The sequence below is a fragment of the Felis catus genome, chromosome E3, assembly GCF_018350175.1.
Source record: "Felis catus isolate Fca126 chromosome E3, F.catus_Fca126_mat1.0, whole genome shotgun sequence".
Lineage (NCBI taxonomy): Eukaryota > Metazoa > Chordata > Mammalia > Carnivora > Felidae > Felis > Felis catus.
Window position 1 is genome coordinate 39,616,527 of NC_058383.1, and position 543,003 is coordinate 40,159,529.

Here is a 543,003-nt window from a genome sequence, read left to right on the forward strand (position 1 = left end):
GATCATGACCTGAGCTGAAGTCGAACGCTTAACCGACTGAGCCACCCAGGCGCCCCAGAACATGATGTACTTTTAAGAATACAATGGAACGTAATCTCAGAAATGGTTAACGTAACCCAGGGTCCAGTATCCAAAGTGTGGCCTCTGTTTAATGGCACCAGAATGAGAAGGAATAAGTCCCGTACCTCTCAAGGCAGGGATGCTATCAGAGATAGGAAGTCGAGGGAAGGCCGCCACATGGCGTGCCAGGGTCCTGGGCCCGTCCCTCGACCTTGGGCAGCAGGTCTGTCCTGGCAATACAGCAATGCTGTGACATTCGGTGTTATGACAGTGGCATCACAGCCAAGAACTCAGGACAGCCTGACTGAGCCAGAGTGTGGACAGGCGCACGACTCCCATGTCACCCCTCGAGAGCAGGGGAGCTGGGGCGGCGAGACCAAAGGTTTGGCACCCGAACCTGTGCCTTCCTTATCATTTGCTACAGGCCTGGAAACAAATGACGGCATCCCGGACCTCTGTGTCCTCGCTCAGCGGACACACCAAGGTACTGGGTCGAGTGCCGTCCCGCCACAAAATTCACGTCCCGTGGGAAGCTCAGAATGCGACCTAACGTGGGAATGGGGACTTTGCAGGTGCAACTAGGAGAGGTCACACTGGATTAGGGTGTGTTCGTTGTCTAACGGCTGGTGTCCTTACCAGAAGGCAAGACCCAGACGCACACGGCAGGACAGCGCCGCCTGCCAGCAGGAACAGACTGGAAGGATGCGGCCACCACCCGAGGAAGGTCAGGGACGGCCAGCAACACCCCGGAGCTGGAAGAGGTCAAGGACTCTGCCCGAGAGCCTCTGCGAGGAGTGTGGCCCTGCACACACCTTGATTTAGGACTTTCGGCCTCCAGAACTTTGTTGTTGGAGGCCTTCGAGTTTGTGGTTGTTTGTGACCGTAGCCCCAGGACACTGATGAGGGTGCCCGCAGGGGCCGCTCCACCAACCAGACGTGTCCCTGGGGACACACCTTTGCCCTTCCTGCCTTCTGCACAAGCAAAAGCTACAAGTGACAGCAGAGGGAAGTGAGGCCAGGCCAAGCACAAGACTTCAGAACCATTTTCAGAACAAGCAGGGGCTTTGTTGATTGACGGCATCTGCAGCAATGCCTGACACAGTGTTTTTTTTTTTAATTTTTAAGCTTTTTTTTTTTATGTTTTATTTATTTTTGAGAGAGAGAGAGAGACTGAGCACAAGCAGAGGAGGGGCAGAGACAGAGGGAGACACAGAATCCGAAGTAGGCTCCAGGCTCCGAGCTGTCAGCACAGAGCCCGACGCTGGGCTCGAACCCACGAACCGTGGGCTCATGACCTGAGCCAAAGTTGGGCGCTTAACTGACGGAGCCACCCAGGCGCCCGAGAACTGTGTATTTCTTGAATGAACGCATGAAGGACGGAGTATGGAGAACAGGATAAATCAGTGTTGCTGCTTTCCAAATGGAGGCAACAGGCTAAATGAATAACAAATAAATAAATGAAATGAAAAGGCAACACACAAAATGGTCACGAATATCATGAGTGTTAGAAGGAAGTGAGTAGAGTGCTGAGATACAAAATAACCGGGCGACCCAGGACGGAATCACATTGGCCGGGAGAGGCCTCTTTAAGACAGCACATTTAAAAGAAAGAAAGAAAGAAAGAAAGAAAGAAAGAAAGAAAGAAAGAAAGAAAGAAAGAAAGAAAGAAAGAAAGAAAGAAAGAAAGAAAGAAAGAAAAAAAAGCAGGACATTTAAGGTGAGACTCATTAGTAAGGATGAGAAAGAGCCAAGCTTGGGGAGAAGGATTCCAGGAACACAGCAGGTGAGTGCAAAGGCCCTGGGGCAGAAAAGAGCTGAAATTGTTCCCAGCACTGGCAAACCCCTCAGGACATGGCTTGATGGCTTGGCCGAGTTGCAGATGAAGGGATAAGAGGGGAGGTCAGGAAGGGCTTCAGGGCCTGATCACCCCAAGCCTTGACAGGGTGAGCTGGGGGGGGGGGGGAGTCAGATAAAATACAGGACACATAAGTTTGTAGTATAATCATGTCTCGTGCAATATTTGGGACACATCAAAAAATGATTCACTGTTTGTCTGAAATTTAACAGATGTCCGGTATTTTTATCGGCCAACTCTGGCAACTCTAGTTCTGAGAACTGAAAGAGCTTGTGTCAAATGACTCAAGACTGAAAAAATGCTAAGTGTTTTTTTTTAAATAGAATTTCTCTTGTCTTAATGTTTATTTATTTATTTTGAGAGAGAGAGTATGTGTGAGCAGGGGAAGGGCGGAGAGGGAGAGAGAGAATCCCAAGCAGGCTCTACGCTCAGTGTGGAGCCCAAAGCGGGGCTCGGTCCCATAAACCCTGGGATCATGACCTGAGACGAAACCAAGGGTCAGACGCCCAACTGGCCGAGCCACACAGGCACCCCCTACTCAGAAGACTTTTACTCTGAAATTCGTTCATGCTGCTTTCTCCCTTCCCTTCTCTGGGGCTCCCGACCAGCAGGTGTAAGGGACGTACAGTCTCCCCACTTGTGGGTGGTGGGCGCCGGGGGTTTGGGTTTGCTTGGGGAAGTCTCTGGAGGAGGTTAGCCAAGGAAGGTACATGTTCTGGGTAATTTTTTTTTTTCCAGCAAAGATTTCTTTTTATCGAGGTGGAATTCATATAATGTAGAAGTAACCGTTTTCACGTGAACAATGCCGTGACCTTCAGTGTTAGAGAAGACGCAGAGATCATTCCCCCCTACGCCAACTCCGCGGGTCCCCAGCGGGTCCTCTGCAGATCGTCCATTTGTCCCCTGAAGCCCACCCCTCTGCCTGAGCCCTCCCTCACGCTGACCCCATTTCTCTCCCTGGGCTGATCTGTTTGCTTTCAAACCCACAGGTAACAATAATAAAAATAATCGTGAGCAACTAAGGGTAACTAACTGATCGCTGCCTTAGATGCTGGGAACTTGCTTGTTTACTTCCCAGAAGAGCTCTGTGACTAGCTTCTATCATTGTCCCCTTTTTAGAGTGGAGTCCACTGAGGCACAGAGAAGTTAACTTACCATTTTCTTTGTGAAATGTGTGCTTGGAGTTTTAAAAAGGCTTTCTGACACCTCAATAATGCCTACGGTTATGAATCCTAAACCAGAAGCCAGCAGAGTCAGTAACAGTCGCTCACTACAGGGTCAGAATGAGAATTTAGATGGATATGGCTTGTGTATCGAACATTCGCGTTACCACTGGCATTGTTCTGTGGTTTAAACATCACTGTTGCTAACATCGTGTTCCCAGCCATGCAGCCGCTGGCGGGAGGAAAGAATAACTAAGACCTTTACGGCTTCTGACTTTTATAGCCCCTTGTCTGACGGCGGACGATAGGTGCTGTCGTCACATGCTATAAATACAACTTCATATTTTGTGCCTCGAGGTGGGATTTCGATACACCTTTAAGGGTAACATTTTCCTGGGTGAACTTTTTAAAAACATTTTTCATGTTTATTTATTTTTGAGAGAGAGAGAGAGAGAGCGAGCATGTACAGAGGACGGGCAGAGGGGGAGGGAGACACAGAATCAGAAGCAGGCTCCAGGCTCCGAGCTGTCAGCACAGAGCCCAATGTGGGGCTCAAGCCAGTGAACCGTGAGATTGTGACCCGAGCCGAAGTCAGGCACCTCGCCCACTGAGCCACCCAGGTGCCCCCTGGGTGAACTTAAACAAGTGCGATAGATTTTTTTTTTAATTTTTTTTTCAACGTTTATTTATTTTTGGGACAGAGAGAGACAGAGCATGAACGGGGGAGGGGCAGAGAGAGAGGGAGACACAGAATCAGAAACAGGCTCCAGGCTCTGAGCCATCAGCCCAGAGCCCGACGCGGGGCTCGAACTCACGGACCGCGAGATCGTGACCTGGCTGAAGTCGGACGCTTAACCGACTGCGCCACCCAGGCGCCCCAGCGATAGATTTTTTAAGAAGCAGAAAACAAGTGGATGAAATTCTTGTCTACGCTGCATGTAGTATGGATAAAAGCAATATGAGTTCCCATTGGAAAATGGTGTTAATCTTGAGCAAATGACTTTGTGAGTTGTTGGATGCTACTGGGACCCGCCTATTTGTGTTATCGGCGAATTTTGAATTGATTCTTTCCAGGGACATGAACCACAGTGAAATGTTCTGGACAGGGGTATTAGTAACATCTCCTGATTAATTAAAAAAGAAAAAAGGTAATTACATTCTCTGTCGGGGCCCTTAAATCATTTTCTGCTTATGAATTCTTGAAGCTGCTTGAGATTTGCTCAGATCTTTAGTTGAGCTGGTTAAAGACAGACAAGCATGAGCTTGTAATAAACATTTAAGAGTGTGGCGGCTGCCCGGGTTGGGTCAAGCGGGGTTGGAGGAACTAGGAAGTTTGTGGAGAGAATCCGATGAACCCGCACCCACCCTCCAGGGACCTCCCTCACTCCCCCCTCCAACCACCCTCCCTCACTCCCCCCTTCCAACCACCTTCCTCACTCCTGCACCTGGAGATTGGTTTCTGGACCTTAGCACAGCAGCCGGGCTCTGAGTCTGACAGTGAACAGGAGGAGTCTGTGGGAACGAGGGCTGAGACCCCTATGTCAGCGTGTCCTTCCTCAGCCCCATTGATGCTTGGGGTCGGATTCTTTATTGCGGGGGCTGTCTGATGCGCATGCACAGTAGGATGGTGGGAGCGCCCTGTCCTCTATGCACCAGGCGCCCCCCCCCACCGGCTGTCACATCACCACGTGTCCCCTGGGGGACAGTCACTGAGCTTAGTTGGCTGGAGGAACTGAGCAGGCCATATTTGAGGGTGGGGGCCAGATTTAGCAAATGAAACTACAGGACGCTGGGTTAAAGTTGAATCTCTGCTACACAATGAATACTGTTTTTTTTTTTTTTGTATTATATGTCTCAAATATTGCATGGGCCGTACTGGGTCCCCTGTATTTTTTTTTTTTTAAGTTGATTCATTTATTTTGAGAGAGAGAGGGAGAAAGCACCAGTGGGGGAGGGCCAGAGAGAGGAGAGAGAGACAATCCCAAGCAGGCTCCACGCTGTCAGTGCAGAACCCCCTGTGGGGCTCGAACCCATGAATCGTGAGATCGTGACCTGAGCCAAAATCAAGAGTCGGCTACTCAACCGACTGAGCCACCCAGGCGCCTCGCGAATGTGTCTTGTTAGCAGACTCGGTTCCTCGTCAGCTTTCCGGCTTTGATGGAGCCAGTGGCCATGGCAAAGTCCCACGGCTGGCAGCTCAGGCCGTCAGTCCAACAGACCTCAGATTACTGAGTTCTGCCAGCAGCCGCCTGAGCCTAGAAGATTCTTCCCAGCTGAGCCCCTTCAGATGAGACCCCAGCCCTGGGTGACACCCTGAGACGGCCCCGGGAGACCCCGCGCAGAGGACCCAGCAAAGCCATGCCCACCGCCTGAGCCACAGAGACGGTGATGACAAATGGGCTCGTCCCAAGCTCCGTTTTGGGGCAGCTTGTAACAGAGCAATAGATTCCTCGTGCCTTCCCTTTGCACAAACGAGATCGCACGCTGGCCGCTGTTGTGAGCGCTCTACGAAACTACACACAAGAGCTGCCGGAACGAGGGCCAAGGGGTACAGACTGACGGTGCCTCCGTCGGGCACAGAGCGGTGCCCTTGTCTCCCTGGGTTTTTTCACCAAACAGTAACTTGCTGCCCTAACGGTGTGACAAGTGAGGTCGGTGTCAAGCCATACGTAACATTGAAGAAAATGTGCAAAAAGGCTGGGCCACCTGGGTGGCTCAGCCGGTGAAGCGTCCGACTTGGGCTCAGGTCATGATCTCACAGTCCATGAGTCCAAGCCCTGTGTCGGGCTCTGTGCTGACATCTCAGAGCCTGAAGCCTATTTTGGATTTCTGTGTCTCCTTCTCTCTCTGTCCCTCCCTGCTCACGTGCTCTATTTATTCAAAACTAAATAAACATTAAAAAACCCAAATAAATAAAATAAAACGCCAGATAGTAAATATTTGCGGTTTAGCGGGGCATGTAGTCTCTGTTGAAACTGTTCAAGGCTGGGGCGCCTGGGCGGCTCAGTCAGTTGAGCGTCCGACTTCGGCTCAGGTCACGATCTCGCGGTCCGTGAGTTCAAGCCCCGCGTCGGGCTCTGGGCTGACAGCTCAGAGCCTGGAGCTCATTTCGGATTCTGTGTCTCCCTCTCTCTCTGCCCCTCCCCCGTTCATGCTCTGTCTCTCTTTCTGTCTCAAAAATGAATAAACGTTAAAAAAAAAAAAAAGAAGAAAAAAAGAAACTGTTTAAGGCTGCCATTACCACGTCTAAGCAGCTCTAGATTATACGAGTGCCAGTGGGCGTGGTTGTGACCCGTTAACACTTTATGGACACTTAAATTCGAATTTCGTATCATTTCCACATGTCGTGAAATAGTCTTCTTTGGATTTCTTCAACCATTAAAAAAAAACAAACGTAGAAAACATCGTATGGCTCACCAAGTCGTACAAAAAACAGGTGGCAGCCAGATTCAGTCCACAGTCCACTTGAAATAATGCCGTGTGTCGGGGGCGCCTGGTTGGCGCGGTCGGTTAAGCGTCCGACTTCAGCCAGGTCACGATCTTGCGGTCGGTGAGTTCGAGCCCCGCGTCAGTGAGTTCGAGCCCCGCGTCGGGCTCTGGGCTGACGGCTCGGAGCCTGGAGCCTGTTTCCGATTCTGGGCCTCCCTCTCTCTCTGCCCCTCCCCCGTTCATGCTCTGTCTCTCTGTGTCCCAAAAATAAATAAAAAACGTTGAAAAAAAATTAAAAAAAAAAAAAAGAAAAAATGCCGTGTGTCATTCTTTGGGATTTTTATTTATTTATTTATTTTAATGTTTATTTACTTTTTTTTTTTCAACGTTTATTTATTTTGGGGACAGAGAGAGACAGAGCATGAACGGGGGAGGGGCAGAGAGAGAGGGAGACAGAATCGGAAATAGGCTCCAGGCTCCGAGCCGTCAGCCCAGAGCCCGACGCGGGGCTCGAACTCACGGACCGCGAGATCGTGACCTGGCTGAAGTCGGACGCTTAACCGACTGCGCCACCCAGGCGCCCCAATGTTTATTTACTTTTGAGAGAGAGAGAGACGTAGTGCTAGCTTCCCTTCCTCTCTTGGTCCTTCTCCCATTTCATTCTGTTGCTCACATTTAGTCACCATGGATATATTTTCTCTTATCTGGCATTAGGGATTTCTTAAGGACAATAATAATATTTTTCAAGGGATTTTAACACCTTTCCTCCATATATCTCTTGTAGCTTCTCCTTTCATTTAAATGCTTCATCCCAAACTATTTCGCATGGGTCTTGTCTCTCAAAGTTTCTGAGGCCTTGGATGTCTTAAGAACATATATTTTAAGGTTTATTTATTTTGTAAGGGAGGGAGAGAGAGAGAGAAGGAGAGAGAGAATCCCAAGCAGGCTCTGTGCTGTCAGCTCGGAGCCCACTGCGGGGCTCTATCCCATGACCAGTGAGATCATGACTTGGGCCGAGGTCAAGAGTTGGCTGCTTAATTGACTGAGCCCCCAGGCGTCCTTTAAAATTATTACTATTGAGGTATAATTCATATATTGTAACATTAATTCTTTTAAAGTGTACAGTTCGGCAGTTTCTAGTATATTCACAAAGTTGTGCAACCATCACCACACTGTAACTGGAGAGCATTTTTATCGTGCAAAAAAGAACACCCATGTTCATTAGCATCCACTCCCTGTTTACTCCCACCCCCAGTCTCAGACAACCTCTGCTCTGATTTCTGTCTCTAGGGATTTGCCCATTCTGGGCTTTTCCATGTCAATGGAGGAAACCGTCCTCAACTCTACAATCATTAAACACCCCCTCACATCAGATCTTTACCATCTCTTCTTCTTATGAGTTATATTGTGTCTCCAAACTATGTTTCAGTCTTAACCCCGAGGACCTCACAATGTGACCTTATTTAGAAATAGGATCTTTGCAGATTTAACCAGCTTAAGATGAGGTCATTGGGGTGACCCCAATCCAATATGATTGGTGTCCTTACAGGAAGGGAAATTTGGGCACAAAGGGAAGCTGATGTTAAGGTACAGGGATAAGATACAAGAAGTCTACAAGCCCAGAAGTACCCAAGATGGTGGAAAAACACAAAAAGTTGGAAGGAGCGAGGTGGATCCTTCCCTGGAGCCTGCACAGGGCTCCTTGCCCCATCTCCTTCCTGCACGCCGACACCCTGGCCATTCCTCAGTTCCTTGAACACAGACGGGACAGCTTGGACCATAAGGATGGGGCCACATGGGTGAGCTGGAAAAAGCCTGGGTCCCTGACAGTTTTGCCAAGTAACCCTGGAGCGTTTGCCTTTGGACTTACACGTGAGACAGAAACGTCTATCTTGCTTGCGTCTCTGGTATTTGTTTACTGTTATCTGCAGTCAGAATCAACTTCATGGGTGTGCTTCTTGCGTGGTGGCCCAGGGTTCCCCACCTGGAAGGGCCCTGTACCTGGTTTGCCATCTGCTGTCGCCATCTTGAAATTCTGATTAGTATTTGAACAAAGGGCTCTGTGTTTTCATCGTGCACTGGGCCCTGAAAGTCGTGGAGGTGATTCTGTTTGCCACTGGATCTGATCCCCAATAATACAGTCTGACTCTGAAGCCTGCACTCTTTCTACTTCCTGGACAGCCATTCTTTTAGTGATCAAGTTCCAACATCAATCGTTTGTGCCCGGAGCGTCAGGGATGTGGGTTGTTTTTGCTCCTTGGTGTCCATTCGCCTTTCTGTTAGAAGGACAGCAAATTTCCTTTAAATTCAAAAGTTTAGGACTGGGGGGGGGGGAGGGGGGGGGAGGGAGGGAGAGGGGGCCCACCCTAGCTCCAGGGTTGGGCATTTGAAGTAGGCTCATCAACGCTTTCCATTCCCTGGTCACAGGGATTGATTCAGGGTGGGGTCAGTGACCCATTTCCAGCCAGTGACAGTCAGACTCAGAATCTGTATTTCATCCGTAGGGACAATGAGCTCCACAGGGGACGCAGAGAAGCTGAGACTTGGGTTTAAGCCTCTGGATTGGGTTGTTTGTTTGTTTGTTTTTGAGAGAAAAAGAGTGAGAGAGAGAGACAGAGCACGAGTGGGAGAGGAGGAGGGACAGAGAAAGAGGGAGACAGAGTATCTGAAGCGGGCTCTGTGCGGACAGCAGCCAGCTGACACGGGGCTCAAACCCAGAAACTGTGAGATCATGACCTGAGTCAAGTCGGCCACTCAACTGACCAAGCCACCCAGCCACCCCAAGAGTTTTGTCTCAACTACCCCGACTTTCACTAGAACCAGTAAAATCCACCACCAGCACCACGATCCGTTTCCTTGAAAGCCGGTTGGATTGTATTTTGTCACTTGCAATGACAAAGGCCCTAATTAACCCATAAAATGAACCCATAAAATTTTCTCAAAGCGCTAACCTTCACAGTGCTATCTTAATGAAACTATTAAGGACTATCCTACTCACAGGATTCTGATGCGTTGTTGTTGCTGTTGTTTTGGGGCTCCTGTGACACAGCAGATCATATCTGGCAAAGTGACCAAGATACCTCATAGGGGCTGGGCAACTTCCGTATCACAGGGTCAGAAAGAATCTGTTTAGCTATAGTACGCATTTAGGTCTTGAAGAAGTACACTCAGATACACAGGGGGAAAGGGAAAGGCGATGAACAACATAAAAAGTCTTTACCCAGGGGCGTCTGGGTGGCTCAGTCGGTTAAGCGTCCGACTTCAGCTCCGGTCATGATCTCACGGTTCGTGGGTTCGAGCCCCGTGCCGGGCTCTGTGCTGACAGCTCAGATCCCAGGGTCTGCTTCGGATACTGTGTCTCCCCCTCTCTCTGCCCCTCCTCCACTCAGGCTCTCTCTCTCTCTCTTTCTCTCTCAAAAATAAATAAACATTAAATTTAAAAAAATTAAAAAAAAAAAGAGAGCCTAGCAAAATATAAATGAAAGGATGTGATATACAAAGTCTTTGTTTCCCCTGTTAATCCACAGCTTAAAGCCTTTGAAATAATTCGATCAGTGGCTGGTATCACGTGAAATGGTGACCCCAGAGCAGTCTGTCAGTTCCCTGCGTGCCATTTTTCAACAGCATGGCGTAATTATAATGGACTTTATTGACACAATAAATATGGGAGCACAGGTGGTATCTGTTTCCAGTTGTCTAACTGAAGAAATAAAGATCTTGTAATATAGACTTGACATGGAGAATCTGTCAAGCCACAATAAAATTTGGCAATAGCTCTTTTTATAGTTATAAAAAGACTGATCAGGAGGAAAAAATTTTTATGATCTAGGAGCGATTCCATTGACTTATTTCACTCTTCGCTGGAATGCCAAAAAGGAGGGAACCGCTTCCCACTGCTGCTTTTCTAAACCCGAGCGGGAAAGTCAATACAAATACTGTCTGAAGTCATGAGCTACCGTTAAGTAATAAAACACAGGCAACTTTTATTTTTAAGAACACTGACCCCGAAAGAGTGAGGGGTCCTGGAATTTTTTTTTTAATTTTTTTTTCAACGTTTATTTATTTTTGGGACAGAGAGAGACAGAGCATGAACGGGGGAGGGGCAGAGAGAGAGGGAGACCCAGAATCGGAAGCAGGCTCCAGGCTCCGAGCCGTCAGCCCAGAGCCCGACGCGGGGCTCGAACTCACGCTTAACTGACTGCGCCACCCAGGCGCCCTGGGTCCTGGAATTTTTTAAAAAAAATTTTTGTTTTTAAAATTTACATCCAGATTAGTGAGCATCTAGTGCAACAAAAAGGCTGATGCGGCTCAGGTCATGATCTCACAGTTTGTGAGTTCGAGCCCCATGTTGGGCTTTGTGCTGACAGTTGGGAGCCTGGAGCCTGCTTCAGATTCTGTGTCTCTCTCTCTGCCTCTCTCTCAAAAATAAATAAACATTAAAAAAAATTAAAAACAAAAACAAAAAGCTTCGGTCCAGGAGATCGTGACACATACACAAATAAACACACCGTGTTTCCCCGAAGGGTTTGTACTTTTGTGTTCATCTGTGTCCCGACGGACCTGTCCAAACCTTTTATTTGACAGATAAGGAAAAAGAAACTCACAGAGTCTTGACTGACACCGCTCATTAGTGGCAAAGCTGAAATGTGACCAGACAGCTTGACTTTTAGTTCCTGCGATTCCTGCTAGCCCCTCCTAAGCCCCAGGTGTTTCCTCGTTTTAGATACGTGCGCGCGAAGAATCCGCTACGATAAGAGAGCTCTGATGAGTGCATATGGAAATTAAGCACATTGAGACCTATCTGTCGTCCTTTTCTCAGAGTGATGATTTTAAATTTTGAAACGTCTTTGGTAATTGGGGTTTTCTCGTGCTTCCTTTGGCCCGTGCCAAAATATCAAACAACACAGATAAACGATCGTGCTCTGAGCAAGTTACTGAACGTGTAAACAAACCTAACAAAGGCGAAGCCTGGGATTTGGACCCAGAATGAGAAAAGGGTGGTGCTGCGCACAGGTTTTCCCAAGCACCTGTATTCTTACCTTGGAGGACTTTTGGACTCTGGGACGGGCAGACTGAGCAGGAGTTATCATTCAAAGCGGTGGGGTGGCTTCATTCCAGGGAGCTCTGAAAAATCTTTTTTTTTTTTTTTGAGAGAGAGAGGGACAGGGTGTGAGTGGGGCAGGGGCAGAGAGAGGGGGAGACGCAGAATCCGAAGCAGGCTCCAGGCTCTGAGCTGTCAGCACAGAGCCGACGCGGGGCTCGAACTTACAGACCATGAGATCATGACCTGGGCTGAAGTCGGACGTTCAACCGACTGAGCCACCCAGGTGCCCCTCGAGGGAGCTCTTATGAAAATGTTGTCTAGAAGTAATAATGCGATGACGAACGTGATGGACAATGAAGCGAAGGCAATGGAAGTAAAGACATTGTGCTCACGGGGTCACCAGGTGTCATATATCTTTAAATCTTTTTTTTATTTGTTTATTTTGAGAGAGAGAGAGCATGAGCACAAGTGGGGGAGGAGTAGAAAAAGGGAAGGAGAGAGAGAATCCCAAGCAGGCTCTACGCTGTCAGTGCAGAACCTGACACAGGGCTCGATCCCATGAACCGTGAGATCATGATCTGAGCCGAAATCAAGCATCAGATATTCAACCGACTGGGCCACCCAGGTCCCCCATGAAATTCATTTCTAAACATAAATTCATTACCTACGTGCAAGTCTGGGGGAAATGGGCATGTTATAGAGAAATGGTGGGAAAGAGGGGTAGCGTTTTAAACTGAGTCCAAATTCTAGAAAGTGATGAATGCCAAACTAGGGAATTGTGACTCGAATCCAGGGGTCTGCAAATGATGGCTCACAGGCCAGACGTAGCCCATTGCCTGTCTGGTAAATGGAGTTTTACCAGGACACAGACATGCCCATTTGTTCAGGTATTGTCTGTGGGTAGTTTTGTTTTGTTTTGTTTTGTTTCACTATAAGGGTAGAGCGGAGTCATTTCAACAGAGACCATATGATCCCTTCCAGAAAAATATGGATTCACTTGCTGATGGACAGTATTGAAGGTTCCAGAACAGAGAAGTGCTGTGCTCAGTCTGGCATGGGGGTGTAGGACGGGCTGGAACAGAGAGAGGTCCGAGTCATGAGACAGGATGTCACCGGAGCCCAAGTGAGAGTGGTTGCCATAAACATGGGGCGACAAGGACAGGTTCAAGAGCCATTCCAGGAAAAACGGAACCTACCACCTGGTTAGAGAAAAGCAGCACAGAAGACGGGACTCAAGGCTACCTTTGAGGCTCTGAGCTCCGGTTACTAGCTGCACATCTGCCACAGAACTGGAAGACCAGCGGCTGGCCCGGGGTGAGCGTCTGACTTTGGTTTTAGCTCTACATCCCTGGTCCCTCGGGTGGGGCAAGCGCCTGGGACGTTGCTGATGTGCGGCTGGAACGTGAGAGGTCTGTGATACAGCTCACGGCAATGCCACTGGTAAAGGTATGTTGCCATGAGCTAGGAGGGTTTTAACAGGTTGTGCGTGTCTGATGTGCACTGTGATATAAAGTGGCCCATGACAGCCCTCCAGAGAGGTGCGCCCTTCGTGATGTCACAGCAGTAACTTCCTGGTGGGATCGGCTGAGGGGCAGCCAGAGTGGGCTCCAAGGACCAAATGTGCCAGTTCTCCCCTGGTGTCCCCTCCCTCAGCGCATGTGGACATCAGGCACGGGGAGCACAGAAGGGACACACTGCCAGGCGCAGCAGTCCCTGTGCGTGGACTACAGACACTACGGGGTGCCCAGCCCGCTCACTGCTCACTCTACCACGGAGCATTGTGCACCTGGGGCTCTCATAGGTTCTCCAGTCCCTTCCGAGTTCCACCTGGATTCCGGCTGCTTCCGGTCAGATGTTACTGTTCTGTTTCTCCTCTCTGCTGGTGGAACAAGTCAAGTTCTTTCCGGCTTGGGCCACCCAGACTTGAGAAGGGATCTGTTCTTCCCACAGCGCCCTGGATTCTGACTCAGCAGTTTGTATGGATCTTCCCCAGAACTTTCCAGAACGTTCTTGGGCTCTTGGTGCTTGGGCTACTACTCTGGAGTTGCTAGTGCTTTGTTTTTTCATGAATTCTCTGCCTTCTGATGCTTCTTCAAACCTTCCCGAGTCCTGCTCCCCCCAAATGTGCTTTCACTCTCCTCTCCTTTGCCCCAGCAGCCCCTAATCACTTTGCATTGCCCTTGAACCCTATCTAGTTCTTACTGTCCCATTCATGGGCTACCTTGCTCCTCTTCTCCAGACGAACGTGAGCAAAAACGTACACAAATATCTGTAAGCGTTAGCACACCTAGAATCTACTTAAATGTTGGTTGGTCCCTGGATGGACAGAGGAGTGGGGAGTGACACTAATGATTGATCACTCAGTATTTCTGCGCCCGGGACGGATGCTGTAATCACAGGATCAACTTCAGAAAAGTTATTTTGTTAAGTATATTAAAGGTGGTGTTGCAATTCATTAAAATAATTGCCAAGCTTTTCGTCCCGATTAGTAAGTGTAAAGTTGATTACTATATCTTTTTCCTGTCACTCCTTTGTGACATACTCCTAAGATGGTTTGACAGCTGGCATGCTCTGGGGAGGCGACGGGCACAGCCTCATACCATTTCTTTAGGCAGACACGCAAGCTATCTTACCTCTGACCTTTGTTCGCTCACCCTTGACTCCTCCATCAAGTGGCAAGCCTAGGCATTCCTTGTCCTTGCTTCTGTTCACATCCATCCAAAACGCATTGACAAGTCAATTCTGTTGTTAAGAACAAACCAAGGTGACGGAATTGCTATAAAAAACGGATGAAACGAATTCTTTTCGCAACAAGAGGGTCCCAATCTGATTATTAACATCAAACAACCCCACTGTTTTAGGCTCGTGTTTCCAAGCAGCGTGCCTTATGAAAAGCCTTTTGTGTCCTAGGCTGACTATGCTCGCTTAATCTCAGATAGCTTTCAGCGAAAATTAATTTACTAAGATATGAAATATACAAACAAAAGTTAAAAAAAATGTGACTCCCCTACTGAGGCTCAAGTGAAAAATGCTTGCAAACTGTTTTTATACTTTCTTTTTTTCCCTTTAAAATTGACTTAAAATGCCAGTTCATTCTTTTGGAAAGATCACGATATGTTCTTTTAAAGACAAAGACTGGAGAGGAAAACGGACAATTTTAAAAAGCTTTCTCTATTCAATTTGATATGTTGGGCATGTAGGTACTTTATTTGGCTTTTGATTGTTATTTGGGAAATTAAAAACTAACAAATGAGGAAAAGTAAAAGCTATGTTGGGATGGTAACATAAATTTGCCTCTGATGTTGTATTTTTCTTTTTCTTTTAGTTTTTTAAATGTTTATTTATTTTTGAGAGAGAGAGAGAATGAGCAGGGGAGGGGCAAAGAGAGGGAGAAGGGGAGAGACAATCTGGAGCAGGCTCCAGGCTCTGAGCTGTCAGCACAGAGCCCCGACACGGGGCTCAAACCCCCAAACTGTGAGATCATGACCTGAGCCAAAGTCCGACGCCCGACCGACTGAGCCACGGTTGTACAGTAAGCACCAAAGTTGTTTCTCCTTTTAAAGGGAGAAACTCAATAACCTCAAGAATGGTACAGGTGGACAAATGTAATAGCTCTAGCTGCTGGATCTTGAGTCGTTTGCCCCTGGTTAGTACTCTAGTAACAATAATTCGTTTATGAGTCATTACACTAAAGGGATTTCCAAATGGTGGTCATGAAAATCACGAAGAGCCGGCAATTTTTGTCCGGCTCACCTGAGCCCAACAGCCGGCACCCGTAGTGGCCCACCCGGTTGGCACCTGTGCCCCTCCCCCACCCGACACGCTGGAGACAGCGCCCCGGGGCCGCCCGCGCCCTCCTCCCCGGGGGGGGGGGGGGGGGGGGGCTTCCTCCCGCGGCCGCACCCTCAGGCACAGGCACAGGCACCTGCAGAGCCTCGTCCAGCCGGGTCCTGGGACCCTGGGACTTCTGCTGGGCGCCCGACGCGCGTGCGCAGGCGCCCAACCTTCCGCAGCCCCGCCGGCCCTGCCCGCTGTCCGGGCCGGCGGGAATGGAAGAGCCGGGGGCCACGCACGCTCTGGTCTCCCGGAGCCCCGCCCCTCACCAGACGCGGTCGGGGCGGGACCTCGGGGCCCTCCGGGCGGCGGAGGGAGTGGGGCGGGGCCAGAGCGAAGGGCTGGGCGGAGCACGCGCCAAGGTGGAGGGCGCGGCGTGGCGCGCGGCGAGGGGGGCGGGGCGTAGGGCGGGGCGAAGGCCGTTAGGGGCGGGGCCTGCGCTGAGGGTCTCGCGGCTGGCGGCCGGCGCCGCGCGCTGTGGAGAGGCGGCGGTGCGAGGGCAGGGCGGGCGCGAAGAGCCGCGGGGCGCGGCGGCTGAGGTGAAAGCCGCGGTCGCGCCCCGGCCGGTCTGGCCCGGGCGCGTGGGGCCGGGGACGCAGGGCACTCCTTGGGACCCCGAGCGCGCGGACCGGCGCGGTCTGTGAGGGGCGCGCGCGCGAGGGGCCTGCGGCGCGCGGGGCGAGTCGGGGTTCGAGTCGCGCGGCTCTCATTTCCTTTGCTTCCCCCTGCGTGCGGGGCGCGGCCTTCCGAAGCGGGGTTCGCGAAGCCAGCTGGCCGGAAGCGCTGTGGTCGCGGCGAGGGGACTCCGCGGCCGCGTGTCACGGAGGGTGGCCGGCGGCGGGGCGGGGGTGCGGCGGACCGCGGCGGCGGCACCACTTACGTTGGCCCCGGGGCTCGCTGGTCGGCGCCGTGCACCTGTGCCCCGCAGCCGAGCCGAGAGGCGCTGTGGGGACGCGGCCGGGCGAGCTGAGCGCGGCGCCGGCGTCGCGGAGCCGACGAGGGACGCCGAGGGCGGGCGGGGACGCGGGCAGGGCGGCGGGAGCAGTGTTCTCTGGAGACCGGCAGGATGTGTGGAGCCCGTCTCGGGAAGAACCGGGGGGCTGTGGGGCTCCTCAGGGGGCCGGGGTCGCGTCGGGGGGACTGAGCGGTTTTGGGGGGCGTGGTCTGGCAGAGGCCGGATGAGCTGGACGTTCCAGGGCCGCACCTCCGCGTTGGGAGGGAACTCCGTGCGTGTGACCGAGCGAAGTGTTGAAGGAGTTCTCTGTGGTGTGGAGAGGGGAGGGAGGGGGAGGCAAAGGTGGAGGTAGGGAGGAGTAAGGAGGTCAGGGGGATGGAGGAGGGCGGGGGAGGGCAGGGGAGGCAGAGAGGGGTACGGAGGTCAGGGAGGTCAGGGTCGTGGCGCAGGGCAGGGCGTGGGCGGGATGAGGGAGGCAGAGAGGGGTAAGGAGGTCAGGGGGAGGCAAAGGTGGAGGTAGGGAGGAGTAAGGAGGTCAGGGGGATGGAGGAGAGCGGAGGAGGGAGGGGGAGGCAGAGAGGGGTACGGAGGTCGGGGGGAGGCAAAGGTGGAGGTAGGGAGGAGTAAGGAGGTCAGGGGGATGGAGGAGGGAGGGGGAGGCAGAGAGGGGTACGGAGGTCAGGGAGGTCAGGGTCGTGGCGCAGGGCAGGGCGTGGGCGGGGTGGGGGAGGCAGAGAGGGGTAAGGAGGTCAGGGGGAGGCAAAGGTGGAGGTAGGGAGGAGTAAGGAGGTCAGGGGGATGGAGGAGGGCGGAGGAGGGAGGGGGAGGCAGAGAGGGGTACGGAGGTCAGGGAGGTCAGGGTCGTGGCGCAGGGCAGGGCGTGGGCGGGGTGGGGGAGGCAGAGAGGGGTAAGGAGGTCAGGGGGAGGCAAAGGTGGAGGTAGGGAGGAGTAAGGAGGTCAGGGGAGGGAGGGGGAGGCAAAGGTGGAGGTAGGGAGGAGTAAGGAGGTCAGGGGGATGGAGGAGGGCGGGGGAGGCAGAGAGGGGTACGGAGGTCAGGGAGGTCAGGGTCGTGGCGCAGGGCAGGGCGTGGGCGGGGTGGGGGAGGCAGAGAGGGGTAAGGAGGTCAGGGGGAGGCAAAGGTGGAGGTAGGGAGGAGTAAGGAGGTCAGGGGAGGGAGGGGTAGGCAGAGAGGGGTACGGAGGTCAGGGGGGCGGCGGAAGCCAGCGGATTCAGGAGGCAGTTGGGAGAATGCGCAGGGCCTGCCCGGGCGGTTTGGGATCAGTGCCTCGAAGGACAGGGTTTGGTGGCGCCCGAGTCTCAGTCTGGGGCCGGCTCCACCGCACCGCCCCTGGCACCCAGGCTTCCCGAGTAACACACCTCTTCTGGGCTCGGAGAAAAAAGTCAGCGGGGTGTGTGGCAAGGGCCCGTCCCCCCCTCTGCTCCTGACTGTCATCCTAGGCCTCAAATCCGCTGACTCTGGCCTGCTCAGAATTGGGGACGATGGCCTCAAATTCAGAGGGTTGGTAGGGTTTGTCCTGAGGGTCCGGCTGTGAGCCAGACGCCTTGGAGCCAGCAGTGGGGCCCAGGGCCCAGCCATGCCCTCACCAGGCCTGAAACAAGGGGCCGGAGGGAGGTTGCCTTTTATTTTTCCTAGTTGCTTTTGTTTATTTATTGTTAATTTTTAAATGTTTATTTTTGAGGGAGACACAGAGCATGAGTGGGGGAGGGGCAGAGAGAGAGGGAGACAGACTGGGAAGCAGGCTCCAGGCTCTGAGCTGTCAGCCCGACGCGGGGCTCGAACTCACGAACTGCGAGATCATGACCCGAGCCGAAGTCAGAGTCTCAACCGACTGAGCCCCCCAGGCACCCTGATGATTTTGTTTTTAGAAATCATCTTTCACTGACCGAGTTTGCGTTTTTATTTTTTTAAAGTAATCTCTATACCCAACATGGGGCTTGAGCTCACAACGCCAAGACCAGGATTCGCATGTTCTACTGCCTGAACCAGCCAGGCGCCCCAGAAGGTTGCCCTTTGAAAGTGGGAGGCGGGCCCAGAGCTCAGGAAGGGGAATTTGGGAGATGCGGGGTAGGGCAGCCCGAGATTGTCATGCTGTGTATGATGTCCGTAGCGTAGAGCCAGCTCGGAGCAGGCGCTCCACAGCTGTGCCCCGTGGCATTGCCACCGTGTTCCCTCTACCCTTGCCAGGGATCTGGATCCGTTGCCCTGAGGCTGTACACATCCAGTCCTGCATCTGACCCTCTGTTTTCACTGCTGCTCTGAGGCTCCTGGGTGAGGGACCAGCTCCCAGCCCTGCCCGTCCCGATGCAGGGCCTGTGGCAGATCAGACACAACCTGCACGTGTTGAGTAAATAAGTGAAATTGAATACATCTCTCAGTTTGGTGCAGCTGACAAAGGTTGCTACACTGACACCTCTTACAGTACAGTGAGTGATGACCCTGAGGGAGGGGCCACCATCCGATATTTTGATATCATCCATTTGATATTGAGTGCTTTTTATGTGCAAGGTAGCCTTGAAATACACTCATGAAAATCTCTGAGGTGCCATCCTTCCCTCATGGAGCTTCCCATCTAGAGATGCGGGTAAAACACTACCTCTCCCACACACAGTGTAACCAGATTTGAGGTATTTACCAACAGAGTTTGCTGTATTTCCAAAAGTAGGATTTATGCTAATAAATATTTAAGTCTGCAAGTGTCCCATTGAATCATCTTTACCTGAAACTCTAAACTTGCAGGGTGCTCAAAAATTGCTAAATTTACATGTTTTGGGGAAGTGAAAGTTAAAAATTACAACCTAACTATATCATTCAAAACTGTAAAAGGACTTTTTGAAACCTGTTTTTTACAGGTTTGATCTGTACTGACTTACGTATCACTGTTAAAATAGAAACTTTTCCCAAAGACTGAATAAAATATCTGAGGCTTTCCTAGACGATTTTTAAAAATCTTGGCACTTTTCATGGTTTTTTCAGTTATTTAATTTATGCATTCAAGTTATGTTTTCTAAAATGTAGGTAAAAGAATGGCCAACTCCTTTGCATCAAAGACCTTCACGGCACTTGCAGATCTGTATCCAAATATGGCTAACCTGGTAGGTTTTAAGATCTAGTGGTTTGGGTCTCTAATGAAACTATTTGGTAACATTATATCCCATCAACATTATTGACTTGACACATGCTTATATAATTGACAAGATACTCACTGCATCAGTACCATTATTAGATATTAGGTACCCCGAAACCGCTTTGAATTTATGTCAGCGACATGAAAATTAGTCTCTCTTTTGGTCAGAGGGTAGGACATTGTAGGTATGATTAGCAATGGTTCAAAATAATCAAGTTTAGTTGTATTGTTTTAGTTAAATATTTACTAACAGCTCCAATTTAGCATAATAAAATTAAAACATTTTTACTCAGCAAGATCTATTCTCTGACCAAACTGTACTAAGTTATACATTTAAATACTTATCAATAGGCTCCTTTTATGACCTAAAGGTACACGACAGATATAGTTGTGAAATATTACGTGAAAATTAATTTTTTACTGAAGGGCTGCAGGGGGAGTCCATCATTTCAAATATACGAAGACTTATTTAGTCAAACAAAATCTAGATGGAATCCTATTATCGTAAGGTAGTCACACCCCCTTACCTTCCCTGCCTTAGCAAATCTGTTGTTTATATCTGGCATTTACAAACCCGGTTTCTTAAAATGGGATTAAATTTACTTGTAACTGTAATAATGTGTAATGAGAAGTTTGTTAATGTTAAAAAATAATTGTTGCTGTTATAGTGTTTCTTGAAAGGTAAGCTATTTGTTAATTTCCTCATCGGTTAGAAAGTTGTACTCGATATTTCCATTAGGTGTATTTTTACAACACAATTTGGTGAGATTTGCATGCATATGGAATTTAAGAAATAGCAGTGTGTCTAAATGTAGTGAGACTAGTTAATAGCTCAGCTAGAATGTGGTAGTCTTGAAAGTTTGAACATATTTTAAATGTAACAGATTATTGCAGGGTTAAAATCAGCTGCTAGAATTAGTAATTAAGTTTAGATTTATCTTTTCAGGAAAACATTTTTTATTTCTTAAAGTACTTTTTCAATTTTTCTTTGGTAGTCACTAAAGAGAACGTTAAAATGTTTAGGGAGATGTTAATATCTTTAAGGTTAAGATCTAGGACTTCAGAGCATAGATTTATTAGCATTAATATACAAGTTTTGTTACAATCAAATTTATATTACCGTTTAGCATGTTTGGATTACAAAGCTAAGCAATTTTATGTGGCTTGTTAGAAAGTCCTATATTAAGGACAGCTTTGAAGACCGTGGCAAATAAAACTGTATATACATGTGTTTTGAATGAATTCAGTAAGAATGGATAGCAATGGGCAGTGACTGCGCTCCACCTAGTGATTGAAAGTAAAGTAGAAACTTGCTAAGTATTAAATGATTATATTTGCAGTGGCAGTTAACTGTCTTATTGCTTCGTACTATTCCTCGTGGAATTGAACATTTATGAAGTTCTTTTAGATGTTTGTCTGGAGTAAATATATTTAAATGGCTCCTAGTCAAAAATGTTTGTTAGAGCCAGTAAAATATAACAAGTCCATGAAATTAAATTTACCATCTACATCTGTGTTTAATATTTGTCTTCTATAACCCTTTTGTTTTTCAGAAAATAATTGGTATAGTTATTGGGAAAACAGATGTCAAAGGCTTTCCAGACAGAAAAAGCTGAGTTCTGGTTGACTCTTTGCTTCATTTTTCATCAAGTGTGGCTTATGACTGCAACAAAGTATATTTAAGTTATTGAACCTCTCGTGCCCATTGAACTCCTTGAGGGCAATGGCCATGCTCTCTATTGTATGGTAAAGTACTTGATTTAAGGCCATATGTGGAAGGACGTTAAAATCATTTTTAATGACATGTACAGCTGTGTGGCCATAGTAAGGACGCTACCTTAACGATCACTCTCAGCCTCAGAGGTGCACATACACAGGTACAGCTAAGACAGAACATGACAAAGGACAGGGGTTTTGAGCACGGATGTGTCATGATAGAGTCGTGTTGAGGGAGAGAAGTCCAGCAGCACATCTGCGTGTTTATTCAACCAGACCACCCAGTAGAAAAAATCCATTTTTTGTATGCGGAAAATACAGTTACCTTTGGTTTTAGTGGTTCTCACTGAGTTGTTTGACCTGTGTAAAGCTTTTAGGACTATGAAAACATAATCCAAGACTAGAATTAGATTTTCAAAATCAACTCGTTTTCAAACTATTGTAGGTGACACAGAACAATACCATATAAAACGCCAAAACTAGCGACGCATTACTGTTAGCTTTTCAAACATCAGTGCTGCGTGTTAAAGGTTGCAGTCTGAGTGCTTCTGGACCGCTGGAGGGAGGTCAGAGCTCTCATTAGACAGAAATTTTGTTTGAATCACCTGAGTAATTATGCCTATCTTTTTTTGACTCATGGTAGCTTTCTTTTATTTCATGGAATTAAAAAAAATTTTTTTTAACGTTTATTTTTGAGACAGGGAGAGAGACAGAGCGTGAGTGGGGGAGGGACAGAGAAAGAGGGAGACACAGAATCGGAAGCAGGCTCCAGGCTCCAAGCGCTCAGCTCAGAGCCCGAGGAGGGGCTCGAACTCGCAGACTGTGAGATCATGACCTGAGCCGAAGTCAGACGCTCAACCGACTGAGCCACTCAGGCACCCGTATTTCATGCGGTATTCCTAAGTTTGATGTAAATAATGAAGATGTCATCTTGCACCCATGCTTGCTTACACCTTCACTTATTTCATCATGATTAATTAGATAGAATTATCATTTGAATAGTTTGAGCAAATCCATATATCTGTTTTCTAAGCTCTAAAAGGAATAACTTAAAATACATGAATTAGAAAAATGTCAGTATTTAAACATTTGCTAAAATCACAACAGTGAAATACAATTTTTACCTATCAGACTGTGAGGGTAGAGAGCTGTTCCTGTGGTGTTTGACTACTTTTTATGTGTATATGCACAAAACTCCTTTTGGAGACAAGGCGTGCTTACTGACTTTAAGGAAACATTACACATGTATTAATATGTTTTCAATAAAAATTCAAGCAGTTACAGAAGGTTATATAGTTGAAAAATGAACTTTTTAATTCAGCCCCCAGCTCTTCTGAACCTAGTCTCCTTCCCGAAGGTAAACGCTAATAACAATTTGGTAGATACCTGTAATTTATACATGTATGTTAGGTTGTATTTAAAAACATTTTTTTAATGTTTATTTTTTTTGGGGGGGGTGGGTGTTGGGCAGAGAGAGAGGGAGACAGAATCTGAAGCAGGCTCCAGGCTCCAAATTGTCAGCACACGGCTTGACATGGGGCTGGAACTCAACGAACCAACCATGAGACTGTGACCTGAGCCAAAGTCAGTTGCTTAACTGACTGAGCCACCCAGGTGCCCCACTTTTTAAAAAAAAATTAAAAAAAAATTGTTTTAGTGACAGTGAGTTTAGGAGAGGGACAGAGAGAAAATCCTAGGCAGGTTCCACAGCCTGACGCACGGGGCTCTATCCCACAACCCTGGGATCTTGACCTGAGCCAAAATCAAGAATTGGTTACTCTACCCTCCGGAGCCACCCAGGCATCCCATGGTTGTATTGCTTTTTTAATCAGCAAAAAAGCAGGGAAGAAATTTTATTTCAGGGGGAAAAGATGTTCCTGCTGACCCCTAGTGGCGCATTTGGTAGCACACATTTATTTATTTGAAGTAATTTAGATCTGAATTACGACTTAGTTTAAAATAATATCAGTAAGAGAGAAATTGCAGAACCTAAGCTACTATCTGTGTGGTTCAAGCCTATGTGTCATTTCCCTCGAAATCCACAGATAACTGGGGAAAGAGAACAGAGGGGTCAGTCGTGAGGGGAGTTACCGACTGGCAGCTTTGAGATTCATACAGGCATAACATCGTAGAATTTGTATCTGAAATAATATTTTTACCATGTGTTTGAGTATGTTTGTTATCATAATAGGCCTGTTTATTCAAACTTAAGAGTTTTCATTTGAAACATGAAAGCATTGGTTTCCCTTAGATGTTGGATCCGAGAGGTACACTTTCAGTTTTACCATTCGGGACTCACCAGCCCATTTTGTAAATGCAGCGTCCTGGGGCAGCGAAGGCTATATCAGATCTCTTTCTGACAGCTTTAGGATTGGAGAGTGTGGTAAGTGGGCATTGGTTCTTAAACTGTTTCTGTTAGACTATTATTCCTGTGATGTATTTGAGGGAGTCAAAATAAAACACGGTTCCTAATTCTCAAGAACCTTATCAGAAGGAAGGCGTGCAGCTTTTCATTGCTTGAAATCCATTAATGTGATACTCCCGTATTTTTACCAGGTAGCTTTACGATCTTTGGTTTCTTTCCTTTTTGAGTTTGCATCAATACCTGTTGTAGCGATAGCCATTTGTCTTTCCGCAAACATGATAAGGCTGCCAGGTAGCTTTTGATAAAACATAATGTTTGAATTTTAATGGGACTTTAAGAAGCTTTGCTTTCAGATTCAAATACCAAGTCTTTGGTATCCTTTGCCCATCCCAGGATCCCTCTGATGGGACAGAGTACTGTACTAAAAAACAAGGACTCTGGAAACAGATCTGGGTTCAAATCCTGGTTCCAACCCTTATTTACATCATGGCTTTGAGGAAATTTCTTAACCTTGTTGAGCCTCAACTATGCATTAGTGCCCTGTAGATTCTCGCGAGTGTTAAATGAGGTTGTGCGCCTGGTGTCAGTGCAGAACTTTGTCATCCGGTGGGTGGCAGCTCCAGCCTCGTGCGGGAGACAACACGTACACCAGCCCTCTTTCGTGGTAGGAAAAAAAGGGGAAGAGTAGCGCACATAATTGAACTATTCCTCTCCAGCGCTGCGGCATCCAGCAGGGTACTACGTGTTCCTGTGGCTTAGCACCTACTCGTACACTTATTCCCTTGTCTTGTGAGCTGGCAGCGTTGTTTGTAGTGTCTCTGTAACTGAGTGATAACATGTGGACTCTGAAGGCAGAAAACTGTGCAAACTTCACAGGGCCCAGGACAGTGAGAAACATTTCTTGGATGAATGCCAGTACGTTAGTTATGTGGAGCTCAAGATATATTTTGGTTTTAAACCATATGTGGATGGTGTGAGGGTGAACGAGATAAGGGATTCTGAAAGCATTAAGGATGACGATAATGATTAAGTAGGATCTCAGTGTGGTGGAGTGAAAAGATTACAAATTTTGGATCTACTACTTTCTAGATATAAAACCTAAGAAAGTTATTTAACCTCTGTGACTTCTTTATTTGTAAAAAGGGATCATCATGGAGTGGTTGCGTGAGGAATTCGCAAAACGGCACAGAGAGGTCTCGTGTAGACCATAATGAGGAAACAGAAGCCCTAAAATGTTAAGTCATAAAGCTGATGTGATGAGTTGTGGAACTGAAATCAGGAGGTGGATTTTGTATCGCTCTTTCTGCCCCGAGGCTCTCATTTCCCAAGGCGACAGTGAATGGGGTGAAGTTCACTTAAAGTATAGGATTTATGGAAGGGCCAGTCATGACCAGATCACATGTTGAGTGTGACTAGTCAACAAAGCAACGTTAATGCAGGTCATCAGTTGGGATTGAAACCCAAAACATAAGAAATGTCATCTGGGATCAAACCGAAGGTCAAACCCTGGGCTTCTGTGCCTCACCGTGCCGTAAGAAAAGGACCGTGAAGGATGTGTAACACTGACTCAGAAGTTAGAAATAACATTATAATGTTCATTGTTAGGAACACCTGTTCTTTATTTATCTAGTTACTCTTCTGTGATAGTATCTTTTCCTCCTCTTGTAGTGATCATTGAAAATCCTCTCATCCAACGAAAGGAATTAGAAAGAGAAGAAAAATTCAGCCCGGCAACTCCTGGGTAAATATTCCAGCACAGAGTCAACACCTTTGTGCGAGAGTGACCGTCGCTGTTAAGTGCCTGTGCGTCAGGTTAGCAGAGGGCTTACTGAGGGTAGAGGCTTCAGCCTGAAAATTAGAAGTTTAGTTCTTCCTCACAGTATTTACCTTTGATTGTGAAGTAATGGACGTTGATACAGGAGTACATGAAAACTGGCTTTGTTACTTTTATTCTCGTGCTTAGATTTAGACAAATTTGACTCTAGTCACATTAAAGCTGAGCAACAGGAAGGACAGCTAAATCTTGTAAGTCCTGGATATGTGTCCTAGCAAAAAGGTACGACTCTGGCTACATGCCTTACTCTCTTAGTTCGTGTTCTCTGGAAGCAGAGCCAGGAGGAGCTTTTGTGTGCAGGTGGTGGCTGTCAGGGGCCGCCTGTAACAATAGGGTCAGGGTAGAGCAGAGAGGCGGCTCGACCGGAGCCAGGAGGGAGCTCTGGAACGTGAGTGGCACCCCTGAAGGAAAGGCAGTGGGCTTCGGGCCCTGTGTTCGCAGGCCACTGGCGGCGTTCCATTCCCCGCTGCTGGCATTTCTGATGGAGGACGGTTCTCCAGAGAAAGGTGAGGCTGGTACAGGGCTGTCAGTGGGACAGGGTCCCACTACACACATACCCTCCCCCCTTCCATTCTGTCCTCGTCATATACCAGACCCCAGTTCTCGTTTCTGTGCAGCCACACAGATCTCTTTCCACTTTCTGAACACACTGGGCTCCGTGCACCGACACCACATGCATTTCACTTCCCTCTGCACAGAGCAGTCTCCTCTCATCTGCTTTGGACGTTTGCTCCTTCTCCTCAGTGAAGTGCCCACTTGAACGCCACCTCCTTAGGCCTTCTCCATTTACTTTGTGTTAGCGGCCCTGCCAGTCCCTCGCTGGGACCTCGCCCTTTGCCCTTATCATCATAACCTGCGATCTGAAATGATTTCATTGCTGTCTGTCCCCCACTCATACCTGTGAGCTCCATGAGATCAAAGGTCTTGTCCGTCTTCTTACCACTGTATTCCCTCTGCCTAGACTGGGGTTTGGCACATAATAGCTCTCGGTTATGGAATGAACAGATGAATGGATGGAGGGAGGGTCAGGAGGAAGAGCATTTTTGGTAGAGGGAACAAGCATGAAACCTCCTGGCATTTTCCAGAACAATTAATAGTAGGTTGAAGCATAGGAAACTGTTGCTATTTGACTATATTTGGTCTAAAAACTAGTGCGGGTGCAGGTGTACGTGTCACTCTCAGCATCTAGTATCTGCTGTGGCTGGAATACAGGGCAAGGGCAGGGAGCAGTGGGAGGGCAAGCTGGAGAGAAGAGCAGAGAAACCTCACAGGCAGCTCTGCCTGCCTGCCTACCAACTTCATTCTCTGGCGATGGCTAGCCCAGAAGGTCTTTGAGCTGGGAAAGAATATGTTCATATTTGTGGTCGAGGAACATCACTTCAGCTACCTGAGCGGGGAAGGAAGCTTAGGAGACAAGGCAGTAGTTGGGGCGAGAAGTGATAAGATAAAACCCTGCAGAAGTAGGGGGGGTGTGGGAAGAGGGCCTGGGTTAGAGGGCTGGACAGAGGCTCCCGGAAGGGACTTGGGAGTTGATTGGCTGCACGGGGAGCGCACCTCGATTCAAGTTCAGTATGTAGATGTTGGGCATCTATTCCACAGAGAGCATCATTGGAGGAAGTCTATGCACGGTCCTGATGCAGGCAGGGCAGGGGGTGTCAAGAGATGGCAATGATGGGACACCCCCACCCTGACATTTCACAGTACTTTTATGCCCCTGTTTCACAGAGAACAAAACAGAAGCTCAGAGTTTTGGGCAAGGTCAGAAACTCGTATGCTTACAACTCGGGCACGGATTGGTCATCAGAACATTTTCTTAATGAAAATACATTTTAGACAAAAAATACCGTACAACATTTTTCACTGTTTCTGAGGGTATAAATTGTCTTGATATAGTCTAAGTCACAAGCAAAAAGATAATTTAATGTGAACCTGGAAATATTTTTCTACTAGAAAGTCACTTGATATTAACTATTTGTGTGTTTACAATTTAGCAACTGTAAACTATTGCTCAGTGAGAATCACTCCACCGTAAAAGTTTGTTCCAGTTATGAAGTGGACACCAAGCTCCTTGCTCTGATATACTTACCTATTAAAGAGTCTCGTGATTACTATTCACTGGGTGATATTGTTGCAAATGGACACAGTCTGGATGGAAAGATTATTAACGTGCTTGCAGCTGTGAGGTCGGTGAGTTAAAGCCTCAACAAAGCCAACCTCTCTTTGGCAGGGAGTCCTATCACTGCATTTCTGTTTGGAAAGTATTAACCAGTTGGAGTAAATTTTCTTGATCCATAGTTACTTGAATTCAGAAAATGGTACCAGTTCTCATCAACATCAAAGTAGCATTTTATCTGTGAGTGAGTAGCAAGAGAAAATCATATTTGAGTGTGAAAGGCAGCACACTCATAAGTGATCTACTAACTGTACAAGAGCTTTTCATACTTGGGTTAAATAAAGACACGAATGGAAAGGGTAAATTCATTGACTTGAAGATCTGTAGGAAGTCTCCTGAAGGAGTGGAAGTTGGAAAACTCATGTCGTCCATTCGTGTGTGTGCTCGTGATATCCTCAGATGGGGGTGAGAATATCCACTGTGTGGCCGGTCTGTGACCTAATGCAGGCATCGTGGGGTGCTGCGGAGCCCCTCACCAATGGCACATCATCATCTCTCTCTCATAGTTGCTGCAGTGAGTTTCAAACTGTTGGTCAAACTAGTCACTTGGCAGGCATTTAGAGAGAGATCTCAAAAGTAAGGTTTCAGGGCCCCTGGGTGGCTCAGTGAGTTAAGCATCTGACTCTTGATCTCAGCTCAGGTCATAATCTCAGGGTCATGAGTTTAAGCTACTCTGTGCTGGGTGTGAAGCCTACCAAAAAAAAAAAAAAAAGTTTCACTAAAAAAAGCTCATGAAGAAGATGAAAGGAGCAAGACCAATTCCTCAGTATATATAGTGATGAGAGTCAAAGACCATACATATATATATATATGTATATATGTATATATATATATGTATATGTATATATATGAAATAGCCTTGGGTATTGAAGATAATGTAGATAATGTTGTAAGTAATTGCTCATTGCTTTTCTGTATTAAATGACAGGGTTGATTCTCCCTGTTGACAGACCTGTGATGGTGAAGCCATGTCTGCTTTGCTGTCCACCTTAGCCCCAGCCTAGCACAGTGCCTGCCACATAGTGAGCCCTCGATATAATTCCGATCAGAGGAATAAATACCCTATATGAAAATATTGAAAAACAGAAGCAGTGCCTTGGTGGCTCAGTTGGTTGAGCATCCGACTTTGGCTCAGGTCATGATCTCACAGCTCCTGAGTTCAAGCCCCGCATCACGCTCTGTGCTGACAGCTCAGAGCCTGGAGCCTGCTTTCAATTCTGTCTCCCTCTCCCTGCCCCTGCCCCTGCCCCACTCATGCTCTGTCTCTCTCTCTCAAAAACAAACATTTAAAAAATTTTTTTAAATTGGAGAGATCCCTTTCTGGGCAATTTATCTTGTTAAAAAATTTTTTTTCAATGTTTACTTATTTTTGAGAGAGAGAGAGAGAGAGACAGAGAGAGGGAGACACAGAATCTGAAGCAGGCTCCAGGCTTCGAGCTGTCAGCACAGAGCCCAACACAGGGCTTGAACTTATGAACCCTGAGATCATGACCTGAGCCTAAGTCAGACCTTTAACGAATTGAGCCACCCAGGCGCCCTGGGCAATTTTAGCTTCTTAGGTAAAGGCGAAATATGATCTCAATTTCCCTGCAATTCCATATAATGCCATTATATTACAACATAGTAAGAATTCTCTAAAACTCAGTATCGAGTATAAACAGAAGCCTGCAACAGCTTTTCCTGCTTAACCCCCGTGGGTCTGGTACCCTCTTTTCTAGGATGATGTTACCTCTTTGTTTTCCCATTCTTTCTTCTGCCATTTTGCTTCCATCCCTCTTTCATTTCCTTTTCTTCACATTTTTGTTTAACCCTTTCTCTCTTCTTTCTTACCTCTTTCTCTTCACTTTAGAGGCCTTTTCCTGTAATTCTCTCGTGTGCTGTGGTACGGCAGACCTCTGTCCTCCTCGGGCTGTCCTTTCCTCCGACTTTCCTTCTAGATCCTGCTCTATTGCTGGCAGCTGTGTCTTTCCTCAGCTCCTTCCCCTGGAGCTCAGCCCTGCCAGGAGATGCAGTGGTGACAGTAGCTTAAGGAGCAGCCGGCTGACCGCCCATGCTTGGGCCACTGCTGTGCGGCTGTCAGAGGGGCCGCTCTTAAATTTGAGAACTCCCTGGGGGGACAGAAGGGCCCCTGAGCTTACCTCCACTTCCGTGATCTTCTTATCCGCAATGTGGGTCAAACGAGATGGGGGTCAAAGTGCCCTCCCATACGTCCCTCATTTGGTCCTCACCACCTTATCCCTATGGAGGCGGCGAGGAAGGCATTGATACCATACCTGTACTAGCAAGAAGAGGTTGCTGAGGCCTTGGAAGACTGAGCTCATTCAGTCACTTATACTCCATGCCAGGCTCTGAGCCAAGCCACGGGGATCACAGGGTGTTGAAAATATACTTTCTATCCTCAGTGAGTCCACCTAGATGCCACCCAGGGGCTTGTCTTGGAGCATGGTTTTTGACATGTTGAAAACATCCCATAGTCTTAAAGCACATATTTCTGTATCTCTCTTTAATCAAAGTGTGTAACTTACAACTTCAGCTAAATATACCTAGTTTAGATAAAAGATGTTAAAAAAAAATTTTTTAATGTTTGCTTATTTTTGAGAGCGGGGGGAGAGGGAGGGGCAGAGAGCGGGAGACTCAGAATCTGAAGCAGGCTCCAGGCTCTGAGCTGTCAGCACAGAGCCTGATGTGGGGCTCAAACTCCCGAACGGTGAGATCATGACCTGAACCGAAGCCAGACGTTTAACTGACTGAGCCACCCAGGCACCCCAGAAGATGCTTTCTAAAAATGTGTGTGTGTGTGTGTGTGTGTGTGTGTGTGTGTGTGTGTGAGAGAGAGAGAGAGAGAGAGAGAGACAGAGAGAGAGAATCCCAAGCAGGCTGTACTGAGCCATTCAGATGACCCTTAGATAGAAGATTCTTTTAAAATCACCAAATATAGGGGCGCCTGGGTGGTGCAGTCAGTTAAGCGTCCGACTTCAGCCAGGTCATGATCTCGCGGTCCGTGAGTTCAAGCCCCGCGTCAGGCTCTGGGCTGATGGCTCGGAGCCTGGAGCCTGTTTCCGATGCTGTGTCTCCCTCTCTCTCTGCCCCTCCCCTGTTCATGCTCTGTTTCTCTCTGTCCCAAAAATAAATAAAAAACGTTGAAAAAAAATTAAAAAAAAATTTAAAATCACCAAATACATAGTAGCGATTCTTTCTATTTTGATATTTTAATTTGATATTTGAAAGATAAAGATTTGAGTACTTCCATTAACAAACATTTAAGTACCTCTACAACTATAGGTGAAGAGTAATTATTTCCTTCAATTCCTAAGGTTGGAGAACCAAAATACTTTACAACTTCAGACCGAAGAAAAGGCCAGAGGTGTGAGGTGAAACTCTATGATGAGACGGAGTCTTCTTTTACAATGACATGGTAACCTCCCACATCTGTTCCAAACTGAAATCCCTGCTGTTGTCACCAAGACAGAATGCTTTTGTTTCACCAAAAAGATGATGGATTTCATAGTAGGAGAGGGGTAATGACTGGAGAGAAATAATTATTGGAGACTTTGCTCTTGTACGTTGACTTGTTACACTCTGTGCTGTAAGATTAACTTAAAATGAGATCTTTAGGCAGCACGGGATTGTTTAGATGGACTCCACTGTGACTGGTTCATTCTTGTTCTCAGCTTTATAACAAACAATGATTTATTTGGTCCCATTGGTAATAAACCAGCCAGATTTTCCCTGATTGCCTGGGTAGCGTCCTGGAGTCAGGCTGTGGGAAGATGGTAGAAAAGCAAGTGTTGTCCCAGGCTGCACCTGGGGCACCATAGGGCAGGACGTGGCATTGTCTAGACTCCAGAAGCCAGGGCACCAAAAAAAAAACAAAAAAACAAAAAAACAAAAAACAAAAAAAAAACACATTAATGTGAAACAGGCCTTCAACCCATCAGGTCCCCTGAACAGTTTATCCAATGTGGGAGCCCTCTCTTAATGGTCTGACAGAGAGACTTTAAAGGCTTTCAATTTGTAGTCACTCAGTTCTAACTCGCCTGGAGTGACCTAAGTAGTGGGCAAAGATGGAATTGATGGGGCAGAAGTTGTTAAAGATGAATAGAATCAAAGGGATGATTTATCACGCAGTTGTTAAATGCTTTGTGAAATAGACCGTGTATCCTGCAAAATGCAGGAGAAGCCAGCATCCTTAACTTGTGCCTTGATAACTTGGGGAATCGTTAACTCCAGCCATTAGGACATTCTTTTTTTTTGGTAATTAAAGTGGTCACTGCCAGTTTTCCCTAATGTATTTGACTTTTGCTTCTTTTTAAAAATATGCAGTTGGGATAATGAATCTATTCTAGTTGCACAGAGCTGGATGCCACGAGAAACAGGTATGATACTGTGATGATTGTGTTCACTGTTTGTCATTTTTTATACCCCCACACACACATAATAATTTTAAAATGGCTTTTTCCCCCTAAACAGTAATATTTGCCTCAGATGTAAGAATAAGTTTTGACAAATTTCGGAACTGCATGACAGCAACAGTAATCTCAAAAACCATTATTACAACTAATCCAGGTAAAAGGCTATCTGAAATTTCTTATCCCTTTGGAAATGTCTTTCTGACACATTTCAGTATTTGTGCAGTATATTTAAGAATGAAAACAATGCTTGGATTTCATTTGAATTAAAAGTGAAAACTGCTTTATCTGCTTTACATTGATATTTCTTAAATTTGCAGCAAGCTATCTCTTTGCTGTCTTTACTAAAGAAATGTGAAAAACTAGATTCATTTTTAGAGTATCATCCCTTGTAATGATTTCTGAGAGATCAATGCTATTGACTGGATTACCTAAATTTCGGTTTTAAAAATAAATTCGGTTTTACTATATTCAAATAATTTCATACTGGAGTACTGAGAACATATACATAGTATCATTAGTTCATAGCATGAATGAAATACCCCTAAGGCCCACGGGCGTGGATGTTGAAAGCAGTCACAGTTTATTCCAGCATGCAGTCTGGGGAGCAGGATCTGGGGAGACGTGAGGGGTTGGTGCCTTTAAGGACCCTCAGAGCACTTTGTACTGCAGATAGAATGCTTAGCCTGGCACCAGAGCCGGAACGACCCTTCACAATCTCAGGAAGATGTAAATACGACAGCGTTCCCTCTCGAACAGCAGCTCACTCTGCCGGCCACTAACAGAGCATCGACACTGACCGGGAATTATAGAGCAATTTTCTGTCTTTGAGCAAACCATTATCAGAATTTTTTCAAATATGACCTAAAGCGACAAGACTCTGTTGTCTCCGTAAGTGCACTGGACCTTGCACATCTGCCCAGGGACGCCGTGTCCCTGAAAGTGGTGTCGTGGAAGGTGACGTGATGTGCCCTGGCTTGCCTTCGTTGAGATCTCATCTGCTGTGCACATGCTGTGTGCCAGGAATTCTCCTGGGGTCCAGTGACAAAACACAAATGTCTCTGCCCGCGTGATGCTCACGGTCTAGCAGGAGAGTGAGATAAGAAACAACAAAGATAACACATCTGTGGATTATGAAGTATTTAAGAAGAAAAAGAGGAATGGGGTCAGGAGGGGCCAGAATGACATGGTGGGTATAGGGAAGGTTGGCCTTCTTGGGAAGGTGACATTTGAGCAGAGACGTGGTGAGGCAGTGAGAGGGTTAACCACAGGAAAGAGCGCCAGGCAAAGGAGCAGCCAGTGCAAAGGCCCAGAGGCTGGAGGGAGCCTGCTTGTGGATAGAACAGCAAGGAGGCCAGTGTGGCTGCAGCTGACGGAGCACAGGCAGGAGGAGGTGTCAAGGTCGGGGGGCAGGGTGGGTCTCAAGAAGGCTTTATAGGCTAATGAGAGGTCATAGGGAAGGAGAACCAGGTCAGAATTTGGAGCAGAGGGTGGCATTTTCTATGAACTAAAAGGATCGCTCTAGCTGCTTTTTATAAATCTATGGTGGCACAACTGTGATCTATTCTCAACATTTAAGACAAGACTGCACTCTTCGGTTCCTTTTCTTTCCATTTCTTTCCTTGAGAGGAATACTATGATTTATTATTTTTTAATAATTTATCAGTATTAATAGTTTTAATAGTATTATACAGAGTAATGTCAATGATTAAGAAATCTCCATCCTTTAAGGGTAAATTAGGCCTGGGAAAATTTCTAAAAGACATTTGGGTTTGTCTTTTGGAAAAGGTTTCAAGCTCACTAGGACAAAACTCAAAGCTAAGTTAATGAGACACATACTCAATGGATGTTGTCTATTTGGTTCTGAAAACAGATGCAAAGGTGAAATGTCAAAGTGTTTGAGCAATGCCAGCATCACTAGAATAGACACCTGTTTCTCAAAGAGAAAAGGAGAGTACTCAGGAGGGTGTGTGAATTTTCATGTGCATATTTCAAAAAAAATTTCAATGTTTGTTTGTTTTGAGACAGATAGAACGTGAGCAGGGGAGGGGCAGAGAGAGAGGGAGACACAGAATCTGAAGCAGGCTCCAGGCTCTGAGCTGTCAGCACAGAGCCCGACGCAGGGCTCGAACCCACGAACCACAAGATCATGACCTGGGCTGAAGTCGGTCACTTAACCAACTCAGCCACCCAGGCGCGCCTCATGTGCATATTTAATCACCCTTATTTCTAATTTCCTGGGCTATACCAGCCAAGTAGAAATTAAAAACCTCTACTGGCTTAAACTGTCATCCTAGCTTTGCTTATGGCTTTCTCTGCCCTGTGAGTGTCCACCACACAGGCCTGAGAACCTTGTCGTCGGCAGGGATCTTCATAGCCGCACCTGCAGGGGGGTAGGGGGTGGGGGGGGCGTGGTTGGATTTCTGTGACCTCGGTCCAGCCCCTGCCCCTGTCTCCAGTGCCGCAGTTCCGTCCATGGTTCTGAAACATGCATTCATTCACTCACTCACTTACAAATATCTGTTGAATGCCTTTTATTTGCCAAGCACTGAGATGACGTGAGTCCTTTCTGGAACAAGGCCGGACACGATGGATGGATGGTCAGATGAGTGAAAGGACAGTCACTGTACTGGGTATGAGAGCCTCAGGGCAGGAAAGGCAGAAGCCCTGCTCACAAGAAATTTCAGGATGGTTCTGTGAAAGCTCAGTGATAGGACTCCTGGTTGAACAGGAGCGAGGGAGAAGTGCCTGCCTCTGCCCCGGGGCTCAGTGGGGAGGGGCCCCCCCGCAATGGCAGGTCTACAGAGTGTTGGAGTCGGTCAGGGAGGGCTGAAAGGCCGTCAGGTGTTGGAGGTTGGGGGCTTGGGCTGAAGGTGTCGGGGTCACATGGAAACCTTCTGGTACACATTCTGACTATTCCTGAGAATACTTGTATTCCAAGTCGAGTAGCAAGACTTTCAAATAAACTTACAAATTTTTTTCTGATCAGAAAAGAAATGCATATAAAATTCAGAAAATACCAAAAGCAAAAAGGGAAAACAACACTTATACTCCTACTATTTTACAAGAGAATCATTTCTTTGATACATACTCTTCCAGATAACCTTGCATATCTATGTGTGTGTGTGTGTGTGTGTGTGTGTGTGTGTATATGTATATAATTTAAAGGAAATTGTTCCACATAGTTTTGTAAGCTGCCCTTTAACAATATCTGGTCTACATCTCTTCACTGAATAGACTGCTGATGGCTGCACAATATCCTATTTATGTTTTCATATGCCTTTACTTATTGAAAATCATTTTGGATCACTTGCAGTTATCTAAAAAGTGATCCATTGTTTTTCATTTATTGTGCATTTTTGATTTAAGATACACCAGAAGCTAACATCCTGTTGAATTTTATAAGAGAGAATAAAGAAACAAACCCTCTGGATGGTGAAATCGACAGTTATCTGAAAGATTCCATAAATTGTAAGCGACCTTTAAATGTTATTTGGATTTTTAAAAGGAAGTACTTTGTTTTACACAGTAAAAGATACCATATTCTTATTCCGTAACTGCTATATTTCCACTTTCTCAAAGGTTGTATAAAACTTTTAGAGGTTTCTAAAACCTTTGCCAATCTCATGGGAGCTAAAAACTTGAGTTGACTGTCTTTTTCTTACTTTTAAGAATTATTTATGTATGAAGATAGGAGTCCTTTTTATCCTCTAAGATTGCTAGCATGCCCCACTCTGAGGCTTGCCTTCCCACGCTTTTACTGGTGTCTTCTGATGACCAGAAAGTCTTCAATGAAATAAAATGAATTAAAATTCCCGTTCTTTTCCTTTTTTTTTTTTGCTTATTTTTTTTGTTGTTATGTCCGTTTATATAATCAGGTTTAATATAGCAGATATAATAATTTTTCTGTTACTTAACTGAACCTGTTACACGTTCTCATTTGAACTTTATAGTTTTTCTATTTGGATATAATCTTTTGGAGTTCTTCGAATACATAGAGAGCTGTTAATTACTTTTTATTTTTAGTAAATGCAATAGTTGATGTCTATACAGTTGAACAATTAAAGGTAAAAGCTTTGAAGAATGAAGGGAAAGCCGACCCTTTCTACGGGATTCTTTATGCTCACATTTCTACACTGAACATTGATGGTGCAACCACAACTGTCGTTCGACGCCGATGGTAAGCAGACATATTACTGTCAGCAAAGTCATTCTTGTAAGAAATAAAGACCAACTAACGTTAATAAATTTTAAGCCCTACGAAAGTTAAAGATATTCTTTGAAATAACAGTGGTTGTATATTTGAACGAAAGGTATAAATGAATAACCCATACTTAAATTTCCAAGACAGACTACTTAGATTGAAAGATTATAATTGCCTTAATTTTTTTTAATGTTTATTTACTTTGGAGAGAGAGAGAGAGAGTGAGTGAATGAGTGGGGGGCAGAGAGAGGGGGAGACACAGAATCCCAAGCAGGCTCCAGGCTCTGAGCACAGTGCCTGACGTGGGGCTCGAACTCACAAGCCACGAGGTCATGACCTCAACTGAAGTCAGATGTTTAACCAACTGAGCCACCCATGTGCCCCAATAATTGCCTTTAAAAAAAGATTTTAAGTAATCCCTATACCCAGTGTGGGGCTCAAACCCATAATCCTAAGGGCAAGAGTCGCACACTCCACTAACTGAGCCAGCCAGGTGCCCCTATAACTGCCTTTAAACAAAAAGTTCCTTTTTTTAAGAGTCTCATGCTCTACCGACTGAGCTAGCTGGGCAAAAATTTCCTTTTTTTAAAATATTTATTTTTGAGAGAGAGGTAGAGCATGCAAAAATGGAGGCAGGGCAGAGAGGGGAGGGCAGAGGATCCAAAGCGGGCTCTGTGCTGAGAGCTCAGCCCAACACGGGGCTCAGACCCGCAAACCGTGAGATCATGACCTGAGCTGAAGTCAGACCGCTCAACCAACCCAGCCACCCAGGCGCCCAAGCTTTCTCTCTCTCTCTTTCTCTCTCTTTTTTAATGTTTATTTATTTTGAGAGAGAGCGAGAGAGAGCAAGGGAGAGAGGGAGAGAGAATCCAGCAGGCTCCATGCTCAGCGTGATGTGGGGCCCCATTCATGACCATGAGATCATGACCGAGCCAAAATCAAGAGTCAGCTGCTTAACCGACTGAGCCACTCAGGTGCCCCTATAATTGTCTTTTAAGGTAAAATTTGATTTGCTGTGTTTCTGTAGTCACAAAATAAAAAGATATAATACTGCCAGAAACTTCGAACTGAGATGACAAGTGACAGCATTTAAAATTTTTCCTTGTTTATTTTTGAGAGAGAGAGAGCACATGTGCATACCCACAAATGGGGGAGGGGCAGGGCAAAGGAGAGACAGAATCCCAAGCAGGCTCCACACCCTCAGCACAGAGCCCAACTTGGGACTCAAACTCACAAACCGTGAGGTCACAACCTGAGTCTAGATCAAGAGTCAGACACTCAACAGACTGTGCCACTCAGACATCCTTAGCATTTAAAAAAAAATTCTTTTCAGCTGTGGGCGCCTGAGTGGCTCAGTCGGTTAAGCATCTGACTTCAGCTCAGGTCATGATCTCATGGTTCATGAGCTCGAGCCCTACTTCTCTGTGTCTCTGCTCCTTGTGGTATTTCTCTCTCTCTCTCTCTCTCTCTCTCTCTCTCTCTCTCTCCCCCTCCCTCCCTCCCTCCTTTCTGCCCTCCCTCATCTCTCTCTCTTAAAAAAAATTATTTTCAGCCACATGGTAAATATGATTTCTAGCCTCTCCTAGGTCAAAGTTATTGTACAAAAGCAAACCCCAGTAGATTTAATAATCTTAGCCAAAAGATGCTTAGCAAGAAACATCTAGGACGTTACTATGAATTTTTGTAATTGAAAATTTTATTGAGATAGTTGTAGACTCACATGGAGTTGTAAGAACTAATAAAGAGAATCCATGGACACTTTCTCCACTTCCCTCCGATGGTAACATTTTATGAAACTATAGTATTACATCGTAGCCAGGGTATTGATATTAATTCAATCTGATGATTTTTATTCAAATTTCACCAGACTGACATGCAGTCATTTGTGTGTGTGTGTGTGTGTGTGTGTGAAGTTCTGTGTAGTTTTATTACATGTGTAGCTTTGTGTATCTACCACCACAGTCAGGATACTGATCTATGGATTTTAAAAACATTTTATGATTTGGTATTAAAGTTGAAAAAAAACCAGTGTGGAGGTGGCGATGTATGTCAGGTGTTTACTTTTTGAAAAATATTTTTCAAAAACTTTTTGAAAATTTTGATGTCTTTCTCATTTTTTCCTACATCTTTAATATTGATACGTGAGGAAAAGCATCTGAAATTTAGCTTAAAAGTGATACATGCCCAGACAAGAAAGCACCGTCTTCAGATCGCCCCTCCACTTGAGAAACTTGAGTCCGTCTTTCTGTTCCAAGTGGCTAAAGCAGACTGCTCCAAACATATGGAACAGCATGTAATTCCCCTAAAGAGAGAAGAGTGGGCTCCTGGCAGTACTAACAGCATTCAGGGTGTGAACTTGACCACCCCTAGGATTTTTCTGTCAACATGTGGAGGCCTAGTACAGAAGCATCATGTGAGCATTTGTCGAACCCGGGCTTTCCGGGGACAGGACATGATCCTTGCCCTCAGCACCCTGAGCCAGGGAGACTAGACGGACGTACCTGCAGTGTCAATGAATAGGCCGTGACAGATTTCCAGGGCTGAGAGCCGGTCCTGCCACTGTCTGCAGAAGGGAAGGGGTGAAGGAGCCCCAGCAGGGGGATGCAGGGCAGTGGAAAATGGGATTGACCGCAAATTGTGGTGTTGCCTGCTTCGCCCGTCCGTCTGGCATTGCATTGCTCTAAGGGCTCCGGAAGTCCTTACTCTGGTTTAGACTTTTAAGGGAACGTGGTTCTTCAGCTAGAGATCAGGTTAGTCATTTACGCCCTCACCTGTTATCACTGTCTTTGTTTCTTTTCAGCTCGGGCTGTGGATACGTCATGAAGGAAGCATCCGGCACCTGCCTTACTTGCCACCGAGATTCTTTGGAACTTAAATCTGTTTTTCTCAGCTTCCACTTGCTAATTGATGTCACTGACCACACAGGCACCCTCCATGCCTGCAGCCTCACGGGAGGTGTTGCAGAGGAGACTTTAGGCTGCACGGTAAGTAGCAGAAAGGAACGTGTGTTTAGAAATAATTCCAGATTGAATTCTCTTCCCCCAAACATAGGTTATTTCAGTGGACATTTGATAGAAATTAAGTCATTAATAAAGAGGTCTGGGGGAAAAAATCAGTCTTGATGGAAACACACATTGCTTTAGTGAAGAAACAATTGCACGTTTGCCAATCACCGCTAATCTCGCTGCTGGGAATAGTGTTGGAGGCTGTTGGCTGCAGTGGAGAAAGACCTTCTCTGTCTGTAGTCACAGTGGGCAGAACAGCACATTGGGGGGGTGCCGATCGGTGGTGAGACAGAAGGAGGGTTTGGCGACGCGCCACGACCAGCTGCGCAAAGTGAGCCCGATGCAGTCAGCGCACACGGTGGCCTCCATCGGGACGGCAGCAGATACTTAGGGGCGTGTGGGCTTGATGACAGGCATGTGTTTTTTATGGTGAGAACCCGCTCCTGAAGTTTACCATTAAACCTCGGTCCCAAGCGGTTTCTAGTTTGTGAAGGGGAGTTTTCTGGACTGAGCCACCTGACTCCCTTCAGGGGTTTCCTTCAGAGCCTTTCTGACCTCTCCTCCATTTAGAGAATTGAGCTGTCACTTGTGTGAATAAAATCCCAGTCAAGTGAGCAAAGTGAAGCTCCACATTGCTGTCAAGATGAGTTATTTATACAGACTTCGGAAATGTGTGTTTGATCGTTTTAACCAGGTGAATGAGTTTCTTACGATGACGGATGAACAGAAAACAGCGCTGAAGTGGCAATTTCTTCTGGAGAGAAGCAAACTTTACTTAAAAGTTAGTATATTTTACAGTACTATGTCACTCTATATATTCAAGTAATAAGAAAATCCTAGAGTAAGACCTAGAAAGTTCGGGAATTTGTTATTTTTAATGCCCAATTCCACATGTGCAGAAGGACTTGGCTACTGTGGAAACAATGCAAGTCATCTGTTGTTGTTTTTTTTTTTTTTTCCCCGTAAAGTATAAAGGGACTCCACAGGACACCAAAGAAATAGACCAGCAAGGGGTGCCTGGCTGGCCCAGTCGGTGGAGGGTGGGATTCTTCATCTCAGGGTTGTGAGTTCAAGGCCCACGTTGGGTGTAGAGATTACTTAAAAATAGGATCTTTAAAAGAAAGAGAGAAAGAAATAGACCAACAAAGACACTATCTGTTAGGTTAACTCCAAGGCAGTGCACTGGGCTGTCAAAGCTGGTCCTCGCCCTGCCCCACCTGTGTGGCGGTGCCCCTCAATTCAGTAAGCAGAACTGGATGGCACGGTCACATGCGTGGGTGCGGGGGGCTACACAGTCTCCGGGTTTGAACTCTAATCCCGCCACTCAGCCTCTGTGACCCTCTAAAACGCTGTGATCCTGCTGCTCTAACCAGAGCAGGGCCGCAGCATTGGGGGGAGGGGGTGGTGTCACAGAATCTTAGTATTAAAGGGGAAAGGGGACTGAGACAAACTCCTGTTGTTTTGTAAATGCGGAAAATGGGACCAAGAAATACTGCCACTTGTGCCAGGTCACAGGTGAGATAGGGCTGCAGCCTACGTGACTCCTCTCCTTCTGCCAGTCTGAAAAGTTTTCTCCTTCACACTCTTCAAAGTTTTCAAGCTCCTCTTTCAGAGAATTATATCTGTCTGTATTTACTGCACGAGGACGTAACATCGAGAACAACCTAAAACACGTTCATGGGCACACATTCCTTTAACAGTCTGCAATGTCGTCATCTCATGTTCCATAGCCTCTGGAAAACCACCGTGTGTTCTGTGGAAGAATGAGAGTAAAAAGGCCAAACGCGTCTCAGTATAATCACGGAAGTAGTTGTGATCTCACAGAGACTCTAAAATAGTCTTTGAGAACACTGCATCTCCACCAGCCCAGCCTCAGAAGCAGGTGTTCCCATTTTCCAGTGGCTTCTTTCCTTGTGGCCTCAAGCATATCCGAGTGGGTTACCGATATGGAGTTACCTATGGTCTCACTGATATTTCTAGGACCTTGCTTTGAGACTTCTTCATTGCTAGGCCTAAGGGGGAAATTGTAAGGATATGCTGTGTCTCTTCCACCATTAGCATGGGTCCATGTGAATACTGTCCGTTCCCAACTCAGAATATACTGCGATCTATGACCGACTTTGTTTTCCCTCCAAATATGAGGTGCAAGTTGCTAATGAATTTGATCAATTTAAATTCATGGCAAGTTACTTGCAGTTTTCCTAACTCAGTTCAAACATACCAATAAATTGCTCTCAAGTAAATATTGTACCTTCCCAAAGAATATTTTTAAAAAGTATTTAAGTCAGATTGAACAAAGATTTTAAGCAGATATAAAATGGTCATATCACAGGGCCACCTGGGTGGTTCAGTCAGTTAGGTGGCCCATTTTGGCTCAGGTCATGATCTCATGGTCTGTGAGTTCAAGTCCCGTGTTGGTCTCTGTGCTGACAGCTCAGAACCTGGAGCCTGCTTGGGATTCTGTGTCTCCCCCTCTCTCTGCCCCTTCCCTGCTCACTCTCTGTCTCTCAGAAATAAACTAAAAAGTTAAAATGATCATAATACAAAATGTAATAAAGATCTTGGGGCGCCTGGATGGCTCAGTCGGTTAAGCGGCCGACTTCGTCTCAGGTCATGATCTCACAGTCCGTGAGTTCGAGCCCCGCGTCGGGCTCTGTGTTGACAGCTCAGAGCCTGGAGCCTGCTTCAGATTCTGTGTTTCCCTCTCTCTGTGACCCTCCCTTGTTCATGCTCTGTCTCTCTCTGTCTCAAAAATAAATAAACATTAAAAAAAAACAAAAAAAATGTAGTAAAGATCTTGAGAATCAAATACAATTTATCAATTATTTTAAATCAGTTAAAAAATGACAAAAAGTATTGTTGTACAGATGGGATATTTTGTATATGCATATTTCAATTAAAAATAGGGGTGCCTGCGGGGGCTTAGTCGGTTGAGTGTCCAACTCTTGATTTTGGCTCAGGTCATGAGCTCATGGTTCGTGAGATCGAGCCCCACACACTGGCTTCCGCGCTGAGTGTGGAGCCTGCTTGGGATTCTCTCTGTCCCTCTGCCCCTGCCCCTGCCTCTCTCTCTCTCTCTCTCTCTCTCTCTCTCTCTCTCTCTCTCTCTCTCCTTCAAAACAAACAAACAAAACTATGGCTACTTCAAATGGTTTAGTTGGAGGGATTTCAAAAGAAGGTATTTTAATGTTTTAAAACACATGGTGATATTACTACAGGTCCTTTTAAGTCTGATGTTAGTGTCAAATGATTTCCAAAAAGGGTAAAGCCATGACTGTCATACAAAAATAAACTGAACACATCAAAGATTTAATTCAATTCATCAGTTAGTGAAGAAACCAGGAATGTGTCCTCCCTGAATGAATTCAGAGGAGAACCGGGAGAAGAGGCATAAAGGCAGGCTACCAGCAGTGCTGAAGCGGGCTCTGTGCACCTGCAGAGTGGTCCTTCTGCAGGGCAGAGTGGTCGAGTCCTCACCCAGATGGAGTTTATCTGGATTTCTCCGAGCGGGACCACTATTTGCTTCACTATCTGTTTCCTGCAACTTAAAAACCGCTCCATCAAGGCCCTGAAAAGTGCTGCCGAATGAGGCAGCTCCAGCGCTCCGGCCAGCCGCACCCCGACTGGGGGAGGGGGGTGGGGACGCTCCATGGGAAGGTGCCCACGGAGCTTCGTTGCCCAGTTCAGTCTTGCAGTGTTTCCTGCCAGGAGTCTTTTCCTAGTAGTCTTTGAAAGTAAATGAGCTAGCTGATGTGCCCTTCTGCCCTGCGTTAAATAAAATGTTGGTGAAAGTGCTTTATTGTCAGAAGGGAGACGTTGTTATCAATAAAGCACATCACCACGTCCCCATAGCCTGACAGATTAGGTCGCCACCACGGTTAACATCTGTCACAGCTGCTGGCTTGACACACTTTATTTTATGCATGATTGTACGCATGTAACCTCTGCACCCAATGTGGGGCTTGAACTCATGACACTGAGATCAAGAGGTACGTGCTCCACTGACTGAGCCAGCCGGGTGCCCCTTGAAGACACTTTAAACCCTTCTTTTTGTTAAGTATTGGATTTGAAACTCCAATTTTCCTACCAAAGAGAAATGCCATGAAACAAACAACATAGATTTTTACAAAATCAGCATCAGGAGCCACATCTGTAATTTCTCTCCAAACTGGCCCTGAGACCGGGACTCTCTCAGGTGTATGCTCACACCTGCAGAACAGCTCATCGTGGCTCTCTTGTGCTCACTGGTTTTCAACTTTATACACGTGGTGGTTTTTAAAGTTAACTCCCTCTCTCTCTCTCTCTTTTCTCCCTGCAGTTCTTTTTATCACATAGAGCAAGGGGTGGACTGAGAGTTAGCGTGCTCTCGTGTAAGCTTGCAGACCCTACTGAGGCAAGCAAGAACTTGTCTGGACAAGGAAATACTTAAAACAGGGTATTTTAAACTCTGAACAAGGATATGAGCTTCAACTCCCTGGAAAGTGGAAAACGAGTTTGAAGATTATGGGTGAAATTGTATTTTGTTCAAATGTGGTAAAAATGTTTCTATAAATTGTTATTATGTTACCTTCTGGAGTTGGTTGAGAGGGGTGAATCTTAAAATCTCTCATACAACCCAGCTCCTTTGTCAGAAGTCCTTTTCTTCCAGTTTTGCCCAAGTTGGAAAACGTTTGCATGAATTAATAAACAAGTTTAATCTTCCCCACAGATATGAATGATTTTTTTTTAATTTATATCCAAGTTAGCATGTAGTGCAACAATGATTTCAGGAGTAGATTCCTTGGTGCCCCTTCCCCATTTAGCCCATCCCCCCCCAACCCCTCCAGTAACCCTCTGTTTGTTCTCCATATTTAAGAGTCTCTTCTCTTTTGTCCCCTCCCTGTTTTGATATTATTTTTGCTTCCCTTCTCTTATGTTCATCTGTTTTGTGTCTTTTTAAAATTTTTTTTAACGTTTATTTATTTTTGAGACAGAGAGAGACAGAGCATGAACGGGGGAGGGTCAGAGAGAGGGAGACACAGAATCTGAAACAGGCTCCAGGCTCTGAGCTGTCAGCACAGAGCCGGACGTGGGGCTCAAACTCACGGACCGTGAGATCGATCATGACCTGAGACGAAGTCGGCCGCTTAACCGACTGAGCCACCCAGGCGCCCCTGTTTTGTGTCTTAAAGTCCTCACATGAGTGAAGTCCTATGCTATCTGTCTTTCTCTGACTAATTTCACTTAGCATAATAGCCTCCAGATCCATCCACGTAGTTGAAAATGGCAAGATATCATTCTTTTTCATTGCCAATATACGAGTGTATTGATATACGAGTATTGATAATACTCCATCGTATAAATATACCCCATCTTCTTTATCCATTCATCCATCGATGGACATTTGGGCTCTTTCCATACGTTGGCTGTTGTTGATGGTGCTGCTGTCAATGTAGGGGTGCATGTGTCTCTTCGAAACAGCACACCTGTATCCCGTGGATAAATGCCTCCTGGTGCCACTGCTAAGTCGTACGGTAGTTCTATTTTTAGTTTTTTGAGGAACCTCCATACTATTTTCCAGAGCGGCTGCACCAGTTTGCATTCCCACCAGCAGTGCAAAAGAGATCCTCTTTCTCCGCATCCTAGCCAACATCTGTTGTTGCCTGAGTTGTTCATTTTAGCCACTCTGACAGATGTGAGGTGGTATCTCACTGTGGTTTTGATTTGTATTTCCCTGATGACTGATGTTGCACATTTTTTCATGTGTCGGTTGGCCATCTGGATGTCTTCTTTGGAGAAGTGTCTATTTGTGTCTTTTGCCCATTTCTTCACTGGATTATTTGTTTTTTGGGTGTTGGGTTTAATAAGTTCTTTATAGATTTTGGATACTAACCCCTTTATCTGATATGTCATTTGCAAGTATCTTCTCCCATTCTGTCGGTTGCCTTTTAGTTTTGCTGACTGATTCCTTCACTGTGCAGAAGCTTTTTATTTTGATGAGGTCCCAGTAGTTCATTTTTGCTTTTGTTTCCCTTGCCTCCAGAGATGTGTTGAATAAGAAGTTGCTGTGGCCAAGATCAAAGAGGTTTTTGCCTGCTTTCTCCTCGAAGATTTTGATGGCTTCCTGTCTTACATTTAGGTCTGTCATCCATTTCGAGTTTATTTTTGTGTCTGGTGTAAGAAAGTGGTCCAGGTTCATTCTTCTGCATGTCGCTGTCCAGTTTTCCCAGCACCACTTGCTAAAGAGACTGTCTTTATTCCATTGGATATTCTTTCCTGCTTGGTCAAAGAGGAATTGGCCATACATTTGTGGATTCATTTCTGGGTTCTCTATTCTATCCCATTGATCTGAGTGTCTGTTCTTGTGCCAGTACCATACTGTCTTGATAATTACAGCTTTGCAGTGTAGCTTGAAGTCTGGGATTTTGATGCCTCCTGCTTTGGTTTTCTTTTTCAAGATTGCTTTGGCTATTCTGGGTCTTTTCTGGCTCCATACAAATTTTAGGATCATTTGTTCTAGCTCTGTGAAGAATGCTGGTGTTATTTGGATAGGGATCTCATTGAATCTATAGATTGCTTTGGGTAGTATTGACATTTTAACAATATTTATTCTTCCTATCCAGGGGCATGGAATCTTTTCCCATTTTTTTTTGTGCCTTCTTCAATTTAATAAGCTTTCTATAGTTTTAGGTGTATAGATTTCTCACCTCTTTGGTTAGATTTATTCCTAGGTGTTTTATGGGTTTTGGTGCAGTTGTGAATGGGATCGATTCCTTGATTTCTCTGTTGCTTCGTTGTTGGTATATATGAATAATTTCTTTAAGCCCCTTTCCTGTTTGTCTTGTTTCCATGGAGAAGGATCAGAACTTCCGAAAATGATGTCCCTGGAGCTTGGCAGGGGCTGACTGCTCTCCAGGAGCTGGGGAGGGGCGGGAACAGTAGAAACCGGGGTCAGTGCTGGGCAGCGGCTTTGAACGCTCAAGAGCTTCTCTGATCCTCTCCTGTGATGACACATGAAGCCGCTCAACGCTTATGGAGGCTGGCTGACTCAGGGCTGACAGGTGTGAGCCCGACTCAGCTGGGAGGAGACCAGCCTCAGAAGTTCTTAGGAGCGGCGCCAGCCTGGGGCCTGGAAGGATGAGGGTGTCCCGGCAGGACGCCGCCCCCACCCTGGCTGTCCTGCTCAAAGCCCCAGGGCGTCCTGCTCAGCCCCAGCCGTTCCACACTTGCTGCATAGACCCACCAGTGCGGTCAACATTGGCCCGCAGTCTGGGAGGTTTGGCCTTTCCGTCTCCCACGCCCGGAGTGAAAAACAAAAGGTAAGTATATGAAACTCTTAGAAAGCAGGTGTTGGGACATAAACTTGTCAGCAGCGTGGTGTTTGCTTTTACCACGGGCAGCCGTGGGTGGACCTGGTGTGTCCAGACCGTGGTAAGAAACAAGATGATGGAGGACTTGCCCGAGTTGGGCAGGCAGGGAGTGTGCCCGATGAAGCAGGGGACAGGTGTCCATCCAGACGACAGGCAGGGAAGGAAGGAGGAGGGTGGTGGTGGTGGGGGGGGCGGTGGTCATGCCCTTCCCATTGGAGCGGGCAGGTTCAGGGTGGGGAGGAGAGGGAAGTTGAGGGTGCCTGCCTGGTGTCCACATTCACACTCTCTGTTGGTTAAGCAAGAGTGGGTGTCCAGGGGCCCAGGAGACGAGGCAGGACACCGGGCCCTGATGGCGTGTCACGAACTGCCGTGCCCGGCCCCCTGGTGCCCTGACCTCTAGCAGCGGGTCCCCAAGACCAAGGCCTGGACCACAGGTGCCAGGACCAGGTGTGGGCTCTTACGGTCCATGGGCCTCAGCTGCTCTGGCTGTTTTGCCACTGGCGACAGCAGCCTAATACAGACGCCTAACACGGGCATTCTGAAATTGGGCTGTGTTTCACACTCCGTGTTCTCTAGCCACAGCCTGAGGACCCTAGCAAGGTGGCAGAGGGCTCTGAATGGCCTCCGCGCAGCTGCCTTGGTGACCTGTGAGTCCACCAGCATTTACTTAAGAAGACCCCGTACCTGTCACTGGAGGGATGCCCTGACTGTGCATTTCTTTTTTTAAATTTTTATTTGTGTATTTATTTTAATATGAAATTTATTGTCAAATTGGTTTCCATGCAACACCCAGTACTCATCCCAACAGGTGCCCTCCTCAATACCCATCACCCACCCCCCATCAACCCTCAGTTTGTTCTCAGTTTTTAAGAGTCTCTTATGTTTTGGCTCCCTCCCTCTCTAACTTTTTTTTTTTTTTTCCTTCCCCTCCCTCATGGTCTTCTGTTATTTTTCTCAGGATCCACATAAGAGTGAAAACATACGGTATCTGTCTTTCTCTGTATGACTTATTGCACTTGGCAGAACACTCTCCAGTTCCATCCACGTTGCTACAAAAGGCCAGATTTCATTCTTTCTCATTGCCACGTAATATTCCATTGTATACATAAACCACAACTTCTTTATCCATTCATCAGTTGATGGACATTTAGGCTCTTTCCATAATTTGGCTATTGTTGAAAGTGCTGCTATAGACATTGGGGTACAAGTGCCCCCATGCATCAGCACTCCTGTATCCCTTGGGTCAATTCCTAGCAGTGCTATCACTAGGTCATAGGGTAGATCTATTTTTAATTTTTTGAGGAACCTCCACCCTGTTTTCCAGAGCCGCTGCACCAGTCTGAATTCCCACCAACAGTGCAAGAGGGTTCCCATTTCTCCACATCCTCTCCAGCATCTGTAGTCTCCTGATTTGTTCCTTTTAGCCACTCTGACTGGCATGAGGTGATATCTCAGTGTGGTTTTGATTTGTATTTCCCTGATGAGGAGTAATGTTGAGCATCTTTTCATGTGCCTGTTGGCCATCTGGATATCTTCTTTAGAGAAGTAAGTGTCTATTCATGTTTTCTGCCCACTTCTTCACTGGATTATTTGTTTTTTGGGTGTGGAGTTTGGTGAGGTCTTTATAGATTTTGGATACTAGCCCTTTGTCTGATATGTCATTTGCAAATATCTTTTCCCACTCTGTCGGTTGCCTTTTGGTTTTGTTGATTGTTTCCTTTGGAGTGCAGAAGCTTTTTATATTCATGAGGTCCCAGTAGTTCATTTTTGCTTTTAATTCCCTTGCCTTTGGAGATGTGTCAAGTAAGAAATTGCTGCGGCTGAGGTCAGAGAGGTTTTTTCCTGCTTTCTCCTCTAGGGTTTTGATGGTTTCCTAAAATACAAATGGTTTCCTGCCTAAAATACAAATTTTAGGACTGCTTGTTCTAGCTTCGAGAAGAATGCTGGTGCAATTTTGATGGGGATTGCATTGAATGCATAGATAGCTTTGGGTAGTATTGACATTTTATTTCACCTGATGACACAGGAAGTCTATAGGGCCAGGGGTCAGGCCACACGGAATCATAGGGGCGCCACAAACTGTAACTCACACCTTTATGAAATGAAGATGACAAATTGGTTGGTACCTAAGTTTGGTTGTAGATTGGCCAGAATTCACACACTAACAGGTAAAGAAGTGACTCCGTCCCACAAAATACACAGGCCCTTGTCCGGGACCTGCACTCCCCCGCGGCTCTCCAGGAGCTGCTCTGCCTGGTCTCTGCGTCCTCGGACCTGCAGCTTCGCTCTTGCTGTCCACAGTCGCATGGCGGCTGTACGATTCTTCCTGATCCACTAGTGGTTCATTTCGGGAGGATCCTCCTCTCCTAATGCTGCGCCGGTGAGTTTATTTGCCTGATACTGCGCACGTGGCAGAAACACGGTGTCCGTGTGTCCGTCTGTCACTCATCTTGAGGAACCCTGGGGTGGTTTCTGCTTTTGAACTATATTTTGTTACAAAGTTTGACGTGTTTATTGTAGAAAAATTAGAAAATACTAGATAACAAACGGGGAAAGCCCTAACCTCCCGCCCCCGAAGTCTTTCCCTGGTGTGTGATGCATTCTTTTCTTGTGTGTGTGTTTTTGCTGTTGTTTTTTGTGGTAAAATATACATCACATAACATTCACCATTTTAGCCATTTTTAGGCTTACAGTTCAGTGGCATTAAATACATTCACAATGTTGTGCTGCTGTCACCACCATTCATTTCCAGATGGTGGTCACCATCCCGAACGGAAACTCTGCCCCCATTAGACTAGAACTCCCATTTCTGCACCCCAGCCCCTGGGCACCTCTAATCTACCTCATCTCTGTGAGCTTGCCTCTTCCAGGGGCTTCATACACTGTGTGACCTTGTGTGTCTGGCTTTTTCTCCGAGCATCATGTTTTCACGGTTCACCTATGTTACAGCGTGTGTCAGTCTCGTTCCTTTTTATGGTTGAGTAGTTTCCGCCGTGTGGATGGAAGGGAGGCTAATCTGCTCATCTGTCGACGGACGCTTGGGCTGTTCCCACCGTTGGCTCTTGTGGTCAGCCAGTCAGCGCTGTTACAGACGTGCATGTCCAAGCACTTCTCATTTTCCTGTACGTCTTTCCTGACTGTCACGTATCCGTCTTTCTTTGTGAAAACATACAATTTGCAAACGCAGGTTACATTATAATCTGCTTCCACACTGGGAACTTTGTGATCACTTACTACTGGACACAACTTCAATGGCCACATATCCTCTCATCACAGGAGTGTAGGGTGCTGAGTGTCATCTCCCCAGTACTGCTAGACATGTTAGGTGCTCCCCAGCTTTTGCTGTTGTAAACACCAGCTATAGCTAAGTGTCCACATTCTTATTTCCTTGGGATGAGTTTCCGGACATTAAATTGCTACAATAATACCAATAGCTGACATTATCGAGTGCTTTCTACATGACACATTATAACAAACACTTTACCTATAGTATCTGATTTACTCAAGTACTGTGTTTCCAATAACAAAACATGTGAAACGTGTGCAGCCTGCCGGGGCTGTCGGGCCTCAGCCAGGTCCCTTCACGTTCAGGTAGACATCTCCAACCCTCAGCTTCCCTGGGAGGCGGAGAACCACCTGGGGAAGTCATGGGAAGGGTGGGGGCAGGTCCCAGCAGTGACTTCCCCTTGGGACGGCCAGTGCACTGAAGCTCGCCTCTAGCTCCGAGCCCACCACGTTCTTTCTTAGTTTGCTCTCTGCCATTTGTGGTTCCTCTTGAGTTTTCTCCTGAGGGTGGTCCTTCAGTAAGTCACCTGAACAAGAACCCCACTCAGCTCTGCCTCTGGGGTGCTCAATCATAGTACCAGCCATAGAAAGGGATTACGAAATCTGTATTCACTGACCTGGAATGATGTTTCATAGTCTATCAAGTGGATGTATTCATTTTTTATAAAAGCTCAAGAAACAGTAAAGAAAAAGTGCAAAAGAACAAATGTGAACCATAGGTTCTACAGGAACTACTACCGCATGGGATTGTTTCCTTCAGGGTGCTGATGGTATTGTGTGTAGAAGGTCCCTGTCCGTACGAGATGCGCATTGGAAGGGTAGAGGGTTTCTGCAGTTTGCAGTTTTCCAACGCAAGTGCGCTTAGGCATATGTCTGTGTGGAGGGAGAGGGGGAGAGCAAACATAGCCAATATTGACAATTACCGAATCTAACGAAGGGTGTACGGAGCTCATTGTATTAGTCTTTCAACTTTTTGGTAGGTTTAGTTTACTCAAAAAGTTGGGGAGAATATGCTTCCTGGGCTTACAGTGATTTTAGCAAGAGCAGGAATTGTGGGAATTGGTGTCTCTCCGTGTTTTATTCTCCCAGCCAAGGACTTTCTGTGCTATACGTGCAATGCTGTTGTCAGCCGTTTGTGACAAAGCCCATGCCACCACTGCGGTGGACGCTGACCTCAGGGGCACCCTGCGCTCCCTGGGAGCTGGCTTGTGCCACTGGGCGCTGCATGTGAGCACTGCTCCTGCCTCCTCCTTTGGCTTTGAAGGTCTGTCAGCTCGATGGACTCGTCTCAGTTGAACCTTGTATCCTAACCTAGTTAGACTGACACACTTTCAATACCAGCGGGCCCTTGAGTCAGCTCTTCCCCTTAGGAGAACCAGCCGGATGAAATAACTGCAAACGTGCTCATTCTACTAGCAAGTAATGAGAAACAATTTCAATTGCCAACAATGGGGGGACGGACTTGAGAGTCTTACACGGTCACTGAAATCAGGACTGCAGAAATGTGCCAACCGACATAGTACAGTCACAATGTACGGTGAGAAAAACAGGTTAGAAAATTGTGTTATGAGCAGATCTTCTTTTAAAAAATTACAGGGGCTGGGGCGCCTGGGTGGCGTAGTCGGTTGGGCGTCCGACTTCAGCTCGGGTCACGATCTCGCGGTCCGTGGGCTCGAGCCCCGCGTCAGGCTCTGGGCTGATGTCTCAGAGCCCAGAGCCTGTTTCCGATTCTGTGTCTCCCTCTCTCTCTGCCCCTCTTCCGTTCATGCTCTGTCTCTCTCTGTCCCAAAAATAAATAAACGTTAAAAAAAAAAATTAAAAAAAAAATCACAGGGGCGCCTGGCTGGCGCAGTCGGTTGACTTTGGCTCAGGTCATGATCTAGCAGTCTGTGAGTTCGAGCCCCATGTTGGGCTCTGTGCTGACAGCTCGGAGCCTGGAGCCTGCATTTGGATTGTGTCCGCCCCTCCCCTGCTTGTGCTCTGTCTTGCCCTGTCTCTTAAAAATAAATAAGTGTTTAAAAAAATTAAAAATTACAATGTCATCCACAGGTTTGGAAGAAGGTAGACTGCATGCTTCACTGTAGCTGGCTCTGGGTGAAAGAAATTTTGGGTGTTTTGCTTATTCGTGTTCCCTACCTCTTCTGTAATAAGCGTATACTGCTTAAGCAGTTACAATAAGAAACCTGATTAGAAAACAAGTTAAGATAGTGTGACATTTAGTAAACAAGTCCAATCCCGGCACCTCACAGTAAGTGTGGAATTAAATGTGGGGGTTGCCTAATACCTAAACGTCTGAGTCTTCTTGTAGATCTGCTTACAAGATGCAGCCTGCCTTGTGGTCAAGACTTCAAGTTCTGGTCTTAGGAAAGCTGGGTTAGAGCACGGCTCTCTCCCTCAGCTGAGTGACTGTGGAGCCAGGCCGGCTAGCCTCTAAATCCACATCTTCCTGTGTGATAGGGACGGCAGGCAGAGCAATCTCACAGCTTTGCTGAGGGTTCAGTAATACGCGGAAAGCTCTTGGCACGGTGCCTAGCAGTACTAAGGGTTCAATAAATGTGAGCTATTATTAAATGAGATGTCCTCAGCTTTCTGGGAGGGGCCGGCGGACGCTGGCACTGTGCGTCTTGCCGAGACTCTCCGTCCGAGGAGGGCAGGCAAGAACAAGAGTAGCTCTCCCAGGCCATTCAACTTCCCCGAAGCCTCCTGTGTCTGGCTGGAGGTGGAGCTGCTGATTAACTCTGTTAGTAGAGCACAGTGCTCCAGGGGCCAAAGAGCAATGATCAAGGTTTGAAGCCCCTTCATGCGAACGCGTCCTTCCTAGCCACTGCTGGAGGAGAAAAAGTACACTTTAAGGCCAAACAAAAGATAGCATATTTATTTGGAAAATAATCGTTTCAAAATTATCTCCCAAATTCAGAATCTACGAGCCATGGCACAGATGAGTGAGGTCATCATTAACTGATCACTTAATACAATCTTAAATTAACTGATTACGGGAGCAGTGGTTTTCCCCAGTTCCGTGATAAGAATCACTTGGAATGCTGGAGATTAATTCTGCCAATTAATATGGTGGGCCTGGTATGTGTCAGTAAGGTGGAAATTTTTTATTTTTACAATTACCTCCAGATGGTTATAGTGATCAAGGAATTTTAGAAAACATGATTTTCAACTTCCTTTGCAGATTTTCAGTGTTGAATTCCTGATCCCAGAATGACTCACGGAAAAGTCTTATCCAGTCTGGTTTTAGGAAAGGAAAGTAAGGCCTCTGAACATTTAGTTTGATAAATTCTCCTCTTTGGAAGCTTCACGAAAACTTTGTTTTTTGTTTTTTTTTTTTTTCCTAAAAGACAATCGTTCTTTCCATTTCTGGCCCAGCTTTTCGATCACGTTTTCCTGGAAGAGTCCGTCTTCCTTAAGTCATAACAACCCAATTAGGTCATATTTAAAAATTATTTCTTATTAAAGCATCGTTGCATTTAACAATTTTGCTTGCTTCTTCTGTCCACCTCCCTTCTCTCCTGAAACTTAAGAAGCCCGGGTGCTTTGCACAGACTCAGTACTCTGGCCTTTCGACCTTAAATCTCATACTGACGACCCCGTGTATGCCGGCCTGGATCTCGTCGTTTTCTTTAACGGGTCCGACTCCCTTTGGCGTCCCGGTCAAGATAATATCTCCTTCTTCCAAGGTCATTATCTTAGAAACGTAGCTGATAATGTAGGGGATGGAAAAGATCATGGAGGACGTGTCACCCTCCTGCCTTAGTTCGCCGTTGACCCTGAGCCAGAGCTTCAGGTTGTGAGGGTCGGGGATCTTCTCTTTGGGCACGAACGCGCTGACGGGGCAGGAGGCCGTGAAGCTCTTGGCGAGGGTCCAGGGCAGCCCCTTCTTCTTGCACTCGTCCTGCACGTCTCTGGCGGTCATGTCCAGGCACAGGGCATAGCCGGCCACGTAGTCCATGGCGGCGGCCTCGGGCACCGCGCGGCCGCGCCTGCCCATTACCACGCCCAGCTCGAGCTCGTGGTGCAGGTTGCGGCTGTAGGCCGGCATGAGGATGGCGGAGCCCTCGGGGGCGTAGGCGGTGGACGGCTTCAGGAAGAGCACCGGCTCGCTCGGCACGGCGCTCTGCATCTCCCTGGCGTGCTCCGCGTAGTTCCTGCCCACGCACACGATGTTCTTTCCCCACTCCCAGAAGCGGGACAACGGCCTGGGGGCTGCCATGTCCCGGCCGGGCGACCCCGAAGTCACGTGACTCCGCCGGAACCCGGTCACCTGATGCCTACGGCGCCCGGGAGAGAACCAACTACCTCTGAGCGCCGTCCCGTCGGCGACGGCCAGTTCCGCTCTGCGCTCTACCGGGCGCTCGGGAGTCGCAGCGCTCGGACTCCTGGCAGCCGCTGTCCAGCAGCTGCCTCGGCCGCCTGTCTGGTCCCTGGAGAGAGGCGGAGGCCCTGACGCTGCTCTCCGGTCGCCGCCTCAGCCGCCTCCTGCCGCCTCCCGGCCGGAGCTCAGGTCCGCCGCTGCCGGGCCGCGAGCGGGCACGGGTTTGGACGCGAGCGCCGATTGGTCGGGGTCTGGGGCGGGGGCGCGAGACGTGCGCCGATTGGCTGGGGGGCGGGGCAGCGGGCGCCGATTGGCCGCGGCGCGCCTCCGGCGTGTGCAGCCCGCCCGCCCCTCGCGTCGCCGCCGCCGTCGCCGCCGCCGCCCCGGGTCATGGTGCTGGGCCGCGGGCTGCTCGGCCTCCGGAGCGTCTCCGCACTGGGAGCCGCCTGCGCCCGCCGCGGCCTGGGTACGTGGGCCGGGGCTGGCCGGGGTCTGACGAGGCGCGCGCCTGACAGGGGTCGGGGGCGCGGGGACCGGCCCGCGGAGGGGATTCCGCCGGCGTCGGGGCCGGGTAACGGCGGTTAGGCCGCCGCGCCCTCCCGAGGGGGCCGGGGCTCCGGGGACGGCCGGGAGGCGCCGGTCCGCCGCGGGCTGACGCTGTTTTCTGTCGACACAGGCTCGTAACCCCCGCGCAGGCAGGCCGCCTGGGGTCGGGAAAAGGCGCCGCGGCGCTTGAGTCAGGCTTGGCGGGGGCTGAAGACAGCGGGGTCACTGGTCAGCTGGGGGTTGCTGCAGGAACTGTGCCCGGTAAGGAGCCTCGCGCCGCCTCCCCGCCCCTGCGGGCCCATAGCCCCGGGGAGCGCGTTCCCGTCTTCTCCTCCAGGAGAAACCCGGGCCACACTATTCCGAGGTGTAGACAAAGGGCACAGACCCGGCGCGGGTCCCGGGAGCCGTGGGAACCTTGACCCCCCCCCCCCCACCCTCCCCCAGCCTCTCTTCCTCACCACCCAGCCCTCCAGACTGAGAGGCGTGGGACGCGCTGGCCCAGGGGCCTGCTCCTGCAGCTGTCAGTCACCGTGTTCCCTCCCGCCTTGAGGGAATGTTTTGACCTTGATCTTGAAATCTTTTTCCTTATTCCTGACGTCTCTTGTGGCTGGTGTAGCGGCAGGGGCAGTAGGTTAACCTGAGCCTTTGCAGATGGTTAGTCGTTACCCGAATGACCACACAGCTGTTAGGGACAGGAAGCCAGCCCCTGCAATCTCAGCGAGCGCTCTCAGGGGTCTGGAGTGGGTGAGCTGTTGCCCTTGCTAAGGGAAGGGCCCCCGGAGACCCTCACCGGACTGTCAGGGCCTCTGGCAGATCGCCTGTCTGTGGCTTGGTTTCAGCTCAGGTCACGATCTCATGGTTTGTGAGTTCAAGCCCCGGGCAGCCTCTGTGCTGACCGGGTGCAGCCTGCTTGTGCTTCTCTCCCTCCCTCTCTCTGCCCCTCCCCCTGTTCGTGCTTTCTTTTTCCCTCAAAATAAATAAACTGAAAAAAAAAATCCGTATGTTAAAAAGAGAGAGAGAAGCCACTCAGAACAGGTCTCAGGACTTGGCCCCGACTGTAGGCTGCAGTCCTGTGCCCTCTGCTTATACACAAGCAAACTGGTTGCAAACCAGTGAGCTGGAAGCATTTCTCAGGCATATAATTTTTGGAAAAGGACTAATGTTTCTGGTGGTGCCTGCAGAAATAATTGTGAGTTCCCCAGTCTCCCCAGGAGAAGCCTCAGCACAGGTTGTAAATAGTGTTCCTTCACTGGTCGCGCTCCTCTCCCAGCCTGCAGAGTCTTGCTTTAATCCTTTAATCCTGTCACCCCCCCACCCCCACCCCCACCCCACTCTGCTCTGCAGTCCTTCCTGGGCCCTGATAGCACTGGACTTTAGCAGAGGTGGAATATCACAGAAACTGGATGATACAGAAATGTTTGTTTTGCCGTGGGCGAGAAGGGCGGGGGAAATGCCAGCCGCTTGTCAGAGGAAAGGGGAATTGGATACTTGGTGTCCCCTTTAAAGCTGCGATTCGGCCAGTTTCCCCATGAGCACGCCACCGCCCCTGGCTGGTGCTGCCTGCGTTTTGGATCCCTTCCGGGAGAGGCCCCCCATCCCAATACCGACCCCAGAATTTCACGGCCGGGTCCTGTCACCTTTAGTGGTGTTGATCTTTTTTTGCGTTAAGACTTAGAGTATTGTTGGCGCCTCTGTGAATTTTTAGGTTGAATAAGTTTGTTGAAAATATCTTGGCACCTGACTCCTTGGTGGAGGATGCTTTTGGCTCTTGCCCTGGCGGGGTCCTGTGGCTCAACAGACGGTGATTCCGTCTCCTGCACACTTGAATCTGGAACCCTGGTGGCCCCTGGTGGGTTTTGGGGGTTATCCAGACTTCCAGCTCTGCCCTTTGAAAGTGAATATTGTTCTCTTCTCTGGCTGGAGGCCTGGGAGGGGCGGTGAGCCCGTGTGACTGAGGCTCTGTTAGCTGGGCCACGGGGCACTGAAACGTAGTCTTGCTAGGCATGTGCCCTCGGGCTTCCTCTCTTCCTGGTCTGAGTCAGGTGTGAGCACCCAGAACGAGTGGCGGTCACAGCTGACGGTGATTTGATCACAGCCACAAGCTGGTCCTTCTGTCCTCTTGGAACCCGCGGGAAAGAAAAAAAGGATCATGGTCTGAGCGAAATGATTTGTGAATATGCACATGAATAATTTTCTGTATTTTCCTTGCGGGTATGGTAAAGTGAGGATATTTTCTTCTTTACCAAAGGAACTCAGAGAAGCAGACATGGCCAGCCTCACGCTCTGTTGCTCGCTGTCACTTCCCCAGGTCGTGGCATCGGGACGCCAGGGCTCCTGTGCCGTGTCAGCCTGGCGCGGCCTCCTGTGGACGCTGACCGGGCTGCCCTTTGTATTCAGGTCCGGCCCTGCTGGGCGTCCTTCTCCATCACACGGACTGTAGGAAGAGCTCCACCATGGACCAGGGAACCCTGAGGGTCGAGTTGCTGCCCGCGCTGACCGACAACTACATGTACCTGATCATCGACGGCGAGACCAAGGAGGCCGCCATCGTGGACCCGGTGCAGCCTCAGAAGGTGGGAGGCCCCGGCACTGCGTGTTTGTCCCCCGCCAGGGTTCCTGTCTGCAGTGTCCTCGCGGCTTGGCCGAAGCTAAACTGAAATTAATCCATTTGGTTTTGAAAAACAACTGAACTAGCGTCCGGCCACTCTGCTGTGGGGCGGAAGGCCAGGGAGGGGTGGGGCCGGCAAAGGCTGGGGTGTGGAGAGAAGTGGGTTTCTGTCTGTAAGGTCCCTGGTGGGGGGCGGGGAGCAGGAGCCCCCCTCAGCCTGCCCGCCCTTCCACGAGGCTTGCTGTCCCTCCGCGCTGCCTCTGGGGGCGGCGACATCGTCTGGAGGGGCTCAGGTTGTGGCTGGCACGGAAGCTGCCACTTGCTGCGTGAGAGAATAAGGCCACCTTTGCCCTGAGCTGCTGGAGGGGTGTTGGAGGGCGGGGGGGCACAGGTCGGCAGGGTCAGGTCAGGGCCCAGCCCCTCCCGGCAAACCTTGGGTCCCACTGGGCACCGCCGCGGGCTTTGGAGCCAGTGCTGGGAGCGTGGCCGTGGCCCATGTCTTGTCTCACGTTTGGCTGCAGGTCGTAGAAACGGTGAGAAAGCACGGCGTGAAGCTGACCACAGTGCTCACCACCCACCACCACTGGTAAGCTCTGGAGCCCGAGCTACCTCCACGTCAGTCGAGCTGCCTGGGCCTGTACGCCCCAGGCTGGCGTCCGTGGGGGTCGGCACCTGCAGGCTCCCTGGACCCTCCCACAGGCGGAGGCCTGGGGCGTCGGGGTCCCCGGAAGCCGTCCCCTCCCAGCTGTATCCTCTGCGCAGCCGAGGGCTGGCCCTGGCGGGACCGTGAGAGGACTCGAGGGCGCCAGCCTCCGGGCTGCTGCCCCTCGACCTTGGCCCCGGCCACGGGCTCTGCTAACTCTGGGGCTCTGTGGGGAGGACCTCCAGCCGCGTCTTTGAAGGCTCTTGGGCTTGTGTGATGGGAGACCGGCTTTGATGTGGGGGAAGAAACTAGTCTAGACGTCAGTGTTTTTAAAAATCAAGCAGGTGTATTTGGAGAGGTTGTGGTTTTTGAAATTTGAAGGGAAAAGGATGAAAGGAGCACTTGTGTTTGGGTTTTAGACCCTCCCGTGGGGTTTCTGAAACTTTTGAGTCTCTTCTCCGCTGGAAAAAAATCTTTATTTGGCTCATTTTCTTTTCTAATTAAGTGCCTGAGGGCAGCCAGCCCCTGACAGCCCGTCCCCGAGGCTGCCGCTGCGCTTGAGTCTGCGTGGGGCGTCTTCCCCGTGGGAGTGGCTTGGGCACGTGGGTCGGCCAGTTTGCTCTGTGGTGGCACCTTCTCGGTCGATGTAACTAAGCCGCTGAGAGTCTATGGGGGCGTCAGGTGTTAATTCCTGGTGCTAATGGATGGGTTTATTGCCGTGCCCTTGGCCGCTGCCCAGCCAGCTGCTCTTTCTGGAAGGTGCCCCGCGGGCTGCGGTCTCCTGCGCCAAGTAACCACCACGTCACTTTTCTGATGTTGCGATGCTTTGAGGTTTTTCACGCGTTTGTGTTGGAACACAAGATCCCAAACTAGGTCCCAGGCTGAGCCCCAGGGCGTAGGCGCCTCCCTCTCTCACTGTCCTCGCTCTCCTTGGTGGAGGCGGAGGTGTTTCTGCAGGTCAGTGGGGGACAGTGCTGGGACGCTGGCCTGTGTGGAGCTGACCTGGGGGTGAGGGAAGGGCCCGCCCCTGTTATCTCTGGGCTCTGCCATGTCTGGGCCCCCGGAGGACTCCGTAGATAAATGTGTGGTGAGGAGCAGGCGCTCTCTGGCCATCCGCAGCCCTCGCCTTGTCCTGGGAAGGCTGATCTGGTGTTGGGACACTAGCCCTGCTCCGAGGTCAGGGCCCTGGGCTCACGCTGGCGTGGTTCCAGCCCCACAAGGCCAGGGGTGGAACTCTTTTCCTGTTTCTGAAGCGCAGGTCAGGCTGCCCCCATTGAGTGCTGGGAGCCCTGGAGGAGTGTCCTGGCTGAGGTTAGAATCCCTTGCAGGGTGAGGGTGGGTGGGGGGGAGTGTGTCCAGGGCTGGCCTGGCCCCAGCTCACCCTCTGCCTCTGCCCGTTTGAGTGTGTGTGTGTCTATTTGTTTGTTTGTTTAGATATAAGTGTTTGTATGTTTTAAAGTTTTTAATATTTTAATTTTTAACATTTTATTTTAGAGAGAGCATGAGTGAGGAAGAGGGCAGAGGGAGAGAGAGAGAGAGAGAGAAGAGAGAGAGAATCTTATGCAGAGCCCCACAAGGGTTCAATCCCATGACCGTGAGACCATGACCTGATGAGCCTGAGTCGGGTGCTTAACTGACTGAGCCCCCCAGGCACCCCTAAAGTGTTAATTTTGACTCCAGTTAACGTGCAGTGTTACGTTAGCTTCACGTGTACGGTACAGTGATTCAGCAATTCCATACGTCACCTGGAGGTCGTCACGACAAGAGCACTCTTAATCCCCATCCTGTTTCCCTCGCCCCCTCTGGTGACCATCAGTGTGTTCTCTGTAGTTAAGAGTCTGTCTCTTGGCTTGCCCCCCCGGCCCCGATTTGTTTTTCCCTTTGCTCGTTTGTTTTGTTTCTTAAATTCCACATGTGAGTGAGATCACACGGTATTTGTCTTTCTCTGACTTATTTTGCTTAGCATTGTACTTTCTAGACCTATCTGTGTCGTTGCAAATGACAAGAGTTCATACTTTTTTATGACTAATGTTCCGTTGTGTGTGTGTATGCACATAAATATATCACATTTTCTTTATTCATTTATCAGTCAGAGGACACTTGGGCTGCTTCCTTACCTTGGCTGTCATAGATAATGCTGCTATAAACATTGGGGTGTTCTTGTATCCCTTGGATAGATACCTAGCAGTGCAACTGCTGGGCCGTAGGGTAGTTCTGTTTTTAATTTTTTGAGGGACCTCCATACTTTTCTTCAGAATGGCTGCACCGGTTTGCATTCCCACCAAAAAGGGTTCCCCTTTCTCCGCATCCTCGCCAATGTCTCTTGTTGCCTGAGTTGTTCACGTGAGCCATTCTGACAGGTGTGAGGTGATACGTCATTGTGGTTTTGATTTGCATTTCCCTGATGATGAGTGATGTCGAGCATTTTTTCATGTGTCGGTTGGCTATCTGGATGTCCTCTTTGGGGAAGTGTCTATTTGTGTCTTTTGCCCATTTCTTCACTGGATTATTTGTGTTTTGGCCTGGACGGTCCCCTGTGTCAGGAGCATCACAGGCACATCAGTTCGATAAGTTCTTTATAGATTTTGGATACCAACTCTTTATCTCATATGTCATTTGCAAATATCTTCTCCCATTCTGTGAGTTGCCTTTTAGTTTTGTTGATTGTTTCCTTCACTGTGCAGAAGCTTTTTATCTTGATGAGGTCCCAATTTTTGCTTTCGTTTGCCTTGCCTCCAGAGGTGTGTGTAGTAAGAAGTTGCTCTGATTGACGTCAAAGAAGTTACCGCCTGTGTTCTCCTCGAGGATTTTGATAGCCTCCTGTCTTCATTTAGGCCTCTCATCCATTTTATTTTTGTGTCTGGTGTAAGAAATTGGTCCGGGTTCATTTTTCTTCATGTTTGCTGTCCAGTTTTCCCAGCACCACTTGCTGAAGAGACTGTCTTTATTCCATTGGATATTCTTTCCTGCGTGGTCAAAGAGGAGTCGGCCATCTGTTTGTGGGTCCATTTCTGGGTTCTCTGTCCTGTTCCATTGATCTGAGTGTCTGTTCTTGTGCCAGTACCATACTGTCTTTTTTTTTTTTTTTAATTTTTTTTTCAACTTTTTTTTATTTATTTTTGGGACAGAGAGAGACAGAGCATGAATGGGGGAGGGGCAGAGAGAGAGGGAGACACAGAATCGGAAACAGGCTCCAGGCTCTGAGCCATCAGCCCAGAGCCTGACGCGGGGCTCAAACTCACGGACCGCGAGATCGTGACCTGGCTGAAGTCGGACGCTTAACCGACTGAGCCACCCGGGTGCCCCAAAGTACCATACTGTCTTGATGAGGACAGCTTTGTGATAAAGCTTGAAGTTTTGGCTTTCCTCTTCAGGGTTGCTTTGGTTATTCGGGGTCTTTTGTGGATCCATACAGATTTTAGGATCATTTGTTCTAGCTCTGTGAAGGATGCTGGCGTTATTTTGATAAGGATTGAATTAAACGTGTAGATTGCTTCGGGTAGTATCGAAATTTTAGCGATTTTGTTTTTCTACTCCACTTCTTGCAAACGCTTTTGTTCAGTGTATTATAGTTTTCAGAGTACAGGCCTTTCATCTCCTTGGCTAGGTTTATTCCTGGATATCTTATTCTTTTGGGTGTAACTGTAGATGGGCCTGTGTGCTCCGAGCGGCGGGTCCCAAACTGGGACGAGGGGGCCTTTGAAACTCCCGCTGTGCCAGCCGCCCCCCGGCCAGCGGCGTCAGGAGCGGGGCAGGAGCCAGGACTTGGTGCTTCTTACAGATCCTCTGGCTACTCTTATGTGCCCAAAGCGTGGGAGCTGGGGGCTTGGGGATTATCCAGGTGTTTGTGATTTGGGTCGGTCGCTCCAGAAGCTTCTCCCGCAACAGGGCAGGGGCACAGAAGTGCCTCATTTGGGAATGGCGTATCTGAGAGTGTTCTTTTCAGTGGAGCCAAATGACACTGAGGCCAGTTTCCTGTGTTGGGAGATGCGTTCCCGCTTCTGAGAAGGTAACCAGGAAAGAACATCCGGTCGGGGTTTAAAAGCAAGTGGGCCCCTCCCACGAGCAGGAGCCCAGGTCTCCTTTCCAACTTCCAGGGACCACGCTGGTGGGAACGAGAAGCTGGTCAAGTTGGAGCCTGGGTTGAAGGTGTGTGGGGGCGATGACCGGATCGGGGCACTGACTCACAAGGTCGCACATCTGTCCACACTGCAGGTGAGCAGCGAACGAATGGAAAGCACTCGAACGTGGTTGGCCTCTGGGCCTTAAAGGGGCGGGGTGTGGCAGGGACACTTGCCCTGCTCCTGGTAGTTCCCTCCCCTACCCAGGGGCCCAGAGGGGACCTCGAGGGCTTGGGATCGGAGGCAGCATAACCTGCGAATGGGTGGAGGGCCTCTCGGGGCCGCCTAGGCCTGCACGGTCCCCAGTGTCAGGAGCATCACAGGCATGTCAGTAGGCCGATGGTCCCGGCTGCGGGGAGAGGCTGCCAGGCAGGGTTTTGAGACCGTTGGGGAAGTGGAAAAGCAGAGCACGCACACATCAGGTTCTCACATCAGCGTCACGTCTCTTGGAAGTGATGACGATGTGCGGTTAAGCGAGGGGACGTCTCTCTCCTAGGAGACTCAGCTGGAGCCTTTAGGGGCGATATGTCAGCGCATGCGTGACTCCAGGTGTGTGTGCACAGGACACGCTGCGGACAGGTGCACCGTTAGCATTTGGTGACCGGGTAAAGGTCACAGAAGTTCCTCTTTTTTTCAGTTTTTTGGTAGGTTTGAAAGTTTTTTTTAAAGTTGGCAGGGGGGCAGTGGGAGACAGAGAAGGAAAACCAAACGGAAGGTCAAGTACTTAAGGAAAGCTAGCTTTTCAAGCACGACACCTGGTTCAAATTCAGCCCGATGTTGAGGAAGAAAGCAAAAGAAGCCCCTTTGCTTTTGCACACCAGCAATACCAGGTTGCAGGTGCGCCTCGCCTCTGGGGCGCCCTCGAGGTCGGGGTCCCATGGTCACCGGCGAGATCTGTGTCCTGCTCAGTGGAGCAGTGGTGATGGAAGCCGCGCTCTCCTTGGGGGCGTTGAGGGTCTGAGGGGGAGTCCGTGGGATCGGTGGTCCACCTCCTGGGAGCCCGTGGGCGAGTTCGCAGCGTGCAGGGAGCCCATGGCAGTGCGTGCTTCGTTTAAGGTGGGGTCTCTCAACGTCAAGTGCCTGTCCACACCGTGCCACACTTCCGGCCACATCTGCTACTTCGTGAGCAAGCCCGGGAGCTCTGAGCCTCCTGCTGTGTTCACAGGTGAGGAGTGTTCTGATGTGCGTGCTGGGGCGGGGTGTACTTTAAAAGACCCCCGTGACTTAGAGTTGTCCGAGAGCTCGGGGCAGAGAAGTGGAGCGTTTGCGGCCAGGCTTCCCGAGCAGGGCTGTGGCAGGGGGCCGCAGGGGGCCTGCAGCCCTGGGGGCAGAGCATGGGAAGGCCGCTGTTTGGATGCACCCCCGGCCTCGGCCTGCGTGAGTGGCCGGCAGGTAGGCCTTTCCAGCAGTCGAAGGGGCTTTTCCCTTTGGAGAGAAAGTGAGAGAATGTTGCTGCTGATGGGGGAGCCGGTGAGGACCGGAGCGGCAGAGCGTATCAGCCCCAGCCTCGAGCAGGCCCTGCGGCGGCCAGAGGCAGCGTGGGGGCCCAGAGCAGCTCTGCAGCCGGGCGGGTGCGTGTGGGGATCCGGGTGGGGACCCATGTCGGCTCTGCGGCGGGGCTCAGTCAACAGCCAAGTGCGGCGCGGGTGACACGAGACGTTAACTCGGGGAAACCACAGACGGAGCGTGGGGTGCACGGGGCCTCTGGGACCTCCACAGCGCTCGTGAGCCCCTCTTTCCCCGTCGAAGACGACTTTAAAGACTGCAGCCGTTCTCAGTGTCTTCGGTGGTGCAGCAGCAGGACGTGTGGTCCCTGGGGTGACCCCGAGTTCGGGGTGTGCAGCCCTGAGCTCGCTCTGGGCCTCGCCCGCCTGTGCGGGGGCAGGTGGGCACTGGGCCCGGGAGAGTCTGCGCCCCTGTCATTGCTGCGTCGGGTGGGTCCTTGGACGTCAGTCTGCGCATCTGCCGGGTGGGCTCTTGGGGGTTGGAGTGAGGCGGGTCCCTCGGGACGGCACAGAGGGGAGAAGCCGTGTCCCCGCCTTGGAAGGCGGGTCTGCCTGCGCAGAGACCCCAGTCTGAGCCCAGGCCCATGCGGTGCGTGTGTCCTCCGTGAGACCACGGCCGGCGGGGGTGTGTTGTACGTGCCAAGTCGCGTGTGCCCTCGCGGCGCAGCTCAGGTGTCCGCGGCACGGACAGTGAGGACTCAATGTGCGGGAACGGGACGTCCGGCAGGTCCTGGTGTGGAAATAGGGGAAGGCCGGGCCCCCGAGTCTCCTGTTCCTGTGTGCAGCCCGGCCTTCTCTGTGGTCTCTCTGGCTTCTAGCTGGTTCTGACTTACCCTTCCTGGTGGGGCTGTTCAGGGGCACAGCCCAGTCCTGACCCCACTAGGATGTCCTGTCGTCTTGTGGGAACAGTGCTGCACCACACTGTGATGGCCCCACGGTGGCACCCTGGTCCTGGGTTGTGGTCCCAGCGGCCCCCCCCCCCCCCCCACCTCGGGGAAGAGTCTGGCCTGCACTGATGGAGGAGGACTCCCCGCCACCGGGGCCTGGAGAACAACGGTGCCTGAGCCCCCGCTTGGCACGGAGCCCTTCTCAGGGAGGACCCAGGGCGGGAAGCAGCAGCCCACAGAGCCTCAGTGGGGGTCAGGAGCAGGGGTGTCAGGAGGAGGGGAGTCAGGAGGAGAGGTGTCAGAAGGAGGGCCAGGAGGAGCGGTATCTGGAGGAGGGGTGTCAGGAGGAGGGTCGGGAGCAGGGGTGTCCGGAGAAGGGTCAGAAGGAGGAGGGTCAGGAGCAGGGGTGTCTGGAGGAGGGCCAGGAGGGGAGTCAGGAAGAGGGTGGAGGCGGGTCAGGAACAGGGATGTCAGGAGGAGGGGACGCCCCTCTAAAGGGCTGAGGCAGGAAGGGGGTCTGTGAGGCGGCAGGCTTGGGTCTTGAGGGCCCGGGTGGTGGCCAGTGGGATCCCGGGGGTTCTGTGGGCTGGCACTGCCTCCCAGGATGAGAGGAGACTTGGGGAGGGGCCCCGGCTGGCTCAGCCCGTGGGGCACGTGACTCTCGGTCTCGGGGTTGTGAGTCGAGCTCTACATTGGGTGCAGAGATTACTTAAGAAAAGAAAAAAACCCCAACACAATTATAAAGAAGTAAAAAGAAAAAATAGGCGCCTTAGGGAGGTGGGTCTGGGAGGGCTGCTGGGTGGGTGGGGACAAGGGCTGGTGGGGGGTCTCGGCGCTATGCGGACAGGCTAGGACAGTGAAGGGAGGAGTGGGGAGACCCTAAGGGGTGGGTTTGAGCCGCTGTTGGCGGGACTGGTAGTGCCAGTTAGCGAGACTTGACGGGAGAGGTTGGGGCACGGGAGCCGAGAGCTGGGCGTCTCTCTGGGTCCAACCTGGCAGTTAGGGGTGGCCCATCGGGGTCTGGTAGAGGCCGGCTATGGGTACAGCCATGAACGCTTGGTGTCCAGTGTAGCTCAGGAGCTGGCCACCAGCCCCTCAGGGGGTGTCCTGCCGGCAGCCCCCCACTGCTCCGTGGCTGTCCCGTTTTGCAGGCGACACCTTGTTCGTGGCTGGCTGTGGGAAGTTCTACGAAGGGACAGCGGACGAGATGTACAAAGCCCTGCTTGAGATCCTGGGCCGGCTCCCTCCAGACACGGTAGGTGGGGCCCCACGGAGCGAGGTCCTCACCTCCCGCCCGTCCTGTCCCCCGTGTTGGGAAGAGTGGGAAGGCAGAGGCATTTCCTCTGGAAGCGTGGCTTTTCTTGTACTATTTATTGCTGTTTAATGTACACGCAAGAAATGCCCGTTGTCCTCAGGGACACTTCGGTGCGTGTCGCTAAAAGGACCTGGCCCAGAGCCCCGCATGCGTGTCTGTGAGGGCTTTGAGGACAGATCACGGAGACTCTCTGAACTCACAGTTTGGTGTTCTCCTCAGAGAGTGTACTGCGGCCACGAATATACGATCAACAACCTCAAGTTCGCGCGCCACGTGGAGCCCAACAATACTGCCATTCAGGAGAAACTGGCCTGGGCCAAGGTGAGTGGGGCGCCCCGGGCGGGGGTGCGCCCGCGGGTCCGTGACCCCGAAGTGCCTCTCTGGGAGCAGCGCTGTCAGGGCGCGGTGTCCAGTGTGGGCAGAGGGCGCTCCTCCTGGCCAGCAAGCCAGTCTGGTCTCGGAGTGGCCCTCCTGGAACTCCGCGAGGAAGGCCCAGTTCTCTGGTTAACGTCCTTTCTGACACAGTGGGGCCGGGTTGGGCCTGGGAGTCCACATTTCCAGCAGGTGCCCGGGTGAGGCCGGCGCCGCGGGTCCCTGATCTGTGCCCCGCGTCCTGAGCACAGGGTAGGGGGGACCGTGAGTGAGCACCTCCACCTCCCGTTTGGGGAAAGCGCACCTGCCGGCCAGCGGCGGGATTTGCCCCAGAGGCTGCTAGTCCGGAAGGCATTTATTTCTGTGGCGACCCCTAGGGGTGCTCAGAGGTGTGGCTGCAGGGGTGGCCTACTGTCCCGGAGGCGTCTTCAGTGGGGGCGTCTTCAGTGGGGCGTCTGCAAATGCTGCTGCAGGTGGGTGGGCTGAGGGAGGTGCCCCTGGACTTGGGGGCCCTTCCCCATCCGGTGGCTGACGGGTGTCAGTAAGCCACACCTGGAGGCCCCAGGTGCCGCTGGGCCTTCTGCTCCGTTCATGACCAGTACTGCTTTGGAGTTTTGTTTCTTAATATATCACCTACCTGTTTTTTTTGAGCATCTTTATCAGGTTTTGGGCACGGGCTCACAAAATAACACCTGTAAGACTTCAGACACTACCTTTATCACTTGGTCAACATTATCCCTTTTTTTTGCAGTGCACGTAGGCGAGTATTTTAGTGATCTCCATGAACTCACCCTGTGTATGTACCACACGTACTGTTCCCTTTCATTTAGTAATGGGTCCTGCTGCTTTTTCCATAGCAGTCTATTCATACTGAACTAATTCGCTTCGTAGTTACCTACTTTTATTAAAAATTTTTTGAAGTGTTTATTTTTGAGAGTGAGAGAGACAGAGTGCGAGTGGGGGAGGGGCAGAGAGAGAGGGAGACACAGAATCTGAAGCAGCTCCAGGCACTGAGCGGTCAGCACGGAGCCCGACGCGGGCCTCTAACCTACGTGGGGCTCAGGTCATGACCTGAGCTTCACTGAGCCCCCCATGCGCCCCCGTGAACATTGCACTAATTTGCTTCATAGTTATCTACTTCTAAAAACTAATCTTAACTGAGGATACTTTCCATTTGATAAAACATACCTGTGTTGAGTGAGCAGTACACGGTTTGATGACTTTTGACAGTATGTGCCCCTGTGTGAGCCCCCCACCCCCAGTCGAGATTCAGTTTCCCTTGTCACTCTGCTTTCACCCCCCAGCTGCAGATCGGCTGTCACGTAGGTCACTCTGTTCTGGAGTCTCAGAAACAGAGCCGTAGAACACTGGCCGTGTCTGGCTCTTCAGCTCAACGTAACTGGAGATCCATTCCTGTTCTTGGTTTCTGAGCGGTGCGCTGTACTGCAATTTGTTTATCCGCTGTGGATGGACTCTTGGGTCGTTTCCAGCGTTTTGCTATTGTAAACAAAGTTGCCGTGAACCTCTGTGCGCACGTCTTTGTGTGAACACAGGTTTCCCAGTGTGTGGGTACAGACCTGGGGCAGCGGGGCCCGGCCGCCTGAAGTGTACGTTTAACTTTGAAGAAGCTCCCGAGCCTCTTGGCCCGTCCTCTGGGGACGTGTAAGCCCCAGGGGCTCCCCGTGCATACGTATCGCCAACGTTTTCAATTTCAGCCGTTCTAATAGGCGTGTAGCCGTGTCTCCCTGTGGTTTTAAAGTTTCCGTTGCTCTGGTGGCTGTCGGCCTCTTACAGGCCCTCTTTTGTGAAATGTCTGTTCAAATCTTTGGTCCATTTGAAAAACTGAACTCAGTTGCAAGAATTCCTTATGTATTCTGCAAACACGTCTTTACCAGATACATATCTCAAATATTTTCACCCGGTCTGTGGCTTGCCCTTTTATTTTCTTAAGTGTCTTTTCCGGAATAAAAGTTTACACTTTTTTTTTTTTTAACGTTTTATTTATATTTGAGACAGAGAGAGACAGAGCATGAACGGGGCAGGGGCAGAGAGAGAGAGGGAGACACAGAACCGGAAGCAGGCTCCAGGCTCTGAGCCATCAGCCCAAAGCCCGATGCGGGGCTCGAACTCATGGACCGCGAGATCGTGACCTGAGCTGAAGTCGGACGCTTAACCGACTGAGCCACCCAGGCGCCCCAAAAGTTTACACTTTTGATGAAGTTCAGTTTGTTGATATTTTCTCTTTACACCCTTTGTGTCCTAAGAAATCTTTGCACACCCCTTGCCACCAAGACTCTGTGCCGTGTTTTCTCCTGAAAGTTGAATGGTCTTAGCTCTTACGGTCATTCAGATTTCTACTTAGGCCCGTGATCCTGCTCATATCGACGTTGGTGTCCGTGTGAGGTCGGGGTGCGAGTGCATCTGCTTTTGCACGTTGACATCCTACTGCACAGCACCATTTGTTAGAAAGATCGTCCTTTCCTTGTTGGATTACCTCGGCGTCTTTGCTAAGTAAAACGGACAGTGCAGGCGTGAGTCACCTCTGGACCCTCCTCGCTGTTCCGTGGGTCTCTGCGCTTCTCCTCCATCAATAGCAGATGGTCTCAGTTACCATAGCTTGCGGTAAGTCTGGGAATCAGGCTGTATGAATCCTCCAACTGTGGTCTTTTTTTTTTAATTGGTTTTGGCTCTTTGAAGCGCTTTGCATTTCCATAGAAATTTTAGGATCTTGTTAATTTTTACAAAAAAGTCAGCTTGGCTTTTGATGGGGACTGTGATGCAACAAAAGATTTGGAGAACTGAGATCTTCACAGTATTGAGTCTTTTCATGAATATACTCTTTCCATTTACTGAGGTCATCAGTTCCTCTCGGCAGTCTTTTATAATCTTCGTTGCTAAAGAAGCTGTGCAGGTTGTTAAATGTATCCTTAAGTACTTCACATTTTTGTATTTGGCTGAAAATGATTATTGTTGAAGTCTTCAGCAACACAAATGATACTTGTTTGATCTTGTATCGTGACCTTGCTAAGCTCCCTTATTCTAGCGTCTTTTTCGTAGATTTCTTAGCACACAATCACGTCATCGGCTAAAGAGACACTTTTCTTCCTTCTTTTCTGATTGATGTGCCTTTTATTTACTTTGTTGGCCTAATCACACCGGCTGCGGTCTCCGGTACGATGCCGAAGAGAGACGGTGGGAGCGGACACCTCTGCTTTGTTCCCGGTCTCGGAGGGGAAGCATTCGGTGTGTCACCCGTACGTTAGCTGCAAGTTTTTTGTGATCTTTCTTAGGTTGAGGGCGTTCCCTTCCATTCCTGGTTTTCTGAAAGTTTTAATCACGAGTGGGTGTTGAATTCTGCAAACTGACTTTTTCTCTAGTGTGTAACCATATTTTGTTTTTACTGTTAATATGGTGGGGTACATTGATTGGTTTCATTTTTTTTTTAATTTCTTTGGAGAGAGAGGCAGAGAGAGGCTCCGTGCTGATGCGGGGCCTGATCCCACGAGCTGTGAGACCATGACCTGAGAAACCGAGAGTCGGGTGCTTAACCGGCTGAGCCCCCCGGGTGCCCCCTCAGTTGGTTTCAAACGTTAAACCCACCTTGCTTTCTAGACAGACTTTGTCATGCTGTGTTACGCTGCCACAGTCCCTCTGTGTCTGTGTTCACAAGGGATATTGGCCTGTAGTTTTATTTTCTTGTAACGTCTTTGGTCTCAGTACTGGGGCAGAGCTGGCCTCATTAAGTGACTCGGAAGGTGTTTCCTCGTATTTTCTGAAAGAATCTTTGTGTGATACTGTTTTTTCCTTTAATGTTAGAATTCACCATTGGAACCATCTGGACGTTGAATTCTCTTTGTGGAAAGATGTCATCGTTGTTGTTAGAAGTGGTGTCTGTCTTTTGTGTAGGGCTCTTAGATGTTTGCATCTTCTCGAGTCCATTTTGTTAGCAGCTTCTGTCTTTCAAGGAACTGTGTACATTTTGTCAAGGTTTTCAAATTTGTTGACGGTTTTCATGCTGTCTTTCTCGAGTGTCAACTTTGTGGTGCTACAGTTCACATGTGATAAACTGCATCCGTTTCAAGTGAAGGGCCAAGTGAATTCTGACAGATAAACTGACACCACTGAAACGACGACCATTATGATGAAGACACAGAACGTTCCACCACCCCCGAAAGGCTTCTTCACACCTCACTGTCTTCGCGGCTCCGGACACCTACCGATCTGCTGGGTGCCCTAGAGCTGTTGCGGTTTTTAGAATATCGTGTAAATGGAAGGTACCTTATGCACGGTCTCCTGTTCACTCAGCAGCAGGATTCGGAGGTGCACCCCTGCTGCTGCGTGTCAGGAGTTGATTCCTTTCACCGCCGAGCAGTATTCCGTTGTTGGGTGTATCCGTTCCCCCGTCTGTAGACGTTTGTGCTGTTTCCGGGCGTCGGCTGCTGTGAACCTCTGCGCACAAATCCGTGTGTGACACACCCTTTCGTTTCTCTCGAGTAAATACCTAGGAGTGAAACGGGTACGTGGTAGCGGTGTACGTTTGACTTGTAGAGAAAGTGCCGAGTTGGCTTCCTAAGTGGCTGTCACTTTACGTTCGTGTCAGCCGAGTGTGAGAGTTCCACTCGTTCCACAAGCTCGCCAGCCCTCGGCATCGTCACTCATTGTGGTTTTAGTCATTCTAATGGGTACGTAGTGCAGTCGCATTGTGGTTTTAGCTTGCATTTCCCTAGTGTCTCAAAACGTTGAGCGTCTTTTTATGTGCTTATTGGCCATTTTGTGAACTGTGTGTTCAAATCTTTTGGCCATTTAAAAATTTGAACTAATTTTCGATCACAAGAGAATTTTGTAAGTATATGCTGGACGCAAGTCCTCTGTCGGCTGGTTTCTCTCGTTCTGTGGATTGCCTTTTATTTTTTTGACAATGTTTTTTGAAGAGCAAACATTTTTAATTTTGATAATCAAGTCCAGCGTATTAACTTTTTTATGGTTCATACTTTTTGTCTCTTATCTAAGAAATATTTGCTTTACCCAAGTTCAAAAAACATTAAAAAAAAAATTTTTTTTGACACTTATTTTTGAGAGAGGGGCAGAGAAAGAGAGGGAGACACAGCATCCGAAGCAGGCTCCAGGCTCTCAGCTGTCAGTACAGAGCCTGATGTGGGGCTCGAACTCCAACCGTGAGATCATGACCCGAGCTGAAGTCGGACATTTAACCAGGCGCCCCAGCACTCATTTTAATAGATAATCTACAAGGTGATGACCGTGTATGGTTCTCTGACTCTACGTGTCAAGACGTGTTTTAGAATTATCCTTAGAAGTGTTAACTTGTTTCCTTCCCTCATAGGAGGTGGAGAAGGAATTCTCAGGAAGAGTGAATACTGGAGGAAGCAGGGAATATTCTAAAACACCCAGCTTGTTTTCACCAGAAGGGGAGGATCAGAGATGAGTGACAAGCCTTCATCTTGACCTCCCGCCAGACCCCTACTTGGCATCCCACCAGCGGTTGAAGGATCACCTCTTGCCACCACTGGTCACGTTTGGGGGTGGCACCGGGACCCTCGGGTCTGAGGGCCCTGCGTGTGGGTGCTGACAGGTGCTGTCCAAGCTCTGACCCTGTGGCCCTCGAGATCAGCCCGGCAGAAGAAGGGCAGGGGCCGCAGGGAGGGCGGAGACCCCCAGCTGCCAGCTGACATCCCGCACAGGTCCGTACAGGAGTGACCAGTGGGCCAGATGGTGCTGATCAGGAGTGAAACCATCCCGACCGGAGGGCTCGTCCTGGGTTTTTCTCCTGGGGAGCCTGTGACGAGAGCTTGCCGCCTTCTAGAGGGGCTGTGAGCCCAGGGCAGGGACCACGGGCACCTGTCACCTCGCTCTTGCAAGCAGTGAGCTGTGCGAGGCCCATGACTGGTCTTGGTGCAGGGCTGGTGGTGTTTTCTTCTGCGTTTTCTGGGTTTTTGCTGGTTATTTTATCATGTAAAACACACACTTCATATCAGCGTAAAAGTTTTCACGTCCCCCTCCACTTCCAGGACAGCAAGGGGAGAAGGGACAACTTGTCGGTGGTGGCCGGGACGCTCGCATCTCCACAGCGGGAAGGGGCCCGTCCTTGCACTGACCTGACCCCGTTCACTTTGCCTTCTGAGTTGGATGATATTTTAAGATTAGAAAGTACTCTGAAATGTTCCTTTAGACGTTTCCGTGTTCACGTGACCTCTGTCCTCTGCAGGAGAAGTACGGTATCGGGGAGCCCACAGTGCCGTCCACCATCGCGGAGGAGTTCACCTACAACCCATTCATGAGAGTGAGGTGAGGGGCGTGGGCACCTCTGGGTCGCCCTCGTGCCGCCAGCGGGGGCCCACTCACCAGTCCCTGCAGCTCAGGCTCAGGCGACCCCACGGGGTCTTAACAAGTGCCCTGAGCCTAGGAAGCAGGCGGCTTTGTCAGGGGTGCTCTCCTTACACGTGGCCAGGGTGTGGGGTCCTTTCTGACACCGCAGTCAGGATCCACGGGTGGGCAGGCACGGTCCCCGGGAATCTCGTGGAGCTCTGTCACCGGGGCGCTGCCGGGAGCCAGCGTGGAGTCCGTGTCCCCCGTCTCTGGGTCACTGGCAGGACGGCTTGGCCAGCAGGCCTCCTACCGTTAGGAACACGCGAGTTGGCCGTTAGTGCCGGCCTTTCGTTTTGAAGAATGTCCCCACTTCTGCCTGCTCTTTTCTTCCCTGGGGCCCTGGGGCGGGTGGTGGGCCGGGGGGCACCACGTGCGGCCTGCAGCCTGGCCTTCGGCTTCCGCAGAGAGAAGACGGTGCAGCAGCATGCTGGCGAGACGGACCCGGTGACCACCATGAGGGCCATCCGCAAAGAGAAGGACCATTTCAAGGTGCCCCGGGACTGAGGTGGCCGTAGGGCCTGGGGCGCCCGTGGCCGCTGCCGCCTTCAAGCACATTTTGGGTGTTCAGATGTTTTAGGTGAATTTCCTGCCAGGAGTGCAGGAAATTCAATCTTGACTTAATTTTGAATTAATTTCATAGCCCTTTGCCCATGTTATCAGATGTTCTAATGCATATTTATAAGAGAAGTCTAGAAAGTGTATTATTCCCCGATGCTCTGCTTGCGGACTCTCTGTTCTCTCTGGCCTTCGGTGGGGCCCTGGTCCTCGCCGTGTGAGCCCCACATGGTGCCCTGTGAGCGCCGGCCCCCTCCCCGCCCCATGCCCCCCAGAGCAGGACGCCTGGGGGACGGCGTCGCCCTCACCTCCTTCTCTGGTGGGTCCTGTGGTGTCCTCTTCACAGAGCCGTTTCCATGTGGACGTGGAGTAGAACCCCAGCCCCGCCGGGGGCACCGGCCTGGGCCGGGGCAGTGAAGGGTTCGTTGACACAGCGTTTCTGTGCTTGGGGCCTCCGCCCCACGGTGCCCCGATCCCTGGGTGCCTGGTCCTGGGCCACCCGCAGGGACAGGTGTGGATACCGTGCCTCGTGTGGATGAAGGAGCTCTCCGATGCGACCGCCGGCACCTTGCCGCCCCCGCTGAGGTTTGATCCATCTGGCCCCCCTGCAGGGAGAGGCCCCCATCACCTTTGCCCTGGCCGAAGTGCGGGGAGGCCAGGTCCCTGACCTGCGTGTCCTTGCCCTGAGTTCCCTCTGCTTTTGCCGGAGGAAACCCCGAAAGCCGCTGTCCCAGGCAGCGGCCATCTCCTTAGCCAGCCGCCACAGGCCAGACCCGGGCTGGGGGAGCAGGGCGGGCTCTGGCTGCACTGAGCCTCAGCCCAGGTGGGGGTAGCGGGAGGACCCAGAGGCGGGACGGGGAGGGATGAGGCTCGGGGCCCAGCCGGGGGCAGGACGGGCTGCTCACGTGTGCACCCGGAGGTCTTCCCGGTTCCGACCCGACCTCCTCCGCTCGGCTCTGCCTTGCGACGCACGGCGCCCGAGGCCCTGCCTGCCCCACCCTCTCCTGCTGGACGGCCCACGGTTAGTGCTTCTCGTCCAGCTGAGGTTGTCTCCCGCCACTCTCCTCAGACGGCCTCCGGTCGCCAAGGACCTGCACAGGTCCTGGCTCCGCAGCTGCCCGTGTGGCCACGGTGCCGTGCGGCCGGGGAGCAGTCACCCTTGTCCAAAGAGGAGGATGCCTTAGGTGGAGCCTCAGCCCCCCTGCGACCCCAGGTGTGTCAGGGAATGGGGTTTCTGTGGGTCCTTCTAGATGCTTCATTGTGTAGCTCTGTACCGCCAACTGGGCGTAGTGGCGTGGGCGTCTCAGGATGCGTCGTGGTGCTTTGCGAGGCCTGTCGGTACCGGAGAGCGCGGGTATCCGGTGTGGCCCTCTGCTGTGCCCCCTCCGGCCGGGCCCTGTGCGTGAGCAGTTCTCGTGTAGCCAGGGACCCCACGGCCACCGCCTCCCCAGCCCACCTCCCCCCCACCCCATGGGGATGTGTTTCCTTAGTTTGCGTGTTACCGGCTGCACATTCAGATGCCAAAGAAGAAAAATGAACGTTTCTGAAACGTACGAACACAGAAGCGCGCCCCTGCACCCGGCCTCTCCCCACCCCAGGAGCCCCGGATAGCAACTCCCTTTGCACACGTTGTCCTTGGTGGTGGGACCCGCTGGGCCACCCCCACTGGCTCTTGGGCTGTGGCGCGGCTCAAACGATCTCACGTGGGCCCCAGCTGGCCGTGGAGGATGGGCACTTCCACGCGGGAGAAGGTGTTGGCCCATCCGGTGGAGGAGTCTTGTCCGCCGCACGAGGGTGTGGACCGCCCTGGGGCTGCTCCGCGGGCCTCGCGTGTGCTGGCGTCTGCGGCCCCCCGGAAGCGAGCGGGGCGCTCCGTGGAGGCTGCACGAGAACCGGCGGGGACGGGGGAGGCTGGCCGTGTGCATTTCCGACCCCGGGCTGCCTCTCCTCGGGCTTCTGGCCAGTGTTCTGCTGGCTTTGCTCCTCGCCGACCTTCCCCGTTGAGGGTCAGCCGCGCTCCGGTCACACGTGTTCGAGTTGGTCGCTCCACACTCTGTCGTCTTATTGAAGAAATCTTTGATGGAGTCAAGTTCGTGTCTCCTACTTTCCGTCCTCTGCTGCCCTCCTGTTTACGTGCTTGCTTCTGACACTCGTGTTTGTAATTCACGTGAAGATGCTGTTACGCCGGCGGTCGGTGGTTTGCCTCCCTGGAGGCACTTTACGTCGCCCCTGCTCATCTGCACCGCCAGCCCGAGGGCCCGCATCCGGGGGTGCAGACCTGTTCTGAGGCCCCACATTCCCCCTTACTACAGCTTTAGAATAAGTCTTCATTTCTAGGAAGGGACACGGCCCCACCTGGCCCTTTGCCCGTATGTACGAACGTTAGAGTATTGACGGCTGTGGTTTGGGCCGGAATAGGGTTCACCGGATTTCTGGACTTGTGACAAGTGTCAGGCCATGGACATGCCCCCCCCTCTGGCATTAGGGTCTCTGCTGCTCTTCCTGCTGCTAAAACTCGTGTAGTGCCAGTGTCCGCGTGGCCCTGTGACTGAGGCTCGCGGTCCCCAAAGAGACTGTCCCCTCAGATGGCTGTAAGCTCGGGCCCCCCCAGGCCTCCTGCCCTTCTGGCCACCTGGCTGCGACTTCCACGCATTCCCACTGACCCCTCACCTTCCGTAGGTCACCAGCATGGCTCCTAGAACTCAGAGGAGTGCCACCGTGATGATTTCGCAGTGTGATTATAACGGGCACAGCCAAGCAAACAGGGCCCGGAACGTGTGCTGTGCCCGCTGTGGCACACGTGAGCCTGTGTTGAGGTGCTCCGGGGTCACTGCGTCATCCCTGGCCCTGCGAGTGAACTCTTGCCACCGGGTGGGTCCTTCTGGTAGGACTGTCCCCCTCGAGTGACCGCGTTAAGGTAAATTCAGGTGTGTCGAGGCTGCTGTGACCATGTGGGAAATTCCAAGGAAGTAGAGACTCCCTGCCCGACCCAGGGGAAGGCAGAGCGCCACGCAGCACTTGCCTGGGTGACGACGGGTGTCACGGCTTCCTTCCCAGACGTCGGTTCTCCGGGAACGTCAGTCCCAGTCTACTTTGTTCTTGTCGTAAATGGCGTCTTTTTCAGATCACGTCAGTGCTCAGGAACGTAAAGGAGCGCAGTGAGCTTTGTTTAGGGAACCTCCTTTTCCCCACGTGGGCTCCGTTTCCTTCGTGAACTTTCTGCGGTCTTGCTGCTTGGCCTTTTGTCCTGTGGGTCTCCCGTATTGAGGTGGGGGGAGGGGAGAGAGGCACTGCTCCTCGTCCTGAACCCCAGTGACTGGTTTGACAAACACCTGGGGGCCGAGGCCGAGCTCCCCTCGGGGTTGAGTGAACACAGAAAGCCCTGCCCTTGTCGAATTTCTGTCCTGGTAGAGGGACGGAGTGACAAGATGGACATCCTGGGCAGCTCGGACTGAGGAAGCACTAAGGAAAATAAAGTGGGCAAGGAGCAAGCAGGAAGCCTTGTGGCCAGGGAGGTGACGTGAGCAAAAACCAAAGGTTCAGGGAGAGGGCCTTGCTGATCTCTGGGAGAGACCAGCGAGTGCCGAGGCCCTGGGGCAGAAGTGCGCGACGGGAGCCCAGTGTGGCTGAGCCGTGAGGGGAGGCGACTAGGGAGCGGTGGCAGGCGGGTCGGCGGACAGGGTGCAGGGGGACCCTGGGGGCCACTGGCAGCCAGCGGAGGTGGGGGCGGGCAGGTCTCCACGGGATCTCGAGTGCGTGTGGGGCCGCAGGGGAGGCCAAGGGGTTCGCAGCGTGAGCCGAGTGGTGAGCACGCGGTTGTGGGGGGTCCAGCTGCGTCCACTGGGGTGGGGGGCGGGTCCAGGCCGAAGCGCGCCCTCGGGAGTCGCCAGCACCCGGGAGGCTGGGCGCGCTAGCGGGGCAGTGAGGTGGGGACGCTGGGGCGCCGGCAGGTGGCAGGACATGCAGAAGTGTGGCCAAAAGTCACCCCCAGGGGAACCGGGCTTCGTCACACGCTTTCCTCTGGTCTGGCCGACTCCACGTGAGTGTGTCGGCGGCTGCACTCTGGCCTTCCTTGTACAAGCCCGGTCTGCTTCCTGTAAATGACGGCAACACGGTGGGGGGAGCAGGGGGAGGTCTCTTCACTCGTGGGGAGCTCGAAGGAGGTGATTCTGCTGGGAGCCTGGTGCTCGCTCTGTGCACTTTTTCACACCACCGGCTCCCTTCGTAAACGGTTATGGGCTGTCCCTCCGTGGGTTTCAGCCACTTGGGGAGACGTCTTTCTTTGCAACATTTTCTCTTTTCTCTTTTCAAGAATTAAATCTCCATACCCAGTGTGGGGCCTGAACTCACACCCCACTGAGCCAGCCAGGCACCCTCCTTCCAGCATTTCCTGAAGGGGTCAGGGGTGCCCTCCTGCTCGCTGATCTCTTGCTGCGGCTCCCGCCTCCTGGGCTCCTAGGTGTCGCCTTTCTGAGCACGGATGCGAAGCTGGGAGCCTGTCCGAAGCGTGCGGTGCGGGGCACGGCGGTGTGGCTGGGGCCTGGCATGGCTTCTCTCCTTCACCTCTTCCCTGACACGTAGGGGCTCTGAGGCGGCCCGTCCTCCTCCCATCGGGCACGAGCCCAGGGCCCCCGCGGCCCGGGGAGGAGTGCTGAAGTCTCTCCCTAGGGCCGTGTGCCCACTTTCCTGGCTGGGGTCTGTCTGCCCTGCTGTGGTGCTGCTCTCCAGCTAGGAAGGCGCTGGGGTCTTAGCGGTGACCGGGCCTTACTAATCAGAACCTACCACATGTCTCTGTGTACCAGGTGAGGTTCACAGCAGTGACCCGAGTGTGTGTTTCAGGGCCTTTGAGGACGTTCATCGTGGTGTAGCCCCCTGAACTTTTCATCATTAACGTGTCAGTGAAACCATAAAAGCAGAGGCTGCTCTTGGTCCATCTCCCCAGGATGCCGATCCTGGGCCGGAGCAGCAGGGAGGCCTGGGACGTGGTCTGGTGCGGGGCCCACAGATCCAGACGGCGAGACACCTGTGCCCATGTGCCACCGGGGCTCTGTCTGCATCAAAGGTCAGCCCTTAGCAGAGGTGGGGGTCAAGCCCATCTGGGGTCCCACCGTGGCCAGGTGGGTGTGTGTAGGCGGGGAGAGGGGGGCGAGGAGGCAGGACACCACATCCTGTGTCTTCCTTCCCCGGCTGCCAGCTCAGACAGGTGTCATAATTATGTGTCACCTGGAGCCCTGACTTTCTAAGAGTCCTCTGATGAAGCAGCAAATGGCTCCTGTCCACTGAGTGGGCGTGGCAGCCCCTGGGGACAAAGAACACTTCGTATGTACAGCGTAAGCAAGAGTACAACTGAGAAATCGCAAGGAAGATAAGTAACGTAGCAGTAAGGATTAGAGGTCTTAATTCTCGGCAAGAGCCAGACCGCGTCGATGCCATTGCCAAGGACGCGGAAGGAGCACGGCGCGCGACTGCTCGACGGAACCCGCCTGGGTTCAGAACGGCCCACGCAGCGGCGTCCTCAGGCACAGACCACAACTCCGGCCACGGAACAAGTCGTCCTAAGTTTTCAGAAGCCAACGCATACAAAGTACGTCCTCTGACCCCAGCGGAATTAGTTACCTGTGGCAGAACGAAGTGAGGAAAACCTCCCCCCGTTTAGAAGTGAAGTAACAGATCTCTAAGCTTGGGGATCAAAAGAAGCAAAAGTGGACACCAGCGTCTGTCAGACACAGACAAGCCCAGGGCCTCCTACACCTGCACAGAAAAGGCTTCTGCCTCAGGAAACTAGAGAAGAGCAAGAGAAACACAAAGGAAGAAGAAGAAGACAGGAAATCAGCCGGACAGTAAACCCAAAACTCTCTGAAAAGATCATCACGTTGACAGACCCACAGTGATACAGCACCCAGGTTCCCGAATTCACGCGGGAGACGGGACCGGACCACCCACCCTGCAGAAATAAACGTCAAGGCCTCTCCAGGAATGCGAGTGAACGACACAGATGAATTCCTACAGACACAAATCATTTAAATGGACTCAGAAAAAACCAGAAAAACACCACAGACCTGTAATAAGAAACTGAATTAACACAGAAAGTCTAAAGTTCACACAAAGGAAGAGCCTGGTGACTTCACGGAGCGTTCGGTCAGTAACACCCATCACTCACAAACTCTTTCAAAGACGCTTCCCAGCTCCTTTGCGACGCAAGCCTGGGCCTGACAGAAGACGTCGGTGTCCCTGGTGAACCTAGATGTTAACTTTGTAACACAGCATCAGTAACCCAAATACGGCAGCATTTGCACCATCAGCCGCAAACCTGAAAACCAACAGATGTCGCGGCCCATCCTAGGGGAACGAAGGACAAAATCCACAGGATCAACTCAACGGACGCAGCGAAACAAGGAACGAAACCCGGCACATTCGTGGTGAGAAGTGTCCAACCGCGGAAGGCAGCTTCCTTGGCCTCAGGATCAAAGATACCCGTGCGAAGTTTCCTCGCAGACCTCGTGCCGGCAGCCTTGAGTCGGACCCGGGCCACGCCGGACACAGTGCCTGCGGGGCTGCGTCCTCCCGGAGGCGTCCTACTCCCGGAGGCGTCCTACTGCCGGAGGCGCCCACGTTCCTCGGCTCCTGGCCTCCTCCCTGTCTACTCCCCACCCGTGGTTGGGGTCCTCTCACTGCCTACGCCCGCCCTTCCTGACCCCCCCCCCCGCTTCCACCATCAAGGACCCCTGTGGTGACACTGGGTCCATCTGGAAAACCCACGTTAGTCTCACTATCCCAGGCTGATCAGCACCTCCACTCCCTTTGCCCGTGTAACCCGACACAGTCCGGATTCCGGCGGAAGGACAGGGTATCTTCGAGAGCATCATTCCGCCTGTCAGAGCATCAGAAGTCATGGTGACGGGCCGAATGCTCACCTCCAACACCAGGAGCAGGTGAGGGAGGTGTGCTCTCGCCTCTGTACTCCACATCGTACTGGGCTTGCAGTGAGGCACAGAAAGGAACAGAAAAGGGGTAGTACACAGACTGGAGAGAACAAGCGAACACGTTCTTAGTCACAGCTGACAGGGTCCTACGGAATCCAGATACACGCACACACCTGGCCGGTGAGTTTGACGGTCCCGGACACAAGATCGGTAAGAGAAATACAGGATCTTTCTACCTGCTAATGACCACCTGGAAATGAAATTCAGACCACTTCATTCACAACAGCACCAAGACTAATAACATAAGTAGAAACTATTTTATCAAAAACACAAGGGGCACCTGGGTGGCTCAGTCGGTTAAGTGTCCAACTCTTGCTTTCGGCTCAGGTCGTGATCTCAAGGTTGTGAGTTCAAGCCCCACATCAGGCTGTGTGATGAGCAAGTATCCTGCTTGGGCTTCTCTGTCTCTCTCTGCTCATGCTAGCTCTCTTGCTCTGTGTGAAAATAATAAATAAACGTTAAAGTTAAAAAAAATAGTGTCAAGTTTAGAAAACTTAAGGAAGATGTAAGTAAATGGGAAGGTACTCCATGTCTCTTGATCAGAAGAACTTTGTGATCTTGGGTTAGGCACACAAAAAGCATGAAACACAAAAAACCTCAGTAAGCTGGACTTCACTAAACTTTCACGTTTCAAAGGACAAGGTTTTTAAAAAAAAATTTTTTTTTTTTAACGTTTTTTTATTTATTTTTGAGACAGGGAGAGACAGAGTGTGAACAGGGGAGGGTCAGGGAGAGGGAGACACAGAATCTGAAACAGACTCCAGGCTCTGAGCTGTCAGCACAGAGCCCGACGCAGGGCTCGAACTCACGGACCGTGAGATCGTGACCTGAGCCGAAGTCGGCCGCTTCACCGACTGAGCCACCCAGGCGCCCCAAGGTTTTTTTTTTTTTTTTTTAATTGGTAAGCCACAGGCAAGGAAAAGTATCTGCAAGTATCGTGTCTGATAACCGACAATTAAAGTCTGACGACTCAGAAAACAATTTAAAAACGTGCAAGACTCAGATCAACACCCCGCCCGTGAAGACGAGGACCACTGTGCACATGAGAAGGCGCTCGGCCCTAACTGTCCACGACACGGAGGGTCGCGGGATGGGAGCAGCTGACCTGCAGACAGCACACCCCACGTGCGGGTGAGGACGAGACCCAGCTGGAACGCTCCCACTTCTCACAATGTTACGCTTTTGAGAACGGTTTTTTAAAAAGTCAGACATAAGGGGTGCCTGGCTGTCAGGAGAGCACGAGAGTTGATCTTGGGGTGGTGAGTTTGAGCCCCACGTCGGGCATAGAGGCTACTTAAAAATAAAATCCTTTAAAAGTTATACATAAATATCCTGTGAAGCAGCAAGTCCACTCCTGAGAACCTACTGGAAGGACGAGACACACGTCCACACCAAGACTTGTATCTAAGCGTTCACGCCAACGCTGTAGCAGCCCCCAAAACAGAAACAAAGCAAACGCCCATCAGCTGGCGAGTGGACCCACACGTGGTGCAGATCCCTAGGGCTACAGCCGTTCAGCCAACAAGGCACGAAGGACTCACATGCTGCTGTGTGGGGGACGCACAAGACCACAGAGCGCACACAGGGTCCTGTAGCGGCGGGGGGTGGGCACACCGTCCAAACCGCAGGGCTGTGCGCTTTCTACGCATCACAAGGCTGTTGGTGCGGAAGAGAGCCGTCGGTGAAGGCGTCGCGCCAGCTAACGCTCACTGTGCCACCCCACAAGCGACAGGCGCGTCCGGCCCGGACTGATGGGAGACGGAACCCAAGGGGAAAAAAGGGATCAAATAATATCAAGAAGCAACAACCACCTAGGAGAAAACTTACACATGACCCGAGATCCCAGGAGCACCGAGAGCACCGCGTGTGGGGGCGGGAAGACAGCATGGTGAGAACACCCGTCCGCCACGAACCTGAGCACGACCCTCACCCCGACAGTCTCCGGTTTTGGCTCACACACCCGGCAAGCTGCTCCCGTGACATTTGAGGAACCAAAAGGGGCCACGCGCAGGTGGCTGGACTGCTCCGGCGGGGATCTGCTCCACAAGCCACGGACACTTCCGCACACCCTCTGGCCTCGGGGGCAGCCCCCCACGGCCGGGGGCCCCGACATCGTGTCCACACGCACATCCACGGTGCACTCTGGTTCCTGTGGCACACGGGATATGACCACACGAGGGTCTGCACGGTCAGGACTCTGGGTTTGCTGTCCCTCAGGCTGGCACCCGAGGAACCCAGCTCAGTGACCCTGCAGGGTCTAGGGACAGCAGGCAGGATGCCACGGCCCACACGTGCCCAATGGGGGACTTGTATCTGGAGAAAAAGTTTTTAAACACACACATCAGACTACCTGACAATCGAACAAAATCACAAAATGGGACATTCCCCCGGCGACAAGCCCGAGGTGCTGGTGCGTCACCAACATTTGAGAAACAAACGACAGTTGACGTTCACCCCCCTTTGGGGCCGGGCACGGCCGGGGCGGGGGTGCGGTGGGCGACTCGACCGCCCAGAGCAATCCAAGTGTCGCGCCCCGAGGTCTGAGCTGGACGCCAGGACCGCTCAGCCTCCACGACAGCAGCGGCCAAAGCCAGTGCGCGAACCCCGTACACAGAAGCTTGGAAGCGAAGGACGCCGCGCGCCTTGGGCAGACCCTCGGGCGGTCAACCGTGCACGGCAGGAGCATCAAGGGACCCGGCAGTCAGGACAGGCCGCTCTGGGAGGCCTGGGGCACCGGGGACAGGCTGGCGTTGCGGCAACCCCCAGCCCCCCGAGTTCTCCAGCGCCCCACCCGGGATCTATAGACAGCACGGTCCCCTCCCCATGCTCACCCTCCCTTCCCGACGAGGGTCCTCGGCCACGAACGTGCTGAGTCCGCACTTTGCGCTGTGTCAGTGCGTGTTTACCGTGTAAATTTCTGGGCGTGGACTTTCTCCCGGCAGATCTATAATTTCTCAGAACGACCTGGAAATCAATCAAAGCTCAATAAAGGAAGAGATAAAGCTGCCCTCACCCCCAGGCACGAGCAGCTCAGGCAGGGCAGGGGCGAGGCAGGGTGGGGGGCTGGGGAGGGGCGCCGCAGCTGCCCACTGTCCCCTCCACGGGGCTGTGAAGCAACCGCCTCCCTCCGAGTCGCCTCGCGGTGGGGGCATCACGTTGGAGTCTGAACGTCCGCAAGCCCTGCCTCCAGCCCCGCCTGCGCAGCCAGAGGAGGGCCCCGTGGGCAGAGGCCGGGAGGCGGGGCTGGAGGTCCGACTGCACCCCGCCAGCCCCAGGGAAGAGGGGTTCTGGGCAGCCAGAGCAGAGGCCGGTGGATGAAGGCGCAGCAGGGCTCCCCTCGCTCGAGCAACCAGCACCTTGCCGCCCCCCTACTTCCTGGCCTGACCCGGGGCTGCCTGCAGGCCAGGTGCTGGACCGCCATCCTGTGCGGAGCAGGGTGGCCATGCCCCCCCCCCCCCCCGCCCCAACAGCTCTGGGGACATCAGGAGTCCCAAAGCAGGTGGAGGCTGGTATTGCGGTGCAAGACCTGGCCCCCAAGGCTGGGCCTCCCTCCGCTCTTCCCGGGAGGGCAGTGCTAGGAAAGCAAACACGAGGTGGCCGGGAGCCCGGCTGCTGTTCCTAGAAGAGGCTGGGGGAGGAGGAGCGGCCAGACACCAGCTGACCCTGAGGTCGCAGAAGCCCCGGGGAGTCCTAATGAGGACCCCACCCAGGCTGTTAGGAAACGGGCAGGGGGAGGGAAGGTGTGGCCAGCATGCCAGACCCAGCTCCTACTTAACTCCCACGTGGCCATCTGCTGAGCGGGGAGGTCCCCCACAGCAGCCCGAGGGGCCCCCACCTGGGCTCCGGGGGCTGGCCAAGCAAGGGGGCCTCCTCTCCCGGCTTCCCCAAAGGTGTCCCAACCACAAGCTGCTGCAGGGGAGACCCCTGCCCCCACACGCCTGCTGCCCCAGCTCTGCTCAGCCCTGCAGGGCGAAGGTGGGGGGACACGCCCGTCCCCCAGAGCTGCACCACCGTCCACCTCGATCCCCAAAGGTGGCTTTGGGGTGAACGCGGCACCCCCCGACTCTCCCCTGTGCTATCTGCACTCTGGGCACTCGGGGCCGATGCTGGCAGCCGGGCATGAGGGGGTTAATGGAACCCGGGTCAGCAGGGCTGGGCTGGCCTGCGGCAGGGTGCTGGCTGCCCCAGCAGTGGGGAAGTCAGAGGGCAGGAGCAGCCGGCCCCAGCAGACGCACCCCTGCTCACTGCCCGCCTGTGGTCTGCTCTGCACGCGGGATGGCCCTGAAGAGAGGTGAGGCGCCCCCAAGTGCCCCGGCCCCTCGTTCTGGGGGCAGCCGCCTGGCCAGGGGCGGGCCTTTCTGGGTGGGCCGATGGGGGAAGTGTCCCTCCTGGGGTCCCAGAATGCCTCAGGTCCCTCTGTCCACCTCCTCTCTGGTCCCAAGGCCCAGGACAGTGGTACAGGGGAAGGGTGGGAGTCCCCTCTCAACCCCCAGAGAGCCTCCCCTGGGGACTGCTGCCCTTCCAGCCCTGTGGGGCCTCGTCCCGTCCACAGGGGATGGGGCATGCTCTGACCTCACGCTGAGTCCCTGAGCCCTTCCAAGGGCTGGGACAGGCCCAGTTCTGTGGGTAGCCCAGCGTTCAATGCAGGTTTTGGGGTGGCGCTGCTGTGAGGCCCAGCGCCCCTTGTCCTAACACACCCCTGGCCCCTGGTGAGGGGATGGCGTTCTGTCCACCCTGCTTCTGTCCCCATGCCGGCAGCGGGCTGCATATGCCAGGGAGCACCCGTGTGAGGGCCCTCCAATCTGGGGGCAACGGCCGGCGCTCGAGGGCAGCGAGCACACGTGACCCGGGCCTGTGCCAGAAAGCCCTCCCGCATTCCCCCTGGGCCCACCTGGCAGCCTGGCCGGTGCCCGTGTTCGGGACGCAGACGGCCGCCCAGCTCTATGGGCAGGTTTCCTCTGGGAAGGGGCATCGCCGCCCCGCCGGGTGGAGAGGACAGTTGGTCTGGAGCCGGACGACAGCTGTCCCGTCTGGCTCCGCTTCTAGTCCCGGCGGGGTGAGTACGACTCGGCTCCCACCTTTCTGCCGCCTGACTGGCAGCGCCTGTCTTTACGGTCACGTGCTGTGGTCTCGGTGCCGAGTTCCATACTGGGCTGCGGGCGCAGGCCGAGGCCTGGGACGTGCCGGGTCTCGCTCGCCCCGGGACTCATGTCCTCCGGCTCCTCTCCTTGCAGGAGGCCCGGCCCTGGCCGTGCTCCTGGTCTCCTGGGCAGCGCTGGGCCCCTGCGGCCTGGAGGGAGCGGAGCCCGGGGCTCTGGGGAAGGCCGAGAGCCCGCAATGTCCAGCCGTCTGCACCTGCGGCCACGAGGACCATTCGGACGAGCTCAGCGTCTTCTGCAGCTCCAGGAACCTCACGCGGCTGCCCGACGGCATCCCGGACGGCGCCAGGGCCCTGTGGCTGGACGGCAACAACTTCTCCTCCATCCCCGCGGCGGCCTTCCAGAACCTCTCCGGTCTGGGCTTCCTCAACCTACAGGGCAGCGGACTGGCCAGCCTGGAGCCGCGGGCACTGCTCGGCCTGCACAGCCTCCACCACCTGCACCTGGAGCGGAACCAGCTGCGGGGGCTGGCGGCCCACACGTTCCTGCACACCCCGGGCCTCGCCTCGCTCGGCCTCAGCAACAACCTGCTGGGCAGGGTGGACGAGGGCCTCTTCCGGGGGCTGTCCGGCCTCTGGGACCTCGACCTCGGCTGGAACAGCCTGGCCGTGCTCCCGGACGCCGCCTTCCAGGGCCTGGCCGGCCTCCGCGAGCTGGTGCTGGCGGGCAACAAGCTGGCCTACCTGCAGCCCGCGCTCTTCTGTGGCCTCGGCGAGCTGCGGGAGTTGGACCTGAGTAGGAACGCCCTGCGCAGCGTCAAGGCCAACGTCTTCGTCAAACTGCCCAAGCTCCAGAAGCTCTACCTGGACCACAACCTCATCGCCGCCGTGGCCCCCGGCGCCTTCCTGGGCCTGAGGGCGCTGCGCTGGCTGGACCTGTCGCACAACCGGCTGGGCGGCCTCCTGGAGGACACCTTCCCCGGCCTGCTGGGCCTGCACGTCCTGCGCCTCTCGCGCAACGCCATCGCGGGCTTGCGGCCCCGCACCTTCAAGGACCTGCACTTCCTGGAGGAGCTGCGGCTGGACCACAACCGCATCCGGCAGCTGCCCGGCCAGGCCTTCGAGGGCCTGGGCCAGCTGGAGGTGCTCACGCTCAATGACAACCAGATCCAGGAGATCGAGGCGGGCGCCTTCCTCGGCCTCCTGAGCGTGGCGGTCATGAACCTGTCCGGGAACTGCCTGCGGGCGCTCCCGGAGCAGGCGTTCCAGGGCCTGGGCCGGCTGCACAGCCTGCACCTGGAGCGCAGCTGCCTGGGCCGCATCCGCCCGCACGCCTTCGCCGGCCTCTCGGGGCTGCGCCGGCTCTTCCTCCGGGACAACGGCATCGTGGCCGTGGAGGACCAGGGCCTGCAGGGGCTCGCGGAGCTCCTGGAGCTGGACCTCACCGCCAACCGGCTCGCACACCTGCCCGGCCAGCTCTTCCAGGGGCTCGGCAAGCTGGAGTACCTGCTCCTCGCCGGCAACCGGCTGGCGGCGCTGTCCGCGGACGCCCTGAGGCCCCTGCGGCGCGTCTTCTGGCTGGACGTGTCGCACAACCGCCTGGAGGCCCTGCCCGAGGACGTGCTGGCGCCGCTGGGGCAGCTGCGCTACCTGAACCTCAGGAACAACTCCCTGCGGACCTTCGTGCCGCGGGCCCCCGGCCTGGAGCGCCTGTGGCTTGAGGGCAACCCCTGGGACTGCGGCTGCCCCCTCCGGGCCCTCAGGGCCCTGGCCCTGCAGCAGCCCGACGTGGTCCCCCGCTTCGTGCGGGCAGCGCCGGACGGCGACGACGGCCAGCCGCCCGCGTACGCCTACAACAACATCACCTGCACCGGCCCCGCAGCCGTCGCCGGCCTCGACCTGCGGGACGTGGCCGAGGCCCACTTTGCTCACTGCTGACCGCGGGCTCGCCGGCCCAGAGCCCGGCGGGGACACGATGTCCGCCTCGGGGGCCAGGCGTCACCTGCTCGCTTGCCGGGGTCCCGTCCCTGGGAGGACCCGGGGCAGCCGGGGGGTTCTGCTGGTGGGGGCACCGCCATCACATAGCACCCCCCCGCAGTCGGTAATTAAAAGCAATCTAACACGTGCGTGTGACCGCAGGGGTGTAGCCTGGGGGGGGGGGGTTGGGAAGAAGGGTTCCATCCCGGGTCCCCGTCCTGTGTCCCCCCACCCCCACACCCCTCCTAGGATGCCCGCCCACACCTGAGGGGCGGCAGCACCCACTCCGGGGCTCCGGAACCTCGGCTGTGTCCTCTTGGTGCAGTGTCCCTGGAGGCCCTGGTCCTGGGAAGCCGAGGTTCAGCCGGGGCAGCCTCCATTGCCAGCTGGGACACCGGTCCGTGCCCCCAGCTCCTGGCCAAAGCTCTCGGCAGTGCCCCCTTTGCCGTCCTTTCCACACCCGGAAGCATCTGTCCGTGGCGCGCCCGCCCCTGTCCCTCAGGAAGTGGGGCCGGAGGTTGCCCTCCACCTTGCTCCTCTCTCCTGCTCTCAGCTCTGCCCTGGGCCCTGGGGCGGGAGGAGGCGGGAGCGGCTAAGCCTCCCCCAGCGCACATGCCTCTCCGCCATCACCAAGCCCTCCACGTGCTGCCACCACACTTGACCCAAATGTATCCACGGGGCTCGGGCCGGGGTGCCTGCTGAGAAGTGCGCAACATGCAAACACAGAGCCGGGACCGGGACAGGAGAGTCTGGAAGCATCAGACCTGTCACCGCGGTGAGGGGTGGAGGGGAGAACATTTAATTGTGGGTTCCTTTGAAGTGACAAGCTTAACACCTCACGACACTCTCTTCTGTCACCACCCCCCTTCTGTCACAGGAGTCCCGAGGACAGCAGAGGCCCCAACGATTTTCCAGGCACGTGGGCTTTGGGGCCCAGGGGGAGACGGCTGCCGTTTGAGCACCGTGAGACCAAGTGGGAACGTGCCAGCCAGGGAGAGCTCAGGCCACCGGGACCCCACACGTCCCCCTGGGCCCTGCCACGGGCCAACCTGGGGGAACCACTCACTGTCAGCCGCTCTGCTGTCCAGATGCTACGGGAGCACCGGACTGGCTCCAGGGGCAGGGCTGAGGGAGGGAATGCTGGCCCCACACCCTTCTGCTTGGGTCTGCATATACTCAGCCAGGAGGCCCGTGGGGGGGGGGGGGCTGGGCCGGGGGGGGGGGAGGGTTCGATCAGGGGACGCGAGCAGGCGCCTCGGTCAGAACTTTCTGGGCTATAGACAGGAGCGCAGGGAAGGCTGGGCTCTCAGGAAATTCCCGGATGAAGTCTCGACCCTCCTCTAGGCTCTTAGTGAGCTCTGGGTCCAGGGGCACAGAGCCTGTGAAGGGAGACGGCAGGGGAGGGGCCGTGAGGGCGGCGGGGAGGGCCCCGCAGAGGGGCTCCCAGAGCCAGCCCAAGGGCCAACGGGGGCCGCAACGCACTCACCCAGGAAGGGGACTCCGGCGTGACTGGCCAGCTCCTCCCCGCCTCCCCGGGAGAAGATGCTGGTGCACTCCTACAACAGACACGTGCTGCTCCCTCCGTCGGCTCCCCCACGCCGAGGGGCAGGTCCCGGGCTGTCCCAGCCGGCCCAACCCCCTCAAGGGCTGCTGACCCCCGCCAAGTCCCCACGACTCACCGCGCAGTGTGGGCAGATGAAACCGCTCATGTTCTCCACCACCCCGAGCACCCGCAGCCCCGTTTTCCTACAGAAGGTCAGCTCCCGCCTCACGTCCCCCACGGACACCGCCTGAGACCAAGGAAGAGAGGACCGTGGCCAGCGGGTCACTCTGCCTAGCCCTGGGTGTAGGGTCCCAGACCTCCAGGAGACCGAAGGAGCTCACGGGGTACCTGGGGTGTGGTGACCACGAGGGCCCCCAGGGGACCGTAGGGACGCAGGGCGTCCACGGTGGCCATGTGCTCATCAGACGTCCCCGGTGGCGTGTCTACAACCAGGTAGTCCAGCTGCCCCCAGGCCACGTCCGACACGAACTGCTTTATCAGCGCTGTAGCGACCCGGGGAGGCCCGGGGGCAGGTGAGGCCAGGGTCTCACGGGGGCCTCTCCAAGTCCCTCGCCAGCAGCCAGCCTCCAGCAGAGGGGCCGCCCGAGGGCAGCACAGCAAGTCGTTCCTCTGGGAGACGGAAGTGCCGTCTCCTCTGGGAGACGGCAGGGAGGCTCCTTCCCGGGCCCCCAACACTCCTGCTCAGGCCTTAGCCGGGACCCGGGACCCTCCTGGGGGTGTCGGTGCCCGGACCCGGGTGCACCTCAAGCCTTGGCAGCTGGAGGTGAGGCGGCCTGCAGCGACGGCCCGCACAGGCACGCCCCGAAGCAGCCCCCGCGCTCAGCCTGCTGGGGCAGAAACCCCAGAGCCCAGCCTCGCCGGGGCCTCCTGCCCTCATCCCCCGCACCGGCCTGATGGCTCAGGTGGGCAGCAGGACCGTCGTGGAAACAGGGAGCCTGCCGTGGCAGTCTCTGCTTTACCCGACAACGTGGGGAGGGCCCGCGGTTCCTGCGCTTTCTAATGGGAACAGCTGAGGCGAGTAGGAAGGCTGGCCGCCCCCCTCCGCCCGCCATTACCACCGGCCATTACCATTCTTCTTGGGCCCCCTCCACACCACGGCCTCGTCGGGGTTCTCCAGCAGAAAGCCCACGGACATGAGGCAGATGCTCTGCTCCTGGTCCACATAGACGGGCACCCAGCCGCCGTCACACTGGTGCACGGCCCTGCCCTGTGCCCGAAGCATGCGGGGGATGCTGGGACCGCACAGGTCCACGTCGAGGATCCCCACCTGCAAGGAAGCAGGACGTCCACACTGCGCAGGGGGCTCCCGAGGCAGGGGCAGAAGGGACGCCCGCGCAGTGGCCGGGGTGGGGGGTGCTCACCTTCTTGCCTGCATGGCGCAGGGCCAAGGCCAGCTCCGTGGAGATGGTGCTTTTCCCGACCCCCCCCTTTCCTGAGAGCACGAGGATGATGTGCTGGACGCCTGCCAGGTTTCCAGCCTCTAGCCGGAAGGGAGGAGGGCAGAGGACCTCAGTGCCAGGCGCTCTTCAAGGCTCACTCACCGAGGGGTCGCCAAGCACCTCCCACGCCCCAGATTCTGAGACCGGCCCCCTCACCCTGACATCAGCAAACACCCCAGGCGGAAGGTCTTCCAGTCGCCCAGCCCCAGATTTGACCCTCGGGTTTTCTGAATGCTGCCACCACAGCCCCTGCCTGCAGCCAGGCTGCTGGGGCGGGACTGACCGGCCTCGAGCCGCCCCTTACACTGCACACCTGTGAGCTCGCTCACACGCGGCCCGCACGTGGTCGATGAGCCGAGGGGCTGCTGGCTCCCAGCTGACTCCAGGGGGAAACAGGCAAACACGGAAGACGATGGGGGATCGGCTCATCGTGACCGATGGCAGGTGCGTCTGTGCTGGGGCGGCCCCCGCCCCCGCTCCTAGGACGGACCTGTGGGTGCCCAGCGTCCTCTTCTCGGGAAGGACGCTTCTGGCTCCGGGGACCAGAACCGCCTCTCTGACTCAGACTGGTCCTTAAACCCCACGTGCATTAGGGTGGCCACAGTTTGCACCTGCATCCTTGGCTGTTCCCCATGAGGGCCCGGGTCCAACAACCGTGGATCCCCGCTGGCCGTTGGCCACTCTGCCTCAGCCTCCCTCTCCTTTCAGGGAGCCTGAAATGTCACTGAATATTCACCATTCCCACCCCTGCCACCCCCAGGGGCTGCCATCTGCATCCACGCAACCCCTGTGCGACACTCTCTTGTTACCTCAGCGCCCTCTGGCCCTCACCATCCAGACTCCTGCCCCGTGTCCGACAAGCGACTTTCCCCACCACCGTCGCTGCGAGCCCGGGTCCTCAGGCGGGCTCCACAAACAACGGTGCTGATACCACCCCCCTGCTCAACGCTCCATGGGTAGGTTCAAAGGCCCCCACCTGCAAAGCCTCCACAAGAAAAACCGAGAGGGACAACTGGCCCGGCTTCTGGTGGGTCTCTGTCACAAAAGCACACAGTGCCTGCCCCAGGTCTGCCCCGAGGACTCGGACCGGACCGAGCACGACTTCGAGCCGCGCGCGGCAAAGCGCCGCTACGGAAAGTCTCCTCTGCACCCCCCGCCCCGCCCCACTTCTCTTCCTCAGCAGGGACCTTTAGAAAGTTACCCTAGTACTTCGCGCAGAACCAGAAGAAACGTCCGTGTTCGCGTTACGACCCCCGCTTAACCCAGAACTCTCCAGTACGTCGGTTACAACCTGAGCCTCCGACCTTCCGGCACCAGCAGGCCCCCGAATCGGACGCATGGGGTGCAGTACGGCGACCCCGCGCCCGTCACCTGCCTGCCCGCGGCTGAAAACCCAGGGCCGCGCCCCGCAGCTGCGCGCCGGACCCTCCCACTCCCGAGGACCCCGGCGCTCACCCGCCGCCGCCTCCATCCCGCCGCGCCCCGCGGCCGCTTTCCGCTTCCAGCACGCAGCGCCCGCCCCCTGGCCGTCCTGATAGGGCCACTCGCGCGGCACTCAGCCAATCACGTCCCACGTTGCGGTGCACGCACGTTGCGGTGCGTCCGACGAACCGGAGATGGACTCACTTCCGTGTTGGGCCCTTTCTCGCCCTATGCCGAACGGGCGCACGGGCCCTCTCCCCGACGGCTTGAGATGTGACCAATAGGGATGTCGAGTCAGGATTGACAGGCCCAGCATCCTGTCGGCAGGAAACATGTGCCGCGCGGCCCGCCCCCTGCTCCGGGCCGCCAGCGCCCGCCAACACCCGGCCGCGGCCGCAGGGCCAATGCGGCGCGGGGGGCGGGCTGCGGGGCGGGGATTGTTTACGTCTCGTTCCGGAGCTGAAAGTAGGTCACGGCCGCCCGGCGGAACGCGGCGGCGGCGACAGGTGAGCGGCGGCCGGCGGCACCCGCGCCCGCTGGCCTGGCGGTTCCGCTGGCGGCGGGAGGCCCCGGTGCGCCTTTGTTCGTGCGGGTGGCGGTGCCAAGCGTCCCCGTCGTAATTCCCGCCACCGCGCGGCAGCGGACACCCGCGGGGACCGGGTCGGGAGCGCGTCGCCTGCTGTGCGCTGCGGCGGGGCCGCCACCTGCGCCGAGCGGGCGGGGGCGCCTGGGCTCCGGAAGCTCTTGGTGCAGGGGACCGCCGTTACGGTTACAGAAGCCGGCAAGGAACCTGCGAGCCCAGCACGGGAGGGGAGGGCATTCCGGGCAAAGGGCAGGGCAGGGCTAGCAACTGCAACGGGGCCCTTGCGGCTTGGGGAAGCACAGGCGAACTTGAAGGTGTTGCAGAAATTTGCATTCTCTGTTAATGATGCAAGGCTGGAGGGGTTTCAGGGCTTTTTAAGGGTTGTTTAATTTTTAAGATTTGTGTTTCCGAACACAACCTTGGTTGTAATGAGTGAAGTGGGAGGAGCCAGAAGGAAGGTGAGCTGTGCTTGGGAAGTCGGGGACCGCAGGGATGGAGAGGTGTTCAGGCCACGCCTTGGAGGTGCTGTGACGCTGTTAGGCTACCGCCCAAGGAAGGAAAGGGGTGTTCAGGATGACTGCGGTGGGTCTGGCATGAGGAACTGGGCGGTTGGAGATGCCATTTGTCAAACTGGGCAACAGAGGAGGAGCCAGACAAGGTTTGAGATGCCTGAGGGACACGCAGGCAGGACAGCTGGGCTCAGTAGACTGAGCTCAGAGAGGGGCTGAAATCCACACATGGGAGTCATGGGTGTCTGGATGGTGTTCTATGCTCTCTGTCTGGCTTTTATCAAGGTGCTTGCACGCTGGAGGGAGGTGTGAGGTCAGGAAGAGTTCCAGAGCCCTGGCTGGGCACACACGTGGCTCCTAAGAGCAGCCACCTTGAGATGGGCCTGGCACCGCCGGCTGAGGACGGAGTGTGGGAGTTGGTGCCACAGATCTTCTTGGCTCAGAACCTGGGTTTTCTTCCAGATCCTGTCCACCATGGCCAGGCGTCCTCGCAGCAGCACAGCTTGGCATTTCGTCCTGAGTGCAGCCCGCCGAGATGCGGATGCCCGGGCCGTGGCTCTGGCGGGGAGCGCTAACTGGGGCTACGACTCAGATGGGCAGGTAGGTCCTAGCGGGGGAGGTGGACATGGCTGGACCGAAGGGTTTAGACGCCCAGGACGGGCACTGCCTGAGCCCAGACTGAAAGATGAAGATGCGCCCGAGGGCAGAGGACGGGCCCTCCTGCCTCTGGGGTGCTCTATGCTCACCCAGGCAGTTTATCTCGGTTGAGGACCCACCGGTCCCGGGGTGACAGGACCCAGGGCAGATGCTGTATCCTTCTCTGTGCTTTCCATTTTCTGTCAGTTTATTCAACAAAAGCTTCTCTGTTCCACTCACCTGACCGTTTTCCAAAGGTAGCTATCGTTAACCGAACGCGCGTGCTCTTGCCTGGACAGATGTGCATTTGACGTTTATGCGTATGCACACGTGTGTGTAGGAAGACTTCCAATTCTTGGAAGCCAAAGTTGCAGCACCTTTCCTCCGTTGGCAACTCCAGAGCTCCGGGAAGGCCAGGAGCCAGGAGCTGTCCAGAGTGGCTTGACTGGGGTGCAGAGTGCCTGACGCACCCAAGTCTCACCATGCCAGCCGCAGCCGGGCCAGGATGGGGCGGCAGGGCTGCTTGGCCATTGTGCCTGTTGGCTGGGTGGGCACCGTGGAGGGCTTCCTGAGTCTCCTCGACCCAGGCAGGGGTTTGGTTCTGCCCCGAGTCCCCTCTGGCTGCCTGCAGGGATGATCCTTGGGTGACTCACGTCTGCCATGTCACAGCCACCCAGCCTTTTGCCCCTGCGCAGCCAGGTGTTCTGGGAGGAAGGGGTTGCATCTCTTCTAGAGTGAGTGTGGCCGAGCCCCATGGAACCTCCAGACCTGGAGGCTGCAGTTCTGAGTTGGGGCGGCAGCCCCTTCCTAGGGCCTCCCTGCCCCAGCCAGCAAGAGGCCAGAGGCCTGCATTCCTGTCCTGCCTCTGGCTCCCCTGGACCACGTGACCCAGAGCAGTCTGTTCTGCCAGTCCCTGCCTTTACCAGCTCATCACTGGGAGATGCGGGAGGTGTTCAGGAGCCGGGTCACAGCATCTGACACGCATTTGCTGCTCATCTGTCACCTGCTGGACCTGGAGTACTGGATTGTGTGGGTGGGCCGGTCACCCTGAGAACCTCTGAAGGACGAACATGCCTCTCCCTTCCTCGTTCTGTGACCCTGGCTGCTGACCGAGTGGGAAGGGGGCTAGGGTCCGCCCCTGGCCAGTAGAGCCAGTCTGCCTTGGCTTTTGGGGATCAGCATTCCATGGTAGTGGGGTGCTTGGGGTCTCCTTCCTGTATCCCTTTGGCATCGGTCTGTGACTGAAACTTCCCATTCTCTTCGCTTGGTCTCTGCCACACGGCTTCTGGGTGACAGCCCCGTGGCCCCAACTGTAACAGAAAAGAGACAAGGACCGGGTTCTCTCGAGGGGCTTCCACTCCGGTGGGAGAAGGGAGGAGAGAGATCTGCGGGACGGGGAGCACAGCAGGGGCTGGAGGGGCCGGAAGAGCCTCTCTGAAGTGACACACGGAACCTGCGGTCTAAAGGCGGACCACCCTCACCCTGTGGGAGAAAGTGGACAGGCCTGTGGGGAGTTGGGAGGCTGCCTGGTGGGCTCCGATGGAGGCTGTGGGCCTTCGCTCAGAGCAGTGGCTTGCTGAGGTGTGGCAGGCCCAGCCCGGGTCTGAGCAGGGGCTGCCGGCCTGCTGCGCGGAGGGCATTTCAGGGAGCGAGAGGAGGGCCCAGAGGCCAGGAAAGGGAGTTGGAGGGTGGGGCCGGACCAGGACTCCAGCCCCTTGCTGGTTGGCCTGGAGTCCACAGCTAAGGCAGGTGTCCAGAAAGGCCTGTGTCTTTAGAACAGGAACAGCTCCTGTGCACAGAAAGCGTCCCTAACTGGCCTGCAAGAAGGATCTGGGTCTGGGTCACCATTAGGCCTTCAAGACTTGGAACACGTGCCCTGACGACTGGGCCCCTCAGGCAGAAGACCAAGTCTCCACTCAGTGTTTTCCTACTGTAGAAGTGGCATGGGGCCACGGGGCTCCAGGGTGCCCCACCACGTGGATAGGGTGCACGGGCACTGCCGCGGCGAGGGGCACCTGCTGGAGTCCGGCTGTTGCCCGAGGGCATGGCCTTCGTGGGGTTGGCATGGCCCTCGCCCTGGGGCTCTCTTGCTTCCGGCTGCCCTCGGGTGGGGCTGCGGCGTATCCTCAGCCTGGAAGCTGCATAGAGAACGAGGAGCGATGGAGTGGGCAGGCGGCCCCCGGTGGCTCAACATCAGCTGGAAGTCCAGTGCCCCTGGCTGTGCGGAAACAGGGTGGAGCCCTTGAAGCCACTGCCAGGAGGCCGGAGCTGTCCAAGGTCACCGTGGGTGGCACTGGCAAGGGTGGGCAGTGCGTGTGTGGGAGACCCGGGAAGCCCTCTGGGGCCAAATCCCCGGGTCCCTTCCTGGGCCATTAGAGCGGCTGACCCGCGGGCCTAGGGACAGTGGGCAGCGGTGCCCCACACCCAAGCAACCAGTCTTTCCCTCCCAGCACAGTGACTCTGACTCGGACCCCGAGTCCTCAGCCCTGCCGCCACCCATCCCCAGTGCCGTGCCCGTGACCGGGGAGTCCTTCTGTGACTGTGACAGTCCGAGTGAGGCCACCTTCTGCAACAGCCTGCACACAGCACACCGGGGCAAGGACTGTCGCTGCGGCGAGGAAGATGAGCGTGAGTGCCTGGGGGCCCCTGGGGGGGGGGGGCGGGGAGGAGCCCGGGGCCAGCCTGCCCTCCAGCCCTGGCCTCTGGCCTCCCCCTTCGCAGATTTTGACTGGGTGTGGGATGACCTGAATAAGTCTTCAGCCACTCTGCTGAGCTGTGACAACCGCAAGGTCAACTTCCACACGGAGTACAGCTGCGGCACGGCGGCCATCCGGGGCACCAAGGAGCTGGGGGAGGGCCAGCATTTCTGGGAGATCAAGATGACCTCTCCCGTCTATGGCACCGACATGGTAAGCAGCTGGGGGGCGGGGGGCAGGAGTGCCTCCACGGCCCAGGCCCGCCCCCCACCTCCCCAGCTGGCGGGCCTTGGCAGGCCCTTGACCCCCTGTGCCCGCCCTGCTCTCCCCAGATGGTGGGCATTGGGACATCAGACGTGGATCTGGACAAGTATCATCACACATTCTGCAGCCTGCTCGGCAGGGACGAGGACAGCTGGGGCCTCTCCTATACGGGTGCGCGGGGCACTGCGGCCGGTGGGGCGGGCGGGAGGCCGGGGCGGCATGGCTCACCCCTCCGCACCGCCCCCCGCCCCCCAGGGCTCCTCCACCACAAGGGCGACAAGATGAGCTTCTCGTCGAGATTCGGCCAGGGCTCCATCATTGGTGTGCACCTGGACACCTGGCACGGCACGCTGACCTTCTTCAAGAACAGGAAGTGCATAGGTGAGGGTGGCTGGGCCCGGGCCCCCGGGGCCGGCAGCTGGAGCCCCAGACCAAGCACCCCAGGCTCCCCAAGGGGCTGTCCTCACAGAAGCCTGAGGCGCCGGGATCCCCGGCGCGAGAGTCGTCAGGGATGTCCGTGTCCTCGGATGCCGTCGGGGGCCACGCAGCCCCCACAGGGGGCCAGAGCTCAGGCTATGCTCCCTGCTCCCGCAGGCGTGGCGGCCACCAAGCTGCAGAACAAGAAGTTCTACCCGATGGTGTGCTCCACCGCGGCCAAGAGCAGCATGAAGGTGATCCGCTCGTGCGCCAGCGTCACGTCCCTGCAGTTCCTGTGCTGCTACCGCCTGCGCCAGCTGCGGCCCGACTCCGGGGACACGCTGGAGGGTCTGCCCCTGCCGCCGGGCCTGAAGCAGGTGCTGCGCCACAAGCTGGGCTGGGTCCTGAGCATGAGCTGTGGCCGCCACAAGCCCCCCGCGCCCTCGCCCAAGGCCATGGCCGATCCCGGCGGCCCTGAGACCCGGCGCTGCCAGAGGAAGCGCTGCCGACGGACCTAACTTGTCTTCCAACGAAAACTGCTTTTCCGGGCCGAGGTGGCGCGTTCTCCGTCCCTCCCTTTTGGGCCACGCTCCAGGGCAGCAGACAGGACGGAGCTGAGGTCCGTCCCTCTGCCACCCGAGGCTGGGACAGGCCCTGCGCTCCTGAAAGCAGAACCGTCCAAGGGCACCTGCTTCCTGCGCTGGGTGTGGGGGCAGCCGTCCTGGCTCTTTGGGACTGACTGCGGGCCCGGGCGGCTGTTGTGGGCTGCGGAGGACACACGTCAGAGGCGGCACCGCGGCTGCCGCCAGCCGGGGCTCTTTCTTAACTTGCCTTTTGCATGTCGTCAGCTGCTGTTTCTCCCGTCCCAGGCTGAAATGACCCTAATAAACTCGGCGTTTGGGCAACGCCTCGCGGTGGTGGTGGGACGAGGCCTGGGGCTCTTTCCTTATCAGGTCCAGCTGCGTTACGGTGCTTTCCAGGAGACAGCCTGGCTGTGTTTCCTCCCGCAAGACCCCCTCTTACCGCTTCTTCCCCTTCCTGACCATTCCGCTGGGGCACCAGGCCCGTAGCCGCCGTGGACAGGACCCAGGGCAGGGGAACCTCACCGCCACCCTCTCCAGCCAGCGTGGCAGCTCCTGGCAAGAGCGTCATCTCCTGCTCCTCCCGGCACCACCCCCTCGGGGCCAGGGGGCCAGACCTGACTGAGCATTCCACCCTCCCATCCCCCACATGCAGCGCTGTTCCCTTCCCTCGGCCTGTGGTAGTTTCCAGTTAACCCGCTAGGCAGGGCAGGCGGTGTACCCCCTTCTGGTCCTGCGGACGTGGTCAGGAGCCCAGGTCCAGCAGGAGCTCAGGACTGGTCGTGGTCAAGAAGAGGCAGATGCGGCGGGCAAGGTCAGGGCCCACCCTGCGGGGCCGCGCACCATCGCCCGTCTTCACGGGGAGGTCAGCCAGGAGGGCCGTGCGCTCCTGCTCTGTGTTGCAGGTCCTGTAGGCCTAGGACAGGCACGGGGATGAGCAGGGCAGGTCCTGGAGACCTGGCTCCAAACGTGGGGGGGGGGGGGGGGGGGGCAGTGCAGGGGGACCTACCTGCTGCAGAAGGCGGGGGGAGGGGAAGGCGGTGACAACAGCATCGGCCACGGCTGGGCTGACCCGGTTGAACTGCCTGATCTGCCGCCACCAGACCCCCCGAAGCCCTGTGCCATCTCTTGCCACTCGCTCACCCCCTGCCCAGCGTCCAGCCACACAGAAGGAAAAGGCACGGGACTCCCGGTACTGCCTGCAGACAGAGAAGGATGCAGGGGAACTTCTAGAAACTTCTCACCTTCTGAACGTCCCACCCTCCAAGCTCAACAAAGCCCTCAGTCTTCCCCGCTCCCAAAGGTATCAGAAAGGTACCACCTCTCCAGGCACTCTTGTCCCCCCTCCCGGCTGCAGCCACCAGTCAGGGTGGTGGTCACGCACTTGAGGGGGCGCTGTGCAAAGGCCTTGGTGAACGCGCACACGTGCTGACTCAGCTCCTGCCAGGAGGCCACCAGCAGCACATCCAGGTGTGCCCAGAGCTGCAGGAGCACCAGGGCCTGAGGACGTGAGCCCAGAGTGCGTCAGCGGAGGTCACCCTTGGGGACACCCAGCTGAGACCAACCCCACATGCCGCCTGGGACCAAAATCGGGGCTGCGGGGCCTTGGAGAGCAGTCCAAGCTCCAGGACCAAGGCCAAACACCTCACCCCACCCAACCAGCCCTCACCTCCTCCACCCTGGGCCAGCTGAGTGCCACTGCCGTACGGGCCACTGCTGCAGTCTCCGGCTGCCTCGTCTCGTGGATGTTGCCGGGCTGGTGAGACCTGAGCAGAGGTTGCCTGTCCCTCCGGCTCCCGCCACCCTGCCATTCCCACCCTCCAGTTCTGTTTCCCCGATCTGCCCAAGGAAGGGGGGCAGCTGTGTCACAGCCACCCCCAAAGCCACCACCTTTCCCCTGAACCCTCCCATCCCAGCTGGGCCTATTGAAGGCATTAGGGTGACCGGTACCTCAGGTAGGCATCCAGCCCAATGACGGCTATGTGGGGGCTGGCGGAGCCCTCAGGAGAGATCCACGGTACCGAGCAGGGTGGGCCACAGGTCTGCAAGCCAAGGATGAACACACCCGTTTTGGAGGCTGTGGCAGGCAGGACCCACGGGCTACCAGGCCACAGCCAGTTTGCAGACAGAAAAAAAAGCGAGCTTGGGAATAACTGAGGGGTCCTGGGAAAAACAAGCACAGTCTCTCTCTGGTCACCCAGCCAGCTCCGTTGGAAACTGGCTTTACGCCTCTAGCAAAAGCAAAGAACATATAAAAGCCCCGGGCACGTCCCAGGTACTGAAAAGAGCAAGTCTGAGTCCCCATCCCCCATTTCTGCTCTATCCCTGCACCCTAGCCTGCCCTGTGGCTGGCATATGACACGTTTGATAAGTACCTAACAAGAGACAGCAAAACCTGCAAAGAGTCTGATTGAACGCCTCTGACTTCTCGCTAGTTTCTCTGGGAAACCTTCCTCATCCTGACTCTCATCCTGTGGAAATGGCTGTGGCTCCCATCCACTTCCAGGCCAAGAACCCACTTGGCTTCTCCATCTTGCCCACAACAGCTCCACAGTTGCTGATGAGAACTCCAGACTGCTGCATGCATGCCCTGTCTGACCCTCTCTCCTTAAGCAGGAAAGGGAGACACGCAGAACAGCTCCCCCACGCTAAGAAACCCAGCCCCTGGAGATTTGTGGACGACTACCGCCCCCACCAGAGCACCTGGGTCAGCTGGTTGACGCCCTGCAGAAACTCCTCCGGCTCCAGGAGCAGCAGGAAATCCTGTTCACCTGCGTCCCACGCCTCAGATGGCACCTGTGGGGCACCCAGGTGGCTCTGAGGCTCCTGGCCACAGTCAATCCCAGGCTCCACCAGAACTACTCTGCTAAAAAACCCAGGTCCCATCCCCTGCCAGGTCCAAGGCCAGTCGGGTTCTAAGGACAGGAGCCCTGCAACTTACCAGCACAGTAGCTTGGGCCCCACCCACTCAGTGTTCTTCCTTCCCAGTTTACCGATCTGTAAAATGTGCAGGGTGTGTGAAGCCTCGCACATAAAACACTCTGGCCAGAATCGTACTCTGTTACAAACCAGGACACTCACGGTGCGGGGGCAAGAATCCGGCTTTGCTCTGGTCCACCTGAGGCTCCGGGCCAGGCGCTGGGTTTCCACTTGGTACTCACAGCCCAGAGTGCTCAGGGCTTCCAGCAGGATGCCAGCACCAGCATCTTCCAGAACGGCTGCGAAAGGCCGCAAGAACACAGCGGTCACTACTTCCCTGCCCCGCGGGCGAGGCCACCATCTGGTCGCCCCCAGGCCACACGCGTCCCCGCCAGGAAACCCACGCCAATTCCTGGACGGGAGGCGGCCTTGGGGATGCGGCTGCCCCTGGGGCGCCCGCAGGGGGAGGTTCTGGGTCCCGCGGCCACTCCCCGCGCCCGCCCGCACCTGGGTCCACGCGCACCGCCACGCGCCGCAGGGCCTGCTCGGGCCGCAGCGCCTTGGCCGCCGCCCTGCGCTCCTCCGCCGGGCCGGGCACCCTCGCACCCTCCTCCGCGCCCGCGGGGCCCTCGGCGTCCGAGTCCGAGACCTCCCATGTCGGGGGACGCCGCAGACACCCGCCCCGGCGCGAGCTCCCCGCCCTCCCCGCATCCGTCCGAGACATGGCCGGCCCGGCCTCCAATTGGCTTCCGGCCGAGCCCGGACGCCTTTGCGCGGGACACCGGCCGCTTCCGGCGGCGGCGGTGGAGCGGCTTCCGGTCGGCGGGGCGCGGACCATGGCGCGGAAGAAGTTGCGGCCGCGGCTCATCGCCGAGCTGGCCCGTCGCGTGCGGGCCCTGCGGGAGCAACGGGAGCGGCCGCGCGACTCGCAGCGCTATGCGCTGGACTACGGGACGCTGACGCGGCCGCACTCGGGCCGCCGGCTGCCCGCGCGCGCCTGGGCCGACGTGCGCCGCGAGAGCAGCCTGCTGCAGCTGCTCAGCCGCCTGCCGCTCTTCGGCCTGGGCCGCCTCGTGACGCGCAAGTCCTGGCTGTGGCAGCACGACGAGCCGTGCTACTGGCGCCTCACGCGCGTGCGGCCCGACTACACGGCGCAGGTGCGAGCGCGCGCCCCGTCCCCCGCCACCGCCTCCGGGGCCGCGCGCGCGCTCTGAGCCGACCCCCTCCCTCTGCCCTTGCTTTGCAGAACTTGGAGCACGGCAAGGCTTGGGGCATCCTGACCTTCAAAGGTGAGGCGTTGGGGCCCCGGGTGGGGTGGCCGTCGGCCGCAGCCTGCCCCGCGAGCGTGTGTGCGATGCGCGCCGGCCCTCTTTCCCAGGACACACGGAGAGCGAGGCCCGGGAGATCGCGCAGGTCATGCACCACGACTGGCGGCTGGTGCCCAAGCACGAGGAGGCGGCCTTCACGGCTGTCACGCCGGCACCGCCCGAGGACGCTCAGTGCCGTGTGCCCTACCCGCCGCTCCTCCGGGCCATGATTCTAGCGGAGCGACGGAAGAGCGGGGACACCAGCACCGAGGAGCCCATGCTGAATCTCGAGAGGACGCGAGAGCATCCCTGGGACTACCCTGCGAAACAGGAGGCGAAGAAGAAAAAGGCCAAGGCCGCCGCGGTGTAAAACGCCAGAGCGGGCAGGCTGTCGGGGAAGCGTAGGGCGCTGGGCCCCGGTGTGAGAGCGAGAATGAACCCCCGGGAGCTTGCATCCGACCCGCCCCCCGCGACTTGTGCTGAAAAGGACGGGCCGTTGCCCCTGTGTCTTTCCTTTGTCCCCCAGCTCTGTGATGGCTGCTGGGGGGAAGCCGCGGGCGGCGGGGCTGGCCGTGTGCCGCCCTCGCGCTGGCGCCTGTACCTTCCAGGCTCTTTCCCCGTCCCCGTCGCGTGCGGCCTCTGCCGGGACTCGGGCAGACTGCACGCGAATAAAGGCAGAAGCCATAGCCTTGGGGTGTGGTTTCTTTGAGTTTGGGGCTGGGTTGGAGAAGTCTGGGGCTTGGGGAGCGCCCGGCGGGTGTCGCAGGGGTCCTGGGGTGGGCGTGAGCCTCAGCGCCCGCGCCCGCCCTCCGGGCCGCGGCCCGGCCCCTTTAAGCGCAGGCCCCGCCCGGTCCGAGCCGCTGCCACCACCGCCGCCGCCATCATGATCTGCCTGGTGCTGACGGTGCTGGCCCACCTCTTCCCGGCGGGTGAGCGGCGCGGGCCGGGGCGGGCCGCCGGGGCAGAGGCGGGGGGCGGACGGGCCTGACGCGCCGCGCCCCGCGGGTCCCCGCAGCCTGCGCCGGCGTGCACGAGCGCACCTTCCTGGCCGTGAAGCCCGACGGCGTGCAGCGGCGGCTCGTGGGCGAGATCGTGCGGCGCTTCGAGAGGAAAGGCTTCAAGCTGGTGGCGCTGAAGCTGGTGCAGGTGAGGGAGGGCGGGGGCGGGGGCGGGGCGCAGGGCGCAGGGAGAAGCGGGCGGGGGTCCCGGCGCGCGCGGCCCGACCCCACCCCGGCCCGCCGCAGGCCTCGGAGGAACTGCTGCGTGAGCACTACGCCGAACTACGCGAGCGCCCCTTCTACGGCCGCCTGGTGGACTACATGGGCTCGGGGCCGGTGGTGGCCATGGTGAGTGCCGGCCGCGGGCGGGAGGGCGGGCGGTCCGTCCCTGGCCTCGCGCCGAGCACCCCGCCGACCCGCTCACAGGTGTGGCAGGGGCTGGACGTGGTGCGCGCCTCGAGGGCCCTCATCGGGGCCACGGACCCGGCCGACGCGGCGCCCGGCACCATCCGCGGGGACTTCTGCGTCGAGGTTGGCAAGTAAGGCCGCCAGAGCTTGCGCCCAGCCCGTCGCGACGCCGCAGTGGCCGCCGGCGCTCACGCGGCTCTCCCGCAGGAACGTGATCCACGGCAGCGACTCGGTGGAGAGCGCCCGCCGCGAGATCGCCCTCTGGTTCCGCGGCGACGAGCTGCTGTGCTGGGAGGACAGCGCCGGGCACTGGCTGTACGAGTAGCCCTGCCCGCGGGCCCCAGGGGCCGCCCGGTTTGCGACCCGCCTGGAAACGCACTCGGGCCAGCGCTGAGGCTGGCCGGCACTTCTGTTTACAATAAAGTGAAGTGCTTATGCTCACGTTGGTCTGGGCCCAGGGACACGGAGCTACGTGTTAAGACATTTATTACATACAGAGCAGATACGTGGGTTTGCTTGCAGGGCCAAAGCCTGAGGAGAATGTCCGCCCAGCCCCTCCCCCCCAGCCGCACCCACCCAGCTAGCCCCCGAGTCACTGCACGGCCTGTGGGAACAGACAAGGGACTAAACGTACATCACAGTGGAGGGTGGCAGGGTGGTGGGGGGAAGCCTGCAGCTGCATGGGGCTGTGGCCAGGCCGGCTGGGCTCCTGGGGAGGCTGCCGGAGATGTGTGCTTCTCTGGTGGGAGGTGGGTGGGCAGCAGGGCCGGGGGCTGCCCCAACCAGCGCCCCTCTCCAGTAGGTTCAGGGAGCAGCAGTCCAGGGCGGCACCCCTCAAAGCAAGTGGCCATCCACACCCAGAGCCGGCCACACTGCCAGCCCTAGGCACTTAGAGTGTGTCTCGGGAGCTGGGCTCCTTGGAAACTGTGGGAGGCAGTCCCCAGACAAGTTCCCCTGTCACCCTGAGGCTGAGCCTGTATCTTAGGACCGACCCCAGGAGAGGCCAGGGGCCTCCCCCTTCTTCCTGAGGCCTGGGCTTGCCCTGGCAGCCTGAGAAATTCCACCCTAGGGGTTTCTGGGATGGGTAGGACTCCAGAGCCTGCTCCTGCCAGGGGGTCTCCTGCCCGACAGAGCGAGCAGAAAGAGGGCAGCTGCCTTAGGCAGGCTGGTCACGCGCTTTCATGCCAGTTCCCGGGGTGGCAGGGAGCGGGGTGGGGAGCGTCCAGGGAAGGCTGGTGGCTGGGCCGGCCCCCCTAGGGTCAGGCCCCCCCTTCAGGCAGCAGGCAAAGGCTAGTGGGCTCCGGCTGGGAAGACTTGGCGGGCGGAAATCCCTGCCTCCTGTTCCAGGAGCACGGGAAGTGGGGGGCACCGGGGGGGAGCTGGGAGCTGCCTGTAGGGCCTCTTCCCAGCCTGACCTACCACGGGATCCTGCCTCGCTCTGGCCCCAAAGGGCCCCTGGGACGTGGGAACTTGGGATGGGGGGCCGGCCACAAGCTGCCGGGGAAAGCACGTCTGTCTGGAGAGGTCCTTCCCCTCCCTGGTGAGAGCGCCACCCGGGTTCCCTGCCTCCCTGACCCACGTTGCCGCCCGCTGTCGGGGACGCCCGGCCGTAAGGTGAAAGCTGCAGGTTGAGAGGTTAGAAGAGGGGCTGGCGCCGGGCTGCCTGCAGGGCGGGCAGTGGGCAGGCGGGCGGGGTCGTATGTACACGTTGGCGTCGGGCAGGAGGGGCGCCGGAAGCCGAAGCCTCACTCGGGGCTGTAGGACACCTGCCACACGATGATGTGGCTGCGCTCGGCCTTGGACAGCAAAGGCTTCACCTGGCTCACGTCCCCCGCGCTCTCCTCCGTGTCGTCATCCTCTCCGTCGCCTAGGGAGACAGCAGCCGCGGTGATGAGACGGCCCTGCTGGGGACACGCTGACCCGGGCAGCGCCCACTCACCGATGCGGAAGTCGATGTAGCCCTCCCCGCCACTCAGCACCAGCACGTTCTTCAGCTGCTGGCCCTCGGCTTCAGAGGCAGGGGCGGCCGGCCCGGGGCTCTCGGACGGGCTGTCGAGCACGCTGCCGTTGAGAGTGGCCAACACGTTCCCTGTCGGGGCACAGGGGCCTCAGCGGGGCAGCCGAAGGGAGGCCACGCATGGCCCTGCAGCGGGGGTGGGCCCGGCCCCTCCTCACCTGGCACGGAGACGAAAAACTTGACGGCGTCGCGGTGCCCGTGGAAGCAGAGCTGGGCCTGGGCCATGGAGCAGTAGGGGATGAAGCTGCTGGCTGATTTGTCACTGCTGTCGTCACCATACACGTGGATGACACCCCCTGGACGGGCCCCCTCTCCGGAGGTGGGGGAGGTCTTGTTGGCTGGAGAGAGAGCAGGGCCCCAGGACCCGAGCCTGAGTAGGAGACCAGATCTCTAGCGGGCGAGGGGCAGAGAGTGGGAGTGCACCCTCGCCGAGGGGCCAGGCCGGCCTCGGCCCACAGGGCCTCTCAGGCGGGGCTTCCCTCTAGGGGCGGGAGACAGGTGCTCTGACTTACCCCGGAGCCCCAGGAGCTGGCCTCGGTGCAGGACCACGGCTGGGGGAGATGGGGGGGACGGAACATGGAAGAGAGAGGAGAGGAGTCACGGGAGGGGCGGTGGGGGGGCGCGGGGCAAGGCCGCAGCCCGGGAGGCACCCCAGCCCCCCAGTACGGCCCGGCAGAGCCCGCCCCGCAACGCCGGCCCTGACTCTCGCCCTTTGGCAGCAGCCGTCGGTGGGGGGTGACTCACTCTCGGTCAGTGGGATGGAGATGACGACGCCGTTGCCGGTGCCCACCCAGAGGCGGTTGCCCGCGATGAGCAGGGCTGTGATGCGCACGAAGGAGAAGCCCAGCTTGCCTGTGCCTGGGGGGAAGGGGGGGGAGTCAGCATGGCGGGGCCAGGGGCCCTCCCTGCCCGCCCCCCGAGCCGTCGCAGCCCCTCACCCAGCATCTTGCTGACATAGGGTTCGATGTCCACGTCCTGCAGGTGCTGGTGGGTGTGGGCGTGGTAGAGCCTCAGCGTGGAGTCCAGGCGGATGGACACCCACACCCCGTCGCCGATCCACGCCAGCTGCCGGACCTGGCTCTCCCGCCGTGGGTGGGCGTCAAACGATTTCTGTGGTCACGGCAGCTTGCGTCAGCGGGGGCGGGGGGGGGCGTACTCTGACCCCGCCACAGCCACCGGGTCACTGCAACTTCCCCTCTACTGCCTGCTTCGCTCCTCAAGGTCCAGGCTCCGAGGAGGAGCTGTCGCCACCCACCGGCCCCCTCCGCGCACGGCCAGGTGGCCGAGGGGAGGCATGTGGGGTTAGGGTTAGGGTTAGGGTGTCACTCTGACTTGTCACAGAGTGCAGCAGCAGGTGGGATCCGGACAGACGCACTCGCAGCCTGGCCGGTGACGTCGTCTCCCCGAGCACGTCTCCCGTGACCCCACGAAGCCCCCAGTGCCTGTTAGAAGGCACGCGGGGAGTGACCTCAGCTGACCGCCCCTGCACGGAGACCCTCCTGCCGCCAGCACTCACCTCGATCTGCATCGTCTTGGGCTGGATGACGTGCACCTTGTTCTTGTAGCCGCACCAGACGCGGTCATACACGACGGCCATGCAGCGGATGGAGTGATGTGGGTGGCCCAGGTCCATCAGGTGGTAGTTGCTCAGGTCCCACTGGCCATCTGCAGAGAGCCCAAGACACCTGCTCACACCTGGCCGGGGCCCAGCTCCGCTCACACAGGGGTGGCTGCTCGGCCCAGGCCTCACCTTCGCCTCGGTGGAAGATGGCCAGAGTTCCGTCTGCCAGGGCCACCAGCACTCGCCCTTTCACGTGCCTGGAACGGAATGGTGGTGAGCGGGTGGAGGCCAGGCCACCCCGGGCCCCTCCCGTGCCCTGGCCTCTGCTGGCGGTCACATACACCAGGCTCAGGACGGAGTCCTTCAGCTTGATGGAGTGCAGACACTTCTTCCAGTTGGCCACAGCCGAGTGCACGTAGAGCCTGTGGGAGGAGGCCGTGGTGGGCAGGGGTGCTTGCCCGGGGATCCTGCCCCACCGCGGCCCCAGGGCCCCACCTACCAGCCGTTCTGGGCTCCCAGCCACATAGTGGGGGCAGCGCTGGTGCTGGCCCCCGCAGGGTCTGCGCTGGGCTCCGGCTCTGGCTGCACACCCCCCGTGTCGGCCTCCTGCCCGTTCTCGCTGCAGGAAGGATGGCGGCTCCAGGGTGGCCTGTGGAAGCCCGTCCCCGCCCGCCTCTGCCAGTCTCCCTCCCCTCTGTCTGCCCCGACCCGAGATCGCCCACCTGCCAGGCTGGGTGCTGGGGGCCGGGGTGGGGGCCAGGTCAGTGAAGACGTGCTCCGTGAGGGGCCCGGGCCGCACCGCAGCTGCCTCCGCCTCGCTGGGCCCAGAGTCTGGCACCTCCGTGGCTTCTGTGGCCTCTTCCGTGGACTGAGCTGGGTTGACCTTCCCGTTGGCGACGGCAGCCACCTCCCCTGCGTGAGGAGAATGTGAGTCTGGCTGGTTGGGCGGTGGGGAGGAACGCAGGGCTCAGAGAAGATAGCCGCCCGGGCTCAGGCCCAGACTCACCTTGGCCCTTGTCCAGCACCGGGGTGTCCCCTCGGGAGGAGCAGTTGCTGCGTGGCACGTTGCAGCGGGTGGCACAGCCCACCAGGGTGATACCCGCCAGCACACCGTCTGCACTGGAGTCTTCTGGGTTTACGTCGCCGTCCAGGAAGATCTCCCCCGGAGGGTAGTCGCTGTCACTGGCCGCTGGGGGGAGAGTCACCGCCCCGTCACTCCTCACCAAGAAGCCCCTACTACAAGACCACACACCCAGGGCTCCTGTCCCGGTGTGGGTGCTGGGGGAGGAGGTGGGCCCCAGGCTCTCCTCTCAGGCCAGCCCAGCCTCAGCACGGGGGCCTGCAGGCCACCACCGCCTAGAGGCCTGGGAAGCCTGCGAGAGTGGAGTAGTGAGACTCCGGGCTCTGAACAAAGGACTGGTCACATGACAGAACCTTAAGAAGTCTGAGGAGCTTGGATTCATCTCAGCAAATGGACCCCGGCAGGGCCCTGGCCACCCCCAGGTGCTGGCATGCGGCAAAGCCAAGCCTGGGGGGGGGGGCCCCAGCTCTCCCTGCTGCAGCCGGGCAGTGGGAGCTGGGCCCCCCAGTAGGTCCATGTTCAGCACCCAAATGACATTTCCGTCTGTCCCGGGGCCCAACGCATCTCCTTCCAGTTGGGTGAGTGGGCCTCACCTTGGGTCTCGCCAGTTGTTCACAACACTAATGGGGACACCCCCACAGGCTCCCGAGTGTCCACATCATGTCCCAAGCAAGGCCGGGGCCGCCTCTACGTCGCAGCCACGTGCGGAGCGGCGCAGACCCCAGCGCTGTGGCTGTGGGCGTCCACGCGGGGCTGGCCCTCACCTGGAATGCTGGAGATGCACAGGACGTGGGCATTGCAGACGGTGAACTGGTCCACCACGGTGCCCGGCTGGTTGGCATCGATGATGACCACCTTGCTGGTGGTCAGGGTGCTGGTGAGGATCCACACGCGGCTGGAGGTGGCATCCACCTCGGGGAGCTCTCTTGCCTGTTTTGGGGCACAGGAGACGGGGGCTGGTGCCGGGTGCGGGCCACACCAGCAGCCGCACGGGGCGGTGGGGCCACCTGGACTCTATCAGGAGATAACCTTGCCTGTGGCCTTAGGGGAGACGGCTGTCCTCCCTTGTAGCAGGGCGACAAAAACTCGGGACTGGACTTTCTACCAAGACCGTCGGCATGTGTGGCCTCACTCCCGTGGAGAACTGAGCTCCTGAGTCTAAGTCCCTGCCCCCCAAGTCAGCCTAGGCCACAGAACAAGGACCCGCGGGTGAATCATTTCCTGCCGCCCTCCTGTGCACAGCTCGCAAGGACAGAGATGCGCCCGGTGGCCTGACCCCTCCAGCCCTACCGCCTGCAGAGCGTCTGGGCCTCCACACTTCCCCACCCGCCGAGGACAAAGCACAGGCCCCGCGTGCCCTGGACAGGGGGTGGGTCCTCAGATGAGCCCAGTCTCCAGCCCTGGCCTTAGTCATCCTGTCTCTGTCACTCCCAACAAGACTCCAGTGCCGGGCACAGCCCGAGTACACACACGGCAGCAAAGCAGGTGTCCCCGGCCCTGCCTTCCACTCTGACCTTCTTCTCGGGGGACGTGTGATTGCTCTTGGTCTCTCCTTCCACTTCCCGGTCGCAGGTCAGAGGGTCACGGCCTGGCGGGGGCTTGACTCCATTCGCGGAGGAGTCGTCCTCGCTCGGTTTCCACCCACTCAGGTTGACGCCCGCAGCACACCACAGCTGGGAGAAGGGTCGTGTGGTCAGGAGTCCAGTCCCCTCCGCTGGCCCCTGGGGGCGGCGGGGCCTGAGACAGGTGCTCCCGCCCACCCCCATGTGCCAGGCCGACTGGGCCGGCTCACCTTCATGGTTGGGTCCTTCTCCACCAGAGGGCGGCAGTACACGGGGACAGGCACGTTCTTCATCCGCGTGTCCTCCTGGCCCCCATTGGGACTCAGCTGCAACCACAAGGCGGAGCAGCCACGTGGGCGCGAGGCGTGGGGCAGAGGGCCGGCCCCGGGCAGGAAGGGCCGCGGGGGCACTGCAGGGCTGCCCCAGCACCCTCCCCACCCCACCCCACACCCCGCGCCCCCTGCAGCACCTGCTTGTACTTGGCCGGCAGGCTCCAGCCGCAGGCCTGCAGCCGCCCGTCGTCATTGCGCACGTGCTCGCGCACCTGCCGGTACTGCTCGCGCTTCTGCTCCCGGCGGGCGGACGAAGTGCAGTCACTGGGCAGGAGACGCGGCAGGTTACTCCTCAGCCGCGCGGGTCTGCCCTGTGGGGCGTGCGCCCCGTGCCCCGGTGCCCGTTCGGCCGTTGCTGCCACCGAGGGCTGGCTGGCAGGGCCCTGCAGTGAGGTTCCCCCCCCGCCCCGCCCCCAACCCTTAACAGGGCAACATCAGTCTTCTGATGCAAGACACAGAATTCCCCACTTCTGCCCTGGAGCCAGATTCTTGGTATCAAAACTAAGGAAAACATAAAATTCCGAAGGACGCCTATTCCCCCGAAGAAAGCTAACCTTGCTGGTAAACTTCCCATCAGCTCCAAGCGTCCCTGTGGGGCGCAGGTGCACAGGCCAGGCGGGGTTGGGGGGGGGTCCCCCAGGGCAGGGGAGCACAGCTGAGAGACTTTGTGCGGGGACTGAGGGGAGGGACACCTGGGGCGCCCCGTCAGGGTGTGGGCACAGAGAGGTTAGCCTCCTTCCCAGCAGGGACCCCGCCCCCAGCACAGGCCTCACGCTCCTGCCTCGGAGCCCAGAGGGGAGAGGCCCCGGGACACACGTGTCCTCCTCGCCCCCGCCCCCACGCAGGCCAGTGGGAGACACTCACTCATCGGGGAAGAACTCCAGAGGCCGGCTGCCAGCCGAGATCTGGCACATGGCATGGCTGCGGCGCTGGCTGAAGCCGGCCGTGGTGGGTGATTTGTAGTGAATGTTCACCGAGGGATAGGAGCGCTTGGCCGGAGGGGGGCTGGAGGAGGAGCTGAAGAGGCGGCTGAAGCTGCCAGCGGAGGCATGGGAAGTGAGGGGCGGCCAGTGGGGAGCCGTCCCTGCCCCCACCCCACCCCGGCGCCCCAACTCACAACTGCCAGATGGTGGACTTCTTCTTCTCCTGGACAGACGGATGCTCTCGGGACGCTCTGCGGGGAGGGGCCGGGAAGGAGCCCCGCTCGGCCAGCGTCCAGTGGACTTGCCCACACACCACACCCCCTCTGGGCCCTACCCAGTCAAACCCTGCACCGCTGTTGCTGGACTTCTCTGGCTTCGCTTGCCCAGGACCTTCTCAGGGGGTGGGGCGGGGGGGGGGCCCTCCCCGTGGCCAGGAATGGAGCCTCGGGGAAGAGGGGTCCCTGCGTGGGTCGGTTCAAATCCCCCGAGGGGTTCCGGCACACCAGGCCCAACATGCCCCAGCCCAGCTCTAGCCCCTGGCCGGGTCGGGGCCCCCAAACAGCTCCCATGAGGCCCCTCCAGTCCTCCTATGAGACACGGGGCTGGGGTGCAGACCAAACTCAATTCCACCGTCAGGGCCTCCTCTGGGGGTCACAGATCACAAAAGGAGATGGGGGTGCCTTCCAGAACCCCAAGGGCAGCCTGGGGGACCCACCTGATCATCTCGGTCCACCGCACGGCCTCCTGAAGCTCCATCAGCCTTTCTTTGTACTGGTTCCGCTCCATGAGCACACGCGCCATCTCCACCCGCGTGAAGCGGCGGCGCTGCGCCATGGGGATCTTGTCCTGGGGGGGGAGGGGGGCGCTGCCGGTCAGCCAGCGAGGGGCCTGCTGGCCGACTCACACTGCGCTTCCTCGCCGGGCCGGCCCAGGTGTGGGCGAATCCCTGGGCGGGTTCCCACGGAGCCTCAGGAAACGTGGCGGGGAGGGTGTGGGCAGGGGGCAGGAGATGCCAGGGGCCTGCCCACCCCCAAAAGGTCACACGATACACTTGAGGGCTACGACACGGCCCCTGGACACCCTGGCGATCCCAGGTGAAACCGTCCGTCAACGCTAACAGGTGAGGCCGGTCCCAGGTGGAACCATGGGAAGACAGGTTCTAGGGAAGGTGCAGTGAGCAGGACCTGGGGTCACACGTCCGAGTAGGACGTGGGAGGTTCTGGCAGATGTGTGGGGTCTGCCATCTGTGGGTGCTGTGGCAGGACCAAGTCCGCTCCGAGGAGCTGTGTCCTGGGCTGCTACAGTCTGGCACAGGGGTGAGGGGCCAGGGGGAGCTGCTGGGCCAGGGAGCATGAGACCCTGGCCCCACGCGAGGAGGCACGGGCCCCGATTGATGCCTCCCGTGGCTCCACGATTCACCCGCACCTTTGTTTCTGCTCCTGGGGGTGGGGTTCGCTGGGCTGAAGGAGCACCTACTGCGTCTCGGATGGCTGCTACGTGAGCAGCACCCTGACACCCCCGAAGCTAAGAGCTGACAAGAGGTGCAGCCAGGACGCACCACTCACTTTGGGACGAGGAGCTGGGCCCCACCCTCTCCTACAGGAAAGCGGCCCAGTCACCAGACCTGGGCTCTATTCCGGAAAGGAGGCCAGAAGGGGTCCACGAATTACGGGCAAAGACCCCTACAAACATTCCCTGCATGTCAGGTACAAACCCCCAAGGAGCAGAGGGCTCCTGAGAACATTCCTTGCACCTCAGAGGGGGCCCACAGGCCGAACGGGGGTTCCCACTAAGAAGGGGCAGAGGAGCTGACAGAGGAAGGATGAGGAGGGCCCAGAGACCCAGAGAATTAGCGCGCCCCGGGAGCCCACCCCGCACCACCCGCCCCCCCTGCCCCGCATGTTAATAGTGGAATATACCAATTCTGTACAGAGATAGCTGCTTACATCCTCCACCTCTTCTTTGGGTTCGCGGCGGGCGATGATGGCTTCTGACTTCACTCTGCAGGACGAGGAGGGAAATGTGACTGTGGGGAGGGGGGGCGGAAGCCCACAGCCCTGCTAGCTCACGCCCGGAAGCCCAGATGTCTCTCCTGGCTGCCCAGCAGGGCCGTGGGGCCTGGCTAACGGGCAGGCAGGGCCACGTGCACAGGCGGCAGGGCCGCAGGCCGGCCCCAGACAGGTGTGCGGCACCTGCAGGCCCGACAAGTGCCACCTGCCCCCCCTCTCCTGTCACACCCCTACTCCGGTCTGGAGCTACAGGCACCCCTCGGATGAGCATCAGGCTGGAAGAGAAGCCACAGGGAGGTGCAGAGTGCTGGGGAGGGGACCCCAGAGCTTCCTGGGTGCCTGAACTCCCTCCTCCTCAATAAACATAAGGCACGAGAGTGGCAGGACACCCAAGGCGCGACATCCATGCCTCCTGGGGGACTCCCGGGAGGATGGGGAGAGGAGGCCCACAAGTGAGCTGGAACAGAGAGGAGGTGAGGCTGCCGCCCGGGGGAGGAGAGGACTGGGGTGGGGGGCGGGCCTGGCCCCTCTTCCTCCCAGGAGCCTCCAGGCCTACGCTCACCTCCTCAACTCCTCCTCCAGGTCCTTGATGCGGCCCTCCAGCCGGGCTTTGGCCTGTCTGGCAGCTTCCAGGTCCCCTTTCAGCACCTCCTGCTCCCCGGACAGCTGGTCCACCTTGGCGATGAGGTCATTCTTCACCACGTTCAGAGCGTTTCTTTGGAAAGGCAGAAAGACGAGGGCTCTGCGTGAGCCAGCCTGCTCGCTATGATGGGGGCCTCCAAGGGGCCGAGAGGTCACAGCTCCGGGTTGCTACAGGGAAGCCCGGCCCTGGGGAAGGGCCATCTCAGCAAGCCCTGTGCCAGACAGGAGTCCTTACTTGGTTTCTAGAAGCTGTGAGTTCTCCAGCAGCAGGTTCCCCACTTCCTTGCCCATTCCTACAACAAAAGGCACAGAGAGATTACCTGTGCCTGGCGAGGCCAGACCCTGACACTACTATACCTGCCCCAGAGTACCAAAAATCCTCCCTGGGGGGTGGCTCAGCCCTGGGAGGGCAGAGGCGAGGGCGCGAGGCCAGCAGTCTGGTCTCCGGGAAGCCAGACAATCCCTGCAGAGGGATCTCTGCAGCTCCTCGGGCGGGCTCTCAACCCAACAACGCGGTCAGGGATGCAAGCCCAGAACAGCCCCTGGAGGGTACTGAGGGGGGCCCTGCTGCCTCAATGGGCACGGCAGCCCTGGGTTGAGCTCCCGTGGCTATCCACGTGAGGCCAGCGTGCCGCAGGGCCCAGCCGGCACCAGCGTGAGCCGGCCCCAAGGACCACCTCAATCTGTCCTCTCTGCCAGCATCCTCCTGTCTCCCCTCGCCCTTCGGGAGGCACACCCTTTGCAGGGCCGTCCCCGGGAGTACAGCGGTTGGTGCTGTGGTGACGGGGACAGAGAAGGCAGCTCAGGACGGCAGAGAGCCCCCGGCCAAGGAGATGGGATGGCCCCATGGTAGGCGCGGCCCTCCACCGGGGCCAGGAGTAGGGCTGGGGGAACCTGGCCTGCCGCGGTGGGGACAGCAGGAGGCAGGGGTAAGGGAGAGCGGGGAGGACACGCTCCCTGGGGTTGGTGCCCAGAGGGGCCGACCCGGCCCCTGTAAGCCAGCCCCAAAGTGGACCCCGCCGTCTGAGCTCTGCAGGCGCGCCACAGCAACTCCAAAGGACTGAACCTCATCTGTTGGGACAGAAAGCCCCAGAGACCCAGGGTCTGTTCCTCCCATTCACCAGCCCCCCCCACCCCCGGTATGAGGCGATCGTGAGACGAGACCCCCGACACACACGGTGTGCGCAGAGTGGGTTCTGACGGCTGTCCCCATCTGCGCCCCCTGGCCTCGGATGTGGCCCGCCCCCCCTCCACCTGTCCAGGGTGTGCTCGGAGGGAGGCGGCTGGGGGGCTCAGCACTGCAGCTCCCCACTCGAGCCCCAACCCCACCCTGGAGCCAGGAGTGCCTGTGGCCCCTGCTGACCCCACCGCCAATCCCACCATGCAGAGCAAAGCAAAAGGCTCAGGAAGCACGAGAAGGTGTGAGGCAGACAGAGGAAGCCAAGAAAGGGAGGAACGCAAACTGAAACAGGGCCTTGGGCTTACCAAAGAAATCATGGCGCACTGCGAGAGTCGTCCCAGTGCGGGAGCCCAGTGCGGGAGCCGGGTGGCGGGGGGGTGGGGGGGGCAGGGGAGGGAGGGAGGGAGAGAAAGAAGCGCATTAAGCCTCAGTGAACAGCAGGGCGGCGGTGCCGTGTGGCTGCTTCTTGCTGTGTTAGAGGTGGACACGGGGGAGGGCAGCAGGGCCAGGGGGGTGGCACAGAGCCTGCTTCTCGCTGGGTTAGGGGTGCACACAGGGGAGGGCGGGAGGGAGGGCCGGGGGGTGGACACAGGAGAGGGCGGGAGGGAGGGCCAGGGGCTGGACACAGGAGTCGGGGGACGGAGGGCCGGGGGGTGGACACAGGAGACAGGGGGAGGGAGGGCTGGGGGGGTGGACACAGGGGAGGGTGGGCAGGCCGGGGGGGTGGCACGGAGCCTTCTTCTTGCTGGGTTAAGGGTGGGCACAGAAGAGGCCAGGGGTGCCGGGAGGTGGATGCAGGGTAGGGCTAGGAGGGCCAGGGGGTGGACACAGGGGAGGGTGGGAGGCAGGGGGGGTGGACACAAGGGGGCCGGTAGGGCCGGTGGGTGGACACAGGGGAGAGCTGGGAGGGCTGGAAGGTGGACATAGGAGAGGGCTAGGAGGGCCGGGGTGGTGGACGCAGGAGAGGATGGGAGGGAGGGCCGGGGGGTGGACACAGGGGAGGGCCGGCGGGCAGGTGGGATGGACACAGGGCTGGGTTGGGAGGGCCGGGGGGTGGCACGGAGCCAGCTGCTCCTTTTGGACATTGCATCCTTGGCTGCACAGGTCACCAGGCCAAGGGCAGCGGGTGATGAGATGAGGGGCCGGGCAGTGTACTTGACCCCGTGCACCAGAGTCCTGGGCCGTGTGGGTGGTGGTTAAGGGCACAAGTCTGCAAATGAGGGAAAGCTGTGCCCGGGGACCCGGCACGCCTTCGAGTACACGGGGAGGCCGCGTGTGGACGGGCCGGGGCCTCAGAGTCTCCTGCTGCGAACAATCGGAGAAGCCCGGAGCTGGGCCATCTGCCACGTGGGCATGGGACCCCTGACTTCTGGGGTGTGCCTGACAGGGGAGAACCCTGAGAAATGTCACTGGGGCATTCTCTGCCTTTGAGGGACAGGGTCCAGGGCACAGCCATTCTCCCTCACGTGTCAGGGCCATTGTCAGTGGGCTAGTAGAGCAAACCAAGAGAAGCTTCCGAGCGGCAGTAGGCTGGTAAGCAGAAGCACATGTGCCTTAGTGGCCTGGAGGGGACCCAGGAAGGGACAGGCCGCACAGCCTGTGGTGACTGGACAGCAGTGGGGAGTGTCCCCAGGATGCCCCCCACTGCAGCCGGACAGCGCCGTGAGGAGGGGTGGCAGACGGCTGGAGATACGCACCTGAGAACTCCCCTGGGGCCGTGTCCAGCAAAGCACAGAGAGACGGGGGAAGGAAGTGACAAAGGTCAGTTGGTGACTGGAACCAACAAAATAAAGAAATTCTTATTACAGAGAAAGCAACAACGCGTGAAAGAATACAAGCAGATGTCACCAGGCCTGTGGGCGACAAATCCCACTGGGGACGGCAACCCTGAAGGAAAACAGAGACCCCGAGCGCCGGGCCCCACACCTGCTCAGCCCTCAGGAGGGCGAGGCCCCCGAAGACGCAGCAGCGACGGCCGGGGAAGGTGAGAGGGTGTGCGCGCGGGGGCTGCGCCGGGGGGCCCGGGGCGTCCAGGCCCCAGGTGCCCCCAGAGCGCGTGAGCTTGGCCTCGTGGCCCCCGCCTCTCCCGCCAGCCCAGGCCTTTCAGGAAAGGCGCGACCTCAGGGAAAGGACGGCCAGAAAAAGAGAAAGAAGCAAGGGCCCGGCTGGCAGGGAGGGAAAGGCAGGCAGAAAGCAGGGGCGCTGGGGACAGGGGTGGAGGCGTGTGGGGCCGGCAGTGCCTTCCTCCTGGGCTCCAAACTTTTCCCAGCTGAAGACTGGGTGCAACAGTACTGTGTACGTGGTCACTTCGTCACTTGACGTAAATGACACAACGCACAACGTGCTGCAGGAACTGAAATGATAAAGGAATGTGCCTGCTCAACAGTGGACGTGACCGCTCGTCTTGACGCCCCAGGGCAACCGTGCTCAAGAGCTGATCTTCTGTCTCTCAGAACTCTTTCCAGATAAACACCAGCTTTTCTTTTTAATATTTTTATTTTTGAGAGACAGAGACAAAGCATGAGCAGGGGAGGGGCAGAGAGAGAGAGGGAGACACAGAATCCGAGGCAGCTCCGGGCTCCGAGCTGTCAGCACAGAGCCTGACGCGGGGCTCGAACTCACGAACTGTGAGGTCCCGACCTGAGTTGAAGTGGATCACAAGTGATTGAGCCACCCAGGCGCCCTGAAGAACACCAGCTTTTAAAACACAAAACCAAAGGGGCACCTGGGTGGCTCAGTCGGTTAAGCGTCTGACTCTTGGTTTTAGTTCAGGTCATGGTCTTGCGGCTTCATGGGTTCCGGGCCCACGTTGGGCTCTACGCCGGCAGTGCAGAACCTGCGTGGGATTCACTCTCTCCCTCTGCCCCTCCCTCTCCACGCTGTGTCTTTCTCTCTCCCAATAAATACATACATACATAGGGACATACGCACAAACCAAGGGCAAATACCCAGCCTCTTGGCCCATTTGCTCTGTCCCACCTGACGCCGTGTCACGGGACTGTGCACTGGAGATCTGCGCTCGCCTGGGGTGAGTGCTCAGCGCACAGGGGCGTGCACTCACCGCCCAGCACTCCGGACTTCCAGGCGGGGACGGGTAGGAGCGACCGCTCACCTCACCCCGCCAGCACGGCTCCGTGGGCCGCACGACCAGCTCCCAGCCGTGGGCGCCCTAGCACCTGCTTCGTGTTTGTTGCTCTTGTGAGGAAAAAACAAAAACAAAAACTCATCTGTGTTTTCTCTTTTCTGTCCTGCCTCATTCTTGAAGTTGAACATCTTTTTGTGGGAGGTGGGCATCTTCTGGGAACTTCCCGATTTCATCCTCTGCTCAGGTTCCACTGTACTTGACCTCTGTCAGCGAGGGAGATCACGTATATGTTGACTTGTGCGTAGCCACACCTGGCAGCACTTTCCTCTACGGTTGTGGCCATGCAGAGAACACTCTCCGGCGTTCTTCCAGTCCCGCTGTCCTTGCGTGTTTATGTTTAGGTACGAAGTCCCCCTACAAAGTCTTCTGTGTACGGCGGGAGGTTGGGACCAGACTTCACTCTTCACCAAATGGCTATTCAACTAATCCACCCACTTTCTGGTGATGTGAAGCACCACATTCAGCGTCGGTGAATTCCCACGCGGGGCCAGCTCTCCTCACACGAACCGGAGGGGTCACCGGTCTGTGGCCACCCCGGGTCCGCCGCCCTCCGCGTCACAGCTTGTAAACCCTTTGGTGCCTGGAGCGTCAGGCAGCCCTGCAGCCTCTTCTTTCTTAGCCCTTTCCGGGCTCTTCTCACATGTTCTCCTGGACGGAGTCTGGAGTCTGCTCACGAAGCTCTTTGGCCGGGGCTGGGTACGGACAATGGGCTGAGCCGTGAGGCCACCCGGCAGCTTTACAGAGCTCAGCCTGCAGACCCGGAGCGTGCAGAAGTTCTCGATGCATGAGGCCTTTCATGTTCTTTTTTTAAATGTTTATTTTTTTCTGAGGGGAGGGAAGGGCAGAGAGAGAGGGAGACACAGAATCCGAAGCAGGCTCCAGGCTGTCAGCACAGAGCCTGATGCAGGGCCTGAACTCAACGAACTGCAAAATCATGACCTGAGTGGAAGTCGAATGCTTAACTGACTAAGCCACCCGGGCGCCCCTTTCTATGTTCTTCCGTCATGTTCCCGAGTTCTGTGCACACGGGCTGGTCTCTCTCTCAAGGTTAACGTCTAGACGGCATCTGGGTCTGGTTGCCACGGGGCGGGACCCCGCTACCCGGGCACAGCGCACCGGGTAGAATGCACGTCCGGTCGGCCTGTGCGGCCTTCAGACTCCAACTCACTGACGCAGGGTGCACTGCCTGGCTCGTCTGAGCCTCAGTTTCCTCGCCCGTGAAGGAGAGACATGACCTCCGTAGCTCGGGCTCCCTGGAAACTCCCTGGTAGACGCCCAGCACGTGCTACGTGGTCACTAGGTGCTAACTCCTCGGCTCCCCAGCTATGTCAGCTCTGAGAGGCGCACTCTCGAAGCACGGCACCTCTGAGACTGGGCGTGCTCTCACGATCGAAGGCGTGTCCCCCTTCAACTTGAAGCAAGGGCTTCCTTTCCTGGAGATTTCTAAACTAACGGTGTAGCTTACAAGTGGTGCGGTCAGCTCAGTGAAACGTAACAAGACAGGCCCATCCAGGGTCATTCCTTCTTTGCTAAAGGAATTCACAGTCCAAATGCCGTGGTGAACAGACACGATCCAAATGCCCGATCCAGACACGCGGAGCTTTGAAGGACGCCGTCCTCAGCCACGCCGACAACATCACCGTGTTTCTGCTATCGCAGGACCTTGCCACTGTGAGGACGGCCGCCCACCGGCCGCGGGCTTTTTGCTGTTTAGCAGCCACACAGGGAACACAGGGGACAGGCGCGAGGCTCTTCAGAAAGACTCTAGCCGAGCCAGACAACGGGGCTGGGGCCCCTCAGCGAGGGGTCTGGAGCCGACCACAGCCCATTCCTCCACCCTGCTGGGCAAAGGGAGGGCTCCTCTGCCTGGTGCCCCACTGACACAGTGTGACAGCGCCTGATTCCTTCTCAACTCCCCGGGGCGGCCTGCCTTTCAGATGCCCGTCGTGCCTAAGGCTCTGGAAGGGTACGCCCAAGAACGGGGCCCACGCCAGCCAGAACAGAGCGGGGCCCAGGGTGGCCACCGGCCAGTGACCAATGACGGGACGTGCTGGCGGGCAGGCCACCCAGAGTCACGGGCGGTGACGAGGCCGGCCAACTCCAGTCATCCTCCACGATCACGCGAGGGACCAAATGTGGAGCAAAAGCATCAGCCACGATGCCCAGCAGTGGATGAACGGCCACGTGAGGTGGGGGCCCATCTGTGCCACGGAGCACCGCTCTGCCGGGGAAGGATGGAACGCTGACCCCTGGTACAACACGTACAAACCTCACGGGCACTCGTGCACAGAAAGAGGCCAGGTGGAAGAGGAGGGCCAGGTGACAGGAAGCGCCCAGGAGGGCAAGCGCACAGACACAGATGGGTCACTGTGCGTGGGCACAGGCTTCCTTCGGTGGGGACAGTGCTCTAGAGCTGTGGGGTGCTGACCTCACGGCCCTGAGCTCACTCAGAGACACTGGACTGTGCGCTCTGGGCAAACCCATGACGTTCCATCCCTAGAAAGCACAGAGGGCGGTCAGTCACGCCTGCTGCTCTGGCTGGACCTGGGTTCAAGTCCCCATTGTGCTGCTTCACTTTACCTTCCCCGGGCTCAGCTTCTTCATCTATGAAATGGGGGCGGCGGCAGCACCCCAGATTAAAGGCAGACGTGCACATCTAACGCTGGTGTGACTCTTCTCGTGACCGTGTCGATGACTGGAACGGTGTCGTGAGACGAGACCGAAAAGCACAAGGTCTGGGACTCCAGCTGGGCGCCTCCCCTACGGTCCCCTCCCCAACCTGCGGCCGGCCCCTAAACACGGCGCAGGGCAGCCGAGCTGCCCACGGCCAGGAACTCGAACGTGGAGCCGGGTCGCGGACACGCGAACGCCACGTGCCTATGCGCTCTTCCAGGGAGAAGGCCGCCACCTCATCAGAGACTCAGGAGTGCAGCACACACGAGGCCCTCGCGCCCTCACAGCCTCCAAGTTGGGCCTGGCAGAAAGGTGCTCCTTTGCGGACACACACGTGCGTCCGGTCACCCACTACAGCCTTGCTCCCGGGCACAAACTCTAGGGACGGGAGTTCCTTCCCATGCCGCTCCCGGCCTGGCAGGTCCAACGTCTGAAGAACAGCCAGGCACAAGCCCCACGGAAGCCACATCTGGGAAAGCAACGTGGAGCCAGCGTCAGGAGCCCACATCTCTACGCTGAGGTTCGCACCTCTAGAAACCTGTCCTGAAGAAGTCTCCAGGGGGGCGAGCTGACTTACGCCCACAGGTATCTGTGACCGCAGTATCCAAACAGCAAAAACCAGAACCTGGCAGAACGGGTTGAGTAATTTAGTCTCATGCCACAAGGTGAAGCGCACTGGGGGTATTAGCAGGTCAGAGAGATGGTAACATCGCCCACAAAGGGGGAGGACAGACATGACCCGAAACCCCCCACGGGCCACGTACGTGTGTGTGCTACGGCACCTGGGAAGGTGCACTCGTCATGATCGTCTGGTTTTTACGCTCTTATTGGCAATTTCTGGTATTATGCGAATATTGTTATAAACGCATACTACTTTTCCAAAAATAAAAATTGGAACGTATATAGGATTACCTGAACTCTATAAAGGAGGGTGCAAAGGTGTCAGAATATTGAAAATGATTTCCTCTAAGTACCTTTTTTCTATATGTTAACAGTTTCTGTTATTTTTTTAAGTAGGCTTCACTGCAGGCGGCTGTGCTCCCGGGGGGCCTCTGCGGCCCGAGCGAGACAACCAGCAGGGCCGGAGCTAAGAGAGTGAGGCTGTGCAGATGGAAACCACCAGCTGGTGGCCCTCCCTCGTGGGCTCCAGCCGGGCCATGTCTGCAGCCGGAAGCCCGGCCATCCACCGAAGACACTGCCGTCCGCACAGGGGAGCTGAGCCCGAGGCAGACACACTCTACAAATGTCCTCAAGTCCCTGATGGCCAAAGGTCACCAGTGCAGAGGGACATTGGTGGGAAGTAGAACTCTTCGACGCAAGGGGCACCTGGGCGGCTCAGTCGGTTGAGCGTCCGGCTCCTGTTTTCAGCTCAGGTCATGATCTCGTGGGTTCGTGGGTTCGAGCCCCTTCGTCAGACTCTTGGCTGACAGTGCAGAGGCTGCTTAGGATTCTCTGTCTCTGCCTCTCTCTCTGCCCCTCTCCCGCTCTCTCTCTCTCAAAATAAATAAACATTAAAAAACAAAACAAAACAAACCTCATCCACGTGAGGCAGCTCCACCTCCTTGGGCAGCACGTGACCAAACCCGGGCCACAGGGCCTGCAGGCGGCCTCATGGATTTCTGGGCTGAAGTGGCACCGCCTACTGGCTGCCCCCTCCTAAGCCACGAGAGCTGGGGGTACCATCCCTCCACAGAAGCCGGCGTGGGGAGGAGAGGACAAGCCAGAGCCACAGATCCCCCACAACACGGTCACCCTCTGCCCCAGAGGCTGCCTTGCTGGGAGGAAGGGACCGAGAGCTCTGGTCCTGCAGCAGGCCTTCAGGGGACGAGGTCAGCAGGGGTAGGAGCTGGCGGGGGGGGGGGGGGGGGAGTGGGGGGGGGGTGAGGCGTGCCACTGCAAGGATCCGATTTCCCACCTGGCCCCCAGACCCCGAGGGCAGTGCTCGGCTGCATACATGGCCTCTACATGCCTGACGCCCACCCCAGGACAGGAAGGAGGCCCCGGAGGGAGTCCACATAGGGAACTGTCTCTGCACCAATTTCTGACCCAGGTGCAGGGAGCTCTGGAGGCGACCACGGTGCCGAGGGCTTGCAGATGGGCACCGACCCTGTCTGGGCATTTTCTGCGAGGAGCACAATTGCTAAGAAGTGCACCGCCTAGGCACGGGCACGGTTTTCAGGGTGATGGAACGCTCTAAAATTAGGCAGTAACACAGCTCTGTGAGCACCCTGAAACCCACTGAACTTTATACTTTAAGGGGATACCTTTTATGGAATGTGAAATATATCTCGACAAAACTGTGAAAAGAAACCCCTAGGTTGCAGCTGACAAAGACTTTGCTTTCATTACGAACAAAAGCAACAGCAGCAAGCCCGAGGCCCTGGGGTCACGGGGGTGGCCTGAGTTTACCTAGCAGGTCCGCTCCTTCATCCACGTCCCCGATGACCTCCGACCCCGCGGTCGACAGTTCGTGGTACAGGGAGTCAGTGTTGATGCCAAAAGCCTTGTTCACGATCCCCTGGGTTGGGCTGTGAGGACATGTGGCCGGGGGAGGGCAGGGTGAGTGGGCAGCGTTCTGGGCTGCGGGCGGGGGCTCTCCAACACCGCCCAAGGGGCCGCTCAATGCCAGCGCTGCCTGTGCAAGAGGCTGCAGGGGGCACCTTCGCCAAAGGCCCCACCTCCACAGTGAACACTGAGCCCACCCGGCCCCCGGGCTCAGTGAGTACCTGTTGCCCGTGCGATCGAGACGGGGCTCCCGACTCATGTCCAGCTCCGGAGTGGAGTCGATGATGTCTTGAACATCAGACCACTCGTCACTGCTGCCCATGCCTGAGGGGTGGGGGGGACACACAGGAACCCCAGGGTTAGGGGGGGCGCCTGCCCTGTGGCCCCGTATCTGGAGACCCCACACTAGACCCCCGCCAGGCAGGGACAGTCAGGAAAGGGCTTCCTCCTTGCCAGCGGCCACGTGGGGCCCCTTCATCAGAACCGGGTCTCCTTTTCATGACCTCCAACGACCAGACCCAAAGCCCTGTCTCTCCTCCTGTCCCTCCTCTAGTGAGTGCGTCTGCTGGGTGATGGCAGTGTACCGTCAGAAGCCAGGTTGCCCCCTGAGTCCACGCGCTGAAGCCACGGCCCCCGGAACCCCTGCATGTGACTGCATCTGGAGATGGGGACTCTGAAGAGGTGAAGGCCACACGGGCAGGCCCTGGTCTCATCTGACCGTGTCCTAAGAGGAAGGGACGACCCCGCGAGGACACTGCCACCCTGATCGCTCACTTCTGGCTCTGTGGCCGGGGAGCCCACGAATGTCTGCGCTGTCTGTGCTGGCACCCGAGCTAAAAGCGGTAGCCGGAAGGGACGGCAGGATAGCGGGGGGGGGGGGGGGGGGGGGGGGGGGCGGGTGCCGCCCGGGAGCACGCGGGCGGCCGAGGCACCTATGCTGACGTTCCGCATCTCCTGTGTGACCTGGACCTCCATGTTGCGGCTGTTGCGCTTCTCCCGAGCCCGCTTGCTGCTCTTTGTGCTGGCGCCGTAGTCCCCCAGCGGCTGCAGGCTCTCGTTGAGCGGCGTCACCGCCGCCGAGGGCACGGAGGACGTGGGCGTGTTGGACTTGGTGCCCGTGGTGCTGGGCGTGGCAGCCGCGGAAGACTGGCCCGACTCGGACATCTCGTCCTGCGGACACTAGGGCCAAACACAGGGAAGGGAGAAGCTCGTCATGTGGGCCACCACGCCCCCAGGCTCTGGGTACGGCCGGGCACGCCGTGCAGGGCCAGCAGGGGCCTTGGCCACCTCCACGGGGCCCCCGTGCTGGGCTCCCTCGGCCACGGTCAAACGGCGCTCTGTGCCGGGACCGGGAGGGACAGGAGGACCCCTGCTCTCCTGTCGGGCCAGCTCCTCGGGCCCAGTCCCTTGGTTCACCCAGCCACTCCTCCCACTTTGCAGAGGCTGCTGCCACCCTATTTAAATGCTGCACATCGGGGCTTTTAGCCTGCACGCTCCCGGGAACAGCCCGCCGATGCCGCGTGTGATGGACATGAAGCTAGGTGAACGTGACAAGCAACCCTTTGCAGCCAGCGGGGCGGGGGTCGGAAACAAGGTGCGCCTCAGGGCGGGGCGGAGGGCTCTACGGGGCCTGGGAGGAGGCTGAGCATGCCTTCGGATCAAGCTACGGGTGCTGCTGCCGGCCAGCCCTGTCTCCCGTCTCCCGTCTCCCGCCTCCCGCCCCCCACTCCATCTCCTGCTCCCAGTGCTGGCCGCAGCCAGGGGCTGGGAGGGGCACAGACCTCCCGAACGAACGCAGAGACTAGAGGGAATGTGGAATTCTCGGCCCCCACGGCTCAAGCACCTACACGTCCACACAAATGCCAACAAACTGTGACTCTTCTTCCACGGAACGGGTCACCCTCAAAACATTCCCGGAGCGGACAGAGACCGACCATTAAAATGCGCCCTCGGCCGCTGACCGTGAGAGCCTCCTGCCGCGAACACGCTCTACTTGAGGAAGTACGACGCAGGAAACCAGCCCACTCCTCTCCCGGTCTTTCCTCCTGAAGCTCCTGACAAGATCCATAACCTGGCCCCACGCGGCTACGAACACCGACAACCGTGACTCACCCCCAACCCGGTCCTCGGTGGGCACTCCAGAACCTGCCGGCAGCACCCCCAGGCCCTATCACCACCCTCTTGCGGGGCCCAGCTCCCGGTGCACACCCCAGTCGCCAGCGGCAGTGGCTCACACGGTTTCTCCAGAAGGGGTGCTTCTGGGAGCGCTGAGGGGAAGGAGCTGGGGGCAGGGGTGCATGGCCTTCTCCATAAAGCTGGACACACGCTGGGACCCGCTCACACCCGCCTTCAACTAGGAAGGCCTGACCAGGCTCCCGTGGCTGCCTCTAGGTGACCGGGAGGCAGAGCTGGTTGGGGACCTCTGAGACCCGCCTTTTCCTGACCCGCGTGGTCAGTGTCAGGCCAGGGCCTGGAGTGGTGACCTCCAGCTTCATCTAACAGGATGCGGGGACGCGTCTGCCTGGAATCCAAATCGACACCCTCCTCGACCCGGCGGCCAGGTGCGCGGGGATGTGTGTTGATGTGTGGGAACACCCGTGGCTCTCACAACTGGGGACGGGTAGGTGCTCCTGGGGTCCAGTGGGTGGAGGCGGGGGTCCGCTCACTATCCTGCAGGCCACAGGACGGCCCCCACAGCCAAGAACAACGGGCCCGGATTATTAATGTGCTGAGGCCACAGGCCCCGCGTGACAGGTCCTGTCTCCCTGGGGGCACCCCGTCCAAGCATTTTCTATTTGGGTTCCACTGCCTAAGGCCGATTTGAGAAGGAAAAATCCTCTTTGTGACATGAGGCACACTGACAGGCTCTGTGATGGAGCTACCCCAGTGGTCTGTCCACCCCACACGACACAGGCTCCCAGGCCTCCCGCGGGCAGGGGCCCTCTGCTGCACGGAGCCCCGGGCCAGCACTCGAGAGACGGCCGCAGGGGACCGGAGGCACGGGGAAGTCCGAGAGGGCCGAGGGAGGCCGGCATTCGAGTCCACACCTCTCTGGACCACACGTTTTCTGGGCCGCCTCCTCAACGGCCACGTCCGGTGGCCTGTCTGTGCCCCGCCAGCTGGTGTCTGCGGGTCTACAGTGGGCCTCCTCGCCCCCAAAGTCACCGAGGGGAACCGTGCGGCGCAGCCAGGCCTCCCCCAGCCCCTGGCTCTCCCTGAGCCTACAGGCCGCCGCCTACCCGCAGGACGCTCCCCTGGCCACCACTTACCTAACGGCAAACCTCTCAACCTCCTAAACCATCAACGTGTGGCAGTGACCTCCAAATGCAAAGAACCCAAACTCTTAGCGGTCATTCCTCACCATGAGTAGCCACAACTGTTTGGTTAAAACACTGAAAATACAGCACATAAAAACAAAAAACAGAACAAAAGAACAACAAAAAAAATTAAGAAATTAGAAAGACCTTAAAACCTAGAACACAAAATAAAAAGAACTTAAATGTAATTAAAAAAAGGCAAATAAAACACATATACAAACTGAAACAGAAAACACGGTGATGAAGAGTAAAGCTACTTTGGACGTCGCAGCGGCAGGAAGAGACGCAGGAAGAAAGCTGGTGGGGGTGCGGGCAAGAGGCGGGGCTCAGCAGCCCCGCAACCCCCGCGGCCACCTCCCCCGGCCGCCCCGCATGAGCCGTCACCTCCAGTGGCATAGCCAGGCTCTGCCGGGGGGGGGGGGGGGCGCACCTGGCCCCCCAGGCCCCTGCCCTTCTGCCCCACCCCCCACACGGGCAGGTCCATTAACAGGTGGGCCGGCACCCAGGTCAAAGGTCGCAGAGACATGCTCAGTGTCTGCAGCAAAAGCGAAAGCGATTGGGGTCACTTGGTGACAGAACAGGCAGCTTGCAGCCACCTCCAGCAGTCAAGCTGGACACCCAGGGACGAATGGACAGTCAGCCACAAGCTGCGGCAGGGAGAAGCTCCACAAGTTCAGACCCCACAACCGCCAGCCCGCCCCAGTCCAGAGGCCCAGGGGCTTGGCCTTCCACAGGCACCTCCAACAGCCTCTGCAGGAAGGGCACCAGGCCTGGGTCGCCTCCTCCAGCCCTGGGGGTGGCATCCTTACCTGGCGATGGGGCCACAGCCTGTCTGGTGAAGGCAGGCTGAGCTCACAGACCGAAACCGGCAGCACGTGACCAGGGGCCCTGAATGAGTGAGTCCCTGCCCCTGGCTTTCTTGGGGACCCTGCTGAGGCGTGCACTCCCCAGATAAGTGCACACACCCAGGACAGCCATCTCCCCAGACTCGGAGACCCAGAAGTCAGGAGCAAAGTAAGGACAGTCTAGAGGAGAAGACGCCGACCCCTCACCCTGGACTTTCCCGCAACTGGCGTGCAAACCTCGGATGCTAAGAGGACGGCACGTTCTGGGCTGGTGTCCAGTCTGGCCACGGGGCTCATGGGCGAGTTGAGGAACAGACGTGCTTGTGCCCCCAAACAAAGGGTCAGCCCAGCCCTGGCCTGAGGCCCACGCCCCCAGAGCAGTCCTCCTCTCCAGCTCGGACGCCCCTCCGCGAGAGGCCCTGCGAACCCAGGGGCAGCTGCAAAGGGTTGGCCGCAAAGACAGCTTCCGGAATGAGCATGGGACGATGGGGGGACGGGACGGGAGAGAGGAGGCGGGGGGACCCTCACTCCACGGCACGGCTACAAAACCTGGTAGCTGGAGCTCAACTGCAGCTGGCCGAGGTCACTCAGGTGCCAGTGGTCCCCCGCAGGCACGAGCTTGCCCCCCATCTGTGCACGTACCATGCCGTCGGCCAGGGGGAAGACGTTCAGAGAGGTGGGGCGCTCCTTCCTGCTGAAACGTGAGGGAGAGAGGAAGGAAGCGCACATTAGAGGTGGCTCACCACTCGAGAATGGGACTCGCTCTGGACACGCAGGGGCCTGCTCTGAGGGAGCGGGGTCCTGGGGGGGGCACAGGGGCCGCCTGCCCCGAGCTCCTCTGGAACCAAACGCGGTCCCATGTTCAGGGGAACCTGGGCTGTCCTGCGGGCCTGTGTGACACTCCCTTGTTTCACCGTGACTCACGTTTGGTGATTTCTTACACCCGCTATGTGCACTAAGAAGTCCCACGGGGGAGCCAGCAGCAGGCCCCCTGGCAACGTGGCCGCACAGAGCGCTCCCGGGGGGAGACTTTACGATGGCGGTCTTTCCTATAGGTGGCGCAGCGTGCCTGCTTGTTGCTGTCGGCCCTGCGTCTGTGTCCTGGGGCCGGACAGAAGGAATCGACCTCTTCGCTCTGTACTTTGCTCCCTGTCCCCCAACCCGCTCCAATGTTCCTTCACGAGACCTCACTGCAAAACGTCAGAACCGACGTGTGCAGAGTGAAGAGGGGCTCCGTCCTCCTGTTGGGTGTCGGTGTCCTTTACAGCCTGAGGGGGCCCCTTTCTCCCACTCCACGCAGTTCTTCCTGGTCATCATGGAGCAAAGACCCCAGAGGGGAGGTCTTTTAAAGGTGTGCCAGGAGACAGGGATGAAGCCAGGATGAAGCCCAAAGCTGCCTGCCAAGTTCAGTCCCCAGGGGACGTTCCATCGGGGGCTTCTGATTGGATCCTGGGTGGCACACAGTCCAGGCCGGCCCATGCATGCCCTGCCCCGGGGCAGACACACCACACCCGGGAGAAGGTGGTCCGCTCAATAGCCCGTGCTGCCCAGAGCTGTTCGGGGCCAAGGATTAAAGCCCCCACACCACAGCATCTCACGCTTGGAGCCTGACCCCCAGAGAGTGTGGTGGGAGGAGTGGCGGGGGCCTTCTGCAGAGTTCCCCAACGGCCGGGTCCAGAGGCTGGACTGTTCTGGAGAGAGAAGACAGGCAGTTTCCTGCGGTGCTTGGAGGGTGCAGGTGACAGAGAGGAGACGTGAGGCCGTCACCCCTGATGTGAACTTGCTGCAGCCGGGCAGGGGCTTCGTGAGGCCTGGCCCTGGGAAGGCGGGGGGGGGGGGGGGGGCTCTCTGGCCGTGGCCAGGATGAAGGAGAAAAACACGGGGTCTGAGTTGGAGTCCTGCTTCGTCCCCTTTGAGGCCGGCTCGTGTGTCCTATTCAGCAAGACGCTGCCTCCCCTGGACCCGCTGAGACCTGGCTGTGCCGTCCCAGAGTCCGTCTGTGGCCAGGACAGAACCAGAGGAGTGGAGTGCTCCCGGGGGCTGCACCCTTCACGGCCTCTCAGGAAGCTGGTTTCCCGTGGACGACCTTAGGGGCCTCACGCAGCCCTCGTCACCCGTGACAGAGGACGCGTTCTCAGGCGTGTCTCAGCCGCTCACGTGAGAGCTAGAGACTGAGATCTTAAGAAAGACATCAGGTTAGCAAGCTCTGAGCCTGCAGGTCCATCAAAACCTCAGCAAGCCTGAGGCTCAGCCGGTGCTCAGGCTGCCTCCTGCCCGCAGCCCGTCACGCCCCCCCTGCCACGCCCAGGTGTCTGGGAAGGCAGTGGCCGCCACACGGTCAGCACATCCCCAGAGGAGGGGCCTGGTCTCAGGCCACAGCGGCCAGGCTCCCAGGAATGCCCATTGCCTGCTCTTCCCCCTCAGGCCCCCGGGGCCAACGTGGGGATCCCTCTCCTCAGGCCTGGCTCCACCTCCGGAGAGATGCAGAGTGGGTCCCTGGGCCCCAGGTGGAGGGCAGCGTGTAAGCATCCCGCCTCGGAGGACACGTGTCCCCCACTTCCATGGCTCTGTGCACAGACGTGCCTCGTGAGCAGTCAGGCTGCTCTCTTGCAATGGCGTCCTCCCTGGGGACCCAACATCATCTCCTCTCTCTGCTCCTCACACAGCCACGGGCAGCCGGGTCCACAGTCCCCTGGGCACTTGCTGGGCACTGCCCACCTGTGGCCCAGAGCTGTCCAAAGCTTGGCCACTTCAGAAGCCGCAGCCCTAGGGAGTCACACCGCCTGCAGAGGTCAAGCTGCCCGCAAGGGTCACGGTCACACAGCGGGCTCTGGGCCCAGAATTGGGAGCGACTGTGAGTCCAGGACCGTGTGACACCAGAGCACAGGGTCTCCAGCCCTGCCCGGCCGGGTCCAGCGCGGCGGACCCAAGGTCTGATCTGAGAACAAGGTGGATGCTTGCCGGGCAGGGCCCCTGCACCACCACCTAGTCTGGGGCTGGCTCGGGAACCCGGGCCCAGCCCACTGCCGCCTCTCCATGGCCTCCGAGCGCCACACCGAGACTCCATGATCGGTAACACCGCTGCGAAGAGCAGGGCGAGGACCAGCCCTGCACCTGTGATTAAGAACCAATGGCCGGACCGACTCTCCCGAACCCCAGGGCACCCCGAGCGCTCCGCGCAACAGCGCAGACGCTGCCCCAGGCTTTACCTTTTCCTCCACGACTGGCGAGGACTGCAGGGCAGCGACAGACAAGGGCCAGCACACAGCGGCAACAGCACAGAGGGCGAGACGAGAAGACAGTATTAGAGGGCAGAGGTCAGGAGCTCAGGTCACACGTGCTCACATGGAGGGTGAGTGTGCGGTGCGGGCCAACGGCCAGGCACCCCACTCTGGACTTCCCTCCACAGGAACAGACACGTGGAAACACGCAGACATCTGCACGCGACAGACACACAACACAGACACATGACCCTCTCCGCTTCACCGAGAGGCCCCCAAGTGGGGCCTGTGCAGGCGAACAGGTTGCACACATACTCTGCACAGGGAGGAGGGCGAGTGCCGTCTGGCACACGTGGGCACGTGGGGATGGAGCACGCGTCACACATACCCTAACCCGCGTCTCTAAAGACACACAGACTAAGAAGACCAAGCCAGGAGTGAAGAAAACGCCGGAGTAGGTTTTGCAGCGATCGGTGGCTCCCAGCACCGGTAGCCTCCAGGAGGGGCCAGAGAGACTGAACTTGGAAGCTGGGGCAGACGTACATCTGTCCCCAAAGAGCTGCGGCAGGAGAGGGACACCCTGGAGAAGCAGGTCAGGATGGTGGGGGGGGGGGGGAGGGGCCTCCCCGGGCCCCCAGGTGCAGTAGTGCAGCAAGAGAAAGGCTCATGCTTCCTGTTTCCACCTGCACTCCCTCTGGGAACGTGGGGTAGAGGCTGTTCACCCGGAAACAGTCCTGCGCAGTCAGACACGCACAGTGCACCCTCAGAGAGTGTGGGCTGCGGGCACGCGATGCAGGAGAGGTGGCCGGTTTCGCGGGCTGCTGAGGAAGTTCAACGCCGAGGGGCCGGCTAGCAGGGCGATGGCGGCCGTGCAGACCCACAGCAACCCCCTCCACCCCCCACCCAGACAAGTGCCGCTCCGGCCATCACCAGGCAGGAGCACCTTCCTCTTCGTGGCCAGAGGGACCCGGCAGAGGCCGACCATATCCAAGGAGGTCTCGGCTGACAGCTCAGGTGCGTTCTTCCTGCAAGTAGGACTCTCTCACACGGGTGGGGCTCTGGCTCAGGAAGGTCTGTTAACGGACTGCTGACGGCCTAGAGACCATGGTGACTACATACCCCTCGACCGTGGGGTTCCCTTCTAGTAGGATCAAATCAGGGAGAAGAGGCTCGGCGGCTATCCGCACCAGAGCCCCTCCCTCTCCTGGACAGCCGCCAGGTCCGTGTTACAAAAGAAGGGGCTCCTGTGGGCTCTTGCCAGAGTCCCCCCGCCCCCGAGGGCGGTATGGTCTACACCAACAGGAGGTGGACTGTCAGCTGAACGGAAGACACCCGTTCCTTGCTGAACAGGTCGTGGGGCTGCTTATGACCATCCTGGGGCCCGGAGGGAGGAGAGCGCACAGAGCTTCCACACACGGCCGTGGGGCCTCGGAGGGGACCCTACACGGGACCCTGTGAGCCGGCCCCTCTCGAGTTTGAGTCTTGACCAGCAGAAGGGTGGCACCCGCAACGGGCTGGAGCCCAGCTCCGACACCAGGGAGGCTGGAGGGCCTGGTGCCGTGCTCCGTTCAGACTGGCTCAGGGTCGAGGGAGCCACAAGACACGCGGGAGAGCAGGTTCCCAGACCAGGTCCTGCGTCCGGCACACACGGAGACATCCACGGAAAGCAACCCCATCCTGCGACCGTGGGGCCTCTTCCACATCCAGGAAGAAACTGAGGCCTGACCCGGCCCCCGGTGATGGCCAGGATGTTCGGTGCCCGGCTTTGTAACTTGCGCAGCTTCTGCTTTTGGCTGAGCCTGCGTCATCCTGAGGTTCTGCGCATCCCTGGGGCCCAGCGTGCTGACCCCTCGTAGAACCCTGCACGCTCATGGCCTCCAAGTCCTGAATTCAGAAGTCACACCTTCCCGGTTTCTGGGAAAACTGGGCCCTTCTCCCTGGGCTCTCTCCTTTGTGACCTTTGAGGTGCTCCTGTCCTAAAGGAGGCTGGCAGGGAAACAGCCTGAAGGTTCTGGAATGCTGCAGCTCTCCGGAACTGGCCACGAGCCCAGCGCTCATCAGAGATGCCCAAACCGCCCAGCTGCTTCAGCCCCAGCCCAGACTGCCCTGACCAACTCCCCACAGAAAACAACACAAAGACCCCTGCCCCAGGTTAGCATTCAAGTGCCGCTGCTCAGAAATCTTCCCGGCACCTCTGAGTGCAGGAGTGAGGACCTCACAGTGCACTCAAGAGAAAATCTCAGCCGTGAACCAGTAGCTTGCGAGATCGCTATATCCCACCTTCAGACATCTGTGACCCAGAAACGATACCTACAGAGTTCTGTCACTCAAACCGTTTGGTCCGTATGCCCTCACTACCTGGTGCTGACTCAGCTAACGAACAGCACAGCGTGTGACACCTCCCTGGGGCGTGAGAATTCACTGCAGGGAAGCGTCCTCAAGGGCCGGCGCCCCCGCTCCCCGCGAGAAGCAGGGGGGCTGTGAAAAACAGGCTGACCGTCCCTGCACCTCCTTTCCTAGGTCCTGCTAGGCCTTCTTCACATGCGTACTCAGTGTTTCTGTTTTCAAGTCAGACGCCTCTAGCACAGGATACAACAGCTCTGCCCGCTGGTAAAGACCGTGGTCGGCAATGGTCACAGCGGCAGGGCCTGAGCCCTCCCGTCTGCGGCGTGGCCCATTGAAGAGGTGGGCACGGAGAAAGCTTTCGCAGCCAGCAAGGGCTTCATGCAACGTGACCATGACTTGAGGCCTTGGCCTGCAGGAATGACGGGCCACCGCTGGAAATGGACCCATCACCAAGCTCGATCTGGGGGACCTGGGATTCTAACCTCCGGCCCCTCCTCCGACCTACTAGAGACTTGGAACTTCTGTCCCGGCCCACCCGGCCCAGGTCCGTGACCTGGGTCTCCCCAGGCCAACTCCCTCAAGTTGCCGACACCCTCGAGAAGTTCGCTGACAGTCCGCTCCTTTGGGCCTTATCCCGACTGAAGGGCACAGAGTGGGGAGAAAGCAGCTGGCCTCGGCAGGCCTCTCTCCACCCCCCAAATAAAACCAGCGGAGCTCCTGGACTCAGACCAGTGAGGGCCTCCGGATCTGCTGGTGCCACCCTGGCCTGCAGTAAGAATGTGGCTCCACGCGGCGGTCACCAGGCTGTCTAGACCTCTTCCCCACCCACGCATCAGTGCTCGTGATTCGAGGTAGTTAAGGCCCACAGTCACGGAGACCTGGGTTAGCGAATGAGACACACACGCCTCACAGAGATCAGAACCTTCGTTCCTGACTCCTCCTAGGAGATGCCACTTGCTATGTTTTACAAAGGAGAAAATGGGGTGTGGAAGAGGCTGCTCCAGGACAGGGGCCAGAGCTGGGCTTCCAACGTCCCTGAGCGGCCCTGGTCCGGGCGTCCCACACAACACTGCACCGCCCCGCCCGCCTCCACACTCTGGGCGTCTCTGCACCTGTCTGTGTGTGACCCCAGAAGCCCCACGAGTGTCGACGGGAGGCCACAGGCAAGTTTTAGTGAGTAGGTGGGTCCAGAAACAAGGCCCTGAGATGATCAGGAACGGCCACCCCATTATCCCAGGGCCTTTGTAATCGCACATGGCCAGCAGGAGGGCCACCCCGTTCCCCCGGACCGGCTCGGGCGCCAGGGGCACGGGCGGGGCACGTTCCTGCTCCAGCCACGCACCCCGGCCAGGAACCCGAGTCAGGGAGAAGCAGCTCTCCGGAGCGCCCTCTGCCCTCCCGGCCCAGGCACCTCGGGGATGAGGGAACCAGAGAGCCTGCCACCTCCAGCTTCCCGCCTTACCTCCTCCCGGGCAGGCTGCCCTCGGTTTGGCTGTTTCCCCCAACCTGCTGCATCTTGGACCTCTCGATATGTTCTACGTAGGTCTGGATCATCTGTGGAGGAGGAGGCTGCCATGTGAGTCATTCCCACTGACCCTGGCCCCTCTCCCCTCCTCTATCTAACTGTGGTACTTTCCAGGCCCGCTGTGCTCCGACAGCAGTAAAAACGACGCTCGTGAAAGGGAGTCTGGCCAGCACGTGGCTAACCGCTTTCCGGCTGGGGCAGGAGAAACCGGAAGTAAAGGCCAGAAGCCTCGCACGGCTGCTGGGCCGCGGGCGGGCACCCACCTCGGTGTGTCGCTGGTGCAGGGCATTGTACTCCTTCTTCATCTCGGACTCTCTCTCCTCCAAGCGGGAAACTAGAAAACACAGCCGCCGCGTGTCAACGGCACAACCCGCATGTCCACGCCCCTTCACTTCCCCTCCGGGCTCGGCACGTGGGCAGAGGGTCCCAGGACAAACTGACGCCTGGTGCAGAGGGCCACCCTCAGGAGAGAACGCCGGGGCCGCCAGAAGGCAGGTCCTGGCTGGTCTGGGCGGCACCTGGTGTGCTCAGTCCTGCCACGAGGAGAACCAGGGTGCCTGAAGCTCGGCCACGGGCGACTGGCTGCGTCTGAGCTGGCCGGTGGCCCCCGAGACGGAGTCAGGTGCAGACAGGACTCCAGCAAGTGGCTTGTACAAGGGGGCAGAGTTCATACGTGAGTAGCCTCCGTGCCGAGGCAGAGAGCAGAAGACATCTGAAATGTGGGACGGGACACACAAGTGTCCCTTACACGTGCCAAAGGCTGCAAAGACCACGCCGTGACCTGCCACCTCCGGGCACGGGGGTTCCCCCTGAGTTGACAATCCCTGCCCCTCAGCAAGGGCCACTCTGGCCACGAAATGCAGGGAAGTCACCCGAGTGCCCCACAGGCCTGCTGGGGAGCTCACGAGACAGCCAGGCACCCTGCACCTGTGCCCCACCGAGCAAGCGTGCGGCCAGGACACCTTCCGCCTGTGGCCCTCTGTTCAAACTTCAGCTGTGTCCTTTCTCCGTCACGAAAACTTCTACTCGTGGGTCACCATAACGTTGACTTTTAAACAAAGACTTGTGAAAACCGAAACAATGCTTCTTATAACAACCCTCATCCAAAAGCACTCCATTGCCCCTGCATGCAGGGGACACAGTGATCCTGCAGGCCCCCGGCCTGCCCGGCACCCCCAGGCAGGGCCACGCCGGCGGGCTCCCTCAGCAGGCCTGGCCTCCCGACCACCCAACAGCGGCGTCCCCTTGGTGCCACGCAGACAGGGGCCCGCGCCGCACGGGAGCTGTAACCCAAGGGGTCACACGGGATGGCGCGCTGGCCCAGTCTGGCTCGGACCGCAGCCTGAAGCCAAAATGCTTTGTCATCAAAGGAGCCTCGTTTACTTATTTCCACAAGGAATCGGAGGCTGATTACGGGAAATGCGTGGCAGCGTAAAGAGGTAAGACAAAGGGTAGGGCGAGTGACAGTGCGGGTAGAATATGGCTGTCCCGGGCTCCCTGGCTCTCCTTTCATCAAAGGCTCTCAACATCCTTCCCAGCTGGGGTCAGCCTGGGAACAACAGACACATTCAAATGCCGGTCCCCCTCTGGCGGGCCACTTACTCTGATCCGCGTAGTTCTTGGCCTTCAGTTCCAGCTGGCGGGTCTGAAACTCATAATGTTCCACCTGGATTTGCAGCTCCTTCTTCTCCTGTTCCAGGGCATCTTCAAACTCGATGAATTTCTACACGCGGGAGGAGAAACAGAGCAGGCGTGTCGTGAACGCGGGATGCCAGGCGACAGCAGCCTCTCACAGAGGGGTCAAAGGCTTCCGGGACCGACATTCACAGGCTCCCGAGGCCACACGGCCTGTCACCCGCAGGCAGCAAACCCCGACACACGGGGGCCCCTGAGGAGGGGCCAGAGTTTCCCAAGAAACCTTCGGTGTGCGTGGGGGGCTCCGTCGGTTAAGCATCAGACTCCTGATCTCCACTCAGGTCGTGGTCTCACGGTTGATGAGTCTGAGCCCTGTGTCCGGCTCTGCACTGATGACAGAGGCTGCTTGGGGTTCTCTCTCTCGTCTCTGTCCCTACCCCGCTTGTGCTCTTTCTCCCTCTCTCAAAATAATAAATACCCTTATTAAAAAAAAGGGGGGGGGCCTCACGGCTGGTTTAATGTTCTGCTGTTGCCATGCTGCAATTCCTACTAGTATTTGAACAAGGGACCCCACAGTTCCATTTCCACACTGGGCCCCACAAGTCGGGTACCTGGTCCTTTTGCAACAGGGTGACGTTACGCCTCTCGATACCACAACACACCTAAACGAGGTCAAGTCTACTTGGCTCTTCATCTGTATTCCCATTGCCACTCAGTTCAGGAAGGCATCACTACTGGAATAACCAGCAATGGAGATCGGTCTTGGGAATCTTTCCCTTACATGCTAAGTAGCTAAGCAAAATTACCATCAAATCAAGTGAAAAGAAAGCACTTTGGAAAGAAAAAAAAAAAAAAAAAAAAGGACAATTCTTGGGACTCCCGGGTGGCTCAGTCAGTTAAGCGTCTGACTCTTGATTTCCATTCAGGGCAGGATCTCAGGGTTCACGGGATTGAGCCCCGCATCAGGCTCTGCGCTGACAGTGTGGAGCCTGCTTGGGATTCTGTCTCCCTCTCTCTCTCCCCCTCCCCTGCTCTCACTCTGTCTCTCAAACAAACATCAAAAGCAAATGATTGCTACCAACAATTACATGACACGCAAATTCGTCAAGCGTTCCCTATTTTTGTGTTGTATGGAAACCAGTTTGACAATAAATTTCATATTAAAAAAACAAAACATAACAAGCCTAGTAAAAATAAATAAATTACAATTCATTTGAAAAACAAAAAGCGATTTCGTTTGTAGGAAGCAGGAGTATCAGCTACGTTAACACATGAAGAGTTTCTCAGAAGATGGGAATACAGGGGCGCCTGTGTGGCTTCGCCGGTTAGGCGCCCAACTTCAGCTCAGGTCACGATCTCATGGTTCCTGGGTTCAAGCCCCGCGTCGGACTGTGTGTTGGCAGCTCAGAGCCTGGAGCCTGCTTCAGATTCTGTGTCTCCCTCTCTCTCTGCCCCTCCCCAGCTCACACGGTCTCTCTCAAAAATATACGAACGTTAAAAAAAATTTTTTTTTTTTTTTAAAGAGATGGGAATATAAAACTGATGGCTGGTTTTGGGTTTCGGGCATCTGGAAGAGTGCTGGAATAACTGCACCCAGGACCCAGCGGCTCAAGGCCTTTGTGTCCCAAGCCGACTTGTCAGGGCCCAGCGGGAGAGGGCGGGAACCCCGGGGGAGGGGCAGACAGGCGCCCCAGGAGCAGGAAAATGCACGCTGATGGTGCAGCTGTGCACAAAATACAAGTCAGTTGTTCTGTGTGCTTGGGACTGAACCAGTGTGTGAAGAATAAACTGTTAACAGACTGATAAGGATATTTTTTAAACTGGGTAATTTTAATTCCCATTACTTAAAAAAAAATTATGTTGGGGCGCCTGGGTGGCTCAGTCGGTTAAGCATCTGACTTCGACTCAGGTCACGATCTCATGGTTTGTGGGTTCAAGCCCCGCGTCGTGCTCTGTGCTGACAGCGCAGAGCCTGGAGCCTGCTTCGTATTCTGTGTCTCCTCCTCTCTCTGCCCCTCCCATGCTCATGCTCTGTCTCTGTCTCTCAAGAATAAATAAACATTAAAAAAAATTTTTTTTTAATTATGAAAATAATGAAACGTACGGGCGCCTGGGTGGCTCAGTCGGTTGAGTGGGCAACTCCTGATTTCGACTCAGGTTATGAGCCCAGGGTCGTGGGATGGAGCCCCACGCTGGGCTCCATGCTGAGTGTGGAGCCTGCTTGGGATCTTTCTTTCCCTCCGTCCCTCCCTGCTCATGCTCTCTATCCCTCTCTCAATTAAAAAAAAAAAAAAAAAGAGGGGCGCCTGGGTGGCACAGTCGGTTGAGCGTCCGACTTCAGCCAGGTCACGATCTCGCGGTCCGTGAGTTCGAGCCCCGCGTCGGGCTCTGGCCTGATGGCTCGGAGCCTGGAGCCTGTTTCCGATTCTGTGTCTCCCTCTCTCTCTGCCCCTCGCCCGTTCATGCTCTGTCTCTCTCTGTCCGCAAAATAAATAAACGTTGAAAAAAAAATAAAAAATAAATAAAAAAAAAAGAGAGAGAGAGAAGAATGAAATGTAAACAACATGCGCTTTTGTAGGAAAATCAGGTGAGAGCGTGAAGTCAAAAGAAGGCTATTTTCAAGAAACCACAATTCTACCCTCTGGAGTCGGTTTAAGATTAGGAGGTGTTCTTCCAGATGTGTGTGGGTGTGGGTGCACAGGGCAGATGCGCAATCTCTTGTACGCAGGGTCGCGTGGCCTGATTTACTCGGTGGCTTCGGGCGGAGCTTCTTTCTACATCCAGAAACACTCTACCACTTCCGCCGTGAGAAGCGGTGTGTGCAGAGCGGATTCCGTCCCGTGGATTACCCGCTGTCGGGGCTTCCGGGCTGCTCGCACACGCCCGTTATTGGGGTCACCGCCTGCGCAAAGGCACGATGGCTACCTGCTCTCGAAGGCTGTGGTCGCACTCGGCTGACGACCCTTCGGCAGGGTCGCCCAGCTCCGGCTCCCCCGGGGCTAGGGCAGCAGCCCTTCCCAGAGCCCTCCGCTGCCTCGGCACAGAGCTTAACCAGAATGCTGCCAGCCGCACGCGTGGGAAAGCGACCGGCCACGATCGTCCTGGCTTTCAGTTCCCTGCTGACTCTGCTAGTGAACATTTTCCACAAACCGACCCGGTACATACTGCACCTCTTCCACGAGCAGCTCGCTATGTCCTGGCCCAGCATCCTACGACTATGTCCCCGCTGCTCTCCGTGATCTGCAAGGACTTCTACTGTGCCTGCTCGAGTCTGTCTCACAGGCTACAGACGCGCCCCAGGACGCGGCTGGGTGCGCACACTGTGCAAGTTGACTTAATGGTCTCTCCTGTCCCGTTGCTTTGAAATGCCACCTTTATCACAGGCAAAACCCTAGTGGAGATTTCGGTCTGTCTGTGAGCCAGTACCAGGGGGCTTTCTGAACGTGGACTGTTAACGTTACCCTTCAATACCTGTTCCACACTCATCCTCTCAAGTCCCCTTTCAACGTTTTTTGGTTATTCCCACTTGCTCATCCTTCTAGAGTGGAGCTTCTTTCTACATCCAGAAACACTCTACCACGTCCGCCGTGACAGAGCACCGTCTGGAGTCACTTCTGTATTTATTTTTGAAGAAGCAGTTTCCCTGTCTCTAAGCACCAGCTCTCTGCACCTCGGGAAGGGGTCCCGGTTTTTGGTGACCAAGTCCTCAGGGCTGGGATGAAGAGGAAAGTCATCGCGAGCCCGTCAAGGGCTGTTTGACAGAAGACGGAAAATTCTCCCTTCCTTTACACTGACCCCACCCGGGGCCAGCAGCACCACTGTGGTTTCACACAAAGAAGGGGCCACGTCGTGACAACCGCCCCGTCTCTATTTCGTCACGTGTTACTTGCACTTGACATGTGGAAACCAGCTAAGGGATTTCCAAACTAAAGACCGTGTCAGAAAGCTGTCCTTCCCAGGTTCTTACGAAGCTCAAGACAGACTTTCTTAAGTGTATCCTGATAGGTGATGATTAAAATTTTTTAACGTCTATTTTTAAGAGACAGACAGAGAGCAAGCAGGGGAGGGGCAGAGAGAGAGGGAGACAACAGAATCCAAAGCAGACTCTAGGCTCTAAGGTGTCAGCACAGAGTCTGACGTGTGGCTCAAACCCACGAACCATGAGATCATGACCTGAGCCGAAGTCGGCCGCTTAACCGACTGAGCCAACCAGGAGCCCCAGAAAATATTTTTAATTAGATACCACTTAGTTTTGATTTAAGGGAATCAAGATTTTTCAGTGCTAGCAGACAGGGTAGGGTGGAGAATAAGTAAAGTCTGTAAAGAAAATCTTCCAAAATTTTAAAAGTAGGATCTGACGAGGGGCGCCTGGGTGGCTCAGGCAGTTAAGAATCTGACTCTTGATCTCAGCTCAGGTCATGATCTAACAGTCTGTGAGTTCGAGCCCTACTTTGGGCTCTGGGCTGACAGGGTGGAGCCCGCTTGGGATGCTCTCTCTCCCTCTCTCTGTGCCCCTCCCCCACTCGCAGGAGCTCACATGCGGGCTTTCTCTCTCAAAATAAATCAACAAGCATTAAAAAAAAAGAATCTGTGGGGCGCCTGGGTGGCTCAGTCAGTTGAACACCCGACTTCGGCTAGTGTCATGATCTCGCAGTTGACGAGTTCGAGCCCCGCGTCGGGCTCTGTGCTGACAGCTCAGAGCCTGGAGCCTGCTTCTCATTCTGTGTCTCCCTCTCTCTCTGCCTTTCCCCCGCTCATGCTCTGTCTCTCTCTGTCTCAAAAATAAAGATAAACGTTAAAAAAAGAAAAAGAAAAAAGAAAAAAATCTGTTACAAAATAGGACTACAACTGACAAGAATAAAAATTTGACCGTCAGCATTTGGGCTGTGTGGGTCTGCACGGTACCGAAGACACAAAAACAAAAATCTCCCACCGGAACCCACTCTACACATAGTAGCATCTCAGGCCCAAAGGTGTCCGGAAGGCGTGACTGCAGCAGAGTGAAAACTCGGTGCACGTGCTGACTATACGTACCACGGGTTTGAGTGCATTTGAAGTTAACCATCTGTCTAACCAAGTCTCCTCAAAATATCACGAAGCACAGGATAACGCACAGTGTTTACGGTCACTCTTGTGACAAGTCTTTTGAGCGCCCCAGAGAGCAAGGACCGGCCAACACACAGTTGAGGAAAACGCGTCCTATTCTCAGCATCTAGACATCAAACACCGAAGGCGCACTTCTAAATACCAAGAGACCACACAATTCTCTTTTTCGATTTGTTTTAAGGAGTCTGCCCCCTCTCTCCCATGAACAAAGTGCTGTTTTATTTTATTTTATTTTTTTTAATTTTTTTCAACGTTTTATTTATTTTTGGGACAGAGAGAGACAGAGCATGAATGGGGGAGGGGCAGAGAGAGAGGGAGACACAGAATCGGAAACAGGCTCCAGGCTCTGAGCCATCAGCCCAGAGCCCGACGCGGGGCTCGAACTCCCGGACCGCGAGATCGTGACCTGGCTGAAGTCGGACACCTAACCGACTGTGCCACCCAGGCGCCCCCAAAGTGTATTTTAAAGTGAAACTAGGGGCGCCTGGGTGGCTCAGTCGATTAAGCATCCAACTTCAGCTCAGGTCATGATCTCATGGTCTGTGAGTTTGAGCCCTGTGTTGGGCTTTGGGCTGACGGCTCAGCGTCTGGAGCCTGCTTTGGACTCTGGGTCTCCCTCTCTCACTCTCCCTACCCTGCCTGCGCGCGCGCTCTCTCTCTCTCTCTCTCTCTCTCTCTCTCTCTCTCTCAAAAAGAAATAAACATTAAAAAAAAGTTAAACTCAACTTTGATTTTCGAATTTGCTTTCAGGTGAATTTCAAGACACACACTGAAATAACCTGAGCCCGGGCTCTTTCTAACTCAGAGCCAGAGAATTTCCTCAGTGTTCCATGGAATGAGGTCATTCATCCCAGTGTGTCCATAAAAGCAAAGGTAAGAAGTAAACCGACCTTTTGTGTCAAATATAAAATTAAAAACACAGCAGAAATCAGTATCCCTAATTCCCAGAACATAAGAGAGATTATCAGGTAAACATTTTTTATAACGTAATCATTAATTCTGGCAACTTCCATGACACAAGGTTATTTTAATGGCAAAGTAAGTTAACATATTCAATCTAATCCTTCCCTCATATGTGTCCTTTAGGGCAGGGTCATACACAGGAAATAATTCAACTCTGGCTGGTTTGTTAGAAGAAAGTCCAAGGGCGCCTGGGTGACTCAGTCAATTAAGCATCCGACTCCAGCTCTGGTCACGGTTCTCACAGTTCGTGGGCTGGAGCCCTGAGTCAGGCTCTGTGCTGACAGCTCAGAGCCTGGAGCTTGCTTCGGATTCTGTGTCTCCCTTGCTCTCTATCGCTCCCCTGCTCAAAGTCTCTCTCTCCCTCTCAAAAATAAATAAATAAACATTAAAAGAAAAAAAAATGAACCCAACAGAAATCAAAGACCTTGTTTTTTTGCATCAGTCATCATTTAATTCCTTCTGGGGTGGTGCAGGGATAGAGTAGATTTCCAAAAAAAGTCCTCTTTTTTGGACTTTTAGGCAGGCAGGGCAGTAAACAGTTGGGGTGCTGGGCACAGACTTCATGCACAGGGGGAGGCACCCTTCTCCTGGAGGCTGACCCCCTGTACGGCGACGGCACTCATGAAATGTTTACCGGGCTCTCCCTGGGGCGATGAATCCCTAAGACCTCACACCACAGATGTTCTTTTACAGCTTGCTTTCCAACGGTGTCACCACGTAGACCATGAAACGCAGTGCGGGCAGCGGGGCGGAGCAGCCGGGAAGTTACCCCCAGGTACCGGCCCGCCGAGCCCAGGGGGTGGCCCACAGGGTGAGAGAGGAAAGTGCACTTTTGTATTCTGGCAGGATGCACACCTGTGGGGGGCCAGGCCGTGCAGGAATCCAAGAATCAGGCTGGATTCACAGAAAAAGCAGAAGTTTCTCACATTCATGTCACAGGGACCACTGGTTTAGCATCCGCCTGAACCGAATCCCAACAAATGGCGATGGTTTAATTCACACTGACTTCTAAGGATTGGCAAGACAGGAAAAATATCTTTATTTTTATGTCTCAAAAAAGATTTTTATGGGTGTGTTTACATACCAAGTATTAGCATATACGTTATATGTTAAGTATATGCTATATAAAACACACACACCAGATACACAAAATACCTGACGTGGGTGGTAACGTGGGACAGAAGGAAGGGAAGATAAAACTAAGAGCCTGACTGTCCCAGCCTGGGACAGATGGCCGAGTGTCTCTCAGGGGTGTGCCCGGCTCCTTGCACGCGCTTGCCCGCCCCGTTCGTACCTGGCCCCTGCTCCTACGAGGCTGAGAGCACGCGTGCCAGGGGCACTCTGTCTGGCCGTTCCGTGGGCACAGGGGGCTGCTGTCTAGAAATGAACACGGCAGGCGTGACAGAGACCCTGAGCCACACGCGTGAGCAGGCACCCACGGGCTTCCACAGTGCTGAGGAGGGGGCTGGGAAGGGCAGGGAAGGACCCATGAAGCAGCAGGGCATCTGGACGGCGGGCAGAGTTCCTGGGGACAGGAGCCCAGAGACTCTTATGAGACGTGTCGCTTTGAACCTGTCGCTATTGACAATCAGAATCTAAACTTGCCGGCCTTTGCCCCACAAGGCCTCCCGAACAAGGGGTAGTCCTCGGGGACAAGGACCTGTCCCCACCTAACCTGGCAATTCCCCAAATCTCCTGGCCATAAGAGGTGATGACTACGCGGGCTCCAAGTATCTGCTGTCAGCCACCCGCTGCTCGTGGCCTCTCCTGGGTTCGGGGTGTCTCCCCAGGACCCCCGCAGGCAGGGGCTCCCGGGCTGGCCTGTCCCAAGCTACAGCAGCAGGGCCTTGGGCCGCAGACAAATGCACCTCCCCACTTCACCGGCACAGGCGGGACGGACAACGGGGCCAGCTCAGCAGTAAGGGGAGGGTACGGACAACACCTGCAAGAACCCGGATGAGTCTCAAAGTCATTACACGGAAAGACGCCGGACCAAAAAAAGACCAAAAAACTGCACGATTCTATTTATATAAAGTTCTAGAAAAGGCAAACTAATCTACCGTGACGGAAAGCGGATCAGCGGTTCCCTGGGGGTGGGGGACGCAGAGAGAGGCCACTGAGGGGCAGAAGGAAACTTCAGGGATGGTGGCGACCATCGCCACCCTGACCGCGGGGACGGTATCTGGGTGTGAACAGATCAACACTCGCCACACTGCACAAATGCATACAGTGTAGCGCGTTGAAGGGAAGACGCGGCCGGGGTCCCAGATCTCCACCTGGGCCGTGACGCCAGCCATTTTGTGGGCGCTGGGGATTTCTCGGCAGGTTCTTCCCAGCCTTTCGAGAATTCCCTCGCCTCCTGCTCTTTCCCGAACAGCTGCCATTCCTTTGTTGTTGCTTATGTCACAATATTTTGCTTCTGTCTGGTCTCCCGTGTCCAATCCTCCTGCTCTGGGTGCTCTCCTCTTTCGGACCACAATCACTGCCAGCGGCTCCCTTTCTGGCCCGAGGCTGTGTAAGGGGATGCCTCCTGCCTGCCCTGCCTGCCCGGGGCGGGGCCGCTGATGCTGTGGCTGTTTACGGGAATTAAAGTGACATAAAATAAAAACTCACTTCCCCTGCGGCCCGAGCCACCTGTGCAGTGTCAGTGATCCCATGTGGTCACTGGCTATTGAACCGGACAGCTGCCCCGTAGACTCAGTGGTGGAGGCCTTGCCCTCCGGGAACTAGAAGGACGGTTGGGTGTGGTGTGCACTGAGGCAGAGGAAGGCCGCTTCCCTCACCCTCATGGCGCAAGGGCGGGGCCCACTCCCGGGTAGGGTGGGAGGTGTGGGGTGGGCCGACAGGGCCCCTCCCTCTGGTCGGGCACTCATCCATCCAAGCACCCAGCATCTGGATGTGTCCACAAAGCCCCTGTGCCAGACGCTGGGGAGGCAGGGGTGCACGGGGACTGGAAGACCATGCAGAGGGGCAGCGTGGGGGGAGCAGAGTGTGGTGCAGGGAGCCGGCCAGAGTGAGGTAGGCCTGGCCGGTTCAAGCATGGGGGTGGGGTGTCGTCTCTGTCCCTCTACCCAGAGTAGTCCCGTCCCCACTTTTCACCCCACATCCCGTGCCCCCACTGCACGGGAACATGTAGCAGCATCTCCCCCCGTATCTTCCCCCGCCCCAGACCTAATCCCCAGAGCCTGCAGCCGAGCCTGGCACTCAGGGGGCTCTGGTGAACGAGGACACGGGTGGGTGCAGGCCCGGATGGGACGTGTCTTTGGAAAAGTCCCCTCTGGTGGAGGAGGGGTTGGGACAGGGAGAGAGGCTGGCAGGCCAGCGTGACGATGCCGACTGGAACCAGGACCGTGGCAAAGGAGACCAAAAAAGCACGGGAAACCTAAAGTCAGGCCACAAGAATGGCCAGGACTCAGTGAGTGTGGGGCTTGGGAGGTAACGTCCTGACCTTTCCCAGAGCACAGGAAACCCGTGCCCGAAAAGGCACATTGGCCCTGCCGCTGATGGCGCCCCTGGCTGTCCGCTGCAGCTCCGTGTTGGTGCAGTGAACAGGCCATCCCGCCACCCTCACAATGAATGGGACCTGAGAGAGGGCCCTGTCCTGCACTCGTGTGCCTCCGCCCGACACCCATCTTGTACACAGCAAGGATTTCAGGGACCCCAGGAAATGCGTGATGTCACCTCTGGGGGCTCTCTGCTGTCCTGAACCCGGTCACGCGGTCACGTGAAAGCCAAACTGAGGAGCGTCCTGCAAAACCAGGGGCCTGTGACAGTCTCAAAAAGTAGAAAGCGAGGAACCGATCCAGGAGAGAGGACCAGCAGGACCCCGGAGTTGTTGGCAGAGTGAGGAAGAGGGACGGAGAGAGAGAAAAGCAGTGCAGGGGGTCCTCGGGAGGCTCAGTCATTAAGCCTCTGACTCGTGGCTCAGGTCATGATCTTGCAGTCACAGTTGGTGAGACCCAGCCCCGCGTTTGGGATTCTCTCTTTCCCTCCCCGCGCCCTGCTACCGCGTACATGTGCCCTCTCTCTCAAAAATAAAGAAACATTAAAAAGTTTGCAAATAAAAAGAACAAGGTAGAAAAGTGCTCCTATTTGGGAATGTACGCAGAGTATTATTTGCGCACCCTCTAGAAATGGTTCCAAAACAGCAAGTTTTAGAAAACTTAAAAATAAAAAAACCCAGCGGGGTGCCTGGCTGGCTCAGCTGGTAGAGAATGTGACTCTTGATTTCAGGGGTTGTGAGTTTCAGCCCCGTGTGGGGGGGAGGGGCAGAGCTCATTAAAAAAAATTAAATTAATACCATTAAAAAAACCCCCAGGTATTAACTTTAATTTAGCATCCGACTTCGCCTCAGGTCATGATCCCCCAGTTCTGGGAGTTCGAGCCCCGTGTCGGGGTTTTTGCTGGCAGCTCAAAGCCTGGAATCTGCTGCAGATTCTGTGTCTCCCTCTCTTTTTGTCCCTCCCATGCTTGTGCTCTCTGTCCCTCTCAAAAACAAACTGAAAACATTATAAACAAACAAACAAACAAACATTAAAAAAGAAGCCCTCGCTTGGGAAGAACTCACACTGACTTGTTCCAGTCCTTGACCCCGCTGTCTAGCCACCGCCACCGGGCCCGGAGGGTTCCTGACACGGCAGGACAGGCAGGTGGCAGGGCTGTGGGCCCAGAGGCCAGCAGACCGCAGTGGGCACCTTCCACACGTTTGCTCTGGCCGGGGAACGCCCCAACCTGTCTGCACGTTTAAGGGCGATTCGGTGGTTCTCTGGGAGACTCAGGACAGCTACAGCGGGCCAGCCTTTAGAAGTAACCGGGAGAGGCAGTACTGGCCACTAAATCTTAATGGCTTTATCCAAAAAAAACCTTACAGGCTTTTAAAAACTACTTTTAACATTACCACGTGGCAAAATCAGAAGATGACAAGCCTTGTCCAAGCAGCAGCGAATTTACTATTTGTCATCTGGGAAACAAGAAGAAAAGCTTCTGATTCAGTGCATTAATTCACTTATGAGAAGCGGCAAAATGATCGTCTCTACAGAGGGGATCCAGCTTAATCCTATCCAAATCTTCTCCCGAGAAATAAATTACTTTTACAGAACCAGAAACAGTTTGGGGCAAAACTTTCTTCCCGTCGGATGCCTTCCTTTGGTAGCACCAAATGCCGAGGCATCGGCACACGTTTCTCTGAAAGGGCATCCACTTGGTTGACTTGAATGAGTTGGGGGCACAACGAGTAGTCTCTTTAGGGTGAAGACGATTTTGATGCAAGTAACGGCTATCAAACTGACATCTGGTCGAAAAACGACTGTTTTTCCTCCTATGAACTACGTGCCTGAGCCCTGCCCTGCCCCGGGGAGCCCTCTGCCTGTTCCTCCCTCAAGTCACACTGGGTGGGCAACTACTTGCTCTGTGTTGCTCTCACCCAACTGTCCACCGCCACCCTTCCTAACAGGAAGGAACTTGGTGGATTTAAAAAACAACTTCCTGTCAATCAGATAAGGATTCGGAATTTTTAAGGTCGCCGTAGAAATTTTAGAGCCAGCAATAGGTCCGCTTAGCTGCACAAGCTTGAGCAGGAGTCCGAGATCTCAATTCCAAGGGCAAACCCCACACAATCAGAGACCGAGATGCCCAGCGCTTGCCGTCTGCAAATCCGAGGCGCTCTCCCCTGACTCAACTAAATCTGCCTCGCCGCAGTTCGCCAGGCAAATGACAGCCAACGAGGAGACTTGGCACTTGGTAGGAAAAGAACTTCGCAGCTGGCAAGCCGCTTGCCCTACAGAGGTGGCCACTGCGGCCGGAAAGGGGCACACCAGGCGACGCGAGTGCAGCTCCCAAGCGCAGGGCTGGTGCTCAAGCCCATGTGGACTCCAGGGCTTGGCCCCACCGTCTCTAGCCGCCCTCGCTCCCACCAAATGAACCATCCCAGAACCAGAACATGCTCGCAATCCCTGGCTGCAGTGATTACGGGCAGCAGTAGGGGGACATGGGTAGCTGCTCTGCTCAAGGCTTTTTAAACAAAACCTGCAGATTCTGTCTGCTTGGAAGGCTACAGTGGCTCAGGTTACCCAGCTGTGACTAAGCCTTCTTGAGCAGAGTGGCCAGGGACGCAGGAGCTACTCTGCGCCACGAACGTGCCTCAGCCTGTGACGTTCCAGCTCCTGTGTGAGGAGACACACATCTGTGATCTCAATTCCCTGCCTAGAAAAGAAGTGGTCTTTTCCACAAAACTGGAAATAAATGTCTGGCAGATTTAAGGAATGAGATAGAATGCCAAAATGGTTACAGTATTTGGCCTTTTTCTTTACTCGTAACATGGCCTGAGGTCTTTCCAAGGGCGTCCTATTAGCAGCTAATCACAGCCCTGGGCCGGCTAGCCAAGCATTTGTCTGCTTCATGGCTTTCTGCTCAGGAAGCTCTAGGCAGCTTCTCTTAAGAGCCGGGCGATGCCGGGTCTCGGCCTCAAAGGCAGTGTCCTGCTAACCACACGCACACCCCCCAGCTTGTAATCCAGGCGAGTGCAAGTGGGAGGCAGGAAGCACAGTCACTCATGGCTGCACTCAGAACTGCACAGAGCAGAGCAGAGGCCTGATCCACACCTCGCTAATTTTTTAAGCTGGAAGGTTATCATTGTTAGCCTTAAGGTGGTCAATCTTGATCTTCCCCTTTCATCTCTTCTCACCCACCATGGGGACCAGACAGGCACAGGAAGAAAGAAAACACATCTATGGGAAACATCAGTTAGACATCACGTGGCTGCAGAGAGGAATCGGAGAAGGGGAGGCCGCGGCCACTCCCCACCACCACGGTCGGGCAAGGGTAACCCCCGCACTCCACTTTTCTGGGGGTGCAGCTCTCGGACCTCTCGCGATAGCATGATACAGAAGAGACCAGGCCAGGAGTCCGGGTAGACTGGGTCCAGCCTGGCTCTTGTAGGGCTTGTGACCTTGGTCCAGCCCCCCCCACGTCTTGGGCCCACTTCCTTCCCCAGTTAGGGCCACTCTGAGCACTAAAATCCTATGAGCTCTTGCACCCCCTCCAGTTGAGAACTTGAAACCAGTGGCCAGACTGGTACCCCAACCAATACACAACAGCCTCTTGACAGATGTATGACCCCAAAGGCAAAATAACTACCCTGAGTAGGAATGACTTAAGAACCAAACTAGAATGTAAACCACTCCGATTCAAGAAAAAGCCTGAACACCCAAACAATCTTCTGCTTCAATACTAACATCAAAAATTGCGCTAAGCCAAACTAACTGAAAAGAAATGTGGCCCATGTAACAAGCAGCTTCGCGTTCATACGTCAAAGACTATCACCTAATGCCTAGAATGAGAGACCCTCAGAGAGGCTTAGAGATTGTCTAGAGCACCTGATTCATTTGATGGGAAATCAAACTCCAGAGTGGGCAGGTGATGTGGACAAGGTCACAGAGGCAAAGCAGGGCTGGGGACCCACACCCCCTGCACCCGCCCGGGGCTGGCACACAGTTGGCACTAAGCATCTGAGAGCGAATGAGTAAGTCAAGCGGTGTTCCCCACAACGCATGGTTCTTCTAACTGGCTCGTAAATAAGTGATTTCCAGGTTACGGAGGTTTCCTAGAACGTAATCAAATATTTCAAAATTCCACTCTTAATTTCCCAGAAGCCAGGGTGAAATTTCTCAGCCTTTTCCACGTAAGCTAATAACACTCCCCACTGAGGGAACCACAAGGCAAAGACGTCACCTCCAGAAACCTGGGGTCTTTCCCCTGGTGCCAGAGGAGCAACCCAGGTGCCGCTTCAGTTAGCTGTTTACATCAATCACCAAATTCATCCACGTCCTGCACTGGGGCCTAAGGGAAAGGTGTTCGGACAACACCCCGCTTCGGGGCGCAGAACCCCAAGGCCAGATGTCCCGTTTCGGGGAGGATTTAGAATGGCAGCAGCCAAAGGCAGTAACGGGGGGGTGGGGGTGGGGGTCTAGGAAACGGCTTCGCAAAAACACACACACGGGCCAAGAGAACGGACGCCAGGAGTGAGAGGTGGGTGTGGAGCGGGCAGAGAGGCCTGGCCAGAGGCTCAGGCCGCTCAGGCTGCCTGCTGCCGCTGACTGGAGCAGCGGGGTCAGGACCCGGGGAGCGGCCGAGGGGCGCGGGGGGTGGGGGGAGGGGCCCGGGCGGGGCAGGGTCCCCCGGGCGGCGCGGGGCGGGGTCCCCCGGGCGGGAAGGGGTCCCCGGGGCGGGGCGGGTCCCCCGGGCGCCGCGGCCCGGCCCACGCACCTCCTCGGCCTGCTTGCGCAGCGCCTTCTCCCGCTCGTACTGGGTGAGCAGCTGCTCGTTGTCCTCGCGCAGCAGCTCCAGCTCCACCTCGTGCTCCTGGTTCTCGCTGAGCACCGAGTCCAGGTTCTCCAGCACGTTGACCACGAGCGGCATGAGCTCCTTGACCACCTCCTCGTCGTAGCAGTGGATGAGGCGCTCGAACTCGCGGTAGATGGAGCCGGCCAGGCCCGACACCCGCTCCGACATCACCGAGCCGGAGCAGTAGTCGTCCTGGTACACCACCACGCCGCCGCCCTCGTCCATCTGGATCTCCATCATCGCGGCCACCGCCGCCGCCAGCGCGGCCCGCTGTCCGCCGGCGCGCCCGCCCGCCCCGGCTGCCCGTAGTCCGCAGGCCGCGGCCCGTCGCCTCCTCCTCCTCCTCCTCCGCCGCCGCCGCCGCCGCCGCCTCAGGGCTCGGGCGCCGCCGCCGCCGCTGCTGATGCTGCTGCTGCTGCCGCTGCCTAGGCTGCGCCCGTCAGTCAGCGACCGGAAGTTCTGCTGCCCGGAAGTCCCGCCCGAGCCCCGCGGCGCGGCACCACTTAAGGGTCGCGGGGCCCGTGACGTAGGGGTAGCCCGCCCCTGGGACGGAAGCTCGGCCGAGCGGGGCAGGGAGCACTTCCGGTCTGGCTTGTCACGGCCGCTGCTCGCCAGCGCACGTCACCCTGAGCGGGTTCCCGCAGCTCCCACGACACTGGTCCGACTTTAAACGTCACCTCGCCCTGTCCCAGGAGCATATGGGCACGGTCGTTGCGCCGTAGGGGCTGCGGCCGCAGCAGCCATCCCGCGCCTGCCGCGGCGCAGAGCTGCCTGCCCCTGAGCTCCGCGCGCGTGCGCGCGTCCCCGCGCTTGTGCCCGGGTACCAGCGAAGTGACGCTGCCCATCTTGTCCCCAAGTCCCCGAATAAGCTCTTCCACCCGGGCTGCTGCGCTGTCCTGCGTTGTGTGTAACTTCCTCAGACTCCCCGGCTTCGCGATAGCTGTAATCACCCCACTGGGTTCTGAATTTCAGGGGTTGTCCTTTGAATTTGTCCTTCTTGATCCTACATTCTATGTCTTGATAGGCTCTTATTTCCTCCACTTGCATCCACTTGAATGAAATCTCTTTAGCAAGGTTTTTTTGTTGTTGTTGTTTGTTTTTTAAATCATAATTACAGCATCTGCAGCCTTTGCGAATCTGATTATGCGGTCTGTTGTTTTGGTTGATTCTTGCTTAGGCTGCTCCTCCTTTCCCTTCTGAACTAGGATCCCTTGGATCTTTGTGGAAACACTTTGAAGTGTGAGTTTAGAGTTGCTCCACAGGGATCTGCATCTGCTTTCACCGGTATCTGAGGACACCAACGCACAAGTTACACTTGCATCTTGAGGGTCACACAGGTAGTAGTAGTTGATTAAAAACAACAGCCCCTAAACTTGTCAGAGCTTAATACGAACAGAAATGCTCTCATCCCTTTTACCTAATGAAATGCTTCAAGGTCAGTTCATCCTAACCTGACTGCACCAAATCAATGAACTCTCCTGCAGATAATGATGTCCTGAATACTATTGCACAAATTTTCCCCTTGCAACCTAATTTGCTGTATGGATGTTCACCCACCCCATTAGAGATAAACTAAAGTTTCTGTCTCAGATCCAGATTATCTGGAGTAAAAAAAACAAAACAAAACAAAACAAAAAAAAAAAAATTTTTGAGAGACAACATGAATGGGGCAGGAACAGAGAGGGAGACACAGAATCCAAAGTTGGACGCTTAACCGACCGAGCCACCCAGGCGCCCCCAGATTATCTGGATTTTGATGCTAGCTAAGTGACTCAGTCATCCCATTTCATTTCCAAACTGAGCCTAAAAATACTACCAACCTCCTAGGAAAGTTATGAACATTAATAAGCTAATCCATTAAAGGGGCTTCATACATTTCTAGCAATATAGTAAGGGCACAATATATAATTGTTAGGTTTATTCTCAAGATGAAGAGTCAGGACAAACAGGTATGTGTAATTTTTCTTTTGAGCCAATGACAAAAAAGCTTGTGAGTGTTTTGGGGGAATGTTCAAGACTTCTGCCTTAGGCCTTTCTTCAGAAACATGACCCCTCTGAACCTTCTTAGTACCAAATACACAGTAGGGTAGCCCCCGCTGTGAGGCCAATTGGTCACCAACTTTATTGGCTTTTATTACTAACATAACTGGGCAGATTTACTTGACACTGGCTAAAACAGAACGAAGTCTTAACAAGATGAGCCGCTGGGCAACTCCTGATGCGTACTTGAGTACGCCACTTGTGTACTCGGGTGACATAAGCTAGCACTTGCTTGAACAGACTTTCATTCAGATTTGTAAGCTAAAATGGGGCACAATTTTTTTTCCCTCTGCACATGACCCTAAAATGTAAAGTGAGTACTTGGGTTTCAAAAGTGCTGCTTTAGCCTGGCTCTGTGGCACAATGGATAGCATACTGGACTTCCAGGAGTGCGCTCGTCATGATGAGCGAAGGGCGATGTATCAAAGTGTTGAATCGCTGTACTATACACTTGAAATAGTACACTGTTTGTTGACTAACTGGCATTTAAATAAAAACTTTAAAAAGGTTATACTTTAATTTGCTAGGAAGTCACCTAGGACCCTGTAATGTCTCCCTTAATTCTTCCTATGCTGAATTTTGATGGCACTTCGTCGTCAAACATACAACAGGAATATTTCACTCGTGATCTTCAAGAATGCTAAGGATTAAGGAGATAATAAGAAATGACCGGGTAACACAGGAGGAATATACATCCTTGCCACGCTTGAAAATAGAACAAGTTCCGTTCCGCTAATGGAGCCAGTACATTCTGGAGAAAGCACAGGATGTGAAACGGCAACCCTTTCATGTTTGTTGATCGCTCCCTCGCCATAACATTCGTAGTTACCTTGGTCCTTTCAGACGTGGCCACTGCCCAGCTGCTGGAGACAAATGGGTGGTGACTCTCCAGGACCGAGCTGCCCTGTGGCTGGGGCCGCTTTAACGTTACCAGTGCCTAGCGCACGTCTTGGGACATGCTCTGCAGTCGAACACGTTTTCGGATGAACAAACGAAGACGGCGTCCGTGGCGTATGTCCGGTTTCTTTCTGATATGCTATTCTGGTGCTGGCTGTGGTCCAGCAGGGAGAATGGTGTGCAGCCTCCTGTGGGGTGGGGCTGTGAGGGGGGCCTCCCAGCAGGTGGTCTGAGTGGTTTCATCACCCTAGGTCCATGTAATGCATATTGTTTGCTTTTACGACTTAGGGAAATAGCTATCATGTAAGAGGGAAAGACATTCAATCTGTGCTTTCTTTGCAGGACTTTAATCTAATGGCAGACTAAAAGCTCAGCACCACATCTACTTATTACCAAGCCTGTTACTGGAGTTGGAAAGCCCACTCAAGAGGCAAGTTCAATGCTGTCATTTCTTTAGGAAAACAAGTGGTTAGGAGGAAAAAAAAATGATTACCTTTACCTTACCTACAGAAACCCAAAAGGACACTGGCAAATTCCTGTTCATTCTATTCAAAGTTAGGTCTTTGGTTTCCAAACTTAAAACTGTAAACCCATGGGGCGCCTGGGTGGCGGTTAAGTGTTTCACTTCAGTTCAGGTCATGATGTTGCAGTTTGTGGGTTCGAGCCCTGTGTTGGGCTCTGTGCTGACAGCTTGGAGCCTGGGGCCTTCTTCAGATTCTGTGTCTCCCTCTCTCTGCCCCTCCCCACTCGTGCTCTGTCTCCCTTTCTCAAAAATAAACCTTAGAACAATTTTTTTAAATAATAAAACAACCCCTGTAAATCCATAACCTCTGAGAAGATTAACTTGGGCATCCTCTGGCTAAATGGTGCAGGGGTGGGGCGGGGAGGGGGTGAAGGCAAACCCCTTCAGCAAAGAACACCTGTGAGCGAAGGAGCAGGGTCCAGGCATTTCGGGAAACGGATGCTGAGAAGCACATGTGAACATCCACACAAAAGACTGACCCAGACTCCGAGTACGTGATTGCGAAGTTTAATTCGACGTGTATACCCAGTCCTGCTTTGTAACAAGATGCCCCTATCAAAACTACATTGTGCTGTGAGTACAGACTTCTCGTTTTTGATACAGCTCTAGAAAAAAGTTGGCACCAAATGCACATAAAAAAAATTTTAAGGCTTAATAAAAATACAGACATAACTTCTCAATGCAGCTTAGAGATTGAAAACAGGATGCTGAGTTAATGAATCTTCCAAATACAGGCAGTCCCCAGTTACAGAGCATTTTCCACATAGGAATGGCCACCCCACTGGCTCACAGGAGCAGAAAGGCCTCTCCTGCTCCTCCCAGTGACCAGACCACCGGGCACCCTAAACTTGTTTCTGCGGCCCCAGGGAGGGAAGGATGGAGATCAAAGGCAGCGCGTCTGTCTCCACTGCACAGAGGCTCTGGCTACAGTTCTGGTTTCCCTCCATTCCCACCCATACCCCCCCCCCCATCTGTGCCTGAGATCCCTGCAGGTGGACAGAAGTAGAGAGCTCCTCCTTGCTTCCTCTCGCTGGGTGGGCAGCGAGGGCAGGGGTGAAGCCACAGGGGCCAGCACTACGGTATCAGGGTTCCTGGCAATCCAATTTGGAATTCACAAATCGGTTTCTTGCACACTGAAAACCACAAGACAGAGTCATAAATGGTACTTCATTTCTACCACGAGAACACTGCGTTAAGCACGTTAACGTGTGTTTGGGCTTAAGCCCTAACCACCATTTACGACATTTTTTAATGGGGGGGGGGGGGGAAGATGCTCTGAGTTCCAACCAACTTTCCTATAAATGGCCATTTGAAAGGTGGAGACAGGAAGTACTTGCACGAGACAGGAAGAGTTGCATGGAATGAGTTTCTTGGCTCCAGAGAGCACAGGGCAGTTGAAAGGGGGAAAACGGTCTTTGGTTGACAAAGCCACGTGCACCAGGTGTAAGAGTGGAGCTCGGCAGGTGGCTCCCGCAGGCACTTCGGTGTCTAGGCCACGGTGGGTGTGACTGAACCCAGCGTTGTTGCTTTTCTACACTGTGACAAGGATGCAGGTGTTTTTAGCACATGGCACTGGCTTTGTAGGCACTCGTACTGACAGGTACCCTCACCCAAACCCTGTCCCCTGTGAGCTGTTGGTCCAATGTGAGTGATCTAAGAACAGAGAATGTAGCCCTGTAGGGGCAGGCGGGAGAAGCCTTCGCCCGACAGATCAGAGCGACGGGACCCTGGCCAGCCCGTTATCTCAGCTGGCGAGTAGCACGGAATTGGCCAGTTGAGACTTCGCTATCGAACAATTTCATCTTCTGGCCCAAGGTCTCCAGGTTTCCTCTGGAAACTGAACATGGTCCGGAGGTTCTGCAAAGCTTTATAAAGAGCAGCTAAGCAAACTTTGCTTCCTCTTTACTCTACCTGAGCAAGTGACTTTTTCCTAGAAAGGTGTCAGAAACAGATCAGCGTCCACAGTCACTTATGTAAAGCTGGGAATTTATAATAGCTCTTTAGATATTATTAAAGATTCAAACCTAAGAACCCAAGGTTCAGGAGCACTGCTTCCTCCCACCGTCAACAGGACTAAAGATGTAGGAAGGATTTAAGTAACCCGCTGTCTGGATGCATGTGGACAGTTTTAAAGCTGCAGAAGTCAGGGGGGCTGGCCAACAGGAAGATCTGACTTGAGAAGGGGTCTGTCCGCCTGGCTGGTGATGGGCACGGACCTAGCATGGAGGCCGCTGAGGAAAAGAGGGGACAAATCACAGTGAAACCAGCCTGCGCATGGCCAAGCGTCTGGATGGCAGACACGGAGCACCTCAAAATGCTGCCACAAAGCGTGAGACTGAGAACGACTTTTTGGTTTCTGCTGACAGCTGCCGAACACAAGCAACTGACGTGTCAGGAAATGTGCGGAGCCACACGCTGGGGCTGATGGCAAAGGAGGCACCGGGGGGCCACAGCGGCAGGCACGGGAACCGTCCTGCGGTCAACGGGCTGAGGATCTGAGGGGCCAGCCACCCAAAGACCCCACCCCCACCAGTCCCCGCCCGTAGTGTCCTGGCCAACACCTTGCTCCTGTATCCCACGGCAACACACATGTTGTGTTTGATTTTCTTGCCAAGGCTTTAAATTTAAACTCTGCTGCCGTGTTAGTGATTTCTGGACCCCCGGCCGGCCAGCAGAGTGCCAGCGCGGCAAGGCCGAGGGCAACCCCATGCCACCAGGACTCACCGTGGCCCGGCCCCACTGGCCCCCGCGCCCCTCGCAGAGCCCCGTCACGTCTGCAGTTACAAGCAAGTCCCGTCTTCTACCCACCAAGACAGGTCTCCCGGCAGTCTGGAAGGTGAGGTCCTCCGCGGCTCTGGGATGGCCACGTGCCCGAGCTGCGGCTTCAGATACACAACAGACCCTCTCCCCACCCGGCTCCTTTGGGCTACAAGACTACAGTATTTGAAATCCTATCTCTCCGGTGTTTTGTCTGGCTACAGGGGAAGCGGCAGCCCCTCTTAGTAGAAGGAGATACTGGATTTGCCTCCAGGCGGGTTCAGGACTTTGTTGTGAGAACGAGGGCGGGGGCCCAACCTGGGCTCGTGGCTGTCAGCTGTGGGCATGGGCACAGGCTGCTGGGTGCGGCCTGCGTCTCCAGGGCCGCCCTTCTGCCCCAGCTCTTCTCCTGGCGAGGTGCTGGCTGCGGCTGTGGGACAAAGTCAGCATGCCAACCCGTTAGAGGCGGCCCAGCAACCAGACGGGCGAGCTCCACATAAAGACTGGCACAGACCAGCCGCCAAGGGCACACCATAACGAGCACAGAGCAAGGCTTCCGTCTTGTCCCAAGAACACATACCGATTAGCAGAGGGCATTCTTGAACCAGGGCTTCATACCATAAACTCTTTGGAAAATTCCTTAAGTTAATTATTCCTTTACACTGCTTTTTGGACCCCATTCCCCTTTCTTCCACGTCAAGAACAAATAACAAACTTTCTCAACTTGAGCATGACGAGGAAGAGAGGGATCCAGCAAGGTGAGGCGAGGCTTGTGGACAGTCACTCAGCCTTTCTAGATGAAGGGACTCCCGTTTATCTTGGTTCCCCATCGGGGGAGTGGTGACTCTCAGCACAGCCAGCTGGGAGGGCGAGGCACAGGCTGGCACGCACCTGCCAGCGGGGCAGCTCTCCCCGCCACACACAGGCCTCACGGTCCCCCCCCCCCTTCCCACTCCACCGGTCTTGCTGTCCCCTGTGCGCTTCTCTTCTGCATCAGTGCTGCCTGTGCTACCCTCGGTCATACGTCCATTCAAGTCTTCAGATCCCTGCCCTTCACTACATGACATCAGCTTCTAGAAGGGGACCCCCAATCTTAGACGTAGGCTGACCACCAATGACAAGAAGTGAAGAAAGGCCCATGGCGGCCCACTGGGAAGTTTTCACCCACCCAACTGAGCCCACGTCCCTGGCTTTCTTCAAATACTACACATCCTCTCAGCAATAAACACGACCTTGCCTGTTTTTGTCAGCAGGCCGGAAGGGGCATGGAATATTCCCTCATCCCCTGGGGACACACCAGCAACTCTCCCAGAGTGAGCACACTCAGGGGAGGGACAGAAAACAGCAGCTCACCTTTAGGGGCCGACTTTGGGTCTTCTCCTTCGCACAAGAACACGTGGTCCTGCAACAAGGCAAAACGCAGATCAACACATGATTCAGAAACGTTTTACCCACCTTCAAATGTATGATAAAAATCGGAGCACAGACGGGTTTATTTACTTTTAACTTTTAAAAATGTTTTCACTGTGGAGAATTTTACCCACGGACGGTGACACAAACCCCCACGTAACATACTGCAGCGACAGAGACGTGAGCTCTCTGCCGTCTGGGGCTCAGCCACACTTCCAACTGCGATGTTGAGCGCCTTTTTTTCCTCTAATTTATTCTGAGAGAGACCACATGCGCATGTGAGCGCAAGCAGGGAAGGGGCAGGAGAGAGGGGTAGAGAGAGAATCCCAAGCAGGCTCTGCACTAGCGTAGAGCCTAACGTGGGCCTTCATATCACAAACTGAGATCCTGACCCGAGCCAAAATGAAGAGTCGGACGCCTAACCGACTGGGCCCCCAGGGCGCCCCTGCTGAGCATGTTTTTATGTGCTTACTTGTAGATCTTCTTTGGGGGAAATGTCCAGTCAAGTCCTTTGCCCATTTTTGAATCAGACTGTCTTTCTGTTGCTGAGTTTCGGAAGTTCTTTATGTATTCCTGAGAATAAACTGCTATCCGATGATAGGATTTGCAATGCAAACGATCTCTCCTGCTCTATGGGTTGTCTTTTCATTTTCCTAACAGTGTCTTTTGATGCACTTAAGTCTAAAAAATTTCTTTTAAAGATTTTTAAGTAATCTCTACATCCAACGTGGGGCTTGAACTCATGAGCCTGAGATCAAGAGTCACACACTCCTACTGACGGAGCCAGCCAGGCGCCCCTAAAGTTTTCAATTTTAATGAAATCCAATGTACTTACTTAAAATTTTGTTCCCAGTGTTTAGTGTCACGTTTATGAAACCACTGCCAAAGCCACGCAAACACTGATCAGGCACCCGGCCAGCCCCGTCAGAAGAGCTCTTGGGGGTCACGGTCATGAATTCTAGCCGCACGTTGGGTGCACATTATTTTAAAAGGAAATCTTAACAAACACAACAAAACAAAGCACAAAAAGATTGTGAAGAATTGTCCCTATGTTTTCTTCTAAGAATCTTACTGCTTTAACCCTTAAATTTCGATCTTTGATCCATTTTTAGCTCATATCTATACACAGTGGAAGCTGGGAGTCCGCCTCCACTCTCTGGCACGCGCATATCCAGTTGTCCCAGCAGAAGAGACTGTCCGCCCCCCCCCCCCCCCCCATCGAAATGACCCAGGCGTCCTTGTGCAAGTACCAATCAAACCCGCACGTGAGGGTCTATTTCTCAGCTCTCCGTGCTACTCCACGGTCTCTGTGTCCTTAGGCCAGCACCACACTGTTTGGACGAATGGAACTTTGTACCGAGTTCTGAGACTGGGAAGTGAGAGCCATCCAACTTTGTTCTTTGTCAAGCTGTCCGGCTACTCGGCGTTCCTTGAGATTCCCTGTGAATTTTAGGGTGGGTCTTTCCCTTTTTTACAAACAAAAAGTAAAACCAAACCAAACAATGTGGTTGGGACTTTGATAGGAATTGTATTCTTTTAAAATTTTTTTAACGTTTATTTATTTATTTTGGGGGGGGGGGCACAGAGAGCGAGTGAGAGAGAATCCCAAGTGGGATCCACACTGTCAGCGAGGAGCCCGACGCGGGGCTTGAACTCCGGAACCATGAGATGACGTGAACCGGAATCAAGAGTCGGATGCTCAACCCGCTGAGCCACCCAGGTGCCCCAGAAGTGTAATGTTCAATCTCTTTTTAACCGTCGGGATTACTGACTGGCCTCCTGTGACCACTACGTAGAGCCCTCTATTTCACATTACGCTGCCTGAATCCCTGTGGTATCAATTAATGTGAAGTTCGGTCTGACTCTGCCTCGATTTTCTGACAAGAATTCAAAGGTGGTCTATGATGTTCTATCAAAAGGAAGAGCCTGTGATTTCTGGTGGTCCCGTCTTGTGACGTTGTGGTGTAAGCCCGGGGGATTCCTAAGATTATCCCCCACATGACGTCAGCCACAGATGCTCATCGCCGAGATCCACAGTTTCATTACAAGTTGGCAAAATGGTGATATTTGAATTCTGTTATTCCTTCCTCATTTTTGGCTGAGTACTCCTGTAAAAGGAAAACTCCCTCCACAGCAGCCACCCTGGGGTGCGGCTCACGCGGGAATGCTGGCACATGGTACATTCTGTCCTCCGGCACTCTCCCGGCGACAATTAGACTTCTCCAAGTATGATGATGAGCCCATGAATTCGAAATGCCGGAGCCAGTTTAATCTAATGGGGCTGCTGTGCTCCCGGTGACCACTAGCACCCGCAGGGAAGGACGGTCGCCCAGGTCGCCCATCGGCACACGAGACCAGCTTCCCAGGCTACAGTCATCACGAGGCTGGCATGTAGTCTCCCGTGATTCAGGGGAGACAGGAAACCCTGTGACTAGCGACCGCACTCAGGAAGACCAACGTCAGCCACCTTGCCTCCTCCCCCTCACACACCACACCTGCCTCAGAGCCTGTTTTTCCTACTTTCACGTGTGCTACCTGACGTAGCCCATACCTTGGGTTTGTTTGGGTGTGCTGAAGGCGACGTAGCAGCAACTGGGGACCCAAAGATATCACTGGTCTTCCCACCGGGTGGGTTGAGACGTTGTCGCGTCTGCACAGGCGTGGATTCGTCAAAGATACCGCTTCCTTTCCCCCCTGTAGAAACAATTACATAACAGTGAGCAAACCCACAACATCCATCTGGTCCCATTCTCGACGTTCATTACTTCAGAGACCTCTCCTCCTAGGGACACCCCAATGCCAGTCCCTGGTTTAGGCCAACAAGGGTGGGGTGATTGGGTTGATGAGGGTCCCTAAAGCCCTATGTCAGACCTGCTTTTTTGGGGGCCTTCTGGGACCTTCATTTCTAGAAGCTGAACCAGGTTGGCCTCTAGAGACAAGACGGTAAGTGGCATAAAACACCACTTCCCATCTATTAAAATTTCCTTAACTTTGAACTTGGTGTGTTGTCTGTTGAACAGTCTTCTTCATTAAACCCGTGAAAAGTCCTTTATGTTAAAAGCAAATAGCTGTTGCACTTTTAGGTCAGACAGACATAAATGAATTTAACAACATGTCATATTCAAGGCAGACCTGTAATCTGGAAAATAACACAGATCAGTCATTCTTCTGACCTCATTCTGGCCAGAACACCCAGTGACAACTACAGGTGTCAGCAAATTTCAGACACGGAACGCCTTGCAGTACAGGTAAGTGACTTGATGAGCCATAATGAAGATATGCATCTAATGCCTAACTTTTCACAGCTGATGACTCTGGCCAGACACCAAAGTCAACGCCCAAAAGCCTCCGTGAAGCAGAGATGGCTGTCACACAATGCCAGCTAGCCGTCTCTTCACTCCACAGATGCCAGCTCCTCTCGGCATGCGGGGGTGGGGGGGGGGGGAGGGCTGTCACAGTCACGGCCCTCATGTACCAAGGATGTACCTTAAAATCTCACAAGAGGAAAAAAGATGCATCCCACTAACTAGCTAGGTGACCACACACAAATTACTTGGCCTTTCTGTGCCCACAAATCCTCAACTGCAGAATGAAAGGACCTTGCTCACAGCGCTGTGAGCGGATTCAATGCCTCACTGTAGCTCAGACATCACATGCTTAGAAGGATGCCAGGGACACAAATGCTCCAGAGCGTTCGCTGTGTTGTCTACGTACCGATAACAAAACATCTCCTGGATGCATATACCGTTCAGCGACAAAAGGCACACAACATTCTGTACAGCGTATATTCACTTGTATCTGAATCAACAAAGTGGTTACTCCACGTCCCCCCACCCCGCCCCGGGGGGCCGTGTGCACACAGGACACGGGATGGACGGGGTGCAGGACTCATGACTGCTTATCATGTCATTTTTCACAGCGCTGAGCTTTGCCTACTGTTTAAGAAACCACGTGGCGAGCCGTCCCTGCTTGGCTCTAGTAACACGCACGGCTGACACGGAGAAACACGAGCACGCAGGCCCGTGGGCTCCCAGGGGATGGGCTTCATCGCCAGAGTGGATGGTGACCCAGAGCGGCTGCTGGGATGCCAGTGTCCCGGGGCCGCCTGTGCAGGAAGCGGGCGCATGCTCGTGTCACCTTGGGGCGTCCACACACCTTGCCCTCCCAGGCCCTGCACACCGGGCTAGGGAAGCCAGCACAGCATGGCACAGCACTGGACTGCGGGGGGAGCTCCTGAACAGCCACTTGCCAACTGAGCCTGGACAAGTGGCTCCAACCCTCTGGCCTTGTGTGTCAACTGTCAGGAGGCGATACATAACAAGAGGACCGACCTAGGGCGGCTGGTGAGGGGGCAGAGAGTCGAGGGGGCAGAGCGGGACCGGGCAGATGAGCCCTCAGTGATCCCCAGTGATGCTGCTGAGCTACAGTCAGCAAAAGCGTCTCCACCACAAAGTGGAGAAAAGTACTGCTGAAGGTCGTCCCATACTGTGTTGTTTCTGGTTGTGCTACAAAGCCTTAATTAAATTCTTTAAAAAATGTGCACTCAGCTTTTAAAAAAAATGGAACATAAAGGTAACTCAATTTGGGGGCACCGGAATGGCTCAGTCGGTTAAGCGTTGGGCTCAGGTCACGATCTCACGCACGGTTCTGAGACTGAGCCCTGCTTTGGGCTCTGCGCTGGACGTGGAGCTCGCTTAGGATCGATTCTCTGTCTCCCTCTCCCTGCCCTCCCCCCACGTGCACGCATGTGCTGGCTCTCCCTCTTGGAAAGACAGACAAAAGTAACTCAAGTTGAAGTTTTTGGCTAAAGACACTGATCATTAAGGAAAAAAACCTTTTTTTAATGTTTTATTTTTTTAAGAGCACATGACTGGCAGAAGGGCAGAGAGAGGGAGACAGAGGATACGAAGCAGGTTCTGAAGCAGGCTTCACGCTGACGCACAAAGCCCGACACAGGGCTCGAACTCACGCACCTCTAGATCAGGACCTGAGCCGAAGCCAGACGCTCAACTGAGCCACCCAGGTGCCTCCAAAATTTTTTTTAATTATAAAATGTAACTGAAAATCTCCTAAGACATAATTGTCTCAAATAACGACACAGCCAACACCCAGGTCACTGCTGGCCGAAGCGTACAGAGCACGACCAGCTCCCAGAAGCCTGCGTGTCTCCCCCACCCCAGGTCACCACACGCCTGAGTTTTGTGGAGACTGTGGCATTGTCGGTGTGCTGCTCCTGTGTGTAGGTCCAGCCCTACACAGTACAGCTCTGTTCCTGCCCTTTATGAGGGGTCAGCCTGCACGTCTGCTGGTCGACATTTACCTGGGCAATGAATTCAGCTCTGAGGAAGGAAAGGTGCTCGATGCACTCATAACCGAAGGAAGATAAAGTCAAGGTGCGCTCTTTGAAGACTCAAAGTGCGTAAGACAGACATGGTGTCGGCAGGGTGGGGAGCACGTGCGGCACAGAGGGTGGCCGACATGGGGGGCAATTTTAAATGATCCCGCAATTCCATTTCTAGACACTTATCACAAATGGTTTTCCAGGTGGTAAGTTCAGAACACGAGCACTGGAGTCCAGAAAAGTGCCACCTGAGGGCTAGTTCCGCCCCTGGTGAGGTGTGAGGTCCAGGTGCTGCAGGGAACCCCCTGAGCCTGTTTCCCTCTCTGTAAAGAACCCCGCCCCCCCAACCTCCTAGGGGTGTCGAGACAAAGCACCGTGCACAATCCCTGAAAGATGTCCGGTCCCTGTTGCTAGAACTGGAGGACAAGCTGTGGGAGATGTGAGCCGGGCAGCCAGCAGAGCCCACGTGTGAAGGGTCGGTGAGCACTGGGCCTGACCACGCCGGTGAGTCCTCAGCGATGATGGCGATGATGGCGAGCTAAGTCACACCCTCCGCCCCGGACACGTGGGCAGGGGCTTAGGTCTGCGGGGTGGGGCACGCTGGCACGCTTCCCTTTCAGGCTTCCCTTGAGAGTTCCACACAGATGGTTTCCAAAGAGCACCTGGCAGGACCGAAACCAGGCCCCAAACGACAGGACCACGAGGTCCATGCGGGAACCCAGCCCAGGGAGTGAGTTCCGGCAGCTGTGGCCACATCTTGGGACCACACACCACACAGAGGCTCTCCCGTTCTCCCTCTCTCTACCTCTCTCCAACCAGGAGGGGCCCAGGCTGCTCACTGGGGAATCACTGGAGGGTGTGCAAAGCAGCACCGCCATACTTCCCAGGGAACTCGCCACCCCAGGGGCAGCCCCAGACACCCTGCCGAGCCAGCGGCCAGTCGTAGGTGCAAGAGGCACATAAGGTAACTTACACGGCTATCGCTGACACACAGGTAGTGCAGGGCTGACCCCTCCGGCCCACGCCTGTACGCCAGATACGAGGAGAATGTTGCTCACTTTGAAGAACTCCTGCTTCTTCTGCTACACCCAGAACTTTAACCCTCCGCCCTCCCTTGCCATAAGAAAACCACCAACCAAACACAGAACTAGCCGTTCCTCTAGGGTTTGGTAAAGAAACACGTGCAGCAGGGCTGCAGCGGCGTGGGGAGCTGTTCCAGCCTCGCTTCCGCGGCGTCTGCCATCTGGGTCCGGCCTCTCAGATCTTCACTGACGAACAAATGTTATTCTCCCCAGGATACAGGTAACTATCACCGTGGTCACTCAACTGGATAGTCTATCAGCCAAAAAACATTTTTCTAAGACTGTCTCACTGTGACTACTGGAAGGTGGGCCAAACGGTAAAGCGTTATATGAACAGAGTCATCTTTTTAGAGCTTCTATCCCATTGACAATCGGATTAAAATGTTCTCCCTAGGGGCGCCTGGTGGCTCAGGTCACGATCTCACGGTTCCTGAGCTCGAGCCCCACATCAGGCTTTGCACGGACAGCACGGAGCCTGCTTGGGATTCTCTCTGCCCCTCCCCTACTTGTGCATGCGCTCATGCTCTCTCAAAAATAAACATAAAATATCTATTATATAAATATTCTCCCTAAGAAAAATGTTTAAATGCGTAGCCTGCACATAATTTCTGAAATCACAAGGGGCCCTTCAAACAACTGGGAGAGCCTCCCTTGGTGGGAACCGAACCCCTTCGTCTCCTCTGTATCCTCAGGGCCTGGATTCAGCCAGGGTCTGTGGTCAGAGGAAAGAGGATTGAAGAATGACTGAGCCACCGTCAGACAAAAAGCAGAAGTCAGGATAAAAATGTCCATACATTCCAGGGGCGCCCAGGGGGCTCAGTCGGTTGAGCATCTGACTTTGGCTCAGGTCATGATCCCACGGTTTGTGGGTTAGAGCCCCACATCGGGCTCTATGCTGACAGCTCAGAGCCCAGAGCCTGCTTTGGATTCTGTCTCCCTCTCTCTCTGCCCCTCCCCCACTCACACTCTGTCTCTCTCTCTCTCTCTCCTTCAAAAATAAACAAACATTAAAAACACTTAAAAAAAAGGGGGGGGGTCAGCACAAAGAAATAAAAAATGTTATAAAAAGAGCAGCTTAGAACAGAACAGACAGAGGCAGAAGGATTAATGGCTCACAAAGGCCCTACCTGGGGGATTGGTCCTCTTAGGTATGTTCTGAGGCTCTTCAGTTGGTCCAAAAATATTAGATGCCATCCTATTGGGCCTGCTTGAAGGAGCAGCTTCTTCTGGACTTCCAAAGAGATTGCTGGCCTCTCCTCCCGGGGGCTTCATGGCCCTACAAGCACAGAGGGAGTGTGAGTCACTGATGGCCCTGGACATCACCATTCAGGCAGTATGGCGTAACCACACAGGACAGATACACCTTCTGATGTCTAAGAAAAAAATTACAATTATTTGACACTAGCCCCTCTAGAAATGGTACACTTGCAAATTATTGTGACCCTGTGGTAAGTAAAATTAATTTCCCTAACAAAGTGACAGCCACATTCAGTAGAGTTTAATGCTAATTTTAATTAGTACACAAGAGTACACAATACTACAAACACAATTGGGGTGCCTGGCTGGCTCAGTCGGTGGAGCGTGTGACTCTTGCTCTTAGGGTCGTTAGTTCAAGCCCCATGTGGGGTGTAGAGATTGTAGAAATTCCTTAAAGAATTAAATTAAAAAAATTAAAAATTTAATGCCACAAACGCATTCAGTAGTGTTTAATATCGTAGCTGACATTTGTTAAGTACTTACTATTTCCATCAACTGTTCCAAGGAGCGCACGCAACAAACCCTCTAAGGCAGGCAGTATTTTCACAGACGGTGCATCAGAGACAGAGAAAAGTCAAAGAAAGGTCGTGTGGGAAGGAGCAGAACCAGAAGGCAGGCCCAAGCAGTCTGGGTCTAGAGTGTAGACTACAGCCTCAGGCCTCTGTTAAAGGCCTCTAGAAGAAACGAGGGTCAGGACTGATCTGCGCAGTCCACACTAGAGTAATCACCTCGGGTCCTGAAGTCCCAGGACCCGGTAAAACCAATAGAAAGCCGATCACAGAGATCGGAGGACACACCCACCAGCACAACTGCTGGCTTCACCTCAGCACACAGGCACCACGCGACCACTCGGGCACCCCCCGCAGCATCTACCCCAAGCCTCAACCGGTGAGAAAACAGCCTGCATCATTTGGAGGCTTTCAGGAAACATTTATGAAGGGGAAGACCGGGACCTCGAGTCACTTTTTATGGCAGTAACTGAAGAGTTAAGAAACTTTCACAAAGCTCCGCCTGGACTCCCCCAGAGCTTCAAACCACGTCAGTAGAGCAGTGGCGCACTGAGTTCGTGTGCATCTTTGCAGAACACGTACCAAGATCTTAAAAATGCATTTTAAAGGCGAGAAGGCACTATTGAAACGGACTTTGAAACCGGGGAGCGGCCCGTGTGCCTTCACTAGTCCTGGGCAACCGGACCATGCTACAGACAGGGGGAAACCGAAGGAAACTCAGAGCTCGAAACCACGTGAAATGCATGAGGCTTTGCAGGCACTGTGCATGACTTAGGTCACAAGAAAAAAAAAAAAAAAGACATTTAAAATGCTTTTTGTTTCCTTAAAAGAGCTAAAAAGGGAGAGGTGCCAGTCGGTTAAGCATCTGACTGGCTCAGGTCATGATCTTGCGGTTTGTGGGTTCAAGCCCCATGTCGGGCTCTGTGCTGATGGCTGTGTCTCCCTCTCTCTCTGCCCCTCCTCCACTCGCACTCTGCCTCTAAAATAAATAAACATTAAAAAAATAAAGATTGGGGCGCCTGGGTGGCGCAGTCGGTTAAGCGTCCGACTTCAGCCAGGTCACGATCTCGCGGTCCGTGAGTTCGAGCCCCGCGTCGGGCTCTGGGCTGACGGCTCAGAGCCTGGATCCTGTTTCCGATTCTGTGTCTCCCTCTCTCTCTGCCCCTCCCCCGTTCATGCTCTGTCTCTCTCTGTCCCAAAAATAAATAAACGTTGGAAAAAAAAAAATTAAAATAAATAAATAAATAAATAAAGAGCTAGAAAGGGAGCTGACCATGGACTATAATTTAAAGCGAAGGGAGTTCTCAGACTCTCTCTGGCTGTAAAGCAGGACTGCAGAAAAGTACCCCTCTGCTTTATACAGGGCAGATGACGTGCCAGCTGGGACCCAGACACACTCCACGGGCAAGCCTTGCTATACCACGCACCAGCAGGCCTTCCACACGGTGCTGGTGCCGAATCCCTGGCTGCCTGGGAGGGTGGGGAAGGTGGATACATACTCAGCAGTTAGTATTTCCTTAACGATTTGGTGAAGGAAAAAAAGTTACTTTCATTTGAGAGAAAAAAAAAAGAAAAAAAGAAAACTAGTAATGAGATTTAAATTAGGAAGTTAAAAAAATTTTTTGTTTCTAACATTTATTTATTTTTGAGAGACAGAGCAAGATAGAGCATGAGTGGGGGAATAGCAGAGAGAGAAGGAGACACAGAATCTGAAGCAGGCTCCAGGCTCTGAGCTGTCAGCACAGAGACCGATGCAGAGCTTGAACCCACCAACTGTGAGATCATGACCTGAGCCGAAGTTGGATGCTTAACCAACTGAGCTACCCAAGCACCCCAGAAAGGTCTTAATAAGGTCAGGTTCTGGGGCGCCTGGGTGGCTCAGTCGGTTAAGCGGCCAACTTTGGCTCAGGTCATGATCTCGCGGTCCGTGAGTTTTAGCCGCGCGGCGGGCTCTGTGCTGACAGCTCAGAGCCTGGAGCCTGTTTCAGATTCTGTGTCTCCCTCTCTCTGACCCTCCCCCGTTCATGCTCTGTCTCTGTCTCAAAAATAAATAAACGTTAAAAAAAAATAATAATAAGGTCAGGTTCTGCAGTGACAGGGCAGAACCTGCTTGGGATTCCCTCTGTCTCCACCTCTCCCCCTCTTGCACCTGTGCTCTCTCAAAATAAACTAAAAAAAAAAAACCCAAAAAACAAAAGGTCTTAATAAGACCTCAGGTCACCTACTTTGTTGGCGACCACACTAAGGCCATCTGACTTCTACACCATTTATAGATCACACAGCCCAGTCTCATACTCCTGGCTGGCTACAGCAGGCCAGACATTCTCGGGTCTCTACAACCATCTCGCTGACAAACGGGATGGGGATCTGCAATCTTCAGAACTGAACTGAATTTATCATCAAGCCTCCTGCTGAGTTCAAATTCCTATTTTACGAGTTTACTTGAAACATGGCTCTTCCTTCAACCTCCCAGGTCCTGTTCTAATCTGAAGTGGATTCCTTCTGATTCAGAGCTCTTTAGGACTCTCTCCACAACCTTGTAATCTCCCGGTCCCCTGTGCCCTGCACCCTTGCTTCGCTCATCCGGGGGCCCAAGTGCCTGTCCCTGGGCACGTGCACCATACCCTGTGCACGGAAAGATGGCAAGAGCAAGTCCTGGGCCTGGAGCAGCTTTGTCTGTGGGGAAAGCCAGCGCCGTGTGCAGGGGGCTCTACTGTTCCAATCAGCGATGCCACTGAGCGCTGGGTCTTACTGGAACTTAAGATCTCTGTAGAGGAAGCAAGGCCCAAATTGAGTCTGTGGTCTCTGTGTGGGAGGGGTATTCCCGGGGCCAAAGGAGGGAAGCCAGAGTTACTGGAAATGACCAAATATTAATTTGGGGTGGTGGAAATATAGCGTTTATTACATTATGCTATATACCTTCCTGAATTTTATTTTACTTTGAAAACAAAGGGAGCACAGGAAGCCCAGAATGCTGCAGTCAAGAGATCGCTGTGCCTACTGACCAAGTTACCTGGGTGGTGACATCTTCATCACAAGGCGTGGGGTGGGCGCTAGGGCTGCCCACCCTTGGAGCAGATCTGCAGACCGCACAGGCTGCCCAACAGGATCTCAAATAAGGGGACTGAGAGTGAAAGAGGTTATTCTGATAAAAACAGAACCCATGGCAAAGGCTCCGAGTGGCCTCCAGGAGGCTCATTACCAGGTGCAGTTATCACTAGGACACTAACTGCAGGGAGGCAGATGGGAATACTGGTGAGTTCAGAACTCCCAAAGGAGGGGCACGATCCAATGACCTTTTTCTCTCGTCTTACCCCTCAATATATTCCAATAAAAGCATTCAAGTACACAAGAGGAGCGAGAGGGCACGTGACAAAGAAAAGCCACAGATAAAGCTCAAGGGGACGGCGGTACCAGCAGAGGCAGGTCCCCGTACCCCTGACCCTGCCTCCGAGAGCTGGCGTCCAGGTTTCAGAAAAGCTTTCTGGGGACTGCTCAGACTTGGAGAGAAGCGGTAACAAGACTTTCCAAACGCACAGTTTACAGCTTAGGTGGATGACCTCAGACTAATGCTGGCTGGAGTGTGACGCCTGTATGGCTCAAAATCTCTTTAACACAAGATAACCCCTTAGCAAGAGAGAAGATGTAGGCTCTTCAAAGAGGAAATCCCGGCCAGGTGGTCTTGCAGCCACCACTTGACTCCCTCCCTCAACAGCCAAAGAAACATGAGCCTTACAAGGCCCATCCGGCTAATCAATCCCTTTAACACGGCTGCGGAAACCCAAAGCTTGTGACCGATCTCAGCAGCAGCTTCCAATCACATTGAATCATTCAACCAAGAAGACTGCTTTTCCTTCTTTAACGTTCTCCAAGAAATTGTCTCCTGTCCATAATACCCTCTCCAAAGGAAGCATGAACTGATACTTTAGAGCAGAGGCTCTGCAGCTCGAGAAGTCCACAGGACATCAGCGTTAGGGTGTTTATTCATTAACGCCAACGTTTATTGGGCATCCAGTGCCAGGCCACGTGCATGACAGGGGACAGACCCAAGGACATAAATGATAAAGTGCTAGAAGGGGCCTCCACCCAGCGGGCACAAGTGATGCTCCCCAGTGGTTCCTGAGCACCAGAATATGGGTGCATTCTGGGCACTGCAGGATGAACCTCTGGCCCCCGCCAGTACACATCGAGACGTCTGTGACTGGATTGATAGCGAATTACCTGGGCAGGTGTAGAAGTGACGACTGCCCTAACTCCCCTGCCCTAACTCCCCCGGATGTACAGGGTTTCAGCAAATCAAAGTGGTTCTTTGAAGGAATATTTACACTGTATCGATCTCAACAGCTGCTACACACACATATTCCCTTCTACTTTTAGGTCAAGGCTGGGGCACAGAAGAGGCTCACGGTAATGGGAACTTGTCGGCATCTACAACCCCCCCCCCCCCACGACTCTACAGTACAAGCTGGCTGCTCCAGTGCCAAGACAGACCTTCTCCTTAGCTCTGGCAACTGTAATCTATGTGACTTCTAATACCCACACAGCGTTTACAAGTTAAAAAGAAAGCTTGCCATGTGTTCCTGAATGTTGAAGCCCAGTCAGAAACCCAACAATTGGTCATTTGCTTCTACTACTTGCAGTAAGCCTCGTTCTCCATCAGCAAGGCAGGGAAGACACTGCCTGGCTCCCAAGCTATAGGGTTAGGGGAGGGCAGCGCCTGGTCCCACAAGGCCCCGGAATCAGGGGAGGGCAGCGCCTGGCCCCACAAGGCCCTGGGATCAGGCGAGGGCAGCGCCTGAGGGGAGGGCAGCGCCTGGCTCCACAAGGCCCTGGGATCAGGGGAGGGTAGCGCCTGGCCCAATGGGGCTGCGGGACCAGGGGAGGGCAGAATCCCGCCACATGGGTCTGCGGGATCAGGGGAGGGCAGGACCCCGCCACATGGGTCTGCGGGATTACGGGAAGGCACAAGGGTTGGCCCCACGGAGCTGCAGGATCAGGGAGGGCAGGACTCCGCCACAAGGGTCTGCTGGATTAGGGGAGGACAGGGGCTGGCCCCACAAGGCTGCAGGACCAGGGGAGGGCAGGGCCCCACCCCATGGGTCTGCGGGATTAGGGGAAGGCACAGGGGTTGGCCCCACAGGGCCGCAGGACCAGGGGAGGGCGGGACCCTGCCACATGGGCCTGCTGGATTAGAGGACAGGGGCTGGCCCCACAAGGCTGCGGGACCAGGGGAGAGCAAGGCCCCACCACATGGGTCTGCGGGATTAGGAAAGGGCAGGGGCTGCAGGATCAGGGGAGGGCAGCACCCGGCCTCACAGGGCTGCGGGATTAGGGGAGGGCAGCGCCCAGCCCCAAGGGGCTGTGGGACCAGGGGAGGGCAGCTCCCAGACTCACAGGGCTGTGGGACCAGGGGAGGGCAGCGCCTGGCCCCAGGGGGCTGTGGGACCAGGGGAGGGCAGCGCCTGGCCCCACAGGGCTGCGGGACCAGGGGAGGGCGGGGCCCCGCCCGAGGGGGCTACGGGACCAGGGGAGGGCGGGGCCCCGCCCGAGGGGGCTACGGGACCAGGGGAGGGCGGGGCCCCGCCCGAGGGGGCTACGGGACCAGGGGAGGGCAGGAGCAGGCTCCTCGGAACTGCGGGATTAGGGGAAGGCAGGGCCCCGCCACATGGGGCTGTAGGATTAGGGGAAAGCAGCGCCCGGCCCCTCGGGATTAGGGGAGGGCGTGGGCTGGCCCCACGGGGCTGCGGGATTAGGGGAGAGCAGCGCCTGGCCCCACAGGATGCAGGATCCAGAAGGACACCCACGGTGACCCCCCCACCTCTCGGCCCCGTCCACCGCACACCGGCGCTAGCACGGGGTCCGGGAGGGCGGGTCCCCGTACGCACCGGCATGGCCCCGAGGCAGCACACCGCTCGGCCAGCGTCCCCGGGCGCGCCGGACACGGAAGGGAACGCGGGCCCGTGGTGAGACGCGAGGGGCGGCGCGTCTCGGGCCTTCCGCCGAGACCCTAGCGGGCGCGGGGAACGCGTCCCGCCTGAGCGCCCGCCTCTCGGACGGGAAAGAGGGGGCCTCGGCTCTGTGAGGTCACCCGTCACCCGCGCCCCGCCACGTGGCCGCGCCCGCCACGCACCTGGAGCCGGCCCGGCTGCCTTCGCTCTCCAGGCCCTGGAACATGTCGCCCGCTGCCCGGCGCCTCCTGGCTCGCTGTGCCGCCGTTCCCGCCCGGCCCCACGCAGCGCGAGGTCCGCCCGCCGGAGTCCATTAGATATCGCCAATGCCAGTCACGCCGCCGCAGCCAATAGTCACGCCTGGCCCCGCCCCCGCCCCACCGGACAGGCCCTGGACGAGGCCCGCGCCGCGCTCGCAGCCGATTGGTGAGAACAGATGCCGCTCAGGCCTCGGGCGCCGACATTGGGCAGCAGGGCGGCAGGGGCGGAACGTAGCCCCACCCGAAGCGGCCGCCAGGGGCGCCCGATCCCCTTGCGCAGGCGCGGGCCGCGCACCCCGGAAGCGCCTCAGGGCCGGGGACCGCCGCCCGCCCTGGAGGCGCGCGGGACTGCCCGGCGTGGGGCAAGCGCCCACTAGCCGGGCTGCAAAGATGTCACTCGGAGACCGCGCGAAGGAGAGGCTCACTCGGGAAGTATTAGATCAAGTATTAGTATGTATTTATGCACAATAATAAAAACAGATTTACAAGTTGAACTGGAAATTTAAACATAAGAAGTTTAACAGCTTTTGTTTATTATATTAAATAACCAAAACACCTTTTATTCCCAAAATTGGTAAAGAATAAATAATATAATTTACAATATGGTACAAAAAATAATCAGGAAGGACAGGCATTCTGCTTTATACATACACTGTATATGTATATTTATAATCTATAAAACAAATTCACATCTCAAACAAGCCGAAACCTTAGATGATATGGCTTAACGATTATCAAAAGAAACAGCGGTTAAGTTCTGCGGCCCAGACCATAGCTCTAGCGTCAGCTATCCTGTTACAAAACAAAGGGTCCAGGTTGCTGTAGTGCTTCCAAGACTTAACGTGAGTTACAAATTACTGCGGGGTCCAGAGAGGTCTGACAGGAAAGGTTTGCGGTGGGTTTCTTCCTTTGTTTTCATAAGACAAGGTGCCCTATTTTCTCACAAATGCATTTGATAGATCTCAATGTCTTAAAAAAAACAACCGCTGCTTTCCTCCTCTACTGGTCTCCAAAATCTTTTATTCCATAACTTTTCTTTGCACAAGTTTGGATCCCATGCTGTGATCAAGTTAAGAGATGCTATCAGACTGAAAAGGACACCGTTTCCAGGATTCTGATGCTAAGTTGGAAATGTGAGAAAACAAGTAGATCAATGGATGAAATGTTTTCAGATATCCCCACTCCCTGAGCAAGTACTCTACACCTAGGAGATACGGAAAGATGAGGAAAATGTCACCAACAATCCTATGTGGGGCCTCCAGCTTCGACTTCTGTCTCTATTTTCTAGAGTGTAATGCTCATCACTGGATAGTCACCATAGGAATCAAGGCCCAAACACACCAACTCCCTGGAGACCAGCTATCTCCCGTCTCAATCTTTAAAGAAGATGAATCAGCAAAAAGATCCCAGACAGCAGTAGACTGACTCGGGAGGGATTTTCTGAGGAACAGCCCTGGTCTTACAATGTGCTCGAATGCACGAAGAAAGCCAGAGGTTCACACGGACATGACAACTTTCGTTGGGAAGGCAGAGGAAGATAAAGGAAAAGGGAAGTTTCTCTGCTTGGGTCTTTTGAAAATTCCAGCCCTGAACATTAGCTGCTTATTTTTATACACATACATTTAGGCTGGGAGAAAACACACTCATCCTTTTAATGCTAGCGACGCCACTTCCCCTTAGCATGGCGAGCAAATGCTTATTTATACCTGTCTGGTTGCTGCAGAAGTGGCAGAATTCTCTGGAATCGTGTCAGCTTTATTACAGGTGAGAAAAATCCATCCACTGTCCTCATTAACCCACCTCCCAGCTGGATGACACTCCAGAGAGTCTGTGGTCCAGCCCCCAAGGGGAGGAGACACTAAATGGCCTACAAAAGCTGATCCAGATCCCTACTTTTCCTCCTTTTAGGTGTCATTGAGTAACCTGTGCCACCCTACCCACCAGAATGCCTCGGGGCGTCCCCTAAGGAAAGCAGCTTAAGACCTTCTACCGTCTCTGGCAACGTGCACACTGCCACCAGGCACTGCTCCCAGCACCGGTGCTATAATGTTACTTGGCGTCTCTGGTCCCAGACAGTGGGAGTAGAAGCAAGTTATGAGTGGCCTGAACTTGGTCTGGTGTCCTAACCTACTAAAGACCTAACAAAGCCAGATGCCCAGGGACAGATCTGCTGATCTTATCACCTCAACAGGGCGCTAATTCCAGGAAACGGATGGATGGATCACAAAACCACACACACTAGTTTAAAGATGCTGTGGTTCAAGTGATGCCATCTGTATCTTTTATTAAAGGGGCGCCATGTCCCTCTCTGACACATCTCCAGAGCTTTAGGACTTTCTGTAAGAGTCTAGAAGAGTGGCTTTATTGGTGCTATTTGGACCCAGACCCAGACCCGAAAGAGGGAAACCTCCTTATAGGCAAGAGCTCTGAGAGACACTTAAGACGAGGGAAGGAGGCTACTGCCCGGAAGCCCAACTGCCTGCTCTCCTCCACTGCTTGGGGGGAATGACCCTGCCCGCAGCCTGTAGCGGCCACATCCGTCTGCTGAGATGGTGAGATCAGGAGCATCCCCTCTGGTCGCATAAGACCTTTTCTCCCTTTTCACGCTGCCTCAACTCTTCACAGCGGACAGGGAGAGAAGCCCGTGTAGAGGGCCGGGGCTGGCCCGGGAGGCTGCCGCTCCATTCTGCTGCCAGTCGGGAAGAGGAAAGAGAAACGGTGGTCAGTTCTGGTGGGTTTCAGAAGCCAAAGAGCCTGGCTGCGGGGCGGAGGGTGAAGCAGCAGGTGGGACGGCGGGACGCAGGTTTCACCTGAGCAACACCACAGCACTGGCTCCCGGCCGCCACGGATGCGGCCGCATGGTGCTTTGTCTGTGGAGCCTCCCAAGGCCGAGAAGCAAAGGAACCTTGTTGGCTCCGCTCTGCGGGAAGACCGGGCACGGAACCATCTGCAGCGATGCCAAATGGTCACCGGGGCCGGGGAGCACACCAGAGGGATATGGTTTTGTGTGCTCCGACTACACCCAGGCGTTCTGACCTCTGCTTGCGTTCCCTGCGCGGGAAGAGGAGAGACGGAAGGCCACGGGGTGGAAATAACGTGAAGGATGAAATCTGTGTGCCCGGGAGGCTCTGCGCGAAAGCCCACGGAAGGGACAGGAGATGCTGAGGCAGAGAAACCCCTCCCCACAAGGCCCGTGCCGTCAGGTGCCGGACAGCAGCACGCCGGCAGCTCAGGAGCTCGTTGGCAAAGGCTCAAGTGTGGTCCCAACAGAGAGAGAACATCTTAGTTGACCAAGAAGAGACTCAGATCGCCAGGAAGAAACTTGAACACAGGAAGGAAACCATTAAACTCTGCTCTTCTCTGACATCTCCTAATTCTCAAAACACGAGGAAAACTTTTTTCCAACCAGTTTAGCAGAACTTTTCCCCTAAAAGTCCACACAACCTGCGTAAAACAGGATTCTTTCCTCCTTCCCAGTGAGTCAGAACAAACCTCTAGGTTTCTGCGGTGATGGCACCCGTTAGGCCGCCCTGTGATCCGAGGGTCCTCTGAGGGGTCTGCTAAGGGTAGAGACCCCACGAGGCAGAGCCTAGGCCATGCCCTGCTGTCCCTGTCATCACTCTACAGAGAAAGCAACCCAAGAGTGCATAGGTTTGGCAGAAAGAAAGCAGCGGTGGCTGGAAGCATCCCTGCAGAGAATGGGGAGGCCGCAACTCCCTGGGACCAGCGACTACGCCAAGGCACACCCATTCCTTTCCCTCAGAAAGAAAGCCCACTGGAACATCGAACACAACAACTGAGGCAGAAGCGTGGGCAGAAATGTGGTCGCTATGCTGACCCTAACAGGAGACCCCATGGCTGGCAGGGAATTGTTCCAGCCCCATGGCCACGGCTGACATAGGCCCTTCCAGAGAATTCGTCCTCGTGTCCCGCGCCACCACTGGCCTCTGCCCGTTGGGACACGACTTGCTGCGTGTTGTGCGTTCTGGGGTGCAGAAGTTCCTCTGTTCGGACCGTCCTCTGGAGGGCCTGGGCTTGATTTGTGTTTTCTCTAGCCTGAAGAGAGCTACACCTACCACAGTTGAGGACCACCAGCCACGTGAGCCCTCCTCTGCAGCCTCCAGGATGCCCTGCCAGTGACGAGGTGTGGTCACTGGGACAGGTCACCGACGGGGGGCCCACCTCCACTGCCATCAAACAGGACCTCTCGGCGGCTGGGGTCGGCGATGGCTAGCTCTTGGGCCAAATCATTGAATCGAGATATGTAATCGATGCTGTTTTCATTCATCATGCACACCAGCTGGGAATCCACAACCTGTGGGGCAGAGGACACAAGGGAAGACCATGTCAGCCGGTTGACTGGCTGGCTGCTGGACTGGAAGCGAATGGCTGCTGGACTGGAAGCGAATGGCCACCATGACGGAGACTTCGGTGGATGGTCAATGAACCTGGCGTGTGTATAGTGAAGATTAGAATCCCCCAGCAACTAGCCATGTCACAACGGCTATTCTGTCACTTTGAGCACTGCCTCTCTTGACAGGTGTGCACAACAGCTAACCAGGCTATCCGGCGGCCGGGATCAGAGTGGTAGTTCCCAGCACATAACACTTAACGGGAGACGATCAATTAGCAACGAGGCAAACGAGACGGAAGCAGAGATAGCGGGTGGCCACGGGGGTGGGGAGCACATGGCCAGGAAAGAAATAAGAAGTGCAAAGACCGTGAGGGAAGACAGGCTTTGGCTCTTGAAGACACGAGCAAGCTGGCGGACAGGGCAAAGGAAGGAAAACAGGGACAAAGACCAGCGTGTGGAGCAGAGCCCCGGGCACAGACACAGGAGACTCGGTCGACCAGCGTGTGTGGAGCAGGGCCCCGGGCACAAACACAGGAGACTCGGTCGTCAGTGTGTGTCGTCTGCCTCCTTTGCAAGGGGCGTTGCTTTTGTGCACTCAGGGCCCAGAGCAGTGCCTGGCATGGAGTAGGCCCCGGGTAAGTATTTGTCAATGAATTGCATGACACAGTGAACGAATGAGAAGGCTTTGGAAAATTCTGAGTACAGCTATGGTAGGAACCCGAATTTTAAATTTTTTGAGAGGCGCCCGGCCAACTCAGTTGGAAAACTATGTGACTCCTGATCTTGGGGTCATGAGTTTAAGCCCCACAATGCGATGAAGACATTACTTAAATAAGTAAACTTTAAACTTTTTATGAGAGATATCATAGAAACTAAACTTCGTTTTCAAAAAGTAAAGCAAATAGTGTCTCTCTTCTCCATGTACGTCCCCCATCAGCTTCATCATTGTCAATCTGGGCCAGCCTGGCTCCACATTTCCCACCTACAACTCACAGCCATCACCTCTGTTCACATCTTATCAGAAGGGCCTGGAGAGGGCCTAGGATGAACCCACGCTGATCCTGGGAAGAACCGGGGGTCAGTCTAGCACGTGCCTGGGATGAACCTGGGGTGGGCCTGGGGTGGGCCCAAGAGTCTACACTTCTGACAGCCCCAGATACTGCCGAGCTGCTCTGGGGACCACCTATGAACCGCGAGGTCCTGGCGTGCCGTCTACGGGTACGTGTGCTGCACTTGTCTGCACGGATGCTGAGCGCTCGTAAGCGTCCGCGCACACACGGGAAGGGGACAGATGGGCTGCGCACGTGACCGCAGAGCCATGGGGTTTAAGAAACGTGCAGGGAGGGTGGGTACGGCGTTCTTCTGTCTGTTTCTCTGTCTGGGCAGAAGATCTGTTCACATCCCGGGTCGGCTTGAAACTCTGCAAAGCCTCCCTGCGAGGCCCCCACATCTCCAGGCACAGGTGAGGACTCACAGAAGCTGAGGATCCCTGGGAGACAGCCGTGAGCGCCCTTCCCTCCAGAACCTGACTATAAAATCCCCAGGAGATACCGCTGACACCTGGACGTCCCACAGGAAAAGTATGTAAGAAGTGTTGCTTGAGAACCTAACAACTGACTCGACCCTTCGGGGTGGGGGGACCTAGATGTGGCGTTCTCTCCCTCTTAGGCACATCCTCTGCCTCAGTTTGAGTGCCAGGGCTGCATGCCCTACACTAGCTCAGTGCACCTGTGTCCACTCCGTCGACGGGCACCTGTCCTCGCTGGCCTCACCTGCTTGCTGACACCATTTGCTCCTTGTGGGGCGGGTACCCGGGGAGCCTCGTGAGCAGACAATGAAACGGGCCTCTCAGACCGAGTCCCAGCTCCACGTCGAGGGTCTGCCATCACCTGACGCGGGCAGGAGCCCGGGGAAGCAGAGCCCACTCTCCAGCTTCGCTGGCCAGCAGCCTCCTGCCACGATGCAGGGGAATGCTGCCCGTGCTGTCTCTGCCTGTCGGGGGCAGCGTCGATGACGGGCCTCTACTGCTGCCTGCACTGTCCCTGTCTATCGGGGAGGGGCAGCAACGATGACAGGTTCCCTACCACTGCCGCCCACTCGGCTAAAACCAGAAGCAAGGAGGCGAGGAGCGGCACTCCCGCCTCGGGTCACGCAGCTGCTGTAGGACAGAACGAGATCCAAACCCTGGCCGGGCTGCCCCCAGAGGCCCAGCGGTTGGCCCGACGCCAGGGCGTCCCAGGCTCCCAGCCTCCAGGGCCGAGCTGTCACTTAGGGTATGTCACGTGCCGCGGCGTGGGAATGGACGCCGCCTCCCTAGTCGGGAGAACTCGCAGCTCTCAGGCACCACACAGGCCGGCTGGAGGGGAAGGCCAGCTCCGGGAGGCGGGCTGGTGGTGGAAGTTGGGCGAAGGCTGCGCACTCACCTCAGCGACGTCAGCCAGGGACCTGGACACGAAGGAGTCTCTCGAGTTGCCATCCAGCAAGCTGGGGCCCAGCAGAGAGGTGCCGCTGGGGGGCCCCGTGGGGGTCGGCAGCATCTTCCGGCTCTTCTCCGGGGAGATGAAGCTCGCTGCCGAGAGAAGGAGAACGCATGCTGAGGCTGGCTAGCCCGGACCCGTCCAAGGGGAGGATCCTGCGGGCCGCACGGGGTCGGCATCAGCCCCATGCTCATGTGGGTGCAGCCGTTACGCGGTGCGTGGCCCTTCTCACACGGGGAGGCTGGCAGAGCTCTCCGTGCAGCGTCTGGTCATCACCCTCTCCTCCGTGTAAGGTAGTCTCCAACTCTTCATGATTTATATTTGACCTTGCAAACACCCGCACTGTCCTTTGCGATTTCATCATCGACGCTGCCTACCCGTACCGCCATCAATGGAGCCCCCACCGTTCGGGGCCACCAGGCCTGGTGCCCACACGTGCGCCGACCTGGCTCATCGTGTGTACAACAGCCCCTTTCAGGGGCCGCCAGTCCCCTGACGACGCGCACGCCCGGCTGCCCTCAACACCAGGTGCGCTGACCCCAACGTGCCACAGGAGCTCCTCCTGTGTAGGCCACAGAGGCTGGTGTGGCTGTCCTTAGTAGCTCCTCCCACCATACGAACACCTGGCTCCTGGGGAGGGGAACCCATCCCACGATGCTCTCATCTTCAGAACACGCTGAGGATGGGGGAGGAAACTGAAAACCCCCTGAGCCGCATCCGGCCCTGCCGACAACAAGGGCAGAAGGCCCGCGCGGGCAGGAGCCAAGATAGGGGGCGGCCCGGAGAAAGGCACAGGAGACTGAGGGGCGAGGCACCCATCTCAGCTGGGCTGAAGGTCACACGTGTCCACGTTCGCCATAGCACGGTGATGTGCATTTCCCCTGCGTAAGTGCCGCGGGATGCACCCCGAAACAGGATAGGAGTTCTAGGACTTCTGCCGCAGTGCGGAGACGTTAGACTCCAGTCCCCGCCTGATGTGCCACGGGCAGCCTGCTGGCGCCCTGCTGGCCTGTGATGACAACCCAGGCGCCTACACTCACCAAACAAGCTGCTGAGCGACGAGTCTGTGGGATCGCTGGGGCACCACTGGGGGTCGTGGGTGGGGGAGGCGATCCAGTCCGGCTGGGGGCTGCTGGATGGGGACGGGAGGCTCTTGGAACTGTCACTGCCATTCAGCTTCGCTGGAGAAAGAGGGACTCCCTCACCTGTCAACAGACACCCCGGATCAGAGATGGCGGGGGGGGGGGGGGAGAGCACCCCACCTCCCCAACCTGCCATCAACAAACAGCAGCACGGCACAGTCGGGCACCACTGAGCGCCTAGACCTGGGGCCACACGGGGCCCCGTGGAGGATGAACAATATTGGCCTGCAGGGGAGACGCGTGGTGGCAACCCCAGTAGCTGTGGTTATGACTGACGGGGCCAGACCCCACGTTGAGGGCCACCCCAACCTGTCACTGGTGCCGACACCAGCCCTCTGAGGCACACGCTTCCCAACTTCACCAGGAAAACGCACGACGGTGCGAGCTGAGTTGTGTGTGAATCCACAGCCGGAAGCAGACCAGCTGTCTGGGGAGCCAGGGAGGCCAGGGCCCCAAAGGCCCCAGGCCAACACCCTCCAGGGGCCCGCACAACCAGGATTCACAGCTAGCCAGAAAGAGGCCCTCTCTCAGCCTTGGGCTGCAGAGGCCTTGCGGGCCCTCCACTGGGGCCGCCCCCACAGGCAGCAGACCCTCCACACCCCAGAGGGGACTCAGGACGGGGCATGCCTAGCAAGTGTGCAGACACCTGGCAGGAGGTCAGGTCCCCGGGGACCTAGAAAGGAGGGCACACGGGCGCCCCGACCCTCACCATACTGGCCGGAGCTGATGGCGATCTCGATGATGGAGTCGCTGATGTGCGTGGCGGGCTCGCCCTGCGAGAGCACGTCCTCAGGCGGGCCGGGCAGGGAGATGTCCAGCAGTGCGGAGACGTTGGGCGGGGACAGGCGGCTGCTGGAGCCCTCCGGCGCGGGCACGGGTGTGGGGAGCCCGTTGTGGAGGGGAGCCTTGGCCAGCTCAGATAAGGAGAGAACAGGTGAGCCCTGGGCGGAGACACAGCGGGTCAGTCAGGAGCACGGAATGCAAAATCAGCCTCAGCTTCACGAGCAGTGACACGTGACAGGCGGACTGCCGCAAACGAGGACCCGAGTGGTCGCTTCTTCCTCCCCAGCGAGGAACACGCACAGGGGATTCACTTCTCCTGAAACCAGTCCAGGGTGGGCAGCGCGGGAGGGCCTGGTGGAGGCGGCCGGCAGGATAGCTGGTAAACCGGGCAGAGGGGTAGTGCCGGGGGGGGGGGGGGGGGGGCGCTACCCGCTGCCACCCTCCTCCGCCTTGGCCCAGGACACTTAGTCTTTCCAGGGGTGCATCTGAAACAGGCCGCCTTGCGGAGGGGAAGGAGGAAGGACCTGAGGCAGAGGACACACGTTCACCTGTCTGGGTAAGGCAGGTGGACGGACAAAGCCACCAGGCGGCAACGGCTGTGTGCCCTTGCCACAACCTCCGGAGAAGCAAGGCGAGGGTCACAGGAAGACCCCGAGGGTGGGGGCCTGGCCTAGGGGTCCCGGGGCAGGCACTGTGCTCAGCAACTGACAGCACATCCTACCTGGAAACTGTCCGTCACTGGCTCCTGCTCAGACCTCGAGGGAACGCTGACGAACGGGCCGCTGGCGCCCTATAACACCACCAGGACAGCCCGTGACCCTCCGCCCACACCTGGGGTCGTCTGCCAGTTCAGAAGGCAAGCCAAGTCCCAGCAAAGCCCGAGCGCACGGGCGGTGGGTAGAGTTGGAGGCCAGGCGGGAGACAGGGCGAGCGACCTCTGCAGACAGACAGAGCTCCACGCCTGTCTTAGCTCTGGATCCTGCCGCATCACAGCAAGCCTGTCCCCACTGCCTTTCTTGGTGGCTCTCCCCTCGGGACCACACGATGCTCACCCACGCCATGGCCTCCCTGGTTCAGGCACTCTCCTCCGGCCTACTGGGGCCCATCCACTCCTCAGGCAGAACTGGGAGCCCAGCATGACCTCAGCCCCGTGGCCTCGGTGCCCACATATCTGGAAAGTGACCGACCTATCCCAGAAGCTGGTGGGGATGCGAAGAAGCCTTTCTAAACACACTCACCCCCACGGCAGGGATGGGGTCTCCGTTCTGGTGGGTGCCGGTGGAGTCCTGACCCGGGACGGTAGCGGTCACCTCGTCTGAAGAGAGCGGGGAGATGCCAGACAAGCCCTCAGTGTCCAAGACAGGCAGGGGGCTCCCGGGGATGATGCCGGCACTTTTAGCTGCCAAGTCGATAGCACCTAGCAGCAGAAAGGACATTTCGAACCTCGGCTCCAGGGACACCCTGACACGTGCCCCGGGGGCTCCCTCACACCTCATTTCCAAGAAGGCCAAAGGTCCCGAAGGGTAACCACACACAAGGACTGCAGGAGAAGAGAAAAGAAACCTCACTTGGAGGCTGTCGTGCTGACGACAGAAACTTACTGGCCAGATGGCCCGGGGCCTGGGGTGGAAGGGCCTTGGGCACAATCGGCCGAGACAGGGCCGCTTTGGTCAGGGAGGACTGGATGGGCCGGAACGAGCCTCTGCCTGTGAGGACAAGAACAGAGACAGACGCGTCGGCCTGCACCCTCTGACCGCACAAAGGGGGCCGCACACGGTTTCCTTTGAAGCCGCAGACAGAAGCTGAACCACTTCGGGAAGCACTGAGCCTCCCAAACCCTGGCTGACGTCTGACAGGGGTCAGACGAGGTCAGACGGGGAGAAAGCCCCGGCTCCCGGGACTCAGCGCCGCCACGCTCCCCAGGCCGCTGGAAGGGTGCAGTCGTACTGCCGCCGGCGCGGGCCCAAAGGGGGACGTGCGCCCGCACAGCCTGACACTGCCTCGGCAGGTGGGCGCCCCCGCTGGACGGGGCAGCTGAGAGTGGGCACGAGGAGCCATCGACGCTCTGGCGCGTGCGCCCGACAGGTGCGGATCGAGGCTGGCTTAGAGGGTGCGTCGCAGAGTGCAAGCTCCGCTCGCCATCCCTACTGTGTAACAAAGTGTCCCTCAAGAGCCAGGGTTCCTGCTGCGCTTCCAGACCCGCGGCAGCGTGCCATGCACACGCCGAGGTCACGCCTGCCGGGGGCGGACGACAGGTGCTCCCCGGACACTAGCGAGCACAGCCTCCAAGCCAGGGCCCCCGAGCCCACCTGTGAAGGAAGCTGCCCGCACCCCACCTGCCAGGGGTCCAGGCCCGCCACTCCACGGCCCCGGCCCACACGGGGGCACACCCGGTGTTTGTGGACGGGACGCACAGAGGAATGCTGGGGAGGTCATGCCGAGAGCCAACGGCACAAACGTCTAGCGTGCCCAAAGACGAGGCCGGGTGTAGCGGAGGAGTGAAGCAGGGCACTTACCAGTTATGGAAGAATTGGACAGGATGGAAAAGGAACAGACGTTGTGGGACTGGTTTTCAGATGGCCGAGGAAGCAGTGTTCTCTGTGGAGGAAGAGGACCCTGTCATCAGGTGATGGAGAGGCCCTGGCACCAAGAATCACTCAGGGGATGAGTGACGGGCTGGAGGGGACATTCCAGGCAAGAGGGGCCCGAGTGGGGCTCCGGCACTAGAGCTGATGATACGAGGGCCCCCAGGGCACCCTGAGGACAGCTGTGTCCATGGACCCCAAGTCCTTGAATACTGGAGCCTCTCCGGGGAGAGCCCTGGGGAGCAATGCCAGGCTAACCCAGAACGCCCCCCCCAGTCCTGCACAACTGCTCACGAGCGCTGGACGGGGACGGTTACGAGATACACCCTAGATCTGGGACTCCTCACGTTTGTGGTGAAGAAAATAAAGTGGCTCCTTGCGACGCAGACGGGCAAAGGGCCTTCGCCACTCTGCCCACCCGTCCCTGCTCCGGGCCTAGGTCTCCTGGGTGTGAATAATTAAGTGCCAACCGGGCCACCGCCTAGTAGGGAATTATGGGAATTGCCGAAACCGTTAGTCACTGAAGTAAAACGCGAATGCGGTCTATCTGACACCACAAAGCGTCACGAGACGCTGCTGGCTCTGGGTGCACAGGTGTGGTCTCCCTATCCCGCAGAGGCTCCCCGAGGCGTCATCAGAGAGAGGCTGCTACCAGGGCCGCTAACGACACAGAGGGCCGACAGGTCTGCTCAGCTACCAGGAAGCAGCCGGGCAGCCCGCTTCCACGGCAAGGAGCCGTGCAGGTTGTGTGTTGGCCTCGCTTCAGACGCGCGCCGTCGGAGAGGGGGACAGGAAATGCCGGGGCCGCAGCAGCCCTGCCGCCCTGCCCTGGGCGTGTGACAGCAGCCTGGATGGCAGGGGAACGAAAGACCAGGGCCGTGTGCCAATGACACTTTCTATAAAACCGTAAATGCAAAAAGAGCACATACTACACGCGGTTCCGTTTACGTGAAACGCTCAGAGGAAGCAAATCCACAGAGACAGAAAGTGGGCTGGTGGTGGTCGTGGCTGCCAACGTCTGGGGGGGAGGGGCAATTCAGGTAACATGAAGATGTTCCGGGATCAGACGGCGGTGGCAGGTGCACAGCCCTGGGAACGTACTAACGCCACTGAACAGTACACGTCAGACCTTTATGCCGCGCGAATCGTGAACCGATAGAGTCGACACAAAACTAAAGGCCGCCACGGAAGGCCACGCAAGTCTGTAGTCCTGGATGGACTCCCACGAGCCAGCCAGCATCCTCCCGCTTCCCCGGGCAGGACTCGCGAACTTCACCCGACACGCAGCTTCCACGCGTGGCGCACACGGGACCTAGAATACAACCGTCTCCCACATCCACAGGGGACGTGTTCCAAGACCCCCCCCGGAGGCCTCCAAGTGCACGTGGCATCAAACCCCGCGTGGGCTTTTTCTGTGTGGACACACGACGCGGTAACACCATGACGATATACTGGAACGGGAACGTGTGAGCGTGGTCTCGAAGGATCTCAGCGCCGCACGGACTCCTGTCCCTCAGCTCGTCGCCCACGTGAGCGGCACAGGCACGTGATGCAGCGAGCCTACTGCTGCCCTTGTGACGAGCTGTCAGGACAACGTCTGCTCCCCGCTGACCTCGGGTACCATCCGCGGCTAAGGGGGGACCGCTCTACACCATTCTGCGTCAGCCCTGTCGTGTCAGCTCATTTCTAAGGAAGTTCATCTCGAGACAGGAAGACGACAGCACTAACTAACAGAGACCTAACGTGTTTATTCTCACGTAACACGTTGGTCAACGTCTAAGCTTATGGTCTTTTCAGAATCCGAGCGTCACCCCTTTTATCTTTTTACCTGTAAGTACAAATGCCCCTGCAGTCACAGGCCTGTCGCTCCCGGGCTGTGCCCTCGGGGCCGCACGTGGCTCCTATGGGGTCTCCGGCACTCACTGTTAGGAGCTCAGGAGAGCCATTCCGCCCACCTTGCCAACTGCTTCCGCTGACTACATACACCTAAACAGAGGCTCCGACACTCCTCGAACGTATCCCCGCCCGGGACACTCTTGGGACTCAAATCCCCACAACTGCCTGGTTGTTTTGCAAGGGCTTTCCAAGCTATGCAAAGATTATCATTATTTCGGGGCACAGTCAGAGCCCACGTTACTACTCCGTCCCAGGCATAAGAAGGAAGGAGGGGCGGAGGCCTCGGTCTCAGAGGAGGAGCCGCAGGAAGGCCGAGGGGTGGGAGCACCCAGACTCCCAAGGGCACCCTCACCTGGACCACCAATGGCTTCCGCAGGTGCCGGTTCCGCAACTTTCTGGGCTTCGGCAGGAAGAAATCCGACTGCATCTGTGAGGAGACAGCGCGGGCCTGAGAGCGAGCCCCCAGAGCCCCCGGGACGCAGGCCCCCCCCCCTCCGCCAGCAGGGTGCCGCCCCCACTTACGCTGATGGAGTTCAGGTGCTGACGGAAAGTCAGTTCTGTCTCCTTACTGGGAGAGTAGAGCTTCCCGTGTCGGCTGTTGGGCGGCAAAGTAGTGGGGACAGCGAAAAGGCCACCGTCTGAGTCACTGCTGCCTGTGCTGGAGGGGCCAGCCACCAACAGGGGTCTCGGCGGGTTTCTCAGACCTAGAGACCAAAGGAGAGCCAAAACAACCACTCACTCAGCAGCACCCCCAGCGCAAACAGAGCGGTCTCAGGAAGAAAACTGGGAAGGAATTCGGGACTATTCCGATTTCAGTCCCCAAACCTGCTTCCTATCTTCTCCCTGGAACTCTAGCTCCCACTGTGAGTAAAACCTTGGCCCTCGCCGATAAAGGCACTCTGCCGCTTTCATCGACAGCAGGAAGTGCAGACAGGCCTTCAAACACATTACAGAGCTGGAAGAACCTTCCAGGCCATCTTGCGTAGACCAGAGGTCGGCAAGCTTTCTCTATAGAGTCAGAGAGTAACTGCTAGCTTGCTGGGCCATACAGTTCTGCAGCTGTGGCGTAGGCGGCCGGCCCCCAGCAGCCTGTGCGCCTGCGCGAGGCCACGCGCCACGGTCTACCGGTCCCGGCTCTCAATCTCTGTTACACCAGAAACAGCCCGGAGATAAAGGGGCAGAAAATATTTACTTAGGAACCACGACTTTGGGACTCTGCTGTTTCCTGCATGCACCCTCACTTCGTGGTGGACATGGGTCCCCTCTCCTTAGCTCATTTACAAATCTGTGGAATTCAGCTCCTACTCGTGCAGTCCAGAGACAGGCCCTCTAGGCACTAGTTGGACTCTGGCACCACAAAAGTATTGGTCTAGAAGGATCCCCAATTCAGAAAGAGATGGGTGTCAGGGTGCCTGGGTGGCTCAGTCAGTTAGGCATCCGACTTCGGCTCAGGTCATGATCTCAGGGTTCCTGGGTTCGAGCCCCACATCGTGCTCTGTGCTGGCAGCTTGGAGCCTGGAGCCTGCTTCGGAGTCTGTCTCCCTCTCGCTGACCACCCACCCCCCTTCCCCCGCTTCATGCTCTCTGTCTCAAAAATAAACATTAAAAAAAAAAAAGAAAGAGATGGGTGTCCAAGAACGCACAGAATTATGTAATTTCAAGAACAGAACGGAAGGCAGGAAAAGACCACACCATCCACCAGCCAGCCCCACCATCGACACTTGAGCCTCCATCTGCAAGGACACCAGACCCAGTCTCGGTCACCCCAGAGGACACCACACGGTGCTCTCGTTCAACAGGCAGGCTATTCCCAACACACAGAAAACAGGAAGCTAGTGACGTGCTCAGAACGTCTCAGAAAACAACCCCGGAGAACCACTAACACACAGGACGCTAAGTCTGTTCGGTCAGATTAAGAACAAGGCGTGGGGCTGGTGGTCATCACGCAGAGACCCCGGCTGGTGAGGGACGTTCAAGACGTCCAGGACGGCCGAGGTCCTGCAGCCAGAGCACCCACCTACAGGGACTGTTATGACACCCTTCACACCTGGAGAGGACGCACAGCATGTGCCCGTCCTCAACGCCTGTTGCCCCGTGTACCAGGTAACCCAAGTCATGACCCCGAACTTAAGCTGCTCCCCAGGTACAGCTGGGACAGAGGGACAGCGCAGACAAGCAGGCCAGCGTTAACTGCTCGGGAATCCCTTAACGCGAGGGCTGACTTGTAACGTGAAGGGAAACACTCCCTTCTCCGACTCGCAGCCGCCGATTCAGCATGTTAGAGAGGCTTCCGCTGACCTCACGAGGATCCCCCGAAGCGACCCAACTGTCACGGGCCACCCCTTGTTTCCCACCGGGAGCGCCCCAGGACCTCAAAGCCTTATGTGCCAGGCGCGTGCTCACCTCCCCGTGAGGGGTGGGGATTTCTGCTCGAACACCCAGGCCAGCGGGGCCGGGCGTCAGGCATCCCCGTGCCCTCAGCTGACACGGCCCACGCGGCCAGGAAGGCACCGGGACGGACGGGTCTCACCTGAGGAGCAGGACGCAGAGCTCGGAGAGAAGGCCTTGCTGTTGCGCAGGGCGGACTGGCTACGCGGGCAGCGCGGGCTCCGGGAGCTGACGGTCACCACCTTCCCTGGCGGGGTCGCGGACTGCTCCTCCTGGGCGGGCCTCGCAGAAGCCGTGGAGCTGACGTTCCCTTCTGGAGCCTGGGACAGAAAGGGCCACCACAGGAGCCCAACTCAGCCCGTGAACAATGGTTCTGGGACGAATGCCCCCGAACGGAAGGCAGGAGAATGCCCTCGAGCTTAGGGGACACCAACGGGCTCAGAGACCACACTTCTACAACGGCAAAGGGCAGCGTCCCCAAATCACTTGGCAGAAGGCCACTTTTAAAAGCCCCCGGTCGGGCAGGCCCTCAGGGGCACAACCATTCTCTGCTCCTGGTTTCGCTGCCCGTAGGTGACACGGACAGGCCACCCCCTCGTGCGGTGACAGGAGGCAGAGATGTGTGAAGGTAGCGGGTCTCCCACCAGCCTACGAAGTGCTCGCGCTGCTGGAGGGAGCCGCTGGATGGCCGGTGACATCAACCACGTTTCAAAGGCCCGGCCTGTCCTGATCCTGAGCCAGAGAGTCTCTACAATTAACCGCGCTCACAGTCCAAAAGCCCTCTGCGGAGTCGGAATGCCAACCTCGGGGCTCTGCAGGTCCCAGCGCGGGCTGCTGACCCGCAGGGGCCCCGGGGGGGAGACACGCCCTCAGGCCCACCTCAGGCCTCACTCTGGTGACCTCCTCCCGGACCACCCCCAGGGCCCACCGGGCCGAGCTTTCTGTGAATTAGGGAGCCTCGTCCCCTGCTGTCAGCACAACCTGGTCTGCTCTGCTTGCTCAGTAACCCTGCGTCTTCCTGTGCCCCCACAGCCCCTGCCCACCTTTCCCGTTCTGTGGGACCCTCCCTCTCCGTCTCCTCCCACGTGGTTTATCCAGCGTCCCCCTCCAACCAGCCAACAGCGCGCCCAGCAGCCTCCCATAGAGGTCCCGGCTGTCTGGGGCCTGGGCGTCCGCTGCACTTGCTCGCAGGCTCAGCAGGCCCGCCTTTCACTCAAGGTCTCCGCGCTCAGCTTAGGCCTCTGCCCGCTGGTTCTCACACCTGAGCCGTATCAGAATTGCCTGGGTCCGGAGGTCCAGACGGGGTCTCTGGGCCACAAGAGCCTGCATCTCCCACAAGTCCCCAGGAGACGTGGAGGCTGCTGGGCCCCACCCTGGGGCCATGGGTCTGAGCACCCTGCTTTGAGTTCTCTGCAGTGTTTCCAAGCTGCTCCTCCCTCCTCTCCCAGGCAAGGCCAAGGCCAGGACCCGCGTCCCCTGCCGCCCCAAGCTTCTCAGGAGCTGGCCTCGCTTGGCCTCCTTCCCCAGGGTGCCGGACGTGCTTCTGTCTCACCAGGATCCTCCCCTGAGGGCTCCAAAACCCTACCTTGAGATTGCTTCCTAAATTCTTCATCTCTGTTCAGTTACCCAAACACGGCCCCTGTCTGCGCGCAGGTCGCCAGCCTCCACACCACTAAATCTAAAGGCTGCTGCTCACCCTCGGGCCGCACACATGCGGCCTCTGCAGCATCCGGCCGGTTCCCACCCACCCGAGAGCGCCACCTCCCCCACGGCACCACTCGCACCCTCCACGTACTAACGGAGCACCTCTCAGAGGCAAAAGCCGTGCAGGGACGCAGCCAGGAAGGGGATGGGGAGCCTGAGGGAGAAGAATGGGAGAGGGGGGAGGAGGCTCACCGAGGGCCATCCGCCCAGGAGAAGCGGGTGTGCTGTGTAGACGGCACCGAAGGGTCCACAGGGACCCCACAATCCCGTTCTGTCCCCCAAGCTCCACTCCCTCCTGGCCACCATGTTCTGCCCGGAACTCACGAACCCTCACGCTACCGCTGAGCCCACACAGCAACTTAGGAACCCCCTGCCGCAGACTCTGTTTCTTGTGCCCCGGAAAGTCCACCAGACTTTCTCATCAGTGGCACCTTCCCACCCCGTCTCTGCTGACTGGACGCCCCGGGAGGGGGTCACAGCCACTCCCTTGGCTTAGGGGCCACCCCACCACGGAGCCTCCTGAGGAGCCCTGGAGCCCTCACCCCGTGGGGCGGAACCAGCACCCGTCCATCCTCACCCCCTCGCTCCTCTGAGCCTGTGCCACCGTCCTCCAGGACGGCCACACTAAAGCACAAACCGCCCTGTCATTGTCTCCGCTGAAACTTGCAACGTTCCTGACGTTAGCCGAAGCCCGACCCCCACTGGGCTCCTGAAAGTGGCCGCTGCATCGCCATCCCCTCCGCCAGCACGTGAGGGCTCAGTGTGATTACTGATGCCTAGCAAGGCACAGCTTACTGGTCACTGTCGTCTTTGGAGCCTCGTGTGAGCCACGAAGGACAGTGCCCGGGCCTGGCAGCAAACAGGAGCCCTGCTCTGTGAAGCATGGCCTCTGTGGTCACCCCAGTCCCTCCTGCTGCCCTTCCAGCTGAGAGCCCTGGGGTACATGGTCACCCTGGGCCCTCCTCCCCTCTTGCTGAGAGCCCCGGGGCACATGGTCACCTGGGACCCTCCTCCCCTCCCGCTGAAAGCCCCGGGGCACATGGTCCCCCCTTCTCCCCTCCCTCTGAGAGCCCTGGGGCACATGGTCCCCCCCTTCTTCCCTCCCTCTGAGAGCCCTGGGGCGCATGGTCCCCCCAGTCCCCCCTCCGAGAGCCCTGGGGCACATGGTCACCCTGGGCCCTGCCTCCCCTCCCGCTGAGAGCCCTGGGGCACATGGTCCCCCCCTTCTTCCCTCCCTCTGAGAGCCCTGGGGCGCATGGTCCCCCCAGTCCCCCCTCCGAGAGCCCTGGGGCACATGGTCACCCTGGGCCCTGCCTCCCCTCCCACTGAGAGCCCTGGGGGTGCAAGGTCACCCCATCCCCCCTCCTCCCCTCCCGCCAAGAGCCCCGGGGCACACTCACCAGCCTGGGGTTGACCTCGGTGGAGATGAGCTTCAGGAGGCAGCTGAGCAGGCGCTGCTTGTGGAAGGTGGGGGGCGGGGAGCCGCCGCGGGGGCCCTGCGCCTGCCCGCCGGGGGCCTGGCCCTCGGGGCCCAGCACAGCCAGCCAGTCGTACTCCAGCTGCAGCTTGTTCGGCTTGCCCATCATGAGGTAGACTTCGGCCAGCGTAAGGCTTTCGGAGGTCTGCAGGTTCCAGCCCTCCTCACGGAGCTGCTGGGCGAGCCGGCTGGCAGGGACGTCCTTCGGAGGCTTGGCGGCAGGCTGTCCCTGAGGCAGGGGTTCCAGGGGGCTCCCCTTGTCGTGGGGCTCCTCCGCGGGTGCGTCTGCCAAGTCTTTAGTGCAAACATCTGGCTGGAGCCCAGGACTGGACTGAAGCTCCGGACCCGGTGGGGCCCGGACGGGGGATGGGGCCCCGGCCCGGGCAAGGTCAGCCGCCTCCGCGCTGCCAGGACCACGAGTCTCTGGGGAGGGGCACCCCGGGGGCCGCGAGTCCGCGCATCGGCACTGCTCGGGGATGATGAGGTCCTGACAGGACTTCATGTAGCGGGGGAAGGGGTCAAGGAGGGAGAGCTCCTCCTCCAGCTCTGGGAGCTGGCCGCAGGTGCACGGCACGTCCCCGGGCTCTCGGGCGGGGCCATCTGCAGGAGCAGCCGTGGGGGTCTTCTCGAGCCGCGCCCCCGCATCCTGGAGCCTGTCAGGAGTGTCTAGACAACCGAGGCTTGGGGCGGCCCCCTCCCCGGGGGCACTTTCAGGGGAACTCTCTCCGGAGCTCTGCGAGGCGTCGGTGGACGGAGGGGGACGTCCGGGGCCCTTGCCCTCGGCGCCACCCCGTGGACACTTCACCTGGCCCCTGGCCGTGCCCTGGCCGCTCTGGATGCCCAGGATCTGCGCTGGAGGCAATGTGTGGGTGTCCCTGGCGCTCTGCCTGCACCGGCCGCCCTCCTGCCAGTGCACTGTGCAGAAGGCTTTGGAGTGCACCACGCGGGCCACGCCCGGGAGCGGTGTCAGCGTGCAGCTCTCTCCGGGGAACAGGTGCAGGGCCACCTTCTCCTGCGCGGGCGCCGCGAGCGAGTGCTGCAGCTGCCGGTCCTCCAGCGTCTTCCGCTGCCACAGAGGTCAAGGAGCAGCCGCAGCAGTGGGCCCCACCGGGCAGTGCCGGGCCTTGAGCAGACCACCGGCCAGGCACCTCCTCCCTCACCGATGTCACACCCAACGAGCCCCTCCCGGCTGGGGGCAGCCCGGGACACAGGAAGTCTGGGGCTGTCCTCGGCCGTGCCACTCAGCCTGCCAGCGGGGATGCCGTGCACGCCCCTTACCCTGAGCCACGTGGACCAGATGCAGCCACCGGCAGTGTGGACAACAGGAAGGAGCTCACACCTGAGCCCCAGGACAAGGGGCTACAGGTTTAGTTCTGGTTCTATGCAACCCCGTGGGCCCGCTGTACTCTCAGGCCAGAGAAGTGAGACCCCACCCTCAGGCGCAGAGGCCGCGGAGTTTGGGCGAGTTTGTTTTAGTAGGAAAAGGATACGATCCGCACTTCGTGGAGCGCCCACTTCTGTTTTAAGAATTCGATGAGGCTGGAGACCTTCCGGTGGAGCTCCACGATCATCCTGCCGAGAAATCACAGGCAGGACAAGGCGACCATTACACAGGGAGGGGACCTTCTGAAGGGCAGCGCGAGGCCATGAGGCGAGGCCATGGGATCGAGGAAGGGGTATCAGAGGGGCCGAACCCACAGTACCCCAGCAGGCCACACACTCCTTTTCTTAAAAATGAACCCTTTAAATTGAAATAACTAGAAACTCACACGAAACCGTAAGAAGACAAGAGCAATCCCTTGTGCCCACTGCACACAGTACGAGATCTCCCTCAGGACACAGGCCGTGATATGACCCACCGTCCTATTCTGTTAGCACCTTTTGGGTCCAGAAAGCGTGGCCTGACCAGACTTAATCGATACCAAAAAAACTTAAAACAAGGAAACAATGAGGTCCTGACACAAACAAACCTCAAAAAAGTCCTGCTCCCATGGAGCGCCTGGGTGGCTCAGTCAGTTGAGCATCCGACTTCGGCTCGGGTCATGATCTCGTGGTTCTTGAGTTCAAGTCCCGTGTCGGGCCCTGTGCTGACAGCTCAGAGCCTGGAGCCTGCTTGGGATTCTGTGTCTCCCTCTCTGCCTGCCCATTCCCCCCTGTCCCCCAACCCCGTGTCTCTCTCTCTCTCTCTCTCTAAAAAAAAAAAAAAAAAAAAAAAAAAAAAGTCCCGCTCCCTGAAAGAAGCCAGACCTAAGACCACATGGGCACCATTGTCTTTAGTGAACTGTCCCCGGCAGGCAAATCTAGAGACAGACAGCAGATGGGTAACGGCTGGAGGCTGGCGGGGGGGGGGGGGGGGGGGGGGGGGGACGCAATTTAGTGAAACGTTTCCTTTCAGGGAACCGAAATGTTCTGGAGCCAGACGGAAGAGATACTCATACAACGCTGTGCGAAGGTCCTCAAGGCCCCCGAGTCAGATGCCTTGAAGTGACCAACGGTTAATTGTACGTTATAGAATTTGACTCAACCAAAACAGAGGAGGTATAAACGGAAGACGGTGCACACCCGACACGGGGCCCCGTACACGAATCAGACCTACACGTCCAGGAAGATGACGAGAGAGGAGCGGAAAGGGCTTTTGAGGGTAAACACAAGGGAAAGATTCCGGAGCCATCAACCTGGGAACCATATCCTGCACCCTGTGCTCGGCCCACGAGCACCTGCCCAGGTGGGACCCCAGGTCTGAGGGCCACAGTGAGCGCACGCAGGGTCAGAGAGCGCGAAGGCCCGTTCAGAGCACTGGGGAGCCCCACTGCTCCCCACAGATGCCAAAAGCCACGTTACCTGAGCCTCGGGTTCTGAGCCAGGCTCTGCACGCGGGCCCAGGCGTGGTTGTTCCTCGGCTGCAGCTCCACAGGGACTTTCAGGGGCAGGCGCACCGGCTTCTGGTCCTCGTCGTCACTCAAGCCTATGACAAGAAGGGGCCGTGAGAGCCGGGCACACGGACGCTAGTGCAAAATGTGAAAAGGTGCTCCGGGCAGACAGCCTCAAGAGGTCTCGAGAGCGAGACTGGCAGGGGAGCCTGCGAGGCTCCACGTTCTGAAGGAGAACTGCGACGTGGCCGCTTGTGCATCTGGGAGCCCGAGCCACGGACCAGGCTGTGACGGGCCAGGAGAGTGTCACCTGCGATGCCGGCTGCCACTTGGTCTGAACGAGCCGGGGCCTCTGAGGGCACCCTGATCTCCTATGCGGATGCGCTGCCGTGACCAGGGGTTTCAACTGCAGGTGCCGCCAACCGGCAGGACCACGTTCAGTAGACTCTGAACCAGCACGAGACTCCGAACCGTCCATCGAGAGCCCGCGCGAGCCCCTGCCCCAAGTCCATGTTCACGTACCGTCCGGGTCACACAGCTTCTTCAGAGCTCGGCACATGGGCGCTTTGATCCGCAGGTTTCTCCCTTTGTAGCGCACGGTGGTGGCCCTGGGAACAGAGTTTCAAGGAGACAGTGAAGCCTCCAACTGACCGGCCCCCCCCCCACCTGGCAAACACACAAGGGCCAGCGTGCCCGGAACACACAGAGCCTGGGCAGGTGAGGGTCCCCAGGAAGCTGCTAGGGTCACAGCTGTGCACGGCGAGACCTCATCATGACCCGGGCGGTCCCACTATTTTCCTGCCCGAGCCTCACACTGTAGAGGACATCTGCGTGCCCTCTGGCCTGGCGACCGGTGTGGCACCAGCTGCTGTCCATCCCCTGGAAAACCCACCTCGCAGAAACCCTCATCAGACATCAAACGCATGCCCTTCTCTCCTCCCCTTCCGCCTCAGGTCCTGCGAGAGAAAGTCTGAGCCCCCTCGCGATGAAACCGCTGTAAACCACGGCAGTGGTGCCCGGGGAGTACAGGACACTCTCAGCCGGCAGGCACAGTGCCACTTGTTCGTGCTCTCCAGAACTGACCTGTGGGCACATCCACACTGTCACAGCTGTGGGTGACGCTCCGTCTGGATGCTGCTATGGCCAAAATGTATATAGTACACAAACTAAAGTAGTTCCACTTAACCGACAAATAGGAAAACCACAACGGTATCTCCTTTCAAAAAGCACACTTAGAATGCTCCAGAGATAATAACGGCCGGCTGCTCTGCAAAGTGGCAGTGAAGTCACGCATGGGCAGGACAAGTCCGAAAGACGCTGCAGCGCCACTGCCCTGGGCCCTGCTGCTCTCTCGCTCTGCCTCTGGAAAGTCACAAAGGATGCACGTTGGCTGGAGCTGCCATACAAAACACGGACCTCCGGAACGAACTACCCGATGCCAGTGAGCAAAAGTGGTTTTCATTTTGGAAAAATGGTCAAGGTCTGTATACCGTTTACGACTGTGCGTTAACCAGTTCTTCGAATGCTGGCCAGCTGGGACCCCCTCCCGGAGAGCTGCTCTGTCCTTGCCATTTCTGAGAAAACCTCGGTGAAAAAGTTACAGAACGCACGCGGCGTGCTTCCAAGGATGTGAAAAAAGCGACGGATTTCTATCTGTACGCACCGACCTCAGAAGGACACGCGTGGAATCTGCGCACAGTTATTTTGGGGAGGGAGGGGGTGGGGGGCTGGGGTCCGCTTCTGTTTTACACCGAGGGTGTGCACCACTGACGTTTTTACAAGGTCGTACTGCCACACCACTCACGTAGCTTTACACAGTATCGCCCTGAAATGGGGGCTCCGAAGGCCAAGGGCACCCTGCAGTGGGGCGCGGCTGGGGGGCGCACACATCGCACACGCCACAGCGCGTCCCAGCCTCTGCCTCTGAGGAAACAAGGCCGCACGCCCCTCCTCCTTGGCAAGGAAGCCGCTCAAATTTCCAACACGGGTCCCCTAAAGGGCAGACTTCACCACTGCCCCCCGTTGAGCGTTTCTAGGGCCAAGCGGGAGGCGCGACGTGGGGCAGGGCTGACGGCTGGAGACAGCCCGCTAGAACAGGAAGTTCAAGGATTCCAGCAGCGACACGCCCGTGGCCTCCGCCTCTGTACCCGGCGCCCCCAGCGTACCGCTGGGCCCCCTGTGCCGGGAATCCGATGCGGGATGTCACGAGCGGCACTGAGGACGGGCAGGCTGCCCAGAGACCAGGGGACACCAGGAGGCCTCCTCCCCTGTGTCAGGTGGCACGATTCAGACGGCGTCTACGCGGAACGCGCCCCTCGCTCCACTGAGACCAAACACGTGCAGTATAATCATCTCAGTCCGGGAAATGGAGGTGGCCACGTGCGGCCGGGGGCGTGCCACAGATGACCTCAGTCCCGGCCCGTCCCCAGCGACAGCTCTGGGGCTGGCGGGCCTCTCTGCCCGTCACTTCTCATTCCGTCTGTGCCAAACCAACAACACAGAGCGGGAGGGGCCGTGCCAGGGGGCACCTGCGCTTGCGATAATCACATTTTCCGTTAAACTGCTCTTTTGAGACTTCCTTTTTTTTTTTTTTTTTAACGTGAAATTGAGCAGCCTTTGGTAGGACCAGAACATTCTGAGATTACAATCCCTTCCCTATTCTCTCAGATGGAAGTTCTATGAGTGGCCTGAGGCCAGAGCCTGCGGGGGCAAAGCCGTACTTGAGCTCGGCTCTGGGAGGCCAGGCAGCAGCACCCCAGGGCTCGGCGTCTGCACGAGACTCACAGGTTGCCCTCCGACAGGTTCACACAGAGGGCTCCATGCAAACCGCCCCCCTGTCGTCGCTTTGACACAACAGGCAACAAGCTAATTCCTCTACACGTACATGCACAGGAGCCTGGCTTTCCCGTCTGCAAAATCACGTGACGAACCCAGAAAGCGCGTGCTAAGTCTGTGCTGCCCGCCTGCAACCATCCTAGGGAGAGGGGACCTCAGAGCTCTCCTCAGCCCGTCTGCTCCCGAGTCTCACAGGTCTGTAATGAAAGGACACCCACAGTTCACCGAACAAAGCCTGCATGAGAAGCAAGGATGGGAAGGCACTTAAATAAATGCCCCACGAGCTCCGGCCTTAAATAAAGCTGCAGTTCTCCACGGGCACCGTACTGATCCCCCCCACCTGCTTCACCTTTACGGGCCATTTGCTCTGTTTGTGGGAACCAGGGTCTGCTGCTGGAAGAATGGACACATCAGGCAGGGGGACACAAGGGAAACCTAGAGACAGACCCACACAGCAAGGACCCTGGCTTCACACAAGGGCGCAAAAGAGCCAAGGGAGGAAGGACAGTGCTTGCAACAGATGGAGCTGGAGTAAGCGGTCACACGGCCCACAAAAACCCACCCCGGCATAAAGGGCACGTCACGTATCACGGACCAAAATTTCCCACCATAAGACTTGCATACAAAGACACGCAGCAGCGCGTGACCTTCGGGCACACGAAGTCCTTGGACGAGACCCAGAGGTCACGGCCTGCACAGAGAGATGGCGGACGGCACCCTGGCGGGACCGGGCACCTCGCCCTGCCGTGGGCACCACGAAAGCGGGACAAGCCGCGGACCAGGGGAAAACGTTGCCCGCCGCCTATCCGACACGAGGCTCGTGTCTGCGAGGAGGGTAACAGAGGCAAGAAAAATGCAGTTTCAGGTAAGCCTCTTGACGGCCCGCAGCCCCCTAACACCTGGAGCACGCCTGTGACCTTCCGCGAGGAACTCATGGCAGCCTTCCTGCCTTAACGTTTCTGTTCGATTAAGGACTAAAAATTACCTTAGCCTAACAGGAGCTAGCCCCTCCAGGTCCTGAAAGTGTGCTTCCAAATTCCTTAGAGACTCACCCTGTCCCTAACCCCCACTAACTTAAAAGCATATACTCAGCCACTCCTCACAACCCCAGTGCGGCTTTTTCTGCCCACGGGTCCTGGCCCCCTGCTTTAATAAAATCACCTTTTTGCACCAAAGATGTCTCGAGAATTCTTTCCTAGCTGTTTGCTCACGAACCCCATCAGATGACACCTGGAGAACTTTCTAAACTCAGTAATAAGGAAACGGACATGAGATTTGAGCAGGCCCATCACCAGAGACAGACAGAAGGACAGGCACAAGACATTCAACGCGGTCCGTCGCCAGGGAAACGCGCACCAACACCACCGGGAGATGCTGCTGCCCGTCCCCAAGGACGGCTCAGGACAGCTACCACGCCAAGCATGCAGGGCGTGGGCAGCGCCCGGGACGGTCCCTGGAGAGTGGCACGCCATCTCCCCACGGAGCGGCACACGCTCACCTGTGGACTTGCCCAGGCCACACAGAACACACACCCGCAGGCGAAGGTTTAGAGCAGTTCCTTCTGTGTAACAGTTCACGTTCCTCACCAGGGGACAGACCAGGGGACGGCGCAGCGGGGACACTGCTCTGCAGGAAAAGGCATGAACAGGGACCGATCTCAAGAGAGTACCGCTGAGTGGAAGATGCCAACCTCCGAAGGCCACACGTGGCATCACCCCATTTGGATGGCATTCCGGGAAAGGCAGGACCACGGGGGCCAGAGAGCAGCTGAGGGGCTGCCGGGGCTGGGTGTGGGAGGCGGCCACGAGGGGGTGTGGGGGTGATGGAGCCGCCCGTATCTGGATCGGGGTGGTACCCAACTCCGCACACTTCTTGGAACTCAGAAGAGCAAGTGAAAGGAGCCAGTCTGAAAAGGACGTCTGCTGTACGACACCAACTCGGCGACATTCTGGAAAAGGCAGCTGTGCAGACAGTAAAGGTGGGAGATCACCAGGGGCAGGGAGGAGGGAAACGACCGGGGAGCACGTGGGACTCCCGGGGCAGTGACACTACTCTGCAGGATCCCGGAATGGCGAAGCAGGACACTGCACGCTTCACTGTTGTTTACGGGCCATCGTGAGACACGGGCACACATACTGAAGACGTCAGCTCAAAACCCACTTACTGACAGCGACACGCGGCACGCGGCACGCGGCACGGACCACAGACGAGTCCACAGTCCAGCAGGGGAAAAAGACACATTAAAACACAACAGGACAAGTAACACACGCCCCCACGCGCGTGCACACTCTGGATGCACTCTTGCACTGGTAAATCCAGGTGAAGGGTACGGAGCTGTCTGCCATACCTCTGTTCCAACCTTTCCGATGTTTAAACTTTTTCACAATAAACTGCCTGGAAGGCCAAGAGAGTGACCGTCTTGCTTCTTAGACACAGGCGAGTTTGGTGTGCGACACTCGTCTGTCCAAGCAAACAAAGCAGCTGGCAGCACCTGGCGTCGATGTACTTCTCCGCCTGGGATCTGCCGGGGGGCGGGGGGGCAGGGAGGGGCGCCCGGGGAACCCCGACGGACCGGTAAAGGGCCTGACAGGTGAACACCTGCAGCGCTGGATGGAGTGCCGTGCTGACCAGTCACACGCGAAAGATGCGTCACATCCAGACTTACAGGGCTAGGGAGGGGCGTCCCAGTTCGCAGCTGAGGGACGAGCAAGAGCCTGTCACCGAGGGCACGGAGGGAGCGTCCCAGATGGGGCAGCAGGAGGAAACGGCAGTCAGAAACCCGAATCCCAGTGAGGCGTGCAGCCTGCCACCCACAGCTGCGTTCCGGTGACTCTCCCGAGCACCGCCCTACCCCCAGCCACAGCCGCGGTGATGGGGCCAGGAGGAAGAAGGAAGAAGGAAGCAGGAGCCAGGGTACCACGCCCTGTGCTGAACCTGCCGCAGCCCAGGGCCTCACGAGCTCTGCACCAGAGCTGGCTCCTACCCGTCCCGGAGGGAGACCAGCACTGGGGGGTCTCCCTCACCCCACAGCCCTCCAGGGGCTCCTAGACGGTCCTACCACCAGGCAGTGACAGCACCCACGCACGATGAGGCCCAGTCAAGGCTGAAGCCACAGATGTTACATTTTCGCTGCCAGAAATACAGACAAATACGTTTTATAAACATAGCTCCACAGAACAAATGTGATATAACAATTTAAAGCTAATAAAAAAGAACACCTTTCCCCAACATGGAACTTTTCTCTCCTAAATAGACAAAGACACTATTATTAAAGACTCAAATAACAAAAGACACGTATCAAGTCAAGAACGAGGACGCCCCACTGTGTGGGTGGCCCAGCTGGTTAAGTGTCCGACTTTGGCTCAGGTCATGATCTCACAGCTCCTGACTTCAAGCCCCAGGATGGGCTCTGTACTGACAGCTCAGAGCCTGGAGCCTGTTTTGGATTCTGTGTCTCCCTCTCTCTGCGCCCCTCCTATGCTCATGCTCTCTCTCTCAAAAACAAACCCTGAGGGGCGCCTGGGTGGCTCAGTCAGTTAGGCGGCCGACTTCGGCTCAGGTCATGATCTCACAGTCCGTGAGTTCGAGCCCCGTGTCGGGCTCTGTGCTGACAGCTCAGAGCCTGGAGCCTGTTTCAGATTCTATGTCTCCTTCTTTCTCTGACCCTCCCCTGTTCATGCTGTCTCTCTCTCTCTGTCTCAAAAATAAATAAATGTTAAAAAAAAAACCAAAAAAAAAAAAACAAACCTTGAAAAAAAAAAAAAAAAGAACAGGGGTACAAAGAGAACCCCAGTGTGAGGTGGGAGCCCCGCATTGAGCCACCTCACCATAGGCACGCACACACCCCGCCTCACTTCCAGAAAAAGAACAGAGGCCCCTATGTCCCGTCCAGGAACTGGTCTTCTCTGTGATGCCCTTTTGCTAGCGAGAGCCAATCTGAGATGTTACAAGCGTGGCTTGCCCATTGATCTGACCGCTCTCTAGGAGTGGGGTGGGGTCAGAGGGCATACGCACCGAGCTCCCGCTGTTTGCAAACACCCACTGTGGACGGCCGAAGCTAACGCCTCTCCATTCACGCCTACCACTGTGACTGTCTGTCTGCCTTCCTTCTTCTCCTGAGCAGAGGGGGGTGGTACAAGGCATCTAGGGAGGCGGGCGTTAAACATTGACCCCCTTCCAGATCTGGGTGGGGTCATCACGCACTCACAGGGCTGTGCAGGAAGGAGGCTCCGAGGGCATCCCTGCAGCGGTCCCCTGGCAGCACGGCTCAGGGAGGGAAGTTGCTGCCGGACTCTGGCTGCAGCCCCACACCTGTGGATTCAGAGAGTTCACACTGGAAGGTAGACACCCTCTCACGCCCTCAACGTGACCTGCTACTGTCAGCTTTGACCTTGTTCTCGGGGTGAGGTCGTGTCCCATCTGGCTCCTTCCCGCCTCCCCGCGCGCAGCCCACACCCGAGGGGGAAGGAGCCACGCTCCCCTCCCAGCAGGCGGAGGTTCTACACAAATTACGTGGAACCTTGCATGGGAAGTTCATCCCTTGTCCCCCACAGAGTCACCCAATCACCGATGGCATTGGTCCAGACTCGTGCGTGTTTAATATTTACGGGTCATAACCCAACTGTAAACATTCAAAGCAAACAGGAATCCTTGCTTGTCCAGAATAATCCTGACCATCACGTTACCTCTGGGCTTTACTGTGATGGTTCCTCACTGAGACCGAGGGCACCCGGTGCCATGTCTGAGGTTACCTGGACCTTCGGACCCCCAGCTCAGGGCCTGGGGCTCTCCAATCTCTGGCAGCTCCTAAAAGTGATCATCTGGACACTTTCAAACTTATCAAAACATGCCTTCCTCACATCAGATCAACCATGAGGCATCAGGCCCGCGTGCCTTTCCAGAAGCCCAGGTGCCCACCCTCTCCCCGTGCGGGCCTTCCCAACAAGACCAAGACAGAGCCTAAGACAGAGCCAAACGAACTGGTTTTGCCATCAAGCTGGCCACACACGCCCTGAGCAGAAAGAACCAGGAAGAGTCTCGGCCAACGACTCGGGCGACTCAGGTACAAGGTCGAGTGAGAGCTCCCCCAAAATCGCATCCGGGGGCAGCACTCCGCCGCAGGGCAGCTCTCGCCCGCTGGGCAGACGGTAGCGTCAGAAACCACCTGGACCAAGGACTTCGCCTGCCATCCAAGGCTCCTTGGGTGCACACAAGCCGTTCAAAGAGCCTACAAACTCAGAAACTGTAGCAGGCGGCTGGCGGGGGAGGGGAGCCAAATGACTCACAAGGCCACAGCTGGTGGCCTCCAGGAGGCTCCCTCTGCCCAAAGACGAATTTTTAAGGTGACCCGCACTCCCCGGCACGGGGTGGGGCGGGGGGGGTGAGTCGGGGCTAGCCGGAGCAGCAGTGATACGCAAAGCCTAGTTACCATCGGGCCTGTGCACAGAAATAAGCCCCCAGAACTGAACAGGGGCACCTGTAACGGAAGACGCCGGGCTGGAGCCAGAGCAGAAGTCACACGGCTGGCCCCACCCGTCAGGGGCTCACACCTAAGGGATGGGCCTGCAGACCACCCGACAACACAATCAGGGAGAAAAGGGACCTGGGTGCGGTAAAGCCGTGACTGCAGAGGTGGCAGGGCCGACCAGCAGGGGGGACACCAGGTGAGTCCAGCTGAGACGGGGAGCAGGGATCTGGGGAGAGTACACGAGCTCGGGGCGGGGTGACAGACACGGCAGCCGGTGACGGGGGCCAGGCCGAGGGAGAAATGCACGCACACAGAAGCTGCAGACCGCCGAACGGGGGTGGTCAGGGCACCGGCTGGAGCAGCTATGAGAGGCCGAGGGGCCACACTGCCTCCACCTGACGGGAAAAGAGCAAGCGGTGGCCAGGGGAGACCTGAGAGTGCGGGGTTGGCGCCTTTCCCAGAAAGAACTCCCAGAGACTTCCAGCTGGGGCCCAGGAGACGTCTAGGACATGACGGGATTTATAAATCGAGGTACAGAATTGGGGACAAGTTAGATTTGGAATCCCTCACCCACAAACAGGGACAGAAGCCCCGGGGAGCACTAACACGGCCCACGGAGAGCACGCAGGGGCACAGAGCTCAGTACGCCCTTGGGATGGTCCCAGGAGGGGCGAAGGAGGAGAGAAGACCGGGCAGTTACAGGGCTGGAGAGCCGCGAGTCAGACACTTGGCTGGGGGCCGGGATCACCTAGCAAGGCTGACAGTGCAGGAGGGCTCCAAGGCCAACACCGGAGTCGGGGCCAGGGGGCAAAGCACACGGTGCCACTGGGACGATGGGAGATGGGGCACGTGGCAGGGGCCACGTGCCACCTCCGTGGCAGGAACGGCCTCTGCAGTTGGGCTAAGCAAACAGGAGAACCCCAAGCTCCCGGACGCCGTGAGGGTGAGGGCAGAACGCAGCAGCATCAGACCTGGCTTCGCCTCGTGGGGCCCAGAGCCCCAGCAGGTGCGGGAAGGGGCAGCACAGGAAAGGGACCGGGAGGGTGACAGGAAAGTGGGACAGGGCTTGCTCTGGTGAGAGGAGAAGGCACTCCCCAACACGAGGTGGGGAAGGGAACGTGAGGCGGGGAGGGCCGCGTGGACGCTGCCACCCCTGTGGGGGACCCGTGGGAAGAACGAGACAGGGAGCAGCCCAGGCCAAGTCTCCCTGCTCTCCCGGGGCTCTGAGAGGCTATCAGCTTGAACCCTGGGGAGGTCAGCACTTCAGGGACCTCGGCGAGCAAAGGGAAGAAAACCCCACGCATCTTCAGCTCTGCATCTCAGGGAAGGGCGCACGCGTCCACACAACAGCAACGCTCCCCAAGACGGGCCTACTCACCCCGCCTGGATGAGCTCGTTCAGCTTCGTGGCATTCTTGTCGTCCATACCTAAATGCAAAATAAATAAACGTGAGCATGGAGTAGTTCGGAGCAAACTGGGTAAACGGTCCCAGATTGTTAACTTCAAGTAGAAAGCAAACACACCAGTTCCTTTACAGAACATTCAGAGATTTCCAGAACACAACCCCTCCGGCAGCCGCGGCTCCTCCGGCAAAGCCGGTGCTGAAGGTGCCGTCCGCACCTGCACGGTCCTCCTTCCCTCGGGACTTTCTCAGGGGAAGCAAGCGCTGCCTGCCTCCTGCCCAGACCCCCGGCACGCTGCACCTCTCCTCATCCCTAGCCTCCGAGCTCAGAGACTTGCTTCTCAGGGCACCAGGCAGGCACACTTCTCCCCCTGGGCACGTGCCATCCTTGGGCCCGGTATCGTCGGTCGTGGATGCCTAGGTGCCCGGGGTGGACGAATGACAAACCGAGACCCTGTGCGTTCACTAGAGCAGACGCCACGTTCCTCTGCCCTCCCAGGGTTACTGCTGTCCTCAACAGAAGACACAGGGACAGAGAGCACGCGGAGGTAGTGGGGGTTTGAGGGTCATTGCAAAATTCTTTGGACTCTTCTGTACGTTTTGGGGAAACGAAATTAACAGGCCATAAACACACATCCAGGAGGAAAAGCGAGACAAGAACAAAATCCGTAGAGCGGCCAGAGAAATGTAGTGCATCCCCTCCAGAGGCGCGAGGACACAACGGTCAGCAGCCTCTCACCAGAAACAGCGCAGGCCAGAGACGGGGGAGTAACAGATTCAAAGTGAAAACAGGGAAAACTATCAAATCAGAACTCCACATCCGGCAAAGACACCTTTCGAGAACGAACACAACCTAAGGGCTCCTGGGTGGCTCAGTCGGTTAAGTGTCCATCTCCTGATTTCGGCTCAGGTCATGATCTCACGGTTCGTGGGCTCGAGCCCCAAGCTGGGCTGTGAGCTGACAGTGTGGAGCCTGCTTGGGATTCTCTCTTGCTCTCTCCCTCGCTCTCACTCTCAAAAATAAATGTTAAAAAAAGGTTAAGAAAAAGAAAAAGAAAACAACATAAAGCTTTACAGATGACTCACCACTGAAAGAATTCACAGCCACACACGACAACCGCGTGGCGAGAAAGACCAGCGCGAGCCCTGCAGACCGAAGGGAAATGGCGCAGAGGGAGCAGCTGCGGGGAAAGAGGCGCGGCAGGGGGAGGCAGGTGCGCAGCCAAGCAGCCGCCCTGCAAAGAAAAGCTGCCCAGACACACGGGTGTCTCCCGGGCCCCCCAACACCAGCCCCTGTCACAGAAAGCCCCCGTGTGAGACTCAGTCCTGGGGGCAAGAAAACCTGTCACTTAATGGCCAAGGAGCCTACGGTCACTCGTTTTCATCCAACTGGAGCGTCCTGAGCCCCAGGGACAACGCCCAGGACAGGAGCTGCCACGATGCTAGACACGTGCAGTGCATGTCCGAATCCCAGGAACACAGCAGAGACACCACGTCCGCTGCTTCAGGATTCGTGAGTCTGGAGAGCTCAGGGAGAAACAGGCGTGTCCACCGCTGGCATGCCCTGAGCACGCTTCGTGCACAGCCCAGAAGCGGCTCCCAACGAGCAGTCATGAGAGGCTGTGGCCTGGGGGTGCCCTGCACGAGGCAGTACCCCAAAGCCTGCCCTTCCCTGCAGACTCACAAAACGACACAACAGTGTCCCCGCAAATGGACCGGTCGGGGGAGTGTTGTGGGGGGTGGGGCGCTCAGGCAGGGCCTCATGGGGTGTGTGTAAGAGAGAACGTGCAAGTGTGACGTGCAACTGGGCTGGGAGGAACCGACGAGGCACCACCGGCAGGACGGGGTCAGCTGAGCTGCAGGGCGGCAGGAAGAGGGGCTGAGGTCCAAGTGCAGGGGATCCTGCGATAGCCAGGGAGGGTGACGGTAAGCCGCCTAAAGTTAGGGAGCAAGGCGCTGACAGATCAAGGCCAGCGTCACGCAAAGTCAGACTGGCTGAGACACGGGCATGGCAGGGACAAAGAAGGGGCCCCACACACCACCCACCAGAGGACACAGGCGGGGAGCCAGGCTGGCCTATGCGGAGCAATCCATAAACGCCCGTCCCCCCCTCCTCTGCTGCTTCCACGCCCCTGCCCCGCTGCCCCCTCTGAGCGGCCCCCTCGCACAGTCTCATGGGGCCTCGGGAGCGGCCCTGTGGGTGAGCGCTCTTCCCTCGTGCGACGGTGGCCAGGGGCACCTGCAGAGACCAGCGCGCCCCTCTCCTCGGAGGTCACACGGGGAGGCAGGGTCGGCCACGAGCTGCTCGGTGCCCCAGGAAGGCCAGAGCAGCCGATGTCTATCGGAAATCTGGGTGCAAGGAGACGAGCACCGAGACACCCGCGGAGGGACCTGGACCCTCCCAAGTACCAGTGTCTCAGGAGACCAAACGTGAGGTTGTTCTCGTCTACGGGCCCAAGGGGTGCCACAGGCTCAAGTGGGACCACGTCCCCAACTGGCGCCCGGACAGGTACGTTGGGTTTTCCGGGAAAACTGAACGCGGACAGGTACTAGGGAAGACGGCAGCACGTCGAGTGGTGACAGGAAGGCGGGCACGCATGACAACATGCCTGGGTCTAGGACGCCTGAGCGAGAGGGCGCGCACGTGTGGGGAGGGGTGCGCGGACGTGGCCAATGTCAACGGCACGCCGGCCTGAGGGAAAGTGAGGGTCTGTGGGGCCGTGGTGCTCGCCAGCGCACCGCACGTAAGACGTTTTCAAGAGTCAAGTCGGGGAAAGGAGAAGAGCCGTGGCAATAAAGACCCAACGGCGACGGTACGGCAGGCCCCGTGAGGAGCAGCCACACGTGCGGGGACCCCCTGGAGCCCCATACTCACAGCCCCCAACCTTCTTCCGCAGCTCGCCATAGCAGATCAGACCATACAGCTCCTGGGACGACTTCTTCAGCCCACGGGAGAACACTGAAAGACATAGGACGGACAGCGTTAGGGGGCGAAGACACACACGCCGGGGTCGGCCAGCTCGTGGCAGGGAGGGGTGTGCGGGACGTCGACTCCGGGGACACGGAGTGGCGAGCCCACGGGAACACAGGACCGCTTTTCAAATCTGCAACGTGAGAAGTTAAACAAGAAACCTGGGGAGGGGCTAGAAGATGAGCGATGTCCAGGCAGCGCAACGGCCCCCAGGAGGAGAAACCGGGAGGGGGATGTGGCCAGCTTCGGGGAGGCGGGAGGGAGGGGGGCAGGCGTGACCACTCAATCTGTCACGCATCTCTCTGCACACACACAGAATCCGTCCGAGCTCTGTGTGAGGCCGGCAGTCCCAGGACCGGAGAGGTGGGGTGTCGGACCATCTCTGACCGCTGACCAGCCCGCCCCGGGCCCCGGGCCACACGGAAGAGGAGCCACAGCCCCTACGATTACAAGTATTGACACCCAACTCCTGAGCAACAGACCCCCTTCATGGGGAAGCGATGCATCCGGGTCAGACGCCACACATCCCCGCCCGCACCCTAGGTCCTGGCCTCTGGTGTGAGCAGAAGGCTTCCAGAAGCTCCTGAAATGACTGAAGACAGACTCGGGACAGAACGTGTCCCTTTCACACACCTCTCTTTCCTGCTGAGTTGTTGCCTGGAGCCGTCCTGGACCCAGACAGCATGCAGGGACGGCAACGCAGAAGGAGGGCAGGCCCTAGGTCCCTGGCACCCGCCTGGACCGCCTATGCGCTGAGGTCTGAGACGCGAGAGAACCCTTCCATAGTACCCAAGTTCCACGGCAGCTGCAAGCGAACTGGGATACAACTTATCAGCCCAGCCCCAGCAGTCTGGTGGCACTTATGTCGCCTCACAGAGCCGTGACCGGTGCACCTGAGCCTCCACTGTCCTCACGACTGCTCTCTCCGGCCTCTCCTCGGAGACCCCTTTCCAAAGTCGCAACGTTCACCCACGTGTGATTAAACCACCAGGCAAGGAAAACTACGATATATTAGCAACTAGAAAATAAGACCTCGAACAAGCGATCTAAAACAAAAGCTCCAAACCTCGCACAGGCTGCGAGGAGCCGGGGACTGCTAACACCACCGGTCAACTGCTCCTCACGGTTCTCCTGACAAAGACGCAAGGTCTCGTTGGATTCCCACAGGAGATCGCTACTAAGGATGCTTTAGGGTCCGCTGGGCAGAGGACGAACAAGCACGGGTCGTACCGACAACAGAACGGTGACAGCCATACAAGGGAACGAGGCTCTAATGCCCGCAGTGACGTGAATGCACAAAGAAGACGCGATGCTCGGTGTGAGAGGTCACACGCAGAAGGCCACACGCCGTTTGGTACCGTCTGTGTGAAGCGTCCAGAGCAGCGAATCTACGGCTGCAGCGGCTGAGGACGGGTAGGCGGCTGGGCAGCGCCGAGCCCTGAACTAATGCCCGTGCGCCACGAAGGGGCGGCCGGCTGCCTCCAAAGTGCACCAACGTGCTCGCTGGGATCGGCCAGAAACCCAGGCGGAGCCGCCAGCTCAACAGAAAGAAGGCTCTTCTCGTGGGCCACTATACTGAGACGCCAAGAAGCACACAGGTCAGGTAAAGGACAGCGGGGACGTGGGCCACACCGTACAGAAGAGACACGTGCTGGGTCTGAGCCCGCAGGGCCTGCTGTGGAACCGACATGAGGTGCAGGGGTGGGACCCGAGAGCGGTGGCTCGTCCACCCCTCGGCCCAGTCGGGGAAAGAACCGAAGAGGAGTCGCACCTGCCGGGACCAGGGGGGTTCAGGAGGCCATCCAGGAGGAGGAGGCGATAAAAACACAGAAAATCGACCCTAAGTGCCTCTGAAATCCAACCAAGAAAAAACCCCTGTGCATGGTACTGCATCTGCCCTGGGGACCCGAGTGTCCCCAAAACAGTGGCCACCCTGCCCACAGTGTGGTCGGCATGAAAGACAGTGTGCCCGCCAGCGGCCCCGGAGTCACCTCCTCCCTCTCACCCCGCAGCTTTCTCACATGAAGAGAGCTTTCCGGGACCAGCCCCTGGGGCAGAGCCCTCTCTCGTGGATGACTGAAAGCCGCTAGAGAACAGGATGTGCGACAAAAAAAAGTATAAAAAAAACACACACAAAGAGCCAAAGAACTATGACTGTGCCTGCGGCCGCCGGCACAAAAACATCTGTGAAGATGATGGATGTTGTCGAGTCTCGGACTCGACAGGACCTGGACCGGTGGTGATGTTTTCAAATCAATTAGAGATCCGAGCAGCGCTCTCAGGCAGGGGTGAGCACAGCCAGCAAACACACGGACGCCGTGGGGACAACCTGGTCAACGATGACACGTGGCTGACTGGCCACCACGCACCCAGGCCAGCAGACGATCTTCCGTGACTGGTCACGTGGACACCGAAAGCAAATGAAGAAAACGGTATCGGCAAAAGGGCTGCCGACTCTGACCGGGTGGTCCCCATCCACGGAAGGGGCAGGCCGCTAGGAGGTGCCGGACCCACCCATCGCTCTGTGATCTGCTCCGCCCCGAGGCGCCAGCGGAAGGCGCTCCAGCAGTGAGAAATGACGGCGCTTGCTGGCCGGACAGCAGCTCAGCATGGCCAACCCCTGGGCACAATCGTGCACTGCACACGGGGCCTTGGCGGGAAGGCAGACGTGCCGCGAGGTGGACGAGACACTCAAGATGAGACGCAGCTCGTTTCACCTGTCGTGTGAATTTACCCGAAGAAAGGATTTCTGGAGGAGACTGCCGTGTGGACAAGGACGCCGCGTTACTTAAAAACACGAGAAGTGAGGTGCCGGTCTGAAAGGAAACATTTGCGGTAACGCCGACTCAAGGAAACGAGGCTGAACAGAAAGCACACGGAGAAATTCCACAGTGGCGGGAGAAGGTGGCCTGCAAGCCGACGCACAAAGGAGGGAGGGTGAGCCACTGTGCTGAGAACACGGCGGGGGCGTCTGGGGAGAGGGCGCTGGCTTGGCCGTGGGGCTCGGCTCCCCCGCTTACCGTCAGGAAAGGATCTCCGTGTCCGAACCCGGGTTTTCTCGTGTGCCCTCGGGGTGGCGTGCTCAGCGAGCACAGAGCGGGCCAGCCCGCAGACCACAGGGGGCAGGGAAGGATCCGGGCCCGGCAGACGCGGCCCCGCCGTGGATCTGGCGACGCGAGGGGCAGACTAGGAAGGGCAGGACCAGACGGGGAGAAGAGCGATGCTCTAGAACAGGACCAAAGGGGACCAGGCGGTGGGGACAGACCCCAGAAGCTCTGAGGTATGACCAGCAGGACTCTGACTGGCGGGTCACAGATGTCCACAAAGATTCAAAGGGAAGAAACGGCAAGGGACGGTGTCAGGTGATAACCGTGACCATCTAGAGCTTAGGCGCCCCCTCCCCAAGGGCTCCCAGACAGGCCAGTGGCAGCGAGAAAGGATTCCTCTAGGACAGTGGTCGCCAAATGCAGGACAAATACAGCCCACGGCCTCTTTTTGTGAAGGAAGAATTTGGGGAACACGGCAATACACACGTGCGTACATCTGGTCTACAAATGAGCTAAGGCGGCAGAACGTGGCAGTTTTGTTAAAGACGGTAAACCCCGAAGCCCCAAATATTTACCATCCGGCCCTTGACACAAAGGCACACCCCCTTGAATCGTGCTCTCTGAGCCTTTCTAAGGTCAGAGGAGGAACCCCAGGTGCCAGGGGGAGCCAGGGAAGAGGGGCTGATGGGTCACCCTGGGTGGTGCTGGCTCCCGCGTGACTAAAATACACCCCAATGTGCTGAGGGAACGGCCCACAGGCGGGGCCCAGGCGGCAACACGGGAGTCCCCAGGGGCTGACACAAAGGGCTCACGGCAAAGGCTCAAAGGGGGGATGACCACTGCCATCTCGGTCGTCCCACGTGAGGATTCGTATTGTTTACACAGAAGGGTCAGAAATGAACGGAGTCGATAGAAGCAAACATCTGGAAGGACGGAGCTACAAGAGCGGTTGTGGAAGTGAAGACCAGTGTCGAGAAGGGTGGAATCAATGATCAAGTGCTGGCGTGACCCGTGGGGACAGAGGGGCTGGTCAGAATGGCTGCTCCCAGAGGGACGTGAGACCTGCACTGGAGAATGACCCGGGTGGGTGAACTGAAGACACGGCTACCCAAGCCTGGCCTCAAACCCAGACGTGAGCCTCAGGAGAGCTAGCCCTCCACCCCGGCCCTGCCCAACCCCCGCCCCGAGGAGCCACCATCGGGGAGAGAAGGGTGGGCGTTGGCTGTGTGTGTGCGTGGGGGGGGGGGGGGGGGGGGGGGGGAGTCCGATTCTGGCCTGCGCACCTGTGGCCGCCTCTCCTCATCCACTGTGGTGACCTCCCCTCCCAGTGGGGGACGCAGGCCCAGAGCACTAGGAATGCATTCAGCTCAACGGCCGGCGGTCACCAGAGGTACCAGCAGCCGGAGGACCGCGAGGCACGGGAGCCCTGGCAGCAGGGCCGGGTGAGAACCACGCCGCGGTGTGTCTGATGGGTTTGCCGGAAACCAGCTCCGACCGGGAGCCGGCCGCGCCTCCCACCTGCCATCTACCGCGAGCCAAGCCTCGGCACACTCACCGTTATCGAAGTCAATGTACTTGGTGATCTTGTGCCACGTGCGGTAGTAGAAGTGGCGGACCTGCTCTTTGTTCTTCACCATGCTCGCGGGCTTCCCTTTCTTCTTGTACTTGAGGGCGATGTTGTTCTGGATGGCTTCAAAGTCTTTCCCATGCTGGAAAATTAAGCGCACGTTAAAGGCACAGAGCTTACAACAAGGCAGGCTTCCGTACCGCACAGACGCTTTCCGGGAAAGGAGAAAGCCGAACGGACTGTGCAGCGGTCAAGCACGTGTCCTTCACGGCATCAGCTTCAACCTCGCCTCTCCAGAACCTCAGGGGTTTTTTTGTTTTTTGTTTTTCTGAAACCCCAAAGACGTGCGTGAAGACTGAGGTTTTAACTGGAATAATGGATAAGGCAGCAATAGAAACTCAGGGATAAAACCGTCATAGCACGGGAGACCAAAGAGTAGGACCCCAGAGCAGGAGGACACAATGCTCATGGCTCAGATGAAAAGGTTAATGCCCAGAGTCCCCTAGAGACCATGAAAGAAGACAGCACCATGAAGACAATTGTGCGAACACAGAACAGAAAGACGAAGGAGCTCAGAGTGTTGTATACCTGACCTCTTAAAACAATACAACCATCCAGAAACATCCTCACTGCTCTGGTCAAACAAAATGCATCCTATACTCAAATACGGGCCGCAAATATAAACACTTAGAGAACCACAGAATATGCTCTGAATACACCTATGGGCCATCCTTCCTTCAACATCTTCATGCAAAAGCTGAGAATTTCTGAGAATTTCAGACTGGAACTGATGCTCCAGAGAACACCGTCACCACCAGCACTGTTCCGGAGCTGCAGATGCCATCGAAGCTGAGGCAGTGAGGAGTCCTGGGGAGGGCCCAGAGATGACAGCATGCCAGCAGCACTGTGCACCCCCAGCACCCATATCTTGGTTTCTAAATCCCACTTCCCGAGAGGAACCAGGGCCTCTTGGAGAGATGGGAGCAGGGAAAGTACCAGTGAGGCTGGAATATCTTGCTGTGCACGGATGCAAGTGCCGATGGCATCACAGGAGCTTGGGAGAAGAACACAGGAGGCAACCTGAAGAGGCTCCCAGTGGACAAATCTGCCACAATCTGGGCAACAAAACCATCAATGGTGTGAATAGACTGTGACCCAAAGACTAGCCTACATATCCCTGAATCCACATATAAAGGAATTACTGAATTCTCACCTAAATACGGGAGACGAAAGAACTTTTTCTTGAATGAGATTTCCAACTAATAAGTGTAGGAATAATGAAGTCAGAAAATCGTGACGGACAAACACTGTAACAATGGTTATTTCAGATAAGAAGTGGCAATAGTGGCTAAAGTTAGTGGGGAAAAAATGAAAACCGGGGTATTTATTTACGTAGCCTCAAAGTAAAAAAAAAAAAAAAAAAAAAAGACTAGGCAGCACAGGACCTGGCAGGTGCCACCTGAATGCAGTCACCAGGGGTCACACCACGAGGACGGGACAGAACACCTCACACATTCCGGACAGGATGCACCCAGGACAGCCCACACTCCCATGGCTTCCTTGACAAAAGTGCAAAGTGTGTTTAATCATAAGGAAAGCTCAGAGAAGCCCAGAGCTAGGGGCATTCCACAACCTAACAGACCACAAGTCTTCAAAGGGTCCAGGTCTCGAGAGCCAGAAGGAGGTCCCCAATGGGGTGCTCAGGAGTCATGTCCACTAAATGCAACGTGAGACCCTGATCCAGAACGGACATCAGTGGGAACACCAGCTAAACCCAGTAACACCTGTGGGTCAGTAAATGCTACGGTCCCACATCGAATCTCATCATGCTGGCCCCACTGAGGTTACGTGCACATCGGGAAAGGTATATGGAATTCTCTGTCCTCTTTCTGCAAGTTTTTCCTCCAAGTCTGAAATTCAAAGTTAAAGGGTGCCTGGGTGGCTCAGTCTGGTTAAGCGTCTGATCTCGCAGTCCATGAGTTCAAGCCCTGCGTCAGGCTCTGTGCTGACAGCTCAGAGCCTGGAGCCTGCTTCGAATTCTGTGTCTCTCTCTCTCTGCACCTCCCCGACTCGCACTCTGTCTCTCTCAGATATAAACGTGGAAAAAAAAATTTTTTTTAATGTAAAGTTAAGAGGCATCGGGGTAGCTTAGCTGGTTAAGAATCTTACTCGTGATTTTGGCTCAGGTCATGATCTCACAGTTCGTGGGATGGGGCCCCGTGTTGGGCTCTGTGCTGACATCATGGAGCCTGCTTGGGATTCTCTCTCTCCCTCTGCCCTCTGCCCATCCCCTGCTTGCTTTCCTCTCTCACTCTAAGTAATAAGCATTTGTTTTTTAAATGAAAAATGAAAGTTTGAAAAAGAACTTGTTCATTGTTTAAAAAAACAGCTTGGGCACCTGTATGGCTAAGTTAGTTCAGTGACCCACTTTGGCTCAGGTCATGATCTCACAGTTTGAGTTCGAGCCCTGCGTCAGGCTCTGTACTGACAGCTCAGAGCCTGGAGCCGACTTTGGATTCTGTGTCTCCCTCTCTCTGCCCCTCCCCTGCTCATGCTCTGTCTCTCTCTCTCTCACTCTCTCAAAACTAAACATTGAAAAATTTGAAAACACACACACACACACACACACACACACACACACACAATGGCAGGTAAAACACGAAAAGGCGTCTTCGATGCCCTCCTCTGGGCGCCCCGCTCCCCGCGGCCCCCCCCCCCCCCACAGCCCTTGATGAGAACCACAATGGAACGCGTGCAGACAGCCTCTCCATCTCTCGGCTTCGCTGCACGGCGGGAACCAAACCCACGAGGCACACGCTCTGAGTGGGCTGGAACCAGAATCTGGGTTTGGTGATTCCCCATCCCGTGTTCTAAGACGACGCTGCCTTCCGAGTTCCTGGGGTGCCTGCCAGCATGGACTTGCAACTTTTCAAGCTCCTGTTACACTCCCTAATCAGATCGGCCCTTCGGGGCGGCTTTTTCGCACCCTGGCACCGCTCCCGCGCTCTGTCCCGCAGGGGCCTATACCCACAAGCTACCCGGGGAGAACTAAGCACGGGAGCCTGGCCACTGAGGCGGAAGTCACAAACGTGAAAAGGGAAAACGGGAAGTCGGCAACAGGCTTTGTGAAGAACCAACCAACACCGAGCGGGTAATGATGTCAAGGATGACAACAGTGACGTCAGCTCCCTGACAGGGGCCACGGCCCACACCCGTTGCCACAGGAAGAGTCTGGGACAGGCCTGGCCCGTCTGCGTCCCTCCCGGAACCGTCCCAAGTTTAGTGGGCGGCGAGGGTGGCACTCCTGCCTCTGGGAAGTGTCTGAAACAGGAGACAGCACAGAAATGTCACTTCCCACACACACAGGGTGACAGAGGCTCTGTGCCATCACTAGAGTCCTGCACGGGTCGGGCTTGAGACTGCCCCTCCCCGTTCCTCTCGGTCATGACAGCTGCTCAGTCCCTTGTGTCTCTCTGTGCCGAGCTGGGTCTGTGTCGCTGGAAGCACAGCTGAGTCCCACGTGTGCGTGGAAAAGGCAGGAATGACTGACACACACCACAGGGGCCCCCGCGCCCCTCAGTCCAAGCCGTTCTGTCACCCCCCCAACCCCAGCTCGTCAGCCCTACATCAAGGCCTCGCCAGGGTCCTGCCGAGCCCACGTCAGACACACAGCTCAGTGGTAAAGCACACACTCGTCCTCTCTCTCTCATGCACAAACACACACGATACGTGGGACACCCAGTCTCAGCTGTGGAAAGCATGAAGTGACCAGAAGTGTCAACTATTATGGTTAATCCAGGATTTCAGGAGATCTCAAACACCTCGCTGGCGGAAAACGTACAACCAGAAAGCTGGCCCAGCGACAAGGGACTGAACTAATTCATCCAAAGACAGGCGGGGCGGGTCACTGCCAGGGAACCCTCCCCGCACTTTTTAACAGACGAGCATATCTTCCGCCCTCGTTCTGCACCCTGGCAGCCAGACCCCCACAGAGCTGCACCCCCCGCCACCCCCCGGGAAGGAGGGGCCACACCAAAGCAGCTAAGGTTTCAGGTGAGGGTCAGCTACACATTCAAGGCCAGTCCTCAGCCCTCTGGTCTTCTACGCCTAACACACAACTTCAGGGAGGCCTAGTCTGGGGACATGAGTATACAAAACCAGCCCGTGCCGTGCTCTGAAACCGTCACGGGGAGGGAAAGAACACACTTGACCTGTGTGAGGGACTCTGCACCTGGCAGAACGAGCCTCAAATACACACTCCGTGATCTCCCCGGACGACTGAGTCCCTCGGCATGGACACAGTGGCCTCCTCCAACAGGGACAGCAGAACCGAAGCACTCCCCGGAGGGAGAAGGGCAGCCAGGGGAATATTCTGCCATCGGCACGGAGTCTTCCCTCCACGCGGCTCTAATCTCTCCAAGGACACTTGGGCGTATCAGCTCCAAGGCCCCTTTCTGCCATGAGCCCTGTTTGCCAGGCTTGGGAAGACTTTTCCATCACTCCCATTACTTTGCTATTAAAGGAATCAGGCTCGGGGCACGTGGGTGGCTGAGGGGGTTAAACCTCCGACTTCAGCTCAGGTCATGATCTCAAGGTTCGGGGCTTTGAGAACCACATTGGGCTCTGTGCTGACAGCTCAGAGTCTGGAGCCTGCTTCAGATTCTGTGTGTGTCTCTCTCTCTGCCCCTCCCCTGCTCACACTCTGTCTCTCTCTCTCTCTCAAAAATAAATAAACACGGAAAAAGTTAAAAAAAAAAATAAAACAAAGGCATCAGGCTCGCTGACTGAGCAACCCACTCGTGACACCGCACCCCAATGAGGCAACCTACAATACCGCATGTACACGGGCGTTCACTCCAGCGCTACTCATCACAGAATCCGGAAGGAACCACCCCAATCAACAACACGAGGACGGTTAAACAGAGCAAGGGTTGGATGGAGGGTAAGCACTGAGGTGCTGCAGGCCACTAGTGTCTGCTGTCACTGCTCGATTTGGTCACTGTAGTCAAAAGCAGCCAGAAACCACGTACAAGTGAATGGGTGTGGCTGCGTCCCAATCTTCGTTTATAAAAACAGTGAGCACGCAAGCCGGTTTGTTCACACGTGAAGTAGAATATTTTTAGGCGTTAACATTATACCGAGCAAAAAAACCCATAACGTACCATGAAAAGGTACTTGAGGTTAGTAAAAAGGGTATGTCTGGGGCGCCTGGTGGCTCAGTCGGCGGAGCATCCAACTTTGGCTCAGGTCACCATCTCATGGTTCATGAGTTCGAGCCATGCTGACTCAGGTCATGATCTCACGGTTCCTGGGTTTGAGCCCCGCATTGGGCTCTGTGCTGACAACTCAGAGCCTGGAGCCTGCCTTGGATTCTGTGTCTCCCTCTCCTCCTGCCCCTCCCCGGCTCATGCTCTCTCTCTCAAAAATAAAGTAAATGTTGAAAAAAAATTTTAATAAAAGTAAAAAGAGTATGTCCACTACGGTTGCAAATATTTGAGAAAGCAAAACAGAGAAGTGAGAAAGGTTAGCAGGGAGCGCAGCGGGGAGCACGGTGGGGAGCACGGCAGGGAGCACGGTGGAGAGCACGGCAGGGAGCACGGTAGGGAGCACGGCAGCCTCTCTTTGGACATTGGGATTGGGATCGGGGGCGGGGGCAGGGGGGGGCAGCTTCTATTTTTAGGACTTTCCACTCTGTCCCAGGTCAGCTGTGACATCTCTCAGGGTTGAGCTGCCTGCTCTGACTGATGTGCCAAGTGTCCCCTTGTCCCTCCCTGTCAGGGACCGACCAAGCCTACCGAGTCAGCCCACTCAACTGCACAGGGAAGGCACAGGGACAGGACAGCACTCTTCAGGAGAGAATGTTTCTGAGACAACGGAGAGACTCTTGGAAGAGAAGGAAAGGAATCCAACAGAGACACTTCCTAACAACCACCTCACTCTTAACTGGCTTTTAAAGTCACACGGTGAGGACAAAGGGCGAGGTCCATGGCGAGGCATGGGTCTCAGGGACCCACGCCTGCAGCCCACCAGGGGGTCCCCACCGAGCTGCTGAGCTAGGAGATCTGGTAGCCACGTGGCTAGCGAGGCACAGGCAAACAGGGAAACGCGGACAGAGGCGAGAGGCTGGCCGTGCCGCCTGTCCTGGCCCCAGAGCTCACCTCGTACAGCCCCTCGAAGAAGGTGTTCTTGTCCTCTGTGCTCCACGACTCCCACTGTCGCCGGGCCTTCTTGCCTTCTTCCTTCTCACCGCCTGATGACCCCAAGTTCCGGGAAGAGGAGCGGGAGCCCCCGGCAGGGGCGGCAGGGGCGGCAGGGGCGGCCCCAGACCCATTTCCGGACGACGATCCGCCACCGTCGGCTCCTTGGAGAGAAAGAACTATACAGTGATCTGTTCTGAAGGCTGCAGGGCTCGGGGACGCCCCGCGGCACCCCCGTCAAGGGTGGCGCCACACGGGACGGCACCCAGGACCCACCACTTGCCCGGTGGGACTGTTCACCGATGACCTCATGCTGACCTGACCTGACCTGACTCCTTCCGATCTTTTTACGGAGAGCGAAAGCAGAAAGAGGTTTCTGTGGACCCACTGAGAGAGCACAACGTCCCCGCCGGAGGCAGACTGCCCTTTGCCCCATGACCTGAAAACGCACGTCACATGTCACAGTGTCTCTCTTTCTCAGATGTGTCTGGGGTGAAGTAATTCTGGTCTTTCCAAACGAACGCAGTGAAATTCAAACTCAAGAAAACATTTACGCATGTGTGAAATACCACCATCTCTTAGAAACAACCCATACTTCAGAATGCAAATCACTTGATGCCTTTAAAGGAACCTTTAAAAGATCTCAAAGGTCCTCTTTGTTGAACAACTTCCACCGACAAAATCTGACATTCCAGAGTGACCGGACAAGCCCGCAGGTGCCCTGCCAGCAACAGTGACGAGTCCTGGGAACGCACGCTGAACGGGAAGAGCACGGCGAAGTGTGACGGCATGGCACAGGTAATCCGCGAGGGGCAAGGGTCACCGGCAGAACACGTGTACGACCTAGCCCACTCCTCCCACCCATCTGGCTCCTTCCTCAGAGAAAGGGAAGCCCTCGCACACACCCACGATAGCCGGACTCTCCCCCAGGGACCTGCAGGACCATCGGTGGGGAGCAATGCAAACTCTCAACGGCTGGGGACGGGGGTAAAGTAAGACCATAAAGATAAAAGCACTTGGGAAAGCAAAAGCGAAACCAACGCTGAATATCGTGAAATGCTTTCCCAGTGAGATGATCGGCGGCTTGTCCAGGGAGGCCGCCTCCCCGCTCGCTCAGGCAGGGCCTCCCGGCGAGGTACGCCCGCCTCACCCCCTCGACAGGCGTGCGCCTCCAGATCCGGGGCAAAGACGGGGAGTTCACAGCAAAGCACAGGACGTCCAAAACCTTAAGCCCACTGATGCATCTCCGCTGGCCAAGACCACCCTGGAGTAACACGAGGCGTGGAGCGGGGGTGGCCTGAGGGACGGGGGGAGGCAGGGTCACCGCGCGCCAAGAGGTCTGCCGGACCGCAGCTCCGTGTCGCTGTGCCGAAATAAGGAGCATTTTCCCCACGAGTCAGCCCCCAGAAAGCAGAATGCGTTGTCACACATGCAGAAAGATCACGCGGCTACGCAGAATGGGTGGGATTCTCTCACGTGGAAAAGTGTGCACAAGTTCAGGGACTTCAGAAGCCAGCAAGACTGGGGCCCAGAAACCGCCGTTCGTCACCGCTGCCCTGTCCAAGTCACTGCCGCTACCACGAGAGACCCTATGCACACACTAATTAAAACTCAGTAAAACACAAAACCCACATCCTCGGTCACACCAGCCACATTTCTAGCGGTCAGTGTCCCCAAGTGGCTAGTGGCCCCTGTGCGAGACAGCAGAGACTAGTTCTACCATGGCAGGAAGTGCCAGCGTGGTGTCCGGGAGCTTGATGCCCACGGTCCCAAGCACGCTGTCGGAGGGGAAGACACAGTCAGGGTTTCCCAGCGTGGCCCGTGTGCCTGCCACTCATTGCGCCGCCCGCGCGCACAACAGAACCGTCCCCCGGGCGTCCTCCCTCCTCCCAGGGGGCTGAGGCTATGCGCCACACACATCTGACTTCGTCCATTCCTCACCAAACCAAACCCAAGATGTGACCTAGCGAACAAACCCAACACCCCCAGGACGTCTCTGACAGGCGGTGACCTCCGAGCACACCTGCCGGGACACCTGGCTTCACACCATGCCCTGTAGAGCCGGAGGCTCTTCTCCCGCCAGGGCACCGACACCCTGAAACCCAGGCACTCGTGGCTGATTCTGGAGCCTGTAATTCCTGAGGTGTAGCGATCCGAGGAAGGGCTGGCTGATCGCCCCTGCGCCACCCACAACAAAGGATTTCAGAGTCCTTTTCAACCTGTGACGAAACGCTCGTTTAGCTCTTTTTCCAAAACAAGAGTGACCCGCCCGGCAGGCCTATGGGTGCACCCCCGGGCCGCCGGCTCCGCCAGCCCACGCTGGGGCTGGGCTGCATGTGCTTGGAAGTCACACGCGCATCTCTGCGGTCTACAACGCAGGCAGCCCACCAGCTCTCGCGACAGGTCCCCGATCACGGTGCCGGGGAGACTCCAGACCAGGGGAGCGAAGCCTGAAGGCCAACAGGACCGAAGCACTTCCGAGCAGAAAGGAACCTCAGGGACAGAGCGCAGAGTAAAGCGAACGTAGCGCAGAGTAAAGCGAACATCTGAACATTCTTGTTCAACAAAGCAAATCACGCCAAGTAACCATTTCTAATGTTTGCTGACCATCACTCGAGACCTCGACTGCTTCATGAAAGTCAAGTAGAATCGCACAGCTTCATCAGGAGAGGACATGCTGTCCGGCCCATCCCCCAAATTCCGGCCGAGGACGGAGGGCGCCTCATCCCGGCTCATTCAAGCCCTCAGCCGCGGGCAGAAACAAGACGCAGGAGCAAAGACACTGTGGCAGACCGTGACGCTGGGCCCCCGGGAGACGCCACCACCAGTGCAGAAACATTCAGATGCCAAGAGTGACGCGTGAAGGGGGAGAGGGAAGCCAGCGAGGACAGAGGGGAGCTGCCGCAGGGGGAAGAGAAGACCGCCGTGAGCAAGACCGGGTTGGGTATGGGGGCTTTCTCAGGGCTGGGAGTGGATGTGCGCCGAGGACTAAGGCCCACGCCCCAAGCGAGGCCACAGAGACAGCGAGAGCCTGCGTGACGAGAAGTCAGCGTCCGAGAAACCTGGAGGGAGGGGCGCCCACGTGGCTTGGCCGGTTTGAGCCTCCGACTTCAGCTCAGGTCAGGATCTCACGGTTCGTGGGTTCAAGCCCCGCGTCAGGCTCCGTGCTGATGATGTGGAGCCAGCTCGGGATTCGCTCTCTCTCCCTTTCTCATCGCCCTCTCCTACTCACGCTTTCCCTCTCAGAAATAAATAAAAACACTTAAAACTCAAACAAACAAACCTAGAAAAAAAAACGTACAAGAGAAGGATCCCAACGGCGAGGTCGCAGAAGGCAAGAACAGGCTCTGACCTTTCTGTGCCCAGGCCTGGCATCGGGCCTCACAGCGGACGCTTGACGAGAGCTAGGGCACCGCAGGAGAGCAGGTCAGAGGCCCCCCGCCAGGCCCCGAAGCCCAGGGCCTCCAGAACAGAGCCCACCCTCCCTCTCAACCTGCTTCTGTGTCCCAGTCCTCCAGCTGCCCAGGGGCCGCCCAGCTTCTCCCCGTTCCCAGGCCAGCCCTGTACCACTCCTGAGTGAGACAACTCTAACGGCCTCCTCCCCCGTCTCCAAATCATCAACCCTGGCCATGGCCTGCCCTCCAGAGCATGCACCTGACAAATGCACATGTGCGGCTGGGGTCTGCCGGCTGTGGCGGCCCACTCCCCGCCAGGACGAGCTAGGCCGTCTGCCTCCTGCACGCGCGCCCCCCCCCCCCCCCCCCGACCACATCTCTGCAGGAGTCCAGGGCACCATCACTCACGCCCCTCATGTCACCGAAACGGGAGACGATGCCCGCCTTCTGAATGGGAACACTGAGGCACAGGGACAGTGGCCTGGCAGGCACACCACGGTGCAGCTGCTTGGACCAGGAAAGGAGTGTGGATTTCTACGGTACCTTTACAGCGCGTTCGAACGCTTTACTCCTTTCTGTCTTCACAGTGTGTGGTTATTATACACATTTCAGAAACGGGGAGACCGAGACTCCAAAAGCACGAAAGCCCCGAGGCCTCTGGGCAGCTAGAACCAAGCCTCTTATTCCAAACCCCGGCATCCTCCCCTCGAGCCACACAACACCATGGTGGCTGACGCCCGCGTCACAGATGCTTCTGTATTTTTACTACACACCGAGCTGAAAAATCCACGGATTTCAGGACGGAGGGAACTTGACCTCGACATCCTTCCCTCAGCCTGCGACGCAAAAAGGAACGGACAGGTTCAATGACATGCCCAAGCTCATGCGGCAGTCAGCGGCAAGAGTTAGGACTGGGGAGCACGTGTACCGCTGAAAACAAAACCATGGGACATGACCAGGTAAGACACAGAAGACGCACTAACTCGCTATCCTGGACGTTTCCTTTCGAGTCTGGGGAGCCTCCTTCCAAAGGTATGAACGCAGAGACTGGCAGAAGACCCGCACCGTGAGGTGCTGCATGACGTCCCTCGAGGGGGACTCAGGCGGGCCACCCCGCACTTCATCCACCCTCAGCTAGAAAGACGTTCCAGTGTCCGCGGACGGAAGCGCATCTCCAGGCACCGGAACGCTTCCTCGTGGCCTGGGTCTGCAGTGAGAGGGGACAGGGACCTTTCAGAGGCCAAGCATGACACACGCCAGTCCGTTCACCTGGCCGCCTCCGGTCACAACATGCCACGGTCGAGACAGGGGCCGCTTCTGTGCCCCTCGTAGCACACGCCCTCCACGTCCAACGCCACAGCGGCCAGGCTCGCTCTTAGAGCCCAGCTGTGACTGAGGGGACGCCCTCACCACCAAGGCCGGAAGGACGACGTGGGACAAGGCCATTCCCGGGTAGGGCGTCGCGTCAGCAGATGTGGCGCACGCCGGTCTTCCACAAGCTGCTCGCCTCCACCAGGACGCCGCCCTCCTGCTCGGCCTTTGCCGGGTCTGCACAGAGCGCAAGGGACACCGCAGCCGTGCCGTCGGAGCCCCTGCGTGGGGTCCCCGCCTCCAAGACATCCTCTTCCAAGAGCCGAAGGTGACCTGGACCCGCACGGTCCCGGTGCATGTCCCGGGCCCCGCCCGCAGCGTCTGCTGCGTCTCCAGCCTCCACACGACACCCAGCCTCGACCTCAACACGCCCGGGGCTGGTCTCCCTCCAAGGCACACGAAACATACGCCTTCTTCAACGAATGACGAGATTTTCTGCAGGTAACTCTCGAGACCCAGGCAAACACGAAACACGACACCCGAGAATCTCTTCGGCCTTTCGCACGTCGGTCTTCGGCACTAACGCTGCGGTCACGCGACGTAAGATGCTTGCACACGCCACCGCCCACGACAAAGCTCGTTGTCGCGTTTCCTCTGTTCTCTTTACCACTTCGTGTAACCCAAAACGAGACACGGTGTACAGTGTAAAACGAAAATCCTACGGAATCCTCGGTGGGCCAAGGGCAACTCCACAAGCGGGCGCCGTAGAAACGGTAGTTCTGATGTTAACAGTCAGCGAGGTGTTTGAAAATCAGCTCCACCTTCCAGCCAACGCTCGGATGTTGCCTTATGTACTCGCCTATGCTCTCTGTCCGGCTCTTCAACGTGAAGCCAGTGCAGTCTGTATGACCCTGAATTCAGTCTTTCACGGAGAGCCCCTGGGCTACGGGTGTTTTCCTCTCTATCCCGCACAGCTTCCTCAGGGCCCAGATTTGAGGTGGCCAGGGACGCAGGTCTCCTGACCCGACGTGCGGTCGGGGGTCACAAAGCAGCACCGTGTGTCAGGGCTACCGTGTCTTCTACAATGTGCCGCACCACATGGGGCGCGGGGGGGAGCACCCCACCTTCCTCCTCCTCTTCTCCCCAAGAGGTCTGAGAGCTCTTGGCAAAGCCTGGTATCCCTGCCCAGGTGGCCGCGGTGGGCTCCGTACGGTCATCACTGAAATTTTTTTTTTTTTTAATTTATGTTTGAGAGACACAGAGAACCAGCAGGGGAGGAGTAGAAAGAGGGAGACAGAGGATCCAAAGCAGGCTCTGAGCTGTCAGCAGACAGCCTGAGGCGGGGCCAGAACTCACAAACCACGAGATCACGACCTGAGTCAAAGTCGACACTTAAACTACCGAGCCACCCAGGCGCCCCGCCGCCGCACCTGGTTTTATTAAACGTCACTTACCGACTGACACTGGGCACAAGAAGCCCAGGCCTGGGGCCTTGCCCAAGAGCCCGGGAAGCGACAACACGAGCGACCGGAGCAGATGAGGAGCAAAGTGCCGGTGCCGACGGACAGAAAGGCCCCGGGGGGAAGGGGCGCACTCTGACCAGGCCCTGCGCAGGGTTCTCCCAGAGGCCCACACACACAGAGCTCCACCGACTTCACGGAACCTACCTTCCAGAATGCTCTCTTGAAACACAGAGGACCCACGTCCAGACTGCAAGCTGACCCCTTCATCCCTCAACATTACCTTAAGGTGGCTTTCGCCACTATCTCAGCCGACCCATTTGGAAAGTAAAGAACCTAACGTTTGGGCCGCTGAAGGGACCTCCGTTTGTCCCACAGCCGAACCGGCCCCACAGCAGCTCCGGGGGTAGAACCTGGGTCTCCCGACTGCCAGCTCACCTCTCTTTCCGGTATGGTATTCGTCTCCCAAAGGCTGACCCCATCGGGGTGGCAGAGCTCACATGATGTCTTCTAAAAACACCTAGAAGCTATGAGTAGCCCACGGTTTGTGCAAAACATACGTAAGTTCTGCACAGGGATTTGCTGATTCCCTCAGAACGAGCACAGAGAAACCAGGTGACACAGCCCAACTGTGGAGCCCGCACTTTCACGACCAGCCTGCCCGCAGGTGGGTGGAAGGAAGGGTCTTGGGCAGGGAGCAGGGGAGAGGGAGGGCAGCAATGGAAAGCGAGAGCCTACTCTGCACCCACCTCAACTGGCCCGACAGGGCAGGTAGCAGCTCAGGGGCGTTCCTGGGACCTCTCTCTCCCCCTCCCCACAGGTGACACCTGCCCGTGTCCACCTGCCCAGACTCTCTAGCTCCCTAACCTCAAAACTATCCATGTTTCCCATAACAGAGGCGTCGGGAGATTCTTAACGACTTACACCAGGGCTTAGCGGTGATATTTACTGCACCGAGGCAGACGCTGGCGTTATCCCCGTTCACAAAGAAACCAAACCTCCGAGAGAGAGACAGGTTTGCTCAGTCACCCACATCGCGAACTGGCCAAAGGCGGAAGAGTCTCGAGAGCTCTGTGTCCTCGACCTGGTTCTTACAGATATGTGAATTCTGGGTTGCAGGCTCAAACACATCCTTGGTTTGCGGCTTACCTTCCGCTTAGGTGGAGCAGGTCATTCAAACAACAAACTTCAGTTTCTGCGCCCACTTGACATTGAAGTAACAGATACGAGATGCCCGGCACCTAGGTGCTAAATCCTGACCTTTAGAATTCAAAGAGAATTTAATGCAGGATCGTGCTAGAAAAAAGTCACTGTTTGTTGAAGTTGACAAAACACAGTCCTCTTGGAGAGCAAGAAAAGAGCACTGCGGACAGCAGTCCAGGGGGACTTCCTTCCCTCCACAAGACCGTCTCCCCCAGACTCACCGCAAGCTTCGCACGCCTGTCTGCAAGCTATCGGCCAAAGAACCGCCAACAACCAGATGAATGGAAATCTCATTTTTTGAAAAAACTAAAAAACGCTGGACTGTTCATTTCCCCCTGGATCTGCGCTCCACACCCCAGGTGGAGATTTCCACAATCTGTAAGACAGATGCCCCTCTAAGAAGTGTCTGCAAAGGTTACGGGGCACACAGTCAGAACCTGACCTTTGCTGGCTGCTAATGGAGATGATAAGCAAGCAGAGGTTCCCGAGACACGTGGCAGGGAACCGTGAAGTGTGGAGCCAACATCAGACCCCACCAGGAAACTCCAGGCTCAACCTTCCCTGTGAAGCAAAGCAGACATGCTTCCTACTCCTCTCCTAAAAGCCACCATTACGGTTTGACTTTACTCTCACTCCGGGAAATATCAGCTTGCTAAAATAAGAAAGTACGTAGCTCCCAAGAAGCACATATCCTGACAAGCTTCCATTTTCCTAACGGAAAGTCGATCGCCACTCAGAGCCACACTCTGGAACAAGAACCGATGATGTGATGTGAAGCTCCTCCGGGGGCCCTTCTCCATGGGAGCCACACTCTTCTGGGCAAACGAAAGCAAACCTCCCCTCATCACCTGACGGCTGTGAGTCTAACCACACACCGAAGCCAGAGCGCCGCGGCACCTGACGCACAGCTGGCCATTTACAGGTGACCAAGGGCTTTCACTCGGCCCGTCGCACGTGAGCAGCCACCGCTGTGCCTGGTTTCTCAGGGGAGTGGGCGCCTCTCTCTGGCAGACTCAAGAAGCCAAACAAGCAGATGAAAGGTCAGAGGGCCAAGTTGGCAAGGCCCTCAGCTCCACCGGGGCTTCTGAAGCCACAAACCATTGACGGCATCCCAGGGGCTGAGCTGACTTACACACCTGTAACCAGGAGCGGAAAAGCTATTTGTTTTACACAACAAATAAAGCAAATTAACGTTTTCCTAATTAACTGACAACTCTCACACCAACGTAAACGTATGTGACCCAAGGTTTAATTTCTGAAACGTGCCAAATTACCGCACACTTACAACTTTACTTAAACCCGATCTACCAAAAACAAAAATCTGGTAAGGCCAGGATGATTTCAGAGGCCGGCCTCCTCAGATGAGGACAAGGCAGAACTCCGCTGAATCGTACACATTTGGCACAGGTCTCCAAAGTGGGTTCTTCCTCCGTTGGTTTCTGAAATCTTTCCTTCTTAAGATGATCAGGGCCGTCTAACAAATTTCACTTACCTTTTCCCAAGGAACTAAACATGAGGCTTTTTTTCCTGAAAAACTCATTGGAACTTTGTTCCATTTGCTACCTGTAAAAGTGCTGCAGAGTCGGCCTCGAACGAAAAGGACGTTAAGAGCAGCTCTCTCACAGAGAAAAGCGGTACACGACGGAGAACGAACACAGCAGCAGCAGCATCACGGCGCGGCTCTCCTCCCGGTTCTGGAAGGGACCCTAGCGAAGCTGCACTCCTGTCCATCGGGCCAGAACGCGGGGCCAACACCGCAGACGGTAGGTACGTCCCAGGCCGCAGATGTTCTCACTACCTCCTTCCCCAGGGGACAGCCTTTCGTGGCGCCCGGTGGAAAGTCTAAGGGCTGCATCCCCGTGTCCTCAGCACTTTTGAGCCTAGACTACAGGAGGCAGGGAGCGATGGGCCCAAGTCAGACTCTGTGACCCGTCACTTTTGGCTTATCATATGAGTTTCAAAAGCCCACTCCTTTGTTGTACGTCCACCAGCTCGTGTCCAGGAAAGAGGCATGGTAGGTATTTCGCCTTTCCTCTCCCAACTACTGTCTGTGGTTTAAAGAGCCCACCGTGTAGGTCACCGAGGCTGCTCTACCAGGAAAACCCCCCCAGACTCAGGAACCCATTGTACTTGCCCAGAACGCATACTCACTGCTTCTTCCCGGAGTTTCAGCACAGAGAGCAACAGCCTCTTGGGAGGAGAAAGGGGGCACGTCCCCAGCCCAGTGCCACCTGAAGTGAGCGGCAGCGCGCGCGGGGACGCGGGCGGGGGTCCCTCTGAGCCACCCCCCCGGGGTCCGGGGCACACCCTGGAGGAGCCGGGGTCCCGTACCTTTTCCTCGCGGCCCCGAGCCGCCGGCGCCGCCGCTCCCCCCGGCGCACGACGAGTCCTTCCTGAGCCTCTTGCTCTGCGGCCTGACGCTGGACCGGAGGAAGTGGTGCTGGTCCTGCGGGCAGGCGGGCGGCGGGGACGGGGCCTGCGGGCCGCCCGCGGGCGCAGGGGGGCCGTCGCCGCCGTCCCGGGGGGTCCTGGCGTCCCTCTTTGTGCCGCCGCTCTCCTCGGCCGCGTCCCCGCCGCCGGGCCCCTCGCCCTCCAGCGAGTCCTCCTCGGCCGACCGCTTGCCCAGCCGCTTGAGCCCGTCCTCCCCGCCGCCGCCGCCGCCGTCTCCCAACTTCACTGTCATCCTGGCGGGGCAGGGGAGGGGACCCCGGTGAGGCGCGCGCCCGGCAGCCTGCCCGAGAAGTTTAGCGCACCGATGCCCTCTCAACATGGCCGCCGTTGTTTGTTCCCGATCCCCTCCCGGCCGCCCGCCGCCGCCGCCGCCGCCGCCGCCGCCGCCCGGCCCGGGCCCCGGCCCCCGGCCCCCGACGCCGACCCCGGCGAACGGCGGCCGGCAGGCGCGGAGGCGGCGGGGCTGGCGGTCCGGGGGGCCGCGGCCGGACCGCCCTGCCCGCGCGGCGCCCCGGCCGGCGGGGTCGTGGGGTGGGGGTGGGGAGGGCCGGGGACGGCGGGCCCCGGAGGAGGTCCCGGGGTCCCGGGGCCGAGCCCCGAGCCACCTACCCCGTGGGGCCGCGACTCATGGCCTGCGCCGCGGGCGGCTTGCGCGCCGGCGTCTCCCAGAGCCGCCCAGCCTCGGCGCCCGCGCCCCCGACCCCACCCCTCCCCGCCCCCAAAACGCGCGGGGCTCCGGGCCCGCGCACCTGCCCCACACGCCGCTCCCCAAAGTTGGCCCCGGAGCGGGGGCGAGGGGCCCGGATCCACCCCGCCAGGGGAGAGGCGCGGGCTCGCCTGCGTGCACAGGGGACTCCATGGTGGCCCGCGGCTGCCGGTCCGCCTGGTTATTTTAAAACACACGTAAAGAATAATAAGCTCGGGGTTTCTGGGAATCTTGCTTCCTAGGGTGGGAGGTGTGTGCTGCTGCCGAGATTTACGAATTAAAAATGCTTCTACAACAAAGGAGCCTGGGGCATGGAACAGGTTGGAGCCACCAGTGAACGTGACATCCGCAGACACGTCCAGATCCAAATGCAAGAATGGGCAGAAGACGGGGTCGTGTAAAAATTCTCGACAACCGTTGATAAAACCCTTGCATTAACTTTGTTACCCGCTGCAGTGTGAAATGTCAACCACAGAACTTGAGGACCCTAAAAATGTGCGCAAGTCCGAGAAGCAGATCCGCTCAAAAACTGAGTCAGGATCAGGTAGCATCACATTACAAGCCCCAAAAGGGTCAGTAATGTGTACCTGTGATAAAGCAAGAAAGATGAAAATTAGATTCCTCAACAGGTGATGATACTATGTCCAAACTGTTTGACATCCTCAACAAAGCTGCTGGGAATGGAAACGCTTCGTTCAAAAGGGAAAAGACAGCAAGGCATCCAGGCTATGGGTGAAATACAGGAATAGGGGCAATGGTCTCTCACGGAAACATTTAGAAAAGAGTAAAAATCATAGCAAAAAATCATAGTAACACCTCCCACTGCTCCGATGTATTGTCACAAAATGATCTGTGCCAGTTTTCATCTGCTGGAATTCGTCTTACAAATTATTCGAATTTAAAGAATGACAGTTAAAAAAAACAAATACAAAAAAAAACTCTGCCAAAGAATAAAACCATACAGGGCAAACACCCAAACTTTTTAGAGGACTTCACTTAAGGCGCACAGCACTTAAGGCGACCTATTTCTCAACCTATCGTTCGTACCTAAGAAACCTGGGAATACCCCAAAGGGCCTTTCTCTGGGTTATAATGAGGAGAAACCCACTCCCAGGGACCTTTTATCCCCAAAACTACCCACAGTCAAGCCAGGCAGGACCCACGCAGGGCATACACCGGCCACAACACAACAGACTTGCCTGTGTGCCTGGCTGAATACAGGGAAGACCTGAACGCAGAAGGACACGGCTTCTCAGAACCAAAAGGATATTGACACATTTCAGAGTTTTCCCCTACAGGAAAAGGAAACCACGGGGATGGAATCCTTTGACCGAAAACCTCCAACGCTACTTCCTGACCGTTCGCAGAGGTGGAATCACCTCAAGCGAAAAATCCCGACTCGACACCGTTTTGTCAGGCTTCGTGAAGGAAAAAGGAAAACCCTCCCTCCCGGGCCGATTTCTGGCTGCACACAAAGAGCGCTGTCACCGCGCCACTCCTCGGTCCGGACTCCGCCGGGCCACCCCGACGGAGTACCGCGTGCGTAAGCACCGACGCGAGGGCACAGGCCGCTTCTCCCGCAGCCCCGCTCCACCTGGGGCCCCGGCCTCGCCATGACAGGCGGTCGGGGCGGCCCACCCCTCCCGAACCCCGGCCCCCGGTCACCTTCTTCATCAACGCCTCGCAGCGGCCTGGCTTCGCGGGCTCCCCGGGGGCCTCCCGGGCGCCCGCAGAACCGGCCGGGCCGGGCAGCCCCGGCCCCCGAGAGCCCGCTGCACAGAAGCCGCGACGTCGATGTGGTCCTCCCGCCTCGGAAGCAGTTGCCCGGGGGCCCTCGCCCCGGCACGTCCCCTCCGCGGCAGGCGAGCGGCTGACGAGGCTGCGGGCGCGGGTGCTGCCGCCTCTCAGCTCCCGGAGGCCCGGCTCGCCGCGCTCAGCAGCAGTTCCGGCTACGGCAGCCGGCGGAGACGGCGGGCACTGCGCGCGGGGCGGGGCGGGGCGGACGGCGCGCGGGGCGGGGCAGGGCGGGGCGACGCGCGCGGGGACGAGCACGCCCGAGTTTCCAGCGGGCGCGCCCCCCTAGGGGCGCTGCCATTGGCCAGCAGCGGGCGCGCGCGCTTGCTCGTACGGACGCTGGGAGGGGGCGCGGGGCGGGCCTGCGACGCTGGTAGTGTTGTGACGCCGGCCTCGCGGCCGTGCGGGCCAATGCGTCTCTCCGGATTGGCGGATAGACAGCCAATAGGGCCAGCGCCCTGGCTGTGATTGGCCGGAGCCGTGTTGACGGATGCGTGAGAAGTAAACGCCGCCTCAGCTCGGAGTCTTGAATCCGGCGCGAACCGGGTTTTTGACGACAAAGTATACAAATGCAACTGAGTGAGATAAATACGCCCTTTATTAGATCGAGTGTGTGCTTTTGAAGTTTCTTAGTGCAGTGGATGGCGCTGGGCACGTGGGTCATATTTCTTCGTCATGGCGATAAAGGAGCGTGTTCTAAATTCTCGCGTTTATTACGGAAGAGAGGATAAGCGGGGTGGTGTTCGAGGGTACAAACCTGGAAGGAGCAGCGTATGAGTCATAGAGCTCTAATGCACAATAAGACGGATGCAGACGATAATATTGTACTTAGTTACGTCATATGACCGATGTCGCTACAGCCGCCACATAACACGAATGCATCAAAGTAACACGCAGTACACCTTAAATCTACAGTGTCTCGAGTCAGGGTTTTTTTTCTCCCCAATAAATGTTTTTGTTTCTGAAAATGAGGTCTTTAAAAACGGCATATTCCTTGTACCTATGTGATCCAGCACCTATCCTGTCGGATCCAGTAGTATCCGCATTTTCCTTTTATTTTTTTCACTTAATGTGGACTTCTTTGCTGTAGCAACATTTTTTTCCCTTTAACGACATGACTTCGCTGTGTTGTTCAAAGTTAATTTCCAAGTTTAAGCACGCCTGACCGAAAAGGCCAGGGCGCACGTTCTAGTGCCTTTGGGAATGCAATCTGCCGCCACGAGTCACATTGGTTTCTAATGGGATGAAGCCATAGCTACCCTTGGCTACCATTTTCTCGCCAAAGGAGTCCATACGGCCCCCAAAGCGTTGTTGCATGCACATCAAGTATTACGTCGCATCAATCGGCTTTGCTCAGAAATCCTCTTGAACCACACCCTCCTCCTTGAGATGAGACAAAGTAGAGCCCAGCAAACGGTGTGCGGTCCCAAAGACCGAAGAAGATGAACCGAAGAGAATCTTAAGGAAGATGGCGTTTCGTTTCTCCTCCACACTGTCAGCTGACCAACCCGTTTATTAAGGTGTAACTGCAGGAGCCGGTCCCAACAGGCTTTGCATCCTCATCACACCCATAAAAATGTCACCCGCTTCCCTTCTCTGCGCAGCACAGGCAAATGCTGGCCTCCTAGCTCCCCTTTCTGAGCTGGCGTTGTTGGTTGTAAACTGCGACGGGGACCAAATGCCCCGCAGGACAGCGGAGAGGGCCGCCGGCGGGGACCCGCCAGGGACTCTTGCCCTTGGCGCCTCACGAACACTCTCGACCGTATTCGGCTCTTTCCGGCCTCTCGAGGCGCTTCGGGTGGCCTCGGCTTCCGCCGCTCTCACGTTCGGCAGTTTCCGCGTTCCGCGCGCAGCCGTTGTCCGGGCAACGCGCTGTGGCTCGGCAGAGGTGAGTGGGGTCGAAGGGCGAGGGCTGCGAGCCGCCGGGTAGGGGCTCCGTGGCGGTCTGGGGCGGGGGAGCGGGGCGATGACGAGCCGGGCCAGACCCCGGTCCCGCGGACTCCCGGGCCATTTTCCTCCGGAAACCGGGCCTCGGCCGAGCGGGTCGGGTCGGGTCGGGGTCGGCGGGAGCTGGCCGCGGCGTCCGAGGTCAGCACGCGATGATGGCCACAGCGGGCGCAGTCCGGGCTCCACCGAGGGCCGCGGGGCGGGACGAGCCCCCGGCGGGGCCCGGGAGGGGAGGCGGGCGGCCTCGGCAGGGCTCCCGGGACCCCCGCGGGACGGGGTGGGGGTTAGAAAACCGCCCCTATGCGCGGCCAGTCGGCCTTCGCGTGCAAGGCCTGCGGCTGTGACCCTGAACCGTCTGCGGTGAGGCGGCGCCGGCTGGGTGGCCGCGAGTGCCCGCGCCCCTGCATTCTGCCGCCGCCCCCCCCGAGCCTCCCCCCGCCCCCCCTCGCTGCTCAGTCCGCCTGCGCACCCCGAACCCCCAGCTGAGCCGGGCGCCCCGAGGCGGTGGTCCGCGGCAGGGACTGGCGTCGGACAGGAGCAAATCGCTTAGAACTAACGGAATTTGCTTCTTTTCCTCAAAGTTTGTACATTTGCCACTTTTTTGTTGTTCTAGAGGCCCTGAGTTTAAGGAAAGGAAGTGCGCCTGTTTGCGAACTGATGCCACTGATCGGTGTCGTTAGGTAAGGATAATATTGTCAGTCACCTCTTCTTGTGTTTACCCTGGTAGCTTTTGTTTATGATCATGCAGATAATCCCTCTTCATAGTGGAAAAACGTTGAAACGCAGGTACAAGGAATGGTGAGCAATCCATCACACTGGGTAAAAACGGACTCCCCACCTTGGCCGCTGTTTGCAATAAACCAGCAAGAGCCTCTTCTCTTGCTAACCAATATCTTCATCGTATTTGCCTGGAGGGGGTGCTGTTCTCAGGGCTCGGGGTGCAGCCAGGGACTCCCACCTGCAGCAGGTAGAGAAGTCAGTTCAAGCACACATTTGCAATAAAATCTGAAGGACTTTGCAATGAAGGACCGGCCTGTGTGGGGACGCTGGAGAGAAGCCTAGAACAACCTGGTAGTGAAGTCAGAGAGGGATGGGGCTTCTGAATATCCAAAGGTGGAGAAAGTCCCAGGCAGGAAAAAGTAGTTTAAAGACCTGCCTGGGTGGCTTAAGCCGACTTGGGCTCAGGTCATGATCTCACGGTTCCTGGGTTCGAGCCCCGCATTGGGCTCTGTGCTGACAGCTCAGAGCCTGGGGCCTGCTTGGGATTCTGTGTCTCCCTCTCTGTCTGCCCCTACCCGGCTCATGCTGTCTCTCTCTCTGGGTCAAAAATAAATAAAACGTTAAAAAAATAAAACCTGTGAGCACCCATGCTTATTCCACAGCGATGTTTGAGACAAAAAATACAGGGGAAACCAGGTTTTACCTCAAGTGCTGTGGTAACTCTTCCTTCAGTCTAACAAAATTAACATGACTTATTTTTCAGAGCAATATTTTCACCAAGTAAACTTGTTAAACACGAGTACAAATTTGTCATAGCCCCAAATTTCCACCCTTGGTTGGCTGCGACACATGAAAACTCAAAAGCCTTCCTTTGCTTTAACGCAACGTTTCCTTTCGTTTAAACGCCCCGATTTTTATGCGGTTTTTTTCCGTTGTACTGACTTCATTTGAAAGTGCATAAGGACAGTCGGAGCCCCGTCCAGAGTGGATGTCCCCTTTGTGATGGGGGGGGAGAGGTCTCTGGATCCTGCCCTTTCCCCTGACTCCGGCCCCCCACGCCTCCTGCCCGTGCCTCCCTGCTCCACCAGCAGCCCCCAGCATGTGTTCCTTACTCCATGGCAATGAGAACACCACCTCAGAAAGTGTGCGTGTGTTTCGGACTCAGTATATACTCAGAAGAAAAAGGGGAACGTTTGATACATGACTGTTCATTTGTACCTTCGTGCATTTAGCTTCTTCCTGAAACGGGTTTCCTTCTCTAAATCCAAGGTGAGACTTCGAGGCTTCCTCTGATACAATTATTGTTGCTGCTAAAGCAAATGGCATAGTCCATTCTCCACTCCGATGGTAGAACGTCGCGGCATCCATTTTTTTTTAACACCATTTTTTTTCTTGTGGCTAAACATATGTAATATAAAATCTACCATTGTAATTATTTGCGTGTATACAACCGGTGACATTAAGCACATTGACGTGTGGTGTAACCATCCCCACCAACCCTCTTCAGTATTCTTCATCTTCCCAAACAGAAATCCTCTCTCCATTAAACACTAGCTCCCCATCCCCCAGCACTACAGGCCCTGGTACCCACCCTTTCACTTTCTGTCTCTTTGTGACTATGCTAGGTCCCTCCCAGAGGTAGAAACACACTGCATTGGATCTTATGTGATTGGCTTATTTCACTGAGCGGAACGTAACGTCTCCTACGTTCATCGATATTGTCACATGTCAGAATCTCAAGGCTGGTTCATTCTGTGTCCTGTACGTGCACCATATTGTGTTTCTCCATTCATCTGTCAAGAGACCGTGGTTGTTCCGTCTTTCTGGCTACTGTGAGTAGTGCTGCCGTGAACGTGTGTGTACAAGGATGTACCCGACCCCCTGCTTTCAGTCTTCCGGGTGTACACCCAGACGTGGAGCTGCTGAACTCTGTGTTTGAGTTTTCAGGAACCACCATACCGTCTTCCACAGCGTCTGCACCAGTTTGCACTCCCACCGGCAGTGCACGAGGGTTCCGGTTTCCCCACGTCTTTGCCAAGAGTTATTTTCTATCTTTCTGGTAACAGCCATTTTTTAAAAAACATAATTTATTGCTGCGTTAGCTAACATACGGTGTATACGGGGTGCTCTCGGTTTGGGGGGTAGATTCCCGTGATTCATCGCTTACGTACAACACTCGGCGCTCATCCCAACAAGTGCCCTCCTCGCTGCCCATCACCCGTGTTCCCCTTCCCCCCGCTCCCCCATCAACACTCAGCTCGTTCTCTGTATTTAAGAGTCTCTTATGGTTCGTCTCCCTCTCTGTTTGAAACTGTTTTTTCCCCTTCCCTTCCCCCATGATCTTAAGTTTCTCAAGTTCCACATATGAGGGAATATCTTTGTGATATCTTTGACTGACTTACTTCACTCAGCTTAATACCCTCCATTCCATCCACGTTGTTGCAAATGGCAGGATTTCACTCCTTCTCATTGCCAAGCAGTACGTCGTCTATGTAAACCACATCTTCTTTATCTGATGACGGCCATTCTAACGGGCATGACGTTGAATACTTTTAAATGATAGCACAGGAACCTGCAAATATTGTCTTATCTGCCAGTTAGCTGCCCCAGACTGACTCGAGGGTGTGAGAAGTGGGCAGCGGGACTGGCCAGTCACGCACCGTCCCACCCTCCTGCGCGGGGCAGTACGCAAATCTTTTCCGGGAACGAATCAGGTTCACCGTCCCTACTGTTGCCGTGGCTTCGTTTTCTCGATTCTCTAACCAAGGAACCCTCTTGCCTTCTACTACCTGAGAGTCTGATGTTGAAGACAGCCGTGGTCTTCAGGCTTTATAGCAAATCGAATACTAGGTTTTTCTATATATTTTTGTGAAGCAGTTTCACTTCTATTTGGCTGGAGAGTTTTGCTCAAAGGGCAGCTATGGAAATACAAATTGCCCTCCTTATGATGGGAATAAGGATGTCGTCTAGCCTGCTGGGCTTTACTTTATTGTTTTGATGGCAGTGTTTTATTCTTTCTGTCGTGCCTGGATCATTCCGGGTCCAATTTCTTGCTTATTATACGCTTTCCCCGTTAGAGCTCTCTTCCACATAAAGTTGCCTGCATGGTCTTAAGGGGCCTTTGTCAGTTGCATCATGTTCCGATGTTGGCTTCGTGATGCTTGTCCTTCCCGGTTCCTTGTATGGTCGCTGTCTTTGTTTTGTTCAAAACCAACTGGACTTGGCCATCTTTCCCACGCAGGTTTGAGCCCTGACTTGGTCTGAGTGTCATCATGGCCCTGTATTTTGACCACCGAGTGGAAGCCCCGGACTCCGTTGGGTCTCCTTCCCACATCCACTGGCACCCTGTGCATCCGTTCCTGGCAGTTGCCTCTGTCAGCCCGACCTCAGGAGGCAGCGTGGATGTATACCTGGAACAAGTGAGTAGTAAGAAGCCACAGTGCTGACTCCCAGAGCTCTGGCTCTTGTCTCCTCTTCGTTCTCACGTATATGTGTGCACACGGGTGTGGGGGAATGTGTGGAATGTGGGGTGTGTGTGTGTGTGTGTGTGTGTGTGTATCACGTTTTCCTGGGGTTCAAACTCCCAATATTATAAAAGCCCTTCAGTGTGGACAGTTCTCTCAGCCCCGGCACTTAGGTTGGGGACATGGTTAGGAGTGTCTAGCAGATTCCACAGTCAGCCTGTGGCCTCTGACCAGAGCTAACCCCTCCGTGCATCTGTGCGTCCCGGTCCTGTCTCCTGTTGGCCACATTGGCCATCGGAAGCTCTGCGGGTGTCCTGTGGCCGCCATAACGAATCCCCGTGAGCTGAGTGGCTTAAAACAAATCTGTCCTCTCACAGTCCGGAGGCCACAGTCTGAAATGAGGGCTCCTCAGGGCCATGCTGTCCCCGAAGACTCTGGGAGAGGACCGTGCCAGCCCTCATCCTGGCTTCCGGTGGCCGCCTCTGCTTGTACCCACATCGCTCCACTGCCATCATGTGTGTGTCTCTTTCCCCTTCTTGTAAGGACACCAGCCATTGGCTTCGGGCTCATTCTAATGACCTTTTCTTAACCTGATCATGTGCAGAAACTCTATTTCCAAGTAAGGTCGTGGCACAGGTACCAGGTCAGGACTTCAGCACATCTCTTTCCGGGATGGCTCTTTGAGAGCTTTGTGGAAGCCCCCCCACCCCCTGCTCCCCACCATTCTCCGTACACGACACCCCTCACGTGTCACAAAGACAATCTCCCTTCCCGCTGCAACCCTCTGCAGTCCCACCGCACCTTCACTGGAGCGGCAAAGGTCATCAGTGATGTCTGCGTGCTTCTGGGTCCTATCTGAGGTCCCCTGCTCCTGGAAAACAGCCTGGAGGTCAGAGGGGCCGCAAATAACTTTGGCATTGCAGACCCTGGAAAGGCTCCTGGGGTCACCCAAGAGCCTGCACTCAGGGGTGCCTGGGTGGCTCAGTCGGTTGAGCGTCCGACTTCAGTTCAGGTCATGATCTTGCCGTCTATGAGTTCAAGCCCCATGTCAGGGTTGGTGACACTCCCCCGCTTGCACTCTGTCTCTGTCTCTCTCAAAGTAATAAATAAACATTAAAAAACTTAAAAAAAAAAAAAAAAAAGAGCCCGCACTTATAGAACCTTGGGGTCAACGCACTTGACCTCCGGGCCTAGTGCTTATTTTTGTAAATAAAGTTTGATTGGAACCCATTGAAATACTAGCTAGCAACCAAGCCGTTGGGAGTATGAGGTATGAGATCATACGCCTTGATAACCTGGTCAGCGTGGTCAGTTGAGTCTTAATTCTATGCCTTCATAGCCAAGGGTAAGATTGGTGTTTCAATGAAAATTAAGTAGAACGTTTCCTTAATAAACAGCTCTTTATATCCTCTAGCTGATACCGATTTCATTGATCAGCCAGAAGTTCCAGAGTAGCTGTCTCCCTTCACCACGTGGGATTTACCTCTTGTCCGTTGTAGGGTGAGCATGCGCCCGATACGCATATCGAGAGGTCGTTCCGGGTCACTTCCTTGTGCTGGCATCCGACGCGAATGATCCTGGCTGTTGGCTGGGAGACCGGAGAAGTGACAGTGTTTAATAAGCAGGACAAGGAGCAGCATGCGGTCCCCCCGACCCACACCAGCGACATCACCGTCCTCAAGTGGAGCCCCAACGGGAACTGCCTCGTGTCGGGGGACAGGGTAAGCAGACGTGGTTGTCACTGATTTCGGATCGCTGCATCCCCGTCGGTGCTGTTAGAGTGCAAGTGGGGAAGAGTGTTAAAGGTCAGAATTTGAGACATAGTGGTTGCTGAATTCACTTGACCTTGTTGGATGTCATGGCAGAATCTGTTTTATACTGAAAGTAAGGTTTCAAAATTTCGTCCTACCGTCATACTCTGGCAGAGGTGTGTCTGTGATTTTTTAAGTGAACTTTTCTAGGAAACTATGTTCATCAAGGTGAGGTGACTGTTACAGGTACTGTCACTTTTATGCTCCCCCCACCCCCCACCCCCGAATCAGCAGGTTCCCTGAGCACACTCCTTCGTTGCCTGGGAGGCCCTGGTCCTAATTGTCTAGCACAGGGCTTCCTCATGGAGCTCACTTTGCCCCCGGGGGACAGTTGGCAGAAGGTTTCTGCTGTCAGAGTGGCTGCAGGGGGCCGTCTACTGGCATCTAGTGGGTGAAGACCCGAGGAACTTCCCACAACACAGAGTTATCACCCGAAAGTGCTAAGTAAGTGTTCCCAGGCTGAGAGTCAGCATTTATACCTAATTCGATTCACAGACAGGTGGCAGAAACTTTACACTGCGGTCATTCATTTCCCTTGGGCAAGGTAATACGCTTACGTGGGTCAAAGTCCACAGACTATGAAAAGGTTTCTACCGTGACAGGACTCTCCAACCCCATGCACTCCGCTCCCCTCCACCCCGCCCTCCAGCGCCCACAGCTTCCCGAAGCTTCACCCGTTTCTCCCGATTCACAGCAGCACATACCGATGCATTCTGTCCCGTTGCCACTTCTGAAAAATTTCAAGCTATTAAAGGAGTTGAAAGACTAGCCCCAGGAGCACCGTGTACCCTTCACGTAAATTCTCTGGTTGTTACATTTTGACACGTCTGCTTTCTCTATCTTTTCCCCTGAATACTTGAGAATTTGTCGCAGAGATCACACTTCACCCCAGGTCCTCTGGCGTTGATGTCTTGAGGACAAGGACTTGTACACAGCTGCCATGTGTGTGGCACTCGCGCTGAGGAAGGCGAGCGCTGAGGCGGCGCCCTCTCGGGCTGTCCCGTCCTGTCCCGTCCATGGCGGGTGTTGTCCTAACCCAGAATGTGGCCAAGGACCACGCGCTGCGTTTGGCTGTCCCTTCTCTTTGGTTTCCCTGAATCACCAACGGTTCCCTGGTCTCATCTTTCCTTTCTTCTCTTGTTTTTGGTCTTTGGTGACATCACCAAACGGAGGAGTCCAGACAGGTTATTTTGTAGACTGTCCCTCAGTATAGACTTGTTGTGCTTGGCGGGGGGTGGCAGTTAGGTGACAGGTAGCAACGTGGGGAGCCTTGCAGGTTCCCGGAGCCAGTGCCAGCAGGGGTGGGGGACAGGGTTCCCCAACACCGAACACTAAGTAGTCCTCGTGCACGGGGTGCCCAGAATTCAACTCCGTTCTGACACCGTGCACCTAGAGACAGCGCCAGGTCCCACGGGTCACGGCCTCCGTCCCGCACCCCCACCCCCACCCGTACTCCCGCCACAGGCCACGGAGTGGAGGGCCCTCCTCGGGCTCTTGCAGCCGGTTAGAGTGGCTCCCAGAGGCCAGGGAACCACGTACTCGCGCTTAGCGGTGTGTGGAAGGATGCGATACAGGACACGAGGCAGCAGCCAGATGAAGAGACGCACAGGGCACGTCCGGGGAGGGCGCAGAGCTCCCGAGTCCTCGAGTCCTCGCCAGGTGCCACTCCCCCCACCCCTCCCTGCCCGGAGGCCTGCGATCGCAGTCCTGGGCGGTTATGGAGGCCTCGCTGGAGCCCTCTGAGCAGTGGCGGGTCCTCCCGGCAGCCATCCCGCCCCTGGGCAGAGACCCAAAGTCACCTTCGTTAACGTGAGCGGAGACACCTCTGTGGCCCTTCTCACGGGAGATTCCGTGAACCGGTGGTGAGGGAACGTTTGCTCCTCTGAATGAGCGAGGACATATTTGTTATCAGTCAGGGTGTCATGGGTCCTAATGTGTCACGGGTCACGTGAAGTGATGGTATGTCCCGACACTCACGTGTCAACACACTGACTGCGCGCTTTCGTCTCGTACGACATTAGACTCTTGCTCGTGCGTGGGGCTGATTTCTTGTCTTCCGAGGTGACCTGTGTCTAGAGTGTATAAAACTGTGGTGAATGTTGTCGCCACAAGGGAGACCGGGCAGCTCAGGTGTTGCCTCCGGTCTGGCACCTGGTTACCCAGAAACCTGAGGGGGCTTTGCTGAGAGACTTTGTGTGTAAGTTGCCTTTTAAGGCCGACACTACAGCTGATCCTGGAACCACCTGGGAGTTAGGGGCATCAAGCCTCTCCCAGTCAGAGATCTGAGTATAACTTTGACTCCCCAGAAGCTTACCTGCTAACAGCCTCTGTTGACCCAAAGCCTGGCCAGTAACGTAACCGTCGAATAACAACGTTTTACGCGCCGGGTGTATCATATACCGTGCGCTAACCATAAAGTAGGCTGGAATAAAGAAAACTGCAAAAAACTCACACGGAAGACAAGATACGTTTACGGCACCATACCCTGAAAGTCCACCTATAAAGGACCCACGTCGAGACCCGAGTTGTTCGAGGGCCATCTGTATCTGGAAAGCACTTTCCCGTTTACGATGATATAGTGCTCTCGGGCCTGCGGGACGATCGGGGGCACGCTGAGAGAACAAAAGGATGGGAAGAAGAGTGTGTGGCAGCCTCCTCGGGCGGGAGATGTGCCCTGACAGCTGCGTGGGCCTCCTTGCTGACGGATTCTATGGAAGTGGTGCCGTTTGGCAAAGCTCAGCATGCCTCCGCGGCCACGGAGGCCTCCTGGCCCGGGCCCGATGGCACCGTCTCCCCACCCGACCTCTCGCGCTCGTGAGCGCCCTAAGCTTGAGAGCTCGATGACTTAAAAATTGCACACGTAGTACGCCTGTCCCCAGGTGGCGGTTTCCTGGGAAAATGGCTGATCCCAGGACTGGGGCCGGGCCCTGAGCCCAGAGGATCCAGAGAGCCAGCAAGTAAGGGAAGTGCTCGCAGATCCCGCGGTCCGGGCTGGGTCGGAGGGACGCAGGAGCTAACGAAAGACCTCCCGGTGGCCGAAGCTGGAGCTCGAAAGTGAACCAAGCGGTGCTGGATTGTAACCCAAAGCGGAAAGTCACTGTCTGTGACATAAACAGGGGTATGAACCCGTGATGTAGTAATTAGTGAGTGGTGGAGAAGAGACAAATCTCTCGTCCTGAGGAACCCAAGCGATTATGTAGATGGTCCACACTCAAGCGGGTGACTTCGTTCCAAATAGTACGGGACGGAGAGAGGGGAGAAGCAAAGACTTCACCGTGGACAGGGTCACCCAAGGGACCTCACCGGGCGGAGAGGGTCAGCAGTGGCACAGATGAGGCTCGTCGGTAGCACCGATCACCCGTGTACATGACATGACGAGAAGGGCGCACGATCTCCGTGGCCTTCTCCCCGAACCTACAACCCAGCCCAGTCACAAGAAGACCGTCAGACGGGTCCCGAACGGAGGGACGCCCCACATCATCCCTGACCAGTCCTGCAAGCTGGGGGGGTCAGAGACACTGTCCCAGCCCAGAGGAGCCTAAGGGGACGTGACGCCCAAATGTCCTGTGGCTCCTGGTGGGGGGGACCCAGGGAGAAAGTAAGTGTGAATAAAGCACGACTCTAGTCAATATAGTACGTCAGTGTCGGCTTGTTAAATCTGGGAAACGCGCTATGCTAAGTAAGGTCTGCTCACGGGAGAAGTGAGGGGTGGAGAACAGGACTTCTGTGAATGATCTCTACCGCTTTTGGTAAATCTGAGTCTATTCAAAAATTGAGTTTTGAAAGCTGGCTGTGTGGCAGGTGTTATCTGGGGGAGTGAGGGTGGCAGAGGGCACACGGAAGGCTCCTGTTCCTCCCACGTTCACGGCGCACACATAACAGTTTTGTGACTTGTCGTAAAAGGAATCGGCCCTTATTCTCTCGCACCGCGTAACACTCCCACCGGTCACTGTAAGATTGTGTCTCCTTCACATGGTGTTGGGTTTTCCAGCTTGGCGTCCTGCTCTTGTGGAGGTTGGACCAAAGGGGTCGGGTACAAGGGCCTCCTCTGCTGAAGCACGACTACGGAAAACACCTAACCCACTGCATCTTCCGGCTCCCCCCTCCTGGCCAGTGAGTAAGGGCGCGGGGCTGGTGCGGGGCGGGCTGCGGGCACATCTGCAGTGACCACGCCTTCCTGTAAGGAACCTCTGGGAATCTGACTTCCTGTCGTGTCTGCCTTCCGAAGGGACCTCATTCAGCTGGCGAAGGCAGCTGTGAGTGGCGATGAGCGAGCCCTGGACGTGTTTAACTGGAGGAAAAGCGGCTTTGGGAGTCTCCTGAAAATGGGCTCTCAGGAGGGACTGTCGTTCTTCGTCAGCCTGATGGATGGTGAGAATCTTAGGTGGGGATTCTAGGACATTGAAGCGTTTGGGGGCATCTGGTAGGGACTGTGAACAAAGAGGTGATGTCTCTGCATAAAAAAGCAGTAGCCTGTGTGTGTGCCAGCCTTAGAGTGACGCGTCAGCGACTCTCGGCCATCACGGACCCAGCGTTCAGAGAAGGGCCTCACCTGGTCCTGATGGAGGCGGATGGGCTCGGCTTGTGTTTGGAGGGCTCTCAGGACGAGGCCCCGTTGGTACCTCCCCCCGCCCCAGCCGCTCCCGTGTGCAGCTCCGGGCAGGGGACGGTGCTGCCCTCTTGTTGTCCGGTCTGTGTGGCCCGGAAGCGCCCTGACCTGAGCTCTGGGGAGGGAGGGTGACAGGGCAGGACGGGCGGGGGCACCGTCTGTCTGGGTCCTGACTCCTCAGTGTGAGCAGGGACACAGGCACCCGCGGCAGCAGATAAGTGCGGTATGGGGTGCGGGCAAAGAAGAGGGGTTACGGGAGACACGAGTGTGCATGCCGCAGGAGCGAGAGCAGGGAAGGGGGGCTCACGACGGCTTCCACGGGGCGGGCCGCCGCGCAGCTCAGCCTTGACGGAAAGAAGAGAGCAGAGGGCAGCTGCCAGGGCTGGGCTTTGCCCTTGTTAGGGTAGAGATACCGCTTGTTTTCTGGAGGTAAAAAGAGACGGCTGATGGGGGGGACTTGGAGGAGGTCCAGAGGGCCAGGCGTGGGTACAGAGCCGTGGGCGGTGCCGGGAGGAAGAGGCCAGCGCCAAGGCCCCCTTAGCAGGGAGTCGAGGAGATGATGTGGGAAGAAGGCCCAGTGGGCAGGGGTGTGCGGTGGGGACAAGCCTGGCTCTGGAAGGGTCAGGCCTGCCCCTCCCACAGGAGCTGTGGGCCTCAGGAGGGTCACCCTGTGCAGTCAGACCCCTGCCTGCGAGCTCGCGGGACACGTCAGCTGAGTGAACACGTGTGGGTGTCACCAAGCCTGCCACAGACGCTCGCTGAGGCGGTGCCGGCACGGTGACGTCGTGCTGACCGCGGGCCTCGGCACAACCTTGAACTTGTAAGGTTGAACGGGAAGTCACGTTGTCCTTGGAAGCAGATGAGAGCAGACGGGGAGGGTGAGGAGGCTCCTGAGGGCAGCAGACGGGGCTGCTTGGCGGGCACTCACCGGAGGCTCCCCACCGACTCAGAAGGCTGAGGAGGGGCCGGCAGGCCGGGCAGAGCAGGGGAGGGAGGGCCTCTGGGTCGGGAGAACGCGTGCGGCTGCGGGAGGGCCGTGGCTCCAGGTCTCGGCGTCTGGGTGAGGGATGTGCACCTAATGTTAGCACATCAGGGGGAACAGAGAGTTTCGAGGCCGCCCGGCAGGTGGGCAGGGCTGAGAAGTGAAGCTTATTTCAGAGATGGCCGGGGAGTCTATGTGCAGACGGTTTTTCAATGTTTGGTTTGTAAAGTTTTATAATGGACGTGTTTATGCTTTGCAATCGCACCTAAGTAGCTACAGGGACCGCCGGCGAGTGCCTCCCACCTGGACTGACCCCTTTGCCCTTAGGGACGGTGCACTATGTGGACGAGAAAGGCAAGACCACCGAGGCAGCGTCCACGGACAGCTCGGTGCAGGCGCTCTTCTACCTGGAGAGGAGGGAGGCCCTGGTGGTGGTCACGCGGAGCCTGCTGCTGTCCCTGTTCGTGGTGAGGCCCGAGGGCGAAGCGGAGGAAGTGATGAAGGTAGGCGGGCAGCAGGGCGGCCGGGCCGGGCTTCACCCGACCTGAGCACCGCCGTCCAGGACCGTCACGAAGGTGACTCCGTTCCCAGGAGCTTTGTGGGAATCCGCCGACGGACGGGGGCGGGAGAGGGCGGCCAGCTCGCAGCCTGGACACCCGGCTCTGACTAGGGACAACTGCTCACCCCGCAGCAGCAGCTCAATTCACGGTGGGAACGGGATGGGGGACAACGTCCTGCTTCCCACCCTTGTGCAGATGGGGCCCTCACTTCCCTCCATCCCAGCCGCCACTGCCCCCCCTCCCCTGCACGCGCCCTGTTTTGCCCCAAGGCGTGTCAGTCGCCCTCCTGGGCAGCACACGTCCAGCTGTGGGGCTGCCGAGATCCAGCGAGTCCTGGAGCAGGTGTCTCAGCCCCATGTCGGCCACTGCTCTCGGCCTGCCGCTCAGCGAGGGCTGGTCCACCCTGCCTCTGGCCAGTCCCCTGGTTTGTACCAGCTGAGTCCACGTTCCTGAGAGAATTCTGAAATTCTCCTGACAATGATCCTGTAGGTTACCGAGCTGATTGATTTCTTGTGAATAGGTGTTTACACAATTACTTAGGTGCCCCTGGCACAGCAGTGGAAAATAGGGTCCTGAGTCATGTGGACCCGGGTCCAGATCCCCGTGAGCCTCTCACTGGCCGGGGGGCCCCGGGCAGAACGGGGTCACGACACCTGCCCGAGAGCGTGTGGTCATGTCTGAACGGGGCTTGCCTTGGTAGTTGCTCTAGAAACGCGCTCACCATGCGCCATGCGTGGAAGCCACAGTCGTTAGCCATTTAACATACCACAGAGAGTCGTGTGGCTGAGTGGGCGTCGCCTTTCCATGTGTCTCCACCCACCCGGCTGGCACATCCCCACCAGGCCACCGCACACTGGACGCTCCGGGCTCCAAAGAGCAACGTGCTTCCTTCAGGTTGTTTCTCGTCATCAGGTCAAGTTGAGTGGGAAGACGGGTCACCGGGCAGACATCGCGTTGATCGAGGACAGTGTGCTCGTGACCGCTGTAGGGGAGCCCATCCTCAGGTAAGAGCCCGGATGCTCGGCAGGCACCGCCATCGAGGGTCAGTCCCTTTGGAGTCACATCCATACAACCAGCTCTGAGGTCAGAGAGTAGAGCACAGCACCGACCCAGGCGTCCCCTCTCGGCCCTCACCGGGCAGGCCCGTCCCGATTCCGACGCGTGGTTTTCTCGAGCCTGGCGTGTGTGGAATCACGTCTTGGCTTATCTACCTGCCTCTGCTCCATGTGATACTTGGGTTTCTCCCATGTTAATGCCTGTGGTTGGGGTCCCTTCGTTCTCGTTGTGACCTGGTGTGTCACGAACCCTGCTCCCTTTGAATATGAACAAGGCATCAAATAGATCTAAGCATAATGACGGCGGGCCTTTCGTGTCAGAGTCCCTCGGGCTCCGTCTGCTTCCCGATCGCTGTGCACATGGAGCAAGACCCTGGGAGGCGGGGAAGGGCGTGACATGGTCCCCTGAATGGCGCCATCTGCCTTTCATTGTAGATTCTGGGATTTGGAAGGAGGAGAGAATTACGTGCTGAGTCCAGAAGAGAAGTTTGGTTTCGAGAAAGGAGAGAATATAAACTGTGTTTCTTACTGTAAAGTCAAAGGTGAGCCTTGTCGGGTGCCAGAGAGAGAGAGGCGGCCTCAGTCCTCGCTCTGTGGGCTGCAAAACGGCTGGTGGCGACTCAGAGAGCGGTAGATGGGTTGTAACTGTCAGTCGCCTGAGCAAAGTCACTGGGGAGCAGGAAAATGACAGCACGTGAAGGTCGGCGGGTTTGCTCGACAGTGTGGCCACCGTGGGTACAGGCAGGTGACCTGTGTTCCCTCCTGAAACCGCGAGGAAAAGCGTGGGAAAGTAACGATACGCATGCATGTGCCTGTACGCACGTGTGCACGCGTGTACACACACGGAGGACAGGAAAACGGGCGACGAGCCAGGCCATCGTTTATTTTGCGCCTGCCGGGCACTGGGTGCCAGGCTAGCCCCGGAAGCAGCACCGAACGGGCACCCAGACCCCTGCTCTCGTGGAAAATCCAGAGGAGCAGCGCCGGCACCCCCGGCGCACGCGGGTGGGGGCGGGGCCGGTGCCGGAGCTCACCGGGCAGAGGGCTGGTTCGGATGTTTGAGAGCCTTTGCCCCTGCCTTTAACCCTTTCACCTCAGAGAGCTTCGTTTTTACCCGCAGGTCTCCTGGCAGCGGGCACCGATAAGGGGCGAGTTGCCATGTGGAGAAAACTGCCGGGCCCGCAGAGCGGCCGAGCGGCCGAGGGCAAGGACGGGTGGGCCGTTCAGACCCCCACTGAGCTCGAAGGCAACATCACACACATCAAGGTACGCGGCACCGGGGCGCTGGGCACTCTCTCCGCCCTGCGACAGCGGAGGACATGGTTGGCTTTGCACCTGCCAGTTCCTCAGCCTAGGGCCCTGTAAAAACAACAGAATGACTCTGAAGGCCTTTGGAGTTTCGGAAGTGTGGATACGGGACTGTGGGTGTGTAGTCCTCGGTACCCCTGTTCTCCGTCCACCCACCCTCTCTCCGTCACCTCTCTCTACGCTGACAGCAGCTTTGTCGAGATGGGTAACACCCTGGTTTTCCTTTCAGTGTATTTGGAGCGTGCACTCCTCCCCCACCAACCCCCCATCCCCTGTCCTCTGTGCGCACACGTGCGCGCTTTCTGTCTCTGGGTTTGCCCGCACTTGGCGTGTCGTAGAGACGGAACCGTACAATCTGCCGCTTTCCGTGTCCGGCCTCCGTCACCGAGCGTCACGTGTCCCCCATCCGTGCCCGTTACGGTGCATGTGGGCGGTTCATCCCTCCCCACAGCTGAGGGGCGCCCAGTGCGGGCATGGACCACGTTTCGTTTCCGTTCTCCTTCCGTCCGTTCCATCGATGGACACATGGGTTGTTTCCACGTCTGGACTTGTGACTCACGTGGCCATGAACGTTTGTGTACAAGTTTCTGTGTGGACATATGATTTCATTTCTCTTGGGCGTATGCCTTTTCTGCTCTTTTATTATGAATTGTCTCCCTGTCGATGGCCCGTATTTGGGGAGATGCAGTGTCACACCTTCCTTCGCTTCTCTAGGTGCCGTTTCCTGTATTGTTTGAATATGTTTGTAGTGGCTGCTGTGAAGGCCTGTTAAACGTGACGTCTGGGCCTTCTGGCAGTTTCTGTTTGCTTTTACTTTCCAGGGTGTCTGTCATACTCTCCTGTTTTACGTGGCTCTCGATTTTTGGTTGCAAACCGTTCCTCCAGCCGCCCCCCTGCCTCCAGGGTTTCTTGCTGCCGCTTGTTTATTTGTTTGGTGGCTGGACCACCGCAGTGACGTCTCTGTCCCCTGGCGCAGCAGGCACCGTGAGGCTCTCTGACCGTCCTCTCCCTGATCTGCCGAACTTCGTGCCTCAGCCGCCCTCAGCTGCTGGCCAGTGGCTCTGGGCATCGATTGCCCCACGGTCCAGTCCCATCCGATTTGGGCAGGTGTGGTCTTTGAGCTCAGGGTCGGTGCTTCGTTGTGACCCAGTAAGGCCGCTCTAGGCATATCTGTCCCCCATTCCCTCTGGGCATCGGTCTGGCTTGTGGGGAGCTTGTAGCTCTCGTGAAGCTCCCAGCCTCCTCCCGATGCTCACACCCAAACCCCCGCTCTCTCCGAGAGCACCCTGAGGCTTGTACTTGCCCACGTTCTGTTTTCAGCGAGGTCACCTCCTCTGGCGAGTGCTTCGGAGCTCTGTTCCCATGGGCTGTCTCTCCTCCTGGGGGAAGAAAGTCTGAGTCACCCCTCCAGAGCTCAGAATGGGGACGGTGGCCACTTCTGTGCAGTGATACCCTGCCTGCCCTGCGAGCAGGGAGCCGGGCTCTGCGGCCTGTGGTCTTCTCAGGCCGCCTCTCCCAGAGTGGAGCCCACGCACCATGAACGAGCCAGGGTGCGGGCGTGGGGGCCCGGCATTCTCGGGCACCCGTGAGCCGCAGGGACCCCACCCTCACAACGTGGAGCCAGGGGAGTGAGAAACGCCACCTGGGAGATGCTGTGGCCACCATGAGACAGGGAGCCGACCTCCCGGCCACACCTGTCCGGGGGGGGGGGGGAGGGCGCCACAGACGCTGCTGTTCCTGCCGGGTCCAGCGGACTTTCCTGGGGCCTTCTTCATTTGCCTCTTGCCCAACTTCCAGAGCGTTAGGTGGCCGTTGCCTCACACTTTGCTCCGGTTGTGCCCGCCCCCGCCTCAGGGCTCCTGACCTGCTGCCTCAGACCTGGTCCTCAGACCTGCGGTGTGCAGTCCTCTGAGACCAGATCTACCTAAGCGCAGCCGGGTCAGGACAGGAAGACACACGTGCTAAGTGGTCAGGGGCGCCATATGGCACTTTGGGGGCTACCCTTAGACCCTTGTGGCACAGCCGGAGGTAAAAGTCGCTTCTCAGTGAAGTAGGGAGTTAAATATCGTACCGAGGCCAAAATGAATGGCTGCAAAGAGCATAGATTATTATCAGGTCGGCAGAGAACGTACAACTTTCTCAGATTTGAAGAGATAGGAAGAGCCCTGCTAATTTTCCTGAAGAACTTAAAGAGAAACCAAGTAAGCGCTGAGACATTCCTTAAAGAGAAGCCTCGATCTTATAAAAGTGTCATTTCTTCCCAAATAAACTTACCCATTACATGTACGTCTGTGCAGATCATGACCTTTTTTTTTTCCCCTTCCGGAGGAATTCAACAAAGTTAACTCCTCTGGGAGAGCACATGGCACATGGCTGAGGAAAACACGTACAGAATCAGAACATTTCCGTATCCCCGACCAGAACATATCTCAAAACTACAGCAATTAAAACAGTGCACGCTGGTCGCGAATGGGTAAACGTAGCCGTGGAACGGGATAGTGCAGCCAAAGCCAGACTGAGGGAGATTTGGAGGGTGATGTGAAGTTATCAAAGCAGGAGTTCATGTCACCGGAGGAGAGCCACGCGATTTAATACACTGTGTCAGCCTGCTGTCCGTTTACAAAGAATAAACATCCCTAAATTGACAATTAACGGGTCAGAACAGACCGGAGACGGGACAGCCACGCCAGTGTCTCCCTGTCGCGTCACACCTCGAGCGTCCGCGTTTTACGGTTTTCCATAAGCGCATACTTTACGCTTCAAAATCTGTAAATCGGTTTCCATAACGAGGGGAGGTAGTGCCGGGAAAACTGTCGACGCTCCGCGCGTGTGCCTCTGTCCTGACCGCGCCTCCCTCCTCTTTGCCCCACTCTCGTCTCGTCTGTGGCGCGGAACCCAGTGGGGCTCGCGGAAGGGCCTGCTGGCGGTCAACAGCATCAGCTCCGTGGTGATCCTCAGCGAGCAGGCCATGTGCTCACACTTCCACCAGCAAGTGGCCGTGGTGCAGACCTCCCCAAGCCTGCTCAGCGTGTCCTTCCTGTCCACGGGCGTGACGCACAGCCTGCGCACAGACATGCACGTCCGCGGGGTGTTCGCCACCAAGGTGACCGCGCGGGGGACGCTGGGCTCGGCCGGGCTCTTCGGTGTGGACAAAGGACCTGGCCAGCTGTCTGGGTCACTCGGGGCGGTAAGGGTGCCGGTGGCAGGTTGCTTTATGATCTCCGTGACTCTCTATAGGATGCCGTTGCTGTCTGGAACGGGAAACAGGTGGCGATCTTCGAGCCTTCTGGAGCCACATTACGGAATGCAGGTGAGAGCCTTGTCCCCCCACGGGGGGCTCACAGCACCCTGCTTTTATCTTCTCGCCATCTAACAGGGGTGCTGGTGCCCGTGGTGTGGGCCCTGGCCCAGGGCTCCGGCCCTTCACTGATGGGCGGCACCCTACCGAAGCCAGCGGGGGTGGCCGGGAAGCCCTCCTGGGCGCCGGGACAGTGAACAGCCGCAGTGCTTTCTGGGGAAGGGGGTTGCTACGATAACCCGGCTTCTGAACTGGTTCCCGACCCGCTCAGAGCAGGAGCCCCGTGGCACCTTGACCAAAGCCAGCCTGTGTCTGGAAACGTGAGATGGGCTGTCAGAGACGCTCTGTCAGCCTCCGCCTCCTTGTCACGGGCGCCTTTCCCTCACTCTTCATCATAGGCCTGCGGGAGTGTCCTGGGGCTGCTGTGACAGTGACCACAACCTAGGCAGAAATTTTCTCTCTCACAGCCGTAGAGGTCAGGAGTCCAGACTCACTTTCCCCGGGGCCAAATCGAGGTGCCGACAGGCCGCGCTACCCCCTGAGCACTTGGGGAGTCTGTCCCTCGCTTCTTCCAGCGTTTGGCGGCTGCTGGCCATCCTTGGCTTGGGCCCCATCATTCCAGGGCCTACCCGCACCGTCACCTTGTTCCTGTTGCAAATCGGCTCCCTCTTACGGGGACGCTTGTGGTTGCCTTTAGGGCCTACCTGAGTCATCCGGGACAATCTCCCCATCTCATAACCCTCCAGCTTTGCCCTTATCCTAACATTCACGGCTCCAGAGATGAGGACCTGACAGCTCTGGGGGTCGTGTCCAGCATACCCGAACGACCCTCGGGATGCGCTTCTTGGCATCCCTATATGGTTGTCTCTCCTATATGGTTGTCATGTCCACCCGTGCTGACCCCACGGGTCCGGTCATTGCGTGCTCTGGGAGGCTCTCCCTGTGGGCTTGTCTGAGCCGCTCTCACGTCCCTGGGGGTGTTGCTCCCTCACCCCAGAGGAGGCTGTCCCCGCTTCCCAACCCGTCCCTCCTTTTCTCCTCTAACACTTCATTGCCTAAATTTTCCTAGAAGACTTCCTGCCCTGCCTCGTGTTCTGGCCTCACTTAACGTCCTCTCTTCCAGGGCAGACCCCCTCGGGGCAGGGATGAACTTCTTGCCTCACAGGAAGACAGCACAGCAGGTGCTGACGTATTTTCTGTCTCCTGTGTGTCATCACCTCCCTGACTAGATAAGAACCGGTCTAGACCCAGAGACTAGGGCTGGTGGCCTCCAAAGGTCCACCTAGAGTGGACGGACACCTGCTTGAACAGCCGCACCAGCTGCTAGTTGGAGGAGAGAGGAGACGGCTAGTGAGTGGGGCAGGGCGGGGTCCCTAGTGCCGCAGCCCCGCACCAGCCCCGGGCCTGCACGCGCTGTCCCCGTGCCTCAGGCCTTGCTTTCCCGCAAGAACGCACCCCTCACTGCGCTGTGGTGAGGGCCGGGGCGAGAAGAAAACGTGCGTGAGGAGCTGAAGTCTGAGCACGTGTGCAAAGGTGGGCTGCCGTCATATCCTGTTCATCTCTCATCCTAGGAACCTTCCTGTGTGAATCTCCAGTGTTAGCCATGCATGAGGAAAACGTTTACACTGTGGAGCCAAACCGAGTTCAAGTTCGAACCTGGCAGGTAAATCGTTGCTCTGGAGCGAGAGGGTTTGATGGTAAAGCAACTAGAACAGTGTAAAAGGCCATCTGTCAGTCCAGCCACAGCCACTTACCGACTGTACGCGGCCAGACCGTAGTCCCCCGGCCCGGTGCTTGGTGGTAAACCGGACCCCAGGCTGGCTGCTCCACTGGTGACTGCCGGGATTTGTGATATCAGGGGGCGGGGCAACGGCCCCGCACAGTGATAAGGACTGGGTCGCTGGACCCCGAGTCCACGGGCTGGAAGCGGGAGGAAACGTTTGCTGCAGTTAATGTCCATCCTGAAGGCTCTGGACAGGCCCTGCCCTGCATGTTGTGTCCGTATCCCAGACACGCGCAGGAGCCCGGGGCTGACCTGGTGCGTTAGTTTCCTGAGCCTGCCATCCCAAAGCACCATAAATCGAGCGGCTTAAGGCAATAGAAATTTACTTTCTCCCAGTTCAGGAGGCCACAACCCGGGGGTGGGCAGGGCTGGCTCCTTCTGAGGTTCTGAGGGAGCGTCCATCCCACGCATCCCCTGCTTCTGGCGGCCCTGGCGTGCCTTGCTGTGCAGATGCATCACTCCGTCTCTGCCTCTGTGTTCACTTGGCCCTCTTGTGTCTGTGTCTTGTTCTCTGTGTCTTATAAGGATGCTTGTCCTCGGATTTAGGGCCACCCTAATCCAGAGCAGTCTTCTCTTGAGATCCTTAATTCCATCTGCAAAGACCTTTTTTCCAAAATAAGGTCACGGTCACAAGTTCCAGGTGGACAGATTTAGGGGCCACCGCTCAGCCCAGGACACGCAGCAGCGTTGTGTCAAGGTCGGGAAAACTTTCACGGCCCCGGTCTCAGCTCTTAGTGGGACTGCGTCGTCTGTCTCTGAGTCCTTTGCTGGGATCCGTGTTCGGTTTCTGTGGGCTGCAGTTCGCCTGCGCCGTGTCATCCACTGCTCACCCTGCGTGCCGCAGATTTCCAAGTTCTTCCTGGTGGGGCTCAGGGCGGGTGGGAAGTGCCCCTCGGGGAGGCTCTGGAATAGAGCCTCACGTGGGGATGCCGCCCCCCGCCCCACCTCCGCCGTGAGGTCCTCAACCTGTTTGAGGTGGGAGGGGAGGCAGAGAGAGAGCTGCAGGGAAGGAGGCCAGAGCCCGCTGCCGCTGGCATCGGTTGGGGACACCTGTTGAGGCCAAGAGGGGCCATGTTAACAGCTCATGAATGGCGCAGCTATGTGAGCACAGGTGGCCCGCAGGCCCCACTGTAGGGTTGGGGGGTGGACAGCCAGCAGAACTGGGCTCATCGAGGAGTAGCAGAGAATTGCATCCGGGATGAGCAAGTTACAGCAAAACCACAGCAAGTCTGCAGAACCGGGAGAGGAGGCTCTTCTGTGGGTGCCGCGAGGCTGTTGTAGACAAAACGTCCCCTGGGTGAGCTGGGGGCTGGGCTGTTGTGGGAGGGGACCTCCCTCCTGCTGGGGTAGCAGTCTATGCTTGAACAACTTATAGGCAAGGGGCCAAGCCCCCAAGCAGTCAAAATCCACATGTAACTAGACTCCCCAAAATTCTGGTGCCCAGAAGCCTTACCAGTAGCACAGTTGGTTAACGCATATTTGTAATACGTGTTGTACTACACTTGATCTTAGCCGAAAGGCCAAGAAGCAATTATCTGTGTTACATACTATATTTTGACAATAAAGCAAGTTAGGGAAAAGAGAAGAAAATCACAAGGAAAATGTCTTTAGTCTGTATCATATTTACAAAGAAATGTGCAGGTCAGTGTGTAAGTGGACAGCGCGGCTCAGAGCCCTGTTGTCCAAGGGCCAGCTGCGTATCCACTTGCACGGTTGGTCTCTTCCTGTGGAGTCTGCAACTGACCTGGCAGGTGGTGCTGAGAGCGCCCCCTGCTGGCCTCCTGACTTTTTTTTTCTAACATTTATTTTTGAGAGAGAGGAAGATACAGAATCTGAGGCAGGCTTCAGGCTGTGAGCTCTCAGCACAGAGCCTGATGTGGGGCTTGAACTCACAAACCGTGAGATCACGACCTGAGCCGAAGTACGATGCTCAACTAACTGAGCTACCCAGGCACCCCCCGACTCCATTTTCTTTTTTTTTTCAACGTTTATTTATTTTTGGGACAGAGAGAGACAGAGCATGAACGGGGGAGGGGCAGAGAGAGGGAGACACAGAATCGGAAACAGGCTCCAGGCTCTGAGCCATCAGCCCAGAGCCTGATGCGGGGCTCGAACTCACGGACCGCGAGATCGTGACCTGGCTGAAGTCGGACGCCCAACCGACTGCGCCACCCAGGCGCCCCCCGACTCCATTTTCTAAACGAGGTTTCCCTTTATTCTCACATTTCCCCTTTTTGATCAAGATCTTTCTTTGAAAGCATCACTGATGAAGTCACGTTTTCCATATTTAGTGGTCCTGTTCCTCCGTGCCAGGAAGGACCTTGCCTGGTTGTCCTGTCCCACATCACAGGTCAAGTGCATAGCTTGCTGCAAACCACTTAGGGCCACGTTTCAGTAACACGGAAGGTCAGGAGGCAGAGAAAGGCAGCCTGAAGGTACACAAGCCTAAAGTTTGTACGGTTCCAGTGCCGTAAGCCTTGGAGATCATCTTGTTGGGTACATGTGTTTTAGAAGTTTGAAGAAGTAACAAAATACAGACCTTAAGATAACATACAAAAGAGGAAGTAACACGATAAGGCCAAACCATATGACGAGCCAGGACCAGGTGTGAAGGGAGCCGACTGAAATACTTACCAGCACTTACTCTGACGTAGGGGGAAGGGTTCTCCCTGTGGAAGCAAACTGAGGCCGTGTCTTCCTCCTGAAATCTCCCTCGACGACAGCCACAAGGGCAGCACAGCGGGCCCTCAGGGGCACCCTGAAAGAATGAGGTGTGCATCTGGGAGGATACAGTGCAAGCAGAGAAAGAGAGCAATAGATGAACTTGCAAAACGGCAAAACTTCAAAGACGTCTTAAATCATTACTGTCATCTCAAACGCGCTGTGTGGAACCAGAAGTGTTCTCACGGATACAACACGTACACTTGTAAATTCAGACACCGTCAATCTGGGTAATAGTTTCGACAAAGGAAAGACTTCTGCAAGTTCTGAACCTTCTCGCTCTTCAGAAAACATTTGTGAAAATGAAAGATTCATGTGTCATTGGATCGTGACGAGGCTTCAGCGAAAGGCCATAAACGAAGAGGTTTGCCCTTTCTCGAGGGTGTGGGAAACGCAGACGAAAGCGTCCCTGTCATGAAAGACAGCAGCTGCAGCGGCGAGGAGAAGGAGCACGGGCCTGGGCTGTACGTCTTGGCAAAGCGGTCTCGTCCGCCTCGGTTCCAGGAAATCTGTGCTCTCAGGTCACCGGACGGCACGCAGGGCCACTCGGGGTTCACTGCTTCGTTTAGATGCGTCACATGAATCCAGAGTCTATTTCCTGTAGTTCGGCAGCACAAAGGCTGGTTACCCGTGGCTGATAAGAACCTTTCCAGTGGGGAAGAAAGTCTTTCTGGAGGCTTCTTTTCTGACAGCCTCCAGGTGGCAAGGCTGATCTAAGGTCACCGTCTCCCGGGAGCGCACGGTGAAAAGATCGCTCTGTCAGAGCATGGTTATTTTTAATGGAAGCATTTAGGCCTTTACAACATTGAAGTGCATCTCCTGTTACCAGCTGTGGGTCAGAGGTGGCAGGGGCCAAGTGCACTGACACCCTGTGACGACCTCACAGGGTGAGAGCCTAGGAGTCCCCACGGCGGGGGATCTCAGATATAGGACCAACCACAGTGCTTTAGGCCACGATGGTTGGAGGGCCTCTACACGTTTTGCCAACTGAGTCTTAGCGGTGCCGTTAGGTGAATGTGACTCACCCACGGTGACGACGCTGCACAACCAGCCAGACAGGACAGACTCACTGCAGCGCCCGCCTGGGAAATGGGTCCCCTGGTCACTGCGTAGCTGGAGAGCGGTTCCCAGGTAGGGGTAATGTTTTCTGACAGAATTTTAGCCACAGAAATGGCAGGGGCCCGTGTGCAAGGAAAACTTCGGCCCAGTGAGAAAAGATACGGACCGTGACCAAAACGTATTATGTCCGTGAGACGAGCACGTTTTATGAAACAAGCAGGCTTCTCCAGATTATACGTTTGACAGGCAGGGCGAGCGAGGCGGGCACTCCTCGTGGCACTTCTTAATACTTCTCCACGTTTGTTCATGAACCCGATCATTTTGTGAGTAAACCAGCGGTTTAATACGTGTCTGGCGGTAACAAGTGGGACTTTGGAATTTCTGACGGGGCCGGGGTGTTACTTGGTCGAACTTTTATCAAACCGACAATTACCAATGTTTCCGACATTGTCTTTCTCTTCTGGGGCCAATCGTTGGGCATCTCTGGTCAGTTGTTCCAGATCGTCATTTGGAAGAACATCCCTTCGGAAAATGACTGAGGTCTAGCTACCGGCCTCCCTGACAGCGGCAGTGTTGGTGGAAATAGCAGCCTAGTGGTTTCCTTTGGCCTCCAGGGAGCCAAGTCTTGAATGCCCTTAACGACAGTCAGAGCTGCTGGCCGAAGTGAGGCTTCTAATACATTTCAGACGTAGGAGCCATCTGAAATTTCATCCCCATTGGAGCTAAGGAAATCTTGTGGCTCCCGGAACGTCTCCGGATCCCGGGCGGCCCCGAAGGCACACCGAGCGTTGGCGTAAATGTGTGCGGTTTTACCCCGGCTGAGGTCCGAGCTCCGGGGCGGGCCTGTGGCAGCCTGTTGGGCTGAAGCAGCAGGCGGTAAAGCAGCCGCCTCGATGGCTGCCACAGGAGTTGCGGTAGCAGAGCTGGCACGGTGCCCGCCGCTTCCCTTCGCACACCATGAAAGGGCGCGTTGGTTGGACGAGTTTCCTGTCACTTGTGATGGGCAAGGTGATCTGTCCGCGTCAAGCAGTCTTGAGGGGTTTCGTGTGCGTCCAGGTGGAGTCCTCGTTCTGAGATCGGATGCCCAAAGTGTCGAGCCTGAGTTTGAGCAAACTGCAACCTTTCTTTGGAGACTTTGTTTTTTTTTAAGTTTATTAATTTTGAGAGAGGAGAGAGAGAGACTGCGTGTGAGCAGGGGAGGGTCAGAGCGGGAGAATCCCGAGCAGGCTCCGTGCTGTCCGCGCAGAGCCCGACACGGGGCTTGGATTTATGATCGGTGAGATCGTGACCTGAGCTGGAATCAACAGTCGGACATTTAGCCACCTGAGCCACTCAGGCGCCCTGGAGACTTTGTGGCTTTAAGGCCAGAAGTTTTAACAGGTGAAACTGTTTCCCATGAGGAGAAGCAGAAGCAAAGCAAATTCTCTACATGCTGTAACAGCCCAGAGTCTCCAGAAAACTGCATCATCCAAATCCGCTTTAAAGGTTTGCGAAAAGGAAGAAGGACACTCTGAGAAACCCTGGGGCATTGCTGGCTCTCCTCGTCAACTAGAATACTAAAAACGCGCACATCTATTGCGGTGAAACTGTTGCTTGCGATGGATGTTGGCGTAGCAGGGTTGGGAACAAGGGGGTGCCCAGGGACAACTCATTTATTGTTTCCAGCTCAAGAGACCTCCACGCTCAGCCACTGGTTTTTCTCACAGATAAAACGGGGCTGTTACAGGGTCTCGTCCAGGGGATAACAAGGCCCTGAGCCTCGTAAGTCATCATGGGTCTCGTGCCTTGAAGGACATCTATATTTGAGGGTCCTGTTCCGGGGACGGGTTGTGAGGAATCCGTTTGAATCTTGATGGCACATGCAGTATGGATTCCGCCAATGTCGTTTGAGGATTTTGCTTATAAAGGGGATAGTAGCTCCTCTAATAGGGACAAGTAACCAGTGTCCCCAGACTCGGCCCTGGTGCCATCAGAGAAGGAGCTAATAAAAGACGCCAAAGGGTCTTTTACTTTGAGTACTGCTGTCAAATTGAGAGTTAATTCCCCCTTTTGGGAGAAAAAAAATTCTAGCCTGATACTTTCCTGAAAAAGCTTGACCCAACATATGACTAGTCACAGGAAGTAAGGAGAAAGGGTGTGTGTCTCTCACAGGACCTGGACAAAAGGAAAGGGGCTCAGGGACAGGAAACTGTTGGGTTCTATTGGGGCCACCCGCTATTTGAACTGTTTTGGTATTCCAGTATTCTAAGGCCGGGGCAGCTTCACAGCAGTGAGGTTGAATGGGAGTGTGGCCCCGGTGTCAGTAAGGACAGAGGGTCGTTCCCAATTTGGAGAGTAGTTTGAGCCAGTTAAGAGGGAAGATTGGGAAGAGCCCCTGTACCTCTTTGGAGCCCCATTACTGGCAATTAGGAGGGCCTGGAAAGGCTGGCTGGAAGGCTGAAGGTGCCTGGTGTGCTTCAGCCCGTAAGTAGTAATAGTCTTTTCCAGTGTCCCGGCCCTTTGCAGTAATACCAGAAGACAGGCATATTTGGTTCTGTCTAGAGGCCTTCGTTTGCCACAGTTGAAAATTAAGAATTTTAGCAGTTTTTCTTTTAGGCGATTCATCCAGGATGCACCCTGGCTGGTTTGCCAGATAACTCCATGTGGAGTGGATGTCATTTCCCATTCCATCCTGGTCTTAACTAAGACCCAGGTTCAGTCTGTGAAATAAACAGAGTTAAATGCGACCCAGGTGGGCTCGACATCTAAAGACCAGAGGGGCACCTGCGTGGTGGCTCAGTAGGTTAAGCGTCCGACTCTTGATCTCGGCTCTGGCCATGATCTCATGGTTTCGTGAGTTCAAGCCCCGCATCGGGCTCTGTGCTGACAGCATGGAGTCTGCCTGGGATTCCCTCTCTCCTCTCTCTTAAAATAAATAAACACTTAAAAACATTTTTTAAAGAAGACCAGTATTTTCTTTGAAAGCGATCTGAAGTCAATTATAATAGTTTAAAAAAATTTTTTTAACGTTTATTTTTGACAGAGAGACAGAGCATGAGTGGGGGAGGGGCAGAGAGAGAAGGAGACACAGCATCGGAAGCAGGCTCCAGGCTCTGAGCTGTCAGCACAGAGCCCAATGTGGGGATTGAACTCATGAACTGTCAGATCATGAACTGAGTCAAAGTTGGATGCTTAACCGCCTGAGCCGCTCAGGCGCCCCTGAAGTCAATTGTGATAGTTAATGAACAGGTTCATCAGCCCTTTTTATGTTCTCTTTTTGCAAATATGAATTTTATTCCAATCAACAGGCTTGGGAAGAGCTACTGTAATTGCTTGGTGATTTCCAGTGAGTGTTCTAGCACCTTGCAAAATCACCGAGTTTAGTTTTTCTAAATCCCTTTCGGAATGTTCCCATTGGGCTAGGTTCATCCAGTATTTGGCCTGGGCTCATGCACTAAATGATAAAAATAAGAAACCAGGTTCGTAAGTTCGAATAAATGTTAAATTCTTCAACAAACCTATGGTGGGGCAGGTCCCAGTCACTTTAGGAAACTGCAACTAAGGCTCACGATTCAGCCTTGGGCCACAGAACATAAAAAATTCAAGGTTTATTTGGATCTTCGGAAGCCTTAACTTTAAGGAGGCAGGTGTGAATAGTTCAGGAGTGGAGGGAGACTCAGAGGAAAAGGGAAGTTTGACGAAAGGATTGGAGTGAGGCAGCAGCACTGTGTGGCAGTGGGGGCAGGTGCAGAGTGAGGAAGAGAAAGTGGCCCCAGAGCTGGGGCCCAAGCACAAGGTGGCTGTCAGCCTGGGGATAAGGACCACCGGGGGAGAGGAAATAAGAGTCCTCAGAGGCCTTTTTGACTTATTTCAGTTGCTTGTCTGCCTCAGTTAATTCAGAAATGGTATTTTTGTAAAGAGGCAAACTGAGAATCCTGAAAACGTCTGCAAGTGTCAAGGCACCGATTAAGATGGGCATCCCGTTCAGGCTTGTGTGTTTCGAGGTTGTTTTTGATTTTTTCGAGTTGGAGCTTTGTGATTTAATTTTGAGCAAAACAATTTGAGGAAGATCAAACGTTCCCCATAATGGCTTTTGAAGTTAGAAATTATTTTTCGTTAAGTCTGTCCATTTGGTTAGAAATCCCATTAGGAGGGGGCATAGTTTTTAAACGTGGGTCCAGTCAGGATCCCAGAAAGGAGGGGCATGGCATGGCCTCAAGAGCATTTTTGGTGCCTAGGATCCTATATCTTACAAGCTTTTTTTCTAAAAAAAAAAAAAAAAAAAAAAGACCTAAACAGTTGCAAAAAGAAGTTGGACCAAAGGCCAAACAACTCTCAAAAAGGACAAAGCCTTAAAACATCTCAAGTAAGCCCGGAGAGCTCAAAACACAAAGCAAGGCTCAAAATCCAAGAGCAAACCTACCCTCCAACCCCAAAGTGGGTGGCACACTTCGGGGAGCCCAGTGGGCTCTGTGGGCACCGGCACCTGTTTGCTCAACAGCCTGGAGTCACTGGGAGGCTTCTCCTCATGTTGATTTTCACAGGGTGGTCAACATGCTGAGAAAGGGTGAAAGGCACACTGGGAACGGGAGCGTGGCCTGCTGGGGAAGGGTGAAAGGCATACTGGGAACGGGAGCGTGGCCTGCTGGGAAAAAGGGTGAAAGGCCTTCTGTGAAACGTGGAGACGACTGACAAGCCCGCTGACGGCCTTAGGGTCCTCCAACAACAGACAGGCTGTAGCTGGGTGTGAATTTTCTAACTAAAAGGCATATGTGCCTGTGGAAACTCGTAATCAACGTGCAGTAGCTCTCGGGTTTGGAAAGCCTGGGGGCGTCTCTGCACACCGTGCTCCCCACTCTTGAGGACGTACACACGCACACCGCGGTTGTCGTTGCCTCTTTGAGATGACGCCGGCTGCCATGCACCGTCCACTTCTCTAGGGGGACTCCTTTCCGGGCCGGGAGGTGGCGCTCCACTCGCCCCCGGTGTTTTCTGCCTTTTGGTGTCGGTGAGGGCACCTCGATTACGGGGGCCCGAGCTTCCAAAGAAGGGGCTGGTGGGGGCGGAAGCAGTGGGAGAGGAGGCAGGAGGACCGGCTGGCCTGACTAAAGGCCGTCACCCGAAGCCCGCGGGGGGTGTGAAGCCCGGAGGGATGGGGACAAGCATTCCGGCTTTAGTTTTGTTACTTTCTGCTGGAAGATGGGTTTTGTGTGTGAGCGGCGTGGTGGGGGAGAGCTGCCCGCAGTGAGGTCAGGTGGGCGGGGCCACGGTGCGGTCCGAGGACCTGGAGCCAGGCAACTGGGAACTGAGGCCTCAGCCGGGGAAGGGGCTAAGCAGTGCTTGGGGGTGGTGGCAGTTAGGTGACAGGTAGCAACGTGGGAAGCCTTGCAGGTTCCCGGAGGAACAGGGTTCCCCACCACCGAACACTAAGTAGTCCTTGTGCACGGGGTGCCCAGAAGTCAACTTGGTTCTGACACCATGCACCCAGAGACGCGCCAGGTCCCACGGGTCACGGCCTCCGTCCCGCACCCCCACCCCCACCCGTGCTCCCGCCACAGGCCACAGAGTGGAGGGTCCTCCTCGGGCTCTTGCAGCCGGTTAGAGCGGCTCCCAGAGGCCAGGGAACCACGTACTCGCGTTTAGCCGTGTGTGGAGGATGCGATAAAGGACACGAGGCAGCAGCCAGATGAAGAGACGCACAGGGCACGTCCGGGGAGGGCGCAGAGCTCCCGAGTCCTCGAGTCCTCGCCGGGTGCCACTCCCCCCACCCCTCCCTGCCCGGAGGCCTGCGGTCGCAGTCCTGGGCTGTTATGGAGGCCTCGCTGGAGCCCTCTGAGCAGTGGCGGGTCCTCCCGGCAGCCACCCTGCCCCTGGGCAGAGACCCAAAGTCACCTTCGTTAACGTGAGCAGGGACACATCTGTGGCCCTTTTCACTGGAAATTCCACGGGTTTTGGCGGCCGTGAGTACCACATACGCCTGAGCCTTCCCTGTGTAGTGTTAGAATCTGCTAGGTGCTGCACGTCTTACCTGAGAGCCTGCTTAGTGCGAACACGATTACCTGTGAGTAATGTTCAGTACCAAAAGTAAGATGCTACGTGCACGCTGCTTCCCTTAATCATTCTCCTTTCCTTTTCCTCAGGGGACCGTGAAACAGCTCCTACTGTTCCCAGAGGCGGAGGGGAGCCCGTGCTTCCTTGACATCTGTGGAGATTTCCTGGTTGTGGGGACAGACTTGGCTCACTTTAAAAGCTTTGATCTTTCCCGAAGGTACGGTCTCTGTCCAAATAAAAGTATAGACGTATATCGGGAGATATTGCGGGTTCAGATTGAGGCCATTGCGATAGAGTGAATTTCTCAATAAAGCGAGTCTGATTAATTTTTTATTTTCTCGGTACATGTAAAAGATAGGTCTGTTCTCTAGTCAAGTGTGCAGTAGCATTATGTCAAAAAAAAATGTTCGTGCCTTAAATAAGAAAGCGGTTTGTTGCTAAAAACCGCCGACCGTCACCTGAACGTTCAGCACCTGTGAGCACAGGTCACCGTAACAAATATGCCAACGATGAAAAGGTTTGAGATAAGGCAAGAATTACCAGAATGGAACCTGAAGACACAAAGTGAGCAAATGATGTTGGCAAAACGGCACCGACTGACTTTTTGACCACGGGGTTGCCGCAGACCTTCCGTTTGTAAAAAACACAGTGTGTGGGACGGGCAGTAAAGTGAGGTATGTCCGCACACTTTGTAAAAACTAACCAGGAGACAGCGTGGCGGGTAGAAATGGACAAGAGTCATTTCAACGTTAACGTAACGCTGAATTTTTTGAAACGCTCTATGTCTTGGCTTTGAAAATTTGTTTTGGGCCCATTCTATTCTTGGGGTTGTGCTGCTGTCCGGTGAGCATGGAGTGAGGGCAATATTGCTAACACCTAAACAACACCCGTGGCAGCTAGAGCTTTGCTTTACCTTGGTGCAGTGTTTGGAAAAAAGAAGGATCTCTTTCCATTCCTTTTTTGTTGTTTTTGTTTTTGAGAGAGAGAGAGAGCGAGAGAGAGAGCACACATTCACGTGAGCAGGGGACAGGGGCAGACGGAGAGTGAGAGTCCCAGGCAGGCTCTATGCTCAGCGCAGAGCCTGATGCAGGGCTTTGGGATCATGACTTGAGCAGAAATCAAGAGTCAGACCCTCAACCAGATGAGCCACCCAGGAACCCCTTGGCTTAAATTCTTAATACTTGTGTAGTGGGGGAGGGCACATATGGGATGAGGGTTGAGCAGGTAGAGCCCAGGGGAGTTTTTAGGCAGTAAAATTTTCTACGTGGTAGGGGCACCTGGGTGGTTCAGTCGGTTAAGCATCCGCCTTTGGCTCCGGTCATGATCTCACGGTCTGTGGGTTTGAGTCCCACGTCGGGCTCTGTGCCGACAGCTCAGAGCCTGGAGCCTGCTTCGGATTCTGTGTCTCCCTCTGTCTCTCACCCTCCCCCACTTCCAATCTGTCTCTCTCTCAAAAATAAACATTAAAAACGTTTTTCTGTGGTAAATACAAGGCACCACGGTTGTCAGAGCCTATAGCACTTTACAGCAGAAAATGAGTCTTAATGTGTGTCAATTTTAAAAATCTTTCAGGGTGGGGCGCCTGGGTGGCGCAGTCGGTTAAGCGTCCGACTTCAGCCAGGTCACGATCTCGTGGTCCGTGAGTTCGAATGCCGCGTCAGGCTCTGGGCTGATGGCTCAGAGCCTGGAGCCTGTTTCCGATTCTGTGTCTCCCTCTTTCTCTGCCCCTCCCCCGTTCATGCTCTGTCTCTCTCTGTCCCAAAAAATAAATAAACGTTGAAAAAAAAATTTAAAAATCTTTCTGGGGATCACAGGATAGAGTACGGAATGTGACAGTCACCTAAGTATGGTAGAAATGTGTGAACCAGCCCTTGGAGAGGCGGTGCTGACCCCGGCCCTTCGGGTAGTGGTGGTGGTGGTGGTGTTGATACTGGGGGCTGAGGGACCGGACACAGGACCGCACTGCCGTCCACAGAGCTCCCCGCACAGGGCACAGGGCAAGCGTCCCGCGCCGCCGCTCAGCTGCACAGAGTGAAGGTGCAGGTTTTGGGAGCCAGGGCTTCAGTGTTGGGAGGAGGTGACATAAGCGAGGGGAGGAGGCGAGAATGAGCCTCATGGCGAAGGGTTGAGCACAAGTCACGTTTAGCTTCATACGGACACGGACGTCAGGTGCGCGTCAAGACATCTCTGGATACACGTCCGGGCACCAGTGAGTCCGTGTGCGGGGCCTTGCTCTGCCAGCACGCCCAGGGCCCAGGTGCGGGTTTCCACAGCGCTCTCCAACAGGACCACGAGGCTCCTTGGAGAAATTATAGGACGGAGGCAGGAAATGTCACAGGAGCCTGGAGTCAGACAAACTGTCCCAGCCTGGGGGGCCTAAGGACACGGGGCCTGGAAGGGATCCTGGGACACAGAGGACACCAGGGAAGCATGGAGGAAATGAGAATTAAGTGGAAACAGTCGGGAGGAGCCACCACTGCCGACCCAGTGCCGTTTGTAACAGCGTCACGCCAGAACCCAGTAAACGGGCTAGAGACACGCGTGTTTGTACGTGGCATGTGGGACAGCAGCCCGTTCTGGCAGGACGAACGGCCAAAACATGTCGCAGGGACAGAGGCTGAGCACAGAGGAGTAGGGGGAGGGATACGTATTCACTTCTGTTCGTTAAACCTGGGAACTTTACAGACTGACCCAGACGTTGAATCAGTATGTTTATGCCTGAAAGTAATACGACGTTATTGTCATCGTACCTCAGTTTAGTGACTTAAACTGCTGACGCTCGCCCTGTACCCTGATCTGGGCCCTCTGTCGTGGCGCAAGACCTCTGGCGTGCGAGCAGCCACGCCTTCGAGGAGCCCCGAGTTCTTTGAAGGAAGGTTTCTGTTCTCTTCAGAGAGCGGGCTCTGGCCCTGTGAGCTGCCCAGCCACAGGCCTGCGCCTCCCCTGAGCCCCCGTGTCCCCCTACAGAGAGGCCAAAGAGTACTGTGGTGACCGGAAGCTGGCCGATCTGATCCCGGGTGCAGTGGGCATGGCCTCACTCAGGTGTAACGCCAGCGGCGGCAAGATCAGCATCCTCCTCAGCAAGGTGGGTGCGCGGCGGCAGCTGCTCCCCGGACCGCGGCCTCCTCCGGCCGTGCCCACTGTGCCCCCCTCCCCTGGACCGCGGCCTCCTCCGGCCGTGCCCGCTGTGCTCCCTTCCTGCCACGAGACCTGAGCCCCACCTGTCCCCGGTCCCTAGTTCCTCTGAGACAACAGGTCCCCCTGTGCAGGGTCCCCCTCTGCACCTCTTCTCTTTTCTGTACCTTTTCACCAGCCGGCTGGGTTCTCTTGTTATGAGGGGGCAGCAAGGCCCTCTGAGCCTCTGGCTTAGAGAAGGCAAGGACAGCCAGGGAGCAGAGTCTGACAGAAGGGACGTGGACACATCTGTCCTGCCCTGCAGGCAGTGAGCCTTGCTGCCCACGAGTGTTTGCCTGCGAATCCATTCGTTCACCACCTACTTACCGGTTGCCTTCCGGGAACCAGGCACTGTGTTGGGCACCGCGGACACAAGCCGATGCTTAATTAGGAGAGTGTGGCCCCTTCCTGTGGACAAACAGACGTCCATCAGACGGTCCAACTGCGGGCCATGCTGGGCGGGAGGCTTCCAGACGAGCATGTGGCAGGGGCAGGGGAGGCACAGGGAGACGTGCCCGGAGTATAAGCAGGTGGTACAGCGTGACCCGAGGGTCTGCCATCCCTGGCAGAGGGTCGAGGCTGAGGCCGGCACGGTCAGTGGGCCATCACACGGGTGCCGGCCTTGGTGCAGGGCAAGGCAGGACCGTCACATAGCATCTTTCTACAGGTTGCTTCTCAGTGGTGGGGGGGTGTGAAGAAGTCTTCTGGGGGTTGGGGATCATCTGGGGCGGGGGACACGGATGGGCGGGGACTGATTCCACTCCGGGCAGCCACGTGGAGGTTGAAAGGGGGACGGTGGGGCATCCTGTCTCAGTGCTGAGTTCGAGGCTCCTCAGGGCGGCACGTGGGCCAGCGAAGACAAGCCTGAGTCTCAGAGGCTAAGTCTGGCTGGAGATGGTGGTTCCGAGCCCAGGGGCACAGAAGCAGGGTGGGCGTCCCAGGACACGGCACCATCTCCCTGCTGCTGGGGTGAATGCATGGCACGGGCGGGGACAGTGCGGTGACGCTAAGGGACAAAAACATCTCTCCTTGCACCAGGAATTCTTGTCCGCGGTGAAAGAAAACATGGCAAAGAAATAAAGTTCAGGCAGCACAAGCGAGCTTGTGGTGAAAACCAGCTGTCCCCAGCCCCTCTGGCGCTCCCCGCGGGAGGGTGCACTTTGGAAAGGAGGGGCTGGCGCGGGTAGTGGTCCACCGTTCCCCTGGCCGGGGGGCGGGGGGGGCAGGAGGCTGGGCACCTTCAGTGTCGCTGACGCATCTCCCGGTTCGTTGTTGGTCTTTCCTCTCGCGGACGGTGTTTGTGATGAGAAACCGCTGATGCCATCGGGCTTGCGGTGTTCTCTGTCTGAAGTTTTGAGGGGCTGATCTTCTAGTTTTTCTTGAGTCCTCAGGCCCCATTTAGCGTCCTGCCGCCTGGTAAGACAAAGCCTTGCACAGTCTCCCCGAGTCGTTGGCATTCGTTCCCCCACCAGCCAAGCTGCTCCCCTTCTCTCGTCTTCATTCGCCTGTGTGAGAACTGGCGCGTGGGGATCCACTCCTCCGTGTCCCTGTGGTTCATCCACCTCAGCCGGACAGCTGGCGTTGGACCTCCACAATGTTCTAGAGTTTCTCGGCCCCCTGAAATTACAAAGTACCCCCCGGACAGCTGTCTCAGTGGGACGACGGTGCACCGACACCCACGTTAGGAGTGCTGGAGTGGCCGGCGGGTCGTGGACGCCACACGCTTGTTCTCAAACCCACGGGGTGCCAGCCCCGCGGTTCCGTGAGCCCCGTTTTGTCTTCCCCTAGGCTGACGGCAGCCCCGATTCCAAAATCTGCTTCTACGACGTGGAAATGGACACTGTGACTCTCCTGGACCTCAAGACGGGGCAGATTGATCGGAGGGAGACGCTGTCCTTCAGCGGGCAAGAGACCAAGAAGTAAGGCTATGATTCGGCGGGACTTCAGTGTAAAGCTAGTGAAAATGATACACAGCTTCCGAGCAGGTGGTGGCTGAGTGACGCTCCAGACTTGAAGGCCCTTAGCAGGTGGTGGTAGAGGAAACAGTGAAGCCAACAGCCCCGACAGTTGGGTTGGATGGGAGCCCCTGGGGTCCTGGAATTACCCGGCAGAAACGGGCTTCTGGAAGGGCAGTGGCAGCCATGGGCACACGGTGGCCCGGATGTTGGGGGGAGTGGCGGTCACTCAGCCTTGTCTGCACCTGGGAAGGGAGCGCGTCTGTCTGGGTGGTGGTGTCTTTCTAGAAAAGTAATCATTGCTCTTCAGGGAGTTCGTATAACCTGTGTTTGAGTTCCTGCTGCTGCCAGGGACACGCTCGCCCTGCCCCACTGAGGGCTCACCTCTGACTCTGGAAAGTGACACCTGAGGGTCCAGTGCGCGGCTCAGGACCCAGGGTGCACACTGCGGCCGGCACCCACAACGCGTGCCCGACAGCAGAGCCCAAGGCCGGCCTTGCCCGGCACCTGCTCCTTTTCTCTGTTACGGTCCCCTCCCGCTCCACTGCTGAAACCCTTTTCCAGAACCTTCTTTCTCCTGGGGGCTTAAACTGGTCGCCACTGGTGGCCCTGCCCGAACAGGCCCGTCCTCACCTCTCCCCAGCCTCGCTCTGCTTTCTCGGCCCCAAATGTCCGCTGGAATCTCTTGTCATCACCTGCACCTCATTTCCAGAGATCACTCTTGTCTCGGCTGTGTGCTCGGAAACCTCACAGCTCACCTCTCCCTTAGTCCCCTCGGCTGTGACTCGTCCCATTTCCCTTGTTTGAATCATGTCTCAGACTCACGCTTTCCCTCTGCCCTCCACCTTCAAGCCACGTCCTCCCCGGCCCGGCCTGTCACTCCTCCGGTGGCAGCAGGGACAGTGCGTGGCCTCCCTGCAGACTCCCCTCCACTTCTGAGATCTGACCTTCCTTTGCCTCCAGACCCACCTTGTCTGTGGGCAGCGCACCTACCCCTCGGCACATGTCCGCCCTACAGGACGCGAGGTCCACACCGGTCCTGGCAGGCGCCCTCTGTGGAGTCTCCAGAGCCAAAGCGTCACACGCCCTCCGACGAGGCTGCCCTGGGCCTCTTTGACTGGCTTTGTTTGATGTGAGCGTGCCCCCGGCAGGCTGGCTGCAGCGTGCTGTGGGAAGGGGCCCCGGAGCAGGCAGTCTGTGGAGCGCACAGCAGCCTGCGGACACGGACGCCGACCCTGGGCCCGCGTTTCCAGAGCGCATCTCAGCCCTCGGGACTCAGGATGGGCCTTCTCTTTCAGGAGCCCCGCCTTTGCGGACGAAAGACTGAGGGATCTCGTTCCTGTGAGCCACTTCTGGGACCAGAGCGAGCCCAGGCTGTTCGTGTGCGAGGCCGTGCGGGAGGCGCCGGGGGCCCCGCTGCAGCCCGGGGACAGGAAGCCCCCCGCCGAGGACGGCCCGGACCCCACGGTACCCTGTCTGCGTCGTGGTTGTCTCTTGGTGCAGGGGTCTGGGCAGGTTCACGGTCCTGACGTGGTTTATGGGAAAGCTGGAGGGAGGTTGGTGCCCGTGGAGCACACTGCCTCCTCGACACGTGGCCTGCATTTGCGTGGCGGCGGGCCCCACCCTCTCTGTCTGCTCCCACTCGGGCTGTCCTGTTTTAGTTCTCCCATGACGTCGAGTGCTGCATATTACTTTCTCCCTGGGACCGAGCCTGCCACCCTAACGGTTAACAGAGCTAACCCATGGCGGGCGTGTGTCCTGGGGCTGGGTCAGCAAGGCCGGTTCCCACTGACCTCCTCGCCCTGGCCCCTGACCTCCACCCTACCAGGCACCCCCCACCCACCCCCCCGTAGCGTCCAGGACCCTGATGCTTTCCTTACGTACGTTGTCAGAACGTCTGGAGCTCCCTGGGAGAGGCCAGCGGCCGGCTGTGCCTCCCTGTGATGACCTTGTTCCGAGAGGGGTCTGTAGCCGGTCCCAGTAAGTCGGCAAGGGCAGCCAGCCTGCTGACGCTGGCGGCCTTGTGTCCCTGCCAAAGGAAGCCCCCCCTCCCCAGGGTGGTGAGCACAGGGCCCAGGATTATCAGCGGTGGGTGTCTGTGCCCCCAGACATTCAGACGCACGGCCGATCCTTGGTTCTGAAACGCTGAGTGGTAAACAGGTGGCATCTCCGTGACTCTGTGACTGGAACAGGAGACGGCCCCGGGCGGGCGGTGAGGGTGCATGCTGATCGCCACTCTGGGGCCCTTGCCGGCACGCTGACCGGGTGCCGCGTCCGGGCTTCTCGAGGACGGTGAGGCCCAGGAGGGCTTCGCCACCTGGACCTCCTGCTGCTCCTGTCCACAGGGGGCTGGACGGCACTGCCGCCCCGGTCCCTCCACCCCCCTCCCCCCCAAGAGCGGATGAGAGAATCTTTCTGCTGCTGTCTTTGAAATGCGAGTCGAGGAGCTGAACAGAAAAACTGACACCCGAGAGTTCTTTGGTGTCATTTACCAGCTGGGTGGGGAAAGATTTGTTTTTGCTACAAGGAAACCCATCCCTAAGAGGGTCTAGCGGCTCTCCACGCAGGATGTGGCACATCCTTCCAGAAGGGGGCTAGTGGATTATCCACATGAGGCTGTGTGCCCACGTTCGTCCTTCTTCTCTGTGTGTCAACATCCTGGCCATGAACGTGGGGATCAGATGCACGATGGAAGGTTACGTGGTCACACCAGAGCCGACGGCGTCTCCCTCTCCCTCAGGCTGACGTGCTGGTCCTGTCCTTCTTCGTCACCGAAGAGCATGGCTTCTTGCTCCAGGACAGCTTCTCCCGGCCTCCCGCCTACCAGACCCTTCTGGGAATTCAAGTGCCTCACTATTACTTCACAAGGAAGGTGGGAGCCCCGCGAGCGTGGGGCTGCGTTCCCGGGTCCCAGCGGGGCGGGGGGTCTCTGGCGGCCGCGGCTCACCCCTCATTACGCACCACTCACCACGTGCTCTAATCTGTGCCCCAAAACTCCAGCAGCTGGGAGGCCCCCGGGTCAGGAAAGTGACAAGCCTTGGCTGTGCCGTCAAGACAGGGTAGCACGGACGTGACGTGTCCGTGGTCCTCGGGTAGGGGACTAACGGTGATGCGGGCGCAGAGGTGGCCCCTGGGGACAGGCCAACCTGTGGCTTTTCAGGAAGCGTGTCTCACTCACACGTCTGCTTGTTTATTTTCGACGGAACAGGGTTGTTTTCACACACGTGCACGCTCCCAGCTAGCTTGTCTTGCAAAGAGTTGTCTGCCTCCCCTGGGGCTCGGCCTCCTTGTCGCCAGGGTCTCCAGACCCGTGAGTGTCTCGCGGCTCCGCCCACAGCTTTTCTTCATTCCCTTATTTTAAACCATCTCTGCCCTCACGCCGGCATTTTTCTGGATTTCACTCTCATTTCACGTTCCTCAGGAACGTTCGTCTTTCCTTTGACCTGAGGACTCAAAACATCGTGAGAGCGCGTTTATGGTTCCTCTTATCGAGTTTTCCTCCTAATTTCCCTGATTTGGTTTGAAGCGGGGTTCAACAGGGAATAGTCAAGAAAGTTCTTGAGATGTTCTGGTACAAAGGGGTGGTTTTATTACGGCAGGGGGACAGGACCCGTGGGCAGAAAGAGCCGCACCGGGGTCATGAGAGGCAGCTGTTATCCTTGGGAGTTGGGCGGGCGGAGGATGGTAATGACAAGGAGGTTTCCAAACGGACCATCTGTATGCTGGAGATTCCAGGATCCCGGAGGCCTGGCTGTCGTCCGGCTGAGGGGGTTTGCCCGCTAGCAAAGCATTACCGACCGTGAAGACAGTGGGGTTCCTGGGGGAACGTCTGCTCTGCCGGCCTCACGTATTTCTCCACGGGCTGCAGGTTAGAAGGAAAGTCAATCTTATCCGCATTTCTCTTGTTCTGCCCGTTATTCCCAGCGTGGACTTTGGTTTCTCCCGTTCGTGTGAGCCTTCCGTGTTCCCCTCACCATCCGGCCCCTAGACTTTGCCTTACTCGTACGTGGCCCCTTCTGCTTGCGTTCCTCTGTCCCTCTGTCCCCAGGCTTGTCGGGGAGTCTGATGCCACAGCAGCCCCGGTGTGGGAGCCGCACGCCTACGTCACTCCGCATAGCCCCTGTCCTGGCTCAGACTGTGGCTTGAACGGTCCGTCACCATATTGTAATGCAGGAAATAGTTTATGAACTAGATTAGCAAAAAAGGGAATCTTATTAACTTGATCTCTAAAGTGCTAGTAAGAGGAAGCTGTGAAGCATCGTGTTTCTTTAAAAGCTGCCCTTCTTCTGGATTACTGACCCGTATCCGAGGCCGTCAGCACCGCGTCCGGAGGTCCCCTGTCTGCACACTTGAGGGTGTGGATGAGAACGTGACAACCCAGGGTCCCCAGCTCAGTGCCCCATCTCGGAACAGAGCTGAGGCTCCGAAACGAGGGCAGCTGCCATTGCCTGTGGCGGGTGAGCCTCGGCACTCTCGTTTCTGTGAGAATTCCCCGGCACAACCACAGTGGGCCCGGTTCTGATCATAATGGGGCACCGGGTCCACAGCAGACTGACCGGCTGGAAGTCTGGCCTCTGCCTCACAGTGTGTGCACACGTTTTCTGAAAGTTCCCGCTCAGGGCCGACTCTGCAGCTTTCAGCCTCCTCCTGACGTGACCCGGCCTGCGCTCATCCACCCAGACTGGGGGCTGCCCCAGGCCCTTTGCTTATGCTCTGCTCTGTGCCTGGAAGGGCCTTGCCATCCACACCTGGGTCTGACAAATCCTACCAGTGTTTCAAGTGCCCCCCAAAGTTAGAGACTTTAGGTGAACATCAGGGAGCAGCAAGATGAGGGGCTGCTGAGAACCGAGTGGGGGCAGGGGTCACGCAGCAGCAGCCACGGCGATGAGATCTGTTAGGGTTCCTAGACCCAATTCCGCCGTGGCGAGGGAGCCCCCCACAACACGAAGAAAGTCTCAGATACCACCTGGAGGCCTGAGAATTCAACTCCGTTTTTTTCTTTTTTATTTAACATTCATTTTTGGGAGACCGAGAGCGAGTGGGGGAGGGGCAGAGAGAGAGGAAGATACAGAATCTGAAGCAGGCTCCAGGCTCTGAGCTGTCAGCACAGAGCCCAACGTGGGGCTCAAACTCACAGACCATGAGACCATGAGATCATGACCTCAGCTGAAGTCGGACCCTCAACCGACCAAGCCACCCAGGCGCCCCTGTTTTTTTTTCTTTAAAAGGTTTTTTTTTACAGAAACATAGTTAATATCCAAAGTTACACTGGCTGCAGGTGTACAACATAGTGACCTGACCCTTCTGTACACGGCTCTATGCTCAACACAATCCAGTCGGTTCTGACACCGTGCACCCAGAGACAGCGCCAGGTCCCACGGGTCACGGCCTCCATCCTGCACCCCCACCCCCACCCGTGCTCCCGCCACAGGCCACAGAGTGGAGGGTCCTCCTTGGGCTCTTGCAGCCGGTTAGAGCGGCTCCCAGAGGCCAGGGAACCACGTACTCGCGCTTAGTGGTGTGTGGAGGATGCGATAAAGGACACGAGGCAGCAGCCAGATGAAGAGACGCACAGGGCACGTCCGGGAGGGCGGGTGCCACTCCCCCCACCCCTCCCTGCCCGGAGGCCTGCGGTCGCAGTCCTGGGCGGTTATGGAGGCCTCGCTGGAGCCCTCTGAGCAGTGGCGGGTCCTCCCGGCAGCCACCCTGCCCCTGGGCAGAGACCCAAAGTCACCTTCATTCTGAGGCCTTATCATGGGGAAATTCCAGGGGTTTTAGCAGGTGTGAGCTGAGAATCTGTGGTGAAGAAATGTATGGTCGTTTGAGTGACCGAGTACATACTTGTTATCAATGACAACGTCCCAGGAGACCAGGGACTAGCCAGGGGAGCCGGGTCCAAGGAGCGTGGGCCGTGACCACGTTTAGAGAGGCAGAGAACCGGGGCCTTCGCAGAGAGAAAAGCGGATGATGCGGGAGGCGGGGCGCGTGTGGGCCCCAGGCGAGATGGAGCAGAGCGCATCTGTCAGGGCGGAAGGGAGCAGGGTGGGGAGGGGGAGGGCCCAGGTGCCGTCAGCACGTTGTCTCCCCAGGCCCGTCTGGGAAGCGCTGCGCAGGGTCAGTGGTTCTTCTGAAAAACATCAGTGAGGGCACACGACTAATCTGGGTTACGGCTTTGGAAAGTTCTGCCGGAAATCTTGTTGGCGTTACTTGATTCTACGGCCCCGTGCCCGTGCGAGAGCACCTGGCTTGGCAGCGAGACCTCTCGAGGCTGTGGAGTAACCGAGGGGTCGGCATTCGTGAGCTAGAGGCTGAGGGACAGGTCCCTACGTGGGACAGCCTGTGCTTTCCGCTGCCCACATCCAGCGCCCACAGCTTGCCCGGTGCCCGGCAGGGATGGCGGCCACCTCCGCACCCGCCTGCGGAGAGACCCGCACGGACACGCGTCTCGAGCAGAGGCTCGGTGTGCGTATCCGCTTCCCCGACCCGACAGCTAACGGTGTCCTTTGTCATTCAGCCAGGAGAAGCAGACGGGGAAGACCAGGGGGACCCGGGGCGCCACCGCGTCCCCCACCTGGTGGGCAGGAGACCCCTGCGAGACTTCGTCGGACTGGAGGGCTGCGATAAGCCCACTCAGGATGCCATGCTCGACTTCAGCTTCTTTGTCACCATCGGAGACATGGATGAAGCTTTGAAATGTATCAAGCTCATCAAAAGGTGAGGACTCTGTTCGCTGAGGTATGAGGGCACGTGTGCACCTCCAGGAGCCTCTCTGTAGCCCTCTGTCCCTTCTCGAGGTTCTGAGAAGCAGTAACTCTTCTGTGACTGTGTCACAGAGGATCTCCTGGTTTGTCACCCACGGAGGCAGGTGTATTAGGCAGCACAGCAGGGCGTGGGCAAGCCCAGCTCCCCTCTGCTGGGCTCAGAGTCTCTTGGGCTGCTGTGTATTTGATTGATTTTTAAGTGTTCCGGGTACCTCCTAGTCAAAAGTTCTGCAGTCGCTAGATATTCGCAGTACCTGTTCCTCTGGGAATAATTGCTACTAAACAGGAAGGCTTCGGTAACAGACACCTGAAACAGTACAGGGAAACACAGTTAAAATCGCTCTAAATTAAAAAAAAAATTTTTTTTTAATGTTTATTTTTGAGAGAGAGCATGAGCAGGGGAGGGGCAGAGAGAGAGAGAGACAGAATATGAATCCCAAGCAGGCTCCAGACCTCGAGCTGTCAGTGCAGAGCCTGATGCGGGGCTCGAACCCATGAACCCCGAGATCATGACCTGAGCCAAAGTCGGACGCTTAACTGACTGAGCCGCCCCAGGTGCCCCATGCTCTAAAATGTTTAATCAAAGGCTGTCTCCAAGCAGCCTCGTCTCCATTCCTGAGAGAATTCAGCAACTCTTCTCAAGAGCACTTACAGGCGTTCACATCCGAAGGGCAGGAAAATTATTACGTGGTAAAAGTGAAGCGGGAACACAGAGATGAAAACTGAACCTGTCACCTAGAACAGCCCCTCGTTTGCAGTGATGGTACTTTTCAAACGAGCGCATGACTCCCAGTCCCTTGTCTTATTTCTAAAACTGTGGCCAAAGCTTATTTCTGGAGCAGGCCGTGTCCACACTGACCTCTCTACGAGAGGGCTCTTCACTTGACTGGTGAACCAGAGGGGCTGATGGCACAGCCCAGTCTTTCTCTGGCCTCCTTTCATTTACCATAAACACAATCACAACTATGTGGTTAGCTTTAATACTTTAATGTACCTTAGCATAGTCCTATGTGTAATATTATGAAATCGTACATCTTTTTTTATGTTATTTATTTTTGAGAGAGACAGAGTCAGTGAAGGGGTGGGGGGGACAGAGAGAGAGGGAGACACAGAATTCGAAGCAGGCTCCAGGGTCTGAGCTGTGAGCGCAGAGCCCGATGTGGGGCTCGAACTCGTGGACCGTGAGATCATGACCTGAGCTGAAGTTGGACGCTCAACTGGCTGAGCCCCCCAGGCGCCCCTGAAATTGTACAACTTAACTGTTTCATTATTCTTTTAAAAATCTATTATTTTTAGCATGTGCTTGGGGGGTGCGGAAGGGTCCATTGTGGAAGGAAGCTCGGAGGGAGGAAGGTCAGACTTAAACGTTCCCATGAGTGTGCTGGGGTGGGACACAAATCTGGTTATTTCTACAGCATGTGATGAGTTTATTGTAAATGGTCAAGCTTTAGATGCTTTTCAGTCGTTCTCAATTGCATTATGATTTTTAAAGCACAAGCCGCACCGCACTGTTTGTCTCACTGAAGACAGGCTCCACACAGCTACCTCATGCTCACCAGAAGGTCGAAAGAGCGAGGCTTAACGTTTTTTAGTGGGAGGCGGCCTGGCTTGGGGGGAGGCGGCCTCATGTTGGGGGAGGTGGCCAGCGGGCCTCTGATCTGACCCTGGCTTGGTGTGCTACCCGCGGGCCCCAGTGTCAGCTTCCTGGGGATCACTGCCGCCAGGTGGCGCAGGGCCAAGCATTTCAGTGCACAGGAAGCGTCCAGGTGGGTGCGGTGGGCACTCTGTCCTGACAGATGTGGACAGGCATCCGGGGTTCTGGAGGGTGAGGGCCGGTGTTGAACCCCTCAAGTGCAACTCTTCAGTGTTTCCGTTTGGCCTGGGGAGTAACAGCTGACTCACCTCCTCCCGATTTAGGACCAGTGTTATTTACAATCAGTGTCGTGTCACGAAGGCATCTGTAGACCACCCAGAATTTGGCTGAAGCTAGGTTGAAGGTTTTTATAGGGGGAAAAGCGTAAAGCGGTCTCTCTGAATTTTCTTAAACAAATAAACGTTTCCCCCTCTTACCCTGCCAGTGGAGGGATCTGTCTTACCACAGTGTTCGTCTGCAGGCCCTTGGTGGCGCAGGAGTGTAAGGGCCTGAGCGACCCACAGGTGTCTTCCCACCGGGCCTTTAAAAATGTTTCAAGCCTTCTCTTCCTGCCGGCCCACAAAATGCCACAAGGCCAGACCAAATTCTTTTCACCCGCGTGGCAGAGTGATGGATAAAACACGAGTTTTAGACAGCGGTGGGAAGTTTGCATTTTATTTTAACTTAGAAAAATAATCAGGAGCAAAACGGACATTACTGGCACAGTCCTGTCATAAAACCGTAGCCATCTGGTTGTAAATTCTAAGTCACTCGAGGAAGATCACGGACCGTTCCGGAAAATCTTCCCGGGTAGTCTGCTTTACCAAAGTAAATGTGACCGAGGACCCACCCCTCAGCAGATAGAGAATAAATTAATCCTAGACCGAGGCGCAGAGTGAGCTGGCTGCCGTCCTTGCACCTGAGGAGCTGCTCTCCTCCCGGAACGTGCGGACAGTGAAGCCCAGTGGTGGGCGCATCAGGAGCGTGGCGCAGGCGGTATATAACCACGTAATATGCTTATGTGTAACGTAGTAAACGTAGCTGTGGGTCGTACATGTATATATGGGAAACCCTACGGATGGCCCGCACGGACAGCCCTGCGGCTTCTACGCTGTTTGGTTATAGTGGAGAAAGTCCTGAGCCGGTGTCCCCCAGCGGCCCTCAGCACGGTGACTCCACGTACTCGTTGTCCAGCCCTCGGCGGAACCGCGCGGTCAGGGAGCGGCTGATGACAATCACCCGGGGTGCGATGCAGTCCTCTCTCCTGTGAAGGATGTTCCAGATGAGCATGGCGGCTGCCAGGGTGGCCAGGAGGCAGGCACCGATGTTCAGGTAGCAAGACCAGGACAGGCTGGTGTACGGGCCGATTCTGTAGAATGTCACCAGCCCGATGACCAGGACGAAACCTGCAAGTGAGAGAGGAGAGTTCAGAAAGGCCCGTGTGGAGCCGGGGCAGGACCGGCCGCTCGGTCTGTAGAGCCCTGCGGACACGCAGCCCCTGCTCCCCCTGTGGGCCGTCGCCCCTTTGTGTCCACGCTTCAGCGTGGAGCCGCTTTTCATCGGCCTCTGTGGGCCTTTATGACCTTTGGGGGGCCGTCTAATCCTGGCACGGAACAATTTCCGGGGGCCCCGCGAGAAAGCTGCCTGGTCCCGGCGCACTCTCCCTTTGGTCCAGCAGGGCCGGGCCATTTCCTCTGCGTGAGCTGCTCCCGGCTTGCAGAAATGCTCCCTTCGAAAGTAAGGCGTCCCTTACTCTCCCAGTTTATCGGCTCTTGCCTCAGGGAAACGCGGGTTTCGTGCCTGGGGCCTGCCGCCTAGGATAACAGGACACTGGTGTTTGGTAGAGTTCAGGGCTGAGTCCGGGCCGGGAGCCCCTACGGGCACGAAGGAGAGGCCCCGCCACTCCTTGTGTGGGTCTCCGACCCCTCAGCCAGGAGGCGCCGGATGAGGCCGCAAGGAGGCGTGATGCCGAGCCGGAGCCGTGGCCGGAGTGGCTGGCGTGGCTGGAGAGGGCAGGGAGGGCTGGGCAGAAGCAGGGGCCTGGGCGGCTCTCACCACACCTCTGCTGTGGCGACCTAGGGGAAGCCGTGTCTTGGAACCCAAAGCACCTGACGAGGACAGAGCCTCTTACAGTGATCCGGACGGAACCCTGGGCGCCTGCCGGACTCGCCCGTGTCCCCCGCCCTGGGCTCTGGCCAGGCCAGCCTCCCGCTGCGGTCCCTCCCCCGCCCTGTGCTGTGACATCCGTCCGTCTGTTCCTGTGGTCCCTCCGTCCCCCACAGCCTCCCCTGCTTTCCTCAGGAAACCAGACCCTGCACGACCCCCGTGGCCCCGGAGCCGAGCCGCAGTGGTGCCAGCTCATGGTTCTGGAAACTTACGGGGGCAGGGGTAGGGGGGAGCCAGCTTTCACAAGCAGCATGGTGTCATTATCGCGGCACCTTCCAGAAAGCATGAATTAAACATTGATCCACCCCAGTCATGTGCTAAACAATAGTGGCAGTGACTAATCTCTGTTAATTCTCTGCAGTACTTAGGAGAGCTTTTTATACACAGAAAGCTTCTGGATACTTCCTTTCTGTTAAAAATAACTATTTCTCTTTGTCATGCACACTGACAGAAAGAATCTTCTGGCGTTTCTGTCTCCCGGTGAAGAGTGTATCCCTTGCTCGTCGTTCTGCGGCCCCAAGTTTTGTGTTGTCGGGGAAAGGAGTTCGAGTCTGTGTTTTGTGCCATGACAATGAAACCACTTGGCGTGTGCCCCTCAGTTCTCCGTGTCTTCGGGCATTTTCCGCCGGTGAAGGGAGCTCCTTGTGTACCATTCTCCACAAGGCCCGGCAGGATGGGGCAAGCAGGGAGCACCGGGAGAGCAGGCGAACGCGCAGGGTCGTGCCTGAGGTCACCCAGGAGGCACCGGGACGGGTGCTCCCACAGGGCAGGCGGGAGCCTTCTGTAGGGAGCCAGGCCGAGCAGAGGGCACGCCAGCAGGTGGGAAGGGGTTCACCCGCGTGGCCGCCGTGGTCCAAGTCTGTGCCCGCCCGTTGCCGGCGTCCTTGCGCTGCTTATAGGAATGTCTGTAAATCTCTGCTCTGCGGCCTGAGCCCCGGTTCTGCAGCAGCATTTGTGGGGGTGGACAGCCCCTCCCCAGCTCCGTGGCTGACAGGGGTCGGCCGGCAGCACTGAAGAGTAAGGACGGGCCTGTGAAGTCCGTCGCGAGACATTTCGGGACAGACAGGGCAGAGCTGGCCCTGAGCCGGAAGGATCCAGGCCCCCTAGCTCACCGGCACCGGAAGGGAGAAGGCGCCTGTCACTCAGATGCGGGTGCCGGGGCCGCCCGCCTTTGCCAGGCCTCGAGTCTCCGCCTCCGCCCTCTGTTAGGCTGCAGCCACGCTGGCCCCTTTTCACTCCTCCGAGAACCCGGGTTCCAGCCTCTCTGGGCCTTTGCTGGCTCAGCCGGCCCATGCTGGCCCAGCCCTGGGGAGGAAGACTGCGCTCGGAGCTCAGCCTGGACGCCCGGCCTGTCCCCCACTGTCACCCCTGGGCTGGCGGGAGGCCTCCCGGAGGGCCTTCCAGGAATCACTTACGGAGTGAATTATTTGAGACAAACCAACTAGATCCCGTGGTGCGGAATTAAATGCGGCGTGGGCCTCTGGGAAGGAGGCGTGACAAAGAGCGACTTTATAGCACCCAAGCCCGTCGGAAGGTCAGGGCCCTTTAGCCGCGATGGCGTCTCTCAGCGTTGGAGCCACAGCGGGACGTGCCAGTTCCCGCTCTGCCCCCTGTGCCGGTTTCCACACGCGTGTGCTGTGCGGAGGCTTGACGCGTCCTCGGGGAGCTGAAGCGGCGCTCTTGTTGGGCTAACCAGGGAGGTGCGCCCTGGCCCAGCACGGTGAGCGCAGGTGGGGGAACGCTGCGCCGGGGAAGCAGGCTCGAGCCGGCACAGACCCTCCCGGAGGGTGGCCACCTGTGGACGGGGCACCTCCAGGCACTGAAGACCCTGACTCACGGGACCCGTCCCCGACGCGTGTGGGCGGAGCAGCCGCCGGCTTCCGACCCCCACCCAGCACCCACGCGCCGTCCGAGCCCCGAGTGGCAGGTGCCCCTCGGGCCCACGCTGGCCGGCCTCACGGGGTTACTGAAATGTATTGTTGCTTATTTTCTCAAGACGAGCATCGCGTATTTCTGAAAGCAGGGTCGCTGTCTCCTGTTGCCGTCCGAGTCTGTTTCTTGCCCCCTCCCTGGGGCCGTGCGGCCCACACGATGCTCAGATTCTGGCGTCACAGCGTGGAGCCGCCTCCGGTGACGAGTAACGTTTTTCATGTTAGAGATGAAGGAATGGGCGGGGGAGGACAGAGTGAGTAAAGAACAAGAGTTCACAGGTGCACCAACGAGCTGCGCGTGGCGCCCACGTCCCGCAGTCGTGGGTGACAGAGGTGGCGGCCCCGTGTCAACGTGGAGCCTGCCGGACGGAATCTTAGAGTCCGGCCGGCGGTAGGCGGCACCGGGCAGGTTTCCAGAACAGTCTGCGGTGCGTCTCCCCTCTCTGGCTTGGTTCAGAGGCTACACCTTACTTGGCTCTTTTTTCTAGGAGACGGGGGGGGGGGGGGGGGGGTGGAATCTATAGTGAAAACCGGTTTAAAAATCTGCGTTGACATGACTCATCCTGTGTAAAGACCAGTTCAACTCAGAACACGTGTGGTCAGAGAAGAGCTTGACTCCCCAACATTAAAAAATGACTTTAGAAAAGCCTCTCCTCAAGCGGGAAGGTGCAAAGAACCTGCCAGAACAGCGGTGCAAGCACAGAACCGCGAGAAGTGCCCGAGCCACGCAGGGGGATGTTCCGTCCGGCGGCGTGAGGACAGGTGACCCCATCTGGGTCCCCGGGGGCGGTACGAACCGCACAGACACGAGGACGTGCTGTGTGCCCTGTGTCGGCAGTGGAAAGGATGGGGCACATTAGGCACGTGGCCCTTCATGAAGTTCTCCTGCGGGGCAAGGGGCCCGGGTGTGGGAAGGAGCCCCGGCCCCGCCGGCCTCAAACCACGGGCTTCCCAGCTCTCGCACGTGGTGTGGAGACCCCCTGGGAGTGTCCTGGAGGCGGCTCTCCCAGGACTTGTCAGCGATGGTCACGTCTGTCCAGAAACACACAAAAGGGGCGAGTGTGAGCACAGCCTGAATTCTGCATGCGGAGTCAGTTCCATTCTCGCGAATCTGTTTCCAAAGCAAACAGCCGCTTCCTGTGAGCCGGCCACGCGGGCGCTGCGAATCACAGCTCGGCCTGCACGGCGTCCCTTTCCCCTCGCTTCCTTCCTGCCTGCTTCCGAGGGCTGCGGTGCCTGTCACAGGGCCTTCCTGTTGGAGTGACTGTCGAGCACACGCAGGTGGCGTAAGGAGAGACCGTGCAGCTGAACCCTGAACCTTCACACAGCACGCCTGCCCCGTGGTGCCTGCGACATAGGTGTCGTGACGGCTTCCAGGGAGACCGTTCCCAGACAAAGAGCACATGGCCCGCCTCGGCACAGCCGCAGCTGGGATGTCCCAGCTTCTGTGAACAGCAGAGTGACGGGGTCCACACGCTCCTTCCTAGAGGGAGGGATTCTGGGAAAGGAAGAGCTGAAGGTTCGACGGGTCCGGTCACCTTTCCACGGGGCTGCAGCTCCCACGCGGCGCCTGGCATGCCAGGGCTGAGGGCGCCGAGACCCCCAGAGGACGTGGAAGTGAGCGACAAACGCAGGATGTGGTTGGGGTGCAGACCAGCGCTGTGGAGGCAGGGGCCAAAGACAGAAGAGCACTCTGTCCAGACCAAGCCAAGCCCTGTTCTTCGTGAAAAACAAAAACTCAGATATTCCCACGAGAGGATCCCCGTGCCTACGAATGGCAGAATCCCCACCAGCTCACGAGCCACCAGGACCGACGACATCAGCATTCTCATGGGCACGGGGTGCTCAGTGTGCATGTAAATTTTGCCATCCCAAGATAAAAAAATGCTGATTTCCAGAAGCAGAGAGGAAGCCAGAGACGCGGGGCCCAGGAGGTTCTGCCATGATTCTGCTCCCAGGGTCGTCCCGCTGGAGTTCCGGAGGCTTTGCGTCTGGAGGAGGAGCGGGCTGGTGAAGGTTGGCGTCCGCTGGCCGGGCCACGTGTGCAGGGACCCTGCACTCTGTGCAGTGCCAAGGGACAGAGCATAAGCCTGTGAGCTCGGGGCTGCTCGTCAGCGGCCCAGAGGACGTGAGGAGTCACTGGACAGGGGTCCCGAGGACAGCCTGGTGCTGTCATGAAGGGGTTCAGCACAACGCAGAACACTGGCCTGCGCGAGTCGGTTGTTCATCTGTCCTCAAACTACAGCGTTTCGTGGTGGGATTGTGCTGTACGGAAAACCCTCGGTCTGAAAAAGCTGCAGGGCCTCTCGGATGACAGACGAGGAGGCCGGACTGAGATTCTACAGACATGGAGATGAGGGGCCACTTAGGATCAAAGCTAATAAATTGTAAGCCAGGAGTCACATCAAACGTTACAAAGTCGCGGACGCTTGAGACGGAGGAGAAGCCTTACACCACGGTCGATTTGTCACCAGTGGACCCAAAGCCAGGGAAGTGGGACGCCTGGACTACGGGCCCCATGCTGGGACATCACAGAGGGACTGGAGTTTTCCTCAGTGCCCCTGGGCGTCCCCGACACAGTGGGCCCAGCCTGGGTCGGCCGTCGGGGCCCTCGCTGCAGCGCGGGAGGACTTCCCGGTCTCCGGAGGGGCTGGGAGGTGCCGCACATGCTCTCCGGTGAGCAGTGGGGGTGAGGGAGGGGTGTGGAGGAGGGAACAGATGAGCGGCCTAGTCCTTGGGTCCCCCACCGCGTCATCAGGCAAGACAAGAAGCAGAGACTGCTAGCCGAGGGCTCTCGGGACTGGGGCCTCACCCCCAGGAGAGCTCAATGCAGTTATTGCAGGGAGGCCAGCCGCGTGGGACCCCGATGCCAGCCTGAATGTGCACCTGCGGCCACGGTGCTCAGACCACTTCCGCGACGACCAGGGAGTTGCCCTTCAAAGCTGCAGCTCGACTGAGGAACAGAGCCCTGAATAGCCGTGAGAGTGTCCCACCTGGAAATAACCCGCCTGGGGACAGATTTGGTTGGTTCCCGCACGGCAGCTGGAGCCCGGGGGCCACTGGCACCTCACAAGCCATAGGTGGGGTCAACTTAGGAAAGTTCGGAGCCACCAGCGTTCTGGCAAGGAGGAGACTCCCCTCCCCGGTGCTGGCCGCTCCGGCATGCACGCCAGACTCCGTGGGGAGTCTTCGGCTGACCCAGGAGCCCTGACGATGCTGCCCTGTGGCATCTCCAGCAGACACGAGGTTGGAGGTCAGGGTAATCACAGCGGCAGGTGTGGCGGAGCCCGCACCTCGGGTCCCGGCCGCCCGAGAGCACAGGGTGAGGTGGCTCATCCAGGGCCTCGGAGCCTGGTGCAGCACCTCGACGCCCCAGGAAAAGCCCCGGTATGCTCAGGAACCCTCCAGAGCAAAGGAGCCTCCCTGTGACGCGCCTGCCAGGCAGGCCGCCTGCCGAAGCCGCCCTCGACTGTCTTGCTCCGGGTGTCGCTTAGGTGTCTGATGCAGGGTCCGACGGCCACCTGCCTGCGGTCATCAGACCAGTGCGTTTCGTGCACACGAGCAGGGAGACCAGACACGGACAAGCGAGAGAATAAAGGACGGGGGAAGGGTCAGCAGAGCCAGCTGCCAGGAGCCTGTATGGGCACATGGCCACAGCAGGGGGCTGCCCATGGCGGCTGTTCACCCTGGGATGGGGTCCGCCAGGCCGCCACAGCCCCCATGGGAGCTGTTGTCACAGGGAGCACGTGGAGGCCACACGGGGATGTTAAACTTGTGGGCGGAGGTGGAATGAGGGACAGAAAGCGTTTCCAACTCTAAAGCAAATTAGAATTACACGTGGAAAGTTCTACAAGGAGGCGGGAACCTCCCGTGTGGCAGCTGGAGCAGGTGTGAGGGACAGAGCGGCGGACAGGAAGGGAGTCTGGCCCCTGCACGCTCCAGCTCGCCCCGCCGCCCCGCGGACTCGCCTGCACCATCTCTCCCTGCTGCCCACCCTCTGGCCCCGGCACTGGGGACTGAAGGTTCGCTTGCATAACAGGTACCAGCAGGCATTTCCCCTCCTGGGACAGGATATCCCGGCGCCCTTCAGTCTCTCCCTGACTGTTTAAAGCAGACCAGAGCACAGGAAAAAACCTAACTCTAAAATTAGCAGCGTGGTGGCAGAAAGGCACACGGCTGCATTCTGTACTGTTTGTCAATGAAACAAGTCTAAACACGGCCAAGTGCATTTCCTTTTTGGGCAAAACAGACCTGTGGGGGTGAGGGCAGGGCGCCACCAGGAGACGCCTGCAGGGGCAGGAGGGGCCCCAGCGCCCCTCGGCGCTCCTGGCTCTTCCCGGCGGCCTCCGCCTGTGTGATGGTCTGTGCGCGGTGGCCCCACGGTCTGGAAACGCCCGGGAGAGAGAGCGCCTGCCCCACAGGCAGGACAGGCCGCGGGACGGCCTGGGCTGCCGCCAGGCAGCCGGGTTTACCTAACGGGGCCCCCGGGCTGCCTTTTCAAAACTATGTTATCTGGAAACAACACTGTCTTGCTCTGAAGTGAGGGCTCGCAGGAAGTGAGCCGACCATTCGACGCCAAACCTGCCATTTCTCGCCCGTAATTCTAATAAAAGATGCCGTGGTCCGTTTGGGCTGCCACAGGGAGTTACTTCCAGGATCCAGATCTGTCCCTTTCTTTGCTAGGTTGTCACTGAATGTCTGTTCCTAATCTTCCACTTCCTTCTGGGAGGGGTGGAATTTCAGATAAGCTCCCTGTGGTAGGGGTGGGCAGTCTCCACGAGGCCAAGGACCCCGTTTCTGCCTTATGGCCTTAAGGTCAGCGGAGGGCAGAGGGGTAGTTTTCTGAACGGCCGCCGTCCTTTGGGATGTCTGTGTTTCTACCCACAGCCGTGGACGAGGCAAAGAGGCCGAGGTGATCAGACATCCCAGCCCACCTGCCTCTTTAATTCTCAAGACCAGCCTGCTGGGGGCAGACAGAGGGGCCGGTGTGCTGGCGGGTTGCCCCGACCCCCACGGATTGCGGGTGGCAGAGCCGGTGTGCATGCCCAGCACCCCTGCCCCAAGGCGACTCCTTCCTGGAAGCCGCCTGGTCGGCCCTCTGTGCTCCCAGGCCCTGTGGGTGACGGGGCCGTGGGGAAGTGACCGGCCCAGGACCACCCGCCTTCTATGAAAAGGCGCAGGAAGGCCTGTTTCCAATTCCCGATTCCCACCCGGGTCACTCGCAGCGTGTGAATTCCTGCCAGTCGGTCAGCTTCCCTCTCCAGAAAGATAAGGGCCGGGGGCCATTATTCCCGGAATGATTCACTTCAGACTTCCTGCCGTTTCTTTCGCCGGGTTTGTTGGAACTGTACCTTCAACTTTGGGGCCTGCTGCAATTCTCTGCCGGCAGGAGAGGCAAGCGGGTCGGCCGATAACGTCCCCACACCCTGGCCACGCCGTCCCCGCCTCGGACCGCGATCGTGCTTTCCCCAGCAGGCAACAGGGGACCTGAACTGCCCCCAGGTCTCGGTGATCAGGAAAACTGAGCCGGCGGCCAGAGCCGAGGGCACACCAGCAGAGAAGCCCCTCTACTCACCGGGGTCACCTGGACAGCTTCTGTGGCTACCTGCGTGGAACCTCCCAGAAGAGTCGCACTCCTCATTTACGACTCCCACCACCCCTCTCAGCTTTTCAGGACCACGGGCGCGTCCGCACCCTCCCTGTCCTGCTACCCCCAACAGCCGCCCCTAAGGCCTCGCCACTCTGCGGCCTCCCGGCCCGCTCCCGTGGCAGCACAGGCGGTGGGCGTGGGTGCCAGGACACGGCGCGTATGCTCGGACACTGGTGTCCCCTCTGCTTTTTGCTGCTCACGAAAAAGGGCCTGTAGCTGAGCCAGGCCGGAACCACGAGCTTGCCCAGACCTCCCCGCTAGCACAATGTGAGCGGGGAAGGCAGAGGCGTGGGCTCAGGTGGGGGCTCTCACCCTGCCTGTGCCAGGCTGGTGCACTGTTGCGGGAGGACCGTGAGCCCAGACCACCAGCCACACCGGCTGCGTGGTCCCAGACTGTGGGAAGCAGAGCAGGTCACTCTAGAGCCTCAGCAGCCGGTGTTAAAATGGAAAAAGGCAGGAGCTCAGGAGTGAACAGAAATACCCATCCGGATGCTTCCTGTGTCTCCACTTCCCCATGCGCGTTTTTGTGTCATTTCCACCCCAGCGACGGGCCAGAGGGTGACCCACAGGGGTTGTGGTGACAGGAGAAGGCCACAGTGGGCCCAGCAGCCCCCCATGAGCTGAGGGTGCAGTCGCTCTGCCTGCCCGGGGCCCGAGGCTACTTACTCGCCAGCTGGAACGCGGCGGCCATGGCCTCCTCCCAGCACTGTGAATCGGGCGACATCAGGGGCAGGCCCGTCAGACCCAGGACGAAGGTGAGCTGGCCCGCAGCGAGTGCCGCTGTGGCCACCAGGTTGCAGGCGCGCATCATGTCAAACTGCACTGTGAGAACGACAGGGGGAGACAGGTGGTCAGCTCAGGTCGGGACTCCACGTGTGCCCGGAGCCCCGCGGCCCTCTCTCCCTGGCTCCTAGCTCTCCACTCCCCTCGCGCCCCAGGCCCGGGAGCCAGACGCACGGGGGACGCACCACAGACGGAGTCAGGGCTGCGGTGCTGCCTCGAGAGGCCCGTGGAGAGACCTCCCACGTGCCGGGCAGCAGAGCGCCGGCCTGCAGGAGTGCGCCCGCCGTGAGGCCGGACCCCTACCGCACGGAGCCCCCGCCACGAGAGCAGAGGACCGGCCCCACCGGGCCCCAGCCCACGGTGGTATCTGTGACTCGCCCATGGGTGGGCAGGCGGCCTTCAAATTTCGCAGCCGAGGAGCCCAGAGGGAACAGGGCCACTCCTGCCCACTGTGGGTCCAGCGGCTTCCTCCTGGCCGTTGTCCCTGAGCGCAGACCCGGGCAGCGCTGTAGCAGTCAGGGTGGCCCTGCGGGCAGAGAGGCTTCTGAAAGGAGAGGAGGAGGGAGGGGCCGCGGGAGGATGACAGTCCCCACGGCTGAACACCTTCCGGAGCCGGCAGCTGCCTTTGACCTGGCTTGCTGTGTAGATGAGCTGTGTAGACGGTGAGCGTGGCCGGTTATGCCCTCCCACAGGGAAGACGCCACTCTCTTGCCCTGTGGGCTGATAGCTCACACACCGTGCGTTTCAGAGTCGCCTCGAAAAAGTCCCTGCGGTTGCTAGAAGGCCTGACGCTCCTCTGAGCCAGTAAACGGCAGGGGTGCCAGAGGCCGGACCCGGCGAGTGGGAACTCCTGGTGCAGGGGGAGGCACCGGCACCCGCGCTTCCTCGCCTGCCCCCTGGGCTGCGAGCCAGACTTCAGGCCGATTTGCTCGAACCTTCCCGGCTGTCCACACAGTCTTCGGGGCACAACCCAAGTCGCGGCCAGCCTGACCAGTGGCCACACGTGCGTGCGGGAGACCAGACGGGCCCTGCTGTGCGGACGGAACGGGCTCCAGGCGGGTCCTTCCCGTGCACTGGAAGACTGGCCGGCCTCCCTTCCCGTGGAGGCCCCGCTCTTCGTATGCTCTCTGGGGGGGTCTTCCCGCTCTGTGTCCTTTGCTGTTACTTGTACCGATACGTGACCACACACAAGTTTCTTCTACGCTAAAAGGCGGTCAAACGCGGGAGGTGGGGGTGACCTCAGAGACAAGGGGCGGTAAACACGGTGGGCACTAACAGCCCAGGACAGCGGGCACTCCGGTTCAGAGCCAGACCCGGGGGAGGTAAGGCTGGAGGTGCACAGAGGAGAGTGGCCTGCGTGGCCCCGGGAGCCAGGGCCCTGCCCTCCCACTCGCCCACCCCCAGCTCTCTGTCCCAGTGCACTGCCCGCGGCCCCGCGTGCCGCCCCCACCCCCTCAGCCTCTGCCCCCGTTGACGTGAGGACGTAGGCCAGAGGGTACAACACCGACTGCCCGAGCCCACTCCCCTGACCAGCCGCGAGGGACCTGCCCGGCAGGCGTCCGCCACGCCCGGGGTACGTGACCTCGTGCATAGCCTGGGCAGCGGCACCCAGCAGAACTGTGACATGAGGGACTGAGGCCAGGCAGTGTGATGCGCACAGTTGCGCCTGGGGCCCCGGAGCCGTACACGTTTACCCGTGCCGCGCCTCGCTTCAGAAAAAGGCTAGGGTGCTGGACGGAATGCCTGGAATCCGGAGCTGTGAAACACGCGCAGAGAGCCACGCTGCCAGGGACTTGGATTGTGAGGTATCCGTGGGAGCTAGGGGAGGACCTCGGGGACGCTGCGTCCCCACATCGCCTCACGGGGATGAAAGCCACCTGAGCAATGGTCCTGGAGGACAGGACCCCGTGTGCATGGGGGGCCAGCCCCGGAGTCCCCGACCCGGCACACTTGGGACACCCTGCAGCGGGGTCCCCTGACCCGTCATGGCAGGTGGTCCCTTGCCGTGCTCACTCCGTGAGTGCAGAGTGGCTCTTACCGGGCCACGCAGGGGCCCCCAGAGCAGAGCGGACGAGCGTGTCCGCCATCGCCCCACCTGCCTCAACGTCTGAAGTCTCTCGGGCCCCGAGAAGGGAGCTCGGAGCAGATTGAGTCCGGCCTGACGCCACACACGCCTGCCTGTCGCGGACGGAGACGACCGCGGAGCCTGCAGGTGTTCAGGGCTGAGCTGGCAGGTGCTGGCGGAGCGCCGCTGCTCCCTCCTGCCCCATCCCTGCGCCCAGCGGAGCCGCACGCCGGGTGCTGGTGTGACGGGTGGCGGGCGCGGGCCGGGAGATGAGGTGCCAGAGCCCCCGAAGGAGCGCCGGGCAGCGCGCAGTCCGCCCGGTCGCCGCTCCTGCTGCCCTGCGCTCGCGCCCTGGGGCAGGTGAGAAGCGTGTCAGCAGCTCAGTCTCCCTCACGAGAAGCTTCCATGGCCTTTCCCTCGTTTGCGGCGAATATTTGACACTCGTGTCGGTTAAGGATTAGCTCCACAGATGCCGTACCCGTGGGAGGATGTCCTAGAAGTCTTACGAGTTGCTGATCAGGTTGTCGGGGGATGCAGGCGGCTGGCCGGGTGGGAAGGGGATCTGGAGGCAGAGCACGTCCCAACCCGTAAATCCTCCTCCTGGCCTCGGCAAGGGGACAGAGGGTCTGGACGCCCAGGGCAGGCACCAGCTGGAGCTTGAGGCCCGGGCAGGGGCTGGGTGATGTGGGCTGCCTCTGGGCCAGGGGTGCTCTGTGGGCCAGGACAACCTCAGAACCCAAGAGGCCTGCTCTCCGCCAGCCAGTCTCCTGGCACCCAAGTTCAACTGCACTGAGTTTTGAGAGCTTGCGGAAAAGTTTGAAATTCCTGCTTGTGGCGGAGGGGGAGGGGCTGACAGGCACAGCCACCCCCCCCCCCCCCGGCCAGAAGACCCCCAGACCCAGAGGAAGGGGCTCTGAGCAGAAAAACTGGGGTGGCCTCCCCACGGGGACCTTGGTGGAGCACGTGCCTCTTGCAGCCTCTGTCTCTGCCTGTGGAATGGGACCCCACCCCCACCCCGGCCCCTGAGCCGGGCAGGGCCCCCGGCACGTGGCAGGTGGGGGTAGTCACCGATGAGGACTCTGGGGACACCCTCCGAGAGCAGTTACAAAACCCCCACCGAAGCCTCACGTTCTCTAAAGGACCAGCTCGAGTTCGGTCTCCTGCTGATCTTGGAGTTAGACCCTCAGCAGCAGCTTCACAGGGTCCACTCCGGAAGACCTCTGCCTGTCAGCCACTGTGACCACATAGGTGACACATTAGGTGACAAGTGTCTTACACCTGTGAGCCCTTTGCTCCCCTACCCTCAAACCTGACCCCACGGTCAAAGTCCTGTTCCCACCTTCCAGAGTGGTGAACAGACCGGCCGCGGGCCACCAGCTGGGGCGGGGACAAACCGGTGAGGGGCTCTGCTCTCCAGAGCCACTGTCCTGAGCCCCTTCCCTGCCCCCAGGCTGGTCCCCTCCCAGAGGTCCTGTCTGCCATCTGACCCGAGTCGCTGCCTGAACGACTCTGTCAGTCCGTGGAATGAAGTCAGAACTCAGCCGTGTTTTTAAGCTTCTTGCTTATTTCACTCACTAACGATCTGTATTTTCCATCAAGGAAAGTGTATTTTCCTTGATTTCGTTAATGTATCTGCCCCATAGCTTTGCATAAAGGCAGAGAAAAGCCCCATGCTCTCCCAAGAATTCCACCCAAAAGGAGCCAGAGTCAGGTCTGGCTCAGCAGAACTGTGGCCGGGCTCCCCTGGAGGGTGGGTGCAGAGCTCGGGGTTTGCCCGGGTCCCCATCACCAGACACGCGCCCCATGCCCACAACGTGCCCCGACCGTTCTAAAGGAGACGGAGTAGTCGGCAGACTTACGTTTGACGGTGCCTCGAGCCTCCTGGAAGCCTGCCGCCTCGGAGCCCCAGCCCAGGGCCTCACAGTCTCTGGCGTCCACCGGCCCCGGCCGGGCCCCGGGGCTCGGCCCTCCCCGGGTCCCATCTGCCAGCCAGCAGGACTTCCACAGCCCCACGCTCCGCCTGCGCCCGTCCTCCAGCGTCTGGTACACCCAGTTGGGGGTGAAGGCTGCCGCGTTGTTGAGGACAAGAGAGACCAGGGCCACCAGCACCGCTGTGGCCACCAGTTTCTGAACAGTCATCGCTGACTGCCGGTGCCGTCCGCTTGTCCTGGAGAAAGTCCCAGCCCCGGTCAGTCGCTGTGGCCAGGGAGAGCCGAGACCAGCTAGGGGCTGCTAGAGGACATCACCGCTCATTCTCAGAGGCGTCTGGAAGGCCCATGTGACAGGTGCCGGTGAGCCCACCTGGGCCCGTCCTTACCCTCCCTCCTGCACCTGGAGCAGGGCCAGGCCCCAGCTGCAGCCAGCCTCTCCGCCCATCCCGGGGAGGGATCCGGGGCGCCAGCAACAGTCCAGAGTGGTGCGTGCGCCGTCTTCCTGAGAAGCTAGGCCTCTCCTCCCCGTGAGCCACCGGAGAGGCGGGCGGCGACGTGGGGGTATGTCCCGCCTGGCTCCCTAGAACCAGCTCCTCGGAGCAGACCCAGCGGCCGGGCTCCGAGCGGGGCCGGTTCGGCTGTGCCGGAGCGCTTCAGCCTCTGGCTGCCCGGGCCCCTGCCCTGTGCCTCCGCCACGGAACAGCCGGTCCTGGAAGGCAGAGGGCCTGCTGCGGGGAAGTGCCTGTGCGTCTGTGTGTGTGCGGCGCGCGCGTGTGTCCCCCCCTCGGCAGAGAGGAAATGGTTGTTTTTGAGGCTGTTTTTTGTGAGCTGGATGGAGGGCGTAGCCAACTGCAACAAAGAGCGGCAAGGCCGCTGCAACCAGACGCCGACAGGACACGTTTCCTGAGAGGAGAGCGGGGGGCTTCTGAAGCCCTGCTCCGGGGCCCTCCTCCCCTGCCCTCCCGGAGCAGGCCCACGGTCCTGCCAGCCTGGCCCTCGGGCACCACGGCGGCAGATAACCGCCCGGAGCACGAGCCCCTGCGCTGGGCCTGGGGACATCTGCACCCAGCTCAGGACGGGCAGGGCTCTGGTGGCCAGTCACCGGCTCTAGGGACTCGCCGGCCGTTCCCCCAGCGCGTAGGTACCGGCAACCCACAGTGCCCCGGCCCTCGCCGTGGCAGTTCACGGACGGTGGAGGAAATGGCCGGGCGTGGTAGAGAGGCCTCCTGACACAGGCCTTTGCCTGGGTCGGGGCCACACCTGCAGACCTGCCGGGCCAGAGCCTTGTCCTGGACGTGCAAGAAGGTGGGCTTCTGGACGTGCAGGGCAGGTGCCCCACCGAGGCCTGAGGGCAGAGGGCACGTCCCTGCCGAGGGGGCTGCAGCCCCTCTGCGTGTGCAGACACTCGGGGGAGGCCGCGCCACCCCACTGGAGAACCCCGTGCCCGACCGGGGTCCCGGAGCGGCGTGCACAGAGAGAGCGGCGCCCGCGCCCCCCTCTACAAACACACGTACCCTGGACGTCGCGTGGGGAAAGCCCTCGGGCCCCTCTGGCTGCTCGCCGCCTTCACTAGCTGCCCGGCCAGCACCGGGCGCCCTCGTTATGGGAGAGGAGGCCACACACCTGCGAGAGGGGCCCGACAACCTGGAGAGGGACGGGCTCGGTCCCCTCGGCTTGGCCCTGTCGGCACCTGGGACGCCTGTGCCCTGCTCGCCTGCCGCTTCTGGAGCTCTGGAGAGTTCCGACGACTTCGCCACCTCGTGTCCTGGAAGCCTCGGCCCCTTGTGTGTGTGTGCGCAGGGGGAGGGGGGTTCAGTTTTACAATTCATTCGATGGCAAGCGGTCATCGTGAGATTAGTAACCGCTGTGTTCAAAAAGTACATTCAAGCTTGCCGCGCCGTCAGTCTCAAGGACAGTCAGGTACCTGGAGTCACAGACTTTCCCCACGTGACCCGTCATGTAAATCAGACTTAGTTTCTCACCAGCGTTGATAAAAGCAGACCCAGGGAGAGAAGTCGGTCTGGGGTCACGTGCATGGTCTTAACGTGGCGAGTGCTTAGGCTGCGCTGATTATCACAACATCAGGATGGCGGGAACAGTCACAGCCCCCCCGACTTTGCATCCCATTCTTGTGGGGGGGGGCCCTGTGCCTGCTGCCTCGGGGAGCCCCACGCCACCAAGCCTATGTCCCTGAAAGGCGGTGGGGGGGGGGGGTGGGCAGGTCCTTGGAGAATCATAAGTCTCAAGACAACGTCTGTGCTTTGGGTCCCTGACGGGCTTTGCTCGTGTCACAGCACGTGTCCTTTGTAGCAAATGTGCCGGCTGACTTCTTCCCACCTGCCTTCTTTCCTTGGCTTGTGTTCTCTCCCACCTCTCCTCCAGCCTCCCGGAGGCTGGCGGGGGGGGGGGGGGGGGGGCGGGGCAGGGTCCTGTCTGCCCTCGAGGGACACCCCTAGCCCTCCGCCTACGGCCCCTTTCTCCAAGGTCTGGGACCAGCGTGTAATTCCGAGTCCCTGAGCGCATGGTACAGGGGTCACCTCACCAAGGCACCTCTCCCCCGTCTTCCTTTAGAAGGGATCAGTCCCCTCCCCCTCATTTATTTAAGTCACTTCTCCCAGGGTGGACTTTGGTGGCTACTGGGTCAGCTCCCTCCAGCCCCTCTACCAGGTGAGGCAGGGAGGCCCAGGCCACTCACTGGGTCCTCCTGTCAGGCCATCGGCCATCTGGCCCTGCCCACAGAGGACCCTCCTCAGCCACCCGTGGGACCGCGGGGCCCACCCTGGGCACCCAAACCCCCAAGGGCCCTCCCTGTGCCCCAGAGCTGCTATGGCGGGAGCTAAGAGCGTCGAAGCCGGGGCTGCTGGGTGCACCGGGAGGCCGTGAACCCTGCAAGCCTGAGGGGCAGGCCCGAGAAGAGGGGCCTCGGGGGCCAGTTCCGGCAGCTCTTCCAAGAGAGGCCGTCTTCAGGCCAGGCCCCTCGGCAGGCGGCCCGTGTGCCTTGGCGTCAGCGTCTCTCATGTTGATGAAGTGCAGATGTGAGCGCGTCGTGGCGGGGATGACAGGAAGCGCGGAGCTGCAGCGGGCTGGCGGCTGTCCAAAGCCCAGGGCCCCCGGTCCTGCGTGCAGGCCAGTGGCGGAGCTGCCGGGCCCACAGCCTCAGCCCCGCGGCCAGGGCTCGGGCTGTCCTCCCGACACACGCTTGTCCCCTGCTCGTGCATACGGCCTGCCGGACCCCTCTAGCCTAGGAGTGCACCGGAAAACCGGGTCAGGAAAGAGCTGAGATGGGCCGCCGGGTTCCTTTGCTTCTTTGGGTTTTGCCCCTCCATCATACGCAGATGGCAGCCATCTGTGCTCACAACTCGGCAGAGGGTGGGGACACACGAGGACCCCGGGCCCCGGCCCGCCCCCACGCTGGTCTCAGCCTCGGGTGGAGAGTACGTTAAAGAAGGCTCTGATGTGGAACGCGTCCGGAAGGGAGGGGGAGCCTGTTTCCATCCAGTACCTCGCGGCGGCCCCGGCTCGTCCGCCTGGCGGAGGAGGGGCAGCGACTCCATCAGTTCCGTGAGCCGGAAGAGAGCTCCTGAGCTCTGACTGCGACCACCAGGCTCACCGGTCACCGCCGGCCCTCCTGGAGCCCCGGCCACGTGCTCACGTGCCTCCGCTGACAGGAGGTTCTGCCCTGACAAGCGTCCCCTCCCTCCCCCTTCCTCAGCAGTCCCGCTCTTCACAGGCAAGGCTGCGGTTAGATGCACTGACCACACAGCCGGGGGCCCCAGGGGCGCCGCAGACCCAACCGCCCCCTCCTTGCCCGCGCTGTGCAGAGAGGATCTGAGTGCAGGGTGCACAGCGCCAGGACCCCTGAATTCTATTGTTTCCCAAGGTGGGAGGGGGAAGCTACCTCAAGGCAGAAGTTTCTAGACCCAGGGAGGGCAGGAGCCCCAGGTCATTGTCGGCAGGAGAGAGGTTGCTGGAAGGTTAAGGTGGGGGGTGGGACCCATGCCTCCAAACCTCCCCTCCCTGGGGCTGCGTGGGGTCACGGGGGCCCGTGGGTATGAGGACAGGGACGGGGTCCGGGGGATGTGCTGGGACCCCTGCCTCTGTTCAGCCCAGGTGAGGGGCCCTCCGACCCCACGCTGGGCATCGTGCACTGGTCCTCAGTCCATCAGGCTTGGGGCCCCGCACCCCCTTCCCCAGGCCCCTTGGGGTGTGAAGGTTCTACGCCCCCCCCCCCCCCCCCCGTGGCCTTTTCCCTTCTTCCTCGGCTCAGCTGAGGGCATGGACAGGTGTGTTTCAGAGGAGCATTTGCACAGCAGAAGGCCATCAAGGCAGGGAGGAAAACGTCCTGAGCACGTCCCTGGCCCTGTCGGTTGCAGAGGACACGCAGGTGGCCTTCAGCCCCGGGAGGAGTCGGGGCCCCGGTTTGCCGTATCGCTGTGCCGAGGAAGCCCGTCCGGCACGCGTCTCTGTGGGGCTGGTGGCGTGAGTGCCCCAAGCTGACACGGCTGCCGTGTCCCCCGCACAGCGAGGCAGTCTGGGAGAACATGGCCCGCGTGTGTGTGAAGACCCAGCGGCTGGACGTCGCCAAGGTGTGCCTGGGAAACATGGGCCACGCTCGCGGAGCCCGAGCGCTGCGCGAGGCCGAGCAGGAGCCAGAGCTGGAGGCCAGGGTGGCCATGCTGGCCATACAGCTGGGCATGCTGGTGAGTCCGGCAAAGCCCCAGGACGGGCGGGTGGCGCAAGGGGGGGGGGGCTGCCCTGCAGATCTAGAGGTAGGGTTGCGGCTGGCCCCACTGGGGAGGCCATGGCGTCTGCTCCTCTGGGTCACTAGCTTCCGCCAGAAAGCAGAGCGAGGCCCCTGAGGCGCCACCGAGGCCTGTGTCCTCCTCCGCTGTCCTCCCCGTCTCAGGCACGTGCGTGAAACTCCCAGGCCGTCATGCACCTGGGAGACCAGGTGGGGTTGGGGTCCGCAGGACGGTGCAGCAGGTGGGGTCTCCTCCCCGGCATGCAGGGGCAGCCCCCCAGCCTTCCTGGCTGATGCTTTCTCCCCGCGGGACACACTGCCACGTTGGCCTGGGCATCGCCGCCCCCAGGGGACACCAGCAGGCTTCCTGGAGCCCCAGGGCCCATGCTCGCTCTCCCCTCTCCAGGAGGACGCCGAGCAGCTGTACCGGAAGTGCGGCCGCTACGACCTCCTCAACAAGCTGTACCAGGCGTCCGACCAGTGGCAGAAGGCCGTGGAGGCAGCGGAACTGCGGGACCGCATCCACCTGCGCACCACCTACTACAACTACGCCAGGCACCTGGAGGCCAGTGCCGACCGCAGCCTGGCCCTCAGCCAGTGAGCGAGGGCCCGCAGGGAGGGCCGGGACGGGCCCCTGTTCCCCTGCTCCCTCGGCCAGTGAGAGAGGGCGCACGGGGAGGGCCGGGACGGGCCCCTGTTCCCCTGCTCCCTCGGCCAGTGAGCGAGGGCCCGCGGGGAGGGCCGGGAGGGGCCTGCATGCCCCTGCTTCATTCTCTGCCCCGGGGAGGGCCTTGGAGGCGCTCAGAAGAAGCTTGTAGGGTGAGGCACCGCCTCAGAGCAGGTGGCAGCCTTCTGGGTGGGAGGCTCCGCAGGGCAGCTGGAGCTCAGTCTCGTCAGAACCTCAAGCCCCCGAGCGTCTCGCGCTGGGCTCCGGTCTCCGGGCCTGGGGTCGCCGGCAGCGCTGAGACCACGGGAGGAGCCACTGCCCCGCTGGCCTTGCAGCTACGAGAAGTCGGACACCCACCGCTTCGAGGTGCCCAGGATGCTCTCGGAGGACCCACAGTCCCTGGAGCTCTACGTCAATAAGATGAAGGACAAGTGAGTGTCGCCGCCAGGTGGTGGGCAGACGCAGGGTTGGCCGTGGTGCCCAGGGGCATCCTGCCGCTGCTTCCCTAGGGTGGGTGGCGGGGTGGGCGGAGCATGAGGCATCCGTGCTCTCCTGCAGAGCTGCGCCCTCCTGGCTGCCGGTGGCGCTGGGGTCCCGGGGCTCCTTTCCAGGGTGTGCAGGCCCTGAAGGGGATCGTGGGCTCCCCCCAGGACCCTGTGGAGGTGGTGGGCCCAGTACCTGGAGAGCCAGGCAGAGATGGACGCCGCGCTGCACTACTACGAGCTGGCACAGGACTACTTCTCCCTGGTCCGCATCCACTGCTTCCAGGGCAACATCCAGAAGGTAGACGCCTCTGGGGCGCCTGGGGGCTCAGTCGGGTAAGCCTCCTATCTCGGCTCAGGTCATGATCTCATGGTTCATGGGGTCCAGCCTCGCGTCGGGCTCTGTGCTGACAGCTCGGAGTCTGGAGCCTGGTTCCGATTCTGTGTCTCCCTCTCTCTTTCTGCCCCTCCCCTGCTCACTCTCTGCGTCTCTCACTCTCTCAAAAATAAATAATTATTAAAAAAAATAATAAAGAAGGTCGGAGGGGGCAGGGGGCAGGCCTGCCGGGCGTGGGGAGGCAGAGACATGGCCCCAGGGCTCCCTGCTCTCTTTCCAGGCTGCTGAGATCGCAAATGAGAGCGGAAACTGGGCCGCGTCCTATCATCTGGCCCGCCAGTACGAGAGTCAGGAGGAGGTGAGGCAGGCAGTGCACTTCTACGCACGCGCACAGGCCTTCAACAACGCCATCCGCCTGTGCAAGGTAGGTGGCCGGCCGGCGTGCAGCCCCTGGTGGCTAAAGCCAGGCAGGTGGGAGGCTCCGTCCAGGTCACTTCAGAAAGAGGAGGGAGTTGTATCGTGAGGCCCTATTCCCCACCCCGGCCTGTTTCCACCACGCCCGCGTCACTCTGGGCGCCGGGAGCGTCCGCCCCCCATCCGCCTACCGCAGCCTCCTTGGCGGTGTTTGCAAAAGCGAGCACTCAGGCTGGCTTGGCGCTTGGGGCCTGTGCACAGCAAGGAGGGACATTCTGAGTGGGCGAGAGTGCCCCCACCCAGCCTGGAGAGCCCTCGTGTCAGATAGGTCCTACAACATTGTTAATAAGAAGAGAAGGGAGCCCCCCCAGAATTCTGTGTGCGGACCCGGGGAGACATTCGACAATGGAAACCACAGTCATGTAGACCAGCAGCGTGCCGGGCAGGGGCGGTGGGCTCCTCGGGCACCCTCAGCACAGTGCACAGGAGGCCCTGGCGACCCCGTCCCCGCAGGAGAACGGCCTGGACGACCAGCTCATGAACCTGGCCCTGCTGAGCTCCCCCGAGGACATGACGGAGGCGGCGCTCTACTATGAGGACAAGGGCGAGCACGTGGACAGGGCGGTGATGCTGTACCACAAGGTGAGCCAGCGGCCGGGTACCCCGGGGCCTGCCGCCGTGCCGGGGGCGCCACTCGGGCGTTCTCGGGACCTGGGGCCTGGGCGGCCGCTGAGAGTGCCCCGCCATCCACAGGCCGGCCACTTCTCCAAGGCTCTGGAGCTGGCCTTCGCCACCCAGCAGTTTGTGGCCCTGCAACTCATAGCGGAGGACCTGGACGAGAGGTCGGACCCTGCCCTCCTGGCCCGCTGCTCGGACTTCTTCCTTGAGCACAATCAGTACGAGAAGGCGGTGGAGCTGCTCCTGGCCGCAAAGAAGGTACGGCCTGGGGCCCCCGTGTGGCGCCCACTCAGGCACCGAAGCCCGGGGCCACCTTTTCCAGACACGGTGGATGTAGCTTTGCCGTCTCTCATGGTTACGGTTTCACAAGAAGGCTGTGGCTCTGGCCTGTCCTGGGGGTGTTGGAGCCTGGGAACGGGCTCACCCGTGCAGCCCCTTCATGAGTCTTCACGTCGTAACCAGGGCGGCGTGCTCGTCCTTTCCGTGTGTGCGGCAAACACATGTGACATCAGATTTAGCATCTTAGCTATTTTCTAAGTGTGTTTAAAAAGTTTTTTAGCTTTATTTATTTGAGAGAGAGAGAGAGAGAGAGAGAGAGACAGAGCATTCACATGCAGGAGGGGCAGAGAGCGAGAGCGAGAGCGAGAGCGAGAGAGAGAGAGAGAGAGAGGAGAGAATCCCAAGCAGGCTCCGTGCTGTCAGGGCCCAACATGGGGCTCAAACTCACGAATCATGAGATAATGGCCTGAGCCGAAACTAAGAGTCAGACACTTAGGCGACTGAGCCCCCCGGTGCCCTGCTCTTTCTCAGTGTCAAGTGCGTTGACATTGTGGTGCAGTCTCCAAGTACCTCCTTTCATCTTGCAAAACCGAAGCTCTGTCCCCCTGAAATGCCAGCTGCCCATCCTCCCCTATCCCCGGCACCCACCGTCTACCTCCTGTGTCTATGAATTTGACGACTCCGGAGACCACACGTAAGTGGAATCGTACAGGATCTGCCCTTGTGGGTCCGGTTTCTTTCACTGAGTGTCGTACCGTCATCGGTACGACACCGTTCACCGTTCATTGGTGCTGTAGCAGGTGTCAGAACCTCCTTCGTTTTTCAGGCCAAGTAGTACTCCGTTCCACATAGGCAGTGCCTTGCGTTTCCCTGCCCTCGGACACTGGCTCGCCTCCACCTCTTGGCTCCTGTGAATACTGCTGCTGTGAACACGGGTGTACAAATCTCTCTTCAACCCTGCTTTCAATTCCTGCAGGCATTTACCCAGAAACGGAATTACCAGACTATCTGGTAACTCGGTTCTAGTTTTTTGAGGACCCTCCAGACCGTCTTCCATAGCCGCTGCCCCGGTTTTCATTGCCAGCAGCCGTGCACAGGGCTCCCATCCTGCCACGTCCTAACCGTCACTTGTTGGTAGCGTTTTATAGACAGCACTCTCAGGCGTGTTGCAGCCATACTCTAAGTAGAAGGCTTGTCCCTGATAGCCACTGAATGGAGATGAAGAAAACTGTTAGCCATGCGAAATCAGCCTGTCCAAATTGAAAGTTATTTCTTCCTGAAGCCAGAATTGTGCTTGTAGCTTCGTGCCTCCCTGGTGAGCGACACGAGAATTCTCGCCCAAGTAAGAGGCACGTGCGGGTTCATGGCCAGACCCAGCAGATAGATGCACATGTCCACCCTCCCTAAGGCAGCCCCAGGCCTAATCTGAGCCAGCAAGAACACCACAGGGCTTTTTGTAGCCAGATAGGTGGATTCTGTAGTTTCACAGTGAAACCCAGATAAGCCAGAACAGCCGGGAAAAATTTAGAAGAAGATTAACAAGCAGTGACGAGGCCCCAAGATTGTAAAACGCGTCGGAGATAGAACACTTGAGGTCGAGTCCATGAGCAGGCCTACGGGTCAGTGGAAAATATTAGAAAACCCAGAAGGAGAACCATTTACGTAGGCACATCTAGCAGGTGCTGAGGAGCACTTCACAACCGGGGGCAAAAGGTGAACCGTCCGCTCAAAGGGGTTGATGCAACGAGGCAGCCACTTGGGAAAACCAGCAAGTTCCAGATGTGTCTACGATTTAAGTGTGCCAGAGAAACGGCAGCCAGCACCGAAAGCCACGGGACGTCTCGTACAGTCTGAAAACACAGAAGGTGTGTTCTGAGTAGGATTCAAAACCCACTGGGAAAGACTCGTTGATGTAACCAAATATAAATTTGAAAATAACACATGGAAAAAACACCATAAAAAAGTAAAGATAAATAATAAAATGAGAAAAGATATGTTCTACCTCTATCCCAAAGTCTCCTGTTCCTAATATGTATGGAGTTCCTATAAACAGTAGGAAATTTACCAGCAATTCACAAGGAAAGGACAAAGATTATGGACAGTTTCTTTTAAGAAGGAAATGTAGGTGGGGACGCCTGGGTGGCTCTGTCAGTTAAGCATCTGACTGTTGATTTCAACTCAGGTCATGATCCCAGGGTCGTGAGTTCAAGCCCCATGTCAGGCTCCTTGCGGATGGCTCGGATTCTCTCTCTCTCCGCTCCCCCCCCAAAATAAATAAGTAAACTTAAAAAAAAAAAAAAAAGGAAGGAAATGTGGGTGGTTCCAGCACATCAGATTCTTAGCCTCGTTCGTAGTAAGAGAAATACAAATCAAAACTCATGGAGATCCCGTTTGCCCCGGATTCCACCCATGAGGGTGAAAAGGTAAGCAAACCCCAGGGATTGTCGTGGGACACAGGTGTGCTCGGGCAGGACAGGAACACGGCAGGCACTGCCCGTCCCGGCCCGGGATCAGTCCCAACAGCGCACTGGCAGGCGGCCGTGGGAGTGGCGCGCCAGGGCTGTACCCGCGTGACGAGGCAGGTGTGCACCTGCGGGCGGAGCGGTGAGGAGCCAGCGTCCTCTTGTGGTGGAGCACCGCGCACCCATCCAAACCACAGAGGTGGCATCTCCTCCAAGACCTGCCCTCAAGTGAAGGATACAAAATTTCCCCTAAATTTTTAAGAAAATTAATTCAAACCCTTAACTTAAAAATTTGAGAAGAATCGTGGAAGAAAATCAGTTTCTGGCTTCTCTTTCCTCCCACAAGCAGGACAGTGTGCTCTGGGGCTCCCCGCCCCCCACTTGCCCTGCATAGTGCATAGCGTGACATGGTCACCGGGCTGAGCGTCGGCCTCTGCGTGGTGAGCCGCCGCCCCGGGCCCCGTGGTGACCACCCCCCCCCCCCCCCCCGGCGCCTTGCAGCACCACGAAGCCCTGCAGCTCTGCCTGGAGCAGAACATGACCATCACCGAGGAGATGGCTGAGAAGATGACCGTGCCCAAGGACTCCAAGGACCTGTCTGAAGAGTCTCGGCGCCAGCTGCTGGAGCAGATCGCCAACTGCTGCATGCGCCAGGGCAGCTACCACCTGGCCACCAAGAAGTACACGCAGGCAGGGAACAAGCTCAAGGTGAGCACGCCCGCCGGCGGGGTGGCACCCACGTGCCCGTGAATCGCGTCTCCGCTTGCCCCGAGTTTAAGCGAGTTTAAGCCCGACCGACTTACCCTGCCCGGACTTGCCTGCGTCCTGTGGGGACCAAGGAGCCCTGAGCTCCCTCTGGTGGTGAAATCCTCGTGAGCCCTCCTGGCGCTTCCCCGTCTAGGCCATGAGAGCGCTGCTGAAGTCGGGGGACACGGAGAAGATCGTGTTCTTTGCGGGCGTCTCGAGGCAAAAGGAGATCTACATCATGGCTGCCAACTACCTGCAGTCCCTGGACTGGCGGAAGGAGCCGGAGATCATGAAGACCATCATCAGCTTCTACACCAAGGGGCGCGCCCTGGACCTCCTGGCCAGCTTCTACGAGGCCTGCGCCCAGGTACACGCCCTCCGCCCGGTCCCCGGTCCCCCCCGCCCCCGGGGCAGCTCGTGGACCCCTGCGGGCCCTGACGGGTCTCCTCCTTGCAGGTGGAGATCGATGAATACCAAAACTACGACAAAGCCCACGGGGCGCTGACCGAGGCCTACAAGTGCCTGGCCAAGGCCAAGGCCAAGAGCCCCCTGGACCAGGAGACCAAGCTGGCTCAGCTGCAGAGCAAGATGGCACTGGTGAAGCGGCTCATCCAGGCCCGAAGGTGCGTTCACAGGACGGCTGCACCTCGGACCCCACGGAGCCCCCAGGCTCCCCCTCACGGCTGGGAACCAGACCCGGGTGTCACATGCAGCCAGCACTCAGCAGGGAGCCCCGTGAGCCCTGGGTGGGACGTGGCGGGCACTCCGTGGGGAGCCCCGTGGGCTCTGGGTGGGTTGCGGCGGGCATTCTGCGGGGGTGGGGGCCCCGTGCACCCTGGGTGGGATGCATGGACGTCATGTTGCGTCCTTCCACTAAGTTCCTCCTGGGGAATTCTCAAACCTAGGTGCATTCCCAGGCCAGTTCCAGAAAAAAACAGAGAAGTCTGGGGTGGGGGCAGTGAGGCAGATGTGGGTCAGGAGAGCATGTGTGTGAGGGGAGCCTGGGGCCTTCTAAAGTGTGTGCAGAGCTCCAGCCTGATGGTTGGGAGCCGGCGGGCCACCACAGCACCCAGGGGTGCGGGGACGGTTTGAAGGGCGCTTGCAGGCAGCAGGTTGTTGCTGTTTTTAGGAGAGACCATGTAAATTCGGACATGATGCCAGTTTTTATCTCCTGGCAACCCACCCGGCTTTGCCAGGAGCCCGCTGTGTGGGCAGCAGGGCTCGGCTTATGCCTGAACCAGTACAAGCCTTTTCCTCATCTGGGAACAGGCTTTTAAAAGAAAAGTTGCAAAAATATTTTGAACCCTTGTACAAAGTGGGGCTCCCTGCTTGGATACGTAAGTTCTGGAATATCTGCTACGCCTGGGCTGCGGGAGGGAGAGAGCAGGACATTGGGAAGCAAGGAGCAGGGCACCCTGGAGCTCCTTCCTGGTCCCCCCGCCGCTTACACCACCCCTGTTCGGCGACGGACCCCGGACCCCAGCGTGTCGTGTCCAGCGCGCCGCTGCACTGGTCTTTGCTGGTGCTCACCCCCTGCCTGACCTCCTCGGGCAGGGCGCCCTGCATCCCCCTGCATCAGTGTCCCCCTCCAGACTGGTGGGCCGGCAGGGATTGGGGTGACAAGCTGAGTGTAGCACAGTAGCAGGAGTGCGAGCTAGCCCAAGTTTCCATTCAACGAATCGGTGAGTTTATGAATGAACTCAGTTAATTCATGGGAATTAACTTCACAAAAGTTTCTGCTGTGGACTCCAGGAGCTCCTCATTCAGGTGGGGAGGCTGCTCTGACCCCTGACCCCTGACCCCTGACCCCGGCCGTGTTTCTGCTCTGGGCAGGACATATGCCGAGGACCCTAAGGAGGCGGTCAAGCAGTGTGAGCTGCTCCTGGAAGAGCCCGAGCTGGACAGCAGCGTCCGCGTCGGGGACGTCTACAGCTTCCTGGTGCAGCACTACCTGCAGACGGAGGAGTTCCAGGCGGTGAGGCGGAGCGGGGGCGGGGCTTCTGGGGAAGGGGGCGGGATCCGCTTCGCGGCCGTCCCCGCCCTCTGAGCCGCAGGTGTTTCTCCTGTGTTTGATTTTTCAGCCTTTTTTATTTGGAATAATTTCAAACTGAGAATTACAAGAATAAGAGAACCCACACATAACCCTTCATCAGATTTGGCAGGTTTAAACATTTTGCTACGTTTACTTACTCATTTCACGTGTGTGTTTTCAAATTTCTATTTTCTACCTAACATGGGTATTTTTCTGAGCTCTCTGAGAATCGCAGGTGCCCTGCCCTTCCCGCTTGGTTCGCAGACACTCGGGTAGATGCCCAGGGCTGGGATGATGGGGTTGTGTGGTAAGTGTGTGTTTAACGTTTTAAGAAACTGCCAGACTTCTTCCTTTTTGTAGTGTCTTTTTCACGGTTGGTTTCAAGGTTATTCTAGCCTTATAAAATGCACTGGGGAGCATGCCCACCTCCCGTATTTTCCAGAAGAGTTTATGTAAGATTGCTGTGATTTCTTCCTTCCTTGATAGAATGCCTACCTGAACCCACCTGGCCTGGAGCTTTCTTTGCGGAAGGGTTTCGGTGATTCATTTTAGCAGAGCACTTCTCAGACATTTTGGTGTCTGGACCCCTTTGCACTAGGAAAGTTATTGAGGACCCAAAGACCATTGGTCTGTGTGGGGCGCACCTACCAGGATTTACTATTACCCAATAAAACTAATGTAAAAATATTTGTTAATTTACTTAAACCCGCGATATGTTAACATAAGTAACATTTTCATTGAAGCTATTTTATATTTTTTATATTTTGCAAAACAAATTGACTGAGGAAAGTAGCACTATGTTACATTTCTCCAAATCTCTTACCTGGCTAAATCCGATGGGATCAGTTTCTGCTTTTGCACTCAATTTGGTAAAATAGGGTTTTTCTTAGCTGAAATACATGAAGAAAATGTAGCCTCACAGCAATACGTAGGTGAAGGGGCCTCTTCAGACACGTGCAGGCCACCTTTGATGCTGCGCCACAAGTCAACAAGTGGTAATTCTTTTTTTTTTTAATGTTTATTTATTTTTGAGGACAGAGGATTTGAAGCAGGCTCTGTGCTGAGAGCAGAGAGCCCAATATGGGGCTCGAACTCACGAACTATGAGATCATGACCTGACCTGAAGTCAGCTGAGCCACCTAGGCGCCCCAGGTGGCAATTCTCAAAAGTTAGTTGCGATGTTGGAATGCCGTTGTATTCTGTCACATTTAAAACTCGATGGTCTGTCTCAGATCTTTTACGCACGCATCGTTTTATGACATCATGTTGTTTGCGGAGTTAGAAGATGTTGACACGTTTCATTATACGTATCAGAACACCATATTTGCAGAAATCACCACCAGCCTCGTCAGAAAATGTGGCATTGGGAAGACGTCCGGCTCGTGGTGGCCGATACATAAGGTTTCTGAGATCCTTCCGTTTGAAAGCTCAGATTTTATCCTTGGCAAAACTATTGCCTCTTACTCTTTTCCTTGATGTGGTGGCCCCCTTGGTTCCTTTTTGAGACAGTCTGCCACGAACCCGAGTCTGAGTAGCCACGCTTACCTGCAGTCACGTTTACAAGTAAAGGCGGTATTCTATGCGCGAGCGGCCACTTTTGCTCACGACCTCCAAAGCTGTGCCTCGTCTCCGCGCACGTTCGGTACGACCCGTCTTTCACTTCTGCCATCCTGGTGGGTGCGTCGCGGTAGCTCATGGTGGTTTCAGTGCCCCTCTCTCTCTGACCACCGGTGTTGCGCAGCTGCTCATAGGTTCGTCTCCTCCTCCAAGTGCCCGAATCCTCCCCTGTCAGTTTGTTGGGGGTTTGTCTTCTCAACGTTGCTTGTGGCCCTTATGAATTCTGGGTACCTTTCCTTTACCAGCGTGTGACCACTAGTGCTTTCTCCCTGTCTGGGGGAAATTCCCTCCTGTCCCTCTCTCCTCTCCTTATGGAACTCCAATTATCTGTGTATACCATCCCCTGGTTCAACTGATTGTCCTCTTTTTTTTCCAGAATTCTCTCTGGTTTTCATTTTTGGTGGTGGCTTTTACTGTTGCTTCAAGTGTACCAGTCCTGTTCAGTACTCTGATGTTGCTCCTGGGCCTGTATTACACCTGCTGTTATAATTTTCCCCACTAGTAGCTTCTGGATCACATCGAGTTAGCTCCCTTGTCTTTTCTCTTGAGTTTGGTCACATCTTGTTGTTGTTCCTTACATCTAGCAGTTCCTGGACATTATGGATAAACCACCATAGAGACTCTGGATTTTTTTTTTTTTTTTTTTTTTTTTTTTTTTTTTTTTTTTTGGGACAGAGAGAGACAGAGCATGAACGGGAGAGGGGCAGAGAGAGAAGGAGACACAGAATCGGAAACAGGCTCCAGGCTCCGAGCCATCAGCCCAGAGCCTGATGCGGGGCTCGAACTCACGGACCGCGAGATTGTGACCTGGCTGAAGTCGGACGCTCAACCGACTGCGCCACCCAGGCGCCCCTAGACTCTGGATTTTTTAGGTTCCTTCCTTCCTTCCTTCCTTCCTTCCTTCCTTCCTTCCTTCCTTCCTTTCCTGACATCCTTCCTTCCTTCCTTTCTTCCTTTCTTCCTTTCTTCCTTTCCTTCCATCCTTCCTTTCCTTCCTTCCTTCCTTCCCTTCCTTCCTTCCTTTCTTCCTTTCCTTCCATCCTTCCTTTCCTTCCTTCCTTCCTTTCCTTCCTTCCTTCCTTTCTCCCTCCCTCCCTCCCTCCCTTCCTCCCTCCCTCCCTCCCTTCCTTCCTTCTAGCATTGCAGGCAGCAACAAGAGCCTCTATGCTCAGCACATCACCTTGGGCTGGGCTTGAAGTCAGCGCCTGTCCCCACCACACGCAGCATGTGCTAGCTAGGTTGACCAGAGAGCCGCGTTCATGCTCAGGGTGTGGGCTCCCCTCAGTGATTGTCTTCTGACGTCTCCTCACTTCTGGCGGCTGCAGTTGACCTCAGTTCTGGTTCTGGTTCTTCGAGTCAGTGAGGGTGGGTTTTCTATGTGACATTCAGCTTCCCACAGTGGCCCTTGTTTGGAGCCTGTGGGACTTAGCAACCTTAACTTAGAAGAAATAAACATGAGCGGTGAGGCGGACAGACCTAGGTCTCCTCCGGGCAGGGAAAGAAGGCCCCTGTCGTTGCTCCGGTGTCTCCCATGCTCCCTCGCACTCACCTCACCACCGCATCGGAGCCCAACCCCAAGGCCCCTGACCCTGGTCAGTGTCCTCCGTGGCCAGGACATCCAGGAGCACTTCTGTTTTTGTCACCCTTCAGCTGTGTCTGGTGACCGTGCCGGCCTTCTGGAAACTGCTTCCTTGCCCGTGCCGACACCAGCTGTGCACACGGAGGGTGACGCCCCTGGGCCACAGTGCAGCCCTGCGGTCTCTGGCAGACCCCACCCCGGGGGGGCACGCCCTCAATTCCCCTCGCTCCTGAAGCTCAGAGCCCTGGCACTGGCCTTGGCCTGCCTTGTGCTTGTGTCCCGTGAGCCCTGCATGGTGCCTGGGTCACACAGGCAGTGGACACAATCTCGGGAAATCTCTTCCTGTGCGGGTGTCCCCCCACCTCGCTTGAGAATGCCAGAGGGCTTGCATTCTGCCCATCCTCCGTCCTTCCAACACTCATGGCTCACCTTTCTACTTTCATCTTTCTCTCTTACTTTTTATATCTTGGTTCTGTCTGCTCAAAATAAAATTGCTCAGGAAATTTGTCATCTTTAAGAAATGCTAAGATTAAGGGCACCTGAGTGACCCAACCTGTTGAGCATCTGACTTCAGCTCAGATCATGATCTCATGGTCTGTGACTTTGAGCCCCATGTCAGGCTCTCTGCTGTCAGTGCAGAGCCCGCTTCAGATCCTCTGTCCCCCTCTCTCTGCCCCTCCCCCCGCCCAAACCAAACATTAAAAAAAAGAATACTAAGATCTGGAGCACCTGGTTGGCTCCGTCAGTTAAGCGGCTGGCCCTTGATTTTAGCTCAGGTCATGATCTCACAGTTCATGAGATCAAACTCAGTGCCGGGGTCTTTGTGGACAGTGTGGAGCCTGCTTGGGATTCTCTCTTTCTCCCTTTCCCCCGCTCACAAACGTGTGTGCTCTCTGTCTCTAAAAATACACTTTATTTATTTTTTAAATGTTTATTTGAGAGAGAGAGAGCAAGCAAGGGAGGGGCAGAGAGAGAGGGAGACACAGAATCCGAAACAGGCTCCAGGCGCTGTGATGTCAGCGCAGAGCCCGACATGGGGCTAGAACTCATGAGCCTGATCATGACCTGATCCAAAGTCAGACACCCAACTGACTGAGCCACCCAGGTGCCCCTCAAAATACACTTTAAAAAAAAATTAAGATCTGATCTTTCCCATAAACAGTTTCAAAGCTCCTAGAAATTTTGATCACATCTGAGCTGATATGAAGTGTACCTTGGGAGTGGGCCTTAGAAGCCACATGGGACCCTGTTGTTCCCCTCATTCTTGTGTGTGGCCCTCCCTGTGGGTGCAGCAGGTGTTAGCAGGTGCAGGCAGGCCTGGGCAGATGTGAGCAGGCATGGGCAGGTGAGGGCAGGTGTGGGGCAGGCGTTGGCACGTGTGGAAGGGGGGACAGGTGTAGGCAGATGTAAGCAGGCACAGCAGGCTAGTGGCGGGCCTGGGCACATGTGGACAGGTGTGGGTCCTCAAGCACAGGCCGCTCACGGGACACTCCGGGGCAGCTGGCTGGACCTGTTCGGCCGGGAGTGCTGATCACAGCTGACAGCATTGACAGAAGCTTAAAGTCGGACACCTTGGAAAGGCCGCGCAGTCACAGACAACTGCCCTGTTGGGAAGGTGTCCCTCACCACCTGGGGCGGGTGCCCAGGAAGCTCCGTGCCCCGGACTGAGGGGGTGGCTCCCCTGGTTCTCGCTGCGGACTAACCCGGTAACGGCTGTCCCCACCCAGGCATACAGGTATCTGGAGGAGATGCGGAAGAAAGTGCCCTCCGCCAACATGTCCTACTACGTGAGCCAGCAGACCGTGGACGCCGTGCACCGGGGCCTGGGCCTCCCTGTGATGCGCGCCATGTCCGGGCGGGTCCACCACAACAGCGTCGACGACCGGAGAGAGGCAGACGAGGAGGTGCAGGAGGAGGAAGAGGATAGTGAGCCCTGACAGCCGCTGCTGCTCCCCCAGAACCCGCCAGGGTTCATGGCAAGAGCCTGACTTTCTCGTTGAAATGACAGCTGTGTCTGACACCCCAGGGCACCGGCTGTCCTGCTCAGAAGGGGCCCTGAGGTCCCTTTCCTGCCCAGGGACTTGGTTCCTCTTCTCCAGGACCGTCTCCTAAGCATAGTCTGTAAAGCCTAAAAACCTTGTGGAACTCGATGGACTGCAGATATTAGCGTGTTCACTGCGCCTCGTCCCAACACCCAGGCGAGTTCCAGGAGAGCACGTCTCACGGCTCCCGGCAGGACACGCCATCCCTGACCACGGGGCCCAGCGTCCACTGGAACAGAGACATAGGGGTGGCCAGCACGTGTGTGTGGGGGGTGCAGTTCTCTGCACGAGGCAGCCTGGTGGCTCCGTCCACGTGGGCGTGTCCCATCACCAGCCCCCACCATGAAGGGCTGGCCCCACGACATGTCCGTGCAGGGAGGGGGACCTTGGGGTCTCCCACCCCCAGCTCATCACCAGCTGCCAGAACCGTGTCCCCCTTCAGAGGGACACCGAGGCACCGCGGACCCTGCCTGAGCAGTCAGAGCCAAGAGGAATGGGTTTGAACACCTCTGGCTCCTTTTTATTCTTCCACTTTGCTGCTTTTCAAAGCCTGCGTTCAGGTGAGGAACGGGCTTGGGGACAGGCCGAGAATCAGCCCATAGGGGCCCCAGCGGCTCCCTCCCTCCTCGGGACCCCCCCTCCTGCCATGTTCAGGTGGCCCTGTCTGTGGACGCAGGGCCAGAGGCCCTCCCGCGGGCTGCTGGCGGGGCGGGCCTCCCTCTCCAGTGAGGACTAAGGAGAAGCGAGGGGGAGCAGTCGGTCTCTGAGTTTCTCCAGAAGCAGCAGGGCTTTCACAGCCAGCATCCTGCAGTCCTCGTCCGCGTCCCGGTCAGCCACATCTGCCAAAGACGAAAATAGAGCAGGACATCGGCGGCGCCCACAGCCAGGCAGGCCAGCCCTCATTTCCTCTTGGGGAGTCATCCCACACAAGCCCCCACAGGGCCTGGTGGGGCCTGGCCGTGTGCGGGGGCAGCACCCCACTCTCCCTGGGGCTGGGCGCCCAGCCAGCGGCTGGCGACAGGGAGGCAGCGGGATGGAGCGGACACCATCGTCTCCGCGGGGAGGCCACCAGTCCCGGGAAGCGGGATGCCACACGCCTGTGGCACGGGGCCCGAGGACCCGGAGGCGACCGGACATGCGTGATCGGACATAGCCCAAGGGTGCTATGCAAACTAACTGACGCGACAAGAGGGGCTCCGCCTGAACCCCGGGCCCCCGAGTGTGGCGCCACGTCAGAGTGTCTACTCCCGGCCTGGAGCCCCGGGTGGACACCGGTGGGTGGGCAACAAAGGTGCCTACGGGCAGGAGGTCACGTGTGCTCCAACAGACTTTTCAAAGAGAACACTGTGGCGAGGGGTGGGGGGGAGGGTGCAGGGAGGAAAGTTTATCCAAGTTAGTTGGCAAGTCTGGTGAGGTAACGTGCCTCCTGCGTGGCTCTTGTGACCTTACAGAAGATACAGAATTTTCCAGGACAAACACACCGTCTCCCACATCGGGGCACCTTCTCTTGGGTCCTCCTGCAGGACCTCCCCAAAGTGACTCAAGAACAGCTGAGTCCCCACCAGGGACCATTTCGTGCACAGACGGGGGGGATGTGACGGTCCTGGGGCCTCTGCACCGCCCCGTGCCCCAATGGCCACTGCACCAGCCTCCAACCACCTGCCTCGCCCATGCAGCTGGGGGCCTGGCACTCACCCGCCAGCCAGGATCGGGTTTCCAGCAGCTCGTCTGGCAGGTCTGCCAGCAGTCGCTCGGCCGGAACACTGAGGAGGACGGAGGAGACCGCGGACAGCAGGCCCCGGCGCACGTAGCTGCCAAGCCAGGCCGGGACGCTGAGCGCCGACGGAGCCCAGGCCAGGGAGACCCCGCTTCTCCGCGGTACAGCAGACCCACGGGCAAGCAACGCACGCTCCAGCCGCCCTGCCCCTTCGTGCTTGGGAAGCACCAGGCCGCCCCACCTCTCGGCCACACCCACGGGAGTCGCCCCCCCTCCACCTCCTGCTGTCCTGGGACCCCCGCCTCCACGTCCACGTGGGACCACTTTCCTCAGCCACACGGCTACTCACGCGTCACTGTGGAAGCGAAGGGTCCACACGAACTCCAGGAGGGCCTTCCCCATGGTCACAGCCACCTGAAACAGCAGAGGCCAGTGGGCAGGGGTCCTGGCACCCAAAGGTGGGTCCCAACAACCCAGCCCCAGGGCCAAGGGGACGCCCACCGGGAGGACGGCCACCGGCTCCGCCTCCCACTCACCGTGGTGTTCACAGCCAGGTACATCAGGGCCCCCAAGGTGTGGGCCAATCTCCCGAGAACCAGCTGGTCTTCTCCCAAAAGGTCGAAGGTCACCAGCGGTCTACAAGAGCATCAGGTGTGTGTGTGCGCGGGACGCGTGGTCGGGGCTCATTCTCCAACCCCCGGGCCACCAAGGGACAGCCAGCGCCCTGGAGGGGCCTCCTCACGGCCCGTTCCCATGTGGCTCCCACAGCCACGAGGAGAAGGCGTCAGACAGACACACAGCGTGTGGAGCATCGAGGCTCCACGGCGAGGCTCCGGCCCCGCCCACTGGGAACCCGCCAGCAACCCACCATCCATGACAGACACCGCAGATCCTGACGCCCTCGCTTTGCCATTTAAGCTACGAAGGACCGAAAGCCAGGTGGTGACCTTGCTGCTGCCCAAACCCCACCACAGACCCCGTCCTGGGAAGCCTTTGGTACTCGAGGGCGTCCAGGCCTCCCGCTCACCTGTCAAAGTGCTGAATGAGTGGGAAGAAGAAGTAGCCAGCCACCGAGCTGAACTGGTTGGCGCGAGCGTCCCGTCCCTGCCTGGCAGAGCCCTGCAAACATGGTGCACACAGGTGCCGTGTCCCTTCGCTGTCCCGTATGCACCCCCGTCACAGCCCCGGCCCACACGGACACAGCACATACAGGCCGTTTCTTGCTGACGCAGAATTCCGGGGCTTTTTTCGCACTTGCATATTAAAGCCATGCGGCTCTGATGCCCTAAGGCACGTGTCCCGACATGCAATTTGTACCCAATGCCCTCCCTCCACACAACAGCAGTGTCGGTGCCGCCCTGTCCCCCACCAGGACCTGAGCCCGGGCTGGCTGACCTGTGAGAACCGCCGGGTCTTGTTTCTGATCCGCTCCTCCACGACCGCGCGCCAGGCGGGAGCCACGGCGCTGCCGGGCGGGGGGGCGGGGCCCCGGGGGTCGCACTGGGGGGCCTTGGGCGCGCGGCCAGGCCGAGACAGCTCCTGGGCGGCCAGAGTCAGGACCTAGAGGAGCGGGAGACCCAGGGCAGCGGTCCTTGTTCTAGGGAGGGGCGGCATCTTCTCAAACCCGAGGTAAACTGAGTGCCCGTCAGCGCCATCGGCCGTCACAGGCTGCGCCAGAGAACATTCTGGGGACCGCACAGGAAGTCAGTTCCGGCTACCCCAGGATCGCTTCACTTTGTGGGGGACAGAAGGGAAAGGCGGCCCCGCTCCTGCACCCGGAGCTCCTGCGGTTCCAGAGCCTCACCAACCTGCTGCCCAGCCGCCTGCACACAAGTGGGCCCCGGAACAGGCCTGCGCCGTCACATGCCTGGAGCCCTGGAACAGGCGGGGCCACGGACAGCAGCCTGGTGGCTGCAGGCGCCCGGCCGGGCAGTGAGTGCTAAGGGCTGTTCCTCTGAGGGTGACACAGGACACTGAACCGTCAACGTACCAGATGCCCCTGAACTGCAAGCACGGAGGTGGTGACTGTTCAGCGCCGTCTCCTGAGACACACAGCGTCACGCTTGCCGTCTTGACAGCCGTGCGCGCACAGCTCAGCGGCAGCAGGTGCGTGCACATCGTATGGCCGTCGCCACCATCGTTCCAAGACTCCGTCTTCCCAGACGCAGCCCTTTCCCCTGCGACGTGCCCTCCCCGCCGTCTACTTCAGTCTCTTTGATTCTGACAGCCCAGGGACCTCACGCAAGTGGATTCCTACAGGGTCGTCTGGTTCATCCACGTTGTGGCAGGTTACCACATCCCTCCTCTGCGAGGCCCAAGTAACATCCCGACGTGTGCACAGACCACATTTTGTTTGTCTTAAGATGGGGAACTGTACCGCGTGGGAATTGTCTCAATAAAGCTTCTGTCTCAGATGAAGGACACGGCCCCTACTGAATCCTGTGCGCCGCCCAGAAAACTGCCAGTCCCAGCCCCTGGGTCCAGCCACGGGGGACTTGGGGAGGCCTCTGGTCCTGACCGTGGAGCTTTCGGCAGGGCACTGTGCCAGGCCTGGCCCTCGTGAGGAGCTTGGGCGTGACAGGTGGGACGGAGGGCCCCGGGGCACTTACATCCAGAATGTCCATGCGCTGTCGGAGGCTGAAGTTGAGGGCGTAGAATTGCGAGGTCAGGTACTCTGCTACCTGAGCCAGACACACGAGAGGCCGCTGTGGACGCCACCCAGAGGCAGGGCCCCAACGCAGACACCAACTGGGTGGCAGGACGGGGACTCACCGGGGCCGGGTCTGTGACCACGACGGCCACAAGGGCTCTCTGGCGCAGCCCCTCAAAGCCCTCCACGCTCGTCTTCTCCTCCAGGTGCAGCAGCACCTTGGCCAGCTCCACACTCACCTGTGCGCAGGGGTCGGTGTGCCTCAGGCCCTGCGGCCCTGGGCCCCCGCAGCCCTCCACCTCCCCATCCCTGCCACGGGCCTCCTAAGCAGACACACACCCCTCCCCGACGTCCCTGCGCCACTCACCTCACGTGCAGCAGCCGGGTTCCTGATGACCAACGCCTCGAGGGCCCGCAGGGCCGCCTCCCAGCGCTCCCAATCCTCGGACGAGGTCAGGGCTGCACAGAACACACACGGGCCTGCACTGGTCCCCAGCCCTGACCTTGCAGAGGCAGAGCCGGCAGCCAGGGTCTGGACGCTGGGCAGAGGCAGCCGAGTCCCGGGACACGCAGGGTTCCCACGGCTCAGCCACCCCAGGGCAGGCGCTTAGAGGGGCCTCCCGCCAGGGAAGAGACCCACCTTCCACGCAGTCCCGAACGTAGGTGGGTGCCTTGCTCTTCTTTAGCTCTTGGTCCCCCGACATGTCATAGGGGACAAGCTCATCGTCACTGGGGAAGCAACAGAGACCGGTGGGGCCTGCCCGTCACCCAGGAGCAGACAGGCCGTGCTCCTGAGTCCCGGGAATTCACCCCAAGTCCATGCGCCTCAGGAACAGCACACTTTCCTACGGGAGGGCACTCAGAGAGAGGGCGGCCGCGGAGCCGACCTGTGGCCTCCAGACAGCGTGGGCCATCCACTCCCACGCTCATGCGCGGCTCTGAGGCCAGCGCGGGACTGCTCCCCCACCTCTGTAGTTTCTACCCGAGGCCTCCCCCTACCTGTCCAGGTCAGAGCCTGAGCCTTCCAGCAGGGCCTGGGGGACGCCACCGTCCACACTCCCACTGCCGGGGGTCTCTGCAGCCTCTGGAGTGACGGCAGGGCTGTGGGGAGCAAAGAAGGAACCCATCGGGGAGGCCCCACACAAGCTCCTGGCCCTGGAACCCACCTTCCCCAGGGAAATGCTCTCCTGGCCCCCACCCTGCGCTTCTCGGCTTCTGTCTCAGCAACGAGTCCAAGACGACGAGGTAAGGGAACAGCAGGAACCGGGCCTGCCCAGCTTGGGGTGGAGACCGGGGGCAGGAAGCCCTCACCTCGCCTCCAAGGGGCTGTCGGCCGCAGGCCGGGGGGCTGCCAGGGCCAGCATCTCACGGCTCAGCTCGTCTTCCTCATACTGCAACGCACACGGGCTGGAGCCAGTCACGGGGAGCGCCCGCCACCACCCCCACTTGCCCTACTTGCCCCACTTGTCCCACTTGCTAAGTGTCCACGTGGCAGTGGGCGGCGCTGGAGCCCGCCCTCCTGAGGGGCTGGTCTCCCCCACCCCCACCCAGGAGGACATCCCAGGGGCTCAGCAACGGAGGCGAGGGGACGCCAGAGAGAGCGCTTCCAAACACCTCCAGAATCCACCCAGGGCATCTGTTCAGGCACCGCTGAGGGGTCAACATGCAGAAGGTTCATGGGCCTGGACCCCAGAAGGCAAGGGGATACCAGGGAGGGAAACACAGGGCGCGGCCCTTGCTCACCTGGAACTTCAGGGGTGGCCCCTCAGGGTGGAGCCGGGCGCTGGCCACCTCGGCCACGATCATGCCCAGACGGCGCACAACGGGCAGGCTGCTGTCCAGGCGACTCTTCACCCCCGCCATCAGGCTAGTCAGCAGCTCTGGAAGCACCAAGCCCACACTGAGCACTGGGGGGGCCAGTAGGGACGGGCGGGGACAGGAGGGGACAGCTCTGCACAGTGAGCACGGGGGGCTGGCGGGGACGGGCAGGGACGGGGTGGGGACAGTGTCCGCGTGGCCCACTCACCGTCTCGGCTGTCCTGGAGCTCCGCCTCCCCCAGGAGCGCCAAGCAGATGAGGACGGCCTTGCTAACGTAGCGCTGCTGCGCCAGAGGTGCGTGGCGGATGGCACTGCAGCTGCCCCACGTCTCCAGGAGCCCCTTCAGTGCCTGGTGGGTGGCGCGGCCTGGTTACACAGCCGCAGTGACCTCCTCACCACAGCGCGGGAACGCACGGGCCTTGGTGCCCCCGTGCTTGCCAGTGTCCTCTGTTCCAGGCGGGAACGTTCTCTCTCTCCCACCAAAAGGTGGTCCCAGAACACCCCAGACAGAGGACCAGACCGCGCTTACCTGTACGAGGAGGGGGCGCCGTTGGCTGTCTGTGGCCAGGTACCCCAGCAGGCTCTGCAACATGGGCGTCTGGGACAGAAGCCAGGCATCCTGTCACTGTCTGTCGGCAGATGCCAGCTGCCCACCTACCGGGCTAAGACCCGTCTGCCCAGGCTCCCAGAGCACAAACGGCTCTGGGCTGAGGGTCAGCGGGGTTTCCCGGACAACCGAGCTCAGCTGCACCTGCTACGGTCATTTCTCCTGGGCCCCCAGGGTGGCCCTCGGCCCACGCCCTCACCGAGTACTGGTACTGTAGGAACAGAAGTTTCCGGGTCATCACGAACTGGGCCTTCTTATTTTTCATCACCAGGTTCCCCAGCAGCCGTGAGAGGACTTCAGGCCTGTGAGGCACAGTGGGGGGGGGGGGGGAAGGAAAAGCATGAACCCCAGATCTCAACAGGTCTGAGCTGCACCCCTCCCCAGCTCTGTGCTAACCACTGGGAGCCCAGGGCCTGTGCTTCAGCTCGGACTCCGTCCTGATTCGCTCTCCTCCCGGTAACGTGGAAACCTGGGACAGCCCAGTGCCTCCGTGCAAGAGAATGTCCTTTCCCCGCTCTGCCCAAGCGGAGCAGGGGTGGCCAGGCTTATCTGGGAAGGGCCAGAGAACAAAAGCTCTATGTTTACGGGCCATCGGTCTCCGCAGAACTCCTGCAGCCAAAAGCAGCCAGGGGCGTGTGCGTGAGCGAGCGCGGCTGTGGACCCACAAAACGGTTGTAAAAACGCACGGTGGGCTGAGTTTGGCCCAAAGGCTGCAGTTTGCAGACGACTGGTGTAGAGTGGGATCCCTCCCCGCCCCCCTCCATGGGTGAGAGCCCAGCAAACCCTCCAGCCGGTGTGGAAAGACGGGAGGATACAGCCCTTCCTCCCTCGGCCCTTTCACGTTCTACGCAAAGTCGTAAAGATGAAAAGAAAAAGAAAAAAGAACGGCAGCAGGAACCAAAAAAACAGAAACAGAAGAGACAAACCCATGCAAACCAACCCACAGCCTCAGGGCAGGAGCGTGACACAGCCCGGAAGACAGAGAAGCCATCGGCTCGCGGCCTGACGCGCTTACAGGGCAGTGTGGACACCTTGTAAAAGCCACAAACCAAGGACTAGCTGGGAGGGACCAGAAGCGCCTGGCAGGGGGTGAGTGCCTTCCTCACATTATTTTGCAAATAAGCACCCAGCAGCAGAGGGGGTGAGACCTCAGACGGTTCAGAGAGAGAACACGGGTCCCTGGACACACACACCCGCGCCCAGAACCAAAGACACAGCCAGCACTCGCGCCAGGGGACGCCGTCTGAAGGCGGGCGCCATCGCACACGCACATGCCTGCGCAGCCCCGGGGGTGGGGGGTAGCGAAAGGGGTCTCCACGGCCACAGCCAGGGGAGGGGCTGGGCTGGGCTGGTCCGCCACGGCCTCACCGCATGAGGTCCGACAAACCAGAGGCTTGGGCGCCGCCGCCCGTCCTCCCGGCTCCTTACCCCGCGGCGACCTCCACCAGTCCCGTCAGCAGCGCCTCCACCGCCCGGTCGGGCACACGCTCCACCAGGCGCCAGCAGACCCGCTGCCAGAGGCAGCTGCCCTGGGTGAGCGCCGTCAGCCGCGGCACCAGCACGCCCAGCATCTCCTCTGAGGGAAGCACATGGGGGCCCCTGAGCCTGGGGCGGGGGGGCCGGGCGATGGACATCAGCCCACCCGGGGCCAGGCCCAGGCGAGGGAACTGCGCTGTCTTCCCCCTCCCGGGAGGGCCGACGGGAAGCGGGGGGGGGGGGGGGGGGGGGGAGACGCCCAGACAGCGCTGCGGACCCCCCGGGACAGGAAACACTCACTCTGCCTCCCGCGGACACAGGCTTTCCCGAGCACCTGCGACAGGAAAGAGACGGAGCAGTCCCAGCCACCTGCGGCAAGAGGGAAAGCGGGATTTTCAAGAAGGGCGATGGTTAGGGTCTCGGGACAACACCTGCCCAGGCGGGGACAGACCTCGTTTCCAGACAGGCGTCTGTGCGCTGTAAAAGCACCGTTTTTCTCGATCTGATTCCAACTGGAACCTCAACAGTTAGAAGCCAACAGTAATTGCAAAAAGCCTCACACGCTCTTGCTCACCTAATCGCCTCAATGACCCCACAGAGCGGGGACCGGTGTGGTGGCGCAGGGAGGGGGAGGCACCAAAGGACACGTGAGGCGGGCGGGCGGGAGGAAACAGGACTCGGGGACAAGGGGAGGATGGCGCCCCAGCCCCACCAGAAGTGGCCACCCTGAGACGGTCACGATGCGCTCTGCCACCTGAAGGGAGCAGCTGAGACCCTAAAAGGCGAACTGGACGCAGTCACCCAGCCGAGAAGCGGACGTGGCCCACAGTCGCTCTGGACACGTTCAGGACATGCTGGCGACTCCCCCCAGCACAGAGCAGGGACGGCCTGGCAGGGGCCCCAATGGAACCCATGGGCTCCCTCCCCATCTACAGTGGTGGAGGCTCCCTCGTGGGGTGGGCACAGGGACCACGTGAGCACACACATGAAGGGCCTCTAGTGGCGCCCGAACGTGGCACCCACTCCACAGCCTTGGCCGGTGGGATGCTGGACATGCAGGGGTGAGACCGAGCTGCCCTGTGGTGGGAGAGCAGAGGGTGGTGTGGACACCAGGGCCCGTGGAGAGCAGCCCCATCCGGACGGCTCCACCAGCAGGCCAACCAGGAGCTAAAGGATTCAAGGTCAGCTCCAGCTCCGAGGTCAACAGCCAAGAACGGGTGAAGCTCAGGGTACAGGTCGCTACCTCCCCACACAGGAGGCAACATCTGACCTGCCAACGGCATCACCCCGAGAATCCCAAGTCCCCAGAGGCCGTGAGAAGCTGGGGGGGGGGGGGGAGAGGGAGGAAAGGGGCGGTGGCCAGAGAAGCCGGCCGGAAGGACAGCGCGGAGGGGCCCGCACCTCGGAGGGAGTCCACCACCGCGTGCAGCGCCCGCATCATCTCCTCGCCGAGCAGAGGGAAGTAATTCTGGGGGAGGAACGCGTCCAGGTTCTCCCGCTGCAGACGGTTGCCCAGGCAGTCGGGCAAGCCCACCACCTTGGCGAGGAGCGTCTCCTGGAGCAGCGGGGACGCCGGCTCCGTCACCTGGCGACACTGGCCCTCCATCACAGCGGCCATCCTGCCCGCGCTCAGGAACCTGGCCAGGAGCTGTGCCATCTTCATCAGACGGAAGCTCGGGCTGCAGCAAGAGCAGGTGTGACGGGCGGAGCGGCGAGCCCCCCACCCTCGGTGCCCCCCGCCCAGAGGGGGAGCCACGGCCGTCAGTAAACCAGTAGTCCCACAGCGTCATCAGCGCTTAAAAATACGAGCATTTAAATCCCGCCGCTGGGGCGCCTGGGTGGCTCTTGATTTCCGTTCAGGTCACGATCCCAGGGTTTGTGGGATCGAGCCTCGCGTCAGGCTCCGTGCTGACAGCCTGGGGCCCACTTGGGATTCTCTCTCTCTCTCTGCCCCTCCCCTGCTCATGCTCTCTTTCTCTCAAGCTAAATAAACATTAAAGAAAACAAAAGGTCTACACATCCCACTGCCAAATAGCCAGCCAGTGGTGCAGCGTGAGCGCCCGCCGGGCCCCATGGAGTCACTGACGCCACCTCCTCTCCCGCTCCGCACCACAGGGCGCTTGCGGCTTATCTCCAGAACCGCTCAAACCCAGCTTCGCCACCGCACGAAGGCCGCGTCCCCACAGGCCCGTCCCGTGCTCTGACACCTAAGTCTGGGAACCGCCTTGAGCAAGTCCCCCACCCCCAAGGAGTTTGCCGGAGCGCCCGGGGGCCTCACTGCAGAGCTGACAGCCACGAGTGAGGCCAAGGGCCCGCGGACGCTGGCGAGGCCCACCGCCTACCTAGGTCACCTCAGCCCGGAGCTCACCCGCTGCCGAGGCCACCGGGATGGGGACGCTCCCGCCCCCTCCCTTCACCAACACGGCGGGACCTACTGCTGCAAGAGCCTCTTCATCGCAAGGGAGGTTAACAAACTGCTTTCGGTGTCCAGGGGCTCTGCTCCTCCCGCACCTTTCAGGACACCAAATTCTCACACAACCTGCTGGTTCGCAACCCTTCCGGCCATGCCCCTGCCTCAGACGTTACAAGTGCCCCGGAATCGGGCCCCCCCGCACTCACCCGGCGGCACCCTCGATGGACTCCATCAGCACCAGGAAGGCCTGGTCAGCCGGGCCCTCCAGGAAGAAGCTGGCCCACAGCTCCTCCACCTGGCCGTCGGGCAGAAGCCCCAGCCAGCCTGGGCTCAGCCTGCCCACTAGACACCTGAGGAGGGCGGAAAAGTGCACCCTGGCGAACTCCTCCTGCTCCCCGGGAAGGGCTGGGTTCTCCGCTCCGCTGAGATAGCGCCTCAGGGACCCCAAGGTGGAGAGGACGCGGCCGCCATCCTCACAAGAGGAAAGGGTGTGAATCGCTTCCCGCACGGTCAGCCGGACTGCAGAGCGCGCTGGGTCCATCCTGGGGCGCAGAGAAGCACATGAGAAGGCCGAGGAGCCCCTGGCATCTGCGCCAGTCACATTTCACATACGCTCAGACCCTCTGGCCCCTCTCGTGAAGCTTCTGGGGACCCCATCTCTCCTCACCCCTGCTGTCACCCAGCAGTATCCTCCCCTCCGGCACCCGTCACCATTCCTACCAAGAGTCTGTGTCATAGCTGGGGCCTCCATGATGCCCTCTACAGTAGGGTCACTGTGCCCCAGGGCCACAAGTGGGGGTGCTGTTGGCATCTCGTGAGCGGGTGGCAGATGCCGGGGATGCTGGTTACACAGCCCACGTGTGCAGGACAGCACCCACGACAGAGGGTGATCCAAACCCAAATGCTAACAGTGCTGAGCTTGAGACCCTGGGCTACCTGCGTTGCAGCATTTCTAACTGCCTGACCGTCCGTCTAACAGACTGTCCGTCTGCCAAACCCCCTTCTTTCCCAGAAACCATCCCATCTGTAGGTAGTATTTGGGGTCAGGCGCCCCTGCAGCATTGAGTGCCATTACGCAGGCACCTGTCCATCACCAGTGACCCAGCCCTAGATAAGCCTGCCTCAGGGGACCAAGGAGGGTCCCCAACAGCCTAGGGCCTCCTCACCCAGCCGGGTCTAAGCGGGCTCCGGTGGCCAGCTAACACGCCAGCGACCCGCCAGTACCACACCCCCCTTCACAGCTGTGCCGGGAGCCCACGTCACGGCGCCCAAGTCACGGCGCGGCGAGCAGGGGTCCCCGAAGCGGGGGCGAGGGGGGGCAAGTCTCGGGGAGCGCATGGGTCTCCGGGGCGGGAGGGGATCTCGGGGTGGGCGAAGGTCTTAAGGGTAGACGGGGTGTCGGGGCGCGCACGGGCCTGGGGACGGACGGGGGGGTCTCAGGGTGGGCCCGGGTCTCGGGGAGCGCACGGGTCTCCGGGGCGGGAGAGTGTCTCGGGGAAGCGCGCACCCGCTCGATCTCGGAGTCTCCAGGGTGTGCTCAAGGCCCGCCCCGCCGCTGCCGCCCCGCGCCGATTCGCCACGGTCGCCGAGGCCCAGTTCCGCAAGCGGTTCGCGGACTAGAGACTGAGAGCGCGGAGCACGAGCTCCCCGCGCGCTGGCAGTGCTGCTGCTGAATTTTTCGAGCCTGCGAGGCCGGTCCCGCGGGCCGATCGCGACGAATCCGCCGCGAGGCTGGGGAAGCCGGAAGAAGCGTGGGCGAGCGGCCGCTTCTGCGCCTGCGCCGGGCGGGGCGGGGCCCTAGTGGGCGGGCGCGCGCGCCTCCGCAGACACCCGCTGAGCGCCGAGCGCGCTCCCGGCCAACTCCGGGTCCCTGAGCCGCGGCCGCCGGCTGAAAGCCGCGAGGGCTCGAGTGGTTTCGGGTCCCGATGGGCGGCTCAACAGGGGTGGGCGTCGCACGGTTCCGCGCGGGGGCCGCCAGCCGCAGGTGGCCCTGTAAATTGGCCGAAATCCACTTCCTCGGTGGTCACGTTCCAAGGGCTGCCCTCCGTCCTGACGAACGGGCGGTGGGCAGTGCCGTGGGCGATCTGGAAAGACCTCACAGGGGAGGCGCCGCTTCAGCCTCGACTGCCCTTGCGAGGGAGTCCGGGAAGGGTGTATTCATTCAGCATGCACAAATTAAATGCCTACTGCGTACAGCAAGCACTCTTCCAGGACAGAGAATGAAGAAAATAAAGTGCCCGCTCACAAGTCAGGGGCACAAGCTGGGGCGCCTGGGTGGCTCCGTCGGTTGAGCGTCGACTTGGGCTCAGGGCATGATCTCCCGGTCCGTGAGTTCGAGCCCCGCGTCCGGCTTGCTGCTGTCAGCCTGTCAATGCAAAGCCCGCTTTTGGATCCTCTGTCCTCCTCTCTCTGCCCCCACCCTGAGCGCGCTCTCTCTTTCTCTCCCTCAAAAATAAATAAACGTTTTTTTTTTTTTAAGTTAAAAACAAATCAGGAGCACAGCGAGATACAGGAGCGATAATGTCCGTCGGCAAAGAGAGATAAGAAAGTTCAAGCAGGCTGAGGAGTCTCCTGTTGGAAGGTTCGCCCTGGGTGCAGGCAGGAGAACGGCCGGTAGGGGGCAGCGGCGGTCGCAGGGTCGCAGGTGCGAGGCTCGTGCTGCGCAGGTATGGGCCTGGCGGTGAGGACGGCTGGCCTGAGATGCTTCTGCAGGAGCGAAGCCGATGGAGTGGGTGTGGGCTGTGACAGGTGCGAGGAGTCCAGGACGATGTCTTCCTGGGACTCGGGGAATTCCTCCCAGACCGCTTCTGGATGAGAGCCTCACTCTCGGGTTCCTACAGCAACTTCATTCAACTTCCATCCCCGTGTTTTCCCCAAGCCTATGAGACCCATAGGTGCACAGAAGATAAACTTAAGCCTATACGTATTTGAAAAATGCCTTTGGGCCAGTTCACATTGGAGCGAGATGAAATTTTTTTTTAATTTTTTAACATTTATCTCTGAGAGAGAGAGAGAGAGAGAGAGAGTGAGTGGGGGAAGGACAGGGAGAGAGGGAGACACAGAATCCGAAGCAGGCTGCAGGCTCCGAGCCGTCAGCACAAAGCCAGATGCGGGGCTCAAAGCCACAAACCACCAGATCATGACCTGAGCCGAAGTCGGACGCTTCGCCGACGGAGCCACCCAGGCGCCCCATGAGCGAGATGAACAATTTTAAATGAAACTGACTTGGGGGCGCCTGGGTGGCTCCATGGGTGAAGCGTCCGACCTCGGCTCAGATCATGATCTCACGGTTGGTGACATGGGGCTCTCTGCTGTCAGTGCTTGAGACCCTCGGTCTCCCTCTCTCTCTGCCCCTTCCCCACTCAAACTTTCTCTCAAAAATAAATAAACACTGAAAATAATTTTTACTCAGAAATGCTAAAGTGTGCTCGTGTACTTTTGGCAGCCAGCATTCAGTTCTCAGAGGAATGTCTCAGTCTTTCCCACATGACCAGGTGTTTCCTCTGCGGACACTTTTAGCATCTTCTCCGTCGTCCGTGGGGTCCTGACCCTGGAGGAGAGACCTGGCCCCCTCTGGCGTGTGGCCTTGGGGATGGTGGGTGCTTTTGGCTGTGACACCTTCCTGGATTATCTTCCCCACTTCCTTGAGTCTCACTCTCTACACTCGTGTTTTATCGGGTTGACCTCAAAGGCTGGTTTTTTTCCCTTTTCTTCCCCATCTCTTCATCTTTTTTGCCCTACTTTCTGGGCAATCACTCAAACCTTGTCTTTCAGCTTTGCGGATTTACTTATTTATTTGGAAAATCCTCGTTTTCATTTTCAAGAGCAACTTCTTCCTCTTGATTATTCCTTTTCTCCTAAGATCCTTTTTTTTTTTTTTTTTTTTTTTTTTTTTTTTTTTTTTTTGGCCTTGCAGACACAAAGCTTTTCTTCCCTCTCCGGGGGTAGTGATTAAGATGTTTTTGAGCTTTTCCTTGGCTCTTGGCATTGTTCCGCCCGGGGAGATTTCTGTCAGCAGGTCCCAGTGTCCAGTGACCCTTAGCTGAGCCGTCACATGAAACATGAGACAGTGAAGGGCGGGAAGCTCTGTATGTGGACGAGGGGAATTTGTTTTGATAGATGGGGGAAGGGAGGTGCTTTTTGTTGGTAAGTGCAAGTTCCCCCAGGCCCGAGGAAGCTCCCGCCCTTGAGTCGCTGGATTCTACTCCTGAGACCAACATTGCCCTGTGTGTTAATTAACTAGAGTGAAATAAAAACAAAAAAATCTAAGAGAATTTTTTTAAAATAGCTCCCACCCTCCTCCTACCTACCTGGGGGCAGGTGCCTGGCTTTGGTTGCTGCTTTCTGGAAGCTAGCGGAACCTCAGAGACCCACAAGCCAATATGTAGACATTTATTTCAATTACTCGCTTTCAGCATTAGCCTTAAAATAAGTGAACTTTGTGTATAATTTCCACTAAAATTATTTTTTTTATTTTTTTAACGTTTTATTTATTTTTGAGACAAGGAGAGACAGAGCATGAACAGGGGAGGGTCAGAGAGAGGGAGACACAGAATCGGAAACAGGCTCCAGGCTCTGAGCTGTCAGCACAGAGCCCGACGCGGGGCTCGAACTCACGGACCGCGAGATCGTGACCTGAGCCGAAGTCGGCCGCTTAACAGACTGAGCCACCCAGGCGCCCCTAAAATTATTTTTTTTAACTGACGATGAAGGAGATTGAAAGTCACCTGACGCAGTGCACCTGCACGCACTTGCACGTCCACACATGCTTGCACACTGCAGACTTGCACACCTACACGTGCTTACATGCCTGCACACAGCTGCATATCCAGTCTTTCCCCGGGCAATGCTGTCCCATCACAATAGGTTGTGAGCCCCACATGTAACGTTAAGTTTTCTGTTAGCTGTACTAAAACAGTAAAAAGGTCAGGTGAAGATCATTTTAATTTTAACATGCGTGTTACGTACACAATACAAATATATATATACGTACGTCTTAAAGTAGGCTCCACACTCAACACGGGGCTTGAACTCATCACCCTGAGACCAAGAGTCACGTGTTCTACTGACTGAGCCAGCCAAGTGCCCCAAGAACATATTTTGTTTAACCCAGTCGATCCAGAATATTACCATTTCAATGTCACATGTAACGTACGATGCTTAGTGAGATCTTTCACATTCTTTTCTCGTATGAAGTCCTGTAATCCAGTGTGGGTTTCATTACACCCGTGGTGCAGTGCAATTCCGACCAGTCACATGGCAGGAAAGGGGGGGGGTGGCTCCGGGGTCAGACGGCTCGGCTCCAGAGAGCCACCTGACCACATCCCGCGGCAGAGCTGACGTGCAGAGGAGTCGCCAGCTGCAGGAGGTCAAGCAGGCACTGGGGACCCGGCAGCTCTGTGTCCAGATTCACGCGAGTCTCTTCACTGAAGCCTGTGCCGTGTCCCAGCCTCCCCACCATCCCTGGACACCCCTAGCCTCTCAAACCTCCGTGTCACAAGCCGCATGGTGGTTCCCAAAAAGTAGATCCAAGTTCATGAATGCAAGCTTATTCAGAGAAAGAGTCTTGGTGGATGTAATTAAGTTACAGACCTCAAGATCGTAATGGATTATGCAAGTGGGCCCGAATCCAGGGAGCAGTGTAACTTACAAGAGACAGAAGGGCAGAGACACGGGGGAGAAGGCCGTGGGAAGACAGAGGAAGAGAGTGGGGTGACATGGCCACTAGGAGAGCCAGGGGCTGGACCAGGCAGGAGGGTCCTCCCCTGAAGCCTTGGGGAGGAAGGAGAAGGGCCCTGGGACGCTGGTCTCCAGAACTACAAGAGAATAAACTTCCGTTGTTTTAAGCTCCCCTGTGGCGGTCACTGGTTACACTAGCACAGCCATCGGCCTAAATAAATGGGGCAGGTGGGGACCTCATCCCAGGGCCAGCTGTAGGGACCGAGACGCAGGGAAGAAGCAGGATAAAAGCACGGTCAGTTCAACACGCGGCTGTGCTCAGACATGCAAGGCTCCTCTGCCCCCCAGGTGCCCCTTCGATGGCAGCAAAATGACAAAGGTGAAGGAGCCCAGGGCCAGGGGAACACAAGGGACAGAGACAGCAGCAGGAGCAAGGATCCAACGTGGCCTGGGAGAGTGATAGGTGGAGGGTGGAGCACGGGGAGCCCCAGAGGGCCGGAAGTGCGGCAGCGTCCTGGGCAGCAGCCTATGGCCAGTAACCAGTGGAGGTCCAAGGTCAAGGTCCTCAAGGCTCCAGGGGGAGGACCCTTCCTGCCTCGTCCGGCCCCTGGCTCTCCTGGTGGCCACGTCACCCCAGTCTCTGCCTCCGTCTTCCCATGGCCTCCCCGCCGTGTATTCGCCTCTTCTGTCTCTTCTAAGGACACCCTAATTCAGCATGGTCTCATCGCCAGACCCTTAATGACACCCGCAAGGGTCTTTTTTCCATACAGATTCCCATTCACAGGCACAAGGCAATTCACAGAGTTAGGACTCAGACCTACCCTTTCGGGGACCACCATGCAGCCCACCACACAACCTACACCCCAAAATAAGTTAAGACGTCTCCCAACCCCGTCCTCTGCCTTATCCAGAGGAGAGAGATGGGCCTCATGGGACTAGCACGCTGGGCCCCACCGCAGACCTGGCCCCGGGGGCTCCCTGGCCCTGGCTGGGCCCTGTCCTGTTTCCGCTTCCCTTTGGTGGGAACACGAGTCCGTGCGTCCCTGCTAAAGCCATCACCTCCGTCTGCCTCTGAGCCAGCCAGGCTAGGGCTCTCACCCAGAAGAATTATTTTCCGGAGAAACTGTTTGCCTCTGTTTTTAAGCTCGTGTCCTTGGGACACGTGACCATCTCCCCAGAGCTCTCCGGCTGGCGGACAGATGCTTTGCACGAAGGTGGTGGAGGGAGGAAGCTCGCTCCCGTGGCACTCGAGCAGGGCTGTGGGTGGTGAAGGAGCACACAGCAGACGACCTCGTCCTGTGCGCGTCCTCGGGATGGGTGGCCCGCGGACGACCCTGTCTGTCTTCCTTATTTTTGTGTCTGGGTATCTGCACGGGGTTCTGTCTCAGGAAGCCGGCCCTGCAGCGCAAAGAAAACCATTTTTCGAGAGGCTCCGCAGGCTAGAAGAGCAGGTAAGGGTGCCCAGTTACGCGGGGCAGTTGATGGTGTCACAGAAACAGAGTTGGAAGTTGTCGGCGCTCTGGGGACCCAAACGTGGAGTCCTCGGTTCTTCCGTTCAGCCGATGCTATTGTCGCCTGTGGTTGGAAAGCAGCACAGAAGGCTTCTTAGGCTCTGTTATGAAGATAAGCCAAGTGACCATGGGACTGGGTGGGCGTCGGGCTGGGAGGGGGCACGGGGAGCTCTGGGGAGTGCAGCTGGAGGGGCACAGGGTCACGGGGGAGCAGGACCCTGAGGGTCACAGGGCTGGGGGACGTGGGGCGGAGGGGGCATGGGAGCCCGAAGCCCTCGCCCCACCTAGTGCAGCCCGGGGCCCTTGGGTTGGTCACCCACGTCTCTGAGCTCGGCCGCCCCGGGGCCGCGGTAATCGGCCCACCCCTCGGCAGCGGCCTGGGGATCACATCAGTGCGGAGCACGGCCAGGGCTTGGTAGGCGCCCAGACGCATGAGTGGGAAGTCATGTGCCGCGTCCTCCCCGGCCCTCGGCCCTTGTGATGGCTGTGTGTCCTCTCTCTAGTTTCGGAGGCTCCAAGAGGTGACCCTCACACACCTGCGGGGCCTTGCCAGCAACTACAACCTGTCCTACGACATTGACACTCGGTTCCAGAGCCTGGCCCTGGAGACCCAGGCCGTGGCCTTGGCCGTGAACCGGTCACAGGCCGCCGTGCAGGGTGACCTGAGCCGCCTCAAGACCTGGATGCAGAAGTCACAGCGCAGGAGCCGGAAGCTGGACTCCAGGCTGCTGGCCTTGGACTCCGCCCTGAGTGACAGGGACAGGCAGCTGGCCCAGGCGGGGAAGGAGCGGGAGGCACAGGGGGATGGCCTCGCCAGCCTGGGCCTGGCTCTGCGGGCCCTGCAGGACACGGTGGCCGGCCTCACGCACCTGGTGCAGAGCCAGGGCGCCAGGCTGGCTGCTCTCGAGGGACGGCTGCAGGTGGCCGGTCCTGGCGCCGTGGCCCCGGGGCCGACTCCGGCCCTGCCCCCGCCCCTGCCCCCTCCGCTGCCCCTGCCCCAGCTGGGGCTGCCAAGCCCAGGCTCCCCGAAGCTGCAGAGGGGCGGGCAGGCGCTCAGAGCTCCGCCTGAGCCCGGGGACCCACCTCAGGACTTCACCGGCCGTCTCCAGGGGACGCGGGAGCCACCAGGTCCAGGCAGCCGGCGGACCCGGCCACCCGAGAGACCAGGAGAGAGTAAGTACCATGGCCCGCCCTTCCCCCGCTGGTGCCTCCTTGGGCCTCCGGTCCCCTCTGAACAGCCTTCTCCCCAGAGCTGTGCGGAGAGGACACTGGCCTCACAGTCGCACCTGCTGGCGGGAAGGAGGGGGCCGTGCAGGGGATGGTCTGTCTGCGGATCCCCCGCAGCCTGGCCGTTAGGGACAGATGGGCACACAGGACTGGGGCGCCACCCGGGGTAAACGCCCCTTCATTCTTGAGTCCAGTGGGCCAGCGAGTTAGAGATGTAGGTCCGCAGCCTGCCAATCGGGACCTCGGAGCAGGTACAGCCGCCCCGGGCCCACCCCCCCCCACCATGGACCCTTGGTTAGGCAGACCTGAAGGGCAATGACCCCAAAGATGTTCAGGTCCTGATCCCTGGGCCCTGTGGATGCGTCACCTCACACAGCAAGGGGAACTTCCGTCTGCGATGACGCATCCTGAGATGGGAGGGGATCCGGGATTATCCCTTCTAGGGGAGGCAGGAAGGTCAGGATCAGAGAAGGAGGTGTGACCCCAGGGGCAAAGTTTAGACGGATGTACGGGAGGGGCCGTGAGCCACGGAGTGGGGGCATCGCTAGACTGGAAGGGCAGCAAAGGAACCACGGCTGCCCACGCTGTGAGTTGAGTCCAGGGGAGAGACCCGCGTCTGGCTTTTGACCTCCAACCTACAGACCCGGAAGACACTGAATTTGTGTGGTTTTGAGCCTCTAAGTTGTGGGGCTCCCTTACAGCAGCCCCGGGGGGCTCAGTTCTGCCCAGTTGTGTGACTGCCCCAGCTCCCGGTGTCCCCGGCTGCGAGACAGGCTGGTGGTTCGGCCGCAAGGACCAACAGGGCCGTGCACAGCCACCCTCGTAGTTACTGCTTGAGGCAGGTCGGCCACGGGGTCTGTGGCCTGTGCCCCACAGCAAGGGCAGTGCCCGCGGTCGTGGGTGCTTCTGCGGCCCCCTGGTGCCCGGGCTGACTCTCCCGTCTGTCCCCAGCCTGCAACGTGGGCCCCGTGCTCGTCTTCCCCAACGCCTCCACCCAGAACGTCGCCTTCCTGAGCCCCGGCTTCCCCGCAGGCCTGCGGGCCCTGTCTGTCTGCAGCTGGGTCCGCGTGGCCTCGGGCCACCTGGGCACCCTGCTCTCCTACGCCACCGAGGAGAATGACAACAAGCTCGTGCTGCACGGCAGGGACTCCCTGGTCCCTGGCTCTGTCCACTTCGTGATCGGAGACCCGGCCTTCAGGGAGCTGCCCCTGCAGCCACTGCTGGACGGCCAGTGGCACCACGTGTGTGTCATCTGGACGTCCACGCTGGGCAGGTACTGGCTCCACGTAGACCGCAGGCTAGTGGCCACCGGCTCCCGCTTCAGGGAGGGCTACGAGATCCCTCCAGGGGGGTCCCTTGTGCTGGGCCAGGAGCAAGACAGCGTGGGGGGTGGGTTTGACAGCTCCGAGGCCTTCGTGGGGAGCGTGGCGGGCCTGGCCATATGGGACCGGGCGCTGGTCCCCGGGGAGGTGGCAAGCCTCGCCACAGGGAGGGGGCTCCCTCCGGGCGCTATCCTCACGCTGGACGACGCCCACCGGGTGGGCGGATTCGTGCAGAGGGTGAACTGCAGCTGCCTGGCGCTCTGTCCCTGAGGCTTTGTTCTCGGGCTGGACGGGGACAGCCTGAGCAACACCAGCCACCTGTCCCCCGGCCCCAGCACCCCCCCCCCCGTAGAGGGCCCCCTCCCAGACTGGGGAGGGGACAGGGCAGCGTGGAGGGAGGGGGGGCAGGCCACCGGGCAGAGCGGGGCTGTGGGAGGATGGCAGGCAGGGACAGAATGGGCTGTGACACCATGCCAGCTGGGCCCCACCTGCCAGCAGGGAGCGCAGGACTCCAGTGGAGACTCTCTGGGCTGGGGCTGCCGATGGAGAACCCCATTTTCCTGGAAACAGTGTGGGTGCATTTGGACTACCGTGGGCCTCTCTAAGGCGGCTTATGGAAGAGTCCTTCTGGGCTGTCCTTGCTCCTGTTTCCCTCGTGGAGAGGACCAGGGATCCATTTCCTGCCCCAGGGCTCCACTGCCCTATGCCGGGTGCCCTGGGGGTTCCCTTAAGGTGCTGTGGTGGCTGGAGAGGCTGCCAGAGCCGTCGGGACGGGGGACCCACAAAGGGAGCAGGCTATTCAGGAACGAACGGCAGCCTCGCCGGACCCTCACCGGAGCGCGTGTCACCAAGTTCACCCGTGTCACGGGCGCAGTTCAAAGATGATCAGCGAGTTTACCGAGCTGGGCAACCGCCACTGCGTTCCACTTTGAGGGGGTTTCCACGGCCCCTCACCCGCAAACCATGCCTGTTGGTGGTCGCTCCTGCCGCCCCAGCCGCCGCGACCACAGAGCGACTCCCCGTCTCGGCCGACCTGCCTGGACGTCGGACATCTCTCGTGATGGAATCCCACTCCGTGTCTGCCTCTGCCGCTGAGCCCCCCGGCCTCGCCCACAAGGCAGCACGTCAGGCACCCGTCCTCTGCTGTGCCCGCCCCCACCAGCTGATGGGCACTGGGGTTGTGTCCAGGCTTCGGCTTCAGCGAATAAAGCTGCTCCGGGAATTGTCACGTGAGTCCCTGTGCAGACACGCACTCCCGTTCCCTCGAGTGGGCACCCGGGAGGAGGTTTTCGGGGCCACATGGTGGGGCGGTGTTTACTGTGTTGACATCGTAGGGTGATGGACATTAACCCCTCCGGGAGTGGAGATGCCCAAACCGAGGAGGAGCCAAACCCAGGCTCACAGAATCAGGAAGGAGTCAGTGTAGACAGAACAGGCCAGTCGCCCCCTCCCCCCCACCCTGCCCCACGTGGGAGAGGTGTGGAATCACTGAGTTTGGAAACGGGCTGGGTTCTCAGCACTCCCCCTGTTGAGTTTTATTTATTTTTTAAAGATTTTATTTAAAAAAATTTTTCATTTACGTTTATTTATTAGTGAGAGACAGAGCGTGGGTGGGGGAGGGGCAGAGAGAGAAGGAGACACAGAATCCGAAGCAGCTCCAGGCTCTGAGCTGTCAGCACAGAGCCCGACACGGGGCTCGAACTCATGAAGCGTGACATCATAACCTGAGCCGAAGTCAGACGCTCAACTGACTGAGCCACCCAGGCGCCCCTAAAGATTTTATTTTTAAGTAATGTCCACACCCAACATGGGGCTCAAACTCACAACCCTGAGGTCAAGAGTTGCACACTCTACCGACTGAGCCACCCAGGCATCCTGAGAACTGCCCCACTTTAAAAGTGAGAAGGGGCTCCTGGTGGCTCAGCAGTTAAGCATCCAACTTCGGCTCAGGTTGTGATCCGTTCGTGAGTTCGAGCCCGGCATCGGGCTCTGAGCGGGAGCCTGCTTCGGATTGTGTCTCCCTCTCTCTCTCTCTGCCCCTCCCCCACTCTCACTCTGTCTCTGTCTCTCTTTCTCAAAAATGAATAAATATTAACGAAATTTAAATAAAAAGGAGAAAGCAAACTGGAGAGGCCCCCAAGCCCGCACCAGCCCAGCCTCAAGGGACCCTGGTTTCAGCCCTGCAGCTGCCCCGTGGGACAGGTGACTCCCTCGCTCTCTGCAGAGCTGTGGCCCCAGCAATCTGGGGCCCTCCGCTCAGACTCAGCCAGGCACCTCCCCCTACACCACCTGTCCATGAGTCAAGGTCTGAGGAGGGGTTCTGGAACTGAACCCCCCCCCCCACCGGGTGGCCACGTGAATGCCCCCTGAATCACTGGGCTCTGCTTCCTCTGGAACTTCCCCAGGGCACCACACCTTCAGGGAGAGCTGCGCCTTCTCTTCCTTCCCAGGCGCCTCGGGCTCCTTCTAGAGCTCTCGCTCAGTCCCACTGTGCTGTTAAGGAAGGAGAGAGAACATCTTTCTTTAGGGAAGACTGGTAATCTGAGCAGTACTTCTTCAGAGACAGCTGGGCCCCCCGCGTAAAAAGGCCACTCAGGGTGTTACTTGAGTGCCCCCCCCCACTTTGGGTGCTTATAACACCCCGGGGCCCAGGTAGCTCACAGCAGCACCCCTATGAGTCCATAAACCCTAAACCACAGGGATTTGGCAAAGACAACATCGCCATGGGCTCTCACATCCACATTCAGGAAACTTCATGGGAGAGGGGATCCCAAGAGGGCACAGCGGCCTGGGGAAGGGCTTGCAGTCAGAGCTGACCTAGTGGCAGGGGCGGTGGGGGGTTCTGGTAAGTGAGTATTTGAGACAAGGGAAGCCATCCAGGATTTGGAGCAAGGCAGTCTGAATGGGGCCATCCCCATGGGGCCAGTGACAAAGTCCCCTGTGCATTTTGAAGCATGATCTGTCGAATCCCAGCTATGACCTGAGTCTGCCGTGTTTCTGGGTAAAGAGGACAAGACGACCCAGGTGTCCTCCTTATGTTGCGGAGGCCAGGGCCTGATAGGAAGCTGGGGCTGGTTTCTCTCTTCCCCACCTGGCCATCTATCCTCTACAAGGGCCACTGGTCCCGCAGCAGCACAAGTCCAGGCCCTTCATCTGATAGTGTTGGCCTTTAGGACCAGCCTGGCCCTGCTTGGCGACATGGATGCCCCCCACCTCAAGCAGGATCCCTTCATCCCCCATCGGTTCTCACCTCCCTATCACTCAGCTCAGCACTTCTGCTGGCCTGGACCCCATCATCCACTCCACTCGGTCAAATGCACCCAGCCCAACCCTGCCTGCTCCTCTGGGCCGGTGTGTGCCAGCCTCCGTGCGCTGGGCCACAAACTGGGGGCCACCATGCCGCTCTTGTCCACCACCAGAAAGGGCAAAGCCCTAAGACGCTAATGACAAAACACCTCTTTCGAAAGAATGTTATTCTTAGAATTTCCAGAAGAGCATTGCACAGTCACCGTGGGGAAAATTTAAAACCCAGTTGGGGATTTCTTTCCTGTTAGTTTGGTTTTAGTTTTGATTTTGAGTTATTCGGGGGAGGGGCTCTGTTACCTTCTCAGCCTCAGAGCCTCTAACACACTTTTTAAAGTTGTTTGTTTGTTTTTTTAATGTGTATTTATTTTTGAGAGAGAGAGCGCGAGCAGGGAAGGGGCAGAGAGGGAGGGAGACCCAGAATCCTAAGCAGGCTCCAGGCTCCGAGCACGGAACCGATGTGGGGCTCGAACTCACGAACCATGAGATCATAACCTGAACCGACTTCAGTCGCTTAACTGACTGAGCCACCCAGGCGCCCCTCTAACACACTTGTTACATCTTTTTCTTTTGAAAAGTTTCAAACCTAAAATACAAAAGTGGTAAGAGGAATACATTGCACCATCATAAGTGCTTGGCCTAGACTGACCGAGTCAACATTCTGTCACATTTTGTCCTCCCTGTCGGTGGCCACCTGTCATTATGATGACCAGGCCATCCACCTGTATAGGTGGTGTGTCTCGAGAACAAGGACCTTCCCTGCGGTGGCTCCAAGACAATGCTCAGCCTTGAGCGCTGAACCAGACTATCCTACCACCCAGCGCAGGGGCCATCGGGAGCCTCAGTCTGCCCGGTGGGGTCAATCCCGTGTCACACAGGGCGGTCCCAGCCCTTTGTGGAACAGAGCTGCCCAGCAGTTTAGCAGATGTCCCCCAGTCTGCGTGTGCGTGATTCCCCACCGTGATTCTGCAGCAATGCCACAGGGGCCACGAGTCTCACGGGCGCCGGCGACCGCTCACTCCCCGGCAACCCGGCGGCCACGTGTCCACCCGTCCTTCCGCGCTACTGGTCGGCGGCCACCTGCCCTCCTCCCCTTTCCTCCGGTCTCGTCCGCGCGGACGCCGGCCCTCCCCTCCATTCCTGCCGTGACCCGTTCTCGGAAGCCGGACTCCGGTCGGTCACCCAAGCGCCCGAGCGGGCGGCGCCCCTCTCGTCGACCCCGGCTGCCGCGGAGCCCCCACCACCCAGGACGGCGCCGGGCGCGGGACTACAACTCCCAGAAGGCCCCGCGCGCGCGCCCCTGCGCGGCCGCCGTCGCGCATCACGTGGGGCTGGCCTCGCCGGTCACGTGGCCGCGGCGCGGGTCACGAGAACAAACACTCGGCCGCCGCGCTTCCCGGGCCGGTTCGGCCGCTGCTGGCCATGGCCAACGTGTCCAAGAAGGTGTCGTGGTCCGGCCGCGACCTGGACGACGACGAGGCGGCGCCCCTGCTGCGGAGGACGGCGCGGCCCGGGGCGCCAGCCGGCGAGGGCACGCCGCTGCTGAACGGGGCCGGGCCCGCGGCCGCCCGTCAGGTGAGTCCCTTCCGCCGGGAGAGCCCCGGGCCCGCTCCTCAGGCCCCCCGCCGCCGGGAGCCGGGAGCCGGGCGGGTGCGCCCCGGGCGGCCTTGGGCTACGCCTTCCCGGCCGCTCCGTCTCGCGGGTCAGCGGCTCTGGCGGGCGAGGGGTCGCCGGGTCGGCGGTGGCCCCGTGCCCAGCGGGTGCTGGCGGGCGCATCGGTGCTCTGACCATCCCCGTGCCGAAGAGGAGGCAGCTGAGGCTCGACTAGTTCCGGAACGTGCCCCGGGGCCGCTTTGGCAAATGGCAGCGCTGGCTGGAACCTGGGCCCTGGGTTCTGGAGTCTTGGGAGGGAAGCTCTGGGCCGGGTGACTAGTGGGGTTCGAGGGGCCGGCCCGGCTCCACGAGCTTCCGCTTGCACAGTGTTCTCTGGCGGTGGGGAGCTCTGCCGGCCCCCCTTTTCTGCAGGCACCAGTACGGGACGATCTTAGGAAGGACGAGTATTTCCACCCAGGTGCCCTTAGCAATTAATTGAAACTGGGGCGTCCACACAGACGCTGGGAGCGAGTCAGGGTGGTTGCGGGGTGGTCAGCACATCGAGATGCAGTGGAGGTGTTTAATGAATTGCGTGTGGTGTTGATTTTGAGTTCTTGGACTCTTTTTATCCATTGCTTGCTCTTACTGTTTTTGCGTTTATTTTTCAGTTTTTTCTTCTCCTGGTCTAGAATCTGTCCTTTAAACGTTTGGACAGTGTTTAAAGATGAGAGAGGACCCAAGCCTCAGGCTGTTTCTCTAGGGCTTATCTTTGTACTGCCCCCCCCCCCTTCCGCCAGAGGCATCGGACAGCCAAAGCCCACGTCTGCTCTTTGAGTGAAATCTTAACGTTGAAATGCTTTCTGTGTCTATATGAGAAGTGATCTGAAGTGGCTCATTTGGGGGGGGGGGCGCATAAGGGTGCTTTGTCATTTTCTTCTTGGAACGTTATTTTTTCCTCTTCTAAAAGAAAGTAACCCGAGGCCTACAAAATGGAAGCATAAAACTGGCTTTAATTAAAGAAATTGGAAACTTTGGGGTGGAATTTGGGTTTATCTCGAGAGTGAACGTGCTGGGGTTTCCCACTTCTCTCTCTTTTTTTTAGCGTTTCTATTTATTAGTGAGAGACAGAGAGAGAGAGAGAGAGCGCGCGAGCACGAGTGGGGGAGGGGCAGAGAGAGAGGGAGACACAGTATCCAAAGCAGGCTCCAGGCTCGGAGCTGTCAGCCCAGAGCCCGACGCGGGGCTAGAACCCAGGAACTGTGAGATCATGACCTGAGCCCAAGTCAAATGCTTAACTGACTGAGCCACCCAGGCGCCCTGGGGTTCCTCGTTTCTCTTTGCAAATAGACACAGGAGTTGGCTTTTACGGTTTTTGTTTTGTTTCATTTTCTTTTTTTAAGAGCTCTTTGAAATCTTTTCTTAAAAAAAAATTATTCCCTTAAAAAATGCAAAGCTCCTTGTTCATCTGTGTTAGGTAGTAACAGACTAGACTTTTTTTTTTAAACTTTTAACGTTTATTTATCTTTGAGACAGAGAGAGACAGAGCATGAACAGGGGAGGGGCAGAGAGAGAGGGAAACACAGAATCTGAAACAGGCTCCAGGCTCTGAGCCGTCAGCACAGAGCCCGACGCGGGGCTCGAACTCACGGACCGTGAGATCGTGACCTGAGCTGAAGTCGGACGCTTAACCGACCAAGCCACCCAGGCGCCCGCAGACTAGCCTTTCTTAAACAATTAAGAGAAAAGTTTATCCTGCACGTACTCAGTGCCCAGCTGTGTGCAGTGTGCCTGGGACACCGAAGTGCACAAAGCAGCTTCCTTCCGACCGGCTGCAGGCTGACGGAGACACAGGCCTCCTGCTCCGGGAAGACCGTGAGGGCCTCAGAGACAGAAGAGGTCACAGTTGGTTCCATTCTTTTAAAAAAAAATTTTTTTTAACGTTTATTTATTTTTGAGACAGGGAGAGACAGAGCATGAACGGGGGAGGTTCAGAGAGAGGGAGACACAGAATCTGAAACAGGCTCCAGGCTCTGAGCTGTCAGCACAGAGCCTGACGTGGGGCTCAAACTCACGGACCACGAGATCATGACCTGAGCCGAAGTCGGCCGCTCAACCGACTGGGCCACCCAGACGCCCCTGGTTCCATTCTTGAAGAGTGCGAGACCCTCAGGCAGGCCGATGGCTGGGAAAGGATGAAAGGTGTGTTTGGGATCCTGTGCGAGTTTGGAAAGTAGGTGGGAGTGGGGAGAGAGGCGGGTGGGACCTGCAGGGGACAGCTGCTGGCTTTGAATTTGGCTGTATCTTGCGGAGAGCGCTGCAGGAAGCTGGCCGTTCCAGCCTGAAAGGATCGTAGCCCGCTGTGTGTGGACTGGCACACGGGAGACTGTAGGCATTTGAGCTGAAAGTGTCGCTCCGCACCCCGGGAGGCGAGCCCTGCAGCCTCCTCTGCCTCAGCGTCCCCGCCCGCAGAAAGGTCCGTGTGTGTGCTGCGCTCAGCGCTGTGCCCGTCCCAGCCGGCCAGCGGTAGCCGCTGTTCGTAGTCTTCGCGTTGGGAATGGCAGCACGAACGTGACTGTCCTTGGGTTGTCGTTCACGGGGTGACTCCGCTGGAGGCTGATGGGATTCCTCGACGCTGGCCTTTTGGTGAGAGGGTCTGCTCTGGGCCCGCAGGCCGAGCTCAGCGTTAGGCTCGGGGGCGCCCTGGTGCTGCTCTCAGTCCCGGGTCCATTTGGACTAAAATGACATCCCAGGCCAGCAACCCCCCCGCAGGAATGTTCTAGTGAATCAGACGCGGGAGCTTGTCTTGGCCACCTACTGGCCCTCTGGGGTTTGTTGCATTGTGTCCAGAGTCGCGTGGTGGTGGTGGTGGTGCCACCGCGGCGTGGGCGTAGCCTGCTCCGCTCCTGAAGAAGCTGTTGTGGGCAGTGCCTGCCGGGTGACCTCCCTGCCAGGCTGCTGAGTGCCCCGTGGGGAGCAAGCACGGTGGGCAGGGTGGACTGGCGACCCTCCTGAGCTCAGCCGCCTGCCCGGAAGGAAGCAGGCTGCTCTGAGCCACCTATGGGATTCTGTTCCCTTGGGCAGGCCCCTGGGCCCATGGGGCCGGAGTGTGGGGTGATGGTGACTTATCAGCGAGTCACTGCCGTTGTGCTGCTGGGACAAGAAGAGGGTGTGGTCAGCCAGTCATGGTTACGTATGTGGGTAGCGGGGAGCGGAGCATTTGGAGGACTTCTGGGGGAAATCTGAGGCAGAAGCAGATGCTTCAGCGGTGGGGGGTGGGGTGTCTGCAGGGTTTGTAAATGCAGGACGTTTCCAGGGACCTCAGCCTTGGGAAGATCTGCCTGGGACACCTTAGGGTCAGGAGGCGGGTAGCACTGTCAGGTTAGTGTTTAGAATCGATTCCAGGGATCTTCTCTGGAAGCTGGGTTACCTCCGGGTCTTCCCTGGTGACCTTGGAGCCGCAGACCACAGTCGGGGAGCGCCATGGGCCAGGGCGCGGTGTTCGGGGAATCTGCCCGGGCGGCTCATCCGTCGTCCTCCCCAGCCCCTTGAGTGCTGGACATAAGCGAGCCCCCCGTCTTTCTCCTCGGTGGTTTCTAGCACCTCGTCATTCCATCCTGGAAGTTCCTCTGCCTTGGCGTCTGTGTCCTGTCCTCCCTTTCTGTCTGCCCAGCCCCACCTTGGAGGGTTCAGGCTGGTTGCCCCACTGCCCTCCATGAGGGCTCCCCAGATGGGTGTCCCTCTTGTCTTTAGTACCACTCAGGCAGGGTCAGCGTGGGTGGGACAGACCCCTGTCGTCAGCAAGGAGGCAGGCTGGAGAGCTGAGGGCCAAGACCAGGCCCAGACCTAGACAGAACGTCCGGGGAAGCCTCCCGGGCAGAGGCCATGGTGGCGTTCCCGTCCCAGACGATTCCGCCCGCCATCCCCTGCCCCCTCTGCACGGCTCACTCCTCGATGGGGCTCAGCCTGCCGGCCTCCTCGCCCGCCTGACCCAGCGTGCCAGGTTCTCACAGGCTCCCTCGGGTTTGCACTCGGTTTACAGGCGCCTGTCTGCTTGCCTGTGTGCCCCTGGCCGCTGCGGCCCTGTCCTCAGTGTGGAGCATGGACCTTGGCGGCCGTCAGAATGCGGCACGGTCGAATAGAACAAGAGACAGCTTGTAAGTTTTAATTTTTTTTTAATTAAAAAAATTTTTTTTAATGTTTACATAGTTTTGAGAGAGACGGAGACGGAACATGAGTGGGGGAGGGGCAGAGAGAGAGGGAGACACAGAATCCGAAGCAGCTGCAGGCTCCGAGCTGTCAGCACAGAGCCTGATGCAGGGCTTGAACTCACAGACTGCAAGGTCATGACCTGATCCAAAGTCGGACGCTTAACTGACTGAGCCACCCAGGCGCCCCAATAAGTTGCTTCTAAACTTTTGCTTTATATTTGAGTAAAAACGTACGACAGAACTTGGCACCTTAACCAGTCTTTAGGGTACGGTTCAGTGGTGTCAGATGCATTCATGTTGTGCAATTGTCCCCACTGCCCGTCAGGGAACTCGCCCGCCTTGCACAACTGAAACACTGGCGCCCCAGCCCCTCCCCAGCCTGGCGCCCACTTTTCTACTTCCCGTCTTTGTAGACCCGAGTAGGAACCGCGCTGTGGTGTACGTGCAGTCACAGCGTCTGTCTTGCCGCGGCCAGCTGCCGTCTCTCAGCATAACATCCCTAAGGTTTCTCCGCGTCGTAGCAGATTGCAGAATCTACTTCCTTTTCGAGGCCAGACCGTCTTCTTTTGCATATGTGGACCCCAGTGGATTTATCCGTTCATCCGTCAAGAGACACTTGGGTTCCCCCGCAGCCCCCCGCCCCGTGGCCTGATCATGCTTCCATGAGTGGGGTGTGCAAGGGTCTCTTCAGGTCCCTGCTTCCAGCTCTACAGTGTACCCCCAAGGTGGGGTTGCTGGGTCAAGTGGTCATCTTGTGCTGAATTGTCCGAGGAGCCACCAGGCTGTGTGCCGCGGCCGCCGCACCATCACGCCCCCGACCCCGGCACACAGGGCTCGGGCTCCTGGGCACCCCTGCCGCATTCACGACTCCGGGCTTTGGTGGTGGTCGTTCTGACAGGTGTGAGGTGGCATCTGGTGGTTTGGATGTGCATGGCTCTGGTGACATCGAGCACATTGTTCTGTGCTCACTGGCCATATGCATCTTGCCTTTGGAGACGTGTACTCGGGGCCTCTGCCCACTTTTGTGATTGGCTTCTTTTTGTGGTTGACTTGTGGGAGTTCTTCAGGGTTAAGGTGCTTGAGTCCTTTCAGAAGCGCGATTCACAGCACGTTCTCCCTCTCTGCAGGCTGCCTTCCCCTCTGTTGTGTCTTCTGATGCACGGGGGTTTTTTGGCAGGTCCCATTTGCACGTGCTTTTGTTTTTCATTTTAAAAATAACTATGGATTTACAGGAAGTTGACAAGGCCATACAGAGCGGCCCGAGCGCCTTGCCCCCATTTCCTTCACTGCGTCAGTCCCCGTAGTGACAGCACAGCGCTGAAACCGGGACACTGATGTTGGCACATGGGCGGTTCTCCGCCCTACGTCATGCAGGTGCCTCCGTGTGACCGCCACCGCAGTCAACGTGCAGACCGTGTGGGTCGGCACGAGGCTCCCTCGTCCTGCCTCTTGTGGTCACCCCTCCCGCACCCCGATCCGTTCTCGTCCCCCAGACCCGACGTTTCCAGAGAGTCATGTCCGTGCAGCTGCACAGTGTGTAATCTCTGGGATCTTCACACCCTAGAGATTCCGTCCCGGCTGTTGTGCGTATCAGTAATTTGAGGAGCTCGTATGTCACCTCACCCGTGTTTAAGAGAAACAGACACGACATGAAATAAATCACTGAGCTTCACGTAAATGGTTTTTCTCACCATGAAAGATGTTGGGCCTTGAAGCCCAGAAAAGACGTGGAGAAGCTGGGGTGGGGGGGTGGGGTGGGTGCTTCACCTCCACTGCCGTCACGCGGTCCGGGTCCAGCGTGCTCTGCTGGGGTGCGGTCCACCCTCCACACCTGGCAGCCTCTGTGTCACCTGAGCACGGGGGACCGTGCCCACTGGACCCTTCTTGCCGCACCTCTCCGGAGGTGATGCATGTGCGGCGGCCTGGCCCCTGCAAACCGTTTAGACGCCAGAGGAAGCACTTTGCGGGTCCCGACTTTGGGCACCCTTTTTGCGGAGGAGTGATTGCCTGGTGTCCTCGAGCTCCTTTCGTGATCACCGGAGAATAAGTGGCTCCGTCTGCCGGCTCGAAGCGCAGACCACCGTCTCCAGATGCCCCTCACTTCAGCGCTCAGTTCCGCCCAGGCGTTGTTCAGCTGGGTTGTCCACGCTTGCGCCCCGTCCGCCGGCCGGTCAGCGTGTGTGGATGTGCGCCCAAGGAAGTGCACTCGGTGTTGGCCGCACTCAGGCTTGCGGCCGGGGGCGGTGGCCCAGGACCCCTCCGGGTCCACACATCCTGTCTGCAGAGCAGAGGCTGTTCCAGGTCCAGGCGACCTCCTGGCTGCGGTTCCCTCGAGAACTGGGACCTCTCGCCGGCCCAGCGCAGTCGTCAGCGGGGCTGGCCCTCCTGCCCAGGGCGTGAAGCCGGGGAGCCCCGTCCTGCCTTTCTGCTCAGATTCAGCAGTTTGGGGCCGTTCCCGATCGTTTTTAAGAGAGAACCAGATGTTTCTGTCGGTAGCCCCGCTCTACCAGAACTCGCTGCACGTGTGTGGACGGACGTGCCCACCTGCACACGGGACAGGGGTCCTCACGGGAACACGCAGCACTGTGGGGTGAGCGTGGGCCCCATGGATGCCTGAGCCCGCAGACAGGACGAAGTGAGAGGTCGACAGCAGTGACTGGTAACGAAATAGGACAGTCGTGACGACGTCCCGTCTCAGAAGGTACGCGAATGCGGTCTCCCTCTCCAGGCGTCGTACTGTTGTCGTGCACGCGCCCTCGCTCCTTGGAGGACGCCAGGTGGCAGGATGCCCACGTGACGAGGTGGAGGGAGGCGGCTGGCGCCTTGTGATGTGGCGCCAGGTGGCTGCTGACCTTGTGACCGCCCATCAGGAGGAGGGTCATCTGCCTGCTGACCACGCGGCGGGAACCGTGGCCGGGGGGCTGGTGTCTGATTCGTTCTCGTGCTGCGTCCTGTCCTCTGCGTCTGGGCCGACCCCCAGCGCAAGGCGCCCAGCTGCATGTGCCCTCCTCAGAGAAACCACGAGTCACGTTTCGGTGCCAGTATGTTCCACGCAGTACTTGGGACATACTTAACGCTGCAACATGATGTTTCTCTGAAGTGCGAACGTTGGCCAGTCCCCCGACGTGGCCGGGCGGTGGGTGTAGGAAGAACCATGCGCCCGGGTGTCTGTCCTCTGTGGCTGACCCGCCCCCGGGCCCAGGAGCCCGGCCCCGCTTCAGAGGCACCCTGGGGGTGCGGGCGCCCTGACCACACGTCTGGAGGGGCTGCGTGGAGACCTGTGACAGGTCCCCGCCTGCCGGAGCCTCCCGGTCTCCCGACGACGAGACGCAGGAGGATGGGTGGGGTGGGGGGAGCCTGGAGGACGCTCGCGTGGGCGTCCTGCAGCCCTTGGTCCCCGGGGCTGGCAGCTGTCTGCAGTTTCGGTAGAGCGGAGGAGGGCCCGGCCTCTGGGCCCAGGAAGGCCTGGGCTTCCCGTTCAGGGGCTCGACTCGTCCCGGGCCCCCCGCCGGCCGTGCGGTAGGGTGGGGGGCCCCAGATGAGTCAGCACCGCCTGTGGCTGAGCGCCCTGTGATTTCTCTCATGCTTCCAGTCACCACGCTCAGCGTTTTTCCGGATCGGACAGATGAGCAACGTGGATCTGGATGACGAGCTGCTCGACCCCGTGAGTGCTAGACTCATCCCCTACCCTTCGCCTCTCACCACCCACTCCTTCCTCCTGTGGGGGTGCCGCCCGGCAGGGGGCGGACGGGGAGCGCCGAACACGAAGGTGGTGGACGGCCGGCAGGGCCGGGCAGAGCAGGGGGGCAGCCGTGGGTCGTGCAGAGCTCAGGGACAAAATGACCAGCTGTCTCGCGGGGACCCCAGAGCCTGGGCGACCGAGGGTCTGCTTGCCCTGAGGCTGAGCCACGTGAGCAGAGATGGGGCAGCGCGAGCCGGGAGGGAACACTGAGCGAGAGTGTCATGTGGGAGCACGAGACAGCTGGGGAAAGGCCAGGGGAACAGGCACCACCCGGGGGAGAGGGGCCTCGAGTGGGCCGGAGGGGGACTCTGGGGACAAGGACCTCAGGGGTGAGGGACCTTTGGACAGCGTGATGCCCTCTTGCCCTGCCCCGTGCCGAGCTGTCCGCCCCCCCCCCCCCGGCTCCCCCGACTTGCATTTGATTTCCTCCTCGGTGCCTCGTGGTTCGGACCTGCATTTCTGTGATGGCTGGTGGCAGCCCTCCATATGTCTTCTTTGCAGAAATGTCTGTTCCCATTCTGTGCCGTTTTTATCAGGTTATTTGTGTTTTCGTTATTGGGTTGTAAGAATTCTTTAACTTTTTTAAAGATTTTATTTACTTATTTTTAAATTTATATTCAAATTAGTCAGCATGTAGTGCAACAGTGATTCCCGGAGTAGATTCCTTAGTGTCCCTCCCCCATTTAGCCCATCCCCCCTCCCACACCCCCTCCAGCAACCCTCCGTTTGTTCTCCATATTGATGAGTCTCTTCTCTTTTGTCCCCCTCCCTGTTTTGATATTATTTTTGTTGCCTTTCCCTTAGGTTCATCTGTTTTGTCTCTTAAATTTTTTTTGAATGTTTACTTTTGAGAGAGAGAGAGAGAGAGACAGAGCATGAGTGGGGGAGGGGCAGAGAGAGAGGGAGACACAGAATCCGAAACAGGCTCCAGGCTCTGAGCTGTCAGCACAGAGCCTAGCCCCGGGCTCCAACCCACAAACCGCGAGATCATGACCTGAGCTGAAGTCGGACGCTCAACCGACTGAGCCACCCAAGCGCCCCTCATCTGTTTTGTCTCTTAAAGTCCTCATAGGAGTAAAGTCCTATGATATCTTTGTCTGACTAATTTCACTTAGCATAATACCTTCCAGTTCCATCCACGTAGTTGCAAATGGCCAGATTTCATTCTTTTTGATTGCTGAGTAATATTCCATCATGTATATATTCCACATCTTCTTTTCCATTCATCCATCGATGGACATTTGGGCTCTTTCCATACTTTGGCTCTTGTCGATAGTGCTGCTATAAACATGGGGGTGCATGTGTGCCTTTGAAACAGCACACCTTGGGGCGCCTGGGTGGCTCAGTCAGTTAAGCGTCCGACTTCGGCTCAGGTCATGATCTCGCGGTCCGTGAGTTCGAGCCCCGCGTCAGGCTCTGTGCTGACAACTCAGAGCCTGGAGCCTGTTTCGGACTCTGTGTCTCCCTCTCTCTCAGGCCCTCCCCCGTTCATGCTGTGTCTCTCTCTGTCTCAAAAGTAAAATAAAATAAAAGTTAAAAAAAAAAATTAAAAAAAAAAAAAGAAAAAAAAGAAACAGCACACCTGTATCCCTTGGATAAATGCCTAGCAGGGCAATTGCTGGGTCGTAGGGTAGTTCTATTTTTAATTTTTTGAGGAATCTCCATACTGTTTTCCAGAGTGGCTGCACCAGCTTGCATTCCCACGAATTCTTTAATTTTGATGAACTCCAGTTAACTATTTCTTTCTGTTGTTACTGTACCTTTGCTGTCTTATGTAAGAAGCCACTGCCTAGTCCAAGGTCATGAAGATTTTCTCCTGTGTTTTCTTCTGAGACTTCTTTGATTTTAAAGATTGTGTTTGTTTTGGGGGAGAGAGAGAGAGAATGCCCATATGCACAGGCATACGAGTGGAGGAGGGGCAGAGAGAGAGAGAATCCCAAGCAGGCTCTGTGCTGCCCACACGGAGCCCGACTTGGGGCGTGATCCCACAACCCTGGGGTCATGACCTGACCTGAGATCTATGCTCAACCGACTGAGCCACCCAGACGCCTCGAGAGTTCTATGATTTTGGGTCTTGAATCTGTTTGTCACTGATTTTGTCTGATGGAAGGTGAGGGTAGAGCTTCACTCTTTTGGATGTGGACGTCCAGTTCCCTAGCACCGTTTCTCAGAAAAACCCTTCTTCTTTCCACACTGAGTTGTGTTGGCACCATGTTCAAAAGTCAGCCATCCACGTGAGCCTCTGGGTCCCCCTTGTCTCCACCGATCCCTGTGTCTGTCCTGGAGCCAGGGCCACACTGTCCGGGGGACCAGAGCTTTCATGTGAGTCTTGAAACTAGGAAGTGAGTGTCCTCCAACTTTGTTCTCCTTTTTCAAGCTCGTATTGGCCGCTGGAGACCCCTTGTGTTTCTGTGTGGTTTTTAAGCATGTCGGTTTCTTTGAGGACGCCAGCTGGGGCGGCCCGGGACTCGCCGCTTCTTCTTAGTGCTCAGTCCTCTGACCTGTGAGCACAGTGTGTCTGTCCACATATTCACATCTCTAGGTTCTCTCAGCGGTACGTTGTGGTTTTCAGCACACACGTCTTACGCTTCCCTCGGTAAATGTATTTTAGGAGTAAGTATCATTTCATATACTGTACTTTTGGTGCTAACGTAAGTAGGGTTCTCTTAATTTCATTTTTGGTTCATTGCAGGCATTTAGAGATGTGTTTGATATTTGCGTGCTGATCGCATATCCTTCAATCTTACTGAATGCGTTATAGTTTTAATAATTTTTTAGTATGTTTTTTGAGGTTTTGTGTATACAAGATCATGTCACCTGCAAATAGAGAGTTTTGTTTCTTCCTTTCCACTCTGGATGCCTTTTCTCTCTTGTTGCCTGATGGGCCTGGTGGAGCCTCCAGGACGAGGTCGAGTAAAGTGACCATCCTCGTCTCGTTCCTGGTCTTCCGGGAGGAGCTTCGGTCCTTCGCCATCGAGGGTGATGACTGACGCCGCGACCAGGTTGACGTGGTTCTTTTCTTTGTGACATATTTTTGTCATGAAGGAGTGTCAAATTTTTATCAGGCACTTTTTCTGAACTTACTGAGATGCTTGTGTGGATTTTTTCCTTTATTCTTTTGAAACGGTATTGAACTGTTTTTACTCAACCACACTTGGGACACCAAGTGTGTGGGTTTTCCTCGCCAAGCAGTTCTCTGCAGACGTCGACCGGGTATCCTACAACTTAACTCAGTTCTGACACTCTTATCCGGCATTATGCAGACGCCCGGGGCTGAGGGCCCAGTCCCACGAGACCACCCCCTCTTCCGATGCCAGTCACAAATCCAGGCTGTCACCTGTGCTTCTGATCCATCGGCTCTGAGTCGGGGTTCTCATGCCCACCCCCCCTTCTCAGCCTCCATAATTTGCTAGAACGGCTCACAGAACTCAGGGAAACCCTCACTCATGTTTACTGGTCCATCGTCAAGGATAGGACTCTCGGGAACAGGCACCCTGCAGAAAGGCCATGGGATTTCGGAGCTGGGTGCCGGCCCCTGGGACAGACCAACAATGTATTTCCCATGGTTCCATAAACATGACATTACTTGATTTTCGGACGTTAAGCCAGCCTCACGTCCCTGAGATAAACCTGCCTTGGTCATGGTGCCGAGGGATCCGATGCGCTGGTTCCTCGTCCAGGACTTAGTGTCTGCATTCCTAAGGGGGTGTGCCTGTGCCCTCCTGTCTTGTGGCACCCTCGTCTGGCTCTAGGGTCCACAGACTACTGGCTTCATAGAACAGATGGACACATGTCCCCTCCCCTTCTCGTTTGTGCTTGCTCTTAAAAAAAATTTTGGGGGGGGGGGGCGCCTGGGTGGCTCAGTCGGTTAGGCGTCAGACTTCGGCTCAGGTCACGATCTCACGGTTTGTGGGTTCGAGCCCCGCGTCGGGCTCTGTGCTGATGGCTCAGAGCCTGGAGCCTGCTTCGGATTCTGTGTCTCCCTTTTTCTCTGACCCTCCCCCGTTCATGCTCTGTCTCTCTCTGTTTCAAAAATAAATAAAAACGTTAAAAAAAATTAAAAAAAAAATTTTTTAAATAATGCGTGTTTATTTTTGAGAGAGAACGAGCAGGGGAGGGGCAGACAGGGAGACAGAATTCGAAGCAGGCTCCAGGCTCTGAGCTGTCAGGACAGAGCCCGACGTGGGGCTCAAACCCACAAACCGTGAGATCGTGACCTGAGTCGAAGTCGGGTGCTTATCCGACTGAGCGCCGCAGGTGCCCCCCTGTGGTTTCTTCTTAAATGTGCTGGCTCGTCAAGTGTGTGGCTCTACTCTTTCTCCTACAGGACTTGGAACCCCCTCACCCTTTCCCCAAGGAGATCCCGCACAACGAGAAGCTCCTGTCCCTCAAGTACGAGGTGGGCCTCCTTCCTCTGGGCCCCACCCCAAGCAGCCCCTGGGCACCTGTCCCCCGCCCCCGCCCCACGTGAAGCTGGAGCGTGGGGTCAGGCGTGGCGTTGTGTCTGCCGCCCGCAGAGCTTGGACTACGACAACAGCGAGAACCAGCTCTTCCTGGAGGAGGAGCGGCGGATCAACCACACGGTGAGTCTGCGTGGGCCGCCCACGCCGCTGCCCCGCGCTGCCCTGGCCCCATCTCCCTCCCCCTCCGTGGTCCTCGCACCTCCATCCCTTCTGCAAGAGACACCAGTGTGGGGCCCCGTGTGGGAGCGGCTGTGTCCTGTGGGTGGCGGAGGCCGCCTGCGCCCAGGCGCCCAAGGTGGCGGCCTCTGATGGCAAATCGGTTGGGAAGGCCCACTGCCTCTGAGATGACCAGAGGCTGCCTCCCCGTGATGCGGGGTCCGTGTGTAGTGTGCCGTTCCCGGTGGGGGCCTCCCCCCCGCACCTGCTTCTGATGGGCACCCCCCCCCCATAGGCCTTCCGAACGGTGGAGATGAAGCGCTGGGTCATCTGTGCCATGATCGGGATCCTCACGGGCCTCGTGGCCTGCTTCATCGACATCGTGGTGGAGAACGTGGCTGGCCTGAAGTACAAGGTCGTCAAGGACAGTATCCTTCGTCTGTGGTCCCCAGCACAGGAGGGTCCACCGGCAGCGAAGCCTCTGAGCCCCGCGTGTGTGCTATCAAGGGCGGGGAGGTGTGGCTGCGTGCCCGTGTCTGTCACGGCCGGGAGGTGACCGTCCGGTCAGTGCGCAGCTCCTGGCGCTTGGGGCTCGGGAGGCCGGGCCGCAGGAGAGAGCAGGAAAGTTTTCATCCTTGACGAGCCCTCGACATCGACAAGTTCACGGAGCGGGGAGGGCTGTCCTTCTCCCTTCTGCTGTGGGCCACCCTCAATTCCGCATTCGTGCTCGTCGGCTCCGCCATCGTCGCGTTTGTGGAGGTAGGGCCACCAGGAGGTCGAGGCAGGGGCGCCTGCGTGGGTGGGAGCCCTGACACTGTGCTGGCCGGGTGGGCGTGGCTACACTGCTGGGGCCTCCGGCACAGGTGTTAAACGTCCAGTCACCCCCGACCCCAGGGCGCCGGGCTCCTGCCCCGCTCAGCGAGGACTGTGGGGCCGGCCCAGGTGGAAGGGACCCCCCGTGTCTCTCAGAAGCCTGCCTTCCTTCGCCTGCCCCTTTGCCTCTCCCTTGTCGTGGGTATAGCATCCAGAAGCTTCTGTGTGGGGTGCTGTGCGGTGCCCTCCCCCCCGGCCCCTCGGCCAGTGTGTGGCATGTGCCTCCTGTCTGTCTTGTAGCGTCCCCCCCCCCTCGTGCCCTCTTGGGGACACCGGGCTTCCTTTCCTCTCCTTTCCCCACCCCTCCCGTGGTCTGCCGACCCCGGTGGTCACTGCCTGGGGGGTGAAGAGAGAATCCCTCCGTGGGGCAGCTGTTCCCCGTGTGGGGCCCCGCGTGGCTGTGTCCTCCTGGGCCGAGTGGTGGCTGCGGCCCCTCGCTACCTGACCCGGCTCAGTGCCGGCCTCTGCCTCCTTCCAGCCGGTCGCTGCCGGCAGCGGGATCCCCCAGATCAAGTGCTTCCTCAACGGGGTGAAGATCCCGCATGTGGTCCGGCTCAAGGTGAGGCCCGGAGGGGGCGCGTGGCTGGCAGCAGGCGCTCCGCGTGGGGTTCTCGCGGGGTCGGGAGCTCCCGGTTTGCCCACCTGCACGTGGGGACCGGCCCAGACGGACTCTGTGTGCTGCCCGTGAGCACGTGCGTGGATTTTGCGTAATCTTGCTTTGGAAGGTGGTGAGGTTTTCTCTTAGCGCTTTAAGTCCTGCCCAAATGCTGAAATGGGGTATCTGTTAGGGTCACGGCGGTGTGGAACCTAAGTTCTGCGTGGTGGTTAATGTTTCCAAACGAGAACAGCTCTGGTAGAGTGGTGGGTACGCTTGCCGTGACGCTTCTCTTGTTCTTAAAATTGTCCTTGATGTTCGTTACACTTACTGTCTTTGGCACCCTGTTTCTGAGGAGGTTGGGGGGGTCAGGAGCGTGGTCCCTCCGTGGTCCTTTCCGGTGTTGGGTCGGCATGCCTCAGCCAGAGGCTTCTCACCCCGTCTGGGGAGAGGGGGTGCTCCTGGGGGCCGGCAGCTGTGCACTGGGGGTGACGCCCCGGGGGAGGCCCCGTGCCCTGCTGCAAAGGGCAGGACTCGCCTCGGAGCCGCCGGGAGCAGCGTCTGCCCCGTTGCTACCACACGGGTAGCCAGGCGGCGTGGGCAGCGACCCTGGCAGGTGGTCGGCAGAGAAATGCACCCGGGGGCCCGGAGGAGCCGTACCTCCTGCTGCTTTCTGCTCCCTGGGACACACGAGTACTCAGGGTAGAAAATGGGAAGATTAAGGAAGTCAGGAAAGAATCAGCCGGGAGCCCGGCTCCGAGGACGCCTGCGGTAGACGCGTGGGCCCTCCCCACCTGCCTTGTCTCGTGGGGCTGGGGCTGGACACGTAGTCAGGATTGCTTCACGTTTACAGCTTTGCTACAGGTTCCCAGACCGCGTGGCCTTCGATCAGAGACTCGATGTGTTTTCCCTTGTATTCTAGACCCTCGTGATCAAAGTGTCTGGAGTGATCCTGTCTGTGGTGGGCGGACTGGCAGTGGGAAAGGTAACGGAGCGCGTGTGGTGCCGTCCTAGCCTGAGTCCCCCGCGCTCTGCCTGCGACCCGAGGCCACTGTGTTCTCTCGGAGCCACGCTTGTCTGAGGGCGGCTGTCCTGTGCTTCTAGGAGGGGCCGATGATTCACTCGGGCTCTGTGATCGCCGCCGGGATTTCCCAAGGGAGGTCAACGTCGCTGAAACGAGATTTCAAGGTGAGTTCTCTCCTGCCGACACGGACGACCACGCATCCCTGGGAGGCTCCGCCAGGACCTTGGCCTCTCCCGCGACCATCCCCAAGGCACGCAGAACGAGGAGGCAAGAGTGACTCATGGACACATTGAAGAGGCTTAGTTTCGGGACCTGTTCCAGAGCACTTTTGTCACGTTTCCCCTAAAAGCCACCACGTTTTGATGGCTAGTGCGCTGAGTTGACGTGGGAATGCACACGTTCGTTGTTTTTATAAGCAGAGTCTTAGATTTTTCCATCAAGAACGTGTTTTCAGCTCATCTGTTCGCAGTTGGCGGTGGGGTTTTGAGTTTCTAACGTGTCTCTTAGGCAGACTGTGACATGTCCTGGTTGTTGTGAATGGGTGTCTTCGGTCCCCTCTCTCCGTTGTTGGCGTGCAAGGGTGCGTTCAGCGTGTGTCGCCTCGTCAGCTCTCTGGTCTTTGTGAATGCAAGTCGATGGCTGTCCCGAGACGCCTTCATGTCTCCTCCTCCCTGCCCCCCTCTGCCTTCGGGCCCTGTCTCCGTGGCCTCTGGCTGATCTCGGCCCTTTCTCAGTGAAGTGCCCTCGGGGAGGCTGGCTGAGCCCCGCTCTCCCCGTTTCTTCCTGTTGTAGATCTTCGAGTACTTCCGCAGAGACACGGAGAAGCGGGACTTCGTCTCAGCGGGAGCTGCGGCCGGAGTGTCCGCTGCATTTGGAGCCCCTGTGGGTGAGGAGGGCGGCCTGTGCCGGGGAGGTCTCCGTGCCCACTGTGTGGAGGAGAGTTCTTGGTGTTGGCAGACTTTGAGCTCGGGGTGAGGATGGGCACGTGCCCCCGAGAGGCCCTGTGGCCGCCCTTGACGGTCTTGGGGCCCTGGGGTCTCGTGGGGCAGGGGCTGTGGTAGATGCGGGGTCCCCCGCGGCCTGGGTCAGCGCGGCAGTGCCGGGCTGCTTGCCATTCTAGGTGGGGTGCTGTTCAGCTTGGAGGAGGGCGCCTCCTTCTGGAACCAGTTCCTGACGTGGAGAATAGTAAGTCTGTGGAGGGCCGCTCCCTCGCTGGAGTCAGGCACTGCCAGTCCCTGGCCTCTGCTGTCTGGCGGGCCCCTGCTCCTGGGGAGACGTCCCCTGACGTGCTGGGAGCCGTGCACCCTGTGGGTCTGTCATGGCCGGCCCTGCCCATCACTTGACCTGAGCCGCTGCCCGTCTCCCGTCGGCCGCGGGCCTTGTTTGCCACCTGCTCTCCTGCTTATCAGGACCCCAGACCCTGCACAGCTAGTCCCTCAGCTCCATCACTGGCTTGGCCCAATGCTCATCCACACAAGGCAGTGACCCACTCGTCCAGCCGCGAGGGGCCAGCCTCGGGAGGGTCTTCAGACACCTTCTAAGTGACAGGGGAAGGCCCCCACCCAGCCTCCTGGCTCTGGGACTTCGGCCCAATGGGCTTGGTTCTGATGGCGCTCGTCCTCTCTGCCTACAGTTCTTTGCTTCCATGATTTCCACGTTCACCCTCAATTTTGTCCTGAGCATTTATCATGGAAACATATGGGACCTGTCGAGCCCAGGACTGATCAACTTTGGAAGATTTGACACAGAGGTAATATAATGTGCTCCTGCGTCCTTCCCGGTTCTTTCTTAGTGTGGGGCCAAGATCATCCCGGGATGATTCCGGTTCATTCTGAGAATGTGGACTGTAGAGAAATAGCTGGTTTTAGCTGCATGATTGAGCTGAGTGCCGAGGGCCGGAGATGGGAGGAAAGCATACCTCGGAACTGCCCGTCAGGTTAGGATGCCTGACACCCATCGGACACTCCCAGGGGTATCTTGGCAGTCTGCTGACTGTTGGACAAAGGTGCTTAGATCCCACTCCCGGGAGGGGCCGCGCACGCAGACACATAGGAGCCCTGGGTGGCTCAGAGGGTCACAAGACGTGTTCCCGGGGCTCTTCCTCACTTGTGCCCCGCTGACTGCCATTTGGCAGAAGCTTGGGCCGTCCCCGCCTTCAGCTGGACGGAGACGCAGACCAGGAGCAGGTGAAAGCCTTACAGGGAGCGTGATCTGCTCAGAACGCCCGGCGCTTCTGTCTCATGGGACCCCCACGGTTCTGCGTGCAAATGCTGGGGGTGCCATGTGCACGGGCAGACTGTGGGCCGTGTCTGTACCAGGGTCTGCGTGGAGACAGCTCACGGGCTGCTCGTTCTCTCCCTTGTGCAGACGATGGTGTACACGATCCACGAGATCCCCATCTTCATCGCCATGGGCGTGGTGGGTAAGGGCCGGTCCGTGCTTCCTGTCACTCCCCCAGACGGCCGCGGGTCCCTTCCAGTGGGGTCAGGGCCTGCCAGAGCCCAGCCTGGCCCAGCTTTGAGGTGGCCGGAGAGGAAAACAGCCCCGCACCCCACATCCTCCCGTGTCCTGCCCTGTGCACACGTCCCCAGGAGGGAGCCCACAGCCCGAAGACCAGAGCTTTACCTCTCCACCGGAGAAGCTGCTGTTGGGGGGTGGGGGGGGAGGCAGGGGGTCCACAGAGAAATAGAATGAGCTGTGGATGGTGCTTTCTGCCGTAAGAAACCTTTTTTCCTGGAAGGAAAGCAAAGCCTCTGAGACAAGCCAGGGCGTCTGTCAGGGTGCAGTGACACAGACATACACTGCTCCCTTCCCACACCTCTGCTGCCTGGGAGGCCACCTCCTTCCTCCCCCATGTCCCTTACATGCTCCCCCTTCCCGGTCGTAGGTGGTATTCTTGGGGCCGTATTCAATGCCTTGAATTACTGGCTGACGATGTTTCGAATCAGGTGAGAAACCTCCACTTTGTGGACCAAACAGACCAGTGTGGCTCCTGGGGCCTTTGAAAACGGATGTATTGTGGGCCCTGTGCCCACGGAGCCACGCAGAAGGCCGTGTGCCAACATGTGTCCTTCTGTGATGGGTTGTACAGGAGGGGACAGGCCAGCGCTGGCCAGGGGCTGGGTGAGGCTGGGTTTGGCTGGAGGCCCGGAAAGGGGCCCTGGGGTTGGGGTCCTCCCAGCTGCTCCGTCCAGCCTCGGCCTGGTCCATCCGGGCGTCTCGACCCGGGGTATAGTCAGGCCCGCAGACCTGCAGAGCAGCGTGGGAGCTCGCGAGTTTCCTGAACCTTTGGGCGGGTCCTGGGCTCAAGGACACACACCTTCTTTCTTGTCGTCTGGCCCGGACTGAAAGTGCTGCCAGGGAGCATCCAGATGACCTGGTGCCTGCGCACTGTCACCCCATTGTGTCCTGTGACGGGCTTTCCTTGGAGCCATGGTCTCCATTGTCATGGCAGCAGCCCAGGCATCCAGCCGTCCCAAGGCCCTGTCCATCCTGCTGTCTGCTCTAGGTACATCCACCGGCCCTGCCTCCAGGTGATTGAGGCCATGCTGGTGGCTGCCGTCACGGCCACGGTCGCCTTCGTGCTGATTTACTCATCGCGGGACTGCCAGCCCCTGCAGGGGAGCTCCGTGTCCTATCCCCTCCAGGTAAGGGGTCCAGGGTCGGGGGGAAGGGTCCGCCAGCCGGGGCCCAGCAGGAAGGAGGCTGGCACAGCTGAACTCCGGGATGGAGGGGCTTCCCAGGGCCACCGGGCGTCAGGGAGAGGCATTATGTCAGACAGGGTCTCCCCTGTCCTCCCTCTAGAGCACTGGCCTGCCCAGGGCCACACGAGGACTTCCAAAGTGGGTTGTTGTGGGCGTGGGCCTGAAAAGTGCAGCCACACGCACGCATGTGCTCTGGCGGTTGGCACACGGATAAACACGACAGGGTTTGCCTGTAAATGGGTTTATTTGGCCATGAAAAGGGGTGAAGCCCTGACACAATACAGCGTGGAGGGACCTCGAAAACACTGTGGAGAGAAGCCAGACACAAAGTCCCATATGGTGTGTGACGCTCTGTATGTGAAACATCCAGAACAGGCGGGTCCACGGAGGCAGAGCAGATTCGCGGCGGCCAGGGGCTGGCGGACGTACCAGGGAGTGACCACTGATGGGTGGATAGAAACCGGTGTCACGGGTGTGGGTCTGGGCTTCCCCCAGCCAACTGGCCACCCGCGCCGGCCTCCTCTGTGGGTTAGGCGTCCAGGAACCACAGCTGTGCTCGCCTGGGAGGGCCGGACCCCTGCGCACCAGTGCTCAGGTGGCCGCCTGTTGAGCCCCGGGAGTGTGCTCAGGGGTGCGTCCCGGAGTCCTCGTGTGCCCCATTATTCCGTGGACTGGCCCCTGCAGGCTGGACCTCTGACGCTCTGGCCGTTCCTGGGCCTGGCTCTTTGCTGGCCCCTGCTAGCCTTGACCTGCCCCACCCATCACGTGGTTGGCCCCTGGCCCCAGCGGCCTGTCCCCTCTTCCACCCTCGCAGCTTTTCTGTGCGGACGGTGAGTACAACTCCATGGCCGCGGCCTTCTTCAACACCCCCGAGAAGAGCGTGGTCAGCCTTTTCCACGACCCACCAGGTGAGTGCCCAGGCTCTCTGCTGCCAGCCGCGTGTCCCCACGTGCTCTCCGACCGACCCGCGGTCACTGGGCCCGGGGCCCGGGTGTCGCCTTCCAGCCAGCTGTGCCCTGAGGGCAGGGGTCACCACCCTTGCCGCAGTGGTGGGCACGCTGGTGAGCAGGGGCTCGGCCGGGACCCTTCTCTTCCTGGAGGGCGGCTGCTGGCGTGGGCCCACGTGGGTGGGTCCACGCTCAGGCCCTGGCCAGCCCCCTCTCCCCCAGGCTCCTACAACCCCGTGACGCTAGGTCTCTTCACCCTGGTCTACTTCTTCCTGGCCTGCTGGACCTACGGGCTCACGGTGTCCGCTGGCGTCTTCATCCCGTCCCTGCTCATCGGGGCCGCCTGGGGCCGGCTCTTCGGGATCTCCCTGTCCTACGTCACTGGGGCCGCGGTGAGTGTGGGCTCCCAGCGCGCAGGGACGGCGCTTGTGCTCGGCCTCGAGTTTCCTGGACGCTGGTGTTTGACGCGTCCTGTTGGCCCAGCCGCCTGTCTGTGCCGCACAGACGCTCGTCGGGGAGGCTTGGTGTTTCCCGTTACAGGACGGGCCCTGGGAGCATGTGACCGAGGCGCGTGTGCCGGCTTCTAGGAACTTGGTTTCCATTTTTTGTGTTTTCATTCTTATTTTAGTCAAGATTTTAAAACCTGTGAGAAGGCACAGGTAGAGTCTCCCGTCCCCCCATCTGCTCCCTTTTCCAGGCTCTGGTTGTGTGTTTTGTCAGGTTTCCTTCCAGACGTGGTCTTTGGGTGGTGGTCTTTCAATCCCGAAGCGGTTTGTGCACCGTAAGGCCTCCCCCTCCGCGGAAGCACGTAGTTCAGCGTTCCTTAGCGTGTTCTCAGACTTGTGTACGAGTCTCCACTGTCGAGCGCCATGCTTGACATCCCTCACCCCAGGAAGCCTGCACCCCTGGCAGCCGCTGCCACACCCCGTCTCTGCACATGCACCCGTTCTGGGCATTTCCTGAGCGGAACCCCACGCTGTGAGGCGTCGCCCGCGTCTGTCCGTGCTGTGCACGTGCTGGGTTCCCTGCTCCCTCACGGTGCAGTCATTTCTGCACAGATGGTGCCCGCTGCGTGCGTGTGGGCGCCATCGTCCTTCCTCAGCGCACAGAAGGTGCTTCTTGCCTTAGCTGCTGAGTTGTCCGGTGCGTGCAGGTGGCATAGGTCATTCGGGGCATCCTGAGCGGGGCGCACCTAGGGTACTTCCAGGTTTCTGTCACCCTGGATGCTGCCACAGACCGCTTTGCTCATGTGTGTGTAAACCATAGGGTTTCCTTCTAGGGCTGGAATTGCTGGGCCCAGTGGCCCCTGGGGCATCATGCATCTCTTTGGGTTTGACTAGGGGGCTGCCAGCCCCTGACCCTCCTCTGTCATCCCCACAGATCTGGGCGGATCCTGGCAAATACGCCCTGATGGGAGCGGCTGCCCAGCTGGGTGAGTCCTGGCCTCCCCGTGGGGTCCCAAGGTTAGGAGGGGGCACCTTCCCCTTGGAGGAGTGAAGGCAGGAGTTGACCCCGTGTCAGTGTGCAGGGTTAGTGTCCCCACCCAGTGCGGCCTGCCCGGGCGGACCACGAGGGTAAATGGTGGGGTCGGGGGGGCATGCAGGTGTGCACAGAGAACACAGATGGGCAGGGGAGGTAGGAGAGGCCTTGTGGCCCACAGAGGCTGGACGCTACCCCTGACTCCCCCCCCACACCTCCCCACCCCTGGACAGGTGGGATCGTGAGGATGACACTCAGCTTGACCGTCATCATGATGGAGGCCACCAGCAACGTGACCTATGGCTTCCCCATCATGCTGGTCCTGATGACTGCCAAGATCGTGGGGGACATCTTCATCGAGGTGTGGCTTGTGGGAAGAGGCCTGCCAATCCTTTTTGTCCCTTGCTTTGTGGGCCCCCCATGCCCCTGGCTGGGAGCCTGAGCCTGGGGGCTGGGGGTGTGCGGCAGAGGTGGAGGGAGGGACCGACAGAGCCCCCGCGCCAACAGCCCGCACGTCCTCAGGGCCTGTACGACATGCACATCCAGCTGCAGAGCGTGCCCTTCCTGCACTGGGAGGCCCCCGTCACCTCACATTCGCTCACCGCCAGGTACGGTGGCACCGTGGCGGCTTCCGGCGGTTTGGGAGGGCCCGTGTCTGAGGGTCTGGGGAAGCGCCGTGTGGGCGGCCGGCCGGGGAAGCCCCTGGGGGTCTGCGGGCTCCTGGCTCCCCGTCCCCGGTTTTCCCGCCTACGGGGGCTGCACGCGTATCACACGTGCACTCCCGTGTGAGCAGAGCGGGGAGCTCCCCTCGGTCCCGTGGCTGGTCATGGCAAGGCCACAGCGGGGGCTCTTCCGCAGGGAGGTGATGAGCACGCCGGTCGTCTGCCTGCGGAGGAGGGAGAAGGTGGGCGTCATCGTGGACGTTCTCAGCAACACGGCCTCCAATCACAACGGGTTCCCTGTGGTGGAGCTGGCCGACGACAGCCAGGTACCCGGGGCGGCCCACCCGCGCCCACGCGGCCCCGGGACGGCTGGCGGAGGCCAAGTTCCCGGCTGCATGCGTGGCCTGTGCAGCCGTGCTGTGGATATGGAGACCCTGCAGGCGCAGTTGGGGCTCCGCCCCGCTTGCTGGGAAGGAACGGAATCAGGAGGCCGGGCAGAGGCGGCCCATCCATGTGTCTTGGGCTCCTGCCCTGTCAGCTGAGGAGCTGTGGGGGGGGGGGGGGCGGGGAAGGGGGACACCCGTCGGGAGCTGCCTAGGATGTCAGGGCCGCGGTGTGCGTCTCACCCCGGCTTCTCGTCGCCTCGTTCCCGCGGTCACGTCCCGTTGCCGCTGCCGGGAGTGTGCGAGATGCCTGCTGCAGGGCCGGTGTCTGCCTCGAAGGTCGCCGCGGGGCCACTGAGCATGACAGGAAGGGCCTCGGGTTTGGGCTTCACCCACAGACCACAGACGGGTCTCTTTTCTGCAGCCGGCCCGGCTTCAGGGCTTGATCCTGCGCTCCCAGCTGATCGTCCTCCTGAAGCACAAGGTGGCTGCCGGGCGCCTGGGGGGGTGGGGGTGGGGGTGGGGGTGGGAGGCAGAAGACACAGCCGGGCGCCCGAGTCCTGACACACTACCGCCTACAGGTGTTTGTGGAGCGCTCCAACATGGGCCTGGTGCGGCGGCGGCTTCGGCTGAAGGACTTCCGGGACGCCTACCCACGCTTCCCCCCGATCCAGTCCATCCATGTGTCCCAGGACGAGCGGGAGTGCACCATGGACCTCTCAGAGTTCATGAACCCCTCCCCCTACACGGTGCCCCAGGTGCCTGCCCGAAAGGCTGTGGCCAGGGCAGGAGCCACTCCGAACACGTCCTTTGTTTTTCTCTTTTTTACATTTTTTCAATTTGAGACAGCGTGATGGGGCGCACACGAGCGGGGGAAGGGCAGAGAGGGAGGGAGAGTGGGGGAGGGGCGCAGAAAGAGAGCGAGAATCCCAAGCAGGCCCTGCACTGTCATCACAGAGCCCCACGCGGGGCTCAAACCCACGAACTGTGAGACTGTGGCCTGAGCTGAAATCAGGAGTCGGGCGCTCAACCAACCGAGCCCCCCAGGCGTCTCCGGGACGCATCTTTGTGCGGAGGGGGGAGGTGCAGGGGGGACTGCCAGCCAACCTCTTCCCATACTAGCAGGGCCGGCAGGTCAGCTGAGGCCCTGTCCCCTCCTTTGCAGGAGGCGTCCCTCCCTCGGGTGTTCAAGCTGTTCCGGGCGCTGGGCCTCAGGCACCTGGTGGTGGTGGACAACTGCAACCAGGTGAGTGGTGGGGAGGGCGTGCCCGAGGGAGCCCTGGGGCGGGGCCCGGGTGCCGGCCTCGCCCTTTGCCTCCTGAGCTGACTGCCCTGGTCGTGGGTGGGTACTCTCTCTCGACTCCTGTGGGGGACTCGAGGTTCGGTATCCAGACTGGCCACCTGCTCAGTCCTGGGGTTCCCCAAACTGTGCTGCCCCTTGGCACGTGGGGCGGCGGCTTCCACAGAGGCAGGGGGTTGCCAGTGTCACTGACTTGGCTTTGCCTCCACAGGTGGTCGGACTGGTGACCAGGAAAGACCTAGCCAGGTACCGGCTCGGGAAAGGGGGCCTTGAAGAGCTCTCCCTGGCCCAGACGTGAGGCCTCAGCCCTTCTCTGGGGCCCCCCCCTACTCCCTGGATCAGCACTGGATCCAGCATCCCCTACTCCTCGGGACGTGTGTGTCTGTGTTTGTGCGCCTGTGAGACCGTGAGCGAGCGGCACCCCGTGGGTCCCAGTGGTGCCAGCCCGTGGGCAGGGCCCTCTGCTGCTTGTGTGCCGTCTGTCCCGCTGCGGGCCGGCCTGGAAGGACCACACTGACTGTGCATCACCAGCTGGGGCCCGGGTGACGCACAGCTGCTGCAGAGATCGTGGCCTTGTCCCTTTGGCTCATTTTGTGGCCGTGAGGTGACGGGCCTGGGCACTGGACCCTGCCTGGCAAAGGCTCCAGCTGGACACCTGGGGGTGGGGCCCTGGGGAGCGGCCTCTGCAGCCAGCTCTGTAGGGAGTTAGGCTCTTTTGCCAGACTCACCACACGGCCTCTCTGGGGTCTTGGCCAGAGAGAAAGCTGAAAACATCGATGGGTGAACACCTCCGTCACCCCGAGCTGTGGTCCAGACCAGACCCACAGCTGTCGCCAGAGTGCACGGCACTGAGAGAGCTGCTATCTAAGCACGTGGGGGCTCCCACTGGCCTCTGAGGACCCTTGGTCCGGGGCCGTGTTCCAGGACAGCTCCAGTTCCAGTCCTGGGGCAGGTGGGCTCTGGGATGGGCAGGTGGGCTCTGGGATGGGCTGGTGAGCCCAGAGCAAGAATGCTGTGCCTCTGTTAGGCTAGATGGGCCTGAATCCGGTGTCCTGTGTCCCCAGAGCCCTAGGAAACCTTTTCTGAAGGTGATTCCCTGGCCTACTTTTGAGACTAGGTGGTGTGGGTGCCATTGTAGCAGCTGGGGGTGGGGTGGGGGACGGTTCGCCTTGGTTCTGGCCCTTAAAGGAAGTGGGTCCTCAAAACGCTGGTCCCTTCTTGGTGGGAGCCCCCCTGGGGGACGCGGTGAGAGGAGCAGGGGCTTTGAAAGGGAGAAATAAAGGAATCGTACCCTCACACTTGCAGCTTGGCTCCCTTGTTCCTGCTCAGCACCAGCCACAGTCTAGCAGTGGGGGATTTGCAGGACCGCTGAGGGTGGGGGTGTCTAGGACGGGGCGTCTTGGATGCGCATGTGGGGACCCCACAGGGAGGCGGGGAAGGCAAGAGACACAGAAACCCACGGGTGAGGAAGCAGTTGTGGCCGACACACGCCCATGGGATGTACTGGCACCAGCTGCCAGACAGCTTCAGGGCCAGTCTGGGCGGTTTGCTGCCCCTGGGCCCTTGGTCTGGATGCTGCTCTGGGCCACGAGGGGGGTGATGTGGCCACAGGCAGGGCCTTGAAAGGGCCCCGGACCATGGGTTGACTTCGGAGTGTCCACCTTGTGCCCTCTGTGGGTGGGCTTGGGCGACCGGGCAGGGGGAGCACCGTGCCGGGCTGGGAGGACCTGGCGTGGGAGAGTGTGGACGACCGGGCAGGGGGAGCACAGAACTGGGCTTGGAGCACCTGGTGTGGGAGACTGTGGGCGACCGGGCAGGGGGAGCACAGAACTGGGCTTGGAGCACCTGGTGTGGGAGACTGGGCGACCGGGCAGGGGGAGCACCGCGTCGGGCTGGGAGGACCCGGCGTGGGGGAGAGTGCATGTCGTGGTTTGCGTTGATGACATGAACCTGCCGCACATTCGTCACGTGGGATTAAATAAAATGCACCAAGGAAACGCTGCAGCCGCCTCTGTTTGCTTTCTTACTGTGGCCACGAGGATCCTGGAGCCCGCGCGCACCCTGCGCCTGCGGCCCGCACCCTCTCCTGCTCCGGCTGCGTGCCTCTGCCCGTTCTATCTGTCCCGAACAACCCCTTCTCTGACGGGCTGGCCAGAGAATGCCCCTGCCTGTCCCTCCCACCTGGGACCCGTTGGGGTCCCTGCTCCTGACCCACAGGCCAGCAGCCACTCCCTGCCCTGGCCCTGGCAGGCTGAATGGTGCCCTCTCGGGTCTTTCTGGGAACAGGCAGTTGGGAAGGCCTTGCCGGGAGAGTTGAGGGCCCGGGTTCCACTGGCAGTTGGGCCGTGACGTGCGAAGGTTCTGGTGACGAAAAGACGGTTCCAGAAGAGCCCCTGCTGCCGTGCGGCTCTGTCTACCTTGCTGTTGGATCGGAAGGAGAGACGCGAGGGTGGGTGCCCCCTGAGGCCTTCCCTGCCTCCGTCCAGCCGCCCTGGTGCCAGGCCCGGGGCCTCGGCAGCGGCTGAGGCCACGGACGGTGGTTGCCGGGGAAGCCGTGTCGGGTGAGCCTGGTACCAACGGGGGCCGAGCCAGGAGGGCAGGAGTGTGGGCCACCCGGGACGGCACTAATTCCTTGACCCCTCAGGTCGCCTCGCTGCCCGGGGGCTCCCTCTGGAACTGGGCAGGCAGAGCACTGCCCCGTTTCTGCTGCCTAGTGCCGTGTGTCCTCAGGCTCCGGTCTCTCTGGGGCAGCGCGAGCCGAGCCCAGCCGGGGCTGCGCTGGGTGACTCAGCCGGACGGGTGGAGGTGAGCGCAGTGGACACTGAGCTCAGCGGACAGGGATTTGAGTCCCTGTTACCCTGAGCTCCACCTGGGGGCCTTCGCCGGCCCAGAGGTCGCCTTCTCACAGAGCTGGCCGCTAGCCACCCCTTATCCGGGGCTTCGCCCCCCTCCCAGGCGAGCACCATCACCCTGGGGGACCTGGGGCTCTCCCTGGAGGAGGAGCTGGCCAGCCCCGGGCTCTTGAGTCCGGAGGAGATCTCCGAGAGGTATGAGTCCTGCCACCTGGCGTCTGCCACGTCCGTCCCCGAGCAGGATCCCCCTAAGCCCTGGAAGCAGCTGGAGCAGCGGTGAGCCCGTGTGGAGCCGGGGAGGGAGAGCCACGCTGCCTACCGCCCCCACCCCCCGGCACACGCGGCCCGACTCAGCCTGCTCCTCGCCCTGGCCAGGGTGGCCGACCTGCAGGCCGAGGTGGTGTCCCTGCGGGAACACAGGGACCGCTGTGAGCCGGCCATGCTGAGCCTGCTCCGGGAAATGCTCCGGCTGCGGGCCTGCGTGCAACTCCAGGACTCGGAGCTGAAGAAGCTTCAGCAGGACCTACGGCGGGTGGCCCGGGCCCCCGAGAAGGAGGCCCTCGAGGTCAGCTGCCCGCCGTCCCCACCCACGGGCGGGGCTCCCCGGCCCCTGTGGGTGCCGGCCGTGCTGTGAGGCTCAGCCTGCCCTCCCTCCTTCCAGTTTCCTAGCCCCCAGAACCAGACCCAGATGCAGGCCCTGGACAGGAGGTACCCCACACCGATGGCCTGGGCCCCAGCGGGGAGGTCAGGGGCTTTGGGAAAGCGGCGGCTGGGGCGGGAACCTGGGGTTCTGGTCGCCTCGCTCTGGTAAGCAGCGTGTGTCCACGGCCCAGCCCGAGAAGTCTGGGTTTGCATGGGCCGTGGCACCTGCAGAGGAAAGGGCGGGAGACCCGTTGCCGGGGCCCCTGGGCCGGGACCTGAACCCCAAAGGCGGCCAGGAGGGCGGGCCAGGCAGGCCCCAGGCAGAAGTGGCTCTTGCGTGCCAGGCTGGTGGAGGTCCGGGAAGCCCTGACACAGGTCCGGAGGAAGCAGGCGCTCCAGGACTCTGAGCGGAAGGACACCGAGCAGGAGGCCAGCCTCAGGTGGGCCCCGCCTGCCTCCCTCCTTGGGGGCCGACTCTGAACTTCCCACGTGTGGTCACGTGGGTAGGAGGCACCGAGGCAGGGAAGGCGTCCCCTGGCCCTTGGTGCCACGCTGCTGGTCGACAGGGTGGAGGGCTCGGACCCCCCCTGGACCCTCTGTGGGGAAAAGAGAGTTAGGTCCAGAATCCCTACCGCTCTCTTCCCCACCAGTCACACTCATTCAAGCCGCTGTCACGTCCCCACATGGGTATGCGGAAGTCAGCGGCTTATCCTTGTCTGTGTTTGCCCAGGTGGCCTGTAGGTCAGCCTGGGCCCCCCGGATGCAGGCCTGGCCTCGAGAGGGACTCTGAGTGTCCGGAGGCCCCGAAAAGTTCACGGTAGCCCCACAGCCAGGCCCTCTGGCCGGCCGGGCTGCCGTGACCCTCGCCGTTGCCCTAGGTTGGCCGAGCTGGCCGGGAGGCTGGAGCAGGAGGAACAGTCCCGGGAAGCGGCCTGCAGAGGTCTGCAGAAGAGCCAGGAGGAGGCGAGCCAGAGGGCAGACCTTGAGGTGGCCAAGACGCAGGTACCAGGAGGGAGGCCGGGCCTGGGCAGCCAGGCGAGCCGCCACCAGGAGGGTCCGTCAGAAGAGACCACTGCACCAGTAGCCCGTGTCCTCCCCGCCCACGTGACCAGGCCCACGTGGTCCCCCCACGGTCCTGCCCCGTCCGGTAGGTGGCCACCAGCCACAGGTGGCTTCGTCCGTGGAAATGAGCTAACATTTTAGGTCCCTCGGTCACGTGAGCCACTTTCCGGATGCCCAGTAGCCGCACGTGGCCCACGTCTGCCGATTTGGGAAGCGCTGAGACCGAGCTCATCCTTCTGCACAGATGACACCTCGGTGGCCCTGTCTTAGCCCCCGCCCCTCACCCCCTTCCTGTGACCAGCACCCAAATCAGGACATAGGACGTCGTAGCCCTGAAGCCCCTTCCTCGGCCATCTCCCGGCGTGGTCCCAGCCCTGGGCTGGTCAGGTGCCCCTGCTGCGTGAGACCCTGGGAGGCAGGGCAGGGCACAGGAGGCACGTCTCCAGACCCAGCCTCTTCAGCTCTGCAAACAGAGACCAGGGCCTGCGCGGGCCAAGTGCTCCCAGCTGCTGCCCACATAGCTCGGCTGCCCAGCTTCGGTGGCCTCCCTTCCTCTGCCCTTCGGGAAGGTGGCGTCTTGGCTGCATCGAGACCCTGCCCACCGCTGCGGCTGGGAGCTCCGGGAGGCACTCACTGGCCCTCGGATTCCTGACGTGCCAGGCGGGTTCCGAGCGCCCGCGTCTTCCCCAAGCGCTCTCGGGTGCCCGGTCAGCAACCTGTGGCCTCCGCCTGGTTCTGCAAAGCCCACTCATTTACTGTCCGCTTCTGCTTTTGCGCTGTAACCGCAGAGCAGACAGACTGAGGCACAGACCCTTGGGCTCTCACAGAGACCGTGTGCTGACCTGCTCCAGAGCGCCCCGTGTGCAGGGGCAAGGCTGGCGGGGCCCAGGGCACAGCTGCCTGCGGGGAGGAGGGGGCAGGAGCCCGGAGCTCAAGGGCGAAGTGCGTGTGTGGTCTATGCACGCACGTCCCAGTGTGCGCACATGCGTGTGGATGTGTGCGAACGTGGAGCACTCTCGTACTTACTCGGCTTCCCGCACGGAGGCTCCCGGCTCAGGATGCGATTCCCTGGGTGTGGCATCTGGTGGTCACCACGAGCACCAAGTGTGTTCCGGACCCTGTAGACCCTTCACAGGCCCTGGTGGCTGGCGCTCTGGGGAGAACACGTGGCCCCCGCCCGCCCCGCTGGCCTTCCTCAGGAGGGTGCGGTAGGCCCAGCTCTGCGAGGCTCGGGGGCAGTGGGGGACACAGGACCCGGAGCCCCCTCTGTGATGGGCCCGGTTGGGCAAGAAAGCAAACAAGTCTGAGATGGCAGGGGGGCCCCGGGTGGACGTGGCGAGGAGGGAGGTCCGACCCCATGGCGGCCGCGCTGACCCCCCGCAGGCCCAGGTGACCAAGCTCGGGGAGGAGATGAGCCTCCGCTTCCTCAAGAGAGAGGCCAAGCTGTGCGGCTTCCTGCAGAAGAGCTTCCTGGCCCTGGAGAAGGTGGGAGCCCGCGGGCCTGCGGCCGGGCCGGGCCCCCCACAGCCCCACTCACGGCAGGCGGGGGCGGGTCTCCCCACAGAGGATGAAGGTCTCGGAGAGCGCCCGGCTCAAGGCGGAGGGCAGCCTGCGGGAGGAGCTGGACAGCAGGTGGCGGGGGCTGCAAGAGCTGGCCGAGGAGCGCGTCCGGGCCCTGCAGGGGCAGCACGAGGTGCGCAGTCGGGGGGCAGGGGCTGGGGGTGGCCGGGCCGGGCCGGCCGGCGCCTGGGCTCAGGGCCACTTGCGCACAGCAGCAGGAAGCATGCCGCCTCCTGGAGCAGTGCCGGGGCCTGGACAGGGCCGTGGTCCAGCTGACCAAGTTCGTACGGCAGAACCAGGTGTCCCTGAGCCGCATCCTCCTGGCCGAGCAGAAGGCCCGGTGGGTGTCCCAACCCCTTCCTCCTCCCCCCGCCCCCGCTGATGGGGGCTCCCGTCCCCCCCACGGAGGACTCAGCGTGCCCCACCATACACAGCCCCCGTCCTGGTGGGCCCTGTGACCCTTCTCTGCTCCCCGGGTCTCCCGGATGGTTCTGGAGCCCGCCGCCAGGCCCCCGCCTTGACCCAGCGCCTCGGCGGGCAGGCAGCCTCGGCTGAGGGGCGGTCTGTCTGGGCACCGACCCCCAGGGACGTCAAGGGGCACCTGGAGGAGAGCCGGGCGGGGGAGCTGGCCACCTGCCTGCGGGAGGACCTGAAAGCCGTGCAGCTGGCCGGGGAGCTGGCCCAGCGGGAGGTGCACAGCGCGCTGGACCTGGTGAGGGCCGCGGGGTCCGGGTCGGTCTCCCCGTGGGGCCCCCGCCTCCCCAGGTGCCTGCACTCAGCCCAGCGCCCCGCAGCAACGAGAGAAGAGCCAGGCCCTGGAGGTGTCGCTGGCCGAGCTGGAGACGCAGGTGAAGGACCTGAGTGACCACTTCCTGGCTCTGAGCTGGAGACTGGACCTGCAGGAGCAGACACTGAGCCTTCGGCTGAGCGAGGTGAGCGCGGGGCCGAGCGGAGCACGGAGCAGGAGCAGGGGGGAGCACCGAGCAGGAGCAGAGGGGAGCACAGAGCAGAGGAGAGCGCGGAGCAGAGGAGAGCGCAGAGCAGAGGCAGAGGGGAGAGCGGAGCAGGAGCAGGGGGGAGCACGGAGCAGGAGCAGGGGGGAGCACGGAGCAGAGGGGGGTCACCTGCACCCCACACCCAGCCCCAGCCATCTCCAGTGCCCGAGCAAGCAGGCCTGACAGGCGGTCCCAAACCTCCCGCCCCTGCCCAGCTGCTGTCCACTAGGCCCATGGTGGCCCCGACCACAAAGCGGATTTCAGAGGGGCCGGCAAGGTGGCCTGGCCCTTGGGTTTTTTCCTCTTTCTAGTAACAGTGTCGTTGACCTTTAATTCCCACGCCCTAGCGTCCACTCTTGGAAAGGGTGGGGATCGCGGCTGCTCGTGTATTCAGGGTTGGACAACCACCACGTAACTCGTAGATCCTTCCTGTCACCACAGAGGAAGCCCTGGTGTGGCTAGTGGTCACTCCCTACCCCGAGGCCCCTGGCGACCGCTGATCTGAAGCCCGCCTCTGCGGATTTGCTTGTTCTGGACGTTTCCTATAAATGCTCCCACACAGTGTGTGACCAGCTTATCTTTTCTTCCGCTGATGGACACTGCACCGCCCCCTGGTCTGGCCACGGAAGGCGCTGCTGTGAATACACGTCCACCCTTCCACTATGGGGCGGGGCCCCCCAAGCCTCCCAAGGCCACATGACCACCCTTCTGCTATGGGGCGGGGCCCCCCCCAGGCCTCCCGAGACCCCTCCCCTGCAGGTGTGGGCAGGCTGCCCGTTGTGCCCTTGCTGACTGACTCCTGATGGGCTCGGGGCCAAGCCAGGCCTCCTTCTTCCGGATATGGCTCTGCCCAGCCTGGGGGCCCTGCCCGGGGTCCCCGGGTCCCTGGAGAGTGGCTGTGTGCTGACTGGGTGGACGAGCTCAGAGTCGGCCCCCTCCGGAGCTCTCCGCTGCCTGGGTTCAACTGTGGCGCCAGTGGGCCCCGTCCATCCATCTGTCCCCCCTCCCTGTCCCCGCCGTGTCCTAGGCAAAGAGAGAGTGGGAAGGCTCAGAGCAGAAATCCCTGGAGGGCCTGGTCCGCTGTCAGAAGGAGGCTGAGGCGCACCTGAGGGAGGTGCGGGAGCGAGTGGACAGCCTGCCGCGGCAGGTGGGTGAGGGCCGGGCGCCCCGCCTCCCCCCACCCCCACCCTGCTGTGCCGCCCCGGCTGCCCGCTTACCTTGCCTCTGCTGCAGATAGAGGCCGTGTCCGACAAGTGCGTCCTCCACAAGAGCGACTCAGACCTCAAGATCTCGGCCGAGGGCAAGGCCAGGTGAGGCTCCAGCTCCTGGCCTCAGAACGGCCCTGCTGCGTCCACAAGTCTCCTACTCCCGCAGCCCCCCGCACCTCCCCAGCTCTGCGCTTGGCCCCACCGGGTGCAGCCCACACACATCCTCCACTTGGCCTTCTGTCACCCCCTGGGGTCCCCCCAGTTCCCGCTGGAGGGGTGGCAAAGCTGGGCGCCCCCTCACGCCCTGCCCTCTTCCCTCTGCACGCCCTGGGCCTGGGACCCCCGCCCAGACCCTCCTGTTCCTACAGGGAGTTCGAGGTCGGGGCCGTGCGGCAGGAGCTGGCCTCTCTGCTGTCCTCTGTTCAGCTGCTCAGGGAGGGCAACCCCGGGCGCAAGATCGCGGAGATCCAGGGCAAGCTGGTCACGGTACCCCTGAGCCCCTGTGCCCATCACACTCGGCAGAGGGGCCCCCAGGGAGGCCCCCGAACCAAGACACCCTGAGCGGGGACACCTGTCCAGAGTCCCCAGACGCTGGGCTGGCAGCAATCACGGTGACAGGCGCCGGCTGAACCCTGGACTGAGTGACGCGCCCCAGATCCCACATGTCACGGGCCAGCTCCTGCCTGAGTGACGGGGGGACGGTGGTAGGGGCCAGCCTCAGGCCCGAGGGTTCACCCCGCCCCACAGACGAGGGCCGTGTTTAGTTTCAGAACCAAATAATGAAACTGGAGAACAGCATCCAAGACAACAAGACCATCCAGAACCTCAAGTTTAATACAGAAACCAAGCTGGTGAGAGAGGTGGCCCCGCCGTGGACCCTGCCCCCCTCCCCCCTCCCCGGCACAACCTCTGGCTTTGTGGCCTTCCCCATGTCTGTCCATCTGCGTGTCTGGCCTGAGCGGGGTTTCCCGGTAGATAAGACCCTGGTTTGTCCAGAGGGAGATAAATCCCGTCTGCTGTCGGGCCCCCTGTGGCCAGATTCCTGCGTTCCCGCGCTGGCCCCTCCTCACGGTGCCCTTGTCCGCAGCGCGCGGAGGAGTTGGCCAGCCTGCGTGAGAGCGTCGTGCGGCTGTGGAGTGAGGAGGGCCCGTGGGCGCCGACGCTGGGCAGCAGGAGGGTCCTCGGGTCCCTGGTGAGGCAGCGGTTTTTCATCAAGGACGCGGCCCCCGGAGAGGCGGTCCCCATGAACTGCTGGGGCATGTATCAGGCCGTGAGGTGGGCAGGGAAGCCGCCCTCTGGAGACCCCTCCAGGTCAGGGTGGTGCCGGGGAGGCCCCGAGGTCAGCAGCCGTGAGCCGCGTCTCCCGGCAGGTGGCTGCAGTGGAAGGCGGTCCTCATGAGCCGGGTGGCGCAGCGGAGGGCGAGCGCGGTCTCGGAGAGGTCCCTCTGCCAGGAGCCCGCCCGCCCGCTCACGTCCGCGTCCCTTTCCCGGAAATAAACGTGCCAGCTCCTGTTGCTGTCAGAGTCCAGAGTCCCCTCCCCCAGGAGCGCGAGCCCAGTGAGCCCTCCACCCAGGGCTTTCCTGGGCCTTCCTGCCGACGGCCGTGGCGTCCCGGGGCCCCAGCCACTCACTGCAGGCCTCCTTGAGGGCCAGCTGGCCCGGGTCTGGGGTCCCCTGGGTCACGCCCGCGCGGTGGCCAGCACAGGAAGCAGCTCCCCCTGCCCCGATCTGGGGAGCGAATGTCGCGTTTGCTCCCACGCTCGGGGAGCGCCCTTTCTTCCCGCCTCCAAGGAGGCCCTCGCTCTTCCCTCCCACGTGGCTGGCCCTGCCACCTGCCTCGGGGCCTCAAGGAGGGGCAGCCCCAGGACCGGGCGGTGGGCAGGTGGTGGGAACAGCTGCCCTTTGCTGCCCACCTGGGGCCTCAGGGACGTCTGGGTGGCGAACGGCCTCGCCCAGAGCCAGGCATAGTGTGTAGACCCCCTGAGCACACGACCTCTGAGGGGCTGCGGCTCCTGCCCGGGGGGCCTCTGCTGGGGGCCGACTCCCTGGGCCTGCCAAGTCCCGACCTGAGCTGGCTCATTCTGCTGGCTGCCACCATGGTTGGGGGGCCCCAGGGGCTCCTCCGAGAGAGCAGTGACAGTCCAGACGCCTGCTGCTCCGGCCCGCCCCCGACCCCCGACCCCGGCCCACTCGCTAGGCCTCGGCCAGCTGCACCCCATCCAGGGTCTGGGGGCCTCCGCCGGGCAGTTCGGGGCCGGTCTCCGCAGACCAGCTGGCCAGCAGGTCGCTGAAGTCGGGCGTGCCGGGGCGGAGCAGGCCCAGGGGGCCGGGCGCCGGCTCCTCCCAGAAGGAGACCGGCAGCTTCCTCTGGGTCATGGGGACGATGTGGCCGTACTTGCGCTCCAGCCGTAGCCGGCGGCCGGCCGGGGCCCCGGGCCCGGAGTACTGCCGCAGCCCGTAGTCAAAGAGCTCGGCCAGGGGCCCCAGCCCGCGTGCCTGCCCCTCGGGACCCCTCGGGGAGAGGACGCCGGGCTCCATAGCCTCCTCGCCACCGGGGGGCCCACCCGGAGCCCGGTTCACCAGGTCAGCACAGCGGAGGCCCTGGGCTGAGCTGTCGTCCTCACGGATGTCACGGGTGTCCGGGTCCTGCCCCCTGTCCTTGCGGCCAAAGTACCGCTGGATGTCGCCGCTGATGAGCTCGGAGAAGCGCAGCAGCTGCAGGGGGTTCTCGGGGCTGCTGGGACCCCGGGGGGCTGCTTCTGGGGCCCAGCCTGAGGCCTGGGGGGCTGGGCTGCGGCCCTCTGGCCCCGCCCCCTCCAGCTCCTCCTCCCCCTCCTCCCCCTCCTCCTCCTCCTCCTCAGAAGTCTCTTGGGGCTCCGGGTCTGAGGGCAGGAAGGGCCTGTGGGTGGGCAGGGGCAGCCGGAAGTCGCAAAGAGGCCGGATCACGCCTGCGGCCATCTCCTCAAGGCCCGAGCTTCTGGGGCCTCTGGGGCAGCAGGTGCAGCTGGGGAGGGAGGCGGAGAGAGTCAGGTCCCTAGGCCTTGCAGCCACACTGGTGCTTACAGAGGGTGTCATGCTCAGAAGCTGGTGAGGTTCGCAGAGAGCCTGGGACCGTGGGCACCGTGGGCGGTGGGCATCGCAGGGGTGGGGAACAGGAAGCTAAGGGGTGTAGAGGTGGCTCTGCTGGGACCGTGGAGATGGGGCAGGTGGCAGGCGAGGGGAGTGCCAGCCCAGGGGAGCAGAGCCCTGGTCCCAGCATGGAATCGCCCTGGCTCTTGATGGGACAGGCCCGCCGAGGTGGCATCTACCCAGGTGCTGGCAGGGGGGCCCCCAAGATGCCCACACTGAGCCCGGGAACTGGGCCTGACGGCCTCGGCCAGCCTGCTGGGTCCAGGGCCCAGAGCCCTTATGGCTTCGGGGGGCCTCGGGGGCTTAGGGGAGGCTCAGAGCTGGGCGCTGTTTCTCCCATGCTGTCTGATGGGTCCCAAGCTTTCATCTGTCTGCTCCCTGGCCGGGCACCTGGGGTTTGGCAGGGTCAGCAGGTCAGCGGGAGGCAGGGAAGGTGTGGGGTGGGAGTTTGAGGAGGTGGGGGGGGGGCAGGTGCTGGCCCTCCCTGGCCTGATGCCAAAGGGGGTCGACTCTGAGCTTTGGAGCGGTCACCCCCCGGGGGGTGGTGCCCTCGCAGCGGGCAGGCAGGTGGTGAGCCCTTTTGCCTCCTGGCAAAGCACAGAAAGGGAGGGTGACGTGGGGAGAGGGAGAAGGGGGTCCCCGGGTGGTCAGAACCCTCACCCCAGGGAGGCTGGGTGTCACTCAGGGTCAGGCCGGCCTGGGGAGGGCAGGGGCCATGCTGTGCTGTGGCTCCTCCCTGCCAGGGGTCCCGTGGCCCCAGCTTGGGCCCCTTGGGCTCCTCCTCCTTCAGCCGCACCCCTGTGCCTCAGCGCCGCCCTCCCCCACCCCCAACCGACCTCCATGGCCCCTGGTGGGTGGTCCCCACAGCCCACTTGGCGGGAAGGGCCCGCAGCCTTCCCGGGGAGGGGGGGGAGGCCGCATCCCGCCGGCCACCCGGTGGGGCTCCTACCTGGAGGCCTGCAGCTCCCGCGGGGCGGGCCCGCCTCCACCTGGGCTCCAGCATTTATAGCTGCGCTCCGAGGCCGGCCGGGCTGGCAAATATTTGGCGACTGCATTGTCATCGCAGACTGGGCAAATAGAGCCCGTTTGCTTTAGCGCCCGGCAACCAGGGCCCCGCGGGGGGAGCCTCAACCTGCCCGGGGACCGTGGAGTGTTTGCCGCAGGCCCAGCTGGCTCACACCCGGGGCCGAGGGCCCTTATCTCCGCCACCGACTGGGACCCGGACCAAGCTTTGTCAAATAGGCGGAAAATTAAATTTCATGCTATTTTGACTTCTGGAGTAGCCCTTCTCCAGCGCACATCCTGCCCGGGCAGTTCTCTGGGTAAATGGTGCTGCAGGCCGGCAGAGGAAGCTGCGGGACCACCAGCCCCCGTGGTGGCCTCATGCGGGGGCCCCCCTGGAACCCCCACTCAGCCCCCTCTAACCGCCAGGCCTTGCTGGCCCTGTGAACAGTCTCAACCCTCCCCCAGCAGGACCCCCGGGGGCCCCACATCCCGGCCCCCTCCCCCGGCTCCTATGTCCCACAGCTGCAGGCGTGTCCCTGCCCCACCCCCGACACAGGGCTTCACCCCCAGGGTCCAAGCTGAGATGACCACTCTTTCCCTGGTGCCAAGCTTTTTTCTGGGGGGGCTTGGCGCCCACCCCACCGCACCCCCACCGTGGAGCGTGCTCCTCCCCTCGGGTTACACCATCAGCAGGCCCCCAGGGGGACTGCGCGTGGTGCTGCCCGAGTGTCCGGGGGCCCCCCCCCCGTAGTCAGTCACCCAAACTGCGGGTGTTGTCCAGGTGGGAACCCGTGCCACGCTTCTCCCCCACCGTCTGCTGCGACGCTCCTTGGCGGTGACTGAGTCCCGGCAGCCTCTGCCGCCATCCACACAGGGCCACGTCCCAGTTCCTCTCTTACGAGGATGCTCATCGTTGGATTCGGGGGCCGCTGGGCTGCAGTCGGACCGCATATTCGTAACATCTGCAAAGACCCCATTTCCACGTAAGGTTCCATTCCGAGGTTCCGGTGGACCAGAGGCGGCTTCTGCCGGGGGCTTTGCTCCCCTGGAGCACCCCCCACACTGCCTGCTGGGAGGACTCCAGGGTCCCGTCCGCCACGGCTCAAAGCCACCACTGCTTGTGGGCCAGCCAGGTTCTGAGCACAGGACAGCGGCCCCCTCCCACCCCGGCATGCCCCTGGCCCCTAATGTCCCTTCCAGCTCCCTGGGAGGGTCACGATGCCCTCCCGTCCTCCCCGGGCCCTTGGCCTCCACTCCAGGCTCCGTTCCTTTCAGGCAGGGGACAGCCCCCGTCCCACCCAGTGGCACCCCGTTACACACGTGCCCCGTTACAGACCCAGGCCTTTCCTGCAAGTGGGGGCCGTGGGTGATTGCTGCCGGTCACTTCTCGAGCACCTGGAGGGCCCAATGCAGGATCCCCTGGTCAGAACCTGCAGCTCTGGGGGACTCAGGGAAATGAAGCCATCCCCCCAGGCCAGGCCGGTGACTTGGCAGGGGCAGACCTACGGAGCTGCCATCATCCCGCAAGCAGGTGGTTCACGGGAGGGCCCCTACGCGTGCCAGGGGAAGGCTACAGGCCTCCCTATGGCCTGTGTTCACTGACCGGGGTGAAGCCAGGCCCTGGGCGGTCTGTGTCGTGAGTCCAGTCTAGGTTTGGACCTCAGTCTGCTGTGGGGTGGCCCAGCACAGTCCAGCAGCAGCCCTCTGGGACAGCCCAGGACCCCAGGGAGGGGCTCACCAGGTGTCCAGACTGGAGCCGCAGTGTCCCCTGCAGCTCGTCGGGAAGGACTGGGGCCCGGGCCCGGGAAGGGGGTCAGCTGGTGCCGGCACCCACCGCACTCAGTTGACCAAGGTGGGCCCCGGGGACCCGAGGGGAGTGCCGTCTGGGTGGAGCCTCCAGTCCTCATGGGCGCCCTGTCCCAGGCTCTGAGCAAGGTGAGGCGTGGCCCTGCCCTCGAGGAAGTCCCAGCCCTTGTGACCAGAGGAGGGGCTTCACGAAGGAGGCCAATTGCTTGGCACCGATGGGACCACAGCTCACTCGGCCTATCCATGGGAAGTGCAGGGGATCCAGCAGAGAGGAGAGCCTGGAAAGGCCCAGGCCACAGGGAGCTGGCACCCCCATGGTTGGCTGGCCCCACGGACAGCCCCGCCGTCATCCCCGGGGTACCGTGGGCATGTCACTCCACATGGCAAAGGGACCCTGCAGACGTGATTGTGGATGATCCTGTGGGTCCAGGGTCATCGCGGAGGCCCTACAAGAGAGGAAGCTCAGGGCTGGAAGGGGAGACGTGACCACAGAAGCAGGGTCACTGCCGGCTTTGAAGGTGGACCGTAGGGGCCTCGAATCCGGGAAACGCAAGCAAACGGCTCTCCCCTGCAGGCACCTGGATTGGGGGCCGTTTTGGACTTGCGACCCCCAGGACAGCACACCAGTCACCAGCGCTGTTCTGAGCCCCTCTGCCTGGGCTCAGCAACCACGGGACGCTCACGGCCGGAAGCATGGGCTGGAAAGTGGGGTTGGGTGTTGTGCAGGGCCTCCTGGCGGGCAGCGGAGCTGGGCCCTTCCTCCCGGCCGCAGGAGGCCCAGGCCGCCTGGGCCCTCAGCCATGCCCTCTGTGGCCGGAACAATCTCAGTGTGCGGACGGGCCCATGATGGTCACCACCCCCCCCCCCCCCCAGAGCCCACTCCTTCCTGATGGCCCTGTTTCCCTCCACCCCACAGGCCTACTTCTGCATCCTGGCCTCTGGCGCAGGCCCCTGGTCAGTGGAGCTGGGGCTTTGACGGAGGCTTCGGGTCCTGCAGGGGGCCTGGCGAGGGGATGTCCACTAATGCCAGCCGTGGAAGACAGTCCACAATCAGCCAGCCCCGTCTTTCTCTGCTGGCATTATCTCATTGCTCTATTTCTGCTTGACCAGAGACCACGGAGGACCCCTAGCCTAAGAGGGAGAATTTTAGAGCAGGGGAGACACCGGAGCAGTTAAAGGTTTGGGACGAGGAACCTGGGCAGCACAGCATGGGGCGGGCATCTGGGCCGGAGGCTGGAGTGCAGGGAGGGCGCAGCTGCGCTAGTCCCAGCAATCGATGCTAGGGCCCCACAAAGCACAGCCTGAGGGGGTGAAGGTGTGGGACAGGCGTGAGGGGTTTAAGAAGCAGATCTGAGGTCTTAGTAGGGGTGTCCGTGAATTAGCCACACCCTTGCTGCTCCCGAGTCTGAGCCACGGTCAAGATGAACCCAGGAGTCCGCGAGTGGAGGCTGAACTCCAGCTTTTGTTACTGGCAAGGCTGGGTTGGGGCGCGACAGTCTGGGGGGACCCTGGCCTGGGTCAGTGGACGCACTTTCCCAGAATCACTGCCCACATATGTCTACCCTGGTGTTGGGTGGCCAGGGCCAGGCCGAGTGGCGTGGGGGGTCGCAAGCCCACTGGGACCCCTGCCCACTGGGCTGCCCACTGGGACCCCTGGAGTGGGGCCGGGGACTGATGTGCTCAGGCTGCCGGGCTTGGACCCCAGCACGTGTCCCAGCACCTGCTCCCCGCCGGCCCCGCTGTGGGCAGCATCAGGCCTTACAGACCTCTGTGCCCCCGCTGCCCCCGTGGTCAGGCCTCGGTCCCCAGGGGAAAGGCCCCGCTCTTCCTAAGGCGTGGGTCTGCCTGCCCCCACGCGCCTCATATAGATCGTCCTGGCGAAAATCAATAACCCCAATATGTCAGCTCGCCGGCGGCCTCCGGTGAACCAGTCTTGTCCTCAGGCCCACGAGGGCTGGGCCTCCCCGCCCATTAGTGGGACATTAGGCCCCAGAGAGGTTTCTCTGTGTGCTTTGAGATAATGAAGGCCCAGGTGTTGGTGTACGCTCTGACGGGGGAGGGGGGGCTCGAACCCGAGCAGGCAGCGCCGGCACCCGGCCTGGCGTGTCCGGGTCATGGAGGAGAGGGCTCCAGACACACCGGGGCCCCCCAGACCCATCCGGTTGTGGCTCCACCGCGTCGGAGGGTCAAGGAGATCGCAGCATCTGGGGCCGTCGCTGCCCTCCAGCCACAGGCCACCGGGGCACACGGGTCGTTGAACAAGGCGGGCGTAAGCGGGAGTCAGGCCCACCGCGGGACGTGGTGTCTCGGTAGGAGCACGTTGGCAGGGGCTGTGTGGGCCGAGGGGCTCTGCTCTGGGTCCGGAAGCAGGGTGACAGTGGCCGCGCTGTCTCCCGGGGGGCCACCCCACAGAGCGCCACAAACCGGGTGGCCCAAGACACAGAAACCCCTCCTCTCGCAGTCTGGAGGCCAGAGTCTGAAGGGAAGGTGTCGGCAGGGCCGGCCCCTCGGACGGGCCCCGGGGAGAGCCAGTCCCAGGCCTCTCTCTCGGCTTCTGGTGTTGCTGGCGACCCTCGGTGCTCGTTGGCTTGGGGCCGCGTCGCTCCAGTCTCTGCCTGCCTTTTGCGTGGCCTCCCTCGTGTTTCTCTGTGTCTTTTCTCCTTTCCTCAGGGGGCACCGGTCCTTGGATGTAGGCCCCCCCAATCCAGGATGCTGTCATCTTAACTACATCTGCAAAGACCCCATTTCCAAATAAAGTCCTTGCTGGAGATCCAGGCGAATGTGAATTTGGGGGGACGTGGTTCAGCCCAGGAGGGCAACCTAATACATCTTCCCCAGAAGGAGGCAGCTGAGGCCCAGCCACAGCTGGAAAAGGACAAGGTCCGACCCACCCGCCGGGACAGGGGGACGTGTTTGAGTGTCCAGATGTGATTGCGGAAGGGTCCTATCTTGTCATGAGCCACCGTGGTTCTGGAGTGACCGGAGCCAGTGTTATCCCCTGAAATTGCTTATGTCCACCAGGAGACCCACCCTGTGAGCACAAGGCCGGCTCCCCGAGATCAGGGGCTTCTGTCCTCTTAAGACTTGGGGCGCCCGGGTGGCTCCGTCGGTTAAGCATTTGACTTCAGCTCCTGACCTGTGAGTTCCAACCCCGCGTCGGGCTCTGTGCTGACAGCTCGGAGCCCGGAGCCTGTTTCGGATTCTGTGTCTCCCTCTCTCTCTGCCCCGCCCCCACTCACACTCTTGCTCTCTCAAAAATAAACATTAAAACAAAGAAAGACTCTACAGGAACTATGTCTTTTGCATAGTGCTTTCACCTACAAAGGACACCGAGTGGCAGTAGGAAGAGGAGAAAGAGGAGGGGTCGTCTGGACACTCTGATTTGCTCATTCTTCATTGTGAGCAGGCACTCCCCCCCGCCCCAGACCCCAGCCTCGAATGCCCCTCAGAACCCGGTGGCAGTAAGGGTGACCCCACTGCCTCAGGGCTGCAGGATGGAAGCGTGTTTCCAGGCCACCCCCTTATCAATTGTAGCTGTCCCAAGACCAGCCACAGACTCCCCAGGCACGGGACCAGTCCTCACAGCGGCCCGAGAAGGGCACGTGACACCCGTTTTACAAGTGAGGCTCGAGTGCTGAGGTCACCTGTCCAAGCTGTCTTGTTTTGTCACCCATCCAGGGCAGTTACCGAGACTGAGATGGGATTCGTGGCCCCCTGGAGGCTGCCTTGACCCGGAGTGACGACCCAGCCCCTACCCCCCTCTCTCAGCTCTGCGCTCACTCTGCTGTCCCAGGCTAGCTTGTGCCCAGTGCCCTCGGCGTCCCCAACAGGTGGCTGCATCAGCCTCAGTCAGCAGTTCCACCCCTAACCTCAGAGCTCCTTGAGCTCCGCGTCCACCAGGAAGACCTCCAGGCGGCACATGAGGGTGATTCTGGCCCATCCTGTGGACCACAGCAGACTCCTGGGGGTCCCTGGGGGTGAGTTAGTTTGGCAGCGATTTGGAGTGGGGTCCTGTGGTTGGCCAGAGGAAAAGCTCTCTAAAGTCATGATCTAGAAGGGAAGCCACTTTAGATTTCTTTTATTTATTTATTTATTTATTTATTTATTTATTTATTTATTTAGAAAAAAATTTTCTTGAGAGAAAGGCAGAGACAGAGGAAGAGACAGAATCCCAAGCAGGAATCCACACTGTCAGCACAGAGCCCGATGCTGGGCTCGAACTCCCGAACCATGAGATCATGACCTGAGCCTAAATCAAGGATCAGATGCTCAACCGACTGAGCCCCCCAGGCACCCCCATGCTAGATTTCTAAATCGGCATGACCGTACACGCACTTTGCTTAGACCAAAAGCCTCATTTACAGTCCCCCGTGCGTGCATCATACACCCATCTTGCGAACGGCGGCCTAAAGGGAAACATCTTGTCCTTGAGATACCATCAACGCCACTTGATGATAAAATTCATGTTGCTGCCTATATGCTGATTTATAATCTTCTGAGCTTTCACAAGATGTAAAAAAAAAAAAGTCTAAAAACAATTCATTCTCCAGAACACTCTCTTCCCCATGAAGATCGCATTTCCTGGGCAGCTGTCCTAACTTGGGTTGGAATAAAACTCTCTGTTTTCTATTTATACTAGCGTGTTCTCTCTGGTGAATTCGCATGGGCAGGGTGGAACAGGTGGGGTGGGGCCCAGTGAGGAGGACCCGGGCACACAGGTGCCTCTGTTGACACAGGCACCTCTCAACAGTCTAGCCTGGGCCCTGAGCTGCCGCGGGGCATCGGAGCTGGGCTTCCCCGGGTGGGGAGGACTCCCAGATGTTGTTGAGCTGGGAACACCTCCAGCCTGCCGCTCTCGCCCTAATGTCTGGAGAGTGCCTGGTGGGGCGGGGAGCGGGGCCACTGGTCCCGGAGTCTGGTGTTTCTCCAGGAAGCAGGTGCAGGAGAGGGACGCTCCAGAGGGGAAGAAGCTGAATGAGGCAGGTAGCACATCACAGCTCACAAGGTGGCCTCACGATCTGATACTGTCACCAAGACACCCCCCCCCCCCCACACACACACACGTCCCCACAAGATGATGCCTGGACACTCCATGTAGTCTTCTCACAACACCAAGGCCAGTCTGCCTGGAGGACAAAAGCTACCGTGGCTTCGCTATGAAGCCAGGTGGGGGAACCGCGTGGGGCAGGGAGCCCCGGGACAGCCCGAAGGACAGGAAGGTGCCGCGGGAGTCCTCCGAAGCCTCGGTCCCCGACAGCGGCCCTGGCCCGGAGCGCGGAGACCGGCCGCGCGGTGAGCGCCCAGGGTCGTGCCCTGCGGCTGAGGGACCATCGCCAGGAGGCCGAGAGCGACGATCTCGCCCCAGCCCCGCCGACGCCCAGGCACCGGACAGCTCTTTCCTCTTCTGGCTGGGGGAGAACTACATTTCCCGGCATGCCCGTGCGGCCTGGCTTGCGTCAGCCGGCTGCGACGGAAAAGGCCGCCGGAGAAGGCGGGTCACTTCCGTTGCGCGAGCGGGCCCACGTTCTGTAGTCGTGAGCGGAGGCTCCAACGGCTACCGGTTTCCGGTTTCGCGCTCCGGAAGTGACGCAAACGGGCCGCGCCGCCCCTCCGAGCGCAGAGTCAGGGTCGCGATGAGCCGTGTCTGGCGTGCGCCGGCCACCGGGTGAGCTGCGCGCGGCCTCGGAGGGGCCGAGGGCGGGCGCGGCGGGCGCGGCGGGCGGGCGCGCTCACGGCTGTCTCTTTTCCAGGGCTGTCCGGGCGCTGAGGTTCGTGCGCGGGGCTTCCCGACACCTGCAGCCGCCGCCGGGTGTCCGGGCTCAGGGCCAGCCCGCGGCCGAGGCTGAGGAAGAGGACGACCCTAACCGTCCCATTCAGTTTTCCTCCAGCAAAGCCAGCCCGTCCCGCTGGAAAGTGCAGCACTCCCTGGGAGGGGAGCAGCAACGGCCCTGGTGGAGGGTGCTGCCCTTCAGCCTCTCGCTCATGGCTCTGGTGGCCTGGTGCTTCTTCAGGCAGGAGACCAGCACGGACCGGTGGTTGAAACAGGTGTTGGGAGAAGAGGAGCCGGAGCCCGGCGATCGTTCTCGGGAGCCTGGAGCTCCGACCGTCCACCAGGCGAGAACGTAGCGGGGTGCCGGCGGGGGCTAGCAGCGAGGAGACAGGCAGCCGCCCTTGGGCTTCTGACATCGCGTTTGACCGTTTCTGCCTTGGTTACGCGCGTCCCCAGAGTGAAGGACTTGGCACAGCTGGCCACACCGACCCGCGTGAGGGCAGAGCAGAGTGTCCACAGAACGGAACCGGCTCTTCGCCTGATACTTGCTGCCCAACGGATACGCCCCCGAGACGTTGCTCTTTCCGACCCGTGGAAAGGGTTTTGGTTGCACTATGTACCGTTGGATTTGGGATGTGTCTTTCTCCAACGCGATCATGTTTCCAAAGCAATTCTGGTGACACTGGCAGTCCAGCGTAACCCAGTCTGCAGGTCGTTTGCTTTCTGAGACAGAATAACTGGGAGAAGAGTGAAACTTTTTGTTTTTTAACCTACCGTGCTGTGTAGAAATAGATGTTAGTTTGACAAACTGACAATTTTAATTTGGTGATGTGGAATTAAGACAACCCCCTCCCTTTTTTGCATCTCATTAAAAAAAAAAAAAGGCCGGGGGGGGGGGGGTGGCGGGTGCCTTTTAGTCCTCTCCAGTTCCTTTGTTTTTCTGTTTTTCCAGAATAGGAAGTGAGGAAAGAAACCTAAATGTAAATTGTGGGATTTACAAAAGATACCGGAAATAATGAACTTTCTCGGCTTTACAAAGTCTTATTTTTAGCAAGGCAACAACTTTCTGAGAATAAAACTGGGCAGCATTTTTCGTTTTTTTTAAACGTTTTATTTTTGAGAAAAAGCCCGTGTTTGTGCTGGGGGGAGGGCAGAGGGGGGTGGTGGGGACAGAGGATCCCTAACGGGCTCAGTGCTGACAGCAGAGAGCTCTGATGTGGGGCTGGAGCTCAGGAACCGTAAGATCATGACCTGAGCTGAAGTCGGAGGCTTAACCGGCTGAGCCCCCCAGGCGCCCTGCTAGGTATTTCTTTTGACAAATTACAGGCAGGATTTTTGGGGATCGAAATGATCTGCTTTCCAAACACTACTTACTAAGAAACTGCTTAAGGGGCGCCTGGGTGGCGCAGTCGGTTAAGCGTCCGACTTCAGCCAGGTCACGATCTCCCGGTCCGTGAGTTCGAGCCCCGCGTCGGGCTCTGGGCTGATGGCTCGGAGCCTGGAGCCTGTTTCCGATTCTGTGTCTCCCTCTCTCTCTGCCCCTCCCCCGTTCATGCTCTGTCTCTCTCTGTCCCAAAAATAAATAAACATTAAAAAAAAAAAAAAAAGAAACTGCTTAATTTTGAATTAAATATGAGGGAAACAAGAGGAAGAGTTTATTCACTACGTTTCTAGTGGAAGGTTTTATTATGTCTGTGGTGCTGAAGTTAACTGGAGGTCTCTTCGATCCGGGTGTTTGCAGACTGGTGGCTGCATGGCAGTGCACCGGCTTCCCGAAGGCTCTCTGCTGCAGGGGTTTCAATGTCGGGCCCGCCCCGGGGAAATTCCGCTTGTGTGGCAGGTGGGATTGATAGAAGGATGTTTATAGATTTATATGTTAATTATTTTTATTTTTTTTTTAAGTAAGCTCGGTACCCAGTGGGCTGGAACTCGTGACCCTGAGATCAAGAATCCCATGCTTTACTGACCGAGCTCACCAGGAGCCCCCAAGTATGTTCATTTTTTGGAGGTAGATCAAGGTTTGGGAAGATTGTTATCTGGGAGGGAACGAAGAACGAAGCCGGCCTTTCTCCATCCTGGCGCGGTTGTTAGGTTTAATTGTGAGCTACCCAGTCATTCAAACCAGAACCCTTAACTCTTCCCTTCCCCGCTTTTGTAGGAAATAAAAAAACCTAATGAAAAGAATTTGTGTTGTAATTGAAAGTTACTGTCATATGGCAAAAGCAATGTGATCTATCAGGAAAAGTTAGACGCTGTCATAAGCAAAAGGAAGAGAATCAGAAACACTTAACGATGCCACTGTGGGACAACCCCTGTGAAAACGACGTGTCTGTCTATAGACATTCACACCTTTTCAAAACACGACGGTGGGTATCACCGTTTTTGACGGCACATCATACCACACGGGAATAAGTCCTGAGTATCTCCCGGGCGGCTGACAGTGAGGGGTTTTCTGGTTCCTGACTTTGCACCCCAGACCCGGGTGGGCTTTGTCCTGAGCAAAAGGAAGACCTGAGGCCAGCGAGTACCGTGCGAGCAGGCCCTCCCCACACCGGGTCTTGGCCGAGGGGTGGCAGCAGACAGATGGAGAGGTGAGCCGTGACTTCCGTCCTTTCGTTATTCATCCTCGTCCTGGGCTCCTCTTGCCGGGCCACGCGTCTTCAGGGGCTTGTTTGGATGCAGGCCACCAGCGGCGTGGGGCTCTGTTCCCGACAAAAAAATGTCTGCTTACTCCATGGGCTCTTCGCTGTTTTAATTTGCTTAAAAATTTTTTTTAAATATATATTTTTGAGAGAGAGAGAGAGAGACATGGAGCGCGAATGGGGGAGGGGCAGAAGGAAAGGGAATCTGAGGCAGGTTCTGGGCTCTGAGCTGTCAGCACAGAGCCGGATGCGGGGCTGAACTCGTGAACCCCAAGATCATGACCTGAGCTGAACTCCGCTCAACCAACTGAGCAACCCAGGCGCCCCTTTAGCCTGGTGTTTAAAAAAATGTTTACTTTTTAAAAATTATTTGGGGGGGGAGGGGCAGAGAGAGAATCGCAAGCAGGCTCTTTCGCTGATAGCCCGGAGCTGGAGGCCCCCGGGGAAATCCCCAAACGTGAGTCATCACCTGGGCCAGAAACAAGAGTCGGACCCTCAATAACCGAGCCACCCAGCTGTCCTGGATTCTTCCTTGAAAATCAGCTTTAATGGTATATAACTCACATGGTGTTCACTTCACCCACTTAAAGCATACAATGAAAATGTTCGCTATATTCACTTGGGGCAGCCATCGCCACAATCTAACTTTGGGACACGTTCCTAACCCCTAAAAGAAAGCTGGGTAGCCACGGCAGTCGCACCCCATGGCCCCCCATCTCTCACACACCCAGCCCCAAGCAACAGGCTCCATTCTTTGTAGCTCAGCACCCAGCCCCGGGGGTCAGAGTCATGGACGAGTGGAGAGCCAGAGTGACCAGCCAGCCCGCGGCCTCCGTGCGGGGGGACCCGCTGCGGGTGGCGCAGGGCGCTGCGCGGTGGGCCGGGGTCCGCCAGAGCGCGGACTGGGGTGGACGCGGACGAGGGGAGCCCGCGGGGGCGGGGCGGCGCGCTCGGGGCGTGTGCCCGCCGATGGGGGCGCGGCGCTAGGTCGCCCGGCGGGTCTGGGGTCCGCGGGGCGCCGGCGGGGGCGGGGCGGGGGCGGGGCCGGCCGGCGGGGGCGCGGGGGGCTCGGCACGGGGGGAGATCCGGAGGGGCGGGGGCGGGCCCGCCTGGCGCATGCGCGCTGCATTGTTTTGACTGAAAATGCCGTCGGTTTCGAAAGCGGCGGCGGCGGCGCTGAGCGGGTCCCCCCCGCAGACGGAGAAGCCGACCCACTACAGGTCAGTGGCAGGGCCGGCCGCGGCGGGGCCGGGGGACGGGGTGGGGGGCGGCCCCGCGCGCCCCGGCTCGCGCCCCGCGCCCCTGGGCCTGGGTGCCGCCTCCGGTGCGGCCTGGGGCCCCGCGCCGCCCCCCGCCCCGCGCCCGGGCCTCCGCGTCGCGTCCGGGCTCGGGGCGGCAGACCGCCGTCCGACGCGGGCTGCCGCCGCCTGAGGTCGAAAGGAGGCGCCCAGGGTCTGGGGCGGCACCTGGGGGCGGGGGCTGGGGAAGCGCGCCGGGAGGCTGGGGGTCCACGCGCCTCTGCGGGGGAGGGTCGGGGGCTGGGGCGGATGCGCCTGGGGGCGGGGGGGGGGGGGAGGAGGGCGGTCCCCTGCTCTCGGGCGGCCCCCGCCTGGGATCAGGGATGGCACCACGGCTTGGGGGGTCGGGCGTGCCTGGGGTTGCCGTATCGCGCCTGAAGTTGGGCGTCGCGTCCGTGGCCGGGATGGGGAATGCTGCGGAAGGGGTCTGGGGAGTCGCGCCTGGGCTGGGTGAGGGGGCGGCCGTCTGGGGTCCGGGGTCGGACCTAGGGTCGGCAATGGGCAGCCATCTGGACTCGGGCTGTCTCTGCCCCGGGTCGGGGCGTGCCTGGGGTCGCTGTGTCGCGCCTGAAGTTGGGGGTCTCGTCCGTGGCCGGGATGGGCGACGCTGCGGGCAGGGTCTGGGGACTCGCGCCTGGGCTGGGTGGGGGGTGGCCCTCTGGACTCGGAGTGGGGGCGGGGGTCGCGCCTGGGGCCGGGAATCGAGGGCTGCGCCTGGGGTCCGGGACCGTGCCTGGGATCGGAGGAACGCGCTGGGAATGGGGGGGCGGCCGTTTGGGGCCGCCTGCCTTCAGAGAGGGGGCTGCTCTTGAGGTTGGGGCACCCTGGCTTGCGGGGTCCGGTCCCCGCTCCCGAGTCCTCGAGGCCGCCCGCCGGCGGCGGTGGCGGCGGAAGCGACCCGCAACGCTGTTTGTCTTTTTAGGTATCTAAAGGAATTTAGGACAGAGCAGTGCGCCCTGTTTGTGCAGCACAAGTGCGCCCAGCACAGGCCATTTACCTGTTTCCATTGGCATTTCCTAAATCAGCGTCGGCGCAGACCGCTCCGCAGGCGCGACGGCACCTTCAACTACAGCCCGGACGTGTACTGCTCCAAGTACGACGAGGCCAGCGGCGTGTGCCCCGACGGCGACGAGTGAGTGTGGGGCGGGGCCAGCTCTGGCCGCTCTTTCCAGCACCCGCCACCTGTAGAGGGGGTCTGGTCTTTGTGACCAGTGGTGGTGGGCGGACTTTTCTCTACCTCCAGGACTGTGTCTCTGGGACACCCTTTGGGCGCTGTCAACCGACTTGACCTCACTTCCCATCTCGGACCCAGTTCCCCAGGTTTTCCGTATTAGAGACAACCCTTATGAGGTGCACCTGTTAGGCTTAGGACCGTTTTGTAGTTGCCCCGTGTTTTCTGGTTCAGAGAGCGTGTTAAAATGTTTGCTCACCCTGTGCAAGTTATACCTGGAATGTTTACTTCCTTGCAGCATACATATCTAACGTCTTTTTAAAAAAAAAATGATAGGGAAGTTATTTCATTTGCAGACTGTCGCTTATGTAGCACTTTTAAAGTTTAAGAAACCAAGGTTTTGTTTGGGTTGGCTTTTTTCTTACAAGTTTCTTGATGGTGTTATGAACAGATGTATTTATTTAGCAATGTGTAGAATGGGAAAACAGGGCACGTGCAGGCAGAGTGTATAGGCTGGTAACGGACAGAACCCAGTAACGGGAGGTTTTGCTTTTTTTTTCCTGGGCTGTTTGAGGAAGGAGGAGGGCTGGTCCGCCTTTGCCTGGAGGTCAGATAGCATCACTGAGCTCCGGGCCCTCTGAATAACTTGTTCAACTTCTGAACTGCTTGTTCAACTTCTCTTTGGATCCAGGCCTGATCTGGGGGAGGTCCTTTGGGCTCAGTCCCCTGATCCCTTGAAAGGAGTTGTGTCTCCAGGAATGCTTCCTTTTGAAAGAAAAATTTCTAATGTTTATTTTTGAAAGAGAGAGAGATAGGGGAGGGGCAGAGAAAGGGAGACACAGAATCTGAAGCAGGCTCGGGCTCCAAGCTGTCAGCAGAGAGCCCGACACGGGGCTCGAACTCGTGAACCACGAGATGATCTGAGCTAAATTCAGACACGTGACTGACTGAGCCTCCCAGGAGCCCCGTGAAATGCTCCCTTCTGAAGACAGCTTTCACTGTGCTGCACTCAGACATCAGAGTGATGTGTGTCCTTCATTTTCCAAAGATGCTTAGGCCAGGGAGTAAACTTTTCGTTCATGGTGATATCATAAGCTTTATATACTTACTGAAATATTTTTAGTTGAGCACGAGAGAGTTCAATAAGATTGTTATTAAGGCAGCTTGACGCTTGCTGGAATAACGCGCCCAGCCCTTCCTTGGTTAAGATGGTGTTACACTTCTGTGAAGTTTTAAAAGTGCCTTATATAATTGCTTCTTGAACTGATCTTTTCTGCAAACGTGTCTTCAGAAGAAATATGTTTCTCTGGCTGAGGCCTGGAATCAGGTCCCTCATTTCTCTTGGCGATGTCAGTCACCTCTCTGGCCTTGGGTCCTGAGTTCCCCAAGGGGGGAGGCAGTGCTGCTTGACCCTGGTGAGGCAGTCCCGTCACCCGGCGTGTATGACCTCACCCCAGAGCCCTTTATGAAGGACTGACAGTATTCACTGATGCTTTCGGTACATGTAGACAAAGCAAGTTTGAACAGCTGTTTGGGGTCCAGAGTCTGGATGTCCTGGTATTGATTTGGCCCCACTGTTAGACATCACCTGACGGATGAAGCGTCTGTGGGCGATCATTTCAGCTGGGCTTGATAGTAATTAAATAATAGGCAGTGGGTTTCTTTTTATTTTTATATGTTTATTTTTGAGAGAGCGTGCGCAAGCACAAGAGGGGAGGGGCAGAGAGAGGGAGACACAGAATCCAAAGCAGGCTGCAGGCTCTGAGCTGTCAGCACAGAGCCCGATGCGGGGCTCGAACTCACCAGCTGTGGGATCATGACTCGAGCGGAAGTCGGATGCTCAACCGACTGAGCCCCCCAGGTGCCCCCCAGGCAATCATTTATTACAGAAGTATTAACGTGTGATTTACATGACACGGAGGTCATCATTGAGAGCCAGATGAGTGGCAGTTAGGCACCTGTTTGACATTTTCCGTTTGGGGTGCATCCTGTGACCCTCCGTGTAGTAAGAAAGTCACACATATCTTAGTAAAGATTGTGTCGCTTGTATTGAGGTTCAGCCTGAAATTCGGGAAGTGTTTGGCAGAGAGCAGATGTCTCCCCTGGGGGTCTCTCCTTAGTAATTACCGCTCAGTTCCATGGGGGAGGGACTTTCTCACCCCCCACGAGTGGAACAGCACAGCGTTTGTCCTGTTTGACTACATATTCTGGTTCCATATTCTGGTTCACAAAGCATCACCATGGAATTCCTAAGTAGATACTACCTTCCAGAGTAAGGACAGAACCTTTCTTTTATTTCAGTTTATGGGTTCTCGAAAACTGTTTTGGGTATGTGTACTACCAACCTGTTAATTTTTTTTAATGTTTATTTTTGAGGGGGGGAGTGGCAGAGGGAGAGGGAGTGGCAGAGTGGGGGGGGGGGCTAGAGAAAACAAAAAAAAAGAAAAGAAAGAAAGAAAGAAAGAATCCCAAGCAGGCTCTACGCTGTCTGCACAGAGTCAGACATGAAGCTGGAAACCACAAACGGTGAGATGGTGACCAGAGCTGAAGTCAGAGGCTTAACCGGCTGAGCCTCCCAGGCCCCCACCCCCCCCAACCCGTTATTTTAGAACATGGATCCTATCAAAGAGCAAAGACCCTTAAGCCCTTGTCGGGTGACCAAAGCATCCAGGACTGTTCTTGGAGCTGGCTGGCAGCAGCTCGCGGGCCCGAGCTGTGTGGCAGGACCGGATGGGGACTCCAGGGGGATTGGCACACCTGCTGTCACGGCCTTTCCTAGGATGGCGCTCACCTTCTCCCCTCACTGTCACGCCTCCTCCCGTGGCCCTTTCCCCCAGGGCCCCCCTCACCTCCGTGGCGCTTCCAGTGTCACCTCTGGATAGACCTCCCGGTGTCATCTCCCCCTCCCCATGGGCACCCCGGCTGTCACCCCCTCTTCTCCGCGGGCGGGCCCCCCCATTAGCCAGGGAGGTCCCGCTGCCCTCGCGTCCCCTGCTCGCCCTCTCAGGGCCCTCTGCTCTGGCGGACACGCCCCTTCCCCGGGGGCCGGCTGCGATTGGTCGTGCGGTCACGTGTTCCTGCCCCGCCGGCTACAAGCCCGCCCGCGCTGGAGCGCCAGGGTCAGCTGAGCGGTGTGCGCGTTTGACAATCCTCGAGTAAGAGTCGAGAGAGTCGGCGGCGCAGAAAGCCGCTTCCGAGCCTGAGGTCTGGCCCAGCTCCATCGAGTCTGTGTTCCCACTTGTGAGGGTGCATCTCAGGTATTTCTTAGGCTGGGCTTCAAGGAGAGCGACTCCTGTCGGAGGTGTTCGCTGGCCCACCCTCATCCTGAAAGCTGCCGAGCGGCATCCGGTGTGGACAACCCAGGCCCCCAGCTGGCCCTGCTCCGCACGCCAGGCCCTCCTGGGTGTTCGCACCCGGAATCCAGGTGTGATTGGCGCCTCCTGTGGAGGCGAGCAGGTGCGGGGCTCCTGGGGATGATTAGGCGCCTTCCCAGCGGCCTCTGTGGCCCTCGGGGGACATCTTCATTGGGGGAAATCAAGCAGCCCCCAACTGTCTCGTGTGCAAAGTAACCACTCTCTTTCCTCGGTCAACCCTCCTCCTGCGGTACATAGGATGTTCCTGGGGAGTCAACCCTCCAGACCCCCAGTTGTAGGTTCTCTTGCTTAGTAGGAAGGGGGCCCGTCCCATTACTGCGGCCTTATTCTTTCAGGGCTCCCCTGGCTGGCCTGGCTCTTCTCCCACAAGCCCCCCCCCCCCCCCACCTCACTGCACTTGGGGTATCTGGGACACAGGCCCGGGGTCAGGTGGGCCAGGGGCTTCCCGCTCATGAATCCGAGCGTGATTGTGGGAGCTTGTTGGCTCAGAGCGACGTCCTAAGTGTCCGAGGTGTGGCATGCCTGCCGCACCACACTGCCTTCAGCCTGCCCTTTCTAGGGAAAGACGCTCGCCTGTTTAGTCGTAAAAGCCCAAGTGTCTGGGGCCCTGAGCCCTGGGTGAACTTCACCCCCGCGTAGCTGTGGACTTGCTCCAAACTGACCTTACAAGGGAACTCTCCTTGGGCTTGTAGGGTGGGATGAGAGCCAGGGCAGGCCCGGAACGTCACAGCCTAATAGTCCGGAGCCGGGGAGTTGCTGACAGTCTGCAGGACACACGCTTTTTGGTTACATGTTAGCCAGCCGAGTGAGTGAAGTTGCAGGAGGTGACCGGGAGGGAGGCCCCCTCGGAGGCCAGTGGAAAGGCGGCCAGTGGAGGCTTTTGTCTTCCAGGGAGGGTGGCAGCTGTGGGGGCGCAGAGGAAGGTGTGGACCTGTTGTCGGTGCTGATGGCCCACGTTAGGCACTGATGAGGGGCCGCTTCCCTGGCTCGGGAGTCCGGGGCCGCCCTTGGAAACCAGGGGGTGCGGGGCTGAGCGGATGGGCGTGGCCAACACGGGGTTGGCTGTCAGCCCCCCATCCCTGGTGTCCGAGAGGAGGGGGCGGATGTGAGCTGACCCTTGAGGTTTCCCCAGAAGCCCCTCCTGCTCCCCTTTGTCTGCAGCCCAACGTCTTTCTCCATATTTGCTATTCCCCACATTCCGTGACTGCGTGGCGTTGCTTGACTTGTTCCAGTTTGCACCTCTGTCTCCCCACCCTTGTTTGAGCGCCTTGAGCACTGGCAGGGAGTCAGGTTGTACTTGAGTGTCCCCGAACGCCCAGCAGTACCCCCTGTCGCGGCCCCCGGACCAGCAGTTGGGACCCGAGGAACCTACCTGGACTCGACTCGGGGACCACACCTTCTGGGGTTGGCAAGCCCTCCAGGGGTTCTGACGCCTGGTCCAGTGTGCTCCTGGCTGGTGCTAACGCACGGTGGATGTGAGCTGCGTGGGCCACCTCTGTCACCCACTGCAGACTGGCCTTGGCGGTTCTATTTTTGTTTCAGGCAAGGGCTGCCAGAGGGAGGGGGACAGCCTGCTGGACACAGAGGGGCGGCAGTGAACCCCTGGTCTCGTCCTCCCTGCATCCTGGCGCGTGGGTTCCAGAGCATCGTGACTGTGCCCTCGTCCGGCTTGTGCTGTTCCATCATGGCATCGATGGAGATCTGCTGGATTTTCTTTTAGAGGGAGCGAGAGTGTGCGCATGTGTGCGCATGAGCAGGGGAGAGGGGCAGAGAGAGAGGGAGAATACCAGGCAGGCTCCACACTCGGTGCGGAGCCTGACACGGGGCTCGAGCCCACGACCCTGGGATCATGACCTGAGCCTAGATCAAGAGTTGAACACTCAACCTGTGAGACACCCAGGTGCACCTGGAGCCCTGTTTTAATTCCATGGTTTGGGTCTCTAACTGTGGCAGGTAGCTTGAGAACCAAGGCCCCCACCTGAATCCGGTCACCGTGGGGCACATCATGGGTGCGGTGGGCTGGCAGTGGCCCAGGGGGAGAGGCGGGTGGATGAGCGGACTCCTGCGGGAAGCATCTGCCTGCGTTGTTGGGCGGAGCCCTGAGTCTTTCCCGCCCGAAGGAGGGTTTTCTGGCTTTGCCACTATGTTGTCTCTGAAGTCCTGACCGCCTAGCGAGGGCTGCGATGTGACACGGGGCAGTTGGGCGGGCCCAGCGCCCCCCTCCCTGGGGCCGTGTTGTCGCTGAGCGGCCTTCATCTCTAGTCGCGGGCTCCCCGTGACAGCTTCCACGCCCCGGGTACCCAGAGACCCGGGCCGGGGCGATGTGCCGGCGGAGGACACGGCTGCATAGAGAGGGGCGCAGGGCGGGTGCCCAGTCCTCGCTGTAGCCGCTCCGCCCGCCGTCCTCGCTCTGGCTCGTGGGCCGTGCGTCCTGTCTCCTTTTCCAGGTGTGTGTCTAGTGGCGTGGCCATGCTTGTTTTCAGAAAGTGCCACCACGTCGTCTTGTCCGTTTGCCACCTCGCCCGTGTCTCAGGGGTGTGCGGGGATTGTCTGCGACGGGCGGCGTTCCGTGGAAGGCTTCGCCGGGGCCTTCGTGCCCTGTGGCACATCTGCCCCGTTGCCAGTTTCTGCCGTCGCCGAGGGAGTGCGTGTCCTCACTGCGGGCCTGTCTGAGGGGCCCCGGGGTGCTGGCCGCGCTCTGTCCTCCCGGCCCGCGTGCTGTGACGTCACCGTGTCCGCCTGTGAAAATCCCGCGGAGGGCCAGACGTGACGCACGCTATCTGTACAAATACGTAACATCTCTCTCTTCCGTCTCCAGCGGGCTCTGTTTACGACTACGATAGAACATTTGTAACGTAGGAAAACGGATGTAACCATTTTCAGTGCGCGGTTTAGCGACACGGACGACTCCCATAGTGTCGTATATAACCGTCCCCGCTGCCTGTTCCCCAGTCCTTTTCTTCGTCCCAACCTGAAGCTCTGTCCCCGCTCAGCACTGACGCCCCTCGCATCCACTCCCCACCTCCCGGGGACGTGACTCTGAGTCGTGGGACCTCGTAGAGTGGAATCACACAGCACGTGGGCTTTGCGTGTGGCTTCTCTTGCTGAGCGCAGCGTCCTCACGGTTTATCCGCGCTGTCCAACGTGTCCGAGTTCTGTTCCCTTCGAGGCCGAGGAGCGTCCTGGTCCGCACGGGCTCCACGTCGCTCCCCCACGCGTCAGCTGATGGGCGCTGGGGTCGTTCGCAGCTTTCAGCTCTTGTGGGTCACGTGCTGTGACCCGGGTGCAGAGAACGCTCCCCCGGACGACAGCGGGGTCTCGCAGCGTTTCTGGGGCACGCATCTGGCAGCGGAACTGCCGGACCCCGAGCTGGCTTCTCCTTTGGCTTTTGCTTCACTGGTTCCCAGGGACCCGGCCTCGCGGCCACAGCGCGCTCTCCCCTCATGCCCTGCACACCCCAGGTGCTCAGGGAGCTCTGGGGTGCGCTGTCTGAAGGCGAGAGAGGGGTTGAGAGTGAGTGGCCCCCCAGTGCCTTATTTCTGGGTTTTGTCCCTCCTTCGTGTGTGGGGAGCCATCCCACCGGTGCTCCCAGCAGCCGGGTCCACGGTTTGCTGGGCCCTGAGGTGGGACTGGGCCCTGACGCGGTCCTCCTCAACCGTCCCCTCTGGAAGGGGACACCAGGCCCCTGCCTCACCCCTCAGGCGGCTCACGGGGAGTTGCTGGCTCAGGCTCTGTGCGTTTTTTTTTTCAAGTTTATTTTAAAACTAGTCTTTTTTTTTAAAAAACGTTTATTTTTGAGACAGAGCAGGGAGGGGCGGAGAGAGAGAGGGAGACAGAGGATCTGAAGCAGACTCTCCACTGACACCAGAGTCCGAGGTGGGGCTTGAACTCAGGAATGGTGAGATTGTGACCTGAGCTGAAGTCAACTGTCAGACACTTAAGACTGAGCCACCCAGGTGTCCCCGGCTCAGGCTCTTTTCAGTATTCCTCCCCCCTTCTGTGCCTCTCGTCTAGAGGGGCTGACCTCCATGTGGGCTCAGTGCCCAGCTTCACGTGTGGAGCCAGCCCCCTGCTGCCTGGGGACCCCAGGGGGACTCTCCCTGGGAGTGTGTGGCTTGGCACCTGCAAGTGGCATGGCCCGCCCCCCTCCGTCTGGGGCACGTGGTACCGCCCGCCCCCCCCATCCCCCGCTCTCCTGGCCGGTTCCCACCAGCCTCCTCCTCCAGCCGCGTCCGGGTTTCTCCCCAGGCTCCTTCCCTCGAGGGGTCCCCTGAAGCACCTGGATGGATGGGAGTGACCACAAGTCCTCCTCTGATAATGCTCGTCGGGAAAAATGAGGGGCGCTGCTGCATCCCGGGCACGGACTTCATTTTTCCATAATCAGAAAATGATGCAGGATGAGTTCCAGGGAAATTTGGTTCTGTGTTTTTCCACCAGATGTAGTTGCGGGATCTGTGGGGCATCTGAGTGTCTGGGGGACGGGTCCAGGGGACAGGTGCTCCGCCCAGGACCCGAGGCCTGCGATCGGAACAGATGAGTGTGCGAAGGGAGACCGCGAGAGCAGGGCGTTGGCCAGTTGCCGACGAGGGCATTGGCGGGTCCGCGCTGGTGTCCCCGAGGCCTCAGATGGCCTGTGTCTGCCCCTCTGCTTCCCAGGTGCCCGTACCTGCACCGGACGACTGGGGACACGGAGCGCAAGTACCACCTGCGCTACTACAAGACCGGGACGTGCATCCACGAGACGGACGCCCGTGGCCACTGCGTCAAGAACGGGCTGCACTGCGCCTTTGCGCACGGCCCGCTGGACCTGCGGCCGCCCGTGTGTGACATCAGGTGTGTGGGGCGTCCGCGCGGGGCGGCCAGCCAGCTCACCTCTCTGGGATGCTGGCCTGAGCGGCTCTCTCTCTGGCTTTGACTCTGACGAGAAGGTTTCCTTCCCGCTGCCCCGTGTGCCCGTGGGAGTTCACGAGGCTGAGCTCGTGCACCTGTGGGACCCCCCGGGGTGGGGGGGACAGACGAGTCCTCACTAAACGCGTCTCGGCTCTGAAGGTGTTGGATTCGTCCCAGGACAGGGCTGTGCCCGAGACCCGAGGGCTGCCCGTCCTGAACCTTCTAGGTTGCTCCGCAGAGCGACAGCACCGAATGATTCCGTCACCTTGCGGGCGGGCTTGGGACAGACGCGAGGCAGCGCTGTAACCAGTGTGACATTTGCTCGCAGGGAGCTGCAGGCCCAGGAATCCTTGCAAAGCGGCCAGCTTTGCGCTGGGGACGGCGTCCCTGATTTGCAGCCCGGGGCCTTGGCCAGCCAGGCCATGATCGAGAAGATCCTGGGCGAGGATCCCCGGTGGCAAGGTAACCCTGAGGCCACCATGGAGGGTGAGGGGGGGGAGGTCCTCTCCATCTGTAAAGTGACCACGTGGTGGACCTCGCCACCTTCGTTTGTAGACCACATGGGGAAACTGAGTCTCCAGCGGAATATATCACCCCCAATGCCTCAGGTAGTGGTGGCTGAGTGGGATCTGAGCCCTGGTGTCCAGGCCCCACGGTTGCTCTGGATGTTTACCCTGGCGTCTTCTTGCCGAGGTCAGCCAGCGGCTGCCGCCTGGGGAGGGGAGTATGTGGCAGGCACGGCTCCTTTGGGCGCCCCTTCCCAGAGCTGGGTTGATGTTCACCGCACACCTGCTCTTGGGACGTCCGTGCTTCCGCCTTGGCCCTGCCCTGCGGGTCTCCCAGGGCCCTCGGCTCAGTCCCTGCAGCTCCTGGATGCGTCCCTCGGAGGTGCGGGACCCGCCCTCCTTGTAGGCTTCACAAGTGATGGCTGTGGGCGGTGAAATTTGGGGAGGTGTTATTGTAAGTACCCGTAATGTAGTTAATTTACTGTTTCGGCTATTTTCAAGTGAACAATTTGTGTCATTTGGTACACTCACGGTGTTGTGCAAGCATCAGCACTAATTTGGAACGTTTCTGTAACGTGCACGGAACCCGGTCCCCATTAAGCAGCACCCCCCTGCCCCGGCACTCACTAGTTTGCCTTCTCTCTGTGTGTTTGTCTGTTCTGGGTAGCTGATAAGGGCGGTGCGGTTTTAAGAAAAGTCCTCTGAGCAACAAATTTTCTCCTTGCAAATGTCTTTGCCTGCTCTCGGGAAGTCCACGCTAGGGCCCGGGGTACTGGATCAGTTAGCAGAGGTCATGCGAGGCTGATCCAGATTCTCCTCCCATCTCTACTATCCCCCCCCACCCCCACCGCCAACCCCTCCTTGAGACCAAGTGCCCGGCGCCCACCCCACGATGGCACCTGCCGGCTGGCCTCTTGGCTGGGCCGCGTGAAGAGTGCCCCAGGGTCCCCTCTGTGTTTCGGGGCACCCACTGGTGCTGCGCGCTCGTCCCCGTGGTGGTGTCACTGCTTGGGGAAGGGCCGCCTCAGCGGGAGCTGTGTGCCCGCAGCTTCCGGCTTCCAGCACCTGAGGACACGTGCTTTGCCCGGGGTCTCTGTCTTTCCGGAAAACGCCCGTGAGAACCTCCTGTCTCCCACATTCCAGCCTGTCGTCTCCCCGTCTGGGATGCCCGCTTCCACCTGTGTGAGCTCCGGTTCGTGGCGGGGGCACGCCGCCAGCCAGGCTGGGCTTGAGGAGGGAGAGCAGGGAGGCGGCGGTGAGGCCTGTGGCTTCGCCCTGGGGGCGGCCCTCAGCTCCTGCACCCGGGTTTGTGTCAGGAAGGTCCAGTTAGGCGCTCTGGCTTCGGTTACTGAGCATTTCAGACGGAGCCTGTGGCACCGACACTCGCAGTCAGACGCGCTGCTCCAGACTGTTGTTGCCACGCCTTCGTTTTCCATCTCTATGTGGCGGTTTGGCTTTTAACTAGCAGATTTTATTTGTTGCTTTTTAGATGTCCAGAGGTGTCGCGGGTGGTACAGGGTCCTGTGTACCCCCTCCCACCTTCCCCTCGTGAACGCCTTGCCCCGACGTGACACTTTGTTACAGGCAAGGAACCGACACGGACACATTCACTAACGTCCACAGTTTCCATTAGGGCTCACGCTCTGGGCTTGGCCAAAGCCGTGTCAAGGTCTGCTCTCGGCCTGGCCCCTGGCCACCACTGATCCTTTACGCTCCTGTTAGTTGCCGTGGTTTTGCCGTTTTCAGAATGTCCCATGGCTGGGGGGCGCCCGGGTGGCTCAGTCGGTCACGCATCCGAGTTTGCCTCACGTCATCATCTCTCGGTTGTGTCGGACTGTATCTGTACGAGGCACTCACTCTGCGCTTGTGAATAAATGTTCTAGGTTCTGTTTTCCTTTTTTATTTTTTTTAATTTTTTTTTTCAACGTTTATCTATTTTTGGGACAGAGAGAGACAGAGCATGAACGGGGGAGGGGCAGAGAGAGAGGGAGACACAGAATCGGAAACAGGCTCCAGGCTCCGAGCCATCAGCCCAGAGCCCGACGCGGGGCTCGAACTCACGGACCGCGAGATCGTGACCTGGCTGAAGTCGGACGCTTAACCGACTGCGCCACCCAGGCGCCCCTGTTTTCCTTTTTTAATATAAAGTTGATTTATTTTGAGCGAGAGAGAACAGGGGAGGGGCAGAGAAAGGGAAAAAGAGAATCCCAAGCAGGCTGTGCACTGTCAACACAGAGCCCCATGTGGGGCTTGAACTCCCAACCTCGAGATCGTGACCCGAGCTGAAACCAAGGCTGCTTAACTGACTGAGCCACCCAGGCATCCCTAATTTGTTTTCTTAAAATGGGCTTTTTTGTTTCTCAGACCCTTTTTGTTCTTTCTGTGTCCCTCTGTGTGTCATTTAATGAGTTAGAAATTGTATTTCGTGTGGCTGGACAACGCGGTGACGTTAAACTTCGACCTGCAGACGTTTCCTGAGGGTCGGGTCACGTTGTCTTGGGTGCTGGGGCCCGCCCCTCCCCTCCCCCTGCCGCTCTCCCATCCCTTAGCGTGAAGCTCAGCCCTGCTGGGATCGGCAGCGGGAACAGTAGCGTCTGCAGGTGCCGTGTTGATCATGAACCAGGCTGCTAGTGGATTTTCTTTCATCAGTTCTTGCTTTCAAATGACCCCAGGTGGCTTTTTGTTTGTTTTTGCTCTCAGATGAAATTCAGAAAACGTGAAATTAACTACTTAAACCATATACAAGGGGCACTGGCACCTGGGCTCAGTCACTTAAGCGTCTGATTTCAGCTCGGGTCATGATCTCACGGTTCGTGGGTTCGAGGCCCACGTGGGGCTCTGTGCTGACAGCTCAGAGCCTGGGGCCTGCATGGGATTCTGTGTCTCCCCCTCTCTCTGCCCCTTCCCTGCTCATGCTCTGTTTCTCTCTCAAAAATAAACATTAAAAAAATTTTTTAAATAAAATTGAATATCTATTTTTAGAGCAATGTGGGATTCCGCTGATAGTAAAAGATGGAATTCTCATGTGCCCTGTGACTCCGTGTGTGCACTGTCCCCACCACAGCGGGACATTTGTCCCTGCCCACCAGCCGGCATCACAGATCCTTATCACCCCAAATCCACTGTTGATATCAGGGTTAAAATGCACCGTTTTAAAGTGTGCGTTTCGGGGGTTGTTTGGCCGTCAGGTGAGCTAGTTTAGAACTCTGTCATGAGCCCCCGCCGTCAAACCCCTGGCAGCACCCATGTCCTTCCCGTCCGGGATCTGCCCCGTCCCACGGCTCCTGTAGTCGAGTCACGCGACAGGTAGACTTCCGGGTCTGGCCTCTCACCGAGCGTCACGTTCTCCAGGCTCGTCCAGGTTGTGGCGGGTGTCAGCGTCTCGCTCCCGATCGTGGCGGTGGGGTGGACACGCCGTGTCCTTTGGCCCGCTGAGCACACGTGCACGTGCTCCCATGTGGACCCCTGTGTTTTCAGACGCCAGTTTCGTGCTGGGCAGCTATAAGACAGAGCCGTGTCCGAAGCCACCGCGTCTGTGTCGCCAGGGCTATGCGTGTCCGCACTACCACAACAGCAGGGACCGGCGGCGGAGCCCGCGAAGGTTCCAGTACAGGTGAGCCCCTGCGGCGCGCGGCAGCGTGGACCTGCCTTCCCCCCCCACCCCCAGCCAGCGCTCTGCCGCGTGAGCGCGCGCCGGGCTCTGCCGCTGCCTCCCGTGCGCGCGCACAAAAGGCCAGACGCGGCCGCGCGCCCAGGGGCCGAGCGGGTCAGCGACGGTCGCGCTTCCTTCCCTCCCTCTCCGCGGTTTCAGGGCCCAGGGGCCGAGAGCCGCCCCTGCGCATCCTGCCAGTGGTAGTCACCAGAGCGCAGCCTGAGAGGATAAGATGAATTCACGTAGATGGAAGGGACGGAAAATGTGCCGAAAAATAATAAAACCTCACTGCCCACGGCGGCTCTTTTTTTCCGGGAGTCCAAAGAGGTTTTGATAAGGCTGTCCGACAGCACGTGAAAAATGAGCATCAGGGCTGGGTTTTCCTGCTGTGGGATCGATCACTTGTTTGGGACTCGGTGTGGGACCCAGCTCGGGAGGGAAGGAGGGAGGGTGCCCGCTGCCTGTCCAACGCTCGCATGGCACGCCACCCGGGTGCCTTTGAGCCGCACCCACCGCGGAGCCGGCTGAGCCCCGACTGGCTTCAGGCAGCCCTCACTCTGAGGCCCGCTCCCAGGGGTTGTGTGCGCCCGCCGCGTGCCAATAGCGGCTGGGCACACTGACGCCCCCCCCCCCGTCCCCCCAGGTCCACGCCGTGTCCCAGCGTGAAGCACGGTGACGAGTGGGGTGAGCCCGCGAGGTGTGACAGTGGGGACAGCTGTCAGTACTGCCATTCCCGTGCGGAGCAGCAGTTTCACCCGGAGGTACGAGGCACCCGCGTCGGCGCACAGCCCCGGGTAGGGGGAGGTCTCCCCCCTTTGACTCCGGGTCCCTGGGACCACCCTCTGGTCCTGCGATTCGCCGGGAGGATTCGCAGATGCCAGCAGCACTGTTGTGCCCACAGCCGTGATTTGTTGGTGACAGGATAGGGGCTGAGGTCAGCCAGGGGCGGGGCGGGGCGGGGGGGGGTCCCTCCCGGGGCTGGGTCCCTCCCGGGGCTGGGTCCCCGACCCACCGGGCCTGAGCTTCCAGGGCTATCCTGCAGGGAGTCACGTGGACCGTGTCTGTGGACAGGTGTGTGGGCCTCGGTGTCTGGGGTTTTCACTAGGGGTCACATAGACGTGCTGACTTCCGTCTCCAGTCCCCCCAGAGGCTGAGCCCACACTACCGGGCCCAGAGCCCCTACCAGAAATCACGTTGTGACTATCCGGGGTGGCCTCAGAGCAGGTAAACAGAGACACTTAACCAGGCAGGACACCCCGCCCTCCGGGAGCCGGTCAAGGCCGGACCTTCCTTTGGCACCGGCAGGGCACGGACGGTTGAAGTTCGCAGAGCTAACCAGAGCCCGCTTGGGTTTGTGGTGAAAACAGACCAGCAAGGGGCTCCTGGGTGGCTCAGTCAGTTGAGCCTCCGACTTGGGCTCAGGTCATGATCTCATGCTTCGTGAGTTTGAGCCCCGCGTCGGGCTCTGTGCTGACAGTTCGGAGCCTGGAGCCTGCTTCCGATTTTGTGTGTCCCTCTCTCCCTGCCCCTCCCCTGCTCGTGCTATGTGTCTCTCTCTCAAAAAATGAATAAACATTAAAAAAAAAAAAAAGATTACTGATTAGCAGGGACGCTTGGGCGGCTCAGTTGGTTAAGTATCTGACTCTTGGTTTCAGCTCAGGTCTGGATCTCATGATTTCGTGAGTTTGAGCCCCGCATCGAGCTCTGTGCTGACAGCATGGAGCCTGCTTGGGATTCTCTCTTTCCCCTCTTCTCTCTCTGCCCCTCCCCTGCTTGTACTGGGTCTTTCTCTCAAAAATAAACACTAAAAAAACCACAGCAAACCAGCCCTCTTCAGGGTTGTGAGAGTGTGGGGACCAGGATGGGTGGGGGGCAGTCCAGGAGGGTGGGGTGTGCGGCTCACTTTCAGGAGGGGTGCCTCGAGGGGCCCGCAGGGGGCAGGGATGGAGAGGTCGAGGCGGAGAGCAGGAATAAGGGAGGGGTCAGTGCCCGGGCGGGGGATGGGCCATGCCGGCCGGTCGGGAGCAGGAGGCGCCCTGTTCTGGCCCATGGCTGCCCCTGGTGCCACCTGATTGGCGCTGGGCGTGGCCCGCCTGGGCTGGGTCGTGAACTCCGAGCCTGGCCTCTGCCGCCTGCCTGTGTCTCAGGCCCTACGATTGCCCCTCTCGACTCGGGATTTTTGTCTTCTGCTTCCTTTGCTGACTCATTGGCTACTGACTCATTCATTCTGTTTCTAAAACTCAGAAATGTGGTAAAGGGTGCCGCCTCCACTGCGGCTCCGTGGCCCCAAGGGCACTCCGTCCCCACTCACCCCTGCGGCTCCTCGGGTACTTGGAACCCTTACCGTTCCCCAGCGCCGTGCCCAGGGAGGCCCTGGGTTCCCGGAAGGGGCCCCCGCATCTACTCTCCTCTTTCCTTTCTGGGGCTTCTGTTCTTTTCAGAGGTTCTGTGCTTTAAAATTCACGTAAAATGCCAGCCTCCTGATGTCATAGGTCCCGAGTTGGAGCCCCTCTGAAGTTGCTTCTGTTGGTAGGCATTAAAATCTCAGCGCAGACACTTAGCGGGTGAGTGAAGACCGAGGAGAGTACGTGGCCTTTGTGGGGGAAGGAAGGCCACTGGCTGGGGAAGGCTTCCGGAGGGTGTGGATTTGGGGTCTGGCAGGGGCGCCCTGGGGCCTGCCCCGCTTGGTGTGCTGTAGGGCCAGAACCGAGTGTTGTTGGCGCCGTGAGAGTATCTTTGACCCTAGTGAAGGGAATCGGGGCTGACCATGGAGCTCATGCATGTGGTCGTGACACAGGCATTTGTTGAGCACCTGCTGTATACCGGGAGCACTAAATTGAGCATCTCTTTCAGAAAATGCCAAGTGGTGAAATTGACTTTGTGTGAGATTTTTTTTTTTTTTTGTAAGTTTATTTACCCATTTTGAGAGAGAATCCGAGCAGGTTGTGTGCTTTTATCGCAGAGCTGGAAGCGACACACGGCTGGATCTCGCAAACCCTTAGATCCTGACCTGAGCCCAACCGACTGGGCCATCCACGCACCCCTGTGTGTTATTTCAAGGACAGTCAGGCCTGCTCTGCGGAGAGCGGGGGATTCTGGGGCCACGGCATACAGGGCAGGGGTCACATCCACACCGCCTTCTCAGGAGACGCGTTGTGGTTTGGAGCTGAGTCCTCTGGGCTTCCCGTGGAAACCCGTTCCCAACCCAGCCCCTTTGTTTTACTGGTAGATTTTATTTGCTTTATTTTCTCTTTGCCGCCCAGATCTACAAGTCTACAAAGTGCAACGACATGCGCCAAACCGGTTACTGCCCCCGGGGCCCCTTCTGCGCCTTCGCACACGTGGAAAGTAAGTGGGTGACGCCAGACTGCCCGCGCGCCTGGACCAGGAGGGGGGCCGGGAGCACCCCGCATGCCTTTCAGGGTCACTTCAGGCCGCCCCCCGCCCAGAGACCTCCCTACCTTGTGGCCGGCCCTGCGGTTCCCTGGGGGCAGACACCAACTCCGGCTGGCCCTCCTGGGGAGGGCGGCCAGTCCCTGCTGGACTCGCACGTCTTTCTGTGGCGCCGTGGCCGCCGTCCCCTGTCGCGTGGGGTGAGCGGCCTCCCTAGGCCCCCCTCCCCGGTCTGGGGACCCCTGGACCCCAGGTCGCCCTGCACGCAGCTCTGTTTGCAGCCAGCAGTCGCTCATGGCCTGCCACCTCCCTCTGTTGACAGAGAGCCTCGGAACGGCCAACGGCTGGGGCTGCCCCGCGCCCGCCCGCAGTTCCGTGGCCAGCAGCGGCCAGCCCGTGCACGTAAGTGGACGGCGTCCTGGGGAGGGTGCCGAGGGTGCCGTGTGGTTTTGTGAATCGCTGGGGACACGGATGGGTGTGGTCTCTGGGTGACTCGGCTGCACGGTCTGCCTGGGGGGGGCGGGGGGCGCCTCCTTCTAGAAGCCTGGGACAGCCCAGCCGAGCTCTGGCCTGGGCCGGCTGCCCCCAGACATGTCGGCAGCACGTAAAACGTGGTCTCCAGCGAGCGTGGGGAAGGGGCCCTGTGTCCGGGTGGGTCTCCTCGCAGGTGGGTGGCCGTGGCGCCAAGGGGGCGTCCGGGCGGGGCAGGCCCCCGACGGTGGCCGGGGCTCTGGGTCCTGGGTCTGGCCCTGCAGGCCTGCTTCAGGCATTGAGAGATGTGGGGGGCACCTCGGGGAGAGGATGGTCCTGACCTGGTTGGACTTCATGTCTGTGTGGTGGAGGACACGGGGGGGCCTCAGGCCTCGTGCCCTGCCCTTCACCCTGGCGTCGTAGTGGGCTCCCGTCTGCTCTCGCTCTGAGCTTTCAAAAGGGTGACGGGAGGGTGTTTGCATCTGCGTGTCGGATCTGCTGAGAAAGCGGCCCCTCGGGAGGAGACTGGAGCCTCAGGCGTTTCCCCGCCCGCCTTTCTTCCCACTTTGGGCTTTTGCTTTTTTAACTTTTCATTTGGGTATATTTTTTTGTTTAATTAACTTATTTATTGAGAGAGAGAAAGAGCGAGCGTGCGCATGGGCAGGGAAGGGCACGGGGGGAGAGACCATCCCAAGTGGGCTCCCTGCTGTCAGCGCAGAGCCGGACACGGGGCTCGAACCCACAAACCGCGAGATTGTGACCTGAGCTGACATTAAGGGTCAGGCGCTCAACCTACTGAGCCCCCCAGCGCTCCTGCCCCCACTTTGCGCTTTTTTTAGAAAAGAGGAAAACAGGAAAGTTGAGGAAAACCTGGGTGGAATTTACTTACAAGGAGCCGGGCAGTGATCTGCCAGCTCGCGGTCTGTTCCGCGTCTCCGGCATCTCCGTGCCAGGCGGCGACACGGCCATCCTGCGTTCCCAGTGGGTCAGCACCCAGTGTCCCCCCACGCCCCGGCACGCGGGGGTTCGATCTGATCCCGAGTCCATGGAGCCTGAAGACCAGACAGACAGCTCACCTGCTGCAGCCCTGCAGGGTCTGGCGTGACCCCTCCTCGCCCCGGTGCTGACGGCAGATGGGCTCCCCTCACCCTGCAGCCTTGTCACGGGCCCGTCCACAAGGAGGACCGGGCTGCCCCTTCACACCCACGCTGGGCCTTTGTCCCTCTGCAAGCCCAGCTGGCGTCCTCTGGGGGAACCGAGCAGAGCAGAGCTCCCAGGAGCATAGCCGGGCGCTGGGCGTGGCAGGAAGCTCTCCCCCCTTCCCCCCCCCATCTTAGTGGCTCCCAGGGGACCATGCCGGTCATGGGCTTAGGTGGTGGGCACAGGGCCACCGGCTTGCCCCCCCTGAGGGCCTAGGGTGAATGGAGCCTGGGGGGGCGGGGGTTGTGCCTCGGAGGCAGCAGCCCGGGTGCGGTAGGTGACCCTGTGCCTTGGATGGCACGAGAACAGTGCCCACCCCTGCGGGCGTGGTCTAGTGAGGGCGTCTTTTATGTTCTTTTAATTATTTTGCGGTTTAAAAACCCTACTTGCTGAGGGCGCCTGGGTGGCTCAGTCACTTAACCATCTGGCTCTTGATCTCAGCTCTGGTCTTGATCTCAGGGTCGTGAGTTCAAGCCCCGTGGCTCACGCCCAGCACGGGGCCTCCCTAAAAAAGGGGGGTGGGGAATAAGTCAGCCTGCTAGGACACGATGGGTGGTGGGTGCCAGGCTGCAGGGGGTTCCCCGCGGGTGGAGACGAGAGCAGCGTGGAAAGCACGCGGTATGCCGTGTTCCTCAACGGGTCACGTCGCAAGACAACCGAAAACACGTATATTGCTCTCTGATCCCAGTTCCTGACCCAGAGCTCCTGAAACCCTTATAACTTCCCAAGGGGATAAAAATACCTTGTGTTTCGGGGTGCCTGGGGGGCTCAGGTCATGATCTCACGATTGGTGGGTTCAAGCGCCGCGTCGGGCTCTGTGCCGACATCGTGGAGCCTGCTTAGGATTCTCTCTCTCCCTCTCTCTCTCTCTCTCTCTGCCCTTCCCTGCTTGCGTGCTCTCTCTCAAAATAAATAAACTTAAAAAAAAAAAAAAGATTAAAAAAACCCACCAAAACCCTCTTTTGTTTTGCAGAGGTGACTCTGGGTGGGCTCCTCGTAGCTCCTGGATGCGGGCTGGTCACCGGAAAGGCCAAGCCATGGTTAGAAGCTTGGGACTTTCTGCACCACCCGACATGATCCGGGGCAGGAAGGGGCTGCAGGTGGAATTAAGGGGGTGAGCCCCATGAAAATCGCTGAAGTGTGCGGCGTGGAGAGCGTCCGCACTGGCGACATCTCCATGCTGGCGGGTGGAGGTCCCCAGCTGCACAGGGACAGTAGCGCCCGCACTCGGGGCCCTCGCAGACCTCACCTGACACGTCTCTATCTGAATGTCTGTAGCGTTTATTATATTATGTAATAATCCGGTAAACGTAAGTGCTTCCCTGAGCCCTGGGAGCGGTTCTAGGAATCGCCCAAACCGGAGGAGAGAGTGGTGGGAATCCTGATTCGGAGCCAGTCGGCCAGAGGCACAGGTGACAGGGTGGGGTGGGGGGTTGCTGAAGCGGGGCCATCTTCAGGGGCCGACCCCAGGCAGAGGGTGTGGCCCCGCAGCAGGGAGCCTGGGGCAGGGGTGGCCGGAGAGGGGCCTGGACGAAGGGGCGAGGTCCCCACAGGGAGCCCTGGGTTGCAAAGGCAAACAGAACAGCTTCAGGAAACGCGCGCTTGGCCTGGAGGTATGTTCAGGTCTGTGGTCCGTGACTTCGGAGGCCCTCACCCCACCCTGCAGGTGGGGTCACTCTGGACGACAGAGATACAGGGAACTCCGAAACACCAGCACGACCTCCGGGTTGAGCCCGAGGCCAAGTACTGCGTAGGAGGAAGGGGCCCCGGGCAGGGCCTGCGTGGACACCTTTTCTTCCTCTGCCCCTGGTGATCACTCTGGGTCCTTCTACAAATCCAGAAACCAAAAAATAGAGGAAGAAAGGCCAGAAGGACCTGAAATACCACCACAGGTTAACTTACTGTAAAAGTCGTCATAAAAATCAGAATCTGATTTTGTCCTTTGATCTGAAGGACATCTGGGTCTGTGGCCTTTGTGTTGATGTCCGACCTGGGGGAGCCCTGGTCCTGAGCTCTGTGAGCAAAGCCATCAGTGGGCCCGGTTTTCCTGGCAGGCGGCTCGTCAGTCAAGATTTCTGTATGTGTCAGAGAGGGACCGATGTTTCCCTCTACCCTGTCACGTTCGGTACGGGGCCTCTGCAAATTAAACTGATAAAAGATAAACGGGACAGAAGCCTTATTGCTTATCCGTACAGAAGGTTTGGTGGTGAGGAAGTAAAGACCCCTCTGGGTCTAAGCAGACCTGGCGGCTCATACACCCTTTAACAAAGAGCGGTAGATCGTGGAGAAGGGGCCGGACAAAAGGAGTTTCTGCTCCTGGGGAGGTAAATTGTGGGACGGTAAATGTGTGGGGGAAAGCGATGTCGGATCAGGGTTACGTGGACGTAGTCGGGAGCGTCTGGTGGCTGAGGGTCGTCCTCTTCCCGGTGCGGGAGAGGCGAGGGGGTGCCTTCTCAAGGGCCAGCTGACACCCCGCTTTCAGCACTGTCGGTAGAATGATCCTTTGCTTCGGGATAGGTCTCCCCAAGACTTGCCCGGCTCCCCGGGCTCGGGTCTCACGACCTCTGGTCGCAGGGGGCACAGAGCTCACCCCCTCCTTCACACGGACCGGCCCGGAGGTTAGAGGTCAGCGTGCAGGTGTAAGAGACAGACTTGGGAGAACGGACAGAGGGTGGTAACGTGAACGCCTTTTCTGTTCTCGGAGATCCCCGGGCTCAGCGCTTTCTCTCCGGTGCGTGAAGCGGGGGTGTCTGTCTGTAAGCCGTGCTGCTCTCTTCCAACCCTGGTGCTTTCCTGTTGTAGGCGAAGCGGAGAGAGTCCCCTGCCGAGGGCAGCCACAAGGCCGCTGAGCAGGACAGCAAGCAGGTACCGCCCGGGGGGCTCCCGCTGTCCGCAGCGGGGCCGCCCTGTGTGCCGGGACTCTCGCACGTTCCCTCTTGACCCAGAGCCCCGTGCTTGTCCGTTCGGGACGTAACTATGTTTTCACTTAATTCTGAAACCGGCCTATTCCACGCGTCTTTCGTCTCAACGTTCAAAACGTGTTTGTGTTGTACTTTGGACACAACGAAACCAAAACCTCCTGACGTTTTCCCCACGGGGAGTACGGGGCGCCCTTCGCAGCCGCCTGTGGTGGTCCGTGTGTGTCCGGGGGCTGCCCTAACAAAGCCCCGCGGATGGGGCAGCCCCAACCACTCACCGTCCAGGGCTGGGAGTCCTCGTGTCGGGGCAGCGGGTCGGCACCTCCGAGGCTATGCGGGAGCCGCCTCTGTCCTGGGCCCGTACGCAGCCGATGACTCTCTGTCTCGTCCTGCTCGCACCCCCCCCCAGCCCCCTGGCCCCGGGTCTGGGTCTGTCTTCACATTTCCTCCTTTTCATAAGGACCCCGGTCATTGATTAGGACGGCCTCATGTGAACTTGATTTCCCTGGTAAAGACCCCGTCTCCGGGTCAGGTCACGCTCTGGTGTTTTGGGGGTCAGGACCCCGCGGAATGAGCTTCCGGGGACACAGGGTGGCCCACGACCGCATCCAAGCTGCATCTGGGCCAGTGTCTCTGGGGGCTGCTGTAGAGACTCCCTGCTCCCGCGTCACGGCTCGGGGACACGTGCACACCTGAGGTAATCACAGGCTCCCGCCGTGAGTGTCCTCCACGTGTCCCCTCCGGTGAGGCTGCCGTGGCCTCAGCTGAGGCTTCCCTGAGCCCGACCCCGGTTCGGTGGCGCAGTTCCCGAAGGCTCTTCGGACCCGCTTGCCCATTTTAAGCAACGCTTTCATCCTGGCCACCACTGCCGTCCGTCCCCGTCCCCGTAAGACAAGAGGGCCTGAGCCTCTGGGAGGCCTGGGGTGCGGTGCAGGAGGGCAGCGGGGGCCCCGGCCCCCCCCAGGCCCAGCACATCGCCACTTGTCACTGGCCCCTGTCGTCTTCCTTCTCCATTCCTACGCGGGCGACACGCCCGGTCCCTCTCTGCCCCGGTTTGCTTGGCGCCCACCTGAGGCCACCCCCTCGGGACTCTCCAGAGTGACCCCGACATTCTTCGTGGCCTCGGGAGCTTTGAGATCCGCAGAGGGGAGTTGAGGGTAAACTGTTATCTGGCAGCGTTTTGGAGAGTAAAGTGGATAAGATGTTCGTTGCGAATCCGAAGCAGGAAATGTTAGCGGCCACGGAGCCAACGCACGGGGGCCTCGGGACGTGGTGCTGCCACCGCCTGACGCGTCCTCACGTGCTGGCAGCCCGAGGAGCCCGCGTGGCTCATGTACAGGTCCCCTCCCACCTGCGCCCGGAGACGCCCTCCGTCCCACCCAAAGCCGGGCTCCGGGGACCTCGAGTACCCGGTGGGAGGACTGGAAGGCCAGCGGAGGGGCTCCCGGTGTTTCCCTGGGACCCTCCATTTGAAAGGCCACGGGGCCGGAGGCCGGCCCTCTGGGGACCCCTCCCTCGCCTGTGGGCCCCAGTCTGCCCCGGCCGGGGGACGCCCCAGCCCCCCCCAGCCTTGAGAACGTCATTCTCGGTTTTCGGGATAAAGCATCCCCTGACGTCTTTGAGAGACACAGTCCCTGCACTATGACTTTGTGGGCGGGTGAAGTCACAGCAGGCGCCTCGGGCCCCCGGGTCAGCGTTTGGGCTTGCCTGTGAGGTGTCTCGGAGCGTCCTTGTTGCTGCCACCCTTCCCGCCTCGCCCGGGGCTGCTGGGGCGGGCGGGAGGCACCCCTCCCCGTGCTGAGGAGACGGCCCGCCCCTGGGCCTGAGTCCCGGGAGCGCCGGGGACTTTGGCGTCCAGACTGATGCAGTTCGTGTTAATTTTATGACAGCTTCCTACGCGCGGTGACCGGCTGTCGCGGGGTCGGTCACCGAGGGCCCCTCGTGAGCGAGGCTAGCCGGCCGGGAAACACTCAGAGGAGCTTTGCTGTGTGTGTTCCCCTCTCCCCGCCGCTCCCCGCGCAAAACCTATGTTCACGTGTGGGTAAGATTTCACTTAAGCCGACAAACTAGTGAAATCCTCCCCCCTTGTGGTGGTGGAGCTCGCCCCCCCGAAGTGAACTTCTGGCGCATTTTGAAGCGAAACCCAGACGCCACACGCTTCCCTTTGGTGTGGCTTCTGGGCCCTGGTGTCACAGCGACCTCGGGTGGGCTGCGGACGCGGCTGCCGTGTGTCGAGCAGCCCTGGCCTGCGGCTCTGTGCCGTTTGCTTGGGACCGTGAGGTGCCGCCCAGACCCGGCTGGCTCTTCTGGGCTCTTCTGGGCTGCTCTCCGCAACTCGGATAACGTGCGGCGCCCAGGTTATTGCCTGAGTACCGAGAGGTAAAAACCTGAGATCGTAGGGCCGTTTTTGCTTTTGGAGGCCGTGTGGGCTCCCTACTCAAATCTTTTTTTTTTTTTTTTTAAATAAACTCTTTTTTAATGTTTGCTTATTTTGAGAGAGAGCGAGCCAGCCCGGGAGGGGTAGAGAGGGAGAGAGAGAGAGAGGGAGAGAAAATCCCAAGCAGGCTCCACGCTGTCAGCTCGGGGAGCCTGACACGGGGCTGGATCCCACGAATGGAGATCGTGACCTGAACTGAAATCAAGAGTTGGACGCTTAACCCACTGAGCCCCCCCAGGCTCCCCTCTGGTTAGGCCTTTGGGTGGATTGTGTTTTGCTGTCCTAGATCAGCTGTTGGCAGCCATTTCTGCAGAAAAGCTCCTTGGATCAGACACTTTCTAGATGGATGTGTTCAGTCCCTGATTAGCCAGCCAATCTTGATTGCAGCTGTTGTGCTGACTGCAACCAACTCGGCCTTTACAGCCCCCCCTAGAACGTTTGGAAGAGTCGAACTTCTGTTTTGCTTTGGGGATAGAAGTCGGACAACCGTCCCGTCCGTGACCCCGCGCCCTTCTGCTCTCCCCCGGGTCCGCCGTCACTGCGCCCTCACGGCGGCCGTTGCGTGTGCACACCCGCTCACCTCGTGTGTCTTTGCACAGAACCACCTGCCGGTGTCCACAGGGGCTCATCCGCTCACCCCCAGCCTGGGTTCCAGCGTGGCGTCCAGCGCCGGCTCTGGCAGCTCCTCCCCGGCCGCCCTGCCCTCGGCTCCCCGCACCCACCCGCCTGAGCCCGCCCCAGGTAGGTCTAAAACTTCCCTCGCGGCTCCCCGGCTTTTCTTTGCGCTTACGTCGTGTCTTTTCAGGACCCGCTGCACGCGTGTTTCGGTCACCTGTCACTTGGCTGTACTGCCCATGACCTAGAAACCCCCGCCCCCCGCGTCCCTGGGAGTCACAGGCTGCAGAGGGGACCAGGACCCTTGGGCCGAGGCTGTGGCCCCTGGTCACCACGACCAGGGTGGGAGGGGTTTGGGATGCAGCCGAGGGCAGCGGCACGGCTGAGGGGCCCTTAGCCCCTGGGAGTCCTAGAGGGTTTGCGGACCGATGAGGGGAGGGGCTGTCCTGAGAGCCGGGAAGAGGGGCGGGCACGGAGCTGGGGGGAGACCCGGCCCCCAGCCCCTCAGGCCACGTCTGGCTGCACCTGCGGACGCTTGTGTCGCTGAGCTCCCCAAAACCTGCATTTCTGTCCCGGCCAAGGGAGACCCGGCAAGGGCTCTGCTCGTGGCGTTTCCACGTCCTCTGCGCCAGGGCAGGCTGGGCAGGTGCGGCCACGGGCAGGCCGGGGAGGCCGCTGCGGAGCGGTCTGCCCTGGGGTACACGCGTCCTGTCCGTCTCCTTCCTGGTGCGGGGCGGGTGCCGGCTCCGCCCACGTTCCCACGTCAGGACACCACGTCGACGCCAGAGCTGGCCACGTGGTCGGGCCCAGGGTGGTATTTCCCGCCCGGAGAGAACTGTCCGTTGCCGACAGCCAAGGATGGCACGCACGTTGTTTTCCACGCCTCAGCACCTGTGGACGCCAGTCACGCCACTGGCCGTGGGGTCGTGGCTGAGACGCAGGTGGGGACGATGGCAGCCAAGGCAAGGGAGGAGAGGTGTCCTTTCAGTGGCCATTTAGACGGCAAATCTTGGGCTCGGGCCATCAGAGCACCTGGTGTCCCGTGTGCTGATGTGAGGGATGCCGGGCAGGCGTGCTTGACCTTGCTACCCGTGTCGCGGCTGCCTCCTGGGGCACTTCTACCCATGTGGGGCTCGAGGCTACCAGCCCTGTGCTCATACTGAGCTGCAAAGGGCCGCCTTATTCTGGAACCCCGGGGCCTTGTGTGGCCAGGCACGTCTTCCTGCACAGCCCCAACGTTCCTGCACAGGCTCCACGGTGGAGCTGTCCGACTGCCAAAGAACCCTCTAGAGTCCAGCTTGCCCAGCCCTCTGAGGACAGGGTGTCCTTGATGAAACCACCCCTCCCCCTGCTGGTGTTTCTGAGCCCTGACCTTGGTTCCTTGCCCTGCACACTCTTGTGCCTCCCCTCCCCCGCCCCACCAGCTTCCCTGTGCTGGTCTTTTGTGGAAATCCTGTCCACATAGGAGTGAAGACTAAACCGACTCTTGCCCGGGCTCTGCCTTAGACTAGGAGAGTTTGTTCAAGTCCTCACATACTTCGTAGGATGCGTCCGTGTGGGTTCTCTTTTAAGCAAAAACAGGCACGTGTGTGTTATTTTACGTTGATGTGGAATTGGGGTGGAGCGAGGTGTCCTTCCTGAACCCCTGAACCCCAGAGGCCTCTGGGCTTGCGTGCTGGGCTTGCGTGCACTGGACCTGGCCGGTGGGCTTGAGAACTCAGCCCTCAGACTCAGGTGCGCCGGCAGAGAGCAGAGGCCAGGGCGGAGGCTTGAGGTCACTCTGCCCTTGTCTGAACTTGGGGCCAAAACACAGCAGGAGGGCAGCCGGAGCCAGCCTGGCCTCTGAGCAGGTTCTCTGCCCACTCGAGGGAGCCGAACAGTTCGTGGTCACAGAACGGAGATGGGAACTACGTGTGTGTCTGAAGGGCTCCTCCAGAGCGCGTTAGCCTCGAGGCGCCTGGCTGACTCACACGCGGTGGGGGACCGTCTGGGTGGCGCGTGGGGCGCCTGCGCACAGGAGTCCTTGGTTACTCCCTGGAAATGAGCCGGAAAGCCATTGGTATAAATGGCATGCTTCATTTTGTTGTTTTGCGTTTTATGTGTAAAAAACACGGTTTTTAAAAATAAGGCTTATTGTCCCCAGTTTAAGGGTAGTAACAGTCAAGTGTGAGCATCGCGGGAAAGTAATTAGGAGAATGAAGTCCCTGCCACCAATCAGGAGAGGCCGTCCTCAGCTCTGCTCACCTGAGCGGGCGAAAGCACTGGATGCACCTGTGCCCCCTGGGGTTGTGTGGTGACCTACGGGGCCTCTGCCTGGTTCCACGCGTCACCATCTTGCAGTTCATTCTTTCATTGACGTAAGTGTTTCCTGAACCAAGTGCCCAGAGGCGAGGAGATTAATTCCTGCTCGGGATCAACACGGTCTGTTCACAGAAAACTGCTGCTGCTAAATCCTGAGCTGCTGCCGCAGTAGGGGCCTCCTTTCTCTGAACACGCTCTTGAGATCCCCAGTCAAATCATGTGCCAGTTAACAGGGGCCCCAGCTGGGAGAAGTAACACACTCCTCACAGCTGCCCTCTGGTCCCCGGAGGGCCGGGCCGGGCTGTCCTTCTGCCGCCGAGGACCCCAGGGCTCAGGGGCGCCTGGATCGAAGAGCCTGCTCTACCTACCTAGGGCCTAGCGGGTGTAGACCGGGTCCTTTTCTGCTCGTAGTCTGGTTCAGGCTATATCGTTACTAATGCAGTGCCTATAAAGAACGAGTAAATTCTAAAATAAATAGGTGCTGTTTGCAGACTAATTGTGTATTCGGTGGTTTAGTGGAGTCGTTTCAGGGCCACTTGACAAGAGGCCATTTCCTTTGTCTCTATGAGCAGGCTGCCAGTGAAAATAGTCCCCTGCGGAGCTGGTGGCCTGGGGTGGCCGCGGGGCTGTGGGCAGCTGACTCTCCGTGACCTCCGAGGGCAGGGGTCATGGCTTGTTCGCCCTGACCGCTGCCTCGTGTGCGTTTTCACCTGAGCGGGTCCGCCTGGAGCCAAGATGCTTCCTTACCTGAAGGAAAGCGGCCCTGCCCGGCGAGGCCCCCCGCGAGCACCTGGACCCGGGCTTTGGGCTCGGCGCCAGGAGGGGCCAGGGCCGGTGACGGGGGGGGGGGGGGGGGGGGGGGGGGGGGCTGCGCGCCCGGCCGGGGGCCACACAGGGGGCCAGGGGGTGGGGCCGCCCCCCCTCCCGCCCAGGACTCCGAGCGGCGGGGCCGCCCACGCACACCTGCTGGCTGGCGCGCACCCCGACAGGTGCGGCGGGGGCGGGGCCGGCGGAGTGGGCGGGTTGGCCGGAGGGTTGCGTCACCCGGGGCGGCCCGGCGGGGGCGGGTATAAGGTTTACGTCACCGGGGGCGGGACGGACCTGAGGGTTACGTCACCCGGGGGCGGGGCGGCGCAGGGAGGGCGGGGAGCGGGCTGCGTTTGAATCGGCGGCGGCGGCGCGGTAGACGGTGAGTCAGCATCGTCAGCCCCGCGCTGCCAGGGTGCGGGTCGTCGTTATGCGGAACTGGCTGTGCACCCCCGGCGAGGTGAGAGCCAACCCCCTCTCTCGACGCGCCTCCCCGCGAGGCCCGCGAACCGCCCCTCCCCAGGTGCGCCGCACCCCCACGTGCCAACCCCCCCAGGTGGGGTGCGTCTCCCACCACCCCCCCTGCTCCTTCCCGCTCCCCCGGGGGCCTCCTCCCCAGGCGCGCCACGCCTCGCCCTCCCCCCTCCTCCCCAGGTGCACACCTCCTCCTCTCCAGGTGCTCCTCGGACCCGCTCCGGTCGCCCGCCCCCGGGGCCGAGAGTGACCGCCGGGGTCAGCTCCGGGTTCCGCGGAGGCTCTGCGAGGAGGCGAAGGCGAACGTTCCCTTTCTGGGCACCTGCTCGGCAGAGGCGCCCTTTGGTCCCCTGCGTGGGCGCGCCGTAGGGCTTCTTCGGGGGAGGGGGGCCCGCGTTACCTAGCCGAGGTGGGTCTTTTGCTCCGCGGCGAGGACCGGGTTCCTGCCTTGTCCTGCCGAGAACCGTCGGCTGCACCGTCGGAAATTGAGGCCGGTGGGTCGGTTTGCCAGGCGCTTCACCCTGCGGTCGGGGCAGGTCGGCCTGCGGGGTGAGGGCACCCTGGCCGCGGCGGGCGCGCGTGTTAGGAGCGCGCCCGGCATCGGGGCTTCCCCGTTCTGTCCTGTGTGCATTGTCCCTGCGCGTCCCTTGACCCCGAAGGACCGCGTCGCCTCTCGGATGTGCTGTGTCATGTCAGGGTCGGGGTTTTGCCAGGGCCGTTACTCAGCAGTTCTCCCGCGATTTCTCATTAACATCTGGGCGGTTCCTGGCAGTTGGGCAAGGCGGGTTTTGGGTCAGAGGCAGAGCTTACGTAATTCGGTTCATCTGGATCTTGAGTGTTAAAGCCTCTTTGAAAGTCAGCTCTTCCTTGAAGAGAACATCCCAGAAGACCTGGGTCTGAGTCAGCGGAGAGGTGCAGTAGGCGCGGGACCACCGCGGACACCCAAGCAGCCAGGGCACCCTGGCCGCGGCCGCTGTCCGGTGGGGGCTGGCTCCTCCACCTCGCTCTGGACCAGGGGGCTTCTTTGTGCTGAGTCATGGGGCGGGGGTCGGGGAGTGTGATAAGGCTGGGTCTTTTCAAGGTGAGGAAAAGCTCTTGCTTCAGCCTGTTTTTCTCGTCCGTCTCTTCATTTCTGGTTTTGTTATTCAGGAAGCGGTTCTGGAACTTTGTTGGCGTTAAAGCACACCACCCGTCAGCCCCTCCTGAGACCCCAGGTGCTGAAAGCTAGATCCGGGTCGTCAGGCCTGGCCGGCCTGCAAGTCCAGGCCGGAGGCCCAGGGGGCACGAGGGGCCAGGGCCAGGGGTGGGGGGCAGAGCAAGTGGTGGACAGGTGGGGGTAGAGCAGGAGGTGTAGTGCTGGGGGGCAGGGAGGGCAGGGCGCCCTGCACCTGGTGCTGGTGCTGCATGGAGTGGGGACAGCCCGCGAGTTTTGGAGGCCCAGCAGGTGGTCTCCCAGGACCCCCGGGGTCCCTGGAGGCTGCACCTGGCTGCAGCCTGGCATCAGCTGAAGGGTAGAGGAGAGGCTGGGGTGGGAGGAGCCTGGCCATAAGTGTCCACCAGTACACCGGGGCATGTTCTTTGTGGGCAGTAGGACTCGACCTGCGGGGCTGGCCTCCTAGAAAGGTCACTCTTGGGACAGTGCAGGTGGGGGACGAGGTGCAGCCTGCAGAGATGGCTGGAGCTTGGGGCCCTCGCTGGCAAGGGTTCAGGGAGGATGGAGGGGCCGAGGGCTCCTGGCTTCTGCTCAGTGTCTGGGCCCTCGTGTCCCCGGAGTTTGAGAAGCTGCTGGTGAGGCAGTAGGTCCTCTCCCTGGTAGGAGGTGGTGAGGCGCCCTTGCTGGGAGATGCCGGTGTCTGAGGGTTAGGGCTGCCGAAGCCAGGTGTGTGTGTGTGTGTGTGTGTGTGTGTGTGTGTGTGTGTGCGCGCGCGCGCGCACACACGCTCGTGGAGCAGGGATGGGACGGGACGGGCCAGGTCTCCAGGGCTGAGAAGTCGGCCATAGTGGAGGAGGGTGAGGGACCGGGTGTGAGGGTGGGCTGCCTTTGACCGGGGCCCGGGGGCATGGGTGCTACCTGGCACGGCTTGGCAGTGGTTTGTAGTGAGGGGGAAATAGGAGGTCAAGAAAGCGGGCATTGGTCAGCAAGGGGTGGGCCTGAGAGCAAGTGGGCCCTACGTTCACGGCAAGGGGAGACGGGTCTGCCTGGGGCGGGTGGGGGGGGGGCACCCAGTAGTTCTGGGCCCTGGGCCTGCGGAAGGTGCCTGGTACCTGGAGACGATGGTTGCTGGGGGTGTCCATGGCCCCCATTATCGTGGGGTAAATTACGTGCCCCCAGAAAATACGTCTCTGTTCTGACCCCCCTCACCCCCCAATCTGTGAACACGACTGCTTGGATGCAGGCTCTCCAGGTGCAGTCAAGGTAAAGTGAGGTCATCGGGCTGGGCCCTGATCCAGCGTGCCTTGGGTCTGAATAAGAAGGTACTTTGGAGCCCACACGGGAGGCGGACGGTGGGGTGGTGCATCCGCCAGCCCCAAGCAGCTAGACTGCGCCATTGGAGGGAGCCCAGCCGTGCGCACGTTGTTCTGGACTTCCGGCTCCCAACCGCGAGAACGCATGAGTCGGTGCTCGGTCGGGCGGCCCCTGGACGCAGATGCCCCTGTGCTCCTGGGCGTCAGGAAGAACGAGCCGGCCGGAGGCACCTGCTGTAAAGGAAGGCCGGAGGAGCAAGCGTTGGGAGCCCCCCGTGGGGGCCGGGCCCCACAGGCGGGCGGGCGGTGTCTCCCCGAGCGCGAGGGCTGCGGAGGGGGGCTCTTGGTGCCGCATTGGGCTCCCTGGGTCTCCTGGGCTAGGCCTCTTTGCTCTGCAGAGTGATTGGGGGATTTGAGGGTTCCGGCGCACGGCGGTGCCCGGACCAGCTGCCACCCTTCACGTTCGCCTCCTTTCGGGATGAGTCCCTTGCGAGTCTTTAAAAATTTCTGTTGGAAGAGTGTTTCCTTTGGAGTGGGCAGGCCCGAGGCGGGCTGGGGTTTGTGCTCCTGGCTGTGGCCGTGGAGTGGGTGCGGCAGTGGTGACGAGACAGACAGACCTCGCCGGGCTGCGCAGTGCTCTCCTGCCCAGACGCTGGGTCCCCCACGTGTCCCCTTCATGCGCCGCAGAGGCCAGAGCCAGTGGCTCGCGGACGGCAGATGTGCTTGTCGCGCTCTGTGAACTTAGGCAGCAGGGGGCCGCTAAGTACCAGTGTTGGGTGAAGGGCTGTCCCTGCGGCCAGCTCAGTGGGCCCCTCGGGCTGAGTGGTGCCCAGCAGCCCTAGAGACAGGGAAGGGACGGCACAGCTGGGGTCGCCCGCTGGGGCCAGACCTGAAGTCCGCACGCGTCCCGCAGCCGGCTCCTCGGGAACCTGCCTGCTCCTGGGACGTTCTCCGCCAAGTCCTGTCTCTCTTCCCCCCCCATCCCCTGTTTCTCTGGTAATCATGGTAAATGCCTCTCATTTGAAAGGTGGTGGCTTCTCTGCAGTCACTGGCGGGTTCAGCCTTCGCTCCCGGGTTGTAACGTGGTCGTTTGAAACAGGCCTGGCCTGCCTGCTGCTTCCTGGCACGTCTCTGGCACGGCTGCTTCTGTGATGTGGTCAGGAGTGTGGGCCCAGCCGAGGGCTGGACGTGGTCAGAGATGAGCAATGGCGTCTCTCTCTGATGGTTCTGACTTGGTGTCATTTGTCACACGGGGTTCAGGGCTCTTTTGACACTTTGCACTAGGAGGCTGGGGGCAGGAAAAAGGCAGAAGGCTCTAGAAGCCCGGCTCACGGACCCAGAGCAGGCAGGCTGTCTGGGGACAGGGCTCAGCCACACAGGAAAGGCCCACCTCCTTTTGGGACGGGTGCTGGTGCAGGTGAACTTGTGCCTTTAGCGCTGCCGGGTCTTCTGTGGACCCAGCGCGTGTCCCGGGAGCGGGAATCACCAGGCCTTCCCAGCCCTCGCTGGATGGCCTGCGCGCTGTCCAGGTCCTCTGGCCGCTCGGCTGCTGGAACTTGGAAGCTTTGGGGGCTGGTGGGCCTGACCTCAGCAGCTTGGAGCCGGGGCCGTGTCACGTGGGGCCCGGGTGAAGGGAGAAGATCCTGCTTGCAGGAGAGGGTTTACGAGGAAATCTTTGGAAGTCGGGGGGCTCCAGGGGGCCCCACGTCCCATTTCTCTGCTCTTTCACACGCGGGCCCCACAAACTGTCCTAGTGCCGTGGGCTCTCTACTGAGGCTCTGGGGTCGTCCCGTGGTTACACCGTGTTTTGTTAACAGGCCCCGCTGTGGATCTTCATCCCGGCGATGTCAGCCTCGCACCCCTAGATAAGGAGCTGGAGGAGCATGACCTGGGCGACCTGGGACCGGCAGGTAGGAGTGCTGACCCCCTGCTCTTTTCAGGGCCGTGCTGGGGCGGCTGGGCCCTTTCTTTGGAGAGCCGTTCAGTGGTTCTTGGAGGGGGTGCTCCCAGCACGCCGGTGCGCGGTCAGCCTCCCACCATCTTTGCAGCTGCTGTGGGCACACATACCCTGGGACACCGTGTCCCCAAACGTTTGCCTCGTCTGCTGTGAAAACCATTCTTGGGGGTCCCCGGATGTCCCAGGACCAGCATGCTGGCGGGTGGGTCAGCTGGGCAGGGCCTGGCAGGTGTCTGGCCTCCGTGGAGCCCCCGCCGAACCCCTCGCCCGTGAGCTCACTGCGCCAGGAGGGCACGCCCACACGGTGGCTGCCCCCCTGGCCCCCGTGTGCCCCACCACCCCCGGGGTCACCCCCCAGCCTGGAGGCCAGGCGCCGTGTCTGGTGGTCAGCGCCTCCCGCTAACTCGGCCCCTCCGATCCGTGCAGGTCCGCGGTCGCCGGGGGGCTCAGCACCTGTCACCATCCCCGGCCGCCTGCCCCGCTCCCCGTCCCTGCTGTCGTCCCCCTCAGTGTCCGCCTCCCCACTCAGCTCGCTCTCCCAGTCTCTGTCGGGGCCCCTCGTCTCTTCGGCCATGACGCCCCCCCAGCAGCCGCCGGCCCTCACGTCGGAGCCCGGGGCGCTGGGCTCCTCGGCTGCGTCCTACAGCTCCTTAGGTGAGCCGGGCGCTGGCGGGGACGGTGGGTGAGCTCGTCCCAGGGGGTCCCCTGGCCAGTCTGTGGGTTCGCTGGCGGTGCCTCAGGGCACGAAGCCCCGGCCTGTGCGTGACCGGGACCCTGAGACACTGTTGTGACAACACATGGTGGCCCCGCTGTCACTCGTGTGCGGTGGAGGGCCTCAGGCTGGGGACGTCCCTGGAGACCTAGTGCAGCACAGACGGGCAGAAACTGTGGACGGTGCTTCTTCCCTGGAAAACGTTCTTTCACGTGACTTGCTATGTTTTAAAGGAGTATTTTTAAGTATCATTTTAATTTATGTCATGAACACAGATCAGTAGGTGTCACCCCAGGCCCTCTGGGGTCCTCACGATTTGGAGGCGGAACGGGTTTCAGGGACCAGAGTTTGATGCCGCTGCGGCACACGATGCGACACTTGCAAATTCACTCCCTTCTCTGCCTCAAGCCCCCCAGGCAGCCGGACAGGGGCCGGGTAGAAAGATCTGGGGCACGTGTCCTTGTCTGCCAAGCCCCAAAGGCTGCCAGGGAGGCGCTCCCGCAGGTGACCTCTCCCGTCTCGTCTTGTCCACACTCAGGCTTGAACGGCGTCCCCGGGAGCATCTGGGACTTTGTTTCCGGCAGCTTCTCTCCCAGCCCGTCCCCCATCCTGAACGCCGGCCCTGCCCCCGCCTCAAGCGCCAGCCCGAGTGGAGCGGAGCTGGCCCGGGTCAGGCGGCAGCTGGACGAGGCCAAGAGGAAGATCCGGCAGTGGGAGGAGTCCTGGCAGCAGGTGAAGCAGGTGAGCCGGGAGGGGCCGGGGCGCAGGGCCGGCGGGACAGGCGCAGGCGCGTGGGGGCTCCCCCTGCACCGGCCGCTACAGCGCCGCCCCCTGGGTTTCAGGCCTGTGACGCGTGGCAGCGGGAGGCCAAGGAGGCCAAGGAGCGGGCGCTGGCGGCCGACAGTGCGCGGCAGCTGGCGCTGCAGAAGAAGGAGGAGGTGGAGGCCCAGTTCCGGAGGCTGCGGGAGGAGCTGGAGGGCCGAGGGCCGGGCGCCACGCTCCCGGGGCTGCCACGCTGTGCCGACCTCGGAGCCACCCCCCTCCCCAAGCTGCACTCGCTGCAGACTCGGCTGCGCCTGGATCTGGAAGCCGTGGACGGGGTGAGTCCGGGGGCCACAACCCTCTTCCTTCCCCGCCTGCCGGCCCTGCCCTCCGGCTCTGCCCCGCGCGGTCCGGAGTCACCCTCCAGGGTCACCGTGGCATCTCGGCCTGTTCCACGCTTGGTGTTCTCTGCACTCAGCTACAGACCCCTTCCAGGCCAGGGCTTTGTGTTAGAACCTGGAGCATCTGAAGGTTCCAGAGCCCTGTCTCTTGCGCACGCTCTCCCTCCATTGGTCTGAGGTGAAGCTTCCCCACCCCCCCTCCAACTCTGGCTGCCCTCTTGGCCGCTGGGCTTGGTCCCGGGTCAGGGATCTGATGAGCCCAGTCCCGTGAGCCCGCCTGCTGGCCACAAGGCACAGGTGTGGGCCCCCATCTGGGCCCAGCCCATCGAGGCGGCCACCCGCCTGGCCACCCCTTCCCACGCTGGTGCGGCAGCTCAGCTCCCTGGTCCTCGTGAAGGATCTCCCACCCCCGCCTTTGTTCCGGGGCATCCCCGGTCCTGCCGGTGGGTCACCTGGGTCTCGCCCCGCAGGTGATCCTCCAGCTTCGAGCCAAGCAGTGCGCCGTGTGCCGGGAGCGGGCCCGCGGCGGCGCCCTGCAGCCCTGCGCCTGCTGCGAGGGCCCCCCGCTCCCGTGGTGACCGCCGCGTCCTCACCGGCCCCTCGGGCACCCCCGGGCTCCGGAACGACGGGGGCTCGCGGACCTGACGCACCGGGACCCTGACCAGCACTTTGTAAACCGGGGGATTTAGACGTTCTAAGTTGCTGTAAGCTGCTTCCTAGGTTCGTGATTTTTTTACTACGCGGTAACATGAAGCTTTGTATGTGTACTGTGAGCTGAGGACATTTCCTGTCAGTTTCTTGTTAATTCACGGTATGGTAAAGACCTTTGATTTCCTCTTCTGAAATTAGTACTTCTGAGATGAGCGTTTATCTAGTAGTGAGAAACACCTAGGACTTTTCAATAGTTTCCAAATTAAGTGCAGACATAGTATTTATAGCAGTGAGACTGAAAGACACATCTAGGTTTTTAGTTTTGTGAAAGGGACGCCCTCGATGGCGTGCACGCGCACATTAATTGGAGGTTTGTATTCCAGGCCCGTGAAATGGCGTTGCGCCTGATTTGCCCCATGACCCGTGGCCACTTTTTCTAAGTGCCTGAGCCTTGCAAAAGGAGCGAAGGAGGCCCTTCGCGCGGGTCCGTTCTCTCCTCTAGTGAGCAGCACGGTGGGGGGGGCCCGTTGGTGGAGGCTTCCGCGTTAGTTTTACAAAGCTGTGCCTCGGTGGCACCCGTAGCCTCTGCAGCCTGCTGGAGGGCGTCCCGGCTCCTTCGCGGGCAGCCTGAGGCCAGAGACTCGCTCATGCCCCTCCCTGCGACCAGACAGACGCCCGCCGGGGACCCCTGCCTGCAAGGGAGAGGCTCACAGGCCGCGGTGTAACCCAGGTATTACCAGGGTCACTCGGGGGACCCCAGGGTTGCAGAGAGAACCTGGCTGCCCTGCCGTGGCAAAAACACTCCCGAGAACAGGTCTGGTTTTGGTGAGGACCAGAATCTTCTCTGGTCTGCACTGGGTCATTTTTCCTAGCAATCTGGGGAGAAGCAAAAGAGGTGAGTGGTCTACCCAGACTTTGCTCTCCCAGAGGCACATCTAGATGGCTGCAAGATCTTTCCCGAACCTGCCGCTGGGGTGGGAGCAGGTCACGGCCCCTCTGGCCTGGAAGTGAGCGCTGGTGCCTCTCGGCCCACTGTGGCTTTGCCAAAGACTTTTAATAGCATTTTTTAAAGCGCAGAATGGCTCGGTAAAAATTATCAGTGACCAAATATTTAGTAAGAGGTTTAAAACATTTTTAACGTAAGACAAAGCGATAGTTCTGTCCTTTAAGGGGGGCCCGTGGCGGGCTGCAGCGAGTCCACTACTACAGGTGACCATCGACTTGGTTTTAGTGAATCGACTTTGTTTTTAATGATAGTGATGATGATTTATTAGCTCTTAGAAATGACGTATATTTTGTGCTACTGTTACCACCGTTTAAAATTCTTTATTTTTATTAATATTTATGCACTTGTTTCACATTTCAGACCTTTGGTCTTTTATGGGAAACAGAACAACGTTTTTATTGTGGGTCCCCAGCCTCGGCATCGTCAGATGACAAACTGGGAACAGCCCGCGTGCTCCCCGTAGGCGGCTCCGGCGGGCTCCGCACAGCAGGCAGACCAGGCAGGGCTGCAGCGTCGCGGGGCCCCTCGGCCCCGCCTGAGCCGGTCCTTTCTGCTCGGGGTCTTGGCTGCGGCGGCCTCCTGGTCTCCTGCAGGAGGCGTCCCTACCCCGCAGGCCTCATGGGCTGGGCCACCGCCCTCGCACGGGTGACGGGAGCACTGGGTGCGGGGTTAGCGATCACGGGGCAAGTTATGGCCTCCGGCTGTTTGGAACTGGGGTCGGCAGAAGACCTCAGCTCAGTGTGGACACTTCACGTGGATTAATTTATGGAAGCCTCAATCTCTGTTTGTTCTGAGTATTTAGAGGAGATCGTTACTGGAATGAATTTTCTTAACCCAGAAGGTAGTATTTATAAAGCATAATCATTTACTTGTAGTGAACCGTTCCAAGTTAACACTTGTTTAAATTTTTTTACACTATAGCATTTATGCAATGGTTTACAGAATTCATGGAATTATTTTTATCAGTATGGAAATTAATTAAAACTTTGAATCTTTATTCTGTCTGCCTCTTTGAGCCGATGCTGATGGCCGGCCGGCCCCGAAGGCAGAGGAAGCCCCCCCCCACCCCCGTGATGCTGCTCCCCTCCCCGCCAGCCTGGCTCTGCCCCCGAGGCCTGTCTCAGGTCACAAGGTGTTCCCTCGCCGTCCCGGGTCGCCTCGGAGCTGTTCCGCCGTCCCGTCTGTGGGTGTCCTGGGGCCCCCGTGCTCAGAGGGGGGCGTTTCTGCCAGAACAGCGAGCGGCAGGAGGTCAGCGCAGGTCCCGCGGGTGGGCTGAGCCCCCACACCCCCGCAGGACTCACCTGCGGCCTGCGCGTAGGGGATGCCATGCTGTGTCAGCAAGCTCCGGAGTCTCCTGACCTCCTTCCACAGCTCCCTGTGTGCCTGGAACAGAGCAGGTAAAAGGGCAGCGCCGTGGCCCCGCGGCGGGCGGCCAGCCCAGGGCTGGGGCGCCCTTCCCCGTCTGTACCTCACTGCAGTTCTCCAGGGTCTGGAACGCCAGGGCCTTGGCACCTCCTTCCCGCAAGGAGTCACTGTCCTCCGGGGTCTTCAAGTAGCCGGCCTCCTCAAAGAGCGCCCTGAGCAACTTCTCGTAGCCCTGAGGGTCATGGAAGAGGGAACCCCCAGCTCCTGGCCGCCCTGTGCCCGGGCAAGGGGGTGCCTGCCTGGCGCCTCACCTGGGACGTGATCAGCTCGTCAGCCAGGTCCTGTTCCACCTGGTCCCACCTGTGCTGCAGGGCCGCCGGCAGGGCCGGGTACACTGCAAGCGACCCAGCAGACGGGGGCTTAGCCGAGCACCTCTGCCCCCCCCCCCCTCCCCGCATCCCTGGGGCCGCCCCCCCGGGGCCCACCTAACAGGGAGTGCGGGTGGCAGACCAGAGGCGTCTCGAAGGTCAGCGCGTAGACGCAGGTGCTGGGCTCAGACACGTGTGCCAGGCGGTTGCTTTTCCCACAGGTAAGCTCCACCTGTGGGAGAGCCTTGGTGGGCAGGTCAGGGGCGAGGAGCCTGCTCCCTCCCCCCGGGGTCCCCCCAACGCGGGCCCACCTTGCTCTGCCGGCTCCGGGAGCGGCAGGAGTCACCGTCCCTCATCCACATGCCCCTGAAGGTGTTGTTAGAGATCTCCCACTCGTGCCAGATGCTGGGGGGGGGGGGGGGGGGGGACGAGCACGTGAGGCGGGCCGGGGGCGCCTGTCGGGGGCAGGGGGTCCCCGAGAGCAGCCGGCGGCCCCTCTCACCCCAGGATCCCGCTGTAAGCGTTCCAGCGGAAGGTCTGCTCGTGCTGCGTCACGTTGTGGAAGGGGCACAGCTCGTACTTGTACCTGCGGGCACAGCGGCGTCAGGGGGGTCCCGGCGCCCGTCCCCGCCGGCAGCACCCCGCACTCACGTGGACTCCACCAGGCTGAAGCACTTGCCGGAGAGCCTGAAGAGGTGCGCGGGCCCTGGAAGAGAGCGCGACAGCCGAGTCCGGCGGGGGCGCCCGCGGCTGGGACTCGGGACAGGAGCACCGGGGCCCACTGAAGCGACCTCCGAGGGCACCCTGCAGCTGGCGGGCTGGCCTCCGTCCGGCCTCTGCGCTCGGGAGGAAAGGTGGGCGCTGAGACTTCCTGGGGGCGGGAGGCGGCCGGGGGACAACGGGGCCCCAAGAAGCGTGGGGACACAGGGAAAGGAAGACGGGTGAAGGCAGCCACACGCTCAAGGGTCATCGACGAGGAGCCTCGGCACGGAGCCCGGGTCGCAACAAATCCCTACCCGGGGACACAGGGCCTCATCTAGGGGAACGGTGACAGAGCGGTCCCAGCAGAAGCCCATACGGCTCTCTGGGAGTAAAGGCTTCTAAATGTACTAGAAGAACTGGGACCCAGGCAGACACAAGAACAGGGGACAGCGGGAAGGAACGCCGGAGCAGACGGCAGAGACGAGGGCTCAAGGCCACTCCGGCAGACGGAAAAGCCAGGCCGTGGGGTGGGGTCGCAGCATGGGGGCCCCCACGGGAGGGCTCGGATGGGCCGAGCGTCTGGGAGGACCAGAAGAAAGTCCCCAATGTGACAGAAGAGGGGAACTCCGAGGAGGACGGGCCCAGACCCTCGGCAGACACCCAAGGGCGACGAGAACTGAGGCCCGTCGGGGGACCCAGCCTGCAGCCTGGAAGGCGGCGCAGTGAAGGACGCGGCCGTCAACCCACCGGCCAGGCGGACGGGGGACGGCGGAGGGGACCAGGTCCCCACAGGGTGCCCTCCCCTTGGAACGGCGAAGGCGAAGTCACGGCTGCGGCACAGAGCCGGGATGCTTGCCGTCCCGACCTTGTCAGTCTACCGAATGTGGAAGGTGCATCACAAAACCATCACACGTCTTTGCTGGTGGGTCCCCGGTGTCTGAGGAGGTGAGCCTGAGACGGACAGCGGAGCTGGGGGGACACCGATTTTGTCCGTGACTCAAAGTGATGAGAAACTGCAATCAGTTCCTCCTTGCGTTACAAGGGAGGAAACGAGGGACGAAATCCATACTGTTTCCTGGGAGTCCTTCCTTATCAACACGTCCAAGTGAAGGAATTAACTATCCATCCGGTCAAAAGGCACAGGCCGGCCAAGGGGAGGAGACCCCTCAGAGAGGCTCCCGTTGGCTGTGAGAGTCAGGAGAAAGAGGGCCGGGGCGGCCACACCGCCACCAGAGCGACCGTATGCCCCAAACGGTCAGGAGAGACAACGGGTGTTCTGTTCTGAATAAACCCAAAAGGACTAAAACGCCAATTTCTGATCACAACGGAAACCAGAAATCAACAGCAGAAGCAGGAAATGCACAGATCCAGAGTACTTACACTCAGGGAAATCAGGAAATACTCGAGACAAGGAGAGCAGGAGGCTCCGAGCCCAGGTGCTGAGAGGGGGCCGGGCGTCTCCGGCACGTTCAAGTACGTGCTCACGCCCGTGACCTAGCTCTCACGCTCTCAGCACTAAAACGAGCACACGAGGCACAAAGCTGGCAGAAGAAAGAAAACGAAAAGCAGTCAAAGCCAACACTGCCTCTTCAAAAAGCTCCCCAAGATCCTAAGTGTTTTGCTAGACTGACTAAAACACACACACGAGCGCTGAAACCCCTAAAACCAGGCAGGAACGTGGGGAAGCTGCCAGTTGGGCTGAAAGATGGCTACCGGAATACTGAACGAGCCGGCCGCCAACCGATCGGTCACCTATGCGAAACAGGCAGTTCCTAGGAACGCACCATTTATCGGTCCTTCTCAAGGGTCCCCGAGCCACGGAAGAGCGGACCACATGCTGCTTCACGGTGTGGGGCCAGCGTCACCCCGAACCCAAAGTCAACAAGTCACAAGGAAACCACGGTCCAATATCCACTCCGAACAGGAGTGCAAAAAAACCTCCACGAAACACTAGCAGACTGATTGCAACAACGCATCGAAAGGTTCCTACGTCGTCACCAAGTGGGGTTGATTCCTGGAACGTGAGGATGGTTCAAAATACAACAATCACGGTAACAACACGATCCACTACCAGACCGAGGGGGGACCCCACGGCCACGCGACTGTTGCAGAAAAAGCACCTGACAAGACTCAACCCTCTTTCATGACACAAAGCCTCCACAACCAAGGAAACGAAGGAAACTGCCACCAACGTAGAAGCCGTATGGGTCGACCCCACGGCTGACCTCAGACGGAACGTGGGCAACACCCAGCGCGTTCCTCCTCCCGTCGGGCGCTCTTCGCCGTCGACGCCGCACTCAAGTTCTACCACAGCGATCAGGCGAGAAAGAAAAGGCATCCGAACTGGAAAGGAAGAAAGAACTACGTGGCCACAGTAGCAGACGACATGATCGCGTATGTAGAAAACCCTAGTGGGGACTCCTGGGCGACTCAGTCGGATCAGTGTCTGACCCTTGATTTCAGCTCAGGTCACGATCTCACGGTTTGTGGGACCGAGCCCTGCGTCAGACTTTGTGGTGACAGCAAGGAACCTGTTTGGGACACTCTGCACGCCTCCTTCCTCCCCAAAATAAACAAAAAGGGAAAAGAAAGAAAAGCAAACCCTAGAGTCCACAAAAATCTGTGAGCAAAGGGGCAAGATACAAAGTTGACACTGAAGAACGATGTGTGTTTTTCTACACTGACAACAACCCAAAAAGGAAATTTAAGACAACGATTCCATTTATAAGGGTACCAAAAAATACATCTATTTTGGAATAAACCGAAGAGGCAAAATACTTGTACAGAGAAAACTACAAGATAGCACCCAAAAAATGAAGCATGTAAATAAATGAAATAAATGGAGAGAGACCCTGTGTTCATGGATAGGGCGATTTAATATTAAAATGTGAATACTCTCCTAAATAACCTAATTGAGGGCAATCCATATCAAAATCCCAGGAACGTTTTTTTTTACAGAAATAGTAAAACCCATCCTAAAATTAAAACAGAATCTCAACCCCAAACAGCCAAAACTATCTTGAAAAAGAACAGTTGAAAAAATTCCTTATTTCAAAACTTACTGCAAGACTACACATTAGAACGGCGCGACCCTGGCTTAAAGACAGACAGGTGCAGCAACAGGACAGAAGACACCTCATAGATAAAGTCTTGAACATACATCCATATGATATGATGTGGGCGCCAAGACCATTCAGCAGGGAAAAGACCGTCTTCTCCATAAATGGTGCTGGGAAACTTGCACGCACACAAGGATGACGCTGGACCCTTACTCTACACCGTACACAAAAATAACTCGGGGCGCCTGGCGGGGGGGGCAGCCTGTTGAGCACCCGACTCTTGACTTCAGCTCAGGTCACGATCTCATGGTTTGTGGGGTCGATCAGGGTTTGTGCTGACAGCACGGACCCTTCTTGGGATTCTCTCTCTGCCCCTCTCACACACGTACTCTATCTCAAAAATAAACAAACATTAAAAATAAACATTAAGGGGCGCCTGGGTGGGTCAGTCGGTTGAGCGTCTGACTTTGGCTCAGGTCATGATCTCACAGCTCTTGAGTTCGAGCCCCATGTCGGGCTCTGTGCTGACAGCTCAGAGCCTGGAGCCTGCTTCTGCTTCTGTGTCTCCCTCTCCCCCTAACCCACTCGCATTCTGTCTCTGTCTCTCTCAAAAATAAATAAACATCAAGAAATAAAAATTAAAAAAATAAAATCTATACGTACGATGGAGTATTATTCAGCCTTCACAAGTTCATCCTGACACCTGTTGAAACAGAGACGAACCTTGGAGACCTACGCCAAGTGAGCCACGCCAGTCACAAAAAGGCCAGCACAGGACTCCACTTACGTGAGGTCCTTAGTCCGTGTGAGTGGCTCTAACAAAAGACCACACCCGGGGTGAGTTCTAAACTAATTTTTCACAGTTCAGGAGGCTGGAAGTACAGATAGGGCACCAGCACGGTCAAGTTCTGGTTCACGGGGACAGGGGGAGGCACCTCTGACGTCCCCCATGTGGTGGAAGCGGCTGGAAAGGTCTGGCGCCTCCCTTGGGAAGGGAAGAGGGTGCAGGTCCCACTGTCGAGGGCTCCACCCTTGTGACGTAAGCACCTCTTAATACCATCAGTTTGGGGGTTCAGGCATCAACGTACAAATGTGGGGGGGGACACATCCAGACCACAGCAGCTATCTAGAGCAAATTCAGACAGACGTAGAAGGCGGTGTTGGGGCTGGGGCAGGGGAACAGGGGCATGGCCTTTAAGTAGTTTCAGTTCCAGAAGATGAGACGTTTCTGGAGACAGATGGTGGTGCGCACAACAACGTGAATGTGCTTCATGTTCCCGCACTGTAGGGACTGGTTAAAATAGGAAATTTTATGTATATTTTGCCACAATGAAAAAGAGAATTCTTACTAGTCTTGGAAAAAGAAGTATCAGAATGCGGAATCATAAACAGAATCCAAACGGTCTAGGGGCGCCCAGCTGGCTGAGTCAGAAGAGTAGGTGACTCTTGATCTCAGAGTTGTAAGTTCAAGCCCCATGATGGGTGTACAGATGACTTAAAAATAAATGAATAAACCTGAAAAAAAAAAACACCCAGTATAGTATTGACATAAGAACAGACACGGAGATGAATGGAACAGAGCCCAGAAATAAACACGCACATACGGTCAATTAACTCACGAGAAGGAGCCGAGAATCTCCAGTGGGGACAGGACGGTCTGTTCAATAAATGGCGGGGGACACCGGACCACTACCTTACACCACACGCACAAATTAACTCAAAAAGTATTAAAGACGTGAATGTGAGACCTGAAACCATGAAGCTCCTGGAGGAGAACGGGCGGGAAGCTCCCGGACAGCGGCCTTGGCGATGAACTTTTGGATCTGGCCACAAAAGCAAACACTGACAACTGGGACTACGTAAAACTGGAAAGTTTCCGCACAGAGAGAGACCAACAAGATGAAAAGGCAAGCTCCTGGACGGGCAAACGTATCTGCAGACCACCTCTCTGAGGAGGGCTTCAAAACCCAAACTACAAAGAGCTCCTGCGACTCAACAGCGAAAGGAAAACCATCTCACCATCTCAAGGAGACGCCTGAGCCCTGTGCTCACTGCAGCCTGAGTTCAGCGGCCGAGACACGGAAGCACCTAGGTGACCGTGCCCGGTGGAGGGATAAAGAGGCGGTGCGCACACAGCCGAACAGCGTCAGCCACGGACGAGGGAATCCTGCCATCTGCGACGTGCGTGGACCTCAAGAGCACTATGCTAAGTGACATCAGAGAAACACAGATACCGGATGTCACACGTGGAATCTAAAAAGAAACCACCAGACGTAAGATTCAGAGAACAGACCGGTGGCCGCCAGAGGACCGAATGGGTGAGGGGGTCAAACGGAACACACTACCAGTGTAAGTAAGGCTCGGGGACTGGAACCCAACCACGTTTTCTCTCTGAAAACTGCTGAGAGAGTAGACACCAAGAGTCCACATCACAAGAAAAAGCGACGCGCAGCTACGAAAGGTGACGGCTGTTAATTACACTTGCTACGGCGATCACTCTGCACTGGGTACAAATACCAACTCCCGTCCTGTACGCCCGGAACTACCACCGTGTTGCAGACCCATTACACCTCCACTTAAAAAGGACCAACGAATGCCCCCCCCCCCCCCGACCCAGGGAGCACAAGGTAAGAGGACGAGGCGGGCTGCACGTGAGCCATGTGAACGTCTGCATGTTCAAAGTTACAAGGATGACCTACGTCCCTGCAGCTAAAAGCAGATGAACCCAACTGTGTGCAACCGGGAGGGCCAGCTCAGTTTAAGAACATGAGGTTTCAGGGGCGCCTGGGTGGCTCAGTTGGTTAAGCGTCCGACTTCAGCCAGGTCACGATCTCGCAGTCCGTGAGTTCGAGCCCTGCGTCAGGCTCTGGGCTGATGGCTCAGAGCCTGGAGCCTGTTTCCGATTCTGTGTCTCCCTCTCTCGCTGCCCCTCCCCCGTTCGTGCTCTGTCTCTCTCTGTCCCCCCCAAAAAAATAAACATTGACGGGGCGCCTGGGTGGCGCAGTCGGTTAAGCGTCTGACTTCAGCCAGGTCACGATCTCGCGGTCCGTGAGTTCGAGCCCCGCGTCGGGCTCTGGGCTGATGGCTCAGAGCCTGGAGCCTGTTTCTGATTCTGTGTCTCCCTCTCTCTCTGCCCCTTCCCCGTTCATGCTCTGTCTCTCTCTGTCCCAAAAATAAATAAACGTTGAAAAAAAAATTTTTTTTAAATAAACATTGAAAAAAAAAAAAAGAACATGAGGTTTCGTGAGTCCACAGTAATAACCCCACGTGAGACTTCTGACACCGTCCTAGGTGTGCCGTAGAACAGAGAGGGAACTCCGGGCGACAGCGGGAGCCACACCAGCCAGCGGGACACGGAGCCCTCAGTGGCTCCGGAAGGCTTTGGGGAGCACTCAGAAGCGGGCGTGGGGCGCACGTGATCGTGCAGCTCCTGCCTCGGGGCGGGCCCAGTGGCACCACTATGGTGGCCGAGTCCGGGCAGGGCCTCCCCAGTCTCCCTGATGGCAGGGGATGACCCAGCAGCCATAGGCGGAGGAGAAGCCCGGAGCTGCTTCACCGAGAGGGCCGCGTGCCCACAGGGACGGGAGCCTCCGCTTAGGACGGGTGGCCGGTGAGACCTCTATGCTAAGTGCTTTAGGCTCAGCCCTTCAACTCCCGACACCCGAAGAAAAACCGTAAGCTTGACAAAACTAAGCGAGAAGAACCAGGGAGGGGCTCACTGGTGCCATCTTCTCCTGAGCGGAGCCTGCATCTGAGCTGCTGATGAGCGCGACACGGCCGGGAAGTCACGGAAACGTGAAGGCTCTGCTCTGGTTTGCAACTAGACAACTGTGGACAAGACAACCCTGACCTTCCAACTCCCCAGACTGTAGGCGTCAGTGGCGGGGAAGCGGTCAAGCCCCCACGTGGCTTTTGGGGGAAAAACACAACAAAACATAACAGCGTGGGTTTTAAAAATCAAGTTAGGAATATTCCTCTATGTGGAAAACTTACACTGTTATTAAGGGGTCCTCTCATCTACTTTGTTTTAAAAACGAAACTTAACGGGCGCCTGGGTGACTCAGTCGGTTGAGCGTCCGACTTCGGCTCGGGGCATGATCTCGTGGTTCTTGAATTCAAGCCCCGTGTCGGGCTCTGGGCTGACGGCTCAGAGCCTGGAGCCTGCTTTGGATTCTGTGTCTCCCTCTCTCTCTGGCCCTCCCCCTGTTCATGCTCTGTCTCTGTCTCAAAAATAAATAAACGTTACAAAAAAAAAAATGAAACTTAAAGGGCGTCTGGGTGGCTCAGTCAGTTGGGCGTCTGACTTCGGCCCAGGTCATGATCTCACGCTCCATGAGTTCAAGCCCCGTGTCAGGCTCTGTGCTGACGGCTCAGAGCCTGGAGCCTGCTTTGGATTCTGTGTCTCCCTCTCTCTCTGGCCCTCCCCCCATTCATGCTGTCTCAAAAATAAATAAACGTTAAAAATAAAAAATGAAACTTAAAGGGTGTCCGACTTCGGCTCAGGTCATGATCTCACACTCTGTGAGTTCGAGCCCCGCGTCAGACTCTGTGCTGACACCTCGGAGCCTGGAGCCTGCTTCGGATTCTGTGTCTCCCTCTCTCTCTGGCCCTCCCCCCGTTCATGCTTTGTCTCTGTCTCAAAAATAAATAAACGTTAAAAAAAAAAAAAAAAAAAAGAAACTTAAAGGGCCCCCGGGTGGCTCAGTCAGTTGAGCATCTGACTCTTGATTTTGGCTCAGGTCAAGATGGCACAGTTCATGGGATCAAGCCCCACATCCGGCTCTTCACTGACAGCTTGGAACCTGCTTGGGATTCTCTCCCTCACTCACACACTCTCTTTTGCCTCAAAATACATAAACTTAAAATATTTAAGTGCTGAAAGAAATTTACTACTGTCAGGCTGAGTGGACAGTTTTTCACTGAATTTTTTCACCTTTATTTGCCATGTGCTTCACTGGAACCATTTTCGTTTATGTACGTCACATGTGCTCGGAGCACTGGTTCCTAACAACTCAGCGAGCGACTGAAAGGGCGGGGTAAGTGCTGTGATCCTGTTACCTCTCACTTTCTAGCCTGCACGCCAGACTCGACGAAAGGGCCCATCTCTCCCCGAGGCCCCTTGCTCTCCTCCAGGCCGCTAACCTCCTGAACTCTGGTTCTCATCGGCTTAAGGAAAATCGTTGCGCTGCGTTATTTTAAAAAACATTCCGACTGAGGCTCCTGGGTGGCTCGGTCGGCTGGGCGTCCGGCTCTTGACGTCGGCCCGGGGCATGATCTCACCGGTCCGTGGGTTCAAGCCCCGTGTCGGGCTGTACGCAGACCGTGCAGAGCCTGCGTGGGATTCTCTCTCCCCCGCTCGCTCTCTGCCCCCACCCCTCACACACGTGCGCTCTCTCTCAAAATAACTAAATAAGCTTTAAAAAAAAAAAATTCAAGGTTCTCACATTAAAGGTTTTGGTGGTAACACTAGTGGTTTTTCAAAAGGAAGCTTAATTAGCAGAATTAGCTGTTGCTGAGACAGCTGGGTGCTCTCCCCAAGCTGCTCGGGGCAGGTGTCCGTATCTGTGACGCCCTGAACCCTTCACTCCCCTTCCAGAAAGCAGCATCTCTGGGCGCCTCATTCTGGGAAGCCAGCTTGCATCAGAGTAAAAGACGCACATTTAGGTGGGGATAAGTGGTAAAAATGGAGAGTTTTGTCCTGATTACACAAAGCTAAGCTCTGAAATATTTTCTAACAAACTATTTGAACTGTACAATCCCAACACGCCAAATATTCTCTGGGACTTTTATATAAGCATATGGCTCCGTAGGCCATAACTCTTCCGTTTAAGATACAATTTCAGAACAGAAGGGACCCCTCAGCGGGGCACCTGGGTGGCTCAGTCGGCTAAGCGTCCGACTTCGGCTCAGGTCATGATCTCACAGTCTGTGCGTTCAAGCCCCGCATCAGGCTCCGTGCCGACAGCTCAGAGACTGGAGCCTGCTTCGGATTCTGTGTCTCCCCCCTCTCTCTGTCCCTCCCCACTCATGCTCCGTCTCACTCTCTCTCTCAAAAATAAGATTTTAAAAAGTTAAAAAAAACCAAACACCTTATCAATCAGTCTATGAGTAAATATTAGCTTTTTTTTTTTTTTTTACATTTATTTATCTTGAAAAAGAGTGCGCGTGTGTGCACTCAAGTAGGGGAGGGGCAGAGGGAGGAAGAGAGAATCCCAAGCGGGCTATGTGTTGTCAGCACAGAGCCCATGTGGGGCTTGAATCCCCCGTGAGATTCAAGACCTGTGAGATCATGACCTGAACCAGAACCAAGAGTGGGACGCTCAACGGACTGAGCCCCCCAGGTGCCCCGAATCTCAGTGTCTGTATATACTCAGCAAAAAGAAAACAGTGATGGCACAACAACACAGAGGAATCCCAGAAACACGAGTCCGGAAAGACACGGGACAGGCGAGCATGTGCTCCAGAACTCCATTCAGCTGGAGTCCAAGCCCAGATGACCCTCCTCTACAGGGACGGAAACCAGAAAGTGACGGGGAGGAGGATTTGGAAAGAAACCCACAGGAATCTTCTGGGGGAGAGAACCGTTCTCTACCTCGTCTGGGGCCGTGACGGCATGGATGTGGTCAATTGCCCCACTTCATCAAAGTGAATGTGTCAACTATAGCTCCAGAAATACGGTTTAAATCTGAGCCAACGATGATACTCAAAAAGAAAAGAGAAACAAACAAGAAAAGGGGGGGAAAGGAACGCCCCTCTTTATCAGGTGCCATCGGCTGGCGGAGGCAGGGACAGGAGAGAGGCAGAAAATGGGTGCACACCCTCCTCCCTCAGGGTAGACCGTGAAACCACTGGACACAGCAGTTACGGAATTACCGCTAATTTTGGGGGGTGGGAGGTCCGATCCAGACTGGAACTACCCAGGGATAAAGTGTCCTGATAGTTTCAAATGGTGCGACAAAACGCAAGTTCCCTTTCTTCAGAATGGCCACAGGAAAACAAGGAAAGGCGAGGCAAACGATACTGCCGCGCTGAGACGTGGCGTTCGCCGCCCCGTTTCTCTTTTCCACACTTTTCCTAACAAACAGGATACATCTGTTTAGGGTGAAAGCTCACATCTGTCCCTCTCGGATCTCATCCCCCCCATCCCTCTGGCCTCGCGCTCAAGGCCCCTACCTGGCCACTCCTTTTGCTGCCCCCTCCTCCCCAGATTATCCCCACCCCTTACTTTTCGCCTTCAGCCTCCGACCAAATGTCGCTTCTCAGCCTTTTCCTGTCCCCCTATTTAAAAGGGGAATCCCCAAGGGCGCCGGGCTGGGGGCTCAGTCCATAGAGCAGTACTTCCCAACTCAGGATCCCCTCTGTGCCCTGCGCTGGGTGTAGGATTTACTTAACAACAATTAAAACGGCGACCCTCAAAACAACCCTTGCCCCAGGCGCGCGCGCGCGCGCACACACACACACACACACACACACACACACAGGCACACACGCGCGCCTGCGTGCTTGCTTGCTTGCTCTTCCCGGCTTTCACACCTTTGGAGCATTTCCCACCATCAACCACTCTACACTTCACCTACTTCGTAGCTTACTGGCGCGCGCACAGCCCGTTAGACCGTCAACTCCAGGAGGACAAGCTGTGTTTTTTGCTCATTGCTGCGTTCCCAGCACAGACCCTAACACATAGTACTGTGCAGTTAAAAAACGAAAAACTAGATGTTTCCCGCTTGTATTTCTCACTGAACGAGCCAGCAACTCCACTTGTGGTATGGGACCTTAGGAAACCACTCACACAGGGTAGGAAGAGGCGATCCGCAGGAGGAAAGTTTCTAATGGCCAACAAACCAAACACCTGGCAACAAAGGCACGCAGAGCCATCCTATAAACCACTAAGTATCAAGCGAAAAGGGCAAAGACCTATGTTCACCCTCTTAAAAAGTTCCAAGACACACAGTGAGCGACAACAGCAAATGAGCAAACCTGTGTCATTACTTTAACAGAAAAAGACAGAAAAATAAGTCTTAAAAAAAGAGAAAAAAATCACGAAAGCAAATTAGTGCACGTTTTTACTTGTGTACTCATGAACGTGAGCATGAAACACGTCTGTACCCAACTGTTCACGGAGATCACCTCCACAGACGGAATTAAAAAGGACTAAAGGGGTAGCGACTTAACTTGTCCTAGAACGTTCTGGAATTGCATCGCGCCCTCAAGCTCTGAAAGGCTGACAAACCAAGGCACGGGCCTCCCAGGCCGCCCCTCTGCCCCCGGGTCGGGAACCCACGCCGGCTCCCGGCTCCCTGCCCCGCCGCCCCCGCATCCAGGGTCCCGCACTCACCAGACAGCGGGGAAGGATCCCTCTTGGGCTGGAGGCGACTGGTCTGGGGCAGGAACGGGTTGTTGAGCCTGCGGGGAGCGGCAGGGTCAGGGGGCACCGGGCTCCGGGCGGCCCCGCCGCGCCCCGCCGCGCCCCGCGGGGCCGCTCACCCGAACGAGTTGGGCTCCTCCACCACCTTCATCTTGGCGGCAGCGGCGGCAGCGGGCCCTGCGGGGAACGGGGCGGTGAGGAGGCGGCCGGGCGGCGCCGGTGGGGGACGCACGGGAGGGGCCCCGGGGCGCAGGGACACTAACCGCGCGCCGCGAGCCCCAGCAGCAGCAGCAGCAGCAGCAGCAGCAGGAAGCCCCCCGACCTCGCCGCCATCGCCGGCCGCGCGCGCCGTCACGTGGGCGCCGTTAGGTCACGTGGGCGCCGCCGGGCCGGAAGTGGGGCCCGGCGCCTGCGCAGGTGGGCCGCAGAGGAGGCTTGCGCCCGAGTGTCGGGGACCCCCGGCTGCTCCCCGCCATGGGCCGCAGGAGGGCGGCGCGCGGGCCGGTGGCCGAAGGCGGCCGCGCTCGGCGCCCCGCGGGCCGCTCCCTGGAGGCCTTCGCGGAGGAGGTGGGCGCCGCGCTGCGCGGTGAGTGGGGCGCGATCGGGGAATGGGCCGGGGGTCGCAGGCCCGGGGCGGGCCCTCGGAGCTGCGCCTGAGGCTCGGTACCCTTCTCTGCTCCGGTGCAGCGTCCGTGGAGCCAGAGGCGGCCGAGGACGAGGGCATTTCGGGGCCGGCGCGGCTGCCGTGCCCGCTGGCCATGTGGGAGCTGGGCCACTGCGACCCCCGGCGCTGCACGGGCCGCAAGCTGGCCCGCCTGGGCCTGGTGCGCTGCCTGCGCCTGGGCCACAGGTTCGGCGGCGTGGTGCTCAGCCCCGTGGGCTCCCAGTACGTGTCCCCCGCGGACAGGTAGGAGCCTGGGGTCAGGGGCGTGGGCGGGAGTCTCAGTAAGCCCCCGGCCCTGGCGCATCATTCCTTTCTGGGCTTTTCTACCTGTCTAGTTTGCGCCCCCCGCCCCCATCCGTAATGCAGGACATAGTAGCACCTCAGTAAACGTTTGTGGAGTGAATAAAGGAACCTACTCCGGGAACACACACCGTTGGGGCTGTTTCGGGGCCGGGGAATGATGTTCTTGTATCTCTAGTGAAGTCAGTTTTCAGGACTCCACCGTGGTGCGGCCCCCGGAACCTAGCCCTCCTCTGCTTCTGACAGACAGCTGGTGGCACGGTGCGGGGTCGCGGTCATTGACTGCTCCTGGGCCCGACTGGATGAGACACCGTTTGGGAAGATGCGGGGGGGCCACTTGCGGCTGCTGCCCCACCTGGTAGCAGCCAACCCCGTGAACTACGGCCGACCCTGCAAACTGTCTTGCGTGGAGGCTTTTGCCGCCACCTTCTGTATCCTCGGTGAGCGCCGGAGCCCGCTAGCCTGGAAGTCTGGCTAGGCTCCCAGCAGTGTGTTTTCTGCTGGCACGTCCCGGGAGGGACGGGAGGGCCCGTGGGGTGGTCAAGGTGGACAGGCTAGCATTTCAATCCCACCTTTGTCACCCCTCCACTTGTCCTCAGAGAATTTATGGTCCCAGTAGAGGCTCAGACAGGCGGCCCCACGAGACGTGGGAAGAGGGCCTTAGTGGATGGCGGAGGCGGGTGAGCAGGCCGTCTGGACCGTGGGACAGAGGGTCAGATCTTGGGACGGCCTTGAGGGTGCTGGGAGCACACTCGGGATGGGAGAGGGATTGTCAACACCCTTGCGTTTTCTGTGTCCTCACCATCAGGCTTCTCCGACCTTGCTGTCATCTTGCTGCGGAAGTTCAAATGGGGCAAGGGCTTCCTAGACCTGAACCGCCAGCTCCTGGACAAGTACGCGGCCTGCAGCGGCCCAGAGGAGGTGCTGCAGGCGGAGCAGGAGTTCCTGGCCTGCGCCAAGGAGCACCCCGGGGAGGAGGAAATCGGTGAGCCCTGGCACGGACACAGGCCCCCTGGCTGGGTGCCGGGACGCTAATGCTAATCCTCCTCCAGGCATGCAGCCTCTTTTTGAGAAGCTAGGGGGGGCGGGCGGGGGGCAGTGCATCCTGCCCCAGCTTGTGGGAGGCTTGTGTGCGCTCTGAGGTCACGTGTGGGTGTTTTTCTTACTTGCTTCCTCTGTTCAGATCCTTTCGATGTGGATTCTGGGCGAGAGTTTGCAAACCCCAACAGGCCGCTGGCTGGCACCCGGTAGGTCCTTGGGCTTCCCAGTATGGGGACAGGTCAGACCCAGGGCTCTCCTCTGGCCTCGTCCCCTCCTGTGGATGGAGGGGGGGGTGGATCCCCAAACAACAGCACGATGATTTTGTGACTGTGGTCAAGGACCGTGGCCGCCCCACTGGAGAGGTGCTGGTTTCGAGAACACAGGGAATAGGAGAATCCGTTCTCAGCTGGGGCTTCTGTGAGTGAGCGTGCCGGGGATGGTGCCTTTAGTGAACGCACCTCTCCCTTCCAGGCTGCTTACAGACAGCAGTGACAGCGACAGCGAGGACGAGCCTGTGGAGCGCGGGCCTGATGCCGAGGACGGAGGAGACGGCAGCGGCTGCCCTGAAGAGGGTTCTCAGAAGCGGGAGGCAGAGGCCAGTGCCCCCGCCCAGGTTTGGAAAGGAATCAAGAAACGGCAGAGAGACTAAAGGTTGCAGACACGTATATTTTTTGAGGCGGAGCAATAGAAACTCGAGAGAGAGCGGCAGGATTTGTGGAGATACAGACAGGCTGGCAGCCTCAGCCCTCTCAACACCGAGTGGCCCTGGACTGTGTCCCCGCGGTTCTGACACAGCTGTGCTCTGGGGCCTTCGAGCCCTCCCAGTGAAGCTGCAAGCCAGGAGACCCCGGTGTGAGCCTGTTTCTTTGCACTTGCCCTGGGGATGGGGGGGAGGGGACTCTCAGTCTCCAGCGAGGCCGAGTCGGACGGGAAGGGTCTGGGCCGCTAGACGGTGGGGTGCCGGGCTCGGGGCCCATCTTGCATGGGCACGCGTGTGCGCACACGGAGGGACAGTAACTGCACAGCTGAGTGGCCGACGTGGGGCCCCTCACCCTGACCGATCGACCTTGCATGAGGTCCCGGCCTCACAGTGACGTGGGGGCACCCTCCCCCAGGCCTAGGAGCCAGGTGGAGACCCGGGCGCTGCTTAGCAAACCTCTGTGTGTGCCCTCGGGTGAGGGTGAAGGGTCCCAGACGCTCACTTTGTCCCTCCACCAGGACACCTGAGAGCGGTTTCCCACCACAGCTGGGGTTGTCCAGACTCAAACCTGGGCCATCCCTCCTGTTGGCCTGCGAGGCCCTGCCACACTCCCCACCCCACAAAGCGAAGACCGTGCTTCCTCTGAGAAGGGCTGTGGCACTGGTAACGTTTGGGGCGGGCTGTTCCTTGCTGGGCGGAGGGCGCTGTCACATTTACCGCAGGACTTCCAGCAGCGTCCTTGGTCTCGCCATGGGTGCCGTGGCACCTCCTTCAGTAGTAGCTGTGACCACCGAAAACGCCTCCAGTCGTAGCCTGATGTCTCCTGGGGAGCAGAGCCACCCCTCCGGGAACCCTGCGCGGGCTGCACAAGCTAAGGTTGCAGATAGAGAAGCTTGCCGGGTGGCCAGGCCCCGCGAGTTACCCCCAGATCCAGGGTGGGGGCTGCTCACTGGACGCAAGGGGTTCACGGTACACACCACACAGACACGGCCGGGGCAGCACGCACACCACACGGGGGAGCATGAGCCCCACTGCACAAAGCTGATGCGGGGCAGGACTGGGGGAGGGCCGGGCGGGGGCTCAGGGGTCCGCTTCCATGCACTTCTCCAGCTCCTTGAGTCTCTTGACAAATTCCTGCGCCTCCTTGTTGGTGCGACCCTCCAGCATCCTCAGTGCCGACTTCACTACAGGCGGGAGGGTGGGGCCGGCATGAGACCGCGGCGGCCGTCGAACCCGCCACCCCCGGACCCTCACTCACCCTGGGCCCTGGGCCGGCGCAGATGCAAGGTGACGGGCTGCCTGGCCCTCGCGCTCCCTCCCACCTGAGGTCGGGCTATGCCGCCGACGCCGCCCAGGCCGAGGGCTGCCTCCCCCGCGAAGTCGTTGGTGGACAGCCAGTCGTGGTCCATGACGGTGAACAGCACGCAGGCACCGCGGCGGCGGCACGCCTCTGCCGGCACAGAGCTGCGGGCGAAGGGCAGTCCCTGGAGCCCTGCCCCCTGTCCGCGAGGGGGCGGGGGTCGCGGGCGGGGGTGGGGGGGGGGAACACTCACAAGTAGAAGAGCTCGTCGTACACGGGGTGCAGCGTCCGGTTCTTCACCTGGGTCCTCTGGCTGCGGACCAGCGGGAAGAGGTGTGGCGGGCCCAGCTCCACGATCACAAACGGGTCACTCAGGCCTGGGGGGCACAGCCGCGTGCGGACCGTGAGCACCGCCCCCAGAGGCCCCGCCCCCTCGCCCCCTCCGCTGGCCCCGGCCCCGCCCCTCACCGTTGGCGTCCAGCGGGGGCAGGTCCGCGGCGTGCAGCACCTCCACCACCAGCCGCTGCTCCGCTGCCTCGTAGTGACAGCGCACGCTCAGGCGCCCGAACCGCTTCTGCTCCAGGGACCTCTGCGGAAGGGCTTGCGCCAGTGACCGCGGCGCAGGGGTTTGGGGGCGGGGCCGCGTGCCCACATTGCGCGTGCGCACACGGGGCCTCGCTACCTGCTTGAGCTTGTCCAGGTAGTACTGCTCGATGCACTCGCGGGTGGAGCACTGATGCAGGCGCAGCTCCTCCTCCAGCCTCTGCGGAGCCGAGGGGCTGCTGACCGTGGGCCCCCCCCCCCGGCGCCGCGCCCCCCTCTCCCGCCGCCCGAGGCCCCCGGGGCCAGACTCACCTTGTAGCTTCCGTCTTTCAGGCTCTCCAGGGGCAGACCCTGGCCCTCCGCGTGGAAAAAACTCACCAGGGCCTGGGGGCAGGGCGAAGTGGGAGGGATGTGGGGCACGGCTCGTGCTGGGGCTAGCGGCCGGGCCAGGCGGAGCCCTGAGCAGCACCAGGGCGCCTGGGAGCCCCGGGGCAGACCCACTTGTCACACCTAGCGCAAACGGGGGCGGGGTGGGGGGTGGGAGGTGGTGGTGGGGGGAGGAATGCCAGTGCCTGGGGCCAGACAACGGTCTTGGCAGGTGGCCCAGGTGCTGCTCACACTGGCGGCCGGCAGGGAGGAGGCACTGGTCTGGTGGGATCCCAGGGGAGCGGTCCGGGCTGGGAAGGCCAGGCCTCCCGGCGGAGGGCACATGGCCGGGTGCCCCGGACAAGGGTCTGGGAGCCCCAGCAGGGAGGCCCCTCCACCTACCTCCAGCGTAAAGTGGAAGCGGCCGTAGAAATCGGCAGAGACATCGAGGTTTGCCCCCAGTGCCCGAAGGATGGCCTGAAGGAGCAGCTCCCAGAGGGCCTCCAGCACCCTGCAGGGACACCCCATGCCCGTGCCCGTGAAGGGACCCCAGGCCCCGCCCCGGCCCAACCGCCCCAAGCTGTACCTGCTAAGGTTCTCCTTCACCAGGGAGGTATTCAGCAGGGCCAGCTTCTCATCCAAGTACTTCATGAGCGGGGCCACGGCCTGCGGGCAGCATCCTCAGTGCCACACTGCCCGGGCCCCACCCCGCGCACGCTCCCCTCGGTGCCCAGGCCCTCACTTCATCGTTCTGGATGGAGTCGGGCGACAGGCTGATGTGCTGCACGTACTTCCTGATGTCAGCCACCATCTGAGGGACGGCAGAGCTCAGCACCAAGTGGCAGTGAGGGGGTGGCCGGGTCCTCTGCCCGCCCGCCCGCCCACCTTGGAGGTCAGGTGCGCCGTCACGGTGTGGACCTCCTGCTGCAGGTCTTCGTCCAGGGCCTGTGCACAGCCGAGCAGAGGGCGCGGGAGCACCCCCTCGGGCCCCGAGGTCACCTCCGGCCACGCCAGACCCCGCAGCGTCTGCCCGGCAGCCTTGCGCAGGAGCTCCACGTTGTTGAGAACCACACAGAGCTGGGGAGGCGGCCCACGTCGGGGGGGAGGGGTCGGCAGGCCGGTGGTGGCCCCGCCCCGCCCCGGCCCGGCCCCGCCCCCGGCCCGCCAGGCCGCTCACTGGCTCGCTCACTGCCTCGCCCGCGGCCCCCGGCTGAGCGTCCACCTTCTTCCGCAGCAGCTCAGTGTAGAAGAGGGTGGCCGCACACAGGTCCTACGGTGGGAGACGAGGGCTCAGGAGCTGCGGGCTGTGTCCCCTGGGCCCGCGGCCCTCCCAGTCTCGTCTCCTTCCAGACCACGCTCCCCAACGCACAGCCAACACACCTGGCTGAGCTGGGTGCCCAGGGCCTCGGCCTGGGCAGGGTCCGGCCATGCCAGGCGGGCCCACAGCTCCTGGATGTGACTGAAGCAGAGACTAGCCGTGGCCGCAGAACTGCTGTGCTTGGAGGAGGCGTCCATGGGCTCCAGCTAGGAAGGCAGGAGGAGGCCTGGGTGGCAAGGGGGGGGCCCTGGCTGAGCCCAGCACCCTCAGGCCCGGGCGCCTACTCACCGTGTCCACATCCACGGCTCCCTGCAGCCTCCACCTGACCTGGTCCCGCAGCACCTGCAGCCAAAGCTTCACAGCGGGCAGGAACGGGCCATGGATGCCAGCCAGGGCGAGGGAGCGGCTGTCGCTGTGGCAGGAGGCCAGTGGGAGCTCGCCCGGAATCCGACACCTTGAGCCGGCACGTCCCAGGGTCCCGGCCCAAGGGGACACCCGGGAGAGCCTGCCTCCAAGGGCCCTCGGGCTGTCCCAGAGGCCTCCTAGAGGAGGCTGCGGGACAGGTGGGAGTGGGTGCAGGTCTGGGAGGCCAACAGTGGGAGGAGACAGACAGGGCAGGTGGGGGGAAGGGGATAGGTTGGGGCAGGGCACCCACCGGCCGGGGATGCTGCTCCAGAAACGCTGGATGTCCGCCAGGGTCACGTACAGTTCGAAGAGCCCTGAGGCCACCTCGAGGGTCATCTTGGGGCTCAGCTCCTCCGTCAGCACCCATGCCTCCTCGGCCACCTACTCAGGAGGATGCATTCAGGCCACCAGCAACAGGGAAAGCGGGCCCCTTCCAGCCCGGGGGCTTCTCCCCACAGCCCCTCCTCACCAGACGCTCCAGCTGCCGGAAAGTGAGTGTGAAGAAGTCGATGTCGGTGATGCTGCAGGGAACAAATGTCACACACCTGCTTGCCCCGCCACCGGCCTGGCGGCATCCCTGAGGGGCCGGGGGCAGGCACGGCGGGCAGAGCCCTGGGCCCCACCTGTGGAAGAGGCTGGCGTAGATGCCATAGCAGGACTGCAGATCCTCGTAGACGGCGTCCGCCAGCTCGACCAGCCCGGCGAGGCGCTGCGGCCCCGACTGCGAGGAAGCCCGGTTCACACTGACCTTCTGGCCCGCACCTACTTGCCGCCCCCCCCCGCTCCCCTCCCCCGCGGCACCTGCTCTCGAGGACTCTTGGTGTTCAGGAGCCTGTCATACCACTCACGGTTGCCTCTCTGCAAGACAAGCCACCAACACGGGGTGGTGAGTTGGGGGGGGGGGGTTAAAAGGGCCCTGGAGCGTGGCGGAGCAGGCCGGGAGCCAGGGGTGGGTGCGGCTGGGCACCCCCGTGTGGGCTGCGAGGGGCGGGCACCGGGCACAGATTCGCTGCCAGACACACCTTCAGAGCAGCAGAGATGTCCGCGTTTAGTTCTGTCCGGAAGGAGCACACCTCAAAGGAAGGCTGGAAGATCTGCATCTTGCTGAGACACCTGGAGGGGCCGCCCGCTGACTGTGCGCTGCCCCGCCCAGCTCCCTACCCACCCCCACCGACCCCCCACGCCCCCACCCCCGGCCAGGGCCTGGGCTACACCCACTTGAGCAGCAGCTCCAGACGGTAGACGGCAGTGCTGTTGGTGGCGGGGAAGAAGTCTCGAAGCTGACGCAGCAGCCGCAGCCCAAACTCGGAGAAGGCATTGAAGCTGTCAGCCAGGCTCTCCTCCTGGGGGCACCGGCCCGTCGGAGCTGACCCCCACTGCCCTCCCCACGGGGTGGGTAGGGGCAGCCAGTCTGCAAGGGCCTCCTCGGGCCATCCGTGGGCCTGGTTTCTCCAAACTCAGCCACCACAGTCCCCACGGCCTCAGGGCCTTGGCGCCCCCCGTTCCCCCTACCCAGCTTCGAGCACCCACTCCCTCCGTCCCTCGCCCAGATGGAGGGCACGACCTCCCTCCCCTGGGACTCGGACACATCCCCTGTCTCAGCATTGCACAGTACCCGCTCTATCCTGGGTCATGAAGTTTGTTTGCAGCCCCACAGGGCCCTGTAAGCCGAGCACCCCATGTGGGCAGCACTCTGCCCCAGCGCCAGCGGCCCCACAGCACACCCCCCAGGAACAGCTCACCTGCCCTTGGGGCAGCGAAGACGCCTCTTCCCAATGCGCCTGCATGTCCTCCAGCAGCCCCAGCAGGTAGCCGTAGTCCAGGGTCCGGGTCTGATGGTGGCGGCTGCTGACCTGCCAGTGCCTGCAAGTCGGGGGGAGCCCCGCCCATGGGCACGGAGACCCCGATGAGACCACCCCCCCGTGCCCCTCCTACTTGCCCCTTACACGCCCCCGACTCCCCCATGGCACCGCCCCCTTTCATGCCTTCCCACTCAGAGGACTCCTTCCCTCGCTCGCCCCGCCCACCCGCCGCCAGCCTGCCCGTGCCCCGCCCCGAGGCCCGCCCACCCGCCGCCGGCCTCCCTGTGCCCCGCCCCCGGAGGCCCCGCCCACTCACAGCACAGCCAGCTGCAGCGCCGACAGGTTGTTCTGCGCGCCGTGCAGGCAGAGGATCGTGGCCGCGGGCCCGCTGAGCTCTCCCCGCCAGCAGCTCGCCTTGGGCTGGGGGAGTTGGGGGCAGGCGTGGATGCAGGCAGGGGCCGCCATCCCCTCCTCCCCCCGGTGCCCAGGCTCCCCTGCTCTGCCTCCCCAGGCGCCCGGTCAGCCCCGTCCGGAGGGCGAGGCTACCTCCTCGGATCGGTGCTCGAACTGCAGGAGACGACTGAGCAGCAGCATGTAGGACAGGAAGCCCGCCCGCCCGCGCTGGCTCATGCCCGTGTCCCTCTGGAATGCAGGAGCCACCCGTCACCAGCCCTGCCCAAGCCCGTGGGCAGGGGTGCACGGCCAAGACGCAGGGCGGGGGACCCCCACGGCTCCCCACCTGTGTGGTGATCAGCTTGAGGACCAGCTGGCAGTCTCCTTGAACGCGGGAGGCGCTGGAGCGTGGTTCCAGCTTGAACCAGCGGTCTTCACCCGCCACGGGCACCTCCTGAAAGGAAAGGGTTCACACCGGCCGTCCCCCCTCCAGCTCCCTCCCACGGACTCTCTGTGGGACCGAGAGGAGAACACACAGCTCTGCTGGCCCCGGAGACGAGTGGTCAGCACCGAGTGAGCCCTCAGGGGTGCCCGGACACCCAGGAAGCTGTTCCTTCCCCCTCCCCTGCAGCTCAAGGCCCCACCAGCCCAAGAAGACCAGGAGATGCTTGGGGGAGTCGCAGGGCAGACCCACCAGCAGTATCCCCGGAGGATGAGACCCCACAAACAGGCGGTCCGTGAGCGGAGCCCCGGCCCCTACTCACCCGGACGGGTATGTTGAGACACCCCAGGAAATCATCTGTGTGGTCCTCCGTGGGCCCTGCTGTCCCATTTGCACGGGCCGACTTGACAATCTGTTTAAAATACCTAGGCAAAGCAGGGGGGGGGGGGAGCGGCCCCACCTTGGTCCCTGGGGAGCCACTATCTGCTGGCCCATGTGGTCAAGCTGCAGCCCCAGTGTCTGGGGGGCACGAGGGTCCCACCTGTCATACCTGCTCATGCCCTTCAGGCCGATGACTTCATTCAGCTTCCTGCATGCTTCCACCAGAGACACATCATCGTCATGGTCCCTAGGGGCGGGGCGCGGAAACCTGGCTTGTCTGGAGCCTGGCTGGGCCCTGAGTGTCCTCTCTCAACCCACCCCCCCCTCCCCGAGCAGGTGCACCCACACCCGCTGCCCTGCAGGGACCAGGGGCGTCTACCAGATATCCAGGTGCAGCTGGTCCGTGCTGACATCCTCGATCTCACTGTAAGGAAAACGGAGAGAAGCCCAGAGGGTGGAGGACCATCCCCTGCCCAGGGCGAGGGCAGGGACAATTTCAGGAGCTGCGGGCAGGGGTCCACGAGCTAGAGCTCTCAGGACAGGCCGCCCGGATTTGGATCCTGACTGTGTGGCCCCCGGGGCATGGCACCTCTCTCTGAGGCGATTTCCTCCTCTGGACAGTGGTCACGTGAACAGCCCCCACTCGGGTCCCCGGGGCAGGCACAGTGTGGCAGCCACCGGCCTGCGTCCTCAGGACATGCTCTGGCCCAGCAGGCAGCACCCCCCCCCACCCCGACCGCCCTGCTGCCCAGCTGGGCCAGGGCCCTTACAAGACGAAGTTCTCCTTCCAGACAGGGTTCAGGGTGCTGCTCTTGACCTCGGTGACCTGGATGCACTTGGCCGGGAGCGGACCCCCACGCTTGCTGCCTTTGCGGAAGCTGAAGCGCTGCTCCGTGCGCGGCCCTGGCTCCCGGGGGGCACCCGAGGCCGGCAGGATACCCAGCATGCAGTACGGGTCACTGAAGCCTGAGACACATCGGGCGCCTCAGCCGCCAGCCCTGGGCCCTCCGTCCCTCCGTGGCCACCGGACCCGGGTACAGCCGAGGTCCAGGCTGGTCCCCACTCACCATTGGGGTCTTTGGCCAGCAGGTTCTTGGCACGCATGACAGAGACTTTCAGGGCATACGTGGGGGCCTGTGGGCAGAGGGTGCTGACCGGCCTCTTGCAGAAGGCTCGGTGTGACCGCGACAAGGCCCTGCTCTGTGTCCTCCCCACCCCGAGCCCTAGCACCGCGGCTGGCCAGCGTCTGCCCACGTTGGTGGCAGCCTCACCTTGGCCTTCTTCACACGCTCAATGGCCTCAGTGTGCTCCTCAGGGCTGGTACCAAACACCTGTAGAGGGTGGGCCGGTGTGAGGGCCCAGGTACCCCCGAGGCAAACCTGGCCATTGTCCTGGGGGCCTCCCGGGGCAGAGGAAACACACACACACACAGAGGAGGAGGAAAGATCTGTTTATCTGTCGGTCCATCCTCTGGGTCCGTTCCTCTGTCGGTTTGTGCTTTCTACCCTTCTTTGTGTGTGTGTGTGTGTGTGTGTGTGTGTGTGTGTGTGTGTCCCCATCCCTCCATCCTCCCGGGCACGCCTACCAGCACATACGTGTGTCTGCACATGCACGCGTGGGTATGTGTGTGTTCCGTAGGTGGGGCGAATCTGTGTGTGTTACATGGGTGATGGTGATGCCTCCAGGCAGAGGAAAGGGCTCCCCTGACAAGGCACGGCCAGGCCAGCACGGAGGGTGGGCCGGTGGGGCTCACCTGCTGAAGGTAGCCCAGTAGGGTCTCCTGGTCATCCACCTGGTCAGGGCCCATGGTCCCTGCACGGTAGAGGACTGTGTACAAGGCCTCCTCATAGAGCATCTCCACCTGTGGGTGGGGCGGGGCGCACACCCTGAGTCCCAGCCGCCCCATCCCCATATCCTTCAGCCCCAGGCCCTGAGCCCCGGCCACTGGGGGTCGGGGCTCCTTGGTTCCACCCCCTGTATGCCTGAGAGGGGTGGGGGGGGGCAGTCCTCAGGAGCTCCCCCCACTGGCAGACCGCAGTCCCAGCATCAGGACCCTTGCACCTGCTGGGCCCAGCACTGGCCCCCTGAGCTCTGCTTCCTACTCGCTTGCATGGGAAGTCCCGGCCCACTCACCCTTGCCACCTCTGGCGTCCACCCTGTCCCCAGATCCTGGGCCAGGCCCGTCTTAGGTGCTCCCAGACCCTCCCTGGGGCCAGGCCCCCTCCCCCTTACCTCCTCCTGGGTCAGGGCTCTCAGGCCACGGCTGGGGTCCACGGGCTCAGCAGGGGCTGGCGAACCGCTGCGCAAGAGGACCTGTGAGGAGCACTGGGGTGAGGGTCTAGAGGGGGGAGGGCCCCAGGGACGGCGGGAGTCGGTTTGAGGGGTGGGGGCCCGCTGCAGAGGGGGCTGGCGGGGAGGCCCACACCGGGCAGCAGCTCTGGGCCATCCTCACCTCGGGGCACGGCAGGCCCTGTCTGCCCTCCCCCTTCTTCAGAATGAGGCGCATGTGCGCGAAGAACTCCACGCCGTCCCCGGGCTTCCTGCAGGGAGAGGCCAGGCCTGAGACCCGGGCCCCCGGCACACACCCGCCCCCTGCCCAGGACCGGCTGCCGGCCGTGCGCCTCGAGGGGATTCCCCGTGTCCACACATCCGGGGACCCAGCGCGGCGTCCACGGCGCGCCCCGCTCTCCCAGCTCCCCCGGGGGCGCGCGACGGTGCAGGCTTGGGCGCGGAGCACCCACCAAGCCCCTGCGGCCGGCTCCGGGGGGTCAGCGTTGGTGGCGGCCGGCTCTCCCTCGGCCCTCCGGCGGAAGGTGGGGCACGCCTGCACCTGCCGCAGCACGCTGCTCTTGATCTCCAGCAGGGTCGTCATGGCCGCCGGTCTGCGGGCAGAGCGCACGGCTGCGGCCCCTGCACGTCCCAGCAGCACCGCCGCGCCGCCCCAGAAACCGCACCAGGTGCACAGGGTGCACATCGAGCGGCGAACGGATCCGCCGGAAGCGCACACGAGCCGCGTTCCTGACGGCGCAGCCTCCTGGCCTCCGCGGGGCAACGGGAGCCTGAGGCCCTGCGACTCGGCTCCCGTGCTGCACCGCGCTGGGCACCCAGGGGCCACCGGGGGCCGGTCCCTCGGGCTCCCTCAGCCTTCGTGTCCCATCTGCAAGACGGGACATCCCTGCGGGGCCGCGCCGGGGACGGGACGAGGCTGCCAGGCGGTGGTCGTGCTGGCACGGCCCGGGCTCCGTCACCGGTTGCTGCTGGACTTCACGGCAGAGGGCCCGTACTGCCACGCTCCCGCCGCCGCGGCTGCCGCCCATCTAGGGCTGGGACCCCTGGCTGTGTCCCTGGGGTCCTAGGACCGCTCAGCAGCAAGTGCCCGTATCTCCTGGGCGCTTTGCGAACGGGACGGAGCTGTCGGGGAGGGGTGCCCAATTCACCCAGCCTGTAATGGTCCAGTCTGGGGCCAGGGCAGGCAAAGGTCCTGCAGGAGGCAACTCCTCCCCAGGACTCCCAAAGTTCTCATCCTGCAGAGGAGCTTGGGCAAGAAGAGGCCACCGTGCCTGGGGCCTTCCTCCAGACCCCCTCACCCCGAGTGGCCAGCATGCGCAGGAGGGGCCGCTGGTGAAGTCCTCACCCGCCCAGCACAGCCAGGGACAGCGCCCCATCGTCTCCCTGTGGGCGCACTTGCACACCTCCCCCTGGGGCCACAGTGTCCCCTGCAGACCCCGGAGGAAGGGCAGGAGGACCACTAAGCAGCCGTGGGCCCTCGAGCCCTGCTCCTGCTCAGCCCTGACCAGCCCAGGCACCCGACCCCTTCCCGACCCGCCTGTGCCTTCCCAACCCCCAGGGTGGTCTTCGTGCACCCGTGCTGAAAGCTAGCAGAGGAAAGTGCTGACCCCCCACCCCGCTAGGCTGAATCTGCCCCTCGGTGCCCACCTTTCGGACTTCCCTGCCCCAGGATGTCAGCCTGTGCCTCCGCATAGGACATATCATGCTCCCTTCAGGGTACCACAGGGCCTTTGCATCCACTGCCCTGGTCCCCTTCCCTGGTGGTACCCACTTGTCCACTCACTGAGGGCCCCTCCAGCCCAGGCACAGCCGTGCAGAGAAGCACTGTCGTTCTCACTGGACAAAACAGGAAATGGGGACTCAGCCCACTCCAACTATACCTGCCCCCGATCTCATGGGCAGTTAGTGTTCCTGCACATCTCTACTTAACGTCTGCTCCCTCCTCCTTAGAATCCTGTGCCGTGTTGGGAGCGCTGGGGCCAGGGCAGACGGCACCTCATGAGTTCTACAGATTTTGTTCAACAAACCGGATCCCTGCTCCCAGCTGTGTCTGTCTGCCTCTCACCGGTCCCTGCGCTGCCGTCCCTGCTCAGGCCACCACTGCAGATGGCACATCCTCCTACCCCCTGGTGCCCCAGCCCTGGTTCTACGGAATGCTGGGCTCAGAGGGTCTCATCTGACCAGACTCGAGAGCTGGGGACAGAAAGGACAACTGGCCCATGGCCCTGAAACGAGGCCCCCACCTTCCTCGTATTTCTTACTGCCTCCCCCGGGAGCCTCCCTTCAAAGATCGGGAGGATGTGTGGACGGGGCTCAGCGGCTGGGGCATGTGGCTCTGGAAGCTGTTGCCCCTACCGCCAGCAGCGAGGTCCTAAGGGGACGGGCATCAGGGCACCCCCCTCCTCTCTAGCTGTGGGGAAGAGGCTGCTACCCCCCCCCCCGGCCCCCCAAAGCAAGGGAGCAGCCACTGCTTGAGCCGTTGCCAGGGCAACCGCCAATTGCGTCTGCGTGTGACAGGGGCTACAGGGGCTCACAGTCCCAGAGACAAACGTGACGCAGGAACCAAGCGGCCTGAGCCGCAGAGACGGGGTGTCTTTGTGGCAATAAAACGTTCAGGGTAGAGGGGGAGCCACCTCACCTCATAATCACAGCCCCCAAAAGGCCCCAAGCTTGAGGCCCCGGGGTTAGGCGCTTACTCAAGGCCACAGAGCCAGCAAGTGGCCAGGGATGAACTCCATTCTGTGGTGCTCAAGCTCTAAGCTCCCGGCACATCCTGACTTCTGGGGGTCCAGACAGGCTGGCTCCCCCTCCGTGGAGCTCCCTCCCTCAGCCCACGGGCCGGATGGGGGCAAAAGTGGCGTCTGGGCACCGGTGTCTGGGAGAGATGGCTCATCCCTGGGTGCCCAGACACTCCTCCAGTCGCCCTGGAAACCCCCGGCTGCTGGGGCACTGATGACGTTTCTGCACCAAATGGCCTGGGCCCTGGGAGCCAGCCAGCACCTCACTCGGAGCCGCACCAGCGGTGGGTGCGTGGCTGACCCCCAGGAAGCACTTGCTGGCTGCAGGGACCCTCTGCCGGCCCCCGACAGAGCCCCTCCTTGAGCTCTCCCTGTCTCTGTCCCTTCTGGCCCCGGGCAGCAGCACACAGCAAAATGTGTCTGTAGCCTCCGCTCGTGCCCGGCCACCAGGGCCAGAGCGACTGCCCGACGAACAAAGTGAGGCTGGCCAAGGAGCTGAATGCCACACTGGCACTGGGGCCAAGCCGAAAGTACCACCTTGTCCCCTGGCCGTCTTCAAGACCCAGGGTGAATGGGAAAAGACAATGCTGCAAAGTTGCTATCACCGTCCGGTTTCGCAGCCCGGGGCTGGGCTGACCCGCCCGGAGCCAGGACTCAAAGCGAGGGCTGTAAGCCACACCCGTCTCCTGTAAGCCCACCTGTGGGCTTAGGTGGCACCAAAGCGGGTGAGTCTAGGGGCACCTGAGCAGAGCCAGATGTATCTCCCTAGTTAGTGTCCCCTGTGGCCACCTGGCCACCCTCACAATGAATAAGCACCTTGATAATAAACACTCAGAACGCTAGGTCCCTTCTTACCAAAATCCGGTCCCTGGTGAAGCGAGGGCAGGGGTCCGTTGATGCTACCCTGGGTGTGTACGGGCAGTGGCAGGATGTCTGGCCCCACATTCTGGTCTCTGTGTCACCCTCTCAGCCTTCTCTTCCCAGCCAGCCACTCCCTTCACATTTTTTTTTTTTTTTTTACTGGATTTCTCACTGGCTGTGACTCCCTAGACAGTGCTCCCCTGCACACAGCTCAGCAGCCGTGTCCATCACAAATGCTGCTCCCTGAGATCTAATCCCAACCCAGTCCCTGGGGAGATGCCTGGGAATGTGATTTTAAGCGAGCTCCGCAGCTGGACCTGAAGCCCTAGGAAGTCTGAGATCAACTGTCAGGGGCTACCTAGATGCTTCTAGAATGAACGCATGAAAAATGAAATTCTCTGTCCGTTCTTCCTCCGAGGCTCCCTCCCCCGCTCTTTACTCACCGGTCTCCACCGTGATGTCCCCCCTCCCTCCCCTCCCGTCCCCCTCCTCTCGGTGCTCCCCGCGGGAGCCTCGGGGGTGGGGGCCCCCAGATCCGTCGAGGTCCTTCCATCCCTGATGAGCGGGTGGTCGCGGGCAGGTCAGAAGCCTGGTAGGTGCGTGTTGTTTTACACCATTCCGACCCGTGGAGGGATTTCGTGGAGACTAGGGGTCCTACGGGGACTGGCGACAGGGTGGGGGGGACTGGGCACTGGGGGCATCTCCCCCCCCGCCCCCGCCCCCGGCGGGTTGCCTGGGAAACCCCGCGGAGTGTCTCTGAAGTCCCTGGCCGAGACCCACCGGCGGCCTGCGCCTGGCGGGGATGGGGGCCCCGGCGTCGTTAGGTATGTGTGTGTGTGGGGGGGGTCCTGCTGCCCGCCTCCTCGATCCCCGCCCGCTCCGGCGCTCTTGGGGACGCGGGCCCAGAGAAGGGCCCGAGACCGTCCCTCCGAGCACGCGCCGGCTTCAATTTTCCCGGAGCCGAGGGAGCGTCTTCGCGACCTCCCGCCGCCCTCCTCCTCGGGGGGCCTCCCCGCGCCCCCTCGGGGTCCGCAAACGCAGGAGCCGGACCGGGCGCCGGCCGCAGGAGGGGGCGCCCCAAGGCCGTCCAAAGGCCGCGCACTCACCGTGGGCCGGGCCGGGGGCGCGCGGTCGGGGGCTCCGGAGATGCCGCGCTCCGCACCCGCTCCAGAGACGCCAGGCACAGCGCGCGCTAGCAGCCGCGCCGAACCCGGAGCGCTGCGGGGGCGGGGCCTGGCGGCGGGGCCCGCCCCCGCCGCTCCAGCCCGCCACGCCCCCTCCGCTCCCGCCCGCCACGCCCCCGCCGCTCCCGCCGCGCGCGCGATCCCCTCCGCACCCAGGCCGCCGAGCGGGTCGGGCCACGGAGCCCCCTCCCCTGGGGGGCGGAGCGGTCAGCCAAGCCACCGGTAGGCGCAGGCGGGGAGCAGGTTCTGCCGTGTCAGGACCCCGTCCCCTGGGGACCCTCGGGAAGCCAGAATCACCGAAACCGTATCAGACAAGCCCGGGCCGCAGCGAGGACTTTTCTGGAAGGGCTGCGCAGCCATCTCGAGTCGCCCTCCCAGCCCAAGCGCTGACCCCACCGCCAGCCTGCACCCCGGGCGAGGGGTGCTGCAGGCACCAACCCGGAACGCGCCACAACCACCCCGATCACCACTTGGGTGATCCTCCCGGTGGCGCAGGTGAGGGCTCTGGCGCCACCTGCAACCTCAGGCCTGGGCGGGATGCCCCGCGCGCACCCTTCCTAGCCCACCCTCCACCCCCTCTGAAATTTGAGCCAGCACCGCACTGTGTTGGCCTGCAGAGCTCCTTAAAACAGATTGTTGCACCAGCCCCAGACCTGCTAATGCCAAAAGTCTGGGCTAGGTAGGGGTGACCCGTCTGCATTTCTTTTTAAGTTTATTTATTTGGGGGGAGGGTGGTGTAGAGCGAGAGGGAAACCGAGAATCCCAAGCAGGATCCACCCTGTCAGTGCAGAGCCCAACGCCAGCCTCCAACTCATCAAACCGCGAGATCATGACCTGAGCTGAAAACTGACTGAAAACTGAGCCACCCAGGTGCCCTCATCTGTGTTTCTAACAAGTTCCCGCTGGTGCTAGAGGTCCTGGAAGGAACGTGGAGGTTCTGGAGCTGTCTGAGGGGCGCCGGGTCCCCGGATCCCCGCCTTGCCTCTGGCTGATCTTGGATCATCAGGGTACCTTGTATTTAGAGAATCGACAGATTTGGAGATGTTTTTAGCTCAGAGGACCTCATCGCTAATGTGGGACCCCAGGCAGTGTGGGACACAGAAAGGCCAAGAGGCTAGGACAGTTTGCTCGGGGGTGAGCTGAAGGAAGGGGCAGAGGCTGGAGGAACAGGTTTCTAACAGCTGCACACAGGGAGGCAGCCCGTCCGCCTGTGAACACCTGTGCCTTTTATTTCGTGGTGCGGGTGGGTGGGTGCGGGAGTGTGGGGAGCCCGGGGTGGGGGAACCAGGTGCTTCCTCTATCACCCCAAGCCGGAGTGGACACTGCTCTGATGGGCCACCTCCTGTCTCAGCTCCTGGGTTCAGACCCACACACGTGCAAGCTGCCCTCCGCACATCTGTACTGGAGGAGACACAGAACTACTGCTGGGGGGGGGTGCGAGGGCAGCACCGCAGGGTGGATTCTCCTTCTGGAAGCTCTGTCTCCAGGCCCTGCCTCCATCCTGACCCAGCACAGCCAGGCAAATGGGGGCAGAAGGGTGCAGGGGAGCGAGAGACCAGCCACCCCTCGGCTTCCTTCTGCACGGGACAACGAGGCAGGAATCCGGGAGGGGACAGTTACCATTCTTCCCCGGGGACTGGCGGGTCCTGAGCCAGGATCTCGGTGCTGATGCCCTCCCCTCCTGCAGTCTTTCGTCAGATTCTGCCAACCTGTTGGAACAAACGCAGGCCTGGTTGCCATGGTGATCATCGTGGCTTTGGGGTGAAGAGATTCTGCGGCTGCTGTAAACAGGAAGTTAGGAAGGGCAGCTGCCAGGGGAGGGGCCCCTGCCCGCACCCCCATCCAATGCCCTTTGGGGAGCAAGGGACTGGAGGCCAGCACCGCTGAGGCTTCAGGCCTAACACTGTGGCCTGCTGGGGTGGAGGAGACCTTATGACTGCCCTGTACAGATAAGGAAACTGAAGCCCAGAGAGGGAAAGAGCTTTTTCAGGGCCACACAGCAACCGGCTGGGTTCATAGCCCAGCTCTGGGCCTCAGTTTCCCTTTTTTGTAAAATGGACATAGTATGCACCTGTCAGTGAGGGGGGTTCTCAGTGAGAAGCTAGTACCTGACCATGGTCACAGCAGGCTGGCCCTCCAGGGACTCAGTTCCCGCCTCCGTAGGTTGGGGGTGACTCCACAGTGGGGAGAGAGGCCGGGAGCAGGCAATGTGGGACATGCACTTGTCATAGCAGGAGTTGGGCACAAAACACTTCACCTAGAGGGTCAGGCGGCTGGGACTGACCCAGGGGCTCACACTTTCTGGGCTTTGGGCAGGCAGGAGAGTGGTTTCCTCCTTGGGGCCAGGGGAAAACCCCCAGGCTCCAGATGGATGGCCGCTGGAGAGCAGGGAGAAAGGCAGCACAGGAGATGAGGGGGCGTCTCTGTAAGGCCACCTCACCGTTGCGGCGCCTGGCTGGCTCGGTCAGTGGAGCGTGCGACTAGTGATCTCAGGTTGTAGGTTGGAGCCTCACGTCGCATGTAGATATTAGTGAAAAAATGAAATCTTGGGGCGCCTGGAGGGCCTCAGGTAGTTAAGCATCCAACTTCAGCTCAGGTCATGATCTCACGGTTTGTGGGTTCGAGCCCCGCATTGGGCTCTGTGCTGACAGCTCGGAGCCTGGAGCCTGCTTCGGATTCTGTGTCTCCCTCTCTCTCTGCCTCTCTCCTGCTCGTGCTCTCTCGCTCTCAATCAAAAATATACAAACATTAAAAATGTAAAAATAAAATCAAGTAAAATAAAATCTTAAAAAAATACATGCTTGACCTGATGCCCTCTGGCGGCAGACCTTGGAATTGCAGGCATAGCCTTCTGGCAGTAAGGCTCCTCCCACCGCTCCCACTGGCACTGCGGCACCTGTCAGAGGCCTGCAGGGGTAGGGGTGGGGGTGGGGCAGCCTAGGAGAATCGTGGGGGCTCACCCAGGGACTTGGCCACAGCGCTGACTGCAGGAACCTGTCCCATCACCTGTGCCATCCTGGGTGCTTCTGCCAGCAGAAGAGGTGGCTGGCTCCAGGTGGGAGGGGGTCTGGCCCCTCACCTGAAATGCTGGCTCCTGGGGCCCAGTTGCCAGCACCCGCACAGGTGACGCCTGTGCAGGACCAGGGTGGTCCCGGGCGCCAGGCCTGGCGGTGGAAGGGGAGCAGGCCCACACAGGGCTTTGCGGGTCTCTGTGAGGGTGGGCGGCCTGGCTGCAGCCCACTGTCCAGTGTCTGTCCACTGAGCCCGAGCGTCAGCTTCTGGCCCAGGGGCAGGTGTGCCGGCCCACCCTGGAGGGGGTGAAGGTCGTGTGTGACATCAGAAGGCAAAGCTGGGGGAGTCGAATACCCAGCATCACTCTGCCCCATGGGGGCCCAGGTTCTGGGGCTCCAGGAGTGGGAGGGGCAGGGTTCAGGAGCGTGGTGGCAGGTCACCTGGGAAGGCAGAGACCAGGAAAGGAGGACCTAGGCCCTGGCCCTGCCAACTTCTTAGGGTCCGGACAGCAGATGGGGCCAGGTGCTCCAGCCCCTGTCCACCCCGTGGTCCTAAGCCAGCCTCCTCGGTCAGGGTCAGGGCCTCTGCAGGTGGGGTCACAGGGTCCAGAGGTCTCTGGACGAGCCTCACAGGCCACCTTGCAGAGCCCCCCCCCACTTCTGTCTCAGCACCAGGGCCAGCCCCTCCCTGCTGGAGCAGGCTCAGACTGGTTCGAGCCAGCCCAAGTCAGCGCTCAGCCTGGCCCTCCAACCTGGCAACTCGTCGTCATGGCAACCTCAAAATGGAGGCCGCCCGTCCACAGAGCCCAACGCCGTCCACAGAGCCCAACGCGAGCTGATGCGAACCAGGAGGGTTTGGGGCGGCCCAGTTAGGGAATGAGGTGGCGCTGCTCGGTAGACAGGTGTGAGCGCGCGGCACTGGCCTGGGCGGGACAGTCCAGGGAGGCCAGGGGGACTCTCGGGGACCCACAGCCCGTCTTCCGGTGGCCGGCTTGTCCCGGGAGCCCCAAGGTGGGGCTGACACGCGGTCAGGGTCTGGGCACCCGAGGACTTCGACGCCCTTTCCTGTGGAGGCCCGGCCCGGGGTCCCCAGGAGGGACACCCTCCTCCGGCGCCAAGGGTCAGCACGGGATGTGTTCCCTGCCTTCGCTGCCCTCGCCTGGTCCCAGCAGGGACGAAAGAGGGGACCAGCCCCCCCCCCCCCCCCCGCGCGAACCACCGAGGGTCTGACTCGAGGCCAGCGGTGGGGCGGCCCGCGTGGCACAGGGCAGGAAAGGACACAGCCTGCAGGCAGCACTTGTGGAAATGTTTTAATTAGAGGATTCTCAGATACAGTGGTTAACGTATTGCCCACAATTCCTTACTAAGTATCAGGCGCCTCATGCCGGGAACAGGCTCTTCCCTCACAGCAGAAACAGGACGGGCACAGTCCCTCCTTCCCCCGTTACAAGAGTTACATCTTCGTTAAGCCAAGGACTGTGGCACAAGAGGACATTTCATTAGTCGAAGTCATGACAATTTGCTAGAAACATCGATTACTTCAGAATGCTTTAACTAGAAAATATATTGAATTTCCATATATATTAACCATATACACGTGTGGCTATTACTAAGTGTAGTTGAGTCATTACAAAATAAGACATTCTGGGAGAGGCTTCGCACACACACGACCCGGCTGGGTCCCCCGGGGGGCCCTCCGCATTAGAAAATACATCGCCAACATCAAGCGTCGAGCTCAGCTACACGTCCAGCCGAGCAAGCGAGCAAGGCACTGGGACCGCGGGGCCACGCAGGCGCTGTGGACGGGGGCCTCACGTCCCCCCCCCCCCCAGCCCACTGCCATCCTGCTGCCTGGCGAGTCGAGGTGCCCTTCCTGACCGAGGGCCCTGGCGACCGCTCCCGCCCCTTCGGAGACCCCTCTGGCCCGGCCGGGTCCCTGCACCGGAGCCACACAGGTGAGCCGGCTGGGAAGGCGAGGTCAGCCGGCGCAGGGCAGGCTCCGGGCCTCCCGTCTACTCCGCACCGTGCTCCCTGGGACCAGGGGGCCAAGGCCCCACCTTGCTGGCACCAGCCCGCGGGGCACTGGGCCTGTCCCCCTCTGCGTCCGTGGCACCTCCCGGCTGGGCCCAAGTGGGCAGGCGGCCAGCTCCGGAAGCTGTGCGGCAGGCTCAGCTTCTGGGGTGCTTTCTGAGAACAGCCCTTCAGGAAAAAGGAAGCGCCCGCGCACAGTGGCCTCAGACCTGCCTCCGGGGCATCCTGACGCCCAGGACCCCCCCCAGGCAGGGCTCCGGCCAGTGCCTGCGCACCGTCCTCCCTGGGGCCCGGAGGACCTCGGACCGGCCGGTGCCGGCTCCGGACGCCAGTTCCGCCCTGACCAGACCCGCCCTCTGAGGAGCGCAAAGACCCGGGGTCGGGAGACAACCCCCGGGCACACACCTCCTCGTACACAGCGCTCCTCACAGGGCCCGGGCCGAGCGCCGCGCGGGTCCAGGCGCAGCCGAGCACGGCCGCGAGCTGGGCGCCGCCGGCCTGCAGCCGCGTGGGGGGCCGGGCCCCGCGAGGCCGCCTCCTCACGCTCTTAATGACGATAATGCCACGAAAACCTTTATATAAACAGTTTATTTACTCTAAACAGCAACACAGACAAAACGCCATATAGACACAAAGGAAGTGATGCGGGAACGAGACGCCGGCTGACTTTGGATCTGAGGCTCGTAAGCAACACAACCCAGGGTGCGCGGAGACCGAGGCGGGAGGGAGGCCAGCTGAGGCCGGGCGTAGCTCTACACTGTGGGAAGCATGCCTGCATCCGCGAGCAAAGGAAACTAGGAAACTAGCTCCTCGGGGCTCATCGAAGTATAAAAGTTTATAATTTTACAGCAGTTGAAATACTGACATCAATATTAAAATAAAAGCAAGTTTTACATAACAATCAAAAATACAAAAGACTGAAGGAAGAGACCCTGTATGAAAAACCGGGCAATTCAGCGAGTCGAGGACTGTGTACCGGTGGCGGAAATGGAAAGTGGCGCCCGCCCAACCCTCCCCAGGCGACTAGTAATTGTACAGAGCAACGTTAGGTTTGCAAAAATGTTGTAAACAAGTTCTTGCCAGACCAATCCCTTCCTTCTTACGCTGCCACGCGGTCGCCGCTTATGAAGGTGCAAACTTCTTGGCCTGTGCTCGAACCCTCTTCTCATACTCCACTCTGTTTTGGCTGAGAAGGTCAAGAGAGAGACACGTCAGCAGGTGCAGCCCCCTCGGGGGCCCAGGGCCGGGCGGGCTCAGAGGGCGGCTCGCGGTCAGGAAGGCCTGGTGGGGGGTGGGGGTGGGGGTGGGGGGGCACAGCGAAGTTTACGAATCTGACCGGCCACCGCACCTCTCGGTTTGAAACCATAGCGACGGCTCTGGAGAGAGAAGCCAGACTGCCGGGCACCACTCTGCTGGCCAGGCGGACAGGACTTGGTGCCGGTTTCCCCACGGGGCTCCAGGGGACCGCCATGACCTCCAGGGCTGGTCTGGGACCCCCCCCACCCAAGGAGCCGAGGCACAGCACGCGTCCAGCGGGGACGCACCTGGGAGTGTGCAGTGCTCTCCGGAAGAGAGGAGTTCCTCCAAGCCGTGCTCTCCACAAGGGTGCCTCTCAGGGCGCTGCTCTGGGTCACCTGTGGCCCAGGCCCCGGAGTGTGCGGGGGCTCCCAGGGTGGAGGGACAAAGGGCCACGAGAGCCGAGGAGTCGAGGCCACAGGACAAGCCTCTGTTGCTGGGCCACGCCACGTGAGCTCCCACCCCAGCCAATAAATAGCCCGGCCTGGCCCAGGGGCCCCCCGGATGGAGGCAGCTGCCTAGGGAGCTCTGGAAGGAGCTAGAAGGCAGTCAAGTCAGCTCTGAAGTGCTCCAGCGCACGCCGCTGGCGGGAGAAATCGTAGAAAAGGAGGGGTGGCGTGACGGGCGGCCAGGAGCCCGGGCCCCGCGGGGACGACCCTCAGCGGCCCCAGGCGAGCGGCCGCCCACCCTGCAGCGCCTGCCGTTGCCCCGGCAGCTACGGACACAGGCACGGAAAGGCCAGCCTCTCACAAGTGACACCATGGCGCCCATGGCCACCACCGGCCACCGCAAACATCACCCCTGCAACGAGGCGCACGCCAGGGCCGGCAGCAAGCTCTTTGAAGGCCACGGAGACCTTGGCTTTGCAGACCATTTGGTCTGTCGTGAGAACTCTGCGTGTACTGTCATGAGTGGCCTCACAGAGGCCTGGGCCAGCGGGCTGCTGCAGACAGGTCGTGGTGACCTCGCACAGCGCCCGGCCGGGGGCGGAGAGCAGGGGGACGCATCTCATGAGCCACTGGCACACAGCTGCCAAGGGACCACGTGACCTCCAGCTGAGCCAGGGCGGGAACACGCCCCTGGGGATGCGGGCCTCGCCCCGCCTGGGCCTAGGGACCTGAGCCATCAACTGCAAGCTTCTGCCCGCAGGCAGACATCAGACGTCTAGCCTGCTGCTCAGGGCGGCCAGAGAACGGTCCTGCCCTCGGCTTTCACCCTCTGCACCCACGGCTTCCAGAAATGTCCCCTGGAAGGAACACGTCCCTGCCTGACCTCTACCCCCTATGCTAGCCCTGCAGGTCCCAGAGCCCCGCTCCAGGCCTAAGCCCCACCTCCCAGACCAGCGGGGAAGCTGGCTGGCAGGGCCAGGGGATGCCGGACCCCAGAACCAGGAGGCCTCTGCCCTGCTAACAATCCAGCCAGGCTCACAGCACCAGGTTTCAACTTGTCGCCCACCTTAACACACACCTGGCCTTTCTCCCTCGGCACAGGTGGTGGACACTGGCCCACGGGACTCACCAGCCACCACAGTGCCACACAGGGAAGGGCTACTCCCCGATGGCACACACGCAGGCCCAGGAGGGTGTGGGCAACAGGGCCACAGGAGAGCCGTGACACGAGATCTGGGGCCCGGGAGCTGCGCTACTGGCAACGCCTCCTTTGGCACCCGCACCTGGGGGCCCTTTCCTCTGCGCCGGACTGAGATTCACCAAACGCATGGTCTGCCCAGCCACAGCTTCTCAGGGACAAAGTGGCCAAGAGAGGCCCATATCACCTGACCTTCACCTCCTGCCACGCCCCACCCCGCCCAACAATACCGTGGCCACGCCAGCCCTCGCTCACCCGTTCTTGCCCACCACAGGTCCTTTGCACCTGCAGCTCCTGCTGCCTACAGGGCCTGTCCTGGTTGCTTCCTAGCCTCAGACGCTTCCCTGGCGGCCTCACTCGGTCTCCCCGTCTCACGGGGAGTGTCTCACCACGGCTGGTGTCTCACGGCCTTTCGTGAAGGCTGCCCAGAGCGGCAGGAACTGTTCTCCCACCCACAACCAGCCTGAGGCTCCCCCTTCTTACGGGCTGCCCGGACCAGACTTCCGGGAAAACGCATGCAGGCCAGCGAGTGGCCACAGCAAGCAGCGCCAGACCGCTACTAACCAGTAAATCGTGTAGGCCTCTGCTTGAGCTGGGTCCTGGATATTTGGTTCATTTAGAAGTTCCTGTATTCCTAACAAGATCTGTGTGAGAGACAAGAGAACACAGGGGTCAGCGGTTTGAAAGGCAAGCTTTTCTGGGACATCGGCCTCGGCCTCAGATAAAGACCACAGGCCTCTGGCCCCACAGGAAGGCTGAGGCCAGCACCCTGCATGCCGTACCTGCTTGATCGTGATGGCCGGCCTCCAGTCCTTGTCCTCCTCGAGGATGGACAGGCACACTGTGCCCGAAGGGTACACGTTTGGGTGAAACAGCGGTGGTTCAAATTTGCCTGGACCACAGGGAAGAAGGAAACGTGTTTCTGGCGGCAGCGGTCGTCTGGCAGGATGATGCAATCTCCCTGCACCAGGGCGACCTGCTGCCACCAGGCATTTGGCGAAGGACGGTGGCCGTGAGGTGGCAGTAGGTGGGGGGCGGGGACAGGCGTGCACCTTTCCCGGACTGGGAGGCGAAGCCATGTGCTCGCCCGGACCCTGCCTCCCGACAGTGGGCGGGCGGAGCCGAGTCCTGGGCATCCCCACCCCTCACGTCCCTCCCCAAGTCAGCACAGCAGGTGAGGACGGTCCTGGGGGGACAGCTGAGGGCAGAAACTTGGCGGCCCTTCCAAACAAGTGGCCATTTTCAAAGCACAAAATTCTGCTCCAAAAAGAGAGGCTCTTAGGATCCCACGTTCTTTCTTTTAAAAAACAAAAGTTCCTTCTTTCTAAAAAATGAACACACGTAGGAAATCCTACAACAGAGAAGAGCAGGAAAACTGCCTCAAGCTCCCCGGGGACCGTTCACCACAGCTGACAGGGTTGTTGTCACCACAACTGACAGGGCGTTCCTCTCTGCTTATCTGGGCACCGTCCCCTCTTCTCTTCACTTAAAAACATTAATTACGCCCCGAAAACTACAATGGGTCTCACGCAGCTTGACAGAACTCCCGAACCACCACTACACCGGGCACCAGCACCCGGAGTCTCCCAGAAGACTCCCCCCGGGCCACCAGGGTCCAGCCTGCGCCCTCCCGGCCCTGCGCTCGCGGGTCACGCGCACACATGTCTACGTGACGCCGCCAGTCCATCCGGCCCCGAGGAGGTGCTGCCCACCGCCAGCTCCCACTGCTTCACGATCCCAGACCCCCGGCAGCCTCACGGAGGTCAGCCGTCCCTGGGGACTCCGGACGGCGAGCACCTTCACTCACTGTGACGCACCGGCCGCTTCTTGGAGAAACTCCCGGTCTCGTCTCCCGCCCGTTAATCCCGTCTGTCTCCTGACCTGTGGGCGTGCTGCACACCTTCTGGCTCGAGCCCCTGCAGGAAGGGCCCTCGGGAACCTGCTCCCGCCCCGAGCACGCCTTTCTGCTCTTTGAATTCAGCTTCTTCCTCAGCACAAGTGCCTGATTTTAATTTCATCTGGGCGGTCAATCTCTTCTCTCACCTAGGAAAGCACAGCCGTGGCGGGCACAGCCTCGCCCAAGCCCCTGTCCCCGACTTCTGCTCACCGCTGGCTTCCTCCAGTCAGAGAAGCCCCTGCCGAGACCCCCTCCGCCGCAGGGCCGGCCGCCGACTTCCTGTGCGGCTCTGCTCTTCCGCATCACGTTGGGAGACGCGCAGTCTCAGGTACTTGCAGGCCCTTCCCTCTGGCTGCTGTAGACTGTCCCCCAATGTCTACCCATTCTTCTTTTTTGGAGTTTTTTTAACGTTTGAGAGAGTGAGGGCTGCCTGGGTGGCTCATGTGGGTAAATGTCTGACTTCGGCTCAGGTCACGATCTCATGGTTCGTGGGTTCGAGCCCCGCGTCGGGCTCTGTGCCGACAGCTCAGGGCCTGGAGCCTGTTTTGGATTCCGTGTGTCCCCCTCTCTCTGCCCCTCCCCTGCTCGTGCTCCATCTCTCTCTGTCAAAAATAAACGTTAAAGTTTGACAGAGTGAGCGAGCAGAGGGAGGAGCAGAGAGAGGAGAAGCAGACGCCACGCTGTCGATGCAATCCCGGCAGAAATCAAGAGTCGGAGCTTAACTGACTGGGTCCCGGGGCGCCCCCGCCCATCTTTGGATCGGGGACACTTGGCTGCCTCCAGCTTCTGGCCACTACAGATGGGGCTGCCGTGACCAAGCTGGTCCCCGCCCGCGGTGAGCGTGCGTGCGCGTCTGCTGAACGCTCACTTGAGCAGAGCAGCCGGGTCCTGGAGAGACCCAACTTCAGCTTCCGCAGACTCGGGGAACAGCTCTCCAGGGGAAGCGGTGCAAATCCACACCTGCGGTGGGGTATGAGGGCCCCGCCGCTCCGCCCCTCCGCGGGAGATGACGTCGGCACCTCTTCCCACGCTGCGGGCACAAGAGGGGACAGCCTCCCGTGTGGCCCGACACGTGTGGCCCGACAGCGCCTGCGGTTTCCTTACTGGCGTGCCGACGCCCTTTGCGCTTCAGGGTCAGTGCTGGCAGGTGGGGGGTGGGGGGGGAGGGCGTGTGCTCCCATCTCTCTCCCTCACTGGTTTCTCCTGGTGAACACGTGGTGCTCAGTGTGACGTAGCCCCGTTAGCGATGTTCTGCCTCCGGGGCCAAAGCACTGTCTGTGCCTCGCTGCTGAAATCTACCAATCTTCTAGAAGCCACACCGTTCCTTCTTTCCACTGGATGTCGAGATTCATCTGGAAGGCTACCTAGGGTGTGGGGGGGGATTCCTGTCTCCTCCGCAGGGATACTCTGTGGGCCCGGTCCATTCGCCGGACTAGCCTTGCGCCCATGTCATAAACACGTGGCACGTGTGGCCTCTGCCCGGCAGGCCTGCGTCCCAGTCACCGTGTCCCCGTAGCAGGTCTGTCTGGTTTACATCTTGTCCATCCTGCTGACGGGTGTGGGTGCCCTTGGACTGACGTGCCTCAGCCCCAGCCTCCCCGACCACCCCCGGCACTCTAAGGGTCGCGGCTACTCTCCGTGCTCCTGACTTCTAGAATCTGTGTGACGATTTCCACAAAAACTTCCACACTTGGATTTGACACTATTGTAAACAGTCGGGGTCAAACACTTCCGTTTGTTGCAATTATGTTGAAAATAGGTTTTTGCAGGTTAATCCCTTATTGCACAACCTTACCAAAAAGATCTAAAAAGAAAGGCGAGACCATCTGCAGCCCGTCTTCCCTTCCCGCTCTTCGGCTGGGATTTTTGTTTTTGCCTTGTCGAGTCCGCTTGGAATTCAGGTATCAAGCTGAACACAAGTGACGAAAGCAGCCGTGACCGGTCTCGTTTCTTAATCAGAGCTACTATTCAACGCAATACCTCCACGTGGCAGAAACAAGTCAAACAGCAAAGAACCAGCCAAATGAAAAGTCTCCATCCCAGGGGTCACCCTGCTAATTATCCATGCTTAAAACTCTTCTGCTAGACGCCGTTATGATGGAAAACGTTCTTCTACCTTTTCGAGTTACTAACCCAAGCGTAGATGTTTCCGTATGGCCGTTCCCGGTGGCCACGTGCTGTGCGGGACACTTCTCCACACAACGAGGCACGCCTTCACTCATTTAATTAACTAACCACGGACCGGTTTTGGTGGCTTCCAGCTGCAAGCGGGGGGGGGGGGGGGGGGGGGGGGGGGGGGGGGGGGGGGGGGGGGGGGGGGGGGGGGGGGGGGGAATTTGGTGCTCCTCCCGTCCTGAATCTCGCGAAAGTGCACTTTGATGACATAACCCTAGCACGACGTTAAAGACAGCCTCGGCCTTTTCTTCCCATGGCCTTCTCCGGAGACTTATCCATCCAGGCGGCTCGCAGCCAACAAGTTGGATGTGGAGTGTTAACAAACGGGCGCGGTGACAACGGGTCAGGGAAGGAAACCCTCCGAGAGGTGGGGTTCCGGACCGTGGTCCTTGTGACGCCCATCCCTCGCGAGGGCAGACAGTGGTGGCGCCTTATCCCCGACAGGGACTCAGGGCCAGGAGCCTCCCGGTGGATCACAGCCGGCACCCGACTACGCCCGCCACGTGCACCTGGCTCCAGTCCACGGCCTCCAGGGTCAGAGCCCCCGGGGCCGCCACACGGCGAACGTGGGGAAGCAGACGGAGTTGCGAGGGGTTCGCTCTACTTACATTTTGGGGGTGAGGATGGGTAGTCGTCCTTGAAAAGCATCCGCAGTTTAAACAAGCCTCCTTCCCACGGGGTCTGCGGGGAAACGAACGTGCAGTCAGGCGTGTCGCTGGCCTCCGCCGCGGGCTGAGCCCAGGAGGAACGGGCCTCTGCCGCACGCCCCCAGCACCGCCCCACAAACCGACCGGCTGTCCCCACGACGGGACCGTGGGGGCTGCCACGGCCCTGAGGGGGCCGGAAAGAGCCATCCCCGGAGAGGAGCGTGGCGGGAGCTAGGCTTCCGGGAAGACAGGCGGGGGCCGGCAGGCCACCCCCTGTGACCCAGGATCGGGGGTCAGGATCTCCACCTGAGCGGCCCCTGTCGCCAGCTCCACCAGCACAGCCCTCCCCAGCCTCCTCCGGGAGGGACAAGGCCACGCGCACCTGCCTCAGCCTCAGACGATGGGCCGAGAATGGGCTTAGCAAAGGCAGAGGTGCGGGCCCGGCCCTCCACGGAGCCGTGGCAAACGGAGAAAGCAAACCACATCGTCCGAGGACAAAGCCGAGTCCTAATCCTGCCAGCTTAGCATCGGGCGAGGAGGCTGTCAGGAAGCACCAGGCTGAGCTCACGCAAACGCCACGCCACGGGTGGAGGTACGTGGCGGCGATAAGGCGATAAGGCCGGGGGCATAACCAGGTCACCTCAGGGGTCTCCTCTTGGCTTTGGGGTCACCCAGAAAGAGCCGGATGCGGGACTGCTGGAGACCTTGACTCTCAAATGCTTCAAATACGCTGGCCCTGACTGGACCCCCCGCTACCTGCCCCAGACTCAAAGACCGCCAGGTCGAGCGTCACTATATCCTGGCTACTTCAGCTGCAGCGGGTTTGAAGGACAAACGGGAAGGCCCTTCCTTCCGTCTGGGCCCTTCTCCAGCGTGTCCCAAGGCTCCTCTTCCCTGAACACGCAGCAGGGTCCTGCCCCCGGGCTACGGTGGGGGTGCCACACCCAGCCCCTCCTGCAACACAGCTCCTTCTTTCTGAATTAAAGCTGACTGGTGGGGGAGGGGGGAATCACCTGTCACCCAACCCTGTCCCCTCCCCCGGAGAAGCAGGTCAGCAGAGTGGCGCCCCTTACCCCTTTCTTCCCGGAATGGCGCACTCCCAGTTCATGAGGTTCATCGTGCCATCGGGTTTTTTGTTGGGACAGCCACAAAGCCCTGAGAGAAAACAACCACACAGGCACATCAACGCCCCGGCATCTCATTCCTCCTGCTCGCACAACAGTCCTGAGACTCCCAAGGGCACCCTGCACAGAGTGTGTAACAGAGCAGACGTGATGGGGTTCCCGGGTTCCACCGGGGAAACCACCCCCCTGCTACGCACAGAAATAAAGCTTTCCTTACAAACGGGTGGTCCTTTCTCCAGGCTTTCCTCTCCTGGGCCAGTCTGCTGAAGGGCGATCCCCGACATGTTTCAAAGTCCCTGCAAGAGACCGGGCAGAGCACGCAGTTAGGACAGGCAGAGTGCAGGAGCCGTCCGCCCCTCCCCTCGCTCACCCAGGTTGACACAGACCGGGCTCCCAGCAAACCGCCCAGCTGGAGTCTGCCCCGGGCATCACGTCCCCGAGGGGCGACCCCGGCCTCCTCCCGCAGGCGGCTCTCCAGGAAAGAGGGAGCCAGGATGCTCCGGAGACCCAGAACACCTCCACGTGGGGCCCCTTCCCTGTGAACATCCCACCCCCAGGGGCCACGGCACAGGCCTAGGTATGTGCGGTGCAGGAAGGGTTCACCAGCATTCCCAGCAGACGCCCGCACACCTGTCCTGCCCTCTTGTCACACTGCAGAGGGTTGCAGCGACAGGGTTCCCACCGTCAGTCTCCACAGGAAAGGCAAGGACACGGTGGGGATGTCCAGAGCACTGCCTGAGGACCGGGGTGGGGGGCCAGGGCAGTGGCAGACCACTCCCCTCTGCCAATGCAGAGATTGGGGGGGGCATCAGGCCCCCAGTGTAGAATCAGGGGCTCACAATTTAGATTCAGGTCTGGCCAAGACAGTAACTCTTATTCTTGAAACCAACCGAGTAGAAAGGTGTCCCAGGTCAGACAGCAAGCCCACCGCGTTGTGCACAAGTCCCTAGACTGCAACTGGCCCACAGCACCCGAGCCTCCTCCATCCCCTCTGCTTTCTCACCCCCACCGCACCTCCCCATCCACTGGCACTCCATGAACATCAGAGAGATCAGGGCTCTTCTCCCATTTACTTCGGGAAAGTCAGCGGGGGTGGGGGGTGGCCAGCAGGACCCAGGAACCCCTGGGGAGAAGACACCCGGCAGGCCCAGAGGTAGGCAGTCTGCCCGCTGGGCCCGCCAGTCCCAGGAGCGCTGCAGGAGTGGGTTACTCAGAGTCCCGCTTCTGGGTGTCAGGTCCCCCAGCACCCCCAGACCACAGACCCCCCAAGGCCTAGTGCCTTCAGGGTCCCCACTAGTGGCCCAGAGCTCCCCTTACCCCCACCATCCGCTTGGCTCACACTCCCTGCAGGGAGAGCTGCCTCTCAGGGTCTCCAGGGTGCTGCTCACCCGGCACAGCCTAAGAGGCCGGAGCCCCAACTTCCCTCTACCCTCAGAGGTCACTAACCTTGCTAGAGAATTTGGCCTTAAGTCTGTCTTCAAAGTCCACGGAAACATAAACAAGGCTTTAACGAGAGAAAAAGGGAGTCCCCTAGCCTGTCCCGACCCTCAGCCCCTCAGCCTTCCAAGGAGAGCGTCTCCTCTCTGCTCTTGTGGGTGAAAGGACCACACCTCACGTTCCTGAGGACAACAGGGGCGCCCTCCACCGGGTTCAGAACCACCTTCCAGCCACGACAATGCATGACAATGCGTGAAACCAGCCCCGCCTGCCGGCTCAGGCTCACCCACCGCCCCCGGGGCCCAACACAGACTCAGGACGACCAGAAGTGAAGATCCAGAAGGTAACGTGCCTGTTAAGCATGGAGCCTCAACTCGAAACCCGGCTCACGTCCCCCTCTGCCTTCCGGGGGACAGCCTCCCCTCGGCTGCTGCCACCACTCACCCGTCGGCTACGCCTGTGCAAACCCCCCCGCCCGGCTCAGGCTGACCCTCACCCGCCTCAGCAACCCAATCCAAATCACACCCTTCACCCCCACCACCCCGCCGAGCGCGGGAGCGTTTAGGCCACCAGCTCAGCAGAGGCAGGCCCGGGTGGTGGTGTCACCTGGGTGCGTGTCAGAAACGAACGTCCCCAGGCCCCGTGGCCATGAGCCGGGAACTCTGGGTGGGGCCCAGCACTACAGGTTCGGGAGGCTCTTGGACAACTGTGTTCCCAGGAAAGGGGCAGGAGGGGCCTGGGCATCAGCACCCGCAGCCTCCGGGTCATCCATGGGCCTGGGTCTCAGAAGCCGGCTGAGTTGTGACAGACACACCACCAGACCAATCAGATGGGGTCCGGTACTAAGAAAGTTTATTTCTGTTATTGTAAGAAAAAGCAAAAGTCAAAAAGGAAAGTCCTCCACTCAGGAAACCGTCAGGATGACGTGACCAACGGGCTGAACCCCGGCCACCACCTCAGGCTGTGGCACTGACCCCAGAACACCTTGTAAATGGGCTCCAACCTTCCCTGACCGCAAATTTAAGTCCAAAATAGACAGCACCATGCTGGACCCCAACCAGAACTCCTCTCTGTCACCGCTCCGTCCCAGGGCTCCGGCCTGCCCTCTTCCTTCCCCGTCCCTGTGCAGACCTGACTGCCAGGAGCACGATGCTATGGGGGTTTGGGACCTTGAAGGGCAACACCTGGGGGACCTCCTTCACTGGACAGCACACCTGTCTGGAATATTTGTTTGGGACAGAGGCAGAGGCCCAAGGAAAACGACAAGGCGGGGGCAATGATCCCGAAGACGAGGACCGGGGCTTGCATGAGGTGGACGGAGTAACCCTCAGGGAGCCAGGGCACAGGGGGGCACAGCCCAGTCTGTCTTTAAGGTGCTCTCTGGCCAGAGGCTGGCAGGGACCCTGACACCTGAAAATCTTCACTTCCCCAAGTTTCTCAAACCCTTCACCTCAACTGGCTCTTCTGCACGGAACCTGACCCAGCACCAAGCTGGGTCAGTGGAAATGCCCTTCCCTGCAGAAGTCCTGAGGGCACGGGACACTCTGGACTCTCCAATCAAGTGCCCGCGCCCCATGCCCCCCACCGTCCTCGTAGTGATCACTGGGGCAGCACACACCCCCCGCCCCCTGGGCAGACAGCACAAGTAGGCAGGACGCTTCTGCAGGATTAACCCACACAGAGCTTCGGTGACGGAAGGCATGCGAGGTCCCCAGTGAGTCTGAGCTCAGCCAGGCAACAAAACAGGTCTGTGAAACCACAGGCCAGCGCTCCCCCACAGCGAGGAGCCACGGACACCGACAATCCGGGCACTCCGGAGGGGCTGCGACGGGGCCGGGCCAGGGGGGCGACCCTGAGTGCCGTCTGCTGGCTCACAACCCTGCCACGGGCCACCTCTTCTGCCCTGAAGAGCAGCCAGAGTCACCTAGTCCTGGGGCCTGGCTGCATGTGCTTGTCCCGGTTTGTGGAAGGTAATGAGGGCTGGGCCCACCAAAGTCCCTGCAGCCCCCTCCTCGGGGTGGCTGGTGGACCCGGACTGGGCAGCAAACTCGGTTTGTGCCATCGGGTCGCAGAGCCTCAGGTGCCCACCTGCACTGTCCCAAGCAGAGACCTGGTGCTTCCACTCCCACTGGCCTCCCGCTGCCAGGACAAAGCAGCCAGTTTGTTTACATTTTCACCACAGCGCGGATCCATTCATTCAGAGTCCCAGATCCACCCGCCAAGCGAAGAGAGCCATTTCCGCAGCTTTAGGTGTCAGGAGAGCGCTTCAGAGCAGCAGGCAGGAGCCGGGGCAGCACAACCTGGCACGACTAGTCACAGCCTGAGGGACGAGAGGCCAGCCTGCCACCTGCCTCCAGGGCTCCCTCCAGGGCTCCCACTGTGGGCTGCAGCGGAATGTGCTCTTCTCAGATCCCGATCTGCTACCGGAGGGCACAGAGCTGAGCACCTCCATCAACTTTCCCAACAAAATGGGGGAAGGCACTAGGAGCCCACAGGCTGGCCCAGGAGGAAGCAGATTACGGAGGGGAAGCTTGTGGACCCCCTTTTCCCACCCGCTGGGGGTGGGGTGGGGCAGGAAACTCGGCGCACCTGACACAGGTGCCTGCGGAGGCTGCGCTTCCTGCTCTCTCCCAACACACCTCCCAAGGACCCCAGGCTGTTCCCGAAGCAAGGTCCCTAATGCCAGGACTCCCCCGGACAAAGGTCCAACAGCAAGAAGAACTCATCCCTAACCTCCCCCCCCCCCCCCCCCCCCCCCCCCCCAGCTACCAAAGACCAGAGCAAAGCGAGACAAATTCAGGATCCATCTTCCCTTTCGGTGAAGTTGACGCTCTAACCCAAAAGCCACCTTTAAGTGTTTCCTTAAGAGCGAGAAACACTTAGGACTACAGACTTCCAAAACAAACAAAAGGACAACTTCACAAACCGAGGAACTGAGTACATTTTCAAACTACACCAGCCGAACCAAGTGGTACCGACTTCGGGGCAGCTGCAGGCCACGACCAGGAGCCCGGCTAACCATCCCCTTCGCTTCCTCCTACTCACGTTAACTACCAGTTCCGACCTCCGTTCGATGGCTACAAAGCAACCGCGTACGAAAACTCTCCCTCGAGCGCAGCGCTAACGTCAGGGAGGGATCCCACCAACTGCAAGCGGAGCTCTTCAGAGGCACAAGAAAACTCAGACTGTTTTGGTTTCTCGACCCCCGCCAAACGAGCCGGCGATGTTGCAATCCCCCACTTTCAACTCTCTCGGTCGTGCACGCTCGCCCCAGCTGCCAGGCGCCACAGGTCTGTGTGCAGACCGTGACCCCGGAAACGAATTTCCCTGGGGCGGAGAAGAGCCCCGGCGGCGGGGCGGCCCAGGCTCGCGTCCCTGTCAACAGCGGCCGCTGCCAGCAGCACCTCGGGGACGCCGCCGAGCACGCGCCAGGGGGCCGTTCTCCTCCTCCGCTCCCGAACGGGCGCGCGGCGAGGGGCCGAGGGGCCGGCCCGACGCGACCCCGGCCCGGGGCCGAGGCCGCACGCCCGTAGCTCCCGAGGAGGACCGGTTCCGGGGAGCGGGGCCTGCCCGGGGCGGGGGCGCGGGGCAGGGCCGGGGGTGAAGAGGCGCCCGCTCGGGCCCGGGCCCGACGGCGGCGGAGGCCCGAGCCCGGCCCCCGCCCGCGCCTCCCGCCGCCCCGCCCGCGCCCCCGCGCTCACCTCGGGCGGCCGCGGCCCGGCGAGCGAGGCGGACGAGGAGGAGGAGGAAGCGGCGGCGGCGGCGGCGGCGGCGCTCCCTTTGTCTCGGGACTTCCCCTCCCGAGCCCGCTCCGCGCGCAGCCCGAGCGCTCCGAGGACCCCGGCGGGCGGGGCGGGGCGGGGCCTGCGGAGCCTGCCCGCCGCGCGCCTGCCCCACGCGCCCCCGCCGCCGCCCCGCGCCCCGCTCGCCCGCGCCGCCGCGCGCCGCCCGCCGCCCGCGCCCTGCTGTCGCGCGCTCGCGCCCCGGGCCCTGCCCGGGAGCGGGATCCGGGTGCGGCTTTCCATCAGGCGGCGCCGCGGACACCTGCGCCCTTAAAGGAGCCGCGTCCCCGAATGGAGGGAGCGTCTACAAACTCCCCCTCGCGATGCGTGTGTCCACTCGAGGACACGCCGGCGGCAGCGGGGCCAGGGGGAGGCCGAGATCTCCAAGGGCTCGCCGGATGCCGTGCGGGCAGCTCTCCGGGCACGGGTCCCGGAGGTCTCCTTGGGGCTGGGACCAGGGGCCGGGCGGAAAAGATCACCGAGGCCTAAGGATCCCCTGAAGCGTCGCAGCACGGTGACGGTCCCCCGAGCACGGCGCCCTGTGAAAACCCCTTGCAATTGGTCAGTTCCGGGCCCTGGGCGGGGCGTCCGTCGAAGCCGCCCAATGAGTTGACCCGGTACAGGAGGCCGAGTACCGGCCCGACCGACGGGAGGAGTAGTGCGGATACTCCCTAACCCGGGGACTGGCCGGGGGTGGGGGGCGGGGCGCCGGGGCTGCCGGCGGGCGGGGGAGGGGCGGGCGGCCCGGAGCGAACGCCGGCCCCTACCGGTCTCGCCAGCACCTCCCCGTCGGGCCCGCCTCGCTGCCCAAACCCCAAGCTGACGGTGGGGAACGGGTGCCTTCCAAGGTCAGCCCGCTCCGCCCGTGGGCGCTTTGGGGTCAGGGAGCCGGGGGTGTCTCGGGTCCCCACCCTGGACAGCGGCCGGTGGAGGGGCACCTGGGCCAGGCTCCCCGGCATGGGGTGGGGGGCGCTGGACAGCGGAAGCGACTTGCATTCATTCACTCCTGCTTTCCCTCCCTTCCCCTCTCCTTCCCTCAGAACCCCCTAGTTGGCCCTGTGCTGAGGCCGCCAGCTTCCCCCGGGACCTGGGACCACAGGTCCTGCGCCCACCGGATGCTCAGTGCATGTGGTTCCAGACGTCCTGTTACTTCAGATGGCAGGGGGAGGGCGGTGTCCCCTCGGTGTGGTGGCTGGGCATGGCTGGGTTTGGGGACGGGTTGTGCCTAGGTTACCTCCCCATCAGTAATGGCCCGTAGGCCTGGCTATGGTGACCGGGTCCCCAGGTGATAAAGGCCAGAGGGCCTGGCCCCCTAAGCAGAATGTGAGAATTCCAGGTCTCTCCCAGACTCTGAATTCCAAAGGGGCTGCCCACTCCTGGATCCCCTCAGTGACCCAGCACGGGCCTGGCCTGGGGATGCTGCTCCCCTCTGCCCCTCCACCCAGGCAGCTGCAGGTCTCCACCTCGGGTGCCGGGATCCTCAGGGCTCCCCGGAGACACCTGTTCTCTGGGGCCCAACCCTGGATCGCAAGTTGTGAGTGGTCCTAGGAGTGTGTGTTTTCACAAGAGCCGCAGCTGAGCCTGGGCACGTGGCTACTCGCTACACTTCCATAAACCGTCTTCCTGGGGAGGAGCTCGGGCTTCGGTTCTGTCTTTCTCTGCCGGGAAGTTCACACAGGGTCGCGCGACGAAGGCACCCAACAAATAGCGTAGCCACTAAAAGGTGGTGGCTGCTGGAGGAGAGAGGGGAACCAGGGGCTCCTGTGCACTCAGCACACATGAGGGCAGGGAGAGCAGGGCTGGCCACATGGGGGTGGCCTAGCGGGGTAATGAGGGGTGCAGTTAGGGGAGGTGACCAATGTGGTGTGTGTCCTGGGCCGGACCCTGTGGGCCACGGGGAGCCATGGAAGGTTGTGGAGCAGGAAACGTAAGACTGGGTCCTGTCTTTATGTGTGGTGAGGGGATACCCGGAGATGGGGAGATGTGGCCCCTTGGCCCTGGTGGACAAGTTATCAACCAGTAGTAAGAACTGTCCCCCTGGTGAGAGTGGCTCTCCTGCTGGGAGGAGAGTCAAGATTGGTGGAGAAGGAAGGGGCATTTAGCTGGAGGACAGGTTGGAGGAGGGCAGGGGGAGGGAGGGCAGAAGGCTCCCTCCGATCGGGTATCGTCAACGCAAAGCCTCCTTGAGCTCACACTCTGGCACACACGTGCTCGGGGACGGCCCCCCGGCTGTCCTGTCATCAGTCAGCTCACACACTTACCCAGAGCACTGACTCTGACCTTGAAGAAGCACGCTGGCGTGGTGTAGACTGGGCGGCGTGGCAGGGAAGAGTGGGGCGGCCTCTAGGACCTGGGAATGGCCCCCACGACAGCCAGCAAGAAAGCGCCTCGTATGAGGGCATTCTCGTGGGAAACTGACGTACGAAGAGTGCCTTGTTTAAAGCCACTAAGCGTGCAGCGAGCTGTCATGCAGCCAAGGGACACACACCTGGCTTAGATAGGGTGGTCACGGGGGTCTCTGAGGAGGGGACATCCAAACTAAGTCCTGAAGGAGGAGCAGGACCCGGCTGTGGGGACGCTGGGGGACGATCCTTCCTGCAGAGGGAATGGGAAGCAGGCTGAGCAGGGAGAGACCCGTGTGGCTGGGGCAGCACCGGCAGGGGAGGCTGGCATGGGGACAGGATGGAACAGGTAGTTGGGCTGGACCGTACGTGACACTTCCAGGGTGCTGGGGACTTTGCTGTGCGTTCAACGTGTACCAGTTCCAGCAGGAGAGACGGGATTTGGTTGGGTCCAGCTCCCGGGTACAAAGGAGAAACTGAGTCTTGGAGGGGATGAGGCCTTTGTGCAGAATCAGTGAGTGTAGAACCCCGAGGGGGAAGAATGCTGGCCGGCCATGCCAGGCCATACGCCCACCCCACGAGGAGGGGCGGTGTGGCTGGGAGCTGCCTGCAGTGGGGGCAGGATCCCTGCTCCCCTGGGTGTCTGTCAGAGGCCAAGCTGTGGGCACGGAGGCCCGCTGCTCCAGGGGCTGGGTTGAAAAGAAAACAGATCCACACACAAAAGAGTGAGGTCGGACCCCCTTACCTCACACCACATACAAAACTAAAAGGAAACACAGGAGAAAACCTTCACAACACTGGTCTGGCCATCATTTCTTGGGGGAAAACATCAGAACCACAGGCCAGTAAAGAGAAAATAGATAAATCGGGCTTCATCAATGTTGAAAACTTTTGCCCATCGAAGGAAACTACGGGAGAAGAATATTCTCTGGAAGGAGGAAGGCCTGGGGCTGGACCTGCCTTCTCGAGTTCCGGGGGCCATTCCAGGAGGACAAGGAGCCTTCTTCCAGCTCTGGGGGACACATGCAGATGGCCAGGGGCTCCCTTTGCAAGTTCCTCAAAGGGCCAGAGCATCCCTCGGAACCGCACCCCCTGCCCCCAGGCTCCTCAGCCCTTAGCCTGGCCCCACAGGACACAGAGGGCAACCTTCCAGACGTCCCCATCTGGGATCCTGGGGCCGCATGAAGGTATAATGATCCCTCCCCATCGGATCAGTGGTCCCCAAGCCTGCTCATCCCTGTCCCCCAGATGGTTTGTACGTTAGATTAGAAGGAGTCAAGTCCGGGACCTTCTCTCTGTGCCGTGACCTGTGGGTTTGACTGCTTCTTTCCCGCCCCCAAACGAGAAAGGCAGCAAACCACTGTCACCTGGGGGAGAGGCTGAGACCAGGCTTGGCGGTGGGCAGACCTCCTGCTGTGTGCCCCTCCCAGCCGCTGGGGTGGTGGGGACCGTGACGGGGCACGGTGTCCGCTCTGACCCGGCCAGCGGCGAGCTCCGCGACCTGTGTAGAAATACCCGATCGCCTCCAGCGCCGTGGCGAGTAGGGGATACGAGGGTGGGTTGGTGGGGCTGGGGCGTCCCCCACGACTGGGCAGCACGAGCCTGGCACCAGCAGTTTGGTCCCCAGCCTCCCAACCCACGGAAGAGGCCGTGGAGCGGGGTGCACAGGGCAGGGGGAGGGTGCCTCTTCTCCCCTGGGGCCTGCCCGCCTGGTCGCGCAGGCGTTCAACTCTTCCCTGTGTATGGAACGTGGGGCCAAGGAGAAGGGGGTTGCCTCGTGTTTCATTTTAAGATGGGAGACATGCTTGCCGCCCAGGATGCCGAGGGAGAGAGCTGGACACACCGTGGGGGGACCAGGCTCCACAGGCCCTGCAGGCACACATTTCCAGAAGCCTCTCTCAGCCTGAGCCTCCCCCACTCCACCGCCCCCGGTCTAAATGACGGGGGCGGGCTCTGAGGACCCCAGAGCCACTGCCGGAGTGGGTCCTCGCCCCCCCTAGGCTGGGCCGGTCAGGTCTGTACCTCTCTGTCCTGTGGTGCAGCCGGCCCTGCCTCAAACGGGGACACTAGGACCCCGGACCAAGGCCTTGGCCCCAGCCCCACCGCTTCCTGCCTCCAGACCCTGCAGCCTGATGGCTCCCTGCTGGCCACCCAGCATCCCAGAAGGCCCTCCCCATTGCGCTATAACCCTGTGTGGGGGTCTCCCTCCCCACCTGCACCCAGGTGGGGGAGGAGTTCAAAATATGCGGGGGCGGGGGGTGCGTGGAAGACAGGAACAGCATACTCACCTGGCTGGGGCTACTCCCATGAGTCTCTGTGTCTCGTGGCCCAGGCGCCCCCAAGTCCCTGCCCTGGTGGCCGTGGCGGGCAAGGCAGGTCTGACCCTGCCGCACACGGAGCCACAGGCGCCCTCTGACCTGGCCGTTCCTGCGTTGGCTCGCCGATCCAGGCCAATAAGCGTGTGTGTTAAAACGGAGACTTTCTGTCACAGCCCCCGGGCCTTGCGCCCCCATAAACGCGGCACAGACCCAGCCACGCTCCTTGACTGCAGCCAGATAGAGTCACCTGCCAAGGTTCTGTGTCCACAGCTTCTTTCCCGTTGGGGGTGGGAGCAGGGCGCGGGTGGGGGGCTGTCAGAGCTTGGAGAGCCGTGACCGTAACCACGAGGGCCCCCAAGGGGGCCCTCCTCTTGTTTCAGGCAGCAGGATTTTACTGGGAACCACAATGCCTCCTTCGTCCTCTAGTTCTCCGGTATTTCACACAAGCTCCTTGAGCCCCTGAGAACTGTCTGTGGACACACTGCTCTGCCCCGACTGTGCCACAGGAAAACGCCATGTGCCCCACGGCCAGTGGGCCGTGTCCCCCCCCCCCCCCCCCCCCCCCGCTGCTTGGTCCCCACACCCCCAGACTCCAGGTCCTAGAGATTCTCCGGACCAAGGATGTGTGTCCCCACGGCTGAGCCGGTCCTGGTCGCTGCTGGCCCATCCCCGAGGAGGGACACGAGGCGCGGGCCAGACCTGAGGCAGAGAGGGCAGCTCAGCCTCGCCCCCGACTCCCTGCCACAGGCCAGCGTCGCCGTCTTCCCTGTCCACGGGGCCCGCCAGCTCCCATGTGGCATGCCACATCACTGACTCACGCCCCGCTGTGTCTTCTCCGGAGGAATGAGCCCAAAGCCCTTCGTGCCTCCACCCACATATACTCTCTGGCCCCTTTGACACAGCAGACGCTTCCCGAACGTGTGCCCGTGCTGGAGCACAGCTGGGAATGGGCCACAAGGGGCCACAAGCGAGGACCGTCCCCATGTCTCCAGAGCTGCCAGTCCAGAGGCGAGATCGCTCAGCAAAGGGGGCACGCAATGAGATTCACACAAGTGGGCAGGGGAGGAAGGGCCTCGTTAGGGAGGCTCCTTTCCCACAGGTCAGGGAGGCCTTCCTGGAGGAGCCCACGTCCAAGCAGGTGCTGGGAGGGTCCAGAGGGCGATGGCAAGGGACGCGGCCGGAGAGGGCAGGGCCAGGAGTGATTCAGAAGGGCCAGGGTAGGAGGACAGGGGAGGGGTCCAGCAAGGCCTCCTGTGTCCTGTGGGAGTGGGGGATGGGAAGTGTCTTAGTGACACGGGTGGCCTGGCGTGCTAGGTAGATCAAAGGGTGCACACAACGGTTTGGAGAGGGCAGGCCCAACAGGGAGACCAGCCAGCTGACTCTTGGTGAAATCGGGGTGGGGTGGGGAGGGATTCAGTGGTGTGGACAGGAAGGAGGAGGGAGGGTGACGGGGGCAGGGGGGGATCTAGGACTGGCTCTTAGGAGCAGGAAGAACAGAGAGTCGAGGGTGATACCCCAGCCTCGAGGCTGGGCGGCTGGCAGCTGGGGGTGCTCACTGCGGATGCTGGGGTCTGCAGGGCGGGTCTGGGGATCAGGGCAGCTGGGGGGCCAGTTTGGGGCCCGCTGGGTCCTGGGTGCCACGAGACGCCGCTGGAGGTGTATCTGCAGCCCCCGGGATGGAGGAGCAGAGTGAGGCACACGTGCAAAGGCCACGGAATTGATTACAAAGGCGGGTTTTATGTCACGTATTTTTTACGACAATAAAAACGGTACAAAAGCCCCAAAGCCTGGCCAGAATGGTTGCTCACAACCATTACCTGTGACTTGAGTAAACCAGCCCCGCGTCGGGCTCTGTGCCGACAGCTCAGAGCGTGGAGCCTGCTTTCAGATTCTGGGTCTCCCTCTCTCTCTGTTCCTCCCCTGCTCATGCTCTCTCTCTCTCTCTCTCTGTCTCTCTCAAAAATAAATAAACACTTAAAACATTTTTAAAAACACACATTTTTTTTTCTAAATGGGAAAAGAAAAATATTATCAGTAAGCGTGACTCAAGGAAAGGTAAGTAACCTTAGTAAATAAAGCAGTCACCAACACCAATTAGAAAAACACGAAACCTGTAAGGCTGGTTGGCCAAGGAAGGCCAGAGACCAGTGACTCATGGAAGAGGGACTGAGATCAGGGATAAACAGAGGGGAAACTGAGGCCCACCCAGGGTAAGACAGAGAGTGTGGGCGCGGGGAGACAGGGCAGGGCCCAGGGACAAGGGGCGGGGGATGTACTTCCCTATCGGGATCACGCAGGGTGGGGGGGGTGTGACCCAAGGGTTTGGGGAGCAGATCCTAACCCCGCGGCCCCTGAGGTGCTCTCCTGCCCAGGGGGAGATGGTGCTCGGCTCGGACTCTGCCATCGGTCAGGGCGCGTGGCCCCCCTGGGATTTCACAGCATCTGTGGTGGGACTGAATTGTGTCCCCGCAGTCCACACGTTCAATCCCGGACCCCCCCCCCCCCCCCCCCCCCCCCCCCCCCCCCCCCCCCGTGTGAGTGTGTTTGGAGGAAGGGCTGTCAGGAGGTAATTAAGGTTAAGAGAGGTGGGACCCTGATCCTGATAAGAGGAGAGAGATCACTGACTCTTTCCTCCCTGCGAACAGGGAACTCGCCCCGGGGAACTGTGAGGAATGACTGGCGATTGCTCAAGCCCCAGGCTGCAGGTTTTGTTGTGACCGCAGGCCGGCTGGGACTCGGTTTCCGCCTGCCTGTGTCCAGCCCAGCCTGTGGTGGCAGAGCGAGGGGGCTGGGTGCCTGCCCCAGGGTGGGGGGGTGGGGGGGAGGAGCCTGCAGGGGACCCCCGCCCCCCCCCCCCCCCCCGGGGCAGGGGCAGGGCAGAGTTTTATTCAGGTCCACAGTTTGGGTGCTTAGTAAACGGCCAGAGACTTAGGACAGGCCTGCCACATGAATGAATGAATGCATGAATGAATAGCGACAGGTTCTCAGGAAGGAGAGACCTACCTGAGGGGCTCAGAGCTTAGGGAGTCCAGCGGATGTGTTACCCGTGGAGCAGGCTCCCAGGGCCAGGCGGGACGAACCAGGAAGCAGATGGTTCTGTGAAAGCCAGATGACTGAGGCTGCGAGCCGGGCGTGGGAGACCCCTGAATGGCTTGGGACGGACGTCCTGGTTGGAGTGGGGATGTGTGTGTGGGGGGGGAAACCCGGCCGCTGCCTCACATTCTGGGGGTCTGGGTAGACCACAAGGCATAGGGCAGAGTTCTAGAGCCATGGCTAGGCTCCCTTGACTGGCTGTGACTCCCTGGGAAGGTCATGATCATGACCTTCGCAGAGGCCCCGAGGTCACGCGTGGAGTCTGCTGCAGATCCCTTTCTTACTCTGGGCTCCCCTCGAAACCGGCCGGTGACAGATGCACTGTTGCTCAATAACTGGGTCGGAGCAGAATCCCCTGGTGGGGCGGATATGGCCTCCAAACATGCCTTTTTTGGTGGCAGGAGGCACAACGTGTAAGTTGTCCTTCATCTTGGAAGGGATGTCTCAGCGCCTCCAAAGCCCCACACCCTAAACGCCTCCCCAGTGAGTCACGCCCCTGGCGGGCGTGTGTCTTACCAGGTACTTGCGCCTTCTGGCCGACGACCGCGATGTCATCAGTGTGCAGGACCGGCGGGACGCCGTGCAGGATGGCTAGGTGACCACGGGCGACCCCCGGGGTGCACGTCCTTCCCTGTGAGTGCCGCCTGCTTCGCTCCTGATGCTACTCGGAAAGAACACATTCACCAGATCGACAGCCACGCGCCCGGGGCCCAGGGCTGTCGATCTGTCCTGGCGAAGATGCCGGCACAGCATCTGCCGTTGAAGTTACCGAACATCCACCAGGACCCGTGTGGTTTTTGCAGGGACTGTGCTGGTGAGTTCAGCGGGGACAGGAGGGGGCCGCCTCCCCGTATCATCGAAGCCTTTGCCATTCCCCTGGGACGGCCCGGTGCCTCTGATTCATAGACTCGGACGGGAGCTGAGGGCATTTCTAAGGGTTCTACTAGGCCTTTCCCACCGTGATGGTCCCGGCATGCACTGGAGAGCTTCCTCTGGGAAAAGGAGGCTCGCGGGTCTCTCCTCCTTCCGGGTCCTGGATGGAGGCGGCCTCGGTCACCGGCTGACCCTGATACACAGCAGTACACGGTCAGCGTCTGGCAACGACACTTGGTCTTCACCGAGTTAACTTCCGTGTTGTGTTTCTATTGACAACAAGTGACCCTGGGCTTCCGTTTCTGCTACCGATTTACAGCTTTTGTTTCTGGCCCTGGTCTTACCGAAACACCTGACCAGATTGAAAGAGACCGCGTGGAGGGCGGGGGAGGGTGTGGGGCGCTGGGTCAGGCCCTACAGGACCAGCTGTCCCGCTCTCTGGCGCCCCCTGCGGGCCGCGTCCTGTGGGTCCTGCGCCCTCACTTGGGCTGGTCTGCTGTTCAGGTTTGGGGGCGCCAACGGACTGCCCCCTCTGCACCTGGCGCCTCCGCCCACACCCCCGGGGGTCCAGAGACAAACCGGGGACGCGGCCGTGCCCTCCGAGGGCTCCCGGGGGGACAGCAGTGCAGCTGCCCCTGGGCCGGGCTCAGCGGGGAGCCAGTGGGGACCCCTCCCAGGGCACCGGGGCCTCAGCCCGGAGCTGTGCCTGCAGGTGGGCTGTGGAGTGTTGGGACACGGCGACAAGCTTCCGCGAGGACCGCCTAACGTCCGTGCCCTGACCTCAGCACCCTGACCTGTTTCATCCTGACCTCCACACCCTGATCGCAGTGTCCCAACCTGTGCGCCCTGACCTCTGCTCCCTGACCTGCATACCCTGACCCCACCCTCTGACCTCGTCACCCTGACCTCTGCACCCTGACCTGCGCACCTTCACCTCCACGCCCTGACCTCCGCTGCGTGACCTTGGTGCGCTAAGCTGCGCACCTGACCCGGGCTCCTTGAGCTGTTCCGACTTAACACGACGGGCCTGCAGTACCTCTTTACGGCCACACGGGGGCGTAGGGGCCGCGCGCCCCGGGGCGGAGGGGCGTGGCCAGCGCGGCCGGCGGCGGGACCCGATCCCCGGACACCTGGGCGCTGCGCCCCCAGGGGCTGGATTCTGCCGTCGCCGACTCCAGCTTCTCCGAGGAGCCTGAGGGGCTACAGAGACCGCTCACGTTGGTGTGCAGGTGTGCCCACCCCCAGAGAGGCGTTTGGGGGTGCGGGTGGCGGAGGCCGCGCCCTCTCCGTCTGTTAGGTTTCAGTCCCCACACTCGGGAGACCAGGGGCATCTGTCGTTTGCTCGCTGCATGCTCCCAATGCGGGGGACAGCGCCCGACAGCCCATTCGCTGAAATGTCTGCACCGAGCCGGCGGAGTCAACCAACCGGGGACACGAAGTGGGAAACGAGGTAGGTTACCGAGCCCCATCTTTGCACCCGGTTCCTCCAGACACCCGCGGTCTCGAGGTTTGCTGCTGGGACAGCCGCACGCGGCCTCTGGCATTGCAGGATTCCTCCCTGCCAGGAAGGGGGGTGAATCAGGGCCCAGAGGAAAACACCAAAGGTCCCTGCTCCTCGCGCTGGGTTTTAAGTCCCGACTTCGTGTTTCTGAGTGGTGTTAAATGCGCCCAGACATCCCCACCTTCCTTCGCTACGCGCCCCCCGTGGGACTCTGCTACAACAGGTGCTGGGGCCGGGGGTCTTGCGGCCTGCCCCCCTCCGCCTGCCCCCTCCCCCCAACCTGTCCTGACCTAGGTGTTTGCTGTGGCTCCTCGTCTTGGATCAAGTTCCCTCCGAGCAGAGCTCTAGTCGCGGGCATTCGGCTTCCGAAGATTCCTCTTCTCTCGGAACACGCCGCCTTTGGGGCCTGGCTACCTGCTCTGAACACCTGCCTCGTTGCTTCCTCTTCTCCCGTTTCCATGAGCCAGGCTCTTGCTCTCTGTGCAAGAATCTTCTCTGGGCTATCTGCCCCTGGGAGCCAACACCGGGGCCGGGGCACAGGTCCACCTGACCGCACCACGCATGGCTAAGTGGCTTTCCACCCCTGCTGGTGCCCAGCACACGGTTTGAACGGTGCCCCACAAAGGCACGTCTGCTTCCTCCTCTCTGGGAGTTACATCGCAGCAAACTGCGTGACTAAGGGTCTGGATGATACGCTGGGTCCTACACGCAGACACGCCCTGGGGACACACGGAGGGATCACAGCCCCAGGGCTCTGCCGCCTTTATTTCAGTCACTTTGTAGCTTTTCTCTTTTTCAAACTTTAGCGAGGTGTGATTCAGTCTTTTCGAGTGTAAACGTCCGAGGGGCGGGGCTCCTGCCTTCCGCCTGCGCCTCTGTCACCAGGGAGCCCCCCCAGCCTCCGCAGGACAGGCTCTCTTGCTCCTGGGCTGTCCCCAGGTTAAGCTGTCTTACTTTCCCTGACTGCTGTGGCCAAACACCACAGCTGGGTGGCCTAGAACAACAGAAATTTACTCTTTCGTGGTCCTGGCGCTCCCAGGGAGAGTCCTTTGCAGGCTCCCCCCGCTTCTGGAGGCCCCCGCGCTCCCTGGCCTGCGGACACATCACTCCTGTGCCTCTGTCTCCTCCTCTCTCCTAGGGACACCAGTCATTGCAGTCAGGGCCCACCCTCCTCCAGTCTGACCTTGACCTAGTGATGTCTGCAAAGACCCTGGTTTTTGAATAGGACCACATTTCGAGCTTCCGAGTGGATGTGATTTGGAGAGGACACCATTCCAAACCCTGTGCGTCCGGGAACGGGACCGGGGAGCCCCTGTGCACCTGTTCCCCAGCAGGAGGAGGCCGCACCACCAGTATCCTTTCCTGAAGTCTCCTTTCTGCTTCAGGTGGCTGGAGTCGGCCCAGAGTGTCACTGACCCAGGCCCGGGCCGAGCCCACGGGGACGGGCGTGATGTGGGATGGCACACAGCAAGCAGGGTGTGGGTTGGGCGAGGCATTGGTGCCGCCTCCCAGCGGGTACAGAACACCCACGTGGGAGCCAGGAGACCCCTGGACGCCTGCATCCACGCCTCTTCCTGCGGGCCGGGGCTGTGCGGTCAGGGCGTCACGGGCTCCCATTCCTCCCCTGTGCCCCACACCTGCAGCATTAGTCGCAGCCCGTGGATGTGTCCTGGGGACGTGCTGGGTGTCCTCCTGGATGCCAGACTGTCCTCCCCTTCCTTCCTCTCCCCGGGGTGGGGGAGGGCCGGGCAGACCCCACACGGTCACGCTCTCACGTGGGCTGGACGCGGAGGCCCGCTCCTGCCACCTTCTCCCCGTGACGACTCCGAGAGGCCACCGCGTCACCGCCGCCAGCTCCCCGCCTGGCCTCCTCCCTCTTGCCTTGAGCCCATCTCAGACCTCCTTCTTCTTCTAAGAGATTTTTGAAAATTAACATCGATTTACTTCTTAGGGCATCGTGAGGTCCGTAGGAATACTGTGCACGGGAGGTCCAGTTGCCACAGGCACAGATGTCCTCACTTCCAGCGTCTGTCGTTAGAGTGCTACGATTGTTACTGCCCGCGGACACCGTGGAGACCATCTTACCGGGTGCACAGCGCTGTGCACCCGGGGGCCCTGACAACGTTGAAGGGACGCGTCTAGCACCACACCCCACCTTCCAGTGACATTCCCCAGCACGCGGGCTCCCGTCCGGCCCCGGCAGCCCTCGGGGATGGCCGCACGCAGACCGTCCTGTACAGAAGGTCCCCTTCCAGGCCCTCCTCCCACTTTGTATACCAATGGCACCTGTAACTTGCAACAGCAGTTTCGTTTTTTTTTTTCTCTAGTAAAACAAAAAGCTGGAGGGGCTCCTGGGCGGCTCAGTCTCTTAAGGGTCCAACTTCGGCTCAGGTCATGATCTTACAGCTCATGAGTTCGAGCCCCGCATGAGGCTCTGGGCCCACAGCTCAGAGCCTGGAACCGGCTTCGGATTCTGTGTCTCCCTCTCTCTGTGCCCCTCCCCCACCCATACTCCGTGTCTCTGTCTCTCACTCAAAAGTAAATAAACATTAAAGTCACAGCAGCAACAACAACAAAGTACCTGGGGAGAACCGAGATCCTATCACCTAGAAAGCAGACTGGCAAAAATGAAAAGCCCAAGCGTGCCCAGTTCAGTCGAGGCTGGCTCAGCGGGGTCTCGCGGTGGGGCGGCCGCCTGGGGACACGTCACCCAGTAAACCCGGGGAGGCGCAGCCCTGGGTGGAGACGCTCTCGCCCCGGTCCCCCCAGGAGACGGGCAAGGCCCAGCAGCAGCGGGGGAGCATCAGTGCTGGACCGGACCGGGGACGCAGAACACGGAGGTGGCACCCACGGCTGCTCAGCGTCAGGGACGGGGACTTGCCCGCATCCAGCAAATGCAAAGACGCAAGTCAGAAAGGCATATGCAGCTGCATGATGCCAAAACCAAAGTGGGCTGTTTGGGGGGCTCTGTGGGGAATAAAACTTAAAAGCAGAAGTCAGGGTTGGGGGACTCCAACCAGACGTCCCCAAGGTGAGGTGTTTCCGAGTCTGTGTGAGCCTTGTGTGGGGGTGGGGAGACCTGTGCGGGCCCCACTCAGGGTCCAGTGTCCCTGACCGTCTGTCCCCTCCTCACCTCCAGCCTCGGGGCTGTGTGGACAGAGAGGGCCCTTGGGGCCAATTCGGTCCATGGGGGACCTCAGCCTCCCATTCCAGGCCCTGGGCTCCAGACCCAAGCAGGGCGAGGAGGAAACCAGGTCGGTGCTTGTCTCCTGTCCCTCTCGTCATGGAGTCATCCGTGTGCTCTATTTGTCTATTCTCCCAGTAGCACATCACCTCCTGGGGGACGGGGTCTCCAAAATACGAGGTCTGTGTCAGGTGGCTGAGACTATGACCACGGCCAGCTGACAAAGGTGACCCACACCAGCCGGCACCCCAAGTTCAACATCAGGCTGTCTGTTTTGGGCCCATGGCCCCGCCCTGCTGAACCCTGGGGCCCGTGTGAGGCTCTCCCAACACCTCCACCTGCTCTAGGGCTCCCAAGCCTTTCCTGTCCAGGGTCCCCTTCGTGGTTCCCACCAGGCAGGACCTGTGCTTGTCATTAGATCTCCCACACCTGGAGGAGCAGCCACGGAGGAAAGCCCAGGCTCAGAGAGGTTGGAGATTTGCTCCGGGTCCCACGGCATTAGTTTCTGAGGCTGGGCGAGCGCCTCTCCCGGGACCTGCCGGCCTGCACCCCTAGCAGCCTCCTCGACTGAGTGCACGTGTGGCCAGGAGGCTGGAGGCCCGGAGTGGAAGAGGCTTCCTGCCTGGACTTCTCTTCCCTCTTCCCCTCCCCTCTGGACACAGCGCCAGGGGTCTGGTCGGGGGTGGGGGACTAGCCCCCGTGTCACCCAAACCACAGTACATCACTGTCTCCATTGTCTGTACTTTTCTGTCTATGAGACAGGATGCTGGCTTCCCATTTATGGAAGATAAGTGTTTACAATCCCAGGTCTTAACGAAACACCTGATCAGATTGAAAGAGACCACGTGGAGGCAGGAAAGGGGCGGGGGAGGGTGTGGGGCGCTGGGTCAGGCCCTACAGGACCAGTTGTCCCACTCTCTGCCGCCCCCTGCGGGCCGCGTCCTGTGGGTCCTGCGCCCTCACTTGGACTGGTCTGCTGTTCAGGTTTGGGGGCGCCAACGGACTGCCCCCTCTGAACTGGGCGCCTCCGCCCACTCCCCCGGGGGTCCAGAGACGAACCAGGACGAGGCCGTGCCCTCCGAGGGCTCCCGGGGGGGACAGCAGTGCAGCTGCCCCTGGGCTGGGCTCAGCAGGGAGCCAGTGGGGACCCCTCCCAGGGGCCTCAGGGCCCAGAGCCGGGCCTGCAGGTGGGCTGTGGAGTGTTGGGACATGGGGACAGACTTAAGCAAGGACACCTGGACAGTGACAGGTCCTGGAGATGCTAACGGCCCCGCAGATGGAGGGATGCACCCATGTCCCCTCCCTCTCTAGGGCATCCGGAGGCTGGCCACCGAGGGGAAGGCCAGCAGACAGAAGGCACAAATGTGGGCCGGCGGCCTGGTTTCCCTTCCTCGCTCTCTCTTCTCCAGGGGCCCGGGGGAGGCGACAGGTACCAGCAGCAGCCCGGCTGTGGGCATTTGGCCCAGGCCTCCTGTCGCGACCGGTCACCATCCCAGAGGCCACCGTGGGCTCAGGGGCGCAGGGCAGGGCCTTCTCCATCGCGGGGTCCTCCCCCCAAGCCCACAACGCCTTTCTTTGCTGGCGGGTGGGGAGACGTGCGAGTCCACCGTGGCCCTGTGGCGTCCCCCCCAAACGAGTCATGCACCCCCACCCTGTGGAAAGCAGGCTCGGCCACAAGGCCTGTCCAGGCCACAGGGAGGAACGGAAGTAAGGCCCGTGGCCTGGGAGCGGAAGTTTTCAGAGGCAGCTCCCACTTACCTTCCTGCAGCCGCGGGATGAGCCTGTCAGCGGCAACTTCTGGAGGGAGGGCACGCGGGGGCCGGCAGGCCTCCAACATGTCCTCTGCCCGCTGCGCTGGCCAGCCCTTTCCTTCAGTCTCCAGGGACAGCTGGCCTTGGCCGAGCCCCTTCCCTGGGACTGTGGCCGCCCGTGGCCTCCCCTGCTGGATCCTGTCTCCCCTCCCTCCCCATCCGGCACTCTGGCTCCCAGGCACTTCCTGCGTGCTGACTCCCCCTGGGAGCGGGCTTCCCCAAGCCCGGCGGCACCTGCAGCGGCCCCGGGTCCCCCAGCACTGACAAAGGGCACGTGCAGTGGCCCAGCGGTACCCGGGGAGCCGGCCGGTGTGCAGCCGTGGCCATGAGACGTCAGCCGTTCGAGAGATCGGGGAGGACAGGGACTGTGGGGCCAAGGTGCGTGGCACCGTCACTAAGCCCGTGGAGGCTCTAGGAAAAGACAAGGAAAAGCTGAGGGTGATTAACCGGCGATCGCGGGCTGGCCCTGACGGCAGGTGGCGCTCGGTGCCCAGGGGGGCGAAGGAAGCGGGCTCCAGCACAGCGGGCACCCCCTTGGGCACAGCCGCTGGCCCAGGCAGGTCCTGCACGTGGGACGTGACATCTGGGCAGGTGGCCGAATGCAGAGCGGCCCCCCTGTCGCCCCGCCCACACCCTCTGCGGGTTCAGACCCCGGGATTATCTACCCCGGGATGCGAGGGCCCAGGAGACGGTGATAGAAACTCAGCAGAGCCCGTGGTCCACGGGGCGGCTCGGGGGACACACGGTTCACCAAAGCCCTGGGGTTTGTGCTGGGCCCTGGCATCGTGAGACACAGCCTGGGGCTCTCCTCTGCCTGCCGGGCGGCCGGTGAGAGACGCTGTCCCTGACAGGCTTGCCGGTGGCACCAGGCCCATGGACCCGCCTACAGTCATTTGGCTGCTCTCCAAAACGAGAACAGACATAGCCGGCGCTTGGCACCAACCCACATGGGTTCCTGGGCCTGTGGGAACGAGGGCAGTATGTCCGTGGCACAGAGGACACTCTGTGTGAGGACAAGGGCCCCCTCCAGGACACAGGGCACGTCCTCATCAATGACCTTCCTATGGGCCGCGTGCCCACAAGCTGGATCAATAGATCTGAGAGCAGGGACGGCCCGGGCTGCCGGATCTGCCGTGATCCGGGAGGGAACCCGGGTTTCCCGTCCCCACGCCTGGTCCCAGAGGACACGTCAAGAGTCCTGCTGGGCAGCTACAGCTGCGCCTCGTCTCCTCGGGCTCCTGTACCAAGGCGCTGACCGGCAAGAAGCAGAGACCCCATCCGCCCGTCCTGGCAGCACGTGTCAGTGTCCTGTGGCCACCGCACAAACTGCCATAGACCGGGGTGCCTAGGGCAACAGAACTTTATTCTTGGCGTTGTGGAGGCCGGAAGGCAGAAGCCAGGGGTCAGCGGGCTGGCTCCTTCTGGGAGGCTCAGAGGGAGCTCTGTTCCAGGCCTCTCCCGGCTTCTGTCTGGCTTTCAGAGCAGGATTCCAAGCTCTGCCATCACACGGTCATCCTGTGCCCGCGTCCAGAGCTTCCTCCTCTTCCTGTGAGGACAAAGTCATACGGGATCGGGGCCCACGCCCATGACCTCATCCAAACTTGATCACATCTGCAACATGTGTTTCCTTTTTTTTTTTTTTTTTTTTAATTTATCGTCCAATTGGTTTCCATGAAACACCCAGTGCTCATCCCAACAGGTGCCCTCCTCAATACCCATCACCCACCCCCCATCAACCCTCAGTTTGTTCTCAGTTTTTAAGAGTCTCTTATGTTTTGGCTCCCTCCCTCTCTAACTTTTTTTTTTTTTCCTTCCCCTCCCTCATGGTCTTCTGTTATTTTTCTCAGGATCCACATAAGAGTGAAAACATACGGTATCTGTCTTTCTCTGTATGACTTATTGCACTTGGCAGAACACTCTCCAGTTCTATCCACGTTGCTACAAAAGGCCAGATTTCATTCTTTCTCATTGCCACGTAATATTCCATTGTATACATAAACCACAACTTCTTTATCCATTCATCAGTTGATGGACATGTAGGCTCTTTCCATAATTTGGCTATTGTTGAGAGTGCTGCTATAAACATTGGGGTACAAGTGCCCCTATGCATCAGCACTCCGGTATCCCTTGGGTAAATTCCTAGCAGTGCTATTGCTGGGTCATAGGGTAGGTCTAGTTTTAATTTTTTGAGGAACCTCCACCCTGTTTTCCAGAGCGGCTGCACCATGCAACACGTGTTTCCAGTAAAGCTCCCATTCACGTGTGCCAGGGGTGAGGACTTCGGCCGCCACCCCAACCTGTCACGGCGAGGACAAGGTGAGCCCAGCTGGCGCTTCTCAAGCCGATGGCCCCCGCTTGGTGGCCCTCCAGGTGATGAGAAGGAGTGAGTCGGGGAGACAGGGCAGATACAGTGGGACGTCAGCTGGGCTCGGGGTCTCCCCGTGTGTGGGAGGCCACAGATCTGGGTACCCGGAGACAGGGGTGGCTGGAGGGAGGCCAGGTTGTGCGCCAGCCGGGATGTGGTCCCCTCTGGTCACTGTCTTGAGCTGGGCTGACCCCGTCTCCGCCGGCTGGGGTGACATCACAGACAATTATAGGTACTGGGGAGACTAGCTGGGGAAGGATGGGGGGGATGGGGTGGCTGGACCTTTACGGCGAGTAGCTCACAGCCTTTTGGGATCCCCAGGGTCAGGCGGGATGGGAAGTTTCTGGAACAGACATCAGAAACTGGATCCTTCCATCAGGCAGGCGGCTCTGTGTTTGACTCAGACCCGTGCCACGTCCCAGCTGGACTCTGGCCACTACAGTTGGAGGGCACATGGGGGTGGTCACATCACGGGGGAAGAACTCAGGCTCGCTGAGTTTGGGTGACCCACAAGGTGCTGGGCTCCTCTGTTGCTGAGGCAGGAGCTGTGAGTCCCACGGACGCTGGAGGGCTCTCCGGGTCCTCAGGCTTGGGGGCCCAGACTCCGGCAAGGGAGTCCTGTGTCCTGGAGCTGGTTGGGCACCTGGACTTTTAGTCGCATGGCCAGATCCTGGGATAGAGGACGTGGGGAACCGAGTGGACCGCAGGAGGGTGAGGGGGCCTCCAACCCCACCCAGGGTGGGCCATCCCCAATGCAGCCCCTTAAACTGCTGGATTTCTCCCTCCCTGAGGCTGAGGACTCAGTCCCGGGAAGGCCAGTCCCACCTGGGACCTGGAGGTGCCTGGGGCCCTCCCTTGCCCCGCCCCCTTCGGGAGCATCTATCTACAAGTTGCGGCTCCGGGATAGCGCCGCCTCCAGGGGGGTGAGGTCCACTCCCTCCCTTCCCCACCCCTCTGTCCAGGACCTGGGTCCCGGGAGCAGGAAGGCCCTTCAGAATCTGGCCCCAGGGACAAGGTGCCTGAGGCTCAGGGCAGGAGACACCGTGTGGTGGGGATCTTCGGCCAGGGTTGTGAACGGCGGGGGTGGGGGGTTGGTGAGCTCTGGCCACGGTGATGTTCCTGCGGTCTGTGCCCTTAGTCCCTGCCTCGCGGAGCAGTCCCCAAACAGGCCACAGAGGAAGACCCTGCTGACCCCGAAGGCCCTCGGGGGCGCTTTGGAATTACAGGCAATTACACTGTGGAGGACCTGAACCCCAGAGGGGCCCGGTCGGCGGGTGCAGACCTCCACCGTGGGGCGGCCGCGACCCGCAGAGACCTGCGGCTGCCCAGAGGGAAGAGGCGCCCTGAGGCCGGGCCCCCACCCCCCACAGCCCTCGTGGCGGTCTGCCCGGGCGGGGGTGGGGGGAGGAGGAGGCCCGGGTGGGACCGGCTTGCTGACAAGGGACAGCGGGGGCCGCCTCGGCCATCCCAGCGCCCGCTCCGGGAGCCCGTCCGCACTCGCCGCGGACCCAGGAGCCGCCGTCCGCGACGTCACGTGACCTGCAGTGCCACCGGCGCCCACGCGAGGGCAGCCACGTGCTCCCCGGGAAAGGGGCGGGGTCGGGACCCTGGAAGAACAGGGGCCACGTGGGCCCCGCCCCGCCCCCTCCTGCCAGCGCTGGACGGGGACCCGGGCCGACACCCCCCCCCCCCCCCCCCCCCCGCCGTGGACTCCAGCCTGGGCCGAGCGGCTCAGCCGGAGTGCTGACCTTTCAGGGTCCTTCTAAACATCTGGGCGAGGCTGTGTGTGCAGGTGTGTACGTGCGTGCGCGTGAAGGTGCGCCTGTGCCTATGAACAGGTCTGTACGTGCATACGTGCACGTGCATGTACCTGTGTGTATGCGTGGGCACGCTTGTTGGCATACACGTCCCTACTTCTGTCAGCCTTGAAGAGAGGGGCAGGTGGGTGGCAGGGCCACATGGGTGCTGGGCTCAGGGGTCCCGTGGGTGATCACGTGCAACCCATGGCCTCTTTGAGGGCTTGCACTTTTTAAAAACATTTTCGCACTGAATCATCCAATGTGTCCCCTGGATAGTTCCAGAACAGGTGGGGTCTCCTCCCCAATGACGCCTTCACTCCTTGGTTCTGAGGGAGACCCTACTTGCACACCTAGGCACCTGTGATAGGTCCCTTTGGACACCTGCGGGCCCAGGGCCTTTTGGGGTGCCTCCTGCCCAGAATTCTGCGGTCCTTGGGGCGCTGAGAGGAAACGAAGAAGGTTGTCTAGGTCCCCCTGAGGCTGCCCCTGGGGTTTCTTGCTCCCTGTGGGCAGGACCAGCACCTCCCTCCTGCGGGGCATGAGTCGGCGTGGGCTGCAGCCGGGACACCTGGGTTTGGGACTTGGCCAGGACCGTGGCCAGTGTCGCAGGTGGTACAAGGGCTGGACGGAGGCGGCCCGATCTTGCAGATGCTGGAATCAGGGGCAAAGCCTCTAAGGCGGCTGTTAAAACTGTGCTCCGCGGTGTAAAGAAAAACCCACAGTTAATGAAAAAGTAAGAAATCTCAGTAGAGAAATAAAAACTAAATTTCCTTTGTCAGTGGTTTCTGCTGTGAGGGTTGTCTGTGATTTTTGGATGTATTTTCCACCTGTTTCCAGTTATCATGTTTGTTTATTTTTAAGATTTTATTTTGAAGTCATCTCTACACCCAACGTGGGGATGGAACTCACGACCCCGAGATCAAGGGTCATATGCTCCACTGCCTGAGCCAGCCGGGTGACCCTCATGGTCTAAATTATAAATTCATATGATTTAATTTTCTTCATGCCTGTGTATAACCGCTGAGTCACCGAATTCCTGAAAACTGACAACTGGGGTTTGTGAGCTGGGATGAGCCGCCGGGTCTGGCTGCCCCCACGCCCCCCCAACTCCCCGGGGGGTCTGAGGCCAGAGAGGGGAGGGGGGACCCGGCCTGGCCAGCGGCAGGGTGCTCACGGCCTCCTCGGCCCCCGGCTCTACCTCCGTGGCTGTTGTGTCCTTTTCTCAGTGAAATCAGCAGGCCAGCAGTCCCTGGGCCTTAAACGGGTCACCTAGAGCGCTGTGCTGAGCAAAGATTTCAGGTGTGAGTCATGACTGCCGGGCAGACAACATGTCCTGCTGGCCACTTATAGGCATTCGACCGGAGGGGGGTGACCCTGGGGACGAGAAGCAGCGAGCCCGGCCAGCCTGCGGCGGGTGTGGGGGCAGGGGGAGGGGCTAGGGGTGTCCGCACCCCATCCGGGCTGTTCCCGCCTGGTCTCTGACCCCAGACCCCCCACCTTCGGGCTGGGGGAGGCTACTGCAAACCCCACGGCAAGGAGAACGAACGGTCACTCCCTGTCCTGAGCGGGGCACTGGCTTCTCTCGTGGGCTCTCGGGCTGCCCTGAGCCCATATGGCTCCTTGGTGGCTGTGAAGCCAGGGGCCTGGGGCCAGGCTCAGGTTGGGTGAGGCTCAGGGCTGCCCCCGGTCTGATTAGCCTGTTTGAACGCCGTGTCCGGGGGAGGGCGGTCTCTGCAAGGGACCCGGCACCGGGTCTGGGGATCTCCCATCTTAAGGCTTCAGAGGGGATCTCGGTGACAGGAGGCTGTGAATACCCACCTACCTTCCCTCTGATGGGTCACACGTGTCACACGACTGTCTTACACGTCACATAGAAGTAGACTGTGAGCTGGCTGAGAACCCAATCTCAGGGTTCTCAGGGGCCGTCATGCGTACATAGGGCCCTGTGAAGGAGCCCCAGGCAGGGTGGAGCACAGGGGGTGCCCAGGGAGCCTGCCCTCCGCCCCCCTGCTCCGTCACACCCAGTTCCCAACCAGTACCGTGAGCCTTTCTCTCCGTCCCCTCCCCCCACCAGGACGGGTTCCCTCCATCCTTCATCGCGCACAGCAGGGCCGCCTCGGGGCCTTGAGTGGGAGAAGACAGATGTCCTCATCCCCACCTGCAAGCCTGCCGTCCCCAAGGGTGTCCTTTTGTCCTGAGGACAACTGATGATCCCCAACAGAAGCCTAGTCTGCACACTTCCCCGGGTCCCTGGTCGGTCTCTGCTTTGTTTCTTCACCGTGTTTCTCACCACCTCCAATGACCCTATCCTGCAGCCCAGACCAGGGCAGACCCTCTGCCCGTTTTATGCATTGTGTTCTCACGGCCCTGTGACTGGCATGGCGCCGGGCTCAGTAAATGTTTGTTGAGTGACTGAAAGACCAGTCGTTAGCACTGGTCCCAGGAAGGGGAAGGGGAGACACGCACTTTCCTCCGCCAGCTTTACCCCGGGAGGTGGTCAGGCTGCAGATGGGGAACCGGCGTGCAGAGGCATCGAGGGCCGCGGTGCTGACTCAGAACCCAACTAGCCCCAGTGATGCTTAGCCCAGTGTGGACACCGGCCAGAGTCAGTCTGACAGAGCCACTTGGGAGGACGCACGGGCCCACCACAGTCCTGATCTGTAGTAAGGGCGTTCCTCCCCGCCGTCCCTCCCCGGTAGGGCCCGGTACCGTTGGCCCTGTGTTGTACTTTTGGAAAATCTCATCAGAGTCCCTGAAAAGGCCCATTTGGGATTTACACGGGAATCACGTTGAATCTACGGGTGTTAACGCCTCCAGGACACGTCGCCCGTCTCTCCAAGGCCGCGGCTCATGTCTCTACCGGTTCGGGGCTCTCCAGAAGTCCATCCGAAGAGCTCACACGTGTTCCAAACGGAGCACCCAGCGAATGAGTAAACGCCGTGTGGTCTGTGCAGGGGACTGTGATTCAGCCTCGAGAAGGGGGGATAGTGACGCTCGCTCCCACACAGATAAACCCCGAGGACCATATCGACATGCCCCAGGCACACACCGCAGGACACAGGTCCCTGGAGCCATCAGATCACAGGCACGGGAAGCAGATGGCAGGAGCCAGCGCGTCAGTTTTGTGAGATGAGGAAGTTCCGGACGTGGATGGTGGGGACGGGTGTATGCTGTGAATATATTTAGTGCCACGGAACAGCGTGCTCAAAACGTTTAAGGTGAATTTTACGTTATGTGTATTTTACCATGACAACAACTTAGAGAAAAATCCTAATAATCTACTATGATGTACCTTTCTAGAATTACTTTTTAAGATTTTATTTAATTACTTACCTACTTATCTGCTTACAGTGACAGAGCTCACACGAACAGGGGAGGGGCAGAGAGGGAGAGAGCGAATCCCAAGCAGACTCCACACTCGGCCCAGAGCCCGACACGGGGCTCGATCCCAAGACCCTGGGATCGTGACCTGAGCCGAAATGGAGAGTCAGAGGCTCAACCGACTGAGGCACCCAGGCACCCCTCTTCGAGTGTGTTTTGATGAGTGTGTTTTTCAATGCTGACAAACTCCCAACTTGCCAAAAACGCCTTTCAACAAATCACGCTACAGGTGGTCTAGCATTTATCTGCCTGTAATACCTTTTTCCACCCTTTTCCCCTTGACTTTTGCTTCTGTCTTGCAAACAGTGTATCACCTGGATGTGTGTGTTTTAATAGCCAATCCACCTTCAGAACTGGACTTTTGGCCACTAAGTTCTGTCCCTCTGTGTTTATTACGATCACTGATGTGCTCAGACTGATTTCTACCACGTGAACGTATTATATTTTATATTGGTCCACTAGCCCCGTGTTTGTTCCTTCTTCTCCCTCCCTTCCCTGTCTTCTAGAACAGACGTATGTGGGAAGATGAGATCGTGTCCGCGCCGTCCGCACCTCGTATCTCCGGCTCTCACTTTCCTGATTCCGTTGTGTTGATATCTGAACTGTTGATTCTGGGTTACTGTGGATACGGCTTCTCTCGGTCTTCGGCGCTATCTTTTTGAAAAGGATGGCGGTAACCTTTATCACGATATTTGATTTCTTTCGCTGAATATATCTCTTGCAACATTTTCCTTTATGAGTCTTATCTCAACCGTCGCAGAGAGTATCAAAGGTTTGAGATGCTGCATTACTGAGGATATGCTTAGGTTGCCCTTGAAGGGCAGTTTGCTCGGTTCTAAATGATTTTTTTTCCTTGCCTTTAATGACACGCAGAATGGCGAGTGCGTGCGTGTGTCTCCGGCCTGGCCCCCGCCTCGTGGTCGGAGTGGGCAGGAGCACACAGAGGCGCCCACCCATCACCCACGGCTTCCTCCAGGGCTGCCTGAGTCACATTTTCACACGGAAATCGTCAGATGTGTCCCCTGGGGCTCAAAGTGGAACTATCCAGGCGGGAGGGTCTCCTCATAAGACACCTTCATCCGCAGGGAAGACCCTGCTTGCGTTTCTAGGCTCCGTGTCTGGCCGCACCTGCAGGCTCTAGGCCCAAGGCCTTTTCCGGGGTCTCCTGCCTCTTCTGGGCGGCCCTGCTGAAGGGAGCCGAGAGCCAGGGCCCGACAGATGACGAGAGTGGGCGCGTCGCCCCTGTGGCCTCCCTGACCTGCCCCGGGGCTCCCTGGTGCCCCACACCATGCTCCGGCCCTGCCTGTCTACAGTCAGCCCGAGCAGAAAAGGACCAGGCCGCCGTATCCTGCCCTGAGGTTGGGACTGGGGTTCCTCACCCCTTCTTCGGGGCTGCGTGGGCCTCCCAGCACCTCCCCATCTCTGTAGCTCAGCTGTGATGCAGCCTGGGCTGGGCCCGGGGCCCGGGATCACTGCTTCATCAACTCGGGGGCCTCGGGGAGTGGCTGAGGTCAGCGGAGCGCGGGCCTCCCGGAGGGTCTCCAACACAAGTTTCCCGGTGGCCTGGGGACCCGGGCCCTGACGCCCCCTCACTTCCCCTTGCCTGGGTGAGCAGGGAGGCCCAGACACTCCATGGAAGAGAGACCAAGTTGTCAGGAAGTACAAGCCCGGCTGGGGCACCGTCTGTGAATCGTAGATAGAGCGAAGGGATCCCCACAGGAGCGTGACCGAACTGGTCCTGAGATGTCCTGGCCCAGTGGCACAGCTCGGAGCAAAGCCCCCCACGCCCACTCATGGGGCAGCCTCATGTGTTTTTTTCTCCCTCCTGGGGGCTGGAGGACCGGGATCCAGGCGGGGCAGGGCCGGCTCCTCTGAGGCCCTCTCCTGGGCCCCTTGCCGTGTCCCTCTGTGCCTGTCTGTATCCCCATTGCCTCTTACAAGGACTCAGCCAGAGTGGATTAGGGCCTACCCATGTGGCCCCGATTTACCTAAATCGCCTGTGTAAAGACCCCGTCTCCAGATATAGTCATGTCCCGCGGTGCTGGGGACCGGCCCTTCGACATGTGAATTGCGGGGGACACAGCTCAGGCCGTAACAGGGGCCCTCTCCGGAGGAACCCACGGAGCCCTTCCCTCTGTGGGGAACAAGAGGAACATCTCTGTCCCTCCTGAGTCTCCTGTCAGACGCACACACCTGTCCCCACACACCATTAGCAGAACCGTCTCTAAACCTCAGGCTCTCCTAGAAGGTGGCCGGCAGCTAAGAGGTGACACCGAGGCTGAGGGCAGATGGCTTCAAGTTCATCTCTGTCTCAGCCTCAAATCACCTTCCTGAGACAGCAGCCGGGACGGGCCGTCTCTTCACGGAAGGTCTCACTCTCTCCAGACACTACATACATTCGCGACTGTGTCCTTCACGATGGGACCTGCCCCCACGGTGTGGCCCAGGGGGTTTCCTCCCCCGCCTGCTCTGCCTGGCTGGCAGAAGGTGGCAAGGCTGTGCCCTGTTTCGCCACAGAGTGTCCCCCCCGCCCTGGGGGAGGGCTGACCCACTCTGGTCACTTCCTGTGTTGTTAGGATAAATGGGGGCCAGGGAGGGACGCCCAGGGAAGGGGCCGCCGTGGAGAAAGCTGCATCTGAGCTCTTCCCCTCAGGTCCCCTGCAGATGCTGTGGCTACTGTTTCTGACTCTCCCCTTCCCGGGGGGCTCTGTGCCCGTGACCCCTGGTGAGTCCGGATCCCCTCCAATGTGCTCAGGGCTCCCAGAAGTAGCCCAGGGGTTGTGGGGACTGTCCCTTTGGGAAAAGCTTCCCTTGTCCCTTCCTGAACTCTGAGGTCATTGTCTGGGCCCCTGATAGCCCCTCAACTTGTTCCGCAGCCCCCAGCCCAGGACGAGAGTCGGTGGGCATCGTGGGGGGCTGCGATGTCTCAGGCTGGAGGTATCCGTGGCAGGTCAGCCTGAGGTTCTACAACATGAGGCTTGGCCTGTGGCAGCATGAATGCGGGGGCTCCCTCATCCACCCCCAGTGGGTGCTGACTGCTGCCCACTGCGTTGAGCCGTGAGTCGTGCGTCACCATCCCCGTGGCTGGGTGCAAGCTGGGTGGGGGTGTGCCATGTGCAGGGTCCTGCTGCTTTGGGCGGGCTTCCTGGGGCCCCCTCCCAGCTCTGCGTGCCCCCTGCCCCCCCCCTGAGAAGCCCTGGGCCCCTTCTCCCCCAGGGAGGACTTGGAAGCTTGTGCCTTCAGGGTCCAAGTCGGGCAGCTGAGACTCTATGACCACGACCAGCTGCACAAGGTGGACGAGATCATCCGCCACCCTAAGTTCAACGCGAGCCTGTCCGCCTGGGGGGGCGCGGACATCGCCCTGCTGAGACTGGAGGCGCCCGTGATGCTCTCTGAGCATGTCAACCTGGTCTCCCTCCCGCCTGCCTCCCTACGCGTCCCCTCAAGGAAGATGTGCTGGGTCACCGGCTGGGGTGACATTGCGGACAACTGTAGGTATTGGGGAGACTAGCTGGGGAAGGATGGGGGGATGGGGTGGCTGGGCCTTTAAAGAGAGTGGCTCACGGCACGGGCCTTTTGGGATCCCCAGGGTCAGGCGGATGCCGGGGTTCTGGGCAGGAAGTTTCTGGAACAGATGTCAGGAACTGAACGCTCGCCCCGGGGCAGGCGGTTCCGTGTTTGACTCCGGCCCCTGCCGTATGCGAGCTGGACTCTGGCCACCACAGTCGGAGGGCGCACGGGGGCGGTCACGTCACGGGGGACAAACTCAGGCTCACTGAGTTTGGGCAAGCCACAAGGTGCGGGGCTCCTCTGTCGCTGAGGCGGAGTTTCCCCGCAGGAGCTGTGAGTCCCGCCGACACTGGAGGGCTCTCCTGGGGCCTGTCCTCGGGCTCGGGGGCCCAGACTCCGGCGAGGGAGTCCTGCGTCCTGGAGTTGCATGGGCATCTGGACAGATGCCCGGGCACAGAGGACGTGACCTGTACCCGCGGGGGCTGGTGCTGGGCCCCGGGGTCAAGCCTGGCAGTGGGGGGTGGCCCAGCACACAGCGGCCGGGAAGAAGGAGAACCCGGTTCTGACGCGGCGCCTCCCCGCAGCGCCTCTGCCCCCCCCCTACCACCTGCAGGAGGTGGAGATCCCCGTGGTGGGGAACAAGGAGTGTAACCGCCACTATCAGAACTCTTCGGACAGCAGCGATCAGGTCATCAAGGCCGACATGCTATGTGCGGGGAGTGAGGGCCGGGACTCCTGCCAGGTGAGGCTCCCGGCTGCCCTGGCCTCTTCCTCTATCCCCTTCCCGCCCAGGGCCTCTTCCTCTGTCCCCTTCCCGCCGGTCCCTGGGCCGTGGGGCCGTGGGGAGCCCGGGCTGAGGGCCTTCTCTCCCCGCAGCTGGACTCCGGGGGCCCCCTGGTGTGCCGCTGGAACTGCACCTGGTTCCAGGTGGGGATCGTGAGCTGGGGCCACCAGTGCGGTCATCACGACTTCCCCGGGGTGTACACGCGAGTGACGAGCTACGTGCCCTGGATCTGCCGGCACGTCCCTCTGTCCCCCGCACCCTAGAAGGGACAGACCCCCGAAGTCCCTTGTCTCGGCACCACGTTTCCCTGCGGGGTTGGGGGGAGCAGGGGAGCAGCTCCTCGAGGGGAGTCCAGCGTGGGAAAAAGCCCAGGAATCACAGGGGACCGCTTGCGATTGGCGTCTCATTAAACGCTCTGGGAGAACCGCCCAAGGCCGCGTCTGTGCTTGACTGTGGTGCGTCTGCGGCTCGGGGCGGGGGGGGGGGGGGCGCTGGCCAGGCCTGCCTGTTGGGGTCCCTGGCGCTGGCATCTGCGGGCCAGAGAGGAGAGGGGTGGCTCCCGGGGGCCCTGAAAGAATGTCAGGGGACGATGTGCTGCTTTCGGTGCCGGGGGGCTTCGGTCCTAGATCTCTCTTCCTCCCTCCTCCCTCCCTCCGCTGGCACGAGGCTCAGGCTCGGGATCCAGCGGGAGGCCCTGGGGGGGGTCCCCCTCCGCCCCTCTGCTCCTTCAGAACGCCCTGCACTCCTGGACGGTGTCGGCCCCATTCTACAGACCATTTCCTCCATTTCTGGCACCAGATTCTTTCCTGGATTTTCAATGTCCCATCTGACAAATCAAAACGTCTCTTTCTTTCATTCTGATCATGTGTCCCGAAAGCCTCGGTCTCCTAAGGTCCTCCCTGCGGGGATGACATCAGGCCCCCAGGTTGCCCTGCGAGGACAGCTTCACCAGGAAAACGGGGGTCTCCTTTGGCGCCTCTGGATTTTCTGGCCGTGATGGTGACGGGACAGCTGTTCCCCGCCCCACACACCTGTCCGTCAGGGTCCTGAATGCTCGGACCTACAGCAAGGAAGTCCCACATCAGGGGCCCCCCAGGCTGCGCCCCGTCCTGTCCTGCACTGCTCTGCTCCAGAAACCTCAGCTCTGTCCCTCCCTGCCAACCCCAGCTGCCTTAAAAAACAAACAAACAAACAAACAAACACAAAACACCAAATAAACATGGAACTGAAAACTTTTTAAAGAGCTCAGTTTTCATTTTCTGACTAATTTGTAGCTGACGAACCAGGACACGAGTGCCTGGAGAAGCCACCCAGACATCGGTGTCCATAAACGAGTTGGGGTCTCCCGGGCACCCCTCCCTGCACTGGGGACGTGGAGGTCTTAAAAGGGACAGCCACCGGGCGTGTAGTAGGACCATTCTGGGATCATCCATCAGATGGGGGCCCAGCATCCAGCCCCTCCTGAGTTCAGGGGTCCCTTCTTAGGGGTCGGCGGGTGCTTCCCCATCCCTTCATCGTGGTTTGGCCACGTGACCGGGTGGAACCATGGCAGGGACCCAGCTGTGCCGGCAGCAGGGAGGCGGAGGGCGGACGAGGGCGCAGGTGAAAGGTCGGCTGTGGTGACAGGGTTGGGGGGAAGCCCCTCATGCCCAAGCGTCCCACCCTGCCCCCTCAGCCCAGGTTTCAGGGCCCAGCAGGGACCCACCGGGCTCCAGATGACTGGACCCTCCCCCAGCCACGGTACCCTCATCTGGCAAACCTCCGCCAGACCCCGGTGCTGAGACTGGGGAGCCTTGTCCTGTGCTGGCCCAGCGTGTGTCCAGTCCTGGGAAGAGGGAGGAGGCCTCCACGCAGGTCATGCTGGGTCCCCACGGAGGTCGCTGCACCCATGGCCCTCGCCGGCTGGGGCCAGGTTACGGGACCTCCTGTGGGGCTGCCTGGGGAGCTGGTGGCCCTGCGAGGGATCAGAGGGCAGGTGTGGACCCAGGGCCTGGGCCTGCAGAACGAGGCTCCACCCTTACCCTTCGGATCTGCACCCCCAGGATGGGCCTTTCCTGACCCTGGGCACCTACTATCACCCCAGGAGGCCCGATTCACCCCCGGATGGGCCTGTGTCCACTCTGGCTGCTGGGTTCCCAGCGCCTGGCCCTGGGCCAGCAACAGTGGGTTCTCTGAAGGTGCTGGTGCCCTGACCACTAGTGGGGGGGGGGCCTTGCCCCCAGGTTCCCCGCTCTTGGCCCACCCACTTCCTGGGCTTGCAGGATAAAGGGGCTCCGAGGCCCCAGGGGCAGAAGGGAGAGGACCCAGAAGGGTGAGGACATAGCCCAGACCCCTGCCCTCTCCATCCCAGACACGGGGGACCTGGCCCTGGTGTCCTGACTCCAGCCGCCCCCTCTCCCCCCACAGATGCTGTGGCTGCTGTTCGTGACCCTCCCCTGCCTGGGGGGCTCTGTGCCCGTGACCCCTGGTGAGTGCCTACCCCATGCAGTGCTCCCGTTGTCCTGAGGCCCATCGGTGACCTCGGGCCTGCACTGACCTGGAGTGGGACAGGGTGGTGACCCTTGGGAGACGCTAAGTGTGGGAGGCTGTGCTTAGCCCCAGGCGGCGGCCTCTGGGTCCCTGACGGCTCCCCACTGCGCTTCCCCAGGGCCTGGCCTGGGGCCCGAGCTGGTGGGCACCGACGGGGACCATGATATCCCTGCCGGGAAGTGGCCATGGCAGGTCAGCCTGAGGGTCTTCAACAAAGAGTGTGACCGGTGGCAGCACGAATGTGGCGGCTCCCTCGTCCACCCCCAGTGGGTGCTGACCGCGGCCCACTGCGTTGGACTGTGGGTGACTCTGGCCGCCCCCTTGGCAGGGGAGGGGGCGGGAGGGGAGCAGGCAGAGGGCCGGGGCGGTGTGAGGGGACAGTGTCCTGGGCTAGGAGACTCCGGGTCTGGGTGGCTCTGGGGGCGTCAGGGGGAGCCTTCAGGCTCTGAGTCCCTGGAGACAGTCCTGCTGGGGGGGGATGACCAGGTGCCCGCCCCCACCCGGCTTCCTGGAGAAGTTCCTGGTCTCTCTCCCAGGGAGCCACAGAAATACAGGGTCCAAATGGGGCAGCTGAGACTCTATGACCACGACCAGCTGCACAACGTGGCCGAGATCATCCGCCACCCCAAGTTCAACGTGAGCCTGTCTGCCTGGGGGGGCGCGGACATCGCCCTGCTGAGACTGGAGGCGCCCGTGACGCTTTCCCAGCACGTGAACCCCGTCAGCCTTGCTCCTGACTCACTGGTGCTCAGCCCCGGAACAAAGTGCTGGGTGACCGGCTGGGGCACCTTTGGGGCCCACGGTAAGACCGGGGAAGGGCCCAGAGGAGGGACAAGGCAGAGGACACGGGGGTGCAGTGGGGACCGCACGGCCCACGGCCTTGGTCGGTGGGGGAACATGCCCGTCACAGATGGGCCGGCCGGACTACTGGCCACCCACCCCCGGCCCGGCCTCAGGAGGCATCTGAGAACGTCCTTGTTTAAACTTGGACAACAGCCTACGAGCGAGGGGTCACTGCTCCTGCAGCTGGGAACCCAGGGACTCGGGACTCGTCCTGCTGGGAGGGGTTCACTGCTGTGCTTCCCGGGGAGACCACCTTCCCGTGCTTCCCTCCCTGCCCGTTTACCCAGGCTGTTTGCACACGGGAGGTTAAGACGGGGAAACTGAGGCCGGGGTGAAGGAGGCCCCGGGCTCAGGATCACATGATGGTCCTGGGAGGGGCTCCCTCCCCACCCTGGCCATGCCCTGGCTCGTGTCACTGGCCGGCTGCGGGGGTTGGAGGGGACCCGCAGGCTGAGAGTGAGGGTGTGGCTTCCTCCGGCACCACCCCGCTCGGCGACCACCAAACACGGCAGGGAACCGCGTGGCTCCCGGACCCCAAAGATCCCTCAAAACCCGTCCCAGCTCTTTCTGGGGTCTGGCTGTGAGCGTCCTTTCTGGGCCCCCAGCCCCTGGCGTGGCCCCGCTCTGTTGACGCGCCAGGATGTCGCGGCTTGGCCTCCTGGTTGTGAGTAAAGTAGCAAAGTCTTCAAAACCCCCACCGTGTGACCGCCAGTCGGGACAGGGACCTCAGTGTGGCTCGTTGGTTTCCGCATGGCCTTTCTCTCGTGTACCCAAGCCTGGCCTCTGATTTCATGGAGCGGCTTTTGGATACACGACAACGAATCGGCCATGATTCCCGTCCTTTTTTCCGTCGAAGCCATGGTGTGACGGGTGACTCCGAGAGGAGGGACCCAGGGGAGCGTGACCTGGCGCCCCGGGGGGAGGGGCGTGAGCCCCTGGAGCCGCCCACTCTCACCCAGCCCCTCCCGCAGCCCTGCCATCCCCAGCCCACCGCCTGCAGGAGGCAGAGGTCCCCATCGTGGAGAACCAGGTCTGCGAGAAGATCTACCGCCAGGGGTCACCTGCTGGAGGCCACGGCGGTGTCATCAAGAAGGACATGCTGTGTGCAGGGAGGAGGGGAAGGGGCTCCCGCCAGGTGAGACTCGGGCCCGCCCCTGCCCTCCGTTTCAGGGCTTCTGGGTGTTGCAGTGGGGCGCCCTGCGGCCGACTGACCGGTGAGCCCCCCTTACAGGGTGATGCGGGGGGCCCCCTGGTCTGTTCCTGGCTGGACATGTGGATCCAAGTGGGAGTGCTGAGCTGGGGCATGGCCTCCGGGCACATCGACTATCCTGCGGTCTACACCCGCGTGATGACCTACTCATCCTGGATCTACCAGCACGTCCCCCTGGGGCCTTGATGGGCCTGTGTGGCCGAGGAGCCAGCCACCCCTGCCACCTCCCCCATTCGGCACCACCGTCTCCCAGGTGCCCTGTCCCCGCGGTGCCCTGTCCTTCTCTGACTTTGGGGCCCAAGAGGCAGAGGAGGGGCTGGGAAGCTGGTGTCTCCTTGACAGCGGGCATGTTGGGTAAGAAGCGTCAGGGACCTCCCTCCTCCCCGCTGTCTGCTGTCCTATTAAACTGTGTGCAAAGCAGCCTCCAGGATTTCTGCATGTACTTGACCGCGGTGGGGAGGGGGTACTTCCTGGTGGAGGTTCCAAGGCTCTGAAAGCTTCAGGAACAACCTGGACCAATTGTATCTGCTGGCAGGGCGAGTGGCTGAGCCGGGGAGGCCCCGTGGTTACTGCCCTGCCCTGGGTGGGGTCTGTTTCCAGGAGGCCACATTCTAGACCCCTCCTGCGGCTCAGCCTCCCTCCCCAGCCTCGTCCCCCCAATCCTCAGGGATGAGACCAATGTCCCCTCCCGGCACTCCTTCCCCTGCATTACCTCATGTTCCCTAACTGTACCATCGAACCCAGCCTCCCCTGGGGGCCAGACACCAAGAAAAGCGAGAGGTGGTCCTACGCCGGCATCTGTCCTTCCCTACAACAGTGGGGATTCACTCCAGCTCCTGCAGGACGGCCTGCACCCTGTCTGCCAGTGTGGGGCCCGGGAGCCCGCCGGCCATGTGGGGCCACGTACGCATCACCAAGAGTGAATTACGTGAAAACTCACATCCTCAGTCTCACTATGTCATAGTGGGCACAGAGACACAGTCCATTGTTGTGGAAAGTTCCACTTATCAGTGCTGTTCGAATTTCAGAAAGTTGACTGTGGCCAACAGGATCCAGAGGTGGAGGCGGGACGACAGCTCACCTCTCTGGCTGGGTTCCTGCCCAGCTCCTGAGGTGCAGCTCCTTCCCTGTCCCAGTCTCTCTACTCTGTCCTCCTTCCAACATCTGACTCCTCTGCTCCCCCCACCCCCACAGAGTCCTCAGTCCCTTCCACCCTGGTGGGTGCTGCTCCTTCCTCCCTTACACTAAGAAGAGAAATGGAAACTTCTCTGAGCGAGGGTGTGGTTAGGAACAGAAGGGTCCGGGGCCAAGTCTCAGTTTTGTTTCGTTAAACTGTTAGCAAACCAAGACAGAACGTGACCAATGATTTCTTGGGTGTGGGTACGGTTGGGGTGGCCCAGTGGCCCTGGGACTTCCTGATGGCTCCATCTGCTCTGAGGCTTGGGTTGGAGAGGTTGTTGCTCCATGCCAAAAAGTGGTGGGGTGGTGGGGGTAGTGGGGGTAGAAGGATGGATGGACTGGCAAGAGGGAGGGAGGATGTTCTCAGCGATACTCCACTCTTGGGCTGCTGTTCTCAGCCCACCCTCTGCTAGAAGGCCAGCCTCATCTCAAAATTCCAACCATCTATCATCCATCTACCTACCCACTCATCCATCCATCCACACATCTATCCATCCATGCACTCATCCATCCATCCACTCATCCACTCATCTATCCACTCATCTATCCACTCATCTATCCATTCAACCATCCACTCATCCTTGCATCCACTCATCAATCCACCCACTCATCCACCCACCCACTCACTCATCCATCCATCCATCCATCCATGCATCCATCCATCCATCCATCCATCCACTCATCCATTCATCCATCCATACACTCACCCACCCATCCATCCATCCACCCACTCATCCATCCATCCATCCACTCATTCATCCATCCATCCACCACTCATCCATCCTGCCATCCTCTCATCCCTCCACTCATCTATCCACTCATCCATTCATCCATCCTTCCATCCACTCATCTATCCACTCAACCATCCATCCATCCTTCCATCCACTCATCCTTGCATCCACTCATCAATCCACCCGCTCATCCACCCACTCACTCATCCATCCATCCATCCATTCATCCATCCATCCATCCATCCATCCATCCATCCATCTGCCCATCCACCCACCCACTCACTTATCCATCCTGGAATGCTGTATGGCAGATCCTGGACTGGATATGGAAGATCCAGATATGAATAGAACATGACATCTGCCTTCCTCAGTCTTTGAGTCTGGCAGGACACCACCTTTTAAGCAAATAATGACTACAGGGTGCTGCATATAAGTGACACCCCAGAGGAAGATATGGTGGCCATGCTAAGGAGACCCTGAGCAAGCCTTCTGCAGGTGTTGGGGGAAGTGCTCCAAGGAGGAGATGCTTGACTGGCTCTCCAAGGACAGGAAGGGTGTCCCTTGGTGGACACGGTAAGGAAGGCTCCCCTCAGGCAAACGCAGGAGGGCAGGGACCGGTCCGGGTCACTGGCAGGTGTGCACCTGGGGCCTCAGCTTGAGGCAGCATCCGTGAGGCACGTGGGTTGAGGGAAAGTAGGTGCTGAGAAAGAAATGCCAGTAATGTCGGTGGAGCCTATTTGTGGATGTCTTTTCACCCGAACGCCATCTCAAAGTGACCCCGAGAGCTTTGTCAGGTGCATGTGACTACGCCTCCCTGGTCCCCACCCTGACTTGTGAGGACGATCCTGGAGTGTGACCCCTCTCGGGCTGCCTGCCAAGGGGCGCGGGGTGGGGGGGTTTGGCACCGCAGAGTGGGATGGGTGCCTGAGCCCACCTGGGACCTGAAGCGGGGCCAAGAGGCTGCCGGGGGCGTGGGGAAGGCCACCAGCGCTGTCCGCTTACTACTGTCCTGTCACCCGGCCCTCTGCCCTGGGCATTGAGGTGCCGGCCTGTGACCCCGGGCCCGTGCGGGGCTCTACTGTGACCATCACTGCCCGCAGCCCAGCTGCCTTTGGGCCCCTTGGCCGCGTCTCCCCCCTGCCCGCTCCGTAGTCTGCACTGTCCCTCCTCCTGGAGCCCCGGGCGCCTCCACCAGGTTCGCAGCCGTGACTGGCAAGTGCCTGTGGTCGCCAGCGTCAGCCTGGCGGGCACCTGGGGCTTCGTGCGGAATGGGCTGCCCAGTAGCGGGAGGGCCGAGCCGCCTGCCCGGGGGGACACCCCCCCAATGCCTTCAGGTGCTCCCCCTGGCTTCAGGACAGGGCCGGGGACAGGAGGCTGGTGTCCCTGCCCCAGGGGCCTCCCAGGACCGCCCTCCGCACGTGCGTGTCCCTGGGGTGCCGGGCCGGGGAGGGCCCCGGGCCTCCGTCGGCGCCCTCGGGAAACGCCGAGCTTGGGTTCTGCTCTCTGAGCTCATTCCGCTCGCCTTATGTTAGAAAACAGGACCAGACTGGGTTGTCATCTTAGACGTGTTTGTCCTTATATCAAGGGACAGACACAATTGGAAATTTCAAAATACACTTCCAAAGAGCTCTCGGGTCAAAGAAATGTCCGAACGTAAGAGGGGCTTCTGGGGGGGCTCAGTCCCTTAAGCGTCTGACTTCAGCTCCGGTCATGATCTCACAGTTCGTGGGTTCGAGCCCTGCATCAGGCTCTGTGCCAACAGCTCAGAACCTGGAGCCTGCTTTGAATTCTGTGTCTCCCTCTCTCTCTCTGTTCCTCCCCTGCTCTCTCTCTCTCGTAAAAATAAATAAAAACTAAAAAAAAAGAGAGAGAGAGAGAGAGAGAGAGAGAGAGAGAGAGAGCCTGAACAGAACTGTAATCGTTGAAGCATTTCACGTGGGCAGTTGAAAATCGACCCAGACACAAAGTACAAATTAAAACACCAGCCTTGCGTGGTTTCTCGAGAGAATGACACTAAATCTTGTAGGACCAGATGGTCCCCACTGAACACACCCTCCCAGGGAATAGAAGAAGGAGGAAAGAACAGAAGAAGGAGGAAAGAACAGAGCTGGGTACATAGAATAAAGGAGATTTCTGGGCCAAGTTCAATTAGGAACATCGATTCAAAATCCAAAATAGAACATTATCATCTGATGCCAACGGTGTAGTTTAAAAACTGCAGTAAAACTGATGAGCATCTGAACCAGGATGGTTTAACCAAGTAGAGATAGATGAACGGCCTTGTCAACGCTACAGATAAGGAAAACGCATATGATTCTCTTGGTTGAGAAATTCAACCACCCTTCATGATAAAACTCTTACCAAACTTGGGCCAAGGGGGACTCTGTCCATCCGATAAGGGGGAATCTCACCAGCGGTAATAACCATCGCTGCGGGTGCGCGGGCTCCTTGGGAGCATCCGGGGGTCACCTGAAACTGGCCCCCACGTGCAGAGGGCAGGGAGAGACTGAAGGAGGAGGCAGGCCACTCCAGCCGGGCGGGTGGCGGGGTCAACAAGCAAGCGGGTGGGCTGCGGCACCCGCCCACCAGAGCTTAGAGGCTGATGTCGCGGGAGGCCCTCAGCGGGCTCAGCTGTGTACCCCATGCAGGTGTTTAAAGTGTCACATCACTACCTCAAGGCTGTGTCCTCGGAGCAGCCCCTGGGAGTGACGAGGCAAGTGGAACCCACATTCCGAGGACAGGGGAGGGGGCGAGGAGCCTCCTGCTGCCCAGATCCAGATCACGGGTCAGCAGGTGGTCACGTCTCCACGGCACAGCCATCAGGCGCCTGTTTCCCTCCCCGCCCCTGGCAACCTCAGATCCACCTTCTCTCTGCGCGGATTTGCCTGTTCTGGACGTTTCCCACACACAGAGCCACGCGCTCCGTGGCCTTCTGAGCGGCTGAGCTCACTGAGCATCAGGCTTACGATGAACAGCCCCCCTTACAAAGTTCCTCATGTGGATGCCGTCCGTGTCCCTGGCTTCCGTGGTTCCGAGGGGCTCGCTGGGGGAACGCGCCGCCCGCCGCCCGCCTCGCCGTCTCTGCCCCTCTGTGCCCTGGCGTTGGGTCCGGGAGGATGAGGGAGACAGGCGGTGGCCACCCTCTCACGGGCACCAGCAGGACGCACGCCCACAACCGTCGACGTTAACTCGAGGTCCCTCCCGGCAGGAGAAGTGTGGGCGCCTCACCTTGCCGCAGCCCCCTGCCCCCCGCCCAGTTCCAGGGTCCCTTCCGGCTGGAAATTCATTTTCGGCGGGGAGCGCAGCCACTGGCCGCAAACACTTAATGTGAACAAACAGGAAGCGTCGCTGGCGTTGGCCTCGGAGCCTGTGCTACTTTCCCGGGCCGCAGCTCAGAGCGCGCTCACATGGCAGGTGACCCTCTGGAGGTCTGGGGCCAGAAGCGGAACTGCCCCGAGCGTGGCAGAAAGGCTCCCTCCTGGGCATCTGGGGCTCGTGGTCGCCACCCTCCAGCCCTGTCTCCACTGTCGCCGGGCGCCTCCTCTCCCGCGCCCCCTGTCCCAAACCTCCCCCCTCCCTTGTCCTTTATGGCCACCAGTCACAGGATGTAGGGTCCACCCTGAATCCAAGATGATCTCACCTCAAGGTCCTCAGTTCAGTTGCGTCTGCAAAGACTCAGTTTCCAGTGAGGTCACGTTCACAGGTACCCAGGGTTAGGATGTGAACACTATTCAACCCACCATCCTGCTGCGTGGCCCCAGGTTTATTTCTCTTTCTCCTCCAGTCGGACGTCCTGTGGGAGCCCTTCCGGCCAGGACACTGAGCCGGCCAACTTCCCCAGCCCGGTCTGGGTGAAAATGCCCAATGTCCTCAGACCTCGCCCCGACTCCAGGTAGGCACAGAGTAAAGACAAAAGACGGATCTAGGCTTCTCCCAGCGCGTGAGGACCAATATCACAGCCTCTGTACAGGACCAGCTCAGGCCACCCCTTCCCAGAACTCACCTGCACCCGGGGCTCCTCCTGCCGTCCCAGGCGTCCAGGTGCTCAGGAGTCTCAGGCATCCAGGCTTCCAGGTGCCCAGGCTTCCGGGGTTCCAGGTGCCCAGGTGTCCAGGAGTCCCAGGCATCCACAAGGCCACAGGCCCCGTGTCTGGTGACCATAGCCCATGGCCGCCCCCGGTGGACCGTGTTCCCGCATCTTGCTCTCTGCACACGCGTGGCCTTTATCCTGATTGGCTGCTGCCGCGCCTTCCCGGAGGGCAGCAGGTCTGGTCCGGAGTCTCAGGGCACATTCTGCGCCCCAGCCTGATGCACTGCACGCTCCGCACCGCCTCCTCCTGAGGCCACGGCCCCAGGGGTCTGTGAGAACCAAGCCTCCAGGCCTGTTTTCCCCGTGTGTCCCCCTGAGGCTTCTCTCGTCGGGGCACAGGGGCTCCTGTAGCCGTGGGTCCAGCTTCCCTGCCTGCCTCCTCCCCCACGGGACCCTGTGCCCGCGGGAAGATCTGCGGGGAGCACCGCCGGGGCTTGCCAGGGAGACCCGCTCCTCAGGGAGAGGCTCACACACACGTTTGTTAGCGTACGCTCCTGCACGCATGCGCGCACACAAACACACGCACGCTCGCGCATGCAGGCATGCTCACGCGCGCGCGCGCGCACGCCTGTGCGCGCGCGCTCACACGCTCGCGCACGCAGGCACGCGCACGCTCACATGCATGCGCGCTCACATGCACGCACGCTCACACATGCACGCACGCATGCTCACACACGTTAACACACACACGCTTCCAGACACACATATACACATACAGGCCCACACGCACACACACACACACACACACACACACACACACACACTACAATCCCCATGGAAAGTAAGACTCCTATTCCAGAGAGATGTCCTAGCCTCCCTCCCTGCGGCGACCTGAACCCCAGGTGTGGCTGGGCAGCAAGGGGGGCACGGGCGGTGGGGGTCTGTCTTCGGGAGACGCAGTCCCCAGCTGTCTGCGATCCCACCGCCATCCCCACTCTCCCTGCCTGAAGCCGCAGTTTGGTGGACAGCGAGAAGGGGTTCCTGGCCCCGGGATAGGAGCTGTGCTCCGGAGGGTGACCCGGCTGGGCCCTGAGCTGCTGTGACGGCCGCTGGGCCGCCGCTTCTGCGCCCGCCGAGGACACCTGAGTGCCAGGCCTCCGGGGCTGGCCACCAGCATGGCCGAGCCTGGGCCAGGGCCACGTCCACCTGGACACGGGGCACGAGGGCTGATGGCCCTGCGCCTCGGGGGGCGTCGAGGGGTCCGGGCCTCCGCGCCGGAAGAGCCCCGTAGTCTGACAACTAAAAATGTCACCAGACTCGTGCAACGGCCGGGTTGAGACGTGCGGGCCTGGCAGGCGCCCAGTTGGTCTCTCCCAGGAGCTGTGCGGGCCCAGTGGGGAGATGCAGGGGGCGAGAGGTGGGGATGGGGCCCCAACGGCCAACTCCAGTCACCGCAGGGGCTTCCCCGCCACCTGAGGTGGTGGGGTGTGTCTGACCAGACCCCACCCACTTCCTTCCAAAGGAAGATAAAGGGACTCCCAGGGAGGGCTGGGGAGGAGGGCTTTGCGACCATCCATCCAGGTGAGGAGGCTGAGGTCGGACACTCCGGGCTGGCTTTCCCGACCCTGGGGGCTGGCCCTGGTCCTCTCACGCGGGCCCTCCCCTCCTTCCCCTGCAGATGCTGTGGCTGCTGTTCCTGTCCCTCCCCTGCCTGGGGGCCTCTGTGCCCGAAATCCCAGGTGAGTCCTAACCCGGTACAGTGCCCTCCCCACTCCGGTCCCCGGCCCGCCAACCCTCTGACCTACGTGAGGACGGCCCAGAAGTCACCTGGGGTCTGCGGGACTGCGCAGCCGCGTCCCCGACCCCTGCCCATTGTTCCCCCAGCGCCTGCCCCCGAGAGGGAGTTGGTGGGCATCGTGGGGGGTCACAGTGCCCCCCAGGGGAAGTGGCCGTGGCAGGTCAGCCTGAGAGTCTACGTTTACCACTGGGCCTCCTGGGTGCACATCTGCGGGGGCTCCCTCATCCACCCCCAGTGGGTGCTGACTGCGGCCCACTGCATCCACCGGTGAGTCCCGCTGCGGGCCCAACCCCCTGCACTGGATCGGGGGCGGGGGAAGGGGGCCGACGCAGAGACTGGGGCTCCCGCGGGGTCGTGCCCCTGACCAAGCGGGGCCTGGGGTCCGCCTCCCCCAGGAAAGACGCCGACCCGTCAGCCTACCGGATCCACGCCGGCAACGTGTATCTGTACGGGGGCAGGACGCTGTTGAACGTGAGCCGCGTCATCGTCCACCCCGACTACATCGCTGCCTTTCTGGGGTTTGACCTGGCCCTGCTGAAGCTGGCCACCCCCGTGAGAATGTCCAGCAGGACTCGGCCGGTCACCCTGCCCCTGCAGAGCCTGGATTTCAGCCCGGAGGACGAGTGTTGGCTGACAGGCTGGGGCAGGGGCTTCTACTTCGGTGAGAATGCCTGGGGGGGTCGGGTCCCGGAGGGGAGCCGGCAAGTTCCAGATCTTTCCTGAGGTCTGGGTCTGGGTTGGGCCGCGGGTGGGGGGGAAGGTTCAGGAGTCAGGAATACACGGGGAAGAAGGAAACTCCCTTTCCAGCCACCTGTCTCCCAGGCGCGGGTGGGCAGGTGGCCACGTGGGCCCTGTGACTTTGGGTTTGTGTGAAGGAACCGGGCCTGATGGGTCAAAGAATCTGCCGGATGCGACAGTCAGCCCAGGGCGCCGGGACCCAAACCTGCTCCTCTCAGACTCCCGTGGTTTTCAGACGGCGGAATGACGTTGGAGGTGTGGGTCCGCGAAAACGAAGGACCCGGGTGCCTGGCGTATCGGTGTCCCGGGGCCACCGTATAAAGGACCGCACACAGGGGGACTTCAAATGACAGAAATGTATTCTCTCACAGTCTGGGGGCCAGAGTCCAAAATGGAACTGTTGGCAGGGATGGTTCCTTCCAGAAGCCTTAGCAGGGGAGCCCTCCTTGCCTCCCCTGCTTCCGGCTCATCCTCAGCTGTGCCCACCCCCCTCTGGTCTCTTCACCCGCCTTCTCTGAGGCTCAAATCCCCCTGTCTGTCCTCGTGTGGGGACACCAGCCACTGGACTTAGGGCCCCCCCTGCATCCAGTGCGACCTCATTTCCGCTTGATTACGTCCGCAAAGACTATTTCCACGTAAGGTCAAATTCTGAAGGTCGGGGTGAGCGTGAGTTTTTGAGGGACACTCTTCAACCCACTGTGTGTTTATGGAATCTGAGCCCATTCGTGACAGCGGGAGGAGTCGGCAGAAGTGGCCCGGGCCCACAGTCTGGGGCTCCTCTCTGCGTCCAGCCCTGGCGGTGTGGGCAGCGCCGACTGGTCTGTGGCAATGGCGGGGGGAGGGGGGGGGGGAGGGGACAGCCGCCTCCGCGCCTCCATTTCCTGACTCCTCCTTTCCACCCCAGAGCCGCTGAGCCCCCCCTACCGCCTGCAGCAGGTGCAAATCCCACTGGAAGAGGAGGGGGCCTGTGAGCAAGGTTACCGGAGGTTCCTGCACACCAGAGCCAATGGCAAGGTCATCCCGGAGGACATGCTGTGTGCCGGCACTCAGGGCCGCGGTCCCTGCATGGTGAGGCGCTCAGGCCGCAGGCCGCGGGTCTCCTCCCGGCCTCGCCCCCCCAGCCCCCACCCCACCCCGACGTGCCGCGTGACCGTCCCCTCTCCCCGCAGGGGGACTCCGGGGGCCCCCTGGTCTGCAAGAAGAAAGGCACGTGGGTCCAGGTGGGTGTGGTCAGCTGGGGCATCGGCTGCTCCATGTACGAGCTGCCCGCCGTCTTCACAAACGTCCAGAGCCACGTGGACTGGATCCGACAGCAGCTGCGGAGGCGCCGATGAGCCCAGGCTGCAGGTCCGCGCAGGAGGGCGCTCCTTCCGCCGAGTCACCTCCCCAGAGCGAGCCTTCCGCGCCACTCCCCTCCCCTCCCTGCGGCTTCAGCCCTCCCCTCTCCTGCCCCTCCCTCGGCCCCATCCTTCCCCGCCAGTGGGGACGGGCAGGGTGGAGGCCCCGACGGGGCTGGTGTGCTTGTCTCATTAAACTGTCTTGGTAAACAGGCTGGTGGCCGAGTGGTCTTTGAGGTGGGTGTGGCTGCAGAGCTGGGGGGCCCAGCCGTCCTGTCTGGGATCCCAGAGTGCTGGCGGGGGCTCGGGCAGGTGGAGGATGGGGATCCGAGACTCTCCCCCAACCCCGGGCGGCCATCCCCTGTGCCATCCTGCCCGCAGCGCACTCCGTCCTAAAGGAGGGTGTTTGCGAGTCTGCAGAGGGCGGAATCATCCTTGGGATCTCATTCATTCATCCCAGCAATGTCGGGGGGGGGGCACAGCCCGGGGTTACAGGGGAACCGACCTTGCCTTCCTCCACCTTGGGGTCCGGAGGGGGGTAAATGTGCAGCAAGGACTTGAAATGCAGCAAGGAGGGCCACATGGCCACATAAAGATGCCCAGCGGTGATAGACTTGGGGACATGCAGCGCGCATGCGGGGGGAGGGTTGGGGCCACAGTCACAGGAGACTCCGGACAAGAGCTGGCACTGGCCAACTCGTCATTGTGGTCACAGCAAATAATTGGAAGCCACCTAAATGTCCACGGAGAATTGTTTCCCTAAGTTACCCTAGACCCACACAGCCAAGGGTGGCGGGTCGTGAAAAATGATGTCTTTGTCTCCAGATGGGCGGGGCTGAAGGGGACGCCTGCCCAGCGGGCATCCTGGTGGCCCCTCTGGCCGACAGGCGCCCGTGTGTGGGAGTGACCGTGGGCGGCCACAGTGGCCACTGCGAGCAGGAGGTCAGCCAGACTGTCTACTTTCCGATGATTTTTTGTAGCCTGCGTCTCTTACGTTATTTTCGTAATTAAAAACAAAGGTACTCTCACGTTGGAGGAAAATGAAGCTTCCTTGTTTTTAGAAGCCACGTCAAAGTGGGTTTTAAGCTCCTATAGCTGGTGGCATGTCGAGGGCTCCATCAAAATGGCCCTGGGCAACCGTCTTCCCATCCTGGAAGGGCAGGGTCCTCGTCACGAGGGACGCTGGGCTTCGCTGCGTGAGGCGAGATTTGATCCCCCGAAGCGACACTCTCGGTGAGGGCTCCCGGAACAGGCGCGAGGGCCTCCAGGTCTCGCCAAAGCCGGGTCACTCGTGTTCGCTCCGCCGGTTTGTGCCCAAGCACCGGCCCGCCAGCGGGGCCGCGGGAGAAACGTGGCGCTGAAGGGCCTTCCCCCTCCAGGCTCCCTCTGAGACACCGGCGCCCATGCCAGGACCCTCTGCCTGGTCTTTTGCCCAACGAAGGGCTTTTGCAACCAGCCTGGGCAGCCACATCCTTTACCCCACGATATCCCTGAACCAGGCGTCTTGTCCACGGTCCTGGACTCGACCTTGTGGCCTCGGTGTTGACGGTTACGCGGCCCCTGGCCGCGCGGCCCCCCATCCTTCCTCTGCTTCCATCGCTGAGCCTTCTCTTGGTGGTCCGGTCCCGACCGTATCAAAGTGACCAGGTGTCCCACCCCCACGGCCTGGTCGCTTAGCTGCTGGAGCCAGGATGGCCAAGGGACGGTGGGCTGAGGCCCGTCTCCTGGAGATGAGGGGCCCGGTCCTCACAACCGACGCAGAAAGCCACACGGTTGGCGCTCGTTCGCGGCCCCGGGGTCACCCCTCACGCTGTGGTGGGGGTCCCCGGGGTGGGCACCGGGCCAGAGGCAGGAGGGTGTGAGGAGGGGCAGTCCTGTCCCCTCAAGAGCGCCCTCCTTCCAGGCCTCCCTTGCCGGCCGTTTTCCCTCGGGGACCCACGTTCTCCCTCTCCTCTGCCCAGACGCTGGAGGCCACGCTTTCTCTGATGGGCTCTGGGTGGCCGGCCTCGGGGGCTGGGCTGCTTGGACTCCTGTTCGCTGACATCCAGCCATGCTTAGCGTGGGGCTCTCCAGGATGGTGGACCCAGACTTCCCCACCCCAGCATGCCTCCTGGGGTCCCCTGGGCTCACTGTGTGCACTCCATTGCCCTGTGCCCACGTGCCCTGGACAAGCAGGGCTGGGCTGGGCCCCCCAGCTCAGGGCTGCTATCGTGGACCTCTGTCCTTCTGTCCCCACTTGGAGGTGGCTCCAGGTCAAGGTGTGCCACCTTCCTGGTCACCTCCCCCAAGTTCCTGGGGCACGAAATCACCGTCACCACCGACCATAGAGGCTCTTCTGAGCTTGGAGCTCAGGGGCCAGGGGCTCTGACAAGGGCTGAGGAAGAGGAGATACGGCTTGCTCCCGATGAGGAAGGGGGACAGAGGGACAGGGGCTGTGAAGCCGGGTTTGTCCATTCAGGATGGGGTGGAGGCCCAGGAACGGGGTCGCTGCGCCACGTGCAGGGGTCCCTCCGTGGTCCTGACGGCCGGGCCAACGCGGGGAAGAGACGTGACTGCACTGGCCGGTAGCGGGGCAGGGTGGGTGGACAGCGCCCCGGGCCGGGCCTGCCACGGGCTCTGCGGCCTCTGGTGCTCAGATGTGTCGTGAGAAGCGCAGTCAGCCAGGGGTGGGCGGCCAGGGTGGAAGTCTGGCCTCCCAGGTGTGTGATGGGGAACCGGCTCCCCACCCCCCTGCACACACTCTGCCTGACACCCAGCTGCCTTTCTTCCCCATCCTCCACCCCCACCCCCTCCCCGAATGGAATGCTGCCCAAGCCCCCGCCTACTTCCTGTGGCCAAAAGATAAAGGACCTCGGGAGTCCCCAGACCAGAGACCCGTGGAGCCTGGCAAGGTAGGGGTGCTGTCCCCTCTCACACGGCTGCAGAGGCCCCTGGCCCCCTCCGGCCCTGAGCTGTCCCTCCGTGCCCTCTCTCTTTGCAGATGCTGTGGCTGTTGCTTCTGACCCCCTTCTTCTCGGGGACCTGCGTCGCGGGGAGCCCAGGTGAGTCCTGACCCCACGGGGGTCCTCCCTTCCCAGAGGCTCCTGTAACCTTGTCTCCAGTTCCAGTCGCTGGGGGGCCTTGGGGCTGCCTGTCCGTGCCCTCGGGGGAGGCCTAGGTGGGGACGGGGCTCCGCCCCGGCCCGAGGCCTGGCCTCCCTCCCCCCTCATGTTGCTTCCCGGCCTCCCTCCCCCCTCATGTTGCTTCCCAGCCTCCCTCCCTGGAAACGAGCTGGTGGGCATCGTCGGGGGCCACAGTGCCCCCCAGGGGAAGTGGCCGTGGCAGGTCAGCCTGAAAGTCTACAAGTATAACTGGGCCTCCTGGGTGCACATCTGTGGGGGCTCCCTCATCCACCCCCAGTGGGTGCTGACCGCCGCACACTGCATCGCCCGGTGAGTCCCATTCGCTGCCGTCCAGCTCTGGGCGAATCAGGAGGTCTGGGAATCCGGGCTCCAGGCAGGGTTCGGCCTCCCCGCGGGGCAGGGGGGGGGCCGCCCTCGAAGGACCCGCTTCCATGGCTTCTTTGCGACCCCAGGAAGGACGCCGACCCGGCAGCCTACCGCATCCATGCTGGGGACGTGTACCTCTACGGGGGCAGGACGCTGCTGAATGTGACCCGCGTCATTGTCCACCCCGACTACATCTACGCCCATCTGGGTGCGGACGTGGCCCTGCTCCAGCTGTCACACTCTGTGAAATGCACGGCTAACGTCAGGCCTGTCAAGCTCCCGTCGGCCCTGCTTGAAGTCACCCCAGAGGACGAGTGCTGGGTGACCGGCTGGGGCACCGTCATGGTGCACCGTGTGTACGGGGTCGGGTTTGGGAGGGGTTCGGGGCCGCGCGAGGCATTTCCCGACCTGGCCACACGGAGAAGTCCTGGCGGGTGGGCGGCTGCAGGTTCTGGAAAGGAATCGCCTTCCGACACCCTCCCCCACCCCACCCCGTGTGCGCCCCAATCGGGAGATCCGATCCCAGAGGCTGGAGGGTCCCTGAAGCACAACTGAGCTCGGGACCCAACACTGTGATGAGGAAATTCATATTCTTAGTTTTTTTCCAACTTATAGGAAGATATCGGGGGGGGGGGCGGGCAGAAACCCTCACCCCCCCCCCCCCCATTTTCTTTCCGGTCCTTCCAACTAAAGGCAGAATCCACCTTCCGGGTCTTAGGAATTTAGAGGCAGATGGGAACCCTGCACCCTGGGGTCCCCACGGTAGCGATCTGGGCGGGACGCAGGCTCGCGGCCGACAGTGGGGGCCACGCTCCAGCCTCCGGTCACGTCTCTCCCCCAGAGAGGCTGCCTCCACCCTACCGTCTGCAGGAGGTGGCGGTGAGCCTGGTGGAGAACGCTGTCTGTGACCAGCAGTACCACGACGCCACCAGGTACCGCTTGGCAGGCAGGAAGATCATCCAGGACGACATGCTGTGTGCGGGGACTGAGGGCCGGGACTCCTGCCAGGTGAGTCCCAGCCCATCCGGGCCCCCACCCCGTGCTGGAGGCCAGCCGGGGCTCAGTGCTGTCTCTTCTTCCTCAGGGCGACTCCGGAGGCCCTCTGGTGTGCAAGACAACGGGTGCTTGGCACTTGGTGGGAGTGGTCAGCTGGGGCAAGAGCTGTGCGGCGAGAAACCGTCCCGGGGTCTACGCTCGCGTCCAGACGTACGTGCCCTGGATCACGCAGCAAATCGGGAGGGGCCTCTGACCAGGGCCTGCTGGCCGTCCGCCCGGCTGGGCCCGGAGGAGCGAACCTTCCTCCCCCCAGAGCCTGCTGCTTCAGCCTCTGCGCCCCCGTCCCTGGCCTGGGCTCCGCCTTCGCTTCTGGCCTCCTCAGTGTCCGGGACTTCCCTGACTGCTGGGGGAAGGAGCAACAAGATGCCAGGGGGGCGGGCAGGAAGTCCCTGGGGCCCAGGGTGCCTCGCTGTGCTGTCAAATTAAAGAGCTTGAGGAATGACCAGAGTGCGGTCAGTCTTTGTGGAGTGGGCTCTCCGTGGGAGCGTGTCGGCCAGCCCCGAGGTACAGGGCGCCGCGGTGGGGCTGGTGTCCTGCCAGGCTTGGCAAGGGAGAGTGAGGATCTCAGGGTTGGCTCCACTCTGCGGCCACAGCCCCCAGCTCTGTCCTGCACCAGAGGCCACCACGTGGTTCCAACCTTGCATCCCTCCCTCCTTCCATCCCCCATCTTTCCAACCATCCATCTGTCCATCCCACTTCTCTCGTAAGGCAAGGTCTGTTCTGGGAATTAACCAGTTGCCACGCAAAAGTGACCTGGATATGATGCCAATATGTCTTCTCCTCTAGGGACGTGCTTGCCCATCTGGGTACCTTCAGGTGAGGGTCCTCGCTGGCTCCCCATGGGGAGTTGGGTATGAGCTCCAGGTTGGGAGCCCCTGGTTGGGTATGAGTTCCAGGTGCTGGGCAGCAGCCGGGGAGAAATGCCCTGTAGGCAGCCGGGTGACGGGCTGGAGGCCACGGTGCCCCAGGGTCATGAAGTGTGTGCGCTGCAGGGTTAGGGGGTGCCCTGAGCCCATGTGCCAGGCCTGGGGTTGGGCAGGGAGGGCCCATTCACCTGCTGTGCAGAACGGAGGAGGGAGGAGGGAGGAGGGAGGAGCTGAGGGGCAGGTTCCGTGTCAGGCCCCACCTGCTCCTTCTGGGCACCTGCACCTATGGCTGTCCCCACCATTTGCGCCCCGTGGATGCTGCCCCCTGGACTAAGTGGCCGGCTCTGGGCCACACAGGCCACAGCAGGACCAGGGCGGCCCCAGGTGGCCTGCCTGTAAACCCACGTTTGTTTTTCCCCGTCACCCGGACAGGGGGGGGATGGGTGTCCCCCACCTCCAGGAAGCCCTCCCCGGTTCCCGGGGGGCACACTGGCTCGTTCCTCTGTCCTCCAACTGTCGGGTCTTTGGGGCCACCCTGGAGGGTCCCAGCTCGAGGCCCAGAGTGAGCCAGGAGACAGTCAGGCCCTCATGACAGGCGTCTGTGCCAGCCCATGCTGCCCACGTCCCTGCCCCCGCGCCCATCTCAGGGTCCCGTGGTCTTCACCACAGATCAGATGGGCACAGCCCCCAGCTGCCCAGCTCAGAGCAGGTGCTTCCTAACCGTCCGCTGTGTGGCCAGGGCCTGATGACAGAGCTGATTAGGGGCCCTGGAAGCTGATTAGGGCCCTGACAAACTGGACTTGTCTGCACCTGGCCCCAGCTTGAGGCAGAAACTCTGAGGGCCATCTGTGCCCCCCCCAAATGTCTCTGGACACTGTGCCGTTTCTGCCCCCTATTTGACAGGAGAGCAACTGAGGCACAGGGAGGGGGGTCCTGTCCCTAGGTGCCTTCCTTCTCTGGCCCCGGGGATGCCCTCCCAGCCTGCTGGGGTCTCTGGTTGCCCAGGGGACATGGGTCACGTGGGCCCTCGTGGTGGCCTCCGCAGGGGGACCCCTCCTTCCTTGACCCCACCCCCACACTAGCCGCTGACTCGGCTCTGGCTGCCCTCGCCCTGACCTTTCCTGGTCTCGGCTGTGTGGCTTTGGTTTCCAGGCACACAGGAACCCCCACCCCTGCCCTGCCCGAGGTGCCCTTCATCTCTGATCTGCAGCTCTGGGCGTGAACGAGCCTAGTCCTGTCTTTCCGCCCTCACCCTGTCCCCTCGGAGCCTTTCCTTGCAAGACACGCCTCCCTCCACACCTCATCCGGCCCGAGGCCTACCCAGGCCTCAGAAAGTTGTAGAACTCATCACCCCAACAACGGACAGTGACAACCCCTGGGTGGGATGAGGGAAGGAGGAAGGAGGACGGATTTCTTGGTTGTTTCTCTTTTTTGTCTTAGCACGTCCATATCCACCAAGCGTTTCCAGGGGACACGTACCACACTTGTCATAAAAAAACTTCCAGGTTACGAAGGTGTGGCCTCCCTGCCCCCCTGTGCCGAGGTCTCACGTCACATGGCAGCCGAGGGGGTCTGATGGGCAGAGCCGTGGCCCGGTGTCCCGATGCCCCTCTGGCCCCTGCCCTCGCTGGGCTCCTTCCCTGAGGGCTCGATACGCACCAGGGGAAGGTCCCGCCCCGGTTCTTCCACAGCCCCCCTCCATGTGAGGTCAGTTCTAGAAGGAGTAGAACGCACGTGTGTGAAAAACCGAAAAATCTTCAGTCTACATGCACAAACACCTCCGACTGTGAAAATGTTATGCCCAGAATTCGTGATCCCCAAAGACCACCAGGGAGCCGAGTCCGATGTAAAAACAAAGAGCCTTTTTTCGAGCTAGCTCGAGCTCAATCCCCTTCCTGCACCGACACAGTAGTGAGATACTGGAGAGAGAGCGAGTTTCAAAAGGACAAAGGTTTTACTGGGGCCTAGGGGCCCTTGGTGAGGTAATGGCTGTGGCCTCAGCCCATGGGCTGGGGAAGGGTCCGAGTCCTGTTAGGCAGGTGAGCCGGAGGTTACTCAAGGGGAGGAGGCGTGGTCAAGGTGAAGGACACAGAACAAGATGGAGTTGGAAGGCATAGGCCCTTTCATGCATCCCTTGTCATGTAGCTTAAGGACCCAATCATGGGACCGGCTGCATTTATGGTGACAAGGGGAACAGAGTTGGAGGTTTACGCGAAGTTCTGGGAACCAAGTGTCCCTGGGGTGGCTCTGGGAGGTCTGATTAAGTACTGTCCCCGAGCTGGTGTCTATGATCTGCCAGGTGATGTTTTGGGGGCGTGGGGACTCCCGGCAGCATGAGCAATGACATGCAGACTTAATAGAGTTACGAATATTCGGTGGGTGAGCTTGAGGGGGTTGTGTTGGTCCCGATTGACGGCTCATCACGTGAGAAAGTCCTTCCGGATCGAGGAGGGGTCCACTGGCCGAACGTGGGTGTGATGGACCCAGGTCGCGATGCCGTCTCCTTTGAGAGCGGTGGGGGTTGTCAGCACCATGATGTAGGGTCCTTTCTGGCGCATCTTGAGGGTTTCTCGGTGGTGCCTCTTAATGTAGACCCAGTCTCCTGGCCTGTACTGATGAGGTGTCGTGGTCGGGCCAGCCTCGTAGATGGCACGGAGGCGCGGCCAAATGTCCTCGTGCGCCCTTTGGAGCCCTCTCAAAGAAAGAAAAAGTTCTTGATCTTTAAACTAAAGGTTGGGAATAATAGGGGGTGGCCTGCTAAACATGATCTCGTAGAGAGTAAAACGCAGTGTAAGGAGTGTTCCTAACCCGGTAAAGGGCATATGGTAGGAGAGTCACCCAGTCCCCGCCAGTCTCCATGGTTAATTTGGTAAGGGTCTCTTTTAAGGTTCTACTCATTCTTTCTACCTGTCCTGAGCTCTGGGGCGTATAAGCACAATGTAATTTCCAGTTTGCCCCCACCGCCTTGGCTACTGCCTGTGTTACCTGCGAGATAAAAGCTGGTCCATTGTCTGATCCTACCATGGCAGGAAAACCAGACCTGGGTAAGATGTCTTCTAGTAGCTTCTTAGCCACCGTCTGAGCTGTTTCATGGTTCCTTGGGTATGCCTCCACCCAGCCAGAGAAGGTGTCCGTAAATACTAAAAGATATTTATAACCGTACTTTCCTGGTTTGACTTCAGTGAAGTCGACTTCCCATTGGGCTCCCGGTCTGGTGCCTCTGAGCCTGGTTCCTTTTGTATTTCAAGTGGCTCTCGCGTTGGTGAGTTGGCAGGTCTTGCAGGCAGATACAACTTGCTCTATTTTGCTGTCCTGTTGGTGAATCTTGATTCTGGCATGTAGGATTAAGTCTTTTAATTTTCGGGCGCCCATGTGAGTAGACCGATGCATGTGCTCTAATATTGAGACTCCGAGCCGGTCTGGCAGCACGAGCTCCTTGTTAGGTGAATACCACCATCCCATTATCTCCTGGGCCATGGGGAGTTTCTTGATCCGCTGTAACTCCTCGTGGGAGTATTTGGGCTGGTCTGGTAAAACTGGGTCTCCCCAGGCCGGTAGTTGTTAAGACGTTTTCTAGCTCCCAACGTTAGCGCCTTGGTGAGGGCGACGAGCTCTGCTCGCTGGGCTGACGTTCTGGAGGGTACATCCTCCGCCCACACGGTGTCCGTTTTGGTGACCACCGCTGCACCTGCATACCTGTGTCCATCCCGCACAAAGCTGCTGCCATCAGTGAACCAAGTAGCCTCGGCATCGGGGAGGGGCCGGTCGGTCAGGTCCGTCCGGAATCCATGTACTTGTTCCAGGATTCCCACACAGTCATGTAGGGCAGCAGGGTGGCAGGATTGAGGGCTGCACTGGGGTGGAACCGCACTCGTGGAGGGTTGAGTAGGAGGCTCTGGTAATGAGTCATACGTGTATTGCTCAGCCATCTATCCGGAGGCTGTTTCAGGACGCCTTCAATGGCGTGTGGCGTCGTGATCCAGATCTCCTGTCCTAGGGTCAGTTTGTCTACGTCCTTGACTAGGAGTGCTGTCGCTGCAATAATTCTTAGGCATGGCGGCCAGCCGGCAGCCACTGGGTCTAGTTTCTTGGACAGGTAAGCCACCGGGCGGTTCCAGGGGCCTAAGGCTTGAGTTAGAACCCCTTTTGCTATTCCCTTATGTTCGTCCACAAAGAGGTGGAAGGGCTTCGTAATGTCTGGTAGGCCCAGGGCTGGGGCACTTAGGGAGGGCCTTTTGTACCTGATTAAAGGCAGTTTCTTCTTTTTCAGCCCATTTAAATGTTTTCCCCTCTTTGGTAGCTTCATATAGGGGCCTGGCGATCTCAGCAAAACCCTCTCGCTGCGTATCTGAGCCTTCTTCGTGGACGCCCGGTACCCTAAGGCCCCCAGCGTAGCCACCAGGTCCTGGGTCTCTCGCTCACAGTCTTTGGCCTTGTCGGCAGCAATCAGGGTGTCATCTACGTACTGTAGGAGGGCGAGGCCAGGGTGCTCCCTTCTGTACTCACCCAGGTCCTCGTGTAGTGCCTCGTCGAAGATGGTGGGCGAAGTTTTGAATCCCTGAGGTAGCCGTGTCCAGGTGAGTCGCCCACTGTAGCCCTCCTCCAGATCATGCCACTTGAAGGCGAACAAGGGTTGTCTCTGGGGTGTCAGCGGCAGACTGAGGAAGGCATCCTTTCAATCTAGTACAGTATACCAGACCCTGGAGGGCGCCAAGGAGCTCAAGAGAGTATATTGGTTGGGAACAGTTGGGTGTATGTCCGTGACCCTCTTATTTACTTCCCGGAGGTCTTGTACCGGTCGGTAGTCATTTGTGTGAGGCTTTTTGATCGGCAGTAGTAGGGTGTTCCAGGGAGATTGGCAAGGAACTAGTACCCCTACGCTTCTTAGTCTCCGGATGTGTGGCTGGAGCTCCTTCCGGGCCTCCTGAGACATGGGGTATTGTTTGATCCTTACTGGACTCTCTCCTGGCTTGAGCTCTACCAGGACTGGGGTCCTGTGAGCGGCCATTCCTATCCCCCCGTCTCTGCCCAAACCGAGGGGAATTCTTGAATCCATCTGTCTATAATATCCTCTCTCGGAAGCGCCTGCTGGTGGAGGCGGTATTCATCCTCCAGTTTCATGGTCAGGACCTGGATGGGGGTGACCCTTGCCATCCGTGACCTGAGGCCCCCCTTGTCTGAAAGTTATCTGAGCTCCAATCTTGGTCAGTAGTCCCATCCTAACAGCGGGTAGGTGCATTCTGGTATTACCATAAAGGAGTGGGGGGGGATACCCGGCCCGACCCCAAATCTACCGTTTTTCGGGTAGTCCATGAATACTGGCTCATACCAGTTGCCCCTTGGACCCAGGACTTCTTGCTGGCTAGTTTTCCTTGTGGGCTGCGGAGGACCGGATGTTGTGCTCCGGTGTCGATAAGGAAGTCAACAGGGGTCCCCTTCACTTTCAGAGTTACCCTGGGTTCGGGGAGAGGGTCCGAACCCCGACTCCCCTAATCACTCAGTTCATCTAGCTCTAGGACGTTTACTCGATCAGTCTTGCCTCCCTTCCCGCCGGCCCTTTTCGACAATCTTGGGTCCAATGCCCTATCTCCTTGCAGTATGCGCACTGATCCTTCTGCAGCCTCTGCTTCCCCCGCTTGGTGGTTCCTTTACCTTTTCTTGCGTCGTCTGCCAGCTGCCGGAGACGGCTGTCTTGTTCCTCGGGGGAGTCAGCAGTGGTAGCTAGTAGTATTCTGGCCAGGTCTCGTGTCTGCTTCCTGCTGGCAGCCGCCATGGCGTGAGCCTGCTTGTCCTCAGGAGGCTCCCGGTTGTTATATACCTTTGCGGCTACCACCAGTAAGTCCTGCAGACTTTTTCTCCTAGTCTATCTATTTTCTGTAATCTTCTCCTAATGTCTATGGCCCATTGGTTTACAAAGGTCATGATAACAGCTGCCTTGCTTTCCGGAGCCTCTGGATCCATGGGGGTATAGGTAGGGAATGCCTCCATGATCCATTCTAAAACGGCAGCCGGAGATTCATCTTTTCCCTGTTGCACATTTCCTACTTTATTGGCAAAAGGCCAATAGTGATGCGGCCGATTCCCCTCCGCGTCTGGGGGTCCGGTGGCTCGCAGGGGCAGAATAGTGGAGTCGGCGGCGGAGGCGGATTGCTCCCTCTGAGCCCTTTGTCTGGTAAGGGGTGGGCTTCCCACTGGAGCGTTTCCACCTCCCGCTCTCGGAACAACGTCTGCCTCCTCCGGAGGGGGAGGATGGTGTTCTCCCGGCATCCTAGGGTGGTGATACAGGGGAGGAAAAATTAACTCTTCTTCAGTCCCCCCCTGCAAAGCAAGAATGGGTTTTGGCTCCGGAGGGAGTGGGGCCGGAAGGGCTTAAGCCAAGAGGGTGGGCAGAGGGGTAGTCTGAGTCTGTCCCATAAGGTCCGTCCAGTAAGTCCACAGAACAAAACAGAGAAACACAGAAGCAGACCAACAGAGGGCCCTTAGAAAGTCTTCCAACTCCATGGAAGCAAAGCTGAAAGCTAGCTTAGACCTTTGAGGGGACTCCACGTCCCTCCAAAACCGAGATCTAGACAATGGCCTCACGCCGACCAGCGGGAGAGACCCGCCTCGTCTCAGATCTTTGAGGGGATTGCACGTCCCCCCAAAACAGATGAGGGGATTCCACGTCCCTACAAAAGGGAGAATCGGAACGTCTTCCGAAACTCCCGGCCCGTGGTCCTCCAGTGTGTCCACTTAGACCGCGTCGGGCACTACCAGAATTTCAGAAATGAGCTCACACAGAAAAGACGGAACAAACAGACACTAACCGTGGCCAGTCAGGCTCTCTGGGTCGGGGGTCCCTCGGGGGTCTTGGGGATCCCGGACGAGCCCCCAAATGTTATGCCCAGAATTCGTGATCCCCAAAGACCACCAGGGAGCTGAGTCCGATGTAAAAGCAAAAGAGCCTTTATTCGAGCTAGCTCGAGCTCAATCCCCTACCTGCCCCGACGCAGCGGTGAGATACCAGGGAGAGAGAGCGAGTTTCAAAAGCACAAAGGTTTTATTGGGGCCTAGGGGCAGTTGGTGAGGTAATGGCTGTGGCCTCAGCCGATTGGCTGGGGAAGGGTCCCAGTTCTGTTAGGCAGGTGAGGAGGGCGATGCTCAAGGGGAGGAGGCGTGGTCAAGGTGAAGGACACAGAACAAGATGAAGTCGGCCGGCATAAGCCCGTCCTTTCAAAAAGCACACAAAATGGCTTGCGGCAACTGTGAACAACAAAGTGTTGACGCATCTGGCTGAAAATCTCCCAATGAGGAGAACAAGGCCAGAACTCTGACGAAGAGGCACCGGGCCGCCAGAGGAGACACCCCCCGGGCGGCTCAGGGGGTTCCGAGCGCGGCCAGAAACGAGACGGGTGCGGGTCTCGAGCCGACACGGCAGAAGGACGCTGTTTGATAGAAGACCTTCAAAAATAAGGATCTCGGGGCCCCCGGCTGGCTCAGTCGGTGGGGGGGTGCGACTCTAAACCTCAGGGGCCTGAGTTCGAGCCCCACGTTGGGCGCGGAGCCTTCTTAAAGATTAAAAAAAAATGAAAAGGACGTCAAAACTTGAGGGTCTGTTGGGTCTTTTCCCCATAACGTGGTTGTATTACATCTTCTTTAAAAACTTTTACTGTTTATGTATTCATTTTGAGGGAGACAAAGAGACAGCATGAAGGGGGGTGGGGGGCAGAGAGACAGAAAGAGAGAGAGAATCCCAAGCAGGCTCTGCAAAGGCCGACACGCCCAGAGGCCGACGTGGGGTTCCATCCCACTAACCGCGAGACCGTGACCCGAGCTGAATCGAGAGTTGGACGTTGCAACAGGGGAATGGAGACCCCGTCCTGAGTGAGGCAGGGACAAACAGGGGTGTATGGCCAGGGGCAGAGGTTTCTGAATGGATATTTGCTAAGAGGGGGCATCTGGGGACTCGTGCCAGAACCAGCCCACAGGGCCTCTGCTGTGGGCTGTGGGGAGTGAGGGGGGGGGTGAGGCGGAGGAGGGGTCAGGGGTTTTCATCCCAGGTGGAGTCTGATGAGGTGCCAAGGGCAGATAAAAGCCTTGAGGCCAGCGAGAGAGAGGTCTCCTGGTCCTAAAGTCTGTCAACTTGAACCGTTGAGCAGACGCCAGGTTTTTTTCCAGCAACAAGTGGAATTAGACAGTCCATGTCAGGACAGAGAAGACAGAGAACTTCCAATGATTAAAAGGAGTTTTGGCAGCGGCTTGGGAATATTCCTGAAAGCCTCCATTCTGAGGGAGACCAACAAGAGACCGCTGGCTGTAATCACCATAATCGTTGACCCAGGAAACGAATGAGGGAGTAACTCCCCCATACAGTTATGGTAACCCGAATGTATTAGGAAAAACAGTAAAAGGGTGTTAGATTCCCCTTTGTTAGGGACGGCCTGTGTCTTTTTGTTTCCCCAGCACCCTGGGTTAGGTTTTGGAACACTTGTATATATTGCTCAGGGTTGTCTGCAACTGTGCTCAGGTCCTTTTGTTTGCTTAGAATATTGCAACGAAAATGGACCCTTCATGGGACCAAATTCACCAGGAAGCATTGTAGTCAACAGATACATTGAATGTGCCTTCCTTTCGAGGGGAAGATATTTCATCTCTGACAATCCTGGATACGGAGGGGATGAGGGTCTCACAGGTGGCTTTCCCTTAGAAGAGCCCTCAGAGGGCAAGTCTGCAAGAACTTGCTTTTCTCAGTGCCTTTAAGGGCCAGAAGGTTGGCACCTAACTTACAAGTCTTACATAAGGACATTTTGACCATTTACCCTCTCTTTTACAATACAGATCTAACTTTAAGATAGTACTGATTGAGTGCCTCCCTCAGGAGACCCGGAATCTATTCAACAAGGGGATCCTTTGAAGGATTTTCTAAAATAATGTGCAGATACTCTGAACTTGAGATCCACGACCTACGATTTGACAATAGTAACCTAAATAGCAAAAAGGGGAAACAGATGATCCTCTGACACCTTTTCTGTGCCGTGTCTGTGCTGGTCCTAAAGCTGAGTCTGGAGGTACTGATCATTTATTCCTATTGGATCAGCTCCCATCCTCGTTATGGGCAAAATCTTCAACTGATCTTGGCAGAATGCACAGTGTACCTCCCGTCAAGATTCAAATTGACCTTGCAAAACTTCTCCCTAGAGTTAATATCTTTTCAATTACGAAGGCCTTCAAGGCATCCACACCATAATAGAATGTTACAAGGCTCATGGCCTCATGATCCCCTGCAGTAGTCCAGATAACACCTCTATTATACCTGTGAGAAAACCCGACTGCTGAGGCTGGTATTTTGTCCAGGACTTCCGAGAAATCAATAGCGCTGTAATCCCTCGACATCTCCTTCTTCCCAAACCTCACACTCTACCAACATCCACTCTTCCTGAAAGCAAAGTTTTCACTCTACACGACCCATGTGCTGTAGTTTTAGCATTCTAGTTGATAAGGATAGTCAGTATCTTTTTACCGTCACACGCAGGGAATGACAATACATCTGGACTGCAACCTCCCTGGGTTTCACAGAGTGCTTCACGTTTCCCACAAACCTTAAAGGCTGATTTGGATGATGGAAAGTGTTTCTGCAGGCTCGACTTTGTTACAATGTGTAGATGATTTCCTTCTCTACTCCCCTGCTCGTGCCTCTTCACACAAAGACAGCACCCCCCTGGGAAAACTTCTGGTTTTAAAATGCCCATAAAGTCTCCAAAGAAAAACTACAGTTTGCTCAAACTCAGGTTAGGTATTTAGCTCACCTGTTCTCAGAACAAGGCCCACATCTAGATCCAGGCACTCTCGAGGCATCCACAATCTCTCACAACTTAAATCTAAGAGCCAATTACAAGGCTTTCTTGGACTGGCTGTGTACTCTCAAAACTGAATTCCAAACTTCTCTCTTAAGGCTCAGCTCAATGCAGGCTTTCAGACACCTGGGCAATATCTGAAAAAGTAAAAAAAAAAAAAAAATGTAGTCATTAGTCCAAAAGCAACATTAGCATTAGACACAAAGGGATCGTGATGAAAGGTTTAGGGAGAAAACATATGATTTCATGGTGCTGTACCCATGGTCCTGTAGCCTCATGTCTCACCAAATTATACCCGTTAACTTGAGGCAATTTGTTATACGTAAATTATCCTTCATTAAAGAGAGTTTCAAAACATAAAATACTAGAAGCACATGTTGGAAAGTTCCTTTCAAATCCTGAAGTGCGTGGGTGAGATGAGTCTGTCTGCCCGTGTCTCAAAAATCCAAAATAATAAGACATTTAAAAAATTAATAACAGCAGAGTAAGCAGATCCTGAGCACACCCTGTCCCATGTGTTCAACTACATAACATCCACATCCAAGTCCATGAACCAGAGAGCTATCCACAGACTGGCAGAAGAAACTCCACACCTAAATACAGAGAAGCTGCATCAGAAAGGTTAGGAAGGTCAGAAAGGTGGAGGCTGGCTGCCTGCAGAATGGGCAGAGAAAGTGAGCCCTCACCCCAGGGAGCTCACCCAGTGAAGACTAATCTCCATAACATTTGGCATTAAAACCCAGAGGGGCTGAATTCCCTTGAGTTCAGATCCTGGAGCTTTGGACGTCAGCTGACCCTGCACTGGGTGATCCAGGAGGATGAGGACTAGCCAGGTCCCTGCCTGTGTAGACAGGCAACGTCAATGTGGCATTTTACACAATGCCGAGGCAACAGGAGACACATGTATTCATGCTGATTCCTGAGTGTGTTGGAGGACTTCAACAGTGAGGGAGCTCACAGGCACCATTTTTCTCCCCCAGCCTCCCAGAATAAGCACAGAAGCACCCACCAGAGGCGGAGGCTGCACAGACACTTGCTACCTAACCCATTAGCAGCACGCCAGTCCCAAGGGTTCACAGGGGGACTCACCACACCATGTCTGCTGGTCTCAGGGCAAACATTCTTAAAACCACAAGGGCACCCTGTCCGACAAGCTGCATGCATAGCTGCCACAGCACACTGTGCACATCTGCACCTCACCCAGCTGTGCACATCCAGGCACCCTCATCTCTCTCACCCAGCCACATGTCCCCAGGCACAGACATGCTCTGTGCATATCCTCACGCCCCTAGCTTCCACCGCTGGTCCACAGCCCGGAGCCACCGAAGGACATCGGGAAACCTGGCATAGGACTAGTAGCCTTGTGCAATTTTCCTAACACTCCTGCCCTGCTCCCAAGTTACCCAGCGGGCATACCACCCCACAGCTGGCCTGCCTGGGTCCCACTGACACCACTGAGTGTAAGCACAGCCCACAACAGGCACGCAATCAGTGCAGACATCTACACTGAAAGGAAAAGTAACCCAGACACAACAGCATGGAGTGAGCAATACCCATGTGATATCCTCCTGAAGGTCCAGGTCCTATAAATGGAGACGTGCACTACTCAGGACCCCAGGACCTCTTTTTCAGACCGTCGTTAATTTCAAGATCAGAAGGCACAGCTGACTTTCTTAACACAGAGAAATAGAGCCAGAGAGACAGACAAAATGGACACACAGAGATGTTTATCCACAATGAAAGACCTAGTCAAAGTCCCAGCCAGAGATCTAAGCCAAAGAGATATAAATAATATACTTCATACGGAATCGAAAGGAATGATCATAAGGACACTCACTGGAGTTGTGAAATGAGTAGAAAAGTGAGACCCCTGATATGGAGATAAGAAATAACACAGCACACATTGAGGACACAATAAAGGAGAAACACGCTAGCTGGAATGAACAGAGGGATGGAAGAAGCAGGCGAACAAACTAGTGACCTCGAAGACTGAGTGTTGGAAATTAATCACACTGAACCAAGGAGAGCACAGGATTCTGCAACGTGAGATGAGACTAAGGGAACTCAGTGACTACAGGAAAGATAATAATATTCATATTGTAGGACTCCCAGAAGGAAGAGAATTTGGGGCCGAAAATTTATTTGAGGAAATAATAGCTGAAAACGTCCCTAACTGGGGGAGGGAAACAAACATCCACATCCAGGAGACTAGAGAACTCCCATCAACATCAACGAAATCAGGCCAACACACAAACATATTGTAACCAAACTTGCAAATTACAGTGACAGTAAAGAAAAACTCTGCAAAGCAGCAAGACAGAAGACCTCAACTCAGAAGGGAAGACCCATAAGGCGAGCTGCCCGATTTCTGAACAGAAACTCGACAAGCCAGAAGCTAGCGACATCACATATTCAAAGTGCTGAATGGAAAAATCAGCAGCCAACAATATTCTATCCAGCAAGGCTATCCTTCAGAATGGAAGGAGACACAGACTTTCCCAAACAAAAACTAAAGGATTCTGTACCACTAAACCCGTCCTGCAAGAAATATCAAGAGGGATTCTTTGAGTGGAAAGGAGAGACCAACAGTGACAGTTTAGAGACAGAAGACACAAATCAAGTAAAAAATGAATATGTCTGCAAAACAAATCAGTTAAGGAACTCAGAGAAATGGATTTGAATTGTAATAACCTCTACCAAAAACCCAGGGAGGAGAAAATAATGGGTGCGAAGGTAAATGACCATCAACTTAATACAAACTGCTAAATGCAGAAGAGGTTATATAAACATCTGACAGTGACCATATGCTAAAACCAATCATAAATATGCTAAGAACAGAGATAAGGAAATCAAACTATATCACTAAAGAAAAGAAGCAAAACATGAAAGAAAGGCAAGAAAGGATCAGAGAAAATCATTAGAAACCACAGCCAAACAGGCAATAAAATGGCAATACGTACATCCATATCAATCATTACTTTGAAGGTAAATGGAGTGAATGCTCCAATCTAGAGACGCAGGGTGTAAGCATGGATGAAAAAACAAAACCGATTTGTATGCCTATAAGTGACCCACTCTACACCTCAAGAATGATAGTGAGAGGATAGAGAAACATTGCACACATTAATGTCAAATGAAACCTGGAGTAGCAACACTTGTATCAGAAAAAAATACACTTAAAAAAAGTACATAACAAGAGAGAGAGGAGGACACTGTATAACAGTAAAGGGTACAACCCCAAAAGAAGATATAACAAGTGTAAATGTATCCCACAATTCGGTGGGATTTATTTCCAAGCTGCCAAGGTGGTTCAATATTTGCCTATCAACCAATGTGACACAATACGTCAACAGGAGAAAGGATAAGGACCACACGATCGGGGCACCTTGGTGGCTCAATCCTTTAACAGTCTGACATCAGCTCAGGTCATGACTTCATAATTCGTGAGTTCGAGTCCCGTGTCAGACTCTGTGCTGAAGGCTCAGAGCCAAGAGCCTCCTTCGAATTCTGGGTTTCCCTCTCTCTCTGCCCCTCCCCTGCTTATGCTCTCTCTCAAGATTAATAAACTTTAAAGGAAAAGAACCCTACGGTCATTTCAATACACGCAGAAAGGAGCATTTGACAAAGTACAACATCCACTCAGGATTATAACCCCCCTAAAGTAGGTTTACAGGAAACATACATCAACGTAATAAAGGTTATCTATGAAAACCCTGCAGTTATAATCCACCTCAATGGGGAAAATCTGAGAGGTTTTCCTGTAAGGTCAGGAAGAAGACAAGGATGTTTACTCTTACCACTTTTAATAAATTACTGGAAGTCCTAGCCACAGCCAGCAGACAAACGAAATGGAACTAAAGTGAAATAAATAAAATAAAACAAAATGAAATAAAATAAAATAAAATAAAATAAATAAATAAAATATACAAAATAGAATAGAATAAATAAAATAAAATAAATAAAATCAAATAAATAAAATAAAAAAATAAATAAAATAAATAAAATAAAATAAAATAAAATAGAATAAATAAAATAAAATAAATAAAATAAAATAAAATAAATAGAATAGCATAGAATAGACTAAATAAAATAAAATAAATAAAATAAAATAAAATAAATAGAATAGAATAGAATAAAATAAATAAAATAAAGTAAAGTAAATAAAATAAATAAAATAAAATAAAATAATATAAAATAAAATCAATAAAATAAATAGGATAGAATAGAATAAAATAAAATAAAAGACATAAAATAAATAAATAAATAAATAAATAGAATAGAATGAAATAAATAAAATAAAATAAATAAAATAAAATAAAATAAAATAAATAAAATAAATAATACAATGCAATAAAATAAAATATAAAACAACTCCAAATCTGGAGGAAGTGAAACTTTCACACTTTGCAGATTACATGACACTATATAGAAAACCCTAAAGAGTCCCCCCAATAACTGCTAGAACTGATAAATGAATTCAGCAATGTCACAGGATACAAATCACTGTGCAGAAATCTGTTGTATTTGGAGAAAACACTACTGAAGCAGTAGAAATAGAAATTAAGAACACAGTCCTATTTACACTTGTACACCAAATAATAAGATGCCTATGAAGAAATCTAACCAAAGTGGTGAGTGACCTATACTCTGAAAAGTATAAAACAGTGATGAAATTCAAGATGACACAAAGACATGGAAGGACATTCCATACTCATGGGTCGGAAGTACAAATATAGTGCAAGTGTCTCTACTTCCCAAAGCAATGGACACAATTAATGCAATTTCCATCAAAATACCAACAACATTTTTCACAGAACTAGAGCAGTCCTCAAATGTGTATGGAACCACAAAAGACCCCAGTCTTCAGAGTGAACAACCTTGATGTGAAGTGGTAATTATGGATGGCGTTATGCCTCTGGATCTTCTGCTCCAAAACACGGTAACTCTGGCCTAGGCATTTGAAGAAACGGTAGACATATCCCAACCAGGGATCATTTTACAAAATACATTCTACACACGTACCTTCAAAACTTTGCAGATTATGTAAAATATGGAAAAATCTAAAAATTGTCATGACCAAGTGGAGCCTAAGGAGACAGGATGACTCTAATGTGCCAGCTGGGATGAGTCTGGGACAGAAGAGGTTCAAACCGAAGCGATCTGAATACAAATATAAACTTTAGTTCATACTACCATATCTCTTCGGGATACCGATTGTGATCATGTACCAACTCATATGACATCCATAGTCAGAAAACAGTCTGTTGTATGTAGAGACTCAATAATATCTTCCCCATTTTTCTGGTAACTAGAAACCCATCACGAATGAAAAGATTTTTAGTAATCGTGGTTTTATGTTTGCGACACATGATATTATATGATTAGTTCTAATATTAGTTACTAGTGACGGCCATGTACCTATTCTTGTTGTTCTTACTATTGTTTAATTGAAATAATAACATTCACGGTAGAGAAAACTGAATGCATGATAAACACTTCATAGAAACATCTACTTTACATACTTTAAGATAATAACGTATGTATATACCACTCTATTATGTGGTATGTAAATTAAGTGTTTTTCTGATCTTGAACGAGCATGTCATTGAAAGGCTTTCCATAAAGGTGGTTATCCTGGATAATGAATGATACTCAGATTTTACAGGATATACTTCACTTCCTGCCTGAACACTGTCAAAACTAAAAATGTACACACGGCCAGATGAATCATTGTGACTGGCTCACTGATTGTAAAGAATCCTTGGTTTAATATTTTCACACATATTTTTTATCAGGAATACAAGAGAATCAAATGTTTCCAAATCAAAGAGATATTCAAAGACTGGAAGAACAATAGGGAATTCGAGGGGTTTCAGAAGGATAAGATGTGACCATGAAGTGGCAGTCACAGGCAAGCAGCTTTTTCTGGTCCACTTTGACAGGTTTGCATGAGGATATGTGACTTGCCAAAGGGTAAGTCCCAGAAGTACCAGAGGGAAAGACAACGCTTTAGGGAGAGGTGACTTGGAAAGGGTGCTTCTGTGCCTAAATGGTGGTTCAGCAACCTCGCTGGGGGTCGGTCCCTGGGTGAAATACATCGAAAGGCCAACAGTAACCTAGACTCCCAAAGATCTTAGTAACATAGATCAAAGTAACTTAGAGCCACAAAGATCTTAGAGCCACAGAGTTGATCTTCCTCTATGATTAGGAGAGAGTTACAGTGTCACAGGATACGATCATTGGGCCGGCAGTAGATGGCTAAAATATTATTTAAGGCTATACATGTAATAAAAAATGTATACATAAAATTTGGCTTTGGAATGTTAAGAAAAATCACAGGCCCAGCATGGAGTTCCTTATGCTAAGGTCCCATGTCACTAAACCTAATCTCATTCCTGTAGGAATGTAACCTTTAACCAGTCAGCAAAGAATTTCCTAGCCAGTGCTGGAAATATAGCTCATAGATCCTTGCCATTCCCCTCAGAGAGGCAGTCTTGCCTAAATAAGGTATTCCATGCCCCTAATTTTTTTAAGTTTATTAATTTTGACAGAGAGAGAAAGAGAGCACACACAAGGGAGGGGCAGGACAAGAGGGAAAGAGACAATCCCACGACCAAGAGGTCATGATCTGATCCAGGATCAAGAATCAGACACTTAACCAAGCCATCCAGGCACCCCGAGAATGTGGAGTTTCAAAGGTTAGAAGTCTTGAATGGGACACAGCCCCGAGGGCACCGGCCTACTCCTGAAGAGAAGGCAGCCAACAACTTGCAGGCAGATGGCATGGAAACAGTGATCTGGACAAAGCCTGGTGCACACAGTGGGGGAGATTATACACTCATCATGGAGACCATCCCTGAGAAGCAGTGTTCACAATGAGGGGACAAAGATCTAGGACAGAGGAGCTGCATGGGGCCATTTCCCTGCTCTGCCCCCTGCCCCCTGCCCCCCAGCATAAACACAGAGTCGTCTGCTGGAAACAAGGCAGTTCCCACACTGGCTGCCTAAGCTGCTTACACCAACCCCACCTTCCTGTGCTCTGGCAAGACTGGTCATTCAGGGTTGCCTCAGTCCCAGTGTAGCTGGCCCCTTCCCCAGAAGACCAGGTGAAGCCCATGACCACACCACCTCTCTTGACCAAAGAGTTGTGCAGGGCTTCACTTCTAGGAGCAGTCGTTTCAAGTCTCCTTTCGCAAGCAGATCAGAGCAGACCTAGATCAGACTCACCACATTCTGGCCAAGGACCCTACCTTGCCCATACAACTGACCTGAAGGATAGTGCAGCCAGAACACAAAACAGTGCACGCAACACACACCACAGATACTCCGTGAAGTGCCAGGCCCTGGACACTGGATGACCTCTTCCTCATAAAATCATTCAACTCACAGGCAGGTAACACAATGAACTTTGGTAACACAGAGATGGCAAATACTCAACCAAAATTCCAAGACGAGAGGAAGGCAACCCAAATGAAAGAATAAGATAAGGTCATGGGCAGAGAAATGGAGGGAACACTTCCAAACTCATTCTATGAGGCCAGCATGGCCTTGAGTTGGACAAAGACCCCACTAAAAAGGAAAACTACAGACCAATTTCCCTGATGACCATGGATGCAAAACATCTCAACAAAGAGTGGCAAACTGGATCCGAGCATACATAAAAAGAATTATTCAGTACAATGAGGTGGATTTTATTCCTGGGATGCGCAATCGATTCAATGGCAAAACAACTAGTAGAATGTCACTAAATATATACCTATCAATAATTACTCTGAATGTAAATCGACTACATGTTCCAATCAAAGGACAAGGTTAGGGTGTCAGAATGGACAAAAAAATAAATAAATAACCAAAAAAAAAAAAAAAAACAAAAAAAACAAAAAAGGCCTATCTAGATGCTGCCTACAAAGCCTTATTTGGACATATGTCACCTGCAGATTTAAAAGGAGGGAATGAAAAAACATTTGTCATGACAACAATGTCAAAAGAAAGCCAGTAGCAATACTTGTATTAGGCAAAATAAACTTTAAAACCGAGAGTGTAGTTTGGTACCCTTTGGGTCAGTACCTAGTAGTAAAATTGCATGCACCCAATATTTATAGCAGCATTATCAACAGTAGCCAAACTATGGAGAAAGCCCCATCAACTATGAAGGTATAAAGAACTTGTGGGGGGTGTGTGTGTGTGTGCATGTATACGCATATGTACTCACGTGTATGCTCCTATATACACACATATATACATACGTATATACAATGACATGTAACTCAGCTTCAAAAAGAATGAAATCCTGCCACTTGCCACGATGTGGATGGACCTAGAATGTATTATGCCAAGTGAAATATGTCAATCGGTGAAAGACACATATATGATTTCACTCGTGTGGAATTGAAGAAACAAAAGAGATGAAAACATGGGAAGGGGACAGGAAAAGAGAAGAGTGGTGACAAACCACATGAGTCTCTTAACCGTAGAGAAGAAGAGTGAGGGTTGATATAGGGAGATGTGTCGGTGCTGGGCTAGATGGCGGACCAGTATTAAGGAGAGCACTTGTTGTGATGAGTGCTGGGTGTCGTATGTAAGGGATGAATCACTGGATTCTACTTCCGAAACAGAGAATGTGCCATATGTCAACTAAGACTGATATTAAAAAAATAAATAAAGCTGTAACGAGTTGAAGACAGACATTATCTCATACTAAAGGGGACAGCCACACAAGAATATCCAATGGTTGTAAATTTTGATGCGCCCAATATGCAATCACCAACATATAAAACACTTAACAAAACCATAAAGGAATTGATAATAATATAACGATAATAGAGGACTTTAACACATCAGTCACATCAATGGACAGAACCTGTAAACAGAAAATCAACAAGGAAACAATGGCTTTGAATGACACACTGGACCAGATGCGTTCAACAGATGTATTCAGAACACTCCATACTAAAATGGCAGAGTACCTATTCTTTTCAAGCGCCCATGGGGCATTCTCCAGAAATGATCACATTCTACATCACAAATCAGACCTCAACAGGTACCCAAAGACAGAGATCAGACCAAGCATCTTCTCTGACCACAAAGCTAGGAAACTTGAAGTTAACCACACTCATACACACACACACACACACACACACACACACACACACACACACAGGGGGAAAGGCCACAAATAAAGGGAGGTTAAATAACATGCTACGAAATGAACGGGTCAAACAGGAAACCAAGAGAAAATACACTGAAACAAATGAAAATGAAAATACACTGGTAAAAACCTTTGGAATGCGGCAAAAGCAATCTGAGATGGAAGTATATAGCAATACAAGCCTACCTTAAAGACCAAGAAAAATCTCAAACACTCCTAACTTACAACTAAAGGAATGAGAAGAACAGCAGGGGGAAGGAAATCATAGAGATTTTTTTTTTTACCTTTTTTTTTTTTAATCATCCCTTCAGTTTTAGAAACTCAGAGGCAATGCTTTATAATGGTTTCTGGAGGTTTTTTTTTTTTTTTCCAATATATGAAGTTTATTTTCAAATTGGTTTCCATACAACACTCAGTGCTCATCCCAAAAGGTGCCCTCCTCAACACCCATCACCCACCCTCCCCTCCCTCCCACCCCCCATCAACCCTCAGTTTGTTCTCAGTTTTTAAGAGTCTCTTATGCTTTGGCTCTCTTCCCCTCTAACCTCTTTTTTTTTTTCCTTCCCCTCCCCCATGGGTTTCTGTTAAGTTTCTCAGGATCCACCTAAGAGTGAAAACATATGGTATCTGTCTTTCTCTGTATGGCTTATTTCACTTAGTATAACACTCTCCAGTTCCATCCATGTTGTTACAAAGGGCCAGACTACATTCTTTCTCATTGCCACGTAGTGCTCCATTGTGTATATGAACCACAATTTCTTTATCCATTCATCAGTTGATGGACATGTAGGCTCTTTCCATAATTTGGCTATTGTTGAGAGTGCTGCTATAAACATTGGGGTACGAGTGCCCCTATGCATCCGTACTCCTGTATCCCTTGGGTAAATTCCTAGCAGTGCTATTGCTGGGTCACAGGGTAGGTCTATTTTTAATTTTTTGAGGAACCTCCACCCTGTTTTCCAGAGTGGCTGCACCAGTTTGCATGCCCACCAACAGTGCAAGAGGGTTCCCGTTTCTCCACATCCTCGCCAGCATCTATAGTCTCCTGATTTGTTCATTTTGGCCACTCTGGCTGGCACGAGGCGATATCTGAGTGTGGTTGGAAATAATAGAGATTAAGGCAGAAATAAGGGATATACAAACCAAAAAGACACTAGACCAAATCAATGAAACCAGGGGCTGGTTCCTTGAAAACAGTAATCAACATGAAAACCTCCTAGGCAGAGTTTTCACAAAGAAGAGAGAAAGGACTCAAATAAAGAAAATCACAAATAAGAAAGGAGAAACAACAGCCAACACTACAAAAATACAGTTAGAAGATAATATTATGAAAAACTATAGGCAACACATTGGACACTCTGAGAAAAATGGACACATTCCTAGAAACACAAAAACTACCAAAACTGAAACAGAAAGATACATAAAATCTGAAAACAGAAAGAAATCAAATCAGTAAGAAAAAAAAAAAAAATCTCCCCCAACACAAGAGTTCAGGGCCAGAGGGCTTCCCTGATGAATTCTACCATCCATTTAAGGAAGAGGTAATATGTATTCTCCTCGAATTATTACAGAAAGTAAAAAAGAAGGAAAACTTACAAATTCATCTTATGAGGCCATCATTACCTGATACCAACACCAGATAAAGCCTCCACCAAAACTGAAAACTGCCGGGGCGCCTGTGTGACTCGGTAGGTTTACTGTCCAACTCTTAATTTTGGATTAGGACATTATCTTGCGGTGCGCGGGTTCGAGACCCACATTGGACCGTGCATTGACAGTGTGGGGCATGGCCAGGATTCTCTCTCTCCCTGTCCCTCTGCCCCTCCCTCACTTTTAGGTACTCTATCTAAGGAAGGAAATAAACATTTAAAAATATGTTAAAAATTTTAAATAAAACTGCAGGCCAACAGCCTGATGAGTATGTATGCACAAATTCTCATTAAAATACCTTCAAATTAAAGTCAACAATACATGAATAGAATCATTTACCATAATCAAGTGGGATATATTCCCGGGCTGCAAGGGTGGTTCCACATTCACAGATCAATCAACATGATGCACCACAGTAATGGAAGAAAGGATAAGAACAATATGATGCTTTCAACAGATGCAGGAAAACCATCTGACAAAATGTCACATCCATTCATGATAAAAACCCTCAGCAAAGTACATTGAGACTCAACCTACCTGCAAATAATAAAGGTCATCTAGGAAAAACCCACAAGTCATCTCAACCTCAATGGGGAAACATTGAAAGTGTTTCCTCCAAGGTCAGGGAGAAGACAGGGATGACCCCTCTCACCACTAGTATTCCACATAGTACAGGAAGTCCTAGCCACAGCAATCAGACAAAAAAAGAAACGAGGCATCCAAATTGGCAAGGAAGAAGCAGAACTTTCGCTGTTTGGAACCGACATGATGCTCTCTATAAACAACAGGAAAGACTCCAATGAAAATTGCTAGGATCGATATACGAATTCGACAAATCACAATATACAGAAATCAATGTACAGATATCTATTGCATTTCTGTAGACAAATAATGAATTAACAGAAGAGAAAGTAAGGGATCCATCCCATCGACAGGTGCACCAAATACCCCAAGATACCTAAAATGAACTTAACCAAAGAGGTGAAAGACCTGTACTCTAAAGGCTGTGAAACACTGATGAAAGAAATGGAAGAGGACACAAAGAAAAGGAAATAGATTTCACCCTCATGGATGGGAAGCAGAAAATACTGTTAAAATGTCTACACTCCTCAAAACCATCTGCATATGTAATGAAATCCCTATCACACTAAAAAAAACATTTGTCACAGAACTACAACAAATAATCCCATGATTTGTATGGAACGACAAAGACTCCAAACAGCAAAAACAAAATTGAAGAAGAAAACGAAAGTTGGAGGCATCACAATTCCAGACTTCAGGTTGTATTAAAAAGCTGTACTGAACAGAACAGTATGGTCCTGACCAAAAACAACATCATCATCAATAACAACAACAACAACAACACAGATGCAAAGATCATTAGAACGGAAATGCAGAAATGAACTCACACCTATATGGTCAATTAATTCTCAACACAGCAGGAAAGCATATCCAATGGAAAAGAAAAGATAGTCTGGGGACACGTGGGTGGCTGCAAAGCGTGTGACTGTGGATTCAGCTCCGGTCATGATCTCAGGGCAGTGCAGAGCATGTGTGGGATTCTCAGTCCCCATTTCTCTCTGCCCCTCTTCTGCATTCTCTCTGTCTCTCAAAAATAAATACATACACTTAAAAAAAATCTCCTCAACATATGGTTTTGGAAAAACTAGACAGCAACCTGCAAAACAAAACAAGACCAACAACGGACCACCTTCTTACAACATACACAAAAGTAAATCCAACATGGATAAAGACCTATGTGTGAAACCTGAAACCATAAAAATCGCAGAGGATAATTAACGCAGGCAGTATCTTATTTGACATTGGCTGTACAAACATCTTTGCAGATACATCTCCTGAGTTGAGGGAAACACAAGCAAAAATAATGGGACTTCGTAAAAGTAAAAAGCTTCTGTCCCAAAGGAAATAATCAACAAACCTAAAACACCTACAGAATAATATTTGTAAACGACATCTGATAAAGGTTTACTGTCCACAATATATAAAGTCATACAGAACCCAAAAAAGGAGAAATCCGGTTAAAAATGGGCAGAAGACACGAACGGACATTTTCCCAAGGAAGACATACACATGGCCAAAGCCATGTGAAAACATGCTCAACAATACTGATCTTCAGGAAAATACAATTCAAAAGTACAACGAGATAGCACATCACATCTTTGAGAATGACTAAAATCAATGAATGATGAAACAGCAGGTGTTGCCAAGGATGTGAGGAAAGAGAAACCCTCTTGCACTGTGGGTAGGAATGCACTGGTGCAGCCACCTGGAAAACATCACGGAGATTCATCAAAAAAAAAAAAAAAAAAGCAAATGGAACTACCTTAGGATCCAGCAATTTCACTACGAGGTATTTCCACAAAGAATACAAAAATAATCCTTCAAAGGGATACATGCACCCTGATGTTTACAGCAGCATTTTCTACAACATCCAAATTACGGAAACTTCCCGAGCATCCATCAACTGATGAATAAGGTGAGATGTAGTGTATGGAATGTAATATTATTGAGCCATAAAAACAGGAAATCTTGTCATTGGCCACGAGGCGGAGGAGCGACAGAATGTTATGCTGGGTGAAAAAAGCCTGTCAGAGAAAGACAAATATCAGGTGATTTCATTAACACGGGGAAATGAAACAAAACAAAGCGGGGGGGGGGTGAAGGACCCAGTGACAAACAGACTCTTCACTGGGAAACGAACTGAGGGCTTCCACAGCGAGGTGGGGAATGGGTGAAACAGTTGCTGGGGATTAAGAACGCCCCTGGGATGAGCACCAGGCGACGCGTTACTCTATATTGGACACCTGAAACTAATATTCCACTGGGTCTTCACTCACTGGAATTTAAATTAAAAGGTAACATAAGGTTAATGACACCTACCTACCAGGTTTTCTGTAGTTTTCAATCACTTCACTAGGTTGGAAAAATAACCATGAAATTTTTAACAAAGGATGTATGATGTGGGGGACAGTTTGTGCCCGTACCTCCGTCTCTGGTTCCAGCAGGACGCAGAAACTGGGTGCCAGCTCGTTCTTCTAGAAGGTCCTGAGATGAGCATTTCATGTATTCACGTCCTAACGGAATGCAGCTCCCGTTCCTCTGAATTTCTGTCAGGGTTTCATCCCGCAAACGAGCCTGAATCCGGAACAAACCATCGACTGCATCGATGAGGTGATGTCGTGGGACCCCGCAATCCATGAGTCCTTCAGTAAAATATGTCTTGTTCAAATAGTGTCTGGGAAGGGGAGGAATGAAACACAGGAGCAACCCAGAAAATACAAGTGCCTGTGCTGCCCAGCAACCAGCTTGCCCAGGGAAGCAACCCAGCGCCCCCTCCTCAGCACCCAGCACAACAAGGCAGCTTCTCCCTGGTGACTCAGGAGATGCCAAGTTGCTGCAAAGCTCCCAAGGTCTCCCCTGGGGTGGGCGGCAGAACGCGCTGGAAAGGCAGCTCTACTCTCTGTCCTGAGGCAGAGGCAGAGGCCCTGAGTCCTCTGGGAGCAACAGGGACCCTTCCTGCTCTCAGGTGCCCTGGGTCAGAAAAGCCGATGGTGCGCCCTCTGCTGGCCATCACTGTCCAGGCAGAGGAACCCGCCCCTCCGGGTGTGTGGTGCTCGAGCTCTCTCTGCTGGCCACCATGGGAATTCCTGCAATGTTGAAGGCCCCGGGGGCCCAGCTGAGGGACCGAAGGTGCTCTGGGCAACCCAGCCTGTTCTCCACATTGGGAAGGGTCTTAGTGACAGGGCCTGGGACACCAAGAAATCTTTTCCTTCTCCTTTCTTGTGAGGGAAGAATGAAACCGAATTTGTTAACGTAATGACATCATTTGTCATGCTCTAAGCAATGTTCCCAGAAAAATAGACCGGAATTTACACATGCTGAACAAGAGGTAATGGTGTTGACCACCTAAGTGTTTAGGTTAGATAAAGAATGGACACCTTTGAGAGAGAGAGACCGGCTTCCAGCTATGGAATGAATGAGCCTAGGGATACAAGGGACACCCAATGGAAGAGAGTCCATCCTGTAATAATACTGTTGCATGCTTTCACAGGATAGCTACACTTGTGCTTAAGTACAACATAATTTATAGACATATGGAAGGACTACAATGTATGCCTAAAACGAATACAACAAATGTCTGAAGAATATTTCAATTAAAAGTCGACATCCTTTATGCTATCTTTAATTTCTCTTTCTTTGCCAATAAACTACCATTCCTGGGGCGCTTCGGTGGCTTACTTGGTTCAGGGTCCGACTTCCACTAGGTCATGATCTTGCAGCCCATCAGTTTGAGCCCCGCGTCAGGCTCTATCCCGAAAGCTCAGAGCCTGTAGCCTGCCTCAGATTCAGTATCTCCCACTCTCTCCCCCATCCCCAGCTCGGGCTCTCTCATAAAAGGAAAAAGAAACATTAAAAATGAAAAATCATTCCTAATTTAGAATCTGTGAAATTCTGTCTATACCAGATTCTCCAACATGACCATCTTGATGTTTAGAGCTTATCTGAAAAGTCACTAATAATATCTGATGACACATATGTGACAAGGTCAGCATGCAACTTACAGGGAGCTGCACATCTGTTGTGAATTTATGACATGCATCCATGGCTTATATTTCCCATGAAATGTGCTTTAGGGATACGGATGGATGAAATAATGTCCATCAGTCGTGTAGGTCAATTTCCTACAGGACCATCATGCCTTCAATTAGTAATTGCCATCTCTTCAAAATGAAAAGAAAGCTGGGAAAAGGAATTGTCTTTGAGGGATGTAAGAGAAGACTATGGTGTTTTAAAGGTTCACCTACCTTCTGGAATCCTCAGATTGGTTGTGGACAGGACCATAGCAACCCACGATTTGGATGCACACAGCTCATTCCAGAGGGAGAATACGGACCTTCTTGTCAAATACTTTTTATCACTATCAGCCGTTCAACTCTGCCAGGTGCAGACTGCCGGACCTGGGGGCAACACAATGCCTCATGCCTGGGTTCAGACCATGAGGAACGCCAGCTGGTGGCGGGACGGGGGAAATCCCACAGGGCCTGGGCCAGTGAGGCAGATGACCCCGGGACACCTCCCCACAGGGCGGGCTCTGGAGTTTACCTGCCAAAGAGCAGCACACTCTCCCTGAAGACATCCTTCTCCATGACAGAACATAACGCTGAGCCCCACAACGCTGAGCTCCTGACATCCGGGAGAAGTGACAGATGCCCATCTTTTCAATTGCAATGACCTCTGCAGAGCTTGGCCCCAGGGATGTTGGAGTCTTAGAGTCATGAAACTATGATGCCCGTGATACCAGCCCTTTCTGCCCCAACACTCAGAGCCACTTCACACATCCCCTCTCCCCTGGACCATCTTGCCCCGTCCACATACCTGGACCAGGTCTCCACTTTTCTCCTTGTACTTCCTCTTTGTCTCTGTTTCTCTCTAACCACACCTCTCTGTGTTTCTTCCTTTCACTCTCTCGGTCTTGCCCCATTCCCCTATCACTCATCCAGTTTCTCCCTCCTTACCTGTCTCTTTGTCCACCTCTCCCCAGGCTTCAGGCTATCTGCTCTGTGCATGCAGCCCTGTCCAGGAGCACAGGGCACTCCTGTCTCTCTCTCGTCATGTTTTGTCCCAGGCCCTGATCACAATGGAGGAGAATCCCCCATATAGCAGCTGCTCATGTTGACATTTGCTAGACCAAGGCTGCCAGCATGTGGACAGCCAGACGTTTACCCTTGGTGGCCCAGCCATGACGCAAAAGCTACTGGAGGGCTGGCTGCTTCCCTAAGCTGGAAGGAAAAAGGGGCTCACAGGGTTCAGGCTCCCTGATGTAGATTGGATTGGCTGATGTAGAAGGAGCCATAGGCTTACACCCAACTCTCCTGGGTGGTGTCGAAGGAACCTATCTCAGACCATGGACCTCTGCCCGCCCCATGCCTCAATACGGCATCAGGGGGATCCTTAGGGGACACCGTGTGACTCGCCACAAAAATTGCATCATTTGCCCCCTTGGAGGCCACTGGGATGTGTGCTATTGGTGGCAGCTGGGAACGTGGGCTGTGAAGCCCGGTTTGTCCACTCAGGATGGGGCAGAGGCCCGGGGACAGGGGCGCTGCACCACGTGCGGGGGTCCCTCCGTGGCCCTTACGGCCAGGCCAACGCGGGGGAAGAGACGTGAATGCACTGGCAGGAAGCGGGGCAGGGTGGGTGGACAGCGCCCCGGGCCGGGCCTGCCACGGGCTCTGTGGCCTCTGGTGCTCAGACGTGTCGCGAGAAGTGCAGTCAGCCGGGGGTGGGCGGCCAGGGAGGGAGTCTGGCCTCCCGGGTGTGTGATGGGGAACCGGCCCCCCACCCCCCTGCACACACTCTGCCTGACACCCGGCTGCCTTTCTTCCCCATCCTCCACCCCCAACCCCCCCCCCCCAAATGGAACACTGCCCAAGCCGCCCGCCCACTTCCTGTGGCCAAAAGATAAAGGACCATGGGGGCCCCCAGAGCAGAGACCCGTGGAGCCTGGCAAGGTAGGGGCGCTGTCCCCTCTCACACGGCTGCAGAGGCCCCTGGCCCACCCCTGCCCTGAGCTGTCCCTCCGTAACCTCTCTCTTTGCAGATGCTGTGGCTGTTGCTTCTGACCCCCTTCTTCTCGGGGACCTGCGTCGCGGGGAGCCCAGGTGAGTCCTGACCCCACGGGGGTCCTCCCTTCCCAGAGGCTCCTGTAACCTTGTCTCCAGTTCCAGTCGCTGGGGGGCCTTGGGGCTGCCTGTCCGTGCCCTCGGGGGAGGCCTAGGTGGGGACAGGACTCGGCCCTGGACCCCGAGGCCCGGCCTCCCTCCCCCCTCATGTTGCTTCCCAGCCTCCCTCCCTGAAAACGAGCTGGTGGGCATCGTCGGGGGCCACAGTGCCCCCCAGGGGAAGTGGCCGTGGCAGGTCAGCCTGAAAGTCTACGAGTATAACTGGGCCTCGTGGGTGCACATCTGCGGGGGCTCCCTCATCCACCCCCAGTGGGTGCTGACCGCCGCCCACTGCATCGACCGGTGAGTCCCGCTCGCTGCTGTCCAGCTCTGGGCGAATCAGGAGGTGTGGGAATCCGGACTCCAGGCAGGGTTCAGCCTCCCCGCGGGGCGGAGGGGGCTGCCCTCGAAGGACCCGCCTCCGTGGCTTCTTTGCGACCCAGGAAGGACGCCGACCCGGCAGCCTACCGCATCCATGCTGGGGACGTGTACCTGTACGGGGGGAGGACGCTGCTGAATGTGACCCGCGTCATCGTCCACCCCGACTACATCAACGCCCATCTGGGTGCGGACGTGGCCCTGCTCCAGCTGTCACACTCTGTGAAATACACGGCTAACGTCAGGCCTGTCAAGCTCCCGTCGGCCCTGCTTGAAGTCACCCCAGAGGACGAGTGCTGGGTGACCGGCTGGGGCACCATCATGGTGCACCGTGTGTACGGGGTGGGGTTTGGGAGGGGTTCGGGGCCGCGCGAGGCATTTCCCGACCTGGCCACACGGAGAAGTCCTGGCGGGTGGGCGGCTGCAGGTTCTGGAAAGGAATCGCCTTCCGACACCCTCCCCCACCCCACCCCGTGTGCATCCCAATCGGGAGATCCGACCCCAGAGGCTGGAGGGTCCCTGAAGCACAACTGAGCTCGGGACCCAACACTGTGATGAGGAAATTCATATTCTTAGTTTTTTTCCAACTTATAGGAAGACATTGGGGGGGCAGGCAGAAACCGTCACCCCCCCCCCCCCATTTTCTTTCCGGTCCTTCGAACTAAAGGCAGAATCCACCTTCCGGGTGTTAGGAATTTAGAGGGAGATGGGAACCCTGCACCCTGGGGTCCCCACGGTAGCGATCTGTGTGGGAACCCAGGCTCGCGGCCAACAGCGGGGGCCACGCTCCAGCCTCCGGTCACGTCTCTCCCCCAGAGTGGCTGCCTCCACCCTACCGTCTGCAGGAGGTGGCGGTGAGCCTGGTGGAGAACGCCGTCTGTGACCAGCAGTACCACAACGCCACCAGCCACCGCTTCGCAGGCAGGAAGATCATCCAGGATGACATGCTGTGTGCGGGGACCGAGGGCCGGGACTCCTGCCAGGTGAGTCCCAGCCCATCCCGGCCCCCACCCCGTGCTGGAGGCCAGCCGGGGCTCAGTGCTGTCTCTTCTTCCTCAGGGCGACTCCGGAGGCCCTCTGGTGTGCAAGACAACGGGTGCTTGGCACTTGGTGGGAGTGGTCAGCTGGGGCGAGAGCTGTGCGGCGAGAAACCGTCCCGGGGTCTACGCTCGCGTCCAGACGTACGTGCCCTGGATCACGCAGCAAATCGGGAGGGGCCTCTGACCAGGGCCTGCTGGCCGTCCGCCCGGCTGGGCCCGGAGGAGCGACGCCTTCCTCCCCCCAGAGCCTGCTGCTTCAGCCTCTGCGTCCCCGTCCCTGGCCTGGGCTCCGCCTTCGCTTCTGGCCTCCTCAGTGTCCAGGACTTCCCTGACTGCTGGGGGAAGGAGCAAGAAGATGCCAAGGGGCGGGCGGGAAGTCCCTGGGGCCCAGGGTGCCTCGCTGTGCTGTCAAATTAAAGAGCTTGAGGAATGACCAGAGTGCGGTCAGTCTTTGTGGAGTGGGCTCTCCGTGAGAGCGTGTCAGCCAGCCCCGAGGTACAGGGCGCCGCGCTGGGGCTGGTGTCCTGCCAGGCTTGGCAAGGGAGAGTGAGGATCTCAGGGTTGGCTCCACTCTGCGGCCACAACCCCCAGCTCTGTCCTGCACCAGAGGCCACCACGTGGTTCCAACCTTGCATCCGTCCCTCCTTCCATCCCCCATCTTTCCAACCATCCATCTGTCCATCCCACTTCTCTCATAAGGCAAGGGATGTTCTGGGAATTAACCAGTTGCCACGCAAAAGTGACCTGGGTATGATGCCAATATGTCCTCCCCTTTAGGGATGTGCTTGCCCATCTGGGTACCTTCAGGTGAGGGTCCTCGCTGGCTCCCCAGGGGGAGTTGGGTATGAGCTCCAGGTTGGGAGTCCCTGGTTGGGTATGAGCTCCAGGTGCTGGGCAGCAGCCGGGGAGAAATGCACCGTAGGCAGCCGGGTGAGGGGCTGGAGGCCATGGTGCCCCAGGGCCATGAAGTGTGTGCGCTGCAGGGTTACGAGGTGCCCTGAGCCCATGTGCCGGGACTGGGGTGGGGCAGGGAGGGCCCATTCACCTGCTGTGCAGAACGGATGAGGGAGAAGGGAGGAGGGAGGAGGGAGGAGCTGAGGGGCAGGTTCCGTGTCAGGCCCCACCTGCTCCTTCTGGGCACCTGCACCTATGGCTGTCCCCACCATTTGCGCCCCGTGGATGCTGCCCCCTGGACTAAGTGGCCGGCTCTGGGCCATACAGGCCACAGCAGGACGAGGGCGGCCCCAGGTGGCCTGTCTGTAAACCCACGTTTGTTTTTCCCCGTCACCCGGACAGGGGTGGGATGGGTGTCCCCCACCTCCAGGAAGCCCTCCCCGGTTCCCAGGGGACACAATGGCTCGTCTCCTCTGTCCTCCAACTGTCGGGTCTTCGGGGCCGCCCCGGAGGGTCCCAGCTCGAGGCCCAGAGTGAGCCAGGAGACAGTCAGGCCCTCCTGACAGGCGTCTGTGCCAGCCCACGCTGCCCACGTCCCTGCCCCCGCGCCCATCTCAGGGTCCCGTGGTCTTCACCACAGATCAGATGGGCACAGCCCCCAGCTGCCCAGCTCAGAGCAGGCGCTTCCTAACCGTCCACCGTGTGGCCAGGGCCTGATGACCGAGCCGATTAGGGGCCCTGGGAGGGGGCTGGACTTGTCTGCACCCGGCCCCGGCTTGAGACAGAAACTCTGAGGGCCATCTGTGCCCCCCCCCCCCAAATGTCTCTGGACACTGTGCCGTTTCTGCCCCCTATTTGACAGGAGAGCAAACCGAGGCACAGGGAGGGGGGTCCTGTCCCTAGGTGCCTTCCTTCTCTGGCCCCGGGGATGCCCTCCCAGGCTGCTGGGGTCTCTGGTTGCCCAGGGGACATGGGTCTCGTGGGCCCTCGTGGTGGCCTCTGCAGGGGGACCCCTCCTTCCTTGACCCCACCCCCACACTAGCTCTTGACTCGGCTCTGGCTGGCCTCGCCCTGACCTTTCCTGGTCTCGGCTGTGTGGGTTTGGTTTCCAGGCACACAGGAACACCCCACCCCTGCCGTGCCCAAGGTTCCCTTCATCTCTGATCTGCAGCTCTGGGCGTGAACGAGCCTAGTCCTGT

General features: G+C 58.3%; 29 protein-coding genes, 6 long non-coding RNA genes and 2 other non-coding genes across 123 annotated transcripts; 19 read left to right on the forward strand and 18 right to left on the reverse strand.

Moving 5' to 3' along the window:
- Window positions 1-7,682: 7,682 nt before the first annotated feature.
- On the reverse strand, window positions 7,683-15,676 carry LOC109495354. The gene is made up of 4 exons (XR_002738946.2): window positions 15,477-15,676; window positions 14,185-14,293; window positions 11,547-11,640; window positions 7,683-8,783 (listed from the first exon to the last, which is right to left on the reverse strand). It is a non-coding gene; the product is annotated as an uncharacterized LOC109495354 (long non-coding RNA).
- A 195-nt stretch (window positions 15,677-15,871) lies between these two features.
- Window positions 15,872-43,901, forward strand: MEIOB (meiosis specific with OB-fold). 4 transcript variants are annotated; one of them, XM_023246558.2, is made up of 14 exons: window positions 15,872-15,924; window positions 19,380-19,456; window positions 21,042-21,099; window positions 23,456-23,587; window positions 25,238-25,310; window positions 27,395-27,590; window positions 30,891-30,991; window positions 31,900-31,952; window positions 32,047-32,142; window positions 35,355-35,456; window positions 36,012-36,165; window positions 38,990-39,173; window positions 39,889-39,975; window positions 43,513-43,901. In XM_023246558.2, exons 2-14 carry the CDS (start codon window positions 19,388-19,390, stop codon window positions 43,621-43,623), a joined length of 1,416 nt encoding a protein of 471 aa, XP_023102326.1. In that variant the 5' UTR covers window positions 15,872-15,924; window positions 19,380-19,387; the 3' UTR covers window positions 43,624-43,901. The 4 variants fall into 4 exon arrangements, with proteins under 4 accessions (XP_023102326.1, XP_023102327.1, XP_044903625.1 ...); XM_023246559.2 differs by lacking the exon at window positions 15,872-15,924 and adding an exon at window positions 17,550-17,751; XM_045047691.1 differs by lacking the exons at window positions 15,872-15,924; window positions 19,380-19,456 and adding an exon at window positions 24,713-24,803 and having other exon boundaries at window positions 21,096-21,234.
- Window positions 43,902-52,681: 8,780 nt separating this feature from the next.
- FAHD1 (fumarylacetoacetate hydrolase domain containing 1) lies at window positions 52,682-54,050 on the reverse strand. Its single transcript, XM_006942469.5, has one exon. The coding sequence runs from the start codon at window positions 54,045-54,047 to the stop codon at window positions 53,382-53,384; it is 666 nt and encodes a 221-aa protein (XP_006942531.1). The 5' UTR covers window positions 54,048-54,050; the 3' UTR covers window positions 52,682-53,381.
- A 162-nt stretch (window positions 54,051-54,212) lies between these two features.
- Window positions 54,213-87,292, forward strand: HAGH (hydroxyacylglutathione hydrolase). 10 transcript variants are annotated; one of them, XM_045047869.1, is made up of 12 exons: window positions 54,347-54,615; window positions 54,826-54,956; window positions 57,093-57,268; window positions 57,825-57,889; window positions 62,044-62,161; window positions 63,124-63,232; window positions 65,611-65,714; window positions 65,994-66,095; window positions 71,488-71,572; window positions 72,370-72,449; window positions 72,914-73,019; window positions 85,303-87,292. In XM_045047869.1, exons 3-12 carry the CDS (start codon window positions 57,149-57,151, stop codon window positions 87,102-87,104), a joined length of 2,691 nt encoding a protein of 896 aa, XP_044903804.1. In that variant the 5' UTR covers window positions 54,347-54,615; window positions 54,826-54,956; window positions 57,093-57,148; the 3' UTR covers window positions 87,105-87,292. The 10 variants fall into 10 exon arrangements, with proteins under 10 accessions (XP_044903806.1, XP_044903804.1, XP_023102176.2 ...); XM_045047871.1 differs by lacking the exons at window positions 54,347-54,615; window positions 54,826-54,956 and adding an exon at window positions 54,213-54,338; XM_023246408.2 differs by lacking the exon at window positions 54,826-54,956 and having other exon boundaries at window positions 54,470-54,615.
- On the reverse strand, window positions 68,794-81,751 carry LOC102899450. Of its 2 annotated transcripts, none has more exons than XM_045047890.1 (2): window positions 81,610-81,751; window positions 68,794-80,502 (listed from the first exon to the last, which is right to left on the reverse strand). In XM_045047890.1, the coding sequence occupies exon 2, from the start codon at window positions 75,008-75,010 to the stop codon at window positions 74,108-74,110; it is 903 nt and encodes a 300-aa protein (XP_044903825.1). In that variant the 5' UTR covers window positions 75,011-80,502; window positions 81,610-81,751; the 3' UTR covers window positions 68,794-74,107. The 2 variants fall into 2 exon arrangements, with proteins under 2 accessions (XP_044903825.1, XP_044903826.1); XM_045047891.1 differs by lacking the exon at window positions 81,610-81,751 and having other exon boundaries at window positions 68,794-80,258; window positions 80,349-80,412.
- Window positions 87,293-87,919: 627 nt separating the features above from the next.
- NUBP2 (nucleotide binding protein 2) lies at window positions 87,920-91,737 on the reverse strand. Of its 8 annotated transcripts, none has more exons than XM_045047886.1 (8): window positions 91,602-91,652; window positions 90,460-90,522; window positions 90,069-90,187; window positions 89,776-89,998; window positions 89,035-89,129; window positions 88,823-88,933; window positions 88,630-88,699; window positions 87,920-88,522 (listed from the first exon to the last, which is right to left on the reverse strand). In XM_045047886.1, the coding sequence occupies exons 1-8, from the start codon at window positions 91,615-91,617 to the stop codon at window positions 88,377-88,379; spliced, it is 843 nt and encodes a 280-aa protein (XP_044903821.1). In that variant the 5' UTR covers window positions 91,618-91,652; the 3' UTR covers window positions 87,920-88,376. The 8 variants fall into 8 exon arrangements, with proteins under 8 accessions (XP_044903821.1, XP_044903820.1, XP_019676778.1 ...); XM_045047885.1 differs by having other exon boundaries at window positions 89,035-89,189; XM_019821219.3 differs by having other exon boundaries at window positions 89,035-89,189; window positions 89,776-89,974; window positions 91,602-91,632.
- Window positions 91,738-91,900: 163 nt separating this feature from the next.
- On the forward strand, window positions 91,901-97,578 carry SPSB3 (splA/ryanodine receptor domain and SOCS box containing 3). Of its 2 annotated transcripts, XM_023246406.2 has the most exons (7): window positions 91,901-92,074; window positions 93,123-93,260; window positions 95,747-95,924; window positions 96,018-96,205; window positions 96,325-96,427; window positions 96,512-96,637; window positions 96,851-97,578. In XM_023246406.2, the coding sequence occupies exons 1-7, from the start codon at window positions 91,901-91,903 to the stop codon at window positions 97,189-97,191; spliced, it is 1,248 nt and encodes a 415-aa protein (XP_023102174.2). In that variant the 3' UTR covers window positions 97,192-97,578. The 2 variants fall into 2 exon arrangements, with proteins under 2 accessions (XP_023102174.2, XP_044903819.1); XM_045047884.1 differs by lacking the exons at window positions 91,901-92,074; window positions 93,123-93,260 and adding an exon at window positions 95,361-95,573.
- EME2 (essential meiotic structure-specific endonuclease subunit 2) lies at window positions 92,520-101,041 on the reverse strand. Of its 9 annotated transcripts, none has more exons than XM_045047881.1 (9): window positions 100,681-101,041; window positions 100,336-100,472; window positions 99,958-100,050; window positions 99,205-99,296; window positions 98,924-99,020; window positions 98,576-98,754; window positions 98,398-98,453; window positions 98,264-98,266; window positions 92,520-98,170 (listed from the first exon to the last, which is right to left on the reverse strand). In XM_045047881.1, exons 1-9 carry the CDS (start codon window positions 101,039-101,041, stop codon window positions 98,121-98,123), a joined length of 1,068 nt encoding a protein of 355 aa, XP_044903816.1. In that variant the 3' UTR covers window positions 92,520-98,120. The 9 variants fall into 9 exon arrangements, 8 of the variants coding, with proteins under 8 accessions (XP_044903816.1, XP_044903811.1, XP_044903812.1 ...); XM_045047876.1 differs by having other exon boundaries at window positions 92,520-94,606; window positions 97,976-98,170; window positions 98,264-98,453; XR_006591146.1 differs by having other exon boundaries at window positions 92,520-94,606; window positions 95,312-98,170; window positions 98,264-98,453.
- MRPS34 (mitochondrial ribosomal protein S34) lies at window positions 101,010-102,166 on the forward strand. The gene is made up of 3 exons (XM_011290727.4): window positions 101,010-101,330; window positions 101,420-101,462; window positions 101,552-102,166. The coding sequence occupies exons 1-3, from the start codon at window positions 101,010-101,012 to the stop codon at window positions 101,848-101,850; spliced, it is 663 nt and encodes a 220-aa protein (XP_011289029.2). The 3' UTR covers window positions 101,851-102,166.
- A 42-nt stretch (window positions 102,167-102,208) lies between these two features.
- On the forward strand, window positions 102,209-103,327 carry NME3 (NME/NM23 nucleoside diphosphate kinase 3). The gene is made up of 5 exons (XM_023246416.2): window positions 102,209-102,409; window positions 102,496-102,626; window positions 102,725-102,826; window positions 102,905-103,017; window positions 103,094-103,327. The coding sequence occupies exons 1-5, from the start codon at window positions 102,364-102,366 to the stop codon at window positions 103,209-103,211; spliced, it is 510 nt and encodes a 169-aa protein (XP_023102184.2). The 5' UTR covers window positions 102,209-102,363; the 3' UTR covers window positions 103,212-103,327.
- MAPK8IP3 (mitogen-activated protein kinase 8 interacting protein 3) lies at window positions 103,319-150,164 on the reverse strand. Of its 17 annotated transcripts, none has more exons than XM_023246397.2 (33): window positions 149,737-150,164; window positions 135,373-135,493; window positions 134,034-134,104; window positions 133,708-133,799; window positions 129,888-129,911; window positions 127,321-127,369; window positions 123,449-123,695; window positions 122,738-122,840; window positions 122,421-122,539; window positions 115,891-115,902; window positions 114,499-114,516; window positions 113,249-113,306; window positions 112,934-113,086; window positions 112,282-112,363; window positions 111,078-111,208; window positions 110,557-110,613; window positions 110,304-110,474; window positions 109,577-109,703; window positions 109,338-109,433; window positions 109,060-109,218; window positions 108,310-108,475; window positions 107,471-107,653; window positions 107,187-107,376; window positions 106,964-107,083; window positions 106,806-106,886; window positions 106,654-106,721; window positions 106,420-106,568; window positions 105,842-106,013; window positions 105,648-105,761; window positions 105,416-105,454; window positions 105,062-105,241; window positions 104,826-104,975; window positions 103,319-104,753 (listed from the first exon to the last, which is right to left on the reverse strand). In XM_023246397.2, the coding sequence occupies exons 1-33, from the start codon at window positions 150,052-150,054 to the stop codon at window positions 104,632-104,634; spliced, it is 3,942 nt and encodes a 1,313-aa protein (XP_023102165.2). In that variant the 5' UTR covers window positions 150,055-150,164; the 3' UTR covers window positions 103,319-104,631. The 17 variants fall into 17 exon arrangements, with proteins under 17 accessions (XP_023102165.2, XP_023102154.2, XP_023102164.2 ...); XM_023246386.2 differs by having other exon boundaries at window positions 127,228-127,369; XM_023246396.2 differs by having other exon boundaries at window positions 127,321-127,372.
- A 488-nt stretch (window positions 150,165-150,652) lies between these two features.
- Window positions 150,653-171,918, reverse strand: JPT2 (Jupiter microtubule associated homolog 2). Of its 3 annotated transcripts, none has more exons than XM_019821229.3 (5): window positions 171,761-171,918; window positions 164,992-165,140; window positions 159,993-160,135; window positions 157,385-157,433; window positions 150,653-151,102 (listed from the first exon to the last, which is right to left on the reverse strand). In XM_019821229.3, exons 1-5 carry the CDS (start codon window positions 171,802-171,804, stop codon window positions 150,915-150,917), a joined length of 573 nt encoding a protein of 190 aa, XP_019676788.2. In that variant the 5' UTR covers window positions 171,805-171,918; the 3' UTR covers window positions 150,653-150,914. The 3 variants fall into 3 exon arrangements, with proteins under 3 accessions (XP_019676788.2, XP_003999000.1, XP_006942538.1); XM_003998951.6 differs by lacking the exon at window positions 150,653-151,102 and adding an exon at window positions 153,766-156,461 and having other exon boundaries at window positions 171,761-171,917; XM_006942476.5 differs by lacking the exons at window positions 150,653-151,102; window positions 171,761-171,918 and adding exons at window positions 153,766-156,461; window positions 171,516-171,667.
- A 353-nt stretch (window positions 171,919-172,271) lies between these two features.
- CRAMP1 (cramped chromatin regulator homolog 1) lies at window positions 172,272-229,500 on the reverse strand. Of its 3 annotated transcripts, XM_023246402.2 has the most exons (21): window positions 229,192-229,500; window positions 226,701-227,053; window positions 216,962-217,164; window positions 210,792-210,945; window positions 206,094-206,177; window positions 203,195-203,243; window positions 194,037-194,122; window positions 193,486-193,609; window positions 192,135-192,216; window positions 190,568-191,710; window positions 187,606-187,783; window positions 185,598-185,779; window positions 185,428-185,502; window positions 183,111-183,192; window positions 182,196-182,300; window positions 181,833-182,011; window positions 181,316-181,384; window positions 180,521-180,752; window positions 179,710-179,874; window positions 178,616-178,761; window positions 172,272-176,153 (listed from the first exon to the last, which is right to left on the reverse strand). In XM_023246402.2, exons 2-21 carry the CDS (start codon window positions 227,050-227,052, stop codon window positions 175,989-175,991), a joined length of 3,855 nt encoding a protein of 1,284 aa, XP_023102170.2. In that variant the 5' UTR covers window position 227,053; window positions 229,192-229,500; the 3' UTR covers window positions 172,272-175,988. The 3 variants fall into 3 exon arrangements, with proteins under 3 accessions (XP_023102170.2, XP_044903803.1, XP_023102171.2); XM_045047868.1 differs by lacking the exon at window positions 229,192-229,500 and having other exon boundaries at window positions 226,701-227,154; XM_023246403.2 differs by lacking the exons at window positions 203,195-203,243; window positions 206,094-206,177; window positions 210,792-210,945; ... (1 more) ...; window positions 226,701-227,053; window positions 229,192-229,500 and adding an exon at window positions 200,557-203,163.
- Window positions 229,501-229,855: 355 nt separating this feature from the next.
- On the forward strand, window positions 229,856-310,928 carry IFT140 (intraflagellar transport 140). 10 transcript variants are annotated; one of them, XR_006591144.1, is made up of 33 exons: window positions 229,856-231,208; window positions 231,881-231,947; window positions 233,613-233,819; window positions 235,229-235,406; window positions 236,951-237,172; window positions 241,254-241,375; window positions 241,491-241,633; window positions 243,181-243,356; window positions 244,326-244,417; window positions 244,904-245,010; window positions 245,589-245,734; window positions 248,676-248,879; window positions 249,014-249,086; window positions 250,646-250,737; window positions 260,757-260,884; window positions 263,635-263,752; window positions 265,630-265,760; window positions 267,095-267,263; window positions 268,537-268,668; window positions 272,311-272,510; window positions 293,239-293,416; window positions 293,864-294,054; window positions 294,460-294,555; window positions 294,775-294,907; window positions 295,224-295,367; window positions 295,871-295,999; window positions 296,111-296,293; window positions 299,278-299,484; window positions 299,678-299,890; window positions 299,980-300,146; window positions 301,357-301,498; window positions 301,605-301,862; window positions 306,479-306,616. XR_006591144.1 is itself a non-coding variant. In XM_045047865.1 (33 exons), exons 5-33 carry the CDS (start codon window positions 235,260-235,262, stop codon window positions 306,686-306,688), a joined length of 4,395 nt encoding a protein of 1,464 aa, XP_044903800.1. In that variant the 5' UTR covers window positions 229,858-231,208; window positions 231,881-231,947; window positions 233,613-233,819; window positions 233,935-234,046; window positions 235,229-235,259; the 3' UTR covers window positions 306,689-310,928. The 10 variants fall into 10 exon arrangements, 8 of the variants coding, with proteins under 8 accessions (XP_044903800.1, XP_044903801.1, XP_011289030.2 ...); XM_045047865.1 differs by lacking the exon at window positions 301,605-301,862 and adding an exon at window positions 233,935-234,046 and having other exon boundaries at window positions 229,858-231,208; window positions 306,479-310,928; XR_006591143.1 differs by lacking the exon at window positions 301,605-301,862 and adding an exon at window positions 309,279-310,928 and having other exon boundaries at window positions 229,859-231,208; window positions 306,479-309,161.
- LOC111558325 lies at window positions 261,478-261,601 on the forward strand. Its single transcript, XR_002739046.2, has one exon. It is a non-coding gene; the product is annotated as a U4atac minor spliceosomal RNA (small nuclear RNA).
- On the reverse strand, window positions 274,850-290,254 carry TMEM204 (transmembrane protein 204). The gene is made up of 3 exons (XM_003998953.6): window positions 288,645-290,254; window positions 284,604-284,759; window positions 274,850-275,596 (listed from the first exon to the last, which is right to left on the reverse strand). The coding sequence occupies exons 1-3, from the start codon at window positions 288,922-288,924 to the stop codon at window positions 275,352-275,354; spliced, it is 681 nt and encodes a 226-aa protein (XP_003999002.1). The 5' UTR covers window positions 288,925-290,254; the 3' UTR covers window positions 274,850-275,351.
- Window positions 290,690-290,821, reverse strand: LOC111558314. The gene has a single exon (XR_002739035.1). It is a non-coding gene; the product is annotated as a small nucleolar RNA SNORA72 (small nucleolar RNA).
- LOC109495357 lies at window positions 301,592-305,407 on the reverse strand. Its single transcript, XR_002150789.3, has 2 exons — window positions 304,353-305,407; window positions 301,592-303,794 (listed from the first exon to the last, which is right to left on the reverse strand). It is a non-coding gene; the product is annotated as an uncharacterized LOC109495357 (long non-coding RNA).
- On the reverse strand, window positions 307,288-319,245 carry TELO2 (telomere maintenance 2). Of its 3 annotated transcripts, XM_003998954.6 has the most exons (21): window positions 318,983-319,244; window positions 317,682-318,017; window positions 316,464-316,741; window positions 315,363-315,431; window positions 315,015-315,162; window positions 313,786-313,888; window positions 313,509-313,577; window positions 313,187-313,328; window positions 312,904-313,040; window positions 312,472-312,551; window positions 312,160-312,261; window positions 311,801-311,889; window positions 311,528-311,619; window positions 311,283-311,399; window positions 311,120-311,191; window positions 309,906-310,070; window positions 309,538-309,629; window positions 309,047-309,146; window positions 308,860-308,924; window positions 308,489-308,604; window positions 307,288-307,632 (listed from the first exon to the last, which is right to left on the reverse strand). In XM_003998954.6, the coding sequence occupies exons 2-21, from the start codon at window positions 318,014-318,016 to the stop codon at window positions 307,526-307,528; spliced, it is 2,478 nt and encodes an 825-aa protein (XP_003999003.2). In that variant the 5' UTR covers window position 318,017; window positions 318,983-319,244; the 3' UTR covers window positions 307,288-307,525. The 3 variants fall into 3 exon arrangements, with proteins under 3 accessions (XP_003999003.2, XP_011289035.2, XP_019676792.2); XM_011290733.4 differs by having other exon boundaries at window positions 307,288-308,604; window positions 318,983-319,245; XM_019821233.3 differs by lacking the exon at window positions 318,983-319,244 and adding an exon at window positions 318,196-318,954 and having other exon boundaries at window positions 307,288-308,604.
- Window positions 319,246-323,855: 4,610 nt separating this feature from the next.
- On the forward strand, window positions 323,856-327,495 carry PTX4 (pentraxin 4). The gene is made up of 3 exons (XM_003999042.5): window positions 323,856-324,605; window positions 325,169-325,838; window positions 326,844-327,495. Exons 1-3 carry the CDS (start codon window positions 324,354-324,356, stop codon window positions 327,482-327,484), a joined length of 1,563 nt encoding a protein of 520 aa, XP_003999091.3. The 5' UTR covers window positions 323,856-324,353; the 3' UTR covers window positions 327,485-327,495.
- Window positions 327,496-327,612: 117 nt separating this feature from the next.
- On the forward strand, window positions 327,613-356,944 carry CLCN7 (chloride voltage-gated channel 7). Of its 3 annotated transcripts, XM_023247015.2 has the most exons (25): window positions 331,867-332,092; window positions 339,911-339,982; window positions 344,388-344,459; window positions 344,578-344,643; window positions 344,975-345,107; window positions 345,329-345,438; window positions 346,031-346,111; window positions 347,070-347,132; window positions 347,252-347,335; window positions 347,964-348,057; window positions 348,292-348,356; window positions 348,805-348,921; window positions 349,539-349,593; window positions 350,059-350,119; window positions 350,680-350,818; window positions 351,690-351,783; window positions 352,045-352,214; window positions 353,203-353,254; window positions 353,535-353,662; window positions 353,824-353,909; window positions 354,160-354,289; window positions 354,771-354,830; window positions 354,928-355,104; window positions 355,512-355,592; window positions 355,858-356,944. In XM_023247015.2, exons 1-25 carry the CDS (start codon window positions 331,940-331,942, stop codon window positions 355,942-355,944), a joined length of 2,430 nt encoding a protein of 809 aa, XP_023102783.1. In that variant the 5' UTR covers window positions 331,867-331,939; the 3' UTR covers window positions 355,945-356,944. The 3 variants fall into 3 exon arrangements, 2 of the variants coding, with proteins under 2 accessions (XP_023102783.1, XP_023102784.1); XM_023247016.2 differs by lacking the exon at window positions 339,911-339,982; XR_006590926.1 differs by lacking the exons at window positions 339,911-339,982; window positions 351,690-351,783; window positions 352,045-352,214; ... (6 more) ...; window positions 355,512-355,592; window positions 355,858-356,944 and adding an exon at window positions 327,613-328,443 and having other exon boundaries at window positions 331,490-332,092; window positions 350,680-350,706.
- A 1,564-nt stretch (window positions 356,945-358,508) lies between these two features.
- On the forward strand, window positions 358,509-365,479 carry CCDC154 (coiled-coil domain containing 154; the record flags this gene model as incomplete). The annotated part of the gene is made up of 16 exons (XM_045047394.1): window positions 358,509-358,774; window positions 358,874-359,063; window positions 359,160-359,206; window positions 359,485-359,580; window positions 360,019-360,142; window positions 361,586-361,687; window positions 361,767-361,895; window positions 361,978-362,102; window positions 362,348-362,474; window positions 362,557-362,694; window positions 363,785-363,904; window positions 363,991-364,067; window positions 364,334-364,451; window positions 364,730-364,816; window positions 365,053-365,240; window positions 365,336-365,479. Coding segments are annotated over 16 exons (2,061 nt in total), but the record flags the coding sequence as incomplete, so codon positions are not given.
- Window positions 365,480-365,597: 118 nt separating this feature from the next.
- On the reverse strand, window positions 365,598-368,357 carry PERCC1 (proline and glutamate rich with coiled coil 1). The gene is made up of 2 exons (XM_023247017.2): window positions 368,044-368,357; window positions 365,598-366,969 (listed from the first exon to the last, which is right to left on the reverse strand). The coding sequence occupies exon 2, from the start codon at window positions 366,921-366,923 to the stop codon at window positions 366,159-366,161; it is 765 nt and encodes a 254-aa protein (XP_023102785.1). The 5' UTR covers window positions 366,924-366,969; window positions 368,044-368,357; the 3' UTR covers window positions 365,598-366,158.
- A 7,074-nt stretch (window positions 368,358-375,431) lies between these two features.
- CE3H16orf91 (chromosome E3 C16orf91 homolog) lies at window positions 375,432-376,765 on the forward strand. The gene is made up of 2 exons (XM_006942481.5): window positions 375,432-375,570; window positions 375,656-376,765. The coding sequence occupies exons 1-2, from the start codon at window positions 375,539-375,541 to the stop codon at window positions 376,029-376,031; spliced, it is 408 nt and encodes a 135-aa protein (XP_006942543.1). The 5' UTR covers window positions 375,432-375,538; the 3' UTR covers window positions 376,032-376,765.
- Window positions 376,766-379,390: 2,625 nt separating this feature from the next.
- UNKL (unk like zinc finger) lies at window positions 379,391-416,776 on the forward strand. 9 transcript variants are annotated; one of them, XM_023246808.2, is made up of 15 exons: window positions 379,399-379,537; window positions 380,538-380,747; window positions 388,817-388,993; window positions 389,379-389,512; window positions 393,034-393,169; window positions 393,852-393,969; window positions 396,472-396,556; window positions 396,924-397,003; window positions 401,075-401,137; window positions 404,227-404,368; window positions 412,108-412,200; window positions 412,674-412,901; window positions 413,498-413,700; window positions 413,802-414,059; window positions 414,593-416,776. In XM_023246808.2, exons 1-15 carry the CDS (start codon window positions 379,461-379,463, stop codon window positions 414,698-414,700), a joined length of 2,112 nt encoding a protein of 703 aa, XP_023102576.2. In that variant the 5' UTR covers window positions 379,399-379,460; the 3' UTR covers window positions 414,701-416,776. The 9 variants fall into 9 exon arrangements, with proteins under 9 accessions (XP_044904073.1, XP_044904066.1, XP_044904065.1 ...); XM_045048131.1 differs by lacking the exon at window positions 414,593-416,776 and having other exon boundaries at window positions 379,398-379,537; window positions 413,498-413,691; window positions 413,802-414,566; XM_045048130.1 differs by lacking the exon at window positions 414,593-416,776 and having other exon boundaries at window positions 379,398-379,537; window positions 413,802-414,565.
- Window positions 416,622-430,006, reverse strand: GNPTG (N-acetylglucosamine-1-phosphate transferase subunit gamma). Of its 3 annotated transcripts, none has more exons than XM_045048139.1 (11): window positions 429,902-430,006; window positions 429,758-429,815; window positions 429,609-429,676; window positions 418,192-418,348; window positions 418,015-418,098; window positions 417,824-417,917; window positions 417,630-417,744; window positions 417,456-417,538; window positions 417,248-417,376; window positions 417,081-417,162; window positions 416,622-417,002 (listed from the first exon to the last, which is right to left on the reverse strand). In XM_045048139.1, exons 1-11 carry the CDS (start codon window positions 429,969-429,971, stop codon window positions 416,905-416,907), a joined length of 1,038 nt encoding a protein of 345 aa, XP_044904074.1. In that variant the 5' UTR covers window positions 429,972-430,006; the 3' UTR covers window positions 416,622-416,904. The 3 variants fall into 3 exon arrangements, with proteins under 3 accessions (XP_044904074.1, XP_023102579.2, XP_044904075.1); XM_023246811.2 differs by having other exon boundaries at window positions 418,164-418,218; window positions 429,902-430,005; XM_045048140.1 differs by lacking the exon at window positions 429,758-429,815 and having other exon boundaries at window positions 418,164-418,348; window positions 429,902-429,988.
- A 20-nt stretch (window positions 430,007-430,026) lies between these two features.
- On the forward strand, window positions 430,027-432,488 carry TSR3 (TSR3 ribosome maturation factor). Of its 2 annotated transcripts, none has more exons than XM_023246810.2 (6): window positions 430,027-430,224; window positions 430,326-430,524; window positions 430,849-431,042; window positions 431,411-431,587; window positions 431,786-431,849; window positions 432,115-432,488. In XM_023246810.2, the coding sequence occupies exons 1-6, from the start codon at window positions 430,113-430,115 to the stop codon at window positions 432,290-432,292; spliced, it is 924 nt and encodes a 307-aa protein (XP_023102578.2). In that variant the 5' UTR covers window positions 430,027-430,112; the 3' UTR covers window positions 432,293-432,488. The 2 variants fall into 2 exon arrangements, with proteins under 2 accessions (XP_023102578.2, XP_023102577.2); XM_023246809.2 differs by having other exon boundaries at window positions 430,028-430,224; window positions 430,326-430,545.
- On the reverse strand, window positions 432,290-446,391 carry BAIAP3 (BAI1 associated protein 3). Of its 11 annotated transcripts, XM_045048129.1 has the most exons (33): window positions 442,035-445,599; window positions 441,746-441,833; window positions 441,526-441,606; window positions 441,047-441,154; window positions 440,565-440,624; window positions 440,361-440,427; window positions 440,064-440,259; window positions 439,673-439,717; window positions 439,463-439,540; window positions 439,235-439,337; window positions 438,817-438,924; window positions 438,624-438,719; window positions 438,394-438,497; window positions 438,018-438,138; window positions 437,494-437,618; window positions 437,298-437,388; window positions 437,077-437,133; window positions 436,899-436,996; window positions 436,745-436,796; window positions 436,526-436,656; window positions 436,159-436,282; window positions 435,933-436,076; window positions 435,730-435,822; window positions 435,438-435,629; window positions 435,295-435,363; window positions 435,139-435,218; window positions 434,955-435,063; window positions 434,499-434,570; window positions 434,326-434,406; window positions 434,112-434,232; window positions 433,897-434,020; window positions 433,602-433,807; window positions 432,290-433,527 (listed from the first exon to the last, which is right to left on the reverse strand). In XM_045048129.1, exons 1-33 carry the CDS (start codon window positions 442,265-442,267, stop codon window positions 433,424-433,426), a joined length of 3,561 nt encoding a protein of 1,186 aa, XP_044904064.1. In that variant the 5' UTR covers window positions 442,268-445,599; the 3' UTR covers window positions 432,290-433,423. The 11 variants fall into 11 exon arrangements, 9 of the variants coding, with proteins under 9 accessions (XP_044904064.1, XP_044904061.1, XP_044904057.1 ...); XM_045048126.1 differs by adding an exon at window positions 446,288-446,391 and having other exon boundaries at window positions 434,112-434,406; window positions 434,955-435,218; window positions 436,159-436,656; window positions 442,035-442,175; XM_045048122.1 differs by having other exon boundaries at window positions 434,112-434,406; window positions 436,159-436,656; window positions 442,035-445,602.
- On the forward strand, window positions 437,611-440,024 carry LOC123382646. Its single transcript, XR_006591315.1, has 3 exons — window positions 437,611-438,083; window positions 438,589-439,242; window positions 439,630-440,024. It is a non-coding gene; the product is annotated as an uncharacterized LOC123382646 (long non-coding RNA).
- A 138-nt stretch (window positions 446,392-446,529) lies between the features above and the next one.
- On the reverse strand, window positions 446,530-449,016 carry LOC123382638. The gene is made up of 3 exons (XR_006591287.1): window positions 448,474-449,016; window positions 447,986-448,074; window positions 446,530-447,376 (listed from the first exon to the last, which is right to left on the reverse strand). It is a non-coding gene; the product is annotated as an uncharacterized LOC123382638 (long non-coding RNA).
- Window positions 449,017-451,976: 2,960 nt separating this feature from the next.
- UBE2I (ubiquitin conjugating enzyme E2 I) lies at window positions 451,977-461,112 on the reverse strand. The gene is given in 9 exon segments (XM_045047607.1): window positions 451,977-452,593; window positions 454,855-454,934; window positions 455,073-455,182; window positions 458,971-459,043; window position 460,035; window positions 460,083-460,140; window positions 460,143-460,164; window positions 460,351-460,429; window positions 460,764-461,112. Coding segments are annotated over 9 exon segments (666 nt in total). The 5' UTR covers window positions 460,943-461,112; the 3' UTR covers window positions 451,977-452,529.
- A 13,961-nt stretch (window positions 461,113-475,073) lies between these two features.
- LOC109495045 lies at window positions 475,074-477,901 on the forward strand. The gene is made up of 3 exons (XR_002738945.2): window positions 475,074-475,428; window positions 476,618-476,864; window positions 477,431-477,901. It is a non-coding gene; the product is annotated as an uncharacterized LOC109495045 (long non-coding RNA).
- Window positions 477,902-490,595: 12,694 nt separating this feature from the next.
- Window positions 490,596-497,315, forward strand: LOC101089318 (mastin-like). Its single transcript, XM_011290780.4, has 9 exons — window positions 490,596-490,744; window positions 490,896-491,076; window positions 491,236-491,510; window positions 492,114-492,271; window positions 494,720-494,780; window positions 494,961-495,141; window positions 495,379-495,644; window positions 496,657-496,820; window positions 496,917-497,315. The coding sequence occupies exons 1-9, from the start codon at window positions 490,684-490,686 to the stop codon at window positions 497,079-497,081; spliced, it is 1,512 nt and encodes a 503-aa protein (XP_011289082.2). The 5' UTR covers window positions 490,596-490,683; the 3' UTR covers window positions 497,082-497,315.
- A 7,078-nt stretch (window positions 497,316-504,393) lies between these two features.
- On the forward strand, window positions 504,394-506,918 carry LOC101089568 (putative serine protease 29). The gene is made up of 6 exons (XM_019821244.3): window positions 504,394-504,416; window positions 504,514-504,574; window positions 504,720-504,900; window positions 505,029-505,294; window positions 506,276-506,439; window positions 506,541-506,918. Exons 2-6 carry the CDS (start codon window positions 504,514-504,516, stop codon window positions 506,703-506,705), a joined length of 837 nt encoding a protein of 278 aa, XP_019676803.3. The 5' UTR covers window positions 504,394-504,416; the 3' UTR covers window positions 506,706-506,918.
- A 2,620-nt stretch (window positions 506,919-509,538) lies between these two features.
- LOC101089824 (serine protease 29-like) lies at window positions 509,539-511,694 on the forward strand. The gene is made up of 6 exons (XM_045047664.1): window positions 509,539-509,599; window positions 509,689-509,749; window positions 509,959-510,139; window positions 510,283-510,548; window positions 511,038-511,204; window positions 511,281-511,694. Exons 2-6 carry the CDS (start codon window positions 509,689-509,691, stop codon window positions 511,443-511,445), a joined length of 840 nt encoding a protein of 279 aa, XP_044903599.1. The 5' UTR covers window positions 509,539-509,599; the 3' UTR covers window positions 511,446-511,694.
- A 6,485-nt stretch (window positions 511,695-518,179) lies between these two features.
- Window positions 518,180-539,137, reverse strand: LOC123382537. 4 transcript variants are annotated; one of them, XR_006591030.1, is made up of 5 exons: window positions 537,874-539,137; window positions 537,576-537,728; window positions 535,755-536,005; window positions 521,904-522,088; window positions 518,180-518,386 (listed from the first exon to the last, which is right to left on the reverse strand). It is a non-coding gene; the product is annotated as an uncharacterized LOC123382537 (long non-coding RNA). The 4 variants fall into 4 exon arrangements; XR_006591031.1 differs by lacking the exon at window positions 518,180-518,386 and adding an exon at window positions 519,201-519,665; XR_006591029.1 differs by lacking the exon at window positions 518,180-518,386 and having other exon boundaries at window positions 519,682-522,088; window positions 535,755-535,973.
- Window positions 539,138-539,232: 95 nt separating this feature from the next.
- Window positions 539,233-541,343, forward strand: LOC123382534 (serine protease 29-like). The gene is made up of 6 exons (XM_045047661.1): window positions 539,233-539,282; window positions 539,372-539,432; window positions 539,615-539,795; window positions 539,936-540,201; window positions 540,687-540,853; window positions 540,930-541,343. Exons 2-6 carry the CDS (start codon window positions 539,372-539,374, stop codon window positions 541,092-541,094), a joined length of 840 nt encoding a protein of 279 aa, XP_044903596.1. The 5' UTR covers window positions 539,233-539,282; the 3' UTR covers window positions 541,095-541,343.
- Window positions 541,344-543,003: the final 1,660 nt, after the last annotated feature.

Bases quoted from the DNA above. Each gene is read 5' to 3' on its own strand.
- MEIOB (XM_023246558.2), top strand. From the start codon at position 19,388: ATGGCCAACTCCTTTGCATCAAAGACCTTCACGGCACTTGCAGATCTG. The intron at 31,953-32,046 runs GTATGATACTGT...CCCCCTAAACAG, and splicing joins CTGGATGCCACGAGAAACAG to TAATATTTGCCTCAGATGTA. The intron at 35,457-36,011 runs GTAAGCGACCTT...TTTTATTTTTAG, and splicing joins TCTGAAAGATTCCATAAATT to TAAATGCAATAGTTGATGTC.
- FAHD1 (XM_006942469.5), bottom strand. From the start codon at position 54,047: ATGGCAGCCCCCAGGCCGTTGTCCCGCTTCTGGGAGTGGGGAAAGAAC.
- HAGH (XM_023246408.2), top strand. From the start codon at position 54,540: ATGGTGCTGGGCCGCGGGCTGCTCGGCCTCCGGAGCGTCTCCGCACTG. The intron at 71,573-72,369 runs GGGAGGATCAGA...TGTCCTCTGCAG, and splicing joins CAGCTTGTTTTCACCAGAAG to GAGAAGTACGGTATCGGGGA. The intron at 73,020-85,302 runs GTGCCCCGGGAC...CTCTCCTTGCAG, and splicing joins AAGAGAAGGACCATTTCAAG to GAGGCCCGGCCCTGGCCGTG.
- LOC102899450 (XM_045047890.1), bottom strand. From the start codon at position 75,010: ATGCACACGGCCAGCCTCCCCCGTCCCCGCCGGTTCTCGTGCAGCCTC.
- NUBP2 (XM_045047885.1), bottom strand. The intron at 88,934-89,034 runs GTACCCCGTGAG...CCTTGGTCTCAG, and splicing joins TCGTGGTCACCACACCCCAG to GCGGTGTCCGTGGGGGACGT. The intron at 88,523-88,629 runs GTGAGTGCGTTG...CTCCCTTCACAG, and splicing joins CGCCGGAGTCCCCTTCCTGG to GCTCTGTGCCCCTGGACCCA.
- SPSB3 (XM_023246406.2), top strand. From the start codon at position 91,901: ATGTGCCGCGCGGCCCGCCCCCTGCTCCGGGCCGCCAGCGCCCGCCAA. The intron at 96,206-96,324 runs GTAAGCAGCTGG...TGCTCTCCCCAG, and splicing joins CCGTCTATGGCACCGACATG to ATGGTGGGCATTGGGACATC. The intron at 96,428-96,511 runs GTGCGCGGGGCA...CCCGCCCCCCAG, and splicing joins CTGGGGCCTCTCCTATACGG to GGCTCCTCCACCACAAGGGC.
- MRPS34 (XM_011290727.4), top strand. From the start codon at position 101,010: ATGGCGCGGAAGAAGTTGCGGCCGCGGCTCATCGCCGAGCTGGCCCGT. The intron at 101,331-101,419 runs GTGCGAGCGCGC...CTTGCTTTGCAG, and splicing joins GGCCCGACTACACGGCGCAG to AACTTGGAGCACGGCAAGGC. The intron at 101,463-101,551 runs GTGAGGCGTTGG...CCTCTTTCCCAG, and splicing joins GGGCATCCTGACCTTCAAAG to GACACACGGAGAGCGAGGCC.
- EME2 (XM_045047876.1), bottom strand. From the start codon at position 101,041: ATGAGCCGCGGCCGCAACTTCTTCCGCGCCATGGTCCGCGCCCCGCCG. The intron at 100,473-100,680 runs GTGCGGGCGGGC...GGCCTTTCGCAG, and splicing joins GGCGGTGCGCGTGGACCCAG to CCGTTCTGGAAGATGCTGGT. The intron at 99,021-99,204 runs GTACCGGTCACC...ACCTCTGCTCAG, and splicing joins GGGCTGGATGCCTACCTGAG to GTCTCACCAGCCCGGCAACA.
- NME3 (XM_023246416.2), top strand. From the start codon at position 102,364: ATGATCTGCCTGGTGCTGACGGTGCTGGCCCACCTCTTCCCGGCGG. The intron at 102,827-102,904 runs GTGAGTGCCGGC...ACCCGCTCACAG, and splicing joins CGGGGCCGGTGGTGGCCATG to GTGTGGCAGGGGCTGGACGT. The intron at 103,018-103,093 runs GTAAGGCCGCCA...GCTCTCCCGCAG, and splicing joins TTCTGCGTCGAGGTTGGCAA to GAACGTGATCCACGGCAGCG.
- MAPK8IP3 (XM_023246385.2), bottom strand. From the start codon at position 150,054: ATGATGGAGATCCAGATGGACGAGGGCGGCGGCGTGGTGGTGTACCAG. The intron at 106,014-106,419 runs GTGAGTGCTGGC...CCGTGACCACAG, and splicing joins CCAAGACGATGCAGATCGAG to AAATCGTTTGACGCCCACCC. The intron at 105,242-105,415 runs GTAAGTCAGAGC...CTCTCTCTCCAG, and splicing joins CCAGCTCCTGGGGCTCCGGG to CCAACAAGACCTCCCCCACC.
- JPT2 (XM_019821229.3), bottom strand. From the start codon at position 171,804: ATGTTCCAGGGCCTGGAGAGCGAAGGCAGCCGGGCCGGCTCCAG. The intron at 160,136-164,991 runs GTAGGGCCTTTG...TTGTTTCTACAG, and splicing joins TAAGAGGACCAATCCCCCAG to GGGGGAAAGGAAGCGGTATC. The intron at 151,103-157,384 runs GTGAGCTGCTGT...TGGTGTCCTCAG, and splicing joins CCCAAAGTCGGCCCCTAAAG to ATACCGGTGAAAGCAGATGC.
- CRAMP1 (XM_045047868.1), bottom strand. From the start codon at position 227,139: ATGTTGAGAGGGCATCGGTGCGCTAAACTTCTCGGGCAGGCTGCCGGG. The intron at 206,178-210,791 runs GTGAGTGTGCCG...TATGTCTTTCAG, and splicing joins GTACATTGACTTCGATAACG to TGTTCTCCCGTGGGCTGAAG. The intron at 178,762-179,709 runs GTGAGTGTAGGC...TTCTCTCGGCAG, and splicing joins GTCGCTCAGCAGCTTGTTTG to CGAGCTTCATCTCCCCGGAG.
- IFT140 (XM_045047865.1), top strand. From the start codon at position 235,260: ATGGCCCTGTATTTTGACCACCGAGTGGAAGCCCCGGACTCCGTTGGG. The intron at 268,669-272,310 runs GTGGGAGCCCCG...TTTGTCATTCAG, and splicing joins ACTATTACTTCACAAGGAAG to CCAGGAGAAGCAGACGGGGA. The intron at 299,891-299,979 runs GTACACGCCCTC...TCCTCCTTGCAG, and splicing joins TCTACGAGGCCTGCGCCCAG to GTGGAGATCGATGAATACCA.
- TMEM204 (XM_003998953.6), bottom strand. From the start codon at position 288,924: ATGACTGTTCAGAAACTGGTGGCCACAGCGGTGCTGGTGGCCCTGGTC. The intron at 284,760-288,644 runs GTAAGTCTGCCG...TCGTTCTCACAG, and splicing joins GGCTCGAGGCACCGTCAAAC to TGCAGTTTGACATGATGCGC. The intron at 275,597-284,603 runs GTAAGTAGCCTC...TCTCACTTGCAG, and splicing joins CGCCGCGTTCCAGCTGGCGA to GTTTCGTCCTGGTCATCGGG.
- TELO2 (XM_011290733.4), bottom strand. From the start codon at position 318,016: ATGGACCCAGCGCGCTCTGCAGTCCGGCTGACCGTGCGGGAAGCGATT. The intron at 315,163-315,362 runs GTGAGTGTTTCC...TGCTTCCCTCAG, and splicing joins CTGTGTCCGCGGGAGGCAGA to AGGAGATGCTGGGCGTGCTG. The intron at 309,147-309,537 runs GTGAGCGGGAGG...ATGCTCTTGTAG, and splicing joins CTCATTCAGCACTTTGACAG to ACCGCTGGTGACCTTCGACC.
- PTX4 (XM_003999042.5), top strand. From the start codon at position 324,354: ATGCTTTGCACGAAGGTGGTGGAGGGAGGAAGCTCGCTCCCGTGGCAC. The intron at 324,606-325,168 runs GTAAGGGTGCCC...TCCTCTCTCTAG, and splicing joins TCCGCAGGCTAGAAGAGCAG to TTTCGGAGGCTCCAAGAGGT. The intron at 325,839-326,843 runs GTAAGTACCATG...GTCTGTCCCCAG, and splicing joins ACCCGAGAGACCAGGAGAGA to CCTGCAACGTGGGCCCCGTG.
- CLCN7 (XM_023247015.2), top strand. From the start codon at position 331,940: ATGGCCAACGTGTCCAAGAAGGTGTCGTGGTCCGGCCGCGACCTGGAC. The intron at 348,357-348,804 runs GTAAGTCTGTGG...CTCTGCCTACAG, and splicing joins AGTTCCTGACGTGGAGAATA to TTCTTTGCTTCCATGATTTC. The intron at 349,594-350,058 runs GTAAGGGCCGGT...TCCCGGTCGTAG, and splicing joins CATCGCCATGGGCGTGGTGG to GTGGTATTCTTGGGGCCGTA.
- PERCC1 (XM_023247017.2), bottom strand. From the start codon at position 366,923: ATGGCCGCAGGCGTGATCCGGCCTCTTTGCGACTTCCGGCTGCCCCTG.
- CE3H16orf91 (XM_006942481.5), top strand. From the start codon at position 375,539: ATGAGCCGTGTCTGGCGTGCGCCGGCCACCGG. The intron at 375,571-375,655 runs GTGAGCTGCGCG...TCTCTTTTCCAG, and splicing joins TGGCGTGCGCCGGCCACCGG to GGCTGTCCGGGCGCTGAGGT.
- UNKL (XM_045048130.1), top strand. From the start codon at position 379,461: ATGCCGTCGGTTTCGAAAGCGGCGGCGGCGGCGCTGAGCGGGTCCCCC. The intron at 379,538-380,537 runs GTCAGTGGCAGG...TTGTCTTTTTAG, and splicing joins GAGAAGCCGACCCACTACAG to GTATCTAAAGGAATTTAGGA. The intron at 412,201-412,673 runs GTAGGAGTGCTG...CGATCCGTGCAG, and splicing joins GGGCGACCTGGGACCGGCAG to GTCCGCGGTCGCCGGGGGGC.
- GNPTG (XM_045048139.1), bottom strand. From the start codon at position 429,971: ATGGCGGCGAGGTCGGGGGGCTTCCTGCTGCTGCTGCTGCTGCTGCTG. The intron at 418,349-429,608 runs GTGAGTGCGGGA...TCCCGAGCGCAG, and splicing joins GGATCCTTCCCCGCTGTCTG to AGGCCGGACGGAGGCCAGCC. The intron at 417,003-417,080 runs GTGAGTCCTGCG...CTGTTCTGGCAG, and splicing joins CCCCTACGCGCAGGCCGCAG to AAACGCCCCCCTCTGAGCAC.
- TSR3 (XM_023246809.2), top strand. From the start codon at position 430,113: ATGGGCCGCAGGAGGGCGGCGCGCGGGCCGGTGGCCGAAGGCGGCCGC. The intron at 430,225-430,325 runs GTGAGTGGGGCG...GCTCCGGTGCAG, and splicing joins GGTGGGCGCCGCGCTGCGCG to CGTCCGTGGAGCCAGAGGCG. The intron at 430,546-430,848 runs GTAGGAGCCTGG...TGCTTCTGACAG, and splicing joins TACGTGTCCCCCGCGGACAG to ACAGCTGGTGGCACGGTGCG.
- BAIAP3 (XM_045048121.1), bottom strand. From the start codon at position 442,267: ATGTGCACCCTGTGCACCTGGTGCGGTTTCTGGGGCGGCGCGGCGGTG. The intron at 441,834-442,034 runs GTGGGTGCTCCG...CTCTCCCTGCAG, and splicing joins GAGCCGGCCGCAGGGGCTTG to GAAGCCCGGGGACGGCGTGG. The intron at 435,364-435,437 runs GTGGGCGGGCGG...GCCGTCCCTCAG, and splicing joins CGGCGCACCTGACCTCCAAG to ATGGTGGCTGACATCAGGAA.
- LOC101089318 (XM_011290780.4), top strand. From the start codon at position 490,684: ATGCTGTGGCTACTGTTTCTGACTCTCCCCTTCCCGGGGGGCTCTGTG. The intron at 492,272-494,719 runs GTGAGGCTCCCG...CTCCCCCCACAG, and splicing joins AGGGCCGGGACTCCTGCCAG to ATGCTGTGGCTGCTGTTCGT. The intron at 496,821-496,916 runs GTGAGACTCGGG...CCCCCCTTACAG, and splicing joins GGGGAAGGGGCTCCCGCCAG to GGTGATGCGGGGGGCCCCCT.
- LOC101089568 (XM_019821244.3), top strand. From the start codon at position 504,514: ATGCTGTGGCTGCTGTTCCTGTCCCTCCCCTGCCTGGGGGCCTCTGTG. The intron at 504,575-504,719 runs GTGAGTCCTAAC...TTGTTCCCCCAG, and splicing joins CTCTGTGCCCGAAATCCCAG to CGCCTGCCCCCGAGAGGGAG. The intron at 506,440-506,540 runs GTGAGGCGCTCA...CTCTCCCCGCAG, and splicing joins AGGGCCGCGGTCCCTGCATG to GGGGACTCCGGGGGCCCCCT.
- LOC101089824 (XM_045047664.1), top strand. From the start codon at position 509,689: ATGCTGTGGCTGTTGCTTCTGACCCCCTTCTTCTCGGGGACCTGCGTC. The intron at 509,750-509,958 runs GTGAGTCCTGAC...GTTGCTTCCCAG, and splicing joins CTGCGTCGCGGGGAGCCCAG to CCTCCCTCCCTGGAAACGAG. The intron at 510,140-510,282 runs GTGAGTCCCATT...TTGCGACCCCAG, and splicing joins GCCGCACACTGCATCGCCCG to GAAGGACGCCGACCCGGCAG.
- LOC123382534 (XM_045047661.1), top strand. From the start codon at position 539,372: ATGCTGTGGCTGTTGCTTCTGACCCCCTTCTTCTCGGGGACCTGCGTC. The intron at 539,796-539,935 runs GTGAGTCCCGCT...TTTGCGACCCAG, and splicing joins GCCGCCCACTGCATCGACCG to GAAGGACGCCGACCCGGCAG. The intron at 540,854-540,929 runs GTGAGTCCCAGC...CTTCTTCCTCAG, and splicing joins AGGGCCGGGACTCCTGCCAG to GGCGACTCCGGAGGCCCTCT.